The following is a 576,716-nucleotide window of genomic DNA, read 5'->3' as shown; positions in this document are numbered from 1 at the left end:
TATCACAAAAATGAGCATTGCCACCATAATCAAAGCCTTTTCTTCTTCTTTTTAAAATGAGTCTTCCCGCTAAACTGATTTCTGGTGTGTCTTGCCTTGAAGTGCCTTAAACGCATGTTGGTGACCAAGAAGAAACTCAGAAAAGAGGAGATGGAGATGCGGAGACAAAGGTGATTGCTTTTCTTTAAGAGGAACTTCAAAAGCGAAACATTTCTGTGGAATCTTCCACTCTTTCTTCTCCTGGGATTATCATCTAAGATCTAGAGAGAAGGAGACTGCTAGGGAATCTAGTTCTGAATCAGACTCGCTTGGGTGCAGCTGGGATGCACCTGTGGCTCCCAGGGGACTTCAATGTAAAAGGTATGCAGTCAACAATGCAAAACCACCCGGGGGGACCAGCCTCCTCTTTTCTGGCTCCCCTCCCCTCCCTGTGTCTCTGTCTGTCTCACCAATATCCTCTCTGTGCTCTCATCTCCCACTCACCACCCCTCACTGTTTCTTCAGACAGCTCCCAGCAAAGTCTCTTTCCAGCTTCCAAAGGCCCAAACGTCAAAAATGAGAGGGAACCATTCCTGATTCTTTCCTGTGACGTTCAGTGCACTGGGCTGTCATACAAGTGTATCCCAGAGGGATGCTTGGCTGTAGCTTGGCTGTGGAGCACACGGCAGCCAGGCCTTTTTCTATAACGTGAAGGAGGCTCTACTTGGTCTCCTCGCGGATGTTCCTGCCTTCCCAGATCTTTACACTGTGACCAGTCCTCCTCTGAGGCCGGTCGCAGTACTGTGAGCCTAGCCCTAGGCCACTTAAGAACCCCGGAGGGCGGCACCCGCGGTGGGCGTGGTCTCCGGTAGCACACTGGTGGGTGTGGTGGTGTAGGTGCTGCAGGTGCAGACTCTGCAGCCAGGCTCATCCGGCCTCACCACTTCCCAGCTCTGTGATCTTGGGCGAGCTGCTTCACCTCTCTTTACATTTGTGTCCTCATCTGTGAACTGGGCATGATGGTTATCCTGGTGCCTGGCCACTCCGAGCACCAAATGGGCGAGCTGTGTAAAGCACTCCGTCTGTGTGTGGCACGTAGTAAGCACCCGGAAGTGTAGTCTGTTGTTATTATCCACGTCAAGGCTGCTTTTCTTTGTGGGCTAAGGACTGCCTCGGTCATGGTCCTGCCACTTTGGGGCAGTGTAATTTTAGGGCACCTTCCATGACCTGTGTGAGCCTCGATTTCTCCAGGACAGTTGGGAAGGTTAAATGGCTACTGGGAGTGCAGGCACCTGAAAATAATGATCATATGCTTTCCTTCATACTCTTTATAATCAAGTCTGGGTAACATTTCACATCTTCTTTCTCTCCTGTTTTTTTTCTATCATTTTTTTCTTTCCTTTGTTCTTTGACTCCCTTTCTCCATCTCTGACACTCAATTCCTGATGTTCCTTCTTCCTACTTAATCTCTTCTAATTCTCATTTTATAAAAGGGGACTGAATAACCCTTGAAAACCACTTTCTAGCTACCCCCTACCAGACCTTCCTTTGGTGAGAGGTAGAGTGGGTTAAGGGAGGGGCCCAGTAGTTATTCTGGGGTGCAGATCACTCTAGCGAGGCCAGGGGCAGCAAGAACCTAGCATAGGGCTCCTATTTCCCCTCTGCTCACTGGCCGCCCATCCTCCTCAGCCTGCCTGCTGACCACCACTTCTGGGGCTGTTGCAGACCCTTTCCATGGTCTGGAACATAATTTTACAGCAGCTCTGGTCTTTCCTCCTGTCTCCACCATATACGACCACAAAGGATGTTGGTGCCAGGGGAAAAACAGCCATTGTCTTCCCTCCTGTATCAGTTAGCATTTGCATAACAAACTATCCCCAAACTTGTGAAAAAAGTGAAACTATAGTTACTGAGTTGTGTCCAACTCTTTGCAGTCCCATGGACTGTAATCTGCCAGACTCCTCTGTCCATGAGATTCTCCAGGCAAGAATACTAAAGTGGGTTGCTCTTCCCTTCTCCAGGAGATCTTTCCAACCCAGGGATGGAACTCAGGTTTCCCACAATGCAGATACATTTTTTTTTTTTTAACATCTGAGCCACCGGGGATCTTAGTGGCTTACAACAATAAGCTATTTACTCAGTTTATAGGGTTGGTAGTTTGGGCTGGACTCAGTGGGATGGTCCTACTGCTGTCTTAACAGGACTCACTCATGTGCCTGCAGTCAGCTGCCACCCAGATGAGTGTTCTGCTTCTGAGGATTGATTGACTGTACAAATAATGGAGGTGACTGGATCATATGTTTCTTATCCATCAGGCTAACAACCCAGGCTTTTTCATATGGAGGTGGTGCCAGGGACTCCAGTAACAGTAAAAAAGAGAGAAATCACCAATATTTGAGTATTTTTCAAGTCTCTGCTTCTATCACAGTTGCTGTTGTTCCCTTGGCCAAAGCAAGTCACGTGGCCAAGTTCAGAGTTAGTATGTGAGATGTAAGGGCTAGATTGATATAGGGACATATAGAGGAAAAAATTGGGGGTCATTACTCCAATGGTCGACCATGTCTCCTGGGAATACAGGGCATGGCAACTAGTTCCAAAATCTCCTTCACATATTTTTTCCCCATAGGGCCTAAGAGCCCTCATGAAAATAAGGACATCTGGTGTGACATCTGAGAATTCACAAATTGGATATGAACATTGGTTCCTCAAAATAATACACTAGCCCTCCGTCAGAGTGCCTTCAAATACAAGAGTATGCCTCTGTAAGAAAATCTAGGCTTTGAAAACACCTACATTAGCAGTTTCTTCCAGTCCAGCATTTCTCATGATGTACTCTGCATATAAGTTAAATAAGCAGGGTGACAATATACAGCCTTGACGTACTCCTTTTCCTATTTGGAACCAGTCTGTTGTTCCATGTCCAGTTCTAACTGTTGCTTCCTGACCTGCATACAGATTTCTCAAGAGGCAGGTCAAAAGTTGGCTTAAAGCTCAACATTCAGAAAACAAAGATCATGGCATCCGGTCCCATCACTTCATGGGAAATAGATGGGGAAACAGTGTCAGACTTTATTTTTGGGGGCTCCAAAATCACTGCAGATGGTGATTGCAGCCATGAAATTAAAAGATGCTTACTCCTTGGAAGGAAAGTTATGACCAACCTAGATAGCATATTCAAAAGCAGAGACAGTACTTCACCAACAAAGATCCGTCTAGTCAAGGCTATGGTTTTTCCTGTGGTCACGTATGGATGTGAGAGTTGGACTGTGAAGAAAGCTGAGCACCAAAGAATTGATGCTTTTGAACTATGGTGTTGGAGAAGACTCTTGAGAGTCCCTTGGACTGCAAGGAGGTCCAACCAGTCCATTCTGAAGGAGATCAGCCCTGGGATTTCTTTGGAGGGGAAGATGCTAAAGCTGAAACTCCAGTACTTTGGCCACCACATGCGAAGAGTTGACTCATTGGAAAAGACTCTGATGCTGGGAGGGATTGGGGGCAGGAGGAGAAGGGGACGACAGAGGATGAGATGGCTGGATGGCATCACTGACTTGATGGACGTGAGTCTGAGTGAACTCCGGGAGTTGGTGATGGACAGGAAGGCCTGGCGTGCTGCGATTCATGGGGTCACAAAGAGTCGGACACGACTGAGCGACTAAACTGGACTGAACTGAACTGAACATTAGCAGTGGCTCTTAAGTTGTGTGTGTGTGTGTGTGTGTGTGTGTAGGTAGGAGGGCAATTATAAATTCCTTTCAAAATCTAATGAAAGCTTAGTTATCTTTTCAGAGAAATTCACATTTACGCATAGAATGTTGCTTCTAATTTCATGGGATTCACGGATTCCCTGAAGCCAAATTCCAATTTAAGGAATCACTCATCACAGGAAGAATATATACTTTTATAATAAAATTCCTCTGAACCCAAAAGGATTTGCCATGGGCTTGCTTATTTAAAGGAAGTCTTATTGTTGAAAGTGATTCATAAGCTATCATGACCTCAGGTTTGTCCAGAACACTTCCATCTAATTTAGTTTGCTTGCTCTTCAACATAGAAAAAATTCAGTTTCCACATGACTTTTTAGGAGTTGTATTAATTAAAGGCCAGATGGGCTCATTTAGATGTGCTCCTGTGTCTCTTCAGGCTCATTCTTACAGACATTACATGCATAATGACACTATGTTCGAGAATGTGGCCAAGCCCAGTGAAATATATGGGCCATTAAGAACATTGTGAATTAAAATCATTCTCTCATAAGTACTTTTTTAACCAAGTTCTAAAGCATAAAGACTTTATCATATCATATTGGACTTAATCTGATAGGTTGGCTCTAGGGTTGGTGGAAACAGTGGCTCCACAATACAGTGATGCTAGTTCATTTCTTTCATATTCTGTTGTATTTTCTTCACGGTTCCAAGAGGATTATGGCAATTCTGGATGTTTCGTGCAGGTAACCATGTCCAGAAGCAGAAAAAAGATCCCTTTTCATAAGCAAGGCCTACCTTGCCCTGGGCATTCCCAGGTCTCCTTGGCCAACGTTGCTTACCCAGGCAGTGCCTAAATCAGTCACTTGCAAGGGAAAGGCTAGCCCCTGATTGGCTAAGACCCCAAAGTACTTCTCCTTTGATCTTGACCTCTCTGAAGAATATGCCTTTTTCTGAAAGTTAAAAAAAAAAAAAAAATCAGTAAGTTCCTGATAAGAAGAAGGGGATGGAATAGCCATTGGCCGAGCAATCCACAGTGTCTGCCTCAGTGCTCTTTTCTTTAATATTCATTTTGCATGGTAACCTGCCCTTTCATGGAGCAAGAGAGAGAGAGATGGTTTTGCTAACGTGAGTCATAGGAGAAGAGACTTCTGAAATAGCACAGAGACTGACTCCTGAACAACTGGAAGCTGATGGTCGCCAGAGAGTGGGGACGGCAACATGAGGGAACTGAGGAAGAGATGTTGGGTGAGAGAGGAGAGGGGAGAGGACTGTAGTGCGGAAAAGAGATGAAGAGTGATGCACCAGTATATAAAATAGATACAAGGACCTGTATAGTACAGGGAGCTCCACTTAATATTCTGTAATGGCCTATATGGGAAAAGAGCCTGAAAAGAAGTGGATATATGTTTAGGTATGACTGAATCACTTTGCAGTACACTTGACACTAACACGCTCAATGGACATGGGTTTGGGTGGACTCCGGGAGTTGGTGATAGGCAGGGAGGCCTGGCGTGCTGCGGTTCATGGGGTCGCAAAGAGTCGGACACGACTGAGCGAATGAACTGGACTGAACTGACACTAACACAACACTGTTCATCAGCTATGTGCGTCTGCTCAGTAAGTCACGTCTGACTCTTTGCAACTCCCTGGGCTATAGGCGCCAGGCTTCTCTGTCCATGGGATTTCCCAGGCACGAATATTTAAAAGAATAATGCGTCGGGATTACAGCAGAACATGATGATAGAGAAGAATGGCAAGTGCCTCACACGTTGTATTCGACAGAATGGCGGAAGAGTCTTTGATGGGGGATGGGTTGGCATGGCAGCAAGAGAGTGGGGCCGATATACCGAGTGGCACAGGCTGGCAGCTGAGAGTGGATGCTGTTAACACCTTGCTTATGGTCCAGGGTGCTGTTGGGGCACTCCGGCCCACTTCCACCTGCCAGCATCCACATCTCCAGGCTGGAGGGGCTTATTCCTACCCCCTCCAGCCCCCACAGCTGTGCACCCAGGGAGTGGTTCTCAATGAATGACTCGCAGGAACTGGTCCACAAATATAGCAGTTCCCTCACTCTTTGGGGGTGATTCTGAGCTGAGGGCCTCATACTCAAACTGTTTCTGCAGAATGAGGTTCCCACTGCCCACAGTGGCAGCCAGCTTAGCAATGCACCCTGCCGCAGCTGCCCTCCCTTCCCAGCTTTAGTCCTCCTGCTTCCCCGCCCTTTTTATCTGTGCCTCCTGAATAAACTAGTGGCACCTGAAGCCTGGGATCCTGGTCTGCTTTATGCACATTATTTTGTTCAGTCACTAGCAATCCTATGGGCAGTATGTAGTATCAGCTCCCACTGACGAATACTCAGGCCAGTCAAGTGACCTTCTCAAGTTCCTTCAGCTGGTCAATGGCAGAGCTCAGAGTGAAATCTGGGTCTGTCTGGTGAAAGCTCTTTCCTTGATAACTGTTTGTATCTTGGTACTGTTGAAGAAAATGCAAAGATGGGAGGGCCTGGATAAAACCAAGAACTGGGGGGCTGTGGCACCCCCTGTCCACAACCTGCCCTAGGTGGCCACTAGTTGCTTTGGGATTTCCAGCTCTTAGGCCTTGCCAGGCTAAAGCTCAAACAGCTCATGCAGTGTCCCTGTTCATGAGCATGATGACATGAAGCATTTCAAAGGCTATAATCATCCACAGTGATCGGCAAGGGGGGAGGGGTGGTCCATAGAAGATATGGACCCTGGCTTCAAATTACGGTCTAACCCAGAACTGATAGGGGAACTCGAGCTCTGCCAACTGTTGCCTGGCAGTGCTGACTACATGGAAGAACTTGACGAGTGATATGCTTTATATGTGGTTGAGCTATTGAGACAGTATAGATGGACAGGTTAGAAGATGGACTTTGGAGTGTGACATGCCTGGACCAGAATCTTATTCTATCACGTTCTGTTTCCAGCGTGCTGGCAGCTTCCCACCTCAAGAGCCCAAATCTTCATTTCTTTGCTGTGAGCAGTCTCTGACACCACTGAGGTCTGCTCAGCCACAAGTAGGTACAACCCAGAGCTGTGGATGAGTTAACATTCTTGAGGACCCCTCAACCAATGAGAAATGGGAGTCAGTATAACTGCTGCCACCTCTATCCTCAGGTGGGATGATTCTAACATGTGTTTCACGTGGTTTATAAAAGGATCCCCATCAGAGTTGAGGTTCAGTTGCCTAGACCTGTAACCCATTCATTAATGAGCTCTTTAATTGTTTTTTGTCCTTTCCCTGTATCACTATCACCACATTCCTTAATTTTCTTAAGCCTATGAAATTAGGAAAACATCTCCATCGTGGGGTTGTTATGAGTATTAAATGAGCTCCTCTATATAGAGTGGTCTCTACATAATACACGTTCAGTAGGATCATGGCGGTGGTTAAATTACTCATTCCTTCTTTTCAGCCTGTAGGCTCCATCGCCGCAGTTCCGGTTCCTCCACTAGGTGGCAGAATATCAACAGTCATCATCCATGGAAGGCATGCCTCTTAGAAAGAGTAAGTAAAATAAGTAAATAAGAGACCCCAAGGGACGATGGTCAGTGTGACTTGAGAAGGGCAAGCCTATGATTAAAACCCAATCTAAAGAAAGAAAGCAGTGCCCTGAAATTCCAGCCTCAGTCAGATTGGTGTCTGATTCAAGGCTTTGAAAGGTAGAGATTGTTGGATGAATTCCCAAAGCAACATGGGGAACCTGTATGAGAGAAGCAGGTAGAGTCTGTTTGCAAGAAATTACTGGGTGCTACTTTCCCAGGCCTGGGGTAATCCTAAGTCATGGGAGATGACTAGGAGGTGGAGAGATGGCAAGGAGCCAGGGAAAAAACCAAACAATCACCTGAACAAAGTAGATCTTGATAAGATCCTCCAGTCAGCTTGAGACAGAATATTTCAGGATTATTTGGAACTCTTTACGTTAAGATGTTCACAGAATTGGACAAACCATAACAGCTGGGGGTTCATCAACTCTGGTTTGTTGATGGGGAGAATGTGGCATTTATCTGCTGGCTTCAGTCCCTCACTGGTTGTGGGTTTACCCTGTGGCGTCAACTCCACTAGACTTGCAAGGAGTTAAGATGCCAGCAGTTGAAGCTGCTTGCCTGTTGGAAACTGTCTGCCATATCTGCTGATGAATTCAGGCGGGCAAATGAGATACAGCATGAGGTCATCCACAGTGACTGCTACAGCAGTACTTCTCAGATTTTAGTGGAGATACAAATTACCTGGAGTCTTGTTAAAATGCAGATTCTGATTCTGTAGGTCTTGGGTGGAGGCTGAGATTCTGTAATCTTAATAAGCTCCCAGATGACGTTGATGCTGCTGATCCATAGATCACATTTTGAGAAGCAAAGGCTATGTCGTTCTTTAAACCAGTCCTGCCATTTCTTTTATCCTCCCACACCATACTGGAGGCACCAGGATCCCTGAGCCTTGCTCTTCACATCTCTGGACCTCAATGTCTTCATCTTTGAAACGGAGCTCTTGGATGGGATGAGTTTAACTAGGGTGGTGGACGTGAGGAGGAGCAGAGGGAGGAGTTTTGAAATAGCCTTTCAGTGTTTAGAAAACATTAAGATTGTGGTGTGTGTGTGTTTTTTTTTTTTTAAATAAAACTACCCAAAAAGCAAAGTAAGAACAAATCTGAGCTGGGTAAGATCCACAGAAGCCAGCCAGCTCCATGTTCCTAAAGTATTCATATCTTCTGGGAGTGGGGAATAGTGTTGTAGTTTCCTGAAGGGTAGCCTAGAGTTTTGTTTTTATATAAAAAGGGGGTATTGGTTCTGAAAGGCTGACTGGATATGATAATCTGTGAGACCTCATCCAGGTTTAATATCTTTCACCTGAATTTTACATTAATCACTTCTGTTATACTATCAAATTGCTGATTTGTGTCTTTCTTCCCTACTGATCTGGAAGCTTCTCTAACCAGGGACTCATTTCCATCTGTCTCACCCATTCTAGTGCCTGGCACCCAGCTAATGCTTAGTAAATCATTGAATGTATGGGTGAATCTGTAGATTCCTTCCAGGTCTAAAAAAATTGTGACAGCATGAGGTTCAACTGCACACTGGCTTTTTGAAAGGGCTTTTTAAAGAAATATTTTTGTACCTATATAGATGGGGAAAAAATGGAAACAGTGACAGACTTTATCTTCTTGGGCTCCAGAATCACTTCAGATGGTGACTGCAACCATGAAATTAAAAGACGCTTGCTCCTTGTAAGAAAAGATATGACAAACCTAGACAGCATATTAAAAAGCAGAGACACTACTTTGCTGACAAAGGTCCGTATAGTCAAAGCTATAGTTTTTCCAGTGGTCATGTATGGATGTGAGAGTTGGACTATAAAGAAAGCTCAGTGCCGAAGAATTGATGCTTTTATTTTTATTTTTTTTAAATTTTATTTTATTTTTAAACTTTACATAATTGTATTAGTTTTGCCAAATATCAAAATGAATCCACCACAGGTATACATGTGTTCCCCATCCTGAACCCTCCTCCCTCCTCCCTCCCCATACCATCCCTCTGGGTCGTCCCAGTGCACTAGCCCCAAGCATCCAGTATCGTGCATCGAACCTGGACTGGCAACTCGTTTCTTACATGATATTTTACATGTTACAATGTCATTCTCCCAAATCTTCCCACCCTCTCCCTAGAATTGATGCTTTTAAACTGTGGTGTTGGAGAAGACTCTTGAGAGCCCCTTGGACTGCAAGGAGATCCAACCAGTCCATCCTAAAGGAAATCAATCCTGAATATTCATTGGAAGGACGGATGCTGAAGCTGAAACTCCAATACTTTGGCCACCTGATGCAAAGAACTGACTCATTTGAAAAGACCCTGATGCTGGGAAAGATTGAAGGCAGGAGGAGAAGGGGACAACAGAGGATGAGATGGTTTGATGGCATCACTGACTCGATGGACATGAGTTTGAGCAAGCTGCAGCCCATGGGGTCACAAAGAGTCAGACATGACAGAGCGACTGAACTGAACTGATGGTACTGTCTCCTTTGAAGCTTTATGTAACAGAATTCTAGCCACATACAACCCCTTGTCCAGTATTTAATAACCCTGTTAATTAATGTGAGCTCCTCCAGAGCAGATACATTTCGTGACAACCCAGTGATGATTCTTTGGCTGGAGAATTGTTGGAAAATGATTCTTTGGAGGAAGAAACATCTGCCCTGGTTTGCTGTGGAAGAGGATTCTGTGCAGTACATTTGGATGGGCTCTGCCTGATTGAGCTTGCCAGGGAGGGGGCGGAGGCACCACTAATTACATATCTTGAATTATGAGTTGGAAATAGATACACAGAGCAAATGTTCTGGCCCACAAAGCCTCAAAAAGCGATGAAAGCAACATAGACTTCAAGTTCATTTTCAAAATTCCCAGCATTGTAGAGCAGAAGCAGACATACAGTTTTTTCTCTTTTTCACGTGGCACTTAAGACACAGAAGAGTGAACCGACAGAGGATCTGGAGATCTACTTGTAAATTCAGAAAAGAAAAAAACCCCACAGTGGCAAAAAGGATATAGAAAGTGACAATGTTAACATGATTTTCACTGGAGGTATTAGTAACTCCCTCGGGCCCTTGATATCCCTGAAACGGGTCAGCACCCTTGCTTGACTTAGACAAATTTGATTGCACTCAGAAATTGCTCTTCTCTAGGTGGGTCTTAGCTATTTAAAGCTCACAGAGACCTTCCTACAAGGGAGGGGAGTAGTACAAGCAGCGAGCAGAATGAGGAGCCCTGCCCCTAGGTTCAGATGAGGAAATCTAGTATTTTCAGGACTGGGAGGCCATCCTAGCAGCAGCCCATTAAGATAAAATCTGGTAGTGTTTGGGCAGCAGCAAGCTTAAGAAAAACCATCGGTGGGATTCAAGTGCCCAGTGGCTAAATATCTGGGGCAGAAATCGCTGGGTTCCTTTTCCCAGCCTCCTTTGCAGTTAGGTGTGGCCATGGGACTGAGTCCTAGCTAACGGAATGTGAGATGCTCTGTTTCCTGGCCTATAAATGCTGCCCACATGCAATCCTTTAAGTTCTGTCCCTTTCTAGCTTGATACTGATAGAAAGGGTGACTTTTGGACAGTAGAGTATGGCAGAGCCACAAGTTGGAAGGAACATGGGTCACCAGTACTTGGAGGAGAGAGCTACCTGTCAGTTAGGACTTTGTGTGAGTGAGAGATAAACCTTTATTGTATATAAAGGCATTGAGATATGGGGGTTTATCTGTTCTTTAGTTTGATACCTAGTCTTTGTCTTTATTAATAAAGGGATTGTAGGGAAAACAAAGGAGGATGTTGCTTTGCTGTTCTTTCCTGGAAAGTGAAGTTGCTCAGTCATGTCCAACTCTTTGTGACCCCATTGACTATAGCCTACCAGGCTCCTCTGCCCATGGGATTTTCCAGGCAAGAATACTGGAGTGGGGTGCCATTTCCTTCTCCAGGAGATCTTCCCAACCCAGGGATTGAACCTAGGTCTCCCACATTGTGGGCAGATGCTTTACCGTCTGAGCCACCAGGGAAACCATGACCTTGTAAGAGGGATTTTTGTCAAACTGGAACATGTACATAAACGAGAAAGAAGAGTGACAAGCACTGCCCGAAAGTGGAATGGCCTTTCTTACCAAGTAAAGCTTTGTCCATCTTTAGTGGATATTGTTGAGTTACCACTAAGTATCCATTTGCCCTGCTTCCCCAGTTCTTGGACTACAGAACCCCAATTTTGTCCAAGTGTCGTCTCCATGTGATTATGGACAAGGAACGCTATCCCCAGCTCCAGGGACAGATCCCGATTAGTCACAGTCGTTTGGTATCTGGCATTCTCTTAGTAGTTCTTACTGGTCCAGAAGTTGATATACCATAAGCTTGCCCAGCCAGACCTAAAGGAAGGTCTGTATCTCATGGTCAGGGAAGAGATTTTCCCTGTCTACTGCTGGACATGCATTGGAACTCATTAGCCTGGGTTGTGAATAATCCTGGGAAGGTTGACTACCAAACCAGGGATGTGTGTATTGGACAGTTACATGCCTGGAGAATACATTTCTGTTGTGTTAAGCCATTAAACTTTGAGGCTTGTCATAGCAGTTAGTATTGCCCAACTAATGTATCCCCATTGGGCATAGTTTTAGTAGGAGGGCAGTAGCTATCTAAGCCTCCTGCTGATGGTCTGATTATAGAAGGCAAAGGGGACAGCTCCTCCTTCTGTCTTACCCCTGGTTCTCTAAGGTTTAAATAGATGGTTAGACACTTGCTCCCGGGACATTGTTGTTCTTCTCTTGTTAAGTCGTGTCAGACTCCTTGGGACCCCATGGAATACAGCATGCCAGGATTCCCTGTCCTTCACTATCTCCCAGACGGAGTTTGCTCAAACTCATGTCCATTGAGTTGGTGATGCAATCTAACCATCTCATCCTCTGTCACCCGCTTCTCTTGCCCTCAATCTTTCCCAGCGTAAGGATCTTTTCCAGTGAGTTGGCTCTCTGCATCAGGTGGCCGAAGTATTGGAGCTTTTGCTGCAGCCTCAGACCTGAGATACTGAATCCTAAACAAGGGCACAAAGATGTAGGAAAACTTCAGGATCAGGTACATAGCAGAGGCAGCAGAAACAAAGGAAGTACTGTGCTGCCTGCACTTGGGCTTCAGCTGTAGTTTCTGTTACTTCAGCAGCAGCCTTGGATCCTGCTGGTTGTTCCAAGCCTTCTCCTCCAGCTTCTCATTGATTCTGTTCGCCCTTGATAGCCTGCTAATTAATTCCTTCCTTTTGCTTAAGATAATCTGAGTTTTTTTCTCTTGCATGCAGTCACATGGAAGATTGTAATTTTTTTCCTGAAAGAGGCCTGTCTCAAACTTATGCATTTTATTTAGTTTTGCCTTTCATAAATGAAGTATTTCTCTTAAAAATTCTGTATTTATCTCGACATTTGCCTCTGCTTTACTATCTTAGATTCATGATCTAACAGCCATTGATGCTGGCATCCCTCAGTTTCCTCCTTGTGTTGACTTCCTGCCCAGATAATCAAATAGTATTTACTTATTTTATCCTTTTGTTGATGGTTTGGTCCCTGTCCTAGCTTTCACAATTATTTTCCTCTTGTCTCACTAACAGATTGTCCTTACCTTTGCATTTATGTGGCATTTCTACTCGTTAATAATTTCTGGCATTAAACTGTGCCATCCAGTTAGCATTCTGTAATGTTTTTTGATGAGTGGCGTAGTTGGTGGAGAAAGCACTGGATTTCTAGTCCCAGACGTTTGCTTCTGTTTCTTATAAGATATGTGACCTTGGGTGAATCTTTGAACTTGTCTCTCCCTGAGACTTGTTTTGCTCAGTAATGAGAATGGGTGAATACATGAAAATCTCAGGGTTAGTTACAATGACAGCAGTTAATTACAGGCTAAGTGACTAGAGAAATACAGTTGGAGGGCAGGTAGGAAAGTCTGAAGTTAGGAGATCCACAGCCTCTTCTGGGAAGCCAGGCTGTGCGGGCCGCAAGGCAGTGAGGGGCTCTTGGTTAGTGCTCATAGGCCACCAGCAGCTGATGGGAACCACCCAACTCCTTTTTCTTTTTCAGCCAGTTTTATACTTTTGGTTTGTTTTCAAATACAGTCGTTGAAGAGAATCCAAACAGGATAGTGGCCCAGCTTAAAAACGTTTTATCCAGTCCTCCCCCATCATGAACACAGATTTGACACCCTTCAGTGATTATTTATATAATGCAATGTAATTTCTCCATGAGCAGCTCTTCTACACCTCTGATCAGCTGTTTATATTTGTGACTGACCTGCATTAGGAACTTCACTCCATCTCCCAAGGACTGTACCAGGGACCAGACTTGGGGACTTCCAACAGTGGGCCTCAGTTTGCTCATCTGTAAAATGGGGTGGCTCATCTGATGCATCCAGAGTTGTTCTCCAGTCCCAGCCCACTATGATGCTAGAAGGTAGTCTTGTGACCCCTCCCTCGAGTGTCTACTGAGATCTCTGATAGAGTTAGCTTTCTTTCTCAAAAGCCAAAGGACACATCTGTCTGGAGTTTTTTTCTTTTTGAGAACCTCCTCCTCCATGGAGGTGGAGCTTGTTGTCATGGTAACCTGCAGCCAAAGGCTCTGAGGTTGACACTGAATCCAGCCAAATGAACTCACACCCGTGGCTTCAAAAGGTCAGAACAAAGTATTTCTCCAAACCTGATGATTCATTAATAGGAAACAAAGTATTTAGCTGCTCTGATACCTTTTTCACAAATTTTTTCCTTTTTTTCTTAGAGGTCACTTGACAGAATAAAAGAGGACTGAGGCTAGTTTGGTTTAATTTGCTTATCTTTTAAAATATTCTTGCAGAGAGATGCGTTTATCTTATGCCATTTTTGACTTGGAAAAGATTCTCTTCTAAAACATATTGAATGCTTGAACTTGAGCCAAAGAAAGAAAAAGACAGGGAGCACAAAGTTAGATGATCATATTCAGCTAATAATAATCAAATCTTATTTGATAACACTGAAATCAATATTCTGTGCAATATTGTCCCCTCACGCACCTACACACACACACACACACACACACACACACACACACACACACACTCTTATCCTCCTTCCCATATAATGGGATGAAACTTGAAGAACAGAGTGACATCTCCCACAGAGTTTGAAAAGTGCTGGACTAAGCCTGCCTTCTTGATCACTGCACAGAAGTCCAAGGCCAAGTAGAGAAGCAGCTGGTTCAGGATGATGCGGTAACAGAGGGGAAGTGGAGGGTTATTGGAGTGCCCGAGCCAGACAAATTCGTTTCACATGGAGCCTCTAAACAAGGAGGCTGAGAATGTAGGCATATCAGCCCTTTAGGTGCCACCAGGAAAGATTAAGAACAGCCTGAGCTCCCAAGATGCAGGCAAGCTCTTCATCTGATGCTTGGAATAAAAGGCATGTTGCCAACTGGGACAAAGTGAGAAGGATCCACGCACACAAGAGATGGTGGCTGGGTTGTCAGGCTGTATTTGCATCTGCCTGAGCTGTTCTGAAAAGATCCTCCATTTCTGAATTGCTGAGACCCCCACAGACAATAGAGGAATGGAGTAGCGACGCGCCCTGTGCTAAGCAACAGATTGGCGATGTGGGGGTGGAGCCTTTCATCTCAGTTCTGTTCCCAGTAACTACCCCTGAGCCCAACCCTAATGGCCTTGGCTTCCTCGGCTCCTGGTGTGGGAGGATGAAGAGCCTGGGCCATCCCATCAAAGATGGTCTGAGACAGTAAATCACCACTGCAGCCCCCCTGCTCCATGCCTCCTCTGGGTGTCTCCCTGGCCATCTCTCTTGGGCTCTCAGTGCCTGTCTTCCACTCTTGCCTCCCAAGAGCTGACTGTTCACCCTCTCTCAAACCAGAGCAGGCCTCTCAAAATCAAGTGAAACTGAGTTACCCTTCTTGTCAAAACCCTCTGATGGCTTCCCATTAGTTTTATTCTGACCTACCAGGCCCTGTACAGTCTGCCCTCGACTCCTGTCACCTCTCCAGCCCCCTCTCCTGTGGCTTTCCCTCTGGGACTTTGTTCTAGAGACATTGGCCTCCTTGAACTTGCTCTTTCTGTTTCCACCTCTGAGCTTCCATTGCACTTGCTGTTCCTTCTGTCTGGAACCATATTTCACTAGTTCCCAGCATTATTTGTTGCTTCACCTCATTCAGATCTTTTCTCAGATGCCGTCTCCCCAGCGAGGGCTCCCCTTATCACCTTATTTGAAATTGTGACTCCTCTGGGCTGTCAGCTCTTACCAGAATTAGGAAGCACCCCTAAACTCAGTGGCTTACAGCAAGCACTTATTTCCATACTCCTGGGTTGGACTGAGCCTTGGTTGCTCTAGGATGGGCTTGTCAGCTCTGCTGTTGGGGAGAGGGTGGGGTTCAGGTCTGCTGTTGGTGCGCTTGTGTTGAGGCCCAGAAGGAAGCAGCAGTGGTTCCCCAAGGGCATGCTCTCCTCCTGATCTGTCGCCAGAGTCCAAGAGCCAATGCATGATCTTAGCTTGTTTCACACTCCAGGAATATTCTATTGGTCAAAGGAAATCACATGACCAAGTCCATCATTAAGGAGTTAGGGAAGTAGACTCTGCCCACAGTGGGAGTGGGAAGAGAGAGAGAATTTGCTGAACAATCATCCAGACTTTCACACTCTCTCTCTCTCTGACAACACCCCCAGCCCTGCTTGCCCTCCTCACCCTCCAGTCTTGTGCTTTTTCTCTTGAGGACTTATTGTCACCCTACACGTGACATTTTATTGATCTTTTTAGTTTACTGTCTTGTTGGCTGAAATACAGACTCTTTGAGAGCACAGAGTCTCATTGGTTTTGTTTACTGCTGTATCACCAGTGCCTTGAACAGAGCCCAGAACAGAGTGGATGCTGAATGAATACTTTTTGAACCACAGAATAAGTCCACTGATTATTGACAAGACTCAGTAAGGAAGTTCAGAAATGAATTCTAGGATCTTGCAGCCTTTGGAACAGAGACATAATCTCTGCAAGAGACTAGCCTTGTCCCTATATTTTACCACGTCGCCATGCTGCCATTGTTGAGTGACTGCCTTCACTACCACTGCCGTCATCACTGTTACCGTTACCATCCTAGTCTCCATCAACACCACCATCGTCATCAGCACTGCTATCATCTGTACTGTTAAATACCATTACTGTTGCTGCTCTTGACACATCAGCATCACCAGTGTCCCTACCACATTGTCACTGTCACTCTTCCAGCATCATCTCCTCTGTCATCATTGTCACTACCGTCGCCACCCCCGTTTCTACCACCATCACCCTCACCACTCTCATCTCCAGCATCAGCGTCACCGTCGCTGCCACCATTCTCTCCATTAGATGAGGATGATTGGCGGGGATACTCATTGCACAGGGGTTGCAATAAACCAACTTGCAGTACAGGAAGCAGAAGGAACAGTCACTTTGGCCTGGTGGGCTAGCTGCCATGACAAAACCTCCATCTGAGAAAAGTATCCCGGTTCAGAGTCCCAGAGTAAATCGAAAGCAGTTGTATAGTCAGTGTTTATGGTGGCTCCAAAAGGGCTACCCACTCTTTTGGATCTTCAGAGAAGATCAAACCTCAAATCTTACCTCCTAAAAAGTCCTGAAATGGTCTCTAGCTCGTCTTCTTTTCTTCTTAGAGGGAAAAAAGGTTTGTTTACTAAGTCATTTCTTTCACCACTTACTTATAAGCCCATTGCTTCTTGTTGCATAATAATACACCCCCTGACTTCTTGATTACTTGTTTCCATCCTGAAACGAAATTTTTTTTTTTTTCTGAATTGCTGTTGCTTCTCTGGATCTTTGTAAACATTGCCTGATAAAAATGTTTGGGTGCCATAAGGTGCCCAGATGCCAGGGGTAAGATTGAAGTCCATCAAATCTCCACTCCAGATTGATTCTCCCTGCTTGTGGAGCAAGACAGGACAGTCTCTTCCACCTCTACTTGTTGTTGTTGTTTTTTTTTAATTGCTCTTTTAGGCCAGATTTCACCTTCATTTTTACCTGGTCTGTGACTCTAAAATGATTTGCTAAAGCCTCCACTTTATTTATTTTTGCTGAAGGCATTGAATGCATTGATTTAAAACATGGAAATATTCAAGATATTCTACAAAATGATATTCTTCCTCAAATAATGTACCATGGGTTGGGGAAGGGTCTGTTGAAGATGGTATAAGGAAGGAGAATTTTGTTTAATTCTTGAAAGCAGTTTTTCTTTGAAAGGGAGAAATTGCCACTGTTTGGCTTTAGTCCCAAACCTGCTATTATGATGAAACACTAAGAGTACAGTTTATGATATCCTGATGTCAAAGCATCTGATTTTGATTCTATCAAATACAAAGAAAAAATTGTATTGCTTGAGAAGGGGATGGTTTAAAAAGGAATGGTAGTGTCTCCTGAGAAGGCTTTCTTTTTTTGTGGGCATGAGAGAATGTTCCACAGACAGGGGGAAATAGATGAAAAGGCCTACATGACTAACAAAGAGACATTTGCACAGTGATACCCAGCCGTTTGCATGACTGGTGTTGGGTGTTTACTGCTGCATCTGAGGTGACAAGCTGGCGGACAGGTCAGGGTAGAAGTGAAGGGACTTAGCTTCCCTAGCTATGAACTGAAAGCCAGTCAGGTCACACCTCTGCCTGATAGTTCCATCGTCTTAGTCCTCTCGATGATTCTCATCTCTGGTGGGCTCGGGGCTAGACTAGCCGAGCTCTGCCCAGGGGCAGTGGGGGCCATCTCCTTCACAGGAATTGCAAAGCCATCCCCAGCTGAGAGGAGCGCCAAGTGGTGGAAAACCTGAGCAGCAGCTGGTCTGTGCCAGGGGCGCCTCTGCCGAGCTGAGGGTTTTGCTGTATGAGGCTGGGATTAGAGCTTGGGGTGTCTCAGCTGTGAAAAGATATTGGAAGCAGGCGCTTCCTGTAGAGGGATTTAGTTTTAACTACACGGTGTTCAGTTCACAGTTACTTTGGAGGGAATTTTCGTCTATTTGGATTGTGATCCTAACAGGGTGTCTGAGTAGGGATGTGAAGACGTTTCTAGATGTGCGGGCAGAAGTGGCACTGGGGAACAGAGGGGTCTTGTGAGTGAGATGGTGGCCCCGTCTCCTTATGCTCTGGTGTCTTTAGTGAAGACTCAGCTCGGATGTAGATCTGGTCTCCGGCGGGCATCCATGTTGTATGGCTTGGGTCTGAGAAGCACACGTCTCTAACTGGTTGGAAAGCACTGCCTGGCCTGCTCCCCAGGAAGCAGACTCTGATGGAGAGATCAGTCTGCTGAGTGTATTAGGGGCGCTCTTAGGATTAACACCTGGGAGAGAGGAGAGAGCAGTGGAGTGAGGCCAGGGAGAATTTGAGCTTCAGTGCTGTGGCCACATAGGCCTCTGTTGATGCTGGAGCAGGGAGGACCTTCACAGAGTTGTCTAGGGGTGAGGACGAGGGCCTAAGTCTTCATCTCTCTACATGGACCCTCAGGAAGGGGTACAGCGTTGTTGAGGCAGCTCTCTTCCATTAAGTGGGGAATGCTGGGTGCCCAACACTCCAGTCATGGAGCTGGGGGCGGAATGAGCACTCCAGCCCTGAAGGGAGGATTGGAGAGGCACACCGTGGCCTCTACTGCATTGATCTAGAACAAAGGCAAAGAATTTTCTCTAGAGGGAAGCCAGCGACAGGTGGACATGCTAATTTGAGTGTTCACTGAGGTCTAGTCACTGTGGATATGCCAATGAATAAGACAAGATTCTTGCCTTTGAGAGACCCATGGTGTGGTGGAAAGACAGATGGATCACAAATTAATCAGCACTCGACATGATGATAGAGGCATCGAACAGGTAAAATGGGGTGCAGAGGAGGCTGTCAGCTTAATGAATATGTGATCATCTAAGTTTTGTGCAGTATTATCCTACTGAGCACACAGGACCAGATAAAGACATTATAATTTAGAAAACAACCATTTCCTGAAGTTTCCTTTGTCCTATTAATTATGGAGGAGAGATTTTCTCCTACTGAGTGGCAAGGCAGTTGTTGATAATGTCAGAGAAGCCAAATTATTTCCAGAAACATTTAGACTTCCTTTTGGATAAATAAATGTTTGTTGACTGAAGTCTTTAAGAAAGGAAGGAAAAAGGGAGATGGATGACAACAAGAGGAGGAATAAAAATAGAACATGTCATAGCCACTGTATGGAAATGGGACTAAAACTCACATTTTCTCTCTTTTGTTCAGCATTCATTTCCCCCCTTTTCCAACACTGAATATAATTTTCCCCCACAATAGGTTTCCTTACATTAACTGATACTCTTTTTTGCTGGAGTACCTTCTGTATGCTTGGTTAGACAAAGCCTCCTGATAATTATGGACTTGATCCCCTCTGAGAGTCACCAGCCTTCCTCTGTTTTCTGGCTGCAAAGTGGTGTTCTTGTTGAGATGGGCTACTGGACCCACTGCAGAGCAAGATGAAAAAGGGCAAACAGATCAGCACAAACAGATTAACAAGACTCAGGTGGAAATTCAAAATATTTATCAGTTGTGCAGCACCGCAGCCAACCAGTCAGGCTGAGAACAACCAGTCCAGCCAAAGCTATTGCAAACAGGCTGAATACTAGCCTGTTCAGAATTACTTAGAAATTGCAAATGCTTATCTTTTAAGATTAATTTCTGTTTATAAACAATATCGCTGTCATTGTTCCCATCTAACTACTTGTTCTTCTAATTTACTGAGCCACCGAATTATAGCATTGACCAGAAATTTATTAAGGGTGAATCCCTAGAGCAAGGATTAAAGTGTTTGAGCTGTGGACAAGAGGTCTGGCTGCTGCTGCTGCTGCTAAGTTGCTTCAGTCGTGTTTGACTCTGTGCGACCCCATAGACAGCTGCCCACCAGGCTCCCCCGTCCCTGGGATTCTCCAGGCAAGAACACTGGAGTGGGTTGCCATTTCCTTCTCCAATGCATGAAAGTGAAAAGTGAAAGTGAAGTCGCTCAGTCATGTCTCACTCTTTGTGACCCCATGGAGTGAGGCCTACCAGGCTCCTCCATCCATGGGATTTTCCAGGCAAGAGTACTGGAGAGGGGTGCCATTGCCTTCTCTGAAGAGGTCTGGAGAAGATGCCAAAATTACTGATGGGACTTCCAGTGAGCCTTTAATAGCTGCAAATCTGAAGCCCGTGTTTCTTTATTTATCTCTATAAAATGAAACTAACAATGTTTCTTGATTATATCTTACATTCATCAAAATGATACTCCTGCTGCTGCTGCTGCTAAGTCGCTTCAGTCGTGTCCGACTCTGTGTGACCCCATAGACAGCAGCCCACCAGGCTCCGCCGTCCCTGGGACTCTCCAGGCAAGAACACTGGAGTGGGTTGCCATTTCCTTCTCCAATGCATGAAAGTGAAGTCTCTCCGTCGTGGCCGACTCTTAGCGACCCCATGGACCGCAGCCCACCAGGCTCCTCCATCCATGGGATTTTCCAGGCAAGAGTACTCCTATGGACTTGCAAATAAGCTTGTTTTTATTCTTTGAAAAATGTTATAAATTTAAAGAAATAGAGACAAACTTGAGGATAATGTAACAAATACCTGTGGTCTCATCTTCCGGAATTACACATCCTAAAATTTAGTAATTTTTCCTTCAGATTTTAAGTGAAGTTGGTTTTCTCCTGCTGATTCCATGCTTTTCCCTCCCTCTGCAGTGGCAGCCAACACTGATTTCTTTAGTCTCCTTCAGGCCCAGTGGTTCTTAACCTGGGATACATAGTCAGGATCACCTGAGAATCTTTTAGAAATCCCTTGTGCCTGGATCTCAGACAGGACAGAGAAAATCAAAAAGAGGGGAGGGAAAGAAGGGAAGAACTCAAGCATCAGTTTTTTTCCAAGTCAGAGTGATTTTTATTTGCTACTTCAGTATGATTTTCCAGACTCCTAAGCATGTTTTTGTGTGTATTTTGAAACCCCTGTTTAGTGTAGATGTGAATAGGTCTTAGTTTTCTTTCTTGAAACTAGGGAGTGCTAGGTGGCTACAGAAAGGACTGTAGCTTACTTTCTTCTAAGATAGCCTGCATCAGTAGCTTTTAAAGCTCTTGAGTTGATTCCACTGTGCAGCCAACACTGAGAACCAAACCACTGTCAAGCTCAGATTTGTATGTTTTTTGGTACATATGTATCTATCTATGAATAATGTTTTTCATTGCTTAGTCACTTCGGTTGTGTCCAATTCTTTGCAACCCCACAGACTGTGGCCTGCCAGGCTTCTCTGTCCATGGAATTCTTCAGGCAAGAATACTGGAGTGGGTTGCCGTGCCCTCTTCCAGGGGATCTCCCCAAACCCCATGGATTGAACCTGCGTCTGTTATGTTTCCTGAGTTGGCAGGTGGGCTCTTTACCACTGGCACCACCTGGGAAGCGTGTGTGTATTTTAGAAGAATATGTAAACAAACTCATAGTGTAACATACTGAACTCTTTTAATTCAACATTGGCTCTTTTAACAATTTCATTGATATCATTTTAGATTTACAGAGAAGTTGCAAAAATGGTGTGATAATATTAATTGATAAAATGCTATGAATTAGTCTATAGGATTTATTTAGATTTTGCCAGTTTTCCTACTGATGTCTTTTTCCAGTCTGGGATCCAGTCCAAGGTCCTACATTACGTTTAGTTGTCTTGTCTCTTTAGTCCCCTGCAGTTTGTGCCAGTTCCTCAGTTTTTACTTGTCTTTCATAACTTTTGTACTTTTGAAGAGTTCTAGTCAATTATTTTGTACAGTGCCCTTCAATTTGTATTTGTCTAATATTTTTTCACTTTTTTTAAAATTGAGGTTTGCATTTTAGGCAAGAATTCAACAGAAATGATGTTGTGTCTGTTGTCTCAGGGATTCATGATATCAGTGTCTTATTACTAGTGATGTTAACCTTGATCTCTTAGTTAAGGTGGGATCTACAGGGTCCTCCAATATAAAGTTACTATTTTAACCCTTGTAGTTAAAAAGTGTCTTGTGAGGAAAGACATTGAGATGATGTAAATATCTTCTGATAACTTGTACACACTAATTTTATCATCCATATTAGTCTGCTAGGGCTACCATAACAAGATACCATAGACTGAGTATGGTATCTGTTGAGTATGGTATCTGGTATAAATTCTGTTGGCTTAAACAACAGAAATTTATTTTCTCATAGTCCTTGAGGCTGGAAATTCAAGATCAAGGTGTTGGCAAGACTGGTTTGTCTTGAGGCCTCTCTCTTTGGCCTGTAGATGGCTGCCTTCTTGCTGTGTCCTCACATGGCCTTTTCTCTGTGTATGTGCATCCCCCATGCCTCTTTTTCTCCTTGTAAGGATATCAGTCTTACTGGAATAGGTTGCCATTCTTATGACTTCATTTACCCTCAATTACCTCCTTAAAGGCCCTGTCTCCAAATACAGACACATCGGAGTCAGGGCTTCAACATATGAATTTTGAGGGAACACAGTCCATAAGAGCACCCATCAATGATTCTTACCTGGAACAAGAATAACTGTGGTCTTTCCCAAGTAGTGTTTCTCAGCTTCCAACATTTCTTCTACATTTATTGATTGGAGTTCTACTGCAAGGAGGAGCTGATATTTTACTTATTTATATATTTACTTATAAATATATAAAAAAAATCAGTATAGATATTTTTCCTGTGGGTTATAATCTATTGCTGTGGTTATTTCATTGGTCAGATTGTCCCAGATTTGACCCTTGGAAGCTCCTTTGAGTTGGTCCCATGTCCTTTCAGCACGCCTCATCATTTTCTGAGCACTTCCTTACTTTCTGGCACCATAAGATATGCCAGGTTTAACTTATATTTTCCCTATCCTAGCTCTGAAATAACCATTTTTCTAGGGAACTCTGGTTCTTTTTATTGAAGAATGGTATTTGGAAACCAAGATGTTGGGATAGGTATGCTTCTTGCTACTGGGGTGTCATTACTTCCCCATGCTCTCAGTAATGGGAGGAGAGAACATATGCATGTATGCTCACACCTGTAACACATACCTGTATTTATTTCTCTTCATCTCATTACGCACATGTGTTTGAAAAGCCATGTGTTCCTATTGATATTTCCTCCAGTCCATCATTATAGAGTTCATCCTAGCTTTCCTCTTTTTCTTGTTTGTAATTCCTTTCCCCAACCATGAGAAATCTGTTTCTCACTATCCATGATAAATTTATGTACTTGCTTAGTCCTAATACACACATAAAGTAGTTTTGGAACTGCTAAACTAAACCTCCATGAAAAACAATTTACTAACTAGAGAATAATATACAGTTCTTTATGTCTTTTACCGTAAGGTATATAATCAAACTTCTGTTTAAAATTTTACTTAGGTTAGTTATTTTCCCTTCAGTGTGGTTATATTGTTCACTTGTAACAACTTACACTTATTTTTTGCCAATTGCATACCATCTTGAGCTCTTTTCACATCCTAGTTTTAATCATTTTTTATGGTAATCAAAGCATTAACAAAGTTCTAAAAGCCAGAACTAAACAAAGATGTCTACTCATAAAAATGTCGCTTCCTTCTCATCTCTACCACCCTGTTCCCAGTCCCCCATCTTCCCCACTCTGTTCCCTCTTATCCCCTATAGCTACCCAGTATCCTCAGTTTCTAGTTTATCTTTTCTCCATTTCTTCTGCACAGTTGAACAGATACAGGTGTATTTTCTTTAAAAAAATTATCCCATGTTTTCTAGTTTGAGTTTTTAATTAATTATTCTTTGACCATGCAGCATGAGGGCTCCTAGTTCCTTGACTAGGGACCAAACCCACACCCCCTGCATTGGAAGCACGAAGTCCCAACCACTGGCCCACCAAGGAAGTCCCTATGTGTATCTTCTTCTTCCTCTTCTTTCTCACACAGAGGGGAGCTTACTATGGGTACTGTTTTGTACTGTGCTTTTTTCATTTCACTTACCGTTACGTCTTGCAATTCATTCCAAATCAGTTCATAGATATCGTCCTCATTATTTTTTTTTTTTTTTGCATCTGCATATAGTGCTCCATTGTGTCAGTGCCTCATTTATTTATTCAACCAGTCTCCCATGCATCAACATTAAGGTAGTTTCCAATATTTTGTAATTACAAATAATCTTATACATATGTATTCTTGTATTTTGGGATGTTTTTCACAGAAGAGAGATTGCTGGATCAAAAGCCAACTTGCATATGTAATTCTGCACATATTGCTAAACTTTTCTACCAGTTTGCGTTCCCACCAATAATGTAGGAGAATGCCACTTTTCTCACAGCCTTGTCAACATAATAAACTTTTACCAATCTGATCATTTAGAGAGCATTTCTTAATATTGCTGTATTTTGTGTTTCTCTAATTATGAATGCGGAGAAGGCAATGGCACCCCACTCCAGTACTCTTGCCTGGAAAATCCCATGGATGGAGGAGCCTGGTAGGCTGCAGTCCATGTGGTTGCTGAGGGTTGGACACGACTGAGCAACTTCACTTTCACTTTTCACTTTCATGCATTGGTGAAGGAAATGGCAACCCACTCCAGTGTTCTTGCCTGGAGAATCCCAGGGACAGGGGAGCCTGGTGGGCTTCTGTCTGAGGGGTCGCTCAGAGTCGGACACGACTGAAGTGACTTAGCAGCAATTGTGAATGAGTTTCAACATTTTTCTTACATTTAAGGGCCATTTTTGTAATTTCTTTGTGAACTACCTGTACAAATATTTTTCTGATTTTTCCAGTAGGTTTTGTTTGTCCTCTGTCCTTCAGTTTTTTTTTTTCAGTGATTAAAAAAATGTTTATAGTGGTTATATATGTGTGTGTGTACAGTATATATAGGGGCTTCCCAGGTGGCTCAGTGGTAAAGAACCCGCCTGCCAGTGCGGGAGAAGCAGGAGACATGGGTTTGATCCCTGGGTTGGGAAGATCCCCTGGATGAGGAAATGGTAATCCACTCCAGTATTCTTGCCTGGGAGATCCCCTGGACAGAGGAACCTGGTGGGCTACAGGACATGGTGTTGCAGAGTCGGACATGACTGAGCACATGCATGTGCATAGTATATATAGACATACATATATATAGCCATAACACTTGCATTTTATCCATTTTAAGTGTACATTTCATTGGCATTAAGTACATGCATACTGTTGTGCAACTATCCCCAATGTCTATTTCCAGAATTTTTCCATCATCCCAAATAGAATAGAACCATTAAGCACAAACTCCTCAACACATCCTTCCCCCAGCCTTTTGTCCCCCCCATTTTCAAGAGTTATTTGTATATTAGGAATAGTAATGTTTTTTTCTATGATTTGTGTAAGAATTTTTCTCTCCATTTGTCAGTTGTGCTTTGACTTTGTTTATAGTGTTTTGGGGCATGCAAAATTTTGTTTTTAAGTAATCAAACCTGTCAAACTTTTCTTTTACTGCCTCTAGATTTTGAGGCATAGTTAAGAAACCTTTCCCTACACCCAGATTGTAGAGGATTCACTTATATTTTCTTCCAGTATGAGTGTGGCTTTTTTTTTTTTTTAACATTTAGATCCCTGATCCATTTGGAATTTATGCTTGTAAGATAGAGTGAGATATATATAAAAAGTTCAAATGAGCCACACTTGTACTGGAAGAAACTATAAGTGAATTCCTTTACAATCTGGGTGTAGGGAAAGGTTTCTTGTGTGTGTGTGTGTGTGTGTGTGTGTGTATGTATAGGCTTCCCTGGTATCTCAGTGGTAAAGAATCCGCCTGCAATGCAGGAGACACAGATGTGGATTCGATCCCTGGGGTTGGGATGATCCCCTCGAGGATGAAATGGCAACTTAGTCCAGTGTTCTTGCCTCGAAAATCCCATGGACAGAGGAGCCTGGCGGGCTACCATCCTTGGGGTCGCAAAGAGCTGGACACGACTGAGTGACTACACCACCACCACCACTATATTTAGAGGCACCAATCCATGGTAGACTTTAGATCTTGTTGAACTCAGCCCTGTCCATGGCTGCATGTAGTCCTCAAATGCAGTGATTTGCTCCTCCAGCACTTCTGTTCCAAGCTTATTGTCTTCAACTACACACTGTATTGGAAGTTTTAAAATTCCATAGCCCACTGAAACTAGTCTAGAAGAGCCCCAGAACAAGCCATCTGCTTGCATGCTTCTGACACACCCCTCTAGTTTTGCCGTTATCTGTCTCATCATCCCAAGGTTTCACATCTAATAAGATGGAAGACTTGGCAACAAGTGCTGGTCTTTTGGCTTTCTTTGACTCATACTGTGTGAGGCGTTCTTCCCTTAGCTTCTTGTCTTCTTCCTCATCAGATCCCAAGAGATGAGTGTCATCAATCTTCACTCTCTGTAGCCCCACTTCCTGTGGTGTCTTCCATACTAGCAGGGCCATATTTGCCCAAAGCTTCCTCTACTCCTCCAACAAGTAGTTGCTTAACACCTGGAGGCTGGTGGTGCTTTTTGAGTCTCTAAAACCCATGGTGACAGCTGATTGGGGAACTAACTAGGTGGAAACGGAAAAGAAAGAGGAGCACAGGCAGACGAGCTGAGTGCTAAGAGGAAAAAAGGGCCAATGCTATTTATTAAGAATGTCTGCTTTCTCTCCTGATTTATAATACCACCTCACTCACATCACAGGATTCTATAAATGCTGAATTGTGACTAAAATTGCATTGATTTTACATGCATATTACCAATTTACAAAGTAATTGAAAAGCAAGTAGTTTTCTAGACTTGAAGAAATTTTTTTTTTTTTTTTTTGAAAAGGGCTCCAGAAGTCACCCTGGTAGCTCAGCTGGTAAAGAATCTGCCTGCAGTGCAGGAGACCCTGGTTTGATTCCTGGGTTACAAGGATCCCCTGGAAAAGGGATAGGCTACCCACTCCAGTATACTTGGGCTTCCCCTAATGGCTCAGCTGGTAAAGAATCCTCCTGCAACGTGAGAGACCTGGGTTTAATCCCTGGGGAAGATCTCCTGGAAAAGGGAATGGCTACCCACTCCAATATTCTGGCCTGGAAAATTCCATAGCCCAAGGGGCCACAAAGAGTTGGACACTGACTTTCATTCCAGATGCCACCTAGGTCAACCTTCAGTGGCTCCTCACTATTATCAAGATAACCTCTCTCCTTAGCCTAAGAATTCCTCCTGATCTGATCTGCCCCTGCCTTTCCAGCTCTGAATGCCATTCCTTCTCCTTCTCTGAGTGTCTTAGCATTCATATCTCATGACACTGCCTTTAGGAAGCCTTCCCCAACCTTTCTATCTGAGTCCAAACCTCTTCTCCTGCACTCTTGTGGTCTCCAGGGACACTCGAGTCATGGCCTCATTGTACCATATTGTAGTCATGGGCCATACTTTCTTTGTGCCACTAGACTATGATTCCATTGAGACAAGGGACAGTGTCTTAATCTTGGTTTTTGTTTTATTTGTATTTCTAGATACAAAGAGAACTTGATAGATTTACAGCAGTGCATCTAGGCTTGACTTGAATTCTTCAAAGAACAGTTTGCTGCCCGAAAAGGCAAACTGTTCCATTGTTACATTATTTGAAAATTCTTATTCATAGCACACTAAACTTCCTGCCTGTGATTTCTACCCACTTGTCCTTTTTGTATCGTTAGGAACCAAGTCTCTTATTAAAGGGTGGTGATCTGCTCCCAGAGCTGGGCCTTGGCTAAGGATTCAGCTGTGGGTGCCTCTTCTTGCAAAAATTCAGTGCTGCTGTTTGGCGTATGAATTCTTCCCTGAATATTTGATTTAAGGTAAGAAAAATCTGAGTTTCCCAGAAAGTGCTGCTGTTTGCTATGCTATTTTAATGTGTTCCCACAAGTGGCTTCCCTGAAAGGCTTCTGCGTACTCACATTCAGCGTGTTGTTTATCACCTCAATGATGACATTTGCCCTTTCTCTCCATCTTTCCATGGGGACTTGATGGGTTTAACAGAGCTTTGTTCTCTGTTCTTCTGGGTCTTCTGTGGTGCTGACTTGTTAGCAGTTATGGGCACCATTACAGTGCTACTTGATGCCCCCAGCCTTTGGCTTCAAAGGCCTGGCCTACATCTGCCCATGAGTCCCAGGACCGCATCTACAATGTTCTAAGAAAACCCTACCCCTGCTACAGACTAGGGTTTCTCAAAGGACAACGTGAATTAGAACCTCCCAGTGAGTTTGTTAAGGGTGCAGATTTCCTGAGTCCATACTCCTGATGTTCCAAATCAAAATCTCTGAGCATCAGGTCCTATGGTGTGCTTTTTAAACTAAAGCCTGTCTGGATGATTCTCATTCAGGCTAACATGAAGAATTGCTACCCTAGATGTTGGCAAAAGAATCACTGTATACACCGTCATTCATCTGTCCTGGATATTCATGGAAAACTAAGTAGACTCACACCTTGATCAGTGGCCCATGTATTGCTTTTCCTTTTCCCATTAGCTATAAGCTTGGGGAGGGGAGGGATTCTACCGGGTTTTATTTTCATTGCATTGCCAGGACTCAGCACAATACATGGCACATAGTAGGTGCTCAGTGAGCAACTGTCGAACGAAACCAAAGGGAATGAACGTTTCATTCTCCCTTCCACTGCTCTCATCCTTGAAATGTGGAGAGAGGCTGTGGTGTAAGTGAAGGGAGAGGCATTGGAAGCAGGGAGAGTGCTGAAATGCACAGGAATGCGCCCCCTGTGGCAGAGGCGGAGCTCTGAAGAAAGCTGTGCTTGCAGCTAGCTCCCTCATAAGTAAGAAGTTCTGTAGGTGCAGAGTTATTAGGCCATTCTCTCTGACTATGACAGACGGGGCAGCTAGCATCTGAAGAGACAGGGACATCAGTATGAATTTCTCCCTTCACGCAGACCTCAAAGTCTATGAAGTTTTGGGAATGAGGGAAGAGCAAGAAACAGTAAAAGCTTGTATTATCACGTCTCTACACAGTAACTCATTAATGAGGGCCTCAAGGACTCTTAATAAAATTGACTGTGACAAGTACCTCGGGTAGCTAGTATGTGGAGTTGCTGGGAATCAGACAGCCTAGTTTCATATTCAGATTTGTACTAGCTTACTTTCTCTTTACTCAGTTTCTTTATTGGCAAATGGGGATAATTTAAATATACAATCCCTGTGCTAGTTAAGAGAATGCTAACTACCATAACGGAGACCTTCCCATACTTCAGTGGCTTTACACAACTGAAGTTTATTAGTTAATTGTGTGAAGTCCAAATGGGTATGATATTTTCTATGGTGGGTGGCTCTCCTCCATGTGGTGATTCAGGAACCCAGGTTCTTTCCATATTGTGGCTCCACATCCCCTAAGGTGTTGGTACCCTTTGCTGGAGCCTGTGCATCCATTCAATTGACAAAGGAAGAAGAAGCAAGAAGGCACACCAGCTCCTAAACTGCTTTGGCCTGAAAGTGACACGTGCCACTTTCTTCTCACATTTCACTGGGTGAACTGGTCACATGACCAATCTAGGAGCAAAGGAGCATGGGAAATGTTGTCTAATTGTGTAGTCAAGAAGAAAATGGCTTGTATTACAAGTCATCACAAAAGCATAGTGGTTGAAAACCACCATCCTTTATTTAGTTCATAATTCTATGGGGCAGCATGTGTCCTGGGATCCACTAGGCAGGTCTGCTGATCTCAGTCAGGCTTGCCTGCTCAGCTGACTCATATGGATGAGGTCAGCTGCTGTGTTGGCTCGGGGCTAGTTGGGCTAGGATGACTCTAGCTGGGAAAGCATGGCTTTGCTTCATTTGTCCCTCAATCTCTAGTAGACCAAGCCAGGTCTGTTTACACAGCAGCTGGGCTCAGTCCCAAGAGCAGCAGCAGAAGGCTGCACCATCTCTCAGGTCCCAGGCTCAGAACTCACACAGTATAGTTTCTGTCATGTTATATTAGCCAATACCTGGAATCCAAAAGTTGAGATACAGAAACTGTGCTAGTTTTGCAACCTGTCACCAAAAGAAAATACATTTGGTTAAACAGGTTGTTTGTTAACATGCTTAACAGAATACCTGACATCATAGGAAGTGTCCAGGAAATGTCTATCATCATTATGAATATCATTTGTTGAATACCTACTAGGAGGCAGACTCAGTACTGTACTAGGCAATTCACATGCATTGTCTTGTCACCACAACTATCCCACTTTATAGATGAGAGGACTGAGGCTCAAAGAGATGAAAAAAGCTATTGAAGGTCATTCACCTAGTTGGTGGTGGTGCCCAAGCCTATTCCCCGTACTGCCTTGGGTCTTAGCTTTCCACCCTAAATGTTGAAGGAGAAACTAAGCTTGCATCTGGGATGCTATTAAACCTTTAGCAAAGTCTAGGAGATGATATGGAAAGAAAGACCCAGGCCAGATGACCTGAAGTATGAGAGGCAGTTTGGGCAGATGGCCCTCAAGTTGATCGCGGCTCATCTCAAGGACAAAGCAGTGATGATTGTTGTCACTCACCTGCTGCCGTCTGCTGTCTGGTTCTTTCCCCTGTCAACCAAGGTTGGGAGATTCCTTCCTGACCAATAGAAACCATGTTAGTGTTAGAAGAGTGAGGTTTGAGGGAAGTGGGTAGGGGAGAGAGAGAAATTCAGCCTCGAAATAGAAAGTTCCAGAACAGAAGAGGAGTTTGAAATGCCCTTGGCCAGATGTTCCTGTTCTCTTTTGGGAATGAAGACAGTGATAAGATAGCACTTCACTGATCCTAGAGACAAAGTTTGGTGAGTGTATGACTTAACATCAGACATTTTTCAGTAACCTCACAGAGTCCCAGGAGTCTGCAGCCTAAATGATGGGAACCAGTAGTCTAGTTCAGAAAAGTGGATAGGTTTCATTTTGAGAGTCAATTCTGTTAATTTGGTAGTAGTTACTGGAAGTGCTGTGTTGAGAGGAACTCCGAGAACACGTCTAGATGTTTCAGGAAAGATCGTGCTGACTGATGATTGATGTATCTCAGTGGCCTGGACAGAGCTGTTGGTGTCACATGTGCTGTTTTTGCCATCTGCGATCCACTTACATCTTCATAAAAGGAAACTGGAAAGATGATGTGATTTTCTCCATCTTACATAGTCCCTTAATAGCAGAAGCAGGTCTATATCCTTCGTCTCTCAATTACTGCCTCAGGCGTGGTAAATTTTTTAGTTTTCTTTCCACATTTGCCCATTTTTTGTCCTGGAAGCCTGCTTCCATGCCAGGTATGGTATAGTTTGCTTCCTTCATTTATGAAAACAAAACTAAACAAATCTTTTTTGGGTAATTTGCCTGCTGAATTCAGTTGTCTGTTGAGACAAGGGTTTCAGTTCTGGTCTACCTCCACATCTGTTCTCCTTTTCAAACACATTTGTGCCCAAGCACGAGATGTTTGAAATCAGAGGGCTAGTTTATTGTTGACCTGAAATCTGGTGCAATTCAAGATGACCTAGTGAACGCATTCTGCCTCCTGTTCTCTTCTTCAGCCTCCAAGGTCTCTCACTCCCTTTCTATTTTCATACTTTTCCAGCATCTGAGATTAATTAATTTCTACTTACTCATCTGCTCACCCACACACAACCCCATGAAACTCCTGGGTCCCCTGAAACCTCATTTCACCAGAGCTAGAAGGGCCTTAGGCTTCACCTGGGCTATCTTCTGAGAAGACCAACACTCAGAGAAGAGCTGGACGTTTTCAGGGTGGCAAAGTTGAAAGCCAGTTTCCCAGAATCCAGCAGGCCACACTGCCAACTTGCTGAGTGGCCTCCTCCCACTAATGGCTTGTTCTGTGAACTCTTTTTTTTTTTTTTTCCTTATTTATTTTTGGCTATGCTGGGTCTTTGTTGCGGCACAAGCTTTTCTCTAGTTGTGGCGAGCAAGGGCTGCTCTCTAGTTGCAGTGTGCAGGCTTCTCATTGTGGTGGCTTCTCCTGTTGCTGAGCACAGGCTGTAGTGCTGGAGATTCAGTAGCTGCGGCTCGGGGGCTCAGTGATTATGGTGCACGGGCTTAGTTGCTCCTCCTTGCATGTGGGATCTTACCAGATCAGGGGTTGAACTCATGTGTCCTGCGTTGGCAGGCAGATTCTTTACTACTGAGTCACCAGGGAAGCCGAGTTCTTTTGTTTAGTTCTCATTTGGTCTCCACTTTCAGGAATATTCCATCTGCTTCCACCCCATCTCCCTCCTCCTGTAGCTGTGTGAGCCTGGGGAGAAGAGAGAGAGAGGGGTGGGAAGAGCAGGAGAAGACTGGAGAAAAATGGGAATAATTTTATTAGCGTTGTTGTTCAGTCGCTAAGTCATGTCTGACTCTGTGACCCCACGGACTGCAGCACGCTGGGCTTCCCTGTCCATCACCAACTCCTGGAGTTTGCTCAAACCCATGTGCATTGAGTCGGTGATGCCGTCCAACCATCTCATCCTCTGTCTCCCTCTCCTCCTGCCCTCAATCTTTCCAAGCATCAAGGTCTTTTCCAATGAGTCATTTATTAGCGTATCCTCTGTTAATCATATAAAAAGGCTATATATTCAGGATATATTTTTGAATAAGGCTCTATTAATGAAAGATATTAATAAGGAACATATTTTTTATTTTTTTAATTTTATTTATTTTAATTGGAGGCTAATTACTTTACAATAGTGATTTTTGCCATTTATTGACATGAATCAGCCATGGGGGTACATGTGTCCCCCTTAAGGAGCATATTTTTATGACTACTTTCCTCTCATGAGTCAGGGTAGGAATAGGTTTTCCCCAAGTGTCTTAATCTTCTGTCTCTCTGTCCTTCACACCTAGTGGCATTTCTTCATCTTCCTTCAGTTCCCTCCAAATAGAGTCCTTTCCTGCCACAGCCTTTGCACTTGCTGTCCTCTGTGTCTTGACCACTCTGCCCCCTTCTCGCATCCCCATCTTCCTGGCATCTTTTAAGACTCAGTTAAATGGGCCCTTCTCGTGAGGCTTTACCTGACCACGTGATCTAATTGTGCTCCTTTAGCCCATGTGTCAATTAGCCTTTGTGACCATCCACAAACAAATGAGTGGCTTAAAGCAACCATTCATTTAACTCAAATCCACAGACATATGAGACGGCCAAGCAGAGATCAGCTGAGCTGACCCAGATAGAAATTTCCTTGTCAATCTACAGAATTGTGAGCTAAACAAAATATTTATTGTTTTGAGCCATCTTGGTTTGGGGTGGTTTGTTACACAGCAAAAGCTAACCAGTATAGGAGCTTGGACTAAGACCCCAGACTCAATCAGGGAATAATATTGGCCCTCTATGTTTAGATCTTATAGCAGACAGTTATAATGCCCCACACTTAGCCCTTGTGAAGTTGCTCAGTCGTGTCCGACTCTTTGGGACCACATGGGCTGTAGCCTACCAGGCTCCTCCATCCATGGGATTTTCCAGGCAAGAATACTGGAGTGGGGTGCCATTTCCTTCTCCAGGAGATCTTCCCAATCCAGGGATTGAACCCGGGTCTCCCACGTTGCAGGCAGATGCTTTACCATGTGAGCCACCAGGGAAGTCTAAGCCCTTGATGTCTTACCATTTCTGTCCATATTGATCTGAATTGCAGCTGCCAACTTATGCCTTTCTTTGCTTGAAGGCTTTCTCTGTCTGCCAGATCCCACCCTGCCTACACACACAGTAGAATAACGTTTCTGGAGAATTAACACCACCATGATCAGCCTTCTACCACTGACCCATGGGAGTTGGCATATAAATGCCCCAGCTTCCTCATAATTTGGGTGGGATCATCCCACCCTGTCTTCCAGAGTTCCCCAAAAGGATGGAGCTCTGAAAAAAAAGCGAAAGTGTTAGTCACTCAGTCCTGTCGAACTCTTTGCAACCCCATGAACTGTACCCACCAGGCTACTCTATTCATGAAATTCTCCAGGCAAGAATACTGGAGTGGGTAGCCATTTCCTTCTCCAGGGGAACTCTAAGAGTTGGTAAAGAGCTTCCATCATCTCCCTGATCTTGTCTTTTTCATTCACAGCCTGACCTGGAAGCATGCAACCCAAGGCTGAGCCTAGGATGCTCATTTCAGTGTGTCTCAGGTGAAGCTGTACATTTGCACCCAGCAGATTTGGCATGGTGGTTTTGATGGATGGGGGAGAGCTTTTGCTGCAGTTATCCAAGATGGAATGGAGGTGAAGGCTAGATGAAGTCAAGAGGTATAAGTAAAGAATGAGTTTGGGAAAAATCTGCTTTGTAACATCATGTGGCAAGAAACAGAAGCTACAAGTTTAATGTATCCATTTCCTTTGTAATAATCTTTTTTCTCCTAATGCCATTTGTGTGTGTGTGTGTGTGTGTGTGTGTGTGTGTGTGTATGCACTCAGTGTGTGTGCTTGAGGTATAATTTACATGTAGTGAAATAACACAATTCTTCACTGTACTATTTAGTGAGCTTTGACAAATGTATACAGGCAACCCTAACCTCACAAATCAAGATATACTGCATTTCACTCACCCTGGAATGTTCCTTTGTGCCCCTTTTCAATCAGTACCCCCCCCCCTGCTCCCCGCAGCAGAGGCAATCTCTGCTGGGATTTCTTTCATATATTTGTCTTATTTCTAGAACTTCACACAAATGAAGTCATACAGTCCATACTCTTTTGTGTCTTGCTTTTTTTCACTCACTATAATGCTTTTGAGATCATCCATGTTGTTGTATATATCAGCAGTTCCTTCCTTTTTAAAAAGTAGATGTAAAAAAACATTTCTTACTCAACACATTTTCTGGAGGTCAGAAATTGAGGAGCTAGTGGTTTGAACTCAGGGTGTCTCATGCGTGTCTCTCATGAGGATTTGCTTCCAAGCTTACTCACATGACTCTTGGTAGGAGGATTCAGTTCTTTGATATTTGGTACTCTTCTTTGGGCTGCTCATAGCACAGCTTCTCCCCAGTCAAGTGACAGGCCTGCTGGAAGTCATAGATTTTTATAACCTAATCTCAGAAGTGACACACCATCATTCGTGCAGTATTCTGTTGTGTGCACAGAACAACTCTAGTCTGGTTTGGTGCAGGAGGGAACTATGTACAGTGTAATACCAGGCGGCAGGTTCATTGAGAGCCATCTTGAAAACTGACTACCATATTTGTCTTACTTTGTTCCATGCCATCTTGTAATAGCTGGCCTTTGGAACAGTAATATGGCCAATTCATTCCTTTTTATTACGGGATCATATTCCTTTGTGTGACTATACTGTAATTTATTTACCAGTTCCCATCAAGTTGGATATTTGAATTATTTCATGTTTTCATCTACAATGAATAAACAACCATGAATATTCATGTACAAGGCTTCTTACAGGCATACATTGTCATTTCTCTTAAGTAAATATCTAGGAGTGAAATTGTTGACTGGTAGGGTAGGTGTGAAGCCTTTGCTCTGGCCACCTCTATGGTTGGCTCCCTTTCCCCAGCCCTGCATCTGGCCTGCCTTCTTCCCCCTCTGGTGGATCTGGTGGCTAAAGCTCCAGCATGCATACTGTCGAGGGGCCTCATGTACTTCCTTTCAAGTTTGAGAGCAGGGATTGGGGCAGGAGGGAGCATAGGGCTAGAGGTTGAGCCCAAGTGGTTGACAGGTTCTTCATTAATAAGTTCCAGGAAAGTAACTTTCTGAACTTTGGTTTTCTAGTTTGTTGCCCTTCAGGATTCCTTCCAGGTGGTTCTATCTCTTGAGTACTTAGTAGCTGCTCCATTTGAACTTGTTTTCCTAGGCAGGACAGAGACAAATATTAAATTATTTTTATTCCTCCTGACTTCAAAAACATGAAAATTGTTTCTGTTTCCCTGATTTTCCTGCCTCGTAATAAGAGGTGATACTAAGGATGGTCTTTTGTTTTCTGTGACCTGGATATCCTGTAGGAATACAAATGGGGAAGGGGGTACAAGAGAGCTGAGACTAGAAGAAGAGGGAGGCTGCAGAAGAGGCGAAAGAGTAGAAGGGGGAGACACACCCAGGAGGAGAAGGAGGAGGAGGGCTACGTGTGTGTGTGTATGTAGCATAAGAGCAAGAGAAAGAATGAGATACATACGCAGAAGATGATAGTTGCCAGGGAATAAACCTTGAGGAGAAAAAAAGTTGTTTTGAAGCAGTTTGGCTGAGTCATGTGCAAGGTCGGTACATCGTGTGCACATATACTGCCCTCTAAGCCCCCGTGAAAATTTCAGGGAAAACAGCCACCATTCTACAGTCTTTTCAGAGTTCTATATATATTTTGATTTTTTTATTCATTAGTATTTCCCTTTGGCCTCATGGTGACCTTGAGACCAGAGGAGAATCTCCCATAGGGGCCCTACAACATTGAGGTTGAATGAATGAAAGTATTAGTTAAGGCAAAAGGCTAAGTTGTCACAAAGAGACTTAACAGCACAGTAGTCCACAGAGCCAAGAGGCTTATTTGTCTTTCAGGTAGCAATTCAGAGGGGCCTGGTTCAGATAGTGAAGCAGCTCTGCTCCCCAGTCAGTCAGAAACCCGAATTCCTCCTACTGTGTAGCTCTGGGATCCCCTGGGGATATTGCTGTTAGCTGTTTGATTGAAGCTAGGTTGTGGTGGCTTCCAGGTGGTGGGAGGGAGAAAGATAACATGGAGGAGACATTTCTGCTGTCTTAAATCCCAGTTCTGGAAGTGGCATTGCTTCCTTTCACATCCTACTGGCCAGAATTCAGTCGACATGATCAAGCCTTATGGCAAAGGAGACAGAAATGTAGTCAAGCTCTGTGCCCAGGAAGAAGGGGACAGTTGGATTGTAATGGGCATCTGGCAACCTTCATCCCAAAGAGCAAGCCCTGCAACTCCCAGTGGGCTACTTGGGGAACTGCTGTACCTATGCTTTGAGGGAAGAACGACATTCTTTAGGTCTCAGTGAGAATTTTCTCTACTCTGGCCTGCCCTGCCCCTGCCCTGAGGGCGCGCTTACACATGAGCTTTGCACAAGAGGGTTATTTGCTAGTTCTTGAGCAGTCGGCTGATCCCAAGTTAAACTATGTTTCAGGAGTTGAGTAAAAGCAGGAGAGGAGTGAGCTGAAGGGCCCTGTTCCTTCCCCCGCATGTTTGTCTCACAGCAGGGAGCTGAGACTCCTCTCAAATCTCTCTCTCTTTCCCTGGAAAATCCTCCCAAGCCAGATGTGCCCTTCCCCACCTCTGTTCCCCAACAGTCTTTTCTCTGCCCTCCTCCCTCGCAGACCCCAACAGTGTTGGCTGCCTATGACAGTATGTAATTGAACACAGCATCTTCCCTGTGATTAGTCAAACTTAACCCCAGATGCAGTTGAGTCAACCCTTAAAAAGATGCAGCTAAGGTCTCCAGGCTACGAATTCCTCCTGAAGTGCCAAGTGCTGTGTGCTTGGATGTTGCTGCAGGGTGACACCAGAGCCAGTTCTATTAACTGAGAGCTTCCTCTCTTCTCCCTTTCTTCCTCCCTCTTCCCCGCTCCTGTTGCAGGACTTGGACACTGCCGTTTTTCTTTCCTTCAGGCCCACCATGACCTGGGAGTCAAATCCACCCTGTCAGCAGGTTCCTTGGCATGTCGTCCTGGATTTGGCTTGAAATCGGACTCCGGGGGGCGTCTCCATAGCAGTCGGTAGCTGCTTAGTCAATAGCTGATTAGGGCAACAGAGAATTTTCTCTTCAAGCGAAAGAGCTAGAGTTTAATTTATCTCAGGGCAAAATGGCTCATCTCAAAATAAATGATATTCTCTAGCTGCTAGAACAGCTGTTGAGCAAAACACATTCTCCAGCAAGTGAGAAGAGTGACAACCGGCAGATCTTAAATGAGAAGAAAATTAAAAAACGAAACAAAAACAAACAGATGTGGTAGAGTATATGAATGCTAGCCCCCAATACTTCCCCTGGCCCTGGCATGGCAGCTCTTTGCATCCAGAGGTGAAATCTATTTCTTCTTCCCCTTAGTCTAGTCTGGTTATGTGGCCCACTCTGACCAATGGGAAATTAGCAAACATGACGTAAGCCGAGGGTTTAAACATGCCTGTGCTCTGGGGCTTGCTCTCTTGTGGCTCCTGGGACCCTGAGACCCAAGATGGCCTGCCCAATGGTGAGAGACATGTGGTTTCCCTGTGGCCCTAGCCAATAACTTCCCAATTCTAGACACGTGCATGTGGCCGTCCTAGATCACCCAGCCTCCAGGTTAGCCAACTGGCTGCAGGCAAGTGAGAAAACTCAGCCCAGACCAAAAGAACTGCCTGGACAAACCTCAGCATCATTGTCTGTATAAATGGTGGTTGTTTCAAGCCACTAAGTTTTAGGGTGGTTTGTTCTGTAGCAAAGGCTAACTGATACAACCAAGTCACTGGTACATGTATGTGTGTGCCTGTGTGTGTCTTACATCGTTCTCCCACAGGGTTGCCATTTCCTCCTCCACAAGCTCCCTAGAAGTGTTCTTATATGTCAGACATGAATATTGGTTACTAAACCTACAGATGTGGCTTCTGTGGGGGAGTCTTCTTTGGTTAGACAAAGCCTTCATGAGATTCTGTCTTTCATATTAGTTTTATGTATTTGAAGAGGCATAGTTTGGCTTCATTACTCCTTGTCTTGTATCAAATATGTTGGTTTTATTTTGGAAGAGACTAGTAAACCTAGTTCTCATGGCTCTAAAAGAAAGTGAAATGGTTAGTTGCTCAGTCGTGTCCAGCTCTTTGCAGCCCCATGGACTGTAGCCTACCAGGCTCCTCTGTCCATGGGATTCTACAGGCAAGAATATTGGAGTGGGTAGCCATTCCCTTCTCCAGGGGATCTTCCTGACCCAGGAATTGAACCCAGGTCTCCCACATTGCAGGCAGATTCTTTACCATATGAGCCACTAGGGAAGTGACTGGCAATAGGAATCCTTTACTTCATGATTTTCCTGTTGTACTTATTTCTGTGTTTCTCTTTTTTACACTTGTTTCAGCTATGAAAATAAGTTTTCATATTTATTGAGGCATAATTTGTATACCATATAAGTTACCTGTTTAAAATGAATACTTTGATGTTTGGGAAATATAGAGAGACTTACAGCCATTGCTATGATCCAGTTTTAGGATATTTTTGTTACCCCATATATTTCTGTCACTTTGGGCCCATTTCAGTCAGTCCCCATTCCCTCCATCAGTCCAAGGCAATCACTAATCTACTTTCTGTCTCAGTAGATTTGCCTGTTCTGGACATGTCATATACATAGAATCATAAAATATATGTTAGCACTGTTTTTGATCAAGACTTAGAATAGTTGTTTTCTACAGACATAAGAATATTCACAAAAGCTAGTCTTCCTTTTGGAGAAGGCAATGGCCACCCACTCCAGTATTCTTGCCTGGAAAATCCCATGGACAGAGGAGCCTGGTGGGCTGTAGTCCATGGAGTCACAAAGTGTCGCACACGACTGAGCGACTTCACTTTCACTTTTCACTTTCCTGCATTGGAGAAGGACATGGCAACCCACTCCAGTGTTCTTGCCTTGAGAATCCCAGGGACGGGGGAGCCTGGTGGGCTACCGTCTATGGGGTCGCACAGAGTCGGACACAACTGAAGTGACTTAGCAGCAGTAGCAGTTAGCAGTCTTCCTTTTAAAAGTTGATCCATGAATAGCAAGAAGATGCCCTATATTGATTGGGGTTCCACTAAAGCACACGTCAAAACAAGGACATGGGGCAGGTAGTTTAGTTGGGAGATGATCACAGGAAGCAGAACTGAGAGAGCAGGGAGAAAGAGACAGAGGGGAAAAAATAACAAAATAGTTCAAAGCGTGCAGTGAGAAGATTAGCACTGTGAACAACCAGGGCTCAGTCCCACTGAGGACTGCCTGAGGAGCCACGTGGACTGTGCTTGTGCAAAAGCTGGGATATTTATCCACCATATTAGTTTCCTAATGCTTTGTCACTAGTTACCCTAAACTTAGCAGTCCAAGGCAACAATGGACGTTTATTATCTCTTACAGTTTTGAGGGTCAGGAATTTGAGGTTGGCTTAGCTGGGTGGTCTGGCATGGGGTCTCTCATAAGATATCAGATGCAGTTACCTGAAGGCTTAATTGGGGCTGAGGATCCACTTCCACGATGGCTCAGTAACCTAACTGACAACCAGTGCTGGCTGTTGGCCAGAGGCCTCAGGTCCTCACCATGTGGCCTTCTCCATAAGGCTACGTGAGTGTCCTTATGACATGGCTGCCAGCTTCCCCCAGAGAGATCCAGAAGAGAGCAAGATGGAAGCAGAAATGCCTTTTATGATTTAGCTTTGGAAGTCACACACCATCATTTCTGCTATATTACATTGCTCACCCTGGTTAGCCGTACTCACTGTGGGAGGTAACTAACTACACAAGGGCATGAATAGCAGGAGGCCAGGTTCATTGGGGCCATCTTGGAGCCTGGCTACCTCATCCATTGCCTTCTGTCCCACTGTGGTTGAGGATTACCTTTCGTGGGTTGAGCAAGCTTGAGGATGGGTAGGTGAAGACTCAGGCAGAGGGTTTATATATGTTTCTGGTAAGAAGCTACCAGCCTGCTGGGAAGTATTTGTGTGGCTGTAGGTGAACTCAGAGGTGGGCCTTGGGACTGTGGGACCAAGCCTCACTAGCATCTGCTATGTGTCCCAAGGCTGGCATTAATGGTATGGTTTTGCAAAAGTGAAAGTTGCTCAGTTGTGTCTGACTCTTTGAGATCCCATGGACTATACAGTCCATGGAATTCTCCAGACCAGAATACTGGAGTGGGTAGCCTTTCCCTTCTCCAGGGGATCTTCCCAACCCAGAGATTGATCCCAGGTCTCCTGCATTGCAGGCAAATTCTCTACTGTCTGAGTCACCAGGGAAGCCCAAGAATACTGGAGTGGTTAGCCTATCTCCTCTCCAGTGGATCTTTCCCACCCAGGAATTGAACCAGATTCCATTGCAGGCAAATTCTTTACCAGCTGAGCTACCAGGGAAGCCCCCTGGTTTTGCAGATCCACCGTTAATAATGAAGAGATATCTTCCACAGGTCAGGCTTATAGGTGTAACAAAATGATAGCTTGTTGATGAGGTATTTATGCTTTGGTACACGCTCTAGGTGACTGCCAGATCAATGAGCTTTGGGTTTTTAGGACCCCTATCCTCCCTGAAGAAGAAGCTTCCAGAACAACAAAGCCAGCCTGCTCCTTGTATTGCTAAAGTGTATAAAATCACAGGGCAGCCCCGGGCAGAGGCCCAGCCACATTGTTGAGATATGGGGAGGGAGCTGGAATCAAAGGCAGGAGTCAGGATTTAAAGTCTCTGTATGGTGAAGGTTCTTTTCAAGGTAACCTGGAGTAGGAGGAGGTGATGACAGCTTGGTGCCTGGCAGTGCTGCTGAGTGCGGGATTTAAAGCACTGACCTCAGTGGACTCCATCACTCAGACCACCTCACTCTGCTCTGCTGTGAAGGAGCAACAGCAGAATGACAATGGGGGTGAGCAGGAACAGAGTCACAAAGGGAGGGAAGGAGGGAGCCTGTCAACTGAGGTCCCTGGCTGCATGGCCAAAGCTTAGAGGACCCATATGACCCGCCTGGCCCGGACAGTCCTAGCTTCTCCTGCTGTTCTGGAGTAGTTATTTATAGCACCTCCTCTTACTCTCAAAAGCATCCAGGTTCAGATGGCAATTACACAGTCATCCTATCCATAGCACACTATACTGCCTCTCACATAACCTTCCTCACACAGAATCATAAATGTTGAACATCTGCCTTGTCTACTGACCTATAATTTCGGGGAGGATGGGGACCACGTGTGACTTTTGCATTGCTGCAGCTGAAGCATCGGCATTTGTGAGGTGCTCAGTATAGACTATTGGAGAAGGAAATGGCAACCCACTCCAGTGTTCTTGCCTTGAGAATCCCAGGGACAGGGGAGCCTGGTGGGCTGCCGTCTATGGGGTCACACAGAGTCGGGCACGACTGAAGCGACTTAGCAGCAGCAGCAGCAGTATGGGCTGACGTGTGGACTGAGTGAGTGAGTGAGTGACTGTGTGGATGAATGAATGCACTAGGTCTGTTTGAAAAGGTGTGGTGTGGTTGGAATGACCGAAGGGGAAAGAAAGGGGACGTCTTTAAATCTCTAATTCTAGAGGGAGTCTTAGGAGGCGAGTTTTCAAGCCCCATGTCAAAGCTCTGTTCAAGTAGATCTCCTTCAGTTAGTTGCAGGGCTCTGGGGCCAGATGGTGTATGCTCACAAACAGAGCCACCGCCACTGCTGTGAGTATGGGGCTGTCAGACACTCAGAAAAGCCCTGAGTGTGAATCAACAGGCTTGGCATCTCTCCTCTCCCTGGCCCTGCTCTGTCAGCAAGTGGTCTGCAGGCCAGGAAATTGTCCTCTCGGCAGCACGGTGACCATAATGCACATTTTCTTCAGTATTTCCTTTTTAGGCAGAGAGAGCCAAGTATTTTGCCACCAGACAAGGACCATTTATGGATGACTCGGTCACATTTGCTGAGAGCCTCTGGGACTGCCACGTGATCTTAAGCATAAACCTTAGCCCATCTCCCCGAGCCAAGAGCACAGGCTCAGTGCTCGACGGAGCAGAAAAAATGAAACCGAAAAGCTGAAGCCAGAGTTCTGCACAGACTGTTATATGGTGGCTCATTTAAAAGGGAGACTTCACATCTCCAGTGGTGGGGCTTGATTTATCATCCGCAGCTTAGCCAAAGCTACTAAAAACGCCTTTGCACTTGGGTCTTAAATTCCTTAACAGACGATTCACTTTCTTTGTGTGTGTTTTAGATCTTAGAAATCAAGTGAGGACACTTCTTAAGGAATGAGACATTGAGTCATAGTACCTGGCTTCTTCTTGTTGCTCTGCCATTAGGTCATTTGGTGTGGCTTTTTCTTCTAGGATGGGGATTACTAGGCTGCCCACATCATTATAAGACTGAAGCCATGTAGTCTATTATTAGGAATATTTACATTCTCCCATTGCACTGCTTTCCAAGCATGATTCCAAAACATACACTTTAAAAAAATCCCCCCTGAAGTAGAACACTTCTTAGCCAATGGTTCAATATTTATCTAGCACTTACTGTGCTTAGTTGCTCAGTCGTGTCCAAGTCTTTGCAACTCCATGGACTGTAGCCTGCCAGGCTTCTCTCTCCATGGAATTCTCCAGGCAAGAATACTGGAGTGGGTTGCCATGCCCTTCTCCGGGGGTCTTCCCAACCCAGGGATCAAACTCATGTCTCCTGCATTGCAGGTAGATTCTTTACCATCTGAGCCACGAGGGAGAATACGTGTAATTTTAGTGCAGTAACAGCAGGCTAAGACAGTAGATGATAAGTAGTAATGTTGTAGCTGAAAGATAGAAGATGGACAGAATTTAAATAGGGGAGCAGGAGAGGGGGCTTTCCAGGAAGAGAAGCACCATTGGCAAAGTCACAGACCAGAGACTGGCAACAAGCAGCTGTTGGGCCAAACCTGGCCTGCTGCATTTTTGTAAATAAAGTTTTATTGGAACACAGCCACGCTCATTCACTTACGTGTTATCTATGGCTGTGTTCATGCTATGACAGTAGAGTTGAGAAATTGTGAACAGAGACTGTACCCCCCCCCCCAAAGACTAAGATATTTTTATTACCTACACCTTTGTAACAAAAGTTTGCTGAGTGCTGGCATGGTGAACTGGGGATCATTTTTCCTTCCTGGGTGGGGTATTCAGAAAAATGTAAAATTGAATGGGAGGAATAGAGCTTCAAAACCATTTGGTAGGAAATAGGGAGCAGGCTCAGCCCCAGACCCAGACACTGAAAATCAGGGAAAATGGAAACTGCCTAAATGTGTCAAATACACTTATCCACCTACCCACCCATTCATCATCTTATAGAGCATACATTTATTAATTTTTCCAGAATCATATTGTTACTTAGGGCTTCCCTGGTGGCTCAGATGGTAAAGAATCCACCTGCAATGCAGGAGACCCCGGTTCAATTCCTGGGTCAGGAAGATCCCCTGGAGTTGGGATAGGCTACCCACTCCAGTATTCTTGGGCTTCCCTGGTGGCTCAGACAGTAAAGAATCCACCTGCAATGCAGGAGACCTGGATTCAATCCCTCAGTTGGGAAGATACCCTGGAGGAGGGCATGGCAACCCACTGCAGTATTCTTGCCTGGAGAATCCCATGGACAGAGGAGCCTGGTGGGCTGCAGTCCATGGGGTCGCAAAGAGCTGGACATGACTGGGAGACTAAGCACAGCACAGCACAGCATTGTTACTCAAATATAACATGGCTATTGTAGGGAAAAATATTTTTTAAAATATAGAAGACCCCCCTGCCAAAGGAGTAAAACAAACCATAATCCCACCAACTTCAAATAACCATGGTTACATTTTGTATGTGTACTTCTTACCTTTTTTTCCTACACAGGAAAGGAAGTCTTTATTGAGTGCCTACTACATGCCAGGCAGTATGCTAAGTGCTGAGGATACAAAATGCTGGAAGCTTGGTCTTGACCTCACAGTTGGAGAGCAGTGACCCAAAGCTCAGTGACCCAGTGTGGGGTGAGAAGTGCAGTAAGTGCCCTAAGAGATATGAGAAAAGCAGGGCTGAAGGAGGGAGTGCCTCTTCCTGGCCTGTTAGATTCAAGGCAAGCCTTGCGAATATACAATACAGACCTTGAGGGATCCCTCTTGGGGAGTCACCCAACGTAGTTCCCTTCATGCCATACAGCTAAGGGAACTGTGCAGCTTGCCTTATTATATTGCAAAGCCAATTATGTGATTTGAATACAGCAAAGATGGAGCTTGCCAATCATTTGGTAGATCAGTCAACCGATTTGCAGGGCTTTGCAATATAACAAGGCAAGCTGTACAGTTCCCTTAGCTGTACAGCATGAAGGGAACTACGTTGGGTGACTCCCCAAGAGGGATCCCTCAAGATCTGTCTAGAGAGCTGGCATGTACACCTGGGGATCTGCCATGTGAGCAAGAATATTCCAGACAGTGGGGAAAGTAACTGATGTTTCTCACGTGCCTTTGAGGTACCTAGGAGTTTTATAGAGAATATCTCATGTAATCAGCACAGCAACTCTGGGAGGTAGATATGATCATTCCCATTTTACAGATGAAGAAAATTGACACTCTGAGAGGTCAAGGCATTTGCCAAAGCCCACACAGATAGCTCTAGGTGGAGGCAAGATTTGTCTATTGCCCATACTTTTTTTTCCCCACTTGATCATGCAGTCTCCCCAGGATAACCAAGTGGCCACCTTCATTGATTTTATTTAACATATATTCATTAAGCATCCAGTGTGTGCCAGATAAAGAATATTTGAGGATCACATCCTCAAAAGGTCCTATAGGACCTCTCATCATGTGTGTGTTTGTGAATGTGTGTGTTGGAGGAGTCTGTGTGCAAAGTCAGGTTGTGCTTTGGCTTCAGACAGAACTTGAAACTGATCTAGACCGCAAGTATTAATATATTCATTGAATTTTTCCCTCGGTTGTAGGACTCTTGGCTCCTTCTTGGAAGACATAGACCAGTCACATTGCATTGTTTGCCTGCTAGAGAGGCCATACCAATTATGTGATTTGAATACACCAAAGATGGAACTTGGCAATCATTTCGTAGATCAGTCAACCAATTTGCAGGGCTTTGATGGAGTTGGGCTAGATATACGGAGGAGAGGAGGAAGCAACAGAGTAACACCCTTCCCTCGTTGCTACTCAAGAGGAATGGTTGTCTCGTGGCCAACGGAAGACAGAGGCTTGACAGCACAGTAGGAGTTCTAGGGGAGGCGCCTCTCAGTGTGCAGAATGAATTAGAGGTGCCTTCTTGGAGCAGCCGCATCTCCCGCATTTCTTCTCTTGACTGGCTGGGTAGCAAGTAGCCCTATAGGAGCACGAAGAGAAGATAACCTCTCCTTTCAAAAGCCGGGAGGCGCTTTCACTTCCAAATTCCACTGGGAGGGGTGTGTGCGGGTTGGAGGGTGGGATTACAGCTCAGTCTCCCTTTTGCCAGAAGACACAGAGAGCCACCCACTGCGTTAGGGAGTTGCAGCATGAAATATGGCACGGCCATAAATGAGATTATAAAGAAGTCACTTCCAAAGGCTTCACCTTGAAACCTTACCTTCGGTGTTGCGTGCACCGTTTACTGCTGCGGCTGCTGGGAAGGAAGCTGTTAGCGTAGTACAGAGGAGAGGAGCCAGTCTTGGGAGCAGAAAATGACAAGATTTATTGTGGGAATAAAACCCCAGGCAAAGTGCCTCTTGTTAAGTATGTGTGTAGGGCCCAATGTCAAAGCAGTTCATGCCAGGCAAACACAGTGGTCTCGCTGGAAGATTCTCTTAACTGCTCTGTGCCTCTGTTCTCTCTTTGTGGGATGGCGTATCACATGGTTGTTATGAAAGGATCGGTGAGTGGACGGAGATTTGATTCTCTTTTAGGTTCCTTCATCCAACCATCCCTTCACCACTGTGCTCATGACCGTGTCACCAGGTGACCCCCAAAATGGCGACACTGATCACCTCACAGCTTCTCCCCAGCCCCCACCTACTGATGATCTGTGACAGCGCCCCAAGGATGCTGCTCATCACCATTCACTAGAGCTCTCAAGGGCCTCCTGTGGGCCAGGTCCTGGGCTGGGGACATGGTGATGAACAGGAGAGACCTGACCTTTCCCTCCAGAGGTCTCCCTGAGCTTGACTTCAGGTGGTGGTGGTAGTTTAGTCGCACAGTCATGTACGACTCTTGCGACCCCGTGGACTGTAGCCCACCACGCTCCTCTGTCCATGGGATTCTCCAGGCAAGAGTACTGCAGTGGGTTGCCATTTCCTTCTCCAGGGGAGAAGGACCTCAGGATCTTCTTGTATCTAGGAGGTTGTGCAAACAGCCAACTTAATCTTGGCTTTCACCAGCTTGAGGGGCCATCAGAACTTCCTTCCTTTTATTTTTGGGGAGATTTCAAGCCCAGGGTTCCAGCCTAACTACAGATCCTAGGGTTCTTTTCTGGCTTCTTGTCAGCTATGTCTCCTACCCACGAGCACTCTAAATTGGAGCAGATGACACTAGACCAGCGGTGTCCAATAGAACTTTCGCAATGATGGAAATGTTTCACTTTGTGCTATTCAGTATGGTAGACACTAGCCACAGCTGGGTCCTGAGCACTTGAAGTGTGACCAATCTGTATTGGGATGTGCTGTAAGTGGAAATTTTCAAAGCCATAGTATCTAAAATGCAAAATATCTCAGTAATCACTTTTATGTTGATTATGTTAAAATGCTAATAGTTTGAGCATATTGTGTTGAATAAAGTATGCTATTAAAGTCAATTTCACCTGTTCATTTTACTTTTGAAATGTGCTGCTGCTGCTAAGTCGCTTCGGTTGTGTCCGACTCTGTGCGACCCCATAGATGGCAGCCCACCAGGCTCCCCTGTCCCTGGGATTCTCCAGGCAAGAACACTGGAGCGGGTTGCCATTTCCTTCTCCAATGCATTAAAGTGAAAAGTGAAAGTGAAGTCGCTTGGTCGTGTCCAACTCTTCACGACCCCATAGACCGCAGCCTACCAGGCTCCTCCGTCCATGGGATTTTCCAGGCAAGAGTACTGGAGTTGGGGTGCCATTGCCTTCTCTGTTGAAATGTGCTACTAGCATTTAAAAAAATAGCATCAAAAAAATTACATAGGTGGCTTGCATTACATTTTTATTGGACAGTGCTGTTCTAAACCTTTATTTTCTTATCTGGAAAATGAGGGGGATAGACTAGAGATCAGTAAGGTGTACTCATCTCCAGGATGCTATGATTTCCCCCACACCTGACTCATTGTGCAGACTGACTACCCAGCAGTGTGAACTATGGTCAGGGGTAAGATGGCAGGTGCTCTCAGGGCCCTGCTCACGTCCCCTCAGCAGTTACCATTCTGAAGGCATCCTACTTCAAGCTTCATACCTACTTCATAGCTCTTCCTCTTAAGGTTCTGTGTGCTACTTCCATGGGGAGGCCAACGATGCCTCCAGGAATAGCCCTCAACCAATGACAGATTGGAGTTGAGGGTAAACACCCCAGTTTTCATGCCCCTCAGGTGACACACTCCAAGATGTGTTGTGCAGTTTCCCAGAGTTCCCCAGCAGGACTGAGCTTCAGCAGTCACAGTGGTACCCTGCTCAATAATCCTCCCTTTATTGGCTTTCTTTCCTTCCCTATCTTACTTCCCCATTCATCTACAGGTACTTTTCTAGGATCACTTCCTATGTAAACTACCACGCTTCTGTCCTTTAAGGAGTCTGCGCCTGATTACATGCAACGTAAACTAGTCAATTACTGGAGCTCGAAGAGAATGATGTTTAAGGGCACTGCCCAGGTTTCAGTGGCTTCTCCTGTTTTATCAGCTCATCAGAATCTCTGGCCGATTAACCAACAAGTAGAAGCTTAATATTGTTCTTGAGTTTGTCCTGTCCACAGAACTACAGACACAATGACTTGGCATCCTTTGCTTGCTCTCCCAAACATGCTACCTCAAAGGAATTGGCACTTTCAGCTACATTTTAACTACACTAATGATTTCTATTTCAGTACTAGTTTCCAACCTCAGTTTTCATCAGTCTGAGCTCCTGGTTTCATTTTCTCCTAATTGCAGTAAGATGCCCCCAAGACATCTTAGGCATGATGGGTCCTGGGTGGGTGTAAATTGTTTGCTGCTGTTGAAGACACTCTGGGAGGGAACCTTCTGGGATCTGACAGGAAGTTGTTCCAGATGTCAGAAACTCAATGCCAAAAAATAAAAATAAGCTCCAGTTACCAAACAGATCAGGGTCTGGCATTTTAGAAATAAGTGTGTCTCTAAGATGAGCAAAATCTGAAATCTCTGGAAATGGTCCAGAGATACAGCACATACATGGCTTAGGAGCATTCTGGAAGTTAGAAGATGGATTATGGCCATTTAGGGAATCACTTTCTCATGTCAAATCAGGAATTAGAATCTGTGGAGAGCAGGAAGGGATCTTAGGAATTCTCTTATCCCCTCTCCACCCTCTAATTTTATAAATGAGAAACACTGAGGCCCAGAGAAATGAAATGATGCATCTGTAGACACACAGATAGTAAGTGTCCAGTGCTTTTCCTACAACCCTGGAGCACCACGGCTAGTCTTTGTACAGAAAGAAAAGCCAGTGACTCCAGAACAACAACCCTTGCTCCCAGCTCGGGACTGGAGAGGTAGGACAATGCAGTAAAAAAACCAGACCCCTCAGAGCTATCTCTTAGCTGTACAGCATGAAGGGAACTATGTTGAGTGACTCCCCAAGAGGGATCCCCCAAGGTCTGTCTAGAGGGCTGGCATGTGACATGCACTGCCCTAAAAATTAATCCAGCCTGCTGAAGCAGCATGAGAACCAGAAGAGTATTTTTGGCACACCTCATGACACTGGGCTCTGTGCTAGGGCCCCAGGGATCTGAATCAGTCGTAAACTTGGGCTCTGCTCTAAAACTGTTTCTAATTGAAACAGTGGAGACAAGACAGACAATGAACCAATTCAAAATATAGAAATGTGATTCCTGAGTTTCTCCCACCAAATATCTGGTTGCAGTCTGGCATGTGTCTTGTACCCTCTCCCATCCCTGGAATTCTCCAATAATTCCATGAATATGAATTGTATCTTATTACAATACTCATAAGTTCTTTAGGGACAGAAATCATGTTTTTATTCATTCATGCACACATACATTCATGCATTTATTCAACAAATTGATTGAATGCCTACTATGAGTCCCTACTGTTGAACCTCTCCTAGGGATGGGAGAGAGTGCTCAGTGAAGTGGAAGCAGGGGCAGAAGATATCCGAGCCCCTCCAGTGCCTTCCCATTTGACTTAGAAGCCAAGCCCAGGTCCTTATAACCATCTTTAAAATCTGTCCTGATTCCCCTGTCCTTTCCTACCCTGCTGGCATCTTGATATCCATAGGCTGGCTGGAAGTAGAGAAAGCTGTTATGTGAGGTTAGAAGGGGCAACTAGTTTTCATTCATTTAATTTCAGTGACTTAATTGATTTATTCATGCATTCACTTATTAGACACACATTTATTGATTATCACCTCCGTGTCAGGGCCTCTTCTACTGCTACTGCTAAGTCGCTTCAGTCGTGTCCGACTCTGCGACCCCAGAGACGGCAGCCCACCAGGCTCCCCCATCCCTGGGATTCTCCAGGCAAGAACATTGGAGTGGGTTGCCATTTCCTTCTCCAATGCATAAAAGTGAAACGTGAAAGTGAAGTCACTCAGTTGTGTCCGACTCTTAGCGACACCATGGACTGCAGCCCACCAGGCTCCCTCGTCCATGGGATTTTCCAGACAAGAGTACTGGAGTGGGGTGCCATTGCCTTCTCCGGGGCCTCTTCTAAACACTGGGTTATTAGTGGTAGGTGGTGTTTCAGTTCTCATGAACCCTATAGTCTGTAAGAGAGGAACTCAAGCAATAAACTGATTGGCAAATATCTATCTTATCTTATCTTATCACCAGGTAGCAATCCTACCTGGTGATAAGCTCTCTGAAGAAAAAACAAGACAAAGGGTCAAGAATAATGGGAGAAACCTGATTTGTATTGAGGGTCAGGAAAGGCATCTCTGGGGGAAGTAACCTTTAAACTGACACATGCGCAAAGAGAAAGAGTAGCCAGGGGTAGAAGTGAGAGAGGTGGTCTTTCAGGCAGAGGTTCTGAAGATCGCTGGAGAGGTTCTGAACTTGGCACCCTAATAGCCCTCTGCTCTGCCCTTGAGCTTTGGATCCCCTCTGCACGAAGCATCCTCCAGGGAGCACTCTTGCCTCCACTGTCAGCAGCACCCCACCACCCTAGAGTGGGGCATTTGTTAAAATTAAGAAGCCTACACTGATATATCATTATCACTCAAAATCCATAGTGTATATTAGGTTTCATTCTTGGTGTTGTACGTTCTGTGGGTTTTGAGCATTATAAGAAAATAATAGTAATAATTGTGCTGGATATTCTTCACCACCCCCCCACCCCAAGATGCATCCTACATCCTTGTCTGCCTACCTCTGTGCCCCAGGAGGCAGACTATATCACCCAGGTTCCCTGGCAGCTGCCTTCTGATTGAGTTCAGCCAAAGAATGGGCCCAGCAGGAGATCAGAAGGCAGGAGGAGAGACTGAAATATTTCTTCCCTGCTCCTTCCCTGTTTCAGCACCCCATCTCTGGCAAGAATTGCGTCCCTCTATGACCACAGATCCTGACCAGTGGCCCCTTGTCCATGGTCCCAGCTCTCACTGCAATCCAGTGACACCGTTTCCTCCCCTTATGCCCTCAGCACATGGTAATGGCTCCTTGTCATAGCCTCTGGCCTTTGACATCTCTTGTTGGTTCCCTTAACCTTCCCACAAAGTAGTCCCTTCACTGGAATTTGAACGGTTTGGGCTGAGTTCTGTTTCTTGTTGGCATTCTCATTCATCTAATCATAACAACAAACCAGCAGTAACAACTCAAGAACAACTTTATTAAGTGTTCACCATGTGCCAGTTGCTGTGTTAATTCCTTCAAAAATACTGGCTGGATTTAAGGTGAATTTTCAAAAAAGCTTCATCCATGACTTTCATACAGATATAAAATGAACACATGTTGATTGACAAAGACTCTCTCCTCAACCTAACTCTAGTCAGGCCCCTCTAAATCTTCAAGGCCCTAGCTTCGGGTGCTGTCCTTGGTCTCTTTATTTGAGAATCTACTGAGTTCAACCACAATCCTCCATTTGAATCCCACTGCTCTTGTATCTGATCACATTTCTCATCCCCTCGCCCATGATATCTTACCACCCAGACCTGCCTCAGCAAGAATCCTGTCGAGTCAGCTTAGCCAGAATCTCCCTCAGCCCTCAGTTTCCTCTTAGTAGTTTTCCATCTACTGACCCCCACTCCCACCCCCACCCCACCTTTGGCTATAAATCTTCACTTGTCCTGGTTTCGGAGATGAGTCTGATCTCTCTCTCTCCCTGTACAAAACCTCATTGTTGTAATCCCCATGGATAAATCTGCCTTACTGTCTTTAAGAAGTGTCATGACATTTTTCTTTACCATGACAGAAGCTCTTTGACCAAACTTGAGACAGGCTCCTCTGAGGTCTCCTTTTGATTAGGCCTCATCTTTGGGCCTTGTCTTTGGCCTGCCTAGCCCAGTTTTAGCAAGAATCCTGCTAAATCAGGTTAGTGAGAATCACCCCATTCCTGACATCTGATCACCCTTGATATCTGATCAAATTCCTCAACTTCTGTCCTTGATATTTCATTACCCTGACCTGCTTTCACCAAGAATCCTTGTATGCTTGATGTTTCCTGTTGGTATTAATAATTTTATACCCATTGACTCCTTCACTCTGATCATTGGCTATAAATCCACATCTGTCTTTGCCAGTATTCCAAGTTGAGCCTGCTTTGTCTGCCCTGTTATAATAGTCTGGACACCTATTGCAATAGTGATGATACAGTCTTCCATATCAGTTTAACAGGTGTCAGAATAACTTTTTCTTTAACATTATTAAATGTTTTTCTCATTAATGAAGGAATTGGTAGGATGGCACAACCAGTTCAAGAGCAGACACATTTATAGATCAGGAATATTGAAATGAATATGCAAATACTCGCAAATTTGATCTTTGCCACAGGGCTGAAGGCACATCAAATTGAACCTCTAAAGGACAGAATTTGCATGTCTATAGACAAGGATGATTTTCAAATACAGAGTTGTAAAATGGCTCAATGGCAGCAAAAAGCTAGAATGGTAAAACCTAGACACCTGTGCTGGAGACTGCTGCCCATGGGCCAAATGCAGCCCACTGCCTGCTGTTGTAAATAAAGTTTTATTGGAACACAGCCACATGTATTCATTTGCGCATTTCCTGAGGTTGCTTTCATGCTCCAATGGCAGAACTGAGTAGTTGCAGCAGTGACCAGGTAGTCCACAAAACTTTAAATATTTACTCTCTAGCCCTTTACAGAAAAGGTTACTTGACCTCCCTGCTATGGAGACCGTATTGTTTTCCTTTGGAAATTTTTCCTACAGCTGATAAGAAATATACCAGTATTGGCTCCATTTTACAAGTTAAAAAACCTAAGACCAGTTAAGTGACATAACCTGAACTCTAACCCTGGTCAACCTGATTCCATCACTAGTGCTAGGATCAGCAAGCAATTTAGCTGACCCTAGTAACAAAAAGTCCTGAGGCTGAAGTACAGACCAAGCATCAGAACACCTTAGAAATTATTTCATCTTGAAGAAAGAAAATGTTGTCATCAGAAAGGTATGTGTGTGAAGGGGTGTGTGTGTGTGTGTGTGTGTAGTGGGGGGAGTGGTTAAAAAGAGTGTCTGCTTTGATAACTAATTTTACTTTGGCCTAATTTTACTTGTAGTCCTTGGGTTACAACTACTTTCACAAGGGCACATGAACTAAATTGTAGCAACTTTGGCCAAGGCAGGACATGGGTTGTACATTGCTGAACAAGAAATTGAGGCAGAAACTGAAAATTTTTGCAGTATTGTACTGGTTTTCTTTAAGGTGTTTGCTCTTTCTGAACCTACCCAGCATCAGAGTCCTTCATAGTCAGTGCAAGTTAACATCAGTTGTCACCTTATTCAATAGTCAGCTCCTCCCTCCCTCCCCATTTATTACATTTTTCGTCTATTTTAAAGCTATTGAAAATGCTAGTCTCTGAAAGGGATTAAGTGGGTTAATTAGCATTAAAAAGCCCCTTTATTTAGTCAGTCTTTAAAATCTCTAAACACCGCTTGGACTGGCCACCCCTCCCCCCATTTTGTGAATGGGAAAGGGAGCTGGAAAAACTCCAGCTATAAGAGAGTGTCTGAGACTCAACCCAGCCCAGCCCATTCCCCAGTCCAATGTGGAAATCATGTCTTTCGTATCAGGTTGCATGTGAAATCTTTGTCAAATCTTTTTCGGTACATGCTCCTGAATAATACTTCCCAGAGTATCACTAATAGTCACAAGACGCAGTGGGTGAATTTCAATGGCTGAACCGCTGGGGAGAAAATGAATGGACTGTTAATAGGATCGCTCTGGAATAATAGCTAAATTATTAAACTGTAGTGTGGTGGGTGTCACTTCCTGAGTGTGGCAAATTAGATTGGAAGGTGCCACTGTGAATGTCTCAGGAATATTATATTGCACAGCCCTTTGGAGGGATTTAAACCTTTTCTATAGCCTTCTCTTCTTTACCAGAGCTTTTCTTTCTCTTTCACATTGGGTTTTATTAGCAGAGGGTGGAGGAGACAGTATTGGTTTTCTGCCACATCCCCTGGGTGTCCACCTCTACACCAAAAGCTCTTTACTACAGACACCTGCAAGGCTTGGCCAACAGGACCCTTTTGAGTCCTCAGGGGGAACCCAAATGCCAGAGCACTAATCCCTCCATGGCCGCCCTCATCTAATGATGGGTGGGAGTTGGCAGATAAAAAAACCAGCTGCCTCAGCCCTGCACTGGAGCCATGGTGAATTTTGCTAACTCTAGGGTACAGGGCAACCTCTGGAAGTTCCCCAGCAGAACTGTGCTCCAGTGACCCCCAATGTTTGATAATCTTCCCTTTCTTGGCTGGTGTACCTTCCTATCTCACTTTCTCCACTACTGTTTCCTGGAATCACCACACAAAGAAATAGTTTGTACTCACATTCCTCTCTTAGGTCCCACTTCTAGGGTAAGCCACACCAAGACAGTAAATAGAAAGGATTTTTCCTCATCATTTATCCTGCAGCAAAGGTGCCACTTTATTCTCCCATTTCACAGAACCAGTTAGCCAAGTCCCCTGCTCTGACCAGAGGGTAGCATGTTGCAGTGGGAAAGCCATGAACTTGGGTGAGAGTCAGTCTGGAGTTCAGATCCAGCCTTTGCCATTGACTGGCTGGCTGACCTGTGTGACCTTGCTCAAGGTATTTTGCCTCAGTGAATCTTCACTTTCCCACTTTAAAGAGGGCTAGTAACACTTCCCTCCAGAACTGGGGAGAGAATCAACTGCGTGATGTATGTCCGCAGCTCAGTACAATGCTTAGCAGGTAGGAGCAAACGAATAAATGGCAGTTCTTTGACTTCCAAAAGGCTGCTCCACAGTCACTACCAAGAGGATGTGATGTTCTTGTCCTTGTAGCTTTTGTCACAGGAGAATAAAGCGAAAAGATACCAAGAGCAAGAATCTATCAAGATTTCAAGCTTCCTGTGATTACAAAACAGTAGCAAAGACAACCATGAGGAAAACCTTATCTGGCTAACAATTTTTCCAGTCCATCTTTTAATTAGTTTTTAAGAAATTTCTGACCTCATAGAGTAAGCTGCATTGTATTAATATTCTAGTCTTCTGGGTCTGTGACAAGCAAGAAGAAATTCATGACCATAAAACCCCAAAATAAAACAAAACAGGGAGAAGCTTATAAAACTAAATATGGAACTCAGCTCTAACAGCTGAATGGAGAAAGGAATTAGAATAATTTAAAAGTCACAAGTGGATGGTAAAGTGTAAAGAAATGGAAACTTACAGACTATTTAAAACCTGGAAATGCTGACTGTTCAGAAACAACACAGATGGATCAAGAGCGGTGAACAGCCAGAGAGGATTGTAGACGGATCTGCATTGTCTTAGCAGCTCCCTGTGCCACCTGTTTCTGAGGACAGTTGGACAACTAGATACGGAACCAGGCTAATGCTGGCGGCAGATCCAATGATGGCCACTGGCCTAACGGTAGGTCCTTCCTTTGAGTTTGCAGTGATGAACTATGCCCCATGTCTGATGACTCTTACTGATTTGGGCACCCTAATGCCCCATTGTGTGGTGGTAGTGGGCTTCCCTGGTGGCTCAGATGGTAAAGAATCTGCCTGCAGTCCAGGAGACTGAATTCTATCCCTGGGTTGGGAAGATCCCCTGGAGAAGAGAATGGCTACCGCTTGTATGGTGGTACCCGTAAGAGGTCAATGAAAATGCTTGAAATGATGAGTCCATGAGTAGTCACAGTAGATACATCTCTGGAGAGTGGATTCAATGTCACTGAATCCAGGGTTGCCATGCCTCAGAGGAAAACAAGATTTTCACATTGCCAACAGGGGAAGCTTGGTCAAATGTGGCTGTGAAATAGCATCCTTGAATTCTGCAGGCCTCCAGGGTTGAGGCACATGGATGGGCAGTGGAGTAGGGATGAGGAAAGCCCTTGCCATCATTGCCTGTGTCTTATGTGTCCTGATCACTGCAAAGATGACCAGAGAGCTGGATGGCCTTTGGAGTCAGGGTGACTCCAACATGACCAGAAGGGCTTGTCAGATACACTCAGTGATGGCTTACATCAGAGATTATAATGGCCTGGTCACTCGAGTAGGGAGGCATATTCCCTGCCACCTGGTCCTGAACCCCTGTACTCCCTTGTCATATTTTGTTGATCTCAAAACCACCTTTCTGAGTGAGAGAGCCACACTGCTAGCAGGGACCACTAGGCTCAGGGTGACCAGGGTTTGCTGGCAGCTGTGCTGATGTCCTCTTCCAGTTCATCCATGATGGTAGCAAAGGCTTTAAAGATGGCATTCGTGGGTCCAGCCAGAGTGGTAATTCTCTCAGCATAATTCCCTTTGGAGATGTTGATATGTACATTACTCTCCCCACACATCTTCTTAACTGATTCTCTGTTCATTCTGAGATACTGCCACCATCCTTTCCACGCTTAAGGAGCTGTCTGGTGAACGTGACATTCAGTCCACTTGCAGTCATACCCTCTATCCACCTGAAGGGCCCCTGTTGCTTTCTTGATAACCCCTATCATTCCTTCTCTGGCATTCTGCCCTCCCCATTTCCACCCACCTCCCTTTTCTTCTCCAACCTGCAGTTTTTGGCTTTGACTAATACCAGTGACCAGTGCCAGAGAAGGCAATGGCACCCCACTCCAGTACTCTTGCCTGGAAAATCCCATGGACGGAGGAGCCTGGAAGGCTGCATTCCATGGGATCTCAAGAGTCAGACACGACTGAGCGACTTCACTTTCACTTTTCACTTTCATGCATTGGAGAAGGAAATGGAAACCCACTCCAGTGTGCTTGCCTGGAGAATCCCAGGAACGGGGAGCCTGGTGGGCTGCCGGTCTCACAGTCGGAGACGACTGAAGTGACTTAGCAGCAGCAGCAGTGACCAGTGACTTGACTATTTCAAGTCCAGCTCCTCGGAATACCACTGGCCCCAGAGACAGGTGTTATTACAGGAGTCATACTAAGAACTAAGCATAAAAGGAAAACAACTGATATATGTGATTATGTTTAAACGAAGAATGTTTGTTCAACAGTAGACCCCATTAAGAAAGAGAAAAAACAAGCCAAAGAGCAAGAGAATACATTTGCAGCTCCTGTACCCAATAAAATACTTTTATCTAGAATAGATAAAGAACTCCTATCCATTAAGAGAAAAGTAGAAACTCCATTGAGAAATGAGCAGAAAGCTTGAACATGAGCAGCACAAAAGAAGATATACAAATGACCAGTAAACATAATGAAATGTGCTCAACCTCCTTACTAAACAGAGAAATGCAAATTCAAAGCTCCACTGTCCATTGAGTAGATGGCAGAAATGAAAACATCTGCTAGTGAGCAACTGGAACTCTTGTACCCTGGTGGTAGGCATGTCAGCGGGTCCTCTTTCCCTCAGTTTGGCAAAGACTTTGACATTCTCTGTTAAAGTTGAAGATACTTACACCACCTGCCCCTCAGATATGTAGCATATAATTCCATTTATATAGCGTTCAAAAACACACGGAACAAATCTCAAGTTTAGGTATATATACTAGGTGGCAAAACAGTGAACATGGCAAGGAAGTTATTACCATAAAGTCAGGGCAGTGGTTCTTTCTCGAGAGAAAGGAGGAAATCCTGATGGATTAGGAGTGCGCAGGGGACTAGTGGAGGTATTGGCAGTGATCTGCTTGTTGATCAGGGTGGTAGCTGGAGGAGTGTTTGGTCTACAGTAATTCATTGTGCTGCGTGCTTGTGCTTCATGTACTTTTCCATATGTATACCATATCTCACTGTAAGAAAGTTTTTTGAAAAAACTTTCTCAAAGCATTCTCTGAAAAGCATTGGTTAATGAGGATTTAATATATTTTACTCACAAAAAGAGTTCCATGGTCATATACATCTCAGCACTGGAATAAATGAAAACAATCAGGACTTTAGTATACCGAGGTACATTGTGAAATTCCAAGAGGAATCAGGAGTATCTAGTAATTTATATGACCACAGAACCCTTTTCCTAAGGGAGATTTTACAGAGCGTATACTTAGGAAAAATAGATGAAAAAAAGTCACAGAAGAAGTTTCAGTTTCACGAATCAGTTGATCTGATCCAACCAAGGGCTTCAGGAGCTTTGTGCAAAGCGTGAAACACAAAATAGCAAACAAATGAAGTTTTAGGTGGTGCTGAACTGGAGGCTCTCAGTGTTCCTAAAATCCTCATAATTTCAGGTGTCTACTCAACTGATCCCAAACACTGAATAGTGAAGGGCCAGCCTGCCCCTCTCCTCTGTGACAGGGTGTACTCTAGTTTTCCTAATCACCATGAGGTACCTGTGTGTCTGTGGCTGGATGGACCACCTGGTGTTGGCTCACGTTTGGTTGTTCTAGGTTCGTGTCCTTCACAGCTGTTTATAAGCAAAATAATTCAGATGGAGTCCAACCTCTGCCCCAGTGCTGGTGCAACAACTCTGCTCTAACTGGGCCACTGAGTCAGTTAGCTTTCACTGTATAACAAACCTCCCCACAGCCTAGTGGCTTAAAAATAGCCACCACAATTTTGTAATCTGGAAATCTGGACTGGGCTCAAATGGATGAGCTTTCTGCTGGTCTCAACTAGGTGTCACTCCGATGTGTTTACAGGTGGCCACTGGGTCAGCTAGGATGCTGGCTGGCTGTTAGCTGAGGCAGCCATTTAAGTTCCAGCTATGGATTTCTCTTATCTTTCATCAGACAGCCCCAGATGGGTTTATTCACGTTGCAGCTATAACAAGAGTCCTAAGAATAGCAAGAAAGGGAGAGCTCCAGTGTGCACGTGCTTTTCAAATCTTTGCTTGCATCACATTTGTGTTTATGCTGTGGATCAGACAATCACACAGCCAAGTCTAAAGTCTAAGTAGAAGGAGACTCCCCAATGGATATAGAGAGACTTGAACAAATTGGGAGCCATTGCTGCATCAGTCTGCCAAAGGTGCTTTGGGCATCAGAGCCATTCATTATCAAAACTATCTCTAAAACTGCACTGATTTATGGTACTTCTGATACCAGTCAAATTCACTGCTGAGATGTTTTTTTAAAAGCAACCGTGTTCATCAGCCTTTCAAAGAAGTGATCCAAGTAAGAGAGGTTGATTAAGATAGAGATCGATTACCTTTTCAAAGATATGATGAAATGTAAACAGTTTCCCCTAAGTATACAAGATGGTTGTTCAAGGAGAAATTTAATTACAACCCAAGGAACAGATGGATTCTCACATATACAGCTTATCATTAGATTGCATTCGGTACAAAAACGATGACGTTTCCTTTAGTTTCACTGGTTTTTGTTTAACAAAATCTATTCCTTGGCTTTTTTCAACACGACTCTGTTGCAGACTTCAAATTATAATCTAAGGCTGCACATATTAACCCTGTCTGTTGAAAGAAAAGAAGTGGGGTTATGTGGGGCAATAACGAACAGGCAGAATAGGTCCAAGCCAGCTTTCTATTGTCCTCAAGCATTGATAGTGGATGACCGTGGCCATGCTGAGTTGGGAAAGGATAACATCTCTAAGTCACAACAGTACTGGGGGCAGAGGGAGGGTAATTTCTCTCGGGAAATGACAAGGTTCATCAGGTGACTCCAGATGGAATTACCAGTCTTGATTACATTTGACCACCTGAGGCCACCATCTTGTACTCACTTTATACTATTGAGACCACAAGAAAGGTTTGTCACCAAAAACTTTAAACTCTCAGTTTCTGTCTTCCATGGCATAGATCTATGTCTTTGCTTCAGATGACATTGAAGTCTATAGATAATTTTGAATGTGATGAAGTCATAGTTTCTAAGCTTTTTGTTAAGTTGAAATGTTGATGATGATGATCGAGAGTAGCAGCTCTGGCTGAATTCTTGACAAGAATTATATCATTAAATCTTTAGAATGCCCTCCTATCTCTATTTGACACCAGGAGATTAACTGACTTGCGCAAGGACCCACAAGTTGTAAATTGTGGTGACAGGATTTGAACCCAGGTCTACTCAGACCCTAAAGTTCTGCTTTTAACTAGTCAGCCACATCACCCCTCTTTTGAGCATTTGCTAGGTAATATGCCTGAGCCTCCTCCTCCTCCTCATCTATACTTTTGTTGAACATTTGCTCTTTGTAGTGTATACAGAGCTGTGCTGGTAATGGGGTATAAAAATGCCTCTTGCACAATAGAATGGGATGGACAACCTTGGGAAAAACAACCTTATAAATAACTTTCTATAGTTGGTGGTCTTGATGGAGAGGGAAAGCAGAAATTATAAGAACCTTGTCAGTTGACAGACCTGCTTGTAGTTAGAGGTTTCATGTTGTCCATCTCCCTCAACAGATCCCTCAGAAAGTGACAGCAAGCAGCACAATGGAACCATTTGACAGCTAGCACATCTTCGCCACCACGTCCACCCTGATGCTTTAATGCTTGATGAAACTGCATGAAGTTAGGAAACCTGCAAGAGACCAGGGAACGTGCTGGATAGCTCACAGCTGTAACTTTCAGACACCAAATAATTAAGAAATGATCTTTCATATTTATATATAGTTTTTTTCTGTCTTATGCCAGTTAAAGGCACAGACTCAGGAAACAGACTGCTTGGGATCAACCACAGATCTGCCATTTTCCTAGCTGTATGACCTTGAACAAATTATTAGACCTCTCTGAGCCTCAGTTTCCTCAGCCAGAAGAAGGAAATCATAATAGTATTCTTTGCAAAAGAATGCAAAACATGTGATGCCTTGGCATACAGCAAGTGCTGTTTAAATGTTAGCTATTAATACTGTTACTCTGTTAAACAGCTTGAATCAGGCATAGGTTTTCATGTTTTATTTTAACAATTTAAAAGGTCATTAAATTATTTTTATATTCTTGGTGGCAGCCAATTTATTATTTTATTTGAAAAGATTCATTTAGCATCCAGTGGTTGTATGCTAAGTATATCTTGGAATAAGTTTGTCACTTAGATATTGATATATGTACATTATTGTTGCTTTTAGTGAATCAACCATTTATGTCATCTGTCCACTTTTCTTTGGAAGGTTCCTCTTTTAATTAGAAAGTTAATATTTATTGATGCCTTACAATGTGTTACTGTTCTAAACCCTTAGCAGTCATTACCTATTTTAATATTCATCATCACCCAATGAAGTTATTATTATTATGATATTCGAGATGCAAAAATAGAGGCAGAGGTGCAATAATGTGTCCACCAGGATCTTGTAAGTGCTGTAGCCAGGATTCAGAACCATGCAGGGAGACCCCAGAACTCAGTTTCTTAATCATTCTGATCTATTCGTTTTTCCTGTAGTATTTACTTATAAGAGCTTTTTATATAGGGATATTAATTTTTAATATGTATCGTACATTTTCCCAAGTCTGTCCTTCTACTTTTTTACTTTCCTTCTGGTGGTATTTGCTGTACAGAAATTTAAAAATCTTGTGGATGCACTTTTCTATATGAATTTTTCAGCTTGATTGAGGTTTAATTGAGAAATAGAATTGTAATTAAAGTATGCAAAGTGATGATTTGATATACATATACTTTCCTGGTGACTCAGACAGTAAAGAATCTGTCTGCAATGTAAGAGACCTGAGTTCACTCCCTGGGTCAGGAAGATCCCCTGGAGGAGGGCATGGTAACCCATTGCAGTATTCTTGCCTGGAGAATCCCATAGACAGAGGAGCCCGGTGGGCTAGAGTCTATGGGGTCGCAAAAGAGTTGGACATGACTGAGTGACTAACACTTTTTTTCATACATTGTGAAAGGATTCTGACCATTGAGTTAATTAACATGTGCATCACCTCACATATTTACCTTATCTTTGGTGTGAACACTTAAGTTCTACTCTCAGCAAATTTCAGTTATACAATATTCACTATTGTCAACTAGTCACCATGTTATACCTTAGATCTTTAGAGCTTATTCATCTTATAACTGATGGTTCTATACAGTTTAGAAATATTTAATATGGTCAAATATTTCATGCTTTTTCTCTTAGTAGATTTTGTCTCTGATGTCATTTTCAGATGTTTCCTATCTAAAGGATATTAAAAATATTCATTCTATATTTTCTTCTAGATAGAACTTCAAAATCGCCTGTATTAACAAAATATATGTGCTTAGGCCCCAACTCAGACCTGTTGAATCAGAATTTGTGCAGTGAGAACTAGATGTTTATGCTTTTAAAAAGACACACAAAATTACAACCAAGAGGACTGGCAAACGCAGACATTTAACTCTTTTTATTTCCTCAAACACATGAAATTGACTGAAGAAATAATAAATCAGGAATATATCCTCAAAATCAATTCCAGATGGGTTAAGAAGTTAGTTGTAAAATGCCAAACTTAACTTTTAGAACAACACATAAGAGAATATCTGTATTAGAGTTCACCAGAGAAATGGAACCGATAGGATGTGTGTATATGTATAGATTGGTGTATATACCTTATTGGTGTATGTGTGTGAATTCATGATACATATATATGTATATGTGTGCATATATATATATATGAGAGAGAGATTGATTTAGTTATTTAGCTATTTTAAGGAACTGACTGACAACATTGTAGGGGTGGGACTGGAAAGTCTAAAATCCCCAGGGCAGGCCAGCAGGGTGGAAATTCTGGCAAGAGTTGCTGTTAACAGTCTTGAGTCTGAAGGCAGTTTGGAGAACAAATTCCTTCTTCCTTGAGGAAGCTCAGTCCTTTCTCTGAAGGCTTTCAGCTGATTGAATAAGGCCCCTACACACTATGGATGGTAACCTTCTTTATCAAAGTCTACTGATATAAATGTTAAATCACATTTGTAAAATGTCTTCACAGCAATGTCTAGACTGGTATTTGACCAAATAACTGGGCACCATAGCCTAGCCAAGTTGAAAAATTAACCATCACAATAGCTTTATGGCCCTGCAGTAGGGAAGGATTTTTAAATACACACAGATACAGAGGCAGAGGCCTTGGTAAATGGTTAGAACGGGGGGACATGTATTTTCCTACCTGTGCCTTTCTTCCCCTCATATGAGATGCCCCCAAGCAGACTAGAATCCATGTTAGATAATATGCCTCTTTGTATTATTACAATTTGCTTCCTTGCCAGAGAACTCTTTTCCTTCTTTCACTTCTGTGGTTCCAGACAAACACCAGGAAACACAGTACAAGAATATAAAAAGAGTGTTTTAATTTAGGTTCCATAAACCTAGATATTAGCTGTGGTCCCACAGTATCCCAAGCCAAAATACCAAACACTGATGGATTTATTGTTGCCCTAATTTAAAACAAGCCCGATTTATTTTTAAAAGTGGAACCTCAAAACAGAACTCAGCAGACATGATATGGAATGTATTATATGCCTAACCAGAAAACAAAACACTGCTCGGTACAGTGGACTTGAAAATTATCTTGCTATTAATAGATCTCCTGGATGGCTGTGATCGCTTGGATTTGACATGTTCAGGTTTTGGCAGCTGCTGAGGACTGAAAACAAGACGTTCCATACATTATTGCTTAATAAAGAAACTAGGCCATGAAGTAGCCCTTTGGTAATTTTTAAAAAAGATTTTGAAGAGCCCAATTCCATCTTTAATAAGTCCTCGTCGCCAAGCATGTTGCTCAGCAGTCTGATGAGCACATTCATCCAAAACTGTGTGAAATGAGAGCAACTCGGGGTGCCCTGTTGCTGTCGTCTCTCCGTCTGGGATGGATGCCTCAAATGCTGTACACCCACGACAGATATTTGCTGAATCGTGACACGTCCCTCTCTTTCCCTTTATATTTTGAGGACCTGACACCGAGGTAATGATTCACAGGTTTAGGTTGAGGACCTCTGAAGAATGTATCTGTTGGACAGAGAACACCATTTTCAAGAGTATAAGGTAACACTGATCTGTTCTGCTAGGCTCAAAATATTTTTAAATGTTTAATTGGAAAATATTTCTGCCCACTGGTCTCTTGGAAAATAAGGTTAAAAAAAGAAAGATTACAAACAAACCAAAAAACCAAACAAGGAGAAGAAGCTGTAGAGGATTTTAGTTTTTTTTTTTTTTTTATTGTGTGTGTGCTTAGTCACTCAGTCATGTCCAACTCTTTGTGACCCCATGGTCTGTGGCCCGCCAGGCTCCTTTGTCCACAGGATTCTCCAGGCAAGAATACTGGAGTGGGTTACCATTTCCTACTCCAGGGGATCTTCCCGACCCAGGGATTGAACTCATGTCTCTTGCATCTTCTGCAATGGCCGGCAGATTCTTTACCACTGTGCCACCTGGGAATCCCTTTTTGAGTGTAAGAAAATAGTTCTTTTAGATTGGATTCCTCAGTAGTAGACTCTGAGATGAAGGTTCATAAAAAGCAGTAAGGAAATGGAACTGGAAAGAGAAGAATTGCAAGGAGGAGTCATACTTCAAGTGAAGTCCCTGGAGGGTAACCCGGACTCAGTCCTGGTCTGGGGATAGTGTAAATCCTAACCAGGGGACAAGGGAGCTGGAGTAGTTGTAGACCACCCACCTTGCTGTCTTGCTAATCACTGGATCAGAAGTCACTGCACTGTAGATTCCCAGGCACTTCTGGATCTACTTGCATAGACAAAGCAGGTTCCTGAAGCCTGAGGACTTTCCTACAACAAACAGTTGCAGGTCCCAGCTGGAGGGGGTTGGGAGTAACAGATGTGCATGAAGATGGTGAAGGCCTCTAAGGGGATGTGTGCAGACCTCTGACAGCATCTGCCTCACTATTCCATGAGGAGTAGTTTGTCAGGGTCTCTCCACAAATTCAGAGCAGGCCCAAGGATGAAGGGAAGAAGGGGTATGATGTCCATGATGTAAGGTTTGCAGCAAGTCACCACATTTTCTCTGGTGTCCTTACCTCCTGGTTGAGTCAATAAGAAAGAGATTAAAGAGGAATTTGGTTTGGAGATGAACAAACTCCGTGATCCTTTCCACCAATAGATCCCAAAGCCTGGGAGGTGGTGATCAGCGAGCAAGTCTGAAGAATAGACAGAAAATCAGTCCTGTAGGGCAGTGGTCCCCAACCTTTTCTGTACCAGGGACCAATTTCATAGAAGACAATTTTCCCATGGATCAGGAGTGAGGGAATGGTTACTAGATGATTCAAGCACATTACATTTATCATGCACTTTATTTCTAATCTCATATGCTGCCACTGATCTGACAGGAGGTACTGGTCCATGGCCTGGAGGTTGGGGACCCCTGCTGAAAGGGATACTTGAGTCAAAGACAGGAAAATGGTCTCAAGTCAGGGCTTCACTGGGGAGAGGAAGAAGAAGGGGATAGGGAAACAGCTGGCACTGAAATAACCATTCTGTGATTGTATCGCAATTATAAAGCTCTATTGAACAGCATATGTAATAATGCAATAGATGAGTTATTTAAGTAATACATACTGCGGAGAAGGCAATGGCACCCCACTCCAGTACTCTTGCCTGGAAAATCCCATGGATGGAGGAGCCTGGTGGGCTGCAGTCCATGGGGTTGCTAAGAGTTGGACACAACTGAGCGACTTCACTTTCACTTTTCACTTTCATGCATTGGAGAAGGAAATGGCAACCCATTCCAGTGTTCTTGCCTGGAGAATCCCAGGGACAGGGGAGCCTGGTGGGCTGCCGTCTATGGGGTCACACAGAGTTGGACGCAACTGAAGGGACTTAGCAGCAGCAGCAGCAATACATACTGAATGCACTATCCACATTGCAAATACTCAATAGCCACATGGGGTTAGCAGCTACTGTATTAGAAAGCGTAGCTCTAGAACATTCCATCATCATAGAGAGTTCTGTTAGACAGTGCTGGCCTAGAGCTTACTCAGTGAATCAACGGTCAAGATGTATTGGGCACCATTCTCATTTCAGACTCTTATTTTCTTCCTTCCCATAGTCAGCTTATAAAATTTGCCCCTAAGACTTCGCTGAAAAATTTGGATGACAATCATAATAAAGATAATTTTAAAATTTGATGTCTGGAGTTACCTTTGTTAAATGACTTTTGCCTCTATGGGTCTAACCCGAATTTTTAGCAGTTACATGTTAACTCAGATTTAGTATATGCTGAGCCGTTATAACAACCCAACAGCCATGTTCATTTTCATCTTGGGTTGCAGCTTTCCCTGATCTTATCATTTGTGTATCATTTTAATCTTTACATGAAAAGGAAGAAAACATGATCTTAAGAGGCAGGAGGCAAGAAGTCGCACCGGAGTAGAAAAAGGGGTAGAAGCTAACTTACTCACTCTATCTTTGGTTTACATTTTCTCATGACCAGGGCTGGGCAGTTCTGCTTAGCTGCTGGGACAAATTCTTCCCAGACCCAGTGACCCACTCTGGGTGGAGTATTTCCAACAGTGTGGGATCTGCTGCTGCTTCCACTGCTATCCAGGAGCATTTTTCTTTTTGGTGCAGATTGCTTCCTGGGCCACCATCAGAAGCCCACGTTTGAGGAGATCCTGTGTTATAATTGCTCACCCTTTTCCCCAGAATTGAATTCCAGAGTATCTTAATTGAGGTACCCCCGAAGAAAACCCTCACACAGAGATTCAAGTACAAGTACTTTGTTTATGGGGTAACTGCAGGAAACACCAGTAGGGGAGTGGTGGGAAAGAGGAAGGAAAAAGAAGGAAGCCTACTAGGATATACTACCCAGCAAGTCTCCCCATGGGAGCTCTGGGAGCCAAGGCTTCAGAATCATCCATGAAGGGTGAGAAAACTGGGGTATTCATCCAGCATAGTCTCATGAGGAGTGGGTTGAGGGATGCTGGAGGAGAGGCAGTTCAGGGCCTATTGCATGCACGAGCTGAGAATGCCCTCAGACAAAGAAATACAGATCCAGACATTAGGGTTGATGTGCAGGGAAATGACAGTGTGGAAGGATATGGGGGGGGGGATATCTACAGAGTCTCCTGCACACTTATTTTTATTTTTACATGGACAAAATATACCTGAGACTCCTAGAGTCCAGCTCATCCACATCCACAGAGGGCTGATGTACTGCCACAGAGGAGATAATGAATCACTGCCAATGGAGAAACAAAAGGATCTCTAATGGGCAAATTGACCTCTGGTCAGAACATCCCAGACAGTGGAGAGTGAGGACAGAGCCTTTGGTCTTGAATGCCTCTGGACTGAAAGAGCAGGGAGGCAGCTTTCCCGCTTTCACACTTAAGACAAGGAACAACTTCTTTTAACCACTTGTCAGAGGATACATAAGCAGCTCTTGCATTCTTGAATTTCTGAGAGAGACTTACCAAGCGCTTTCTGCTGAGGCTGACGAAGCCAAGCTGGGGCATCTGCGTGCCAGGAATATATGGTTGCATATGTGCCGCTGTTTATCTGTTTGCAAAATATGCCATATGTTGACAGCCTGACATATGTTGAGCTATAAGCAAGATTAGTCAGAGAGAAAGAAGAGCCAGAGTGTAAGAAAGAGAGGGAGAAGGAGAAACAGGGAAACGAATACAAACCCTGGTGACTTTGGCAAGATGGTGAATTCCTCGACCATGAGTGATGTGTCTCGATCACGTTTAATCCCCAGTGCCTACAGGTACCTAGTAGATGCTTAGTTTGTGCATCCAGAGGATGAAAAGAACACATGCAAAGTGCCTAGAACCACGTCTTCTATCATGTATGATGCATGGTAAGTGTAGATTGAATTAATGCACGAGAGGATGCTTAGAGCTATAAAGACTTGCAGTTTCTCTCACTCTTTTACACAGTACAACTGATCCTTGGATGTTGGAGCTGGTGCCTGTGTCCCAAGGAGTTATCCTACATCCTGTCTGCTGCACTGCTCTGGTGTCTGGACCCTGTGTGTTCCTGTGCAGCTGTCCCCGGTGTCCCTGGGCTTCTCACTGCAAGCCAAAGCCCTGTGCAACTGGGAAGTTTACGGACTGGTGACATACAAGATGCTAAAACTCCTGGAAGAAAACAAAGAGAAAAGGCTTCATGACATTGGATTTGGCAATGATTTCTTGGACATAACACCACAAGCACAGGCAGCAAAAGCAAAAATGGACAGCCTGGACAGCGTAAAACTTCAGAAGTGTCGTTTATCAAAGGACATAACCAACAAAGTGAAAAGGCAACCTGCAGAATAAGAGAAAACAGTGCAAATCATATATTTGATAAGGGGTTAATATTCAGAATATATAAAGAACTCCTACAACTCAAAAAAAGTCAAATATCCCAATTAGAAAATGGGTGAAGAACTTGAATAGACATTTCTCCAAAGATGATATACAGACAGCCAGCAAGCATATGAAAAGGTGCTCAGCATCACTAATCATCAGAGCAATTGCAAATCTAAATCACAGTGAGATATCCCCTCACACCCAATAGGATAGCTGCTATCTAAAAACCAGAAAGTACAGATGGTGCTGGGGAGGTGGAGAAGTTGGAACGCTTGTGCACTGTTAGTGGGAATGTAAAACAATGTAACCACTATGGAAAACATGGTAGAGGGTCTTCCAAAAATTAAAAATAGAACCACTATATGATCCAGAAATTGCACTTGTAAATGTATGACCAAAAGAATGGAAACCAGAGTCTCAAAGAGATAGCCACATCCAGTGCTCTCCATTCCTAAGTGAAAAAACTGAATCCAGAGGTCTCATGGGCCAATGAATAGAAAGTCAGGATGCGATCATCCAAATTACTGACTCCAGCCCCAGTTTTCCTTTTGTGCTTGGCTTCCGTTTCTCACAGGCCCTAGACCAGCCCACCTGCATCCTATCTTGTGTCTTGTCTTCTCCCATCCAGCCTCCAGGCCCTCGGGCTCCCGCACCCCTGATGCATACTGTGCTCCAGCTGAGCTCCTGCCTCCTCTCTTCCCCAGACATGACCTTGCCTTCATTTCCTCTGGGCCTTTGTCTCCTTTGTTTCCTTCCCTTCTAATGTATCAAAATTCCAACCATCTTCTGGGTCAATCCAAACAGCACTTCAGCATGCAGCCTTCCCTAGAATACCAGGCTGGAAGGAATTTCTCCATCATCTGTATTTCTATGACACTCTGTAGTCCAGACCATCCATTAGTTCTGCCTTATATGATGGTTTATGCTAGTTTTTCTCTATAAATTACAGTCCACTTGCATACAGACATCTTTAGAAGTTTCAAGATGGTAATAATTGTTACTGTTCAGTTGCTGTGTCACGTCTGACTCTTTGCAACCCCCTGGGCTGCAGGATACCAGGCTTCCCTGTCCTTCACTATCTCCTGGAGTTTGCTCAAACTTATGTCCGTTGAGTTGGTGATGCCATCCAACCATCTCATCCTGTCATCCCCTTCTCCTGCTTTCAATGTTTCCCAATATCAGGGTCTTTTCCAGTGAGTCAGCTCTTTGCATCAGGTGGCCAAAGTATTGGAGCCTCAGCATTGGTACTTTCAATGAATATTCAGGATTGATTTCCTTTAGGATTGACTGGTTTAATCTCCTTGCGGTCCAAGGGACTGTCAAGACTCTGCTCCAGCACCACAATTTGAAAGCATCAATTCTTTGGTGCTCAGCCTTCTTTATGACCCAACTCTCACATTCATGCATGACTGCTGGAAAAATCATAGCTTTGACTATACAGACCTTTGTTGGCAAAATGATGTCTTTGCTTTTGAACATGCTGTGTAGGTTTGTCATAGCTTTTCTTCCAAGGAGCAAGTGTCTTTTAATTTCATGGCTGCAGTCACTGTCTGCAGTGATTTTTGGAGCCCAGGAAAATAAAATCTATCATTGCTTCCACTTTTTCCCCATCTATTTGCCATGAAGTGTTGGGACCAGATGCCATGATCTTAGTTTTTTCACTTTGAGTGTTTTTTTTTTTTTAATTTAAATTTATTTATTTTAATACAGGAAGCTTGGGGCTGGTGCACTGGGATGATCTTAGTTTTTTGAATGTTGAATTTTAAGCCAGCTTTTCCATTCTCCTCTTCACCCTCATCAAGAGGCTCTTTAATTACTCTTCTCTTTCTGCCATTAGGGTGGTGTCATCTGCATATCTGAGGTTGTTGATACTTCTCCTGGCAATCTTGATTCCAGCTTGTGATTCATCCAGCCTGGCATTTCGCCTGATGTACTCTGCATATAAGTTAAATAAGCAGGGTGACAAAATACAGCCTTGACATACTCCTTTCCCAATTTTGAACTAGTCCATTGTTCCATGTCCGGTTCCAACTGTTGCTTCTTGACCTGCATACAGGGTTCTCAGGAGACAGGTAAGGTGATCTGGTATTCCCATTTCTTTAAGAATTTTTCCACAGTTTGTTATGATCCACATAGTTAAAGGCTTTAACATAGTCAGTGAAGCATAAGTAGGTGTTTTTCTGGCATTCCCTTGCTTTTTCTATGATCGAATGGATGCTGGCAATTTGGTCTCTGATTCCTCTGCCTTTTCTAAATCCAGCTTGTACATCTGGAAGTTCTTGGCTCATGTACTGCTAAAGCCTAGCTTGAAGAATATTGAGCATTATCTTGCTAGCGTGTGAAATGAGTGCAATTGTACACTAGTTTGAACATTCTTTGACATTGCCTTTCTTTAGAATGAAAACTGACATATTCCAGTCCTGTGGCCACTGCTGAGTTTTCCAAATTTGCTGGCATACTGAGTGCAGCATTTCAACAGTGTCATCTTTTAGGATTTTAAGTAGCTCAGCTGGAATTCCATCACTTCCACTAGCTTTGTTCATAGTGATACTTCCTAAGGCCTGTTGGACTTCACCCTCCAGGATGTCTGGCTCTAGGTCAGTGACCACACCATCATGGTTATCTGGGTCATTAAGACCTTTTTTGTAGAGTTTTGTGTATTCTTGCCACCTCTTCTTTATCTCTTCTGCTTCTGTTAGGTTCTTCTGTTAGGTTTCTGTCCTTTGTTGTGCCATCCTTGAATGAAATGTTCCCTTGGTATCTCCAATTTTCTTGAAGAGATCTCAGTCTTTCCCATTCTATTGTTTTCCTCTATTTCTTTGCATTGCTCACTTAAGAAGGGTTTCTTATCTCTCCTTGCTCTTCTCTGGAACTCTGCAATCAGTTGGATATCTTTTCCTTTCTCCTTTGCCTTTTGCTTCTCTTCTCTTAGCTATTTGTAAGGCCTCCTCAGACAACCACAGCATTGCCTTCTTGAATTTCTTTTTCTTTGGTCACTGCCTCCTGTACAGTGTTATGAACCTCTGTCCATAGTTTTTCAGGCCCTCTGTCTCCCAGATCTAATCCTTTGAATCTATTCATTACCTCTACTCTGTAATCATAAGGGGTTTCATTTAGGTCATACCTGAATGGCCTAGTGGTTTTCCCTACTTTCTTCAATTTAAGCCTGAATTTTGCAATAAGGAGCTGATAATCTGAGCCACAGTCAGCTCCCAGTCTTGTTTTTGCTGACTATATAGAGCTTCTCCATCTTCAGCTGCAAAGGATATAATCAATCTTATTTCAGTATTGACCATCTGCTGATGTCCACATGTAGTCATCTTTTGTGTTGTTGAAAAGGGTGTTTGCTATGACCAGTGCTGCTATGACCAGTGCATTCTCTTGGCAAAGCTTTGTTAGCCTTTACCTGTTTCATTTTGTACTCCAAGGCCAAACTTGCCCGTTACTCCAGGTGTTTCTTGACTTCCTCCTTTTGCATTCCAGTCCCCTATGAAGAAAAGGACATGTTTTTTGGTGTTAGTCCTACAAGGTCTTGTAAGGTTTTCATAAGGTTCAGCTTCTTTGGCATCAGTGGTTGGGGCATAGACTTGGATGACTGTGATGTTGAACGGTTTGCCTTGGAAACAAAATAATCAGTAGGAATTATTGAGTGTTTATGTTAAGCCCCACATGAATTGCCTCATGTACTTTTCCCAGTAACTCTATGAAGCAAATACCATCATTAGTCTCACTGTACACATGAGGATCCTAAAACACAGAGAAGTTAAGAAACTTCCCTGAGATAACACAGTTGGGGAGTCAGTCTGAGTTGCTGATGCCATACAAGCTATTATCCATAATGCTACACTTCCTTCTAAGGACTGTCTGAGGATTTGCATTTATTTCACTGTTAGCAAATGCAGAAAAGGTAATTTTTTAAAAAAGAAGTTCAGTGTTCAAATTTATAAGAACAGTTGTCCTGCCAGAAAGAAAGCAAAAATGAAGCATAAAATAAAATGTTAGTAGCTCAGATTTTCTTCAGTAAATAGTTAAATGAGCTTCATCAGATTATTTAAAATTTTAACATTCTCCTCTCTCCGTCTAAAGAGTAATGTGTAAGTCCTTATCCTCGCTGCATAAATGATTTTATGAAGTGTCATGTTATTTATGAAACCTTTATAATCTAAGGGAGACAGAGAAAAAACATGAGTCTGTTAGTTGGCTTAAATTTTGCGAGACCTCTTATGGTCTCAGAAGGGGAGAAATCAGCTCAGAAGTCTGTCACTCTTGGGTGGATGTAGGCTTATTATGCTTTATTTTTTATCACTTCAAGTTGAACATAGCCAGCTACAACAGTGTCAGTTCTGTGGGAGCCTAAAGCTTAGTATAGGACTCCTTTCCTCCCCAAACTCCTAATCCACCAGCTCACTGAAGAGATTTTAAGTGCAAGGCTATATAGGCAACCACTCCTCAAAGCCCAGCCTCGTAAAGCATTTGGCCTGAAAGAAAAGAAACTCAAGGAGTTAGATGCCAGTTGGCCAGAGTTACTATTATATTTTTCTTGAAGGAATGGCAAAGTGGTGGGTTGGAAGTGGGATACAGCCTTGGGTTTACCTGAGAGGCTGTGTGGTGAAGTTCTAAAGCAGGGTACCATCCAGCCATTTAATAGTTTGATGATACTTCCTTAGCTCTCCAGACTCTTGACCCTGCAGTTTCCTCCTGTGTCAAATGGGGAGAATGATACTCATCTTATTAGGACTGAATAGCACAGTTCAGCTTCCCAAACTTGAGCCATGAGCATATATCACTGTATCAGTCAGGGCAACTTGGAGGAAGGTTTAGTAAAAGGATCTGTTACAAAAGCATGGGCAGGGTTCAAAGAAAGCAGCTAAGGGACAGTGCAAGGACCCAGGACTGGCAGTTGTGGGGAGCTCTGATCATGCCAGGCTTGAAGAAGGCAAGCGAGGCAAACATGGGCTTTACTGGGGAGTGTTTAGAAAAGGCTACAAGTCTGGGGCTCAGGCAGCCGGCAGCAACACCCAAGGGAGAGCAAGCAGGAGACTGAAGCAGTCACCAGCCTCACTCTTCTCCACCGCCCCCCATCTCCTGCTGGGACTCCCCATTGGCTGAACCCAGCTAGAAGCAAGGGAGCCCACCAGCCTTCCGGGAGGAGGACTGAGGAGAATGGGTGGATGGGGCACAGCAAATGGAACCCCAGCTGCTCACCGCCTCTATTAGCATTTTTCCCATTTCTCTTTTCAGCACAACCCTCTTTCCCCCTTTAACAGAACCCCCTTAGTAACTGAAATACAGTTACTTTAAAAAGGTGACTTTTACATTTCATCCTAAGCAGAGATACCTGTGAAATCCCAGATTGGATGTGCTGGGCTTTTCTCTGTAACATATACGTTGGGGAGCTCTGCCGCAGTTCAGTACTTGAAATACGGTAAAGACTCAGTAAAGTCGCAGATGAGTGTGCAGTGGAGCACACTGTGCACATTGAAACTAGCTTTTACAAACATATATTACTATTAACAATGTACTCTTTTTCCCAATGTATTTTCTAATTGAAGATGGCTATTTATAGAAAAGATGATAGAATTTTGTATATACTTTTTATAAATGGCCCACGTTAATGAATTTGATTGTGGCCCATTGGTTTTTCATTAGATTCTTTTGGTTTCTCAGGGCAAACAAGTAAATTATCTGGGAATGTTGATAAGTTTTTCCACTTTTTGCTGTTTAAGGTCTTACCATAGTGGCTAGAACCTACAGGGCAGTGTTCAATGACCGTGAATAATACATGGTGATATCAGGACTTCTTTGTTTCTTCCTTGCTATAATGAAATGCTTCTAATTCTTGTGTTGCTTGTTTGGTAAGGTTAGACATGATGTTGGCTGTTGGCTTATGAGAGAGATTCTTTATCTTGTTAAGGAAGTGTCTGTATAGTCTTAGTTGGCTAAGGATTATTATTAATATCAAGAATGGGCATTATGTCTTAAGAAATACTTCTTAGATGTCTGTTGAGACTTTAGAATCCTAGAATAAATTCTGCTGGATTAAGATGTTTAATTCTTTTAGTATATTGTTCTACAATTTTTTTTCTAGAAGAGTTCCATCTTGGTGGGACTAAAGGAGGGTTTATTTGCCTAAAATAATTTTCTGGATTTTGAGGAACTAAATAAAGTGCATACGATTAAAATTTTTTCTGATAAAAATATGTAAAATTGTATATTATTCATATAATGATATTTAAAATAATATTGTATGAGAAGTATTATACTTGTAGGCTCCAAACAAAATGGGAGCATTCCCCAATAGTCTGTAGGTCACTGAGTCTCCCTTTACCTCCAGTACTTTAGCAGTTTCTCGAAGGATATAGAGGCTGAAAAGTTGGAAGATTCTGGGTATTCAGTATGAATACCCAGCTGAATATTCAAGATAGAATTCCTAGCAGAGATGAACTGAGCCTTTGCAGATCTGCCCCTGTTTCTGAAACTAGACCCAACATAAGACTTTGTCTTTACTTAGGGTAGGTAAATTTAGCCCAGTATGAGCAGCACAACTAACTAAACAAGTGAGAAGCCAAAATACAAGAAAGTTAAGCATATGTCGTAACATATGTGGGATGGGGGAACACTCTAGACTTGTAATCTGCATAAATCCTGGCCACCCTGATGTCCATCTCAGCTCAGTGCTACATCTGCAAGAAACAACACTCCAGCAACACAAAATAACTAAAAAGCTATTTAAAGTTTTTGTGTCATATCAACAAAATGTAAAGAAGGACTCACATTTGTAGCACATAGCAATCTTCTTCCCTTATCTTTCTCCCCCAAACTCCATTTCCTTTCAGCCCAAAATTTGCTCCTCTTTTTCCCAGCATCTCTCTCCCAGTGTCTCCAACTCAGTCTGACTTGGCCTTTGTCCTCCCTCCTCTTCTAGATCCATTCTTTTCTTTGCCCTTCTCATTGTGAAGCAGTTAAGTTCTTTTCGGTTCCGTGCCTCACCCATTGCCCAGATCTGCACATTAAGGCCCAAGAACTATCAGGCAAAGGCAAACCTTTAGTGGGCAGGATTTTCATTGTGTTTTGTTTTCCTCTCACACACGCAGAGACCAAATTCCCAAGCATTTCCCCAAAGCTCTGCTTTCCTGGGGCTTTCATTTTCCTCTCCCAGTGAATGGTTCACCATGTTCTAATCTAATCTCCCTACCCCCACTAATTTGATGACAGAACTAATAAACAACAAAGATGTCAAGAGCAGGGAGACAGAGAGACCTGGGTAGCCCAGGACCTGGGAAAGGAACTCTGTGAGTAATGGAGGGTTGGGTCTGTTGGCAAAATTATGGTCACAAAAAGTGCCATCTCTTCTATTTGGCCTGGTTCCTCTGAAGCTGAAGTTTCCCCCAAAGTATTATTAAGGCCTCAAGAAAGAGGTACAGGAAGAACAAGGCAGCATTAAGCTGTCTTTCTGTTTCTTAAAGCTGGAGGGTTTTCCACGGCTGAGATGCCGGGAGATAGAGGAGGAGGGTCAGCCCTCCCAGCCTGGGGCAGTCCGGCCCTTGCCCTCTGCCACCAGCTCCATCTCTAAAGCCCAGACACCCCCTCCAGCAGAGTGACGAGCCTATTTTTAAAAGACCAGGCATACTCTGAATGAATAATGACTTCTCTTTTTCTCTACCCAGTGCCAATCAGTGACTCATCAACCATTTTCTAAATGACTATGTTTTCATTCCCCAGTTTCCTTCGCACTGCGATATTAGAGAAGATTAAATGCAGCCCCTAGTTGCCTCTGCTTTTCTGCGTCTTGTTTTAGAGGTGGTAATGCCCCCAAAATAGAAGTGTTTCATTGAATGCTGATCATTTAGTGACAAGTGAAAACACACATACACACACACCCACACACCCTGCAGTGTTAGGGAAAGCTCTGTAGGACTTCTGGGAGGACATTAGGTAAAAGAGAAGAAAGTGAAGTCTTGGACTATGAAAAATGTGATATCTCAACAGGAACCCATCCCCTGCCCCCCACATCACTCCCTGATTTCAGGCCACAGCCCTTTATCACAGACCCCAGCTACACGTTGTCCAGCCACCTTCTACTCCATGCCGTCCTCTGCCCAATGTTTATTTTCTTTTATGAGCTCTTCTGCTTTCCCCCTCCACCCTGGCACCTCTTCTTGCCCCCTGATAGTAACTTTTCTAGTTCCCTGTGGTCCTGTTAGCACCCTTCCCCCAGGAAAACTCTGCTTCTTTGCCAGGGTGTTCTCTACTTATTCCTATATGTGGCTGTTTTCAGAATGAGGCTTGTCTGTCACCCCAAGAGTGAAGAGAGAGTTTGGATGGTGACTATAAACCCATCATCATTTCTGAGATAAACTCTGCCTGTCCTGCTGCCGACGGGCTGGGGTCTTCTCTTTACACACACACTCTCACACACACAAACGTCAAAAAAACCCAATACAAGTTTCTCCACTATCTGAAAGTAGAGTGTTCCTATGAAAACTTTCAGGAAGCAATGACCTTCAAACACATCTTGCTATGGGATGCACCCAATAAATCGAGATAAAGCCCAGATGTTCCCAGACCTGGGTAAAAGCCTGACGACTGGCTGCTGAGATGCTGAGCACAGGTCCCAAGGAGGAGTGTGGCAGCGACCCTCTCACCTCTGGGGGTGCTTGCTGCCTCTGTAACCTGCTCCTTGCAAAACAAACGCTGAGCACTATTTCCCCTTTTTGCCTTTTCTTGTAAAAGTGAGAATCTCTTTGGATTTCTTTTGGTTAGGGAATACAGGTGTGGATGTATGTCTTTTGTAAAAGCAAAGTGGCCTAAGGTGAACTTCCCAAAGCGGGGCATGGTGGTGGGGGGAAGTGGGGTGCCTTCCTGCTCTGTGGCCTGGGTGCTCTGTGGATTATGTCAACATGGTTCCCTTGTGCAGAAACTTCCAGCTACGTCTAAATTATTGAGAGTTCTGGAAGTAGATCAAAAGGTGGGAGGACTGTGAGGTCCAGACATCGATTCTGCTCAGTCACCTCTTTGGGCTGACTGTCCCTTGACCTAAGGTCACTGCTTCTTTTAGGGAAGCCTGTGTGACCGTCTTCTCCAGGTAACTTCTCTCCCATCAAACCTGTAAGCCTGTGGATGGTAACAGCTCTGCTGCCTCTTGTTCTGAGTTCCTGCACTTTCCCACCCACTGCCATTGGCCCTCTGTGAAAGAACCCTCTGCAAATCATCCTCATTGGAATATCCCGTCTGTTCCCTGTTGGGACCCTGACTGGCCCTATCCTCCTCTCTTCTCCATTCCCATCCCACCTCTTGGCCCTGTTTTGCTCTGATTTTTCTCTCGCCTCCTGCAGCGTCTTCTGCCCTCCTCAGGCAGTGGTCTGAGTGGGAGTTACATGAACATCAGTTGGCCAGCATACACTTGCTGGAAAGGAAGGCTAAGGACTGATTTGGAGCTGGATTATTGACTGTGTCCTCAAATCCTCCACATTATAATCTACTTGTTCTAAGCCTGTGGGGCTTCTTCCTCTGTGAACCATTCTAGGATCATTTAAGGCCACAGGATATCTATAGCAACTGAATCTCAATAGTCATAATCATCATAACCATCATCATGGCTGCCAGTTGCTGATTGCCAACTCTGAACCAGGCACTGTGCCTGGTGTTCTGCCTCTGTACATCAAATGGAAGTTTCCATCTCACTCCTCAGGGTTGCTTCCCCATGGTATATGGGAAAGGGACGGATTGATTCCCAGCCCCATCTCAAGTTGTCCACCCCTACACCCCTATCACTCCACTTCTCTGTGTATTACTCCCAACTCCACCAGGAGGTGTTACAAACATCCCCAAGGATAGACGTCCGGCTCTGAGATGGACCTTCCTCTTGGTAAGTTGCTGTTCCCTCTGCAAGGATCCCTGGGAGCTTCAGGAAGTAACTGGGAGTCCCAGCTCTCACTTTCCTCCCTTGCACAGGTACACCCTTATGTGGGGCTCTCAGTCTGTGCTCAAGGTTGGAGGAGCAGTAAAGGGGGAACAAACATATGTGAAGGAAAGACTGGAACCTCAGAAACACACGAGAAGTTGAAGTTTTCTCGGAGAGGGTAGAAACACTTAGAGGAAGACCTCAGTTCCTCAGCTTGCCCTTGCCCTCTCTCCTTCCACATGCGCCTCCCGCCTTTTGGAAATGTTTATCCACTGGAGCTGTTCTCACCCAGGATACATTCCTTTCTCCAAGCAGGACCTTGCCCCCAGCGTGACTCAGTCAAGCAGTGGTGTTCTGTCCACCGGTCCTTCAGAGCTGCCCCCCAGGAGAGGGACATACATGTGTTTACTTTTCAGATTATCCAACAGTAGGTGTGGATCTTGTTTCTCTCTTTCCCTACCGCTCTCCACTCCCCGGCATGTGGCTTCAGGCTCTTTAGTGGCCTCACCTTTAGCGATATAAAAACCCAGCCCAGGTCCGGAAATGACCTCTTGTGAGAATCACTGCATTTCTCAGCTAGGGTCCCGCCTCTGCCCTGAGATCTGTCTGAGATGGCAGTTGCTTCCATTGCCCCAGTTTCATATGCTTTAGCTCTAGACCCCTACAACCTTCTGGGTTGGCTATGATTCTTCTCTCACATTCTGCCCTAAGTGAATGACCCTCAATCTTGGGACCTAGGAATTGGCCTTCTTCCCTTTCTCTCTCACTCCTCTATCATGTCCATCACCAAGTCCGGGAGATATTATCTCCTTGACTTTTTCTTATTGGCTTCCCTGAGATCTCAGATGGTAAGGAATCTGCCTGCAATGCAGGAGACCCAGGTTCAATCCCTGGGTCGGGAGGATCAGGAAATGGCAACCCACTCCAGTATTCTTGCCTGGGAAATCCCACTGGCAGAGGAGCCTGGCAGGCTGCAGTCCATGGGGTTGCAAAGAGTCGGACACGGCTGAGCGACTGAACCACATGTGCCTCTCTCCTTTCCCCACCTTCTCCACCCCTCCTCCTACTCTCTTCATATTGACTGCCAGACCCTCTTGTTATCTTCCCACCCTTTTTTATGATGTTGCTCTTTCATTTTCACTCCCTTAACTAAACTATAAGCTCCACAAGGGCAGGGAGTCTGTCCATCGAATTCACGGCTGTACCTCTGGTGTCCTGCCTGGTGTCCGGCAGATAGTAGGCACTCAATACTCATTTGCTGAATGAATAAATAAATTATTGAGTCCAATTCACTTACCTTGGAGGCTGTAGAGATAAAGTCCCTAGCACTATCTTGCATACAACAAGCTGCGAAGGAATACCTATTGGATAAATGAAAAGTTCTTTTGCTCAAGGTCACAGAGCTAATTAGTGACAGTACTTAAGTCAAATCTTGTAACTCCAATTGATTCTTAGCCTTGGTTGAATCTTAGAAACATCTAGGGGGTTTAAACAATTCTCATCTCCAGGCTGCACCCTGGACCATTTAGACCAGACCTTCTTAGTGGAGTTGGTGATAGGAAGCCAGGTAGCGATCATTTTCAATGCTTCCTAGGTGATTCCAACGTGCAGACAAGGTTGAGAACCACATAAAACCCTGAAGTAGACCCAAGGAGAAGGCAATGGCACCCCACTCCAGTGCTCTTGCCTGGAAAATCCCATGGACGAAGGAGCATGGTAGGCTGCAGTCCATGAGGTCATGAAGAGTCGGACACGACTGTGTGACTTCACTTTCACTTTTCACTTTCATGCATTGGAGAAGGAAATGGCAACCCACTCCAGTGTTCTTGCCTGGAGAATCCCAGGGACGGGGAGCCTGGTGGGCTGCCGTCTATGGGGTCGCACAGAGTTGGACACGACTGAAGCAACTTAGCGGCAGCAGCAGACCCAAGGTAACCCCCTGTTTCTCATCCTGCATCTAATAGAGCATTTTTGAGAAAAATTAAAAACCTTACTGAATGGACTGAACCCTGGATTCACATGTGAAGAAATAACGGTAGCTGGGGGAGAAGGGGAGCATACCCTCATGTTGGCTTGGGATCACACCATGGTAAGAAGCAGTGTGTACTCATTTTCAGAAGTGTATCCTGAAGACAGAAAAGTGGTCTTGTAAGGTGGGTGGAGGTACTGGAAGAAGTAGTGGGAATGTGTTTGGGACCGTTTACCTCCTGGGAAGCTGTTGCCTAATAATCCTCTTAGACCACAGAAGAGTAACTCCAGAGAGTTAGTCCAGTTCAGTTCAGTTGCTCAGTTGTGTCCCACTCTTGCCTTGAGACCCCAGAGTTAGGAAGGATCCTTTTGTTTGCATCATTTGAAATGGACAAACCTCCAGGCATGTTTTCCAAGGAAATTGGTTTAGACAGTTATGGAGAAAAGGCTAGAGGAGTCATTTCCTCCTTGGAAAACATCATACTGGAGATAGCAGTACTTGATGGTTCATTTCATCCCCAAATCACCAAGCTCTTTTGTTGAGGCTTATTTTCAGAACTGTTGTATGTAAAGATGAGAATTATGACTTGAAAGAGAAGCAAGAAAAGAAAGGATGAGTAGTTTGCCCAAGGAATGTCACTGAAGTCACCGAGAGAGTACTGTTTTCTGAGATTCTGATTCTGAGTCCCAGGCTCTACCCTTTGGATCCTACCCTAAGCATGGAGGGCTAACTTCATACCAGTTGAAATCCTTACAGTGACAACTTTTTAGACTCATTACAGGAGTTCTTAAAATGTGAGGAAAGAGGAAAGTAAACCACCATTCAATACAAAGATTTGAATTTGCTTTTGTCTATTTACAACATATATAATAAATAAATGTCAGCATTGATATATAAAGAACTCATATAAAGTATTAAGTTTGGTTTTATAACTCAGTATAATGTTTAATCAAAATGCTATCTTTAAAAAATAGATCCAAACCTCTATTTACAAAAAATCGCCCAGGGGGATTTTGCAGAGTTTTGGCAGTGCATGGGCAGACCTGTCAATTAGTTCTAGGTTTTAGCTACTCGGTTGGCATCTGTGGGAGAAAGAGATGAAGGAGGAAAAAAGGTCATATGAATTTCAGGGCTTTAATAAGATGGAATCCCATGTTTTGGGTAGGAAAAAACACAGCAGTTATTATAAAGTTGATGAGTTAGTTTCTCCAAATGGAAACTCAGTTTGGGTATCTTATCTTTCAGATCATGGTTCTCTCTGGTTATCTTCATTTATGCACTGCTTTGTGCTTGTGGTCTAGACTCTGTCTACAATGTGCATGCATTTCATGGGCTTTAACATTGAAGACATAAAGCAGCATGGAATAGCTCAGCTTGGATTAATATTGAACACCAGTGGTTGGAAACATGTAGTTTTAGAATTGAAAGGGTCATTTAGTTCATTTCCTTCCCTCTAAGTAACTGAATGTTTAAACACCAGATGTTGAGGTGAGAGACATTCTAATATATCTCTAAAGCTGGAGATTCCATAAACTCAGCTCAGAGTTTTTCCAGTCAAGAGACTTGTTCATCTCACATCTTGTGTACTTTTTTCCTTGAGTAAGTCCATTACTACTTGTTCCAAAAAATACAGTATGACACGACAGGTTCTAGGAGAGAGGAAGGCACTTAAGGACTGTTATCTGACTACCTACTAATATAATGGCTGATAAATCAAGGGCCCCAGGCATGCTACAGCTCACAGATCAACTTAGGACAAGATAGTCACAGTTATTCAGATCATGTGCAACTCGAGATCAACTTGTTTTAGTATTTCCATCTCATGGATACTTCAACCACTTTGAAAATAACCTGCCATCTTTTCAGTCCCTTAAAATGTTAAAGTCATTTTATCTTTTTTTGTGTAGTGAATGATGAAATATCTGAGTTTAAGCAAATACTGTTTAATTTGAGATTAACAGATAATTCAAACTTATACTAGGAAATTCATCTTAATGCAATTTTAACACTTAGAAAAGCTATAAAGATAAATTCTGATATTTTTATACTCGACAGGTGACACAATTTATTTACCTTTAAGTTGTTTATATAAGAATGTCAACAAATTCATTTTAAATTGACATATTATTTCCTATGTGGTCTTAGACTGAATGTATATTAAAGTTTAGTGCAAATTTAAATTTATGTTCAAGCATCAAAATAGACAAAAACTATTTTCATGACATAATGTTAATAATTCTTTCATTTTGTGCTTTTTATTGACACATTGGGGAGTTTTAAAAATAATATGAAATGGTACTTGGAGGTAAGGTCTTTGGGAAGTGATATGGTTAACCTGAGGTCATGAGGGTGGAGCCCCCATGATGGGAAATCAACCCTGAACGTTCATTGGAAGGACTGATGCTGAAGCTCCAATACTTTGGCCACCTGATGCAAAGAACTGACTCATTAGAAAAGACCCTGGTGCTGGGAAAGACTGAAGGCAAAAGGAGAAGTGGGCGGCAGAGGATGAAATGGTTGGATGGCATCACCGATGCAATAGACATGAACTTGGGCAAGCTCTGGGGAGATGGTGAAGGACAGGGAAGTCTGGCATGCTATAGTCCATGGGATTGCAAAGAGTCAGACACAACTGAGTGACTGAACAACAACAGAGGAAGAGAAGGGCTTCCCTGGTGGCTCAGATGGTAAAGAATCTGCTTGCAATGCTGAAGACCTGGGTTTGATCCCTGGGTCGGGAAGATCCCTTGGAGAAGGGAATGGCTCCCCACTCCAGTAGGAAGAGAAAGAGACCAAATAGCCCTTTTCTCTCCACCATATGAGGACACACTTAGAAGGCAGCCTACAGATCAGGAAAAGGTTCGTCACCAGAACCCAACCATGCTTGCACCCTTATCTCAGACTCTCAGCCTCCAGAACTGTGAGAATACATTTCTGTTGTTCAAGTCCCCCAGCCTTTAGTATTTTGTTATGGAAGCCTGAGCAGACCAAGACAAAATATGAAATATTTGGTGCTATTGTTTATAACAAATCACAGTATGGATAGTATTTATTCCCAACAAATGCAAAATGGGTATAATCGTCATGATACTTTTAACATTAGTTTCTGAGGTACCAGCCGTATCCTAATGTGTACCTAAGATATGAAATCAGTTGAATACTGATCTAGAGGAGATTTTCATAACTTTTCTTGTTTTTATACTTTTCATGACATTCTTCTTCAGTATTCAGAAGCTTTATGCATCTTTTCTTATCTGCTGATCAGTTGAAGGTGAAAGATTAATGGCTTGTTATTAGAGATGGTGGGGGACCAGGGGGCCTGGCATGCTACAGTCCATGGGGTTGCAAAGAGTCAGACATGCCTTAGCAACTGAACAACAGCAACAATTTATTAGAACAATTAGGGTGTTGTACTGGTCAGAACCAACATGGTAGCTAGCTGTATTTAGTTGAATGATAATAAGCTCTGAGTTATAAGTCAGCCCCTCTAATTTCTATGAACCTTAATTAAAATGAGAAAGTGGTCAGATGGTTTGTTCAAGCAGGGGAAATGAAAAAGTTATACTCTTTATCAATGAAAGAAAAATGGAAGCAGATCCTGTCATACGTGGTGTTCTCAGCAGCAGAGCCTGAGGAAGGGAACGATTGGTGCAGATGATGTCATGAGAGAGAGCTCTCGGGGATTAGTGGGTGAGGGAAGCAGGGCTGGCAGGGGAAGGAGCTGAGCAAAGATGTAGATAGATTCAGGCACAAGGCAGCCTCAGCCTGATACCACAAAGAGCTCTGGGGTGTGGATAGCAGCACAGAGAGTGTTCCACCCTGTACCACTGAGTCGTTCCACCCTGTACCACCTGCCTGCCCTTCCAGAGGGATGTAACCTCCCGGGTAGCCTGAGTAGGACACAGGAAATCCTCCGGAGCAGGTGGCAACTGTGAGCAGCCCATGTCTACAGCCGTGTGAAGCTGAGTGCTCCAGCCAGGTGAAGGCGTTCTGCAAGGGACTCTGCATCACCTGCTACAGACATCATTTCTTTTTTATTATTTTAAGTATATGAACCCAGTAGAATCATCTTTTTTCCTTCCACTTTTATTGAGGTATAATTGACATATAGAATCTTATATGTTTAAGATGTACTGCATCATAATTTGATTTACAACCATCACGAAATGATTATCGCAATAAGTTTAGTGAACATCTGTCATCTCATATAGATACAAAATTAAAGAAATAGAAAAGCAGAGTCTTTTTCTTGTGATGAGAACTCTTGGGATTTACTCTGACAACTTTCATATGTAACATACAGCAATGTTAATTATATTTGTCATGTTCTACATGACATCTGTAGTACTTCTTTATCTTAGAACTGGACTAGCACCATGTTTTGAATATGTAAACTGTTTGTTATTGGACAATGATGATTTAATGCTGTTTAACTGGAAGGGAAACACCTTGAGGGCATGTCTTTGTTTTGTTTAATTCAAAGGCGATTCCTTGGTTCCCAGAATAGTCACAAACACATAGTAGGTATTTGTTGCATGACATCTGTGGAATGAATGAATGAGGAAGATCCAGAGCTCTGGTGCTGGACTGTTGGAGCAATGCTTTTGTAAGGAACTGGGACTCCTGTTAATCAGAGCTACATCTGACCACGTGTAGTAACTGGCTTGCATAGAGGGTTATTTTTTTCACAATGCAAGAAATCTGCAGGTTCGATGCACGGTACTGGATGCTTGGGGCTGGTGCAATGGGACGACCCAGAGGGAGGGTAGGGGAGGGAGGAGGGAGGAGGGTTCAGGATGGGGAACACATGTATACCTGTGGCGGATTCATTTCGATATTTGGCAAAACTAATACAATATTGTAAAGTTTAAAAATAAAATCAAATTAAAAAAAATAAAAAATAAAACAAAAACAAACAAAAAAGAAATCTGGAGTGGGGGATGCCAGGCCTGGGGCATCACTCTGCTCTGTTATTTACACTCCAAGAGGCTTACGCCTTTGCTTTCATCTTTGCGTCCATCACAGTGGCAGGACAGCCCTTCCCTCTCAGCCTCCAGTCTACTCCCCAAGGCCAAAGACGAGAAGGGAAGTCTTTATCCAGAACTGCGTCATCTGGACCATCCTGAATGCAAGGGAGTCTAGGATGGGGAGCAGACTGGCTGCTGCCATTGCCACCCGGAACACAACGGAGATGCTGTTAGAAAAGGAGAAGGGGTTAGTGGGGAGGCAGATGACTGTGTCTGTCACAGTAGCAAACCTGAGCAAGGCTACAGGTGGTTAAAAATGAACACTGTCTCTCCTAAGGGCAAAGAAAGGCAAAATTCAAAGAAAAATGGAAAATGATTTAAAACCCTCAAATCCTTTTTTCGCTTTTTCTCCTTCCCCATCCATTTTCTGATGACTTTCATAGCAACCAGGGTTGAGCTTCTTCCCAAATCCCACAGGAAATACTTGAAAGTGAATGTCGCTCAGTGGTGTCTGATTCTTTGCGACCCCATGGACTGTACAGTCCATGTAATTCTCCAAGCCAGAATACTGGAATGGGTAGCTTTTCCTTCTTCCAGGGGATCTTCCCAACCCAGGGATCAAACCCAGGTCTTTGATCAAACCCGAATTGTAGGCGCATTCTTTATCAGCTGAGCCACAAAGGAAGCCCAGGAAATACTTGAGACATGTTTCAAAACAAATCAAAATGAGCCTGTAACCCAGGCACTTGCTGACCACTTTTTTTTTCCAACAGAATTCTTGGATAACTATTTTATTTTTCACTTAGTGGCCTGATATTCCGTCTGTACCCTAGTGAGTGTGGACGATGATCACCTTTAAAATTCTTTTTCTTTTAAGGGGGAAAATCGGACTGCTGCAATGTTTCTTCTGGTGTTGCCGTTACTATAGGAGACTCCAAGGCGCTGCTGTTTTCGTATAGTGAGTCTTGTGTTTCTCCATGGAGAAGCTTTCATTATTTCCAGACTCTTATTGAACCCATTATGAGACCATTGAGACAGGATGAGAAATAAAAATGTCTACTTTGTTCACTGGGCTGTTATTCCTGGATCTTTACAATTGAGGTGGAGAAAGAAAACACCTCCGGAAAAATAATTTAAGAGGCATGGCTGGTCAGTTGTCTCCCATTTGATCCCAGGAGCCCTGTAGTTCACATGCAAATATGAAAAGGGCCACAGAAATAAATTTCAGTGACATTTTTTATTTAAAAATCTCCTGCTGACAAAACCACCTTTCCCATCAAGGGTCATCTCAGCACACAATTCAAAGGCTGGCCTGTCCAGTAAAGTGCCTTTGTGCCAAGAATTCTGATTTTCCTTTACAGCGTTCTTCCTCTGAGTGGTTGTGCTAGGTTTGAATTAGTGCACTGACTTTTTGAGCCTTTGTCTTCCCCATTCATAAAAAATTGGCCATACTTTTGCTTATATTGACATGGAGGCACCAAGTCAAATATCCTGACCCCAAAATACTTACCTCACACCAGCAGCATCATTTTCCCAGGAAAGACAGAATTTCTGCAAGTAGATTTATAAGTCAATTTTATCTGAAGGGTGTAACAATTCCTTCAAAAGAGCCAGGCTCTCACCCATTTTTGCTAATTGGCTAGATATTGGGGGTTCTTGTTTGTTTTTTTGTTATAGCCTGTCAAATGCAATATCATATATTATTATCTTGGTGAGCTTTCTATGGGGATGTTAACTTGTTCTACACCCACATAAAATACTTTATTCTCCGGTTTTCTTATTAGATTTACTAACATGTCACTGCTGTACCATTACCATTTAACAGCCTGGGAGGCAGAAAGAACACACTATTATACAAGTCTTGGCAAAGCCAGCACCAATGTAGGGAAATCATTAAGCTTTAGGAAGTTTTAACTTTTCTTGCACCCAGTGTCTTATCATTAATACAAGGTTCGTATTCTTCCCTGACCCCCTCATCTTGTAAAGGAAATAGAGGGAGAAAGGGGGAGAGGGAGGCAAGGAAGAGACACAAATCAAGCTGAGCCATAGCCATTTGCAGTGCCTGCACTTACATCAGTGATTAATCAAACTAATGGGGAGTTCTAATTCGGTGCTCTGCTACCCTTAAGCCCTGTAATTGCGGTGTCTCTGAACCCAAAGGAAACACGTTGCGCTCTGCGTGCCCAGGCGCATAGCTTTTAAATCTTCATAACTCTGTAATTACTCCAGTGCTTTCCTTCAAATCTGGCTTAATTTCACTTCCTTAATGAGCACAACGATCTTGATAAAGTCTGAAGTTTGCTGCCTCCGCCGTTCACAAGGACTCCATCCCAGACTGATAATGCGAGTCATAGATTTCACTCCGTCAAGTTCCTCTCTTGGAGCTGATTTACTTCAGGACCACCACAGTCCAAAGCACTTCCTCTGGGTCAAGGCCAGCACTGGGTGTTTTCCTTACAGAAGGGTGCTTGGAGACCAAAATCTGAACAGTTTAAAAAAAAAAAAAAAAGGGCGGTGCCGGCGGGGAGCTTGTGAACCCTTGGGGAATGGCTGTTTCGCTTTATTAGGGCCATGTGCTCCAGAGATGGTGGTTCACTTTACCCAGTCGAAGACTTTGCTTTATAGTAAATATATTAAAAATCCACTTCCTCTTTCTAAAGCGAGCCCTGCCAAAGAGTGAACTTTTTAAGTCAGCTTTCAAAAGAAAAGCAACATAATTTCCACATTCTTTCTCCCACCAACTGGTTTGTAGGATTTTGAAAAGATTTGTTGCAAATGCCCTTTAATGATACTAGTCAGAAGCTCATCTTCCCTCGCAGCTGGTTGGAGGGTCTCAGTTTGGGCCCCTGTGTTTTGCTTTTAACCATGTGGTGATGCTTGGTCTCAGCTTCAATCTTTCTGTTCCTAAGCTGTAAGAAGCAGCACTGAAACCCGAGTTGCTTTTAGCATCCCTGCTCCAGTCTGGATCCCCCCAGACAGTGGTAATCGCCCTGGGATTCTGGGCAGCACTTAATTCCTCTCTCTATTACAGCTTGCCCGCGTTGCCCTGCCATTGTTTGTTTACATGTCTATCTACCCTACTAGATTCCACCCTTGGAGAGCGATGTTTGTGCCTTCTTTCCTTTTATATCCCTGACAGCCAAGAGAGGCCTGAGCACCCGATAAATGTTTGCACTCAGTAAATAAAGCTTCCGGTAAATGTTTGTTGCATAACCAGAGGGACGAATAAGTGAATGAAACTCCCTGGTTGTTTGCTATCACCATCTGCTTTAACTCTGTCCGTTATTTTGATGTATTTGCAGTTCTGACTAGATCCAGATTTAGCATGTTTAAAATTATATTCAGTTTTAAAATGTGAGGCTAGGATTTTTGAAGATAAGAAAGAAGTTGAAATCTCTCCTATTGGAAACAATGTGAGTAATCAACAGTTCTTTGCAGGGAAGATAAAAAGGCTGGTTGCAACAGTCTTTGGATTTGCTGTCTTTGGCATTTTGGGAAAACCATTTAATAGCATGATTTTTTTTCTGCCCATGTTTCCCTGCCAGTAAAATGCAGGAAAAAAAAAAAAAAAACAACCCTGTCCTGCATACTTCATAGATGAAGATTTTGAGGAAGAAAAGTACAAACGAAAACAAAGGAAATCCTCTGTTGTGGTATATAGTTTCACCACCCCCCGCCCTCCACCACCGCCCTGGAAATTATACACATGATAGTTGTCAATAGTCAGGTACCTGAACTTATGTGTACGGTGGATTCACATTTTGATATTTAATGAATTTTTCCCTCTGCTGTTTCCTGAGAACATGGATTGTTGTTGTTTAGACACTAACTCGTGTCTCTTTTGCCACCCCATGGACTGTAGCCCACCAGGCTCCACTGTCCATGGGGTTTCCCAGGCAAGAATACTGGAGTGGGTTGCCCTTTCCTTCTCCAGGATCTTCCTGACCCAGGAATCAAACCCATGTCTCCTGCATTGGCCAGGTGGATTCTTTACCACTGAGCCACCGGGGAAGCCCTGGGAACATGGGTACATAAGACCAAATTTGAGGTTCTTGAACTAGAAGAACTTGAACTTTTGAGTCTCAGAAACTAATTCAAGAAGGCTTTGGACATAATGTCCATGCTGTGAACCACAGATCTGGGAGAAAACGTGCTGGTTCCAATGGGACGGTATATAAGCACGGGCTGCTGGCTTCCTCCCGTGCCCCAGTACAGCTAAAGGAGAGCGGGAACTGGGGAATCTCAGAGCTCAGCAAATAACAGCACTGGGGAGAAGATCCCTGGGAACCCTGATGTGGAGAGAGAGGCCAGTAATATCTTCTGCAGCCTTCTCTGTGGCCGTGCAGATGCCTTCTCCCCATGTGTTTCACGGCTCTCTCGTCTTCAGCTTTTCTTTTGCCCTCAAGGTGTTCTTCTGTGCTCTAACTTTATTTGTGGGTGCAGTTTGAGTATAGGATAACCGTGAGCTCCAAAAAGTGTTCTGCTTGAATGTGAACCATATGACTCTCCAGTAGTTTCCCAAGAATGGCAGCTTCTCCTTTATTCTCCAGCCCGTGCTCCAGACTCTGAAATCTATGCTTCCACCTTTGGCAAGTGGAAGGTACCCCCACTACAAAATATCTTCACATTACGTTTTATGGACAAACCACATTCATTTACTTTCCAATTGTTGCTTTTTCCTTATGTAAACTTGATAGATGTTCCTATTGCAAAATGGTTCAGGTAACTTGGCTTGAGATGGGAGGCTCATAATTTTGACCAGTAAACTGACTGAAAATGTTTTTTATTTAATAGCTTTTTACTTAGTGGCAGGACTTTCAGGAGTGAATAAAAGTGATTCTGTGAGGAATAGGTGCTACTGAGTGGAGGGAGGGAGACTCCAGTCACTATAATTACACGGTTATTCTAACAAGCCCATGTGTCTCCTGGAATTTCTAGGACAAAAGAAATATTTTTCAAGTATAAATAATGGCGGTGCAGCATCTGTGCTGGTGTATTTGAAACAGAACAGACGTTTTTGGTGAAGAATTTTTCGGGTATTTCTGCTTGGTTGCTTGTGAGGTTCCAGGGGCCGCTTGCTGACGGCTCTGCAGAGTGCGAGGCTAGCCAGGCTGGAGGCCAAGGGGCTGGGTGGCCCCTCCATGCCAGGCCTTTCCTTCAGCAAAGCCCGCGGCCCCGCTGGACTGCCACAGGCATGAGTGTAACTGGGGGGTGTGCTGACACAGTATGCTTCGTTCATTTTATAATGGCATAAGGTTTATACTGACCGAACATTTAAGTTTATGGGCGGATTGTGCTGGCCTTTGAGCTGCATGAATGACTGCTGGGACTTCCGCAGTGGGGTCATTTTTAAATGCCTCCTTTCTTTCCCTTTTGGCTGCAAGCTCTTGGTGATAAATATGTGTACATGGGCGTGGGGGGAGGGGATCGTGATCCAGAGAGATGAACACACACATAAGTAGATGTAACAGTCTGGCTTCAGATGTCAATCTTGTTTTCATCAGAGATTTTTGTGGGAAAACTTGGAGTCAAATGGGGCAATCTGAGATTTGAATAAGAACAACAACTCCTCGGTGTATGGAAAATTCATTGGCACAAAGAATATTCATGCACCCCCTCATGATGACATGATTTCCGTGTTTCAGTTCTATGAAGTAGGAACCAAACTAAAACTGTGGCTGAGGGGTGGGACGGGGGTCGGGGTGCAGCTTGAAGTGAGAGGGATACAGTGAGGCCCGAGGTGGTCTGAAGCTGCCCTTGCAAAGCTAGCACACAGTTTTTAGACAGTGTCTGGGAAGCCTAACAATCACTTCTCTAAAAGTGCCTTTATTCACACCTTCCAGTGGACTGAGAAAGACATCAGCCCACCGGTATGAATGCATATTTTAATTTGTATTAGTTTTATTTTTGGTGACTTTGAAAGGAAAGCTATCCTTCACACTTATCAAGAAGAAAATGCTGAAGTGACCTTGAGAGGTCCCTGCAGGCTACCAGAGGACGTTTTGGGGGGGGGGCACTGAGAATGAAGGAGATCAATAGCCACAATCAAAGCTTTTTATTTTGTCCACGTGGCTTTATGTAGCACATGAGCAGGAGTCCAGGAGATGACAAAAAGTTTCCCTTTTCACACAGCCGAACTGTACTTTGAATCGTTTTGAAGTCCTGACTCTGCTGACTGCGTTGGGGCAGACACCAAGGTAGCTAGCCTGCTCTAGAACTTAATTACTTCCTGGAATTCTCCTCCTCCTGGGCCTGGAGGACAGCTTCCCCTCCCCATGGGACTTTTCTGTCCTCCTCTTCAATCACCTCTGTCTGGTGGTCAGGGCCAAGGAAGGAATTCCCCAATAATCCAAAGCTCCCCTTAGGAATGAGACCCCACCCTGGTCGTGTCCTGCTGGCCTCGAAGCACTGGCCCCTGAAGGCTAGGACTAGGGCAGTACCAGGGGAGGGGCAGTGAGATGTGGGGCAGACCCATTGCAAGGCCCCCTAACTGGATGCTTTTACATACCCTCATTATTCTTTCTGCCTCAGTGTTTAGGGAGGAGCGGGTGGCTTGGCTACCTAGAAGAACTCATGTTCAGAATTGTGAACATATTTAAAAAGTCAAGCTGAATTTGAAAACAGGCAGCTCTAAGCTCTTTAGATTTGTGAGATAAAAAAAAAAAAAAAACCACAAACAACCAAAAGATGCTTTTCCAGAATATTCTCTTTTTTCACTTTTTATTTGGAAACAAACTCAAAGTTTAAGGAAATGTACCATGAATCCCAATATGCCCTTTATCTAGACTCACTATTTTGCACATTTTGTCCTTTTTTCTTTTTTTCCTTCTTTGTCCATATACATTATCACCATCATTCTTCTTGTTGCTACTGAACCACTTCCACGGGTACCTTGAAGACATCATGTTCTTTTACCCCCACATCCTCAGCCTGGATCTTTTATGAACAAGGACACTCTCTCGACAAAAATGTTATTTTCTGAGGTAGGAGAGGGATGTCTGTTGAAGCCTTTATAACTGAAGTGTGAGCCCGTCTAGAGTGCCAAGCGTGAGGCCTTATGCAGGCTGCTGCTAACGGCAGGGAGAGTGGAGAGGAGACCCCACCACAGGTCTGGAGGGCTTTATTGTTGCCATAAAACATATTTTTTCCATGTTCTCTTTAGACACATGAAATGAAGTCTGCATTCCCAAGATCTGGCTTGTGGCTTTAAAATAAAAAAAAATATTTTTACAGTATTCTTTTTGGAGAGATGAAGGCATGCATTTTATTAACATTTCTCAAACTCTTTTTTAGCTTTTAGGCTGACAGCATCCAGCCTTAGACTGGTGCAATCGAAATACTGTACATGCCTTTTTAGAAACTACACCTTTCAGTTAACCAGAGGGGGAAACTATTTTCTTCTGTGAATCATCCACTCTGTGATGGAGAGCTTTAACATCCCTGTGTGTGATCAGCAGAGTAGGGTGACAGGGAGGTAATCTGGTTTATCCCATCTGACGTGCCAATGAGTTCTGCAAGCAGTTTTCTGGGGTTTTGCTCATGGGTGGTTTGGGTCTCATTCATGATGTTCTTATAGAGTCCTGGTCCAGCCCAGCGGCAGATGAATACCCAGGAAGGGGTATAAGCCAGCACGTTTGCCAGTCTGGCCACACCAGGATGCACTCTGAGGGGCAGCCCAGATTTCCCTGCTAGGAACGCAAAGGACGTGCTCAGAGCTGGAATTTGGCGAAGCAACTTGCTCCAACACGTCAAAGCTGCTGCATCCCCAATACCCCACCCTCCTTCCGCCCTTACACCCCCAACCCCAACTTGAGGACTCCCCGCCCCCACCACGCTGACAGTCTCAATCCTAACCCCACCGAGGCGAAGAAGTATCTTTGCATCAGAACAAGCCTGGAGAGGTGAGGCCACCAGTGACTCCCAGCGGCCGCACAGGGCGCTGCGCCCCCTCGCCCCGGCCTCTCCCCCTTCCCCTCCCCTGCCCTGCGTCCGCCCCGCCGCCCCCGCGCCGCCTCCTGCGCCTGGGCTGGAGGCAGATTCCTCTCTCCGGGTTTTCAAAGCGCCTTTCCGAAACCACCTCCCCGCCCAGAGAGGGCGAGAGATCCCGGGCGCAATTGCTCCCCGGAGCGGCCGACGGGCGCGCGGGGAGAGGCCTGTGCCGGGGTACTTTCAAACTGAGGCGCGCGCACACACTCACACCCACCCACCCACCCAGACACACGCGCGTGCGCGTGCTCGCGCGCGCATACACATACACACACACACACACACACACATACACACACGCCCATTTATATAGGCGGTGGCGGCGGTAGCGGCCGGGGCGGCGGCGGCGGCGGCGGCGAGCGCAGGAATGATGGAGCTGAGCCAGCCGACCCGGGTTGGAAGCAAGTGAGGAGAGCCTAGGCGCGCCCCGGGATTTCTGCGCCCCGTGCTTGTCATCCTACTCAGGGAACGGTGCACGGGCCGGCTGGACTGATTTGCTAGGGGGAGGGCGGGGAAGAGGAGGAAGCCAGGTGAGCAAGGAGCCCCCTGCGTATCTGGACTGCCCGAACGCACCTTCGCCGGACTCCAGCCGCCTCTCCACCCAGGTGGGCGCGTCCGCTTCCCCGCTCGCCAGGGGCGCTTTGAGGAGACCGGAAAGTCGCGGCCCGGCTGCGCGGGATGCCTTTCGCCAAGCGGATCGTGGAGCCGCAGTGGCTGTGCCGGCAGCGACGCCCGGCGCCTGACCTGGCGGAGGACGCGATCGGAGGCAGCGCAGAACCGCCGCCGCCGCCGCCCCTGCAGCTGCCCGGCCGACGGGACGAGGCCGTGGCGCCGGGGCCAGAGGATCCTCCCCGCGCACCCCCCGCGCCTCCCGGGCCGCCACCTCCCGCGCCAACCGACCAGGCGCCGCCACCGCACGGAGAGGCGCCTGCGGCGGGTGAGGAGAGCGTGGCAGGGGTCCTGGAGGCGGCGTCCGTGGCTGGCGAGGCGTCCTCAGCGGCAGCCACCGCGGTGTTGCTCATGCTCGACCTGTGCGCGGTCAGCAACGCGGCGCTGGCCCGCGTCCTCCGGCAGCTCTCGGACGTGGCCCGGCACGCGTGCAGTCTCTTCCAGGAGCTCGAGAGCGACATCCAGCTCACCCACCGTCGCGTCTGGGCGCTGCAGGGCAAGCTCGGCGGCGTGCAGCGCGTGCTTGGCACGCTGGACCCCAAGCAGGAGGCAGTGCGTGAGTACCCGCGCGGTCCGCCCGCCTAGCGCTCGCTCCGGCGCCGCGCCCTCGCGCCCTCCGCGGTCTCCGCAATCCCAGCCCCGCGGCGCCGCGCCTGCTGCGGTTTACACCTTACTCTTGCTTCCCCATCCCTCCCCTCCCCTGGAACTCACCCCAGTCCTCCCAGAGTTCGGGTGAGGGATGCAGACGCCAGGGGAGAAAGTTAAAGGGGGCGGTCTCTGACCTCAAAGGCAGCGGTGGACTGAGAGGGAGCATTTATGGGGACAGAGAAGGCAGAGGGGTCTGTCATTGACTTCTGGGGCTCGATTTCTCTGTCCCTCCTCGGGAGGCAGAGGGTTGGTGCTACTTCTGTGGTTTCCAGCAGCCCGTCCTGAGCCCTGTGTAGTCCTCCCACCCCCATCCCAGTGCGTGCTTGGTGGGGGTGGGGTGGGGGGGCTCGAGAAGTGGCCTTTTAGGGCTTCTGCTACGCTGTGGCAGTTTGGGCCCTCTTGTGACCTCAGGGGCTGCACCGAGCTCCGGACTTGTGCCCTGTGCTTGTGTGCGCCATAGCGTGGCGCCGCACGCCTCCCAGAGTGAACTCCGAAGCGCTCTGCTCCAGCCTTGTGGCCTGGGAGGGGCGTGGAGGGAGAAGTGTCCTGGACCCTGGGGAGGTCGAGGAGACCCTTGGGCATCTCTCCTGGCCTGACCACAACAGGGTTCCTACTGAATGACTCTCTATGCCATCTTCCCTCCAAGAATCTTGGAGGTGTTCTGCGCCCCCCTCCCACCCCCCACCCCAACGTGTACTATCATCCAATTTCACTCGCGTGTGCAAGACCCCTGAGCACCTTTGCTGCCTGTTAACTTCACTCTTGCGACATCCCAGGGCTCCCAATAAATGTAATTCTGGCGCTCAGGAGGGTCCCCTGGCGCACTGTTGGCCAAATCAAGAGGTGTCGGAGTCATTTAGAACCGAGCGGACGGTGGGCGGGGGCCCTAGGCTAGCATGCCGGTCCTTTGGCGCCTAGTTCAGCGGCTGCGACGCTCACAGCGAAGGTGATGTCAGCGCCTCCGACTTACATAAGAAGCTTCCCCGGTTGCTGCAGCAGCTGCGCCGGTGCGCGGTGGCCGCTGAGCGCGCGGGGCGGGGGCGCTCTCGGCATTCTTCCCCGGGGACTTCCGGGCACCTCTGCCCTGCAACCTGGCCCAGCCTTCTAACCAACCCTTCCCGCTCGAGCACTGCCTTCCTTCCCAAAAATAAAATAAAGTAAAACCCCTTTGAACCCCGGCCCGGGAATTCGCTGCTTTCTGCAATAACAATAATAATAAGCGTAATGAATAAATGATGTGCGCGATCGGTTTTCGCAGCTATAAAAGACCCGGAGTTGGGTTAATGACTGGTTGTTTAAAGGGCAATTCCGGGGATGAGTTCTGGAAAGAATTAGGACTGCCGTGGGCCAAGTCGTATTTTACTTTTGGGACTTGAAATGAGCGCTTTAATCCTACCTCCTTTTTTACCCCAAACCACACAGCAGGGACAGGCCCTTCACTTTCAACAGCGCTGATATCTAGGGAGTGCGGTCGGGGGAGTGGTGATTTCACTTCAAAAGGAGTGGAGGGAAGTTTTGCAGACTGTTGAGTGGTGCATACATTTCCCGTGTGTGTGTGTGTGTGTGTGTGTGTGTGTGTGTGTGTGTGTGTGTGTGTGTGACACACACTGCCCCTTAAATGAGATTTCTCATAAGTGAAACTCAACACTGGAGAGAATGAGTTTTCTCCCTTTTTTCTTTAGAGGCAGAGGTGGGTAGTTATGTACCCTGAATTTAATACAATCCTTTACACTGTTTGGAGTACAGACTAATGGTTAATGAAGAAAAGGGGATTTTTGGTGTGTGCTTACAAGTGATGAACGTATGATGAACATATACTCTGTTTAGGCGGTTCCCTGGTGGCCTAGCTGGTAAAGAATTTGCCCACAGTGCGGGAGACCCGGGTTCAGTCCCTGGGTCGGGAAGATCCCCTGGAGAAGGGGATGGCAACCCACTCCAGTATTCTTGCTTATAGAATTCCATGGACAGAGGAGCCAGGTGGGCTACAGTCCATAGGGTCACAAAGAGTCAGACACGACTGACTACTTTCACTTTTCACTTTCTTTCATACTCTGTTTATGTGTATTTATACATGAATAAAGATGGGGCTCATATAATAAAAGGGACAGGCTTAAAATCTCCTATTATTTTTACGTTTTTCTAAAACGTGATCTCCATGCTTTGTACCCATACCTCTCTCTTCTCTTGTCCACATAAATTTAGGATGACATTGTTCCTGTTTGATGTCATAAAGGCATTACCTTTGGGAGGAAAAGCACAGTATTGTGTCTTAATTTGGGTTTCTCAGTGTGCAGAGGTGGAGACAAGGATTTCTGTGCAAGGAGTTTCTTTGAGAGGGGATCCCATGAAGCACGGGGAGGGAGTGGGGGAGTGGGCAACTGGGGTTCAATCCAGCACACACCTGAAAGTGTTCCGCTGAGAAATGAGGAGGCTGGAGTATTTATCCATCAACTTTCAGCACTCACTGATGGAGAACACTTGGAGCCTGAACTCCCTGGCTTCTGAGACCCACCCCAGGTGTGGGCTCAGCAGGCTCCTGGGCCATGCAGAGAGGTGTCAAAAGTCTGTGGTGTGGCATGCGGGACCTTTTAGATGTGAAGATCCTGCATGCCGCAACTTAGACTTCGTGTAGCCAAGTAAATAAATATTTAAAATACAATGTCTGTGTCGTGTTTGGGAATGTCTGCAGGGGTCGCCTGGGAAGGGGAAAGGGGCTGTTTGTGGGTGGAGAACCAATGGCATTTGCTATGTTATGCATCTCCCTTCAGCATTGCTCAAAGCCTAAGGGGGTTTCAAAGGAAGAGGAAGCCTAAAAGTGATCGGACTTCCCTTTTCTCCCCCCTTGAATGTGTCTGGGTGCCTCCATACCCCTGTGTAGCCTTTCCACCCATATCACCATTCTCCATGCTGCTTCATCCTTGGATAGCTTCTTCCTGTTGCCCTGAGACAAGCTGGGGTGGTTTTTGCAGGGGTGACATCATCTGACACACACTTCAGCAAAGTCACTCTGGAGGCAAGTCTGGAGGCTGGTAAACCAGTTAGACGGTGCAAGTGGTGACCATGGCTGGGACTCAGTAGACAATGAGAAAGGCTCAGATTGTAAATTCATTTTGCAAATAGAATTGACAGGACTTACCAATTGGATTGGTTACAGGGCATAAGAGCAGAAAATAATAATAATTATTATGGATGACTCCTAGTGGGTTTTTTTTTTTCCTTAAATAGCTTATAGAAGGTCCATTTCCAAAAACGGGTAAGGTCTGTGGAAGAGTAGATCTTTTATAGTTGGGGTAGGAGGGAATGGAACTGATACTTTTCTGTTTGTGTATGTTAACATGAGATGCTTGTGTCTAAGACAATTAGGTGTGTGAATTCAGAACTCAAGAGAGAGGTCCAGGCTGGAGATGCAGATGCAAGATGTAAGGGCAGAGATGATATGTGAAACCCTGGAGCTCAGGACCAGGTAGAGAGTAAAGAAAAGGGGGCCAAGACTTATCCTAGGGCAGTCCAACTTCAAAAGTTTAGTAGAGAAGAAAGAGCAGTGAGCAAGCTAGAAGGAAAATCAGGAGAGTGGTGTGATGGAAGCCACGAGGAGGTGTCTCAGGAATGGAAGGGGAATCATTTTGGTCAAATGCTTCTGAGAGGAAGACGAGTGCTGATGTAAGACCATTGAGTCTGGTACCTTGTTAGCAATGAGTGGCCTTGCTAAGTGCCATTTCAATGGAGGGGTACAGAGGAAGGCCACATAAGAGGGGTGAAGAGAACAGGATAAGTGGAAGAGGAGAGAGCAAGCACAGACAGCTCTTGTAAGGAGTGTTGCTCTGAAGGTAGGGGAGGAATGGAGCCGTGGCTGGAGGGGAATGCAGGGCCCAGGGAGATTTTCATAAAAGGTGTTGATATTGAGGCATGTTTAGATTCCATGTAGAGGGAAGAATTGATGATGCTGGAGAAAGAACTGGACAATTATGGAAGTCCTTGAGAGGCTGAGAGGGAAAGGGATCAGAGCACCGTCGCCCATAGGAACTGGAGAGAAGATGACAGATATGGGCAAAGGGACAGGTGGACTGGTGAACTGGTAGCAGTGGGATGGGGTGTTCTTACCCAATTCCGTCTCTTTTCTCTGACTTTCTCGGAGAGATCATCAGTTGAGAGGGTGTTGGTAATGTGAGGAGAGAAGACAAGGCATTAGTGCTGTCTCAGGAAGGGAATGTGGATGCAGGAAAGAAGTATGGAGGGGTTCCCTGGCTGTATGGAGAGCCTTCTGAGACTTACGGTCATAAACATGGACTCAGTCCAGTTTTTTGGTCACTAAAACTGGAGATTTTGGAATTATTTCATGGGGCTCAACCCCAAACTGTTCATCCTGAGACATTTGAATGACATTGGCTTTTGGGTTGCTGTTGACTGTATTTTGGAGAAGGCAACGGCACCCCACTCCAGTACTCTTGCCTGGAAAATCCCATGGATGGAGGAGCCTGGAAGGCTGCAGTCCATGGGGTCGCTGAGGGTCAGACACGACTGAGCGACTTCACTTTCACTTTTCACTTTCCTGCATTGGAGAAGAAAATGGCAACCCACTCCAGTGTTCTTGCCTGGAGAATCCCAGGGACGGGGGAGCCTGTTGGGCTGCCGTCTATGGGGTCGCACAGAGTTGGACACGACTGAAGTGACTTAGCAGTAGCAGTGATTGTATTTAGTTTCTGAGTCTTAAAGTACTTTTTATATTGAAGCTGAAAATTCATGCTAAGTCACTCGGTTGTGTCCAACTCTTTGTGACCCTGTGGACTGTAGCCCACCAGGCTTCTCTATCCATGGGATTCTCCAGGGAAGAATACTGGCATGTGTTGCCATGCCCTCCCCCAGAGGATCCTCCTGACCCAGGGATCAAACCCACATCTCCTGTGGCTCCTGCTTTGCAAGCAAATTCTTTACTGCTGAGCCATCGGGAAAATCAACAGAAAAGGGCACAGACCATAAATGTATAGCTTGGTTAACTTTCACAAAGTGAGCATCTCACATAACCATCACCAAGATCAAGGAAGAAAACATTGCTGTATCTTGAACCACCCTCCCAAGGCCCATTTTATCCGTCACTACCCTCTTCCTCAAGGGCAGACCTCTTCCGTCAATTAGGTTTTCCTGTTTTTGAACTTCGTGTAAGTGGAATCACATAGTATATATACCTTTAAGTGTCTAGTGTTCCTCACCCAATATTATATTTGTAAGAGTCTTCCATGTTGTTGTATATACAGTAGATTGTTCCTTCTCGTTGCTGAATAAAATTCCATCGTGTGCATATACCACCATTTGTTGGTCTGTTCTAATGATGAATATTTGGGTTATTTCCAGGGTAGGGCTATCACCACAGATGTTTTTCTATGTGCTTTCTGGTGGGCTTATGTTTGGAATATTGTGTGTGTATATATATATATATATATATATACATACACACACACACATATATGTACACAATTGTTTGGAATATGTCTAAAAGTGGAATTGCTAGATCAAAGGGGATATATATGTTTGGCTTTAGTAGCTACTGCCTAACAGTTTTCTAAACTGGTGGTACCAATTTATACTCCCAGAAGTATATGGAAGTTCTAGTTGCTCCATGTCCTTACCAACACTGGTATGGTCTTTTTAATTGTAGCTACTCTGTGGGTAGCTAATAAAAGTCTCATTTTGGTTTTAATTTGCACTTCACTGACAGCTTATGAGATTGAGAACATTTTCATATATTTTTTGACCACTTGAATGTTCTCCTTTCCTCATTTGTTCTTCATTTTGCAATGAGGTTCTTTGTGTGTTTTTCCTTCTCTTGTAGGAGTTGTTGTGCGTTGTGGGTGTGGGTTCTTTGTGAGCTGTAGATGTTGCAGTTACCTCCCTCTGTCATGTACCTTCTCACTCTCTTAGTGTTGCCTCTTGGTGAGCAGAAGTTCTTGTTTTTATGTAATCCACTTTATGGATCCTTTTCTTTATGGTGAGTGTTCTTTGTGCTCGGTTTTATTTGTTTTTAAATTCTTCACTAAGCCCAGGGTCATGAAGATATTCTTCTATGTTCTAGAAGTTTTTTTGTTTGGACTTTGTCATTTAGATCCATGATTCACATGGAATTGATATTTACACATGGTGGGAAGAAGGGGCAAGATGCCTTTTTCCCTGTGGATTAATCCGTTGCCACATACTGAAAAGACCATCATTTCCCCATTTTACTGCAGTGACATGTTTGTTATCTAACGAGTGGATTGATTTTATTTTTCTGGTTAACATTCATTGAGTTCTGCTCTATGTCAAGCCCTGTGCTAAGATCATTGTATGAATCATCATATTGAGTCTTCACAATGACTCTATGAGAGTTATTGTCCTGTTATTTTCCTACTTTACTGAGAGTTAACAACTTACTCTGGGTAGTAACAGCTGGAAAGTGCTGGAGCCTAGAATTAGGGTCCAGGTCTGAGTGCACAAACTATATTTGCAAACATTAGACTTTTCTCCTATGAGTGGCTGCACAAATCTAGAGCAGTTCCAATGTTTCAATCAATATGCTTCTGTCCACTTGTCATGTCTCTCCCTGCCTTCCTCACCTTCCACCCCAGTCCAGTCACACTGAGCTCTACTGGCTGTTCCCTAAGTCGCCAGGCTTTCTTGTTCTTCAGGCCAATGTGTATATTGCTTTTCTCTTTGTAACATTTCACTGGCTCATTTCTGTGCTTTCTTTGCTAATCTGTGGAGTTGTCATCTTCTCGGTACAGTGGAACCTGATCCCTTGCTTGCTGCCTTCCACCTGTGAATTTTCTAGAACTGTGTGCTAACCTTTATCTTAGCTTTTCTCCTTCTGGACAGCAGACTGTGTGGGTGCTCTGCTAGATTCCTTCAGCTCTCACCTCTCATTCTGAAGGCTGCTGCTGCTGCTAAGTCACTTCAGTCGTGTCCGACTCTGTGTGACCCCATAGACGGCAGCCCACTAGGCTCCTCTGTCCCTGGGATTCTCCAGGCAAGAATACTGGAGTGGGTTGCCATTTCCTTCTCCAATGCATGAAAGTGAAAAGTGAAAGTGAAGTCACTCAGTTGTGTCCGACACTTTGCGACTCCATGGACTGCAGCCTACCAGGCTCATCCATTTGTGGGATTTTCCAGACAAGAGTACTGGAGTGGGTTGCCATTGCCTTCTCCGAGTCTGAAGGCTGCTTACTGCTAACTCCTGTGACTGTGCCTGGGGCTTCTTTTTTTTTTTTTTCCTGCCTGATGGACCATGCTAGGCCCTATGCAGAGGGCAATCCAGAAGTGCCAGTGAGTTAATGCCCCTGAAGCAGTACTCAACCAGTTATGGATAGGACATTGGGGGACCATGGCCCTGCTTCCTTGCCCCTTGGATGAGAGAGCTCCAAGGCATGTTCTGTACCATCTCTCAGAGTTCACCAGAGGACTGAGCTGTAGTTGCTCACCGTGGTGACGTGTCTTCAGACACACTGTGTATTCTCTGCCTTCTTTTCCCCATCTCTTACCTATGGGTGCTCCCTGGGGTCAACTCCCATAAAACCTTCTTGCCTTTGAGCTTGCACTTGTGCTCATTAGGTCTGGGAGAGCCCATGCCAGAGCTGTCTGTGTAATCTTTGAACTATGAAGGTGAAGACCTGGGACCGAGAGTGTGGTAGAGGTCACGCTTCTCTTTCTTTTTCCCTAAACTTCTTTCCTGAGGATTATTACATCTGCCACATGGGCACACCCTTCCAGACGCTCAGTGGTGGGTCTGGATATAACTTACCACCCTTAAGTGGGCTCACAGTTTGAACCTCTTATTGGGGTGGGAGGAGGTCTTCAGTGCTTCGAAGGTGAGAAGGGGCACAAAGCAAACTCAGGCCTACAATGATGAAGACATACTCCATCATTTCCTCAGTGTTCTGTCAGCCAGCCTTTGAGAGTACCATTTGTCTTCCTGTGGAATTTGGCCAGTGATGGCCCCAAGAGATCCATGCTACCTATTTGGAATACATAATCTCAGCCACAGCTGAGCCCCAAACTGCTAAAGCCAGAAGTAGTCTAAGAAGTAACACTTGGGGTGAATCGTTCATTTGGGTTTGGTATGGCAACGCTCATCATGGGTTCAGCCTGCTTTTGGAAGGATGATCCCTTTCCTTCCCATTCTGTTCATTCTACCACTCACAAAACCCCTTTACAGTCTGGTTAATGTGTTTTTTTTTTGTTTGTTTTTTTTTTTTTTGGTGGGGGGTGGGGAGGGATGTTTTCCGCACTGTGGTTAGGTGTCTTTTCCTCCTGGCTCTACTCAGCAAGTTTTTCTGAGACATTATGGAATCCGAACAGCTCTACTGAAAGCTGCTTTAAAACCTCTCATGGAGCAACCGAGAAGAAAGCAATCTTTCAAAGGTTAATAATCCATGGGTATAACTTTCTCATAACCAGTAACAGCAACACATTTCTTTTTAGACTTTTCTTGCACTGAATTGGGCTTTTAAATCAAAACTACCTAACTATTTTACCTAGGAAATAATTGTGATTCTGTTGGGCTGATATTTCTAAGAGGGTAACAGTAAAGATTTCTCTCTTTGTGTTTGTGGAAGTGTTTTCTACACAATGCCATCAGGAAAGTGTAAATTCCACAGAAGCACTCAGACACATCTTCAGTCTCAGGGCTTCTTGTCTATAATGGTCATCACCTTTAAGTTCCAATTATACATGACATCTTTCCTTTTGTCCCATGTTAGCCCAAACATCTTAAAGATCCACTGATTTTGAATTTTTTTTTTTTTTTTGTGCCACTCTTGTGGGTTTCAGGATCTTAGTTTTCTGACCAGGGATTGAACCGAGGCCCATGGCAGTGGAAATGCTGAGTCGTAACCACTAGACCACCGGGGAATTCCCAATATTTTGAAATTTTAGAACAAAGACAATTTTAAACGTAGTTGGAATTTTGTTCCGATAGTTCAGTTGAATTTATTTTTACTCTAATAAAAACCATGAACCACAAGATTTTGTGAGACACTTAAAAACAATCATGGGAAGAGTATCCCCAGAACAAACCCTCAGTCACAAAACTTCCTGAAAGTTCTTTTCGCTTCAAGAATTCCTCATGAATCACATCTTGATAACAAGTTAAAACAGAAGATAATGAGGTAAGAATTGTTTCTAAATGTAAAGCTCCCATTCTAAGGTCTAAATTTGTTGAAATAAGGTTTTGGCGAACCCTCCTAAGCAGACTGTAAGCCCACAGAGGGCAGAGACCCTGTCTAGCTCATCTTTGTAAATGACTAAGACAGGCGTGAGAACATGAGAAGGTTTGAGTGTACTGAAATAGAGCTTCTGAGGACCTGATCATCCATATGATGAAAAATCACTTAATTATGAAACATCTAAGTCCTTCAAAACTGTTGTCATTCGTTTGCTCAGTTGTGTCTGACTTTTGTGACCCCATGGACTGCAGCATGCCAGCCTTCCCTGTCCATCACCAACTCCTGGAGCTTGCTCAAACTCATGTTCATCGAGTCAGTGATGCAATCCAACCATCTCATCCTGTGTTGTCCCCTTCTCCTCCTGCCCTCAATCTTTCCAAGCATCAGGGACTTTTCCGATGAGTCGGCTCTTTGCATCAGGTGGCCAAAGTACTGGAGCATCAGCTTCAGCATCATTCCTTCCAATGAATATTCAGGGTTGATTTCCTTTAGGATGGACTGGGTTGATCTCCTTGCAGTCCAAGGGACTCTCAAAGTTAACCAAGAATAAAATGAAGTTAACAAGAGTTGGAGAGTCTTGGGATCTTAGAGTTGGGAAAGACCTTAGCATTCATCACATCCAACTGCCCACCCAAGGTGGGACTCTTTTTAAAGATGTCCCAAGTGGAAGCCCATTGACTTTCTGTGCCCTCCAAGATTCCTAGGAAAGGCCATCCACATCCCAACTTTGTTACTGGAGAGTTACCACTCTAAAGCAGTCATTACCTACACTGAGACTAAATCTGTCTTTTGGCAGTGCCTGCCTTTTAGTCCTGATCTGTTGTCTGGAGCCATATGGAATCTGCTTATCATCTCTTTTCTAGGACATCATTAAGTGTCTAGAGGTGACTATTATTGTCACTTCTAAGTTTTCTTCATCCCAGGTGAAACAACTTTAGTTCCTTCAACCAGGACTCTTGATGCCAAGTTTCCTGTCCCCTCTACTCTGGTTGCCCCCTGCCACAGGTGGAGAGCAGGAGTGTACCTGTTCCTTTCTCTGTCTGATATACCCCTAGGACTAAGGTGGCCCTTGTTGCTTTAACCATTTGCAGGACACTGCTGGTGCATGATTGCTCTTATGCCCAACAAACCCCTATCCTTTATGGTGGCAGTTCTTTTACCCGTGGCTTCCTCTGTTCCATTTGTGTAGTTGGTATTTTTGAACTTAAATTTCACAAGACTCCCCCATTGTCTCTGTTAAATTGAATCTTGCTTGCTTTGCTCTTTCATTTCCAATCAGTGCTGATGGTTTAAAATCTTGATTCAATGTGTCAGCTACTGCCCACAGCAGTCTGCTCTCTGCAGACATCATAAACATGATTCTAGCCCATCACCCACATCTTTGATAAAATTAATGTTCAGATGGACTCAAGGCCAGAGCCCACTGGCAGGCAGTACTAACAGCATCCCTCCAAGTTGACGTCTGTTAATCACTGTTTCTTGGGTACCATTGTTGCAGCAGCCCTGAATGCTCCCCCCACCTTCCCATTCAAACCACATTTCTCCACGTTGCCCACAAGATCTATCATCATGAGTGATTGTCAAATGGTTTGCTGAAATCAAGATACCATATGTCTGTAGCATTCCTTTGATCTCCCAGTCTAATAACCCTACTCAAAAGGGAAATGAGGTTAGTCTGGCTCAAACTGGACTCACTTACAGCCATCAGAGGGGCTATTTAAATGTTCTTGTGTATAATGCATAAAGAGTTTATTTGGGGGAATCTGCTTTGGTGTTGCAGCCATCGAATGACTATAAAGTTGGACAGCAAGAGGACTCTCTGGGTCCTAGAGTCCATCTCTCTGCCTCCAAAGTGCCTGGTTTGTCAAAAGCAGAGAATTCAAGTGCTCGTCCCTGCCTTTCTTGGAGGATACCTGGTGAGAACGTTATGTCCCTGTGCTCTGTACCTTCAAGAAAGGTTTGGAATTCATGACGTTCGGAGTGTACTTGGGCTTAGTTTGAGCAAGGTTGTCAGGTATCTGGTTTATCTCATTGTTGAGAGGAAGCGGACATGTGGTTAAGAAAACGGATGCTGAAGTCTGATCACGTGGTTCAAATCCTGGGTCCTCGCTCTTCATCTATTATGGGATGGAGATAAACCCAGTGCCTGCTGCATCCAGTTGTTGACAGGACCGGGGAGTCAGATGTTCAGGCACTTAGAGCTGTCCCTGTGAGCCCCTGGTAATTATCGGCTGTTATTTTATTGGAACTATAATTGGATCATGCAGAGTGGGAGGCCCGTGTTCATTTTTTTCAAGTAAGTATAAACGTGTGCCTGAATCTTTGAATTGCTGGCTCAGGGAGAAGGAGACAGCTGACCAAGCAATGCTCTGTCCCTCTTCGCGTTCAGATGGCTCTGAAGATTTCTGTGTCCTTTGTGGCTTCTTTTTGTCATGCAGAGAAGTATCGGAATAAAAAAAAATTGACCAGTGACCTTATCATCCAGATTCACTCATTTATTATATGCCAGACACCCTTTTAGGGGTTTCATCAGTGAACAAGAAGTTACAAGGTGTTTACAGAGGAGAGAGACAATCCATAAACAGCAAACCTGACACTTTTAAGGAGATTTCAAAGCATGTTAGTAGGTGATCAGTGGTACGGGCAGAAAAGCTACTAGCACAGCATGAGGGCCATCCGTAGGATTGGAATGAGGTTGCTGTTTTCGATGGGGTGGTCAGGTGAGCCTCATTGAGGAAACAGCATTTAAGTGAAGACTGGGGGACATGTGAGGGAATTAATGAGTTCGCGAGTGGAGAGGAAGCGTTTCAGCAGAGGAAACCAGAGCTCCTGCCATGGCACTGAGGTGACGGCATGCCCTGTGTGATGGAGGGACAGCCCATGTGGTCGAGCGAGCAGGGAGGAGAGTGGCAGGAGAGGAGGCCAGGGAGGGGGCTGGAAGGTGGCTCGGCATTGTCAAGTAGGCCGTTGTGAGTGAGGACTTTGCCTTTTGCACTGAGTGAAATGGGGACTCGCTGGAGGGTTTCGAGCCTAGCAGTAACATAATTGACTTAGAGTTTAAAAGCATCACTTTGGCTACTGGGCCATGAAGAGACTGTTGAGAGAGGCAGAGGTAGAAATAGACAGTCCAACTTGGAGGCCATCCTGGTGAGAAGCAGTAGTGGTTTGGTGGAAGTAACCAGAAGCAGCTGGATCCAACTTAGAGCTGTTGGCATCTTTTGTTTCATGTTCAGGGCTAGGCAACTCAGCTTATACAGATGGGCCTAAAACTGAAAATGAGAGGAAAGCCCCCCTCGCCTCTTACTCTGCCAGACTTGCTCCAAAAGAAACCAGACTACAGTGTGCCTTGCTCCTTTTAGGAGGAGCAAAAGCAAAATCTCACGTGTCTAATGCGTTTTGTTTGCAAAGCCATTTCTGAATGTTGAGGAGGCAGGCATTTCTGGAGTCTTGGTGAATCTTATTTTGCTGTCTCGGAAAAATGGAAAAGGCATCCTAATGGATAGTCTTCTTTAAAAAGTCAGTGTACAATTTCCATCCAGAGAAATGTTCAGCCCTCAAATGTGTAGCTTGGTGAGTTTTTATAAATGGACCCACTGTGTAACCCACACTCTGGTTAAGATAGAAACTGCTCCCTCACTTCAGATAGAGTAAGTACTCCTTTAACATAAGAAAGCAGCATGTTAACTCCGGTGCTCTTACCTCAGCCCCTGCCAGGGCTGTTGTGTGAATACGGCCATGGAAGATAATGATTCCACAGAAACTTGTGGAGTATCCAGTAGGATCCTACTAAGAACTGGGGATTCCATGTATAGGAGCAAAGGAGCAAACTTCCAGTTCTAAGCTAAGTAAGTGCCAAGGATGCCATGCAGAGCATGATGAATATGATCAATAGCGATGTATATCTGAAAGTTGCTAAGACAGTAAATCTTAAAAGTTCTCATCACTAGGAAAAAAATTGTAATTATGTAAGGTGTGGTGGATGTTAGCTAGGTTTATCGGAGCAATCACTTCACAATATGTGCAAATATTGAACCATTATGTTGCATACCTGAAACTAATATAATGTATGGCAGTTGTACCCCAATTAAGAAACAAGATTGAACGCCAAAAAAAGATTTCTAACACAGATTGAAAATAGTGGAGTTTCCTCACTTCATTCTGAGGGCGCTGGCTCTTTACGATGTCTTGGTGGCAGGCGTTAGGGAGAGTTCCATTTGACACAAGGCTAAGAATCTGGCCTCAGAGGCCCCAGGGGTAACTTAGAAGTAGGAATTTTCCAAGATAGAGCTAAAGTAGCATTTAAAAAGAGATGGAAAAAAAAGAACTTGTTACTTTTAGGCAAATTTTTAAGTAGCAGAGAATGCTGATTTGCAACTGTTTTCAGCTGATGCTTGAAGCCTGGCTGGAGGATGAAGAAAGTTGTTTAAAAGATGATTTATTATTATTACATTGAAGTGCATTTAGATGTGTGTGAAAAGGAGCTGTACTCTGGAGTTCAGCTACTCTTGATTTTTGCTACTAGACATCTGAGGGAGGAAAGAACTAGGAGCTAGGGGGAAGGATGACAGCCAGTGAGACATAATGCTCATTAGAATATAATATCAATATTTATGTTTCTCTCCAGTGTGCATCTGGACTCCATTCCTTTAGCCTGGATCTGTATTTTAATAATGCGAGTATAGCTGTGTTTTCCATTTGAATTTCACATCAGAGTTCAGCTGCCTCAGCCAGCCCCCTCCTCACCCCTGAAGTTCTTCCATTTGCAAGATGGCGCATGTTTCTCAAGACTTTGATTCTGGAGATGAACTTTGTGTGTGGTGTGGGGAGTGCAGCATGAATAAATACCACAGAAATCCTTCTCCATGTGACAGCCATAGGGCTTTTTGCCTTGTAAACAGGAGATAAGGATGCTTCAAAGTTTGGGGCAGTGTTGGGGGAGAGTGGGCAAACTGAGGAAAGACACTGGGAAGGATGTCATGGAAAGTTTGTGGAGAGTTTCACTTGGGTTAAATGCCTTCAGTGTGAGAGAAGAGATTTTGGAACCCTCCTCAGGTATCAGATGTCACTAGGGCTCAGCTGGCAAAGTTTGAGCCTTCACTAATTAAAACTAATCCAATTGCATGAAGGAACATATGTTGCATAAGGTTGCTGCTTGTGTGGCTTTATTTTAACCCTTTCCCCATAGCCTAAACCCAGCAAATCTCAGCCTCATGATAGGGTGACAGTTGATAGTGAGAAATGAGATTCACTTCCAAACACATTTGAGTAAAGACAGTGAATGGTGTAGGCTATAAAAGAGTGTTGGCTGGTCAGGGTAAATTTTTGAAGCCCTTTTGGGTTTTCTTGATGGATTTGTCAGTTCTGAGTTTTTAAACAGCTATTGAGTGAGAAGGAAATGGCAGCCCACTCCAGTATTCATGCGTGGAGAACCAGGCATGCCTGGACAGAGGAGCCTGGGGGGCTACAGTTCACGGGGTCACAGAGTTGGACACTACTGAAGTAACTTAGCACATTGAATGAGAAGGAAAATTAAAAAAAAAAACAAAACACCAAAACCCTCCTTGACTTCTCAGGATGGACTTGGTTTTCTTTCTATATTGCTCTGTACTCCTTTCTGTGACCTGTTCACCTTGGTTGGGTCAATCCCTCTTGAGGAAGCTTGAGTTCAGGGTTTATACTTGGAAGGTTGGGATTTTTGTCCTGATCACAGGCTGCATTCCTGACCCCAGCTGCCTTTCTCATAAAAGGCCATGTTGGCCTCTGATTCTCTCAGTTCTGACACTTGCCAGCTGTGCGACTTTGGGCAAATTTGTAGTCTTTTTGGTCTTAGTTTCCTCATCTGTGAAATGGGAATACTTTTAGGACTAACCACAGAGAATCTTCACAACAATCTTGTTGAGTAAAGATTGAGTACATCCGTCCATGAACAGTTCCGGCAGCATGTGCCGTATACACAGAATACATAGTAAGGCTAAGGAATACCTGGGTACCATCAGTGCTACTGTTTTTGTTGTTGTTTTATCATTATCAGGGGGCTTGGGTAAAGGAAATAGATGGAACAATGGGTAAAACTCAGCCTCTATGGCTCCTCAACCAGCATAAATATTCTGGCCAGCTGGATGCATAGTGAAAATGAGTGGCCTTCCACTGATGGCCTGGCTGAGGACGTGTGCCATTGTGGAAGTGGCGCTGAGTGTGGACACCCAAGCCCTCATTTTCTGGGCCGGTCTGTATCGTGTCCTGTAATGACTTGCCCAGGGCTTTGTGTTCTGCTCCCTGCAGTCAGACACCAGGCGTGGAACATCTAGCAGAAGAAAGAAGAGGACCGATCTGAGCAGACTGTGACAGAGAATTCCTAGGGTGCTCACCAGCTCTTTCCCTTTCCCCCGGGCAACACAGCTCTACTGCATTTCCCAGCTCCCCTTTCAGTTAAGTGGGACCATGTGACTGAGTTCTGTCCAGTGGAAGGTGGAAGGGGTAATTACTCTACTCTGGGATGGGCTTATAAAAGCTCCTGCATAGCCCTCTGAAGTTTATTTCTTCCCCACTGTGCTGGCTGCATGCAGAGGATTTAGCAGAAGACTCCAAGGCCCTCAGGGGTGGTAGAGTCGTCAGACAGAAGGAGCCCTGGGTCCCAGAGTTACCGCATAGAAGGCTGTCTGCCACCACCTGATTGGCTTTCACATGAAGGGGAAGTGAACTCTTCTTGTGAGATTTAGGGGACATTTGTTACAGCAGTTAACTGACCCTGACTGACATAGAGGTACAGCACAGGGAGAAAAAAGGTCTGGTTTTCCTGAAAATGAACAGATGACAAAAGTACTCCAAAGTATTTGGCATCATTTCATGAAATAAGAGAGACTTTAAACTGTATAGTCTTTTTTTTTTTTTTTTCCTGAGAGACATAAAGAGCTTCTGTGTGGGACCAGAGCAGGGTAACAGCTTTCCTCCAACAAGCAAATGGAAATGAAAACTTGTTAACAGAATTGTAGTTTCTAGAGAAATGTTGCTACCTGGAACGGAAAGAATGCATTCATATTCATTCATTCATTCTCTTTCTCTCCCCACATATAAAAATGATATACATATATTTGTAACACTTTTAAGAGCTACTTATAAAGCAACATGCCCAAGTTATAAGTTTGCAGCTCAGTGAATTTTTACACATTGGACACACCTCTTTAACTAGAACCTGGAATGAGAAACGGCATTCACAGCCCTCTGGAAATCCTGAAACTTCCTTTCCTGTCACACCTCCCCAGGTGGCCATTATCTTGACTTCTAATGTTGTGGAATCATCCCGTATGTGCTTTTTGATACATGGATTTTTTTTTTTTGGTCAAAATTTTATTTATGTTTCACGTAGCTGTAGTTCATTTATTTACATTGCTATATAGTATTCCTCTGTACCATAGTTTATTTGTTCATTCTATTATTGATGGGCATTTGGATAACTTCCTTTTTGAGCTATTCTGAATAATACTGCTATGAACATTCTGTTTCCTATCTTTTGGTGAATGTGCCTACACATTTCTTTTGGGTGAAAACTCCCTGCCTGGTAGTTGTACAAAACTCTTCCCTGGTAAGATATTTCAAGGCTGTGACAGTGACTGTGACAGAAGCTGTTTTTATTCCTTTCTGTATCTTGGCTTCTGGACTAAGCAAAAGTCTCATTCTGTTTTTCTAGAGTGTCAAGATGATGACTGATGCTTAATGGCCAAGTTTGGTGTCTAAAATGAAGGAAATGTGATTTGCTTCAAAGGACCTGTTTTTCTGCCTCTCTTTCTATTAAAGCACAGCTATAGGGCATTTTGATTCTCAGATGAGGCCTCTTCACAAAGCTAGGTTTCAAGTTATTGGCAAAATCTGTGTCATCAGAGTTTGATGTTGGAATCTTTATTGGTGCTGCTTCAGCTCTTCGTTTGTGAGGAGGAGGATTCTTGTGGGTTTTCAGATTGCTTCCTTTCCTTGGGGAGGGACTAGAGGAAGAAGAGTCCTGAGTCCTCTAATCCCTTGAAGGGATTAGCTTTAGAGCTGGTGGGAGTTACCTGGACCATCAAGATTTTATGCAGAATTTAGGCAAAGCAGAACATTTTCTCAGAAGGGCAAGAGACAAAGAGGGGAAAGCCTGTCTGTCCCCCTAACAGGGTTTATTCTTATGGCTCTGCTTTCAGGATCTTGGATTTCTGACCTACAAGGTGGCAACCTGGACTAGATGGAACTTTGTGGCTTCTGGGGGTTGAAAAGCCTTCAAGCAAATGGGGGGATGGTGCTTCCTTTGTGGCTCAGCTGGTAAAGAATCTGCCTGCAATGCAGGGACCTGGGTTCAATCCCTGGGTTGGGAAGATCCCCTGGAGAAGGGAATGGCTACCCACTCCAGTATTCTGGCCTGGAGAATTCCATGAACTATACAGTCCGTGGGGTCACAAAGAGTTGGACACGACTGAGCAACTTTCACTTCACTTCACTTCAAGCAAACTCTTAAAAACTGCCCACCGGACTTTCTTTCAAACCCCTGGCACAAGCTAGCTTTCCAGACTCCACTGCCAAGGCTGGTGGTCCTGGATCCCATGAGTAGTATAATCCCCCTAATCCCACTAACCTCCCAGGTTTCCTCACTCTTTAGCTTGAAATGAGCCTGATGGGAGAATTCAGGCCTGACTGTTTGAGTCTGAGCTGTCTCCTTCAAGCCTCCTGAGAATATGTGCCACCTACTGGAGACCCAGGCAGCCCCCTGGGGTGCTGGGTGTTTTGATAGAGCCTTTGGTTCTTTTGGAGCTTCCCTGGTGGTTCAGATGGTAAAGCGTCTGCCTGCAATGCAGGAGATCCGGGTTCGATCCCTGGGTTGGGAAGATCTCCTGGAGAAGGAAATGGCAACCCACTCCAGTATTCTTGCCTGGAGAATCCCACGGAAGGAGGAGCATTGTAGGCTACAGTCCATGGGGTCGCAAAGAGTTGGACACGACTAAGTGACTTCACTTTGGTTCCTTTGGCTGTGAAGGTGTGTGATGCCCCTAGGGGACCCTGATGCTGAGTGACACACAGCTGGGCCTTTGAAAGTGGGTTTTTATAATAAATTTGAACATGATTTTCAACTTGACTATACTTCGCTATATTCCTTTTCCCAGCTAGAGGATAAGTGAGCTGAGTTTTTTCATGAGGGAACTGCTTTGGAACATTAACCGAGATTTTCTTCAAATGTAGAGGAGACTGTAACTGACTTTTTGGCTTTTAAGCCCTGGAGGCCTGGTGCAAGCACTCTGTAAGGTCAGAAGTGGCAGGTGGGGTTGTGGCAGGTGGGTGGGATGTACTTTTCTCTACTTATCAGATGGGAAGTGCAGAGAGCTTTATGCAGAATAAGAGGCCTTTAAGAATGCAGATTTACTCTTGAGGACCTGTGTACCTCCTGCTTAAACCCACCGCGGACATCAAGCAAATTCATGGGCGCACACACGTTCCCTTAACATCTGTTGTGTGACTGCTTTCTGCTGGTACGTTACTTCACAAGCCCCTCAAATGGCTGTGATGCAAATGTGGAATTTTTTTTGGTAGTTGAGGAATGGAGGATCGAGGCTCCAGGCTCCGCTGGTGGCTGGAAGGGCTGCTGCTGCTACTGCTAAGTCGCTTCAGTCGTGTCCGACTCTGTGCGACCCCATAGACGGCAGCCCACCAGGCTCCCCCGTCCCTGGGATTCTCCAGGCAAGAACACTGGAGTGGGCTGCCATTTCCTTCTCCAGTGCATGAAAGTGAAAAGTGAAAGTGAATTTTCTCAGTCGTGTCTGACTCCTAGCAACCCCATGGTCTGCAGCCCACCAGGCTCCTCCGTCCATGGGATTTTCCAGGCAAGAGTATTGGAGTGGGGTGCCATTGCCTGCTTAAAAGGGCTTCAGCCAGGATCCCCATGTGACGTTAGCTTTGGTCTTCCATTTACCCTGCCCAGCTCCTGTGTGTGTGGGCCTGATGTCTCCCTCCATCACCACCCGATCGCTACTGCCATAGCCTTCTGCCTCCAGGTTATGATGGGGAAGCAGAGGCAAAAAAAAAAAAATAAAATAAGAAACAAACCAAAAACATACAGACGGTGTTCAGGTAGGACCTTGGATGCTCAGAAGGGCTGGGATTGTGCCTCTGGACAGAAGGGTTCCCGATTCAAGGAGTCCCAGCTGTTTCCGATGTGTGATGAAAAGAGGCAGTGGCTGCACATCTGGCTATACCTAATTCATTGTTCTGTTGTAACTTAGTAGATTGGATAAGGTGAAAGCAGTGGCTGTAGCAGGAATCATTTCCGATACTAAGGCCTTTACTACCTAGACCCAAAAGATTCACCTCCTGGATGCACAGGATTCTCTTTTAGTTCAGTGGTTGCCTATTTGTATGCTGTAGTGTTGCTTGAAGGCAGGTGTAAATTAACTGTGAGTGACCTCAATTCAGATAACTAATCAACTCAGATTAAAATAAATTGCCATTTTTTAATTTATTCAAATCGGCCAAAATGAAACACTGATAATGACCAAGTTTGGGGTGGGAATGAAAATGGAGTGGATATAAGGGTACTTTCAGACATTGCTGATAGAAGTGTGGAACTGGTATAAATTTTCTGGTAGGCAGTTGGCTGTATGAAATTAATATATCAAAAAGCTGTGTGCCAGAGATGTTGTTTCAAAATTTAACCTGAGAAAATAAGTATATAAGTTGAACAAAAGAATGTATAGATGTTCGGTGTTGCTTAGAATTAAGAGTTACTGGGCATTAGTAATTAGTAATAAGTGATTAGCAATAGAAAATTGATCGAAGAAGCAGCATTACTATATATTGGCACAGCAAACAACATTACTACATATTGTAACAGTGAAACAGACTATTGCCATTAAAATAATACAAATAGATATTTATTAACTCAAAATTATGTTTATGATATATTCCAAAGGTAAAAACACTTACCACTAAATAGTATGCAGATTATTGCATGTCTATTAAAAGGATGTAGGAATATTGGGGGAAAATGTCTGGAAGGATATATACCAAATCAGTACTTTGTACAAAATGTTTTATCATGATCCACAGTGAAAAACACATTTTACATTTGTGACCCAGTAGATGAATGTGGCTGGAACAATAGTTTTATCAACAATACTTACTTTTCTCTAATGCATTCTGATGTATTTTTTTTTCTTTTTTACTATCTTATTCTATCTTTCCCTCTTGTATTCTACTTTATTCAAATTCCATTTTCTTCTCTTCTTTTTTCTGTTTCCTTTTTTAAGATGCTGGTCATGACCTACTAAGATGATTTCATGATTTCCTAATGGACTACAAGCCATAGTTTGAAAAACATTGCTCTAGAATACATAGAAAAGTAGAGTGGTTATCTCTAGCAGGTGGGATTATACTAGATCATTTTTTTTTTTTTTTGAGAAAGGAGGTCCTTTTTGCTTTTCAATGTTACTAGTATGATATAAGGGCTAATGAAAGTTTTAAAAGGACATAATGATTCCATTGAAAAACAACTTTTAAGGAATATAAATATTGATTGCATAAAATATGTATGTATCAGGGATTCCCTGATAGCTCAGTTGGTAAAGAATCTGCCTGCAGTGTAGGAGACCCTAGTTTGATTCCTGGGTCGGAAAGATCCACTGGAGAAGGGACAGGCTACCCACTCCAGTATACTTGGGCTTCCCTTTTGGCTCAGATGGTAAAGAATCTGCCCTCAATGCAGGAGACCTGGGTTCGATCCCTGAGTTGGGAAGATGCCCTGGAGAAGGGAAAGGCTACCCACTCCAGTATTCTGGCCTGGAGAATTCCATGGACTGTACAGTCCATTGGGCCACCAAGAGTCGGACAGGACTGAGCGACTTTCACTTTACATCATAATTATTGGGCATGCACAGTGTTCTGGGGAGCTTAAAGAACTTTATGGAAGAACTGATATATCCATTGAGGCACACAGTTTAAATAGTAGAATAATAAGACAATTAAACATGACTGAATCTCTTTAAGGGCTTCCCTTGTGGCTCAGCTGGTAAAGAATCCACCTGCAATGCAGGAGACCTGAGTTTGATCCCTGGGTTGGGAAGACCCCCTGGAGAAGAGAAAGGCTACCCACTCCAGTATTCTGGCCTGGAGAATTCCATGGACTGTCGCAAAGATCTCTTCAAACTCAAAAGGTCACCAGGCATCCATTTGTTGTTGTTCAGTTGCTAAGTCGTGTCCAATGCTCTGCACCCCTATGGACTGCAGCACACCAGGCTTCCCTGTCCTCCCAGAGTTTGCTCAAATTCATGTCCATTGAGTGGGTGATACTATCTCACCACCTCTTCCTCTGCCATCCCCTTCTCCTCCTGCCCTCCATCTTTCCCACCATCAGAGTCTTTTCCAATGAGTCAGCTCTTCTCATCAGGTGGCCAAAGTTTTGGAGCTTCACCTTTCAATGAACCAACCCTGATTTCCTTTAGGGTTGACTGGTTTTTATCTCCTTGCTGTCCAAGGGAATCTCAAGTCTTCTCCAGCACCACAATCCGAAAGTATCAATTCTTTGGTGCTCAGCCTTCTTTATGGTACAACTCTCACATCCATACATGACTACTGGAAAAACCATAGCTTTGACTGTATGGACCTTTGTCAGCAAAGTGATGTCTCTGCTGTTTAATATACTGTCTAGGTTTGTCATAGCTTTCTTTCCAAGGACCCAGCGTCTTTTAATTTCATGGCTGCAGTCACCATCTGCAGTGACTTTGGATCCCAAGAAAATAATGTCTGTCACTGTTCCCACTTTTTCCCCTTCAGTTTTCCATGAAGTAATGGGACTGAATGCCATGATCTTAGTTTTTTGAATGCTGAGTTTCAAGCCAGCTTCGTCACTCTGCTCTTTCGCCCTCATCAAGAGGCTCTTTAGTTCCTCTTTACTTTCTGCCATTAGAGTGGTATCATCTGCATATCTAAGGTTGTTATTTCTGTTGGCAATATTGATTCCAGCTTATGATTCATCCAGCCCAGCATTTCACATGATGTACTCTGCATCTAAGTTAACCAAGCCAGGTGACAGTATACAGTCTTGTTGTACTCCTTTCCCAATTTTGAACCAATCTGTTGTTCCGTGTCTGTTGTCTAACTGTTGCTTCTTGACCTGCGTGCAGGTTTCTCAGGAGACAGGTAAGGTGGTCTGGTACTCCCATCTCTTTAAAGCATGCCTACTTACTGCTTTACCCCAGCGATACTGCATTAGTTCTCTGGGATTTATTTCTATTTCTGTTCCAGATTGCACTTTGTCATGTTCATTCCCCACCTTAAAAGAAATAGATATTAAATTCATCAGACTACTTTCTGGCCACATTATCTTGGCTTACAGCCCTGTCAAACTTAACCTCCTTTAAAGCTAAAGATGATTTTAAATGGAAAGTAGTCATTAAGAACTTAGAGCAAGAAGCAGAGGCTTTAACAGAGGACAGGAACAGTCCCTGCTGTCAGCACACAGCTGGAAATCTGCAGAGCCCACCCCAGAACCCCACCAAGCCAAAGTGGGTGGCATATGAAGTGAGCTTTCTCTGGGAAAACAGTGGACAAATGGGGCAGAGATTTCTGCAGACAGTTGTGTTTATGCAGGGCATAAGCAAATCTTTGGGCATGCATGCCAGCTGTCAAGTGGGGGAGGGTGATCCATAGGGTTGGGTTTGGGAAGAGGCTGGCTGGCATTTTCAAGGTTGGGCCTGAGGAGAGATGCTTCCTGTCCTTGGAGGGAATTAATGATAGGAAATCTGAGAAAATAACTGGGGTTGCTTTCCAAGAGGTACTAATTTAGTTACTGTTGTTTCAGACATTCTGCCGAGAGTAATCTGACAATGCTAAAAATGTTATTTGGAGCCATGGCCTTCCGCTAAGGGAGAAGGCTGGATTCATTCTATCTTTGAAACATTGTGAATAACATGTCGCAGTTACTCATGTGCTCATTTACTTATTCATTTATTATCTGATGAATTATCCATTCATGTGGTCATTTATTCATTCATTTATTCTTTCATCCATCCACCCACCCATCCATTTAAGCATCTGCTTACTTGATATTCTTGGCTAGATGCTTTGTATTGTGGGGCACGTGGCAAGCATGGAAGTAGGGAAGGAATTCTAAAAGGAGGAAGAGCAGTCTGTAGTTGAGTTGCTCACAGTCTGGCAGCACAGACAGATAAGTAAACAAGTACTACATAGTGTGGGCAGTGCTACTAGAGGGGCCAACCTGGATTGATTGTGCAAAACTAAGTCTCCCCTCCAGGCTTGGAATCATGGGATGTTAGCCCAGAAGAAGCCTTAGAGAAACTGAATGGCACAATGCTTTCCAGGCCTGATCCACAGATTTCTGGGGTACCATTTCAGGGAGTGCAGGTGGGAGTTAGAGGAAAGCTGAACAGATGGGGTTTAGCTTCTTCGAGAACCAGAGCAGGTCCTTTTTGATCTGTTTCATATATTTTCTGAGGAAGGGCCTTGTCTACTTAATGATGTTTACCAAACACTTTCCTTGTTTCTCTGCTTTCGACACTGAGGTCCAAAAAGGTCGAGTGGTTTATCCAAGGTTCTCAAATTGGTTAGTTAGCAATCCAGGAATAGCCCTGGTCTTCTGATTCAGGCAGACATTACCTCTGTATCAGTTAGCTTTGGTTTTGTAACAGATAACCCCCAAACTTGGTGGCTCAAAACTGCCACCATTTATTTAGCCCATAATTCTATGAGTTGGCAATTGGGTCATTCTTCTAGTCTTAGCTGAGCTCCCTCTGGTCAGTGACAAGTTGCAGATTAGCTGTCAAGCCACCTTAGAACAGGCCAGTCTAAGATGGCCTTCCATTTGAGGGATGGCTGGCTATTGGCTGGGGTAAGGAGGTCCCTGAGCTTGGAATCTGTCATCATCAGCAGGATTCCAGCAGAGCAGGGAAACATGCATAACCTCTTGAGGCCTGGGCTTAGGGCTGGTCAAAGGAAATCACAAGACCAACTGAAACTCAGGTGGTGGAGAAAGAGACTCTACTTCTTCACTGGAGAGTAGTAAGGGGTGTGGATACAGGAAGGGAAGAATCATTGCCCTTTTTGCTATCTGCCACAAGAATACTGAGTTATTACTGTATCTTGTCTCCTTAATTTGGGCACTGGAAAAAGTTCCAAAGCCATCTTTATAAGAAGACCATAGCTATTACTCTGTCTTTAGACTATGAAGCCTCTTGCCTACTTGAGATTTTTAATTCTTTGTTATAGACAGGTGGTATTTACTGCTTATGGTAAGGGACACTGTACCTTAAGAACATCCCTGCCTTAATCCCAGTCACAGTCTTCACATCAATAGCCCTTTTCCATGGAAAGGGCCTTTCAGTTCTTGTTTACCCTGATTCTCATCATTTCCATAAACATGTATTGAGTGACTCCTATGTATTAGACATATCACTAGATATTGAGGATACAAATACATCTAATGAGGGCCCCTAACCTCAGGTAACTCACAGTCTGGAAGGGAAGGAGGAAAGGTAAATGGATTACTATAGTGGAAATATGGGGAAGTGGGCTGCATGTTGAATTTCTTTTTAGTGGTCTTTATTCACTTTGTAATTAGAAGGTGCAGGCACATGGTCATCTAAGTAGATGCAGAGAAAGCATTCAAGAAAATTCAGCACACTTTCATGGCAAAAACATTGAACACACTAGGAATAGATGAGGACTTCCTCAACCTGATAAAGGCCATCTGTGAAAAAGTGACGGCAGACATCACATTTTGTAGTGCAAAGTTAGGAGTTTGGGGTTAGCAGATACAAACTACTGTATATAAAATAGATAAACTAGGTCCTATTGTATAGGGAACTATATTCAACATCCTGTAATAAATGATAGTGGAAAAGAATAAGAAAAATATATATTATATATGTATAACTGAATCAGTGTTTGTTTCAACATTGTAAGGTTTTTTTTGTTTGTTTTGTTTTGTTTTTTTTTTTTTTTGCGAGGTATAGAGGATGTTAGGAAACTTGAGAGAAACGTTAACAGTTTGGAGTCTTCACTCAAACGAATAGGGGGAGGAGCTGTGTGAGTTAACGCTTAGCCAGCTCCCTCAACCAGCCGCCCCCAACTTTGGGTGGTGGAGCACAGGAAAGGTTTCTTTCAACCAGTCGTGTGACCCTGGTCAGGTCACCATCCTCAGTGATCGTTTCTTCCCCAAATGCTAACTCAGGGACCTAGGTTCTTTCCATCTTTGATCTGTACCCTTGTTGAGAACTTGGGTGCCCTCTCCTTCCAGCTGCCGGGTGGGAAAGAGAGAGTTGGAGGATTGAGTTTGTGATCCAGGCCCAGCTGAGGACCTGTAAGTTCTCTTTCACTCACATTCCGTTGGCCAGACCTCGGTCCCATGGCCACACTGCAATGCGGGGTAGGTTGGTGCGTGCAGTCTGTCCATGTGTCCGAGAAGAAAGGAAACAGGTATGCCAACCAACTAGCCAGCCTCTGCCACATGGGTGGACCAAGGGCAGGGAGAAGGATGGCCCACTGCTGAGACAGGCCCAGCTTCGTTTCTTCCCTCTGTTCTTGGTGGAACGGTCCCAGGTCCACAGTACTGCTACAGGGCACATTGCTGTGATGCCTGTCGCCCGCTTCCCTTAGTAATGCCTGGGGAGGGAAATGAAGAGCCAGGGCAACCTGGAGCATTTGAGCATCTCACCGATGGAATGATAGAGCCACGCTGTCCTTCAGAGGGGAGCCAGAGATGAATGTGGGAAATAAAATGCTGTTTCTTTGTGCTCAGACATGGGATGAATAAAAATAAGGATCTGTCCCCTTTAAGATTGTGCTTTAAATAGAAATCTGCCCCAGACCCTTCTTGATCTTTTCTTCTTGGCTCCCTTGGAGTGTCCTTCACTCCCAGACACAGCTGCTCCTTTGTGGCGGAGGGGCTTGAGCTCTGCTTGGGGACCAGGTGGCCTGAGTGGATCCCTTCCTCCTCCAGGTGCCTCTGTTTTCAGGGCTGCCTGGACAGCTCTAGTATTTTAGTGACATTTCTGTAGCAATTGTCCCTGCCCTTCTAGGCAAGCACTGCCCATCTTTCTGACAGCCTATTTGGTTGTGTCTGGCTGCTAAGACCATAGTGGAAACCACCTCATCGTCCTGTCCTTGTTTTCGGTGGCACTTGTCTTGGGGTGGGTGCTTACTAAGCTTTGTTTATGGAGAGTGTAAGATGGAATAAGAGCGCCTCTTCCTTTGTGGCATCAGCCCCCGTGGGCTTTGCTGAAAGTCTTGCTGGGACCTTGAGGACAGGCTGGCAGGTAGAGAGGAAGGGAAGCACCGGGGCCAGGGAGAAGTGATTCTGCTGAGATTAGGCCCTTGGAGAAGATGGCCAACTGTCCAAATCATGATGGCCGAGGATTGGGGTCATTGTGGGTGGGGTCTGGGCTGACATCGGTGCCCAAGGGTCTGGTGCACAGAAGAGATTTCTGGTTGGTCATCGTGCTTGCCTGTCTTCCTCTCTCCTAATCCATTGCCTACACTCCTGCAGAGCGCATCTGACAAGGCACAAATCCAGTCACATAACTCCTCAGTTCACATTCTTCCGTGGTCTCTTACTGCTCTTCCTGGTAGCATCTAAATGAATTGGTTTCGGGACCACATGACTGGTCCCAGCCTCTCACCAGCCTCACCTCTTCATTCATTTCCCTAGACTCATGGCTCTGGGCCCAGGTCTAAGATTGCTCAGAGTCCTCTTACATGCCAAGCTCTAGAGCTCCTCCAGCCTCGTCTGGTCCTGGCCTTCATGCCCCTTTCGCTGAGTTGCCTTGTTGACTAAGCCCTTCACTGAGCCAACTGCCACTGTACTCTGTGTCTCCCTCTCCACACCAGTTATCTTGCTCTGTTGTAATTTCCTGTTTGTTTTTGGGCTCTTTCACAAAACCAAAAACTTCATAGGCTCAGGGGCCATGTCTCGTTCCCCATCATGCTCCCAGCTGCATTAGTGAGGGTAGACTAATTTCTGTAACAAAGAACTCCAGACATCTAAGTCACTAAATAAAACACAAGTTTTATTTCTTGCCCACATAATACTTCATTGTGGGTGTTCAGTAGATGGTCTTCCACAGGCTATTCAGAAATCTAGGTCCCTTTCTTGTGGCAGCTCTCTTATCCCCTAGGGCTTTTCTTTCTTTCCAAGTCTGCCTCTGACAGGCAAATGGGAGAAGGCACATGGAGATCATATAGGACGGTTTTTACAGTCATGCCCGGAAGTTGGGTACTTCTATCCATATTCCTTTGGCCAGAACACAGTCATGTGACTGCATACAATTTCAAGGGATGCTGGGAAATGTCATTCAGTGGTGAGCAGGCTGGGTGAGCAAGTAGCTAGTCTCTGATGTCCCAGTGCTTACCTCACACATGGTAGGAACTGAGTAAATCATTGTTGAATTTGTTGAATGAGTCAACATTATATGCTAGGCTCTATCTTGATTCTTAGGCAATTCAATTTACTCATCAAGAGGGACAGATCACAGAGAAAGTGCCCAGCGGGTTCCAGGGGCCTGAGCGCCATGGAAGTGTTCCAGACAGTGGTAGAGGGAAGGGCAGTGTTGTCGGAGAATCTGGCACCCAGACAGTGAGGTACTACCCTTCCCAGTCCTCCAGGGGAAGAGATTTTTATACCAAAATTTATTTTCTCAGAGGGGACAAAGGAGGAGATAACAGAAAGGAGGAGTGAGGACTGCTTCTTTAATTTTAGAAGGTAATGGTGTCAGCTTTCTCTACACGTTGCTCCTAGGTGTGTGGGGGAAGCGCGTGGCATGCCCATGCATGTGCCCAGCTGCCTCTTACTGTCTGGGAGGGAGCAGGCATGTAACACATGTGACGTGTCCATTCTCCCTTGTGTGGTCAGAGCATCCCAGAGGCCATGCTCCCTTCTGATTGAAGTGTCCACCTGGGCTTCCCCTACACCCCAGCCCCCTTTGGGTGCAACACCTCATTCTCCACACAGATAGGAAGGTGCAAGAGAACCACCTGGTGAGAGCTACTGGTGACCAGCAATTTAGCTTGCAAATTAGCCTCCAAGACTCACCTTCTGGATAGGCTGGGATATAATAACTCCTTGACTGTGGGTGGCTCCAGAATCTTCTGAAGCACTTTCCCACACCTTATCTCATTTCATCCTCATCACAGCACGGTGAGGTCAGAAGAGCCAAGGGTGATTATGTCTGCTTTATAGATGAGTGAACTGAGGCTCGCACCACTCCGCTGACTTTCCCAAGCCCACGTGGCTGCTCTTCCACGCTGGCTATTTCCACCGCGGGCCCCATTGCTCAAATTGGCAGACTGCATTCCAGAAGATTCCCCCTTAGCTTGCAATTCATGAGGCTGCAAATGTGTCTGATGGCCACCCTTCCCTGTCAGCACTGCCCGTGTACTTTCCTGTTGATAAGCAGCAGGTCTGCTGGGAGCTGCCACAAGGTCCTCTCCTGTGTTCAGATCCTGTGCCTTGTGGATTGTGGCCTCCCCCAAGTGTTGGTGGAGAAGACAAGAGACAGTGAAAACCATTTTCAAGTTGCACCCCAGTTAGTTATAGCAGAGTCTAGGAGGGTTGTGTCATGGGACTTTTTCAGATTAAAACAAAATAAAACCCCAGAATGCCCAGGGCCAGGATGTTTGCATAACTGTCCGTGTGCACGCTTGCTGGCAAGCATGAGTGTTGTATTCCTAGGACCCGTGAACACTCTCTTCCGACCTCACTCAGATGGAAAGCCGACATTAACCTTGCTATCCTGTCTAATTAAAGGCAAAGCCTGTAGTTTGCCCAGGTCTATCATAATCTGGTTTCTGGGCGTTGCCAGCACAGAGGAGGAGGGAAACGCTGCAGGTTGTCTGTAATGTGGGAGGATGCTGGAAGGAGCAGAGGGGTCAGGATGGGGTCCTTACCCACAGAACCCAGAGTAGAGTTTCCAGCATCCAGACCTTCACAGTGCAAAGAAGGTGTCTGGCTGGAGGAAAGGATGGCTGATGTCAGTTCCTAAACCTCCTCCCTCCATCCCACTGGCTCTGGTATGCTGGGAAACCTGTGTCTTCTGCCATGGTCTCCCCTGCCTTGTTTTCCCTGGAGCAGAGCATGACCTCCATCTAATAGACTCTCAGCAAATCTCTTCCCATATTGAAGCATTAATGTAGTAAATCCAGAGTTGGGGGAGATTGTGGTGTTTAGTCTTCTGCCATCAGAGACTTATTACCACTTTTTTTCTGTTTTCCTTTATCTTGCTCTCTGCTGCTGCTAAGTCGCTTCAGTCGTGTCTGACTCTGCGCAACCCCATAGATGGCAGCCCACCAGGCTCCGCCTTCCCTGGGATTCTCCAGGCAAGAATACTGGAGTGGGTTGCCATTTCCTTCTCCAATGCATGAAAGTAAAAAGTGAAGTCGCTCAGTCGTGTTCGACTCTTAGCAACCCCATGGACTGCAGCCTACCAGGCTCCTCCATCCATGGGATTTTCCAGGCAAGAGTACTGGAGTGGGGTGCCATTGCCTTCTCTGATTTTGCTCTCTATTCATCCCTATAAACCATATTTTGAAGCCTTCCTCCAATTTCTCACTTTTCCTGATAGTAATAAAAAACCCAATTGGGATGACATCTGTGCTTCATCTCCTAGGGAAGATAACCCAGTTTTTCTCTAACAGAGAAGTTATGGGTCTCCTGTGATCTGGCCTAAGGTTCCTTGTGAGAGACTGGCATGAAGTGATGCCTGATCTGAGAGATTTGAGGAAAGGCTCTGGACAGCAGGCTCTCTCTGAGGAATACTGATATTGCTTTTTAGAGGCATTATTTTGCCAGGATTCAGGTAAGAATTCAAACCTGCTTCTCTTACCCTTCACGAGAGTCTACTGGTATGCTTACTTCAGATACTGTGCTGTGTGCTACACAATGACCACTTGCTTTGAATTGTATATGAAGACATTTATCATCGAACCTTTTCTGTGAGCCAAGCATTTGCCTAGTGGAGCTCAGGATGAGGCTGTTACTAGTTCATCTTGTGGGATCCCCTGCTATTTATTAATATAAGGCCTTCCCTGGTGGTTCAGTGGTAAAGAACCCGCTTGCCAGTGCAGGAGATGTGGGTTCGATCCCTGGGTCAGGAAGATCCCCTGTAGAAGGAAATGGCAATCCACTCCAGCTATTCTTGCCTAGGAAATCCCATGGACAGAGGAGCCTGGCAGGCTACAGTCAATGGGGTCGGGGAAGGATCGGACACGACTTAGTGACTAAACAACAACAAGCTATTTACAAGGCACCATAGTGGTCAGACTTCTTTCATGATCTTTCAGGGTAAGTCAGTCAGTCTGAGACCAACTCAGGGAGAAGATGGCAAGGTTCTGAAGATAATAGTACCACCACGTGGGGAGAAGGCCATGGAGTGTTTGTCATGATTGAGCAGCATATATACTTCTATGAAAGCGATAATTTACATAAAAATTACATAATTTACAAAAAAATTACATAAAAGTAATAATTATGTATTACCTAGTCCAAATCCCAACACGATATTTAATATAGCTCTTGGTAGGTGCTCAGCAAGTGTTGGTGGGACTGAAGTAATGTGTTTACTCAGTATATTTTCCATTAGATTGTGAGTTCTTTGGCATCAGAGCCAATGTGTTCATGTCATTGGCCTGTATGTCCCCAGCTCCATGCCCAGTGCCTAACACCTATCTGTCTGTCATGGATTGTTCAAATCTGTCCTTCCTTAGAATGAGGTCTTTTTATCCTAGCGTCTTAGTCCTGAGAGAAATTCCTTTCATGTGATCACCAACTTATCTCCTTGTATGCCCATGTGACTAGTCCCAATGTGTTTCAGCATGCCAGAATGAAACACTACTGACTGGGTGGCCTGAACAACAGAAATTTATTTCTCACAGTAATGAGGCTGGAAGTCCAAGGTCAGGGTTCTGGTCAATTCAGTATCTGGTGAGAGTTCTCTTCCTGGCTTGCAAATGGCCCCTTTCTCACTGTGTCTTCACATGGTAGAGAGAGAGAGAGAGTGTGAGTTCTCTGGTATTGCTTCTCCTAAGGACCCTAATTCTGTTGGATCAGGACCCCATTCTTATGACCTTTTTTAACTTGAATTAGTTCCTTAGAGGATCCATCTCCAAATACAGCCCCTGAGGGATTAGAACTTTACAGTATGAATTTTGGGGGGAACATAAAGATTCACTCCATAGCACAGTGTACTTGTTGCCTACCATAACATTTGGAGTTTCCTGGTCAAGAAAAGGGTGATGAAAAATAAACACAGTACTACACTATTGATGTAAATAAGCATAATACCATGCATGAAGAGTCTGAAAGGAATCAGGTAGGAGCAGTTAATGAAAGTCTATGGTTGATTGAACCTAATTTTACCATGCCTTTGTCTTTTCATTATGATTTTTTTGAATCCTTGGGAATTTTCCTGAGCATGTCTGTTGCAGGAACATATTCATGTTTTGGAGACAGGGCAGCAGTTGTCAAAGGAAATGCAATAGGAAAGTCAGGATAAGCTGGATTATGCTGTGATGATAAACATCCCCCAAGTCCCAGGAGCTCACTGTAACAAATGTCTAATTCTCCTTTCCCACTCCATGTCTAAGGAGTGTCAACAGGGGTGCTCTGCTAGTTTTAATTGTTCTGGGATCCAGTCTGGTGGAGGTTCCATTTTGAGACCTGTGTTGTGAAGGGGAATGTAGTAAATTTGCCTACTGGCTTTTAAAGGTTTCCCTTCATGCTTATCCTTGATTGGCTAAAGTAAGTCACATGGCCACACCCAATCCCAAAGAGGTTGATAAAACAAAGGAGGAAAAGCTAAAGTATTTGGCGAACAGTACTGCTTATTATTATGATGGGGTAATAATGAGGCTTAGGTAAATGTGGACAGAACTTGAGCAGAACTGGTGGCACAAATGAGAAGTTTTAAAATTCTTTAAAAAAAAAATCTGTTTGCAAAAGAGCTCCTGTGTCTGGAATTTCTCACCTAGCTGAGTGTTTCTGTGCCTGGAATGAGATCCAGCGAATGAAACCATTTTTCATTGAGATCATGAGAGTTGCCTTTCAAGTGTCCATAGAGTATAAATAACAATAGCCTCAAAGAAACAATTAAAAGCTCTCCAGGTGGCTTATCTCAGATCCACTGAGAAATGAAAACCCCCAAACATGCCAAAACATTAAAAAAAAAAAAAAAAGTGGCTATGTCTGAGGGTGGTCTCCTTGTAATGATAAAGCTTTTTCTCCATCCTTCCTGAAAGTGATACCAGCGTGATGTTAGCGGAGTATCGCTGTCTGGAAGGGGATGGCTGAATCTGGTGGGATTACATTTGAGCTGCATAAACACAGGTTGAATTAAGCATGGCGAGTTGATGATGGGGAGCATAGAAAGAGTCAAGACCTTCCGTGGAGATAATAACTAGTTCATTATCTACCCAGATAAAGGTCGCACAGACTTTCAGCAACAGCATCGAAGGGAGACTAGACTGACCTTTCTGACGGCAACTCTCTGCTCCAATTTTTTTGTTAAAAAAAAAAAAACAAACAGACCTTAGAAAACCAGTGAGTAAGGAGATTAGTGTTCCTTCTGACACCCTTCATTCCACTTCCCTAGCCTCCTCAATACATAGGTCTTCACTCCCATTGATTTTCGAGTGGCTGTCTTTGTTGAATTTACTTTGTGATATAATGGAAAATTCCTGGAAAAACCTCAAATAAACCTGTGAATAAATGTTGCTAGCTTACATTTCCCCCATTTTTACACTCTTTCACATGTCTTCCTCACTCCTACATTTAGTCTTTACATCAAAAGGTAAAACTGCTGTCACTTAGTCAAAGGAAACTTCGGCTTCTTGGCCTGGATCTTCCAATTGTCCTTCAAAGAGCCTGTTATGGTTCGTTTGGAAGGAGCCAGCCTGCCATATTGTCTTTGTGTGAAACTTAGCAAGCACTGTGGTGTGGGTGGGGTACTTCCACTGAGGAAGAGAAATGATAGTTCCAAGTGGCTTTCGAGACATTAAGGATATTTTGGAATCCTAAATTAAGCAATAGCAGCTTAAACTTTTCCTGGGAGATGGTGCTTTTGGCTAAGTGTCATAAAAGTGTTACGCCAAAGCCAAAAATTCCGATGAGATTTCAAGTGAATGATTTTCCCTTATTCATTTTGCATAATCGTTTTAATATGCACTCATTTTAATATGTTCTGTAATGGATTGGCAAACCCTGGGCAATATATTTTCTCTCCACTACCTTAGAAACCTTGTCAGTAAAATGAAGACTGGTAATACAGATTTCTTACATGGCTATCATTTTTCTTTGTAAGAGGAGTTGCTTCAGTAAGAGGAATGGGCTATGTTGAATGCCAGATCATAATGAGGCCTCCTGGCTCCAATAAATTACATTTGCTCTAGGTTGACTAGCTATGGAATGAGGTCATGTACCCTAGATCCACATCATGAATGTGACAGGCTGCATCTACATACAGAATAACCCAATCATTGCTACTCTACCACACTCCATCACTGTCTCTGTCATCTGCGGGGCATGGGCTTGACAGAGGATGACAGTAATGATGTGTATTATGCTCAGCCCTTAGCCTCAAACGGTGAGAGCCTTACCTTTAGATTTTTAAAAAAGAGAATTTTGTATCACCTACGGATAATTAATAGGTTCTCTGTGAGAAATGAAATCAGATTTATTATATTTAGAGATAGAGGGAAATATGAAATATTCCTTGAAATAGACTCAGATAGTATAGAGTAACTTGTGACCAGATTCTGTAACAGTTTTGCACCCCCCCAACAGTTGCTTGTTCCATGTTCATATTTGCCCCAAATGCTCTTTTAAACACAGTGCATGAGAAAAAAGAACATGAGAGATAAGAACAAGTACTTTTTTTTTTTTTTTAAAGAAATAGGATAATCTCATTTTGTAAAGGGTGAGTGGTTGTTATATTCAGGAAAGATGTATGTGAGAAATGTATTTCATGATGGTATTAGAATTACATGTAGTGTCATACTTTTTGCTACCAGGGGATTTCAGTTGGCTGTTCAGCAGCCTCTGATTGTTACATATCTTCCTGATTTTTGCAATGAGATGAATGAAGTGATAGTTAATGATAATAAACATAGTTACAGAGTTGTGTCTGTCAGTCCATATGATATAATGGCAAAATCTTGTGCGTGTATGAAGCTCTTATACAGAGTGAAGTAAGCCAGAAAGAAAAACACCAATACAGTATACTAATGCATATATATGGAATTTAGAAAGATGGTAATGATAACCCTGTATATGAGATAGCAAAAGAGACACTGATGTATAGAACAGTCTTTTGGACTCTGTGGGAGAAGGAGAGGGTGGGATGATTTGGGAGAATGGCATTGAAATATGTATAATATCATATATGAAACGAGTCGCCAGTCCAGGTTCGATACACGATACCGGATGCTTGGGGCTGGTGCACTGGGACGACCCAGAGGGATGGTATGGGGAGGGAGGAGGGAGGGGGTTCAGGATGGGGAACACATGTATACCTGTGGCAGATTCATTTTGATATATGGCAAAACCAATACAATATTGTAAAGTTAAATAAAATAAAATAAAACATGTTTGAATAACATTTATGTAGCTCCATTTCAATGATATCTATACACTTAAGTAATGTATTTATAGTACATATTATATAGTAAAGTGATAGGTATCTGTTATAGCATCATTATCAAGAGCATGACTCAAAAACATTTCCAAAGGAATTAAGGTTCAAAATGAAGGTAGTAATTTTACTAAGTTTCAGAAGTTTGTCTTATCTGATTTCTTAGTGTGTCATAATACTTAACAGTTTCCAATAATTTGGGGGGAAATGTCTAGAGATTTTTGAATGAAACCTGAACAATGAGTACAGTCTGACTTATGTGTGAGTGAGAAGGTATACATTGTTCTTCATCAGAGATTGACACTTTCTCTGTAAAGATTCACATAGTAAATTGTTTAAGTTTGCAGGCTCTACAACGTCTGTTGCAACTTTTCAGCTTTGTCACTGTAACTCAAAAGCAGCTGTAGGCAGTATGTGAGTGAACACAACTGTGTCCCAATAAAACTTTATTTATAAAAACAGATGATGGGTTGGTTTGGCTCATGGGCTGAAGTTTGTCAGTCCTCAATCTTTAACTAGAAAGCGTTTTAACTATAGCTTAATTGAAAAGCAATTTATAGATGGCACCTAGTTGAATATGAGAATACCTGGCACCTAGTTGAATATGAGAATACCTATATTTAACGCATGCATGTGCACCCAAATATGTGTGTGTGTGTTCAAATGCAAACACACAAGAATGAGACAGAGTATTTAGAAGAATTTTTCAGATCAGTCTAGAAGAATTCCTGTATATGTAATTTTCTCTTACAGTAAATAAACATGCCCCATTTTCTAAATAAATATTCTGATTCTGTCTGGGATTGTGGCTACCTTATCCATCTAAAGTTTATGCAGTGTTGTCATTGTTGTCTTTTCTCCTCTCAAGTTCATTGCATCATGATCATAGGGGCTGCTTAATTAATACCCTTTAGTGGTGGCAGTGCTATTCACATGGACTCTTTTTTTTAATGTGGGCTATGCAAGTCGCTTTTGTTATGAGTCATTCTCTATTGATGTCATGATACAGTTTTCACTGAGGCATTAATTGAAATGAAACCACAGGTTTGGGCAGATTGATCAATCTTTCCAGACTCTATGCAAAATACTTTTTTTCCTTCCCAGAAAAAAAAAATGTAGTCATTTGCCCAGAAATGGGAGAGGACAATGCTTTTCTAAATGATAAGTCTGTTTGTTTTGAGAAGTGGATTTATTGGGATGATAAATCTGGCTTGTACTATCTGCTCACCTGTTTGTCCTCAGGGGAACTATCACTCTTTATTAATCCTTCTACACTGGAAAGGTTGAAATGATAGACAGTCTCAAAAGTTGGACCAAAAAAGCTGATAAGCATTGAAAAAATTGCTTTTTCTACTTTGAATACGTGTTGGATCAGCGTCCTGGAGCATCTCCTTACAAGAGACAGGCCATCAGACAAGAGCTGTGACTTTTTGTAACTAGATTCTGCCTTGTATTTGAGAAGCTCTGTCTCTAAAGAGATTCAGGCAGTGAGTCTTACTTTCTAACTGTTGGACTAAACATATTTCTTTTTTTTTTTTTTTTTGGCCAAAGAAATGACTGATCTTTCCTAAATAGGAAGAATTTAAGTTGAAAGGATGAATTTCACTTTCATTCCCATGAAATGACAAGGGAAGATAAGTTTAGAAATTCAAATAAAAAGATGCAGATATCATTTATGTTTTATTTCTAGGAAATGACTTTTTATTTTCCTGAAGCATTTTCTTGAGATCACCTCCCTACAGGAAGGGGTATTCTGCCCTCACTCCCACCTTCAGCCATAACAGATGCCATCTGAGTTTTCTAAGGTAACACAAAGCAGACCCAAATTTCAAAATAAAAAAATAAACAAAGAGAAGAGTTAAAAAATAAAAAGAGAAGAGTTAATGTAGCCTTTTTTGAGGCACCCATTAAAAAAAAACCCTCAAAAGGCATCTGGAAACAGAATAACCCCTTCATCATGGGAGGGAGCTCATTTGAAGGAAATCTAAACGAAATCCAGTCAGACACTTCTTAACATGGGCAAGCCTGAGGAAACATTCTCATAATTTTTTTTTTTTTTTTTTACTGATCTCATTTCCTTTTGACACACCCCACACCTCCACCGCAGGCCTCGAAAACCACACTGAATGACATTAGCCCATCCTTTTAAAATATTACCACCGCTTGGGGCCTGGGCTACTACTTCTGGGCATTTTCTCTTCAAGGTTTTATTAGGAGGGACCGGCCCAGACAGTGTCCAGATGAGAGTGTGTTTTCCCTCACGCCCTGCTATGCCAAAGCGCCTACGTTCGCTTCACCTCAGTCCACTTCCTCGTAAAATGAGCTAACCTTTAGCACAAGGCGGCAGCAAGCAGAAATGTGAAAGTCACCTGCGGCAAAGGAGGACAGGAATGAATCCGTGTGGCTCAGGGTGCAGTGGTGCCTCCATAACTCCCCTGGGAGCGTGCGTTTGCGGATGTTAGTGTGACAGTTCAGTCATTCTCATCATTGGCAGTGCTGTGCTTTCCTGTGCTATCGGTTCTGAAAATGTGGGTGCTGTCAGGGCTTTTATTTCATAACATTTTCTCTTGGTGGTGAAATGATCGGGCAATACATGGAAAAGAGTGCTTGTTCGTAGCAGTGCCTGTTGGCTCCAAATGGTTCCTTGCTCTGTGCTCAGCAGCAGCAGTAGCAAGGAAATGGTACCCTAGCAGCTTTTGAGAACGGGATCCACTGGGACCTGGGAGGTGGGCAACTGGGTGGCTGGGGCCTCAGCAGTTTTAGCAGAAGGGAAAAAGGGAGATAAGGACTTTCTAGCCTATGATGTTTTCACGCATGCACTCTGTGAAGCAGGTGAGAATAATGAATTCCACTTTGAGATGCACAACACAGAAAGAGACGCACACACACACATTGAGGCCGAAGAAAAGAGATGAGAGACTCGGGGTGGAGCAGCAGGGCCCTCAGTCATATGTGGCTAGAGTCACCTTTAGTCTTGGTCCTTCCCGGAATGGGGTGGCAGAAAGGCAGAAGAAAATGGAGATTATCTCTCAGCGATAAAAAGAATGCAATATTGCCATTTGCAGCAACATGGATGGTTTAGAGATTATTATGCTTAGTGAAATAGGCCAGACAGAGAAAGACAAATATCATATAATATCACTTACATGTGGAATCTAAAATGATACAAATGAACTTATTTACAAAACAGAAATAGACTCACAGACATAGAACCCAGACTGCAGTTACCAAAGGGAATGAGGGTAAGAGGGATAAATTAGGAGTTTGGGATTAGCATCTACACAGTAATATATATAAAAGAGAGAAAAAGCAAGGATCTACTGTAAAGCACCGGGAATGATATTCAATGTCTTATAATAATCTATAAAAGAATCTGAAAAGATATATTTGTATGTACATGTATAACTAAATCACTTTGCTGCATACCTGAACATAACACAACATTGTAAATTAACTATACTTCGATTAAAAATGATTACTGAAAAAAGAAAAGACATTGGCCCAGCAGCAGTTCTCTGTTGCCCATGGCAACACTGCAGGGCGGTGGGGGGGCTGGCATCTTGGGAGCAGGCCTGCCCTGTTCTGGGGTTAAGGGACATCACACAGGGGTGGAGACCTCGCTGGGGAGGGCTAAGCAGTGTGGTAATCTACAAGACTGCCCTGGGAACAAGCAAACCTTCCCTACTAGATACTGCAGCTCTACCTGGCTCCTTCTAGCACCTTCTGAATATGATCTCTAGGGCAGGCGATAGTGCCCATATGGCCCCTGTAGGACTCCCCCCTTTCAGTGTATCAATTCATCAAAGTAAAAACTGGCCAAGAATAAGAGTGAGGAATGAAACAATCCCCCAGACTCCTCTCTCCTCCCCCTTCCTGAGTCTCCATGGTGTCGGATGGCTGGTTGCAACCATTTACTTCTGATTGAGTGCTCTGATTTCTTTAGTCTCTTATCTTCTCCTCCCCCACCCCATTCCTCACCCGGTCCCCTCTGCCCTCCTCTCCCCACAGCAGTCGGTAAGAAAGAGCCAGCCTTGAATTCAAGCATAATTGCTCGGTAGGGGGGACTTCCTTGAAAAAACCTCAAATTTTTGGGCTGTAACAGTGGAAATCTGTTTGAACCCTTGAACTTCCTTTATTGTTGAAATGACCACCTACAGAAACATGCTGGGGGAAAGTAGCAGAAGCACAGTGGTCCCTTTTATGGGAAAAACAGTAGCTGGAATTATTTCACTTTTGCAAGAATTCTGTAATGAGGAGGCATTTCTGAAGGGAAAGTGTGGAGCAAACATTCCACAAGTTGGAGATGTCTGGGCCGCGATCAGGATATTGTACTAATCGATGTTTCTGGGCTTGGAAACAGAGTCTTCATTCTTTTTTGACCAGGAGCACAAAATCTGGTAACTGTGGCATTTCTGTCTACTTTTGTTGCCATTTGCAGGGCTCTGCTGGGGATACTGCAGATTTTTAGACACAAAAGCAATACGGAGGAGAAGGGTTTTTTGCCTCTTATGAAGGAAAATTGGCACATTATGACTGTCCTATACTTTCCAACGAACAGATTGTGTGAACTCTCTCTTCGGTTCACCCAGGCATTAGGGCATCTTGCATTTATGGAGGCCCTTTCCTTGGGTGTGCTGGGGAGGGCCTATAGCTGGACACACACTGATAAATCTGGGAAGGTGTCGCTGTGTGTCTCTCTCGCCTCTCATCCTTCCTCCATCCTATCTCCAGTGTTATCTTAAAACACAAATCAGAGCTTATTATTCCTCTGCTTAAGAAACACCTGTTATAGCTCCCACCTTTAAAGATAAAGGCAAGACTCCTTAGCAGGGCATAGGCCTGACCCTGGCCCACTTTTCCAGCTCATCCCTTGGGGCTCCACCACCGCCCTGGCACTCCCTGCTGCACATGTGCTGTATATCCCTGCCCCGCCATGTACGTTTTACTTCACTGCCTCAGCTGTTCCCCTGCTTCCATGCCCTTTGTTCTCATCTTCACTGGAAACAACTCCTACTCAGACTTCAAACCCCAAGCCAAATGTCACTTCCTCTCTGAAGCCTTCCCTAATTTCTGCATCTGCTTGCTCCCTCCATTTTGCTACCAAAACGGTCTCATATTTTACAGATACTCCTCTGGACAGTACTTACCACGTGGGTCCATAATTATTTGTGACATGCCTGTTGCAGTTCATTGATAGCCTGATCAGTGTGCGGGCCAAATCTTCATCTGCTTTGTGTTCTTGGGGCCCAGCATAGTACCTGGCATCCAGTGGGTATTCATTAAATATTGAATGAATGAGTGGGTCCCATGAGGAAACTGTGGAAGAGTGTGTGTGTGTGAGAGAGAGAGAGAGAGAGAGAGAGAGAGAGAAGGTTACTGCAGGTACTATTATTATCTAATTTCAAATCACAGTTTTCTTGAAATGAGCATTGAAAGAGGGGCTGTTTCCTTCACGAAATAGCAAGAAAATTACATCTACCTGCTTTATCAGCCTTCTGGACAGACACCCATTATTGACAGGAGATGACACAATGCTTCTTTACTGAGATTTGCGGGTTTGTGAATTTCAGAAGACATACACACATGAACTCTTTTAAAAACACACAAATTGAGATTTTCTGTTCATTGAGTTATTACATATCAGGGGTCAGCAAACTTTTTCTATAAAGGGTCGTATAGTAAATACTTGAGGCTTTGAGACACATGTAGTCTTTTCTTTTTTACATAACTACTCAAGTTGGCCTTGTAGAAAGACAGAAGCCATAAACAATACATAGTTTACACAACATAATTTTTTTAAATAAAGATTTTTAAATTAATATAATCTCTTCTTTTGAATAGTGAATATTCAGCCATGACATTTATTAAAATTATTTTTTTCCTGCAGCTTTTTGGGATTATATAAACCACGTGAGGGTAGATAAAGTGGGAGCAAGTGCCCTGAGAATGGGTGAACAGATTGGAATCAGTTTTGTTTTCACGTCAACCACGAATATTTATGATTAAACTCTTCAAGCTGCCACAAGTAAAATAAAATGCAGTACAAAATCCAAGTTTTTGGCAGTAAGTTTACTTACTTATGCCCTCCATGGTTCATTTTCTCATATGCAATGGTCAGACATTGGCTTATCTGAGAAAGATACATTTTTCCAGAGATGATTTCTGTTTCTTTTTGGCACTGTGTTGATCAGAACAGTCAGAATTGGGCATCAAAGATATGTTTGTAGAAGTTATAGCGTGGTCAAGGTATTTGCATATTTGGTAATAGGGCTCCAGATTATTCTATGAACCACTCTAGTGATGTGCCTCTGGATGAGCAATAAGGGACTGTGGATTCTGTGCATCAGTGTCATGACTTTGTTTAATTTTGCAGTTTCTTGCTTTGTCAGCCATGGCCTTTCTTTGCACCCACATTCACAAATGCCTCATTTTAGGGAATTAAGGAAGGTCTGGATCATGCCTGAGAGCATGGGCATAGCAGTTTGGAAATGGCAGACTTGCCACAGGAGCATGGGCTTCAATGTTATTATCTGTTGTGGGGCTGCTCACATTTCTATATAAGCGTGAAGCCTGTTGACTTCACTGCAGAGTATTTGGAGGGTTGTATCCTGTTCTTGCACGTCGGGAGCTTCTACGAAAACTAAGCAGTAAGAAATCATTGCAAAAAGAAGAGGTAAAGGACAAGGAGCTGAATGATGCCTAAATATTATGAGAAAGCAAGATGGTGCGTTCAGAGAATTCGTTCCTTTTATTGGAGTCTTTTCACTATTGCTCATTTTTAAAGGGGTTTTGAGGTATAGAGATGATGTCTTCATCACACTTCCAGAAACTAGCGCTTCCCTTCTCCTTTCCATAGTGCTCTGCCCCTGCTCCCCCCCCCCCCCCATGTGGTTGCTCTGCCCTGGGCCTCTCCGTGTTTGGCCCAGGCTGGTCTGGGTCATTTCCTCCTTCACTCTCAGGAATGCTAGTCTCTTCTTCTGGGCCTGCCTGGAGCCTGTCCTCAAGTTCAGTCTGTCAGGACACCAGAGTGTGTTTCTCCTCATGCTTGGCTGCCGTCAACCCAACACCAAGGAAGCTTGGAAATTCCCTCAACTTCTTCCACATTCACACGAACTTTGTAGAAAGAAACATCTCCACCCTTTTAGGATTTGTTAATCCTTAAATCTCCGTGTTGTCTTGCCACCTATGATAAATTCTCTCAAAGGCCTGGGCCAAGGGTTCTTTCCAGTGCAGTTTTCCAGGGCTTACCTTTGTGATGATATTCATCCAGCCCGTCTAATAGTAAGTGAAAGAAAGAGATTGAAAATCAGAGAATGGTTAATGAAGATTAGGAGGAGGAGGAGTCAGTAAGAGGACGAGAAGGAGAGGAAGAGCGGCTCTAACAGCAAGGGGCAAATAGAAGAAAACACTGATGTTCAGGTTGGTGGCTGAAAGACATAAATTTCACAGCGAAGGCTCTCAGAGCAGAGACCTCTCTTTCCGGTTTGTGTATATGTGTTTGTGGATAGGGCCGCAAAGAAATGGGATTATTCTGTCATGAATATTTTTGTTGCAGTTTTATCTTAGCATCTTCATGGTTTAACATAGATCCTTTCCTTTGATCAATATATCTTAAAGGCAGCAAACTTTGGTATAGACTTGTAAAAACATAGTTTTATTTTTAGTGTGAAGCCTGGATATCAAAAAAAAAAAAAAGCATGGATATCTAAAGGGCATGATCCTTCTTATGAGCAGATCTTTTGTTGAAAATCCTTGACGACTTGCCATCAGCACCAGGAATATTTTCAGACTGGAATCTGAAGTGTTATCCTTGATTTGCATTGAAGTTGTCAGTTGAGACTTCCTTTTTAAGCGAAACTTCGAACTTGGACATGAGCTTTCAAAATCTAGTGCATTTCTGAGAATAATAACACTTAAAGCTTTTGGATGGCTATCATTTCTAGCTTGAAGTAGGAACAAAAATGTAGACACAGTACACAGGGATAAAACATGAAAAGACAATAGCTGTTGTCTTTAATGTCTGGGAAGACGGGGTGTACTTGCTCTGTCACGTATGCTTGTATAGTGTTGCTTAAACTTGGTTTGAGGCTTCAAGAACCATCTAAAGATCCATGTCTACACATGCGTGATAGAAAGAATATCTAGATACAGTGTATAAAGAATAGTGGGTTAGAAGGTGAAAAACGATTAGTTATGACCACAGTCCACACAGCCCGGGGTTCTGCCATCAACCAACTTTAAGGCATGTGCCATGAAAAGTTAAAATTGTTCCCTGATGTCATTTTTTAGAGGTGAAGTCTACGATACTTTTTTCCTAGACATTTGTAGTTTTGAATTATTTAAGTGCTTATATACACGTTAGAATAAGTAATTCTGCAAGTTGTTCCTAATACTTCTAAATGTGGGGAGCAATTTATGTTCACCCTCTTCAGGTTCTTTATGAATTTCCATTTTATCAACCTTGACTTTGTTCAGCAAATCTAATAGCTGAGTAGTGGCTGTTCTTTAACTTCTCTATGCCATAGTATTCTACCTCAGTAGACAGTCTACTCATCACGTCAGTTTTGGAAAATGAGGTTCTATTTTAATTCTTAAAATTGACAAGTGTTAACTAAGTACCTACTACAAATCTGACTCTGAGAAATGTTGTAAGTAGAGGTCTAATGGAAACGATTTGAGAACTTAAAAATAATTTGCCAAAGTACGTAATCCATCTGATAGTACTTTGTTCATTTATCCATTCACCCATTAACCTGATGCTCATCTTCTCATCCCTCAACCTGCTCTTCCATCCACCTGTGCATGCATCCATACATCCATCCCCCATTCCTTCATCCTTCCCTCTCCCCACCCATCCCTCTTTCCCCATCTAGTCATCACCCCCATCCATCAGTTGTTCACCAGACAGATGCTGAAGGCCTCATGGTCATGCACATGTCTTGGTATTTTAAATGCAAAGTTGACAAAACAGTCCCTGTCCTCTGGAAGCTCAAAATCTGAGTAGGGAGACAGGATAAATAAAATAATTCTTTATAAAGACTTTAGTAGAAAAACATTCTTCAACTGCATGGTGACCTAATCAATAAACATATATTGGGCATTCTTTAATAGTTATTGTTTTAAAAGACAATGCTAAGGTTGGCTTTGGCAACTGAATATTCTCTTCCTGTTCTCTCTGACTTCTTACACATACAGGTAGAGAATTTTTGCAATGATCTATAAAGGTATGCTTTTAAAATGGAGATAAGAAAAATAGAGGCAGGTGTTACATGGTGTTAAGAAATTAAGGGGACATAGCTGAGAATTTACTAATTTTAAAAAGACCATCTTTTTTTTCAGTAGCAGGAAACTAATGATTTTTTTCTTGTTTCTTGGGAGGGAGAGGGCACGGATGGTTTCTTAATTATGAAATGCAATTGCTTAGATTTTAAGTAGTAGTATTCTTGTTATGAGCTGCTCCAGGCAGCCACATCAAAAGCAGCACTCTGTGTGTGTGTGTGTGTGAGAGATGCTTGGAGACAGACCTGGTCTGTCAGACTTGGATTTAATTTCACTGTTTGAATGGGAAATAAGTTAGTGTGTTCTTTTTGGCTGAGTCTTTTTTTTTTTTTTCCTGCCTTGTTGTCTAGCCATCGAGTCTATATTTGCATTTTAATTAAGAAAGAAGACAACTCTTGTGGCTGAAATTTGCATGAAAGCCGTGCATATTTATCATTGGAAAGAACCTTGTTAACATAAGTCTACCTGTTTAAAAGCTAGTTTTAAACTTTATACTGTGGCTGAGTTTTTCCTCTTTGTACTTTGCGTTTTTCATTGTTTTCCCTTTAAGTGTACAGCTTGATAAATTTTTGTGTGTTTGCAAACACATCTGATCACCAACCGGATCCATATGTAGAACATTTTCAGTGTTCCAGAAAGTTCCCTCATGCCCATTTCAGTTACTAGTCATATCCCACCTCCTGCAATAATAACTGCAATTCTGACCACTATCATAGATTCATTTTGCTTATTTTTGAACCTCATGAAAATAGAGTCACACAGTATGTGTCTTTCGTGTCAGGGCTTCCTTTGACGGATCTTATTATGTCTATGTAACTCATCTATGTTGCTGTATATTGAAGAGCTGTTCTTTTTTCGAGGGGGTATTGTTGTGTTGTATTTTTATATAATGACTAATTTTTGACCATTTCCCTAGGTATGTTATCTTAAAACTATAATAAGATAGAGCTAAAATGTTCTATTTCTTTTTTCCTTTGTATTTGGTTGTCTGTCCCCTCCCTATGATGTAATTGAAGTCCATGATCATCCATCAGTTAACAAATTTTTTTCACACGTACCATGTATCCAGCATCACTGGGGATAAAAGAAGTATATGATGTGATCCCTGCCATAAAACATCTCATTGGTGACTTAAAGTAGATAAACCATCAGCTTTCATTCACAGGCAAAACAGTCAAGATTCCTGCCTCTGTTCTAAGAAAGTAGAATTGCTACTTGCGTTGCTCTTCGTTGAGTTTGTCTGATTTCTTTTTCTTATTGTGGTAACAGAGGTTGGTCCCAGGGATAGAGGCAGCTAATGGTTCAGTCCATCAAGCTGTCAGTTTTTACTGAAAACCCACTTACAATGTGCTCAGCATGCGCTTCTCCGAGATGGTCGTCATCTAACCCAGCTTTTCACCCTCAGCACTGTTGGCATTGGAGGCAGGGTCATTCTTTGTGGGCGGGGCTGTCCTGTGCACTGTAGGCTACTCAGCAGCATCCCTGACTTCCGCCCACTAGATGCCCTTTGCCCATGCCACCTCCCATGCCAGCTTTGACAACCAAAGATGTCTCCAGACATTGCCAGATGCCCCCTGGGGTCATAATCTCAGTTCACTTCATTCGCTCAGTCGTGTCAAACTCTTTGTGACCCCATGGACTGCAGCATGCCAGGCCTCCCTGTCCATCACCAACTCCTGGAGCCTACTCAAGCTCATGTCCATCCAGGCAGTGATGCCATCCAACCATCTCATCCTCTGTCGTCCCCTTCTCCTCCTGCCTTCAATCTTTCCAAGCATCGGGGTCTTTTCCCTCAGCTGAAAACCACTGACCTCAACATACTGCTGCTTCCTCCATTTGAGTTCATACACCTTTTTAGATACTTACTGTGGGCTTCTAATAGGAAGAACCGACTAGAGGTTTTGGAGAAACAGGGAGGGTGGTCTCCGAGTTCTCCATTTGCTGTGTACCTAGATGTGCAAAGCACACAGAGTTCACTTCTAGAGTGGAGAGTAGTTTGAAAGAAAGTATGAGGGTTGGAATGGGTAAGCTTGGATTGTAGCTGTCGACAGGGCAGATGGTCAAACTTAAAAGTGGCAATTCTGAAGTCTGTACTGGCAGCCTGAATCTCTAGGAGCTTTTAAAGCTTTTGAAAATTCAAGAACTTCTGAGACTGCCACAGTTTGGAATTCTGCCTTGAGTAATAAGCCTGGATAGACAGAGTTCCTATATTGCATTTAATTATGAGGTTTTGACCAGGGTTCCAACTGGCTTTTGCAACTGAGATTTGGTCAGAAAGTCTGGTCCTAAAATATGAGAAAACTTGGATAATACAAGCACGATGCCGAAGGCTTTTCACGTATTTAAGAAACTGCCTTGGGTCCAGGAAGGATTTAAGGTGGCTGTCCCTCCGTGCTTACACTGTCTTCAGCGTTGGTTGAAAATTCCCACTGGAGTGGAGCTGTAGAGCGAGGAACATCAGAGTCATTGCTCAGGAGGTGAGTGGAGAAGCTATCTCCTCCTCCTTCCACATCCTTCTCGTCCTCCATCTAACCTTCAAAAAGGACCTCCTCTAACCAGACAGTCAGGTGAAATCATGAATTAATTATAGACTTGAAAGTGTTAGCATGAGAGTCTTGTCTCTCTTGCCTCTGGCTCTCCGTCTGCTTGGCTCCCTCCTGGTTTGGAGCCCTCGGCAGCGCTCAGGTTGGGGATGAGATACCGTGGCAGGCCTGGATGCACATCAAAGACACCGGGAGGGAGCCCAGCCCAGTTTCTGGCAATTTGGTCTGTCCCAGGTTTTATGCTGGTGTTCAAAATATTCCTTTTCCCCATCTGTGAAATGGAGATAATCCTTCCTCACCTTGCAGGGCTGTTGGGAGGATTACTTAGCTGATGTTCCTCAAATGCTTTGAAGATGAAAAGGCTTGTGGAAGTGCTAAGTAGACTTAAGGAAAGTCAGAGAGTGCCTGTTGGGAGTGCCCTTGTTTTCCTCATTCTTTTTTCAGCAGTTGTGTCTCTCTTGACTTTTAAGTGTGTCTCGTGGCACAAAGGGCCACACGGTGGGCAGCATGGGGCACTGATCACTAGAGAACAAAGACAGTGCCGCTCGATTTTATGCCTTGGTACTAATTTGGCTTATCAGTTGTCATGCCTTCTGAAGATCTTTGACTTGTAATCATCAGGTTCTGGTGGTTATCCAAGGTAGGCTTAATCTCCTTTGGGGTGGAGGGAGGAAGTGGATTAGAAGAGGTCAAGCCAGATGGCCTTGAGTTGGATCTCTCGAAATGGAGGTCAGTTTTAGAGTTATGAAAAGCGAGAAGACTGCCAGGGAGAGAGAAGGTGTGAAGAAAATGCTGTGTTCTCCTCCTCACTTTTACCAATGGCAGTAGGATTTCCACTGTTGTAGCAGCAGCTTGCCCCTCCAGGCTGTCATAACTTCTGATGATGTCTTTCAAGAGGTCAGTTTCTCCTTCCTAGCTTCCACACGGCATCTAGACCGTGAGGAGGATTGATTGATTGGTCATGCCCCTTGCAGCTAATCAAGTCATCCTTTGCTGCCATAAGGTTTGTGTATCTGGATGGACCTCGTGGTCACAGGGCTGGATGCAGGGCTGCTCTGTTGAGAAGTATGTCTCCTACTCTTGGACTGTTGGCTTCTTTAGATCTTATGACTTTCCCAGACTCTTTTCTAGGCATGTTATTGTTTATGGTAACTCCTTTGAGCCTGAAAGAAGACAAATGATCGTACCAGTGTACTTGATTTGAATCTTGGCATCTTTAAAATTCAATCTCATGCTTCTGAGAAGTTTCTCTGGTTGTTGATTTTGAAAACCACCTCGCTTTGGAGAATGAGTGTGCTCCTGAAACACTGAAGGCAAACCAGATTTTGGTTAATCAGGTTATCTTAGGGGTCTCATGAGAGTTTGTCATTTAAATGATGCTTAGAGGGAGTCCTTGTATAAGGCATAGTATCTTATGTCTTGTGTATCTATCAGGAACTTACATCTGTTGACTTTATCATGAGTGTGTGGGGAGATAAGACTAAAGACCACTAGGCAACACACAGCAGGATCTCCCCACAGGTGACCCTCTGGGAAGGGTTGCCTGTGTGCCACTTAGGTGGGATGGGTCATAGGGTCAGGAAACCAGGGAGAAAGCCGAGAGACTGGCATTTATAGGTCTTTCTCTTTAAATCAGGTCTGCTTATGATCTGTCTGGTATTTATTCTCCTCCATTTCTGAAACTGAGGCCCCAGATTCCCTTCTCTTCAAAGGCCTCTTGGCAACCTTCCAAGGAATGGCAGAGTTCATTCTGATCGGTGTCCAGTGAGTGTAGCTCAACCGTTAGAGAGCTCAACCTGTCAAGCTCACAGAAAAATGTCCGTTACATATTCCAGCTGTTCCTTAAACACGCTCCCTGAGAGCTATTTCCATTTGTTAGCTGTCAGAACGATGTAAAGGAATTGCTCCAGACCCTCGGATGTCATCAGCCACCTTTGTTTATACACCAGGTTTTTTTCTCCATTAGCCAATCAATGTTTGGCACAGGGAAAGCACAGGCTAAGAACTTTGCCTGATGAGTTGCTCCCCTCAGCCTTGGAACTCCTCTCAGCGAAAGGAAATTGAGGAGGAATTTGGTTTTTCATGTTTTCCTCCCTGCTTATGAGACCTGTGGAGGGCTGCCCAAAGCTGAATCCAGGCACTTCCATTGACATTGGCAAAGATGGAGGTCTGAGCTCATGCATCACCTTGGAAACTGGATCCCACTGCTGCTGGGAAAGGAATGCTTGGTTGCCCAGATGTTAACATACGTGATGTTGATTCCACCTCTCAGCACCCCGCCTGGAGTCATCAGAGATACAGGCAGGATGTACCAAGTGACTTTTTCAAAACTTTGATTCTCCCTGGGTCCCATGGACATTGGCAGTAGAGGCTTTAGGGTTAAATGAGTGAGAAGGGTATGCTGCTAGAATTTTTCTTACAAATCTGGATTTTTTTTTTCCTCATGATACAACGGGTCATTCCATCTTGTGATGCAAGTCATTTGGACTTCTCAGAAATTGTAGTAGTGTGCTGGCCTCACTAGTCCAGCCCTCGAGAGCTGATTGCAGAATGTCTCTCCCCAACTTGTGCTCAGTGGCAACCTGCTGGGAGGTTGGAATCTGCCATGCTGGGGGTGTTTACACTACAGAAATCAGCACAGGCTACAAGTCAGGGCTACCCACCACCCAAGCTGGTTGTTAAATGCCTGTCTGCACAAACGGGAAGTTATCCTCACTCTTGACATCCCCTCAGCCTCAGTTATGGGACTGGTTAGCTTATAGGGAAGAGATTCCCTTTGCTGTGGTTTCACTGAGTGTACCTGCTGTGTCCAGGCAGACTAACCCTTGTTCTCTCATCTACAATAGTCAGCCTGAAACAATGTGGCAGGGCGGGGCTGTATGGCAGAAGATCACTGGGGTGATGCTTCTGCTCCTTTCACTAAGAAGCTGTATGACAGGTCATTTTACCTCTCTAGTCCTCAGCTTCCTCTTCACTATAATAAAAATAATTTGAATCATTAGATGATTGCTCAGTTTCCTTTTAGCTCTGACATTTGGCAGTTCAGCGAGAGCTTAGCTGCTGGGAGATGGCATGTCTTTTAAAGGCTCAGGACCCTTCAAAGCGCTCTCGTTTTCTCTCCAGATCTTGGGTTCCCAGTCATTTCAGTTCTATCTAAACTTCTGCCTCCAGCCTGAATGAATGGGGCCCCTCCAGGTGCGAACATTAGTAATTAGTTCCTTTTCTCTAGAGGTGACAAAGCACTTTCAAGATAGCAGCCCTCCTGGAGGAAGGCTGTGTGAGTGTGCCAGCTTTACAAGGGGTCTATCATGGTAGTGAGCTGAGGGTCTGGAATTAGTGGCTTCTCTGCTCTTGATCAGAAAAGAGCCTACTTCCTGCTCTTAAAGAGGTTCCAGTTTTGAGATTAATCAGCTGTCCATGAACCCGGATTATGTGGCCTGTCTGCTTTGCCACAGAGCTTTTTATATTTTTCCATCTCTCTGAAGTGGAAATATGCTCAAATAGGTTTTTGCTAGTCCAGAGGATTTGGGAACACATGTTTAAATAAAGCTTTCTCTTCAAATTTCTTTAAAAGAGGGATGGTAGAGGCTTGTTTGGGGAGTTAAGAGTAGACTTACTAGAATGTAGAACAGATCCAGTCCACCATGGGGGGCGTGTCTGGAAGGAGAAGGGTGACTGATGGGTAAGTTGGGACTGATTGCAGACTTGAGCAACTTGGTGATTTTGCTTAGAATCTTGTCAAGATATGTAAGCCCATATTTCAACACCTGCAGAAATACATGTCCATGAGATGAGCCTTCTCTGCTCAAATGTGCACATTGACACATGCCAATTCATACCAGCTCTTATTGTGATTTTGTTAATGAGGCCATTTACTCTTAAAACATTTTTGTCTTGAAGTATAGTTGGTTTACAATGTTGTGTTAGTTTCATGTGTATAGCAAAGTGATTCAGTTACACACACACAAATATATATTTATATATATTTTCAGATTCTTTCCCATTACAGGTTATTATGGCATCACTGACTCGATGGACGTGAGTCTCAGTGAACTCCGGGAGTTGGTGATGGACAGGGAGGCCTGGCGTGCTGCAGTTCATGGGGTCACAAAGAGTCGGACACGACTGAGCGACTGATCTGATCTGATAAGATATTGAATATAATTCCCTGTGCTATACACTAGGTCCCTGTATTTTACATACAGGAGTGCACGTCAGCTAATTCCAAACTCCTGACTTATCCCTCCCTATCCCCTTTCCCCTCTGGTAACCATAAATTTGTTTCCTATGTTTGTAAGTTTATTTCTGTTTTGTAAATAAGTTCATTTGTATAATTTTTTGCATCCACGAATAAGTGGTATCATATAATATTTGTCTTTGTCTGACTTACTTCACTTAGTATGATCGTCTCTGGGTCCATCCATGCTGCTGCACATGGCATGATTTCATTCTTTTTATGGCTGAGTAGTATTCCATTGTATAGATGCACCACGTCTTCTTTATCCATTCATCAGTCAATGGGCACTTAGGTTGTTTCCATGTCTTGGATATTGCGAATAATGCTACTTTGAACACTGGGGTACATGTCTCTTTTTGAATTAGAGTTTTCATCTTTTGTGCATATGTGCCCAGGAGGCCATTTACTCTTGAATCAGGAATCCCGACTGCTTTGCTGACTGTTTACAGGGTTGGTTGCCCACCCTGCCATCCCAGTTAGGCTATTTACGTTCGACGGCTGCAGCCACGATTCCCACATCTGAAGGTTTGGGCCATGGAGTCTGCCACCAGAAACAAAGGCTGCATGAAGGGCTAGCAAAGCAGTAAATTCCTCTGGGACTCGGCTTCGGAGGAAAAGCAGAGTTCAGCTCTGCATACATGACAGAGGCAGGATGCAAGCCTCTTATCCTCAGGCTGCCAACCGTGGCCCAAATCAGGGTTGCTTGAACTTTTCTTATTGGAATATTTCCTAAATATATTTTAAAAAATTCAGCACCCCCTTGTACACTTTATATTTGATATCTGAATTTTTAAATAACTTTAATTCATTGCAAAAAGTACATCTCCCAGCACATTGTATATTCTCACAGTTCAGAGTGTGATTTATGGACCAGCAACTTCAGCAGCCCCTGGGAATTTGTTAGAAATGCAGAGTCTGGAGGCCTTCCCTAGCCCCACCAAATCAGTACCAGCATTTTTAAAAGATTCCTGGGTGATTTCTGTGCATGTTAAAGACACACACGTGTATATATGTGCTTTAAGCCTGTCTTCATCAAAACCTTTCAATTTATGAAAAAAGTTCTGCTATATGCCCTAATTGCAGAAGCCATTTCTTTCTCTCAAACCAGTCAGCCCAACTAAACTTGCTTTCAGTCAGTAAAAAGAACTGACTTTCTTTGTTGACTCAAGTGAATGTGTTAATAGATGGTGTTGGCCCATCTCCCTTCTGAGTTCTGATTCTGAGATGAATGGGTGGCTGCATAGCTAAATAAATATATAAGACATAAAGCTCCTCTGTGAATTTGTCACCTGAATAAAATACAGTGCCATAGCCTTCAATATTTCTTATTGAAGCTTCCTTTGCTCTGCTCTTGGAATTGCCCCTCTAAACTGATGCTGTCTTAAATTATCCCTTTGGCTGCCAGGAGCTCCTTATTCCCTGGGATTATGCACCCTGGTGAGCTTGAGGATAGGTGGGCAATATACATTACTTTGGGCTTCCCTGGTGGCTCAGAGGTGGTAAAGAATCTGCCTGCAATGTGGGAGACCCAGGTTTGATCCCTGTGTCACAAAGATCCTCTGTAGAAGGGAATGGCAACCCACTTCAGTACACTTGCTTGGAGAACTCCATGGACAGAGAAGCCTGCCAGGCTATAGCCCACAGTGTTGCAAAGAGTTGGACATGACTGAGCAACTGACACTACTATTTTTCATACATTACTTTAGGAAGAGGGGAGGTGAAGCATTGGAGGAAGGGTAAGGAGAAGCAGGAGACCACAGATCTGGCAGATCAGCTTTAGGGAGGCAAACACAGGGAAGCTGAAGATCTGGATACCCAATATACTGCCAGAAAGTCTTTGGGGATGCCTGTGGTAGGTGAACCTCAGTTTAAGAATGTTCAATTGGAGAATATCGATACTCTTTTGGAATTTCCTAGATGCAAATCTTTTAATCTGCCTTCTGCCCTTGAATTCATGTGTTTGTGTGTGTGTATGCACATGCACACACACGCAAGTATTTTAAACAAAAGATATTTAGCCCCAGTTCACCATGACCGAAGCTTCTCCCTTTTGTCTCATCTGCTCTTGCATTCCAAGTTGGGGATGTAGAGGTGACCCATGTGTGCACAGGGAATGTCACCCTTTAGTAACTAGTAGGGAAACACTTCTGGGACTCAGAGTTTTCCATAGGAATCAGAAAGAAGGGGGATGGCAAGAAACTCCCGTTGTTAACCTAGCATCTCAGCTTCCTTAGTAGGGGAGAGGTTCCTTAAGAGATGATGATGAAGTATCTTAGAGAAAAGCTGCACCTCCCCTGTGTGTGCGCGTGCACATGTGCACACGCATATGTCTTGTAGCTCAGACCGTCACAAACCTGCAGTATTATCTGAGTGCTTTAATGTTTAATTCCCTTTGATTTAGTCCACAGTAACATCAAGTATTTCTGTGGGCAGTTCCAAGGCATCGAGGAGCCTTGCTGGGAATCAAAATCCAGTAAGACTTTTGGAGAAATTGGAGAAGGGGAACTTGATTGGTTTTTTTAGGTCAGTCTTATATGTTCATTCTGTTTTCTGTCTGAGACAAACGTGCACAGAATCTTTCCTCACCTGTTAGGCATGTATCCTGCCAATCATAAGACTTAAGATGAGAAAAATAAGCAAATGTTTGATTGGGATGAAAGCTAGCCCAATAAGGCCCTGGGGCTGTACGCACACTGGGCAGTCAGACAAACCCAGGATCCGGGCATCAGAAAAGAAATGCTCTAGAGCAGCAGTCCCCAACTGTTTTGGCACCAGGGATGGGTTTCGTGGAAGACTGTTTTTCCACAGACCAGGGATGGGGAGGGGGGATGATTTCAGGACAATTCAAGCACGTTCCATTTATTGTGTACTTTATTTCTATTATTATTACATCAGCTCCACCTCAGATCATCAGGCATTAGATCCCAGAGGTTGGGGACCCCTGTCTAGAGGCTCTAGAGCTCCCCTGGAGGTGCGGTCTGGTCAGGGGGTCAGGTTATGGCTGAGCATTTTGGCAGTCATTAGCGTTAATGATTGTAACATGGCACTCTCATTTTGATACATAAGGTAAGGTCATTTTGGGTGCTGGTGGGAGAATGTTCTCTGGGTGGCAACACAGGACTTCTCACCAGGGCTGTTAGGGGGCCCCTTGGCCCCAGACGCCTCCCCTTCAGGCCTGCCAGTGCAGCCCGGCGAGCAGCACTCACCGCCTTCTGCCCCCACCCGCTTTGGTTAACTTGGTTGAAGGCTGGGGAGCTTATGAGAGAGGCTCAGGTCTATAAGGGAGTGCACCCAGATATCAGAAGGGGTCACCGCCAGGTCTCTTTGTTTTTAATGATAGTTTAGCATTTTTGTATCATTTCAAACTTACAGAACAGTTGCCAGACTAATACAAAAGGGCCTTTCCTGACATTGCCTTTTACAACATGGACATTTCTGAAGAACCAGTTACGTTATAGAATTTTCCTTGAGTTTGCCTGATATTTTTGCATGAAATACAATTCACTCATTGAAAGCATATACTTCAGTGCTAGATTCAGAGTTGTGCAGTCACCCCTACAATCTAGTTGAAGCAGTTTTCATCACCCCCAAAAGAAACCCTGTACCCATTCGAAGTCATTCCTCACTTGCCCCTCCCCCCAGCCCTTGGCAATCACTAATCTCTCTCTCTGTCCCTATGGATTTGCCTATTGTGAACATTTCACATAGATGGAGTCACAGAATATTAATACATGACCTTTTATGTCTGGCTTCTTTGACTTAGCATGATGTTTTCAAAGTTCATCCATGTTGTAGCATATGTCAGTATTTCATTCATTTTTATAGCTGAATAATATTCCATCACATGAATCCACCACATTTCGGTTATCCAATCATCTGCTGTGTTGTGTCGTTTGTACTTTTTGACCATTTTGAATAATGCTACTATAGTCATTTGTGTACAAGGTTTTGTGTGAGCACATATTTTCGTTTCTTTTTGGTATGTGTCTACAAGCAGACCTACTTGCTGGCTCGTATGGTCATACCATGTGACTTTTGGAGAAACACGTTGTGCAGTTTTAACCTGTTTTTGTCCATTGAGGCTTGAAGTTAGGAAAGGGACAGGCCAGTCGTTACAGGTTAGTCATTGGTGGATCTCGGCTATGCCCAGCCTGGCTGTGCTCATCCTCCTCAGGCCCTCGTGACCTTGTTTTCCAGAGACTAACAACCCTCCTGGGTCTGTGACCTTGCCCAGAACTAGGGAGTTTTTTATTTTTAACCTCTCTTGAGGGATGCCTGTGAAACACGACCTCCTGGAGTGCTTGATGGACTGTCAGCCCCTATCTTCAGGGAACACAAACCAGCTGTTCAGCTCCCTTAGCTCTGTCTTATCTCCAAATGCCTTTTTTAGATCTTCCCCCCAAACAGTGGCCCAAGTTAGAGCCTTGCAGTTGCTGGTCTCCTTTAATTGGGTCCTTCATTTCACAGCCTGTTATTTGCATTGTGTCTGGGCTGCGACTGGAGGGCCACTCTTTGTCTTAAACTCAACAGTTTAGTAAGATGTTTGATGGAATCCAGTGATGAATCTATTCCATAAGAATGGGAGGAGAAAGAGAGAGAGTGTGTGTGTGTGTGTGTGTGTGTAGTGGTGAGGAGGTGCATGGTGAACCAAGGAGAAGTCACTTTTAAAACAGTCAGGTCAGGCTGGAAAAACACCTCTACTTTCCATACAGGAGCTTCTTCTCCCCAGGGGCTTTCATTACTAAAGAATGAAAGCATCTGGTAGTGTAGTTTCACTGTTCAATGGCCTGCTGGTGTGAATTTCCATGGCACTGGCCGAGAAAACCAAGACCTTCATCACTTACACTCTGGGCACATAGCACCCTTTTCTTGGGCTTTGTTGAACTGTCCTGAATTTGGGGTGGAATGCCTTCCCTGACATGCGCCGCTAGCAGGTTTGCACAAGTTTCCTTCCTGTGTCTTCATCCCATGTGTCGTCGCCTTGGCTCAGATCATGGCAAAGACTGGGCTTGAAATTCTCTGCCCGGGAATTCCAGACCATTCATGATTTAGGGTGTGGTGTCGAACAATGAAGGCCATGGAGAGGACTGCCTGGGGCTAATCCGGCTCTGGGTGACCCTGAGCAAGTAATTTAACCTCTTGAAGTCCAATTTCCTCATCTGTAAAATGCAAATAAAAATACCTACCTCTGGTTGTTGGGTAGGTTAAATAGGTTGACAGACTTAGAAGGTGCTTAGGAAGTGCTTAGTTGTCTTTGTTGTTGTGGCCTGTGTTCCGTCCACTGATGGCTGCTGGCCCAGCTCAGGTACCACCTCCTTTGTGAAGCTGCGCCTGCGCATTTGTCTGGCTGGCTCACTGCTGTGCAAGCAGCAAGTATGGTGCCTGGCGTATAACAAATGCTCAAAAAATATTTGTTGACTGAATGAATGCATACATTTTCCTATCTGGGAGCCATCCACTGCTCCTTGGCTACCACTTTGTCTCTACCTCCTTTTATGGTGTTTCCACGTTTAACCTTTATTGGAGTTAATTGTGCTTTAAATGTAGTTTCCTATCCAGATGGTCAGCTGTTGGAGTGTGGAGCCTGGGTCAGTTGTTTTGGTATTTCCTGTGAGGCCTTGCTTGGAGGGCAGTAAGTATTTGGTAAATAATTAATCCCTTTTGGAAATGATGGTCTTAAACCATGAAATTTCTGGGTGGTGGTGGTGTTTTTTCTTTTTTAACTGAATGGAAACACAGAAACATAGGCATACAAAGAGGATCTCTCTCAAATTATTTCATGGCATGTTGGGTTTGCTTTCTTTTTTGCTAAAGGAAGTGCTAAAGGTAAAAGTTAAAGAGGTGAGTGACAGTGGGTGCCGGAGACTCATAATAAATAAAACCGTGAGTTCAGTTCAAAGAACAGGTTGGTGTTAAAGTTTTATTAGACTTTGGCAATTTTAGAAAATATATACGTTTCATTCTGCTTTGAACTCCTGCAACTGTTATGTTTTAAAAAATAAAAGCACATGAAAATCCTTTGGTTCTGTCTGAAAAATAGTGAATTATTTGCATTGGGTTCTGGACTTTGAAAATAATCACAGTTGCTTCTTTAGTTCATGGTTGGAATGCTCTGGTTGTCTGCGTGGGAGCCGGGGTCTCTCTTCTTGGGCATGGCTGGTTAGAGACAACATCAGTGGTAAAGAATTGGGTAGATTTGGTCCCCATTCAAGCCAGGATCCTTCCTGGATTCCAGAGAACAGGTGACAGGTCAAGAGGAGATGGATGCCAGTGGCACCTGAGGACACCTCCCCACTTGATTTAGTAACACTTGGCCAGGCTGGAGGTAGAGAATGAGTTACCCTGAACCAGTTCCCACATCTTTTGCAGAAAGAAGCCTGTTCATCAAAACAACAGTCCCAAGTAAGTCAAGGTGATTTTTCTGTACTTTGACCTTTGAGTTTATGGATTCCATGTACCCTGAAGTTTTAGTAAACTGGTGAAAAAAATGTATTAAATTCAGTCATCCTTTAAGAACACAAGTTTGAAGTGCACTTTCACGTGAATGTTTTTTGACAATCTGTGCTTGGTGGAATCTGCAGATGAGGAACCTTGGATACCGAGGAACCGCAGGCAGGAAGGACCGAGTGTCAGTTCTATGTGGACTTTTGATCACTGAGAGGGTCAATGCCCCTAATCCTGGCACTGTTCAGTGGTCAACTGTGTCCTTCCCTCGGTCAGCTACCTGCCGTAACACCCTCGAACCTCAGTGACTTATCCCAGTAGATGTTTGTCCCTCACACCACCATCCAGTGTGGGTTGCCAGGGGGTCGCGGAAGGTGCAGCGCTCCCTGTGGTCATTCAAGGCCCCAGGCTCCTTCTGTCTTGTGGCACCACCCTCCTTTAGGGCCTCAGAGTCCTCCAATGGATTCCCAAATTCAGCCAGCAGTCAAGGGACAAGAGAGAGCAATGTGGGGAGAGTGAAGGAAGTGATTTTGATGGGCTAGGCGTGGAATCACATTGCTCGCTTCCCCCCATGCCCCAGTAGGGAGGCTGGGATGTGCGGTCTAGCACTGAGCCCAGAGGGAAGGAGATAGTTTGGTGAAAAACTAGTCAATCTGTGCCGCAAAAACCAAACTGGAAACTTGCCCTCTCGGTTGCCCTATAGAGGGTCAGGGTATCCTACTGTGGTTTGGAAAATGCTTGATTTAAAAATTGCTCCCAGTGTGTCCCAAGGACATTCATTTGTTCAGTTTTCTGTTAAGCATCTCTGCTGGGTCAGGCCTCTGTTGGGCCCAGGGGCTGTGGTGGTGAACAGTAGCACAAACGGTCCCTGTCTTCTTGGAGCTGGTACCTGTCACATGGCAGGCAGGTATGAGGACTGTATGGGGGAAAGTCAGGGTGCTATGGGAGCACATAGCTAGAGACCTAGACTAGCCTGGGAGAGCTAGAGAAGCTTCCAGAAAAAGACATTTATGCTGAGACCCAAAGCAGGGGGACTACGACTTAGCCAGCAGAAGGGAGGCAGCACAGGGGTGTGGTGAGGGTGTGCCAGGCAGAGGAAGCAGCTCAGAGGTCTCTGCCTTGACTGCACTTTGGAGCTATGTGGGGTAGATTTGGCCAATTAACTCTGAATCTTGGGGGGTAGGTCGAAGCATTTTTTTAAAAAGAAGCTCCCCAGTGAGTCTGCTGCACAGCCAAGGTCAAGAATTGCTAGAACAGCAGCTTCAAAGAAAGGCCAGGAGGACAGCGCCCGCCTGTCCTCTGTGTGTGTGTGTGTGTGTGTGTGTGTGTGTGTGTGTGGAGAGAGACACTGAAAGCTTTTCAGAATGAAGTTGCTTCTGTACTGAGGTTTGGGGTTGGCGGAGGGCAGAGGGGGACATGCTTAGTCGAGAAGCTACTTCCCAGGATGTAGTAGGGAGGACTCACTTCTCCCCAGAGCTCTCAGCTGGGTGGGGCTCCACCGTCGCCGAGACCCCCACCCCCACTCCCGCAGGGCCCCGTGAGCTGATTGTGTTTGGTGGTTTGGGGGAAGGTAGGGCCAGAGGAAGGATGGGATATCTAAAACCCAGCTTCCCTCTCTGGTTTCTTAAACAGAGAAGAGCCAACATCAGACCATGCCCGCCTCTGGCTGGAATCTATGTTTCCCAGGGCAGGGGTGTGAGTGCAGCCCCAGCCGTCCAGCAGCCTGGCAGCCTGCACTAGGGTTCCTTTAGAAAGAACCCATTAGGATTTACCTAGCCAGCATGGAGTCCTACCCCTTCTCAGACCTTCCAGTCCTGCTTGCTCAGGCCTCATGCCTTTCCCAGGATGCACCGTTCTTCTCAAGTGTTTGGAAGTCCCTGGTACCTGCTTGCTGGCAAATATGCACCTGCTTACCCATTACCTTAGCAAAACTGTGCTCCTGTTTGGAAAGCATAAAGCCTTAACCTTATAATTTGATCATTCAAACTACCAAACTGGAGGCAGAAAAATGTTGTGGCAAGGTATGGAGCCAGTCAGAACTGTGTCTCTCAGAAGTCTGTGAGGTCTGAGGGGATTCGTCACAAATATAGAGGTTGGCTTGTTTAAGATAAAAATTAATGCAAAGTTTAGACCCATTTTATTCTTTTCCTCACAGAAAAACTATGGCTATTTGGTTTTCCTCAGAGATACAGCAAAAAAATCACCTCTCTTCTTTATCTGAGCTCTGCCCTCGCATGGTGCCCTCTTGGGCACACATTTTTTCCAAGCACCCTGGATGCCAGGTGTGGGAACAAAGATTTGGAAATGATTTATATCTGAATACTTATGAATGTCTAGAAACTGTCTTAAAATTACAGTGATATATTGAAGCCATTTGGCCAGGAGATTTCAGGGCAACATTTAGGCTAAAAGTATCAAGCCGTGGTCTCCCATCAGTTTCTGGTGTGGCTGATCAGCCAATCCAGCAATACGGCATGGGCTTGGACTTTCTCAGATGTTAGAACCTGACACCCAGCTGAATGCCTGGGTCGTCATTGCCACACAGTGAGGTGTGGCAGACAGGAAAACTTGCTGGCATCCAAGATGTCCAACAGTCAACTTAGCTTATCTGCCAGAAACAACCCCTTTCTGCGACTCAAGGTCTCTTACTTCTCAGTTCTCCCACTTGACACGTGGGGGGAAAAAATTGCTGAGACGTCAATGACCTGGTCCTCGGTCATATAACTATTTAATCGCAAACCCAGGAATAGAAACCTGGTCTCCTGAGTCTCACAGAAAGTTTCGTTACCTTAACACCAATGGCAGGCAAGCTTTCAAAGGTGTGCCTATCTTCATCATTTGATAGTCCCTGTGGAAGCACTGTGTTGAGAAGGATTCTGAGGCTTGATATTCACTGACTCAAAAGAAGTGCCGTGAGTCATTAGCTTGGTCTACGTCAGGTATAGGTGGGAGGATTTGCTGATGCTTTCATGTGTCTCCAGCTGTTATACCACGCTGAGGTTTTATTTTTAAAGTAGGATCTAAAGCTCTTGCTGCCTCCACTCCTCTGATTAATGTAAGCCCAAGCTTCTTCAGGGTGACCTGACAGGGCTCCGCAGGCAAGCCCCGGAGGAGATCAGCAGAGGGTTCTCATCCTACTGGGGCTCTTCCTCTTGACACTTCTGAATGAGGCCCCATAGAACTCCTGCCCCTAGAAAGTTCCACTCGGTATCTCTAATGTAGCTTTCAAGGAGTGGAAAATGAGATCAAAACAGTGCTCTCACCTACCCTCCAGATGCAGTTTCCCCTCTGTCTTTCCTCCTTTATCTGATGGTAGTTGGCTCAGGTCTAAGCAGGCAATCACTTCGGGAGTTTACGTCAATGCACACTAACACACACAGAGACATGCAGACACACATACTGTGGTCCAGGAGCACCGGGCAAGCCTCTCATCTCGTGCATTTGTCCTTTGGGTGACTTCAGGTTGCAACTCCCCTCTTGCTGTCCTCTGCTCTCTCTCCCGAAGCCTAATTCCCGGGGAGGCAGGCCCTTGGGCTTAGGGTCAGAAGCACCCTCCCTTCTGTCTCTGAGAAATGGGACAAGGATGAAACCCCTCAGGTCTCTCCCTGGGAGGTTCATTTTCAAAGTCAGAGTCATCAGCTCCCGGGCTGCATTTTTTTTTTCCCAGCCATGAGGCTTATGGGATTTTAATTCCCCGACCAAGGATCAAATCTGGACCCTTGGCAGTGAGGGCACGGAGACCTCACCACTGGACTGAGGGAATTCCCTGAGCTGCATTTGGATCACTTTTTTGGGAGAGGCAACTGACAGTCTGGTTTTTTCCTTGTTAGCCATTAGCACTTGCTGGAAGGCTCGAGAAAGTTGCCTAACCGTGTGAAGCCTCAGTGTCCTCATCTGTGAAATAGCAATAGCAAAACTTCCCACATCCCAGAGTGTCGTGAGGATTAGCTAAAGCATGGAGAGTGCTCGGCATGTGTCCAGTAAGTGTTCCCTGGAAGGAAGATCAGTCGTGCACGCAGTGTTTTGCATCTGAGCATTGTGGGGGTGGCGGAGAGAGAGATAGGGAGAGGGAACGAGAGCCGGCAGTTTGTGCCCGTGAGAAAGGCAGTGACGCCGTGGAGGCCTGCTGTCTAGTATTGTGTATTGTTATTGTGTATTGGTTAGGCTAGTGCATCCGAAACCTTCATGTGCGTGTGCGTCATCTGGGATCTCACTTAAAATGCAGATTCCCATTCAGTAGATCTGGAGTGAAGGTCTGAGATTGGGCATTTCTAAGGAGCTCCCCGGTAATGGTGATGCTCCTGATCTGTGGGTCCCACTTTGAGATGCAAGAGTTCAGAGGACTGTGGGCCAGGGATGCCCTCTAAGTTGGGAGCAGCCAGAAACTTCATGGCCAATTTGCTGGCTTGGTGTATCCAGCAGCAGAGACGTGCTATAGATGAATGGATCAGTACTGAAGCACAGCTCTGAAGAGCCAGGTTCTCATCCGGCAAAGTACTCAGAGAGAGGGATCAGGTCCTTCCCATCCCTCGACCTTGGCAGCTTTAGAGCAGATGGCAGTTTAGGGTATCACTCTTGATCTTTCCAGAGTGCTTCTCAGCCCAGCGTCACTGGGCTGCCTCAGACCTCCTGCACACAGAGCTGCACTTTAACAAGATCTCCAGGGGACTCACTTGCAAGTTAACATTGGAGGAGCACTGGTCTAGGACTCCTTCCAGCCAAGTGATTCTGTTTATCTGGTAGGTTCTAACTCTAGCTGTGAGGACAGAGATCTCAGAAATCAATCACTCTATTTACACAATAGGTCTTGATCAACAAATATCCTCTTTTAGTTAAACATTCTCCTTGGCAATATACAGAGAAAGTCAAAGCAGTAACATTTATTCTGAACCAGCATTTGCCCGAATTCACACAGTATGGGAGAGAGTCGAGAATCTCCATAGAGTTAGAAAGGAGGCACTGGGTGCCATATGCACCCAGAGACAGCCCTGATAGACAGCTGACTTTATGGTTCAGATTCTGTGGCTCCTCTAGACTGTGTTCCCTGGAGTAACGGCTTCCACACTGACACATCTCTCAGATCCTTGGTGAATTGTGGCATGGTGTCCCCATCTTTCCTGGACCTAGCCCCAGCTAGGTGCTAGTTTTTCAGGGCAGGATTTTTCAGAGTGTGTTGTGACTCTGATGGGTCATGAATTCAAACCAAGGGGTTGTAACTGGCACAGGAAAAAAATGAAGTCGAATCCTAATAGACTTGAACACATTAGAAAAAAGATCAGAGTATGTTCGCCATGGTGAGAGGAGTTACTATTTCATTAACTTGCTTCAGTTACAACCATTTTCCTTCAAAGTTGGTGCACCTTGGCTTGATTGGGAAGAAAGGCAGTGGCATGTTCCCACAGGTCTACGTTCTGGGCTCGCCTTCTGTCCTGCAATGGGAATTGGGGCTGAAACTGGAGAACTTTTATTTCACTGAATCCAAAAGGAAGAAGCAAAGTTGTCCCAAGATTGCCATCCCCTTGACAGATTTTTTAGTTATAAAAATTTCAGATATGTGAAAATGATAGAGAATGATATAAGAAACATCATCCAGATGAAGAAATAAACAATTACAAATAAAGTTATAGCATAGACTCCTCAGCAGCTTCACCTTCTTCAACCATACCCTGAAATTTATGTTAATAACTCCCTGGCATGTGTTTATATGTTAATGTATATGTATGGATTCCTAAGCAGCATGTAGTATTGTTTTGCCTGATTTTAAATTTGTGTATATTGTTTATACTGCTTGTATATTTCTGCAACTTGCCTTTTGAAGCTCAACATTCCATATGGAGATTTATTCATGCTGTTACTGAGAGCTCTACTTGATTCATTTTTAATTACTGTATATAATTCATTACATGAAAGTACCTCCATTTGTTTATCTGTTCTGTTGATGGACAAGTAAGGCGTCTCAAGTTTTTCCTCTTCTAGACAATGCCACGATGAATGTATGTAATTTTATTGCAGGTATGTGGCAGTTTTTCAGGGCAGGGTTTTTCCCAATGGGTTGTAACTGGCATGGTAAAAAAATGGAATTGAATCGGGAGTAAAATCAAACACATTAGGAAAGATCAGAATATGTTCCCCATGGTAAGAGGAGTTAAGCGTTTCTTTAAACTTATTTCAGTGACAATGCGACACAGCTTACTTTGGCACCCAGTGGCCTTGTCATTGTAACGAGTATGGTGGAATGAAATTCACTGTGGATCACAGTCAACCTGGGCGTGGGCTTGCTGGGTTGAAGTCTGCGTGTATCTTTGGCTTTGCAAGAGCTTGGTGAATTCCTCTTCTAAGTGTTCCCATTCTTCTTTTAAGTCAAAGAACTCAAGAAAAATGGAGCCCCCACCCCAGGTCAGAGGGAAGCTGGAGGATGAATAAGAAAAAGAGTCAAGCTGACAGTTTCCACGTCCCTGCTTGTCTTGCCTGCCTCTTCACCCGAGGCAGACATTGTGGGTTTTCTTGACCTTGTAAATTTGCTTCTCATCTTAAAATGTGAAAAAAAGTTTGGAAGGAAATTCCTTGTCTTCCTGTCTCTCTCGCCTTAGTTCAGGAAGAGGCGAGCTAGAAGGAGGTAATAAATAAGCAGCCCCTTTCCTTTTTGGAATCCATTAATAACAAGTCTGAGGAGAGCTGTGTCTAACCTTTGCACTGTAACTGCTCTGGACAGTTTTCACAGTTGGACAAAGATTTCTCCGGTCATCAGCAATGGTGCCTTCATTGTTGCTTGTTTAGAAATGAAGCAGGGGTTTGGGGAGTCTGGTCAGTTCCCATTCTGAACCCTTCTGGGAAGGCCAAGCCCTCCATGAATGGATTGCTAGCTGACTTGCACTGTATTTTCCTGGAAATGTGTACCTGTGTATTCTCTCCCCCGACTCAGGGTTGCACAAGTATGAATTCAGGTTGCAAAGAAGGCCGATTTGGAGGGGAGGGAAACCCCTGAGCCCTTGACCTGGCCCCTCATCCACACTAGTCCCTACCATTCACCATCTCAATTAATCCTTCAGTTCAGTTCAGTTGCTTAGTGTCTGACTCTTTGTGATCCCATGAATTGCAGCACGCCAGGCCTCGCTGTCCATCACCAACTCCCGGAGTTCACTCAAACTCAGTCCATCGAGTTGGTGATGCCATCCTTACAACACCCCATTCTATAGATGAGGAAACTGAGGCTCAGAGTGTAGGTGACTTGCTGAGGCCACCCTAGAATATACTTCTTAGCCTGGTGCAAAACTTTCTGTACACCAGGCGTTGTTCTCAGCACCAAACAGTTTTTCTTTAAATCCTCATCACAGCCCAGTGAGGGTAGGTACCACTTTTATCCCAACTTTACAGGTGAGCAAACTGAGACAGTGAGAGGTTAAATAATCAGTGTGAAACTGCACAGCCAGTTAGTACAAAAGCCCAAAAAGCTCAAAAAGATTTGAGCTCAGAAAGTCTGGCTTTAGTACCGAGTACAGAACCCCTTACTGTGTCCGCTCTCTGCCCTTGTGAAGACATGAAGCCTCCCAAAGCAAACATGTTACTAAATTACAGCCTGACACTTCACCTAGTCTTCTGGTACTTAACATTTTCCATCTGTTGAATGGGGATGATCAATGATTTGATGATCAAGGGCTGTCCTGCCCTGTTCTGTATCATGGGTATGCCCCTCTCTCCCTTTCTTCCAGCATTTACCAAGAGGTAAGGGAGATGGTCTCTGCCCATGGATATTTGGGGCAGGGGAAGCATAGGGGAAGCAGTGTGGTCAAGCATGTGCAGTTAAGGGCAGAAATGAGTAGAGGGCACAGGAGTCAGAGAAGGGGAGCTGGATGAGGTGTGGAGATTGCCTTGGAGACGTCCTGGTACATCTCAGTCCACTTAGACCACTGGGCATCCAACTCGAGAGTGCAGCGGAATCATCTGGACCCCCACTCCCCACCTCCCCAAACCAAATTGCCGATTGTGTAGGGTGGGAGTGAGGCCTGTGCCTTTGCATTGCTAGCCAGCTCCTGCTGCTGTTTAGGGACCACACTTGGGAAATCACTGACTTAAGCAATAGGGAAGATTTTGAAAAGTGCAAGAAATAGGAAATGAGTGTGATCTGTGTATTAGAGTAGGCTAAGTCTCAAACAAGCCCTAAAGTCTGTACAGTAACGCAGCAAAGTGTTACTGCTTTTCTTTTCTTTTTTTTTTTTTTTTTTACAGTCCAGTGTGGGTTGGTCAGGGAATGCTCTACTCCATGCAGGTCTTCAGGGCCACGGGCTCCTTCTCTTTGTGGCTCTGCCAATCCCTGGGGACTTGGAGTCCTGCATTTAGAGCATCTGAATGTAGCCAGCAGTTGAGAGAAGAGAGAATGGAGCATTGTGTAGAAGGCTTTTATGTGCCAGGCCTAAAGGAGAAAGAAGCATGTCATTGCTGCCCGTGTGCCCTTGGTCAGAACTCACATAGTTCTGCTTAACTGCAAAGGAGCCTGTAAACTGTATCTCAGCCAGAAGGAATATACGGCAGTCTTTGCCGCAGCCTATTTGAGGCTCCTCGAGGAGCTTGATTTGACTGGAAAGGAATATTCGTGTTGAGAGAATAAATAAATGTTTCACGCTCTTCCAAGGAAATATGCTACAGACAGTTCAGATCGTTATTTAGCATCATTATAGTGGAGCTACAGAAGGGGAAAAATAATCACCAGATTTAGGTCCAGACGCTCTTCACTGAAAAACTGTTAACGTAACTTCTCTGTACCTGTTTTTTTTTTTTTTTCCTATAAAAATTGGGGTAAGAGATATGAACATTACTAGCCCAGTGCCAAGCACATAACAACAGAGAGTAGTTATTTTTGCGTTTCCTGCACTTAGATGGACAGACGGAGCCAAGCTGTTGTGGCATTGGGAGCCCCTTCATGTGGACAGCTGTGGGATCTGCTTGTGAAGAACACAGGTGCACGCCCATCTCAGCAGCTGGACGGCTGTCCCGAAGGCTGCAGTGAGGTGCCTCAGACACAGCCCAGGGAGTCAGGCCTCAGGGAGCGGCCCAGGCCTGAGCCACAGCGATTCATTTCATACTTGGCTTGTGGAGTTGAACTGCCTGGAATCTTTGGGCCTCGGCTCCCTCCTGTGTCAAAAGGGGCTGATCGTATTACCTGCCTCCTACGGATATTGTGACAGTGGGATGGGAAAAAGCTAAGGACCCTACTGAAGAGTCGGGGGAAAGATCTGTGAATGGCCTCGTCTGCCATTTCTCCCTCCTGACATCGTTAGCTGAAGCCAGTGTGCAAGTTCTTGGGGGCATATAAAGCCCTTAGCTTTTGTTTGCTTTTAGGATGACCATCGTTGGCTTGGCCAGCAGGTCAATAGAATGACCTGCCTGCCTCCCCAGAGCTTGAGTGCCTTTCAGTTAGCCAGAGGCCCCTGCCCTTTCTGGGGACCTGAGCTCGGTGTACAGGAGAAGGCAGTGAGGAATTCTCTGTGCTCTTTCTCCAGGCCGCGCCTGCATGTTTGATCAGTGGACCCTGCAGCAGAGATGAAAGTGTCCAGGCTCCTCCTTGGGGCAGTACTCCTGCCTCGGAGGGCCCCTCCCCAGCCCAGTGCCAGCGCACAGCTCCTCCACTGCACCTTGTTATTGACGCCCCTCAGGTCTGGGCCCTTTAAAGCCTTTCTTTCCCCCTTGTTCAAACGGTGCAATTGTGGGTGATTGAAACCACATTTTTATATGTGTCAAAATCAGTTCAGCCCTTAGAAAGAAATCATAGTATAAATTGGATCATATATCCTAAGTGGATGCCACCAGCTAATTCATTTGTTAGACTGTTCAGCTACATAGGATTAAGTGAGTGTTTATTCTTAAGCAGTCCCATGTGGGTCTCATTAATGCAGACTCTGGTCTGGCTTGTGCCTAATATCTTGTCAAATAGGGGAGCCTAGAGAAGGCCCTTGCAAACCACCAGCGGCAGGGAGCCCTCACTTCTTGAGCAGCCTCTAGTGATGAATGGGGTGGGAGCTGGTCGGGGGCTGGCTGCCTTTCTCTCATGTGGTGTTCCAGACATTTGGTGTCCTCCACTTCTGATGGCCGCTCTCTAAAGTGGAGGATGGCGGAAACCACCCGCACCTATGCAGTAGCCCCAAGGGACACAGACTTGGCATCCCATCATGTGTGCGTGGGCCTCAGGGGCTTGAGAAATCTGAGGAGCGTTCTTGCCCCTTTTTGAAATGCCCACTTAGTAAGTTGGCTTGTAGCTTCAGGCTGTGGTCTGGATCTTCACTCACTGGTCCCAGTGGGGATCAGGGCTGAGAACACCAGCAGCACATTCGTTTTTAGCCTGACTTGTCCTGGGTAATGGATGCACATTAAGGTTTCATATGTGCTGCTCTAAAACCAGTGCTCTCACCCTGAGCTGCCCAGTGGATTCATCCAGAAGGATTTTAAAATGCTAATGTCTGCATCCCACCCCCTGAGACCCAAAGGTCATTGGTCTAGAGTGGGCCCTGGGCCCTCGGTCCCCCAGTGTTTAGGGGAGATTGCAGTTCTCCAAGTCATCCCAGCCTCCTGGATACCGAGCATGAGGATGTTGGGAACTGGTGCTGAGGAGGGTTCAGGAATCCATAGGCATTATTTTCATCCAGAACTGTCTTGGCTATCTTTGTGTTTTTTGCAACCTAACAGCAAAAGCTTCATTTGTGTGTGTGTGTGTGTGTGTGTGTGTGTGTGTGTGTTCACCCCTGTTTCATTTATCCATTGTGATTTTACACGGCCAGCCAGTGGGAAACCAAGTGTAGGGGAGAATGAGTTGGGAAACATTGCCTCCCTGGTACCTGCACTGGAATCCAGACTCACACTATGTTTGTGAAATTCTGGATGTGCGTGTTGTTGGCTTGTGGTGTTAGGTCAGAGGCCTGAGGGCCCAGCAGGCATGTCATTTGGCCACCAGATCTGTCTTTTATAAGGGGTAGGTCGGGTGTTTTTAAACAGAACTCCTGGCCTGGGCAGCCCACACGAGTTGGCAGAGATTCATTTCTCCCAGCTCCTCCCCACTAAGTACAACTAGAAACACTGCAAGACACTAAATCATGCTCTGAATACTCACTTAGCCCCAGGGCAACTCCCGCCCTAATTCCTGACATCACAGTGTTGTTTTTGTGTTTTAGGTAAATGAATCATTCACTTTCTAAGCTTTTGTGTCTGGCTTCTTCCGCTTGGTATTGTTTGTGAGATTCAGAGTGTGTGTGTGTGATTGTACATCATGGTAGGGAAGCATTTCAACCAAATATTGATCTTGGACTCTCGGTAGAGTTAGGACTTCAGTAAAACTTAAATGTAGCTGCTTAATTTTTTTTTTCTTAGTATGGAAGCCTAAGACCTGTAAAATGAACCAAATTTTAAAAATAAAGATCAACAAAATGAAGTAATAAAAGTAATCTCTGCATCTTTCACCCAAAGAGAATCACTTTTAATGTTTTAGTGTATATCGTCCAGTTTTTTTCTTAGATGTGTTGTAATAAAATGGGCTTATAATCTATATATTGCTTTATAACTGATTTTTTTGTAAACTGATTGTTTTTTCACTTATTAGAACAAGAATATCTTTCTGTGTCACCAAATATTCTTCTCTAACATCCTTTTTAATAGTTCCGTCATTTTTCTTTGTATAGCAAAATTAGGCTTAATCTGTTAAAAAAAATTTTTGGCGTGAGGTTTATGAGCTGCCTTAAATGGCTTTTACTGTCCTAAAAATGTAATCAGTAAGTCACACTGCCAACTCTTTTGAAGGAAAGCAGGCTTTAATTTGTGTCTTAATGATGTGTTTGCCTCAATCTTTTGGGTGCCAGTTGGTATCTGCTGGGTGGCAAGAAGCTGGGTGGGCAGAGTTGTCAAAGTGAGAAGATCTCCATGTGATTGTGACATCAAGGCCAGCATTAGATGTCGAATGTCCTGGTCTCTGGTTATTTTCAGAAAGTAAAGAGTGAAGGGCTGATTTTTCACTAACTCACCTTTAGGTTGGGATTAGGAATTTTCTCATCCCTGCTTGCCAAAGAGTCAAAGTGCATTTGTTAGACATTAGGGTCAAAGGATTCTCATTTTGAAGGCACACCTTTTTAATTTTATGGAGTTATTCACTTATGTTAACTAGCACCTGTGGGCTTTCGGTTGACCTTTTACCTTTTTCCCAAAGAGATTAAATGGTATCCAGATCCCTAATTCTTATGCAGTCTTCTGAGGGTCAGACAGACAGGTGGACATTGTCGTTTTTATTGGGGATGCTATTAGGGTGTTTATAAACCACGGAACTACTTTGGAGAACTTTAAAGCACTCTGAGGCAATAAACTCATTAATGATGAGGAAAAGGAAATAAAATGTCATTGTATCTATACACATGCTGTGGCGAAAGTCCAAGTCAGTTTGGCTCATTTCAACATTTTCTGGCTAGCACTTTACGAATAGACAGTATTAGCAAGATTTTGAGTCAGAAGTGAAACTGGAACTGTGGTCATGCACACATGCACGCGCATGCACGTACGTGCTTGGGGGGCAGGGATGAGAGAGTGAGATTTTTTAGTCCTTTCTCCATTAATCATAAAACAAGAAGAAATTGCTAGATCTGAAATTCTTTGAGGCCCTTCCTTATGTGTGCCCTAAAGATGTAGAACTATTTCTGCCTAGCTAGGTCTTTTAAAATTTCAGGCAATAAATAACTGGCTTTCCTGGGTTTTTAGGAGTCTTTAAACTCCATCACTGTCCCATCACCCTGACCCTCTGACCCTTGCCCTTTGTTGAACTGACCTTTAAGCTTGGGTTTTGAGTTGCTTTTCCTTATGACCCTCCTGGGGAGTAAATATAACAGTATATTTTTGCTCCATGCTCTCCTCCCAGGTGAGATGCCTGAAAGAAATATGCTACGGGAGATTTGTAATAATACTGGAAAATGTTTTAGTAGGAAAGTTTCTTACTGTGTTCATGGCATCTCTGAAAATTCATTGCTGTCTAGAAAAAAAATCTTTAGAGGTACGAGATGTCCCTTGATACTGTCTAATGTCACTTCCCCATCTCTCGAGTCCTGGGGCTTTGGGACCTTTTGTAGGGTGTATGGAGTTCTAGAGGTGGATGGAATTTCTAAGATGATATTCTGGGACAACTGGATTCTCGATTTGGTGTTTGCTGTCATGAGAATGACAGTAACCCACCTCTAATTTCTTTTGTGAACACCCGCTCTGGTTTGGGGCCAGAGTCTGGTCTCCTGCCAGTATGTTAGGGGCATTTTGTGAAGTCCAGCTCACACAGTATCACCTCAGCGTGCGTGAACCCAACATGCATTTAGGGAGTGCAATGTTTTCATTCCCCACACCTGCTTATATCAGAGATCTTCCTTTATGAATGAGGTTTCTCTCCCTGTTTTATGCTTCCTGAACTTCTATCTTTTGCCTCCTGATTTTAATAAACACAAGCTTTCCAGGAAGGTTGGAAGACTTTTTGTCATCTATATCCTGATAAGAGGGGAGTTGAAGGTGCATATTTGTATGAAGCACTGTTCTAGGCATTTACTCCTTGTAATGTCTGATGAAGCAGGTACTGTTGCTATCCCCATTTTTCAGATGAGCGCACCAAGACACAGAAGGCACAGAAATGAAGAAACTTACCCAAGGTCACACAGCTAGGAAGTGGCCAGGTTGGCTTCAGACCCACCCAGGCTGGCTGTCTCCAGCTCGTAACTTGCATGCTCGACTGAAAAGAAGGTCCCAGGAGAAGCAAGGCCTCCTTACCTTTCCCCAGATAGAGCGACATTGTGTCGAGCTGCAGCTCAGCACCTGCTGGCTGTGGACCTGACGTCCTCCTGTGCAGTATCTGGGAACCTAGGAGAGTGGTAGTTGCATTGCAGTCAGGGGACCTGAATGGAGTGTGTGGGATGTCATCCTCTAGAGCAGCAGTCTGCAGCCTTTTTGGCACCAGTGACCAGTTTCTGGAACAGAATTTTTCCATAGACCTAGGCAGAGTGAGGATGGTTTGGGGATGATTCAAGTGCATTACATTTATTGTGCACTTTATTTCTATTCTTATTACATCAGCTCCACTTCAGATCATCAGGCCTTCGATCCCAGAGGTTGGGGACCCCTGCTCTAGAGGGCTGCTTTGCGGGTGCCCTGTTTGGGTATCAGGTTGTATAAATGAGACCAATCTCGTGTCCTTGGTCACTTTCTATTGCTCCTTTTTCTTCTGCATCTCTGCTATAATTTGCTTAAGTACATGCTTGAGGACTCAGGAAACAGACAGGAGGCATATCATTTATATGAAGTTCAAAACTGGGCAGAGCTAATCTCTGGAGAAAGAGGTCCGAAGAGTGGTTATCTTGGGATGGAGTCTTCTGGAGTGCTGGGTGTATTCCATATTTTGACCTGAATGATGTGAACCTCACTGTAGGTGTATGTAAAAGGTTTTGAGTCATGCACCTAAGATTTATGTAAGTGATACCTCAAGAAAAAAGTAAATAAAAATGAATTGACCTGTAACCGTATCGTGGAAACCTGGCCAAGGAATGCCAGGGAGGAAACATAGACCTATCTGAGCATCAGGAGTTCAGAGATGCAGATAACTCTTCATCTGTAAGAATCAGAGGTGCTTATATTCAGCAGGCACTAATTTTATTACTCTTAATTTCTTCTTTATTTTCATGATCTGTATTCCATCCTCTAATGCCCCTGCCCACTTGTGTGTTGGTCTGCTTTCATTTGATCCTGACTTTGCCTTTTAAAACAGTTGCTGCTGCTGCCTCTCCCAAATTCAGAATGATTTGCAAATGTTTGAACAGAGAAACAAAGACAGAAAGTGGGAGACATGGTCTGGTGTGTTGCAAATGACTTTTCCTGCCAAGCTGTGGGGAATGGTACTGGGGCCAGCTTTGCCTTCCTGATTGGAACCATAGCTCCTCAGCTTCCCTCTAGATTATAAACTTGAGGGCCCGCCACCCTCCAAGGGACTGTTTCTCTCTGGGACGCCATGTCCCAGGATTCTCACTTGCATTGGCCTGTAAGGGAGGACAGCAAGAGTCACCTAATCAGTTTGGGTGACACCAAAAGGGAAGTGGCAAACCTCTAATCCTCTATAGGTTTTCCGCTTCTCCGCCACTCTCTCCCCACCCACTGCTGGACCTGTAATAGTAACACTATTACATTTATTGAAAGCTTACTACATGCCTGATGCAGTTCTAAGCATTTTGCATGTGTTCATTTCATCTTCGCCAGCTCTGGATGCTGGTATGGCTGTGGCCCTGTTACAGATGAAGGAGTTAGACACAGGTAGCTAAAGTCACTTGCCCAAGATCAGACAGCTGGTAAGTGACAAAGTCCGCATCCAAACCCAGTTTGGTCCCAGAGTCTGAGCTCTTATCCACTGTATAAATAAAATGTTGACAGTCTGATTTCCAGTGCAGTGGTCCCTCTCACCATGGTAGGTGGCCCTGTGCTGTCTGGTTAGGCAGCCTCCAGCCACACATGGCCATTGAGCACCTGAAATGTATCTAGAAGATCACTCCACGTGTAAAATATACACCTGGCTTCTAAGAGTTGGTATCAGGAAAAGAATGTAAAATACATCATTAATATATTTTTATATAGGTTATATATTGAAATAATGTTTTTGATTTATCAGGTTAAATAAAATACATTATTAATTTCCCCGGTTTCTTTTTACTTTTTTTAATGTGGCTACTGGAAAAGTTACCATTATATACATGACTCATGCTGAATTTCTGTTTTGTTTTTGAGTGCTGAGCTAAAACTTCTTTCTGGCCTGCTCCAAATAGAGTAAAATTTGGTTGCATCACAGTCATGGGTAGAATGGATTTAGGAGTAGTAATATGCCACAGATGACATTCCTGTCTTCTGCAACCGCCATCTTACTGACTATGTACAATTAATTTTGTATTTGAGGGAAAAGATCTAAACCCCATGAATCGCTCTTATGTACCAGTTAGGTGCTTTCACACAATGGTTGCATTTAATCTTCCTAACTCTTCTGTGAGGTAAGTATCATTAGCCCCATTTTACAGGTAGGGAAATGGAGGCTTGGTCTAGCAATTTGCCTAAGTTTCTTTTTCTAATAGGTGGTGGGGCCAGGATTTGGATATAGGTCATCTGACTCTATGCTAATGACAGTTTCCCCTCAAATGATGTATCGTGGACCATATGTATCTCATTGTATATGCATTGTTTTTTAGCTATGTCTTTCTCATATTATTTAATAGTTAAAGCCTTATAGGAAGGGAGTGTGACCTATGGTAGGTCACAGTAAATATTCCTTGAACCAAATTGCCTTAACAGCTGTTGTGTGAGAGGCCTTAATGCTAGTATTCTCCTGTAAGGTTTGGTATCTGCTCCATTATTTTCCTCTTTAGAGCTGTGGTTTGGTCACTAAGCTTCCATCATTAAATTGTTATTTTATGTCCCTATGACTTCCTGTAGAAACTTCATTTGTTGATGATTCCATAACATTGGAAACTACAGTATATACTACAGTACATTTACTTTGCCACACCCTGGAAATCCAAAGGAGACCAACAAGGGTCTGGCCCACAAAAACACTTAAGGTTTGAAGTGAGATAGAGATAGGTATGCGTTACAATGAATGTTGTCTCTCTGTTGTTAAGAGGAGGTGAAAGGGGCTTGGGAGCTTGTTTTTGGGACACCTCAACCAATCTTAGAGGTTCTAGAAGGCTTCCCAGAGGAAGGAGAAGGAGATGCTAAGTTTCACTTCCAGTTTAGTTATATTTAAAATGTGATTCCCCGCCCCCATGGACCCTCTGAATTCCATTTTGCTTTGGAGACAGGAAGTGGAAGGCAGGATGAATCTGAGGTCACCCTAGAGACCGATCATTGTTGCTCATGGTCTCCAGTGCAGCTCTCCACCATTAGCTGGGCTCAGATTCTCCTGGGTTCTTTCCTCTTAGGACCCTGAGGCAAAGTCTGGCTTGCTTCTTTGTTTTAGCTTTGAGTGCCACTTAGAATTGCCTCCTTACAGTGTGTCTCACTTCATATTCTCAAGCAGAGCATGAGGAAGAAAGGCTGTTTGACCTAAATCACTAAAAAAATAAAAAATAAAAAATCAAGCCATGTCATTGGCTGCTGACCAGCCAATAGTTAAGCTGCTTTTGAAGCTGATGCTCACTCTTGATCTAGTCAACTATGATATGAGGTGCAGCAGGGACAAGCTACAAAAAATGGCCGTCGAAGTCACCCTCCTACACATATACCTTTTCTGGGCTGTGGTGGGTTGGATAGTTTATCCAAGGATGTGCCCTGACAGGCATGATCACTAATCTAGAAAGTTATTTTAATACCAAGAGAAACAATATAATGGATAACACGTGAGTAAGAAGCCTGCCACTTTCATTTTACTAGGGCAGGTATCTGTATCTCTTGCATTGGGATTGCTTTAGCTGTGGTTTTACCATGCTTGTAATGTCATGGCCCAGAACATCATTTTTTCTTCATTGTAGGGGGAGCTCAGAATGTTATTTCAGTATTTAGAAATTGTCCCTCCACCCTCCCCAACAACAGCTCGTTGTTAACATACCTCTTATTGGTATATATGGCTCATTCATGTCTTTTGCAGCAGTCCATCAGGTCTAGCCCTTCTCTGGGACAAGAGTTGATCCTAACCTGAAATGACCCAGCTCAAAGTAGTCTGTGGACAGAATTCAGAAAGTTTGGGAAGAAATGACATCTTCAGTTTCACTAAGCTTAACCTAAAATTTGGCATTTCCTTCAATTCTAAATAAAGCCACAAACCACAGGAGTGTACCTGTGACTTGATTGCTAATAGAACTCATCGGCATTTCTGTATCATGTTACAACTACTAGAGCTCAAAATAGGCTCATTACTTTAAAGTCATGGTGGTATTAGACTCATCACTAGATCTTGTTATTTCGTGTGTTAGAGAAACAGGAATACATAATACTCTATTACCAATTTTCTGTTGAGTATTTGGATAACTGCATTTTGATATGATTGATTTGCTTTATGAGCCTGTGTATTTTCTTTTATCATTAAGCATTCTGAAAAGGGCTTCCCCAGCCTGCTGAAGAGGGCGTGGCACAGCAAGAATTAGGAACCCCTGCTCAAGGAAGTGATCCTCTGATGTGTGTACTCACTGTGCAGGCTGCTGCTCACCCTGGGGTCTCTAATTCATGTGACCTACACTGGTGTGTGTTAGTCTGAAGGAGGGAAAGCCTGAAGCTGAAATCCTGCAGTGGTCCTGGGGACAGTGAGTCAGGTGGTTTGTAGTCTAGGGACAAAGCTGTCAAGGGGTGGAACAATGACTTCAAGAGGACAGTGGCAGGCAGCCTTTAATTAAAGTCCCCCCCACCCCGATGCACTCGCCCCTGGTATTGTATGAACATGCACCATGGAGTGCATGTCTTCCTATCTGGCATTAATTGGCCCCATATGCTTTGTATAGTGGGGTGAACTGAGACTTTAGTTGTTGCCTCTCTTTTGTGGTTGAAAAGGAAGTAAATTGGGCATGTTTTTGTTCAGGAGCCTGAGTCTGAGTCTTTGGACCTTCGTTGATTTGTAGGCCAAGTCATGTCATTAGAGCTCATTTAGGCTGGGTTATCCAGGGCTTCCCAAGTGGTGCTAGTGGTAGAGAATCCACCTGCCAATGCAGGAGACACAGGAGACCTGGGTTCGATCCCTGGGTCAGGAAGATCCCCTGGAAAAGGAAATGGCAACCCACTCCAGTATTCTTGCCTGTAAAATCCCACAGACAGAGGAGTCTGCCAGGCTGCATCCATGGTGTCACAAAAGAGTCGGACACAACTTAGCGACTAAACTATACAGGACTTAGCCATTGCAGAGCCACATAAAGGAAGCTATGGGGTAGATGATATGAAGGGATAAATTCAGGGCAGAAGGGCCCACAGAAGATGTGGGCTGGAGACAACTGAGAACTCTGCATGGGCACCATCTTGTCCGTGTCCCCGGCCATTGCCAATCCCAGATGAACTCTGAACCACCCCCAGTATCTACACTCAGAGATACTGACTCCTCCTCTAGTCTAGTCACAGGCATTTCCTCTTCTCATTCTGCTAGTGAGGAGTCTATAAGCTCAGTTCAGCAGCTGAATATTGACTAGACAGCCACTGGGGAAAAGGAACACAGGTTTGGTGTTTGGAGCCTGAGGTTCTAACTTTTCATATTCTAATGACTGCAGCGTCATCTTGGGAGTGCTGTGTTGCCTCTGTCCACTTCAGCTTCCTCATCTGCTAAATGAGTTCAATCAAGGCCCTGCTTAGAATTCTCATGAGCACCAAAGGTTATGAAAACACATGGAGAAGATCAGAACTTGGTGAGAGCAGAGGGGAATCTCAAAAGGCACCTATGGGTTCCATCACAAGAGCCTCTCAGTGATTTAATGTTGTCTTTCCACTGAATGTTCATTGAAGAGTCTAAAGACCTGAGGTTCATTTTATGCCTGGAATACTTCCAGTGGTCAGCTGCCAGAATACGATGAAAGGCCTTTATTTTATGCTCTATTACAACAGGGTCCCAGTTGGTTTCTCCCCTTACCAGGTTGAGCACTAAGCTTGAGGATGAGGGTCTGGTGAGTGGGTGGATTTTCTTCTATTCAGAGGGTCCCAGAAGAGAGAGGATTGTAGGTAACAGTGAAGAATAGAGCAGAATCCCCCATTTGATTTCCTTACCTACTACCCTTGTTGGAGGCTGTCTTCCCCAGAAACTGGGAGCTGGAATCTCAGGTCTTGGGAAGGAACAAATGTAGTTTTTCATCCAAAAAAGGCTGGGAATCTTGGAGCTGGAAAAGGAGTTTCCCAGGACTCCTTAGCCAGATCAGTAGCTACCGGTGGCTTCATCCCAATACCCAAGAGCAGCCCTCCTCGTCTTCATCTTCTTCCTCCTCTTCATTCTCATCATCTTCATCATCACATCACCATCCCTATCATCACGTATTCTATAGTTAATGCTGGTGTGGGGCACGGTGCTGAGTGGTTTACATGCGTAGTGTCATTTAGCTCCCACAACCACACTTCATGGCACTCAGGCACCTGAAGCTTAGAGAAGGCACATGACTTGTCCAGGGACACAGCTGATCAAGCGGTAGAACTGGAAATTGAGCAGGTCTCCTTGAACACAAAGCCTCTACCCTCAACCAGCATGCCCTATGCAGTCTCTTTGGTGTTGAATAAGTTCTGATGAACACGTGAGCAAATAGATAAAAGAGTAAATACCACAGCATGCAGAAAGGAGGGGAGATTGTGGTAGTAGTGGGTTTACTGAGGTGTCATTTATTCTTTTATTGCCTCTTCACTTCCCATCCCGAATGGTATAAACAGTGTTGCTCTGTCCCATGGATCTCACCTTGGGGTCTGACTGCTTTTGCTTCTTGGGGCAGTTGAACTCCTCCCTAAGCTCCACCAGGTGGCTTCTCAAGAGCTCCTAAGCCATAGACTGCAAGGTGGCACTCAGTCTGTGCCAGGGCCGACAGAACTGACTTGCTCATGTATAATATCACATGTGAAATGAATTGCCAGTCCAGGTTCGATGCATGATACTGGATGCTTGGGGCTGGTGCACTGGGATAACCCAGAGGGATGGGATGGGGAGGGAGGTGGGAGGAGGTTCAGGATGGGGAACACGTGTACAGCTGTGGCGGATTCATGTTGATGTATGGCAAAACCAATACAATATTGTAAAGTAATTAGTCTCCAATTAAAATAAATAAATTTATATTAAAAAAAAACTGAGTTTCTCACAGAATTTCCTGGCGATACTTGCAGGCAAGTAGCCCCCTCCTGAGAGGAAGGAATTTAGAATTTGCAGAGAAAATGTGAGATCCATTTAGTGACCTATCCTGTCAGCTGGCCAGACACCAGGACAGACATTGTGTCTTTTTGAGGTGGGCAGGCCAGGAGTGTCTTGCTTCATATAAAATATGAGTGCCCAGCCCTGAGAGGCCTTATGCTCAATTATAAAATGCAGTCCATTTGTTAACCCAGAAGACTTTGGCCTGTTGGTTTTTAGAAACATGCCAAAGGCCAGGCCTCTGAGCTAACCTCTGTTTAACTAAACAGAGATGGCAAATAATCGTCTGCAGACCTGGGATCTCAGGGCGAGGTAGAGGGGAAGAGGGCCAAGCAGTTCTCTCTTAATCTAGTCATCTTCAGTTCCATGTTGGGGACCAAAATACTGAACACAAGAAGAAAAAGCTCCAGAAGAGAGAACCGGATATGGCAGCCGGTGGTGGCAGCAGCCTGCCAGGGCAAGTGGTAATGCCATTTTAATTAGGCAAAAGCCTGAATGGGAGTCACGCGAAGGCCTTCTGCCGGGTGCCTTGGGTCGCTGGGAGAGAGGACGCACGGCCTTTGTGTGCTTTGCCAAAGCCCACCAGCTGCCACCTTGCAGGAGGCTTACATCAGAGTCACTGGTTTCCAAAAGGGTGTCAAGCACACTGTGTGTGGCTGAATGAGAGGGGCCCGACTTGCCTGAATCCTGCCAACTCAGGCCTGGACTCGAGCCATCGCAGCCATGGCCCTGATTTCTAGACGGGTAAGGTATTTCCAGAAGCTGTTGCAAGAACACATTGGAGGGTTGGGGGGACAGGAAACGTAAGGGGAGAGGAAGGAAACGATAAGACTTAGGCTGGGCTTTGGAAGCTCGGAAGACTTGCTTTCTTTGTCTCCAGACTTCTGAGTTTTGCACTTTATAGGCTGATAACATCTTGTGCTCCTGAGAATGTCAGCTTTTGTTGATGATGATAATGATGAAGATAGTGATGGTGATAGTCATGATAGTAAAAATAAGCGAGCACTTAACAAGCACTTTCTATGGGCCAGGCACTGTTCTCAGTGCATCTCCAGCTGCACTCTAGTCCTTTCACAGGATGTCTGCTGTTATTCCCATTTTAGGGATGAGGAAAGAGAAGCACAGAGAGGTTAAGTAACTTACCCTAAGACTCAGGTCCAGCAAGCCAGGATTCAAAGCCCAGGACCATGGCATGCCAGCCAGAGGTAGGGCTCAGAAAAGGCTCCAGTGAACTCTGGACTCAAATGTGGAGAATGTCAGCTTGAGGAGAGCAGGAACCACATATGTCATGCTCACTCTGGGATCCAGGACAGAATGTTCTAGGCACATTCCTTGTGCTCTTTCAGTACTTGTTGATACATTGATTTTTGACAAGGCAGAAAAATACCAGGACCTGTGATTTTGTAACATACAATTTTATGGATGGATGCTTCCATTCATTCACTCATTCGCTCTGGAGATATTGCATTGAGCATGTGTACCAGGCATTGTACTAGGTATTAGAAGTAGAAAAATGAATACAATGAGGTCTTCGCCCAGGAAGAGCTTGTGTCTGGAGGTAGATGCACCTGGATGTGATGTGCGCAAATATGTCTTTGGCCTAACCTCTTCTCTGCATTTCCCACACTTGCTCTCTGGGTCTCTCCTTAGGCTAAGACTTACCATGTTTTACACCGTGGTACATCATTTTGTTTTGTGCTCATACACGCCTTGTGTCCAGTAACAGATTAATGACTGTTCAAGGCCAGCTGCACGTGTTACTCACCATTGTCACCTCTAGAACAGTGCCGCTCAAAGTTTGGTCCACGCCCCGGTGGTGTTAGCATCACCTGGGAGCTGGTTATAAATGCTGACTACTGACTTAGGAGCTCTGGGGTTAGGGCCCAGGAATTTGTGTTTGCCCATTTCTCCTGGTGATCCCAATGCAAGTTCAAGTTTAGATGCACTGCTAGGGTAGGGAGCCCAGGTCCTGTCATGTGTGGGTGCTCCATAAATAATCTTTGAATGATTGCATGCATATTGACACTGAGTGGAGGAACCGGGTTGGCCTTACTAGGTCTGGGCAGGACTCCAGGTATCTGTTTTGCCAAGTCTGAGGAGACTGTGGGGAGATGGAGTCATATTTTTCTCCCTCTCAAAAAAATTTGGATAGATGTACTTTAATGGCTGGGAAGATTAACTCCACCAGCATCAATGAGCATGTGACCTGATGGGAACCAAGTGGTCGGGCCAGTTTATAATGAAGGCCAGGAGATAAAACAGGACGGAGTTAGAACTCCACGCAGATGGTTCAGGGCATGATGCTAAAGCCACAAGTGGAGAAGAATTGTATGGTTGGGGCTCTTGTCTATTCTAGGACCATATTACAAATGAAACCCTCCCTGTTCTTGCCTATGTGGCAGAGCCTGGGTGTAAATCTCTTTCAAACAGGGATTTCTTTCCCATCCCTTTTGCCCTTTTCTCTTTCTTGAACTCGCATCCCTCCCCAGCTCCTTCCGCCCAAAGAGTATTGTTGTCCAGGCTTTGATCAGGATTCAAACTACCCTGTGGCCTGACATTTGTCAAGGGCAGGGATGTGTGGGCTTCTGTGAGTAATCAGCAGCTGTTTTGGAGTCATGGTTTTAAGGAATCTCCCTCCCTTCATACTATGATGGTTCCCTCCTCCCAGCACCTCCCCCCACCCCACCCGAAAAATCTTGCCTAAGACCAGTTGGCTCAGTATAATAAAACTCAGCTTGGCATCAGGAGCTACATAAACAAGAGACGTTTAATAAACTGTGTAGCATTTTGGCAGTGGGAGGGACAGTAGCAGCCAGAGACACATATGGTGGACTTAACAGCATCCTGGATTCATGGGAAGAGGATCCCTGGGTTTAGCTCTCTGAGATGAGGAGGTGGGGTGAACAAGGGGTTAGAAAGACTAGGCTGTTTCAGCATCCTTGTGAGCACTGCTCTCCCTGGGTTTTCCCAAGAATAAGGCTTATTTATGTGATTTGATAAACATTTAGGTGGTGCTCATTCTGGGCCAGGCACTCTTCTCTAAACCCTATGCATGTTTTTAAACACCTTTCTTGAGGTGTAATTTATATATCAAACCATTCACCTGTTTTGAGGGTACCATCCAATGATTTTTATAGTAAGTTGAAGAGTCGTGCTGCCACCATCACGGTCTGACTGTGGAACATGTCTCTCAGCCCTCCTGCCCTGCCAGTCAATCCCCAATCTCACCACAGCCCCAGGCAGCTACTAACCTACTTTCTCTCCCAATGAATTGGCCTTTTCCAGAAAGCTCTTATAAGTGAGATCCTGTAATATGTGATCTTTGGTGATTGGCTTCTTTCACTGAATGTAGTGCATCTGAAGTTGGTTCCTTTTTATTGCCAAGTAGTATTCGGTGGTATAGTTACAGCGCTTTTTATTCATTATCTCAGTTCCTCCTCACGGCAGTCTCACCATTCACAGATGCAGAAATTGAGGTGCCATCAGTACTTTGGAGCACAATGATTCTTTTCTGTGAACGACCACTGAGTTTCTAAAACCTCAGTACTTGGTTTTGTGTGATCAGTTAAGGTTTCCTTGACTGTTTAATCTGTGCCTGGAACTTCACTAGGTGCTCTGAGGGATGGAGACAGATTTTTATTAACACTTTCCAAGAATTTCGCACTCTGCCTGGTAGACCAGATGCAGATGCACATAGTAACGTAGCTCCCCGAGGGTCACATAGGATCACGTATGACCTAAAGCCGAAATGGTACTCCAGGTAGAGGAGATCAACAAGAAGAGGCTGATGTCAGTGCGAAGAGCTGAGGAAACGTTTCAGAGGCCATGGCCAGGAGCCAGTTCTAGCCCCTTGGCCTAATCAGTCCCCAGTTTCATGAGTGGAAGCTTGTAATTGTTGAGAACCCGCCCTGTGTTTTAATGTCCCTTCCACCCACAAAGTTTTCTGCTTGTTATGTTCCAACTTTTAGATCCCATCTGTGTCTATAATTATACCAAGAAGCTTTTCCTCTTAAGCTGTTTTTAATAGAAATGTCTTGAGGGGGTTTTGCTCTCTTTAGAAAAACTGGTTAGCCAAGGCACAGGACTTTGTGTGTGTGTGTGTGTGTGTGTGTGTGTGTGTGTGTTTATTGTAAAATGCCTTACAGCATCTAGTTCTCAGGTTGGCCACTAAACCCTGACAGACAAGAATTCAGAAGTAAGAATAATACATGGAAGTACATTGAAATCTCTAGAAGGCCTGGTTTAGGTAGCTCGTGCTATGTAACAAACCACCTCAAAACTTCATGGCTTAAAACAGCACCATTTATTTGGCTCATAATACTGTGGATTGTAAGGGCAGTTCGTCTCTCTCGACTGGCTCAGCTGGCCTCTGTTGGCCTCCTGGATGTATCTGTGGCCAACAGGCAGGTCAGAGGGTCACGGCAGGCTGTTAGTCAGGGTGTGGCTCTTGGCTCGGGTGCCTTGCGTCTCTTCCACGTGGCCTCGTATCTCCAGCAGGCTAGCTTGGGCTTACAAGTTTGGGTTTACAGGTGGACACAGGGCTCTCAAGAGCAGCAACAGAGGGCAAGTCCCAGTTCACAAGTGCTTTTGCAAGCCACTGCTGCATAGTGTTTGCTAATGGTCCATTGGTCAAAGCAAGGCACGTGACCAGCTGCAGTTCAAGGAGTGGGAAAATCAGTTCCACCGCTTGAAGGGAGATCTGCAGTGTCAGATTTCAAGGGTGTGAATGCAGGGAGACGGTGAATCTGTAGCCATTTTAATAATCATTCTCCAAGTCAGAGCATAAATAGCAATAACATTAGCCAACATCTACTAAATGTGTACGAGCTGCAGGTACTGTTAGAAGTACTTTATATAGGTATCTTAAGGTGTTTCAATCACACCGTGGCCCTGAGAGCCAGGTATTACTATTTCTCCCATTTTTCAGAGGAATAACGTTACTCTCTGAGAAGTTAAGTACCTTGCCCAAAGCCACACAATTAAATTAGTAAGAGGTGGCCCCAGATTTTCATGCAGGCAGCCTTGCTCCAGAGCCTGTGGACTCTTACCCACTGTGAAATCTTACCCGTTAACTGGTCAGTGAAATTGAGTTGATGTGCTACCAAACTATAGGCCTAAGACTAATATTTACTAACATGTATTGAAGACTTAGGATATGCCTGGCTCCGTTCCAAACACTTTTAACATATTGTGGCATTTCATTCCTACAGCTGTCTGCTCCATCAAGGACTGCTTCCATCCCCATTTTCTAGATGAGGAAACCCAAGCTCCAAGAAGTAATTTATATGTCTAAGGCTGTACAACTTGTACACAAGCAAGCTAATACTCAACTCCTCCAAGGAGTTTACACTCTTATCTAATTTACAGCATAATTTCACTTACCCAAACTTTATTTCATAGTCTCATTTACAGTGGTGGTGGGGGTGGGGGGTGGGATCTTGGAATTCTCTGAAACATAGCTGATAATAACAAGGAATAAAGTCATCTAGAGATGCAGCAAGAATTGTCCTCACAAAACCCACGCATTTGGCAGGGGAGTTCATTAGTTTGTTGTCCGCTGTACCTAGTGGGGCCAACTAGGCTCTCAGGGATCAAGGTGGTGGCCCAGTGACCATTTAAGACCTGTGAAAAGCAGCTTTTTGCCTCCAGAGGTGGTTGCTTCCTCACTGAGAGGGTTTGCACCTGGCCTTCAGGGCAATTCTTCAAGGTAGATAGAGTCTAATGCTCTGGTTGGCAGTATTTGGACATTGGTATAATGCTGCAAAGTGCTTCAATTCCTGGGATGAAAGATACAGAAGATAGGTTGGATCATGAGAGCATTCACTGCAGCTGGTTAAGTCATGGACATATGCATGCATCTTCAGTGGAACCAGGAGAGAAAGGAGACCCACATTTCAAGGTAAGGTGGTTTCAGCGATTACAAGTGTGGATTGTAGGTGACTGGGGTGCAGAGTTTGACCAGGACTCAGGAGCTTTAGGATGGATTTGGTGAGAGTACAATGATACTACAGGGTGACAAAATGATGCAATTGGCTGTTCAGCTCATTAAAGTCTTCGTAAATGCCCTGGAGCCAAAAATATGGAAAGAATTAGAGTAGCACTTAGGAGGAGGCCTCCACTGAAATTTCTTCTCTGTGTGTCATATATGGTCAAGACAGCAGCAAACGGCATGGAAGGAAAGGGCTTCTTTGTGCCCTTGTCGGTGTGGGGTTCAGATGGGGCTGAGGTCACTCATTGTTAATCTTTGTACTGGTATTTGTGGAGGGGAATAAAAATGAAATTCCCTTTGGCTAATTTCTCAGATTGCTGGAGCCATTCATTGCTAGAGGCTCAAGAACTAGGTTGCCTGCATCTTAGAAGAATCTGCTCTCCCAGAGGGGAAAAAGCCTACTCTGTACACAGTGGAGGCTGGCACCTAGGGAGCGTTTTCTTTCTCTGGAAACACACCTTTGTATGTGTTCTTGTGCAGAAATTTCCATTGGTCTGTTTGCCTTGTCTATTTTGAAAGCATCAAGTTCTTCAGTGTACGGTGCTAGTTTATCATGAGTAGCATCCAGCATGCCCAAGCTGCTTTATATACATTTCTTGGTAGAGTTGATATCTGGCTAGGTACCTATCCAGCAGTGCCCTTTTAGCCCCCAGGAGAACTGGTCTTTGCCCGTCTTTTCTCTCATGTATGGCCTGCCCTCAGTATAGAATGGGATTTGAATGTCTAGCATATGGGAATTAGCTGTGACACTGGGTGTGCACACGTGTGCTGTAAAATGACATGTATATGCATGCATGTACCTTCCTCTAAAGACATACAGCACACATACGCTTATCATGGGGGTAATCAAATAAAGTTTTGCCCTCCTGTCCTGACGGGCATCATATTTACCTCACTGACCACGAGAGAGCTGCAGTGGATTGGACAGGCAGGTGAGGCTGGGGAGGGGGAGTTTGAGATGCCATATGGAAGTAGTTGGAAAACAGATGGGGGAAGTCTGGAAAAATCCAATTTGTTGTCCTCAGGTATTTTAAGGAATGTCTTGACATTAGGGTGTTAGAAAGGATTTCAGAGCCCAAGTTAGAATTAGATGATACAAAGCTTCCCTGGTAGGATTGGTATATAACTAACCACTGAATAATGATGTTTCATTCAGGGCTGAGGGATCACTGGAAAGACTGTGTCTGTGTATTGGGCAGAGTTTGAGTGGAAGGAGTTGGCTAGAGTTGGGGTAACCAGGCACCTCTTAGTGGAAAGAAAAAAGTCTGAAAATAATCTTACTGTAATCTTGTCAACAATAAAATGGAAAGGGGGAACAAAAAGTTTCTCTGCATTGCTGGGGAAGGAGCCTGTGCCAGTAGATCTGTTGTTACCCAGCATCAGACCCCTAATACTTCATTCTTAATTATCATCTCTGAAAGGGGTTTTGATGTAGTCCCAAAACATAGACCTTACTGCCCTGGACCATGCATCCATCCAACTTGGATCTATTGACTGTACCTCTAGAGGTGATGGAAGCTCATTTGATGTGTTTGATCCCATGATGGGAGCAACAGCATGCCCTCTTCAGAGGATTCTTTCATGGGCTTCAGTTGAAGAAGTCATGTTTGCAGTTACCTATAAGCCCAAGATGTTCCTATGAACCAGCTGTTAAGGGATTGTGGCCAGTGGCTTCACGTGGAGTGAAGGCTTTCTTTCTATTGGCTCCTGTACACAGCATCTAGTCTTAGGGCAGGAGAGCTTAGAAGGCCTGGGAGGGCCTCAGACCTCTGCATCTTAGCCATGGAGACATGACGGAAACAGTCCTGGGTCTCCGCCTCCACTCCTGATCCACTGCTCTCTCTGCTGTTTCCCAGTTTCTCTTGTCCCCTACATTACTGTAATGCTCCTAAGGAACAAAGATGATCCCATCTAAGTTGCCTTTTTTCCTTTCAGTTTTAAAAGAAGACACAGAAATGTTACTTTTACTTACTACAGGGAGTGGCTCAAGTTTCCCCAAACTCTTACTCTTTCCTTTCAGTGTCAAACATGGAATCTCATCTCTTGGTTTCATTTCAAGCTAAACAAATGAACTTAATAACATTGCATTTTAATAAGAGTTGGACTTATGGGTTCCTGCTACTTCAGGACTTTTTCTTGAGGGTGGGGGGTCATAGAGTGGTGACATCAACTTTCATAGTGATTAACATTGGATTTTTAGTTTACCATTCTTCCAAATGATACTTTTGCCAATTATAATTGAACATGTTCTTAGAACCTCAATTTTCTCACCTAAACTTACTCCCCTAAGACATACTTTAAAAATTTTTCAATTAATTACCATTTTACTGATTAATTACTTAATTGGCTCTTAACCCAATAATTGAATAGTCTAGTTTTAACAGAAAAAGCAAAAAAGAAAACCAAATAAAGTCCACACAAGGAATTTTTTCTTAACGAGAAATACTTTTGGATTGATTGGACAGTCACGGGGCAGGGTGGGGGGAGGGGCACATTGTTCCCTCCTGCCCACAGGAAAATCATTATTCTGACTTCTAACACCATGGATTCATTTTGCTTATTTTTGTACTTCACATAAATGGAATCATACAGTATGTGCCTTTTTGTAGCTGGCCTCTTCTGTTCCACATATGTTTGTGAGATTCAAGCCTGTCGTGGATATAGCAGGGCTCATTCATCCATATCGCTATATGGCATTCCATCATGGAAACAGGCCGCAGTGCATTTATTTATCCAGCCTGTTGTCCATGGGCATTTGGGTCTTTTCTGGTTTAAGACTATGCCGGATAGTGATTCTATGAACATTCTTGTCCATGACTTTTGGAGAACATGTGTTTATATTTCTTGTGGATAGATACATATCCCAAAGAAGAAATTCTGGATCATTCAGGAGGGATTATTTAGCCAGAAATATTGTTTTGTTCCTCTCTTCCCACCCTGCCATTTTCTGTAGGTGATGGTACTTATGGGAATTTAGGCCTGGATGGGGCCTCTCAGAACATAGACCTGGCTGGTGTTTTTCTGATTCCGCCTTCAACTGGAGCAGTGCCCCTTTTATCTGGCTCAGAGACAGTGCTAGAATTCCACACAATATTTAAGAACAAGTTCTATAGTTTTAAAAAAATGAGTTTGGAAACAGATGCTTTTGGTTAAGAGAGGGGAAAACAGGCCTCCATGACGGCCTTGGGAGGGCCAATGTGCCTGGACGGTGCTGGCTCTTTATGTCTGTTTCTTCACTCAGCCCTCCCATCAGTCCTAGGAAGCCACCATGTCTTTCTTCCTGTTTTACAGCTGAGGAAACTAAAGGGCAAAGCAGTTAGGTGACATTCCAAAGCACAGACATCTAAAAGAGAGCTGAACCCAAGCAGTCTGACTCCAGGACTCCTCTCCTTAATGATCCAAACCAGAACATTCTGCTCCCATGCACTCCATTTCACAATCTCTCACAGACTGTCAAGAGCCAGTGCGATACATTTTGGTCACAGTGTTTGACCCTTCTGGTCCAAATTTTCATTTCTCTGGTAAAGCTATTGCCCAAGGAGCCACAGTATCATAGAGACAGGACCAAATAAAAATGATCCCCTTAGTCTCTTTTCTTCCCCTTTATAAGCCCATTTCAGAGCAGGATCTAACCCTTTGTCTTAGCCCTTCTGCATGCTTATTCCTCTGTGAGTATTGCTCAAAACCTGGGAGATAAGCATGATTAATATTACTAGCCCTTATTTCAGAGAAGGCAATGGCACCCCACTCCAGTACTCCTGCTTGGAAAATCCCATGGGCAGAGGAGCCTGGTAGGCTGCAGTCCATGGGGTCGCTAAGAGTTGGACACGACTGAGTGACTTCACTTTCACTTTTCACTTTCATGCATTGGAGAAGGAAATGGCAACCCACTCCAGTGTTCTTGCCTGGAGAATCCTAGGGACGGGGGAGCCTGGTGGGCTGCTGTCTATGGGGTTGCACAGAGTCGGACACGACTGAAGTGACTTAGCAGCAGCAGCCCTCATTTTGTCTTTCTTCCCGCTCAGGTGCCCCACCCCCCTCACTGCGCTCTAGCCACACTGGCCTACTCAGTATGCCTCAGAACCTTTGCACTCACTGTCCTTCCAGCTGGAATTCTCTTTCCCACATATTCTCATGGCTTAGTTTCTCGTTTCCTCCAGGGCTCTCTCAAAGTCACCAAATTAACAGAGACCTTCTCTGACCTCCCTGTATCAAATTAACTCTTCATTGCTTTCCACTTCCTGACCTGCTTCACTTTCCTTCCAAGTATTTCTGCTACCTGGCATGTGATAAATTGATTTGCTTTGTTTGTTTTATATCATTTCACAGACAAGGTAGGCTTTTGATCATTGTGCATCCTGGGCACACCAATAAATACTGAATGAATTAACGAAACTGGCTTGAAAATTCAGAAAATTGATACCCAAAGAAGGTAGCTGGAACTGACACTGAATGGGAGAAATTCTTAGGCGCCATATCCTTTTACATTTCCAATATTATTTTTGCATTCTTTATTTTTTCTTGATTGTTCTCGTCAGAGGTTTATCTTTTCATTAGGCTTTTCAAAGAACCAGCTTTTGGTTTGGTTGAGACTTTTATTTGATGCCTTTCTTCTTGTCCAACTCTGTATTTATTTACTTTGGTTTGTATATGTCTGTTTTATCTCCGCACTTTAAAGATCGTTTGAGTGCTGAGACCGTAGCCAACCACAACTGTGATGAGGCTTGCTGACTCAGTTAGACCTTGAACCTCCATGTTTGGGAGTCCGTGGTTTAAGTCTTTCCTTCTCCTGCCCTCCTGGTTTTACATGAGCCACTGGAGTGGAAAAGAGCAATACTTAGATTTTTAAAAAGGAACAGATTATCCAGTTATCATTTGAACTAAGCTATTTTTCAACAGCATCTCAGTTCCTTTGGATTTGTTTCTAGCCTGTGAGTATGACTGCTATTATAGTATCATTTGTTAATGCCCTTCCTACAAATGTCTTCTATTAATTGCAGTGTTACTTATATGATTTTACTGTTGTAATTAAAGCTATGGGGAGATGAAGGTTACGCTGGAATGAAAAAGTTCAAACCACATTTCAAGGCTCTTTTCTCTGGCTCTCAGTGAAATCTAACTATGCTAGAATAATAAGACAGGAAATCTATCTTTATAATTAGGAAACGAGTGGAATCAGAAGGAAATGGTAAGAAGGTGCAGCACTAAGGGCTGTTTCTCCCAGTGAGCACAGAAGCCAGTAGCAAATAGACCTGTGTGGACCAGGAGAATCCTGTGCATGGAACTTCATGAGTGGAGGTGTGTGCTTGGGGAGCAGGGATAGGATTGGTGGCAGGCTAATATCTATTTAAAACCCTTAACCTCTGGGGTAAAGTTGTAGTCCAGAGAACACTGAATGGTTTCACAGGAGAAATGTCATCTGAGGAACCCTGCTTTATAAAGTGGTGGAGAAGTGGTCATAAATTTGTTCAGAGATTCTCATGTCTCCTTCTGGCTTTGGTTTGCAATCCGATAGGCTTGACTTTCCCCAGGAGTCCCCTGACACCATGTCCACTTGTGTTAAGATCAAGGCATTTAGTTGCTATGTGAAATGTGATCAGGGAAAGCACTGAGGATTCTGCATCTTAGAGAGGTGGTCTCTGACTTGAAGGAAAATTGGGGGCAAGAAAGAACTAAAGAGAAAGTGAAAGGGGGAAAGAGAGACATGAAGAGCAAGGGTGGGAGCCATGGCACCAGACAGATACGTTTGGGCTGTTGAGGATAATGAAAAAGTAGACCAGTACTGCCCTCCTAAAGATGAACATTTCACCCAGTTCAGCTTTTCAGGCTCCCACCATTGAGTTGCACAGTGAGAGATGAGTTGATTCCTAATGTTCCTTCCAGCTGGAACCTCCTTTGATTCCAGATACAAGTAACACCTTGTCTGTGAGGCAGGACAGCTTTCAAGGTCAGAGGTCAGTGGTTATCACCTAGTGCCATCCAACTGTGAATATAGGAAGTGTTCCCTGCAGGTCCTGTGTACAAAAGCATTTGGGTCCACTGTCTAGACAGTCACAGACTCAGGATAGGGGGCTTTGTTGAGTCCTGTGGGAGTCAGTCTGGATTCTCTGGACTCCAGGTACAATGATCCAGTGGGATGGTGTAGCCACTATATGCAGAGCTGTTTTCACTAGTCAGTCCCTCAGTGTGTAATACTAAGGCAGTGTTCACTTTTAGCAAATGGCATTCAAGTTCCAGATACCAGCTGTAGCAGGAGGAACAGGTTATGTTCTACTTTTTCAAATGTGTCAGAGAACAATGTGTATTAAGTATAAGTTCGAGTAAGGAAGATTCGAATTTTCCAATGATAAGCAGAGAGTGAAAAGTTTCAGCATAAACACACATGATTTATTTACCAGACAATATCAAGAATATCAAGCCAGGCAAGGAAGCATGAGTGTGCCAGTAAAATCTTGACAAATACCAGAAGGAAAATGAGAACCCAACTTAGTAAGTGGTGGGAAAGAATCTGTGGTGATAGAATTCTTTTTATAGAGCCCATGTAGAAATAAGTGTAGTGTTCTTGAACAGTAGCCCATTTATACTGGAAGACTTCTCTTTGACATATACAAGCAAGCCGGTTCACTGAGGATGATTCTTCCCATCGGAAGAGTAACCTGATTGTTTTTTTCTCAGCTTAATAACCATTTTACTGCTGACCAGAATATTCAGTTGTCAAGAACTCTAAGGCTGTAAAGTCTTATATGGCAACCACTAGCCACTAGTGGCTATTGAGTGCTTGAAATGTGGCCAGTGTGATTAAAGAGCTGGATTTTAAATGTTATTTTATTTTAATCAATGTAAATTAAGACTGACAGTTGATTCAGTTTTTGGAAAAGTTTTAGTATCTTTAGAGCAATTTTGGTATTATGAATCTACTTTTCCAGCTGTCGATTTCATGAAATCAAAATACAGGTCAAGTATCCATATTTCTAATGAAAATTTATCACCCCAATTGAGATGTCCTTTGGGTGTAAGAAAAACACATGGAATTTCAAAGACTTAATATGAAAAAGAGAATGCAAAATACCTCATTAGTGTGTTTTTTACATTGATCACATTTCGAAATGATAGTATTTTAGACAGTGAGTTAAAATCCATTATGAAGCTTGATTGAGTTAAAATCCATTATGAAGCTTGATTTCACCAGATTCTTTTGCAGTTTTTCTTTTTTACTTTAAAAAAGTGTGGCCACTGGAAAAAGTAAAGTTACATATGTGGCTTGTCTTCTTGCATTACAGTTCAGTTGGGTAGTGCTTTAGGTGCCACGTTTGGTGGTTAAGGCTAGCTTTGCCGCTGAAGATTGAAATGAATTGAAATCTCAGGACGATGGTGGCCCCTCTAGTCTCACATGGAACTGAAAGTTTGCCTTGTTCTTTCTTTCAGTTCCTGAACCCAACCACTAGGTGATTTATCTAATGCAAATCTCTGTATGCTGGGAAAGCTAGGTTTTACTGGATTCTGTTGTGTTCTGTTTAAGCCTTAAACTCAGTGAAGGATCTAGTTGGTAGATGGTTTCAGGATGCTGGGCTTCTTCCTAGAAACTATCTGAATCTGGGTTCCCTGGCCAGACTCTGAGACAGAGGTTTGTGTTCAGGAAACTGACAGGGGAAGCTGGCAGGATCAACACAGGCTGGAGGGAAGTAAGGGGACCAGCAGGAGAGGACTGGAATGGCCATGCCACACATTGGAGATGTCTGCTCTGGAGGCAAGTTGACCCTTTGGAGTCATACCAAATTGAAGTGAGGAGACTGGGCGTCCGTGTCCACCGGTTGACCCGTCTTTGGGTGCAGGTTGCCTCTGGGGAAGGGACGGAATGAACCTTGAGGGAGGCAGCTCCATTCACAGACGGCAATTCCCAGAGCAGGAAACAGCAGCCAGCACTCCCAGCAGCTGGGGGAAGAAGCCCTCCATCTAGGACAGGGTGTCTGGGCAACCCGCCACAGCATCCACCACCACATCTCAGTCTTGCTCTAACCATCAGCCCCCAGCCAGACTTGGCAACACCAAACCTTTCGAGTGCCGTCATCCTAGACCTGGAGAGTGAGGAGGAGGGTATGTGTCCTCTCAAATTCCTCTCCTTCCTGTCCTGGAATGCACCCTAATGTCTAGAACACAGAAAGATTGAGGGCTTGGGAGAAGGGAGAGAGGAAGGGAGAGGAAGAGAAGGGTGAATCCACAGCCTCCAGTGTCCTAAGTCCCATGGTGGTCGAGGTCTGCACAGCGCTGTCTCATCCTCCTCTAACTGCCGAATCGGTCCCTGGGAGCTTGACTCTGATTTTTCTCTGTGTGTCTATCTGTCCATCCATCTGGTGATTCTGTTTCCTCTTTTCAGTTGTGTTCTCTAGGCTACGTTTACATCATGATCCTGCTTCTTCCTAAGCATTTCCCCTGCGTATTTGTAAATGCCCAGTAGTCTGTGATCACTAGACAGGTACATTTCCCATAGACCTCTTCTGCTTCTGCAGCTCATTATCTGTAATTTAACAGCTGTGCGTGTCATGTGTGTCTGTGCTCAGACAGGGATGTGCACACTTTTAACTCCCACACACCTCTAAAAGTGTGTTAGCATGAACTGGGTTAAAGCTGCCCCCAGCTACCTCATTTCCCCTCTTGCCCTCCTCATCCCTTTCCTATCTCTAGCCGCCTCACTCTTTGCCTCTCATTTCACGCTGCCTCTAAGAGAGAAATCTTATTATTTCTGATTTAGGGGCTCCAAAAGCAGAGACATTACTTTGCCAACAAAGGTCCGTCTAGTCAAGGCTATGGTTTTTCCTGTGGTCATGTATGGATGTGAGAGTTGGACTGTGAAGAAGGCTGAGTGCTGCAGAATTGATGCCTTTGAACTGTGGTGCTGAAGAAGACTCTTGAGAGTCCCTTGGACTGCAAGGAGATCCAACCAGTCCATTCTGAAGGAGATCAGCCCTGGGATTTCTTTGGAAGGAATGATGCTAAAGCTGAAACTCCAGTACTTTGGCCACCTCATGTGAAGAGTTGACTCATTGGAAAAGACTCTGATGCTGGGAGGGATTGGGGGCAAGAGGAGAAGGGGATGACAGAGGATGAGATGGCTGGATGGCATCACTGACTTGATGGACGTGAGTCTTGGTGAACTCCGGGAGTTGGTGATGGACAGGGAGGCCTGGCGTGCTGCGATTCATGGGGTCGCAAAGAGTCGGACACGACTGAGCGACTGATCTGATCTGATCTGATGCCCTCCCCTGGTACATGTCATGACCATTGCCAGCTTGTTACAGCATCACAAGAGAATTAGGAACTCTGATTTATCCACCAGAGGGAATGACTCAAGGGAGAATGGAGTGTGTGTGGGAGGATTGGCCGGGAAGGACCACAGTTTTCAGAGCTTTAGGATGCTTGAGATTAGCTGGGTTAGGTCACATGATGAATCTGATCAGTAGTCTAAAGGAAAAGCAAGGCAGCCTTTGTTTGTTTAATTTTCAAGATGGGCTGAAGACATGTCACTGGGGCTCTGGGACAGCTGTTGAGGAAAGCTATAATGAACTTCTTAATCCTTCTCTTTCTTTTCTTGGAAAACGGTATGTAGTGAGGATGGTCATCTAATTCATAACAGCTTCATAAGTCTCCCTCTGCCCTGCTCATCAGGCAGGAATTAGACATCTTCTGTTGGGCGCAGTTTGTGGGTCTGGCACATAGTGGGGACTCGGAAGATGTTCACTCAGTGTGCAGTCAGTCAGGTCTCTCAGCTGTCTTGATTTTGGTTCTCTCGGAAGTAAACTTGAGACAATGAGCCTAGTATAAGCTTCCCTGGTGACTCAGACGGTAAAGAATCTGCCTGCAATGCAGGAAACCTGGGTTCGATCCCTGGGTCAGGAAGATACCCTGGAAGAGGGCATGGCAACCCACTCGCATTCTTGCCTGGAGAATCCCCAAGGACAGAGGAGTCTGGCCACGGGGTCACAAAGAGTCAGACATTACTGAGTGACTAAGCACATAGGTAGTTTATTTGGGGTATTTGGAGATACTAGTACATCATGAGGCTATGACACAGGGAAGGGGGGAGCCCGTGGAGGGGTACTGCCAAGCTTAGTCCTGCAGGAGAATTATCTCTTGCATGGGGCAAGGGAGCTGGAGTATTTATACTCTGCCTTCCTGAATCAGGGCTTCCCTAGTGGCTCAGCTGGTAAAGAATCTGTCTGCAATGTGGGAGACCTGGGTTTGATCCCTGGGTTGGGAAGATCCCCTAGAGAAGGGAATGGCTACCCACTCCAGTATTCAGGCCTGGAGAATTCCATGGACTGTATAGTCTATGGGGTTGCAAAGAGTTGGACAGGACTGAGTGACTTTCACTTCACTTCCCGAGTCATTGGTTGGAGGCTGCTTCTGGGGGCGTTAGTTTGCCAGCATTTCCAGTCCACCTTGTGCATGGTCTGAGTGGCCTTTTACAGTACTGGTTCAGGAAAATTGGCCCTCAGGCTCAGAGATGCATGCTGGCTGTTGAAAATCTACTGGTGCTAACCTAAAAGGTCTGAGGGATATGTATGGATCACTGACAGGATCTGCTCCAATAGCTAAGTTTTATTCATTTGTTCACTGAACAAGTATTTATTGAGCTGCTTCTATGTTCCTGTCACTGTCCTAAGTGTTGAGGATACAACAATAAACAAAGCACATGCAGATCTCTGCCAATAGAGCTTACAGTCTAAGCAGGAAGCTAGATTCTAAGGAGACCAACGTAGACAGAATACGTAAATTGTATAGCTTGTCAGGTGCTGAGAATGCTGTGAAAAATATAAAGGTGGAGGATATGGATTGCTGAGGGTGCCATATTAAATCAAGCAGTTGGGGAACACCTCATTGAGTAGTTGACATGTGAGTAAAAATCTGGTGGGAATGTATTATGTGGAGATCTGGGAGCAAACAGTTCCAAGCAGAGGAAACAGTAATGCAAAGGTCCTGAGGCAGGAGTGTGTGCCTGGCATGTTCAAGGAAAAGCAAGGAGGCTTTGCTCTTGTGTGCTAGGAGCAGAATGGATGAGGCATGAAGTGCTGGGGTGGGGGCTACACTGCAGGTCACACAGAACCTTTGGGTGATTGTAGGTCCTTTGCCATTTACTTTGAATGAGACAAAGAGCCACTGAAGGGCTTTTTAACAAAGAAGGGACCTATTCTGGCTTATGTTGCTGTGCTGAGGACATACCGAGACAGGGGAGGGGTGGATGGAAGCAAGGAGGCCCATCAGGAAGCACATCTTCTAGAACCTTCCATTCCACTCCATATTTACTTCATGAATAAAAGTTGAGAGTCAGAACAGACCTCTTGAGGCTACATGCAGCATAACACATTTTCTGCTGCATTCTGTTGGCTTAAACAAGTCAAGATAAGCCTAGATTCATGGGAAGGAGAAATAGTCTCACCTCTCGATGGGAGGAGCTGCATAGTAATTTTGTATGGGGTGTGGAAACTAAAAAGGGTAATTACCATGACTATTTTGGCAAACAATCCTCCATGGTGAACAATGTCATGTTGAACTGCCAGTATCCCTGTTCTTAAAATATCCTTGGGTCAGTGCACCTCATATGATGGAGTAAAATAGAAGGTCCAGAAAGATGTCCCGTGTTGAATGTAGACCATGGTGGCCGACATGCATATACCAACTCAAGATTCAAGATGGGGTGTGGGTAAGTTGGAAAAGCACTTCCATGTAATGGTCTTGTTCCTTTTAACACCATGAAGTGTTTCTTTCTCAGCTTCCTTCTTCCCTTCTCATCGCTGCCTCTTCCAGGCCTCTGTGTCCTTCTTTCTTGAGAATAAGCATCCATCTTTTGTATCATGAAGAGAACTTTCCAGATCTTTGGTAACTTTACTCTTGACCATTTTGCACTGAATCTCCCAGTTCACTTCCAGTAACTTCCAAGGGATTTTCCCAACTCAAATCAGGACCCCAACTCTAACCCCCAAGATGAATTCTGTGCCAGTTGTTAATACTCCTTTTCTATCTGCTTTACTAATGGATGAGCCACATTTAAGAGCGAAGCTATTCGGGGTTGTTCTCTGAGTAGTGCGGAGAGAAGTATTCTGAAGGTGATGTTGACCAAAAGGTCTGATACTAGGTTCTTATATTAGAGTAATTGATGGGTATGTTTCCTGACGGGGCTTCCCTGGTAGTTCAGCTGGTAAAGAATCCGCCTGTAGTGCAGGAGACCCTGTTTCAATTCCTAGGTTGGGAAGATCCCCTGGAGAACAGGTAGGCTACCCGGTCCAGTATTCTTGGGCTTCCCTGGTGGCTCAGACAGTAAAGAATCCATCTGCAATGCGGGAGACCTGGGTTCAATCCTTGGTTTGGGAAGATGTTTCCTGAGGTCTATACCTGTTTGTTTGTTTGTTTTTAATTTTTCTCCCAACACCTAAAACCTGGTAGACTCTCAGTTAATATGACCATGGAATTGAGGTCAGTTTCTCCAGTAGTCTATCTGATACCTCAGACTTTCCTCTCTTCTTCTCAAGCTAGGGGGGAAGGATCTTGGAGCACTGCTGTAGATTAACCAGATTTTTGTAATCTAGTTCAGCACTGTCCAATAGAACATTATATGATGACAGAAATGTTCCATATCTATGCCAATATGATAGCCACCAGCCATTTATGGCTGGCTACTTAGCACTGATCATGTGGTTAGCACAACTGAGAGACTGGATTTTTAACTTGCCTTAATTTTATTTTAATTTCATTTGCAATTTTAGTTAATTTAAATTTGAACTTCAATACCAGAGTAGACTGTGCAGTTCTAGATAGTACTTCTCAAACTTTTCCACTGAAGTGTTCCTGGTGGTAGAGAAAAGAGAATTAATACCTTGATAGTATGGCGGGTACACATTTTCAAATACAGAACTACTTGGAAGTCTTGACTTTAGAACCATGATGATTTTTGCGTTCATGATATATGTGATTTTAAATATGTCTCCTCCACTGTGGAGCAGAGTGGATGGACCTCCTTAGCACACACTATTGTGTACTCTTGTGGATTCATGTGTGCCAGCTGAGATAGGTGACTGCATTGCGAGGAAGCTGCCTTAAAGTTTAAACACCACATTCTTCCTATTTTGAGCACAGCCTAAGAATGAAAACATCTCATGCACCACCCATTCCATGTTAGGAATGACCTTCTGGCTGGTGTGAGCTAGAAACCTCTCACTGCAATGCAAACTGTCTATTTAATAAAAACAAAAAAATCCCCACCCCCCACTAAGCTCATCAAGTGTATTTGATGAATCTGGTGGTGTCCATAATTTTTGTGACATTTACTTTAACAAGCCATGGGGATGACTTGGTGGTCAGTGGGCACTGACATTTAAGGAAGAGAAGACAAACTTTGGCTGCCCCTGACATGACTTTTTTCTTCTCCTCCTGACTCATGGCCTTGCCTCCATGGAAACTTAGTTTCCTGAGAGACATCTTGTGTTCTCTGGGTTTTGGAAGTAATCTATTTTTTTTTCTTTCAATATGCAGCCACAAATTAATTTCTCCATTATGTGTCTGGCACAATTACTTGTAGTGAGTTGACTATGTTTTCCATGGTGTTTGAACTTTGTCTTGTTCTAAGGGGTGTGCATGTGTGTGTGTGTCTGCACATGCTTTTCCTTAACATGGAATTTGCTCCATCTTGTTTAGAAGAAAAACATATGGAAAAAAGAGGATTTAAGGAAACAGATTTTACAATATTACACAGATGCATTGTAACAACACCTATAAGTATGGCTGTTCAAGCGTGTAACTTCTGCAGCAATCTAGACAAAGAACCTTGTCAGCACTCCCAGGAGCTTCTCTTTTTGTCCCCTGCCAGTCCGTATATCCCACCCAGAGGTAACTATTCTGACATATGTCACCAGAGATTAGTTTTGCTTGTTCTTGACCGTACATAAATGGAATCATACCAAATGTATTTTACAGCATTATGTCCATAAAATGCATCCATGTTGTTGTGTGGATCAGTACTTTATTTTTTAATTGCTCTACAGTATTCTGTGCTTTGCTGTGCTTAGTCGCTCACTTGTGTCTGACTCTTTGCGACCCCATGGATTGCAGTCCTCCAGGTTCCACTGTCCATGGGGATTCTCCAGGCAAGAATACTAGAGTGGGTTGCCATGCCTTCCTCCAGGGGGTCTTCCCCACCCAGGGATCAAACCCAGGTCTCCCTCATTGCAGGCAGACTCTTTACTGTCCGAACCACAAGGGAAGCCCAAGAATACTGGAGTGGGTAGCCTATCCCTTCTCCAGGGGAACTTTCTGACCCAGGAGTCAAACTGGGATCTCCTGCATTGCAGGCAGATTCTTTACCAGCTGAGCTACCCAGGAACCCCTCTGCAGTATTTTACTAGATGAATATACCACAGTCGATTTATCCACTTCCCCATTGATGAATGATATTTGGGTTGGTTCTAGCTTTTGATCGTTAGGAACAAAGCTACTGTGAAGAGTCTTGTCTTCTGATAGGTTTCCACCCTCCATTGTTTTGATGTACACCAAGAAGTGGAATTACTGGGTTGTCAGGTTCAAAGGAAGGTTGGGTTGCTCTAACAGAGATTCCATCTAACAGTGGTTTAGACAAGAGAGAAGTTTACTTCTTCCTCATACAGTAGTCAGAGACCCAGGGTGTGTCCATTGGGGTGCTCTAGCATACCCAGAGAGATACCCCTGTTCTGATGGCCCAAGATGGCTGACCACCATGCCTACATTCCAGACTGGAAGGTGGAAAGACAAAGGGAAAGTCCCTTCCCTGCAGAGACAGACCTTCTGAGAGTGGGGCATGCCACTTCCACTGAGACTGTGATTCAATGCTACCCACCACCAGAGTGCCAGAGGTCATCTTTATTTTGAAGAGCTTTGTGCTGGGAGATAGATACCTGGATATTATGAAAATTCTCTGCCACAGCTTACTTCTTGGGGTTGGCATATACCCCGCTAGGGGGAATGAGCATGCAGGTATCAATGTTCAGCTCTTTTACACCTGGGCTAGGAGAATCTCTGAGAATTTTTCTTCACTCTTTGGAGCACTTACACTAGCCATCCCCCTCATCACTTGTATACAGATGTCTCCCTGATAATGCTTTGCTTTTGTATTTAATATTCTGAAAAGAGAAATTACTACTCATTATTTTCAACGTTATTATTTTCCTAGTAGGAGACTGTGTCTTGGCTCAGTCACTTATAAGTTTGTTTGGTCTTAAAATAGTTGCTTATTCTCTCTGAGCCTCTGTTTCACCATCCATGAAATGGAAATACAAATGCCTACCCTGATGAACCATTTTAAGTAATGGAGATAATATATTTTATACCCAGTATAACTGGAGTGCCATGTGGTCCAGTCTTGGTGTACTGTCATGACAAAAAAATATCTGACAGCTAGAAGATTAAGTGTAATTCTTGTTTAGAAGATCAGTTTATAACTCACAGCAATAGTTCTCAGTACTTGCTCCAGAACCTGCCTCTTTTCATCTTTCAAACACACCTGAGCATCTTGGAAGGTTCTTTCTCTCCGTGTCCTCATTTCCTCTCAGTTCTCCCAAACTCTCCCAGACAGCCTCCAGCACCCCACCTATGTGGGTGCTTCTCTGTTGTCCCTCTTCCTATTCCTACCTCTGTTCTTTATTTTTTTCACTCAATAAATCTGAGGGAAAGAGGCTATGATTTTTCTTATATCCTTAATGTTTTCTCCTGTAACACAGGACAAATATCTGCCACTTAGTAGACAATCAACGGTTGCTATTTTCATAACCATCCAGATGATAAAGACTGTTAGCCCTCTTTGCTTATCTAGGACCCTCTTGGGCATTTGAGTGGAGGTGAATGCCATTGAGGTTGACCCTGAAAGCAGGGGTATGTGGTGGGTGGGCTACTGTTAGTAATAACAACAACTGTTATGCAGTTTACCAAGTGTTTGCATATCATTCATTCATTCTTTTTATTTATGTGGATTTGTTTATTAATTGATAGCCTGGAAGAGTTTCAAAAGAGCCGACAGAAAAATATCTAGCGTAAGATGTCTCCAGGCCAGAATACTGGAGTGGGTAGCCTTTCCCTTCTCCAGGGGATTTGTCCCAACCCAGGGATCGAACCCAGGTCTCCTGCATTGCAGGCGGATTCTTTACCAGCTGAGCCACAAGGGAAGCCCAAGAATACTGGGGTGGGTAGCCTATCCTTTCTCCAGCGGATCTTCCCAACCCAGGAATCCAACCAGGGTCTCCTGCATTGCAGGTGGATTCTTTACCAACTGAGCTATCAGGGAAGCCAAGATGACATCAGTAAATAATAAATATGATCAAAGGGAAATAAAACAACATCGAGGCTCAAAAATGCCTACCTCAAGCTGATGTTTATCTCAGAGGCATTGGGGAAGCTGGAGCTGTGAGCCTTGTAGTTAGTTACTTTGAGGAATAAACTGTGGGGGAATACTTCCCACGTACAAAGTGCTTGACCACTACATAGTGGAATGAGCTTTGTCCCTTCGGTGTACAGCTTTAATGACTGTGGTACATGCCCGGGTTTTTTGCCTGATCCCTGCTTTTGCTGCCCTAGCAGTCGGCTTTGAACAGAAGAGGTACAATGCTATCAGCTCCCAAGATCTTGCTGCTCAGCTGGGTCTCAAATACCTTAATCACTTGTTATTCACCATGGACTCATAGTGAGTTTTTGGTATTTTGAGAACTATTAAAGGATGAGGTTTTTCATAACACATTTGGGTGCTGGGTTCTGGAGTCAGCTTGTGCTGGTTCATAGGGACCAACTGTGCACATGTCCTGCCAACTTAGCGTTTAGTGACTTCAAGTCAGTAGCTTCAACTCAGCCAAGGTGTGAGTATTTACACTAGAGAAATCAGCAAACACTACAAGCTAGGGCTTTTTTATTCCCCTATGACAGTCCATTGTTAAACATTCACTAGTGTATCACTGGTACTCAGCATGTGATTATGTCAAGTAAAGTTGATGCCACTGGGATGTCCCTGGTGGGCCTGTGGTTAAGATTCTGTACTTCTAGTGCAAGGGGCGTGGGTTTGATGCCTGGTTGGGGAACCAAGGTCCCACTTGCTATGCTGTGCAGCCAAAATTTTTTTTAATTAAAAAAAAAAAGTCACTATATGGGAAAGGAAATAACTACAAGGCATTCTATGAACTCAAAAGCACTGTGAGGAATTGTAGAAGAATTCTGATAATGCTTATATCAATGAATCTATCAGAATTTTAGAGTGGGCAACTCAGAGGTAGACCATGGTGATGAATGTTCTTGATTTATTTGAAAGTCACATGGGAGAAAGGAGGTTGGGATTTTCTGCTGAGGCTGGAAGCAGAAAGTCTGAAACCACCAAGGAGCAAACTCTGGAGCATTCACCTCAGAGCCCCATAGAGTTGAGCTGAAATGATCCTTCCTGACACATCCCTTTGGGAGACAGGCAGGGTGACAAGGGACCGGGAAGGGTTGTCTCCATGCAGCTGATGCCCTCATCCAAGTAACTCAGCTGACAAAGGCACCCTTTGACTCCCAATTGTCAAATTAACTTGTACTTTGTCCTCAAGTTCAGTATCCAAGGCTGATGTGTTGACTATCATCAGAGAGTTATCCAGGATCAGAAGTCCACTAATTTGAATAAAATACCATGCACCTCAGTGTTCACAGCAGCACTGTTTACAATAGCCACAGTATGGAAGCAACCCAGGTGTCCATCAACAGATGAATGGATAAAGCAGATGTGGTATAAATATACAATGGAATATTATTGAGCCATAAAAAGAATGAAATTCTGCCACTTAAAGCAGTGTGGATGGACCTAGAGATTATTATGCTTAGTGAAATAAGTCAGAGAAAGACAAATACTGTACCAGGGTTGGTCAAGGAGAGGGGAAAACTGTGGGCAAGAGCTTTTATTACGATTTTCCAAGAGAAAGAATGGATGAGAGAGAGTAAGCCTCCATAGGATTGGCGACTCAGAATCATGTCAGTGGGCTCGGGCATATAGGAGCTGTGTCTCGTTGACCTGGGGTGGTTTGGGCAGGTGGATCATGGCCTAGAGAGCAAGAGACCATAAAGGAGGCAGTTGGGCATCTTGGCTGTGGGCTGGCTAGCTTGCATCAAAGACACAGGCTCCCAGGGGAGTGGTTGACTGTTGAGGAGCTAGGTAGCCCTGGGAGAGGCAGTCCCCACAGGGTCATCAAGGCCCCAAGGTGTCAGAGCATCAAAAATAGGGAATAAAATGACATGATAAACACGGAAGCCCACATTGTCCTGAGAGTGGCAGGCAGCGGCGTTACATCGGCGTGGTTTCCAAAGAAGTAGCATGAGGTGCCGCCCTGCTGCCTCAAGCTCCATGATGAGAGTGTCTCATGTCGCACACACTGGCAGCGACAGCTGCCCTCAGAAGTGTGACGGGAAGTCCACGTGGAGATTTATGGCCAATTTAATGCTTGAGGTAACTGTGCTGTGATAGGTCTATGAGGTCCCCAGTCTTAGCCCTCTCTGCGTTAACTCTGACTTGAAGGGACACCCATTTAACATTTCCAGAAACCAAGTGAGTGTTTAGAAGAAATAAACACTCACCAGTTATTTTTATGTAACCGTGTTCCGCGTTTCGCTTAAGAAGAGAAATATGCTTTCTACAAAGTTGTACACAGGCTGTACCCGAGGCCCATTATTCCCAGGCTCACAGTGGAGTCCTAGTGGAATAATCTGCAGAGTAAACCCTTTCTTTATCCCCAGGGCCGAGGCAGAGGGCAGTGAGGGCAGCACGGGTGAAATGGCTTCTGAGGGGCTGTCCGACTCTGAAATGTGCTGACCTGGAGTTTTGCCAGTTGGCGCAGGTTGGATAATAGACTCTTAGATGGCCTACATCGAAGGGATGATAAAAGAGCGGCCGGGTCCTTGATCCCTGCCCCTGCCAGGTTCTAAACAGCATCAGCTATTGCAGGAGTCTCCAGACAGACTGCTCTGTGATTCCCTTGAGCCTCAGGAAAGAAGTTGGCTGTTACAGACCAGGATTGCTGATAGCCTGAGGGTGAGAGGGATGCAACTCACGGCCTTTCTCATCCCAGGTGTGAGCTGGGTTTTAGTCAGGAAAAAGATGGCAGCACTTTGGATTCTGAATATCAGTGGCAATTTGGAGGCTGTAGAACTTTCTACAGGGCTGAGAGGATGCTGGACACAGACAGCCTTCCTGCTAAGCAGACACATGCCTGGCTAAAGACTTTGGTGGATTCCACTGGTGATCGTGGCATGCCAGCCTTCCTCCCTGGCCAGAACTCAGGCATCACAGGGCACAACTTGGCTTTCTAAGAACCAGCATGTTAGGCAGCAAAAGATGATTTAGCTGCAGGAATTAAATGCAGATGTCTCTGAAGCATATGTTTCTGTAGCACCTAGTGTGGTATCTGCACATAGTAGGTGCTCAGTAAATGGTGATTGAGTGAATGAACAGATGTTTGTTTTATATATCCTAGAGCAGAAAGACAACAGTTCTTGTTTGAGTTTTAGAATGAGAGTTGTCCAAAAATGGAATGGAGTACGTTTTAAAATTTACCATTAAAGCCCCCAAAATGTCCAAGCTGTAGCTGGCTTGTAAAACTAATGATAATAACTCTCATTCAGCCATGACTGCATAACAAATAACCCTCAACTCAGTCGCTTAGAACAATGAGTATTATTCTCAAGCTTTCAGTTTTGCACATCGACTGTGGTGACCTTGCTTTAAGCTGCAGGTCTGCAAATTGGCTAATCTCGTTTGGGCTTGGCTCTAGTTTTCAGGTTAGATTTCAGTCGGCTTCACAGGGCTCTCATCCTTCCAGGACCAGTGGGCTAACCAGGGCGCATTCTTTTCATGGCCATCACAGAAGCACAAGCGGGCCAGCCCTGCAGCTCAAAGCAGGGCATTTTAAGCTTTAGCTAACATCAGATTTTCCAACTTCCCTTTGGCCAAGCAAGCCCAAAAGCCATGGGTGGTAAAGTATACTCTCCCTTCAATGGGACCATGAGGGCAATGGATGATCACTGAGCAATAATCCAGACTCTCATAATAGTGATCATTTATTGGCTGTTATTCTGTGCTGGGCACCACACTAAGCATTTTCTGTGAATAAACTCATCTAACCATCTGACAACCCCAGGGGGTAGGCACCATCAGGTTTAAAATCTACTTTACGGATAAGAAAGTTGAGGCACAGAATTTCTGATGCACTTGTGGGAGAACACACAGTCGGAGGCAGCTGAACCAGGATTCACATCCCAGCAGTCCAGGCACAATGCCCGCTCTCTTAACCCCTGGTCTCCCACTCAAGACAGCGGGAAAGGTGTTGGCCGATGCTGGCGCGCCTCCAGGTCAGCTGCATGCTGGCACAGATCCTGGCTCCTTTAACCTTTGTGGGAGTCTGGGTCGGGGAGGTTTTACTCTCTTTGTTTACTATGGGTGAGGACACTGAGTCTCAGAGAGGTTAAGGAACTTGTCCAAGTCACACAGCTGGGGAGCGGCTAAGCCAGCATGGCAGCCCAGGCCTGGCTCCTGTCAGGAACCCCTCCACAGACTGAGGAGCAACTCAGCAGTTACCCGATGGCTGTTTCTCTCTCATTCTGCCTTCGGTCCTTGGGAGGCTTCTGATTGAGGGCTCCTAGCCTACAGGGCGGCCTTTTATTTCTTGATTTTCCAGCCAGGGGATCACGCCCTGGTTGGTGCATTGGCATGGGCTGGGTGCCACGGCCCAATAGTTGTTCAGTAGTTCTCATGGTCTCCGAGCCCTTTCTCATGACATGGCATGTCCCCAGTGTCCCGGGGCACCCCGCCCTGTTCCTCCTGTGGCAGCCCTGGCTGTCCTGTGGTGTCCGGTTACAGGCTCCAAAGGGTGAGGCCAGTTGTGAGGCTGTGATTTTAGTGCTGCGTAAGAAGTCAGGGGAAATGAAAGGGCCTCTTTATGGCATGTTAACAGATGTCCCTAAGCCACAAGTCTCCGTCGCCTAAATCCAAGGAGAAAGCAACATTTTTACCCCAAAGACGGGAGAGGATCCAAAGTCCCCAGTTTGGGGGAGCTCCAGGGAATTGAAAGTTCCCGACCCCCAATAACGTGCCCATCAGCAGCTCTGTACATAACCTTGGTCTTGCTGCCCATCAGCCAGAGAAGTTGTGCCAATGTATACACCCACCCTTGCAACCGGGTCAAAAATATCTCCAAGCCAGCAAAACTCCAGTGCAAGTATTTCTGCTCACCTATTTCTCCTGGCATCTCACCTAGCCCTTCCATCCCACCTCCCAACTTCTGTCCTGTCACAATCTGATGATGACACCTGTCATGCAGGAGTCTTCGCTGGAGGCAGAGATTCCCAGAGATAAGGCCCCAGTGATCCAGAAAGAACAAGCAGGGGAGAATGTTACATTTCTTTGGCCTGCTGCCCAACGTTTCTTAACCCATTGCTTGAATTATCTTTCATACTAGAGTCAAGGCTTATCTCCAAAACACTGGAAACTTCCAGATGCTTCCCCCTTCCCCCCCGCTTTCTGAGTGCTGCAGTCACAATGACATTGGGGCTCGAGGGCTGAAGAACCTACATTTTTTTTGGAGGGGAAAGGATGGGAGATTTATGACTGCTGCGGGCAACACCGGCCTCCTGTGGGTGTGCAGGGGGTGGTGGTGGGGGAACAGCACTGCTTGGGCAGGTGTGTGGTCCCTCTGTGTCCTGACCTAGGGGCAGGATTCCTAACCCTCTTTTCGCCGTGGGCCCCTCTGGTGGCCTGGTGAGGCCTGGCCCCTACTCCCAACTAAGAATTGAAAATGTAGAAGCATCTAGAATTACAAGAGACCAACAGTTATTAAACACAGTGGCTAAAGAAATACAGTTATTAAAATATTAAGATAGGAATTGGTGATGTAGTGAAATATGAGCTTCTTATTAACCCACTGATTATCAAGCTTGATTTGAAGGGTTATCGAAGTGATATTTTGAGAGTCCTGAAAGGACAGTGACTGTGACATGAAAATGCCAGTGGTTTCTCTCGGCGACAGAGTCATGATAATATCACAGTGGTTTGCTGCCTCCATCCATAACTGGAAGAAGTGCGAGCTTTCAGTTAGAGATGAATGAAATAAAATGTAAAATTCCCCTCCAGGTCCCCAGACCCCTTGAATTCTAGGTGAAGAACCCCCGACATAGAAGCAGGCTGCATGGCACTTTGTAAGTTCCTTGAGGGCAGCTATTATGTCCAAACCACTTACGTTCTTGTTTGTTTGTTTGTTTTTTAGCATAGCAGAGCTTTTGAAAAGTATGTTCACCTATGAATGTGTTTGGAGCGGGGTGTTTGCTGTGGCATGCGGGATATTTCTGTTGTGACACATGGGCTCGCTCTCGTGCGGCACTCTCTAGTTGTGGTGCACGTGTGGGCTTAGTCACTCCGTGGCATGTGGAATCTTAATTCCCCGACCAGGAATCGAACCTGCATCGCCTGCATTGCAAGACAGATTCTTAACCACTGGACCACCAGGGAAGGCCCTCACTTAATGTTCTTTAATTCTGTTTTTTTTTTTTTTAATTGGAGAATGTCCAACATAAAATAAGTAGAATATGATGACCATCACCCAGCTTCAACTCTTACCAACTCCAGCCAGTTATGTTTCACCTGTACCTCACTCACTTCCCCTTCCCATATTATTTTGAAGCAAATCCCAGACATTGTATCATTTCATCCCATACTTTGATTTCTATATAGCAGATAGGCCACTAAATCTTTATGGATCACAGTCCCAGGACCATGGCGCTGGGTCAGAGAACCCTGTTCCAGCCACTGTCTCTCCAGTGCTTCCCAGCCTGTACCTGACGATGATTTATTTGTTCACTTCCACGTGGATTTGTTGTCTCATTCTACAACATGAGAGAGAAGGCTTGGTCTATCTGTTCATGGCTGTACTGCCAGCTTCTAGCACGGTACACGGCATAGAGTAAGCACTTAGTAATCACAAGACATTTTGAATGAGTGAATAGCTGAAAAACTGGTAGGTGATGGGGGTATATGAGGTTGCCGCTCAAAGTGGGGTCCCTGGACCACAGCATTGACATATTCTGGAAACCCAGAATCTCAGGTCCCACCCCACACTTCCTGCCACAGAATCTACATTTTAATAAGATTCCCAGGTGATGCTATAGGCACATCACAGTTTAAGGGTCACTGCTGATTTGAGCCCTTCACTGGAAAGAGCAAGCATGCCAGCCAGGAAGAGCTTATGATTTCAAAGACCCCACCCACCCGGGGGAGGGATGGCTAAGTGCACTCATCCATGAGTCAGGCATCCTCGATGTGATGCATAACTCACCTTTGCCCACTTCCTGGTTCTGTAGGCCTCTATTTTCTGATCTGAAAAGTGGGATGAATGAGGCATATCTCCCAGATCACAGAAAGATGAAATAGGGCAGCAACTGTGGTATGGAGTACAGAGAAGGTTGTAAATAACTCCTGGGATAATTCTACTTGGCTATCTTTCCAAAATATGAGGGAATGACAAATTTGAAAAGCTATGATAATTTTACTTGCATTAGAAATCTTTCCCCCTCTTGTTTGATCATGATAACTGAGAATGCTTAGAAAACCTGTAAAGTGTGAAGTATGGCTCGGGTGCCCCAGTGCCTCACGTATGCATCTTTTCCCCTTTTCTGCAACATCCTTTTCCTTCTAGGGCATCAATCACCTTATCTCCTAAGATCCTGCTCCCAGGCAAGACACCCCATATTGGCAATCACAAAGCATTCCATTCCCTAAGAACTTTGGGTTCCTGATCATGGATAAAAGTTTTTTTTTTTTTTTCCCCTGATGTAGGCATCAGAAGACTGGTGGGGAAAGCCTTTAAAAAAAAAAAAGAAAAAAGAAAGCTTTACATATGTGCATGCATCAAGAATCACATCCCATGGAGAGGTGCCTGCTTTCGCCCTGGGTGTTATGAGTCCTGATTGTCAGTCTACTTTTAGCCATAACCATGGATCAGGAGAAGGGGATGACAGAGGATGAGATGGTTGGATGGCATCACCGACTCAATGGACATGGGTTTGGGTGGACTCTGGAAGTTGGTGATGGACAGGGAGGCCTGGTGTGCTGCAATTCATGGGGTCACAAAGAGTCAGACACGACTGAGCGACTGAACTGAACTGAACTGATGGGTCAGCAAGTTCGAGTCAGTTAAACTCAAGGGTAATTAGACAGTTTGGGGCAGCTTTTCCCTTTTCTAATCTGGAGGGATTTTCTACAACTGAGCCATGCAGGAAGGCGAAACTCAAGCTTTTTCAAGATTCCAGGGAATAATGATGGCCAAGGTGAATGTTTCACACTGCCCGCCCCCCACCCCATCACTCCCTGGGCTTGCCTCACACATCCATTACATGATACATTGTGTTTACCTGGGGCTTGTTCCAACAGAGCTCAGCAATCCTACTTCTAACTGGGCCTGGCTGTGTATTTACATGGTAAACATTTCTATAAAAGAAAGGGAAATATTCACTTTAAAATATCTTATAAAAATTGCCCTTTAGAGGTGAGTGGATAGGAAAGAGCAAACATTTCATATTTGTAAAACGAATCATTTTATAAAAATGTTACCCATAGACCAAAAACTTAGCAACAACAATATTGCTGAGAGGATAATAATACTTGCTTAAGTTACTTTAGCATTCTGTAGATATAAAGGCCCTTTCCTATCGTCATCTCATCTAAGCTTCTCAGCAGTTGATCCAGTAGACAGTGTGAGTTCCATTTAAAAATGAGAAAATTAAGCCTTAGAAAGGTTACATAAATGGCCAATGTCACACCCTTTGGCAGGGAGAGCAGGAATATGAGCCTAGGTCTTCTGACTCAAAACCAAATGCCACATCAGCCAAGAGTAACATACAAGCCAGTTGCAAACCCAGTGGCACACTGCTGCCTCAAAGTATGTGTACCACTCAGCATTCAACCAGGATAATGGAACCATTCAAGGTATTTACAGAGGGAGAATTTAATACAGGGAATTGGTAACTCTGACTATGGAAGAGCTGAGACGCCGAACAGAATGGTGAGGGAAGTCAGAATTTAGTGATGGCAGGAAGCTGCTACCATTCTGAAAGCTAGAGGGACAGAGGTTAAGGGCTGGAGGCCTCGTGAACAGGCTGGACCAAGGGTGAGCCAGCCTGATGGGAGTTGGGACCACACAGGAGACATGGCCGTGGGCTGAGAATGAGCGGAAGAAATACTTCTTCCCTCCTCCTGCCCTCCAGCTTCATCTCAGACCCTCCCATTGACTGCACCTAGCTGGCAGCCACAGGCCCTGAAAGATGCAGCCTGCAGAGGTGAGGCTTCCTTGCTTGCCCAGCAGAGCATGTGGATCTAGGGATAATATGCCCAGCATGGCATCTCTACACCTAGGCATGTGTATCCTCAGACCAATAGCTTTGTGGTTTGCAGGCAGATTCTTTACTGTCTGAGCCACCAGGGAAGACTTTTCCTCCCTCATGGGGATCCCCAGTTCCCCTGGTTTCTTGAGGATGCCCTCTCCCTCCTGTTGACCTTCCTCCTTCTCCAGCAGGTTTGGCAGCTATCCACTTCTGACTACTCTTCAGGGCTGCCCCCCTACTGCGCCGCACCACCCCCCCAACAAAAATTAAAAAAAGGAGTTTGCAAAGGTGAGAGAAAGTGGTTTAGATCGGTCCATTTACACATTTGAGGCCCAGATAGAAACCTCTTGTCACTGTGGGAGATGGAGACCAGAGCTCCAGTGACCCCATAGAGGACTGCGTCAGTGAGCAGATGTCAAAGAGAACACTGCCCAGTACCCTGCCCGGAGAACTGGTTTGGCAACAAAGTTGATAGGCCCCAAGGACTGGCATTCATCACCCATTCTTCTGGATACTGCCTAATTCACCTGATGAAAATATTCATTTCAACCTTTGTAGTTTTGTCAGAGGAGAAGGAAATAGCAACCCACTCCAGTGTTCTTGCCTGGAGAACCCAGGGACGGGGGACCCTGGTGGGCTGCCGTCTCTGGGGTCGCACAGAGTCGGACATGACGGAAGCGACTTAGCAGCAGCAGCAGTTTTGTCAGATCCTCTCCTGGTGTGCTGGATTTTGCAGGCTTGTTGTCTCCCTCTGTTTACCACCCCTCCTTCCACCCCTAGGGCTCTGTTCTGTTTCTGTATTTCTCTCATAAAGGTGAGTTTGTTTGCAGGACATGTCTCCCCCTTCGTTCACAACCTTCTGTGTACATAATTGGACACATCTGATGCCCTTAAACCAAAATGGGAAAACCCTGGCACAAGAAAAATCATTTCTGTGGTTCCTAGCGCAGTTCTGTGAACTCTTAGCAATGAGAAGGGAAACTCATGGTCATTTGGGTTCACGATTGGGAAGAGATAAAAGGGAAACTCTACGCCTCATTCAGGGCCAGGCACACAATAGCGTCTCAAAAAAGAAATGCTCGCTAAGTGGATGGGAACATGCAAAATGTACAGTACCCTGTTCATTTCCTTTGACAGGTGTCTTTTTGTGTTAAATACACACAGCAGCATTTGGTAGCAGGCAACCAATGTCATGAAGTTTTTCTAAGGATTTAATAAAGCCTCAAGAATAAAGTCTCCGCGAGGTTTTGTTTGGTTTCAGTTATTTCAAGGCGTTACTACCTGTGCTGTCTGTACTGTTCAGTTTATGATGAATTTGGAGGCTTACGTATATGTTGAGTCATTTTAGCAGCTTGATCGTTTTTATGTTCTGTAGCTTTAAATATTTATTATGCACGCTTTCAAACCAAGAATAACATAACAGCCATGTACCCACCATCCAATTCTATCAAAGCTAACATTTCTCCCAGGCTTGCTCTATATTTGTTTAAAGAAAGAAAATGTTACAGTAGGGATCGAAAGCTCCCGTGGCCCCTGTCTAATCTGATGGCCCTCTCCTTCCCCACTGGGAACTATTATCCTCATTTTGGCATTTCAAGCCTTGCCTCCATCCGTTTTAATACTATTACTGCATATGTATATGTTCAAAAACATTACTGACATGTTTGCAAATTTGCATAAATCCTATGATACTGTGTGTCTTTCTATAACTTGCTGTATGATTCAAGCATATTGATCTGCACAGCTGTGCTGCCTTCATCTTTCACTGCCCTGAGGAATGGTGTGAGAGGAATACATTGCAATTTTTTTATGCCCCCTCCTCTGGATGAGTATTTAGTGAAGTGAAAGTTGCTCAGTCATGTCTGACTCTTTGCAAACCCATGGACTATACAGTCCATGGAATTCTCCAGGCCAGAATACTGGAGTGGGTAGCCTTTCCCTTCTCCAGGGGATCTTCCCAAGCCAGGGATCGAACCCAGGTCTCCCACATTGCAGGCAGATTCTTTACCAACTGAGCTATCAGGTATGAGTATTGAGGTTACTTCCAATTTCTTGCTCCTGCAAACGGTGCTGCCACAAGCAATCTTGTCAAATGTCCCTGTGGCCTATGGGAGAAAAAAGGACTCGAAGCAGTGGATCTCAACTTTTTCTACATATCAGAATTGTCTGGGAAATTTGAAATGTCGCAGGGTCAGGCTGCACCTAGCCCAACTCCATCCACATTGCTGGAGGTGTGAAGCAGGCACGCACCTGTATATTGTTAAAGCTCCCTCAGACAATCCCAGCGTGCCACCAGCATGGACACCCATTGCTTTAGGGTAGCTAGCTGGAAATGAAATGTCTGGGTCTGAGGGTTTGTTCCTCTTCAGCTTTGTAGATGTTGCCAAGTTAGTCCCCGAAGTCATCCTCCAGGTCCTGGGGCCATCAACAGAGTATGAGGTCTCCTATCCCTGTGGCATCACCTCCTCCATGACACTGTATTGATCCCTCAGAGATCTCCAAGGAGGCAGAGAGCTATCCCTTTGATGGCCTCCCACGCCTGCCTCCACCTGATTCATCTGTTGATAAAATCTTGCCATGCCCCAAGGTTGCAGAGGAGGAGCTGTTCTCACAAAGCATAACTCAAAGCTTGGGGCTCCTAAAATACCACATTATTTTGCAACTTAAGATGCTGTGGTTGAGAGGCTCCTGCCATCTGTACTAGTCGGTATAGTCCAGGAGGCTTTTCAGGGTGTGGTCTGGCGCTTACCAGTGATGTCTAGTTTGGGGGGGTCAAGTGACAAAGGGCACAGACCAGGTGGTTCTCGTGTTGCTTTGCCACAGGTCCAATGCAATTGTCCTCTGAGCAGCTGGAGAAACGGGATGTTGAGCCAAGCCCAGACTGCCAGGGTAGTTCCCTCAGAACTGTGGCAGAGAAACATCAGGGAGAGCCTACCTCCAGCCCCAGCAGCAGTGACATATCTTTCTGCTCATATGTTCTTTTGCTCGGAATGTTCTGGATACTTCAGTGAGGCTTTCTCACCTGCTCACACACTGAAAGCTCATATTGATCTTCATCTCTCTGGATTTGTAAAGATTTAGAAAGTTGAACGGGTGAAAATCGGAGAGGCTGTCATTGTTTTCCACTTGGAACTTAGCCACTTTAACCCTCATAGAGTACACTTCTTCATGGTATGCAAGGGAGAACCCAAAAATGGTTCAAACATGTAAAATGCTGGGCCAACGAAGGGGGGCAAGTCTACATTGCTCCGCGGCCAGGACTTCAAGGAGTGCATGTGATCCTGATCTGTCCGAGTGCAGTGTCTGGTGGCATTCTCTGCTGACTGCCACTCTCTCTGGCTTAAATATCAGTGGAGCCCATTCTGGGCCATGGCTGGCTAGGAATCTCCTGGTCAGTTGGCACCTCTTTTATTGGCCTCTCTGCCAAGATTGGGCAGGGAGAAACCTGGGGACTTCGAGGACTAACTACCTTTGCCCATTCCATCCTCACCTTCCCATCTGTATTCCTTCCACCCCTACTCCCATCTTGGCCCTGTTAGAAAGCACAACTTATTTGCGTCCAGAATCTCATCTCGGGGCACCTCCTTGCAGGGTTTTACTCTGCTGCTTAATGTTGCTTTTGACTTCACGTCCTGGAGCAGGTGCCTAATCGGGGATGCTAGTGCATGCAGTTTACCAGGAGAACAACCTCAGGAGAAGCCGGTAAGGGTGTGTAGGCGGCAGAATGGGGCAGGACTGGTATCTTAGAGAGAGGGCTTGTGTACACTCGCCCAGTCTGGCAGTGGCTGGGAGCTGCCCGTGAAGAGGGAGGGCCTAACCTCCCAGGCTAGGTGGCTCTCCTCAGGGCAGCTGTCCCAAGGAGGGGACAGTTGTCAGCCACTAGCAGCCCCCGCTCCCACCAGCCGGGGGATAAAAGCTCTCACATAGTGCCATACAGGGCTATGGGTGGAGATGGGCCTCGTGTAGGTAGGGAAATAGTAAGCACAGTTGCTGTGCACGTCGTGAGAGGACTCTGCCGAACAATGCATCTTTGTTCTGGCTCCAGATCTGAGTCTAGCTTTGCTGTTTTCCATCGTAACCCTGGAATTGAGTCTGGGACCTGCAGCATGCCTAGGAGCCACTTTGTATGTTGAAAAGTGTTCTTAGGCACATGTGTGACCCGAGAAGCAGAAATGTGGTGATGAAATTAATCCCCTAGCAGATGGCAGAGGAAGGCCACTGCCTTTCCTGATCTGGACTCCCAAGCTAGGTGGTGGTTCCCAGCCAGGGCTTCAAGGCCTGGAAAGCAAACAGCAGCCCTGAAAGCTTTGGATGCAATTGCTTCCTTAAGCCATAAACCTGGGCAACCCAGATAAGTGTGCCCAAAGTTTGCTGGGCCCAGATCAGGTTTTCTTTTGCAGGTTTTCAGCCTTCCTTGATTCCGATCATGTCTTCTTGTTTGTTTGTCTGCTGGGGGTTCTGCAGGGAGAGAAAAGGGTTCATCACAACATCTCAGTTGACATCCCGCTGTTGCCTATTGTACTGTGTGGCCACGTTTCCTCCTGGGGTGCCTGGTTAGAACTTGCACTCTGAAGAAGCAGCACTAGACAGAAATAGCGAAGATTGTGGCTCCCTTTCTGTGGGAGGCCAGGGAAAGGAGTCTGGAGTTTTCTATACAAACTCAGTGTGGGGGGTTAAGCCTCTGTGGACATCTCCAGCTGCTTCTTTAGCGTGTGGGGCTGGGCTCCATCTTGGCTCCACCACTCATCAGCTGTAGGAGCTTCTTTAGCGGAGGCCCTCCACTGCTCCCAGGCACTGTCATTCTGCCTCAAAGTGGGGAAGATAATACCTGTCTTAAATTGGGGGTGGTGAGTGAGGGATTAAATGACATAGTGTGTAAAGTGCCTGTCACATTGTAAATACTCAGCAAGTGGCAGCTGTGATGGCTTCCCAGGGCAGTCCTTTTGCATCCCTGGTTTATGGGAGTGTAGATGGTGCGAGGGTATTTTGAGAGTTCCCCCGAGACCCAGCCACGGCAGGAAAAGACAGGTCAGAGGCGTCCCATCCCGAATGTATGGGCACGGTGGCCATATGTCTCGAATATGTCTGGAGTTACAGTTTCAGATAGTCTGCCTCAGTGGGCAGCCACATCAATGTACAGATTTGGGTTTCATAAAGTATGATCACTGTTCTTGTGGGGAGAATATAGCTCTGGGCCAACCTGCTGGGGAATATTAGGAGTCCTTGGAGCATCTGGAGAGAAAGCAGTTTCCTCATGGGGTTACTTTTGGTGTTTAAAACTCCACTTTCAGTTGTTTAGTGGAGAGTTCATGTAAGTCAATTGATTGTTTTTTCTTTTTAACCTCAGTGTTCCATATCACAGGCCAGCCTGTTAAGCACCGTGTTTAATGGATACCCATGTCAGCTCAGGAGAAAAAGATACCATTTGTCTCTGGTTCCTGCCATCTTTTTTTGTCTGCGCTGCTTGACCTCCCATTCTCCTCACCGAATATTTGGAAGTACTCTTCCAAAGCTTGGGAGGGGCCCGTTTGCCAAGGACAAGCAGGCGAACGAGGTCTCAGGCTAGCAGTTTGTCACCCTTGCCCCGCTTTTCCCTCTGAGCTTGGGGAGGGTGAGCGGGGGACAGTGGACAGACGGCCTCCTGGCCCTTCCTCCCCACCCCATTCCTGTCCCTTCTCTTTCTGGAACTTTCTCCATGCTCCAGTTAGCAAATCCGCATTTCAGCATTCAGGCTGAAACTCCAGTGCCAGCGCAAGGCAACTAATGCCAGATGACTTGAGAAAAACCTGACGTAAGGAGCCAGAGCTTCCTATTTGGCCCAACACACCTGCCTAAACACAAATTCAAGGGGAGGGAGGAACCGCAGCCCTGTTTAGATCCTGACTGGACCCACTTTGCTGCCAGAAACACCTCTGTTTTGCTCTGAGTTCCGCTGACATATTGGCCCTTCCTCTCCTGTCCGCCCTGCATTCCTCATCTACAGTTGCCACCCTCCAGTCCCCAGTGCTAACTGTGAACATCCTCTTGGAAAATGACCTGATCTTTCTAGAACCGTAAGCCTGGAAAGAAAAAAAAAATGCATGAATCCCTTGCCTTCCTGGCCCATATATGTATTTTTTAATTACACAGAATGTGTTTCTAGAGGGAGAAGTGTTATTTGAATTCTGGAGCTTTGCTCTGGCAATGGTGTGAACTCCATTAACTCCCCATTAACGTTGACTTTTTGATGATGGCCAACCCATTATCCTTTTGATTTCACTTTATTAAATGAGTGTTTGGGGAGAGGAGCAATGTTGGAATAAAGATGCCTCTGTTTGGGACCCTGAGGGCCCAGTAATGTCGTTTTGCTTAAAGAAACACTTATCTGGCACCTACTCTGCACCAGGCACTGGCCCGTGCACTTTACAAATACCAGCTCACTTAATCCTTATCTCAACCCTTTATGGTAGAGACTACCATTATCCTCATTCTTCAGATAAGGAAGTGGAAGCCAAGAGATGTGGACCAAGTTGCCTGAGGTGCTGCAGGATGCTGGGGTTGGGACCCAGGCCTTCTGTCCCCTGAGTCCCGGCTCTGAACCTCTGGCTCTGTTCCCTGTGGTGCATTATCTGGGACCCCATTTCCTTATTTGTATAACGGATTGAGGAATGAGCTGTATTCTTCCTAAATTCTATTATCGGACAGCAATAGCTTCTCAGGCTTTCTTTAGCCACAACACCTGACTTTCATCATTTTTGCCCCAGTCTGGATGTTGAAATAATTCTTTCAGCTACCGTGTTCTGTGGCATAGGTCCTACTTCTCATTCCTGTTCTGCAATCTCAACATTGAGGAGGAGAAATGACCCCTGAATGAATTGGCTTCTCAAAGTGCATTCTGAGGCTTGCCAGTCCAGCACCAGGCTCAAAAGAAAGGGTTCCCAGGCAGGACTTTGGGAAGCCCTGCAGACCATTTCTCACCCTCTGGGAATTCATAGTGCATGTGACTTGTTAAAGGAACCTAGATGTTCCCAGTTGAAAAAACGATTCCACTTAGATTATTCAAGTGTTTACCATCCCTGTTTTGCCATGGAATCCAATCTTGGGGTAGCATTTAATGAATGTCCCCCAGAGCCGGGGTTCTGGCACACTCTAGGGCCACATGGCTTATGCATTCTTGAGTGGTGTCTTCAGTTTCGAATCTGCAAGGACTTGAAAGTTTAGGCCTTTGGTGCTGGTACCATATTAGAAACAGTAGGAGTCTCCTGGAAAAAGCTTACATATCTGCTCCTTCTTGGGATTCTCAGCTAACAAGAAATGTATGCTTCACCGCAGCCACCCTGATGGTGAAAGTAGTCACTTCAGTGCAAACTGTACGTTCAGATGTGAAACTGCACCCTGCCCCCTGCCAACATCTCTCCTGTCACCATCCTCTGTCAGCTTGAGAATGTGCTTCTCTGTTGACTTCTCCTCACCCTCTTCTTACCCCTCATTTTCTCCCCATTTATTCTTGGACTCCTGCCATGTTTATTCTCCTTGGCTTTCCACTCCAGTTTCTCTCTGGAAGCCTCTACCTTTCAGGATTCCTGAGGACAGGAACAGAGGCCCGGCTCCTGGGAGAGCAAAACCCTGAGCCTGGGCCACCTCGTGCCATGTCTCACTGTTTCCATTGGCTGCTTCTTTATTTTTACAACACCCACGTGCCAAAAGGGGCTTCTTTACTCCATTTGCTGGTTTTCTTTTATGCTGTGTCCTTTGAGATTAAAAAATAAAGCAGATGCCTAGGATTACAAATAAAACCTCCAACTGGAAACAAAGGAAGAAAGTAAAATGAAACATGCAAGCCTTCCTCTCTCCTGAGTTCTTCTCTCCAAAGATAAACACCAACAAAAGACTCACATGTATTGTTCCAGGAAGGTGTTATGCAATTACCTGCCTGTGTGTGTTTGCATGAATATCTCTCAATCTAGCTCATAGTACACACGATATTCATTATCTGGCTTTTCAGTTAACTTAATAACAAACCTTCAAAATCTTTCCAGATCCAAATGAGCTACTTCTTCTTTTCATCAGATGCATAGTATTTACAACTCTATAATTTATTGAACCAGTCCCCACTGAAAGACATAAGATTTTCCATCTTTTGCTACCAACATTGCTGCATTGTATGTTCTTTTGCTCGGAACTTGGCTTCCTCTTTGGGAATTGCCAGTTTAAAAGGTGCTGTGTTTTCCAACTGGAGAGATAACTGCCAAATTGCCCTCTGATTAGGTTGACCATTGGTGCTTCTCTGCTGTGTGGAGCAGAACCTTCCTTCTTCCAACCTGTAGCAAGTCTGGGTATGACCAAGCTTGTAGCCTTTGCTCACCTGAAATAGGTGACACAAGCAATGTGTACTGATTTTATATGACAGGTCTTATGTTTAGTGTGATTTCCTTTGCAGAATACCTTCGACTCCATTCTCCCATTTAATCTGCATAATGAATAGTGATGTTGGGATTAGTGTTATTTTCCATACAAAGAAGCTGAGGCTCAGAGGGAGAAAGTGACCAGAGCCAAGCACTGAGGGAACAGTGAATCAAAACCAGGTTTCCTGCCTTGAGATTTCATTTGTTTTCACTAAATTGCATTGTCTCTCCAGCAGGGCTGAGGGTGGAAACATTGTGTGAATATGCGGGTAATATGGCACCAGGACCTGAGAAAAGGGAGATGGCTGAATCCAGGCTCTTTCTCTTCTGCTCCCAACCATTCCCCCTAATACCCTGCAAACCTCACATTTCAGCCTCAGATCCTTCCCTCTACATTATCCGATTTAATTCTCACACCAAGCATTCTTTTTCCTCATCTGACTTCCAGACAAATCGTCTCTTTGTGGATCCCACTGAAATAGAACCAGGGAATAGGGAATTAAGTACCATGTGGTGTGAAATTTAAGTTAGAATCACGTATGAATTTTGTCACCTTGCATCTCCAAAGCACTCAGTCCTAGAAGCAGCATTCACGGGCCACCTCCCCCACCTCTTATTCTCCCAAATGTATTTGTCAGAAAGATGGGAATGTTACACATATCATGTGATTAAACACAGGTGGCCCTCTGGCTGATAGCACTGGAGAACCTTTGGGGACTTTTTCATCTTCCCTCTTCTCTCCTTGTGACTGTTGGTAATTCCTTGAGAGAAAGGGGGAGGGAGTTACAAGAGTTTCTGCCTCGCTAGTTATCGACAAGACAGCGCATTGGCCCTGGCAGCCAGTTTTCCTTCCTTCCAGGAAGCCTTCCTGTCCTGTCCTGGAGGGCCTGGAACGCTCAAAGCTACTGCACATTTCCCAAGCTCACCTGCAGAGGTCCTAGTTGGAAATTAGATTTTGTCAACTAGACGTAGTTGTGCCTTTTGGAATCTGCTGGGTGGGGTTGGGGTGGGGTTCGCATTCACTGTTTTCTAGGGAATACATCTGGGATGGATCTTCCTCTGGACACTCTTAAAGCTGAGAAAAACACCATACAAGTTAGATGGGCAATGTTATATGATGGAGTATATTTTGAAGTGTCTACTTTTAAGATTCCATCCTATCTTGTATAGTTTTCTTTTCTCCAGCCTGTGTCTGGGTTTCTACAATCCCATTGGCTAGTCTTATAAGACGTTTTGCTAAAAACAAACAATCCCTAAATAGCCAATAAACAAAACCGGCACCAAAAATGTCTGTGCTTTCATTTGTAAATGGTGACATCTTCAGATGCCATGTTTCCTGGGTCATAAATGAATACTTAGCTCATAGGTCACTGACAGCCCTGAAATGAGTGAAGAGAGGGCTTTATTGCTGTTTTGACATCTGGGGTCTTTATGTGATGACATCTTTTCTACTGTGACTTGTACGCTCCTGTGAATTTGTCTGTCACACCTTTCCCCGTCTTTACTTGTGCTGGATTTTTGCTTTGAGCTGGGGGGGAAAAAAAAAACCACAAATACCTAAAACCACACCTCACCACACCGTAATGAAGATCAAAGTGAAAAAATGAAGAATGGCAAGACATCCCAGGTGTGTCTTTAAATCTCCAGAAAATTCCGCCCCTGGGGATTTTCCCTGCTTCTTGCCAGAAAGGGCTTTCCCTTTCAGAGTGGAAAAAACAGGCGCTTCTCTTTCTGTTGCTGATGGGGAGCTTGAGTGGAGACTTGGCGTGCTCTCACCTTGCCTTACCCAGGGTACCTGGTCACTGTTCATACTGACACTTGCCTAAGACTCAGACAAAACCATTGGAGAGCTGTGGGGTGCGTGAGGTAAGGGCAAGGGGTGTGTTCATCTGGTTTTAGAGTGCAAGTTAGATTAGGCCTTTTTTATTAGGAGCCAAGAACAACGTTCATTGTGCTTCTAGTTCATCTCTCATAGTGTTGCTTTGCCAAACATTTCACTGTCTTTCTCTGAAAGGTGGAGGCAGGAGTGATAAAGGTCAGCATTTGTTGAGTGTTGACTCTGTGCCAGGCCTAGTGCTAAGCATTTTACACATACCATCTCACTTAATTCTCATAGGCAGCCTGAGAGTGGTGATGTTATTATTTTTAGAATTGTATTCATTGAGGTGAAATGTACATAACAGAAGTCATCCTTTTATTTTATGATTATTTGGAAAAGTTAACGGTTCAGTGGCATCTAGTACATTCACTGTGCTGTGCAGCCAACCACCTCTGTCTAGCTCCAAAATATCTCCCTCACCTTCGGAGGAAAGCCCAGACCTGTTCAGCAGCTGGGCCCCATGTCTCCCTCTCCCAACCCTGGCAACCACCAATTTGCTTCACGATGCTCTGGATTTGCCTGTTCTTGGCTTTCCACAGATTTGGAGTCAGACAATATTTGTCCCTTTGTGCCTGGCTTCTTTCACAGGAACATGAGTTTTCAAGGCTCCTGTACCTTGTAGCCTGTGTTGCTACTTCATTCCTTTGGATGGCTGAACAAGACTCCATTGTATGGAGAGGCCACGCTTTGTCGATCTGTTCATCCACTGACGTCCCTTTGAGCTCTTTCTCCCTGTTGGCTGCTCTGGAGAGGGCTGCACGAACACAGGTATAGAGCTTGTTTGCCTACCAGCTTTCATTTCTTTGGGGGTATATATGAAGGTGGTATTATTTTTGTCAGTATTTTGTGTGGAAACTTGGTACAGAGAAACTATGTGCTAATAAGGGTTAGAGATAGAAGTCAACCCAGAAACTTCATGTAACCTCCAGTTAGTTACGCTACTCCCCACACCTATACTTCGGGGCTGTTCCTGGAATCCTCCCTGGGAAACTATCCTACAGCATGGTCTCTTTAGCATTGACATTGAAAGTCTAGTGGCAATGGAGGAGTTCAAATGGGATCACTTCTCTCCGGTTAATAGTGTCATGGGAGCCATCTTGCTTTATTCCTGAACTTTAGGTAGTAGTCGGACCTAGCTCGAATCTGTGTGGCATGTTACTTTTACAAAAAGATCTCTGCATAGGATTTTCATTTGGGGCTTCTATGCAGATGATACCACCCTTATGGCAGAAAGTGAAGAGGAACTAAAAAGCCTCTTGATGAAAGTGAAAGTGGAGAGTGAAAAAGTTGGCTTAAAGCTCAACATTCAGAAAACGAAGATCATGGCATCTGGTCCCATCACTTTATGGGAAATAGATGGGGAAACAGTGGAAACAGTGTCAGATTTTATTTTTTGGGGCTCGAAAATCACTGCAGATGGTGACTGCAGCCATGAAATTAAAAGACGCTTATTCCTCGGAAGGAAAGTTATGACCAACCTAGATAGCATATTCAAAAGCAGAGACATTACTTTGCCAACAAAGGTCCGTCTAGTCAAGGCTATGGTTTTTCCTGTGGTCATGTATGGATGTAAGAGTTGGACTGTGAAGAAGGCTGAGCGCCGAAGAATTGATGCTTTTGAACTGTGGTGTTGGAGAAGACTCTTGAGAGTCCCTTGGACTGCAAGGAGATCCAACCAGTCCATTCTGAAGGAGATCAGCCCTGGGATTTCTTTGGAAGGAATGATGCTAAAGCTGAAACTGCAGTACCTTGGCCACCTCATGCGAAGAGTTGACTCATTGGAAAAGACTCTGATGCTGGGAGGGATTGGGGGCAAGAGGAGAAGGGGACGGCAGAGGATGAGATGGCTGGATGGCATCACTGACTCGATGGACGTGAGTCTGAGTGAACTCCGGGAGTTGGTGATGGACAGGGAGGCCTGGCGTGCTGCGATTCATGGGGTCACAAAGAGTCGGACACGACTGAGCGACTGAACTGAACTGAACTGAACAACCATCTGCAGTTGGAAGGGCCAGCTTTATAACTTGCATCTCCATACTGCACGTGAAGAAACGGGCTCAGAGAGGTTAAGCCACTTGCTCAGGGTCACACAGCTTACAGGTAGGTGATCCCGGGCTTATGCTGGGTCTCCTTTGGCCTTTCTGCTATGCCATGCAGTTATGCAAACTGCTTTCTTTTTTTTGAATTAATATATTTATTTTAATTGGAACACAAACTGCTTTCTTTAAATCAAAACCCGCTTGTAATAAAGGAATGTTATTTTAGAGCAATCGTGCCATGATACCTAAATAATAATAGCTGCAGTAAACAGTTCCAGTGTCTGTGGTCGTGCAGCCCAGTACAGTCGAGCATGGTAACCTTTTACCAGCACGTGCCCAGCAGCACCTTTGTATCTGAAACAAGCATCATAAAAGCTCTTGTCCCCAAAAGGTACACCCCATCCCCCAGGGTCTGTCTCAGAGTTTGTCTCTGGAAGCTGTTCACCCTTGGTGACATTACTCTTGACTACAAGTGACAACTGTTATTTTTCCTCTTTTTAAATACCTTCCCCGTGATTTTCTCACATCATAGGAACTGTCTCCTTTTTTAGATGAGGACTCTGGAAATGAGAGCCAGCAGGTGGACAGTAAGAGCTGCCCTCAGGATTCTGGGTACCTTTCTAGAACTTCCCAGGTTGTTGTGCCTTTCCAGTGGAGGGCCAACCCCACTGCAGTTTGCCTGGAGCACTGGATGTGGGCTTTTATGCAGCCTCCAGTCTCATTCCTCTTGGCAGGTTTACAGGTCAACAGCATTCCCATCTCCTGCTTTCCTGTTGGCGTATTTGTTCAGAAGATGTCACGTGGAGATGGGCTCCATGTGACGAACTGCCATTAATGAGCAGTGCTCTCCAAGGCGCCTAGTACAAACACATGGCCAAGGTTAACACCGTTTCTGTAGCAGCAGCCGAGGTGGTGCTTAAGTAGTGAGATTATAAACTGAGTGGTGAAGCTGTTGAGATTTTCCCAAAGGAGCCCGAATGGCTGGTCCCTTCATCTCCCCTTCACCATGAGGGACGATTCTGTCCTTCTGACTCATACACTGTTGCATGTAAAAATAAACTCCAACCTCATTACTCTGACATTTTATTTTTGGACTTTTTGGAGGCAGCCATGAGCCTTCGATGGCCAATTTAACTGATGGCCTAAATTTGTTTTACTTATCAATTCGAGAGCAACATTTTCCATCCAGTTATTTCATTCCGTTTCATAGATGAGGAGTTTGTTCGCTTGACAAGACTTGGAAATGAGCCGTCTTTTGGGTTAAGGAAAAATAAGGAATTGAAGCTGATGCACCAGAGCTTGACCCCGGTGGTGGATGGGCTGGTTGTCTGTAGAATTCCAGCTCTGTGCCTGAGCTCAGTAGTGAGGTACAAGTCCCTTGGCCTTAAGCTCTAGGAGATTAAATGTACAGCAATTTCCTGAAGCCGAGTTATCTCAAGGATGAGAGAAGCTATTCTGGGGCCTTATGTGACCTTGCTTGTGGGTGGGCAGGATGTAACCTTGGACAGCAGGCCTGCGTGCCTGGCCCCTTGCTCTCCAAAAGGCTCTCACTGCTCTGGAAGATTAAGGAGAGAGACGAAGGACCACAGCTGGCCTGCCACCTTGTTGTCGTCTGAGAGTGGGTGTAGTGACAGAGGGTTGGGGGGCCAAGCATCCCCTCAGGCTTCTGCCACAGTGATTCCTTGTCTCTCTTCTGTCCCTGGGGCTCAGTATGGGGACTTCTCCTGGGGCCAGTTGGAATCTGGCAGAACTAGTGGCTGTTTCCCCGGCTTGTCGATGAGACAGTCATCTTCAGAGGGTGTTGGTGGGGAGGGAGGGTGGTGGTGGGGAAGGAGTGTATTGGGCCATGAAGAAGCTCCCTGGGCTCTTCTTCTGGAGAACCCTATTCAACAGATGGGGAGTGAGACCCAGGAATCTGGACATTAACAAGCCTCAGGTGGTTCCTGGGAGCAGGCGTGCTGGGGAGATGCTGGCTTAGAGTTGGAGGCTTTGCAGTGCACAGCCCCATGCTCTTTCTTGTCTTCTTTTCTTCTGCAGTGTTTCCCCACTTTTGCCTTTATGGCTCCTCGTGAGATGACTCACATCCCTTGGGTCTCACCACTTCAGTGTGCTCCAAGGGGGATTTCCATGTGTCAGTAAGTGCATCTTCTTGCCTTCCTGAGGGCTCAATAGGATGGAATGAACACCCCCAGGAGTGGCCCTCAAGTGGGACTGGCGAGGAGTTGGTGTATAAATACCGCAGCTCCCTCACCTCTGAGGTAGCATAAAATCTGAGCTGCATTTGCGCTGTTGCCCAGAATTTCCCAGTGGTCTTGAACTCCAGTCTCCCACAGTAGTAACGTGCGTGACAGTGCACTCTCACAGGCTGCCTTGCCGTAGTGTTTCCCTTCCTTGTTTTCCTACCAGCATTGCCTTGCCGCTCAAATTCTCTACTGTAACGCGACAGGAGTTCCTAGAAAAGCACCATGCTGTGCCCAATTATGCAATAAAAACAACAGGGCTTATAGGATAAATGAGATCAGGGGCACGCCACTCAAACCTTAGTAGCACATAAAAAATAAGATGGGAGCCTAATAAAAATGGCAGCACAGTTTTGCACATGCTATATGGTGAAGGGTGCATAGGTCCAATCCCAGTGGCACTCTACCCAGAAAAAGCCCTGCAGGTGGCTACAGAAGTGAGCATCAGAGGGATTGCAACTCATGAGTTATTGTGAAGGGGTAGTTGGAGGATTATCAGGAACTGGATGGACAGTTGTAACCCCAAGGGTGGATGGCCAGGGCTCCTAAGGCGCAATGAAGGAGCTAGTAGATGTTTGAGGCGTGTGCATTTTGTAAATATCGCTCCATGCAGCTGGGCACATTTTCTTGTACTCCTGTACTGTTTCTTACAGACAAAGTTGCACATAAGCAAATGTAACATTTGTGTGATGTTCAAATCTTTCCCTAATACATCCATCAGGTTGGAACATATTTGTTTTCAAGACAAGTGTGAAAGCAGAGCGACTGTACTTGCATAGGCCTCCTGGCTGCAGAGCTTGTGTCTAAACTTAAAGTAAGATACCTATTAATGGCAGCTTTATGGTAGTTTTATTTTGTAATTGGATCTTTCTTGTGTTGAATAGAAGTGCTCTCAGATGAGCTCAACAGAGACCATGGCTGGATGCAGGAAGTGACGTCTCTAGCTAAAATGTCCCCATGGAAGGTTCTGCACCCCCCAAACTGTATGGCCTCAGCTCCAACCCTGTTGTCCAAGTCCTGAAAATCTTGGTTGCCTGTTTGCAATTTCTTGGAACCAATTTAAACCTAAAATCAGATGTCAGAATATTATGAGCTAGAGCAGAATTCTGCACATGCTCAGCTCCTTCCTAGAACCTTGGTAGATGTATTATTCACCTGCATTCAGTGCTTCCCAGGAGAGAAAGTTCCAGCATGAGCTCAGCTCATTCTTAATTTCCCATGGTAGATTTCCAATGGGTTCTTTTCTAGTCTACGGCTTCTTTCATCTCAGCACCTGGTTTCTCCCACATGTAGCTCTGCACAGTCAGGCAACTTTTATACCACACAGCTTATTTGTTTAACTGGTCCTGCTTTGGTTTCAGATTCATACTTTGTGTAGCCTTGATTTTTGACCTGGGCGTGCACCCAGGCTGCAAGATCGGTGTTTTTCAGATTGTGGACTTCAGACCACCCACATCAGAATTCCTAGGGAGCTTGTTAGAAATTTACACAGCTTCTTGGGCTCCACCCCAGGCCTCCTGAATCAAAATATCTTGGGAGTGGGCCTCAGGGCTATACCTTTTCTACCAGCTACCACATGATGCTTTTGTACCGCCTAAGCAGAAACTGAAAGGTTCAGACCAGTAAGTCTCCACTGGGGCCAGCTGTGCCCCCAGGGGATATCCGGCTGGGTCTGGAGACACTGTGGTTGTCACAAGTCCAAGGGGAGTGGTGCAGCCTTCTAGTAGGTGGCCATCCGACAGCGTGCAGGGCAGCCTCACCACAAAGCAGGATCTGGCTCCGAATGTCAGTAGTGCCAAGACTGAGAAACCCTGGTTGGGACCCTCAGGGATTTCTTCTGAGTCAGCTGCACTTATAGAGCTGCTTCCTTTGTCGTTATTTCCCTTGGTTTCTTCACCTCTGGGTGGTTTAGAAGCGACAGAGTTCTCTGGATGAGCATGTTGGACTGACTGACAGCTCCTCATAGGTGGAATCGGGGTGGTGGGGGTAACGGCTGACTCTTAAAGGTGCCTGCTCCAGCATCCGGGAGTTGAACTGTAAATCAGGTCACCTCAAGGCATAAGGGCTCTTGCGGAGTTAGAACGAATACCACAAACTTGGAGATGCAGAAATGAGATTTTTCGTCAGTGTGTGTAGATTTTTTTGTCAAACATAGTCGATTTTTAGTACCTACCTGATCTGTGCATGATACAGTGAAAGCTGGCCCTGTTTGTCACCTAGGACAGTGCCTACATGGGGACATCCACGCCTCATTTGTTGTTGACCCTTGCTTACTGAAAGATCTAGAAGTACCTTCCAAATCACTGAAGAGGAGTTAGTGTTCAGTGTCATTTCAACATCGGGAGTATTCCCTTGTGTCATGAATTAATTGAAAATCAGTGACTCTAGTATAGCCTTTGTGTTATAGGCCAAAGAATATGTATCTCCATTATAAGCCTGTTATGCAATGATAAGCTTTGTCAAGTAATCTACAAAGAAGGATGTTTGGAGTGCTACTTAGTAATATTTTACAAATTCCTGTTTATCATTAAAATGTTTCGTGTATGCTCTAGTTCGAAGGTGGAACCTCTTTCATCTGTAACCTGTTAAAAGTCTGGAAAACCCTTTGGGGTCTTTTTAAATTCTGGAAAAGTCAACATGGTTTGGATAATTCTAATACCTAATGTCAATTGAGCAATCACACCTGCCAGATGCTGTTCTAAAAATCGTCCATTTATTTTGCTCATTTAATCCTCACCACAACTCTGCAGGATAGGAGTGTGGTAATTACAGATGCACTTAAATACCAAGGATACACATAGTTGTTTTACTGAAGTCTTAAAGAGCAAGTGCGTTTTCTGTATCTTTCTAGTAGAAGGCAGCAATCCCTGACTGATGAATGAAATGCACAGAGGTGCCCTTGAACGCTCAGATAGGCCAACAAAAGCACTAGCCACTGGTATTGTCATCTTTCTGTTTATTAAACTCATGGCAACAAGTGGCTCTTTTAGAAAAAACATTCGTAATTATTGAGAAACAACATACTCTAATGAGAAGATCATGGACGAAAGGTCTTGAACTCTGCCATTAACTATTTGCCCTCCATCCCTCTGAGCCTTTGGGATAAGAAAGGGGAGTGGGATTAAATTCCAATCCAGGAGGCACATTAGAGAAACCAGGGTATCGTTGAAAATGCTGATGCCCAGGTGCTCACTTCAGCAGCACATACACTAAAATGCTGATACCCTGCCTCTAGACCACTGAGATCAGAATCTCTGGGTTTGAGGTTGTCAGTGCTGGAAATGAGCCTTCCCTTTTTTTTGGTGGAAAATCAGAGGACCAGGGAGAGAGAAGTGGGGCATGTAGGTATCTAATTTCAAATGCAGTTTTTTTTTTATAATATAAGAGAGAAAATCCATTTATTTTAATTTCGGTTAGACCCTTTTTCATCTCAGAAAGGATTTAAGGTGTCAGGGAGGGGAACTAATATTGTATGTCACCATCCCTTCCTTCTGGGAAGAGTTTCATAGAGAAGTGAACACTCTGGTGTATCTCATCCACTCTAAAGCATAAATGGAATCAGAATCTTCTGAAGGTGGCTGATTGTATCAGTCAGGATAGGCCTAGTAACAAGTGACCCCCAAGTCTCAGTGGCTTACAACAGTAAAAGTTGATTTCCTGCTCATGAAAAATGTTCGTCAGGAGTAAGCTGCAGTTCTCTCCTTCATCACCTGCACAGTCAGACTGAGGCTGATGGGATCATTATCAGTCTAGAACACTGCTGATCCAAGTGGCGGATGAGGAGAGGGAAAGTAACTATCACGCACTTGCTTTCAGTGCTTATGTTCAGAAATGACACATTTCTGCTTATACTTAACTGGCAAAAGCAAGTCATATGGCCAGGCCAACTCTGAGTTCAACAGAGCACAGCTGGTGATGTGTCCACCCTCTGCAGGGCTAAGGGTGAGAACAACAGTACAGTCCATCACCACAGCAGAAGATGCTGGAGTCTGGAGCATTCCAAACTCTCGTCTACTTCAGGGGTGCCTGAGCAGCCATGATCCAAGGTCAGCTCACAGCTGGCTTGGCGGTCTACTGGAGTTCACTTGTACTCTGAAAACGCCTGACATGAGCCCCTGAGGCCTACTGTAGCAGTAACTCCTGTCAGACTGGCCTCTGCGAACCTTTGACCTTTCCGGAATCTTTTCATCTGCTGAAAGATGCCTGTTTGCTCTCCACTCTGAGGCCCTCTGGTGCAGAGCACCCGCTTCTGGGCCCGCTGAGACCTGGGTTCCAAACTTGATGTCTCCATTTCACAGCTGTATGGCTTTTGCCCCAGTAACTTTATTTCTCCACTGCTTGGTTTGGGGAGACTTTGGTGGTGATGATTATATGACAGGTGGCTAACACAGTAAGTGTTGTACCGTAGGTCAGCGCTCCCTGGGTGATCAGTGCAGTGCTTTTTGTTATTGTGGGCGTGGCTGTTATCCAGCTGCAGCTTGCTTCCTGGAGAATCCAGCTGTTCTCAGAGGCTGGCTGGAGAAGGCATGGGGCATTGTGAAAGCCGTGAGGCTCGTCAACATGATCGCCCTTCGCAATGCTCTGGGTTAAGGGAATGAAGACAGTTCTAGGCTTCCCCTGGCTTCTCCAGGCTTCAGAGAGGAGAACCAGGTGGGGATCTCCATGGATTCTCACTGCACTTTAGCTAGTCAAGTGAAAGTTTCTTAGTTGTGTCCAACTCTGTGCGACCTCATGGATTATACAGTCCATGAAATTCTCCAGGCCAGAATACTGAAACGGGTAGCCATTCCCTTCTCCAGGGGATCTTCCCAACCCAGGGACTGAACCGGGGTCTCCTGCATTGCAAGCGGATTCTTTACCAGCTGAGCTACCAAGGAAGCCTACTCCTTCGCTGGGAGAAGCTTTTATGGGTCAAAGAGAAAAAGAATGAAAAGGAGCAATTTCGAAATGTCTTTCTGTGGCCCTGCTGCTCCTTTGACTTTCCCACATGAAGGAGCAGGCTTTTGGGAAGCAGGCAGGGCAGCACCTCCCTCCCTTCCTCCCAGGACCTCCCAGGCCAGCTGGGCTTGGACCCCAGGAGTGCTCGCGTGAGCACGCTGTCCCCAGATGTTCCTGTGTGTATCTGGGTTTCACTTTGAAATGTTTCAAACACAAGATATGGGAAGTGCCGGGAAGAGGCTGGGTGGCGACCAGCTTAAAAGAGCTCTGACCTCTTGCTTTTGCTCTGAGTCCTATGTCTTTGTTGTTACTGATGACCTGCTGGGACCACCCTCCTGGGGGACTGCCCTTTGGGAGGGGGGAGCTTGTCACTGTGGCATCTCTCTCATCCCTGCTTCCTTTAAAATAAGCCTGCAGGACTGTTCAGCCTTTGAATGTTGATTTGGCAAGTTCCTTGCCTCTTAGTGTCTCAGTTCCTGAGATTAGATTCCTCCCACCCCCGCCACCCCATTTTGGGTTCTGGAGCTTTGAATAATTTAACAAGCCAATGTCAAGACTTACATTTCTGTTTCCAGGATCTCTTTCCTGATCATTCTTAATTCTTTGCATATGATACACACATCAGAGAGTTAGTTCCGTTTGACATTTGTGAATTTATGGGAAATCTCATCTTTGTAGACATTTAAAACTTGGCTGCACCCGTTGAATCTGCCCTAGGGAACAATTTTGCAAGAGTCCCCGAAGGAGCAAGCCAGATGACCAATAAAATGCCATTGCTGTAAATTCTGATATCTGTGGGCTTTTTGTGAGAAAGGTATGTTTTCATTTTTTGTCTGCCCCACCCCGACAAACATGGAAAAGAGGAATGTCTCCAAATGATGGAGATCTGAGAGCTGATAACAAAAGGACAGACTGTGATAGTTCCTCTGACTGCCAAGACAGCCAGCTCTATGGGGATTCGGGGCTGGCTCAGAGCACAGCCTGGATTGCTCACATTCTGTTTAGACAGAAAGGAGAACTGTGGGACCTGCACTTTTTTACCCCTTTTAGGAGTTGCTTCTAGAGTCATGGCCCTCCAGCTGGGCTGGCTGCAGGGCATCAAGTTTAAGGCGGTGTTGAGAGGAGTCATAGGGGAGAAGAGGGAGAGGGTGGATGGAAGGAAATTAGCAATTTGTACAGGAAGTTTTCCCAAGAATGACTGGAAAGCAGAAACACGTTTGCATCCATCCCAGATGACACCCTCAGTAAGGACCCCACTTTTGTAATTGACAGTTGGATTGAAAGATGGGCAAGAGACCACTGGAAGGAACAAGTGCCTCCCTGACCTTCATCCCCTTCTCCAAGTGGGGTCTGTGGAGCCAGCAGCATTGTATCACCTGGGATATGATGAGAAATGGGCACTTTCAGCCCACCCCAGACACTATGAGTCAGAATCTCCATTTCAGCAAGGGCCTGGGCTGGGCAGTCCGTGTGCACAGTACAGTCTAGGGAGTCTTGCTCTTGGGATTTTTAAAAAGCCACAGAGAGTTCTCTAGTCAGTTACATCTCATGTGGAGACCCAATTTGGCCCTTCCTAGGGAGCGTGGAGTGCTGTGTGCTCCGCCAACCCACCTCCAAGGTGGAAATAGGCATGCTCAGCCTTGGAAAGCTTTGTGGGAGGGGCAGTGTGGACAAGGTGGCAGGGGGTCACCTTAAGATTCCTCTCCTGGTCACATATGACCTGTGAGACCTTGCAGGATTAAACTGGCTTCTCCCTCTTCTCTGGTTTTGCTGCCGCAGAAACCTCTAGTACATTCTACCTTAGTCCTCTACTCACTGTTCCCATCCCTTGGCACACGGATATTTATTGTGTGACACCTTAGGTTTCTAAAAGTGCTTCTTTGGGAAGAGCGGGTACTTGTGCTGACTGAGTGTTCTTCATTCATTCATTTTACAAAACCAAATGTATTTTTATTTGCTACTGCTTCATTTTAAATGTCAAGCTGAAGGCCAGGTCACCATAGCTGAAGCAAAATGGAAAATGAAGAAATGGCCTCCATTTCGCTGAGTGACCTTGGCAAATCAGAGTCTGGCTCCAATTCTCTGGACAGTCGCCTCACAACTGAATTTTGGTTTGTTTGGCAGAGGAAGCTGCCCACACGCTCGGCCCGTAACTGGGTTCTGTCCAGTCAGGACACCTTGGTCTGTGTTCCCCTGTGGGCCGTGGAGGGAGGCCCCGGCTTGGAGGACAGAGACCGACAGGTCCTGGGCCGTAGCCACCTCCAGTCCTGGGCCACTCAGAAGATGGAGTCCACTGTTCTCCGTGGCATTTTAAGGTCTTTCTTCCAAATCTTCGCTTTGCCCAGCCCCCAAGTCGCCTGGAGCAAGCTGTCAGGTTAGTGTGTGGTTCTGGCCTCAGAGAAGTGCAGGGACCCCTCCAGCTACCAGGTTGTGCTGTCGGATGTGTGGGACCCAGGGAGCAGACTTGGGAAAGTTTTGGCTGTTGGAGGATGGTGTGGCCTGCTGGGTGCCATAGCCTCTGAAGGGAACTTATTTGGGGGCTGGGGTAGGGCTCTGTGCCAGGCCCACCATTCCCCCTGGGACAGCTCACACATGTCTGCTCAAGTAGTAGCTGGAAGCCTCTGAGAAGCAGCCTGGGGCCAGGCCTGGCCTATGATCAGGAGCTCGCCTGTCCCAGCCTGGGTGAGCTCTTCTGAAGCTCCTGGTTCTGCTGTCTGGGAAACCCGGACTGGACTCTGCTCAGGCCTGGCTATGGCCTTACCTGGCGTAGGGGGAGCCTTTCTTTGTGAAGCGGTGGTTGACAGGCCTAGAAGGCTATCTTCTGACAGTGCCTGCCAGCCTCTGAGGAGTTGTCTCATGACACTCTCCCCAAATCTCTCTCCTCTCCTAGAATAATTCCTCTCAAAGCTATGTGACGACCCAGCAATGGAAGTTCCAGGCGCTGTGCTTGGGGAGGTGCTGTGGCGTGTTGGTGCAGTTATGATGGACCTTTTCCCTGGTGCCTGCCTGGTCGCACCTAGAAGTCAGGTTTGCACTGGCATATGTCTCTAGAGGTCAGGGGTCATCTCTGGGCTCACTGGATCCGAGGCTTGTTAGGAAAAGAATGGACAGGGAAGATCCTGATCTAGGGAAAATTCTCACGGTGACTGTCCTTTGAAGGGTTGTCCTTGCAGGGATAACCCCCCCCCCCCGGAGAGGCAGAGCCCCCACAGCAGCGTTGCTTATCCTCACTGAGCAGATGAGACTGAGCAGAGCCAGCAATGGGGACAGTGCCTCAGGGGAGCTGCCGAAAGTGGGTCTTTCCGCAAAAGGGAGAAGATGGTCTAGATAGAGCAGCAGCTGACACTCCAGGGGCACCCCTGCGCCTCCATAAAAGCAGAGTCTCTCTTTCCGGTGCCAGCATGGAAAAGCCACAGGAAGCAAATGTTCAAAAAGAATCGAACTGTGGCCTGGAGTCATTTCAATTTCCTGACTTTCAAGACGCACATCATCCCAAAGTGCCAGGGGTCTGTGGTCACAAAGGCTCCATCTCAGAAGACGCTGAGAGGGGGTCCTTTTGGGGGGAAGGCACTGTGGGAGGTGGCTGGAAGGGGGCCTGCCCCCCAGTTGACTGCTCTGAGGGTCCAGCCTGGCCATGCCTACCAGTGGCAAACCTCCGCATTTATGATGCTGTTTGTTTTACTTTCTGTTTCTATGAAACCAATAGGAAAGTTACATGAACAGTATGAAGAAGTCCTGGGTACTTTTACCTGGATTCACTGCCACATTTGTTCAATCTCTTCGCTCTTTCTCTCTCTTTTTACATATACCCGGTTTGCACTCATACATATATTCATGTGTATATGTAAATTTTTTCCTGAAGCATTTGCAAGTAAGCTGTTGACATCAAAATCCCTTTCCCCTTGTATTTCCTAAGAACAAAAATATGCCTTTCCATAACTATAGTCATCAAATTTAGGATATATAATATTGATTTAATACTTTTGTCTAATCCAGAATCCATATTCCAAAATGTCCCAATAATGCCCGTCATAACACTTCTCTTTCAGTTTATAAGCTAGTTCTGAATCCCACATTACATATTAATTGTCCTGTTATGTTATTTCTTTTAATCCAGAGCAGTCTATGTCTTCCTTTGTTTTGGATGACCTTGACATTTTTGAAGACTGCTACCCAGTTATTTTATAGAATATCCCTTAATTTGTGACTCTCTGATGTTTCCTTCGGAGAAGGCAATGGCACCCCACTCCAGTACTCTTGCCTGGAAAATCCCATGGATGGAGGAGCCTGGTGGGCTGCAGTCCATGGGGTCGCTAAGAGTCAGACATGACTGAGCGACTTCACTTCCACTTTTCACTTTCATGCACTGGAGAAGGAAATGGCAACCCACTCCAGTGTTCTTGCCTGGAGAATCCCAGGGACGGTGGAACCTGGTGGGCTGCCGTCTATGGGGTCACACAGAGTCGGACACGACTGAAGCGACTTAGCAGCAGCAGCAGATGTTTCCTTGTGTTTCAGTTGAGAAATGCGCATCTTTGGCTAGAATGCTGTATAAGTGAGATGGGTGACTTGTCCTTCTCAGGGAGCCATGTCAGGAGGCAGAGACATCCATTTGCCCTTTACTGGTGATGTCAGGTCTGATCACTTGGTTACGGTGCTTGCTGTGTAGTCACCGATTTCCCCTTTGTAATGAACAAGTACACTTTGTAGGAAGATACTTTGATTCTTTGTAAATATCCCATTCCTCCTCAAATTCTCTCCACCTAGTCTTAGTGCTCTCTGATGATTGTTGCCTGAATAATGGTTGACTCTGATGGTTGCATCCATTGTCCCTCCTATCCTTGTGAATCCAAAATAGTTCTGGATGGGGTAGGGAGCCACATACCCACTGTGGAGCTGACTCATGGGGCAGGAAGGGCCTTGACATCCCCCTTGAACTCTGTAAAGCAGTCCTGGTTGGTTGAGTATGTTTTGACATGTGTAGTAACTCATTTTGGAAATACTTATTAGATCTTAAAGCTCCACATTCAGAAAACTAAGATCATGGCATCCAGTCCCATTCATGGCAAATAGATGGGGAAACAGTGGAAACAGTGGCTAACTTTATTTTTTCGGGTTCCAAAATCACTGCAGATGGTGATTGCAGCCATGAAATTAAAAGACTCTTACTCCTTGGAAGGAAAGTTATGACCAACCTAGATAGCATATTAAAAAGCAGAGACATTACTTTGTCAACAAAGGTCGCTCTAGTCAAGGCTATGGTTTTTCCAGTAGTCATGTATGGATGTGAAAATTGGACTATAAAGAAAGCTGAACGCCGAAGAATTGATGCTTTTGAACTGTGATGTTGGAGAAGACTCTTGAGAGTCCCTTGGACAGCAAGGAGATCCAACTAGTCCATCTTAAAGGAGATCAGTCCTGGGTGTTCATTGGAAGGACTGATGGATGTTAAAGCTGAAGCTCCAACAATGTGGCCACCTGATGCAAAGAGCTGACTCATTTAAAAGGACCCTAATGCTGGGAAAGATTGAGGGCAGGAGAAGAAGGGGACATACAGAGGATGAGATGGTTGGATGGCATCACCAACTCAATGGACGTGAGTTTGGGTAAATTCCGGGAGTTGGTGATGGACAGGGAGGCCTGGTGTGCTGTGCTTCATGGGTTCACAAAGAGTCAGACATGACTGAGCAACTGAACTGACTGACTAATTAGATCTTAGATGACTTTGGAATAACCCCCTTTTTCCCCAGTTTTATTGAGAAAGATGACATACATCACTGTATACATTGAAATAACTTTTTAAATGCTCTACAAAAAAGGTGGGATTTTGGTCACATGTATGATAAATAATTTTTGTGGCATCTGCTGGTAAAATTACACCTGGATCTTTTGCAAAGTGTTGATCAGCAGAAATTTGATCATAAAATTATTATAATAGTACCTTCTCACCATATGAACCCTGCTCCAGAGCAACAGGGGAAATTAGAAACGTTGTTTGGACTCTGAGAAGGATCCTTAGACTGGAAAGGAAAACTAGCTATTAGAAGCAGATGAATTAAGTAAAACATGAACTTCCAGGAATGCTTCAAAATGCTTGTGTAGGAGCTCTTTTGTGGACCGAGGGTAGGGCGGTGTTGAAGCAGTGAATGGCATTGCTAGGTATTTTGGTTTTTTATTGATTGGATTTGAAATGAATCATTAACCACTTTCTAGCCTGTTCATTTAGCTCCAGTTTCTGCAAGCCATTGACTGCTATTTGAGGAAGGGGTTTCTGTGGGTGAACCTCTGTTGTTTTACTAGGGCGAGAATATGAGGTTCTTGGTCTTGAGTTTTGCCGTTTCAGATAGTTCTATATAGCCCACCATAGGAACAAAGGAACTATTTGGGAGGTTGCTCAACTCCTGTGTGTTGTTAGAACACCGGTTGTTACAGTTCCCATTAAGGTAACTGTTTTCAGAATGGCAGTGAAAGCTGTAAGTGGACATGAAGGAAAAGCAGCTGTTTTCCATAAAACCTACCAATGAACAAATGCTGGTGAGTCCCAAGATGTACGATCTGGAGCAGTCCTCCCCTTGAGTGCCTGTATTCCTTGGGATGTGCACGTGTGCAGACCTGGAGATGAGAGAAAAGAGAAAGGTGGTCCCATCCATTTCAAACCCACGGCAAGTCCTAACTCCTTCTTGGAGAGTCAGCCGACAAAAGAACTGAGTCCATGCTCCGCATGGTACACTTCTGCCGGGGAGCAAACCACCCCACGATTTAGTGGCGGAACACAAGCATGTATTCTAGTCTGCGGTTGAGCTGGGTGGTTCTTACCCGGGCCTGGCTCAGCCCCTCTTGGCTGGGCTCTGTCGTGTGTCCACAGTGACCTGGCAGGTTGGCTGGGGACCAACCGACCTTGAGTGGCCTCATCCGCGGTGTTTCTCCTGGAAGTGTCCACCCATCCTCTAGCATGTTCACCCAGGCTTGCTCACGTGCTGGTCAAGGCATGTGACCAGAAGGCCTGTTAGACTCAGGCTTAGAAGTGATACGATGCAACTTTCGCTGCAGTGTATTGGCCAAAGAGAGTCCTCTCTTTTGTTAAGGTTTATTTATTTGTGGCTGTGCTGGATCTCCGTTGCTGCCTGCGGGCTTTCTGTAGTTGTATCAAGTGGGGGCTATTCTCCAGTTGCAGTGGGTACTTCTGTTGTGCTGCTTTATGGCACATGAGCTTTAGTAATTGTGACATGTGGGCTCAGTTAGTTGCAGCTCTTTGACTCCAGAGCACAGGCTCAGTTGGGCTCCTAGGCTTACTTGCTCCACAGCATGTGAGATCTTCCTGACCAAGGATTGAACCCATGTTGCCTGCATTGGCAGGCGGATTCTTAACCACTGGCCCACCAGGGAAGCCCAGACTCCATCTCCGTCTGGGAGGGCCTACAAGGTCTCCTTGCAGAGGGGTGGGGATACCAGGAGTGATGCCTGGAGACATTTTTGCAGTGTTTGCAGAGACCAACTCAGTTGAGCCTGGCTATTCTTCTTATCCACATTTCTATATTTGAGAAAATGCATAGAGAAGGAAGAAAATGAGATACAGATATTTTATAATTACAGAAGTTATTTTGAAAGCTTTGGTTTAATGAGTGAATCCAAGTAAAGTGCTTTGAACTAGTGTGCAGCAAGTGCTCTGTAAATGTTGGTGAATGAGTATACAGCCTTACTTAGCAACAAAGCTGAGGGTTCACTTGACATACAGTGAACAAGCTTCAGATACATTCGCAAAATGTATAATCAAATGCACTGCAGAAACAATGAGTGTGGGCCAGACAAATTCTTCCCCTGGGGCCTGATGCTTGAAAAGATGTCTGTGTCACCTTCGCTGACCAGTTCACCCTGTTGGGCTTGTTTCTGACGGAAGGCCAGAGCTTGGCAGGTTATGGCTAAGCTGGAGTCTGTAATAAAAAGCATACCCAGGTGTGAAGGTTTTCCTTTTCTCTACACTTTTTCTTTGTTTAGTTAGTTAGACTTTATTAAGCCTTGGAGGCACTCTGCAGGCTCCTTTGTTATTTGATAAAGGCGGCGCCTCACTTTCCACTGTCTGATCTGGCTCTTGAGTGGGAAAGAGAGAGGGCCGGGCAGCTTCCCCAGGTCTGTCCCTTGCAAGTGCTTGGGAGCGCGGTCCACTGCCCGCGCTCTTGACTCCAGACAGGGGATGAGGAGGAAACAGCGCTTCTTTCTCTCCTTCCCTTCACTTCTTAGTCTCAGGGGTCCCCCTGTGCTCTGTCCTCAAATCCCCTTGCCATTCACGTCAGCACATCTTGTGTTTGTGTGTGTGTGTGTAGAAGACAAGTTTCTTGAGTATTAAAAGCAGACACAATAGAGGGAGTGCTCCCTTTAGCTTTAATCACTTCAGGCTCCCATGTGTTGACAGAAAGTTTGGTAAGCCTTCAAGTTTAAAGAAAGGAGCATTCAGGGTGGCACTTGGAGTTTTTTTATTGCTTGGAATTCTTCAAGTAAGTTTGATAAGCTATCTGCTGAGCTGTGAGACACTCCCTTCTTAATTGGCTTTTCTGCCCCTTTGGCCTGCTCACAAACACACAGCTACCTTCCGTAGGACCCATATCCAGGCGAGTTTTGGTGTTGGAAGGCTCTCTCCACGGGTCTTATCTGCAAGTTGAATTAGAACTTGAATTCTTCTTGGCTGGAGCCTGTGTGGTCCTCCTTACATCCATATATCTTTTCCTTCTATCTCTGCTCCTCCATCTCGAGGTTTCTTCCTTTCTTCTCCCTCCTGTCCCCACCCCACCCCACCCCCACATTGATGGGTGCCTGCTGACTGGTTGCACTGTTGCCTCTGATTTCCTTTGACTTTTGTCTACGGCCCTGCTTTCCACCTAGGGATGACTCTGCCCCCCACTTCCAATGTGGCTCCTCCATCCCTCCATCCAGGAGAGAACTGTTCTTGGGTCTGGTGTTGGTTCCCTGTAAATAAGTATGACCCACTGTGGGAAAGGACATTCCACTGAAGGATTCTTCAGTCCATAAGAGTAACTGGGTCATGTGAGCACTAGGAATTGGGAGCAGGAGTCTCAGTTCTGGTGGCTCGGGGCGGGAACTGTGCTGGGCTGACCCACAGGGAGCTCCATGGTGGCTGATCTCTGTGCTCTGAGGAACCGGTTCTCACTGGGTGTGCTGACTGACTCACTCCTTCTTCAAAGGCTTCTTGTGTGGCTTTAGGGTAGATTTGCTGGCTTTAAGAAAAAAAAAATTAAAAAAGGAAGAAATAAAAATAAGTGAAAACACCCACACTTCAAGGCAACCCCTATGGACATATGTTACACTGGAAATGCCCCATTTCTTAAATATTTATAAATAGATGGTCTCCTTGGAATGTTCCAGATCTGTCATTTGCAAACGTTAGCCAGCCCTGGGCCACCATCTGTCTTCACAAGCACAGTGCACTGTAACCAGCAGCAGACTGACAGCGGAGGGAGGCCTAGGATGATGAAAGGTTGACCAGACTCGAGACCTGGAGCTGTCCTGCCTTTCCTGACACCAGCCCGGCAGCAGTACTGTCTGGAAGATGGACACTCCAGGGATATCTCCTCCTGGCTCCTTCCTCATCTTCTCCTCTCCTAGGGTCGCTGCAGTAAACAAGGAGGAGTGTCTGTGGGATGCCTCCTATGTGCCAGGCACCACAGGAGGCATCGCAGAGGTGGCAGTGAACACAGCCGTGGAGAAAGACAATACAGGAGCCACAAAATGATGGGTGATATGAGGCCAAGTTGTGCTTAGTGCTGGGAAGACAGGTGATGGGCGTGGGGATAGACTGCTGTGGGGAGGGCTTCAGAGAGACACCTCGGGGGAAGCGATATTTGAGCAGAGACCTGAAGGAGGCAGAGGAGCCAGTCCTGTGTGGCTTGCTCTCTGGGGAAGAGCATTCCGGCAGACAGACGTGCAAGGGCAAAGGCCCTGAGGTGGGAATGTGCTTGGCAGGTTCCAGGAGCAGCACAGATGCTGGTGGGGCCAGAGTGGGGAGATGAGGGGTGAGCCGCAAGAGATGATGGAGGAGAAGGGAAGGGACTACTGGGGGGCACTCCTATCACTGGTCCTGGGAGACTGGGGCAGGAACTTGGGTGTTGGCTCCAAGCCTGAGCAGGGCCAGTCGTGGCTTTTAGGGTGGGGATCAATGTGCCAGTCCTGCATCCCAGCTGGAGTGCTCTGGCTACAGCTGGAGGCTACATAATGGAGAGACCAGGGCCCTGGCAGGGAGCCAGTTGGGAGCTACTGGCTACAACCCGAGAGACTCTGGTGGCTAGGACTTGCCGGCTCTTGGGCTCCCAGGCTCTGTCCGTGGCTAGTGGGCTGTTTTGTTGTCTACTCCCTCCAGAGAAGGGAGTTATGGGAGGTAGAATCGCCATTTGTAATTTCTGTCCATCTTCCAAGTGTCTTCCTGGGGTAGACTAATGAATCTTGAGAGCCGTGTCGAGATGCTGCGGGCAGAACGAGGACCTAGCAGGGGTTTGCACCCTTGCTCCCTCTCGATTTTTCTTTCTTTCTTAGCGCGTAAGCATGAAGAGAACACAACTTGACTTTCTGAAGCCCGTCAACTATTAGTACTACGGGCTGCTTGTCAGGAAGGGTGCTACGTAAGCTGAAATGCTGCTCTAATTTCCACACTATCTCCTCCTGCTGCTCAGTGAGTTATTTAATTAGAAGACACCATATTTTCTAGGGAAAACACTTTGAACAGAAGACCTGATTTAGCTGGAAACGGATGCCTTTATTATGTGTCAGAGAGCTAAAAATTGCTCGTGAGCCGTCGATGTGTGGATGTCTCCGAAACACAGGACAGCACGGCATGAGAGCCATCAGGAGAGATAGGGAGGGCTGGGCACAGTGGGTGGCTGGATGCCTGCTCGGGAGCGGGCAGGCTTCAGTTGGCTCCAGTCTGGCTAACACTGCGATGCCTTCAGTGTCTCTCAGCTGGCCCAGAGAGCTGACACATTGCTTTTCTGGGAGAAAAAAACCTTTCCCTGTACACTCTCAGTGCAGACAAGCAGCAGAAAACCAAAATGAGACCCCACTGCCCTGAGTCCACACAGACTCCAACTCAAAGTCTTTGAATAATTTATTTGATTCTTATGAAACACAAAAGGGGCCTTCTTGTCAATGATTCGATTGGTCCCAAGAGAGAACTTGTAGGTGTCGTTCTCATGAGGAGATTTCATGTTTGGGAGATGACAATGTGAATTTCACAGAACAGGAAGTCAGCTGAAACTCACCTGCATCCTGTTTACCTCTGTTGTTTGTTTGCTTGGTTTGTTCTCCTCTCTGGGTCTCCTGTTGGCCTGTGCCCTTCACTCCGTTTCCAGACTCCCTGCATGGCTGTGCCACTTTGTGGTCTTTGGCGCTTTGGTGGCAGCCAAGGGGGATGGGACCACTCTATTTCTGGGCCATGGAGAAGGAAGAACAGAGGTGCTTCCTCTGCAAAGATGCTTTCTCTGCAAACTTGAGTTAATAAAACTCCCCTCCTAAAGGAGCTAACAATTGAAAAATAGCTTGAGGAAAACTTGAAAATGAGTTTCAGCAAACACATCCAGTAGGTCTGGATTCAAATCTCTTATCTCCTCTCAAGCCAGGATGGTGGATGGGGTGGGCTATCCTTATCTGCTGGGTAGGTTTCCAGCCCTGCTGAGTGAGGGACCTTTCCCTGGGCTGGGCTTTCCCTGGAAGAAGTTTGGCTAGAATTGTTGTTGTTCAGTCACTCAGTCATGTCTGACTCTGCGACCCCATGGACTGCAGCACACCAGGCTTCTGCTGTCCTTTACCATCTCCCAGAGCTTTCTTAAACTCATGTCCATTGAATCAGTGATGCCATCCAACCATTTCATCCTCTGTGATCCCCTTTCTTCCTGCCTTCAATCTTTCCCAGCATCAGGGTCTTTTTCAGTGAGTCGGCTCTTCACATCAGGTGGCCAAATTATTGAAGCTTCATTTTCAGCATCAGTCCTTCCAATGAATATTCAGAGTTGATTTGCTTTAGAATTGACTGGTTTGATCTCCTGGCTACAGAGCATGCCAGTTTTCAGGTTTCTGGAGAGATGATGATCTGGCTTTATGTCGTTTGCTCTTTTGTCACTGGTGAGCAGAGGGAGTGGGAAAGATGACATGCACATGGATTCCCAGGCAGGACGTGGGTAGGTACTTAAGGGGGATAAACTGGCTTCCCTAAAGAGGGGGATCAAGGGAACAGGGAAGGGAGGCCCAGGTTAGTGAGGATGGTTTATAAGGAGACAGGAAATAAGGGCTGATTGTAGGTCTAGGGATCTCCAGGTGTGGCCCTAGACTCTAGTCCTGCAGCATCACCTGGGAACCCAACTTCCCAGTTAGATTCTAAGTTCCCTGTGGCCCTCCCTCCCTGCCCCCACATTGTCTATCCCCTGGTCATTCATCTCGCCGCCCAAGCATCTCTCCTCCACCCTGGCCACCTGCACTGTGGTCTCCCCAGCAAGTGTCCTCAGGGACACTGCTCATGGCCTCGCTTACCTTCATCCAGTCTCTTCCAGCCTCATGGCCCAGTGACCTTTTCAGACTTCCCCCCATCATCACTCTCCTCCCCTGCCACAGCTTTCACCCTTTCAGTGGCTAACCATTGATTAACTGGTTAGCTGAGCTCTCCTCTAGGGGGCAAAGGTGGAGATATATGTCCAGGAAAGCATTTTGCACATCTCATGAAAAGCATTATGCAGCCACCTGATGTGTTACAGATCCGCTGTTACCTTCATGCCGCATTCTGAAGCCAGACTGTCTGGGCTTGAATCCCAGCTCTGCCACTTCACTCCAGGCAAGTCACTTAACTTCTCTGGGCCTCGGTGTCCTCATCTGTGAAATGGGGATCTTAGCCTACCATGTTGAGCATGGCCCAGAAGGCATTGTGGGTGGGCCCTGCCTCCTCCTCCACTGGCTCCCCTGCTGCCCTCACCCGGTGGCTCTGCTCTCTGCTCCAGCCACAGTCCCTACTGTCAGGTACCACAGGGCCTTGGCATGAGCCGAGATGCTCCCCACCTCACCCTCACTGGAGCAGTGCCTCAGCAGTGCTTGAGATGACTCACCAAGCTGCCCCAGGGAGGCCTATTTTGACCCCTCCCCGACTGAGGGGTTCCCTTTGAGCATGATGATGAAATCAGTGGGTATCTCTGCTCCTGGACTATACGTTCTAGGAAACAGGACCTGATTCATTTGTGTTGGTCCCTGTATCTTTGGGGGCTTCCCAGGTGGTGCTAGTGGTAAAGAACTCACCTACCAATGCAGGAAATGCAAGAGACCTGGGTTCAATCCCTGGTTTGGGAAGATCCCCTGGAGGAGGGCATGGCAACCCACTCCAGTATTCTTGCCTGGAGAATCCCATGGACAGAGGAGCCTGGTGGGCTACAGTCCATGGAGTCACACAAAGTTGGACATGACTGAAGCGACTTAGCATGCACCTAGCACTGTATCTTCAGAAGCTGGCATCCACAATGCACCCAATAAATAGCAGCTGTGGAAGCCATTGGGATCCTGTGCAACTCCATGTGGTGGCATGCACGTGGGAACAGCCCTGGTGGACTGTCTGCCTGGTGTAGGGAGGGTGGGGGAGTGCAGGTCTCCTCAAATATGGTACTGAGAAACAAGAACCAGACTCCCCTCCAAACTTCTAACAGCTGCCTTTTTAGAATTGTCTTACACATACAAGAATTCAGCTCTAAATGTCTCCATAATTGGTAGCATGAGTCGGCCCTCGAGGTCAGGAAGGTTTCTTTGCTCTGGCTCTAATTAGGATGAGCGGAAGCCATCGCTTTGTGAATTAACCAGTCCATTGATGGACTCTTCTTCAGCCCTGACTATATGCGGGGCATCAGACTGGAGCCCTAGGAGACGGAGCTGCATGGTGCGGTTTCTGCCCTTGTGGGGCCGGGCAGCAGATGGCAGGCCCTGGAGAGTTTAATTGGAGGGAAGAATTCCGAGATGATGCAGACAAGGGCATGAGAAGCACACGTCAGCGCTCCCCTTGCAAGACCATGAGCCATCCCCATGACAAGTCTTCTACGGGATGTTTGCGGGGGCGGCAGAGATTTGAGTAATTCAGGGAAGATGTCAGCGTGGTTGGGAGAGGTCCAGACCAAAGAAGCAGCTGGGACTGGGGGCCTCAGGCAAACTAGCTGCTCACCCAGCAGCAGTCCCAACCCTGTCACTTACTGGTGCCCAACTCAAACACTTTTCTGAACTTCTCTGAGTCTCCCTTTCCTCATCCGTGAAATGGGAATCATAATATCTACCCAGAGAGCCATGGCGAGGAATAAACAAAATGATCTATGGAGCACACTTATTACTGTGCCTATAGGTAGAGAAGCTGGATGTATCATTGTGATCCATTTCAGGCCTGCAGAGCAGTGCCTACCAAAGACATATGTGCAGTTTTCTGTGGTGAACAAAACCCATCACCTAGCCTATTGAATTGCTGGCAGGCCTCTGCCTTGCCCACCACACAGGACTGCTGGGGCATCAGAGAGATGCGGGTGGGTCAGTGCTCTTGAAAGAGTGAAGGTCACTGATGTGGCTTTATATGGCATCTTCTCCAGTGCCTGAGTCTGTGTGGCTCGACTGTTTATTACTCTAAGTCGTTGATGTATTTTTCAGCAAGCTTTTTTTGGTAAGGCTTCTTGTTGTCTTTTACAATTATGGCTTAAAAAAAATGTTGAAAGCCATCAGGGAAACATCACTTCCAAGTATGGAACACAAAGTGCCGACTCCTGCTAGGAAGGGCCTTGGGTCTTTGAATCCTGACGCAGTCCCATGGACTCTGTGACCTCAGGCAGGCCCCAGGGCCTCTCTAAGTCATGTTCTGTGGCCTGTATGATGCAGTTTATAGTCATGCTTATTCCAAGGGCTGTTTTGAAGACTAAATGACATAGATACAGAAGTGTCTAATAACCTGTTCAATGAACTGTCAGGTTCCTTTCTTTTCTGTTAATATGTACTTTCTGTAAGCAAAAGTCTTGTCAGCACTTAACAGAATTAATTACAAAGCCAAATTAAGGGAGTCTGTGAGTGTGATATTTTACTATTTTCTCTTTTTGATGATGATTTCTCTCACCTTCTGAGAGAACGAAGGGCTTCAGAGTCAGTTGTCTGAAAAGTCTGTATGTCTGTGTGTGTGTGTGTGTGTGTGTGTGTGTGTGTGTGTGTGTGTGTCTACCCCCAAGTTAACACACTTTTCCCGGGACATACTAATGATGCCCTGGCAGCTGATGGGCCTTTGGAAAGATTTCATAGAATTGGGACCACAATTTAATTTCATGAGCTGAAAATTATATATTTTGATGACAGAACATTGGATACCGCCTGAAGAAGAAGGTCACAAGGAGGCCAGTGTGGCTCGGGGTGCCTGGGACACTGGGGCTTCTGGAAAATGATGCCCTGTTTTTCATCCCCCTGCCCCATGGCTACCTTTGCTCACCACACACGCACCCTGAGGAACCAGTGTGGTTAGAAACCTTGGTGGCTTTTGCTGGATTCTGTGCTCCTGTTTGGACAGTTAAGGACTGGGGTTGGGAAAGCTAGCAACCACTTCAAAGAGAGAAATCAAAAGTGCAGTTATGGCTCTAGTGGCCCCATAAATGGCAATGCCCCAGTGTCTGGGGCTTCATGAAGGACCCTTGGCCAAATCTGCTTTGGGGATCCACAATTCAATGTTACAAACTGATGCACGCATAAAGGCAGGTGTTTACAAAATTACCTTCAGCAGTTTCTATAAGCCCAGGCTGTTTGATGCATGTACTGAATAAGTGACTGGATGCACTGTTCAGTTTAGGTCTTTGCATGCACTCATGACACCTCTGCTCTGGTGCATACCTGGACAGCGTCCCACTCCAAGGAGCTCCATTTCTCAGCCTGAGAACTTTCTCTCAGCCTGCGAACAGGGCAGGCCAGAAGTGCCTGGGAATTAATGCTCCTGGGAGCAACCTTCAGCCAATGAAGAATGAAGCTGGAGGATCAATACCCCAGCTTTCGCACCTCTCAAATGGGACAACTCTGAACTGTGTTTTACAGTGTCCCTGAGTCCCCCAATAAGTTGGAAACCCCATGGCCATGGTGGGAACCTGTTTGCTAACCTCCCCTTTATGGCTGCCTTCCCTTCCCTGTCTCACTTCCCCCACTGCTCTACTGTGCTTCCCAAATACGCTACTGCCCAATACTTGAATCTTTGTCTCAGGGTTGGCTAATCTTTGTCTTAGGATTCCCAGGGGGAACCTATCCTAAGGCAACATTTCAGAGTGTCCCTATAAGAGAAAAGTAATGCTCTCATTTACTGCAGTACAGTATAAAACCTGGATTACCAACCCCAGTCTCATCATCGTCTCTGGCCTTGGCCAATTCATCTCATTTCTTGAGATCTCTCCTCTTCTGTAAATGAGGGTCATGGGCTGCTTCAGCTGGGATAAAAGAGGTGGTTTGGCTAGGACAGTGACTTGTGTGGAATGAACTGGGCATCCCAAATCATCTCGCATCTGTGGCCATGCCTCCTGAGACCATTGTGGGGGCCCCTCCCCTAGTCCTGGTGAAAAAAACCCCCTTCTAACCCCCCGCATCCTGCCAAACTCCTGCAAGAGACAGTGCTACCCCTGGTCGAAAACTGCTTCTGGATCATTTCTGAAGTCCTTTCTAGTTTTGGCACTCTCCAATTAATTTATCCAGGAACCTCAGACATGGAGCAGCACCCACCATGGCATATTTCAGTTTTGGAGGTTGGGGTTCAGTGATAGCTCTATAGTAGATTCTGTGATATCAGGTATAACCACTGACTTACCTCCTTCTTAAAACATTGAAAAAAGGAACATTTAACTCAGGCCCTTTGCCTCCTTAAATTCCTCTACTCATTTCCCACTTTATTCATTTGACAGGGTTTCCTGCCCTTGTAGTCAGTGAGGAACTTTACAAAGCTTGCCTGCAGACATACACATGCTCTGAAGACACTGGCTCTTAGAGCAGGCTCGTCCTTGGGTAACAGCTTCTTTGGTAATCTCCTCCTTGTCAGAGACCCACAGATATTGTATAGAAAAAGAGAAAATGAGAAAGTTCTAGAAGGTTTGCTTAGTCTGAGAGTCAGATTTGCAGTTTATTCCTGAGTCATTTATTGTTCTACCACTGAAGTGATTTGTGGCCACCACCATTTTCCTCTTCATTTCTTACAAAGGGATTTGAGGAGCCCAATAAAAACTGTTTCTTGAAGAAAATGTAAAACTATGTCCCAATGTGGGAAAGACTGGTTTCATTATGCCACAGACCTAGTCCCTGTCTGACAGGCAGGAAACTTTCCATAAATGGGGACTGGATTGACTAATCAACAAATTGTTCACTACATGAGACCTTTGAGACCTTTTCTTTGCAAAGATTTTTTCCCTTTCTACAAAGGCCTTGGAAGACCATGCTACCATGCTGCTTTGGTGTGAAATGAGCTTAGTATTTCCAGGAGGGAAAGTCTAAAGGAATGTTTATCATGATTTTCTATAAAATGATTGAATTGTGGAGATAAAGTGAAATGTGAGTCATAAAACTATGGAAATAACAGGAAAGGCTTGCCAGTAGGAAGCAAAGCAGTGACTCTTGTCATGTCTAGGCAAAACAAGGACCCATCCAAAAAGGGAAGAAAAAAAGCATTTTGCTCCCATGTTGCAGGCAGGTGCAGGGCATCAACCTTGAAGTGGAATTTCTGGGAGACATGTTGCCTGTTCTGTTAGGCATCAAGAAAACTCACCAGCCAAACACTAGCTGAAGCCTCATGGGGAGATGGCGGAACTTGGGCTCTAAGTTGGATTCCAACCATAATGAATGATGAAATAGCTGTGATGACCATTTAAAACATTAATTTATTTTAGTTGGAGGCTAATTTAAGTGGGGGAAGTCTACCTCTCAAAGTAGAACAAGACAGAATCTCTTTGTTTAGGAAGAGAAAGTAAAATGAGTTAGAAGTCCATTATGTAGAAACTGAAGAATTTCTGAAAAAAATTTTCTTCCTAGTCTGTCCCAGGTAAAGGTAACCACAGGGTCCTGTCTGGTCTTACCCTGATCCTGTCTGCTTGTCACAGATCAGACCCTGTGGAGGTTAATTTCTATAAGAGAACAAAGCTGACCTTGAGCAAAGGCAGGCTTTGGGTCACAAAAAATGGAGGCTCAGCACAGGGGCTCAAGCCCCAGGAAATGCGGTGCCTGGCCTGGTGGGGACAGGGAGTGCACAGAGAGGGGGTGAGACAGAGGTCAGCAGAGCCCAAGGGTTGCAAAGCGGCGGGCATGGGGACTGTCCCGCTCAGCGTCCTGCCCCGCCAGGCTGATGTCAGAGGGTTTATTCAGATTTGAGGGCCTTTGTTTGGGGGGATTGGAGTGATTCCTAAGAGACAATGCCGGACTGGAGGCTGGAGGCACGCGACGCCGGAATTGAATTTGGGCAGTTGCTGAGCAGATGGGGATCAGAGGGGCAAACAAAGGGGAAACTGTTCCCAGCGCATCCACAGGAGCGGGGGGCGGGGGGGGGTGCGGCAGAGCCGGCCGGCAAGAGGGCTTCCTGCGTGGCCTGGCTGGGGGGGCGGGGGGGCCTCCCATCTTGTGTGAGACAAGCCTCCCCAGGGCTGATGGGGCTCTGCCTGCTTCGCAGAAAGAGAAAGACAGAGGAGGGGAAGGGCCAGGTCCATGGACTTGTCCTTCTACTCTCGTTGCAGGGGGTTTGTGCCGTGGCCTCTTCTGGGGTTCTGGGGAGGTTCCTGGCAGAAGGTGGCCCTGTGGCTGATCCAGTCCCACACCCTGCTTATAAATTGTGTTGAAGGAAATGAGGCTCCAGAAGTGAAATGCCTTTCCTGGGCTCGGGCGGTGTGTCCGACTGGATTCCTCTACAACCTGACATGGGACAGGAGCGGGTACCATCTGGAGGCTATCCCAGGAAGCCACTCAGGGACACGAAGGTGGGAGTGGGGTGGTGGATGAGGGAGTGGGGAGGCTGGACCTCAGCCTGCTCCTCAGGAGACTGAGCAGGGTGCCCTGCAGGGGTGATTGATCCACAGTTCCTGCCCCTTCTCGGTTGAGAGCTGTCCCCAGAGGCCTGGAGCCCCTGGTACTTCTGAGAAAGCCCTCGGGCAAAACACCGTAGGTGCCCAGCATGTGCAGAATAGGGAGGACTTGCGCCAATGGGCACCTAGTCATCTTTGGCCAGTGGGGAGGCCAGAGTCCAGGCAAGCACCTCTCTGAGGGCTCAGCATCCCACAGATCAAAAGTGCTTTTTTGCACTCTCCATGGTGTGCACGTCTCTGTTCTGGAAGCACGTTAGATGTTCAAGTGAAACGTCCAGCAACTCTCCTTCCAGCTGCTGCCCTTGTCTCCCGCCCCCTTTTTAGCCAAGCTTTATCAAGCCCTGTGGCTCCCCCCACCTGCAGGCTTTTCCCTATATTTCCCACGGTTCTGCCTCCTCTCAGCTTGCCCTGCCTGACCTCTTCATTTAAAATGTGACACAACCACTCACCTCCTTGGCCTTCCTCCCCTGCTTTCTTGTTCTTCATTGTCCTCACTGCCCTGTGGTACACTGCCAAATTTGTCTAGTTTCACCTCACCCATCTCCTTGTCTGTTTGGCCTCTCTAGAATAGAAGCTTCACGAAGGCAGGGACCTGTTTCTGTTTGGTTGACGGTTGTATCCCCAGTGTGTTGGGTCGAGCCTGGCATATGGTAGATATGAAACAAGATGGCTGACTGAAGGCATAGGACAATGGAGGTCTGTGGAGAGTAAACTACATTCTTCCCATCCCTGCATTTTTCTAGTTCCTAGCGCAGTGCCTAGAAGACTAACAGACCCACTCTGTCCTAAAGCTTAACCACAAAGGGTTCTCCTTGTGCAAAGGACAGAACAGAGGCTTTGAGAGCCTAAGCAACTTTGACTGGAATCTCTTAGGTTCAGGGCCCACGTCCCATAATGTTCTAAGTATTATTCGCTCACCAGTATCCAGCTCTCCTTCTAGGTACAGGGAAGATTACATTCCTCAGCCCTGTTCAGTGGGCCAGGGCCACACGACTGCTTCTGGCCAGTAGGGTTCAGTGGAAATGGCTTGTTACTTCCTGCCTGAGGTATAGTAAAGCAGGTGTGAAGCCTCCACATGCCCTGTCACCTACCTCAGGAAACTGAAGCCACATGTAGAGATGGTGGAACTTATGTCAGCCTGGGTCCCTGAGTAATGACTCAGAGCAGAGCTCCTGCTTTCTTGCTTTAGACATATGGCATGGGCCAAAACAAACCTTTAATTTGGGGACAATTTGTTACTGCAGCATGACCTAGCCTATCCTACCTAATCTTATCAGGTACTAGTGGTGTTGCTGTAGGTAAGTCACTTCACTCTAAATCCCTATTTTCTTATTCACAAAGGAAACAATCTTTGTATTAGAAGGCAGATATTCACCATTGGGGTAGGGGTTGTGTGGGTGATGGTGTGCATGATTTAACCTGTGACTTCCACAGTAGTCCTAGGGAAGATACAGTATCTCATCCAGGTGAAAAAATAGCACACTGCCTTTGGAATGAGAAAAGGAAACAAATTCCATGACATCAGACTCTCAGGGCATCAGGAGGTTTCTTGGTGAATTTGTGCTTTGACCTGGCTTCTTTAGATTGAAAAGATTGTCACCAGAAATGGCAGAACTGATTGTGAATGGTAAAAGCTAAAGCATTCTGGGCTGGGACAGTTAGATATGACATCCGGGCCGTAACAGCAGGTGACTTTGTATTTGAGAAGGTGGAATGTTGGCCGAAGGGAAAAAGAGACCGATCAGATCAGAACTACCAAGCAGCTGACTTGGGTGGTGGAGAGAGGGCGGATGAAAGGGGACAGAAATGGAGATCCTTGTTCTTGATAAACAGACAACCCTCTGAAGAGCTTTGCAAGTTAATTTCATACCTCTGAATCCTGGTTAGGGCAAAACGCCAGGCATTTCCCAAGAGGCTGTGAAGAGTCTGTATGTATGTGTGTGTGTATACGTATGCGCTCAGTCACGTCCAACTCTGCAGCCCCATGGACTCATCTGTCCTCCTCCCCACCGGGCTCCTCTGCTCATGAATTCTCCAGGCAAGAATACTGGAGGGGGGTTGCCATTTCCTGGAGGTTGCTTGGGATCTTACCAACCCAGGGATCAAACCTCTCTCCTACATTGCCAGCTGGATTCTTTACCACTAGTGCCAGCTGGGAAGCCCCAAATGTTAGTCATTCAATCATGTCCAACTCTTTGTGACCCCATGGACTGTGGCCCGCCAGGCTCCTCTGTCCATGGAATTCTCCAGGCAAGAATACCAAAGTGGGTTGTCATTCCCTTCTCCAGGGGATTTTCCAGTCCCAGATATTGTTACAACTGTAAGAGTTCCCACTGAGTGAATGTTCACTGTGGGCCAGCAACTTGACTTCAGTGGGTCACTTGAGTCACCTCATGTTACCCTCTCCATAATGCTCTGAAGGGGACAGTGCTAAGATCCCCATTTCATAGATGAGGACATTGAGGCCCAGAGAGCTTAAGTGACTTGCCTGGAGTGAAGTGGCAGAGTTGGGATTCAAACACAGACAATCTGACTTCAGAGTGAGACTTGAAGGTGACAGTGGTTCTGTAACACATCAGGTGGCTGCACAAGGCTTTTCTGTGAGATGTGTAAAATGCTTTTAGTTGGAGAATCTCTCTTTCTTTCCCTCCGAGAAAGGGTTTACTCAGTATTTGTCTTCCATCTTCCTCACGAGGGCATTGTGAAGACAGGCAGCTTGGTCTCAAGGTAGCCCATGTCTCAGTGCAGTGAGCATGCTCAAGGAGACTAACAATGTTAATCATGATAGTGATAATTTGGAACTCACAGGTAATACCATATTTTTTTTAATTGAAGTGCAGTTGATTTACAATGTTAATTGTTGCTGTACAGCACAGTGACTCTGTTATATATATATATTCTTTTTTCATATTCTTTTCCATTCTGGTTTATCATAGGATACTGAGTATAGTTCTGTTCCCTGCGTTCCACAGTAGGACCATGTTGTTTAACCATTCTCTGTACAATAGCTTACGTGTGCTAACCCCAACCTCCCTTTCCATCCTTCCCCCAACCCACTCCCCATGGCAACCACCAGTCTGTTCTCTAATTCCGTTATCACATGTTAATAAAATGGGAGGAAAGGTGTATGCAGTAAAGAATGTAGGTGTCTGTCTAGACCCCTGGAATTCTTTTAGGGTCCTGCCAACACTCTAGCTGTGATAACTCTCAGTGGCAGGTGCCCCCTGGCTCATCTTCTGAGAACCATCCATGGACTCCTAGACCTGCTTTGCCCACAGGCTGACACAGACCAAGTGCCTGCATTGACGCTCATGTGTGCGTGCCCATATACACACACAGGAGCACCCATGGACAGGCACACATACACACAGGCCTCAGCCAAAGACTGACGAGGACGAGAGCCCAGCTCCCTTGCCCCAGCTGTGACAGCTCTGAGCTGTAACTCCCCTCCCGGAGTTCCCTCAGCCTTGCAGGAGCTCTACCTGACACCCACCTTTGCTCGGCTTTTCTCTTTACTTCCTGCTGCTTCTGCCTATCTCTCCTGAGAACATCTCTCTGATAAACCATGTGCACATGAATCATCTTTCAGGATTCTCTTGGAGTCTGCTTTCGATAGAACATGACCTAAGGGTGAAATGCCAACAGTCACAAAAAGCCTTTCCATGAAACTTCCCTGTGATCTAGTGCCTAAGACTGCTATCACTGTCGAAGGACCAAGTTCAATCCCTGGTCAGGGAACTAAGATCCCACAAGCCTCCCACTGCAGCCAAAAAGAAAAACCTCTTCCTAGTGCCTTATAATGCCAATTTCAACAAGAAAGGACAAGAGGATACTGAAAAAACACCCTTATAGGGGCATCTATCTAGGAAATGGCAACCCACTCCAGCATTCTTGTCCAGAGAATCCCATGGACAGAGGAGCCTGGTGGGCTACAGTCCACGGGGTCACAGAGAGTCAGACATGACTTAGCGACTAAACAACAAGGGGCATCTAAACCTTTCAAAGACATGTGACGAAGAGAACTGAATCTTCTTGGTGTTGCAGAGCTGGGCCTGCCATGAACTGATCTCCGCCTGGTCCCCTGTCAGCACTTTCCTGCATGTTGGCCAGAGCCTTTGCAAGCCGCCTGTGGAGAGCCTGCCAGGGTTCGCTGTACTTGCATGCCTGCTCCCCAGTTGCGAGAAGCAGTTTTTACGTTTCTGCCATTTGCCTGACCTGTTGTGGCAAAGCAGCCCTCTGGGGAGACTTGGCACCCCGGCCTGGTGCTGGTGCCCATTCCTTCCTGGCACTGGCCCATGCCAGCAGGAATAGGGACAGTGCCAAGCGTGTTTCCATGGCTGTGCCAAGCAGTTCCACAAGAACAGAAGCCTGAGGATGCTTGAACCTGCCCGGTTGTCATTAAAACTAATGTTGAAGGCTGGCCCATTTTCTTACAGCTTCCTGTCTCATAGCAGTTGGGGCTTCCTGGGTCAGCCTTATTTGCATCTGTTATTCAGATGCCTGAATCCAACAAGGTGACTCACTGGGGAACTTTTCCTCCAGAAAGTCCAGAGTTGAGAGAGAGAAAGAGAGAAAATATGAATGGGAGGAGAGAGAAGGAGAGCAGTTGAGATGTGTAGGGCTTTTGCATCAAGCAGCCTTGATTCAGGGTTGTGATCCATCATTTCCAGGTTGGGTGACCCTGAGCAAGTTACATGACCATTCTAATGCTCAGTTTCTGTATCTATGAAATGGGTATAATAATTGGACCTAGCTTACCAATTGTTATCAGGAGTAAAGGAAGTAATGAGTAAGAACACAGTTTCTAGCACATAGGAAGTATTTGTTTCATGCTAGATCTTACTGTTATTATTATTAATAATATTTTCATGAGTGCTTGACCATCTAGGGAAGGTGGTATAAATAAACTGGCACTTCTCAAACTTCAGTATGCCTAAGAATCATCAGGAGAGTGGGGGGAAAATGCAGAGCTCTGAGCCCTGTCCTCAGAGGTTCTGATTGCACAGGTCTGCATTTCTAACCAGGTCCTGCTGCTGCTGGCCCACGAACCCTACTTTGAGTGGCATTGGTATTATCGTAAACCACAAGACAGCACTATCATTATCTGCAATGGATATTCTGCAGCCTAGAGGGACGGATGCAATGCATTTCATCTTAGCTCATACCACAAGCACCACATGGAATCACGTGACTTTGATCTGACTGCAGTTTCTATTCCATTTGGCTGCAGAGTTCACATTTAATGTTGTCCTAAGCATTGATAAGATAGGAAGGCAGAAGCTAATGCTGAGAAAAACGGACATCCCTAAGAAATGCTGAGGGCTTGCAGACTGATCCTACTGCTGAACTGGAGCGCTACTTAGGAGTCAGAGCATGTTCCTGTCACAGAGAAGGAGGGTTCCCCATCCCCAGGGAGGCAGATGGAGCTGATGGAGGGAAACGTGTTCTCATCTGCTTTTCTTGCACAGAGTTCATGCAGAGAGGAAAATAAGAGTGCTTCAGAAATATTCTTCAGGCAGTTCTTGATTTTTTTTCTTTTGTAGTTATGAGACATGAAAATCAAATACCACTGCTATCAAAATAAGGGGCTACATTGCCCTCGGTGTCCTGTCAGTTTCCCCTTACATCTTCGAATGCAGTGCCTTCCCACAGAGTTTGGGATTTTGCTCTCTTCTCTGTATCCCCCCTTTTTTTTCTTTTGACACCAGAGGCTCCTTCAGCTCACAACTGCCTGGGTTTGGGGAGTTCCTGAATTTGGGTCTCCCTGGGGACAAAATGCAAGCAAAGTGGAGCTGTAGGGCAGCTGGAAATCATGGCTTCTTTATTTTTGTGGTGTCCTGCCCTGTTTTCCTAATTGCCTACCATGAGGAAATACCACTTCTTCAATCAGAAAGCCTCACTACTCTTTTTTTTCAGTCAAGATTGATAATTCTGTCCATAGCCTATAGCAACAGCTGACATTTCACAAGTGCTTTGTCTCAGGCAGGCAGACACTGTGCTGAGGGTTTTCAGACATGCCATCATTTAATTCTTGCCACAAGGTAAACGAGATGTGAATCATCCCCATTTTACAGATAAAGAATCAGAGACACAAAAAGGTGAAGTAACTTGTTTACCGGAGAAGGCAATGGCACCCCACTCCAGTACTCTTGCCAGGAAAATCCCACGGACAGAGGAGCCTGGTAGGCTCCAGTCCATGGGGTCGCTAAGAGTCGGACACGACTGAGCGACTTCACTTTCACTTTTCACTTTCATGCATTGGAGAAGGAAATGGCAACCCACTCCAGTGTTCTTGCCTGGAGAATCCCAGGGACGGGGGAGCCTGGTGGGCTGCCGTCTATGGGGTGGCACAGAGTCAGACATGACTGAAGCGACTTAGCAGCAGCAGCAGCAACTTGTTTACGGCTGTAGAGCTAGGAAGGAGCCAAGATAGGTTTCAAGTATGACATTTTGAGCTCAGTTTAGTCAGGCAAAAATTCTGGAAGGAAATACACCAGCATTTTGACAATGATTTGTTTGGATGGTACAGTAGTATAACTTACGCTTTTTCCTCTCTGATTTTCTAATTGCTTTCCCCTTTACGATATATTAATTTACAATAAAATAGACTTAGTAGTTGAGTGAAAAATCACTGGCTCGATCTCTTTCCTCCTAGTTCAATGTCTAAAGGCACCTCAAGCAAGTGCTCTTCTGTTGTTCTCTGAAGGGTCATAGGGGTACAGACTCTGCTGGAGCCAGTCAGTTCAGTTAATCATTCTGTAGAGTTACCTCCATGAGGCCCCCGAAAGTGGCTGACTCGATTATCTGGATGGAAGGACTCCTTATAATCATGTGCTTTCCTGCCAGCTAGGGACCTGCTATCAGGAGGCTCTGTCCTTCAAGCTGTTCCTCCAGTTGTTACAGTGAACTGCTGATCACCCAAATTCCTGTTTAGCCACCTTTATGCCCCAAAGCAGAGAGCTGGAGGGCCAAGGCTAGAGATCAACCTCATGCCCTTGGTTTCTTTATTGGTTAGGGTTTTTTGCTGCTGCCAGCAATGCTCAAATCTCAGCAGCTGAGTACAATAGGCATGTATTGTGTACTCAGCTAACAGTTTTACTTCATCATTTTCTATTTTCACATTTGACAGATCCTCCTCTTGGTCTGAGACCAGGCCCCTCCACCTTGTGGTTTTGCTCTACAATCTTCCTTATCCTATAAATCTGATCGGTGGACAGGGGAGTCTCACCCATGGTCATGGGCCAGGCCTGAAAGTGGCACAGATCACATCTGTATGTTCCATTGGCCAGCATCTGGTCACGTGGCCACCTTAACTGCAAAGGAGGCTGGGAAATGTAGTCCAGCTGTGTTTTGAGAAGAAGAGGTAACAGGTCCTGGGGACCAGATAGCAGTATCTCAGCTACAGGTACATTTATTTGTTCAGTGAATATTTTTGAAGTGTCTTCTGTGTCAGGCTCATAGATGCTGTGTGTGTCCTGTTGGCTGTAGGCATGAGGCAATTTTGTCGTTTGTCTTTTGGGTCAGAACTAAATTTGGAGGGTCCTATTCCGGACTACATAGAGGTGCCTGTGCCTGACTTCAAATCCTGGGAGGAGTGCACAAGGTGCTTCTGTCCCCGAAAACACCCTGGTTCCCATGTCAGTCAGGATGCAGCCCAGAGAAGAGCAACCATGCCAGTTATTTTAACAGAAGCTGTTGGTTAAACAGGCAGTAGAAGACTGAAAAGGCAAAAAGTGATACAGAGATGGGAAATGCAAGAAGCAGTGACCGCCCCCAGCACCAGGGGAATGAAGGGAAGGGGTTGAGGTTATCAAAACTTAGAAGTGTGGAGGGGATACCCAGCAGAGCTGAGACTCAGACCCTGAGGACAAGATGCTGCCTGGCTAGAGCTACTGTCTTTTAGGAGTGCAGTGAGACTGGTTCTGGGATTGCCAACACAAAGCAAAGCAAAACAAAACACCTTGATTCTGGAACCAGTGGCCGCTACCCGAAAAAGGGCTGTTACTAAGGGGATGCTCCTGGGACTGGGAAGCCAAGAGGCACAAGTCCTTTCTTCCTCTAGCTGCCAACCTCCCTCTAGCTCCCCCTACTGGAAGAGTCCAGCAGGGAGCAGCTGGCAAAGCAGAAAGGTGTGCAGAGTCTCAGCCCAGGTGTTACAGAGCAGCATATAGAAAGGGTGGACTTGGAACTGAGAGACAATAACTTAATAATTGGCACTGGGGATTTTGTTTCAAGCTCACACGATTCGTGCCTTGGTTACATGGTGTGACCACAGTGGAATCTCAAAGAATCACTCAGAGACTTCCGAGTACTGTCCACTAATTCATTCGTTGGTTCACTGAACACAGATTACTGTAGGCCAGACATGGGCCTGATAGTGGGGATAGAGCTATAAATAAGGCAGCTCTTACCCACAAGAAGCTCACACCACATGCATGTGGGTACACATACGCAGGCATGCACACTCATTATATAAACAAGGAAAGGACTAGCAAAGCACTGATAGCCAGGCTTGAGAGCAGAGTGTGGTTCTTCTTGGCTGCCTCCATTGGAGGGGTGTGTGGAAAGGAGGTTAGCTCTTTTCATTGGAGAAAAGAGAGGAGGAGCAAGTGGCAATGAGCACGTCCTTGGCCTGGCATGGAAAGCTTCAATGATTCTGCTGCCTGAATTTGCTCTCCCAGCAAGCAGCCTTCCTGATCAGGGGCTAAATCAAGGGGAGGCTGACCTTGACTGAACAGAATGAGAGAAGTAGAAATTAAATGAGGGCAGTCAACGCATGTTGGCCTCTTGGAAGCCTGTGTTTTTGTCCCTGGTGCCCAGAGGAGTCCCTTTGATTTGCATCTTTTAGGCATTTGCTCCTGAGCACTCAGAGCTACATTTTCTCTGACACATTGGGAAAGTGGTACATTTTCTGTGACTCTGTGTGAGGGCAGAGGAAGGGCCCTGCAGTTCTGAACTGTAGATTTGTCCTTTAATGTGAAGTTTTCCACATGCATGCCCTCATTCGACCTGGATTGAGCACCTACTGTGTGCCAGTGAGGAAGAACCAGAGAGATCCTATGGATTTGAATGTTTGGATGACTTGTAGCCCCATCCCTCTGATGCAGGAAAGTCACAAGTCATCCAGACACCCTTTTTATGAAACACAAATGTTATCTTACAGAGGAGGCCTGCCGTTAGTTTTAGGACTGATGGACGTCATTAACCTCCTTGGGCCTCTGTTTTCGTGTCTTTAAAATGGTGAGTCAGTTAGTTCAGGATCCAGCCAGTTTGCATTGAGGGCACTCTGTGCCAGGCATTGTGTCACTTCTAGGCTGTTATTTTGGTGACTTGTTTAACTTAGCATTTCTAAGACAGTCCTGATTTTCTATATCTTGATTCATTTCAGTAAAGTCAGCTTCTAAATATAGAACCCAGTGTGATTTAATGTTTTCTGTTTGTTTTCTCTCGTAGACTTTTGAACTGAGTCAGTAAATGAGCAGGTCAAGTGTAGAGGTGGTAGCTGTAGGGAGGTAATGGAGGTTATCTATTAGCTTTTGCTGTAACTTAGTGACCTACGGCCACACACGCAGACTCTGTCCTGTGATCCTGTGGGTCAGTGGGCAGGTCAGGTCTGGGCTGGCCTGGCCAAGCTGGAAAGTCTAGGCTGGTTTGCTCCCAGGGCTGGAGACTCAGCCTGAACAGCTGCGTTAGCTGGGCCCCCTCCCCCACGTGATCGCTCATCCTCCAGGGGCTTAGCCCAGGCTGGTTCATGTGACAGGGGTGAAAGGACCCCAGTAGCAAGAGAGGGCAAGCCTCCAGGCCTTTTGCCTTTCTCTCTTTGAGTCAGATTTGCTATTGTTTCTTGAACCAGACCAAGTGGCAAGGCCAAGTCAGAGTCAGCATGGTTGGGGATGACTCAAGGACCATTGCACAGTTTCTACAGGTGGTAAGAGATGCCCCAGACATGTTGGTGGCTTGTTTATTTACATGTGGTGCCAGTGAAAGAGAGGCTGGCTGTGACAGTGTCGGGGCGAGAAGCTGAGTGAGCAGAAGGTTGAGGCCACTGGGAAGTAGAAAACCTGAAGGAGGAACAGATTCACTGAATGAGATTTTGTTTCTCTGCACGTTGGGGTGCTGATGTGTCTCACCCCGCCACTGACAGGCTACTCAGTCATTCCACAAAGATTTCTTGAGCTCAGATCCCCAGGACAGAGCCTGGGTGGGTGCAGTAGTGGACTGTAAACATCAGGGTTCTTGCCATGGAGACGGTGGGAGAAAAGGTGGACAAACTGAGCCTCTACTGGAATCTAGAGACTCACACGTGTACACCACACATGTAGCACATGCACACACGCACCCACACCTGCATACAGGCACAGGTGTGCGTGGACCCTACACGTGCATGCTCACTCCCCCTGACGTATCCACACAGCCACATCTGCAAGCTTGCACCCCGCACACGTACACACACCACACACATACGTAATGTGTACCTGCATGTGCGACCTTCCAGACAACCTCTAAGGACTTCTGGAAACCAATCCCAGGGGATCCTTGAATTGCCAAATAGAAAGCAGGCTGTGCAGACATGAGAGGGAAGAGGGCGACGGTAGACCCTGGGGGAAGGCTGCCCCTTTTGCCTTCAAGGTGAACATCGATTCAAGAAACCCCCACACTCTGCTCTACAGAATGATTCCTGAAGTACATTTTTGTGTATCAGACTTGTTCCATTGTTTAAAGAGTCTGTTTAAATAAATTTTCCCATCTCTGTGTACACACTTGGGGGAGACAAGTCTTCAGGCTGCTAACAAAGAAACAGGTGACAGGGCTGGAGGAAAAAGGGAAGGAGACCTATTTTAAAAGGTTTCAAGATGAGCAGGCCCCTCATTTAAAGGGAAAAAAAAAGGCTGCACATTAGCATCAGAAAAGCAACCTTTTTCTATGCCTGCTTTCCAATAGGGCCTGTGGTGGCCACTTATGTTAGAGGCTGTGAAGAACTGGCTCTTGTGGAAACTGGGAAAGCCAGCAAGCCTTGTCCCTGCTGCCCTGCGGAGCTGAGTTTTTCCTCTAAGTCTTCCCGTGGTCTCTTCATCCCGGACACGCATTGACAGTCAAAATATGGGCCTCACCCCACTGGATGAGAGAGAAAGGCACCCCTCCCAAGCAACTCAGGCCTTCCTCTTGTCTGTGTTTAGAGGTTGTCAGCTCACAGGAGTGTCATCTTCCAGCCAGCACTCAATGGCTTTACAGTAGTGCTGAGTGTGAGAACGCAGATGACAAGAAAGCTGGGTTCCATTCGGCAGAAGCAAGAGAAGCCAGGGTGGCAGCTGTGGCCAGGGTCCCTCCAGAAACGGGTTCTGTGGGCCTTGAATGAAAGCTGATTTCCTCAGGTGTGCTACTATCAACACCTAGGGAACAGCTGGAGGACTTTGGAGGTGGTGGGGGGACAGTGGATAAAATCAGAATTTGTAAAGCCCTTGAACCCCAGTTCAGGAACAAGTGTGTTCAAATTGAGCCACATGTTTGGTCTGCAGGAGAGAACTTGCACGAGACCCCTTGAGTCTAAAAGTGGTGTGCAATAGAGACCATGGAGGCTTTGGAAGAAACGTTGGCTTCATTACTGCCAATCAACTCGAGTTCAAATGCTGGGCATCTGTGCCACTAACCATAGGGCTGTGGTTTTTCTTAAGAGAATGAAAATCTATGTAAAGAAACAGGTGAGGAGGTAATTTCTTGATACTCTAAGTGACCAGAGACAGTTAACTGTTTTCTCTAGTTCTCTCAGCATCTTGCATGTGCATTCATGGACACACACACAGTCCAGGCAGCTGGCTCTGTGAAACAAAGAAATTCACCTCACAGGATGAGTTCATCTTCTTCCTGACCACATGCTTAACACTTCCTTTTTAAACATTATAAACCTTCCTTGGACTTGGCATTACCTCTCAAGGTTACATCCTAGGGAGACGACTGTTTTATTGTTTGGTTGCTTGTCAAGATTTTGGTTAAAGTTCAGGCTGGCAGTTGGTGATTCCGTGGTGTTGCAGTGGTGAACAGTCCAAGGAAGGATGTGGCCCAGGGCCCCTGGCTTTTGCTGTCACTTAGCCACGGGGTGGCCACTGGGCACCCGTGCCTGGAGGCGATGAGCTCCAGATGCAGCCTGGTGGGTCCCGGAGGGACAGAGGTGGATACCCACAGCCTACCCCAGCGCCCTAGAGCTCTGGCCCCCATAGGACGGCGACAGCCGCCTCACCGTTGCCCCGCCTTTGCCTGCATCTAGTCCATTCTGCGCCTGGCTACTAGAAGAGGCCTCATCCAGAAGTCCTGTGTCTCACTCGGGGGTCCCAGCCCCTCCCTTCAGGGCAGCCCCCACGCCCAGTGTGCTGGGCCCCAGCATCTCTGCCTCCACATCCCCCGACTCTCCTGCACTGGCAATTTCAGAAACACAGCCAGTACCCCCACCTCAGGGCTTCTGTTCTTGCTGGTCCTCTCCCTTGGAACATTCTCTCACCAGTTACTCAAACAGCTCCCACCCTCGTCTCCTTCAGAATTCACCTTCACAGTGAGGTCTTTGCTGCCCATGCTCTAGGCCCCCTGAATCCCCCTTCCTTGGTTAATTTTTCTCCATAGCATTGATCACCACCTAACAAACTGTATGAATGGACCCACACCCGAGGCTGCCTTTGGGGATGGCACTCCAGCTGTCATAAATCTCAGTGCTTCCACTGAGCAGCAGAAGCCAGCTCTTTCTCGCCCTTGATGACTAGCACAAGTGGGCTCCTGCATCTCCAGGAGACCATCCCCTTTATCCACACTCTTGAACACTGCTGCACCCAGAAATGGCCAAAGCTGCCTGGTCTGCTCTCACTCTTGTGGACACACATCTAGGAACAAAGAGGATAGCCTGTTTCTCAGCTGTGAGAACTTCTCAGTCTGGTGATGAGATGATTTTCCCAGAAGGTGGCCTGAATCCATGGCTTCCTGGCCGTTGGGGTGCAAGGGCTCCAGGAAGGAACCTGCTGTCCCCATAAGTGGCAGCACACACTCGATGCTTTGGGGTAGGTGATCAAATGGAGAAGGGAGGCCTCTGAACGTGCCTCCCTGCACCCTTCCACCGATGTCCCCAGCCGCAGCCTGGGCCTGACACGCTGCAGCTGTGGGAGGAGGCGACCCGTATCTTCGCTGCAGTCATCCCAGGCGGGCGCTCCAAACAGACGCCAGCTCAGATCGCGTGCCGTTCTCTGTAATAATATCTGCTATTTATAGCGTGTCTGCTACATGCCAGGTGTTTTACTCTTATCTCTAATCTTTACAAGAATCCTCCCGAGGAGGCATTATTATTTCTCTTTAAAGAGAGGGCACTGAGGCTCAGAGAGGTACCAGGGCTGGACCAGGGCTGATTAGGAAAGCAGGTGATGGAACTGGGTTTCTACCAAGGTCTGACTCCCAAGACCAGGGACTGCTCCAAGACTGCCTCGTACGGTAATGCAGGTGGTGCACGGCACAGCTCCAAGGGCATCGTGAATGATGCTCCCTAGAGTACACAGCCACGCTGACTGTCTGCTGGAGTAGTACTTGACTTAAGGAGACCAGTGGTATCAGTTAGGAATGCTTTGCACTGGAAGGAATAGAAAACCTGAGCTTTCATGGAGGGAGGGGGATTAAACAAAGCAGAGTTTTTGTGTTCTCACACAGGCGAAGGTCTGGAGCTCAGTGGCTGCAGAGCTTGCATCAGTGGCTCAGCAATGCCAGGCTTTGTGCCCCATGTTAGTCCTTTCCTCATGGCTACCACGGCTTGAAGCTTCACATTTGTGTTCTAGGGAGAAAGAAGGTGGGGAAGGGGGTGTCAGTCACATCGGTCCCCTTTTTATCTTGAAATAAATTTTCCCAGTCTTCCATCTCCAGCTGCCAGAAGATTTCTGCTTACGACTCATCCACCAGAGCTCAGGCACAGGGGCACCCCTAGCTGTAGACTGGGGAAGAAGTGTTTCCAGAGTTCGAGGCTTTGAAATGGAAGGTGACAAGGAAGAGGGTTGGAGAGGGAACTGTGACCCAACAGTGCCTACCACACCAGTGTTTCCCACTTCCTGGCTGGGAGCACTTCGGCAGATGCCGTGGCCAGCAGCATCCCATTCTTTATTGGCTGTGCCAGGGCAGTAGGAGGTACTTGTCCTCCTGGGCTGAAATATGGCATGAGAAGGCAGAGAGATGCTCTTCCATGGAGCGTGACCTCCCTCGAATACGGAGTGATCCTGGATCTCTGAATCAGCATCCGCCTTTGAGTAGGTGATCCTTGTGTACATCAGTGGTCGAGAAGTGCTGTTTCTAGAAAATGGACTGAGAAGACGGGATCTTCTCCCTGGCCTCCACCAACCCTCTCAGCCCTCAGCTCTAGGATGGCCAACACACTCCAGTTGTCCCAGGGCTGTCCTGATTTTAGCACTGACAGTCCCGCATGCTGAGAAGTTTCCCAGTCCTGGACTAGCCACCCCATCAGCTCTCGTCTGTGGAGGGGGCCTTCTCTCCCTCTGCCTGTATGAAGGCAGAGCCAATAACTAAACACCTAGAAAGCTTCCTTGCAGAGCTCAGGAAAGATAGCTAGAAGGCCTTTCCCTTGGGATACGGGATTGCACAAGGCCTGAGGTGGGACTCCTCCATAGGAGCATGGTGAGGGCCCTGCCCTCTTGGGGGGAGGTGTGGAGAGCTGACAAGGAGATGCTTAAGAACCCGGTGGGCTTTTTATCCGGGTGGTTTGGAGGTATCATTACTGGACTTAATCATACATCAACAGCCAGGATGAATGGGCTTTGGATTAAGAACCTGGTAACACAGCAGATTAACTCTTTCCTCACTCCTTTCTTCCACCGCTTCATGTTGCTTTCTTCCTTCTGCCAAGAAAACAGAAGAGAAATGCCTGAATCCCACACAGGAAGCACTTGTCATGAGTCGCATTGGTGACTCAGAGTTATTTTTTAGTCCTGCCAGCCAAGAGCAACAGGAATGAGCTGGAGTGATCTGATTTATTAGTGGAAAAAAACCAACTTTTCCTGACCTTGAGCCTCCTCCGAGTCCTCCCCCTTCTGCCTTCCAGCCTCCTGCTTCATGCCCTGGGCGGCCCATGTGGCTGCCCGGAAACTCCTGTTTGGGGGGCCTGGAGGCTGGTGGATTTCTCAGGCCTCACGCTCCATTAACAAGCATGTGCCATGGACCTGTGGGAGTAAAAAGGAGAAGACGGGGCCCTAGCTACTGAAGGCTGGTGTCTAGGAGCCACTTGGCAAGTAGCATACTGCCACATGCTAGGACTTCTCTATGCCACCCTTGGAGGGGGGGGGCAAGAAATCCCAGAGTAGCAGGGGCAACTTCCTGAAGAACTTGGAATCAGTCCTTCAGCACAGCCATTCTGCATGGGAGTTCTGTGGCCCTCTGCCACCCAGCTTAGGGGAGAGAGAGCTGTCCCGGGGCCTTAAGTTGGCTCGCTGGGGCCAGTGCCTCTCCATTTGTCTCCCTAACCACTTTGCTTTTGTCTGAGTGATGTTTGGGATCCAGGCAAATGGTACAGCCCAGAGTCTTGCTCTTATGTTTGCTGGGCTGCTTCAAACTCTTGTGCCATCTAGAAAGACAGCTGTGGAGTATCAGGGTGTAGTTCCTCAAGCCAGACCTCTGTGATTGAGTTTCTCCAGTGCATTTTCTCAGAAAACTTGTAAATGTCCCTTATTCCCAGACACAGGCCAGAGCTGTAGGGGGACATAGGCCATGATGGTGGGCAGGGGTGACCAGGTGAGTGGAGTAAGGGCAGTGCCTGCCAGGTGACCCCCCAGACTGTGGAAGCTCTCTGTCATGCAGAACTAGGAATGGCGGTGCAGCCGGCCTGGTAGGACCATTCTAGAAGGAGCCATTTCTCACTGACTGGGATCTGGTGAGATGAAGGGTTGTCTCATTCTTCAGACATTGTTTTGTCTACGAGAGTTTGAAGCCCAACTGGAAGACCCGTGCTGCTGTTTTCAGTACTGTAGGAACAGCTCTATGTGCAGGCTCTGTGGCCATGCCCATGTTTCCAACTGCAGTGACCATCCTCTTCCAGTCAGAAGACGCTTCCTGTCTGTGAGTGCGTCATGGGACTGTGGTGAGAGGCTGTCTGGGGCCTGCTCAGTCAGTGGGAGGGGCTGCAGTGGACTGTGGTCTTTTGGACCTTGGTTTGGATTTTTGAACATTCAGTAATTCATCTGTCCCCTCACAAGATGGCAGTGACAGATTTGAGCTCCAAGGTCACAGGTCTCCACTCTGTGTGGCCAACCCCCTGAAGCTAGGCGTCTTCCATGGGAGCATGCGTAGAATCACCTGGAAAGCTTGGCAGCACCCAGATGGCTGAGTCCCACCCTCAGAGATTCAGATCCAGTGGGTCTGGAGTGGGGCTCAAGAGCTGACATTTCTGAAGACTCCTAGATGATGCCCAGGCAGCAGTCCATGGGCCGCACTTTGAGGAGCAGTGTCCCCAGAGAGGTGCTCTTCCCCTCTCTCTACCCCTCCGCCCTTAGGACGGATTGACTCTGTCAGGATCAGAACTCAGTGTGATAGCCACCTTTCCTTTTGAGCCTAGCACTTCATTTCCACTCCCCCAGTCCTCGTTTATGGGGGCAGTTAAGATACCATCCCGAGTGTGAAGCAGGAATCTGAGGTGCTAAGGACTTAGCCTGGCCACCCCCCAGGCTCCCCCTCCCACCCACCCCCCAGGGGACCTCAGGGGCCTGGGAGTTCCTGCTGGTGCTGCAGTAGCAGGCAGCTTGCATCTGGAGTTACACCCTTCAAAGGTCTCTGGAGGAGCAGGAACAAACCGGAGGAGAAAATTACATTTGAAATAATTTATTTTCACATGCAGGGGAGAAATCACATTTGGTCTAGATTCATGTAAAGAAAACACAGATTAGATTTTAAAAAATGTGTTGCTGGCAAGAGAGGAGAGCAGACGGGTTTGGATAAAATACACACTCTGTTGAACCTGGCCTTCAGTCCCAGACTGCATTTAAAGGGGCTTGGAGTTAGACTATGGAGAAGAATCGAGTCTCGATTTCTTTCTTTTTTTTTTAAAATACTTCCTAGGTTGGGACTGGGAGTTTACAGAAGCATTTGCTCTGTAGAAAAGATTGTTCCTAGAATTTCAAGCTTTTTGGGTCTGCTCTGGAGGAGGCTGATTTAGAAGACTCATCTGAGGAGATGAGGATATCCCCTTGGGATTTCTGGCTAAAGCCTGTGGAACCATCCTGGGGAAGGCAATCGGGGAGACTCCAGGAAGAGCCCTAAGCTGAGTGAAAGCCACACACGCCAACAGCCACACCCCAAAGGCTGCCTCTGTCGACCCTCAGGGTAGAAATGGGTCATTGTCAGGGTAAACCATCACAGTCATGATTAAGGAAACAAGCAGAGCACCAGCTCATGTTTATTGGGTCCTCACATGTACCTGGCTGAATGCACGTCTTCATATTAAACCCTCACCTAGCTCCATAAAGCAGATCCTTTCATTTTCTCCATGTTGTAGATGGTGTGCATGAAGAGAAGTCAAGTAATTTTCCAACAGCTACACAGCCATCTGACTAACATTATCACTGTTAATAAAAGGCCCTGGTTTACATGTATGACAGCGTATTAGTTTGAGTGACATGAAACAGCTATTTTGTAAGTTAAAAAGATGGTTGAATATTGGCGATTTTATGTGGAGTGGGAAAGGGAATCTGACTTACTGGTGAACAGTTCCTCATGTCCAGGGTAGCAGAAGCCTCAGAAGTGGCTCCAATCTACCTATTTTCCCTATGGCTACTTGGGGAGGGTTGTTCCATCAAGTGAAGATGCTCATATGAATGCCGGCCTTTGGGATTTTTGCTGAGCGGAGAGGGGAGCTAATGGCATGAAGGCAACACAGCACTGTGGATGGAAGTCCAGGTAGACATGTCCTCAGTGGAGTCCTGCCTGCCACTAGGACATACTCCATCCTCGCTGGTTGACCGAGAACTAGCTATTGGCCTTGGCATCTGAAGGGGGTTGTACTATTTAATTCTGGAGACCTTTAAGCAGAGGCTTGATTCTGGCCTCTAAGCTAAGGTGAGGAGAGATACCTTTAGCCAGAGCATGGTTAAGGTAGTGGCCTCCCTGCAACCTGCTCACTGTAAAAATAATAGAACCCATGGTAGTTGCTGAGGAGTTACATGCATGGGTGACTGTAGTAATATGGTGCTTTTTGTAGCAGTTCCTGCCTGTCTTCCTGAGCCTTCACACCTAGGGCAAGCCGTCTGATAGCCAACTGCCAGATTCTCCATCTCTTTGCCTGTGGGCTTGCTCTAAAGATGTGGAAGACCCCTCCACTGGCTCCCTGGGCAGGCCAGAAGTGCAGGGGAAATCACATACCCCAGGAGAGCCTCATCCCATTAATAATGGAGGCTGGTGTATACATGCCCCGGCTCCCTTGCTCCCAGGAGAAGTACTTGGAGGTGTCGGTTCTCAGCACTTTTGCAGTCTCCCAGGGGAAGTGAGCTCTAGTTACTTGCTGCCTCTCTTGACTGCCTGCCTTCCTTCCTCATGCCCCTCCCAAATAAACTCTTTACCCTTGAATCCTTGACTCCAAGTTGCTAGAAAAACCCAATTTACTTATATTTCAAAACAATTGCATCTTAAAAGACATGTAAAAATAGAAAATACAAAAAGAGGAGATGAATACACATACATACATCCGTGGTCTAGTGTTTTTCTTTGCATACAATATGCTTTGTAAAGGCCACTGGTTTAAGGAAGCTGAGCAAGCTCCCCTTCCTGTCTTCTTATTGGTGTCACAACATTGATGTTTCAGTACCCTCTCCCTGGGCATCTGCTTCTAGGATGATTTGAGTTATTTTGGGCAGCTTGGTGGACTTGCACACTGATTTGTAGTGGTGGTTTGGTGGGCCACAGGCTAGCCGACTGGAAGATCTTCAGGACTGGTTGCTAAACTCTCCTGTTTTAGAAAAAGTGATTGTCCTACCTTGGACTTCCAAAGACAAAGAAAGAACTCTCCAAGTTGAGAATCAAGAGAAAGCTCCCCATGGATGCTTGGCTTCCCATGGGAAACCCATGGTTCTCTCGGCTCAGCTTTCCATGTAAGGGAGCCCAGGCAACATGTACATCTTGAATCATCCTGCCAGTCTGTGATGAGCAGCCTCATGCTATCAGGGTGGCGTGAGTATTCTCATTGGCAAGCTGTAGCTCCAAGACATGTCAGCACTGTGTAGACATATAAACACACTTCAGTCTCCGGCTTGAAAACAGATTCCACTGGCCTCAGCACAGAGATCTGGGAGGGCTGAACGCTCCCTTATTGTCTCTCCTCCTGGAACAAAGCCTCCTATTGTCTTTCAGGTGATCACATTTTTCAGCCTTTCAAATTTGAACTGCAGAGGCCCACTCTGCTGGCTTGGCCAGGCTGACAGGGCAGCACAAGCTGAAGTTCTCCCCAGGGCCTCCCAGTGGGCTTTTTTTGGGGGGGCTTTAAATGAGATGGCCTTCACCATCCTGAGAACACTCTCCCAGAGCACTCGCCTGCCCCCGAGTCCTGCTCAAGAACAATTCCCATGTCTTTAAAAATAGCTAGCTTAGTCTCTCTGCAATGAACTGAAGCAGAGGGATGTCCAATGAGGCCTAATTTATAAGGAAAGCCTTGGGCAGCCCTCTGCCACGCCAGGTTGACCATCCAGGGCATAAGGTCCCCGAGCCTTGTCTTGCTCAGTTCTCTTGAATTTCCCACTGACTCCATATTGCTCAGCTGTGTAGTGAGAAACAGGGTCTGTGATGATGGAACAGGCAGAAATAAAAACCTTTCTCTTGCTGTTTCCTCATTACCAAGCCATGTGGACATCTCTTTTTACTTTTGCCAGATTACCCACTTGGAAGGGGTACAAAGGTGCTGTTTCTACTCTGTTGTCTGGGAATGGAAGGAGGGTGCACACAAGTATCAAGAGTGCATTAAAGTGACAACTCCTCCACTGCGGGGCCTTGGAGACAGGGAGAGCAAAGAGGAGTCCATTTTCCTGCACTCCCACTCAAGTCAGTGGGCAGGGTCACAGACATGCAGGTGTACCTACACACACACACACACACACACACAAATCATGCTGTCCCAAAGCATGGTTTGGCTTGGCAGGGCTAGGTAGGGCTTGGAGAGCTGCCCACTATGTGGTGCCAACTTTTAGAAATGACCCAGGCTCACAGGCAAAGTTTTTAGCCAGGAAAAGAATCATAATCCAGATGAATCAGGGTCTGAAGTTTCTGGCTTTTATCTTTCCTATTTTTTCTCAGCCTTTTCCTTAGTATGTGTGTATGTATACAGGTAGAGAAACTGCAATGCTACTGCCTTCTTTAGATATTATAGATGGTAGATACTATAAACGGATTGTGGATGACCATCTTTGTTTGGGTTCCCCAGAAGTAAACCCTGAGACAAAGGTTGAAGTGCAAGTAATTTATTTGAGAAGTGAAGAAAACACTGATAACAGAGTGGAGAAGGGAACTGCGGGAGGGATTGAAGCTATGGAAGGGTGATTAAGCAGATTACCACTATCAGCAACTGGAACTGAATCCCAAGGGAGATACTGGGTGTGTAGAACACTCAGAATGCTCCCACCTTAGGGGTAAGGGAGCTGAGGTATTGATACTTCAACTCCCGATAGTCATTTGTTAAGAGATACTTCCTAGGGTTGCTGAATCCCCAACATTTCTGGGTTACTGGTGTCCCAGCACCTGTGGACAGAGTGGCCTTCATCAGTTATGGGGAAAAAAATCCAGACCCAGAGATGCAGATAGAGGCCTTTGGAAGTCAGCTGCAGTGCACCGAGGTGTACAGTCCAGGGGTTGTAGGGAGGAGGGGAGCCTCTGACAGTAGAGGCTACAGTCTCATAGGGGTATATATCTAGATTGTTGGGGAAGGGGACTTTCTCACTGTTATGGTCTCTATAAGCATTTCTAATAAACCTTTAATAAGATGTAGAAGAAGATTTGGGATAATAAATAAAAAACTTTTCGAAGAAAGAGATTTTCAAAAGCCAGAGGGTAGTGGTAAGGGTTCCATGGTATATACATTTGTCATTACTTACATTGTACATTTCAAATCTGTGCATTTGACTCCATGTGAGTTATACCTAGGAGAGGGCAATGGCAACCCACTTCAGTACTCAGTACTCTTGCCTGGAGAATCCCATGGATGGAGGAGCCTGGTAGGCTGCAGTCCATGGGGTCGCTAGGAGTCGGACACGACTGAATGACTTTACTTTCACTTTTCACTTTCATGCATTGGAGAAGGAAATGGCAACCCACTCCAGTATTCTTGCCTGGAGAATCCCAGGGACAGGGGAGCCTGGTGGGCTGCCATCTATGGGGTCACACAGAGTCAGACATGACTGAAGCAACTTAGCAGCAGCAGCAGCAGAGTTATACCTAAATATAAAAGGAAGCCAGTATGAAATTCTAGATTTTAATACCGTTTGGTAGAATCCTAAGTTCCCGCATATTTGGGGTTTCTTTGCCTGAATCCTTAAAATTCAGCCTGTGGATCAACAAGTGAAGCCTTTTTCTAGAATTTTCTAGTCAGGAAATGGGGTTCTGGCAAACCAGTGCATTTTGCTCTGGGTAGTGACTTCCACACCCAGGCAGGCTCCTTCAGCTACTTCTGAGCCATGGTTTGTGCCCATGCAGCCCTGGCTAGGTTCTCCTGGTAACCACGGCCTGCATTTTGCAAGAGCAGTGGCTAGGGATTCCATATCTGAGGCCACAAGTCAGACATATGTGATGGAGAAGAAATTGATGGATAAAGAGTCTGATCTTATGAGGCCACATCTGGATGGGGAAATAAGGATGGGATGGTGTTTTAGGATGGGCACTAGGTCAGGTTTAGTGTCAGTGACTGGCACATAGTGGGCACTCAATAAATGTTTGATGGGATGAGCGGATTCCCTCCAGTTCACTGATAACTCCTTGGACCAGCCTTAGTTGAGAACAGAAAGGAGTAGGGGGGAACAGAGGAGGGAGAGATGCTGATACAGAATACAGTGGAAGCCGTTGAGCCCTTCTGTTCTTTCTCAGTAGCCCCAGATCTGCAGCTGACGAGGTAGGCCTTCACAGGGGAGGGCCTTTCTAACGACTTTTCAATTAATTGCCTTGACGCTGGTGGGGAGAGTGCCAGAGGCTGCAAAGGATGAAAGACATTGAGAGGGGAAAAGCTTTGATGTCACTGCAATCCTGTTCAGATTCGGCGAGGTTTTTTCAGGAACTTTATATCTTAACCACAAAAGCCTCACAGGGTCGATCAGTCACGCAAGAAAATTTTTGTCATTCTCTAGAATTGGTGGGTGATGAGAGGGTGAATGGAAAGCTAAGAAGCAGGGGCGGGGGAGGGGGTGCTGGAGGGGCTGGGTATGGTTTCTGTGGGTGGTGAGAGTGTGTGATGGGGGGATGGGGCGGGAGAGCAGAGGTGCCCAAGGAGGGGAGAGGGCAGGGCGGTGTGTAGGTGTGAGTCACATTTGCAGGGCAGCGCTGTGTTTATGCTACAGAGTTTGGCACAGACCTGTGTTTTTCCAACAGGTTGTGTTCTCCCAGACTCGGTATCTTCTTACTATGTTTGTTCCTAAAGCTAATCTAATCTGCATCTGTCAACTGATACAATCTGGCCATTTCAATACACACACCCCTTGGCATCTTATTCACACAAAATCTAAGTAATCAGAAAACTCGAAGAAGTGCGTTAACATTACAGACATGTAATACATAGAATTCCTAGGACTTCTTAACTTTGGCACTAGTGACATTCAGGGCCAGGTAATTCTCTGCTGTGGTGGACTGTCTTGGGATGGATGTTTAGCAGCATCCCTGGCCTCTAACCTCTTGATGTCAGTATCACCTCCCTTGAGTTGTTGCATTCAAAAATACCTGCAGACATCACCTGTAACCCCTGAGGGCCAAAACCACCCCTAACTGAGAGCCAGTGGCCTAGATATAAGCCTGATGGGTCCTAGAATCCGACACTCGCTGTACTGCTCTGTGCAATTTGGGGGTTCAGATGGTGCCTCATATGTCTTCAGAACCATGCACAAACATTTAAATGAAATGATTGCACATGTGGTGTACAAGAGAGAATTGGCAGTGACCACATGACCAACCAGGAGATTCATCTTAGCAGGCACTCCATTCTCGGGACAGCTCTAAATCAGGTAGGATTTTTTTCAGCATGGGTTGGTTAGAGCCTATGAAATGGCCACTTTCTGAGGCTCCAGTGGTGAAATATCAGCAGTTTTTGTATGGTTCAACCTAAACACAGGGCCTTAAGAGATATGTCCTGAACACCTTTCAAAATTCTCCAGTTCTGGGATGTAGAAATGTTTGCTTAGGCTCAGGACTCTTTGCAGGCACATTTCTCAGGCAAGTCCAATGTTTTCCATGCAGAGCCTCATACCGCAAGCTAACCACATTGCAAAACTCCCCTCCAGAGTTCTCTGTCACTCTGTGGTGAATTCAGTATGGCCACAAAGTCCTTTCAGTGATTCCCATTAACGGGCGGAGACCGCGCTCCACCCAGTTGACTCTGCACTGACCCTGTGACTTGCTTTGAGCAACAGAATCTGGTGGAAGTGCCATTGTTCAAGTTCCAGAGCTTAGAGCTTTTTAGTGGCCTTGCAGCTTCTGCCTTGGCCCTCTTGACCACTGTCTTGAGACCTCCCTAGATGGAAGCTGATGTCATTTACTGGAGGATGGGTGGCATGTGGAGGAGAGCTGAGGCACCCCACTAACAGCCAACACCACCAAACGGACATGTTGGACCTTCAGAGTCCTCGCCCCCTAGCTAAATCCAGCCATGTGAATGAGGCCAGATAAAACCAGCAGAACTATCAGTGGATCCACATAATCATGCAAAATGATGAATCATTGCTGTTTTAAGCCACTAAGTTTGGGGATGGTTTGTTATGCAGCCGCTGATAACTGATACACACCTATTGGCACTATTACAGTTTTTAACAATCTATAAGAGTGTGACTTCATATAAAGGGCAGCAAAGCCTTGTTTCTCCAGACTGCCAGCTGGTTGGCTGGCATCACTCACCTGCTGAGTGTCTCAGGCAGTCACTCTAGCCTCCCCTGTGAGCACTGTTCAGTCACATTCTTTAGGAAAACTGCTGGTTTCTATATTGGGGGTCCACAAGAAAAAGCCCAAAACTTATGAGTAAAAGCTACAAAAGCCAAATGTCTGCACTGTAGAATGAAGACCTGCATAGCACGTATATGTGGAGGATGCCTCACGTGTCCAGCTCCTGTATATATGCCATGTATCACACACATAGCCATTTTCACCAGGCTTGACTTGACTATGACACATCTCCTAGGTGTGGTGACATGCTGGAAAATATCTTAAGCCTCCATTTGCCACTGTCACACTTTGGAAGTCGGTAGTTCACACTAAGATTTTCCTCACAAATGGTGGGCAGTAATTGACTTTTCATCTTCATGCTTTCACTGAATATCGCTTTTGATCTAAAGCAGATGCCTTAGGAAGCCCTTTCTTTATTATCTAAAGAAAGCTGTAGTTAGCACTCACGACAATAATTTTTTGTGACTTCTTTCTTTAATGTTCCATACCAGCCCCCGCTGGGCTTTACTTACATCAGAAGTTCTGTCTTTCTCTTTGCTTATGACATCCCCAGCACATAGCAGGGGGTCTGATTCCTGGTTGTTCCTCAGTACAGTTGTGGGTGGATGGATGGATGGGATGGATTAATGAATAAATGAATAAAGAATGAATGAATTAGAGAAGCTGAGAGCTAGGGGAGAGCTTGGAATTCATTGCGTTCAGTCTCTTGCTCCGCTTGATGAGTGAGGACGCTAAGATTCAGAGATGATTAGCATTTGTTCGTTTTTTTTTTTTTTTTTGATTCCAGGACTTCATTCCTTTAAAAAGCCACTTGACACACCTGATTATCTGATCTGTCACAGTGTGTGATTATGGGAGAGGAGACGTTGAGAACTCCTTCTTGGGCTCAGTGGGACATGCCGTGAACATCCCTGATGTGGGCTGGCTTGGTGCCCTGGGGAGTAGGCTTTTGCCCACCCCGCTTGGCCCCGTGACTCCTTGAGGGGCTGCCAGGCCCACCTGGGCACTGGGAAGGCATAAGATCTACCTCTCAGAGTTACATTCTTCTTACTGTTTATCTGCCTGTCAAGCCAAGTCCTTTTCTCAGCCACAGAATGGGAAAGCGAAATGGCCTTTTCTGATATGAAGCTAATAATAGTTCTCATCTTGATTCTACTTAACACTGAACTGAAGATTTGGCCTCTAGGGTGAGGCTTATAGTTAATTCATTTACTTTAAAAATAATTACAGAAGCCATAAAAGAAATGTCCCCATGTGGGCCAAGAATGGGCTGATTCTCCGTGTTTCTCAGTAACCACTTGTGTGCTGGGTGCATGAAAGGATAAGACTAGGGCTGCCCTGCTTGCTGCCTGGGGCAGAAGGCGAAGCTGCAGTGGGAGTACTCCGCTCTGGGGGTAGCTAAGCCCAGCTCCCTGCCACCCACTCACTCTGTTTTCTCTGCTGACCTAAATGAGAAAGACAGTTGGTTTCCTTCCCCCTCCTCTCAGTCCCCCACACAGACAAACAGGCCGTGGCCCTGGCCGACTGCGCTGGGGTTACACGCTGTCTCCTCTACTCAAGGGTGATCTATAGCTTCAGAGGAAAAAAATCAACAAACAAGCAGAGTCCACCCTGCCTTTTGTCTTGGAGGAAATGGACGGGCTCCCTGGCTTCTACCACCTCCCCTCAGTGTCACCCTGCCCTGAGTCCCAGGGAGAGAGCAACCAGAGAAGAAAAGAAGCTACTTCCAGTTGTACACACACAGGCATGTGCACTGCGAAAGGGGGAAAGAGCAGTTGGGGAAGGGGAGGAAGTAGAGGGGAGGGGGAGAGAGGAAAAGGGACCCCCTTAAAAGAAGGGAGAGAAGGTGATTCAAATAGTTTTCAAAACGTGAATAAAGCTATTTAAAGTATCTTTCCCCTCACTGTTTCCCCTCCTGTCCTTCCAGATAGAGTTGGAGATGCACTTCCCCCCACCCTGTATTTCTCCTCGGAAGCAGCAGATAAGTCAGGCCCCCCCATGGGAGTTGGCCCTCTGCCTCAGTGCCACGCGGCCCCAAAGGTCAAGGCGACAGGATCCCACACTCCCTGTGTGTCGGCTAGCTCACCAAGACCACTGGCAGGCCACTGGGCATGCCCGACAGAGCTGCCCATGTCTCAGCTCTCACAGTCCCAGAGTGTCACCTGGGTACCCTGTCCCCCTGTCCTGTGTAGAAGGCAGTCCCAGAGAGGGCCTTCGCCTTGGCATGTGAGCTGGATGGAATGTTCATACTGGCACCATGGAGAGCCCAGGAGGTCTGCCGTATGTATTAGTACCATTGAGGGTAAACCCTGGGTTTCCCTCGTATCTCAGTTGGTAAAGAATCCACCCGCAATGCAGGAGACCCTGGTTCAAGTGGCTACCCACTCCAGTATTCTTGGGCTTCCCTTGTGGCTCAGCTGGTAAAGAATGCGCCCGCAGTGTGGGAGACCTGGGTTCGATCCCTGGGTTGGGAACATCCCCTGCAGAAGGGAATGGCTACCCACTCCAGTTTTCTGGCCTGGAGAATTCCATGGACTGTATAGTCCATGGGGTCGCAAAGAGTCGGACACGACTGAGTGACTTTCACCCACAGGGTAAACCCTAAGTGAGAGCATCCATGTCACACATATGGCACGTGTGTAGTAAGTGGTCAGGAAATATTAACTCCTATGATCTCCTAGCACCTTGACCATCCTTCAGTACCCCTCCTTCCCCGTTCTTCTCTATCTCGGCACCTTCTTTTTATCCTCCTTTGGTCTTCTCACAATTGACAAGTATTTTTATTTGTTTGGTCACATCCTTGCTGTTGTTCTACTTCCCTCACTAAACTGCAAGCTCATAGTCAGGTTGACAGTGCTCGCTTTTGTGTCCTCAGTGGGGCCTGGCTCCTGGGAGTTGTGCAGGCAATATTTGTTGGTACATGAATGGCTGGCGTACCTGGAATGTTTGCAATGTGTGTCTGGAAATGTGACAGGCTATAGCTGGGGATCACCTTGCTTCATTTCCTCATCCTGCCATCACATGCTTCAGACCCTAGCGCAGGCCTCTTTCCCAAAGGAGAAGCTGGAGATCCCTATCATGCTCCTTCCTCACTGTCCTCAGCCACCTAAGGAGTTGGATCTACACCCACACCCTAGTCCATCATGTATATATTCACCCTCAAATAATATTACAGACTGTGAAGCAATAAGCTAATGCAGTGAACATTTGAGAATTTAGCTTGGCACCATTGGCAGTTAACTTCTCCTTTGTGTTACTGGAGACACTCCGATAAAATTAGAGAGGTGGATAGATTTTAGTCTCTTTTCACCTTCCAGACATTCCTTGAATTTTTCTCAAAATGATTGATATAAGACAAATCTCATTTTTTGGGCTTATCCTCCCCCCAACCTTTGTCCCGGCCAAGGGGTGAACTATGGGAAAATCTCATGGGTGGTGTTCCAAACAACTTTCCCTTGATTAAATAACCCTTCTCCCAAGGGCTACTTGTGTGGTTTAAATTACTTAAAAAACAAAACTAACAATCCAGGGCAAGAGAATCAATCTGAAAAAAATAGGAGGTGACCAACAGACTTGCCCTGTACAGCTGGAAAAGATGTGAAAAGCATGGGCTGCAAGCACCAAAGAGGATAAATAAACGTGTCACAAGTGCCATTAAGGAAACACATCTGCACACTGTCAGCAGTGAGGATAAACACACAACTGTTTTCCCTTTCACAGGGAGTGGTGATCAGGAGAGACGACCTGGCGGACCCCATCCAGATTCGCTCCATTTACATCTTCTTAAGACTGAGGGACGGGCACCTATCTAGCCTTGATGGGTTCCCAGAATCTCTCAGCAGAAAGAAATCTTCAAAGAAAACAAATAGTATATTCATTCTAATTGCAGCTTACAGACAGGAGAACAAACAAGGAAAGAGTGAAAAGGTTATCTGGTAGACCTCAGTTGCCCAAGATTGGGATTTTGGACGTGACATGCTTCTCTGGTTTTCTTCCTTCTCCTAATTGCCCTGCCAGTAGGAAGAGCAAATGGAACTGACCTGACTGTCCCTTAGAGTTGCTGAGTATAGCCAGGATTTCTTCCCTTAGCCCACAATCCAAGATGTCCAGGGCCCATCAACTTCCCCAGTGTCTCAATGAGTAGCTTTATAAGTTGCTATGAACTGTAATCAGAATTCATGAACAATAACTAGGAGCCTAGGGAATTGTGATGGATCCATTGGAATCCTTATGGACCTAATTTGAGAAAAAGTTCAGATACACAAGGAAATGAATATGACCTCTGGAGATGCCAGCATTCTGGAACCTCCACACTGTACATTCCTAGGGTTACTGAGAGTTCACTATTTAAATTTTAAATAGAACCTTCTTCATTTTGATTAGTTCAATATCTCTTCTAATGTGTGCCTCAATCAGGGAATGAAATATGATGACTATCTTAAAGCAGACTAGATTCTAACATCTACATGTCCTTAGTCAACTAAGTTTCAAAATTTGGTCTAGAATGAATGAAACAATTTCAACCTCAATTTTTCATGCTGTTAGAAAGTGGCCAAAGACAAATATGTGATTTCATTTATGTGTAGCATCTAAAAAATAATGCTGGAGGGCTTATTTACAAAACAGAAATAGACTTACAGACATAGAAAACAAACTTACAGTTACTGAAACAGGGGTTGGGGTGGGAAGAGGGATAAATTAGGAGTTTGGGATTAACAGATACACACTGCTTATATATAAAATAGATAAACATCAAGGACCTCTGCTCAATATTTTGTAATAGCTTACAAGGGAAAAGGATCTGAACAAGAATAGATACATGTGTATGTATAACTGAATCACTTTTCTGTACACCTGAAACTAACACAACTTTGTAAATCAACCATACTTCAATTTATATAGCTATAGATATAAACATTTTTTAAGTAACCAAAATTTGCCAGCACCTCAGAACTTACATTTGACTTTGGAAGGTGCCCCTGGTTTATTAGTTGACATGCTGAGTGTTACCTTCAAATACCATCATAGGAAATGGCAGGAACCAAGTCAGGTGGAATTAGAAACCTGTCTTCTCTCCCCTCCCCTACCTTCTCAACTTCATCAAACTGTTTCCTCGTCTGTACAAGAGGGTGGGAGTAGAGAGATTAGAGTATGTCTAAGGACTCTTGCAGTACCATAGTTCTGCAATTTAATGGAATATATATATATATATATATATATATATATATATATATATATGTTCAGTTCAGTCACTCAGTCATGTCCGACTCTTTGTGACCCCATGAATCACAGCGCACCAGGCCTCCCTCCCTGTCCATCACCAACTCCTGGAGTTCACTCAAACTCATGTCCATCGAGTCAGTGATGCCATCCAGCCATCTCATCTCCTCTCCTGTCTGTCGTCCCCTTCTCCTCCTGCCCCCAATCCCTCCCAGCATCAGGGTCTTTTCCAATGAGTCAACTCTTCACATGAGGTGGCCAAAGTATTGGAGTTTCAGCTTTAGCATCAGTCCTTCCAATGAACACCCAGGACTGACCTCCTTTAGAATGGACTGGTTGGATCTCCTTGCAGTCCAAAGGACTCTCAAGAGTCTTCTCCAACACCACAGTTCAAAAGCATCAGTTCTTCGGCACTCAGCTTTCTTCACAGTCCAACTCTCACATCCATACATGACTACTGGAAAAACCATAGCCTTCACTAGACGGACCTTTGTTGACAAAGTAATGTCTCTGCTTTTGAATATGCTGTCCAGGTTGGTCATAACTTTCCTTCCAAGGAGTAAGTTTTTTTTTTTTTTTTTTATTTCATGGCTGCAGTCACCATCTGCAGTGATTTTGGAGCCCCCAAAAATAAAGTCTGATACTGTTTCCACTGTTTCCCCATCTATTTCCCATGAAGTGATGGGACCAGATGCCATGATCTTTGTTTTCTGAATGTTGAGCTTTAAGCCAACTTTTTCACTTTCCTCTTTCACTTTCATCAAGAAGCTTTTTAGTTCCTCTTCACTTTCTGCCATAAGGGTGGTGTCATCTGCGTATCTGAGGTTATTGATATTTCTCCCGGCAATCTTGATTCCAGCTTGTGCTTCTTCCAGCCCAGCATTTCTCATGATGTACTCTGCATAGAAGTTAAATAAGCAGGGTGACAATATACAGCCTTGACGTACTCCTTTTCCTATTTGGAACCAGTCTGTTGTTCCATGTCCAGTTCTAACTGTTGCTTCCTGACCTTCATATAGGTTTCTCAAGAGGCAGATCAGGTGGTCTGGTATTCCCATCTCTTTCAGAATTTTCCACAGTTATATGCACCCTGATTTAATTCTGAGCTATTCATTCATTTAACAAACCTGTTTGAGTGCCAGTTCGAGTGCTACTGTGTTAGTCAAGAAAGATAAAAAGATGAATGAGATACCATTCTTATACTAGAAAGGGTATACACTGTTAAATACGCAATGAACACTTCATAAACGCTGATGAAGGGCATGCAAAGTTGAGGTCACCAGCTGTACCGAATGATGCTAGGATTAATGATGCTCTTTAGTTTTGCCAACATTCAGTGTCTCCTATTAGAGACTTTTAGCATTTTCCAGCTGTTGGAAATGATCAGAGAAGTGTATACACGCAATAACTATGAAGAATGCTCTCGGACACAGAAGCCCAGAAGGATTCCACACTGTGTCACAGTTACACATGGGTAGAGGTCTAGCCTGGACTAGGATCCATCCAGCCTTCCAGGCACCCCAGCGTTGGGTGAGTTGATAGTTAAGGAAGTGGACTTGGAGCCCAACTGCCAGGTTCAAGTTCTGGCTCTGCCACTTACATGTTGGGTGACTTTGGGCAAGTTATTTCACTTCTCTTAGTTCCCCCCTCCATCAAATGGGACTAGGGAGTAATTGGTCGCATAGGGTGTGTGGATTAACTGAGTTGTGACATGTCTAAATGCTCAGTTTCATATTTAATAATAGCTGTTAGCAACTAGAAGTAAGGCTAGCATACATCCTAACATACAGCCTAAAATCAGCTGCCAGTATTAAATAATCAAAACTCATGTTATAGCTGGATCTTAGATGTGTCTAAGATATTTCCTGAGTAAATTGTGTCTATTAAAAATAAAGACCCTGCTTCCAGCGGTGCCTGGCACCTACTAAGTGTTCAAGAGGTGTTAGCCTTATCTATGTCGCGATAGTGTCTCTCTTCCCTACAGTGTTGGAGAGGGGGTTTTAAGAGCTTCATTGGAGCTCAGAGATGATGCTCCCCAGCCCTATTCTGTGCAGGAATGTGTGAATGCGTGAGTGTGTGTTTGTGGACAAGGTGTGTGTGTCTCGTGGCTGAGATCAGTCAGAAGTTCCGTTGCAGGAAACCTAATTCAGCTGTGTAAGCCTGGTGAGATTGTGAGATTCAGATGCTTTGTCAACATTTATTGCCATTTCTAGGCAAGAAACATTTCCCCTGATCAGATTGTTTTGGCCAGGAAGTCTTGCATTTCCAAAGCAAGTAAAAAGTGAAAAAAATCATTCTCAGTACACGACACAATTTACAGTTAGCTTCTCAGGAATGTGTGTCATGTTTTAAACGCGAGTAGGTTGATGTTCTGCAAACATCCCAGTGCTTCATATTTATAGTGTGCTTTATTTTAGTGTTAACAATGAATGAGAAAAAAAGCGGAACTTTCTGCAGGCAATCTTTTTCCTATTTTTTGTCTTGATGCTATTTTGATTTGGAAGCAGCCTTGTTTCTCCTGTCTTTTTCAAACACTGCAGGATTCCATTCTCTTGCTCACCTTCCCCCCCCACCAAAGGAAACACTTCAATTGCTTTTATTGATGAGGAGAGGAAAAATCTAAACAACAGGCAAGCAAGCTAATGAGAGGCAGGCTGACGTGACAGCCAGCACAGAGCAAAACCAATTATGCCTCTTCATGTAGGTGTACCAGGTTCAGAAGGAGACAGTGAAGAAGTGTAGCAGGTGCGGTCGGCGCCCTGCCCCCACCCCTAAGCCCGATCATCAAGAGGTTTGTTCACCTCTAGCGCAGTATACAGTCTGCTGCCCACCTCCAGCTTCTGACTGCAATGCACCCACTGCAGCCTTTCTGTCCGAGGCTTTCTCAGGAGCATGCTCCACACCTCTCCACACACACAGCAACCTTCACCCAAAGAGTAGGGGGGATTTGCTGGAGGAATACTCGAAATTCCTCCTCCCCCCTCAGTGGGACAGTCCTCAGAGGCACTGTACACTCTCTCAGCGGGTCCCCTGCAGAATCAAGCTCCCATCCCCCACAGTGACTTGCACTGGCTTCCTTCCTTCCCCTGTCTTACCCCACCCCTGCCCTCCCTTGCTGGGCTTTCTGGAATCACCTCGTGCTCCTAAATCATCCACTTGGGGCTGCTTTTTTGGGGAACCCAAAATAGGACAAGAACCTAAAACTATTTACCCAATTATAGCTCGTATCCTGCCCCTCTCTTCCCCACACTGTCTGAACGCCAGGATCAAAGTTGGAGAAATCGCAGCATTTTTACTTCTGTAATCTCATGTGGAATATGCAGTTCTCTTTAGGTTGTGAAGCTAAGGTTTCTTCGGCTGCTGATTTTCATTCATTCACTTGGCCAATCTTTATTGAGCACCTACTAGATACCACATATTCTGGGAGCAAATCTTTATTGAGCACCTACTAAGATACCACATATAACTCTGGTTTGTGGCTTTACACCAATGATCAAAGCAGACAGAACCTCTGCACTCATGATGGCAGTCTCAGGGAAGGAGACAGACCATCAACAATTAACATAATGAATGTATGAATGTATAAAGTCTATTGTGTGTTAGAAAATGGTACTGCTCGGGACTAAAGCAGCTGCTGCTGCCGCTAAGTCACTTCAGTCATGTCCGACTCTGTGCTACCTCATAGACGGCAGCCCACCAGGCTCCCCGTCCCTGGGATTCTCCAGGCAAGAACACTGGAGTGGGTTGCCATTTCCTTCTCCAATGCATGAAAGTGAAAAGTGAAAGTGAAGTCTCTCAGTCATGTCCGACTCTTAGCGACCCCATGGACTGCAGCCCACCAAGCTCCTCCATCCATGGGATTTTCCAGGCAAGAATACCAGAGTGGGGTGCCATTGCCTTCTTCACTCGGGACTAAAGAAATCACATTAAACAAGAGGCATTGGCAGCGTGAGGTGTGGGGGGAATGGTTTCAGTTCTAACTGAGCTTGTCAGTCACTTTTCTGTCTCCTGCAGAGGGGAGACGATAGAGTTTGATTCCGGGACCAGCTGCCCACCCCACCTGCCACCCCTGGAACAGCCCACCACTTTCTCCTTATTTTCCAAATCAGTCTCCAAGCAGAAGTTAACAGTATTAATAGCCACAAAGGACAGGAAACAAATGTCTCTCTTCTCAGTAGATGAAATTTTTTTACTCACATTGACTTCTTTGCTCAAACCTAGAGCTTAGGTAAGTCCTTCATTGGAAGGACTGATGCTGAAGTTCCAATACTTTGGCCACCTGATGCGAAGAACTGACCCATTGGAAAAGACCCTGATGCTGGGAAAGGTTGAAGGCAGGAGGAAAAGGGGACGACAGAGGATGAGATGGTTCGATGGCATCACTGACTCAATGGGCATGAGTTTGAGCAAGCTCTGGGAGTTGGTAATGACAGGGAAGCCTGGCATGCTGCAGTCCATGGGGTCACAAAGAGTCAGACATGATTGAGTGACTGAACTAAATTGAGAGCTTGACTAACAGAAGATACCAAGAAGGAAATGGTCAATTAGTGACGGAGGAGCCTGGTAGGCTGCAGTCCATGGGGTCGCTGAGGGTCGGACACGACTGAGCAACTTCACTTTCACTTTTCACTTTCATGCATTGGAGAAGGAAATGGCAACCCACTCCAGTGTTCTTGCCTGGAGAATCCTAGGGACGGGGAGCCTGGTGGACTGCCGTCTATGGGGTCGCACAAAGTCGGACACGACTGAAGTGACTTAGCAGCAGCAGTATGCCAGGAACTGCCTCTCTGAAGCCCAGTTGAACATTCGTGACCAACCTTGCAAGAGCCCAGACCCCTAGGGCAGGAAGGGCACGGAGGAAATAGGAGAGTGTGCCTAGTCCCAATTCCCCTGTAATTACTCATGAAGCTTAATCATTAGTTTCAAGGGCAGGGGGGCAACACTTGTGCACAGTGGAGAAATCTGAGTTTCACCCTCTCCTGCCTCCTGGGGCCAGGCGTACATAATACTGGAACAAAGGGTTGGTCTCAAAGGTGTAACTTTGGATGCGGTTACCAGGGAGACAGGGAGCAGGGGGGGCAGTTTTAATATCCCTCCCCAGAAGCAGGCATTGGTGGTTAAGGATGGAGCTCAGGTTTCTTATGATTGCACCTATTTCTGGGATTATTCCCAGGGAGGAAGAAAAGTATAGAAAGAGAACTGGCCCAGGTCAGTGGTTGGGCAGGAAGATGGAGGGCTGGTGCTAGGGCAAGAATGGCCACTTTCACCAAAGGGTTGACAGTAGAGAGGCACCCCAGGGGTGGAAAGAGACACTGGGAGCAGAATGGGGTGGGGAGGAGCCACAGAAACCACCTCAGAGGGAGAGCGTTTGGGAAACTGGGACCACCAGCCATGAAGTGAACTGAAGGAAGAGAGACAAGCCAAAGACACAATAGAATCTTGTTGGAATTGGCTAATAATTTCAACAAAGTGAGATTGTCTGGGTCTGGCTTATCCTCTACTGTGTGATTTCTGTGCAATTGCTTGGGGGGAAGGCAGGCTGATCTAGTCTTCGAAATTAAAGATTTAATTAGGAAATGGGGATTTCCTGCTTTTTTTGAGTTGCCTCTCACCTCCCCCCACCCCACCCGCTTCCCCGCTTAGTGACTTGAGACTGATGAAGGCAAGATCCTGTGTGAATGTGTAGGATGAAACACTTTGTCAGGAAAACAAGCAAATAAATTTGACAGCTGCTTGATGTAGGACAGTCATTAAATTTTCAAGAATGGAGGTCTTCTATTATTTAGTGATGTTAATCTCTCATCCAAAATAGAAAAAACAAATGGGCTCCAGAATTGCAGAGCAAGAAGTTGTGTTGTTTGCTTTGCTGAAAGTTGCCAAGGACTCCGCCTCCCCCTGCTCCCTTTCTTCACAGGGCTCCTAAGCTGGGCTTGTCAGGCCAGCATCTGTCAATAATTTGCTTGGATTTTCAGGGGCTTGTGTTTAGATCTTGGTTTCATTCGGTTCCCTGACTTGCCTCCTCTTTACTCTCCCATTACCTGACTTTTTGAGTATGTCCCCACTTTTTAGATTTGTTGATGAACAGGGAGGCCTGGCATGCTGCAGTCCATGGGGTTGCAAAGAGTCGGACACAACTGAGTGACTGAACTGACTGACTGATGGGGGAAATGGGATGAAGAAATAGAACTGAAGTTAGTTATTTATTTTCCTGCATGGGGGTGTTTCTGGGAAGAAGATTTGGTAGGAAGTGCAGCTGAAATGCTGGCCAAAAGGAAAGTTTAGAAAATTCTGTGGTTTTCTTTGTGCTGTTACTTAGGAAGGATGACTATGAATTGATGTATTTCTTTTCCAAGAAAGGCTGAAGTACCACAGGAGATTTAAAAAAAAAAAGATTATAGAGCGATGTTCCATCTTGACTCTATGAAAGTCTGGAAGTGAGAAGAGATGTCTGATGGGGGCAGGAATGGGGCAGGGATGGTCAACAGGGACTGCTCTGCTGGTGACTTTGTGAAGAGAGAGACCTTTGAGCTTTCCCTCAGACACAGAGGAGAATGGCACTCTCCCTGGGCCGGCCAGGGCAGAGCCAGACTCTGCACAGAGAGGCCTCGTGGTGTCCTGTGTGGTCCCCCATGGTCTGAGCAAGTGCAGCTCAGTGCTCAGGGCTGAATCCTGCCTTTGCAACTTACCAGCTGCATGACCTGGGTCTAGCTCCTTAATCAGTCTCTGTGCCTTTGTTTCCTCTTCTATACAATAAAAAGATAATAAACCCAAGTTCTAAAAGCGTGTGTCCACAGGCAGGCACACACACCCATGTGTGAATGCACACTACTGATGGCTGCCTGGTTAGGAGAACCTGTGACTGTGAGGCTGAGTTAACTTGATCAGGATCAAGTGGGCATCAAACCCACACCTTGACTACCACTGGCACCACGTGTCAACCTTCTGATTGACTTACTGGACTTCCTGTCATGGATTGGGCTTGAATTGTGCTGGGGCGCATCTGAACATGTGTTTCATGGCCTTTGCAGTAGAGCATTCCATGAGGTGCTCTCTTCATGTCACTTGGGATACCACTCTCCAATGATATCCCATAGCCAATTCAGTCAAGAGTATCATTCAACATATATTTATTAGACACCTGCTGCATAATTTTAGGTGCTGGAGATATTAATACAATAGGCTGCTAATCAGATAAGGCCCCTGACCTTATAGAGCTTATATTTCAGGGAAGGGAGGCAGACAATAAACTATGTCAGATAGTGATGTGTGTCAGGAGGGCTGTGGAAAAGATGTCACAGATCCATCGCTCAACAAGGAATGCCTTCACACCCATTCCTTCTTTTATTCAGAAGCTTTCCATAGAGCAGTTGTGAATCTAAAGAGCTGCCTGCTCTCCAAGTGTTTACACAAACTGTCCCTCGCCCCTTCCTCTCCAAACTAGGCATCTTGTGTTCAACAGAATGACCTGGGGCAGTTAATTTTGAGTCAAAGTCATTCAACGTGGCGGGGTCCGCCAGGCATGGCCACCCAGACAAATTATTTCCGGCAGAGGCATTACACACGTGCGTTTTGCAGGCCTTGAGCTGAACCGGCAGCTGGGGGAGGAATTCCCAGCACACACAGGACTCCAAAAGGAAATGAGGGGAAATACGCCTTCCTGCTGCCCCAGCCTGTCCCTCTTCATGTTCAGGCCAAAGGTGCCCCCAATTGATTGTAGAGCTCCCTGTACCATTTCCTCCGTCAGGCCAGACTGGGGATAAATATCATCTCTCTAGTCAGGATTCTCTGCCATTGAGTGAGTTGTAAGTTGACTCTGATTGAGTTTTCAGGACAATGTTCGTGTAAAAGTTCATTGAGGCTGTTTGCAAACTGGAGGTTATTGATCCAGTTGTGCATGTGGATGTGGCAACGAGCAGATGTCCCCAACTCTTCCTCTCTCTCTTTGTTTTCTGAGAGGGCTGGAAGTTGGCACAGAGGCGGCCTTGATCAACATGGATAAGCTCGTCACTGAGACAGGCTATTTGTGTCTGTGCAGGAAGACAGGAAGCTTTCCTTTTGAGGGGATGATGGGCACTGAGGAGAGGTGGGGCGGCCGAGTTTTCTAGATTCTCTGATTTGAAAATCAGGGACTCAAAGGAAGTCTGTCCTTCTGAAGTAATTGCATCCCGACACTGCTGAACTTCCTTTGGGTTTCAGCTTTCACCCCAACCAGGCTCCGAGGCAGGAGAACAAAGCAGAGGGTGCCCAGCACAGCCCCACGTGCTGCTCCATGTAGCCGCGGCTCTGCTTCCTGGGCAGAGTAGCTGGGTGTCCTGTTTCTCCTTCTCCTCTTGCTAGATGCCTCTGTGCGCTTCTCATTGCCTTGTGCACATTGGTGTCTACAAGGAAGCCACCACACAAAGCTGTGTTCTGCAAAAAGAGGTGGTACCATAGGCAAATTGATGCTTCTGAACTGCAGTGTTGGAGAAGACTCTTGAGAGTCCCTTGGACTTCAAGGAAATAAAACCAGTCCATCCTAAAGAAAATCAACCCTGAATGTTCATTAGAAGGACTGATGCTAAAGCTGAATGAAGCTCCAGCATTTTGGCTACCTGATACAAAGAGATGACTCATTAGAAAAGACCCTGATGCTAGGAAAGGTTGAAAACAGGAGAAGGGGATGACAGGGGATGAGCCAGTTGGATGGCATCACCAACTTGATGGACATGAGTTTGAGCAAGCTCCGGGAGTTGGTGATGGACAGGGAAGCCTGGCGTGCTGCAGTCCATGGGGTCACAAAGAATCAGACACAACTGAGTGACTGAACTGAACTGAACTGAACCACAGGCAAAAGTTGAGTTTGGCGCTAATATCGGTGTTAACTCTACTGCTCTGTTTTTGTAATACAAACAAATCTTATTAGACCACAGGTTACTCGGGTGGAATCTGGGAGGTTGATTCAACAAGAACCAAAAAAAGAATATTGCTGGGAGTGCTGATAGAATGCCTAAAATCCTTCCAATGAGAAAGCATTTTAAGCATTCCCAGTCACTTAAGTGTCCCAACTTTCAAACGCCTCTTCACAAACAAATAGTTGCTCAAGGAAGTCTTCCTGCATGGTATTAGGTTGGCCTGGCTTCAACACTTAAAGATGAAAAAGTATACTTTGGAAAATAACTTTTTGTCTTATACTCATCACTAGTGTAAGGACTTACCATGTTTTCATTCAGTCTGAATTAGGCTGACTTAACAGTTTGCCTACTGTTGTTGTTTAGTTGCTCGGTCATGTCCAGCTCTGTGTGACCTCATGGACTGTAGCCCACTAGGCTCCTCTGTCCATGGGATTTCCCAGGTAAGCATACTGGAGTGAGTTGCCATTTCCTTCTCCAGGGGATCTTCCTGACCCAGGGGTTGAATCCTTATCTCCTGCATTGCAGGGGAATTCTTTATTGCTGAGTCACCAGGGAAACCCACAGTTTGGTTATATCATTTTAATTGAAAAAGTAATATAGTTATTTGCTTGTGGCAAAAAAATACATAAAAAGATGAAAAAGTGATGTATACAATTTTTCAAAAGTGGAAAATAGCCCCTCTCCAACTGTTCCCCAAACTTAACCATGGTTTATTCCTCCAGCTATATGTCCTTGGGCAGGATACCTAACTTTTCTGTGCCTCAGTTTCTCTATCTGAAAAAGGGAGCTGGTATTAATATTTATCTCAGAGTTGTTCCAAGGATTTAGTACACCATTTGGCATATATTCTGACTAAACCAGTGTTAGCTGCTGTTGTCAGTACTATGTACTTTTTCTATATATCAGTGTTGATTTTGCGTCTTTCTTGGATTCAGACCTTTCAGGGTATGGCACAGCCTTAGTGAGCAGTATTTTCACTCAGCTCTATCTTCACTCAGTAGATAGAGCTCGTGTAAGTAAAGAAGCCCTGCCTCTATTTGGCTGTGTCTAGAGGGATCCAGTGTGGTTCCATTTTCTTCATGCCTTCTAAGAAACACCAAGCCTTCTTGAGTAGGAAGAGGGGGTGACTTAGAATGCACCTTTGGCTCTGAGGAGGGACCTGACAGATAAGGCTCTTCCTTCCCTTGCAAGCCCCATGGGGCCTTAATGTAGGTGCCATCACCCAGAGGAAGCTCTACTTCCCAGGACTATGATGGGGGATTTATGGCCCCCAAAATAGCTCAGAGCAATGTAGGTGGAAAGAAGAGGGAGCCAAGATCTCGTACTAGATGAGATGATGGAGAAGTATTTGAGGGTTTAGTTTTGTTTTCTTTTTTTTAATGAAATGGAAAAAATGAGCTTTGGGGATTTTTTTGTGAGTGTGTGTGTGTGTGTATGTGTGCCAATTTCACTACGAAAGCCAGAGTAAAAGCATATCTGTGTGGGTGCCATCTGAGAAAAGGCAAGACCAGACTGGAGAGAGTTGTTTGCTTGCTTGTGTCCCTCTCCAAAACCAAGGGTGTTTGTTATCAGATCATTTAATTTTAAAAGTCTGGTGGAGGAGTCAGAGAGCCTGTCTCACTGGCCTTGTTCCACCTTGTGCGGCCTGGACCATGTTACTTAACCTCTCTGGGCCCAGGTGTCTCATCTATTTAAGAAAGTGAGGCTAGAAGTGCTATTTTGGGGGAATGAGAGATGTGACAGTGGGTCATGCTGTCACCTTTTTGGGTGAATGTGGGCTTATCTGTCCATTCTCTCCTGGAAGCTTCCTTCCCAGCATGGAGAGCTCCAGGTGCCTGCATTGAGAATGGCTACAAGGAAAGCAGAGGACAAGCCACTGCGCTCAAGGGCCTTGGAAACCAAGAGACTGCAAAGCACAGGTATAAAAGCTGCCTGAACACTTACTGAGGCACAGGATAAAATGAGTCACCATAGGAGTATTTCAGAGTAAGATAATAGATGCTGAGAGAAAATGTGGCTGGAAACCCACATGGAGTTGACAGAGTGACAGGATACCTTGTCAGTTGCTTTTTCAGTAAAGAGATCAGGTTCCCTATTTGAGCCACACACCCCCGGCCACCTTCTATGAACAAACACAGCCATTTACTTGAGTTCTGAGAGTGCCCCCTGATGTCACTTGACCTCTTATAGGACTAGAATCCCATAAACAAAAGCCTGAAACACTGAGATGCGCAGGCGCACTGCTTTATGGCCACGATCAGTCCTTCGCTATGCTGTAGGCTTTGCACAGGCATCAGAGGTTTCTTTTTTGAACCTCTGAGGTTGATAGGACAAGGAATGATAATACCATTTTTGTCTTAACTTCTTGAGTGACTGGTTTATTAGTGAACCATGGGGGGAGGGCGAGGACCTAACGATTGCATTTCCTCATACCCAAGACAGTGCTGATTTCGTAAGTTGCCATTCCTAGGGGAAGATACAAATACTGTACATTGACATGTATTAACTTACTGAGTCATTACTATATGCAACAACTGCAAATCCTCATTAAAGAATGCAGTTTTTTCACTTTATAATAAAGATGAGATGCCTCTCACACTCTTCTTTAGCTTCTTTCAAAAATAGACTACCCAACTGGTAACTGTCCAATTAGAGTCAGTGGAACAGATACCTGAGCTAATTATTGAACTGAGCAGAGTAAAAACTACATAATACCTCCTAGCACAATGCATGCCTTCCCCTCCTCAGCAGGTCTGCTGCTCTGGGGGTAGGGGGTAGGACCCACGAGGTTTAAGTCCTGCAAAAATCAGTTTGCTTGACCACATACTAAAAGTGAGTCCTGTATGCAATGCCTTTTGGGCTGAAACCAATGGTCCACTGAATCTGCTTGGGAACTGATTTGTTAATTATTCTTTTCTTTTTGTGACATTTTTTAAGATAAACTTACTTGGGCCAGCCTCCTAGAAAACCTTTTAAAATGCTAATTGTGCAATTGTGCGAATAATGTAAAAATGAGTCATGTGGTGCACTCAGCACTTGACTAATTAACAAGCATTAAATAAACCCTTGCCTAGAAATTCTACACTGGACTGTAGGAATGGCAGAGCGCTTCATGGAGCCACAGTTGGGCGAGTCTGGTTTTAAGTAAATAGGTTCTTACAGGACTTGGCCAGTGGAAATCAGCTATTACTGGGCACAGCACTATGTTTCTACCAAAGTTGAACATTGTTGGTGGTTTCAATTCAGGGAATATTTGCTGAGCCCCTGAAGGGTCTGTGATTGGCCTGAGGAAGAGAGATATAAAGATGAATTAGACACAAAGGATGCCCTTTAAAGTTAATAATCTAGTGAAAGACAGAGGCAAATAATCAAAGATAGCAGTGGGATTCTTTGACAGAATACCCAACTAATGGTGACTTAAATGATAAAGATATTTAATTATCTTAGAAAATATAGTGTCTGAAGGTAGATGGTTCTAGGGTTGGTTCAGTAGTTTGACAGTATCATTCACACCAGGATCTTCCCTTTCTTTTGCTTTGCCATCCTCATCATGTGGGTTTTTTGTAGGCTTGTTGTCTCTTGGTTGCAATATGATTGTCTTGCTCCAAGTACCATATTCTCAAATGACAGAGCTCATAAACAGTAAGCAAGTAGAAGACTATGTTCGCTCACATGCTATTTGCCAGAACAAGTCACCTGGCCACACCTACCTGCAAAGGTTGGGGGGGTTGCCTACAAGTCCCTTTGGCTGGGAAACCACTTTCCATCATCATCTTGGTTCCTGTGATCCCTGTAGAAGGGATTTTAAAAGTTTATTGGGCAATGGGACTTCTCTGCCACGTAAAAAATAAGTGCTCACAGTACAGAAAGTACAGATGTGTATTGTTCAATTGCTAAGTCATGTCTAACTCTTTGCAACCCCATGGACTGCAGCACACCAGGCTTCCGTGTCCTTCACTATCTCCCAGAGGTTGCTCAAACTCACGTCCATGGAGTACGGAGAGTAATACTGCCTTGAAAAATGATGGAAGGTTTTGCAGAGGGGCTGACATTTGAGTGGTATCCCCAGGTAGATGGGGAGAGAAATTCAATCAGGATATCCGATGGGCGGAGACACAGAGACATGAAAGAGCTTGTCAGATTCTTGTGCTGTTTGTATTTTCTTGTCCTCTTTCCCTTATCTTTTGGTGAAACCTCCATACCTAGCAAGTCATTGAACTCCTCGGGGTCTCAGAGTCCTCATTTATAAAAATGAGGCAGTGGGATTCTGTAATTGTCAAAAGGTCTCCAAAGTGCTCTCATTCATTCCTTGTCTACCTTCTGAGTTTTAGGAAGACAATATTACCAAGCAGTCTCACACCATTTCTTACATGAACAGTAGAGATGTTTCTTTAATCTTACCTCCTCTGTAAAAATACATTTCTCAGGGGGACAGTGTGGTATTGTAGGCAGAGCATGAAATTGGGAATCACAGATCTGAATTGAACACCAAACTTTGCCATTTATTCACTGTGTGACCTTGAGAAGACACTCCAGATCTCTACGTCTCAGTTTCCTCATTTGTAAAATAGAGATTATGGTATTTTTCTTGCTTGGTTCTTTGGAAGACTTAGTTGTTATTAAACATGTAGCACAGTGCTAGAATAGTTACTAAGATCTCAGTAATTCACCATGAAATAAAAATGGCTAATACACAAAGTTTTAAATGTTCAGTGAGGAATAACTTCACGTGCTAGAGTGTATATTTCACAAGGGCAAAGATTTTTTAGATCGGTGACCCCGGAGTGGGTGAGGGTCTAGTCAGACAGGGACTCTCAGGAACAGCTAATGAGAAGATGAACTGGTAATGACACTTCTGGGGGACATTGTGGCCATTAGAATCTGTCTCTTTAAAGTGTTCAAATCCTTCCACCCAGTAATTCAAAATCTAAGAATTTATGTTTGGTAGATAATCAGTGATGTGAACATATTATATAATTTCATGAAGTTGTTATCCTGATGTTATTTGGAATTAAAAGCACTGGAAGCAACACAAATGGCCAACAATAAAGTCATTAAATGAATTAAGCTCCATTCATAGATTTTAATATTACCCAGATATTAACAATCATGTTATTGGAAGATACTTGATGATATGGGGGAAATGGTCATGACATAATACTAACATAAAAAGGGAAGTCTTTAGAACAGTATATACAACAGGGTCTCAGTTTTGTAAAAGTAAATAAATACCATGTTAAGAAAAATGACTAGAAGATAAAACACCAAAACGTGAAAATGATTATCTCTGGGTACCAGTAAAACAAAGCGTTTTTTCTTCTATGTTGCTCTGAAATCTCCAAATTGTCTTGCACTACACATGTAAATGACATGGAATAACACTTATAAAATTAAGAGAAAATATCAGGTTTGAAAAATTAACCCCCAGAATGAGAATACACTGACCCTAACTCTGCAAGATTACTCACATGTCCTAAAATGAAAAGAAGATTGGAAGGAAATATGTCCAGATCATATCAGTGAGTTTCTTTGGATGATGGAATGATAGATTATTGCTATTTTCTTCTTTATACTGGTTTGTATTTTCCAACTTTTTCATGATTGGCATATATTATTTATATGAGCAGCGAAAGAAAGTTACCACCAAGTAAAATCTACAAAAAGAAGGCCTGTATTGCACAAAGCCATCAGTGCTGGTAGCCACCTGCAAAACGAGGAAGGCTGAAGGCCCAGGCTTTTCCTGCCCCACAGCCTGAAAGTCCTTGAACCAGTGTGGGGACCTGGTACCCATGTTTGTTGCCTCCTGAATACACCAAGTCCCACAATCTCAAAGGCAGGGAAATGAGGCCAGAGTTACTAGTGACAAGGCAGATGACTGCATTTTGCTGGTATAAGAAATTTTTGTAGAACCTGTGCTCCAGGCTGCAGGCACTGAAGGGCAGTCTGCTTTTTTAAAAAACCTGTGCTTTGCTGATCAAATAGGTGCCTCTAGCTAGATGCATGGAGCTCTCTGGTGGCCAAGAGGCGTCAACGCAACATTTTTTTGTACTTCAGAACTAAACCCAAGATCTACTAGGTAAACCAGGATGTTTAGAAACTGCTGCAAACTTACAGGTGAACTTTCGAGCCCTCATGAGGGGTGGGAAAACACCTGTCTCCATCATGGCCATAGCATTTCCTGTGAAGGAGGAACCCTCTGTATTTGCCAGATACAGTGGCGCCTTCTCTGACTCCATGGCCGTGTCCAAGTCACTTGCTACTGGTGCATTTTGTTATAACTTTTTCTTTTTTTTAATTTTTTAATATAAGTTTATTTATTTTAATCAGAGGCTAATTACTTTACAATATTGTATTGGTTTTGCCATACATCAACATGAATATTTGCGCAAGACACACCAACTAATGTGTGAGCCTTGATTACACTCTGTGTCCCAGAACTCCATACTGCGGGAAATTCCCCTTGTGGGTTGTTTCTCAAGTGGGTCTTGATAGCATCATACAAGGTTAGAGCTGGAAGGTGCCTTAGAACCAAAGAGACTGAGCCCCAGTGAAGTTAAGTGGCTTAAAAAAATGACTCAGTGGCTGATCCAGGAATGGAACCCATTCCAATCTTAAGAATTTTCTCCAGCAGACTCCCCTATTTCCCTGAGACTACCTTTATCCAAGGTCACCAACTTGAAACTCAAACTAAAGCTTCAGACTCTTTCTTGTCCCTGGGTCATCTTGTGTTTCTCTCCATTTATATCACACTGACACTGACTGTGTGCATCTGAGATGAGGTGGTCAGCCAGTGTGTGTGTGTGTGTGTGTACACATGTGCATAGTACTCTGCAGTAAGTCTATATATGTAACTGTCAGGAGATTTCTGTGGATCGCTGTGTTTTCATTTGGGCATATTCTGTATGCTCAACCATATTATAAATTCCTTGATTGTCTGCGTCTTTTGTGTTCCAATATAATATTCTCTAGAGGTGTTGACACAATTGACACAATTCATTTTACATTCTTTGTAAGCCATGAATAGGAATAATGTTGGAATCATTTGGGTCCTTAGACTCAGGACTTTGTTTATAGGATATTGTTCTATATTTAACTTTTGTATTGGCACTGGCTTTTAGAGAAGCCTGAAAATTAGTGGGGACTTATCCCCTGGGTATTCTAGAATGTTCCATTGAGAGGTAATTAAGGGAAGGAAAAAGAACAATTTGTACTGCCCAACTGGCAAGCCAGCTACTTGGTTATATATTTATTTTTGCTGGAGTAAAAGTGCTTTGAATTCTATTATACTCTAACTTTGTCTCAACAGTTACCAAGGGAGCTTAGTGATGGGACCTTAGACCTTTGCCAATTGGAAGTCTGAGGTTAAGCTTTGAAGTGCTCTCTACAGTCAACTTGAATATTATCAGATTTATTAATTGTGATGAGTTCTTTTAAAAAAGAGAATGACACATAAACAATCATATAAAGTGGGCTGAAGTGCTGTAATAGGGCACAATGCTAGGAAAAGAGCAGGGATCAGCATGGGAAGGGGTCGTGAAGCCAGATCTACAAGGTTTGTTTTTTGCATTGCCAAGGTGGGAGGGCGAAGTGGCCAGGGGTGCGAATGGCACAGATGAACCCTAGATGGTGGTTGTGTATGTGTAATGAGTACATGGAGTTTCATAGGTAAGTTCTGTCAACTTGGGGTATAAATTAGAAATTTTCCATAAGAACTGAAACTGCTCCCCCCTCCCCCAAAAAAGAGAAGAAATAGAAGAAACTCAACCAAGATCATTTAGCAAATAAGTGGCAGAAAAAAAACAACATACTTACTACAAAGCTATAGTTATTAAAACACCATACCACAAAGGTTATCAGAAGCACAGACTTTGAAGAAGGACATGAGTTCGAATCATGTCGCTTACTGTTTGTAACTCTGGGCAATCACTGACCTTTGGTTCCCTCGGCTGTAAAATGAGGATACAGCATCCACGTCCCAAAGTTGCTGGGTCCATGAGAAATGAACATGCGTCAATTACCTAGAACTCTACCTGGCCTTGGTAGGCATTCCCTCCAAGTAGTCCCTGCTTTTATTATTAATCTTCTAAGTGGATTAAGAGCCCCAATGGGTTCCAGTGGGCCCACTGAGAGGAAGCATATTTGGGAGCAGTTATTCCTTCAGTCTTCAGGAAAACAGGAGCTCTCAGGTTCCACAGAAAGGACTGGCCCAGCAGTTCCCAGTTCTTAGAACTTGATGATTTGGGAGCTTCCTCCACGTTTCAGCAAGAATTTAATGAGGGAGAAGGTCCCATCAAATCCCAAGAGATACCTAGTTGTTTCATTGAGTGGGAGTGCGAGAATCCTATATACAGGAAAGACTTCTAAAATAAATGATTTCTCAGTGTGGAACTGAGCCCCAAATCTCCCGTCTCCTCTATCCAGATGTCCCTGGACTCCCAGGGGAAGCAGCATACAACTTTGTCAGCAGTGAACTGTGAGCTGCTTACATGGAGTCTGTATCTAATTTACTTCTGTATTCCTAATATGTGACTCACAAGGAAGTCTAAGGGTTTTTCTGGGTGGGTGGATAGAAGGTTGGGTGGATGGGTGAGTGGTTGGGTAGATGTATAGACAGATGGATGGTGAAACTGACCTGAGGGAGGATACCTATTTTCTCTGTGTGCCAAGAATAGAGTTTAATTTTTCAGTTTCTTTCAATATCTTACTTGTCTTAAAACAAATTCTCACTAAGAAGAACCTAATAGTCTACCACTGGGTGCCTTTTGTGTACCAGGTAAGGTATCAGTGAACCCTGAGTTTTTGGATCATTTAATTCTCACAATACTCTATAAGGTTGGCCTTATTAATATCATTTTACAGATGAAGCAATCCATGCTCAGAAACACTGAAGAACTTGCCCAAGTTCATGTACCATGTAAGTCCATATTCTTTCTGTGCATCACGCAGTGCAAGCATAATTATAGCAAAAGCCATTGATACCAGTACAGAAGTGAGAAAGAGAGCCACTAACCCAAATGTGTTGCTATGAGGCAGGGGAGTCAGAAGAAAGTCCAAGGGAAGGAAGAGAGTCTTCACTTGGGCATACATTGGAATGTGGGTGGCAGATGAGAGGAGCTCATGGATCCATGGAGAGAGCAGAGAGGTTCCAGCCAGTCTTGCAGTCCCAGGCTGGTCCTCTATTTGGAATGCAGTCATTGGCTGGAAGGAGTGAAGTGGATTTCTCTGCCTCAGGTCTGCTGGGGACACCTCTGGGACCAGGCTGTTGCACCTGCCTGCAGGGGCAGCCTCTGCAGGCAGGTTCTCAGATGACCTGGAACCAGTGAAAGGAGAACAGATGTCTTGCGTGTCCTGCTGTCCTTGCCCAGTTTCAGAAAAAGAAGCAGAACAGGAGCAGAAACTAAGACATTGATTCTTGTGCATGTGCTTCATCAAGGGAGTGCTCTCAAGAGAGGGGAGGAAGGAGAGCAGGATAGGCTAAAGGGAAAAGCTCTGAGCACGTTTGTGGTCTTAGGAGACCAGCTTCAGCCTCACTTCGCAGGACCAGGAATTGCACTGCAGCGTTGATCCCACCTTGAAGCAAGAGCTGACCTTTTGTGTCCTCGGCTCTGTCAGTCATTGGCTATGGGCTGCCGCTGGGGAAGCAGGCATAACCTCCTGGGCTGGAGGTTGACTGCTGTTGACTAAGGCAAATTCTCCAGAGAAGGGATCATCCGTGAGCTTCTGTTAGTAGCCAACACTCATAGCGGCTGGGAAAGGGATTCCAGCCCAGTTAAGGGGATCTGAGTGGGGCATCAATAGTACCCACCATACCCAGCAAGCTCCCATCTATGCTTCCGCTGTCCTGGGGTCTGTGTGGAATTTCTGCAGCTATCTTGGCCTCTGCCCTTCTCATCCAAAGAGAGACTGACTTGTTGGATGGGGATAGTTAACCTAGAAGTTTACTCTTTGACCCTGGGGGAGAGGGGTACCAAGCAAGGGTCCCTCCCATGAGCCTGCCAGTCTGGAGACTTTCCCCAGCCACTCTTTGTTGGCCATCTGCTGCTGGGATGCCCTGCTCATACTTAGCTGAAACTTGATGTTCTAGGGTAAGTATGGCCTAGGGTTTTGTACTCTGACAGCATTTGTCACGCATGGTCCCCTTTGGTGGAGTTCAGCCAACCTCATCACCTCTAGGTGATAGTTCCTATTCCCAAGTTTTATTTCTCCTCTTAGTTCACATGTTCCCCATATTCCTGCTAAGCTCCTACCCAACCCTTCCCTCTCCATTCCTGTTAATACTTAACTGGAGGTCAAGGTTTCTTTGGGTGAAGAACAATGAAAAAGCAATCAAGCTGCCTTGGAGTGCTAAGGGTGTGAGTATTAGTTATGTGTTCAATTCCTAAGAGTGTGTCTTTCCTTTATGTTCAAGATTGAAAGAAACCAATGGATGTAGACTTTTTTTCTTGCTTTTAGGTCTTAAAGATTAGTCATAGGATCGTGTTGAAATGATTCGATTCAGAAATTAGTGATTAACATTTAACTTTCTTAATGGGCAGTTATTCAACAGCTGTGCCAGTGGGTAAATATTTACCCATCATCTATTCCAAGGAGTAAATGTTGAGTCAAATAGTTGCTTGTGTTGGTTCTTTAATAATGGAAAAGTGATTTTTATGTAGCTCTTAGGGCTCTAATTTCCCACCAAGTGAGAACTGACAGAAGGATGTTCAGAGCCCTGAGCTGGGCTTAAATTACGGATAATGTACTCACCTACTCCCCTACTCCTCCCCTCTAAAGTGCACACATACACACACACACACACACACACACACACACACAACACTGAAGATTTGCTATACTCACCATTATTCATTGAAAATCTGGCAGCCCTCAAACTCACAAAGTCAAATATAATAAATCTACTCAGTTTCTCAGTCTGTAGTTCTGTGTCAGCCTCTGTTTACCACAAAGCTGCCTGTTTCTTGTCATTATGGATGCAAGTCAGGGTGCAGGCAAAGCCAAGATGCTGAACGGCTCTTTCTTTGTAATGTGCTTGTAATTATTCTGCCTCAGAATGGGAAGGGTGGCTTGGGAGAAGTTGTCCAGCTTGGAGGGAGCTGGCAGCTTCCAGTCTCTTTTCTTATTTGTCTACACTGCAGCCAGAGGGACTAATTCAAATATCCTGAACATGCCCACATGGACACACACAGCATATGGCCTGAAGACTCAGTTAAGGGAATAATGGGCACCATTTCTGAGACGTTCAGTTCACTTCCAACAAGTACATTTTAATCAGCAGGCAGAAAACCATATTTAAAAGTTGAAACCTGAACCAAGCTTACAGGTGGAGGGTCCAGACTTTGATGCTAACCCTCTTGGTATGGTCTATCACACAAAGAGGTCAAAGACACTTGCACAGGGAATCACTGAGAGACAGGACTAGAGTGTCCACACTGGTAGAAAGAAATCTGAGTGTCTGGAACTTGGTGTAGGAGTCAGGATAGGTGAACTGCTGTGCCAACCACTCCAAGTCTTGGGGCTTCACACAAATCAAGGCTTATTTCTTGTTCATGTCATGTTCCAAGGGAAAAGGGGCTGCGTTCCTCTAGGCATTCAGAGACGAAAACTCCTTCCATTTTATGGCTTCACTATCCGCTGAAACCTTCTAGTCCTCTCTACCCCCAGAGCTCCTGCATCCAGCCAGTAGATGAGGCAAAAAAAGAGCATGGACGATAGGGTGGGAAGTGTGATGGACATGCCTCTATTCTAGCCAGAGCTCATCACATGACCCCACAGCCATGCAAGGGAGGCTGGGAAATCCATGTGCCCAAGACATAAAGGGAAATGGTTTTGTGTGAAACCAGCCAGTCTGCTGCACGTGGTTTGAAGAACTTGAGACCATGTGTCTAAAAAAGGAAAAACAAAAGGGAGCAGGGGGAGGGGGAGAGGTTCTGTCCTCCAGCAAGCATTTGGAAGAAAGGTGGAGAAAGAGCCCCAAAAGAGGACAGGCAAGAAACTAGTTAACAGTGAGTGGGTATTCCAGGAGAGTTGCCAAGTTAGAGTGGATTCACTTACACTCATAATGGGAGATAAAAATTGTTCTCATTTGGGTTATTTTGTTCAGGCACAGGCTTCAGAGGGTGAGTTCAACTTCCCGAAGCAAAGGATGAGATGAGAGGGAAATGTGCTTTGATTGAGGACCCAGCTGAGTCAGAAAGTAACTGGGAGAGCAGAGCAGGGCGAGCCCCACCACGGGCGCCTGATTGTGGCCGACTCTAGGGGTGGCCTGTAGAACCAGAGGCCCCCCAGGCCCTTCATTCACTAGGGTTGTTCCAGGAAGAACAGACTCGAATGAGAGAGGGGCCAGGACGCACACAGGCTCATTTCTGGAAGACTAGGCCCTTCCTGCTCGATTCTCTTTTTCTTTTCTTTTCCTGTCTATGAGTGCAGCCACGTCCCAGGCAGCTTTTTTATGGGAGGAGACCTGTGATGGAAGGGAAGATTCTGGCAGGGAGCTGGAGGAGAGGCAAGGGCTTAGGTAGCGTCGGGGGCCTCCAGCCTGGCGCAGGGCCTGGTGTGGCTCTTGACTGCATCGTGTTCTCCCTCCCTAGCAATTCCCACAGGCCCTCTGGGGCGGATCCTTTTGTGGCAGTTTCTGGCAGTCCCCAGTGTGGCTCGCTGTCAAGGCTCTGGACTGGTGCCCAGGAGCTTGTTGGAAGTCCAGACTCCCAGTCAAGAACAGAATTCACTGGCCAAGCGCCAAGATGATATTTTTCTCTCATAATCAAGAACTCTGCCTAGGAAATAAGTTCCACCCCTCTGATTTTCTTCCTCAATCTCCTTTAGAGTAGTGATCATTGAAAGATTTGTTATTAAAGTGCACCCCTCTTCAAGAAAACTGTTTTATTTATTTAACAGACACTTAGGGTACTTACTCTGGGCCTTACACTATTCTAAGAGTTGTACTAATTTGAGCTCATTGGATCCTCACCACAACCCCATAACTGTTATTATCCTTACTTTACAGGTGAGGACGTTGAGGTAAGAAAGCCCTAATGGCTTCCCCATCTTCATGCAGCTCCTAGGTAGTAAGTTAAGAACCTGAACCAAGCCCATGTAGTTGGAGTGTGTATTTGTAACTCAACTAGGCCAATGCTTTATATGTTCTTTCCCCCAAGATAATGTGGTTTGCTTTTGTGAAACAGTATCACACACATACACAAAAATGCACAAATCCTAACTATACAGCTCAGTGAATTTTCACAAACTGAATGCCCCCAAGTACACAACATCCCCCCAAACAGAACATCACCAGGCCCAGAGGAGCCCCCTCACCGCTGCCTTGACCCTGAGGATAACTCATATTCTGACTTTTACCAACATGGATATGTTTGAACTGTTTTTAGAATTGTGTACAAATGGAATCATACAGTAAGAATTCTTTCATGTCTGATTTCTTTCCCTCTGCAACAACTTTTCCTCTTTTTGAAATGTATTTGTTTTTACTGCTATGTAGTATTTCAATTTGGGGACATATTGCAGTTGATTTATCCATTTTATGATTGATGGGCATTTTGCTAATACCCAGTTGGGAGTGTTATGAATACTGCTGCTGTGTACACATCTTTTGGTGAACTCAGACATATTTCTGTTGGGTATATACCTAGAAGTGCAAGATCATAGGGAATACAAATATTCAGCTGTAGTAGATACTGCCAAGCAGTTTTCCAAACTGGGTGCGCCATCTCATAATTTCCTCACTAGTGTGCAACAGCTCCAGTTGCCCTACACTCTTGCCAACATTTGCAATTTTCCATCTTTTTATTTTTAGACATTCTGGCAGGTGGCATGTATCACTTTTCAACAAAAAATAGCCTATTTATAGAAGAGTTTTAGACTTACAGAAAAATTGAGAAATGGTACAGAGAGCTCCCATGTACCCTGCACTGGTTCCCCTCCTATGGACACCTTACATTAGTGTGGTACACTTGTTTCATGAACCAGTGTTGATACCTTACCGTTTATGTAATGCTTGTTAAACAGCATACACACCTGAGAAATGAATAGCAATGATAATATCTTCTCCTAATGTCAAATCGAGGACTATTAGGTAACAGTGTCACAGTCAGCTTTTGCAAATGCACCAGAGGTGGGTTGATAACTCTAGTGAGTTCTTTGCTCAATAAAGTCAAACCCCACCAGATGATGTGTGGGGCGTTGTTACCTGATGTAAGCCTTCATGGTCATTGTTCCTGATCGGGGATTGTCCAGACATGGACCCTAGAAGCACATGGCGCTCCTGTAAAATGCCATTTGTTGGACCACATCCACCACTAAAAATCAAAACCTCTGGAGTCAAGAATGTAACTTTTGAACAAGAAACTTCAGTTGGTTCTAATGCATGCTAAATCCTTATACCCTGTGTTCCAGATGTAGAAAATCATGCCCAATAAATAGCACTGATAATGTTTTTTTTTAATTTTTTATTAAAGGATAATTGCTTTACAATGTTGTGGTGGTCTCTGCCATACACCAATGCAAATTAGTAATAATTATATATATATATATATATTTTTTTTTTATACACACCCACCCTCTTGAGCCTCCCTCTCCCCCACCCCATTCCACCCATCTAGGTCATCATAGAGCACCAGGCTGGGCTCCCTGTGTTATATAGCAGTTTCCTGCTAGTTATCTATTTTATACATGTTAGTGTATTTACACTTTCCTGCATTGGAGAAGGAAATGGCAACCCACTCCAGTGTTCTTGCCTGGAGAATCCCAGGGACGGGGGAGCCTCGTGGGCTGCCATCTATGGGGTCGCACAGAGTCAGACATGACTGAAGCGACTTAGCAGCAGTGTATATATATATGTCAATAATGTTTTAAATCCAGGAGGTATAACATTTCCCAGTCTGGGCGTCCAGTACTGAGACACTCATGTGGTTCGCATTGTGTTTATTGGCTTGGCCAAAAAGTTCATTCAGGGTTTTCCATATGATGTAACAGAAAAGCCCAAATGATCCTTTTGGCCAACCCAGTATTTTAATAAAATAAAGGCTCATGGGCAAAAAGGCAGCCTATTAATACCAGAGTCCTAAGGAGGATGACTCTTGAGTTAGGTTTCCCAAGACCTTGACTACAAAAATTGCACTGGAAAGCATAAATGATGCAACTGGTCCCCAGTTGGTAGGAGACTAAGGCAGAGAGTTAAGGCTCTTGGCCTCATTGGAATCACAAAAGGAACTTTCACATCAAAGAGGGTGTGGAGGACAGCAGGAAGAGATCAGTGTATAAAATATTCCAAGGCAAATTCCAGAAACGCAGCAGTCAGAGCTAAATGGGACAAGAGACAATACACATTAATTGAAGACGACGACGTCGTCAATTTAGTGGCATGTTTATTGAAACAGCCCTTCATGTTCTAAAAAAAGCACTGGGCTACAGACCTCTGAATCCCTGCAGGAAACTCTGCAAATTCCTGGGAGGGAACAGCAGCCCCAATCCTGACTTTAATAACAAAAGGCAATTATTTTTAGTATTTTCCAGTAGATCTCAGCTGTCTGGTATTGTCAGACTCTATTCCTGGAGAGGTGGCATTTAGAGAGGCTGAACTAAGTGAATGGGGATGGGAGGAGAGAAGGGATAAAAAAAAGGAAAAAAGATGAAGGAGAAGATGAGTGGGTGCCTATGAGCTGGTATGTCATGTGGCATGGTGGACCCTGAGGCAAAGGTACCAGTCATATCATAATAAATGCTATGATCAAACCTCCAGGAACAAACACACAGGGACTCTAGATCAAGCCATTTGTCAGACTGGTTTCAGAGTACAAGGAAGTGCAAAGAAACTAGAGAGAGAGTAGGTCAATGAGAAATTCTGGTGGAAACACCTGGGAAACCATCGTGGGTGCTGGTGGTGTAAATAACTACAAAGTGGTAAAACCATGGGAGGCGGTGGCATTGCAGGAGATGGTAGTGGTGGCAGGTCGTGGAGAAGAGACAGGGGATGGAGCTCGTTTTTTAAGCTGCTTGGAAATCCCCAACTTAAAGACTCAGCCAATCTGATGATTGGTGTGGTGAAGCAATGGGCACCCTGTCTCTTTTCGATGTTTTGAAAAATCCTAGGGAAGCGGGAAGGTTGTCACATAGAGAGATGGCGTTGCAGAGTATTTGTCTTTCATGAGGTGGGTGGGCGGCACATAAAGACCAGTCCTGCCCATTCCAGGTCAGAAAATGAGATTTAGTTCCCTATCGAAGTACAGAGTAAACCCAGATGGAAAATAATAAAAGATCTGGGCATGGCAGGAGTGTTTGCTGTGGGCAAAGACTCCTCTCAAATCAAGATAAATGGATTTGATGATGGAAAAGAGCAGTTATCTTCAAAATTACATAATTATTGGATGAGAAGGAGGACATTATGTCTGGGGCTTTAAAAGATGTTTCTGCATTGTGTTAGACAATCTCTCTTGAAAAACTCCTTCAGATTGGCCTGGATACCAGCAGTCTCACGTACATTTTTAAGTGGCTGAAGGAGTATGGCCCCCAAATGATAACTTACAGAGACATTTCCACCTAGGATGAACATTTCCACTTAAGTACTTGTTTCAGAAGGGTTTGCTGTTAGCCGGCACTTCCACTGACCTCACCCTCCTACTCTGGGAAAAGAGCACCAAGCCAACAGGTCTGTTTAGCACCTGTGAGAGGGGCCAGCCTCTTTTACCTACAAGAAGGTTTCAGCTCAGAGGCGTAAAGTCTGTGTCTTGAGTCACAAAGCATATTAAAGAACCCAAATCAAGTTTTGACTGCTGTTATTTAAACATCAGTTCTCTTGTAAATTGGACTTTAAAGAGCAAATGAGAAATGGCCCTGCATGCTAGCAAGGAACCAGGACCAGAGGCAAAGTCCTCCGAAGGAGCTTTGAGCTGTTGGCTAAGACAGTGAACACTCCTTCTAAATAATGCAGGCTAGGCTTCTTAAAGAGCACCTCCACCCACCACACCCCACTACACACACAGCATACACACACAAGCCCGACCAGAGAATCAAACCTATATGATTTGCAAGCTGTTCCTTGGTGCATTAAGAGATAATGTGAGAAATCCTTTGAGAATCTTCCCAGGAAAGCATCCTGAATACTTAGAATTGGTGAGACAGAAAAAGGATGGCCAGTCACAGCTTCCTTTCATGCAAGACTTTGGCCTTTGGAAGAAACTGAAGAGGCCTCCTGAACCTCATCACAAACCTGGTCAGATAGGCCTCTGGCTAAGAAAAGGGAAGTTTGCTCTACTGGAGGCAGCCAAGTCCACTGGAAGGAAGGAGCCATGGGACAGCACTAGAGAACCGGGGTGTGTGTGCTGTCCAGGGGAGACCAGGTGTCGGGGCGTGTGGCCGTAATGGCAGGCAGTGTGGGGGTCCTGGCGCAGATGCCAAAAGCTTCCTGCTGCTTGCTAAGCCACTCAGCTTTTCCCCTTCTCTGTCTGAGAACAGCAGTTAAGGAAAAGAAAAAAGTTCAAAGAAGAAAATTCTTTACACTTCTTGAAGTGGGGTTTCTCCTCTGCATAGGGGGTCCCTTAGAGCACAAGGCTACTTGGCAGCAACCCAGCTACTGTTAACATGATAAACTTATTAAACATTTCATTTCCATTCTTACATACATTCGCATACAGACTTGCATTTTTTTTTTCCTCAGGCATTGAGCAGCAGTGATTTTAGGCTTGGGGGTGTAAATCAAGATAAACTGCTTTCCTTCTTTCTGAAGAGCAGGATTCAAGAAGTATGTCGGCCAAGAGCCAGAACAGCCTCAGACAAAACATGCTGGCTTCGTTTGGGGACATTGAATTGATACTTGTAACCATTTCAGACTTCTCTCCAAGATATTTCAGAGCTCAGAAAATAGAACAAAAGGAATTTGCATTCTTTTTTTCTCTCTCCAGAGTCCACAGCTTCTCACGAATGCCTGCCAAACCTGCTATATAGTTAGACATTCATTCAGTCATTCTCATTCCCATTATTAATGGTTCAAACAAAGAACATAATAAAATATAGTTATAAGTGCTAAAAGATGTTTCTGTGACTTCACACCATGGCTGAACACCATCCTAAAGTTACTGCTTCCATGGCCAAGTCATTCAGCCTCTTTAGTCCTAACTCTGACTGGCACCCAAAGCTAGAGTGGCAGTAAGACGGGGGCACATATTTTAAATAGCTACTAGAACTTTCTTTGCCCAAGTCCCTGGGACCCATGGCCCAAGAGGAAAAGAATGTGACTTGGCTTCAGTGACCTCTCAGAGAAGACTGTAATTTCCTTGAGGGCCATGAATTTGCTGCTTTAATGATGCTACTCTGGGACCTTAGGAATCTCACTTGGACAATAATTGCATCCTGATAATAAACTATGTTAACAGTACTTTTTAATAAGAGTTAAAAGACATTGGTCAAGTTGATAATAATGTAAGGCATTTTATGTATGTACATGTTAATAAACACATCTCCAGATTTGGAGACAAGTGAAGGGTGCATTGATCGAGTAAAGTGTTTCCCCCACTATGTGGGTTCCTCAGGATATCAGCAGATCATGCGTGTGTGCTCAGTCGCTCAGTCGGATTAGTAGGTCACACACGTTTCTGTGGTCAAGGTTTGAGAAAACTGGATGAATTTAAAAAGAAAAAAGCTAAGTTTCTGTATTGCAGAATGGGTGAGAGCCTTTAATATCCTGAAGCACATTCTGACTCTAAAAACAAGACTCAATCATGACGCATTTCCCAAGTTCATTTGACCACAGAGCTCTATTAACACATTTGAGTCTCGGGTTCCATGAAACGTTTCAGGAGATGCTGTTTAGAAAGCAGCTTCCTTATAGAGTGATCCTTTACAGAGCATCCAGGTCAGGCCTCCAGCAATAAAGAGTTTCTGGGACTTCTCAGTGGGAGGAAGGAGGGGGAGGAGTTGGCGAGAGAGGGTAATCAGGTATCTGAGTTAGCAAGGTCTTGAACTCCTTGAGGCCAGGAACTCCATGAAGACCCTTTGAGGTCACTTTTAACAGCATCTAGCATGAGCCTTGGATACTTGATTGTTGAGTGAATGAATGAATGAATGAATGCTTTCTCCAAGCTTGAGTTAAGCCGAGCACCAGCTAATCCTGATTATCCTTTGAGTTAAGGTCATATGAGAATATAAAATGCATTTGGATTTGAGGATTTGAGACCCCATACACTAGATAAATAACCAAACCTGGTGAAGAAAATACCAGAACAAGCTCACCTTTGGTATCCCAGAACTGTAGCCTGACCCCAGGAAAATGCTCAAGAGCAGTGCAGGTTGGGGCAAGAGATGCCTGATCCTCCCCACTTGGACTTCAGAAAGATGAAGGCATGTGTGCTCACAGCTTATGGGCAGCTTTGAGGGTAGCATGGGCATAATCTTCCTGCCCCTGGGCTGATATGATGGGGCACTGATTCTCAGACGCAGGTCCTGACACATTCGCGTGTCACTCATAAGCTCAAGTTGTAAGCCTGAAGTACTTTGTTATTCATGACAGACATTTGGGAACGATTTACTTTTAAATATAAATTAGGGTGGATTTAAGGCTACAGCCAATATCACTTTCATCCCATTTTGATATGCTTTCTTGAGTGGGAGAGAAACAAGCTTGCTTACTAGGAACTGGAAATGTATGCTCCATCCTGCAGCAGAAACAGTGAGGGTGAAAAGGTGTTCCCCAGGCAAACGCTGAGCCAGGAAACTAGGTTGTTCAGTTGCTCAGTCGTGTCCGAATGGACTGCAGCACGCCAGGCTTCCCTGTCCTTCACTATCTTCTGGAGCTTGCTCAAACTCATGTCCATCGCGACAGTGATGCCATCCAACCATCTCATCCTCTTTTGCCCCCTTCTTCTCCTGCCTTCAATCTTTCCCAGCATCAGGGTCTTTTTTAATGAGTCAGCTCTTCGCATCTGGTGGTCAAAGTATTGGAGCTTCAGTATCAGTCCTTCCAATGAATATTCAGGACTGATTTCCTTTAGGATTGACTGGTTTAATCTCCTTGCAGTCCAAGGGACTCTCAAGAGTCTTCTCCAACACCTCAGTGCCAAAGCATCAATTCCTCAGCACTCAGCCTTCTTTATTGTCTAACTCTCACATCCATACATGACTGCTGGGAAAAAAAAAACATAGCTTTGATTCTGTGGACCTTTGTTGGTAAAGTACTATCTCTGCTTTTTAATATGTCTAGGTTTGTCATAGCTTTTCTTCCAAGGAGCAAGCGTCTTTAAATTTCACGGCTGCAGTCACCATCTGCAGTGATTTTGGAGCCCAAGAAAATCTGCCACTGTTTTCATTCTTTCCCCATCTATTTGCCATGACACAATGGGAGGGGATGCCATGATCTTTGTTTTCTGAATGTTGAGTTTCAAGCCAACTTTTTCACTCTCCTCTTTCACTTTCGTCAAGAGGCTCTTTAGTTCCTCTTTGCTTTCTGCCATAAAGATGGTATCATCTGTGTATCTGAGGTTATTGATATTCCCCCCAGCAATCTTGATTCCAGCTTGTGCTTCATCCACCCCAGCATTTCACATGATGTGCTCTGCATATAAGTTAAATAAGCAGGGTGACAATACTTGACGTACTCCTTTCCCAATTTGGAACCAGTCTGTTCTTCCATGTCCAGTTCTAGCTGTTGCTTCTTGAGCTGCATACAGATTTCTCAGGAGGCAGGTAAGGTGGTCTGGTATTCCCATCTCTTGAAGAATTTTCCACATTTTGTTGTGATCCATACAGTCAAAAGCTTTAGCGTAGTCAATGAAGAAATAGATGTTTTTCTGGAATTCTCTTGATTTTTCTATGTTCCAGCAGATGTTGGCAATTTGATCTCCGATTCCTCTGCTTTTTCTAAATCCACCTTGAACATCTGGAAGTTCTTGGTTCACATACTGTTGAAGCCTCACTTGGAGACTCTTGAGCATTACTTTGCTAGTTTGTGAAATGAGTGGAATTGTGTGGTAGTTGGAACATTCTTTGGCATTGCCTTTCTTTGGGATTGTAATGAAAAGTGACCTTTTCCAGTCCTGTGGCCACTGCTGAGTTTTCCATATTTGCTGGCATATTGAGTACAGCACTTTCACAGCATCAGCTTTTAGAATTTGAAATAGTTCAACTGGAATTCCATTACTTCTACTAGCTTTGTTCGCAGTGATGCTTCCTAAGGCCCACTTGACTTTGCACTCCAAGTGTCTGGCTCTAGGTGAGTTATCACACCATCGTGGTTATCTGGGTCATGAAGATCTTTTTTGTATAGCTTTTCTGTGTATTCTTGCCACCTCTTCTTAATATCTTCTGCTTCTGTTAGGTTCATACCATTTCTGTCTTTCTTGTGCCCATGTTTGCATGAAATGTTCCCTTGGTATCTCTAATTTTCTTGAAGCGATCTCTGGTCTTTCCCATTCTGTTGTTTTCCTCTGTTTCTTTTTATTGTTCACTTAGGAAGGCTTTCTTAATCTCTCCTTGCTATTCTGTGGAACTCTGCATTCAGATGGGTATATCTTTCCTTTTCTCCTTTGCCTCGGTAAAGAGTCCTTAACTGCACTTCGGTCAGTGAGTAGCTTGGTTAACAGAGATTGGCTTTCCTTTCTTTGGGGTTCCTCTAGTTTGCCCTGGGGTGCAAATCATGAAGCTTCCTCCCTGTGGGGGCCAGTACTATAGCAGTCCTGAGGACCTGTCGCTCGTGGCCTTCCCGTCAGAGGATCAGCCCTGCTCCAGTCCTCGGCATTTGTGACCCAGGAAGCCCCACCCCTCTCAGGAGTTCTGAGGGCTACCCTTTGCTCCCATGCCAGGATGGGAGTCCTGCTTTTCCCCAATTAGCAGGGACTGGTAGCCTTCCTTCTATGGAAGAGCCCATCACTGTGGATAAGGGGTTAACAGAACCCTGCCCCTTCTCTGTGGAAATTGGTCCCTGTGTTAGCTTCTGAGCTCTGTTGCCCTGGAAACCTGGTAAAGGTGGAGTGTCAGCTGTGTTACCAGGCAATATTGCTTATAGTAAAAATGACCTAGTTGTGGAATTGCTTCTGGTGCAGCAGAATTGTAAAGGAATCTAAATACCTGGCAGGAAGCCATAACTTGGGGCTTCTCCAGGTGCACAGTGCTGGGTGCCGGCGTGTTCCTTCTGGAGCCCCTGGAAACTCCAGTTGCTCACTATATTAGATATTTTTGCTCCCGTGGGGCAGGGGGCTTCTAGCCAAGGTGGACCCTGCCCTCTCTGATGTGCATCTTGTCTTTTGGCACGTGAGCGCCTGTAAGGACCACCACAGATGAGGAGTCAGCGCCAGAGGCTGCCCTGCCAGCCAGGGTGGCTCCTCATCAGTTCCCTTCTCAGTTGACTCCCACCCTGGCTGTGGCCTGTGGTGGTCCCAGCAATCAGACTGTTCTGTTGAACCAGCGGAGGCCCCTGGTAGGCACTGCGGGCGCAGAGGCTGGTCATGCCCTCCATGCTTGCCAGGGCTGCCTGTCAGCTTTCAGAACCCGTGAGGGTCTGGCCCTTCAAATCTCAGTTTGCGTCAAGTCCTTCCTCTGTCACTGGGAGATACTCAGAGCCCATTTCCATCTGAAACAACCCGGTTGATTTATCTTCCTGCCACAGAGGTGACCAGTTGGAGGGACAGAAAAGGATTTCCACCCTCAGTTTTTCTAAAAGTTTTATTTTTCCTATTTATGGAGGAGTTCCTTCTGCTTTTAAATCTCTCAAATACCTTGGCACTCCCAGAAGCCTCCTAACATACGGGCTTTGGATGGCTGGAGCAGATTTTCAGTGTTTCATTTTATTTGGTACATTCAGCTCTGCTGCTCTTGTGGGTTCATTGGCAACGGTTTGGACTGTCTTGCCTCATTTAGTAAGATGGGCTTGGCAGGGGCATTTCAATTGCTACCATTTATTGTCATTTATTATGAGCCCACAACTGCCCCCAAGTGCTTGATGTGGTTTAACCTGTAAACAACATCCCTATGAGGTGGGAGCTATTATTTATTATTCTCATTTTAAAGACCAGGCAGCTGAGGTTCTGAGCAGGTGAGATGGCTTCCCACAGGGCCATGCAGCTCATAAGTGACAGAGCCAGTGTTCGCACCCACGGAGTCGAGTTTTTATCTCCTACGACAAGCTGCCCCTCCTAGTCTCACAGGGAAGGCAGGATTTTGCCCAGCTCTGGGGAGTTGAGGATAGAGACTGACTGAGAGGGCCTCTGGTGGTCCCTGGTGTGCTTGTTCGGTCCAAACAGTAGCTTCCTCGCCCAACTCCAGCCACGCAGAAAGTGGAAGAGGTTTTAGTTTCCTGCCTCATAGAGGAAGTTAGTGACATCCCGCCCTGCTGGGAGCACTCATCCAACCACTCAGCACCTGCCCTTTAGCACTGCAGTGCTGGAAAGACTACAACAGTGAGCTGAAGCGCTCCAACTCCCTGCCCTTGAGGAGATGTCGTTCTGGTGTACATCCTGATCACATTCTTCCAGCCACAGAGATGAGGGAGAGGAGAATCAAGGATGGGAAAATAAATAGAAAAGCAGGGAATGAGGAGGAAGGAGAAATGTTCCAGGAGTTTCTGTCTCTTCCCCATGAGGAGTTTTCTGTTTCCCAGCCAGTCTCTGCCTCCCACCCCCAAGCCAAATAAAGTCTAATCACTGGTACCACTGCCCAGCATAATTTTCTGGGCGATGGAAATGTTCTTTATCTATGCTCTTCAACAGAGTAGCCCCTAGCTTTAAGTGGCTGTTGAGCATTTGAAATGTGGCTAGTGTGACTAAAGGATGATTTCACTTTAATTAATTAAAATGGAAATACAAATAGCTATGTGTGACTAGTGGCTTCTGTAGTGGACTTCACAGCCCTGAAACTTTCCTGCATGAACATGGCATCAAGCCCTCTCCTTCCGGCTTAGTCCACATGATTCTAAGTTCCTAAATTTTACCAGGGGAAGTTTGAACAGGAGGCTAGAACTGCAGCTTTCAAATGTGAACTGTTGGATTAAAACTTAAATCCATGAACATTGGCTACAAAACCCCCAATTCAGTCTTTCTTTTCAGAATTGAATTTCTTCCCACTGCTACTTACTTCAAACACATTTCCAGGTAGCTAAGTAAAATAGGAGCTGCTTCAAATAAATCTTGTTTAAGGCAAATGGAAGGTAAGAGAAAGGGCAGGAGGAGAGTAAAAGAAAGGCTGATATTGTAGCATCCTACCAATCTTTGTTTCTAAATTGCAGCAGCCTTGAAAGAGAACATTAAGATATCTTTTACTCTCCAGCCCGGCTTCCCAGAAAGAGAGAAACATAAATGAAAGCCCGCTTTGTGTGGCTATACTGTGACTACAAAGACAATGAAAACAATTTTTGGGGGGGAGAAGGAATATCAGTGTGTGTGTGTGTGTGTGTGTGTGTGTGTGTTGAAGGCCTTATTACTACAAAGCAATCTCACAGTTAGGTACTGTCCATCTTGTCACCATCTTTCTAAAAATAATTAATGAGAGTAACTTTTTTTTAACCTGCTGCCTATACTCAGGGCAATATCTTGGAGCCTGAAGAATTTAACCACCAGTACCCAAAGCCTCAGGCCCTAGCTGACTGAATCACATTGAAAGCTTAGCATTTTTTAAAGACAGAATCAGACGTGGAACAGTCTGAGCTGTGGCCAAGGTTGGTCTTCACTTGAAATGCACCCACCCAGCCAGGAACCCATTTGATTGGTCTGAGCCCATACTGTACAGTTATTAAATATCTGTAATATCACCCCCGAACATTGTGGCTTTGCCCAGCCTCCAGGCAATGAAATTATTTCAGTGGGAAGGCACCGAGCCACCCCATCATTGATTTCTTTAATGTCAAATTGAGTCAGACAGTGAGAGAGACAGATAGGCAAACAAATAATCACAGTATGGAAAACCCTGAGCCAATGCTAAAATGGAAGTGGTTATAAAAAGCTGTGGGAGGCAGAGGAGGAAGTCTTTACTCTGACATGGGGGTATTGGGAAAGTGTGAAGAAGAAAGTGATATTTGATCTGGGTCTTGAAGGATGAGTAAACATTCATCAGGACATGGGACATTCCAGGCAGAGGGCAAATTGAAAAGCCCCAAAGTGTAAAAGAACAGAGAAGAATTAGAGGTGCCACGAGTTTGGATCATAAAGGTTGGGTGGTGGTAGTCAGGGTGGGGAGTCCAATAGGAGATGAAGTGGAGGGTCTGTGTTGGTGTCATATTGTGAAGTGCTTGGAATGCTGTGCCAAAAATAGACTTAAATCTGTAAGCAACAGGGAGCCAGTCAAGTTTAGCACAGAAGTGATGGCGGGGTTTGAGTTGAAGGAAGATGAGAGAGGAGAGTTGGGAGCGGGAGAAATGGACTTGTGTCAGGGAAACCAGCCAGGAGGCCATAGTTAACATGACGGTTAAGGGGACCATTGGCCTCTGGCAGCAGCTGAGGCAACAGAAAGGAAGAAATGAATAGAGTTGCGAGCCATTACGAGATAGGATTCAGATCGATTGGTTGTTGTATTCAGAAGGCAGGGAGGAGATGAGGGTGGTTCTAAGGATTCCAGCTCAGTGGACCTGGTGAGAGTGGACATTCTTAACTAAGATGTAGCAGCCTAGGGTGGACATGGGGTTTTCAGCCCCAGATAGGAGGTTTTGGAGGTGCTTGCTCCAGAAGGTGATATTCCAGTGCTACAGTTGGGTGTGAAGACTTCCCTATTTCAGTTCTTTCTGAATTGTTAGTGATCTGCTCTATTTGACTGACTTTCTTCATTTGTCCAATCAAATGATCAAAGTCCCACAGTAACTGTGCAGTTTCTACTTGAGAAGGACTTAAGGATGACTGCCTGTCTGGAAGAGGGCTCCTCGGGAAGTGCTATTGTATAGGAAGCATGTGGCCCTTAACTGAGTCATGTATTACAGGTTTATAAAAACAGGGCAAGGAAAAAGACAGATATAAAAAAGTCATTATAGAAATATTACCAAAACACAGTTCTTTACTTCCTACATGAGTAATGTCATCAGCTGTCCAGGACTAATCAACACAAAATGAAGGAAACAGACGTGATTAATGAAAACGCTTAGCTCCACACTTTGTGCTCATTTAAAATGATATTTAAAGGGTTTACAGAGGCAGAGTTATTATTCATTCATTTCATGGAGGTTTTGGTGGGAGTTGATGGAGACTTGGAGGGATGAGCACCCCTCTAAGCTGTCCTTTGGCGCCACCATGATAAAGACTTCATTTCAACGTGTCAGGCTGAATGGTTTCTTTGCAGACATTCAGATTTATCAACTGGTGGCCGCATTGCTTCTTGAAAGATCCTGTTTCCACTGCAGACATTTAGCTATTGGAGTGTTGCTTGTTTCTCCTGGGCTGGATTCTGTATCTGTTGAAGTGTTTCTCTCACGAATCATTTACAGGATATAGCCAAAGTGATGTAACTTTGTCCCCCTGTGTTAAGGATTTTATTCCCTTTTGTCTAAGCAGAGATAACCCTCGCCTCTGGAGAGGCTGTGAGACGGCATTGTAGGCAGTGAATTCGGACCCCTTCTTGGGGCTGTGGTCTGCAGACTTCACTCCGTGTAATCACACAGATCTGTAACCACTCCTCGTGTATGAACTTTGGTGAAGTCTGCTAAAGATTACAGCACATATGCCCATTTAGAAACTTTTACTGGCTACTGTTTTGTTTCAGGATGGCTGGCGGAACCACAAATTGAGCTTAAGATGTATCTTGAAACCCTTTAGCCATGCCCCACATTTGATCAGAATCAGCCAACTCCTTTGAAAGTTATCAGGAAACAAATAGGGGAGATAAAAGCAAAATGCTGAGTGGCTGAGGTGAAACAGACCCCTTGTTTTGGTTGGTTATTTGATCTCCAACCATATCCTGTCATTAGGCACATTGTCAGATTTAAGAACTAATTCCAGACTTGCATTTATGTGAGGGAAGCCTGTGAGCGCAGTGGAGGGGAGGGGGAAAGCCACACCATTCATTGGATTCCTCCCCCACCCTCTGTTTTCCTTGTTCTTGAGGCGCCTCTCCTGTGCTCAGGGCCTCCGCTATGCCTGCAGAAAGGGGCACAGGGACCTAGATCAGAGGGCAGACTGGGGACGGCCCTCCCATAACTCAAACATAGCATTTGATTCCCTGGGCAGAAGTTGAGGAGAAGAACTATCAGAGGGAAAGAAACAGTTTTTAAAGTTTTCCTTTTTACCTAATAAAAACGTGTTTGGGTTTTTCACGATAAAGTTTGGCTTAGCGGTGTGAGTTCCATTTAAATTCCCACTCGTTGGGAATTTAAGGAAGACTGTAGGGCAGAAATCTCAAACTTCCAATATCTTCAGCAAAGAAGAGCCAAATGACCCAGGTGTTTAGAAGAGTCTGTATCAGGTGACTGAGTTTTGAAATACCATTTTACCAGCAGAGAGCGCTTCTCTTGATTTCTTTGTGAATGTGTGAAAAAGTATGTCCCCTTGAGCCTCAGATCCACAGTTGTCCAGCCATCAGGCAGGGGAGCTTGTCAGAGCTGTGTGTTCTCTGGAAGCAGAGACACGGCTGGTTAGAGAACTGTCAAGGAAGCAGATGATGTGAGTCTCAACCGCTGTTTGGATCCTGTGTGCTGGAAGTAAACTAGAATTTAACTTTCAGGAGAACATAAATGCACATTTGCTCAGCGAGATTCAATAACAGTTTCTTCTAGGATTGTATTCTCCCCCAACCCCTCACTCCAGCATTTTATTATGAAATGTTTCAGACAGACAAAACAATTTTTCCAGAGTACCCAGCATCACCTAACTGGAACAAACAGCAGGAATTCGAATCAGATGAATTTGGACACCAAATTTACTTTGTGTAGCTCCCCATGAAGCTTCAGAGAAGGCAATGGCACCCCACTCCGGTCCTCTTCCCTGGAAAATCCCATGGGTGGAGGAGCCTGGTGGGCTGCAGTCCATGGGGTCGCTAAGAGTCGGTCAGGACTGAATGACTTCACTTTCACTTTTCACTTTCATGCATTGGAGAAGGAAATGGCAACCCATTCCAGTGTTCTTGCCTGGAGAATCCCAGGGACGGGGGAGCCTGGTGGGCTGCCATCTGTGGGGTGGCACAGAGTCTGGCACGACTGAAGTGACTTAGCAGCAGCAGTAGCCATGAAGCTTTAGTTGCTTTTTGTTATTGTGAAAACATGGTTGTTCGTCTTGTTGAAGTAGACAAACACCGCCTTCCGGCACTTGGAGCACCATGTGTATGAAACATGCCCTCTCTGCCCCGCCCCCAGGTTCTGCCAGTCATCCCTCCATGTTCCTCCTTCCTAGACCCCAAATTTCCGAGCCCCCTTTGGTGTTCCCAGGGCTGCCCTTGTGGCTCAGCTGGTAAAGAATCCGCCTGCAATGTGGGAGACCTGGGTTCGATCCCTGGGTTGGGAAGATCCCCTGGAGAAGGGAAGGGCTACCCACTCTAGTATTCTGGCCTGGAGAATTCCATGGACTATATAGTCCATGGGGTGCCCAAGAGTCAGACACAACTGAGTGACTTTCACCTTCACTTTGGTATTCCCTGTCCTTTTCTTCCCCATGACCGGCTGGATCCTGACAGGTCACCCGTGGGAACAGCCCTCCCAGCCTTCTCTGATCCTTTTGGCTACAGCTGCCCTTCTGCCCCAAAATTTGTTGGGTGTTTTTTCTATACCAGACCCCATGCCAAGCACTTTCCACATATTATCATATTTAATCCTCACAGCAATTCATTGGGGAAGATAATTATTATCCCCACTTAACAGATGGGAAAATAGATCCCTGTGACTTTATTCCCAGACTGCTGGGCCATTCATTCTCCACTGGACCCTGGACATGCCTAGGAGCTTCCTATTTCTGGGCCATTGTTTCCCACATTTAATGTGCCTTCCTCTTGTCACTACCATCCAAATTCTACTCATTTCTGCAGGCCGGCCCTGGCTTCCACAGCTGGAAATGATCTCCCATCTCCCCTTCAATTATAGCTCAGACTGCCTGTACCACTCCCCCGGTTCCTCTCAGACACAGCCTTGTGAGTCTTTTTTCCCCCCATGTGCATGGCTCATCTCCCAAGCTAGGTGCATGCCCTCAGCTCTATGGATATATTGGTTGGTTGTTTTTCACAAGTGACCAGTGTTGCCATCACTCTTGCACACCTCTCATAGGAATGGGGCGGTAATGACATCGAACCAAGAGTGCTGGTGCTCAGGGGCTGGTGAGGGCGGAATCTCACTCTCCATCTCCTAGAGTCCAGAATCAAGATCTGACTGGCCATTTATACCAAAAGTAGTAACTCCCCCGGATTCGGTTCATTTGGGGCCCTGGCTTCATGTCCTTTAGTCCTTCTACTTGTTCTGATTGTCATAATGTTTTCAACAAGGGCTCTTCCTTTCAGCCTTTGCATGTGCGGAAAGCAGCATTTCCCTGCCCTCTTGGCAGTGCTTGAGGAACTGAGTTTCTGAAGGCACCTGTCATGGCACAGTGGTGAGAGCAAAATGATCCGTGGTGTCTGACTTCAGCCCAAGTCAGTGTGTCAGCGCACCCCCACTTCTGTCTCACTATTTCCCCTAAGAGAGGACCCTTCCTATCCACAGGACAGGGGCTTCATTCGGTTCCTCTCAGCATGTCCTTTTAAAGACATATTTGTAATTGACTGTGACAGTGGGATAAATACATAGAGCGAAGTTAAGCTCTAGGGGCTTGCACTCTGGCTGATGGTCGACTAGATCATTCTGACCAGTGAGTCTATTGAAGACAACTAAAAATAATGGCTAAAACATAAAGTTTCAGCTCCCACAGCTCCTGTGAAATGGAATTAATTAATGGTTTTGTGGTTTATCTGCTGGTAAACCTTCTCTTTCGCTTGGTCTGCACTTTTCTTTTTGGGGGTAGGAACAGGAACAGAATGTTTGGCTTGTTCTTGTGAGATTAAAAACGATGCCTGGTATCACTTAGTATGGATCGGGGTGGGGAGGTGGTGTTAAAATGCTGAGCGTCTCTCCAGAAGGTCTGCATTGTTGAGAAGTGATCCGGGCCGAGAGAGAGGATGAGTGATCGCTCGAAGCAGTGGCCCTCACTTTTCAGAGGCACGGAGCTGTTGACAGAACAAATAATCACATCGAAAAGACTTTGAAGCTCCCCACATGGTGAGCAGACGAGGGGCCACAAGGCTCAGCCGTAAACGCTGGAATTAGTTCAGAGAGCAGAAGGAAGGACTTGCCTTCGCTTGAAGCCAAAACCAATCTGAAACCACAGAGCCTCAGCCTGAGGGCTCGGCCAGAAGCTGGCTTTTGAAACCTGAGCTCCTCTTGCTGTGGGGGTGGGCAGCTCGGTGGGTGGAGGGGGTCGGTGTCTGTTCCACTTGTATAAGCAAACCTCTGATAATTCTGACCCTGCAAAAATTACATAATCCTTTCATCACAGTGGGTTACATTTTCCAAGGGCAGAGCTTTGACTTTCCACCGATCATAGGTGTATTGTTAGGATTCAAGTGCCCACGCTTAGCTTATGTTTGTTCTATTTCCAATGCCTCACATATTAAGTGTCAACAGTGTACACTCGTGGTCCCTCCTATTTGAAAATGAACTCAGGAAATTCCAAAATGAAGATATCCCCCCTTGGCAATTTCCCATCTTCGTCATGTGATGAAGGATTTTGGTCAGGCGAATGCTAGGCATACATGGGTCTGCAGGTCTATTATCAGTGTCCTGTGTTAATCTAGGCTTTCTTCCAAGGAGTTTGCTGTGCTGGTTTTTTGTTTTTACACATTGTGTCAGATGTTTTCTTCCTCCTGTGTTCCTCAATCTTGCTTCATGACAACACCATTAACTCCTATCTTCTCTTCCCTTACTGCCATGATAGCCCCATCTTCCTCCATGGTGGCATCTGCACGTGCCTCTCCTTTGCCATTTTTCCTTCTGCCATCCCAGGGCAGGCTCCAGTCGTTTCTCACTTGGAATAATGCCATGATCTCCATGACCCTGTCACTCTTGTCTTCTAACACTGTACTTGTCCTAAAGGACCCTTTGGTGTGTGTGATTCTCAATCATCTGGCCTCTTTGGACGTTTCCAGCGTCATCCATTGGGACTTCCCTCCTTTACCCCCTCACCATTCCCTGAACACACCGTGCACTCACCTTTGTCCTTTCTTGGGCTCAGGCTGTTTCCGTCATGTGTGGTTCCTTCTCCCCCTTTCCCACCAGGAAAATCCGCCTTGTCTATCAAGATTTCTCTTGCATGCTACCCCATGGAAAGCTCACCCTGGGTGGTGAGCTCCACCAAAGTCTCCATGGGTGGAACTCATCACTCTTCATCCTGAACTTCTGGAGCTCTTGGATGTGAGCTCAATTTCAGCATTTATTTCAAGCTGAAACAACTAACCAGAATACAACCTAGCTACTTAAGCACATGCCTGGAAACAACTCGACTACAAAGCCAGGATGTTGTTTCACTTTTCTCTGGGCCCTGCCATAGCATCCAGCAAGTGGCCGGGCCATAAGGAGAGCTCATGAAATGAATTGAGTGAGTGAATGATAGCCCTGTTGGGGAGGGGCTCACATCCACTGCTCTAAGGACAGATCAATGCATTCTCTTATTCACAGCCCTGCAAAGGACAAGTCAAGTCAGAGACCCTCTCCCTTCTGTCACCATCCTCAGTGGTTGGGCGATGCCACCTCTTCAGAGATCTTGATTCTAGATGTTCAGTTGCCATTTGTTATCTTACACATTGAGATGGGGACTGTATAGATGTATATGTGTGGGAAGAAGTTGGGGAGGCAGGTTGATAGCTATGTGAGGCTGTTTTTAGTCTTGAATGGCACTGTCCCACAGAAATATGATGTGTACCCTAGATGTAACCTAAAATTTTCTACTCAAACTTGAAAAGCAAAAAACGGAGTGATATTATATTTTAATAATGTATTTTATTTAGCCCAATACATCAAATCTATTAGTTTAAGAATGCAACAAATATTTTAAAATTATTAATGAGATGTTTCACATTTTTTGGTACTAAGTTTTCAAAAGCTCTATGCATTACATACTTAGAACAAATGTTCATGCAAATGCTAAATTTTTATCAGAGTACACTTGATCTGTGTTTACATTTCATAGAATTTACAGTTGAAAAAGTAGATTCACTTATCATAGGTCTTCAAAGTGTGTTTAAAAATTTTCCAGAAACTGAGCAGCTTTTAAATTTAAACTAAATAGAATTAGAGTTTTAAAATTCCATTCCTCAGTTGCATTAGTCTCCTTTCAAATACTCAGTAGCCAAATGTGGCTAATGGCTACCATTTGAGACACAGTATCATTTAGCTCATTCCTCTTTTCCTACAACTTAGTTTTTTTAAAATAAAGAAAAAATGTAATGGAGAGTGGTATTAGAGAACTCTGATTAGCTAGCCTTGCCACCAGGTCCTTCATGAAACTGGGCCCTGTTGCCTGCTGCGTTCCTGGGCCTGCCATGAAAGGTAATAGGATTCTGTGGATGAAGCACTTGAAAATCCAGGGATGAAATGACCCGTGTAATGGCCAGACTTGTTGGTGAGGCGGGGTTGAGAATCAGGGTCTGTGTCTACACAGTTGCCGCCCTACACAACTACTCTGATCTGTGTTACCTTCTGCAGTGTACGTCTACACCAGTGTCTGGTGGTACATGTTGATTGCATGTGTCAGTTCCATACTTGAGCATCCATAGCACTGGGATGACTCATTTTTCAATGCTCTCAGCTTTTATCAGATTAGAACATATTGCATCTTTCAGTGCTTAACTGCTTTTGAGTGATCAAATATGTGGAAAACATCTTTCTCAGCCAAACAGCATATTTTCCAAATCCAAAATAGTTGAATATATCTTTTTTTTTTCTTCAAGTTTCCCATTGAATGGCACCCCAGAGACCACTTTAGAGCTCAAAAAGTTGAGAGCAAAAATGTTCTGGACCAAATGAAAATGAGGTGTGTCACCTGACCTAGTATCCAGCCGCCGTGTCTCATAGAAACCGTGAAAGCATTCGGCATTACTTATTTATACCAGGAAACTGGGGTTAGGCATTGACTTCCCCAGAATTCTGTGAGGGTGGGTCATGGTCCCGTTATTGCTCTGATGTGAGACCTAAGGGGAAACTTGAAGTGACTCTAGAACCTTCGGGGTCTTGAAGCAAGTACCACTTCCCTCTCCCTCTGGGAAGTGTGCTGTCCACAGTTGGCTGAGTGCTTCAGCAGCAGTTTGTTGAGCTCTTGGATGAAAATAGCAAAGTTCTCCCCAAATGAGCTTATTATCTGCTGCTGTTGGGTGCAAGGCATCCTTGAGCTATGGCAGGAATTACAGCTTCCATCTGTTCCTTAATGTGAAAAATGTACGTGGGCCTCTGTGCTAGCAAGCTCCATGAACTTGAACCATTCAGATCTGCTGACACATTGGAGTCACGGCCCTCGGAGTGGCTTTTGTCAATTATTTCGTTACATATCCAAATAACCATCCTGAGGGTGGTCTGGATTTGTGATCTGTGACAGTGTGGTGCTAACACATTTGGAACTATCTGTTTTTTGGCTTGGTTTAGGAGTTGATGATATATAAGTCCTCAGTATATTTAATCATTATTACTTTTGAAGTTCGCACAGTGCCGCCAGTGTGAAGAATTCTTGAGCAAAGTTACAGCAGATCTACATCATTAATTCTTGGCTTCTTCCCAGCATCTCCAGTCTTTCACCTTGTGCCATGATTTTGTTCTGACATCAAATAATGCTTTGTGCTTAGAGAGCAACTTTCATCAGAAAACTGCAAGGCCCTCTGCAAACTTTTATTTTTCTAAGTACAAATAAATATCTTCAGAGAACCGTGTATATTTAAGCGTGTTTATTCGTGCTGGGGTTTTTCAATGGGCCGGGAAAAATTATGGCTTTCTACATGTTCACTTTGGAATATAGACATGTAGCATGCAGACTTAAATTTGGCTTGACATATTTAATAAATATCCCTTGAGTAAGTGATTAGATACAGAGTCAGGTATGCTCTTGAGAATTTAGCCAAGCATTCATTTCTTCTACTAATTTCATATACGTGAACATTTTCAGGGTTACGTCCTGTGCATTAGATGGAAAAAATTATTTTTCTCCATTAACAACTGTTTCCGATTGTCACCTGGAAGAGAGAATGCTTTGACTAAGCAGGATTAACTCACCAACTGGAAAATGCAGTCAGTTACTCATGATTTAATTCTTTGTGGTCAGTGGTTGATGATTTGGTTTACACAGTGTACCACTGCTCTATTTTCACTGCACTGGCTCGTTCTGTATTTTATCTCACTAATAAATGTCCGATGGCAGAGACAATGCTAGGTGTTCACCCAACCCCATTTTCCTTTCTTCTAAGACACACAGATAGACTACATTTCCCAGCATTCCTTGTAGTTAGAAGGACCCCCTGTGACTATGTGTGCATGCTTAGTCGCTTCAGTAGTGTTCGCCTCTGTGAGACCCTATGGACTGCAGCCTGCCAGGCTCCTCTGTCCATGGGATTCTCCAGGCAAGAATACTGGAGTGGGTTGCCATTTCCTCCTCCAGGGGATCTTCCCCACCCAGGATCGAACCTGTGTCTCTTATATCTATGTGCTTTGGCAGGCAGTGCCACCTGGGAAGCCCTATGACTGAGTTATGACCAATGGGATGTGAGCAGAAGTAATTAGATCCTCTTTGAGCCCCAGCCTTAAAATCTTTCCTTCTCATCTTCCATACACTCTCTCTTCCTTTGCCCATTACCTAGGTGTAGAGTGTCTAGTGGAAGGCACCAGGCCCCTGGGGGATGATGGGGTTACAGGATAGAAATCTGGGTTCCTGAATGACTGCATGGAGCAGAGCATCTCAGTTGAACTTTCTCAAGGATGACATAAGCAAGAAATCAAACGTTGTTGTGTAAAACCAGTGAGATCAGCAGGTTGTTTGTTATTATTTGTTATTAGCCTACCCTAACTAATATTCTTATAGTTGTAGTGGAGAGTCAATACTCTCTCTATACATGTTCCACAGCTTCCAAGGAGGCATGGAACAGGCAGAGCACATTACTGGTGTTGAACAGTAGGTTGTGAAAATGTGTAACCAATGAGCCATAGGGCTCTTTGATCACCATGTCCAATTAAGCCACGTAGTTACTGTGATTTTTCCGGTTTGAGTCGGCCTTTTATCTGGGGCAGATGCAACTGTGGACAGTTTGACATAGTGGAAACTGATCATCTCAGTAAGCTGCTTCCCCAGAGGAAGGTGCAGAAATCTGTATGAATTACAAAGGGCTCCAGGTTTTAGCTTCAGTTTTTTTGTTTTGTTTTGTTTTGTTTTGTTTTTTTACCTCTAAAGAGACTTTTCTAATTCCCATCCAGGTCTGGGTGGCTTGCTTCCCACTCTGTGGTCTTATCACCCATGTGCCTTCATCAGACTCATATCTTACTGGCTGGTCATGTCTTGCTCATGAGCTTGCCTCTCTTCCCCCAGTAGACCATGCGAAATGGCAGAGGCCATTTCAACCGCCTCGCTGATGTATGCCCTCCATTCTGCCCAATGCCTTGCCCATATGTGTTGTTTGTGATGAAGGCAGTGAATTACAATGAGATTCTGGTGATCAGGGATGAGCAATAGCCTTAGGGTCGTCATGAGCCGGTCCTCAGACCACTTAAGTTGGACAGGTGGGATAGAGTTTTCCCTTTTTAAAAACAGGAAACTTGAGATAAACTGACTTCAGCTTAAACAGAAATCTGTATTAGAAACAAGAGCAGGATCCATTTTCAGATTTTATTTTTCCCAACCACTGTGAGGTTTTGAGAGCTGGAGCTCAATCAGTTGATGGCCCAAATCCCTTAATGAAAACATTTGGGAACAAACATGCAAGTAGCAGTTAAAGCCAAATCACCTTATTTAAGGCCTAGGACCGATCTTGTTTTACGCTTCCATGCATTCACTAGGCCAGCATTTCTTGAACTTCTCCCAGGGCAGAGACTGCTTCTAGGTGCTGGGACACAGTGGCCCAGCCGTCCAGGAGGTTCCAATCAAGTGGGGACAGACCAACAATAAACACACAAGAAAATGTCAAATGGAGATAATGTTCTGTGAAAAAAAAAAAATCCAAAGAGGTCAACATGATGGAAAATGCTCAGGTTAGGAAGATTCCATCAGTGGTCAGAAAGGCCTCTGGGAAATAAGTATTCCCATGACATGCAAGCTGAAGACAGAATGACAAGAAAGGGCCAGCCACATAGGGAAGAGAATGTTCAGGCAGAGGGACACACTTAGGTTTTCTCTGGCCATGAGGTGAGAGAGTATCTTGTCAAGGACTAGGAACATGGCTTGAGTGGTACTGGAGGGTGTGTTGGGTGTGGAAGGGGAGGGGTGGGACTGGAAAGTGAATGATGGCAAGAGAAAGAGGCAGAGGGTCATTTCTGAAGAGCCTCGTTTGCTCTGGTTCCGCAGTCTGGAGTTTAGCTTGTGAGCAGTGGGAACCACGAGAAAGACTGCAAGCAGAAGAGAGAAGTGAGCCGATGTGAATTTGAGGAAGAACATCACACCGACTGTTCTGCAGCAAAACTGCCCCACCCCAAGCCTCCAGTGGAGGCCTGATTAGAGCGAGGGTCAGGGGGATGTGGAAGGAAGAAGGCAGTTTCAGAACTCCCTGGATATGGGGACTGAAGGACTCTTGGGTGTCTGGCTTGGGCCATGGTTGCAAAGGTGGGGGTGCTCTCCTCTGAGACAGGAAACCCTAGTGAGGAGTAGGTGTGCATGGACCGCTGAGGGGTTCTGGACATGGTGAAGCCGACATACCCATAGCCTTGCCAGCAGGGAATATGCAAAAAACAACTGAACGTGTGGCCAGGCCAAGAGAAGAGGAACATGTTCTGAGGAAGCAATCAGATGTTAACAAAGAGGAGGAACACCAGGAAAGAAAGGTTGAGGTCAGATTCTGAACCTTAGCCATTTGATTTTAGGTGATATCATTTTTTTTGGCTTCCTTGCCCATCTCCTTTTCAAGATGCTGAAGAGTCATTTCTGCCTCTCCAAGCTAGTCTGCCCCCACCCTTTTTAAAAGTTGAAGCAGAGTTGACTTATAGTGTATAGCAAAGTGATTCAGTGTGTGTGTGTGTGTGTGTATAGTCAATATATATATATATATATATATATATATATATATATTCTTTTTCATATTCTTTTCCATTATAAGTTGTTACAAGATATTGACTATAGTTCCCTGTGCTATAAGTAGGCCTTTGTTGTTTATTTTATATATAGTGGTGTGTATCTGTTAACCCAAACTCCTAATTTATCCCTCATCCTACTATCCCCTTTAATAATAAGTTTGTTTGCTATGTCTTTGAGTCTGTTTCTGTTTTGTACATAAGTTCATTTGTATCCATTTTTAGATTCCACATCTAAGTGATATCATACAGTATTTCTCTTTCTCTGTCTAACTGACTTCACATAGCATGATTATCTGGTCTGTCTCCATCTTGGCTTCTCCTGGTCTCCATGATGCTTGTAGCCAGTGACTTGTCTCCTCAGGGGCTGCCCGCTTCCTGTCACGTGGTCTTGTGTGTGTGTGTGTGTGTGTGTGTGTGTGTGAGATGTGGTCTTGATGCTTGTTCCTTCTCCTTGGCAGCTCTGAGGAACGAACCCCCCAATGATGGCTCTGAACACCACTGATGAGTCAGGCATCGCTGGGATCTGGCTGCAGCCTGGTTTTAGGCCTGAGCCCTGAGTCCCCTTGCCATGTGATCCAGGCTCCTTTCCCTCATCAGTAAAATGAGGGGATTGGCTTGAAGAGTACTTTGAGCTCAAATGTTTTCTGATCCTAAGTTGTCTCGGCCCACAGGGTGAAGTGAGTGGCCTCTTACAGAACTGGCAGTCAGAGCTGGTACAATCGCCATCAATACCTGGGAGAGAATAGTTTTTTGGTTCTTTTGTGCAAGGCCCTGTGGAGGCTGGGTGGGCTGCACCTGTTCAGCTTCAATTAAAAACACACAGAAGCCTCCCGCTTTGTTTTTCAAACCTTGACCATCTGACTGAACACATCTGAATTCCTTAGGCTCCAGTGAAGGTGTGAGGAGGTGCCAGTCCACAGGCCCCATTCTACCCCTTCTTCCACTTCCCAAATTTCATTTATTGAGGGTAGGAGAGATTTCAAAGTCTTGGAAAAATGAGGGGAGACCCTACGTCGGCTTTGAAGCTGTGGGCAACAGATTCCAGTGCACGTGATCTATTCCCCATCGAGGGCTCCTGAAAGTCCCCCAGATGCTTATGAGCCCTGGCATCATTTCTCAGGAGCTGAAGCAAGAAAGTGGGTCTGTCTGTGATGAAGACAGTCTCCCAACTCTCTGCGGTCATCCTGAAGCAATCTTCCCTCCTCCAGCCAAGACCAGAGAGAGTCAAGCTTTCCAAATGGGGCCTTGTTTGGGAATGTCGGGCCGCTGTCCGCCGACCTCAGGGTGGGCCTGTGCACAGGCCTGAGGCAGCATCCGTCCCCACCCGGGGGGCATCTCCAGGCTCAGGGAGCACACAGGGTGAGCCAGGAGGAGGCAGAGGTGGGCTGAGAGGCCGCTTAGCAGCCGTGGAGCCAGGAGGATCTGGGCCAATGTAGGATGGGATGAGTCTTGTGGTCCTGCTGGCTCCGGATTCAGTGAGGGTCTTAGAGGTGAGGTGTGGAGGTGGGGGTGAGGGGCTTCAGCCTTGGGGCCAGAGGCCAGGTGACTGGGAGCTCTCTGACTGCATCCCAGTGTCCCAACTGGGGTGGAGGGGCTCTCTTTTATGGATTCTGCCAAGTGTTGGCTCTCCAGGAAGGAAGGAGGGGGTGCGCCCTGGCCTCTGTGGGTGTAGGGTGAACTGAGATGAGGTTAGGGGGGTAACTTATGCCCATTTAAGATAAGGGTTAGGGCTCTGGGACTCCTGAAAGGTCCTGAAAGGTGATCTCCCCTAGAGGCACACATTAGCAGCTGGATACAAGCACAGGTCCTGACTGATGGGAAACCCCATATTGGAATTGGCAGCAATGGCAGAAGTGGCCTCTTGGTGGAGGACTGTCCCGGGAGACTGGTGGTCAGAGCATGTCCATATCCCCTTGACAGCAGCCCCCTGGTCACAAACCTTGGCCTGTCAGTCCATCTTCCCCAGAGGGCCCCTCCAGACCACAGCACCCCGTATTCTGCTCCCCCTCACAATAGCACCCCCTCCCTGCCCCCATAGCTCCACCCTTGGCCATCAGTGTTGGTGCAGTGAGCTAGGTCTCCATCGCCCAATGGCCTGAGTCTCCGCTGGAATCATTGACATTGTAGGCCTCAAACTCAGGTGCCTTCAGGGTCAGGCAGGTACCTCAAGTGTGGGACAGGGCCACAGGCATAATAGCAAGGAGCGGCAGGGCCCGAGTTGCTGTGTGCGTTCTAAGGAAATAAAAGCATTGCAAGTAAATTCAAAGTAAGCCATCGTGTTGGCCAAGCAAAACAAGGCGCCCCAAATTGCCCACCTCCAAATTAAGTCTTCTACTTTTCTCTCTCAGAAAGACTGATGTAAAGGCAGAAACCAGGAACCATGTCTGAAATTTTATTTTATCCCCTCCTGTGCCTACCAGAGCACAGTGTAAAAACAATATATATTCAAGTTCTTCTAATAATTGAAGTATTCAAATTAAAATTAAAAGAAATAAAAAATTGAGTTCCTCGCTCATACCAACCACATTTCAAGTGCTCAGTAGCCAGATACAGCTAGTGGCTGTCATTACTGGACAGAGCAGATCTCAAACTTATCCTGTGCTTTCCTTATCCATCCCATCCTGTGGTTCTCAGGTTCTTAAAAGCCTAACTATGAAAGGTTAATCATTCTTACTATTTTTCAAGCTGATGCCACAGTGGGTTTCTTCATAGGCTGGTTAGGGTGTTAGACCTCTCGAAGTGAAAGAAGCATTCAGCAACCATACCTAGCAATGGCAGCTTCCCTTTTAGCTTGGCTTCTAGGACCTTCTCATTTGATGTTTTCATGTATGTAGAATAGTCCCACATGGTTACCGATGCAGCTGTGACATATACTGCTGGCCACAGCCAGCCCTGGAATGGACCTCTCTCTGGTTGACGTGGTGGGAGCTTAAATGGGAAGGCACCATGAAGGGCCTGGGCTGCTGTGTTTGTTGGGACCAAGCCCTAGGAAGTTTGCTAAGTTCTTAGTGCCGAACTCCGCATCAGTGTCAGCTTGCCCTTTGTCTTCCTGTCTCCACATGTCATTCCATTGCTTCCCTTTACCTTTTGGTAAAGAGATGGAGTGAAATTCCAGGTCAGACAGACTCAGGGTAAAGATGCAGCAGTGAGGTTAGCATCTTGTAACTCAAAGGCAGCAAAAGTACTTTAACAAGGCTCAAAGGAGAGAGCCAGAGAAAGTCAGTATAGCATAAAGACTTTGTTCTGTTTTTGAATGATATCATCTCCCAACCATTTCAAATTCAGGAGAATGAAAAGCTATACCATTTTACACATTGATGTATCTCTTATTTATACTTCCCAAATGAAAAAGATTAGAATTCCAAGTCTGACCATCGGGTCCCATTACTGCAAGTTTTTTGGCTGGTCAGGTGTTTGAGCCTTCTCATTGAGTGGGCACACAAGAGAAATGACTTTATCCCTTTCAAATGTTCTCCCTTTTCCAAGTTGACTACTTAACCTTTTTGCCAGTTTTCTCATTCCATCATATCCATTCTCCTAATGTTGGACTCACTCAAGAATCCTGCATCTGAGTGCATGATGTCATTTCTAATAAATCTGACAGCAATTGGAAAGCTTCTGGAATTTCCTTATCTGAGGTAGCCAAACTAAATAAACCTAATTCCCATCCATCAGGATCTCATTGAAGGCTAGCACCATTCTGGTTGAAGTGATTTCATGCTAAATGACATGAGAATGACATGAGAAGACTGTTTTTCTGGGCTCCTTATTGAACTGGATACCCTACTTTTCTGCCTGCAGGTCCACACTGCAGAGTGTCAGAGGAGCCAGGAGTACACAGTACTGGCTGGACACAAATTGCCTTTCAATTCATACACTCAACTGTTAGGGTCAAGAATTGCCTAAGACAGCAGTTGTGCCACCATCTTGAATGCATTCGGATTTGGAGAAGCCAAATCTTTTCTTTTCTACAGCCAAGACCTGTAAAGGAGCTAGAGTCATTAAAAGATGGGGAAAAAAAAGAAGTTAAATCATAATGTCAGAACTATTAGGAACCTTGGAGATTATTGCTGTCTCTCTGTCCGGAATGATCTTGCTCTTAAGGTCATTTTAATGTTCTTTCCTCTTCTGGGTAAAACATAGTTTTCTTTTACTAAGGATCCTCAAGAAATCGTAAGTGAAGCATTAGCTAATTCTAAAGCTACAGAAAGCCCCAGTGGTTCTTCCTCCCTTTTCATGCCCAAATTCTGTTCCACCTGCTGACTTTGAGGTTTATGCTTTCAGCATTAGACTCCATCTCTACATAAAAGTTCCACCTGAAACACTCAGCAAAGCAAGCACCAGGTATTTCCTGTGGGTAGCTGGGACTTCTGTCCTGGTCTTGCCTCATGATTAACTTGGGTTTGGATGTGAATGATGAGAGATGGTGAGTCTGCGCTTTCCAGGGTAGGATAATGAGTTCCCTAACGTCTATCATTGGGGTAACCAGCATAGTGGTTAGAAGGCCAGGCTGTACCATTTACCACCTCCAGGGCCTTGAACAAGTTATTTAACCTCTCTGTACCTCAGTTTCCAGACCTGTAAAGTGGAGGTAATACTAGTATGTACCTCATAGAATTGTTGTGAGAATTACAGAGCATTTAAAATAATGCTTGACACCTACTGTGTGTGTTAGTCACTCAGTGGTGTCCGACTCTTTGTGACTCAATGGACTGTAGCCCACCAGGCTCCTCTGTCCATGGAATTCTCCAGGCAAGGATACTGGAGTGGGTTGTCATTTCCTCTTCCAGGGGATCTTTCCAACCCAGGGATTGAACCCTGGTCTCCTGCATTACAGGCAGATTCTTTACCGTCTGAGCCACCAAGGAAGCCCCTAAGATGAGTTTCCACCAGGGAAACATACCTACTAGGTGCTCAATAAATACCTGCTGAATGAATAGGCTCTTTGTTTTATCATGATTATGTAATTCCCAGGAGGAAACTCGATGTGGTGGCTTCAGCTTTAGTGGGCAATCTGAGGAGAACCCTATTAAGAATTGCTGTTTTTATTCTCATGGCAGGCCCAGATTGCCACACAGACTCATGTGCAGAGAGTTCTCAGTTTATAAAGGAAAGGAAAAACAACTCAGTGTCTCAAAACAAAACAAATGATGAAATCTGGGATGAGACGGAGATGGGGATTGACATCTTACAATTAAATTAAGGCATTTCCACACAGCAGTTTCTGGAGAGAGTTGAGCCAGGCCTGGGTTTTTTATTTTCCTAGCTCCAGACTCTGACTGGTTGAAAGTGTTGAGTTTCCACTTGGATTTGAATGAACCACAAAAGGAAAACAGCTCATTCCCCCCCCACCCCCCCCACCCCCACTTTTTTTTTTTTCCAGCACTCCTCACTCTTTCCTCCCTTCTTGGCTTCTTTTCCTGGAACTCTGCTCCAATACAAGAAACCAAAATGGTGGCATTTCCTTGATGAGAGCAGAGACTGAGTCACTGTGGAGCTCTTTAGGGGGCTGGAATGCTCCAGACATTGTTCTTGGCTGATCTCTGGATGAAAAGCAGGTCACAGATGGGGGAACTGAGTTGTGCTTTATCATTGATGCTCCCCATTTCCAAGGTACCTTCCACAAACCTTGGCATTAAGCCTGGTGGGGGTGGGAACAGCTGTGGGGCCAGGCAGCTCCAACTGGGGCCCCAGTGGGCCTTTAATTTTCCCCACATGTGCACTCAGGTACAGGGATGCAGCAGATGGGCAGGGAGCAAGCTTGGGTACTGATCCCAGGACAGGAGCTCTGGATAAATGACGGTGGCCTGGGCAGCAAGTTTTGCTCTAAGGGGAGAGACTGAAACCAGGAGAAAAGGCATTCACCCAGCTTTTTCCTGAAGTGCCAGGGGGAGAACAAACAGGTTAGCGGTGAATACAAAATTAGCTTTGAGCCAGTCTCCAGAGTGATTTGACCCATTTAGGAGTCATTGAGAATAAGCCAAAGGGAGCTCTGTAGCCTGCATCTGAATTTGTCAGGGTTGAGAAGGAAGAAGGGATGGCCCACCAGGTGGCTGGAGTCCTCTAAGTCCCTTGTTCTGGAGTCTGAGTGACTATGGCTGGAACACCTGAGAAGGATTCTGGGACACTGACTTTGGGCCAACTCCTGGCAGAACTTACCAAGCAAATGATAACTCCCGCAGTTTCGTTGGTAATCGGTGTACCTACTCAGGGGCCCTGGTCCTTGAAAGGACCATATCAGGTTCTGAAACCTCCTTCCAGGTTAAACTCGTCTTCAAGACCCTTGTGTAAATGGTAAACTCGAACCAAGTCAGCAAAGAGGGTGGAAACATGAGGGCTTCCGTGGGGAACAAAGCCACACAAGTACTGAAGCTGACTCCACTGCAGCCTAGAATGGTGGAGTTGGGACTGGGTGCTGTTGGTGTCCTGCCTCTGTCTTCTCCATCAGCTGGCATGCTCCTCCTGCACTGAGAGTATCCCCTCCATACAGCGTTTCAACAAGAATCCCCATCACAGACTTTGCTTCTAAGTAACCCAGCCTAAGGGGGGCTCCCAGGTGACTCAGTGGCCAATGCAGGAGCTGTGGATTCAATCCCTGGGTCAGGAAGATCTCCTAGAGGAGGGCATGGCAATCCACTCTAGTATTCTTGCCTGGAGAATCTCCTGGACAGAGGAGCCTGGAGGGCTGCAGTGCATAGGGTCAAAAAGAGTTGGACACGACTGAGTGATTGAGCACATAGCAACCCAACCTAAGAGAGAGTCGGGGGAAGTGGGGCATTTCAGAACAGTCCCAAACTTGACTACACATCAGATCACCAGGGCAGCTTAAAAATACAGATTTCCAGGCCCTACACCCAGAGATTCTAATTCAGTGGGTCTAGGGTGAGGCCTGAGATACTGTGGTTTTCCTGAGTACATCCTTCATCATCTGAATGCAGCCAATCCTTTGACCTATGAGAACCACTCCTTCTAACTCATGGCATTTATTTCCTTCCTTAGATCTTTTAGCAAACATTTATTGATCAAGTTCAGGAACAAACCACACAATCTGTCAGAGATACTAAGAAGTGGAGATTTAAGTAAAAGGATCCACAGTTCTTGGCAAGTGTCTTGAAGTCCAGCATACTATGCTGACTCTCAGAACTTTTTAAGCGAATTGTTGTATCTTTACATTTTTTTTCCCTCGTCCTGCAGTGTAAAGGTCTGTCTGGTTGGGAAAAGGGAGTCTCTCGCGGCACTGAGTTGCCATGGAGCTTTCCAAAAAGGGACATTTGACCCAACTTGGAATTTAATTAACGCTTCCCAGTCACCATACTCAGAAGTGTTAACCTCCTAACCCCTACCCACTGTGTCACCAACAGGCCTAGATTTTCAATATTATTGGTTATGTGGATGATTTGGTGATGAAATTCAAAGAGGACCCTGTGATAGGAAGACTCTTGATCAGGTTTTCATGAAAGACATAATCCTAAGGAATTTTAAGCAAATTGATTAAATAGCTGAATGAAGATGGTTCAGCCTGATGCAGAATAAGGGAACATTTTGGGTTTTAGTAACGGTAATGATGACAGTAGTCATAAGAATAGCAGCAAAACATGATTGCTAAGATTTGTTGGAGTGCCCACTATGTGTAAGGCCCAGCACTGATTACTTGGTCTGCATTATCTTTTTAATCCTCCCAGCAACTCTTTGAAGTAAATATATCCATTGGGGATTAACAAAGGCTTCAAAAAGATGGAACTTTATTTTTCTCTTATGTGTAAGAAGTCCAGGGCTAGTCCAGAGACCAAGACTTCTCCCAGCTCTTGGTTCTGCCACCCATGTGGCCCTCATCTTCTCAGTCCAAGATGGCCACTGGAGCTCCAGCCATCACATCACTGGCCCAAACAAGAGAATGAAAGAAGGGGCATGTCTCTTGTGTTCTAAGGAGACTTTTCAGAAATGCCACACCACAGTTGCTTTGATCTCATTGGCCACATAGCAGCCCCTAGTTACAAGAGAGGCCTGGAGATAGAGCCGTTTGGTTGTCTGGCAATGGACCCAGTTTAAAAAATTGAGGTTGTATTAATTCGAAAGGGAGGGCACACACGGAAGATCTGATAGGAAGTGAACAGTTTCTGCCATAGTAGGTAATGCTTTTCTCACCATTTTACAGATGAGGAATATGAGGTACAGTAGACTGGCTGGCTTAGTCGTGTTCATAGGCAGCAGGGTCACGGTAGGACTGCAATCTCTCTGACTCAAGGCTCCCTGTTTTAACTACTACTTCCTCCTACTCCTTCTGCTATTTTGTAAAACAGTTGTGTTTCCTTAGGGGTGCATTCGTTCATTTCGTGTTTTCTTCCCAGTGTGCCTTTTACCCTCTTTGTGTAAATCCCAGCCATGCTTCACAGTTCATCTCCAAGGCCCCTGAAAGCCCTTCCTTGCACCCCCAGCTGCTTTTTTCATTCAGTAAAGATTTATTTCACACCTACTATGCACGAGGCTTTGTTCTAGGCACTTGGGCTCCATCAACGCAAAAAACAAAGACCCCTATTATCTTAACAGGTGTGTGATCTTGATCAAATTCTTTAAGCTTTCTGAGCCTTGGTTTCCTCATCTATAAGATGAGAATAATAAAACTCACTGCATAGGGTTATTGTAAGGGTTAAATAAGCTATTGTATGGAAAACACAGTCCTTATTGCATCATTACATTTTGAAAAGTAGGACCTATAGCTATTATTAGGATCGGTGTTGTTCTGAACATGTCTGTCCTGCCCAGTAGGCTATAATAGACAGGAATAGTAGCCAAGGCCTCTGTTATCACCCAAATATCTTGCTTACCAACGTGTGTGTGTGTGTGTGTGTGTGTGTGTGTGTGTGTGTGTGTGGCAGGGGTGCTTAGTAAATGTTCGCTGAGTGGATACAAAGGGTCCTGGAGTAGAGAGAACTTCGTCTTTCCTTACGCTGCTGAGTTAGGAAACTGAGAAAACATCCTGAGCCCCAGAGGAACTTTTATTTTTCCCAGTTTAAGCAGTGAGTTGTGGTGGGTGGTGTGCTAAAGAAAAACAAGCCTGACGAAATGGAATACTAATCTCCTCCTCATACTCTCCTGGAAGGCCCCAGAAAGAGCATGCAGTTCTTTTCCTTGCAGGATTTGTTCACCTTCTCTGATAGATTGCGTGTGCCAGCCAGCCCTGCTGACCCCTTCTTGTGTTGCTGCTGTCTCCTCATCCTGTCTTCCCTGCTTTTCTGTGGTCTCTGCTGCCAGTGCGAATAGTGCCTTGTGTTCCGTCCACAGGAGAAAGTTCGGGAAGTCCAAAGGCACTGCACATGTGGGGTCGTGGGGCTGTTGTATTCCAGTCCCACTGGCATCCCCCCACGCAGACCCAACCAGTGAGTCCTTCAGAACTACACGCCGGGTTTGCTGGCCACCCCACTCCATCCACCTTGTCTTCTCAGTCCAGCCTGGCCCTCGGCCCCCGCTGCAAAGGTGAAAGGCAAGTTCACAGGGTGCAGGCCTTCTTTCTTCCCTGACATCTGGTTTGATTCTGGGCAGCTAAATAGTGGCTTTGCCATGAACAACAAAAGCTAATTCACTGTGGTTTTTAAACACCAAGTGCAAATATTTTTCCTTTTCAGCTTGGGGTCACTGGAAGGGAAAAAACAGGACTGAGAAGGAGATTAACCTTTTAAAAACTATTATGACTTCCCATAGAAAATAAAACAACGGCCTCATTTCCTCCCATCCGTGAGTCTTTTTATGAGTGATTGTTGTTGGAGGCAAGACTGGGAATCCACGGATTTTTCAATTCTGTCTCAGCTTGGGTCTCTACCCAGAAGCCCACCAGGAGTGCTTTTAAGGGCCCTCGCGAATTCCAGCAGAGCTCAGGGCCACCCTCTTTGCCTTCTTGCTTGTCTGTCATCATCCCTGGCTGACTTTTCCTCTTCCTTCTTCTCCCCAGCCCTTTGATTTCTTCCCTCCAGAAGGGTTCGAGGAGGTGAGGGCCAGGCCCGCCCCTGATGCTGCAGGTGCTTGCAAGGCTGGGGAGTCTTTCTGTTGATTGGAGCGGTCCTGGTGTACCCCAGGGCTCAGTGCCCAGCAGTTCCCCTCAGACACGAAGTCACCCTTCTGGCTCTCACTCCACGTGGCTATGGAACAGAAGCGAGGGGCTGACACCGTTAGTCGTTTCAGTGACCTCTCTGGACTGCAGGGCCAGCGCCCTTCTCAGTCTTTCCCTCCATTTGTCTCCTTTCTTTCCCTCCTCCCTCCAGTTTTTGCACACTGATTCCGTTGCTGGGCTCAGCTGGGAGGTGGAGTGCATGCCGTGACAACATAAAGGCTGTGAGGGCAAAGCGGTGGAAGTCTCTGCCTTCTCCCTCTGGTGCCAAGAAGACGCTCTCAACAGACCCCAGGATGGTGGATGTTTGTGAAAGGGCTTGGGGCGCTGTTACTGTTGTTATTGGCATCGCACGAGTCTAACGTGTTGATACAGGTGGTGTGTGCGTTGGGGGTGGGAGGGGATCTGAAATTGATTTGCAACCTGCAAAGAGCAAACTCCACTTGTGTGCTGCCCCTCATCCTTTCAGCGGGTGTGCAAATATTTGCAGACCTGTTGAGCAGCTCAGCCTCACACCAACCTAACGTTTTTTCACAGCCAAGTGATCCTGCCCCAGCCTAATGAGAAGAAGGACGGAGGAGGGGATGGGGATGCTGCGGGGCTGGCATGGGGTGATGAGATGGGGTGTGTTCCTTATCATGACTGGACAGTCACCCCGGGGCTGGGCTGCCTTGGCTCCCTGGCTGTTAGCCTTGGGCCGGCTTCCTGTGTCCAGCGGCATGCTTATGGTTTCCATAGCCACGTGGCTCTTGGCAGAGCTCCTCCTGAGAGTCTGCATTTAAAACCAGCTCCCAGGTGATGCCAGCGCAGCTGTAGAAAGTACCGGGCCTTCTGAAGTCCTCCCGGGCCGAGGAAGGAGAGTGCGGCTGAGCCCCTCCTCTGCAGACAGGGTGTGGCGGAGGCTGCCCCAGAGTCCTGATTTGCCATTCAAGTGAACCCCCGAGGGATTAGCAGCTGGCCCAGCGCTTGCTTGGGTGAGACCATCTCCCCCTCCAGGGGGGAGTCCCGGAGGCAGCGCAGATGTCGAGTGAGAATCTGCCACCCTCCTCACCGAGGGTTGCCCTCCCTCGCCCTCCCACCCCCCTGCTCTGCCTGCCGACTTAAGCAGATCAGCTTTCAGCTCCTGGGACTCCAGAGGGCTTTGGATGAAAGAAAAGGCCCGGCCTCAAGAAGCAGAGCGGGAATCTAAGCATGCCTCTCGCTTGCTGCATGCCCAAGAATGCAGGTACTTGGGGGTTTGCAGCATTTCCTGGCAAGACAAAGGGGGAGGGAACCTGGGGAGGCTGGGCCGAGGGAGCGCGGTTCTAGCACTGATTCATCTTCTGGGGTAAGGGAGGGAAGAGCAAGGGGAGGCCGTGCTTGACCTGCAGAGATGACCCTCACTTTTGTGCTCCGCAGCTCCTGAGCTCCAGGCACTTGGGGTGGTTCTTCCAGGCTGGCCAACTTGGCAACTTTGTGCTCCTTCTGAGGTGCTGGACCACTTAAGACAGAGAGGACAAGGTTTCTCCCTCCTCCTCTTCTGTGCCGACCTTGGCCTGTCTTCCAAGAGGGCCCAGAGGGTGGCCCGTTGGGGAGGAGTCAGGGCAGCATCAGCAAGCTCCGGTCTGGGTGGCTGAGGAGGCCGCTGTGGGCTTGGCCCCATGTCCTGCACTGGCTAGCGCTGCATCTGGCCTGCTAGTCGGTTGCTTCTCCTCCAGCACCTTGCCCCCCTGTCTTGTTGGAATTCTTCAGTATCCTGTCTTCATCCTGAGATCACAAGTAGAGGATTATGTCTCTCCCAGTGGCCGCCAAACAGCCTTGATCTGGGAGTCCCCAGAGCCAAGTTCCCCAGTGTCATTTCTGTTCCATCTGCAGTGGCTTTAACCCACTCCCGGCCATCTTGACTTCTTTGGTCCAAACCCCCTCTTCCTTTTAGTTCTTTGCCACATCAGCTTGGCCACACCAGTGAACCCTGTTTGCAAAGTGTCGAACTCTTTGCAGTATCCATCCTGCACCATGGTTAGTCCTTCCATTTTAACTCGGGCTCCTGCATGGCAGGGATGGGGCCTTTTTTCTAGAGATGCCACCACCGTGTCGGTCACCGTGAGTGCAAGGCAGGGTGGTGTGCTGGCTGAAGCTGGCACTCTTCTCAGCCTAGCTAAGCCACCATAGTGCTCATTTGCCTCCACTGGGTCTGTGGAGACTGGGGCAGTGCTCTGTGGCCACGCGTTAGCCTAACCAATATGGTCATCTGCAGCCTCACTCATTGACAATGCTATTCTGCTCCACCATCTGACAGTGCTCCCTCTGAGTTGCTTCTTCAGGTGTGGTGATGAGGAAGCGCTGGTTTGTATCACTTAGTTACCTAGGGTCCGTTAAGAGGGGAAGGAAACAGGCCTGTGGGCCTGGCTGCTTCCGGTGGGCACCACCGAACCTGTGTGTTTCTTCAGGGCATGACGGTTTCTGTACTTGGGAGCAGAGAGATTGTTCAGTCCACATCTCAAATAGCTTATATACTTATGATAAATCACCATTGTTTGACATGCAGGCTGCTCCTCAGGCCAGTTCAGTCAGAACCTCCGGGGATCAACCCAGGCATCAGAGCATTTCTTTAGAAAGCTCCCCAGCTGAATCTCCATGTGCAGCTAGGATTGAGAATCACTGCCTTAGGTAAGAAATCAGAACTTCACTCCCACCCTAACCCCTGCTTTCCCTCAGGGAACCAAGTATGACAATCCAGGACCTAAATCCACCCAGTTTCATGAGGATCAGTGGATTCAGGGGCAAATAAACAGCCAGGTAGTGTTTTATTAGGACAGAAGGACCAAGTCACTGGAAGGAGTGTCAAAGACATAATTCCCCTGCAGGTGCCTGCCAGGCTTCCAGGCTGTGTTCAAGGAGAAAGATGGTGGGGTCGGGGGAAGGCCTTTAGGACAGCCTGACCCAGTTTACCTTGGAGACGTGAAGATCCAAGGCCGAGGTGTTGGGGGCAGGCTGGGGTCTGGAGTAGGGGGAGGTTGGAGGGCTCACCCTTTCAGAGCCACTGGCACTTTGTGAATGGAGCCATCTTCTGGCATTGGTTTCAGCAAGGTCATGGCACCTCTGCCAACTCTGGACAGCTCACCAGTTGGGGGAGACCAGGCCCTTAATCAAAGATGCCTCCAAGTAGGACTTGGCAGAGATTGCATTCGGCACAATAAAAGCGGAGAGGAAAATGACTGCTTTTTGCTTCAACACAAATTTTATTACACCAGGTTTCATTATAAAAATGTTATAGTTTTGGGTGTGTGTTTATTATATAAACAATGTAGTTACTCTGATCTTCACCATCTTTCAAACCGGAGTCTCAAAGGGAGTTTTATTTACTAGATTTAAAGCCACGGAACAATTGTTTCATACGATTGCCTTATAAGCATAGGAATAATTCAGGGAAAAAGCAAACTCCCTTCATTCTTTCCTTCTCAGTCCCTGCTGAATCTTCCCAACCTAGAGGCAGGCATAGCCACCAGCTGACCATGCTAGATCTTGTAGCTGTTAAGCTGTATGGGGGTTGACCTCAATGGAGTAGGATGGTCTTCAGAAGGAGGGCAGAGCGAGACTTAGGCTTAAGGCTCCTGCTGCATCTAACCTACAAGAGTGTCCTAGTGGCTTGGGTAAGTGTGGGAACCACCTAAGCTAATCAGGCTGGCTTTTGGGCCCCGGACCTCTATACCATCCCATAGTCCAGGGCCACAGGGCCCAACAGCTACTGCCATTATTTATGCCCTAGTCTCTGGGCATACATATTTACCAGAAACAAAGCTTTCACATTAGTATAAATATCCTCTCAGGTTCCTTAGTTCATTCCTGGGAACTCCACATTCAGAAGTGCTGTGTAGACTGCCGCCATCTTACAGCAAAGTCTATTTTGTCCATTTTACTAGTGTTTTCCATTTTGATTCATTTATCTGATTTTATAGTCACTGACTTCAGATTGTAAACTTTTTTCCTAACCCTTAAATTGAATGCTTAATTTACAAAATAAATAGGTGAATTGCCAGCTATAAATTTACCTCAGAGGACAGCTTTGGTAATTTCCATTGGTTTTACTAGTTGGGTTCATTGTTATGGGTTTCATCCTCTTGATAGTTAGGTTTTGGAGAGGCAGCATGGTGTGGGGAAAATAGGCTTTGGTATCTGCCAGATCTGGGTTTAAATCCTTACTCTGCCATGTATCAGTTGTGTGACTTTGGTCAAGTTACAGAATTGTACCTTCCTTATTTCTAAAATAGAGATGGTAAAATCTGCCTTGTATATTCTTTAAATGAGGATGAAATGAGTGAATGCAGGCAAAGGGCTTAGCATAACTCACCTAGGAACTGTTCAGTCCGTAGTAGTTGTGGATAATAATCATATTTAAAATAACACGCCTTTGGCTGGGAAGCTACTCTGCATTTGCATGTCTTAGGCAGGGGGCCAGGACAGTGGGTGTCCTTTCTGGATCAACCCACTTATCCTAACGTCCTCCAGAGGCACTAGCAGATGGGACATGAAAATACCAACAGTGTGCCTAGGGAAGGGCAAGCAGCCAAGTGTTACACTGGATTGAGCATGCTGAGGCGAGCCAGGAAAAAACTCAGCATAACCCAAAAGCGCACCATTGAGAAATTCCTCTGAAATTCCTTAGTTTGCCTCTCTTGTGGAATGTTCCTCAATAGAATATTGGAGCTGCTCTGTCTCAGACCTGGCTTCTTTCCCAGCTACCCAACTAGGTTGCTTCCCCTCTCTAGGGCCTTGACTGCTTGGCATGACCAGGGCCTTGAAGGAGCTGAGCATCTGGGGAGCTGAACTTGATGGAGCAGCATCTCTGTGCTGGGCACCAGGCTTGGCTGTGGGCCTCAGACATGACTAAGACCCTGCTCTGCACTCAAGGACTTACAAGTCGGGAGAATACTGACCCACGAGCAGCAGAAAGGCTGGTCACAGTACCTCAGGGCCCATCCACAGGAAGGAGGGACCAGCTCTCCCTTGTGGGGTGTGGCCTGGCCAGCCAAGTGTGGCTGACAGAGCAGGGCACCTTTGAACCTACTACGTTAGGGTAAATGGGTTAATGTGTATCAAGTTTGGGGTGGATTTTTGTTTGTGGGGTTTTTATTTGTTTGCTTGCTTGTTTGTCTGTTTTGCCTTGTTCTGTTTTTGAGAACATGATAGAATGAGCTCACCCTGATCTTCAGTATGAAGAACGAAATACCTAGTCTGTAAAACCAAGAGATTTTGCCATCTTTAGGTATCTAGGTATTACCGTCTTTTATAGAGGCAATATTTTGCAGAAAATGAAAACCTATTTGCTTGGGGTTGATTCTTGCATTCTCTGAGTTGGAGGTGAGGGTGGGGAGGTAGAGGAGATGGGAAGGTTAGGAAGGGTTAAGGCTGCAGGAAAACAGAAGCCAGTGTAACCTGCTGTCCACTCTCTACCCTGCACAAGTCCTCTGTATGTAGACTTAGGTAGACATTACATGTCTGTGTTCAAGGCAGAATCTTCTAGTCTTCTCCAAAGCTGGCCTGTGCTTCTGAATGCTCTGTTGGGTCGCATGGCTTTCTTCCTCCTGGGTGCCACATTTGGAGTCAGGAGGGATACTGAGAAAGTCTACTCTCCTGAGGGTGGCTGGCCTTACGTGTGGCTCTAACTCAGTGACCTTGAGTGTGGTGATACCCACTGGCTCCCGAAATGGCAGAAAGGAAATGTGGAAAGGAATTCACCTCAGTCATATCCTCTTATCTGAAACGCAGGCCTAGTTGTTCAGCATCCAGAGGCCAAATGTCAAACACCAATAAAGGGAAAGATGCAAATGTTTCCTCGGCTTTGAAGAACTGAGGCCTCTCAGGAATGTTATCTTTTCTCCCTCTGGCCCCCACTCTACAGCCAAGCAAGGAGGAAGTTTTGATTTATTCTTCAAGACAGAGTAAATCACTCTTCTCTCACCACCTTGTCTCTATGTTATGCTTGCCATGGATGGCATTTGGCCTTTAACAATTAGGATCCCTCTTCCATCTAAGTTTTTATCCCTGGAAACCTTCACCAGCAAGATAGAGCTGGATGATTAATTTTGAAATAAGGAAGAGCTTGAGAATAGGCAAGGGGCACACATCAGTAGCCACAGGGCCCTTGGCTTAAATGGATGACAAATTACTCATCCTACCTAATGTAGGCCTCTATAGCTCCTGCTTTGAAAGCCAGAGGTGATGACGGGGGTCATGGGTTTCTAGTACTTTCCACAGCTACCTTGGAAAGCCAGCAAAGTGGCCGGCTGGGAGAATTAAGATAATTGTGTATTGAATGCTTTTCCTTGAAAAGAAGGTGATTTGTAGCTTCGCTTGGTGAGCCTTCTCTTTTTCCTCTTGGCCCATCTCCTCTTGGCGTTTACTTGTTCTTGCTGCTGCTTTTTTTGTTGTCGTTGAGTTTTTTTGTTTGTTTGTTTGTTTCGTTTTCTTTTTTTACACTAACGACATCATGGGCAAAGAGAGGAGATTTTATTTTGAAGAACAATGATCACATTAACCAGGTGACAGCAGATAAGCTAAAAGTCACTCCATTTTCTCCTGGGAAAAAATGTTCTTTGCCGCCAAATCGCATTCCGCTTCTCTTTGTCTGCTCTCCTCTCATGGGAGGGTGGCAGGGCTGGCTGCTGATGGACTCAGAAGAAATCACTGGCAGATAAGATACACCCTTGATTCATATAAGAAGGGAAGTTTTTGAGTTCAATGATAAAAAAATATCTTCCTTTCCTGTTGCACAACATTCTTGTGGCTGGAACTCTCTGTAGAACGGTGACATTTCTCTACCCTTGGTCCACAGTATCAAGCAGAAAATAACTATGAAATCTGAAACTTGGTAAAGGATGAAAATCCAATTCATTGCAGTTTGATAGACGTGTAGGCCTGGATCAGACTCTGTAGCTACAGAATCTACCTACATCCTGCCCTGTTTTCAGAGCAAAACTGAGGACTCGCCTACCTTCAAGGTATCACAGCCACCTACAAAGACCCAGCCAGTGCTCTGTGCAGGAGCTGGGGAACCCAACTGATGTGTCACCGCAGGTCTAAGAGCAGCTGTTAGCAAACAAACAAACCAAGCTCCAGGTGACTGCAGAGAGAGTGAGTGGGGGATGGAGGAGGAGAAGGGAAGGAGGCGCCCTGAAGGGAGGGAGGTTTAGTTTGATGGATTGCTAGGAATTTGTTGGCCCCAAGAAGCATTCTGGGGTCACAGCTCTGAGCTGTGGTTTCTTTGGCAAGATCTCATAGGCTTGTTGTGAAGACTGGAGGAAGTAATGAAAACGAAGCACATAGTGCAAGGCTCGGCCCACAATGCAGACTGAGGAACTGTTTGCTGTCGTCATCATCATCAGGAGATGGTGTTGTGTGGAGAACTTGAAGGCTGTCAGTCACAGGCCATGAAAACCCTTTGCCCACTAATTGTAACCCACTCTTTCTAAGGCTTGACTCTCATTTCTCATATCTTGGCAGACTTTGGCTAATATTAGTTCACCTCTGGCAAAATGAAAGCAGGTTCAGCCAAGTTTCAAAAGATGTTTTGAACCCTACTGCATTTCTCAATATAGCATCTTGTATACAGGGTTTATAATTTTAGGAGTGGGTGGATATTTGCGTGGCGGTATAGATATAAAACCAGTGGCGGATGCAAGCATTGCTCTTGGGTCTTTGTTTTCATCAACTCATTTCCGCAACTTCAAAAAACATTCACTTGGTCTTTTTTTTCTTCTAATCTGTTTATCCTCCAGTGCTTTTGTTTGGGTCACAAAAGGAAAGGTATTTCTGGCAAAAAGCAATGAAACTTATTTCTTCTAAAGTTTAGCATTTACAATAGAACGCAAAGTACTGTTGTATCATAAGTGATCAATATAATGTTTCTGAGAGGGGTCTGTCCATTAACATTGGGGGCTGAGGAGATTTGGAGCCCGGAGCTTGGGGAAAACCAGGATGTTAAGATTAAAACCCATCTACAGACTCTTTATTATGTGCTCAGCAGAACTGTGTGGGTCACAGCAGCTACTCATAGCAACCCTCTGACGCAAGCACAATTATGTCTGTTCCCCAGAGGAGGAAAATGAGGCTTAGAGCGTTTGCCTAACTTGCCCAAGATTATAGCTCAGTCGATGGGAACCAGAACTTGGACCCATGTCTGTCTGATCCCAAACCCCAGGCTTGTTACCACCAGGCCATACTGACTGTGAGGATTTGAAAGTAATGACTCCAAAGTAAACTTGGGGGTGGTATCTTTAGGTTATCATACAGGTTAAGAGTTAAAAGATGTGCCATGGTCTACGCTCCAGTCTCTGCTGAGGTCATCCAAAGAGAAGGAAACTTAGTTTTTATTTGAAGGAGCAACACCCGATCAGCAGAGATAGGCCTGGCACAACATGAGACTTGAGCTAAGAAGAGGTGCCAGAGAAGGGACAGAGCCAACAGTGTCCGCCCCCGCTGTTACCCCGTGTCTTGAGAAAACAGAGTGGTGTAGGGAAAGCCTTTGACTTTCTCTTTCAGTCCTAAGCTAGTTAACCTGACTGCCTGTAACTGATATATTTATTATCCAGCATTGTTTATCAGTGACATATTGTTCAAATATTCATTTCCTAGGAGAGGATTGTAAATGTCTCCTGGAATCATAAAAGGTGATGGATTAACAAGTGGGGGAGGTTGTGGCAGGTCAAGAAGTTACCATGTGGGGTTTCCCACACCATCGCTTGTGAGGGTTGGCAGGTCATGAGTTGTCTCTCAGTGGCGAGAGAGAGGAGAGTTGGTCCTCTCTGACTTCCTGACTTCAGCATCCTGGTGAAGGTCCTCACAGCGATTATACTTCATCTCATTCAGAGGTTTTGAACAAAGTAACAAGTAGCAGGTACGATTACAGCTGTTCCTGGATTTGCAGGAATCTGATTGTAACTGTCTCCGTTCTCCACTTGGCCATCTTCCCACCATCATCTGCTTTCCCAGAGTTCTCAGGCCCGGCTGCTCTGAACCCACAGTGCTGCCTGTTGGCTGGAACAGAAAACCCTGAGACTCAGCATCCTTTCCAGTACTGTGAGATGAAATGCATGTGTGTCTCTGAAGTTCCCTACACCAGCCAAGTGTTCCAGTCGTGCAGAATTCTTTGTACTTTCTCATCATACCATGCTGTCGCACACACCTCCAAGCCTGTATACAGTGTTCCCTCTCTGGAATGCTTCTATGACTGGTTTCATCTGGCCAACTCCTAGACAGTTTGGAAGGGTTGGCTTAAGCGTCACCTTCCTTGAGAAGCCCTTCCTGACATTGCTCAGAGGGATTTTGTCATCTCCCTTCCCGTAGCCCATATGCTGTACACGCCTGTATTTTAGTGGTGCTTCCAAGGGCAGCTGGAAAAGGGATAGGCTACCCACTCCAGTATTCTTGGGCTTCCCTTGTGGCTCAGCTGGTAAAGAATCTGCCCGCAATGTGGGAGACCTGGGTTCGATCCCTGGGTTGGGAAGATCCCCTAGAGGAGGGCATGGCAACCCACTCCAGTATTCTTGCCTGGAGAATCCCATGGACAGTCCATGGGGTCCCAAAGAGTTGGCCATGACAAAGCGACTTTCACTTTCACTTTTCCAAGGGCAGAGGATGAACTAATGCCCCTGAGGGGATCTGAGCCACAGGGTGGAGGTGGAGATGGCCCAAAGCTGCCTTCCAGAGATCTTGAGATTTCTTTGTAATTATATGCATCTATAAAGTTTGGACCGTTTCTATAAAATCTGCACTATTCCCTACAGTATTTCATATAAAATAATCTCCCCCCAAATAATTATTGAGTAAAACTATGGTCCATGAAGATCCCCCACGTTTGTCCTGTGGCGTCCTGAACCCCCAGGCACAACACAGTATATGTTGAGAGTATGTGGAAGTCCCTCTGAAAACCATGTATAGTACAGTGTCTTTCTAGTTGGCCATTCTATGCGCTCCTTCAGAGTAGGGACTAAGTCTTTCATCTCGGCTGTAATATTTATAAGATTTTAGATACTCAAAACAATTTTTTTGAATGAGTGAATCTTTCTCGTGATATTAAACATAATAAAGAACCAGTGTTATTAAACCTCAAAGAGATGGGGTCATCTCTTTGACCCCAAGGTCTCCATCAGCCCACTTCTCTTTCTCTAGTTACGTTTGCATTTCACTGGGCACTGGCATTTAAGATTAATTTTTATTATTTTATTTTTTAAGGTTAATTTACATGGCTGTGCTGGGTCTTAGTCACAGCATGTGGGATCTAGTTCCCTGACTGGGGATTGAACCCAGGCCCCATGCATTGGGAGCATGGTATCCTACCACTGGACCACCAAGGAAGTCCCTAAGATTAATTTTTAAAACCATCTTCTGCAGTTATGTTAACATTTAGTCACTACCATGATACCAGTATTGTTTTCCGCTCTGGTTCATGGCAAATGCATATTTCCCCAGCAATACTGTGGAAGAAAGAAGCCTTGATGGGCAGACTTGGAACTCTAAATGTCATCTGTCACTTCTTTTCTGTGGGAAATTTGGTCCTGAATTTAAAAAAAAAAAAAAAAAAAAACTTACACATGAACTCTGGAACACTCTGATGCTGGAGACTAGCTATATTCAAGGGTCAAGCCCCTCCATTCTGCAGTTTCTGTTTATAGGCCTTACTGCCCACAGCCTGAGGAAGTGGGGTAAGGAGGCTTGAAGCCAGAGCCACAGAGTGACATCCCAGAATCACTGGAGCGGTCAGGGATGACCTCAGATTGGTCCTTCCCTCGAGTCTCTCTGGTTCTATCAGCAGCAGCATCAGGCTACCTTGGATGTGTAATGAATGTCTCAGGAAGCGAGAAAAATTCATTCTCACAAATCCTACTGACATTTGTGATCCTAAAACTCTTGTCTTTCTCTGGTTCAGACAAATGAACACCTGAGCCATCTATCGTCTCTCCTTTAAAAGAGAGTCTCAACTAAACTTAAGTTTCTTAAGAAATATTTGAGTAAAGGAACTCTCCTGTGCAAAGCAACTTTCAACACATGATCCATTTATTATGAAATTATTCTTCAGAAACTTCCCACTGGTACCCTTCCTTCTTTTTGTAAGTTTTATTTTTTTAAAGTCTTTATTGAATTTGTTACAGTGTTGCTTCTATTCTACATTTTGATTTTTTGACCTCCAGGCCTGTGGGATCTTAGCTTCCCAACCAAGGACTGAACCCACACCCCCTGCATTGGAAGGCGAAGTCTTAACCACTGGATGCCCAGGGAAGTCCCCCTTCCTTCTTTAGAAGTGAATTACTCTTCACAGAAATGGAACACCCTTCAAGAGCAGGCCAAACCATGCCTAGATCCTCCTCCAGGTCACAGCCTACCTGGCTTCTCTAGCATTGCATCTGGTATATCTTACGAAGCCCACCCAGTCATTTCTCTATTGTTTGACGTCACCCCATCCTTAAATGACAAAATCTTCCCTCCCAGTTTGGCACATGATGGTATTTTTCTGTCTCCTCTGATCTGGAAGTTGCAGTTCTGATTCCACCCTGAAGGCACCGCACAGAGGTCCCAGCCTAGAGCTGGAATCCCCATTCTCACACTGGGCAAAGTGATTGGGAAGCAGGGTCAGGGCTTGAACTGGGGTAAGCTGCCACCACTGGTGTAGAGAGGGTTTTTTTTTTTTTTAATTCCTAAAGTTTCTCAGCAAAACATCCCCCTTTCTGGAACATAATTAGTATGTGTTGAACCACAAATGTAGAAAATCGCTGAGGGTACAGACCAACATATGTTCACAGGGCTACAAAGAAGGTTTCTTTCTTTCTCCCTTTCCTTTATTTGCTCCTTGCAAAGCCTTGCCAGAGTCAACTGAAAAGAACCCCTTTTCATCATATACACTTTTTCCCAAGAAGTAAAATGAACTAAATTAATTCATTCACTCAGCACTGTAAATACCAAATGAAGAAACCATAGATGTATAGATGTAAATACTCCCTCTGTAATTATAACTAGAGGGCACCAAGAGAAAGAAAAGAGAAATTACCCTAAGTTCAAAGGTTCCCAGATTTACTAAGAAAATTATGAAAGAAAAGAAAAAAGCCCAAGCATCTCATGCAAAGACAGTGAAACAATCAACTCATATGTTACTCGCCAGCACTTTCTGCAAAAGAAATGGCTTTTGATGAAGCTGCTGGGAACTCTGAATGCTGAGCATTTTTCCTATTAAATAAAGTTAGTAATTAATGTAGCAATTAAGAGTGCAGGGGTTGATTTCACCATGTTGAAACTGTGGTAGTGCAGCCAAGGTTGAGCACTTCTGTTGAGGTATTTAGTTGTAACCATTGTTTCTTCCTGTCTCAGAGTGTTGAGTGCGGCCCTAATTTAGTTTGTAATTGTTCCTTTCTTCCTTTTGAGAGTCTCCATCTGTAAGTTCCCCAAGTGTGTGGGAAGGGGAGGGTGTGCATCTCTTGTCCCCTGCCCACCTGTGTCTTTGGCTGCTGCATCTTCTTAAGACAACCGTGACTGTTGTTGTTGAATATTACAAAACTGGTTCTTGTTCTTGGGCTTACTCCTCTGTTTCCTTGAGTGGGTTCTGGGGTCGAACACACCATCTCTCCTTCTCTTCCTCCTATGCACTGACCATCTCCTGGGGATGACTCAGGGCCACTCCCCTTGGAGATGCTCTCCCCCAAACCACACGACCCAGCATCAGGCTGACAAGCCCAGGGTTGAGGAGGGAAGGTGGATCTCCATGGCTGAAGGCTAGTCATAGGAAGCCTTTCTGGCTTGGCACTTTCACAGGGCATAAATGAGATGATGTGAAGACTTTAAGCTATGGCAATGTGTGGAGCCTTCAAAAAGAATTCATTTTGTTTTTAGGAAGGTTTTAGTTGATTGATATCTGCATTTAAACCAGGTCTCAACACTTAGTATCTGTTTTGACAAGTGGCTAGAAATGGACAGAACTTCCTCAGTTGGCCTTTTCTGTGTAACAAACCCCCCTAGTATTTAGTGGCTTAAAAATCAGTGGGTGGTTCTTCTGGTCAGGCCCTGCAGGATGATCTAGGGTGGCCTCATTCACACATTGGTGGTTAGCGGGCTCGGGGTCAGAATGAGGGGGACAAGTGGACCCCATGTGTGTCATCAGCCAACAGCCTAGCCCAGCCTAGCCTAGCCCTGCCCCGTGGCTATAAGCCTGGGTAGGCACCATGATCAGCAGAGGTGTAGAAGCTGGAACCCATCTGGAGCCCCAGGCTCAGAACAAGTTCACTGTCACTTCTACTACATTCTGTTGGCCAAATGAAGTCACAAGGACTTGCTCAGATTCAGGGTGGAAAAATAGATTCTACCTGTCAACGGGCAAAGCTGAAAAGTACTACAGCTCTTTTTTGAAATCTATACAATAACCAAGCTCCTTTACTTGTAATTTAATATGTACTGATATATATATATATATGTGTGTATATATATATATATATATATGAATTTGGCGTTCTTCCACTGATAAGGTAACTCTCACTTGCACTCAAATAGACTTTGTAAGTGGGAGATAAGGGGTAGGAATTGTCCATGGCCATGACAATGAATGATCCATGTAAATACTATCTGTCATGTGAGTCATCTTGTTAAAAGGCTGTGAACAGCTGTCCAGAAGGCAATGTGGTGAGGTGGAAAGAGCACAAACCTTGGAAAAAGACAGATCTGAGTTCAAACTTCATCTCAACTTTTAGCTGGATGGCCTTAGGCAAGTTACTTCACCTCTTTAAGCATCAATTTCCTCAGCCATAAAACAAGCATAGTGATACCTGAGGTTGTTGTGAGGATTAAATGAGATTATGTATAACAGCCATACATAGTAAAGAGCCATTTCATGCTAGCTTCCTTCCCCGTCCCCCTCATTTAAAGAAATAATAATTTTATTTAGTTAGTTATTGGCTGCACTGGGTCTTCTTTGTGTGTCTGTGTGCTCAGTCGTGTCTGAGTCTTTTTCAAGTCGTGTCTGACTGTAGACTGTCAGGCTCCTCTGTTTGTGGGATTCTCCAGGCAAGAATACTGGAGTGGGTTGCCATGCCCTCCTCCAGGGGATCTTCCCGACCCAGGGATGGAACCCGGGTATCCTGCCACTCCTGCATTGCCGGTGGGTTGTTTACCACTAGCGCCACCTGGGAAGCCCTGTTCCCTTCCTTTTTTCTTTTTTTGAAATTCACATGCAGTGGGCATAGTGGCTTCTACTTAGAATCACAGCTGCCAAGTTCCTTTTCCTGCCAGGTACCAAGTTTTTCTTTTCTACATCCTGCATATTTTAGAGAAATGACTTTGATATAGTATTTTTCAACCTGGGATCTTGGAAGTATTTGCAATTATAAGCATACAGCTAACAATTCCAAGACAATTCTTAGTTTTGGTGATATACATTATGTCACACTCTTGAACTGTGCATAGCTTGGTTTTCTTTATGGTCTGGATATCCTGAGGAATTCTGGAAACTCACCACCAGAAAAGAAGGCTTTGAAGTAATAAAAAGTGGGCAGCAGTGTATGGGAATGGAGTTCTCTCAGAAAGGACGTATTTACAGTGGGGAAGGTTTGCAAACACATCTAGGGGCTCTAAGTGGTGAGCTGGGGCTTTGGTGGCTGGGGAAGGGGGGCAGATGGGGCCAGACCTCTGCTTCTCAGATGCATTCCATGGGGCTCCATTTTGGCTAAATCATCATAATTCCCACCAAGACAGCACAGAATGATAATGGTTTTATTTATTATTTTATGTGCATTGCCAGGATATGCAAAGCTTTATAGCTTGCCATAAATCGAGAGGGATTATCACAGCTGTTACTTATTTTAACAGGTCACAATACAGTAGTTTGTGCCAGATGGTTTTGAGAATTTTGAGGAGAAATTGTATACAGGCAGCCATACAGACACTAGCTTGGGTAGCTGGGCCCTGAAATTAATTCACATTTGCTATGATATAAAATGTATATGAATAAACACATAGTTCCTTAGGAACAAGCAAGCCATTTTAGAGCAGTGGTGTCTTGTGGAAGTCATGAGATCTGTGAGCAGCGGTGGGCTGGCAGCTGTGATGTGACGTTACAAGGAGCCAGGAGGAGTGAGACTCTGCCACACCCACGTGATGCCAGGCTTGCTTCAGGGAAATATAAACATTGGAGGCCAAACTGGGTTTTTGTCATTGGAGCCCAAGAGAGGAAAGGAGGGAGGCCACCTTAGGGAAACATCTGGGGAGGGTGTGTATGCTGGAGAGTGAAATTGGAATTGGAATTCCTGAGGTCACCAACAAGGTCAGTCTGGGGCAAAAGGGTTTCCCAGACTGGGCAGATCATAGTTCATACTGTTACTATTATTATTTACAAAGATTTATTTATGTATTTGGCTGCCTTGGTCTTAGTTGTGGCATGGAGACTCCAGTTGTGACTTGCAAGCTCGGGCTCAGCAGTTGCATTGTGTGGCTTAGTTGCTCCACAGCACGTGGGATCTTAGTTCCCCAACCAGGGATCAAACCCATGCCCCCTGCACTGCAAGACAGATTCTTAAGCGCTGGACCACTCGGAAGTTCCCCCACCCCAGGTCATATTATTGCCCTTGCAGATGCTGAAGTTTACGTGTAGAGTGGTCGGTTCTAAAGATAAGCAGAAATGGCAAGAAGAAATAAGAAGTGAAGATGAGGAATCATTTCAGAAGGTGGTTTTTGTTCCAGGTTTCATAAAACAATAAATTTCCAGAATGAGAGACCAAGAGAAAACCTCTCAGGTCATCTCCACTGTCCTTGTTGTATAGCTGAAGAAACAGACCAAGAGGATCACTTACATTGAGTCATCTTGCTTCTTTCAATTAAAAAATGAACGCAGACTGTCAGGGTTTGTGGAGTCTGTAGGCCTCTCCCCACATCTCTCCTTGATTTGCTTCCTCCCTGCACCAAATATGTCTCCTGCTGCCCAACCTTATGCTGGGGAAGGACTGCCCCCACCCATTGAATAATGCAAGTGTTAGTCACTCAGTCATGTCCAATTCCTTGGGACCCCATGGACTGTAGCCCACCAGGCTTCTCTGTCCATGGGATTCTCCAGGCAAAGAATACTGCACTGTGTTGCCCTGCCCTTCTCCAGGGGATCTTCCCAACCCAGGGATCCAACCCAGGTCTCCTGCATTGCAGGTGGATTCTTTACCATCTGAGCCACCAGAGAAGCCCAGGTCTAAAGCATAGCTGGGTTTTCTTGGTAAACTGCTCCAAGATATAAAGATAACATATCACTTCTGGAACAGGACTAAAGTTTTTTAGCTTTTTCCAATCAATTTTTTCAGCTCCTATAAGATAACAACAAAATAATTAAGCAGGAAAGGCAAGTTTAGAACAGACTTGGGGCATATATTGGATATGATCTATGTATAGAAAATCAGGAAGTAACAGTATTTTGAAAGCTGAATAGACCATGAATGTCAGGGGACAGAATTAGAACCTTTCTTTTAGATTCCTCTGAGATGATGAGTAGAAGCATTAAAGCTTTGAAAATCTGGAGGCTAGATAATACCGAAAGGGCCCACTCTTTCCAGAGATGCTGAGCTTCCAGTAACTTTATCTCTGGAACACAGCACTAAGCCTGAAAGTAAGTGGAAGGCACTTCCCCGGGCTCCAAATAGTTGTCAGCAAGCCCACGCACCTTGCCACTTAGATTCTTGCTCAGGCCACTAGTAACTCTTCCTTAGTGGGCAGCTGTTACCCAGCCATGATGTCTGTTTCCCTCAGCCCAATGTGGCTTCAAAGTACAGGGAGGGAGCTAGAAGCAGGTAAGAGAGGAGTGACAGTGGGGAACTAACAACCATCAGGGAAAGAGCTTGGAAATCCAAAAAGGAGTCTTTGAAATGTGTTGCCATAGAGACTGATAATAAGCCTTCCTAATAAAGACCCTAAGTAATCAGCAGAGCATTAAATTGTGTTTTGTATCATCTGATTAAAGAGATAGGAGAGTGACTTGTTCAAGGTAGGCTAATTCTGGTAACCAACCCCCAACATTTCAGTGGCTTCATTCTGACACTGCAGTCTAATGCAGGTTGGCATGCAGTCACTTGCGTCCCCAGGCTCTTTCCACTTTGGGGTTTCTTTACCCCAGGGTCTCTTAATATGTGTTGGAATGGTCAGGAGCTTTTCTGAGCCTGGCCTGGGACACACAGGCCTTTCCCACCTCCCACTGGCAACACTGAGTTACATGGCTGCACCTCATGGCCAGGGAGGCTGGTTGGAGGAGCAAGACAGGGACAGTCAGTTGAATAACTAACTAGCTAGTTTCTTCCAGGGAAAATACAAAATGTACTCCAAAACAATGAGGGGCTTCAGTGAACCGCTTTTGGTCGGATCAACTTGAATTGAATGGATGATCACCGATAATTGAATGAATGGACTTTTCCTGGGAATACCATTCCTACATTTCCTGGGAATACCAGTTAAAGGGAACAGTCCTGTCCTGAGTCATGTCATAGATTCAGAGGCTGGCAAACTGTGGCTCTCAGGCCAAATCCCACCCCCTGTGTGTTTTGTGCATAAAGTTTTATTGGAACTCAGCCCCCTCCATTCATTTATGCCTTTTGAGCTATAACAGCAGAGTGGAGTCACGGCAATAGAGACCTCGTGGCTTTCGAAGCCTAAAATATTATCTGACCCTTGACGGAACAAGTTTGCTGATCCCTACTCTAGATCATCACTGTCCTAAAGGGACAACACATTTGCCATTGTTTTCTTCCTGAGACCTGGTACCTTTGGCTTCCAGAAAAAAAAAAAAAGCAGGACACCCACATGGGCTGGGATGTAAACTCTGCCCTTAGAATGCTAGCTCCAAGAGGGTGGAGTCCGCTCTGTCCACTCTAGTACCCAGCAGAGTACCTGGCATCCAGGATGTTCAATAAGTACTTCTGTTTGAACCTGTGAGCCATAGGAAGCATCAGGTACCCTAACCACCAGAAACAGGGTGAGGACTCAGAAGAACTACAGTCTGAGCATGTTCGGGAAGACCTAAGACACAGGAAGGAGCTATCTTCATTGGGGTTTATTATGTGCCAGGCAGCACCAAGGTGCTTTGTATCTATTATTTTATTTCCTCTTCCTAACAACCCTATAAATTAGGCATCCTGTTTGCCTTTTACAAGGAAACCAAGGTTTAGAAAAGTCAAATGATTTTCCAAAGGCCATACTGCTAAGAGTGGAAAAGCTCAGATTCCAACTCAGGTCTTTCTGGGACCAAAGTCCAGGGTTTGTTTGTTTGCTTGCTCTCTCGTGCGCGCGCTCTCTCTCTCTCCCACAGGACTTGCCAAAACCCTATCCAAATGTAAGTGAGCTAGTTATATCATTATTTTCATTGTCACTGTTAACAACAACCTCATTGCTATAAAGATGAATGCAAAGGGTGGATGGCCATTTTCATCACTTTACGGAGCTCTGCGGGCCTCACTGCTGAGGCTCTCCTTTGGTAGAGCAGCCCTGAAAAGCTGGAGCAAGACAGTCCATCTCCTTGGGATGTGTGATTAGTGACTTGGCCACCAGTTCCCTCTGATCTTGCCAGGGATTGCTGTAGAGGGTGGCCATTTTGCTCACTGGAACATAAATTATCATTTCAAAGCCCGAGAGGTTTGAGTCCGCACATGGCAGGGCTTCCCGTGGCCTGGTGGAGTCTGTCCCAGAGCTCTCAGTGTGCTTTAAACAAGCTCCCGGGTGCCTCTGGTCCTTTGACAAGCAAGTCTAAGGGAAAGACTCCTTTTTTTTCTTTTTTCAGCAGCAGTTCCACACCCGCTGTGGCCACTCAACCAGCCTCCCCCAAAGCCAAGGGAGTGGTGGGCTCTGCTCCCACTGACTCCTCAGGGATGTCTGGCATTCTCCATCATGCCACCTTCGTGAAACCCTGTGGTCCCCTGGTGTCCAGGAGAGGCCATCCCTCCTTTCCTGGTCTGCTGCTTCTCTGTCTCATCTCCCTGGTGGGATCTTTTCCTTTGTCAATCTACCCCTTGAACTTTGGGGCTCACGACTCTTCTCGGCCTCACTTGGAGTGACCGCACCACCTCCTCCCACCTCATCCTTCCTGACCTCGCCTCGCTCTGTCTTCCGGAGGGGACTCCAGCCTGTGCTGCAAGCTGGCAGCCCTTGGAAGAGGTTGGTGTGAGTGGGGTCAGAGGAGAGCAGCCAGCCTGGACTAACTTGGCTTCCACGTGATCTTTTGTGTGATCACAATTGTAATTCATAGTAATGCCAATTAGGAAATACTCTCTACCAGGGCTTGTGGCAACCCTGTGATTTCTTGTGACCTTGGCAAGTCGAGTGTTTCACCACAATTTGTGAATTATGGAGGGGTCAGGGGCCTCATGGACACAGGACTGCTCTTGTGTGCAAATCTGCCCAGGACCTCGGTCTCCCTATTTGAAAACAGGTAGCCTGGTCAAAACAGGGACAAGTTTTCCCTAAATGGGTTTCCAAGGCTTCAAGACAAAGTACCAGAAACTGCCTCCCACAAGGCATATTTTGGATAATTTCATTCACTGCTTTTCCCCTGGTTATATATTAGGGATATATCCCATAAGTGTTGTGTTTTTAGTGGCCCTAAATGGCTTTCTGTCTTCTGGATGTGGTGGTTATATATAGAACCTGCCAGCCTAAGGCATGGGCACACAGTGCCGTGGTTTTTAGCCCTGGTTTCTTCTCAGAGTTGGTTTAGTAAATCACCCATCCCTGGAGATGAGCCCGTCGCCGGGAAGGCATTGTCTTTGCAGTGTTTTGGAGCCTGGGCAGGCTGAGTTGTGTCCAGGCTGCGAGGTTTCGCCAATGAAAGGGGGGAGGGGAGGCAATGTTACAATATTCAGCCGCTCTAATCCTGTTACGCACGCGGGCACATGCTCCGCGCCAGTCTCCAGCCTCCCTCTTGCCCCGGCTGGAGGAGTTGGCACGGTCGGCGTCTCTGATTCCTCTGCTGTTGGCTTGAGACCAGGGAGCGGGGAGGTGAGAAGGGAACCACGGGGGTGTGGTGCTGAGCAGCCGTGGTCGGTCCAGCCTGTTGGTGATGAGCCGAGCCCGCCGCCTCTCTGGGCATGGGTAACGCGCAGCGCCAGCGGTCGTGCTACCGGAGAAAGAAACGCACAGGTACCAGAAATCCAGATCCAGGATCCTCTGCAGCTCCCGGCTCGTCTAAGCGCGCAGGGCCCGCTTTGTGGCCAGCTCCGGTGCGCCACCGAGTTTGGGGCTGGGGTCTGAGTCCTGCAGCTCACTGCGGCTGGCAGCAGGGGACGGATTATTTTTAGCAGGTTCCCTTTAGCCCAGTGGAGCCAGGAGATGTTCACAGAGTCGGGCGGCTGTCTGCAGAGCGTTGGTGCAACCGTGCCTGCTGCCCGGGAGGTTTGGCTGCCGCAGTCCCCTCCATTCACTGGGCTGTAAATCGAAGCTGTCTACACCGGCAAGGCGCTCGATCCCAGCGTGGCCCTGGGGCTACGTCCCGCCCAGGTCTCCTGGCACCTGATTTCCCAGTGGTCAATTAGGTGTCTCTGCCTGCAGCATTGAAGCAGTGGAGGGGCCAATGCCCCGGCTTTGATGGAGCGCGCCGTGCGCAGAGACCTCCCCAGTCGACTTCCTCATCAGAAGGCAGCATCCATTCATAATTCTCTCTCAGCCTGTGGACCGAGTTTGGCTGGAGCTGAGCATGGACTCCGGCGATCTCCCTTTTTGCATCTGAAGCAGAAACTAAGATAAAAGGGAGAAGGAAGGGGGAATGCGGTCCTAACGCAACAAGGTGCTGGAAAGCCCCCCGAGAGGCCTCTCCTTTGCAGGGAGAGGGAGAAGAGGCAGATCGCGAGCCCAGCGCCTCAGCCAGCTGCTGCTTCGCTGCGGAGCCGGCACGCATGCCTACCTCACCTGACGGCCGCATTCCCGGGGAGCCGGCGCGGGGCCCGGCGGCGCGCCCAGGGCGCACGGGCGGTAGGATCTCTGCACCGGGGGAACGAAGCGCGGGCGGGCTTCCCAGGGCCGAGCCCGAGCCTGAGCGGGCGCCCGGGGAGGCCAGCCTCGGCCCGGAGCCCCACCGCAACCCCCCGGGATGTTCCGGTGTGTGTGAGATGGGACCGGCGTGTGGGGGAGGGGGGAGGGGCAGGTGACATCATTTTTAACTAATTTTTCACACCTCTGGGTGGTGGGTAAACTTGGGGAGTGGAGGAAGCAGGAGCCGCAGCCCCGCCGCACGCTAGCATGAGAGGAAATACCCCCAGCCAAGGTCCAAGAGCCAGGTCCCCTTGGCAGAGCAGAGTGAGGGGGAGCCGGTGGTCAAGGTGGACCGCGCAAAGCTCTGAGGGATGAGGGGAGCCACTCTGGCTTTGGGGGAAGTGGCCTTTTTTTTTTTTTTTTTAAGCATATTGCAGCTGCAGCTTTGAAGTTTGCCGCCTCCTCCCCACCCCCATCCTGGGTTTTGGGGCGGGGCAGCACTCTTCCACGCGGCTGCCCAGGCCTCTTCTAGCTTGGGTGCAGGGACTGCAGGGGCTGGTGGCGACAGGGACTCGAAGGCACTGGAAGTGGGAGGGCACCCCGAGACTCGGCCTTCTGGAAGCTCTAAGGGCTGGGGAGAAGTTGGGGGCACCTCTTGGTGCCTCTTCCTGTTTTTCTGCCCTGTCGCTGGGTGTTGGGAGACATTTTGCCTGTGCAGGGGTCTCCCTGTCACAGAGCTGGCTGTGATGCTGTAAGGCAAGTGGACTGTTAGGATGAGCTGGACGAGGGAGGCGACCGAGCTGCAGCTTTTGCTTTTGTGGCAGTGTTAACCCCATCAAGCCAGCTCCCTTGGTACACCTGTCCACCTGGGTCACTGTCTGGGGGCGTGTGAGTCTGGCTTCTGATTGACTAGTCCCGCCGGCCAGCGGGCCAAAGCAGGATTTGCCCAGGGCCTGCCAGGCCAGGGATGGGTGGACAGTAGAAGAGCGAAGCCCCCCACCCCCACCCCCGGTACCCCCTCAGGGGAAGGTTAAGCAAGCCCGCCATGATGGTGCCTGGCGTTGTGGCCACCGTGTGCTCAGCTCCTGACTTTGGGAGCTCTTGTTTTATGAGGTTTTTATTTTCCAGTTTCGTGCCTCCTGGTCCCCAGTTTGTTTTTCACAGCTGCTTGTGAGCAAGGCAAAGATAACAGCATCTAAAAATAGCCTTGCGCGGCTGGAGATGCAGCTTAGCCAGACCCCACCATCACAAGGATGGGGTCTCCCTTCCCGGATATGTGAGAGTGAGCCCCGCTGGGCCCCCAGGAAGCCTGAGGCCAGGTCCACACAGCCTTCAGAGGCAGTGCTGCCTCCAGTCTCCGGACAGGGTGGGGATGCTAGGGCGCTGGTCTGGGTGAGACAGCAGCTGCCTGTCCACCCCTCTGTGAGGGCCAGAGCTACTGGGCTGCAAGATTGGGGGATGGGATCCCAGACAGGGACCCCTCCGCAGCCCCCAGCCGTGGTATTCTGCAGCTTTACATTCTCTGGGAGTTCTGCTTAGCCATCCATGTGGGGCTTCCTCCTCTGTGCTTCAGGGGCTAGCAGGCCACACCCCCCCAGAGGCATTTGTCCGGGAATATAGAGGGACCAAAGGGTCCAGGTGGTACTTAAATCATGCCAGCTCCCTGGGTGCAGATGGTAGCTGGGGTGCCACTCTATCTTGTCCAGATGTAAATCTCTGGACAGTTGAGTGAGGAACCTCTTCTTGGTAACTGCAGGGAACCTGGTCTGTCTGAGAGGGGCAGCCTCAGCTAATGGGGAAGGTACCACATGGAAGCGAGGACACAGGAAGGGACTGAGGACTTCAGTGATGCTAGTGGATGGCAGGAAGCTGCGGTCTCCTCCTGGATTCCTGGTTCCCTTGAGCCTGCCAGGGCTCTCCTGTTATTTATTTCCATAAACCTTCATTTTCCCCATGTTTGCCTTTCCTTTAGTGGCAAAGATAGCAAAGTCCAGCATGAAGAAAAAAGAGAGACCCCATCTGTTCTTGATCTGATTGAATCATAGGATTTTTTTCTTTCATTTTGGCAAAAATGCGTTGGTAACTGCTGAAAAAATGTAAATGCCTAAACTTTTAACACTGAAAGAAATAAACTAAAGTGTATGGGAATTTAGGAGGGAAGGTGCACATTCCCACCATCAGTTCCCTATTCAAGATAGAACCTACTGGGTGAGTCTCTCTTCCTTTTCAAAGTGCACTTTGATTTTTAAATTATACATTTATTTTCCTTGGACTTCCCTGGTGGCTCAGATGGAAAAGAATCTGCCTGCAATGTGGGAAACCTGGGTTCGATCCCTGGGTCGGGAAAATCACCTGGAGGAAGTCATGGCAACCCACTCCAGAATTCTTGCCTGTAGAATCCCATGGACAGAGGAGATCAGGACCATATTAAGATAGCATTTGATTGGGGGAAGGAAGAGATTAGGAAACCAAATACCTCTGATAAATCCTCTAATCATTCCTGATTAGTCTTCTAGTAGAGGCCTCTATGGGGTCACACAGAGTCAGACATGACTGAAGCAACTTACCAGCAGCAGCAGAGGCCTCAGAATATTTGCTGGTTCATCTTAGAAATGTCCCTCACCTTGATGTTCCCTACAGAAGATGCAAGATTACTGATGATTCCATTTAGCCCAAAGGCCCAGTGCAACAGTAGCTAACTCTTTGGTCCCCTTAGAAGAGCAGATGGGAAGACCATGAGCTGGGATGCAGAAGTCTTTCCTAAAGACTCACTGACTTGGCTCTGCCTGTAGCAAATAAGATGTCAATGATCTGTTATACCAAAACAGAAAGGTGCTGCTTCCTCTTGAAGTTCAGAACCTGGATCAGCAGTTAACTGGAGACTCACACTGAGTGCATTGGTTAAGGAATACCATAACAAATAAGTCCCAGATCTCAGGATTTTAACACAATGCAGTTTTTTTCTTTATCATAAAAAGTGTAATCAACTTTTAGCTTGTGATGACAAGGAACCTGGTCTCATGCCCTCTTGCAGCTCTGCTATCCCCTAAGGCCTCGGAGTCCCTCCTGAGTTTCTTTGCATCTAGCCAACAGAAGGGGAAAGAGCACTGGGGATTGGAAGTAGCACATCTCATCCCCATCCACATTCCACTGGCTAGAAGTCAATCACATGACCACAGCAAACTGCAAGGGAGGCTGGGAAATGTAGTCTGTGCCTGGAAGATGCCCCTGTTTTGGTCTCCTTTAGATCAGAGAAGGCAATGGCAACCCACTCCAATACTCTTGCCTGGAAAATCCCATGGACGGAGGAGCCTGGTAGGCTGCAGTCCATAGGATCGCTAAGAGTCGGACACGACTGAGAGACTTCACTTTCACTTTTCACTTTCATGCATTGGAGAAGGAAATGGCAACCCACTCCAGTGTTCTTGCCTGGAGAATCCCAGGGATGGGGGAGCCTGGTGGGCTGCCATCTATGGAGCTGCACAGAGTTGGACACAACTGAAGCGACTTAGCAGCAGCAGCAGCAGCGGGATTGGATTTGGCTTTGGCTCTGGGCAGGTCGTGTAGCCAAATACATATCTCTCTCTTTAAATGGTGGTAATTCCACCTTGCCCTTTCCTGTTTCACAGGATTTGGAAAGGTGTTGAGACATAACAGACTTCTGGAGGGACCATCTGGTCATTGTCATTATTCCCCATGTTATAGATCACTTGCCCAATGTGATACAGCTAGTTTATGGCAGAGCTACAGTTAGAACCTAGGTCTCCTTCTCTTAGCTCTGTGTTCCTTCTGCCATGTGCTGATCACTCTGCCCTCTTAGGAAAACAGTTACATAGGGTAGAGTTTCAGAAAGCTGATATACAGTCCCCTAGATAGCCTTCATATTGTATAATCACTAGAAACAGCCATTCATATTACCTGAAATCGATGTGAGATTTTTCCCCCCAGTTGTTACTGTAGAACCAGTTAGAGTTAGTCTCAGAAGAGCCAGGCACTGGTCTATGCCCGGTATATAGATGAACTCACTTAATCCTCATAAGAACCCTGTGAGGGAGGGATTATTATCATACCAACTTTATAGATAAGGATGCTGTGGCACAGAGAAGTTAAGTAACTTGTGCAGGGTTTTACAGGTAACACGTGACAGATCTGGGATTTGATCCCAGGTGACGTGGCTCCAGAATCCAATCCTGGACCATCTGGCTACACTCCATCTCTGCTCTGGTGGGCTCCAGGTTCTGGCCTTCTGTGATGTGTACAGTCAACACAGACCCTGATACTCAGGATGTAATATTTTGAGTTTCTTCTCTTAGTGAGTGACCTTGGAGGTCCATGACAGGGAGTCATTTGTAAATGGACTGAAGCATGAATTTGAGCCCCCAGCATATGAAAATGATACACAGGATTAAGCCATGTAGCTAGTGAGACAGCCCCAGTTCCTCACCTCCGGCTCTGACAGTCCAGTGAAGCTTTTTTTTTTTTTCCTCCTTTTAAAATTTTCGGTCTACTCATCCCTGGATAGGTAGTATCTACTATGAAGTCATAAAAAATGTTTCTTCCTTGTGAGAAGTGGCCATCAAATGAGGAAGGGCTCTTCAGTCCAATCTGAAAAGGCAGTTGACTCGAGAGGGGAGGGGCAAGGCCAGCATAGCCATTTGACTCTTGAGGTAATTGCTAGTTGTGATTATGTTGTCTATCTACTGTTCTGTAGGAATCCACTCCAAAACTCACGGGCCTAAGAAACAACTGCCGATCTGTTGGTTCAAGATTCTGCAGGGTCGGGTAAGCTCCCAGGGCAGTTCTTCCACTAGTCTTACTGGTGGTATATGCTCTGAGGGCTCAGCTCTGCTTCTGTCTCTGTGTAGTCTCAGGGCCAGTCCAAGTGCCCTTGCCAGCAGGGTATGGACTTCTTATCTAGTTACTTGGGGTCCCCAAAAGCACAAAGGCAGAGGCTTCCAAGCCTTCTCAAGGCTGGGCCTGTGACTTATTTTGCCAAAAGGCCATGAATCCTGGAGGGGCGGAGACAGACTACCACAGTGGTGAACTCTGAAGGCTCTGTATTTACAAACTTGAGCATTCCCAGAGGTCTCAGGAGAAGCTGACTGTACATTAAGATGTAGGTTAAAGATATCTATTCCTTGTACTCTAGTGGACAAAGATGGCTACACGTGCCTGGGTCTTTCTCCATCCCAAAGTCAGGACCCGTTTATGACCATGAAAGCACTGAGGCTGCGGATGTAAGTGCCCAAAAGGAAAGGGGACTGAAGTATGTGACTTGTGTTCTCTTGCCCTTCCCAGACAGCATCGCACAGGTATCGATTATTTTTTACAAAGTACCAGTACCCACCCTCAAATAAGAAGCATACCAGTTGGATCAGGGCACAAAAGTCCCTCTGATGTCCACCTCCTCTTTCCCAGCTAGACATGCATTCTGAGATGACTGAGCACGCACTCTGGGAGCACCTGGCTGCCTCAGGAAGGACAGCTGCTCTCCCGCAGAAATGGGCTCATGGGTTCAGTGTGTTGGGCTTCCATTTCGGATCATCCTCCACAGGCCCTTGCATCACTCCAGCCAGTGGAGGGGCAGCAGCTACTTCGCTGCACCCACACAGCCCCTTCCTCCTCAGGATTCAAGCACTCATACCCCAGCGCTGGGCACAGCTGGCTGATGGCTCACAGCCCAGCCCCTCTTTGGGAACTGTCCTTGAAGAGAGCTGCCTCGCCCAAGGTCACACCCCTTACCTTCCCAGGTCAGCGCACACCAGCGACTGGCCACACTGCCTCCATTGAGGACAGTTCTGTGCAGCCACCCCAACTCCAGAGCTCGCCCAGGGGGCTGGCCGGCCCTTCGTTGTGACGGGGATTAGCCGAGGACCCCTCCCACAAGCGAAGAGAGAAGCTTCTCTCTGCCCGATCCTGCTCAGTTCCCTCCCTCACCCCAAGAGCTTTTCCTACTAAGCTTCCCACACTCCAGTGCCTATGTGACTCCAGAGCCTGCTCTCTGGAAACCTGACCCAAGATAGGTGGCTTGGAGACCAGGTTACCCCCTGCTGAGGATTGGGCCACTGTGCGCACACACAGAAGCAGGCCACACAGCATGGGCCGTCCCCAGACTCTTCCAGTTGGGCAGAGATGACAAGTGCTGAAGCAGAAATGTGAGAAAAAGAGCAAACAGGAAGTGACGGAGTCCTAAGTCAGTCTGATGCCTCAGTGATTTTTTTCCCCTCCTTGCCCTACCCCTCACAACTTCCCCAAAGTTATTTTTTTTAGGGGATGGGTGATTCATGACATTGATTATATGGTTAACAATTGTGCCTGAGCACTCTCCCACCTGATTATTTCTTCCTTTGGGCATGGCACTGGCAATCAAAATTTATCTTTCAAATTAAGGCTATAATTATATTTTGATAAAGATCTAGCAATTCAATGAGAATGAAATTTTGAGGGTTGCCAGGATACGGATGACTCTGGGTTATAGAGAAGGGTTTGCATGCAGAATACTAATAGGTGGTTCAGCACTCTTATCTAGACCTTTCCAATAGCGTCTGATAATGCAGGCCCATCAAGCACTGTGTCTCTGCTATTATTCTAGCAGGATAAAAGCGATAAAAGATATAAGCAGGGTTTTATGAATGAAAAGGTGATTCATCAGATGTCTTTTGGTCTATTGCACTAGAGTTAAGAAATAGAGTAGTAATTATGTGGTGTTACCTCAAAATATAGGAGACAAAAGCTTTCTCTTATTTCCTTGCCTCCTCTTTTATTGTAAATAAAAGCAAGCTGTCTTAGATATTGGGTTATTGTTACATGTTAGGAGATAGGGACCTGCATTTGCAGTGGTGTTGACTCACAGGAAAATGGAAACAGTGGAATTATGTATGTGTTGTATTCTAATTTTCCTGTAATTCCCTTTTACACTGTGATTATTACTCATTGGTTCAACAAATGTAGAGTCCCAAGTATTGTGCAGGACCTGCTGAGGGACCTAAGAAAGTTTAAAACGCATAACTGCATATGAAAATAATAAATAACAGGACATTACAGTAGTACCCAACATGGCTCTTGGGGGTGGCAGCAGGGGTAATTTTAAAATTGAGATATAATTTAACAGACAATTAAGTTGCATACACATCTTAGTGTTGAGTTCGGTGACTCTGACACATACATTTGTGCAACCAAAGTAACAAATAGTAATTACCATCACTCCCCAAATTTTAGTATCCCTTTCCAGTCAATCTTCCACCCCCTTTGTCAACCATTATTCTGATTTCTGTCCCATAGATTAGATTTGCCTCTTCAAGAGTACATATAAATTGAACCATATAGTATTATGCTTTAAAAATGCCTGGCCTCTTTCGTTCAGCATAATATTTCTGAAATTTACTCATGTTGTTTTATATATCAGTAGTTCATCCCTTTTTACTGCTGAGCAGTAATTCATTGTAAGAATTTACCACAATTTGTGTATCTATTTAGTTGAGCTGTTTCCAGTTTGGGGCTATTATGAATAAAGCTGCAAAGAATATTTTTGTACAAGGCTTTTTATGGATTTACATTTTCATTTCTTTTGAGTAAATATCTGGGAGTGAAAATGCTTAGTCATAGGTTAAGTGTATGTTTCGTTTTATAAGAAACTGGCAGAGATTCTTCCAAAATAGTTGTACTATTTTACACTCCCACCAGCAATATATCAGTTCTAGTTGCTTTGTATCCTCAGTAACACTTGGTATGACAGTATCATTACAGTGGATATGAAATGGTATCTCATTGTGTCTTTAATTTTAATTTCTCTGACAAATAATGTTGAATATCTTTTCATGAGCTTACTAGACATTTGTATATCTTCTCTTGTACACTGTCATGAAGGCTTTTCTTCATTTTTACTTGGGTTGTCTTTTTATTATTGATTTGTAATATCTCTTTATATACTCTTAATGAAAGCTCTTTATCAGATATATGGATTACAAATATTTATTCCCAGTCTGTGCCTTACCAATTTGTTTATAAATAGTAGTCTGTTGCCATACAGACATTAAACAATATTTTTTTTTACAAAGTCCAGTTCATCAGTATTCTCTCGTATGGCTTAGTCCCTATGAGCCCTGTCAGAGAAATCCATTTCCCTTAAGTTCATGAAGATTTTTGTCATGCATTTTGTTCAAGAGATTTTATAGTTTGAGCTTTTATGTTTAAGTCTGTGATCTTTCTGTAATTACTTCTTGTGTATGGAGTGGAGTAGGGGTCAAAATTACTTTTTTTTCCCCATATGTATATTCAGTTCCAGAACCATTTGTAAGACAAAAAAACTTTGTTTTCACCCCCATTGATTTAAGGCCTTTTTCCAAAACAATCAACGGTATGTGTGTGGGTCTATTTCTGGACTCTGTTCTGCTCCATTGATCTATATGTCTACTGTCTTGCCAAAACCACACTGTCTTGACCTCTGTAGATTTATAGTAAGTCTTGAAATCAGGTAGCATAAATTCTCCAAATTTGTTCTTTTCTTTCAAGATTATTTTAGCTATTCTAGAACCTATGCATTTTCACATACATCACAGAACCAGCCTGTCAATTTCTTTTAAAAAAATACTGAGATGTTGATTGGCCATTTTTTTGGACTGATAGATGAATTTGGGGAGATAGACATCTTTAACAATGTTGTAGCTTCCAGTCCCCGAATATAGTATAGCGTTTGGTCCCATGAGCTGTCTATAATTTCTCTTAGCTTTGTAGTTTTTAGTGTAGAAGACATGCAGCCTTTTGTTAGACTTAAATATTTGATAATATTGTAAATGGTATACCTTTTTATTTAATCGTCCATTTTCCAGTATTCTTACCTGAAAAATTCCATGGACAGAGGAGCTTGGCGGCTACAGTCCAAGGGGTTGCAAAGAGTCGGATATGAATGAGTGACTAACACACTTTCTTTATTTATTCTCCATTTTTCTTTACTAGTGTGTGTGTATGTGTGTATATACATACATATGATCATGGACTGTAGCCCACCAGGCTCCTCTGTCCTTGGGATTTTTCAGACAAGAATACTGGAGTGGGTTGCCATGCCCTTCTTCAGGGGATCTGCCTGACCCAGGGATCGGACCTGAGTCTCTTAATCTCCTGCATTAGCAGGTGAGTTCTTTACCACTAGCACCCTGGGAAGTCTACACACACACACACACACACACACACACACACACACACACAGATAGAGAGAGAGAGAGAGAAATACAATTGATCATTTAAAATAATTATTTATGTATTTGGCTGCAATGTGTCTTAGTAGAAGCATGCGGGATCTTCAATCTTCATTGCAGCATGCAGTATCTTTGGTTGTGGCGTACAAACTCTTAGTTGCAGCATGTGGGATCTCATTCCCTGACCAGGAGTCAAACCAAGGCCCCCTGCATTGGGAGCTCAGAGTCTTAGCCACTGGGCCACCAGGGAAGTCCCCCTCAACAAATGATTTTTATATATTGACCTTATATTCAATGGCTTGTAATTTTACTCTTTAGTTCTAGCAGTTTTTGTCAGTTTCATAGGGCTTTTAACCTACACAGTCATGTTGCTGATAATGACAGTATTTGCTACTTCCTTTCTTATCCTTGTGTCTTCTTATACTGGTGAAAGAGGATGTTTTGATTTCCTCCCAATCTTAGGGAAAGCAGCCAATGTTTAACCATTAAATATGATGTTAGCTATAGATTTTTTTGAGGTGTCTTTCAGCAGGTTTTGTTATCAAGGTTATACAAGCTTCATACAATGTGTTGGGGAAAGTTCTCCTCTATTTTCTGAAAGAACTTGTGTAAATTGGATTGTTTCTTCCTAAAATGCTTTGTGGAATTCACTGGTAAAGCCATCTGGACCCAGAATTTCCTTCGTGGGAAAAGTTTTGATTATGAAATCAGTTTCTTTAGGACATATAGGACTATTTATATTTCTATTTCTCCTATGTCCTGTGCTGGTTTTTTCCATGAGGAATTGTCCATTTCATCTAAGTTGTTGAGTATATTAATACTATGGAGTTGAGTAGACAAAGATCAAAGATACCACTTGAGGTGGGACTTTGACGAGAGGAAGGGACTTAGGCAGACAAGGAGGGGAGTCCTGGAGAAGCAGTGGTGTGAGAAAGACATGGAAGTGGGGTCATCAGTGGTGTGGGTTGTTGGCCATGGATTATGCCAATCTGGTTGAAGAAATAGTTGTGGGTAAAGGAGAAGTGGAAAATAAGGTTAGAAAGATAGCTCAGATCTGGATCAATGCCAAATTGAGGACTGAAGGAAATGGCAACCCACTCCAGTGTTCTTGCCTGGAGAATCCCACGGACGGGGGTGCCTGGTGGGCTGCCATCTATGGGGTCGCATAGAGTTGGACGCGACTGAAGTGACTTAGCAGCAGCAGCAGAACCTCATGTGGGCAATGAGAGACCCCTGGATGATTTTCATACAGGGGCATGATCTGTAGAAATGGTACTTTGGGAAGATTGGTTTGGAATGATGGGCCACTAGGAAGGAGAGACTGGTGGTAAATGCAGTTTTTTCTTTTTTTTTAAAGAATGAGTGCAATATACAGGGTTGGGTACTGTCTTAAAAACAGGAGTCTGATAAAGAATAAAAGTAAAAAGAGGATAGTGGCATTTTTTTAAAGGTAAAGACATCTGAATATTTCTTTCTCTGCACATAACAGAATGTTATGCAGCCAGGACACACTTAGCACCCTGTATTATTATTGTCTCTGATCCCACGTCCATCTCCTCACCTGGATATACACCTGTTCTCCAGAGGAAGAACCTAAGGTATCTTCATGCTAAAGTACTAGCCAGATAGCGGGCACTTAAGTACTATCAAGTGAATGAATGAATGGATTGGGTGGATGGATGAATAGGCATAATAAAGGAAAACTGTGTTAGTCAGGATAGGCTGTACTATGCTATGCTAACAGATAAACCAACAATGCTCAGTGCTTTAATACAATAAAAGTTCTATTTTTCCCTCACACAAAGTCTGATATAAGCCTAGAACATGTAGTTCTCAAGCAGCGGAGGAAGAGAAGCAAGGCTCCTGGGAGGTTTTATAAGGAGCAAGCCTTGAAGAGGTGTACATTAATTCTGCCTGCATCCCACTGGCTAGGAGCCGACACTCTGTCATTTGGCCTCAGTCTGACGACATAGGAAGCTGAAAATGTAGCTGTATACGTGAACATTTGGTGAGCACTAAGGACAAGCCGGGTAACAGGGAGCCCTAAAACCTATTTGTTATCGCTTCCAGCCTTAGAGACACCGAAAGCCTAGAGACGCTAGGGACTCCTGAGGACCAGCTACACAGAGAGCAGGCTAGTTCTGCCAACAGAGCTCAGTCTCCCTGGCCTACCTTTTAGTTCTTAATAGGTATCACCTCAGGGCTCGCTTACTGCTAACTAATTTTTAGATGCCAACTCCTCCAGAAGGAACTGTGAGCAGAATGAAGCACTAATAGACTCCACTGCCGGTTACCCAGTAGCTGCAGCCAGAAGCACAAATGGAGAGTCGTGATGTGGGTCAGGGCAGGAAGTTTTGATGATGAACCTCCCAGGAGGCAGCAAAGCAGTCCTGCTCCAGGAGGCATCTGTGCTGAGCTCATGCCAGCCGCCTAAAAAGAACTCCAAATCCTCTGTGATCTGGAGTCTCCTATTTGAAATCAAAGCAACCGCATCGGCAGGGCCCCAAATGCATGGCGAGGGCGCTGTGGCCCTGGGAATCACTTCTGCAGTGTATCCTGTGTAGCCAGGGGCACCTGCCTGGAGGGGGAAATACAAAGAAGGTAGCCTCCCTGGGCTGTAGTTAACTGTTTGGTTTTCAGAGCTGGCATCAGGGTCAGAGATGATGAAGGTGAAACAAATCACCCAAAGTACAGCACATAGTGGTTTCTTAAGAGAAGGTGTCCTTGACGATGATGGTTGACAGAGCAGGAGAAGAGGGTCCATCTCCCACCTTTTAAGGATATCTGGGGTGGGCACCACTGTGGGGAGGGAGCTGTTCCCTCCCCCACCCCAGGCCACCTCCCTAACCAGAGCTGCAGACAGTCCCCACAGCTCCACGCCAATCGGTGGTAGATGTGTTTAAATAGAGTGAAATAAAAAGTGCTATTTCTATTTCATTTAAATGGCAGAACTCTGAGAAAATGAGCCATCAGAGCAATGAGAAGTGAAGCAATTGGAGGAAATCGCGACAGAAAGAATTCCAGGCGCTATGATAACTATGAGAGGAGGAAAGGGAGAAAGCCGTTTTCTCATGCCCTTTGCCTCGCGCTTTCTGTCCTTCCTTCCTGAGTTGTGTTGCCCCTCAGACATTCTAGCAGGAGCCCACCTTGGGCCCTTCACTTCTGCTGTTCTCTCTGCTTGGGATTGCCTTACAGCACGTTTCCCTCACTGGACTAGGCGTCAGCTCCAAGGTCACCTTGGCAGAGACGCCCTAAGTAGCCATCTTAGTTTGGATTCTCCCCGAAGTCAACCCTGAGCCAAGGGCTGGAGTGCAGGTGGTTCAGGGAGCAGTGCACACGGGGAATGCCGGCAGGGTGTGGGGAAGAGAGCTGGAGGGGCACAGGCCGAGAGGGTGCGTGTGCTGGCCAGCAGTCACGGCGGGGACCACGGAACTCAGGCCTGCTGAGCACCTTGGGGAGAGGGCCAGAGCACTCTCAGGAGTTGGCCTAACCTCGAAGGATGGGGGCGTCTGTCATCGCTGGGGCCACTCCTACTGGCATGAATCGTCTCATACTCTTGCTTACCCTGCTCGTGGGCCAAGCACTCTCCCAGGGCTTGGAAGACAATCACCAAAGGCAGAGGACCTTCCTACATCTAGGTAAATACTGGGGGGATGTCAGCAAGGCACTGAGCTCGTCGGCTCCTCCCCTCGTGAGCCCTTTGGCTCCTCCCCTCGTGAGCCCTTTGGCTCCTCCCCTCGTGAGCCCTTTGGCTCCTCCCCTCGTGAGCCCTTTGGCTCCTCCCCTCTTGAGGCCTTGGTCCGCTTTCTGACTTCCTCACAGAACTTGTACCACCTGATCCTGGATCTAGGTGTTGATTGGTCCACTCCAGGAGGCTAGACTCCCTCTGGCTCAGGCAGGGACAGCATCAGTGGCTGTCCAGGGACTATCTGCTGAATGAATATTCAAAGGAAGATGGCTCGTTGTTGTCCTGAACAGCACTATTATCCTCAGTGCGAGTGGGAGGAGCAGGCCTGAAATAAGTTGTAGGAACAGAGGTGACGTTTACCCAAAGGTGGGCCATGTAGGTGCCGGCTGAGTGATCTGCTGAGCAGGCATTGTTGTGGTTTATGTGCACGTGTGTCAGTGGATACAGAGTGAAGAGAGGAGAATGACTAGACATTTATTTCTTGGTCAGATTTCTCTCAGTACTTAATAATTTCATTCTTGTCATGAGTTAAATTATCATAATAGCTATTACTCTAGTCCCATACACCGAATGGGGAAAAAACCAACACCAGGACTTTCCTTAGAGGCTGAAAAATGTAATGTATCCAAAAAGAGCAGGCTAGTCTTGATCTTGACCCAGGCCCTTGCTCAGCACAAAAGGGAGAGGAGTGTGAAGGGGATAGAGGAAGGGAGTGACAGAGACCTGTGGTCCAGGGAAGCAGGAGGCAAAGCAGGGGAGGGGGAGGGGCTAGCGGTCTGTGAGTCCTCATTCACAAGCATAGTCACCCAGGTAGGGTTTTCTTAATTGCTGAGATGAGACTTTTATTGTTGTTGTTGTTCAGTTGCTAAGTCGTGTCCAACTCTTTGTGACCCCATGGACTGCATAGAGCCTTTTGCTGCTGCTGCTGCTAAGTCACTTCAGTCGTGGACTGCAGCCTTCCAGGCTCCTCCGTCCATGGGATTTTCCAGGCAAGAGTACGGGGTCTATCCAAATAAATACAACCACCCGAAAGGCCCAAATCCACACTTGTTAGTGAGAAGGCCCCGACAGTCCTACAGTTCAGGCCTGGATTGGTCTACTTCTGGCCACTGGCTTGAACTCACCCCAGGAGGAGGGAACTTCTGGCATCTGTTACCCGTGAAAAGGCAGTTTGCTTGGACAGCCCCCAGCAGAAAACCCTACCACATAGGACCCTGGTATTTCTGCAATGGGCTTTAGCCAGTAGCCAATATCTAAAAAGGACCTGGTTGAGCACACTGACACAGTGGTAAGAAAAATGGGCATCTGGACACCTCTGTGTGGCATTTGTCCCAGGCGTCTTTTGTTCTGGAAAGAACACTAACTTGGGTGGATAAAAGTTACATCAATGTTGTGCTCACCAAAGCTATTGGTTTGACAGCCTTTAAAAGAAAGTTTAAAAGAGAGAACACTGGCTGAAATTCATTCTTAACTGAGATCACCACATTGTGTTTAAGCACTACCTTTGCTGCACTATCATTACCTCTTCATGTAAACCTCCTGCCCTAGTATCTAATTCCCTGCAGGAATGACAGGAGGGGCCCCCATGGCAGCCCAGTGAGAGAGGTCTGTCCCCTGCCTACACAGGACTGCCTCTATACCTTTCAGTTCATGGGCAGCTTTGGGGAAGGAGCCAGTTTAAAAGGTGGCTTATGGGTTGTGTAAGTGTAATGAAGTAATAAATGCTTCTCATTTATTCTTGAAAAAAAAAAAAACAGATTAGCCACCTGTTTTTTTCAGTGGGCAAAATTCTGTCACAAATGCCTCATTCTGAGGTTGATCTCTTCTTAGATCAAGCAAGGTGACCTCTGTGCAACTTGGACCACGGCTTGGGCTCAAAACAGGTCTTGGAGCTGGTGTCTCATGCCATTCGGTTTGATTCATGCCATTCGGTTTGCAGGTTTAGTGGCCTCGGTGTTTTAACCTCAGTTCCTCTTGCAGCAGGGGTCTGAGGCTATGAAAGAAAAACCACAGTAAGGGAATTCTTTGACTCTTCATGGTTATGGATTCTTCACCCATTCTTCTGCTCATGGTCCTCTGCCTTATTAGTCTGGCCATGGTGTCTGACCAGTGAAGCTCTGCTTTGTGACATTTGAAGAAAGTTTCTATCTGGAGCGGGAGGGGAGTGTGGAGGCAAGAGCCTGTGCAGGGCTGGGCCACTAGCTCTGAGGGCACGGAGGAGGCAGTGTCTTGCTCTCCAAGGTCAGCACCCCGCCGTATGAGCACTGCCCGCCTGTTGACCTTGGAGAGAATGGAGCCCAATATTGGGTTAAGTGGGTGCACGCAGCTTTCACAGGGTAGGTGACTTAGGGAGGCGTGTGTCAGGATAAAGAGTGGCTCTGCCTGTAGACGCCTAGAGATAATTTGGAGGTAGAGTCTGAGAAGAGCGAGCAAAGTGGGGAGGGGCGAGGGGGAGCCAGCACTTAGCCAAGCAGCGGGAGAGCACAGTCCTGCTTCGCGTGCCCTCCACACAACCCTCATTTCTGTGGACGCCCCAGAGCGCCTCGTAATTCAGCCTGACTTCTATGCATTTGGTTTTCAAGGAAAAGCTTTTGTTAATGCTGACTGTAAATTGAGGGGGTGGCTTTAAAGATGTTTTCTGAAGAACAAAACCTGGTGCAGATTATCTCCCTCGCATGCCAGTGAGTCTCGCCACAGTAAATAACCCTGCTCCCTATTCATTTCCTCAGCCAGCAGGTACTGATCTCCTGCTCTGCGCCTGCCTGTGCCTGGTGCTGAGGTAGACACCTGAGAACGCATACAGTGTGCCAGGGAAATAAGCAGCTCCCCCTGTATGAGCAGGAACTGTCATACCGACCCTGGCCCGCAAATTTAGGAATGCTCCTAATTTTGGGGAAAGATTGAGATAAGGATTGTGTTTGTGGTAGTTGAGAAAACATACCTTCTAAGCACAGTGAAAGAGAAAGCACTCAGCATTTCCCTAAAAGTACAAATGATGTAAAGGGCCATAACAGCATCCATTAACATGATGTAGCAGTGAAAGCAGGATCCACTCTGATGCGCAGATAAGGTATCAAAGTTACTCACCCTAGAAGGGCAGGCCTCTGGCTGCACCGTGGCCATCTGAGTTGAGGGGGTAGGACCTACGGAAAGCAGAAGTGAACTAAAAATACAACAGTAAAGAGTAGGAGAAAACCATGTCCTAGGCTGAGAATGGGTCAAATCAGTAGCTATGGCAGCGACACAGTGACTTCAGTGTATTCATGTAAATGTGCGCTGCCATAACAAATAACCCCCAATATCCCAGTGCTTTAATAAAATTCAAGTTTATTCTTCACTTGCGTAATGTCAAAAATGGGTTTTTCTTCATGGGTGGGTGGCTCCGCTCCTAGCTGGAGTTCAAGGATCTCTGTTTATCTTGGGAGTCTACCATCTTCCATATATGGCTTCTCAAGAACACGAATGATAACGTGTGGCAGATTTCCCTGGGCTGTGCCTCCTGGCAGTGGTCCCACTCACTTCTGCTCACATGCTACTGCTAGACCGCCACAGATGGCTATACCCAACTGCAAGGGAGGCTGGGAAATGTACTCCAGCTGTGTGCCAAAAAAGAAGAAATGACTCTGGTAACCAGCTAGGCCACACTGAGCTAGAGGAAGCGGTCACTCCACTAGGTTGGCTCCCTGTGGCCAGGTGCCCTCTCTCTCACGTTTACTTTGATATCTCTGACGGCTAGTTGAGACTCTCAGGCCTTTGTGGTCATCTACTGTCACTACTCTGTGCCATGCCTCTGTGTAGTCTTGCTAACTGTTCTGTTTCATCAGAGTGCTTCTTATTACCTGATTACATCCTTCCTTATTGGTCAGTCAACTTCCTCACCTACCTCCGACCTGGATGTGAGCTCTGAGAGGGCAAGGCCTGTGTCTGTCATGTCCATTGCTGTATCACCAGTGCCTAGCATGCTGCCTGGCACATGGGAGATCCTTAATTACCCATTGTTCAATGAATGAATGAATGTGAACCTACTGGGCTCTGGAGGTCTTAATGGCTTCATGGAGGAGTTACAACTTGAGCTGGATATAGCGTAGCATTTTTCTGGGAGAAAAGAGATCAGGAAAAGAAAGGAGGCAGAGTAAAGGGGAGAGAAAGGGCCACAAAGATGTGTGAAAGTGAAAGTCGCTTAGTCGTGTCTGACTCTTTGTGACCCCATGGATCATACAGTCTGTGGAATTCTCTAGGCTGGAATACTGGAGTGGGTAGCCTTTCCCTTATCCAGGGGATCTTCCCAACCCAGGGATAGAACCCAGGTCTCCTGCATTGCAGGCAGATTCTTTATCAGCTGAGCCACAAGGGAAGCCCCCAAAGATGTATCAATTGAACCATTTATGAAGAGAGGTTCCTGATTGCCCCATTCAGGTGTTCATCACTAACTAAAATCCATTGACAGTTTCTGCACTGGTAAGTTACAGCTTATTTGAGAAAAACATACAAGCCTTCTTGCCCTTCGTGCCGTCAGGGCCTTCAGGAGGTTCAAACCTGGCAGCCACGTTCAACCATCCATTCAACCAAAATAGTTGAACTTCTACAACATATAGGTCTGTGTAGATTGAACCATTTATGAGGTTAAGTCCCATCCAGTCAACCAAAATAGTTGAGCTTGTATAACATATAGGTCCATATTCTAGACTTGCTTATCTGGACGATGCAAAAAGTACAGAAGGAAGCCCCTCTCTAACCTTCAACAGTTTGTCATGCGCTCAGCTGTGGGACATGGAAGCTGCTCCCCATGATACAGCAGGTTCCTCGTCCCAACTACCAGGGCTCTCCATGAAACGGCTTCAGTCTTCCTGTCTGGGATGGCCGTGGCCTTCCCACACAGATTCCTGAACCTGTGTGGGGCAGTGGTGTGGGTTAGAAAATGGGGAGCAAGGCAGAACATGGTGTGGGTCTTTGGACTCAGTGGTGCTCACTCTAAGTTCCTGGCTCTATCATTCATAATCTTTGGGGCCTTGAACAATTTCTTAACCTCTCTGTGCCTATTCAGCATGGTAGAGATGATCAGACGTGCTTCCTAGACTTACTGTGGGAACCAAATGAGATGGGCTCTATCAGAGGCTAATGCTGTGCCTGCTCCATGCACATGCTCACTGGTAGCATGGTCTTCCTTCTTGGCAGCCCCTAACCTGCCCCCTTTGCCTCCCAAGCCCTGGTCCAGTGGCAGTCAACTCCTGGGACAAGCCCTGACCAACTCTTTCTAGCCTTCCTCTTGGGTTGCCTCACCAGAAATTGCCAACAGTCAGATCTTTCTTCCTTCAAAATAGAAATCTCTCGTGGTTCCCTTCCAGCATTTTATAACCTCCCGGCGAATCCTGTCCATCACCTCTGCCCCCTACCTCAAAACCTCCTCTTCCCCGTGTCCCTTCCCAAGCAGAGAGCATTTCTCCCACGCCTGGCCAGCCCTCTGTACCTCTCTCAGGGTGCACGCTTGAGCCCATTGGGCTCATCATCTCTTCTGTCTCACGTGGCTGCCAGGTTCAAACCTCCTGAGGGCCCTGACTGCACGAAGGGCAAGAAGGCTTGTATGTTTTTCTCAAATAAGCTGTAACTTACCAGTGCAGAAACTGTCAACGGATTTTAGTTAGTGATGAACACCTGAATGGGGTAATCAGGAACCTCTCTCATTTCATGTCCCCAAAGGATTATTCAGAACCTTAACAATCGTCGTATTCAACACCTTCAGTCGTGTCATTTGCCTTTTAAACAAAGTATGTTTTGCTATATCCATTTCTAGTAGAAAATATCCTAAAGACACAAAGGAAAACAAAAAGATATCTACAACTGAAATCAGTTGTCTTCTTGTAGTCATTTTGAGACTATTCAAATAGGAAATTATGGCAGTGTCATAAAGAATCAAGATTTCAGCACAAAAGAGATCAATTATAAAATCAAGTAAGTTAAGTGAAAACCTGTAATCTTAGATTTGAATTGGAAATAGCAGTTTCAACTCAGCTTTTATCTTCACCTTCTAAGACTTACGTATTTTCTAGTCCTGTCGGTTGGAGCAGCTTAGAGGCAATGGGCACCTAGCAACAGTGAATACCCCCGGCATGCACGACGTGCTCCTTAAAGCCGGTTCCCTGGGAAGAAGCCCGGACTTCTTGGAGATGATCCTGGAATAGACACCAGGCCAGAAACTCCCACCAAGGAGGAAAGAAACCTTAAGAGGCCCAGCAATCTGCTCAAGGGCCCACAGGAGGCAGCCGTCCCTCTGCCCGGCCTCCTGGCCACGGCCTTCCTGCCGATGTTCCAACCAGGATCCAGCTTTGTCTGACCAGGGCTTTTCACTGCCAGGCTTGGGGTATTTTGACAATAAATCCATTTTAAGCTACTTTGGCATTGGACAACTTGTCAAAGTAGTCTGGTGCACAATCCAGACATCCTGAATTTGAAATGCAAATACTTGTGTGCTCCAAGGGTCACAAATTGTAAAACCCCCAGGCCGAGTAGTGCCCTTCCCCTTATCACCTCAGTGCACAGCAGGCAGCCTCACTTAACAGCTCCCACAACCCACAGAGGAGTATGCTTTTCTAGAAGTACAAGGAAATACTGTTCTGGCACTTCAGCAGCCTTCAACTGATGGCTGATAGGAAGTGGGAGATAAATATCCCCACTCACTCATCTCTAAGGTGTGTGTTCTGCATTGGCTCCTAAGGGGTTCCAGCCTGTGCACCCTTTATTGGCTTCCTTCCCTTCCCTGTATCACTTCCCTGCTCCCTGCTTAGTATCACCTCCTGAAGCTTTGTCTCAGTGCCAGTTGTGAGGAATCATTCTCAGAGCCTGTCTTCCCTGGGCTGATGGAGAGAAAGAGCCACTGTTCCTGAAGAGCGGGCCTTCCTCAGTCTTGCTGCAGACTCGGCTAGACTCAGGCTAACTGAGTCAAAAGAGAACACATCTTTTGTGACTCCAGATTCAATATATCATGTGTGTCTTTTACAGAGAGCACAGAACACATAAATCTCTAGGCTTTGCGTGTGGAAAGGTCCTTGGAAAAGAATTCCTTTTGGCTTGCAGGCTCATGTATTTATAGCTTCTTTGTGGGCCCAGTAAAGGGCATTACTTTTCTACCTATGAAGATACTAACTAGCAAGTAAGTAATAAGTCTTAGTGGAGTGCAGTGGAGGGGTATGTGGGACCTTCTGTAAGTCTGGATATTTTTAAATTTTCCATTGTTGCTGGTGATCTCTAAGTAATTTTTAAGAGTCTCACCTCTATCTAGGAGAAGAGATTTACTAGCATGTATAATCTGGTGTCATGTGCTAATTACCTTACTGTGTCATGATTTACTTGAGCCCAGGGCACCTGTCCAAGCAGACCAGAGAGTCTGGGCACCATACTGGTGATACGTATGCAGTGTCTCCTGAACAGAAAGGTGATTTTCATATGCTTTCTCTGATCTGTCTCTCTCACTCCAGCTCCACTATCTTCCCTGGAATGTGAGAGGTACTTGCGTTCGTAACATCACATCTGTAGCCTGAGCGGGAGTGAAGGGACTTTAAAACACCGTATGCATCTTTGTGGTTAGAGTGCCTTCTTGAGTCTCCATTTTCCTGCTTTCAAAGAACCAACCTCACCCGGTTCTTCGCAAATAATGAAAATAGCTTTGTGACAAGTCGCCCTTCTCTGAATCTTAGAAGCATTCCTTAGTTATCCATCAGGCTCTCCTGAAAGATCCAATTGCTTATTATTGATCTGTATTATCTTTTGTATACTGTAACTTGTTTGCCACCATATAAAAGTGCCAGTGTCTTTTTAGGGTCTGTGGGGCTGACCAGGCAAGGGCAGAGCCAGGCTCCCACTCTGGTTTAAGCTCAGGCACGCAAGCCTTGTAGACTGGCACAGAGGTGTCAGGACTTGGTGATGGAGTGGTTGCTTTCAGTCCAGGTTGCTGGAAGCAGGCGCATTACTGCCATCTGAGAACGTGACAGCCTCTGTAGTGAAGCTGGCCTTGGGCTTTATTTACTAGGTTGAACTCTAGAGAAGGTTTGTGTAGAGCAAAACGGTTGAACATCACTCGTTTAATATTGTTTAGTTGAGTACCTATGTTGTTGCCTTAGTATCTCTTTCTGGAAAGCAGTCAGTGGTCCTCACTATGTGGTCTGCAGACTGGGAGCATCAGCGTCCCTGGGAAACTTGTTCTCTGCTCCCTGGGCTGAAGTGTTGCTGGCATCCTAAAATTCAAATGGCTGCTTTCTCAGACAACAGGTGAAACGTGTGTGTGTCGTGAGTTGAGAGTTTTGGTTTTGGAAGGACAACTTAATAGATGCAATAGATAGCAAATAGTCACCAACGGAAAGGAAGGGAGCAGCGGCCAGGCCAAGTGACGTCAGGGGAAGAGGCTGCCTAGGGAAGTGCACGGACTTGGCCTCAGGAGACCTAAGCTTTGTTTCTACCTCTGCCGAAAATCAACTCTGGGATCTTGGATCATACCTTGGAACCTTGATTTCCTCATTAGTACCTGAGAGCGGCAGTCTAAGCAGTAACTTTCCGTATGTTGACTGGTGCCCAGAGCAAGAAGTACATGTCTGCATCACACCCCAGCATCCACGTGCACACATGTACGAACAAACACTTATGTAACAGAACCAACAGCTTCACAAAACAACACTGTGTGCGATGCATGTTGGCATTTTCTATTCCAGTCTCCTGTATGTCTTTGTTTAAAAAATGCTAGTTCTGATCCGCTGAATGGATTTCACAATCCACTCAAGGGTCATGCCCTGTGGTTTGAAAAAACACAGAACTCCGTCATTTCCGAGGTCTCTTCAGCAGTAGAATCCAATGGCGCTGCTCAGTGCCCACAGGAATTTTCCAAAAACAACAGCTGAGCTGTGACAGATGGATGCATGCTTACACACTCTGGAGGAAGTGCATGGTGTAGAACATGGCAGCAGAATGACCCACAGATGAACAAGAAAATGATAAACCATTTCCAGGGAGAACGTATAGTGCAGCTCTCACAGTGACTCAGAGAATTAGCATCTCAAAATCACCGCACTGAATGCTGCCCGAGTTAGCTAACATCAGAGACCAGGGACATCCTACCTCTCAGAGAGGCCACAGGCTCCCTGGTTGTAGGCAGCTTTCTTTACAGTTTCCAGAATGTAAGACACCCTACCCCCCACCAACAGTCATCTCTGGTAGCCTCATGTTTATTTACACATGACTCACCATGAAGACAGGAAAATAAAAAGGGAAGAGAGCTCCAGACTTTGGTCTTTGAACCCAAGCCTGGCCCCTTCATCTTATCCGTTTCCACCACAGCAAGGGGAACTGGTATATAGTAAGCAGAGACATGTCAAGGAATGATCATATCATGATCATTTCCTTGGATTCTGTGAAGGCTCTAGGAGCCCCGCTTATGGAGGAGGGGACAGAGGCCCAAGATTTCAGTCAACTGCTCTGGACCACTGCTGGCAGGCAGAAACCCTGTCTCTCTATCCCAGAGCCCAGGGCCTTCCCCCAGTGCATCCTGAAGTTTGGTGATGGGTAGAAAGGAGAGGCACAAAGGGCAATGGGCCTCCTTCAGCCAACAGGAAGGCCAAACCCTGATTTGTAAAGATGGGGAACTTGAGTCCTGGGCATGGTCAGTGACTTACCCCAGGGCAGAGAACTGTGAGTAGAACCCAGGCTTCCTCTGGTCTTTCTACAGAATGTCGAGTGTGCAAACAGCAGCACCAATAAGTAAACAGTACTCCTAATGTGAAGCTCCGTTTTATTTTAGAAGTTAGATAAGTTTTTATAGGGGAAAAAAATCATTCTGGATTCATGTAGTGCATAAATAAATACACAGCCAGGTTTTCCCTATTCTGTCGGTGTTAAAAAAAAGTCTAGGCTTCCTGACAAGTTCTGACGCTGAGGGCGTCCATGGTGGATGCTGTGTCCACAGCGCGGAATGACTGTGGTTCATTCTGCAGGAATGAAAAGGCTGCCTGGCAGGGACAGACCGTGGACATCAGGCTTTGGCATCGGGCTTCTCCCTACCGCACACTGCCAGTGTGCAGGCAAGGCCCTGGGGAGGAAGGGATGGAGCAAGAGGGAGAAAGAAAGAAGGAGTTTCACCTGATGACATGTGCAGAGGCCCACAGCTTGCGCCTGGAAGATCTGGGGTTGGAAGCCAGCTCTGGCTTCCAAGCTGCTGTCTGTTCCCCAAGCAACATTGAGAGACATTGGCCTAAAGGAAGGTTGACTGGGGGAGGGGGATGTGAAGTGATAGTCATATTCCAGAAGTACAAACAGCACTGCAGACAGAGACCAGAGAACCAAAGTGCTGAAAGAATTGTCCACAGGGCAGTGTGACGTCTTTTTAGGCTGAACCTACTGTCTATCCCCTGGGAACTCTGAAGGTCATGGGATTGTCTAGACCTTGACAGATAGTGATGTATCGCCCACAAGGTTATGGTCACTGGGTTTATCTGAAGTTGGTGTCCACCTGTCTCGTGGGAAGGTGAGGTTCATCTCTAAGGACAGGTGGAGGCTTGGGTTTAGTAACTGTTGGGAAATATAAGAATCAGGAGTAAATAGAATCCCGCGCTGAGTCTCTCTGGCCCCCAACCTGGGGGTAGTACTGGCCTCTCTTAGTAGAAAACCACTGGAGCCCGAGTCTCCAAGCCACCAGTGCTCTCTCTGCAGCTAGTCCTTCTTCCAGGATGAAGCATGTAAAAAGGGGAATTCCCTGGTGGTCCAGTGGCTAAGACTCTGAGCTCCCAATTCAGGGTGCCAAGGTTCAATCCCTGGTAAGGGAATGAGATCCACATATCCTGCTACTAAGAGATCACATGCTGTAAATAAGACCCACTAAGTCATGTCCAACTCTTATGACCCCATGGACTGTAGCCTGCCAGGCTCCTCTGTCCATGGGATTCTCTAGGCAAGAATTCTGCAGTGGGTTGCCATTCCCTTCTCCAGGGGATCTTTCTGACCCGGGAATCAAACCTGTCTCTACTGCATTGCAGGCAGATTCTTTACCGACTGAGCTCTGAGGGAAGCCCTAAATAAGACCCAGCACAGCCAAATCAAGAATTAAAATAAGTACCCCCAGGTACCTGTAAGTTACACTTACATCATCACTGTTGCACTATCCAACAAAGAAAGAATCCACATATCCACTATGCACTAATATGGTATGGACCTGGCTTCCCCACTCCCCCACTCCCCCACTCCCCCACCAGGAATCAAACCCATGACCCCTGAACTGGGAACCAAAGTCCTGACCACTACACCACCTAGCAACTCTTAAACGGTAACCTTCTACCCTGCCCCCCGCCCAGCTCTGAGAGCTTACCCTCATTTTACAGCTTAGTCGGTAAAGAATCTGCCTGCAATGCAGGAGACCTGGGTTTGATTCCTTGGTTGGGAAGATCCTTGGAGAAGGATATGGCAACCCACTGCAGTATTCTTACCTGGAGAATCCCATGGACAGAGGAGCCTGGCAGGCTACAGTCCATGGGATCGCAAGAGTTGTGCACGACTTAATGACTAAATCACTCCCACCACAGAGGTATATATCCTACCAATCCTGATGCTCGCACGGTGCTCAGGAGTTCTGCAGGGATTCCAAAGGTGTTGTCATGCCCCGCCTCCTCTCCAACACTATGTGTACATTCCCTTCCTAACACGCATCACCCTTGTAATAGGTTATTTAATAAGTTCTTTAGTTCTTGTGCTCTTAGGCAAAACTAAGGAAGCTGAGCAGTGCTTTGAATGATGGGCAGATAGTACAGTGGATAATATATGGCTCAGTGGTAAGGTTCGGGAGATAGGAAGTAAGACAAGGGCACTGATCAGGTAGGCATCAGGAGCAGCTGTGCAGAACTATATAATTCTGAGGCCTTCCTCTGGCACTTCTCTGCCTTCCTACAAGGCAGGACCTCACCCCACTCTGAGGCCTGGCTCAAAGAGCCAGGGTCTCTCGTCCCTTGCTTTGGGGGGCAAAGGTTGTCCCTGTCTGTACTGGCAACTTGAAACCTTTCTCGAACTCCTCTGGTCAATGCAGCGGACTGGATTTCCACTGTGCCCAGGCCCCACTCCTGTTCCCCTTTCCACCCCGGGGACAGCGCAATGCACAGCTGAAAGCTGCTCCTGTCTAATGCCCTGTTTCCCTCTTGATCTTGCAGCTGTCTCCAACCTGGACGTCGAGAGCAAGCTGAGCGTTTACTACCGTGCACCGTGGCACCAGCAGAGAAACATCTTCCTCCCGGCCACCAGGCCGCCCTGTGTGGAGGAGCTGCACCGCCAGGCCCGGCAGAGCCTGCAAGCCCTGCGCAGAGGTGACTGATCTCGGGCTTGGGGGCTTTTGGGGGAGAGAACTTGGAGCTCGTCCCCACAAAGGCTTGTTCTGTGTCCCTTTGGTCCCAACACCTCCCCTCATTAGAGCCAGTACTTTGAAATGCTCCCTTTTCTACCCTGAAATGAAATTCTTGGTTAGTATAACCTGCCTATGGATATAACTAATAATAGCATTATGGCCTGAATATAGCAATAAAGAGAATTTAAAAGGAAAATGGTTTATAATAATACTACTTGCAGCATATAAATGGCCAAACATGGCAGCACTAAAAGACGTCATGGAGTCAGATATTTACGCCTATCGAAAGTAGGTTCAGAATAAGTAGAGACAGGAGTCATTCTGATCAAAAAGTACAGAGACATGAAAGTGGCAAGAGGAAACAGCCATAGAAACTGGTGCATTCAGCACGTATTAAACATGAACCAAAAAATAAAACACCTCTGGATTACAATTACAAGAGAATTAGGTTTGACTCAGAAATACGTTCTAGGCTTTTCCATGAAAAGAAGTTCTGGAGTGGTAGCTGTGGAACCTGGGGCACTGATTCCGCATTGTAGGAGGGCTCCCATCCTTGGCTCCAGCCTGGTCCTCTATGAACCAGAAGCTTCCCAGGGTGGGGGTGGAGGCTTCTGCTCCTGTTGAGAAGCAGTGATGTGATCCATTCTACATTGGAGCACATGGAGGCCTAGAGAGGCCAAGACACCTGTGAGGGTCACACGCAACAGGTTAGGTACAGTGCCAGGCCCAGACCCGAGCCTCCAGACCCCCAGCCAGACTTATTTTCCTCCACATCATACACTGTCCTAGGGAAGTAAATATTTTCAGCCCTCTCATAGTCCTGTGAAAGTCGGAGATAGGCATGCAGCCTCTTCTTCCACTGCCTGCATTTTTACTGCCGTAAAGCCACTCTACTTAGGACAAGGAAATTAAAACCTGGCATCATCCTTCCAGAGTCCTCTCCTTTGGTGTCAGAATTGGGTATGCCAGCTTTTTTGGTCTTTAGATTTTTGCTGTGGAGATATATGGGGCCTGTACAGTCAGGTGTCTTTGTTCCAGATACCCTATGCTCCTTTAAGGAATGGTATTTGGTGAGAGTGTTAACATTCACATAAAAGGCTTTCATGTTACTGTCAAGATGGAGAAATAAAATGGCAAATGTTTTCAGCTTTTTTCTTCCTCATGTACATGACTTCTCCCTTTCCCCCATTCCTTGTCTTTTTCACCTGTAACAAAAGAGCTCATGTCCTAATATCCCTAATACAATTCTTTCTGACAATTCTCCTTGGTTATTAGTAGCTGATACTATCAGCCTTATCATGAAGACTGACCGTCCATATCCCCTCGACCTACCTCTGGCATTCTTACTATTCACTTGGATTTGATAGTTGGCTGAAAAGTTCTTTACTGATTTTTTAGTGCCAGCCACCCTCCAGAAAGCTTCCTTAACAACACCCTTCCTGTTCCTCGGTGGCCTGGATTAGGCCCTCTTCCCATAATAGCCTGTGCATCCTCCCATCGTGCCACTTAAAAGCGTGTATCATCACCAACCACTTACCGGCCTGTCTCCTACCATCAATCCGTGAACAAGTCAAGGATGAGGAAGATAGAAAAAAAAATTTTTTTTGACCGACTGCACTGAGTGGCTTGTGGGATCCTAGTTTCCCAACCAGGGACTGAACCCCGGCCCTCAGCAGTGAGAGTGCTGAGTCCCAACCGCTGTACCACTGGGGAATTACCATAGATTTTCTTTTTTATTCAAAGCATTTACCATAACCCTGACATAATAAGTTCTCACTCATAGTAGGTCCTCAATGAATGTTTGTGTACCTGAATCAAATTCTGCAGAAAACTGCTTGAGCACTAGGGGTAGAGAATGATGACCAAGGAATCTGATCATTCTCACTAAATACTTTTCTGATCCCGTCATTGCTGCTGCTGCTGCTAAGTGCGCTTCAGTCGTGTCTGACTCTGTGCGACCCCATAGACGGCAGCCCACCAGGCTCCCCTGTCCCTGGGATTCTCCAGGCAAGAACACTGGAGTGGGTTGCCATTTCCTTCTACAATGCATGAAAGTGAAAAGTGAAAGGGAAGTCGCTCAGTCGTGTCCAACTCCTAGCGACCCCATGGACTGCAGCCCACCAGGCTCCTCCGTCCATGGATTTTCCAGGCAAGAGTACTGGAGTGGGGTGCTATCACCTTCTCCGGATCCCATCAGTAGAGAGCTTCAATAATGTTAGCCCTTTAGAGTTAATTATTTTTATCCCTTTATTTTTATTCATAAGTCATCTCTGATTAGATTTTTCCAGATTCAACCAGGTAACGCTAAGCTGCTCATAAGCTACCACATTTCACTGTGTTGTCAGGTTTAGACTTAATGGCAGAACTAAGGAACAGCAAGTGCCAGTATCAATTTTCTCAGAACTTCCTCCTGGGGGGCTGAGAGAGGAATATGGGGCCTCCTGGGGTTTCTAGGAAAGACAGAGGAGCTGCGTCTTGCCCTCCACACACAGGCTTGCTTCGTGGTTGTCTCCATAGCAAATCTTGGGTGTAGTAGTTTTAATAGCACTGCAGAGAGCCATAAACAGGAATTATAGGCATCATAGAATTAAAAACATGCAGTGTAGAATTGAAATTAGAAAGTGACTTTTTTTTTAAACCTTGTCCAAGAAACAGAAGCTTACTAGTGCATTTGTCAGAATACCACTTTCGCCATCTGGTGGCCATGACTAATACTGACCTATCCGACAAGCTCTTGCTCACAAATGAGCTTCCCTATAGGTGCTCTATTTAGACAGTTGGAGTATCCTGAGATCAGAACTGAGAAACCGGCTGCCTTTAAGATCCACTCTGCAGCAACCCCCCTCAACAAAGTCAACTGAGGGTCCAGGCATTGTGCTAAACCTGGGATGCAGAGAGCAATAGCATATGGTTCTTGGCACACAAAGAATTCCTGATCTAGTAAGGGAGAAGGGCAAGTAACCAGGTCATTTCAACACAGGGCCACGGGAGCTCAGAGCAAAGGCACTAACCAGGCCATGGAGCTTCAGAGAAGGCTCCTCAGAGGAAGCAATGCCTTAATGGAGTTCAAGTTATTAAGCCTCTGATTCTTCTTTTTTCCCATTTTTTTTTCTTAGCCGTTCTTTATGCTCAGAGCCAATAATGGCTTGAAGTGATGCCAATGTTTACATTTGTAAGACAGTGACAGAGAGATTATTATGAGGCTATAAAGAGAGATTTACATTTTATATTTCCTTTTCTTTCAAGTTTCGGGGCTGGGGTCTACATTTCATTGGTCTAAGGGAATGAGGACCAAGAGTCTACTGCAGTTTCAGGCTCTAGTTGATAAATGGTCTCCCACACCACCACCAGAAAGAAGTATTAGGGAGCCATTAATCTGCCTGCCTCCTGCAGGCCTGGGGCACATGAACGAGATGAGCTTTAGAAAGAGCAAGCGGGGAGAAGCCAAATGGGAAACTGAGTTGATATCTCCCTCCAGACTCCGCCCTTCCTTCTACCTTTTCCCAATCAGCGACACCTATCTTTTACTCTCATTACAATTTTAAGAATGTAGAAGCTTTTCCTCCCACCGCCCATCTAGAAAAGCTGACTTTCTCCTGGTAGAGAAAAACGAGGGTGGCACTAGAGGCAGACACTTTAACATGGCAGATTTATCTCAAAAACCTTCCTGGAAGGGAGAACAAGGTGGCAGAGTGGGACCTGGAGCCCACCTCCCTCCACAAATACAGGAAAATTCCAGCTGCATCTGGAATAATTCTCACAACGTACCAGCTAAAAGCCGTCAAAAGAGCTCAACCAACCAAAGAACCCCATATACTTGGGTAGCACTAAGGGAGAGGGACCTGCACCCCTGGGAGAGAGCTGTGAAAGAGAACTGGTTGCCACACCCCAGGAACCTCTTTCACTAGCTGGGAGGTCTGCCAGGACAAGGGAGCTTCAGGGGTCTAGAATTTCCAAGAGAGGAGTGTGCCCGTGCTACCTTGCTGCCAAGCAAGATAGACAGGGACGGGCACTAAGCTGCCATGTTACTGCCCAGCCAGGGAGGCGCACCTGCGGGTCTGCACAGTGCTAGATGTGGAAACTCAGGCTTCAGCGGACAGACACGGTGAGAGGACTTGGTTTGGCTACGCAGAGATATCCAGAAGAGCCTGGAGTGTGGTCTGGGCTATAAGTAGAGGCACACACAGGACGGGGCACAGGGCCACCAAAGGAGCCCCAGTCAACACAGGAAGGGCTGAGTGTAGGCCCACCATAGACACCTCAATCTCAGTGTGCTCACAGAGGTGCATGGCTCCAGCCACACCAGACTTTGGGAGCACACACACACACCAGGGCTGACATCGGAACCAGTTATCAGTGCTCCCACCATGGGGCACTGCTTCAGTGGGCATTAGGAGCTCATGCTTTGTGAACGTGCACACACCAAAGGCAAGGCTGCCACCCGAGCCAATTATCAGTGTTCTCACAGCCAAGATGGGTCTTGGGGTGGCACCAGCAGCAGCTGATTTTGTAGACGTGCACACTGGCTGGCAGGATACGTCACAGAGTCACGTGTCCTGGCACACAGCTGAGTGCTCTGGTCTTACCTACCTCACACTACAGCTGAGAACCAGATCTCAGGGTTTCTATTCCAACAACTGGGGGGCAGGCCCTGCCTCCAACAGAGCTGTGGCAACTACAGAACAAAGAGGGGGCCCCACCCAACATTACAGTGCAAGCTCTGGACAGCACAGCACCAAACACACCCTTCATCAAGGGAGGATAACGGCCAGCACATGCTGAGGAAAGATGCGGCAGGCATCCATACCAAACACAGCCCTCACATCAAAACTACTGGACTCACATAGTCTGTACCAGAACACTCCTATAGGAAAACAGCACTTCAAGATCACAGTAGATAACTGTTCCTCCTAAATTCATGGAGTAAGAGAAATATAAGTAAAATGAAAATGCAGAGGAACTATTCCCACTTAAAAAGACTGAGAGAAATTCCCTGAGAGAAACAGACCTCGCCAGTCTACCAGACCCAACGTTCAAAAAGGAAGTGATAAAAATGCTAAAGATCCTCAGAAAGACTATTGATAAAAAGGCAGATCACTGTAACAAGGAACTAGAAACCATAAGGAAACCAAAATTAGACAACTCAACTGCTGAGATAAAAACCAAGCTAAAGCCAATAAACAGCAGACCAAGTCTACATAACAGAACAAATAAGTCATCTGGAAGTTAACACAAGGCACCCAATCAGTAGACAGAAAGACAAATGAAAGAAAAAATGAAAGCGACATGTGAGACCTACGAGATAATGTAAAGTATGCCAACCTCCACATGAAAGGGATTCCAGAAGAAGAAAGAAAAAAGGGGATCAAAATGTAGTTGAAGAACTTGTGGCTGAAAACTTCTCAAACCTACAGAAGGAAACAGATATCTAGGTACAGGAATCACAGAGGGTCCCAAATGAGATGAACCCAAACAGATCCACACCAAGATATATAATTGAAATGGCAAAAGTGAAAGATAAAGAGGGATTCTAAATGTAGCAACAGAAAAACAGAGTCATTTACAAGGGAATATAAAAAGGCTATTAGCTGATTCCTCTACAGAAACTCTGCAGGCCAGAAGGGAGTGGCAACATATATCCAAAGCTCTTAAAGGGGAAACTTGCAAAGTACAATACTCTACCCAGCAAGATTATCATTTAGAATAGAAGAAAATAGAAAGAACTTCTCAGACAAGCAAAAACTAAAAGAATAGAGCAATACTCATGAAAATATGTTCAACATTGATAATGACTAGAGAAATGTAAATCAAAATTACAGTCAAATATCACCTCACACCAGCCAGAATGGCCATTATCAAAAAATCCACAAACAGTAAATGCTGGAGAGGGTGTGAAGAGAAGGAAGCCCTCCTGCACTGTTGGTGAGAATGTAAATTGGTGCAGCCACTATGGAGAACAGTATGGAAGTTCCTTTAAAAACCAGAAGTAGAGCTACTGTATAATCCTGAAATCCCACTCCTGGGCATATACTTGGAGAACAACATGATCTGAAAAGATACATGCACCCCAGTGTTCATAGCAGTACTGTTCACAATAGCCAAGACACGGAAGAAACCTAAATCTCCATTGACAGGGGAATGGATAAAGAAGCTGTGGTACATACAAAAGAGAAAGAAATAATGCCATTTGCAACAGCATGGATGGACCTAGAGAGTGTCATACTGAATGAAGTAAGGCAGAGAAAGTGAAATATTGCTATAATATCACTTATATGCAAAATCTAAGAAACAGTGATACAAATGAACTTCTTTACAAAACAAAAACCAACTCACAGACTTAGAGAATGAACTTACGGTTACTGGGGAGGGGTGTGGGTAAAGGATAGTTAGGGAGTTTGGGACTAACATGTACACACTGCTATATTTGAAATGGACAACCAACAAGGACTTACTATATAGCACAGGAAACTGCTCAATATTATGTAACAACCTAATGGGAAAAGAATTTTTAAAAGAATAGCTACATGTATAACTGAATCACTTTGCTGTACACATGAAACTATCACAACATTGTTAATCAACTATATTCCAATATAAAATAAAGGCTTAAAAAAGAATACAGCAATACTAAACCTTATCCTAAAAGAAATATTGAAAGGTCTTCTCTGAGTAGAAAAATAGCAAGAATCTATAGGAAAGGGAAATTTACAACAGGAAAGGTAAATATATGAAAGGATTGACAATCATTTAGATAAGCCAATACATGCATTAAAAAAAAAACAATTAAAATTGTGAAAGCAATTAAAACTATAAGGGACAGAAAAAGGATAAACATGAAGATATAAAATAGGATATCAAAATCACAAACTATGGGAGAGTAAGAAAATGTAGACTTTTTAGAATGTGAGACGTTATGACCAACCTAGATAGCATATTGAAAAGCAGAGACATTACTCTGCCAACAAAGGTCTGTCTAGTCAAGGCTATGGTTTTTCCTGTGGTCATGTATGGATGTGAGGGTTGGACTGTGAAGAAGGCTGAGCGCTGAAGAATTGATGCCTTTGAACTGTGGTGTTGGAGAAGACTCTTGAGAGTCCCTTGGACTGCAAGGAGATCCAACCAGTCCATTCTAAAGGAGATCAGTCCTGGGTGTTCTTTGGAAGGAGTGATGCTGAAGCTGAAACTCCAGTACTTTGGCCACCTCATGTGAAGACTTGACTCATTGGAAAAGACTCTGATGCTGGGAGGGATTGGGGGCAGGAGGACAACGGGACGACAGAGGATGAAATGGCTGGATGGCATCACTGACTCGATGGACATGAGTCTGAGTGGACTCCGGGAGTTGGTGATGGACAGGGAGGCCTGGTGTGCTGCGATTCATGGGGTCGCAAAGAGTCAGACACGACTGAGCGACTGAACTGAACTGAACTGAGCTCACATGACTATCAGTCTAAAACAAATAGCTAGAGTTACAGTTTAACACACTTGAAAACCAGGGTAACCACAAATCAGAAGCATACAGTGGTCTCACAAAAACTAAAAAGAAAAGAACTCAAGCACAATGCTAAAGAAAACCATCAAACTACAAAAGGAAAAACAAAAAAAGGAAGACATACAAAATCAACTGGAAAACAAGGTTTAAAATGGCAATAAATACATACTATCAATAATTACTTTAAATGTCAACAGACTAAATGCTCTGATAAAAAGACACAGAATGACATACTGGATAATAAAACAAGAACCTACAATATGCTGCCTACAAGAGACCCACTTTAGGGTGAAAGAAATACATAGATTGAAAGTGAGGGGATGGCAAAAGATACCTCATGCAAATAGAAATGTCAAGAAAGTAAGGGTAGTGATATTCATATCAGACAAAACAGACTTTAAAACAAAGGCCATGAATAAAGACAAAAAAGGACACTATATTAATGATACAGGGATCAACAGAAGAAAATATTGTCCTCATTAACATATATCCACACAATACTAAACCTCCTAAATACATAAAACAAATACTAACAGACATAAAAGGAGCAACTGATGGGGATACATTAATAGATTTTTATCAATGGACAGACCTTCCAGACAGAACATAGGTAAAGCAATAGACACATCTAAATGACACTTTAGAATAGTTAGATGGATTAATATCTACAGGACACTACATCCAAGGAAACCCGAATACACACTCTTTTCAAGCACACATGGAACATTCTCTAGGACAGACCACACACTAGGATATAATATAAAGTCTGAACAAATATAAAAGGATAGAAATTATCTCAAGCATCTTCTCTTACCAGAATGGCATGAAACTAGAAATCTGTCACAGAAAGAAAAATAAGGAAAAAATGATCACATGGATACTAAACAACATGCTACTAAAAACCAATTGGCCAACAATGAAATTAAAGAGGAAATTTAAAAATACCTCAAGATGAAGGACAATAAAAACACAACCATCCAAAATCTTTGGGATCCAGAAAAAGCCGTCCTGACCTGAGAGAAGTTCATAGCAATACAGGCCTTCCTCAAGAAATAAGAAAAATCTCCAATAAACAACCTGACCTTCCACCTAAAAGAATTACAAAAAGAACATTTAAAAGTCAGCAGAAGGAAGGAAATAATAAAGATCAGAGAGGAAATAAAATATAGATTAAAAATAAAAAATCAATAAAACCAAGAGCTGTTTTTTTTGAAAGAGTAAGCAAAATCAATGAATGGCTAACCAGGCTCACCTGAGAGAGAGGACCCAATTACACAAAATAAGAAATGAAAGAAAAATAATTACCAATATTGCAGACATATTAAAAAATAAGAAAAATACTATGAACAGTAATATGCCAACAAAATGGACAACCTAGAAGAAACTGACAAATTTCTAGAAACATACAGCCTGCCAAAACTCAATCAACAAGCAACAGATAATTTAAATACACTGATTGCTGCTGCTGCTGCTGCTAAGTCGCTTCAGTCGCGTCCGACTCTATGCAACCCCATAGATGGCAGCCCACAAGGCTCCCCCATCCCTGGGATTCTCCAGGCAGGAACACTGGAGTGGGTTGCCATTTCCTTCTCCAATGCATGAAAGTGAAAAGTGAAAGTGAAGTCACTCAGTTGTGTCCAACTCGTAGCGACCCCATGGACTGTAGCCTACCAGGCTCCTCCGTCCATGGATTTTCCAGGCAAGAGTACTGGAGTGGGGTGCCATTGCCTTCTCCAAAATACACTGATTACTAGAAGTAAAATAGACTCATACCTATCCTTTTCAAACTCTTCCAAAAGGCTAAAGAGAGGGGAACACTCCCCAAATCATTTTATGAAGCCAACATCATCCTGATATCAAAATCAAAGGCACTACAAAAAAAGACAATTACAGCTCAATATCTCTGATACATGTATCAACAGATGCAAAAATCCCCACCAAAATGTTAGCAAATCAATCCAACAACATATAAAAAGGATCATACATCATGATCAATTTGGATTCATTCCAAGGATGGTTCAACATACACACATCAATCAAAGTGATACACCATATGCCATAAAAAAAGACAAAAACAACATGAGCATCTCAATAAAGTTAGAAAAAGCATTTGATAAAATTTAATACCATTCATGATAAAAACTCACACGAAAATGAGTATAACAACGTAATGCTGAATAACATCCATTTACAACAAATCCAGAGCTAGTACAATACTCAGTGGCAAAAGGCTGAAAGCCTTCCCACTGAATTCTGCAACACCAACATGGAAGCCAGCTCTCATCACTTCTATTCATCATAGTATTGGAAGTCCGAGCCACAGCAATTAGATGAGAAAATGAAATAAAAGGTATCCAAACTGAAAGGGAAGAGATAAAATTGTCATTGTACACAGATGATATGATACTCTATATAGAAAACCCTAAAGACTCCATATAAAAACTATTAGAATAAATGAATTCAGCAAGGTAGCAGGGTACAAGATCAATATACAGAAATCTGTTGCACTTCTTTACACTAGCAATGAAATATAAGAGAAAGTAAAACATTTATTGTGTATTTAAAATTGTGTAAAAAAAATTAAATACCTAGGGAAAAAACCTAACCACTGAGGTAAAAGACTTATATGTAAGAACTATAAAACACTGATACAGGAAACTGAAGGTGATACCAAGACATGGAAAGGTCTCCCATGTACTTGTTCTGGAAGAATTAATATTGTTAAAAACAGTCATACTACCCAAAGCTATCTACAGATTTTATGTGATCTTTATCAAATTATCCATGACATTTTTCACAGGCTAGAACATATAATCCTAAAATTTATATGGAACTACAAAAGACCAAGAATTGCCTTAAGAACAAAGCTGGAGGCATAACCCTCCCAGACTTCAGACAATATTACAAAGCTACAGCAATAAAACAGCTTGGTACTGTCACAAAAACAGATCAAAAGAACAGAAGAGAAAAAACAGATAGATCAGAAGAACGGAATAGACAGCCCAGGAATAAACCCACATGCCTACAGTCATTAACCTTCAACAAAGGAGGTAAGAATATGCACTAGAGAAAAGACAGTCTTGTCAGCAAGTGGAGCTGGAAAAGCTGGACAGCCTCATGTAAATCAATGAAGTTAGAACACTCCTTCACACCATACACAACAATAAATATAAAATGGCTTAAATACTTAAACAATAACACCATAAAAGTCCTAGAAAAGAACACAGGCAAAACATTCTCAGACATAAATGGCAGTGTTTTCTTAGATCAGTCTCCCAAGGTAAAAGAAGTAAAAACAAACATAAATAAATAGGACCTAGTGAGGTTTATAGATTTTCTCATAGCAAAGACATAAACAAAAAGACAGCCATAAACAAATAAACTATAAACAAAAGACAACCTACAGACTGGGAAAAATATTTGCAAATAATGAGGCCAACAAGGGCTTAGTTCCCAAAATATACAAACATCTCATACAACTTAATGTAAAAAAACTCAATAAATAGACGTGTTTCCAAAGAAGACATACAGATGGCCAACAGGCATGTGAAAAGATGGTCAACATGGCTAATTATTAGAGAAATGCAAATCAAAACTACAACAAGGCATCACCTCACACCAGTCAGAATAGCCATCATGAAAAAGTCTACAAATAATAAATGCTGGAGAAGGTGTGGAGAAGGAGTACCCTTCTATCCGTTGGTGTGGATGTAAAGTGGTGCAGCCACTATGGAGAACAGTATGAAGGTTTCTTAAAAAACTAAAAATAGGGTTACCATATGATCCTGAAATCCCACTCCTGGACATATACCTGGAGAAAACTATAATTCAAAAAGATACTTGCACTGCTATGTTCATAGCAGCACTGTTCACAGTAGCCAAGACATGGAAACAGCATAAGAGCTCATCAATAGATGAATGGATAAAGGAGATGTGGAATATATACAATGGAATATTACCCAGCAATGAAAAAAGAATGAAATATTGCACCAACATGGATGGACCTAGAGATTATCATACTAAGTCAGAGAAAGAGAGATATATGTTATCACTTACATGTGGAATCTAAAAAAAAAAATCCACTTATTTACCAAACAGAAATAGACTCATAGACATAGAAAACAAACTTGTGGTTACCAAAGGGGGATGGATAAATTAAGAGTATGGGATTAACAGATACCCAGCACTATATATAAAATAGACTAACATCAAGGATTTACCTGTATAGCACAGGGAACTATATTCAGTATCTTATAACAGAAAGGAATCTGAAGCTGTATGCCTGAAACTAGCACAATATTGTAAATCTACTATATATAATAAATACTTTTTATAGAAGTCTTCCTGATGAGCAATGGCTTTGGAGGCAGTTCAGCAAAGAGCACCTACATGGGGTTGAGGACTTTTCTCTGGTTGTGAATGGGAGTCAACATTTGTCTCAAGAACCCCAAGCAAAGGAAGATGAGTAATTCTGCCACATTTTCTGGCAGACAAAGTTGGCAGTTGAGGCAGGGAGGCCCACAGACAAGCCAATCAGACATGGACAGAAATCAGAAGGTTCGAGAGTGCTCAGGTACTGGTTTAGAGTGCAGCACACTGAATACAGCAAAGAAGAGGCAGCATTAGGGAGGCCAGTGTCAACGGGCAACAAGACCCAGAGAAGGGCCTAAGAGAAGGGTACAGTGAGGCCACTGACTCAGTACCCAGCCCATGGAAAGACAGGGCTTTAGAGTACATTCTACGATTACAAAAGCAGACCTTCATGAAAGCATTAATTTGTTCTTCCTTTCAGTCACTCCACAAACATTTACTGAAAATCCACTGTATCACAGGCACAGCAGGGCACAGTGATGGAAAGCTGACTATAATCTCTGTTGTCCAGGAGCAGACTTCTATACAGAGGCAGACATACAGAGAGATCCTGACTTTTATCACTACAATGACAGAGATGAAATGGGCCCTGGGCACTACAGGGCCTGTAGAGAACAGACACCTGACGCCACCTGAGAGGGTCAGTGTAGTTGGCTGTTTCCTAATATGGGTAAAGGGCTTCCCTGGTGGCTCGGTGGTAGAGTCTGCCTGCCAGTGCAAGAGACGCAGGTTCGACCCCTGGGTCAGGAAGATCCCCTGGAGAAGGAAATGGCACCTCACTCCAGTATTCTTGCCTGGGAAATCCCATGGACAGAGGAGCTTGGCAGGCTACAGTCCATGGGGTAGCAAAGAGTCGGACATGACTGAGCAACTAAACAACAATATGGGGGAAAGAATACTGTCTTATGAGTAGCCAAATATTCTATATTATCAGTGTCCAAAGAATTAGAATGTGATAAAATGTAATTATAACAAATACTGTCAAATCCCAGCAGTCTTGCTCTGATGGGCAAGGTGTGTTTACATCTTCTAGAGCTTACAGGTCAAGGAGTGGTCACGAGCAGGGCCCTGGGGCCAAGTGTGTACCAGTGACAGCTCAGCAATGACTTAGCCTCCCTGATCCATGTAGGTGTCTGCACAAGAGGGACACTATCAGTGCCTGCTTCGTGCAATAGTCAAGATAATGCACCTACAAGCTTTTGCAAAGCATCTCTGATGCATGCCCATTGCCCAACAAGCACTGGGCATTACAATTATTATTGTAGATGTGCTGAGTGATGGCAGTTTTAAACAACAGAAGGCAATTTAGGACACCTGCTGCACAAATTTGTACCCCGTCATATTGGGTGGGGGTCATGAGACTTGAGGCCCTGGGTGTGAGTGTGGGCTGGGTTTTGGCAGGTAGTGCAGCCTTTGTTGTGGCCAGTTTGTTGGGCAGGGTATGTTGGGTAGGCTCACTGAGATACCCAGAAAGCTAAACTGTGCTCCTGGTGTCCCTGTGATTCTTATTATACAGTTAGGATCACTTCACCCCACACATGGAAATTTCTTGTTTTTTTTTTCCCCAAAGTAGCTTTATTCCTAAATCAGACAGTTGTCATCACTGGGATCCCTTTGCTTCCTCTAGGAACCCAGAATTTGAAAACCATCTGGGTGTTGTGGGTGACAGGGCTTAGATGGGTGTAATGGTGTGCCAGCCACAGTCTCTTTAAAAAAAAATGTAAGTAAGTAAGCATTAGTTGCTCAGTCCTGCCTGACTCTTTGACCCCATGGACTGCAGCCCACCAGGCTCCTCTGTCCTTGGGATTTTCCAGGCAAGGATACTGGAGTGGGTTGCTATTTCCTTCTCCAGGGGATCTTCCCAACCCAGGGATTGAACCTGGGTCTCCTGCACTGCAGACAGATTCTTTACCAACTGAGCTACAAGGGAAGCCCAAAAAATGTAATAAAGAAATAAATAAATGAGGCCCTAATGTGTAGGACTCACCAATTTCTGTGATATAAATATTCCCACCGTAGCCTATTTCAAGTTACTGACAATTTACAAGCTGGCTTGCAAAATTCCTGAACGCCTAACTATCTGTGCCCCTGAGCCAATGTGAGCTGGCTCCATCACCCACTGGATATCTGTGAGCATCTGTCCTTCCCACGCCCTGGGAGGCTCTGGCGTGTCTGTGCCTGTGGTCCACTCCAGGACTCAGGTCAGCAGATCTTGCACCACTATTCTAGATTTTTTTTTTCTTGCTCATGTTGTTTTGAAACAAGTTGTACTGAGAAATATCAAACGCAGAGTGATCCGTCTTGAGACGGACCCACTGAATGTAGACATCCAATTTCATATTACTATGAAGTAAAAGTTTAGTTCAGAACCATTCTGAAAATCTTATTTGGTATACAAATGAGCTAGATTAGCAAAAACTCACTTTTTTCCAGCCTTTTGCTCATCCTCCCAAGGGAGAAAGAGAAATTGAAAATGCCAAGTGTGTTTCTATATTATTGATTTTTCTGCCCCCAGAACACCGGAGCCGGAGCGATCGTCGGGAGCAGAGAGCTGCTGCACCCATCTCAGTAGCAGCTCCTCCACTGCCCGCCTACCCCCCGGCTCACAGCCAGAGGAGGCGCGAAGCCAAGGACCGGCACTTCTTAACGGTGAGCTTGGTGGCCAAGTGGCCACCCTGTGCCTGCTTAGTGGGAAGTCTGAGTGGGTCTTGGGAGTCAGTGTCCCTTCTCCTACCAAAGGAGACTGGGCTGCCTGAAAGAGCTAGTTATGGGCATTTGACAACTGAATTTTTCCCCTTTTGTTTTTGAAAGGAATGCCTCTTTCTTTGGAATAGAGTGGGGATACAGATTTTTTTTTTTCAGTTAATTGGCTGCACAATGCTGTAGAGCAGTAACAGTTAAGGACTCTAAGAGAAATTAGGAGTATGGGATTAAGACACATACAGTGCTATATATAAAAAAGATAAACAGGATTTATTGCATAGTTTTGTTGTATACCTGAAACTAACATGATATTCTAAAGTATAATTTAATAAAAATAAAATCAGGGGGGAAAGTCCTTCAAATCCTAATTCTTCTGCAGTTCTAAATCTGAAAGATTTAGGGCTGGTTATTTACCTTCTTTGTCCTAAGCTCCCTCATCTGTAATATGGGGATATTAATAGTAGCTAGCTTATAGAGTTTGAGGGTTAAATGAGATAAGGCATACAAAGATCTTAGCACAATGCCAGGCATAGAGCAAGACCTCAGTAAATGTTAATTGCTGCAAGCACTACTATTGTTACTAGCCAGGTGATAGCATGGCTGTCTTGGCAGGGTGAACTGAGAAAGAACTTACGTGATGTGAAAAATTAGTGTTTAAAGATGAATCATGTCATAATTTCATGCTTCCCCCATTCTACAAAGAAGGGTGTTCTGAGTAACCAGCTACTAGAGTCATATCACCACCACTGGTGATGTCAGCCTTGCCTGGGTGGGTGTGGCTGTAACTCGGCTCAAGCCCCCAAGTATGGATCAGACATGATGAAGCTGAGACCAGCTCAGAATACCTGAAACACCATTACCCCAGGTGTGTCTTCTGAGGCCTAAGCAGGAACAGGTGAGCACTTTCTGCCATCACTGAGGTGAGGGACTGCTATTTCTGTGACCATATCAGCCCACGTAGCCTGCCTGAGTGGGTGGACTCCTGCGCCCTTGTCATGCCAGTGTCATGCCTAAGTCTAAAGAAGTTATAATAGTGTAGGGAGAGGTTGAGGTTTTTATTTGAAATTAAGGTTGTATGTATGATTATAAACCCTGTACCCTTCTGGGTTTTATAACATGCAAATTAGAATCAAAATATTTGGGTCACATGATGCCAGACACCCAGATGAGAACAGATTTCATCTGAATGACTCTCATGATATATCCAGATAAAACAATGAGTAATATTTAACAGTAGACAGACATTTTTCCTACCTGTGGCTAGATAGTAGGCTTCACGTCCTTCAGGCTCATCAAATGTCTGCTAAGTGCCACACTGCTGCAATGCGGCTCAGGGACCAGAAAGGAAGGTAAGAGCCTCTGAGGGCTTTCCAGGTCTTTATATAGAACAGTTACACATGCTAGTGATTTGTCATAAAAGCCCCTACTTGACAAAAGTTCCTATTAAGCTCAAATCTGCTTGCTGAAGCATTTGCTTTTAATGAGGCATTTTCTGCATAAAAATGCTAAAAATATTTTTCCCATTCATTATAACATGTTTTGTGGCTCATTAAGTTGGTTTTTTTGGCGGGGGGAGGTGGGAGAGAAGATGTTAAGCATTTACAGAAATGACATAAAAATATTACCCTTTGTCTTCATCTGCATAATTTTTAATAATGTCTAAATTCCAAAGTAAGAGTATAGGAAAAAGCTTAGACTAATGAATAGCAATGAGGGTACTTCATTTTCCCAATAGACATTAATAAGAGGTCATACTTATATAAAGCAGAAAATTTACCCATCTCAATGATACTATTTAGTATATCTAAGTAATTTGGGAAAACTTTAACTGTTTCATTTGTTTGATTGAGTTTGGATCACCATGGTCATTGGAAGAGTTTCCATTCAAGTTGAATCCCTCAGACCTGGAGCTGACTCACAATAGAACACAGTTCTGTACATTATGCTTACAAAGGCCGTACACTGCTAAAAGAGAAAAGGCTGTTGGTGTAGGGATAGGAAATTTGTAGCCAAATTGCTAGACATACATCATCACAAATGGCAACTCTTCTTTCATTTACAAGACTTTAGTTAAATCATTTTTTCCTTTAAAAAAGCATTCATACTGAGATTCTGGTATATAATCATCCACAGTTCTACAAACTGTTATACTGTACCTTGGTCATTAAAGACATGGACTGTGAAGCCAGCTGCCTGGAATTGAAGACCAGCTCTGCTATTTACGAGCTATGTGACCCTGAACAAGATAATCATTTCAGTGTCTCAGGGAGAATAAGAGCTAGTACCTCATAAGTCTGAAATAAGGATTGAATGTATTAATACATGTAAACAGTACCTGAAGCATAATAAGCACTTAATATGTATTAGACATCATCATTATTACAATTAGGCAGTCAAGTCCCTGAGGTTATCAGTGACACAGTGATAAGACATGGGTCTAACTAGGTTTAAATCCCAGCTCTGTAAGCCAAAAATTCAAGGGATATCTCCTAACTAAAGTCCACGTGGAAATTCTCCTTTAGCAAGGATGGCAAAGGAGGTGATCTCAGGTCCAGACGGTTTCCCAGGGGAATTCAACTAAACCTTCAAAGTCCAAATAATACCAATGCTCTATAAGTTGTTTCAGCACATTGAAAATGAAGAACTTCACCATTTCTTTTATGAACTTTTGCTGAAGGTTTGATACTTAAACCTGATACAGATGGGAGGGAAGGTGGGAAGGAGGGAGAGTAAAAGCCAGGAAGGACAGACCAATATCAATTCAGACCAATATCAATTCATGATTATTGATGCAAAACTACTAAATTAGGACTTCCCTAGTGATACAGTGGATAAGAATCTGCCTGACAATGCAGGGGACACAGGTTCGATCCCTAGTCTGGGTAGATTCCACATGCCATGGAGCAGCCAAGCCTATGTGCCACAATTAATAAGCTCGTGTGCCACAGCTACTGAAGCCTGCGTGCCCTAGGGCCCATGCTCTGCAACAGGAGAAGCCACCCCAGTGATAAGCCTGTGCACCTCAAGAAAGAGTAGCCCCTGCTTGCCACAACTAGAGAAAGCCCACATGCAGCAATGAAGACCCAGTGCAAAGCTAAAATAAATAAAATACATTTAAAAAGTAAATTAACTTTGAGCAAACAGAATACACTATCATATTAAGAAATTAATATACCATGACTAAATGGGATTTATTCCAGGAATGGAAGGTTGGTTCAGTATTAGGAAATCTATTAGTATCATATACTGTGTTAATAGATCTAAGGAGGAAAAATCCATATGATTACTTCCATAGATGATGGAAAGGCCTTTAATAAAATACAAGACCTATTCATTATGAAAACTTGAGAAAATAGGAAGTGAGTGATACTTCATTAACAGGATAAAATATCTCTGCCTTAGTCCTAAAGCCAATATCTTACTTAATAGGGAAACATCAGAGACATTTCTACTAAAATCAGGAACAAAGGAAGGATACTCACTATCTGGTACTAACTGGCATTATATTAGAGGGATTAATCCATGCAGTTAGACAAAATAGATCAATTACAGGTATAAGAATTGGTAAAGAAGAAGTAAACCTAGGTCTAGTTGCAGGTGATGTGGTGCTGCACCAGGAAGATTGGAGAGAATCAATGATAAAACTAATTTAAACAATAAAAGAATTCAGTACAGTAGCAGGACATAAACACAAAAATCAATACCCTTCATTTATACAAATGAGAGACAATTAGATGACCTAGTGCTATAGAAAATTCCATTTACAGCAATAACAAAGATTACTTAGAAATTAATTTTTCACAAATGTGTAAAACCTATATTGGAAAAGCTTGAAAGCATTCCTAAAAGACACAAAACTAGCCTTTCTCAAATGGAAGGACATCCCTTGTTCTTGTACAGAATGATTCAGCACTATAAACAAGTCAGTTCTAAGTTAACTTAGAAATTTAACACAATTCCCCCCAAAATTACTCATAAGCTTTTATAAAAAGGGAGTTAGATCCACTGATACTGAAGTCCTCCTGGAGAAGCAAACATACAAGAACAGCGAGAGAAAATTCTGACCAAGATAGCAGAGTAGAAAAACCCTGAGCTCACCTCCTCTCACAGCACACCAAAACCACAGCCATCCGCAGAACAACCATCTATGAAAAAGACCAAAACCTACCAGAAAAGATCTTTAACAACTAGAGACATAAAAAAAAAAAAAAAAAGGAACCACAACAAGATGGGTAGGAGTGGATTTGTGATATAATTAAGTCCTCAAAGTGAGTGACCCACAAACTGGAGAATACTTACATTGCAGAGTTTTTCCCACAGGGGAGATCTGAGTCCCACATCAGGCTCCCTAGCCCAGAGGTCCTGCAATGCTCTGGGAAGACAAGCCCCCAGAGCATTTGGCTTTGAAGGCCAGCAGGGTTTAACCACTCTTAAAGGACGCACACACAAAAACCTCATGCACACCAAGATCCAGGGCAAAAGCAGTAATTTCATAGGAGCCAGGGCCAGAAGCATCTGCTGGTCTTGAAGAGCCTCCCTGAGAGGTCGGGGCAGCTGTGGCTCATCCTGGGGACATAGACACTGGCAGCAGCCATATTTAGGAACTTATTCTACCCCATGGAAGTCAGTGCTGGCAGGTGCCATTAGCTCAGTAGCACCAAGCCGTGGCCTTACCCAGTGGCCTGTAGGCACCTGTTTTGGGGCATCTCAGGTCAAACAACTAACTGGATGGGGACACAGCCCCACCCATCAGCACATAGGCTGCCTAAAGACTTCGTGAGCTCATGTGTGCTTAGTCACTCAGTCATGTCTGACTCTGTGACCCTATGGACTGTAACCCGCCTGGCTCCTCTGTCCATGGGGATTCTCCAGGCAAGAATGCTGGAGTGGGTTGCCATTCCCTTCTCCAGGGGATCTTCACGACCTAGGGATTGAACCCAGGTCTCCTACATTGCAAGCGGATTCTTTACTGTCTGAGCTCACATGATCATGAGTTCATAGCCCCCTCTAGACACACCTCTAGGCATGGCCTTGCCCACCAGAGGGCCAAGACCCAGCTCCACCCACCAGTGGGCAGACACCAGATGCCAGAAAACTACAGTCCCACAGCTTGTAGACCCAGCCAGCCAAAAGTACATCAGACCCAATCCTTGGACATGCCCTGCCCACTAGCAGGACAATACAAGTTTTGGGACACCCCAAACTTCATACTCAACTGTGTTAGGAACTATGCCTCCACTACAACTATGCCTCCATCAGTGATCTGATACAAGCTCTGGATCCCTGGGCCCTGCAGCCAGGCTCCAGGACCAGGCTCCACCTGCCAGTAGTCTAGCACTAATCCCAAGAACTGCCTTCACCCACCACTAGAGAGGACAATAGCCCCTGAGTCTTCTGTACCCTGACTCCACCCACCAGTGAGCTGGTACTAGCCCCAGGGCCCCCTGGAGTTCTGTAGTCAGACATTCATAAACAAGTCCCAGCAGCCAGTAGCATCCATACAAGGCAGGGCCTGACAACCAGCTGGACTAGGGGCCTACCAGACCACCCACATCATCAGCCCACCACAAAAGAAGGACCCACACAGCCATCTTAGAGGGAATCCCTAGAGCATATAGCTTGGGTGACAAGAGGGGAATGTGCTTCAGGGACGCATGGGACTTGTCCTACAGAGGGCCATTCCTCCAAGGTTGAGAAACATAACTAACCTGCTACATATGTAAAAATACCAACAGCAACTTAGATAAAAATGAGGTAGCAGAGGAACATGTTCCAGATGAAGGAATAAGATAAAACCCCAGAAGAACTAAGTGAAGAGGAGACAGACATTCTACCTTAGAAGGAGGTCAGAGTAATGATCGTAAAGATGATGAAAGAACTTGGGAGAAGAATGGATGCACAAAACAAGTTAGAAGTTTTTAACAAAGAGTTAGAAAATATAAAGACTGATGAAACAGAGATGAAGAACAGTAACTGAAATGAAAAAAATATACTTTAGGAGGAATCCATAGTAGACTAAATGATATCAAGGACTGGATCGATGAGCTGGAAGACAGTGGTAGAAATCATTACCAGTGAACAGAAAAAAAAAAAAAAATGAAAAGAGGACAGTTTAAGAGACCTCTGGGCCAACATCAAGCATACTAAAAATCCCATTATACAGGTCCTAGAAGGAGAAGAAAGAGAGAAACAGGCTGAGAACATATCCGAAAATCTAAGGCTGAAAACTTGCCTAACCTGGGAAAGAAAACAGTCACCTAAGTCTAGGAAGCACAGAGTCCCATAGAGAAGAACCCAAAAAGGAACACACCAAGACACACTATAATTAAAATGACAAAAATTAAGGATAAAGAGAGAATATGAGAAACATCAAAGGAAAAGCAACAAGTAACATTCAAGGGAACTCCCATAAGGCTATCAGCTGATTTTTCATTATAAAATCTGCGGGCCAGAACAGAATGGCACAGTATATTTAAAGTGATGAAACAGAAAAGCCTACAACCAAGACAACTCTACCCAGCAAGGCTCTCCTTCAGATTTCACAGAGAAATCAAATGCTTTACAGGCAAGCAAAAAGAGTTCAGCACCACCAAACCAGATTTACAACAAATGTTAAAGGAACTTCTCTAGGCAAAAAGAGAAAAGGCCCCAAGTAGAAACAAGAAAATTACAAAACAAGAAAGCTCACCAGTAAAGGCAAATATACAGTAACGGTAGAAAATCATCCCCAAAAAACTAGTAGGGAGGTTAAAGACAAAAGTATTGTAAAATCATCTATATCCACAATAAACAGTTAAGGAATACACAAAATAACTACATAAAAATATGATATTAAAAATAGTAATTGTGGGAATTCCCTGGCAATCCAGTGGTTAGAACTCTATGCTTCCTATGCATGGGGCACAAGTTCAATCTCTGGTTGCAGAATTTAGATTCCATAAGCCTTGCAACAAAAATAAAGCAATCATGAGGGGAGGAGAATACAAATGCAGGATTTTTGAAATTTATTCAGGGTGCCCAGTCTTGCCACTATTTTTCAACATAGTTTTGGAAGTCTTGGTCATGGCAATCAGAGAAGAAAAAGAAAAGGAATCCAGACTGGAAAAGAAGTAAAGCTGTCACTGTTTGCAGATGACATGATACTGAAAATCCTAAAAATGCCACCAGAAAACTACTAAAACTAATCAATGAATTTAGTAAACTCACAGGATACAGAATTAAAACACCAAAATCTCTTCTATTCCTATATACTAACAATGAAAAATCAGAAAGAGAAATTAAGGAAACAATCTCATTCACCATTGCAACAAAAAGAATAAAATACCTAGGAGTAAACCTACCTAAGGACACAAAAGCCCTGTATCCAGAAAAACTATAAGACACTGATGAAAGAAATCAAAGATGATACAAACAGATGGAGAGATATACCATGTTCTAGGATTGAAAGAATCCATATTGTGAAATGACTATACTACCCAAAGCAACCTACAAAGTCAATGCAATCCCTTTCAAATCACCAATGGCATTTTTCACAGAACTATAACAAAATATTTTTACAATCTGTTTGGAAACACAAAAGATCCCAAAGAACCAAAGGAATCTTGAGAAAGGAAAATGGAGCTGGAGGAATCAAGCTCCCTGACTTTAGATGGTACCACAAAGCTAGAGTCATCAAGACAGTATGGTGCTGGCAAAAAAACAGAAATATACATCAATGAAACAGGACAGAAAGCTCAGAGATAAACTCATGCACCTATGGTCACCTTACCTTTGACAAAGGAGGCAAGAATACACAGTGGAGAAAAGAAAGCCTCTTCTATAAGTAGTGCTGGGAAAACTAGACAGCTACATGTAAAAGAATGAAATTAGAACACTTCCTAACATAATACACAAAAATAAACTCAAAATGGATTAAAGAACAAAATGTAAGGCCAGACACTATAAAACTCTAAGAGGAAAACATAGGCAAAACACTCTTTGACATAAATTGCAGCAAGATCCTTTTTGACCCTCCTCCTAGAGTAATGAAAATAAAAACAAAAATAAAAATAAATAAATGGAACCTAATTAAACTTAAGAGCTTTTGCACAGCAAAGGAAACTCTACATAAGATGAAAAAACAACCCTCAGAATGGCAGAAAATATTTGCAAACAAAGAACTGACAAAATATGTCTCCAAAATATTATCCAAAATATTATCTCCAAAATATATAAGCAGCTCGTGCAGCTCAATATCAAAACAACAAACAACCCAATCAAAAAACAGGTGAAAGACTTAAATAGCCATTTCTCCAAAGAAGACGTACAGATGGCTAATAAACGCATGAAAAGATGCTCAACATGGCTTTTTATTAGAGAAATGCAAATCAAAGCTACAATGAGGTATCACCTCACACTGGTCAGAATGGCCATCATCAAAAATTGTACAAACAATTGCTGGAGAGTATGTGGAGAAAAGGGAACCCGCTTGCATTGTTGGTAGGAATATAAATTGATACAACCACTCTGGAGAGCAGTATGGAGGTGCCTTAAAAAACTAAAAACAAAACTACCATATGACCCAGAATTCCCACTACTGGGCATATACCCTGAGAAAACCATAATTCGAAAAGACACATGTTCCCCAATGTTCACTGCAACACTAATTGCAATAGCCAGGACATAGAAGCAACCTAAGTGTTCACTGACAGATAAATGGATGGAGATATGGTCCATATATACAATGGAATATTACCCCTAAAAAGGAACAAACCTGGGCCATTTGTAGAGATGTGGATGAACCCAGAGTCTGTGATACCAACTGAGTAAGTCAAAAAGAGTAAAACAAAAATTGTATGTTAACGCATATATATGGACTCTAGAAAAATGGTACTGATGAACTATCTGCAGGACAGGAATACAGACAGAATGGATTTGTGGACATAAGATGAATTGAGAGGGCAGCATATACACCACCATGTGTAAAATAGATGAGTAGTGGGAAGCTGCTGTGTACCACAGGGAGCTCAGTTTGATGCTCTGTGATGACCTAGAGGGTGGAAGGGAGGCTCAAGAGGGAGGAGATGTATGCATACATATAGCTCATTCACACTGTTGTACAGCAGAAACTAACACAACACTGTAAAGCAGTTATACTCCAATTGAAATAAATAAATAAAATAGACACCACAGAAATAAAAAGGATAAGAGACTACTAGGGCTTCCCTTGTAGCTCAGTCAGTAAAGAATCTGCCTACAATACAGGAGACCCAGGTTTGATTCCTGGGTTGGGAAGATCCCCTGGAGAAGGAAATGGCAACCCACTCCAGTATTCTTGCCTGGAAAATCCCGTGGACAGAGGAGCCTGGTGGGCTACAGTCCATAGGGTTGCAGGAGTCGGACACAACTTAACGACTAAACCACCAAAAGACTACTACAGACAACTATATGGCAATAAAATGGACAAACTAGAAGACACATGGACAAACCCTTAGAAAGGTACACTCTCCAAGACTGAACCAGGAAGGAATAGAAAATATGAACAGACCAATTTCCAATAATGAAATTGAACCAGTAATTTTATTTTATTTATTTATTTTTTAAATTTTATTTTATTTTTAAACTTTACATAATTGTATTAGTTTTGCAAAAACTCACCCCCACCCCATAAAAAAGTCCAGGGCTAGATGACTTCACAGGTGAATTCACCAAACATTTAGAGAAAAGTTAAGACCTATCCTTCTCAAAATATTCCAAAAAATTGCAGAAGAAGGAACACTTCTCAACTCATTCTATGAGGCCAGTGTCACCATGATACCAAAACCAGACAGAGTTATCACAAAAAAGAAAATTACAGACCAACATCACTGACAAACATAGATGCAAAAATCCTCAACAAAATGTTAACAACACAAATCCAACAATACATTAAAAGGCTCATACACCCTGATCAAGTGAGATTTATCCCAGGGATGGAAGGATTTTTCAGTATCCACAAATCAATCAATGTGACACGCTACATTAACAAATATAAGCATAAAAACCATATGAGCACCCCAACAGATGCAGAAAAATCTTCTGATAAAGCTCAACATCCATTTATGATTTAAAAAAAATCCAGAAAGTGGGCATATTGGTAACATAACTCCACTAAATAAAGGTCATACATGATAAACCCACAACTAACATCATGCCCAATGGTGAAAAACTGAAAGCATTTCCTCTAAGTTAAGGAACAAGGCAAGGATGGCCACTCTTGCCACTTTTATTCAACATAGTTTTGAAGTCCTACCCACAGCACTCAGATGAGAAAAAGGAACAAAAGGAATCCAAATTGGAAAGGAAGAAGTAAAACGCACTTTTTGCAGATGACATGATACTATACATAGTAAATCCTAAAGATGCCACTGGAAAGGTACTAGAGCTCAATGAATTTGGTATAAAATTAAAATACAGAAATATGTTGCACTTGTATACACTAATATAAACTATCAGAAAGAGAAATTAAGGAAACAATCCCACTTACCATTGCATCAAAAAAAAAAAAAAAAAAAAAAACTAGTAATAAACCCATCTAAGGAGGTAAAAGACCTGTACTTGTAAAACTGTAAGACATTAATAAAATTAACTGAAGACAACACAAACAGAAAGTATACCATGTTCTTAGACTGGAAGAATATTGTTAAAATGATCATACTACCCAAGGAAATCTACAGATTCAGTGCAAGGAAGGGAAAGAGTGAAAGCCGCTCACTAGTGTCCAGCTCTTTGTGACCCCATGGACTATACAGTCCATGGAATTCTCCAGGCCAGAATACTGGAGTGGGTAGCCTTTCCTTTCTCCAGGGGATCTTCCCAACCCAGGGATAGAACCCAGGCCTCCCACACTGCAGGCAGATTCTTTACCAGCTAAGCCACAAGGGAAGCCCAATAATACTGGAGTGGGTAGCCTATCCCTTCTCCAGCAGATGTTCTTGACCCAGGAATCAAACTGGGGTCTCCTGCATGGCAGGTGGATTCTTTACCAACTGAGCTATCAAAATACCAGTGGCATTTTTTTCAAAAAATGAGAACAAATAATTTTTAAATTTGTATGGAAACACAGAAGACCCTGAATAGTTGAAATAGTCTTGAGAAAGAAAGACAGAGCTGGAGGAATCATGCTCCCAGTCTTCAGCCTATACTACAAGGCTATAGTCATCAAAAAAAAAATATGGTACTGGCACCAAGTACTGGCACATAGATCAACAAAACAGAATAGAGAGCCCAGAAATAAACTCACACACTTAAAATCAGTGAATCTACAACAAAGGAGGCAAGAATATACAATGGAGAAAAGGTAGTCTCTTTATAAGTGGTGCTGAGAAACCTAGACAGCTACATGTAAAAGAATTCTCTAACACCATATACAAAATAGACTCAAAATGGATTCAAGACCTAAATGTAAGGCCATATACTATAAAACTCCTAGAGTAAAACATAGACAGAACATTCTTTTTGACATAAATCACAGCAATATATTTTTTGATCCACCTCCTGAAGCAAAGGAAACATAAGCAAAAATAAACAAATGGGACCTAATTAAACTTAAAAGCTTTTACACAGCAAAGGAAACCATCAACAAAATGAAAAGATAACCTACTGAATGAGAGAAGATATTTGCAAATGATATGACCAATGAAGGGATCATATCTAAGAAATGTAAATGGCTCATACAGTATGGCAGAAACCAACACAGTATTGTAAAGCAATTATCCTCCAGTTAAAAATAAACAGCTCATACAATTCAACATCAAAAAACCAAACAACCAGATTAACAAATGGGCAGAAGACTTAAATAGACATTTTTCCAAAAGGAAATGCAGATGGCCAACAGGCACATGAAAAGATGCTCAACATCACTAATTATTAGAGAAATGAAAATGAAAACTACAATGAGGATCACCTCACACACATCTGAATGCCATAATCAAAAATATTATTTATTATAAATAATAAATGCAAGGCAGGGTCTGGAGAAAAAGGAACCTTTGAATACTTGGTGGGAATGTAAATTGGTGCAGCCACTGTGGAAAACGGTATGGTGGTTTCTCTAAAAACTAAAAGTAGAACTACCATGCTGCTGCTGCTACTGCTAAGTCACTTCAGTTGTGTCCGACTCTGTGTGACCCCATAGATGGCAGCCCACCAGGCCCTGCCATCCCTGGGATTCTCCAGGCAAGAACACTGGAGTGGGTTGCCAAGAACACTGGAGTGGGTTGCCATTTCCTTCTCCAATGCATGAAAGTGAAAAGGGAAAGTGAAGTCGCTCAGTCATGTCTGACTCTTAGTGACCCCATGGACTGCAGCCCACCAGGCCCCTCCACCCATGGGATTCTCCAGGCAAGAGTACTGGAGTGGGTTGCCATTGCCTTCTCCAGAACTACCATATGACCCAGCAATTCCACTCCTGGGCATATATCTGGAAAAAACAACCCCAAAACACTAATTCAGAAATGTACACACACCCCAGTGTTCATAGCAGCATTATTTACAATTGCCAAGAGATGGAACCAACCTGTCATCAACAGATGAATAGATAAAGAAGATATGGTGCGTGTGGGTATATAATGGAATAGTACTCAGCCATAAAAATAAAATTCTGCCATTTGCAGCAACATGGATGGATTTGGAAGGAAATGGCAACCCACTCCAGTATTCTTGCCTGGAGAATCCCATGGATGGAGGAGCCTGGTGGGCTACAGTCCACGGAGTCGCGAAAAGTCAGACATGACTGAGCAACTTCACTCACTCACTCATGCTAAATTAAATAAATCAGACAGAGAAAGACAAATACTTTATGATAATCACCTACATGTAGAAACTAAAAGCAACAAACTAGCAAATAAAACAAAAAAAGAAGCAGAATCAGAGATAGAGAGATCAAACCAGTGGTTACCATAAGGAGAGCGAAGAGGGGAGGGGTAACATAGGTTATTATGAGGTTATATGAAATTGTGTGTGAAACTTCTGAAAATTGCAAAGCACTATAGAATTTAAAGACTCATTCAATTAAAAATAGTCTATTAAAAAAAAGAATAGCCAGTAAAACCCTGACAAAAAGACACCTATAAGGGGGGACTAGCCCTAACAGATATTAAAGTATCTTTAAAGCCTAAATACACTGAATTACAGCACTGTGATACTGGCACAAATATACCAGTAGAACAGAATACAAATTCCAGATATGGACCCAAGTATATATGAAAATATCTGATAGAGGTAGTATCGCTAAACATTGAGGCAAAAAGATAGAGAGTTGTTTTTTTTTTTTTTTTTAATGATGCTGGAACAACTGTGTAGCCACTTGTTGAAGAAAAAAATTTTTATCAGAATTTCACAATCTCGACACTACTGACATTTTGAGTCAGATCATTTTTTGCTATGGAAGCTAGCCTATGCACTGTATGATGTTTAGAAGCATCCTTGGCCTCTATACACTAGATGTCAGGAGCACACCTTCCCCTAGTTTTGACAACTTGAAATGTCTCCAGACACTGTTACATCTCCCCTGGTTGAGAACCATTTAATTAGAGTTATACTTCACACCTTATGCAAGATTGAACTCCAAAGGGATCAGAGACCTAAACATAAAAAATGCAACCATACAAGTACTATTACAGAGTAGGGGTGAATTATTCTTTGCCCTTGGTCTAGGAAATGGCTCTGTAACTCTGACAACAGAGGCAATAAAAGAGAATATTGATAAATTTGAACATTAACTTTTTTGCATGCTGAGACACCATAAACAAAGTCAAACGATAACCAAAAACTGGGAGAATATATGTGCGATGTATACCATAGGGAAAAAGGACTGATATCACTAATAGATAAATATCTCTTAAAAATGAGGGACAAAGAAAGGAGCAAAAATCTGGTAGAAATGTGGGGGGAAAGCCTTGAACAGACAATCCAGAAGAAAACATGAAAACGTTTGTTAAACTTAGGGAAAATTGTTCAAACTCATAATTAGAGAAATACAAACAATACAGATACCATTTATCACCTATTAGATTAGGAAAATGGAGAAGGCAATGGCACCCCACTCCAGTACTCTTGCCTGGAAAATCCCATGGATGGAGGAGCCTGGTAGGCTGCAGTCCATAGGGTCGCTAAGAGTCGGACACGAATGAGCGACTTCACTTTCACTTTTCACTTTCATGCATTGGAGAAGGAAATGGTAACCCACTCCATTGTTCTTGCCTAGAGAATCCCAGGGACGGGCGAGCTTGGTGGGCTGCTGTCTATGGGGTCACACAGAGTCGGACATGACTGAAGTCACTTAGCAGCAGTAGCAGCATCAGATTAGGAAAAATTAAACAATATGACAACATACTCTATTCCATTGGTGTAATTGGGGAGAAAACAGGTGCTCACAAATATTGCTGGTGGAAATGCAAACTTTTTGGACAGCCTATCTGGAAGGGAATTTGGCAGTCTCTAACACAACCACATATGCACTCACTTTCTGCCCTAGAAATCTTGCTAAACCTTCACCTCCAATAATACAAAAAGATTATTCATTGCAGTGTTGTTTACAGTTATGAGATACTGGAAACAACCAAGGTGCCTATAAACAGATGGATATATTTAAGAGGTATTTATTCATTAATGATATTAGCCCTTTTTCTGTGGTTCTGTACATGTAGTGATGGAATACACTACAGGACATCCACATAATGAAGTACTATGCAGCTGTAAAAAAATATTTTATGAGCTAATAAGGAGTGCTTTCCAGGACATACGCTTAAGGGACAAAGGCAAAGCCCAAAAGAGTGTCTACAGTATGCTACCCTTCATGTTACAAAGAAGGATATATAAGAAAATATGAAGGTATCCACTTATTTGTGTAAAAGAAATAGTCAATTCTGCTATAGCACCACATAGCCATCCTTATAAATCTTCACATTATGCAGAACTGCACAATAAAAATCAAAAGGTTTATGGAGAAAACAGAGCACAACACTCAAAACATTTCTGTCACACACACATATACAAAGATAGGAACCTAATAAAAGTAGCACAGGTTTACACGTGCAAAATGGTTAAGAAATGTATAATACAATAAATATGTTACTTTCCCTAGAAAAGGCCCTAAAGTGTGCTTGTGGCATGGGGGTCAGGAGAAGGGGGAGATGCAGGGGTGCCTGAAATCAGAAGGCAGGTGCAGTACCGGATGGTGATAGGCATGGCTGCTAAGACAAAGGGGAACCAAGGGGGCTCAGACATGATTGAGGTGTGTGCATTTTGTGTTTTTCCACAGTTCAGGTCAGCTGGGTCAGTTCCTGCGTTCACCTAGAGCTTCTCATGCACGAAATTGTGCATAAACAAACACAAAATTCACGCTAAGCTCAGATTGTTCTCTAAGATAGCACTCATGCTGGGACAAACTTGCTTTTTCAAAACAAGAGTTATGGCAAAACCGACTATACAGGAGAGAGAAACCAGAAACGAATGAGACGGGTTTACCAACAGGGTGTGGTAGGAATGGGGTAGAAAGCATGGGGGATGGGAAGGAGGTAGCATGTCTCTGAGTATATTTTGGGGAGCTGTAACTCTTAGAACCCAAGTAATCTTTCACACGAATGCATGCATGCTAAGTCGCTTCAGTCGTGTCTGACACTTTGCACTCTTATGGACCATAGCTTGCCAGGCTCCTCTGTCCATGGAGTTCTCCAGGCAAGAATACTGGAGTGGGTTGCCATGCCCTCCTCCAGGGGATCTTCCCAACCCAGGGATCGAACCCGTGTCTCTTATGTCTCCTCCACTGGCGGGTGGGTTCTTTACCACTAGTGCCACCTGGGAAGCCCCAGTGTATCACATACCCAACCTGATAAATAAATAATTAACATCAGCCCGAATGTAAAGAGAAGCCAAAATGGAAAACAGGCAATAACAAATAAACCTAACTATATTACAAATGAATAACATAACCACACCGAAGGAGATGGGGAAGAAAATAGCTAACCTAAGTAACTTTGGAAAAACCTATGTTTATTTTGTTGTTTTGTCTTAATCATAAATATTTATTGATGGACTGATGAGTATAATTTTAAATAGAAGAATAAGGCATGGCCAAGGATTTAAACAGTATGCTATTAATGCTGAAAGAGGGCAAAGCCATAAACTTAGGAACTTTAAAAATTCAAGTCAAAGAGCCTCTGAGGTGCTGCATAGATGCTTATCAGACAGTTCTCCCCTTGTAAACAATTCCTGTGTTATATCACTTCATCAGAAAGCCAGAATGATACATCATACAGAATTCCTCATTGTTTGTACTTGAGCGATCTCAGCCAGCCACTCCTCTGTCCCCCATTCCTTTCCTTTCTCTTTGCAGTGGTATTCTTTGGCCATTCCTTTCCTAAAGAATTGCTTCTTCCCAAGCAAGGAAGCACACAGTGAGTCAGAGAAAATCCACCAGTTGAGTTCAGTTCAGTCGCTCAGTCGTGTCTGACTCTTTGAGATCCCATGGACTGCAGCACGCCAGGCTTCCCTGTCCACCAACTCCCGGAGCTTGCTCAAACTCATGTCCATCGAGTTGGTGATGCCATCCAACCATCTCACCCTCTGTCATCCCCTTCTCCTCCCATCTTCAATCTTTCCCAGCATCAGGGTCTTTTCCAATGAGTCAATTCTTCGCATCAGTATTGGAGTTTGTATTGGAGTTGTATTGTATTGGAGTATTGGCCAAAGTATTGGAGTTTCAGCTTCAACATCAGTCCTTCCAATGAATATTCAGGACTGATTTCCTTTAGGATGGACTGGTTGGATCTCCTTGCAGTCCAAGGGACTCTCAAGAGTCTTCTCCAACACCACAGTTCAAAAGCATCAATTCTTCAGTGCTCAGCCTTCTTTATAGTCCAACTCTCACATCCATACATGACTACTGGAAAAGCCAAAGCTTTGACTAGACAGACCTTTCTTGGCAAAGAAATGTCTCTGCTTTTTAATATGCTGTCTCAGTTGGTCATAACTTTTTTTCCAAGGAGCAAGTGTCTTTTAATTAATTTCATGGCTACAGTCACCATCTGCAGTGATTTTGGAGCCCAAGAAAATAAAGTCTCATACTGTTTCCATTGTTTCCCCATCTATTTGCCATGAAGCAATGGGACCGGATGCCATGATCTTAGTTTTCTGAATGTTAAGTTTTAAGCCAGCTTTTTCACTCTCCTCTTTCACCTTCATCAAGAGGTTTTTTAGTTCTTTGCTTTCTGCCATAAAGGTGGTATCATCTGCATATCTGAGGTTATTGATATTTCTCTCAGCAATCTTGATTCCAGCTTGTGCTTCTTCCAGCCCGGCATTTCACATGATGTACTCTGCGTAGAAGTTAAATAAGCAGGGTGACAATATACAGCCTTGACGTACTCCTTTCCTGATGTGGAACCAGTTCATTGTTTCATGTCCAGATCTAACTGTTGCTTCTTGACCTGCATACAGATTTCTCAGGAGGCAGGTAAGGTGATCTGGTATTCCCATCTCTTTCAGAATTTTCCACAGTTTGTGGTGATCCACACAGTCAAAGGCTTTGGCATAGTCAATAAAGCAGAAGTAGGTGTTTTTCTAGAACTTTCTTGCTTTTTTGATGATCTAAAAAATGTTGGCAATTTGATCTCTGGTTCCTCTGCCTTATCTAAAACCAGCTTGAACATCTGGAAGTTCACAGTTCATGTACTGTTGAAGCCTGGCTTGGAGGATTTTGAGCATTACTTTGCTAGCATGTGAGATGAGTACAATTGTGCTGTAGTTTGAACATTCTTTGTCATTAGCTTTCTTTGGGATTGGAATGAAAACTGACCTTTTCCAGTCCTGGGGCCACTGCTGAGTTTTCCAAATTTGCTGGCATATTGAGTGCAGCACTTTCACAGCATCATCTTTTAGGATTTGAAATAGCTCAACTGGAATTCCATCACATCCACTAGCTTTGTTCGTAGTGATGCTTCTTAAGGCCCACTTGACTTCACATTCCAGGATGTCTGGCTCTAGGTGAGTGATCACACCATCGTGGTTATCTGGGTCATGAAGACCTTTTTTGTATAGTTCTTCTGTGTATTCTTGCCACCTCTTCCTAATCTCTTCTGCTTCTGTTAGGTCCATACTATTTCTGTCCTTTATTGTGCCCATCTTTCATGCTCAAGAGAGCATGAAATGTTCCCTTGGTATCTCTAATTTTCTTGAAGAGATCTCTAGTCTTTCCCATTTTATTGTTTTCCTCTATTTCTTTGCATTGATAGCTGAGGAAGGCTTTCTTATCTCTCCTTGGTATTCTTTGGAACTCTGCATTCAAATGGGTATATCTTTCCTTTTCTCCTTTGCCTTTAGCTCCTCTTCTTTTCTCAGCTATTTGTAAGGCCTCCTCAGACAACTATTTTGCCTTTTTGTATTTCTTTTTCTTGGGGATGGTCTTGATCACTGCTTCCTGTACAATGTGATGAATCTCTGTCCATACTTCTTCAGGCAATTTGTCTATCATATCTAAACCCTTGAATCTATTTGTCACTTCCACCATATAATTGTAAGGGATTTGATTTAAGTCATACCTGAATGGTCTCATGGTTTTCCCTAGTTTCTTTAAGTCTGAATTTGGTGATAAGGAGAAAATCCACCACAGGCAGATATATGAACGAATAGATTTAGGTGTTAGGATGGCAATAGCCTCTTGGGGTGAGGTCTAAACTAAGCTGACTTTGGCAAAGAAGCTGCTCTGACTCCTGGCTCGCTGAAAGGTCTACAGTGCTACCTCGGCTTGTGCCACCACTGCCAGACTCCTTGATTCTAAGCAGTTACCAGTGGAGGCAGGAAGCCAGCATAACCGGACAGCTAATGTAACAATATGGTCAGTGCTCTGGACCTCTACTGGGAGCCGACTATGGCTTCTGACATAATTATTTGCCAAGTGCAAAAACCTTGAGGATACTAAGGACAATCTTGAAATCCCTTGGACAGGATGAATTAGGCCTCTCCATAACTCTTTCCACTGGAAACATGCAGTGAAAAACATTCCAGGGTGTACAGTACCAACTTGTATAAAGCATGCTGCAGAGGTGGGGACACAAGAGGCTCTCTTGTTTGGAGAGTCCGAGGCAGACTGTCAGGGCGGCTCCTCTGCTTGTGACAGTGCCCCAAACCTGAGCAGACCAGCAGGCATGTGGCTATTTTCTGAAGAAACAACACTGTACTAACGGGTACCCACAGAGTAGCCACCCTTCATGTGCAGAATCAGAGGCCAGAGGTCAAGCACCCATGACAAGCCATCTGGAAGACTTGGCTCGACACCTCTCAAGAAGAATGTCTCCCTCCAGCAGCCCTTTGATGACAGAGCAGAGTGCAAGGGACAAACAGATGGTCACATTCTTCTGAGACAAGTGTTGGTTCCCAGAATGCTCCTGGGAAGACAACGTCCCAGAGCCTCATTTATGAGCAAAGGTAAATAAAAGCTGCCATGCCACAGAAGCATCCTGTCAAGTTAGACATATATTTAAGAGAGGAGATTTGGAGGCATGACAAAGGGCATGCAGACTGAAAGATCAAGGCAATGGATGACTGGGTGACAGAGAAACAGGAAGCAAAGGCCACGTGGAAAAGGCCAAAGTTGCGTGCTGAGGAGGGACAGTGGGGTAGCTACGGTCTGTATCAGTAACAGAGATCGCCTGGCTGCTTCTTGGCTTGAGTCGCTCTCTCAGTTTCTCAGACTGGATGGATGTGTAGCATTCAGCAGCATAACTGGGGGACGGTGGTGATATTTATAAAGGGGGAACTGGTGAATGGATACTGAACAGAAATGAACTGGGTGTGCCGTTCTGGAATGCACCGTGTACACCAAAGGGAGGTTGCCGTAGTATCTTGGATAGATAATAGGGGAGAGGGAGGGCTGGGAGACAGGAGGACTCTCACGTCCAGTTCTTACATACTAGAGAGCAGGGAACAGTCTGGTCTTGGCCTTTTAGTCAAGAAATTGGATGCTCACTTTCTGCTTGCCAGTTCACCTTCTCCAAAGCCTCAACAAATTCTTCAAAAGATATGGCACCATCCCTCTCTAGATCAGCCTCCTGAATGGTCCTGTCTGTGATGCCACCCAGCTGCTCATCCGAGACATTCACTCCAGCCATCATGCAAAGAACCTGGAATAGCTCATTGTGGAAGATTTTGTCATTTTTATCCAAATCATATAGTCGAAAAGCAAAGTACAGTTTGTTGCTTCGGCTGTTAAGTGGTTCTGGTCCAATCTTATCTTTGCACTTTGCACTATCTTCAGTGGGTCAGAAGTGAACCAAAGATTTTATGAAGCCATGGAAGCCTGCCTGATCTTTTCCGTCTGGAAAGAAGCCGCTGATGAGCCAGTCCCCAAGTGGCTTGATGACAAGTCCTGGAATCCACTGGAAATCTTCCCAGCTGAGGGTCCCATTCTCACTTTTGTCCAGGCTGGTGAACTGGCTGTAGAGGTAGATGATTTGATTGTGGGAGAAGCAGGTCTCTGTCTTGATCCTCCTCAAGCTCTTCCCTCCACAGTGACATGGAAGCCTGAGACCCCATTCGCACATGACAGCTCCTCAGGGAGCCCCCACACCTTTAGAAACAGTGTAGACTAAAGACAAAAGGAATTGTACACAAATATTATACTTGAGTTGGTAAATTTTTTCTTTACAAGAGAACGAGTTAGAAATTCTGAAACTACTTTTTGTGTATACTAGGATTGAACAAACACTTTGTGGATGATTAGTCACCTTTGGAGAAAGGAGTTCCAAATAAGGAAAGAGGGACATCAAGAATCAATCCCTTGGTGTTAGGTTAGAATCTAAAGTACCACTATAAATTCATACATGTATTTTCACACACATACACACACACACATATGCAGGTAGTTAGGCACAAAATATGTGCACATATGTATTTATGAGTATTCAAACGTACTTCCTAGCTCTGTCATCTGAGAGTGCCTTACAAGCAATGACACTCTGGTAACATTTAAGCATATCTAGTGCCTAGAACTTGCTTCTAAACACCACTCTGTAATAAAAAGAAACCAGGACTCCTTTCCAGGACTGGGCTGGGGAAAATAGAATACAAGCTTGGAATACCTTGAGAGGCCAGAAAGCAAGAAAGTACTAAAATAATAATAATGCCATGTGAAAAGGGCATAGGAACCAACTTGAAGGAGCTCCCAATGGCCAAATCTGGGACAGTAAAATAATGATAGTAATAGATTATAAGACACAGCATAAAAGAAATATCCAGGAGTCTATACTGACATAAGTAAACTGGGATAAGTAAATAAATACATTGGGGTGAGTAGCTATTCCTTACAGAAGAATTCTAACTAATAAATATAGAAATAGTGATGGAAGGTGTTTTAAATCACCGTTTAGCCAAATGTGACAGCAAAATTTTTTACAGGCAATATGTATGGATGTAAGAGTTGGACTATAAAGAAAGCTGAGTGCTGAAGAATAGGTGCTTTTGAACTGTGGTGTTGGAGAAGACTCTTGAGAGTCCCTTGGACTGCAAGGAAATCCAACCAGTCCATCCTAAAGGAGATCAGTCCTGGGTGTTCATTGGAAGGACTGATGTTGAGGCTGAAACTCCAATACTTTGGCCACCTCATGTGAAGAGCTGACTCATTGGAAAAGACCCTGATGCTGGGAGGGATTGAGGGCAGGAGGAGAAGGGGAGGACAGAGGATGAGATGGTTGGATGGCATCATCAACTCGATGGACGTGGGTTTGGGTGGACTCTGGGAGTTGGTGATGGACGGGGAGGCCTGGTGTACTGCAGTTCATAGGGTCGCAAAGAGTCAGACACAACTGAGCGACTGAACTGAACTGAATCACTGGATGCTAAAATAGTTGGGTTATTGTGCTGAGAAACAGGATACTTGCATAGTTTCAAAGTTTCTCCCCACAAGATACTTGTTGATTATAAAGAGAAAATAGTAACTTGAGCTGCAAATATTGGGCAGACACAGTCTTAACCCAGGGATCAAAGTTAACATCAGCAGTAAAAAGGCATGCCTCTGCATGAATCCCCTGACAGGAAGCACTGAGATAACACTTCCGTGGGGTTCTTGCCAAAAATTAGTAACTTCAGTCTAATCACAAGACAGTGTCCAACTTGAAGGACATTCTAGAAAATAACTGGCCAGTACTCTTCACAAATATTAAGGTCACGGAAGGCAAAGACTGAGGGACTATAACAAACTGAAGGAGACTAAGGAGATTTGACAACTAAACCCAATGCGAGATCCTGGATTGAATCCTGGACCAGAGAAATGACATTATTGGGAAAATTGATAGAATCCAAACAAGGTTACTGTATCAGTTAATAGTATTTATCAATGTTAATTTCCTGGTTTCAATAAGTATACTATGGTTATGTGAGATGTTAACATTAGGAAAACCTAGATAAGGATTACATGTACTCTATTTCTTGGTGACTTCCCTGTTAAGTTTAAAATTATTTCAAAATATAAAGTTAAAAATAAATGTATACTCTTAGCCATAGATATTTCACAGTTGAGACCTACACCCCAATGCCTATGACACATATATGGCTTCAGGAAAAGGTAAGTTCAACCAGGAAATGCTAGTACACAGTTTATTTACTTTAAATAGCAAAATTTAGATGGCCACAAAAATCTCTCAGATGATGAGAAGTTGCCATGGTATATGACACTTTGGCCCCTAATGTACCATTATGGCATAGATTCCCATTTCAGAGTGTGGAGTCAGTTTGTCAGAGCAGTTCAGTCTGATCCCTTGCTGAATGCTTATCTGTTCTCATCAGTCAAGACCCCTGGTCCAGGCTCAGATCTGCACACACTTGGAATGTTCACATATTCTTCCTCTATACAAACTTAACGCAGGCATTCCCAAGAAGGTTACAACACTCTTTCCCACATAGTCCCTGCCGCCCCAGCTGATCAAAGTCAGCATTTGAGCTGAACAGTCTATTGCTGCATTTGGCCTGCAGTCAAGTCTCCAGGACTCTTGGAGTCTAAGTTCCTGCTTAGATTCTGCTGTCTAGATAGACAGGCATGGAAGTCACTCTTCTGCAAATGTGGGAAGAGGCTCCAGCAGTCTCACCAAGCGTCCCTCTTCAAGCCTCCCCAGCGATGCAGGGCATGATGTCAAATGGTCTCTGTGGTATGGGATGGAGATGCTTGCTATGAGATGGCAGAGGTTTATCAGGTTCCAGAGAAACAATGAAACCTAAATCCTTATCATCAGGGTTGACAGTTAACTTATTCCAATCATGTTCACAGTAATATTCTTTGTCAGACTTGATACAATGAACCAGGAAAGAACATCAGAGATTCTTTGTCATTTCATAGCCTGATAGTAGTTTCCTTACTTACCACACTGTGGCATCCAGGGATATTAAAAATAAGAATCTGTCAAATCCTACTTTTCTTCTTACTAAGGGGGTGCATTTGAAAGACAGGGGCATTCCAACAGGCTTATTCAGAAGTAAACGGAGGACATCATTCAAATTCTGGCCCACGCCCCTTTGGTCGTAGTCCAAAGCTATAAATGATAACCATATTTATTCTTCCTTTTTTTATCAAGAAGAAAAAAATCAGCCTTATCAGAAGGCAGCTTCTGAGAAAAACTCATCTAGCTCACAGAAGAATTAGAAGGCTGAGAATGGAGTTTTGAGCCATAAGAGATTAAAGACCAGAGTTAGCAGGAGGGTTGTTTTCAATACTATTTACCTGCCCTGGTGATAAAGAGGTACATGCTGCTTCACCCTCTCCCCCATCCCCAACTCTGTCTTCTCTTATCCAGTCTCTCCCTTCCTTCCCTTTCTTCATGCATTCACATTGGGGATTTCAGTATTCTACTGGTTTGTAAGAGTTGGGACTAAGAAATGCTACCACACCTTTCCTTTTCTATAAAAGAATTACACATACCACAGTGTCCTAGACAAGTCTTGTTTTGCTTTTACAAAATATCTTCATAGTTTTGCAAGCTTTCTCAGAAGTATTCTGTTGTTTTATGACCTGTCTCAATAAGGTACTGTCCGTAGAAGTCAAGTCTGTCTTGCTTCAGCTTAGGTATTTCCCTTTATCTCATCTAGTTTGCTCCTTTAAACCAGTTAACAAAAATTTCTAACTTTGGCATGAGAACCTTTGACATACAAATTCTTTCCTAAACCTAAGCCTTCTATTCCTCCATTCTGCCTAAAGAAATAATTTCAAATCCTTAATCCAGCTACTCTCCAGCCTCTGTACAATCTGGTCCTAACCTACCTTTCCAGATGGATTTCCCACAGATCCTTCATGCAGACCAAACTCCATGTGCTTCTCTAGAAAATATCCTGCACTCTCAAAGCAATATTGCCACTTGGAATGCCCTCTCCCCTACTGTAGCCTCTTATTTATTCCTTCACTTTGAAGTAAGTACTAGGAGGATACAAAAATGAATGAAACATAATCTCTGCCATCGAAAGTGCATGACTACTAGAGGAAATTATATGGTATTGAATGTCAGGTGTTAATACCTAACTGGTGTAGGGTGTTAGAATGGAGTAAATTGTTAGGATTAAACTTCACAGTAAAGGAGCATTTGAGAAGACCTTGAAGGATGGGGTGCAATTTTGAAAGGATTACAGGCTGAGGAAACCACAAGGGCGAGCACACGGAGGCAGGAGAAAATGGAGTGCGTATACATGTATTTTGAAAGTTTGGTTTGGCTGCAGTGGTTCAACAGACCAGATCCTGAAGGATCTTGTGTGTCAGACTAAAAAGTTTGAATGTATTCCATAGGCAAGGGAAATTATTGAAAGGCTCTGGGCATAGAAATAACATGATCACAAATAGCAGTGCTTTATGAAGATACGAGGCTAGGTATGTACAGGATTAATTTCCTCCATTTCTAGAGCTTCGTTCATAGTATCCCAGGGAGAGAAAAGCCTGGCTTGAGTTTCAAATCTAAGACTGGAGGAGTGGTGATGCCTCTCACACTGTCCTCTTCACTCACCTGTTTAGTCTTCACAGCAGGTAGACAGATTTGGGAAACTGTCTGTAAGTAGTTTGTGACTTTGTAGCTGCTATTCCAATACGGTATTTTTCTTGGAGCATGTTCGCACAGCACCTGGCATGTGGAGTGACCCCAGCAAATACTTTTTTCCTCTATACCCATTTTCAAGGGCCATTAGAAGCAGTTAGCTTTTGACATTATGTTGGCTCCCCTGCTCTCCGCCACAAACTGCGGAAAGCATTAAAATCTTGACATCCCATGGAACATCACACTTGTTCATATTTTCCTCCTTTGACTGAGGAACTGGAAGTAGCAAGTACTTCAGAGGCTTCAGACATCAGCAAGCCAGGAGCCAATGCTAGGTACCTTATCAGTCAAGGTCCAGTCAGGAAAACAGAAAGCACACAGTTATTTTAAAAGAGAGAAGGTATTATAAGACTGGCATGGCAAATGGGAAACTGAGGTGACACAGAGACAGTAACTGCAGAAAGCGGCTGACACTCTGAGGGCAAAAGCTAAGAGGGAGCAGCTGGCACAGAAATGTTTGCAGAGTCCTGGCAGTACCAGTGCAGTGTGTGGAAGGATAGGCTTGGAACTGACAGACACAGCTTAAGAGCCAGCACGATAGCTAAGGACAGCATTAGCCAATGAGTCTGGTTTATATTAAATATTGTGAGTAACAAAGAAAATTCCCTGTTGCAGACTTTAGTTTCTTTCTTTGTAAAACATTACCCTGGCTGTGGAACAGCCAATAAAATTACTTGTTTGTACACATCATTACAGAACATTCTCAGGTTGACATTCTCTTGCATGCCTGAGACATTTCATTGTTCAAAGTATAAGCAGACAATAAGATATTAATACTACTCGCAATAAAAAGGAACAAATTGCTGATAATACAATAACTTGGCTGGATCTCAAAGGCATAATGGGTGAGTGAAAGAAGCCAGTCTCAAAAGGTATGACCCATTTATATGACACTTTCAGAAAGACAAAACCATAGTAACGGATGACAGATGAGTGGTTGCCAGGGGTAGGAGTGGGGGGACTTTGCTGGGATGATGGAAATGTTCTGAATCCTAAGTGTGCTAGGATTACAGCAGTCCATGCATGTGATAACATTCATAGAGATGGAATTTGAAAAGAGCCAATTTAAAAAAAGGAGGAACTTCCCTGGTGGTCCGGTGGTTAAGATACCCTGCTTCCACTGCAGGGCAGGCCTGGGTTCGATCCCTGCCCAAGCAACTAGATTCTGCATGCCACATGATGTGGCCAGACAGTTCTTTTTTTTTAAAAGAAAAAAAGAGGGGGAGGGGTAAAGAAGCAACATGCATAGCTTGTGTGCGAGAAGGTTGGCTTTTTTTTTATTTTGCTGTGGTAAAGTCAAATAGCACCCTACCCAGCTTTTGCCTGAGTCGCAAGGGGCACGTGTCCCTCAGCAGGAGACCAGATGCGCAAAAGCTCTTCAGTCAGCGGGGCTGAGGCAACTGAAGCCCCGGCTCAGCCTCAACCTTGGAGCCCCCAGCTAAGGGCCGGGCACAGAGGGTGAGGGTGGAACCGCCTCACACTTGAGGGCTGTGCTGAGTCTCATGCTGCCAGCTCCTATGGTCTGGGGAAGTTATTTGTGCTATTTGCAGCACTTCAAAGCCTGGCCTGCTTCTCCCCCACTCATATCTTTATTTGGTGCAAGCAACCTTTGAGGATTGATGCTAAGTGGCCCTGGGCAGTGACCCCACCAATTGGCAAAGCTAGCCACCAGGGAGGAAGAAGGTCCTCACTGGCAGTAACCTCACAGTGACTGTGGTCTGGTGAGCCTTGTTTTGTGCTCTTCTGGACAGGCCAGAGCACTTCCTGTGAATAAATAACAGAGCAGCGCTGGGAACTGTGCCCCGCCTCCCCCAGTCTCCCCGTAGCCTTCTTTTCCATCCATGAGAATACTTTCCACATATGCTTCAAAATATAATTTTAATGTGCTCTGTACATTTAAATTACTTCATTAATATGATTCCATTAAACAAAGGATTGTTGAACTTTAAAATACACGTCATTTTGCATTCCATCACACTGAGAATTTTTGTTCAGTTCTAGCTGAGATCATGGAGAAGGCAATGGCACCCCACTCCAGTACTCTTGCCTGGAAAATCCCACAGATGGAGGAGCCTGGTAGGCTGTAGTCCATGGGGTCGCTAAAAGTCGGACACGACTGAGCGACTTCCCTTTCACTTTTCACTTTCATGCATTGGAGCAGGAAATGGCAACCCACTCCAGTGTTCTTGCCTGGAGAATCCCAGGGACAGGGGAGCCTGGTGGGCTGCCGTCTATGGGGTTGCACAGAGTCGGACACAATTGAAGCTACTTAGCAGCAGCAGCAGCAGCTGAGATCAAAAGGAGAGCGATTCTCTGTGGTTCCACAGGGTCTTTCAGGAGGCCTCTCTGAGGGTGAAAAATGCACCACTGCCATTGCCACTGCCGTTCAAGCTCTGCTCTCTAGGAGCGGATCTCATACACAAACTGTCTATCAATCTATCAATGGTATGTGATTCAAAAGTGAATGAGCAGGTACTCTTTTGTATCTGGCTTCTTTCACTCCACATGCTTTTTTGGAGGTCAATATTATGTGTATCAATAGCATGCTCTTGTTTATTACTGTATAGTATTCCATGGTATGAATATAGTACTCCACAACTTGTTTATCCATACTGCTGTTGGTAGTTATTTCTAGTTAGGGGTTTTGGGGGGCTTTTATGAAAAAACGTATTATACATATCTCTGTGAAAGGCTTTTTGTGGACACTCATATTTCACACTTCCATATACTTAAAGAGAGAATTAAAAGGTAGACACAGTCTGCAAATAAACGCTGGAGAGGGTGTGGAAAAAAGGGAACCCTCCTACAATGTTGGTGGGAATGTAACTTGCTGCAGCCCACTATAGAGGACAGTATGGAGGTTCCTTAAAAAACTAAAAACAGAGCTACCATATGATCTAGCAGTCCCACTTCTGGGCATATATCTGAAGAAAACTCTAATTCCAAAAGATACATGTACCCCAGTGTTTATAGCAGCACTATTCACAATAGCCAAGACATGGAATCAACCTAAATGTCCATCAACAGATGAATGGAGAAAGATGTGGTATGCACACACATGTACACACACAATATGGAACGATGGAATAGTACTCAGCCATTACAAACGTGAGATGCTGTCATCTGCAGTAACATGGATGGACCCAGAGATTATTACACTAGGTTTACACTAAGTAAATAAGTCAGACAGAGAAAGACAAATGCTATATGATATCATTTATATGTGGAATCTAAAAAATAATACAGATAAACTTATTTACAAAGCAGAAACAAAATTCACAGACATAGAAAACAAACTTATGATTACCAAAGGGGAAATCAGAGGGAGGGATAAATTAGGAGTATGGGATTAACAGATACACAGCCTTATATATAAAATAGATTTAAAAAAAAAAACAAGGATTTACTGTACAGCACAGAAAACTATATTCAGTATCTTGTAATAACCTATGATATAAAATAATATGAAAAGGAATGTATTTGTGTATAACTGGATCACTTTGCTATACATCTGAAACTAACAGTATTGTAAATCTACTACAATGTTTTAAAAGTAAAAAAAAAAAATTTTAAAGGTGGACACTTGTTTAAGTTCATGTGTTTAAGTTCAGACACTACTAGTCTCTGAAGTGGCTACACCACTTTCAATTCTCCCCAGCAATTTTTGAGAGTTTGAGTTGCTTTACATCTTTGCCAACACTTGGTATTATTAATCTTTTACATTTTAGCCCCTAGTATATCACTGTGGTTTTCACTTGAATCTTCCTGATGAGAAATGATACTGAGTGCCTTTGCATTTGCATATTGGCCTTTTGTAAAGTGCTTCTCAGGAGAATTGAGGAAGTGGTGGTGTCAATATCAGGGAACAGAAATAAACGTATGACTGGGAAAAGCAGACATAACAAGGATAAGGCCATTTTTCCCAGTGTGAATATTTGTACATGTGCTTTAAATAGACATTAGTGTATAGAGTGGTTAAAAGAAGAACTCAATAGGCATCTATTCCTAAATATCTTCCTCTTAGCCTACAAACCACTGTCCAGAATTCTGCTTGAGAGATTTCTTTCTTTGGGTTTATCACCAGGAGTTCTCAGCATGGAGATGTGAGCTCGTCTGTGGGCTTCTCTCCAGCTTCACAACTGACCAGGAGAGTGATGTGAAGGCTTTGGGTATGTGAGGTGCTGCATTCAGGCCCGCTGGGGAAGTATGAAGGCCTTGCTTTGCCTGGTAGAGTGTGATTATGAGGGAGAGACCAGGAAAGGGACAGGGAGAGCCTGCGATGAGCCCTAGACTTTGACTTACCTCATCCTCTTGTTTTCCCCATGGTTGTACACTTTGGTAAAGGTTGGAGTTGAGAAGAGAGGAAAGAGAGCAACACAGTATGAGTTTAACATGATGTTATTAAACATTCTGGGAAGATAGGAGGCCAGTGTCAGCCAGCAGGAGACTTTGGGACAGTCTCAAGGGAATAACAATGCTGTGTAATTGTAGCAGCGAGAGTCATATGTGAAGAAGGTATGCCAGACACCTTTAAGCCTTTCAGAAAGATCACAGCACTTCCTATTTGTGTACAACACATACACACACTCCAGTGAAGAAAAATCTGAGGCAGACAAGTTCCCCTCTATCTCGCAGACAGGCCATACTCTGTGCAGAAATGCAGACTCAGTCTAAGGACAACAAGCCCCAGGGCAGGATGTGAATAAGATTTCAGATCACCTTACCTCACTAGGAGCCCAGAGTGGCTTGCAGTGGACAGTTTTGCTGTATTCAAATGTGCCGCAGCATTGATTCTCTAGTAAACATTTCTCGTGTTTAAGACAGCATGATAGTAATAAATCAGCTCTGAAAGTTGACTGCTATAAATGCCATGTGGTATCGGTTAGATCACAAACCAAAGCCAATTTTTCAAAACATTTCCTGCTGGAATACCCACAGCATTTTAACAGATGTCTTCTGGAAAGTTTTGAAGCAAAACAAGCCCCCATCAGCATATAAAATAAAACTGAAAAGAAAGTAAACTGTGGGTAGATTGTTTTTTTCTTTTGGCAGTAACAGAAAGATAGGAGAAAGTCTTGAGATCTTTGGAGAAATACTTGTTCATAGCCATGAAAGTGTAGAAATGAACTTTTTCTCACACACACCCCACAAGAGAAATTGGGGTTTTGGAAAATATTCTTTCATTATTCACGAAAAATATTTCTTTGACAGCTGTTGAGTATGATGTCTATTATTTCTTATTCTGAACACTGGTTACAACTCCAGCTCTTATTGAAGCAATTCCACAGGAACCCAGGGAAAGGGTCTGAGGCTGTAACTGATGGGGCCAGCAGGGACAGAAATGCAGCAAAAGCATCAGAGAAGCATCTTTTGTCAGGGACAAGATGACTGGTGGTGGCTGATTCTAAAATGGTGCAACACGGAGTCTGAGGCCTCTCAAACTTAGTGGGAAAGCCACAGTGGAAGCCTGCAAAAGGAAGGGGAAACACTGTATGAACTACTGTATTTGCCATAGAAAAACCTAATCAGAAATAATCCAAATGATTTTAATTCCTTTGACCAAATACCCAAGAAAGAGGAAGGTCTAAAATATTATGCTAAGGCAATTACTAAGTCATGGCGAGAATATAACCACAGCCCATGTGAATATTATGAACTAAAATACTCTACATAGACAGACCATCATCTGCAGGGCCTTGCATGCTTGTGTCTAGGTGGTGGAACCAAAGAACACAATCCTTACACACACAAGCTCAAGAGTACCTAGTTTCAGCCCTCGCAAGCTGGAGGCTGGAGCTACTATCAAAGGAATAGATCGTACACCTGAAAACTAATACAATATTGTAAATACTGCAGTTTAAAAAAAGAGTGGAGAGGCTGATTAGCTGAGAAGGAATCTTCTGTGGAGTATAACCCATGGAAACCTCGATTGGTGGCCAGAACTGAACAGTCAGAGCTCTCTCTGGACGTTCCATCCTTAGTCATTCCCAGGTGTCACCTCATGCTTGTTTAATGGGATGGGGGCGTTTCTCAAACAGCTGAGAAATAAAAATCACTCCTCATCCTTCATTCCCGGAAAAAAAATATTCAACAGGAAAACTAAGGAGATTTAAGACAAACTACCAAAATTACTCTATTATTATTAATCACTAATATATTTTCTGCCCTGCTGCTTCCTGCTGTGTAATTTTTTGAAATCCTTTCATGAGCACTTTTGGTTTGGTTTCTTGCAAACAGGTTCGATTTCCATGTAGGTTTTGCATTCAGGTTCCTTTTTTCCTGCTTCCATGAGTTCTCTGTTTTGCACACTCCAGTGTCTTACTTGAGACCTGCATGTCACTACCTATGATTGATTCTTATGATAGAGGCCAGTTAGTCTCTGTCCACATACACCACATCTTCAAAACAGTTGCTTTCAATGAGGGAGCCATGGACTCCACAAAACTATGTCCTTAAATAAGATCTAGAGCAAAGTTAACTGGGCAGGAGGAGATGGCTTTTGCTTTGCTTAGAAGTTAATGAGCAACCCTGTCAGTTAAAATTTACAAACTTAGAATAGAATTAGACCTGGAATGTTCCTCCCCTCCGAAACACATCTGCCACAGGCTCAAGAACTAGAACTGCGTGCACCAATGCTAAGCCTCTGATGAAACCAAGAGTTGTTTGTGGTTTTCTCTATTTTTCGCCTATTTGCCTTAAGATGGTAAGTACCCTTGGAGTCTGTGGTGTCTGCTTCCTTCTGAGATATTGAACATGACCCTGACTTTATTTGGGTTTCCCATCACTGTTAAGACACAAAGAGCTGGTATCATTCAAATACACAAATAATTTGTTGAGCTCTTACAAATGAGGAGGCATTTTGCTGGCATCATGGATAACTGAAAGGAAAGTTAAATATGGCGCCTGACCTCTAGGAATTAGTAACCTTAATAGATGAAAAGACACATCCAGAGATAATTCATGTTACATTAAAGCAATATTGTATGCCAAATGCTGCACTAGAGGGCTAATTGAATCCAAAGCTAACATGGTTCAGAGTTTAAAAGAGTTTCACTGTCCTTCTCAGTAGATCTTGAAAAGGGGATTCTGGTTACTAGATTGTTCTAACAGGATTGCCTATGTGATTTGTGGGGTCCAGTGCAAAATGAAAATACAAGGGCTCATTACTCAAAAACTTAGAATTTCAAGATAGCAACAGCATTAAACCAAGAATGGAGTCCTTCTGAGTGTGGGGTCCTATATGACTGCACAGGTCACATGCCTGTGAAACTGGCCTTGTCTTCAAATACAGTCTATGAATCTGAGGAAGAGGCAAATTTTGAGGAGTCCAGTGGAGGAAATTATACACAAGACATTTTCTTCCAAACAGTTCACAGGAAAATAAACTCACTCTAAGAAAATAACTTGGTCTTTCCCAAATTAGCAAGTGGGACTGGGATCTAAAAGGTATCAAATTACAGTGTACAAAGATAATTTCACAGCTACTTCATAGCTACAAAGTGAGGATAATAATAATAGGTAATAGTATCCGATAGCTAACATGTAGAACTTATTAAGTGCCATGATTCTTCTAAGCCTATTACATATATTTACTCATTTAACTCTCAAAATGGCCCTAAAAGGCAGATACTATTCTTTTCCTACCTTAAGGATGAGAAAACTGACCTTAGTGCTCCTGGTCACACAGCAAATAAGAGGTAGAACCAGGATTCGAACTCAGTCTAGCTCCAGAATTTGTGCTCTTAACCACACCATGCTGCTTCTTATAAAACAATGATGCATTCAGAAAGAAGGAAGGAAGGAAAGAAGTTATCCTGGTATATTCATTCATTCATATCATAGATTTGGCTTAACCGGACTGTGTGTTGTGTGCCTATTTTTAATTTTCTCTCTTTTTTTTTTTTGCATTTCATGTTCATAGTTTAACAGCACCCGTTCGCCCTCCCCCACTGAATGTTGCCACATGACCCCATGGAGTAGAAAGGTACTGGTTTTGAGAACATTCCGTCACAGCCTATCCCATTCTCTCTATACACTGTCATTTTCTTCTCTCTTTCTTTATGGAAAACTCTGTTATTTCTAACTAACCAACAGGTATTCCTTTAAATCAGTTTAAAGAGTAGTATTTCCCTAACTTGAATTAAATAAAATATAAAGCAGACAGTAATGTCATTGGCTGTTCTATGCCTCTCCCTCCCCCAGTTGCATGAAGGCTCTGTTCAAAGCCTCACCTAATGACATTCCTGGACTTTGTAGTTCAGAGAAAGGAAATTTAAGCTTGCCCTATATTTATCAGAACTGTAAAGGTTCAGCTTCTCAAATCAAAAGAGAACAGGACAAAAGGATTCTCTGGCAGCCAATTGTCCCTGTCACCGTTAAATACAAAGTGCTTTTGGCTGCTGGTCAGAGACTGTAGTCAGGTCACTATTCCTTCTTTGTTTCCCAGTCCATTGTTATTCAAGGAAGGAATCGCCTACATAATGTGGCCTCTGGTGTGTGTGTGTGGCGGGGGTGTCTCTCCAGCTCCTGCTCTCTCCCCCTCTCTGTCTCTCTTTCTGCACGCACCAAACTTTTTTTTTTCCTTTTTGGAAGTTACCTAGGAAACAAAGTCTTTTGTGCTCCAACTTTATTTGAGCTATTCGCTTCGCTGGGAATCTGCACAAAAGCTGAAGAGAGAAAGAAGGTTGCAATGTTTTGCTAACAAACGTTCATGGCGAACACATTTTTCTCAAGGGGGTAATCATATCCTGTTGGGTGTGTTGGGGGGCTTTGCAGATACCTCTGACAAGGTAAGCAAATGCTGGGGGTTAATTTAAAATAAGTGGCTCTGGAATCTTCTCTTTAAGGGGACTTGAGGACAGTTCACTTGACGATATGTGCAATCCTCTGAGTCAACAGGGTGTGATGCTTCCAAATGTGAGGATGAGAATTTATTGAATGATCCTGATTTTTAGCACAGAGTATTATTAAAACATAACTGGAATAAGAGGGGAAAATGCTTATTTTATACAGCCACCTTCCTGCCAATTGTGGAAAGAAAGAAAACTAGGTTCAGTGGTGCAAACAGTCTTTTAATAATCTGGTTTAGAAGCCCAACCCTGAAATCTAACTTGGGATGAAGCCTTTTTAAAAATCTGGGCTAGGAGCCCAACCCTGAAATAAAAGTTAGACAATATTAGTATCAATCAAAGGTTTGGATGGAGAATTTTCAAACATCACATGTAAGTCAAGGCCTTTAAATACACAGCTGGAAGAAAAGCTTCACATACAAAGGTGAAGGAAAATAAGACTGTTTTACTCTTCCGAATCTGAAGAGGAAACCCACTTGAGTCTTTCCCTCCAATAACAGAATTTGTATTTTCCACTATCAATGGTGGGAGGAAGTTCTTCACTTTTGTTTTTCCATGTGTATAGTGTTGGAAAACTGCATTTTTAAATATCATTCACAAATGCTATCGTCCTGCAGTAAAATTAACTCCTCGTATTTGAATCTGGCCTCTCAGATTAGGTCAGCTCATCCTTCTGGTGATGTGCTCTGGAATGTCTCCTGACTCCAGGCTTTCTGGCCACTTTTCCAAACCTTTTCAAAGGCATCTAAATCATCCTCTGTCTGTGATCCTAGTCACCTAGAGCTTTCAAGAGTTTGAGTAAGAATTTATGGGGAGACAGATATCCAGAAAGTGAGACTCACATCTTTCTTCAGTTTCAAGTTTGGGGATTTCTGGCTACCTGGTGTCTCCTCTTAATTCCCTTTGACCTGAAAAGCATGTTTAGCCGATTTTTTTTTCCTTTGTGTTGTTTGACTGTTGAAATTATAACTTTCAATTTGTTGTGCTTACTAACTATGCCTAGGAATTCTTCGTTTGACCTGAAAGCTTATATCTGACCTCATTTTTCTTAACTAAACTCTGAAATTCCTTATATGTGTGTCTGTGTATAAACTCTGAGAGCTGAGTCTGAACGTACTTTGTTTGCAGTCCCATCCCCCAGAGGATGAAGATACAGATGTCATGTTAGGGCAAAGGCCGAAAAACCCAGTACACAATATCCCCTCCACACTGGACAAGCAGACCAACTGGAGCAAAGCGCTGCCTCTCCCGACGCCAGAGGAAAAGATGAAACAAGATGCCCAAGTGATTTCTTCCTGCATTATTCCCATCAACGTCACTGGTATTGCTCTGTTCGTTTCCTTTGGGGCAGTCGGGTCAGAATATTCAGTGTATTAAATATGGTCAAAGCCTGTACTGGTGGGAGTACCAGTTAAGAATACCACTTTGTAAACAAATAATACCTTTTTCATCAGGACGCAACTCAGAAGATGTTCAATATGCTTTTGTCAGGTTTTGAACATCAATTTGCATATGTTCTGCTGGGCTGCTTGTTATGTAAATGATAGACAGTTTTTTTCTGGGGAAAAAAAAAAGTCACCAAATAGCTCTCTGGCCAGAGCTGACTGAAATAATGGAGAAAGCGGCAGTGATTAATCGTATGGTAATGATGCGGGGCACTGCCAGAGAGAGCAGCAAGCCCCAGATTTCTAAAACTGCAAGTAATGATCCTATAGATCAACTATAAAACCTTACTTTCATGCTTCCTTGGATGGAGGTAGGCTTGTTTAAAAGATCATTTAGACTTCTGCACTGCTTTTACTGATTTTTGACCTAAAAATACATGGATTCATAGATGAAGGCTGAATTCTGCTCTAAACCCAGCAACCCTGTCTTCTGTTCACCCTCTGCTTTCCTCCTCCTGTGTACTGAAAATTGGGATATTAGTCTAAGTCAAAGGCAAGCCTGTGTGGACTTTTCTTGGAAAGTTTATTGGCAGCAATTGAAAAATTCAGAATTGGTGATTTTCCAATGTGGTAACCTTAGCTGTAAGCAAAATGTTGCTGTAAAACAGTCTCACTTTCAAAGATGGAAATTAAATGATCTATCCATTGGGGTTTCTTTAAGCATCTCTAATAGTTAAATTCTAACTTACGTTGAGAAGCTCAAAATGGCCATTTTATGACTGACTTCCATCCTGGTAACATGTAATAACTGAAGATTTTATGTTGTTCAGGATGCATTTTGGACATGGCCATTACTAACCTCACTCAAATTTCTCTCATATAAAGTGGGGAGCAAATGATGACCAGGTATCAGGGTGGACACTGTTTTCTTCCTGACAAGTAGGAGTTCTAGTTGATTGGCTGATTGTGAGCTGGGAGTTAATTTTCCTGATGACCTATTCAACTTGTAGGATAAATTATCCTAGAGGTGTACACTTTATCTGATCTCCATAATCTAAATGAGATGGCTGTCAAAATTGATCATTTTGGCATCCTCTTATTCAGTTCTGGAAACATCTGATTATTAGCAGCACCTGCTTTCTTCATGGCACTGTAAGTAAAATTTTGTTTTCAAATTTAGTCCTTTGATTATAGGTCTTGTGATTCAGGAAAATGAAAGATCTTTCCTTCTGCTTTATTTCAGGAACTCTCAGGCTCAAGCCTAGATTATATGTTGATTTAAAGAACTTTAATGAGAAAGTTGTCAATTATGTCCATATGACACAAAATATCTATGTCTGTAATGTAATTATTATGATTAGAAGGAAGGATTTTAATCTCTGGTTGGAACTAAAAAAGGAAAATTTCATTAGTATGAATTATCTGATAGCATTTGAAATTATTCATCATATGATATCTCATTCAGATTTTTCAACATGAGTTCTAGAAACTGTTATTACTATGAAGCTAAGCAGAACTCAAACCATTTCATTACATAACTGAACAAAGGTTTAACAGACCATCCTGCCCCATGTTCAACAATCAGGATACATGAAGAGGCAACCAGATTCCAAAGCACTTTTGGCATATGGCAGTTCAAGTTCCTCACCTCCTGCATCATTCTAGTTTTGAAAGGGCTGCATTAGTGTGTCAAGAGACCATGGAAAGAGCAACTAATGAGAATCATGGTTTGCTCCCTGTATTTACAGAAGAAAACAGACACATGTGTAAAGACTGGGAATTCCAGCTTTACTGACAGTTGGTACAGAAGGTAGGTCCACTTAAGTGAAGAAGTGGGGACTGCCTTGTATGTTTTATTGATGAGACACTGTTGCTAGACCAAAAGGTGTCCAATTTAGGTAGCAGAAGAAATAGGCAGTTACATTATGATTTTAAAAACACATCTCTAGGTTGTTGTTTTCCTCACAGGTGGTGATGGTGGTGTGTGTGTATATGTGTGAGAGAGAGACAGAGACAGACAGACAGGTGGTATATTTGTCTGTCTGTGCTATGCAAAGATATCCACTTCAGAAAGCCCAGAAAGAGACCAGTAAGTAACTAAAGGTTGTAGAAATCCTTAAGGAGCCATTTCTGTGTGAGAGTGATTCTTTGATGTTATTTTTCTCTCCTCTGTCTTTTGATTTTCCTTCTTGGCTTGTTACTTTTGGCAGTGCAAGCTATTGTGGCGAGCTGCATTTAGAAGTAAAGCTTAATGTACTACAGCATAATTTAAATAAGAGCTGAATAAGGGCTCCCTTATATTTGTTTACAGGCTTAATCCAAACTCTTCCTTCCTTCCAATCAATAAATATCATTGTGTTTCAAGCAAATAAAAATTTGTTTGCCATTCCTAAAGGCTAATGAGACCTATTTGTGGGTTGCAGGAGTCGGTTTTGACAGAGAGGCTAGTATACGCTGCTCTCTTGTTCATTCACAATCTGTGCTACAGCGGAGACGAAAACTGAGGAGGAGGAAAACCATTTCGGGTATCCCCAGAAGAGTCCAACAAGAAATAGGTGTGGTATAAAACTGTTAATGAAACATTCTGTCGGGTGCCAATTATATGGACACATAATGGAAGCCGGCCTTTAACCAGCTTCCTTAAAATCATCAACTATTATTGTAACTCATAGAGGTTTTGAAATGATGTGTACTTGTTTGGTGTTCAGTAAGCCAGGTAGTATTACTTTTTAAATTTGCATTCTTGACTGTGAAAGCTTGACTTTATGGATTTACTCATATATGCATTGGAAAAGACCCTGATGCTGGGAGGGATTGGCGGCAGAAGGAGAAGGGGACGACAGAGGATGAGATGTCTGGATGGCATCACCGACTCGATGCACATGAATTTGGGTGGACTCTGGGAGTTGGTGATGGACAGGGAGGCCTGGTGTGCTGCAGTTCATGGGGTCGCAAAGAGTCGGACACGACTGAGCAGCTGAACTGAACTGAACTGAGGTAGCACTAGTGGTAAAGAACCCACCTGCCAATGCAGGAGACATAAGAGATGCGGGTTTGATCCTGGGTCAGGAAGATCCCCTGGAGGAGGGCATGGAAACCCACTCCAGTATTCTTGCCTGGAGAATCCCATGGACAGAGGAGCCTGGCAGGCTATAGTCTATGGGGTCACAAAGAGTCAGATGCGACTGAGTGAATTAGCATCACAGCATGCACATTCAGATTTTATGGCTGAAATATAGTATTTTGCTAACTTGTAAAAATATTCTGAAGGTAGAAATTAAGCAAAACAAGATTCAGTGAAAGACTCTTTTAGAAAAGTATAGATTTGTCTGAAGAGAGATATACTCTATGACATTAATTATTTTAAAAGGTAAATTTTAAGCATATTCATATATTGAATATTGATAACATGATACCCTTGGTTACAGTTTTTCTATTTTTTTTGTTCAATGTACTAAAGATATCTCTTCCTATAATTTTAAAAATTATTATGATAGTATCTCTTGTATATAAGAATATATCATAATGAATTCTATGATTTTTATTTCATTATGCTTATATCAAGAAATAAAAGTGTATAGTGGCCAAAAAAACAAGATGTATTTTACTTAAAAAATATTAGACCTACTGGGGTAAAGTAATTTGATCGTGAAGAGAGAGAATTCACAAGAGATATAAATACTTATCTTCTCTTGGTGTATATACATATATACATACAGTGTGTATTTCTGTGTATATATATAGAGAGAGAGAATCAGAGAGGCAAAGGGACAGAGAGAGACTGCCCAAAGCATTGTAACTTTCTCCTCGTTTTATACACTGATTTTTTTTTCCTGTAAGAAAAACTTCAACATACTAGCATCCAAACTTGTGGACAGCTCCCAGAATGTCTGTTCATCTGCTGATGCATAAAGTATCTCACTCCCAGAATGTCTGTTCATCTGCTGATGCATAAAGTATCTCACTGTGCCTTTCCATGTGCCCTAGATTCTGATGAATCACCCGTGGCCAGGGAAAGGAATGTGATTGTGCACACAAATCCAGACCCTTCCAACACTGTCAACAGGAGATCTGGAACCAGGGACTCGGAGTGCCAAACTGAGGATATTCTGATTGCTGCTCCATCCAGAAGAAGAATCAGAGCTCAAAGAGGTCAAAGCATTGCAGCTTCCCTTTCTCATTCTGCTGGCAACATTTCTGCACTGGCAGACAAAGGTGACACCGTGTTTACTACTGCAGTGAGCAGCCGCACGAGATCTCGGAGCCTTCCCAGGGAGGGCAACAGAGGTGGGGATGCTGAGCCCAAAGTTGGTGCTAAACCCTCAGCATATGAAGAGGGGGAGCCTTTCGTGGGAGACCAAGAAAGAACCCTTACCGATTGCAGTGAGGCCCCCAACAGCCCCAGTGCACAGGAGCACCAGCCTGCTTTGAGCCTGGCCTGTTCTCAACATCTTCACAGCCCCCAGCACAAGTTAAATGAGAGAGGGAGGTCACGTCTGTCCCGGATGGCTGCCGATTCTGGCAGCTGCGACATCTCCTCCAACTCAGACACCTTTGGGAGCCCCATCCACTGCATTTCCACAGCTGGCGTCCTCCTCAGCAGCCACATGGACCAGAAAGATGACCACCAGTCATCCAGTGGCAACTGGAGCGGGAGCAGCTCCACATGCCCCTCACAGACCTCAGAGACAATCCCTCCTGCAGCTTCGCCTCCCCTCACTGGCTCTTCACACTGTGACTCGGAGTTGTCACTCAACACGGCCCCTCATGCTAATGAGGACACCAGTGTCTTCGTGACAGAGCAGTACAACGACCAATTGGAGAAAGTGAGAGGCCACCGGACAAACTCCTTTACCTCCACGGTGGCAGACCTGTTGGATGACCCCAACAATAGCAACACGAGTGACAGCGAGTGGAATTACCTACACCATCATCACGACGCCTCCTGCCGCCAGGATTTTAGTCCTGAGCGTCCCAAGGCAGACAGCCTGGGCTGCCCAAGCTTCACGAGCATGGCCACTTATGACAGCTTTCTGGAAAAGTCTCCGTCGGACAAAGCTGACACCAGTTCTCACTTTTCAGTGGACACAGAAGGATACTACACCTCCATGCACTTTGACTGTGGTCTCAAAGGCAGTAAGAATTATGTCTGTCACTATGCAGCCCTGGGCCCGGAGAACAGCCAGGGCATTGGGGTTCCTCCTGCACTTTCAGACTGTGCCTGGCAGGACTACTTAGACCACAGGAGGCAGGGGAGACCAAGCATCTCTTTCAGGAAACCAAAGGCAAAGCCAACTCCACCTAAACGTAGCTCATCATTGAGGAAGTCTGACGGAAATGCGGACACTTCTGAGAAGAAAGAACCAAAGACAAGCAGTGGCCAGCTCCTGCCTCACAGTTCCAGGGAAATGAAGCTGCCTCTCGATTTCTCCAACACACCTTCTCGAATGGAAAATGCCAATCTTCCTACCAAGCCAGAACCTTCGTGGATGAACCAGAATGAACATGGTATTAAGGAACCTCAGTTAGACACTCCAGATGTTCCACCATTCAAAGATGAAGGTGCTGAATCAACTCACTATGCAGACCTCTGGCTTCTAAATGACTTGAAAACAAATGACCCTTACAGATCTTTATCGAATTCAAGCACTGCTACAGGTACCACTGTTATCGAATGCATTAAATCTCCAGAGAGTTCTGAATCCCAAACATCCCAGTCAGAATCTAGAGCCACCACCCCCTCCCTTCCTTCTGTCGACAATGAGTTTAAACTGGCTTCACCAGAAAAGCTGGCTGGCCTGGCATCTCCATCAAGTGGCTACTCCAGCCAGTCTGAAACGCCAACATCCTCTTTCCCTACTGCTTTCTTTTCTGGCCCACTGTCTCCTGGAGGCAGCAAAAGAAAGCCGAAAGTCCCAGAAAGGAAATCTTCCCTCCAGCAACCCTCTTTGAAAGATGGCGCTCTGTCACTAAGTAAAGATCTGGAACTTCCAATTATACCTCCTACCCATCTTGACCTAAGTGCTCTTCATAATGTCTTGAACAAACCATTCCACCACCGCCACCCACTACACGTCTTCAGTCATAATAAGCAGAACACAGTAGGAGAAACTCTGAGGTCCAATCCTCCACCGTCTCTTGCAATTACACCCACGGTCCTGAAATCAGTTAACCTTAGGTCCATCAGTAAATCTGAAGAAGTTAAGCAAAAAGAAGGCAACAACACAGATCTCCCCTACCTGGAGGAAAGCACTCTCACCACAGGTAAGATTAGGCCACACGTGATTAAGAAATCATTACCATGTCAGTACACCACTGAAGACACCATCCTGTCCTTTTTAGACTTCTCTGCAGTTGAGATGGGACCAGATAAACTACAGTTAGAAAAAAAACATACTTTTGATGTGAAGCATCATTGTGATCCAGAAACAGTAACCTCAGCTGGTAGCAATCTTCTAGATTCAAGTGTCACAAGAGACCAAATGCATATGGAGAGTGAGCCTGTTTCAGAAAACAAACCAAGTAAAAGTTGTGACTTTCTCACGGAAGGCTTTCAGAGGGTCTCTGCTGCTCGCCCAAATGATTCAGATGGTAAGACACTGCAATATGGAGCTGGTCCGGATGGAGCCCTAGCGCAGGTCCAGAAGTTGTCTTTTGTAGATCGCGAGGAAGCTGCACCCCCAGAGTCTGTGGATGTGCTCACACCTCAGTCAGACTCTCCAACTCGAGTCACAGACATAGGCTATCAACTTAAGCCTCAACTTGGGATGAGCCACCACCATGACAAAGTGCCTGGGAATATCAGCTCTGAAGCAGAGATATCAACTATAAATCCATGCCCTGAAAAGTGTTCTGAGCAGGAAAATATTGCTTCAGGGATTTCAGCCAAAAGTGCCTCTGATAACAGCGGAGCAGAGGAGACCCAAGGAAGTGTGGATGAGGTTTCACTGAAAGGTCAGTTGTTGACACCTTTGTCACAATGGAAAGGTGTCTCTTGGCACTTCCTGAAGTGTTCTTTCTTCTCTTCCCCATAATACAGTACAGTCCTGGGTATTGCTTTCCCTCCTCCTTTTTTTTAAATATAAATTTATTTATTTTAATTGGAGGCAAATTACTTTACAATATTGTATTGGTTTGTAGCAATACTCATATCAGATAAAATAGACTTTAAAACAAAGGCTGTGAAAAGAGACAAAGAAGAACACTACATAATGATCAAAGGATCAATCCAAGAAGAAGATATAACAATTATAAATATATATGCACCCAACATAGGAGCACCACAATATGTAAGACAAATCCCTCCTCCTTTTTAACTTACTAAAACAATTACGATCAAAGCTTTTGTTACGGAGGGACTAAGTGATAGCTCTTTCATTGTAAAAATGGCAGCCAGGTAACTGCTGTTTATTGTTCCCCAAGTGAGTGAAGCCCAGCAATGTGCCAGGTGACTTCTTCCTAAAGATGCTTTTGTTCTTAATTTAAGAATCGTCACCGAGTGATGACTCTGTGATCTCACCATTAAGTGAAGACTCTCAGGCTGAAGCAGAAAGTGTGTTCGTGTCTCCCAACAAACCTCGAACAACTGAGGATTTGTTTGCAGTTATTCACAGGTGAGGCAACGACACCAAAGGTTTCGCTTCTGATGATGCTTCTCATCAAATGCAAATATGGAAAAGCCTTGGGTACTAGTAATACATTCCTCAAAAAACACAAGGAAAAAATTATTTTTCCAAATCAAATTGATAGACTTATATTCAAGATGAGAAATATGTGGCTTTATATGTAGTGAGGTAGAATTCAATTGAGAGACTTTCCTAAGAACTGCTGAGGGAAGCTGTTTTTTCCCCCAGAGGAAAGACATTCTGGAACAAGTTTTTATTTGAAAGCAATTTGTTGTCAAGTAACTTAAGAGTGAAAACTCAAACTCTAGTGTAATCCCTGACTTTTAAATAATTTATTAACCTAAAAAACATGCTCAAAGCTATAACCCTACACTAGCAGAGGTAAGTTGACTCACTACACAGAGCCCCAGATTTAAAACAAGACAGTGTAGAAACCTGCCCATTTCACAGTCCACAACAACTAATCATTACTCTCTTTTCCCCCTCTCTTCCTAAAACTTTCTTTAATAACACTGGCCTTCTCTAGATTTAATGCTCCATACCAGGCTCCTCCATCCCAGTGTTCTTGCCTGGAGAATCCCAGGGACTTAGGAGCCTGGTGGGCTGCTGTCTATGGGGTCGCAGAGAGTCAGACATGACTGAAGCGACTTAGCAGCAGCAGCAGCAGCAGCATCCCATGAATAGGGGATGTCCTCTGGGCTGCTTCCATGCTGATCATTCACATTCTCTCATCAGTCCCCGCACCCCTGTGATCAGAGCCCCTATTTGCAAGAACACTCCTTACAAGCTGTGAGCAAAGAACAGAGCAGGAACTAGCCCTTGGAAACTGAGCCCGTATCAGACTGAGCTGTCCAGAGCATGCCTACTCCTTTCACAGCTGCGACTGCCTACTTCACTAGGTCTCAGTGACCTAGATGCGGCTCCCAAGGGACAAAACTTGGGGACTGTCTTGTCTTCCTCATGGAGTTATACTGTGAAGCAAGTTCTTCTCAAGTAGCTTACCACTGTTTTTTTCCCCAGGATCATACCTCCTAGGGAAACTCATGTTTTCTCTTCATGTGGTTCTCTCATAAAGAAGGAGCACTGCTCACAAGCACATTCTGTGTAGACCTTAGCAGGCTCACCTTTCTATTCAGAGAATGAAGAATCATTATTTTTCTTTGTCCCCAGTTACATTCCCCTCACCTGCTTTTATCCCCAACCTTAGGACAAGTTATTAAATGCTATGTGAGTTAAAGAACCAATGCTAGTGTCTAGAAGAGTGGACAGAATGTAAGGAGTAGAGTCAGAAAGACATGGAATTGAAACCCAATGCTGCCACTTATCCAGTCTCGAGCCACTTAAAACCTGTTTACCTATTCCCTTGCTGTAAATAGGGTACCTATAGCTCATGCGTTCTGTTCTGATGATACAGTATCATGTCATTGTCTAGAATATGATAGATACTACAAGCAGACATTAATTTGAAATCCCTACCTTATTGGAGTGCCAGACACTGACATACACAAGATAGTAACCACAGAGCTTCCAGTGCATGAAAATCAGGCTGGTCTCCAGTTGCAAAGCTGACATTTTCTCTAACCTACAGGTTTTTAGGTTGGTGAGAAAGCAAGTTGCCAGTACGTTGCAATGAACTGACGTCATGCTGACTCATGATTAAGTTCACTAAATTTATGCCTGTTTATTTTAGCTAAAGAAATAATACAGTGATGGATGGGTGCCTAGGTTTGGTAGACTTAACAGAGTTTGGCAATCTTAGATTTACATTTAGACAGCATTTATTTATGTGCAGCACAGTGACAAGAAACATTTTCTTTTCTTGAGAGCTTATAGTGCACAGAGCTTTAAGAGCTCCAGAGGTAGCCTAGATACTGATTAATAGAGTGTTGAAATTCCTAGGTAGCTATGGAAAATGGTATTTGCAGCCAAAATAGATCGACTTATTTAAGGAGTCAAGGAAGAAATATATTTATATGGAGGAATTTTAAAAGTAGACAGAATAGTATAATGCACCCACCCCTCCTCCCCACCTAAACACACACACAGACATGTCTATCACCTATCAACCTATCAACCATCAGCCTGTAGCTAGTCCTGTCCCATCCATACCTCCATCCACTTTGCTCTCCCAGTACTCACAGGAAGCCAGTCCCAGACATCAGAGTATTTCATCTGTAATACAGAGACAGGCTGAATGAAGGGGACAGTCCTTCACCATCTACATGCTAACCAGAACTCAGCAGTAGTTTTTTATACTTTTGTGAAACATGCCAGTAAGTCATCCTCTAAAACCTCTAGCCCCCACATGAGTCATTATTTGAAACGGTCCCTTCCATAAACCTAATTCCTGTCCACTGGTTGTTGGAGAATTTCCCACAGGCTGCAAGTACAAGGGTTGGGTCTTACTCCTCATGTCTGCGGCCCTAATGCTTAGTATCCCAGCAGACGGGGGCCCCGAACTGTTCTTTAAGGGGATGCAGGAATGTGACTTAACACTTTTAGTTTCATCCAAATGTATTGTGGACTGAGATTTTTCCCCTTCTTAAAAGGTCCAAGAGGAAAGTACTTGGAAGAAAAGATTCTGGGGACATGTCTGTCCGCAGTAAATCGAGAGCTTCCCTGGGCAGCAGTAGCAGCAACAGTGCCGGTTCTGTCACCTCGCCCAACAGCAATGTGACCACCCCAAACAGCCAGAGGTCTCCTGGCCTCATCTACCGAAATGCCAAAAAGTCCAACACATCCAATGAAGAGTTTAAGCTATTACTCCTGAAGAAAGGCAGTCGCTCAGATTCCAGTTACCGCATGTCTGCTACTGAGATCCTGAAGAGTCCCATCCTGCCCAAACCTCCTGGGGACCTCACCGCGGAGTCCCCCCAAAGCCCCCATGAGGCCCATCAGGGGTCACCGGGAACTGAAGCACTATCTCCCCTCTCTCCGTGCTCCCCACGGGTTAACGCAGAAGGGTTTTCCTCGAAGAACTTTGCCACCTCAGCATCAGCCAGGGTTGGACGTTCCCGGGCTCCTCCTGCGGCCAGCAGCAGCCGCTACAGTGTCCGCTGCAGGCTGTACAACGCGCCCATGCAGGCAATCTCTGAGGGTGAGACCGAAAACTCTGACGGGAGCCCACACGACGACCGATCCTCCCAGAGCTCCACGTAGGCGAACCCGCCAGGCTGGCTATCCAAGGCCAAAACCTTACTCATATGAGGATGGAGGAACAAAACGGAAGACGTGGGATAAGTCAGCATGTGGTGGGGTCCCATCACGTTTACCAATGAGTTCCTAAATATTTTCTGGGGAAATGGAAGGTGGTTCGGTCTTTCTTATGTTTTTCAGTAGCTGCACTGTCTTTCATATTTTTCTTTAGCATAGTTTGATTTACTCAGTCTCATTCCTTTTGATAATAGAGAATTTTAAAATGTGTGCTTTTCACAAAACCTAGAAAATTTTTTTCCCAGAGCTGCCTATTCAGAAAACAAAGCCCTCACTGTCATAATTCATATGAAGATGAAATTACTCTGGAGGTTTGGTATATTTTTACATTCAAATGGACTAAAGCAAAATTTAGAAGAACTACACACATGTAAATACCATATTTTTGATAAAAATGTGTAAATAGATTTATCAACGACGAGTGGACATGTGGCCAATTATCTACCACACACCAACTGTTTATAGAACACAACAAATACAGTGTAATAATTGTATTCTGTGAATACCATTTTCATATCGAAGACCATATTTAAATGTCCACCAATATGATTTCTGAGTGATAAACCTCAAATATGACTTTTAAACTGGTGAAATAAAGGAAATCTTGAGGTCATATAGTGAAATGTGATTAATTTAAAATAATGAATTCAGACTTAACCATTTTGTGACAAATTGCAGCACCACACAAACTACTGGTAACACGTGGCTGATTGGCCATGTGGTAATCTGAACAGAAGTAAAAGCATGCTTTTGATTTAAAAAACAAAATTAGTGAGAGAAGTCATCATTTTCAATACAAAGCCCTGAACAACAGCACTTGACAGTGTCCTTTTAACTTCAATTTTTCAATGGATTGCTTTAAAGAGAATGAGTAGGGGAAACAGTAGTTAATTTTAGGTTCCATTTTATATTACACTGCTGGGGACATAAACGTCATAATCTGATAACAATTATCTTTAAACTCCTTCAACAGTTTAGCAATTAGCTCCAGGTTGTTTAATGAACAAAAATAAAACATAAGCATGCCACAGAGCTGTGGATTTATCAGTAAGTACCTGCAATGAGTTTTCAGTGATGCTTTCTCTCTGTGCTGATGAGATTCATGCTACCTAAAAATTAACAGAAATGACACTGTGAACAATGTAGTTGGGAAATAGATATGTGTATATGCATTATTTATATTCACTGTTAAATGGGATTGGGGAGCATCTCTGGTTCACAATGCTACATACAACTGAGTTTTTGTCTGATTTTACTCTATCTGCTTGATGGCAAAAGGGGAGGGTGGTGGGTGGGACAAGAAATGTCAGGGCAAGTGCTCTGATAAAATGAAGGCAGGGAAACAAGCTGAATTACTTGAAATTACTTGACTTTTCTTGTCTTAAAACTGAAAAAAAAATGTAGTTACAAGTTGAAATCTGCCAATGGGTTATACACCCGTGATTTTAACATGAACTGATACTAATGTTTGAGATGATATGTCAGAAATATAAGCAGCTATGAACTTGGAATATGTTTTGAATGAGAGAAGGTAGAAAGTAGAGAACTAAGAAGGAATATGGCCTATAAAAGAATAGAATGTGATTAGAATGATAGAACATACCAGAGTTACCAAGAAATTGATAAGCAGCTGGTTTTAAGCTTATGCAAGTGGCATTTGGGAAAGTAGAATGTGGGAAAGGGGGTTCGTGGTTTTGGTTTAATTCATGCAATATGAAGGAGAAAGCCTGGTCTAAGAAGATGCTGTCTTTCAATAGAAACACTTTATAAGACATTACAGAGTGAGAATAACAGGATCTGATTGCTGTTGGGTTTCTGTTTGTTTCTTTGGGAAAAAAAAAAAACCAGTTTATTCTGTTTTCGTTATCAAAATGTGTTTCTTAATTTCTTGTCATCCTTGTGTGTAAAAGGGGTGCTGGGGGTGGTAGGGTATAGGAGGGAGAATGTGTGTGTGTGTGTGTGTGTGTGTATGTGTGTGTGTATGCTTGTGCAGGGATAGATAAGCTACCTGGTAAAGGATACATTTGAACATTTATAAAGTATTATACTTTTTATTAAAAGAAAAATGTTTGGGGGTTTGGAACAAATGGACCATCATTTCTCATTGGAACCCATTAGTTAAGAAAACCAGCATGGTTTAACACCACATGGGAACATGAATAACTTTTTTCTCATGCTTTGAAAAGTACACTTGGCAAACTTTTAAAAATAAGGTTTTTAGACAAATGCGATAAGAAGTCATTTCCAGTCACAATAGGTGATCTTTTGTAATTTTCATAAAAGCAGTTCGTTTGCAGTATGGCTTTTGTGTAATTAGGGGTTTTTTAGTGTAAAGAAAGGTATGTGGGCTTTAAAAGTGATTCTAAATCTTGAACAGAAAACAAATTGGCTTTAACAAATATGTCACCTTATTATTGATATTAATTTAAGTAATGGTACCATATATATATTTTAAAATACATATTGACTTGAATTGTGAGGCAATAAGAGCATCTATATGTAATGATCACAGAACTAACCCTTAGAATATAGTTTTACTTATTTTGTTTACTCTAAAAATCTATAGCAGAGTTTCTCTATTTTATATTTCATAGATTTAAAAAAAAACCCAGATAAAGATGGATTTAAAATTCACTGTGCAAAAGAGTATTGAGTAACAAACTGAGTTTTAAAAAAGCAAGAAATTCCTTTGTAATTTGGAATAATCTACATGGCTTTATCACATAGCATATAAGACCAAGATTTAGAGGGCTGTTTTCAACATCACTGCCGTCTTGAAGCAGGATACACACATTAGGTATTGTGAAGAACATCAACCCAAACTTTTCTTCTGTTGTTTGCACTGATGCTATTTTTTCTTCTTTTATGTTATACAACATGTCTATGTTGTGTGGGGGAGATATTTTTTCCTTATTTTTTGATTTTTTTTTCTTTTTTTTTTTGGCTAAGTAGAGGACATGGACTAGTTGTAGCAAACAAAAACATGCTGTTTGCTCTTGCCAAAGTTCAGTGAGAGAGTACATATGCTGCAGTGGTGGCAGACTCAGAGAATTAGATCATGACAAAGATTTACAACTATGAGGAAGGTTATAGTGTAACTCTTTTGGTACTAGAACCAGTTCATGCTGGCCGAAAGACAATGGTTTATGGACTTGCCTCCATTTTGTATTTTTGTAATATTTGTAAATATGGACTTTTTAAATTGTTGCAAAAATGGTTTCTTTTGTAAGATGTTTTCAACGTTTACATTCAATTCAAGCCTTTGTATATTTTAGAGCTGTGCAACACTTTAAGTCTTGTATTTATTTTTAGTAAAAATGGTGACAATTTCATTGTGAACCCTTCTCAAAAAAATGTACCAGAAAAGTTTGATTACCTAGAAAGTGTGTATAGAAACTGCAAATAAACGTGACTGCAATTAAACAACTGGCTTCTCTCTTCATTGTTATGTAATTGTATAACATGGATTTAAAATTCACTGTGCAAAAGAGTATTGAGTAACAAACTGAGTTTTTAAAAAGCAAGAAATTCCTTTGTAATTTGGAATAGTCTACATGGCTTTATCACATAGCATATAAGTCCAAGATTTAGTGGGCTGTCTTCAACATCACTGCCGTCTTGAAGCATGCATACCTGGGGTTTCACAAACAGCAAGTGTTTCACAGCGGACCTGGACCTAAGCAAGGGGAACTGCTATGGTAAAAGTATGAGCAAAATAATAATGGTAATAATAAACACTGTCTCTGTAATGGGCTCTAATTTTGCTTTGTATTTGAGAGGAGAGAGAATACATTTCCAACATCCAGTATACTTTCCTTGTACCTCTCCAGGCCAGGAAATTACTTATGGCTTTTCTTTAAAGTAACCTGCTTGGTTTCTGATAATTACTGACTGTGATGAGCAACCTTGATACACCACTAAGTAATGCCACGAACCCTTTATCATGCAAATTTGTGTGCCAGATACTGTTCCAAGTGCTTTGCTTACTCTAACTCAAGAATATCCGCTCCCACCATGCTGTGCCTGTTTAACCAGATAAGGAAACTGAAGCACAGAGCCATTATTTACCTGGGTTGCCCAAAGCCATAGAGCGCTTAAATGTTGGGGCTAGGGTACAAACCCAGCAAATCTGGCTCCAAGGTCTGTTTTAACTCGCCCCATGGAGAGAGAACTTTTTGAAATAACTTTCCCCATATGAAGAAGGGGACGACAGAGGATGAGATGGTTGGATGGCATCAACGACGCCATGGACATGAGTTTGAGTAGACTCAGGGAGTTGGTGATGGCCAAGGAAGCGTGGTGTGCTGCAGTCCATGGGGTGGCAAACAGTCAGACATGACTGAGCGACTGAACTGAACTCCCCATTTGTACCAAACCACAATTGCTAAAGCCTCCTCTCTCTCCCGCTTCAAATTTCAGCATTGACGTGTACACCTAGGATTGAGTCAAAGTCAACGCCTGTGGTGTGTCACAGAGGGACTTCGAGGGAGGGGGCAGAGGGGGGAATTATATATATTTTTTAAAAGCTTCAAAGAACTAGCCAACAGGTGGTGAAGCAGCACGCTAAGCTTCAAACCCGCACCGTCGTAGGAAGTAGCCCGTGCAGGCGCCTTAGGGCAGCTGCCAAAACCTCTCTAAGCTTTAGAGGCCCATGTTTTCAGTCAAGCACGGTTCGGATCCCACCAGCCTCCACAAACAAACCAGAGGTCCAGTGCGGCTGCACTGTGGGAAACAAAGCCTTGCCATTGGCCATCTCTCTAATAGCGCCCCTGTGACAGCTCAGGGGTCCCCTGGATTGGGTAGCTGATAGCCACGCTGATTGGGTGGCTATCCGCAAAGCCTTGCCATTGGCCATCTCTCTAATAGCGCCCCCTGGATTGGGAGGCGTGTCTTGTGGCGGCCGCTGATTGGTCAGCGGTGTGCATGGGGCGGTGCGGTTGGCTACTGGCGTGTCACGTGGACGAGCCCTATTTCCGGTGCGAGGACCGTTTACTCCACCACTGGTAAAATCTAACCGTCTTTTTCAGCGTCTGCTGGGGGTACGGGACACAGCTAACCGTTCTCTCACGGCTAACCGTTCTCTCACGGCTAACCGGTTCCCGCCCCTTTCTGAGGCCAATTTCGCGGACTCCGGGACCAGAAAAGGTTTGTCAAATGGCACTTTTTCCTTCCTTTGAACTTCTTTTCTTTTTCTTTTTAATATAAATTTATTTATTTTAGTTGGAGGCTAATTACTTTACAATATTGTATTGGTTTTGCCATACATCAACATGAATCCACCACAGGTATACACGTGTTCCCCATCCTGAACCCCCTTTCCTCCTCCCTCCCCACACCATCCCTCTGGGTCGTCCCGCTAGAAGCAGTTGAAAAGAGGTTTGAGTTTGACTTAATGGCTGCAGGGCTCCAGAGCGAGGTGGCGGGGGAGGAAGATTTACTTGAGGGAAGAGAAAGGATTTGCCCTTTCGGAAAGAGCCACTCTTTTCTGGCTCTGTTGGTGGGGTGGTTTGGGATGGTTCAGGTGGTTTGGAATAGTTCGGAGTGTTTTGTTGAGGTGGTTCCCGCTGCCACTTCTGGGATACCAGTGCGTAGGCACTTGAGATTTGGCCTCTTAGTGGGTACCGGGTGCTGACTGAAAACAGTTGATCCTTTTTCATCCTTTCTCTTCCTTGGCATGCGAGGGGGCCGAGGGGGACGAACGACCGAGGCTCTCACGCTTTATTCAGATTCTTCAAACTGAAAATCCTATTAACTAGCAAGGTTTGTTGTAACACTTTTTGAGATGTAAACTTTGATTTGGAGGCATCTGATTGTAACCGGCGTTAGTCAAATAAAGCGCAGCTAAGCTGTTGGTGTTGTAAATATGCTTTCCAGCAGCTCAGTTGGTAAAGAATCCACCTGCAGTGCTGGAGACCTCAGCTCAATTCCTGGGTCGGGAAGATCCACTGGAGAAGGGATACTCCAGTATTTTGGGGCTTCCCTGGTGGCTCAGCTGGTAAAGAATCCTCCTGCAATGCGGGAGACCTGGGTTCGAACCCTGGGTTGGGAAGATCCCCTGATGAAGGGAACGGGCTACCCACTCCAGTATTCTGGCCTGGAGAATTCCATGGACTATGTAGTCAATGGGGTCACAAAGAGTCAGACACGACTGAGCGACTTTCAGGTGAAACAAAGTAAAGATGTGGTTCGAGCACAGTCGTTTGATAACTTCATCTGTTGGGGATCGCTTCCCTCCGTTTACCTGGCTTTCCCTGAAGTGGTACTGCTCTAGCGTTTTAAACTAGTTTAATGTTTATGCATAGTGATTTTACAAGCAAAACTTTTATATACAGTATTGTATAAAGAGCAGTGTATGGGCTCGATTCCCTGTCGGCCGAGTTTATAGCCTCTAATGTTTGATACGGACAGCAGAAGGGCTGCTTTTCAGAGTCCTGACAGGACTTTGAGAAAGTGATCAGTGTATTGACACAGACTTGTTTAAAAAAAATTTTGGCGTGGTCTGGCGATTGTAATCTGCCCTGTCTTACCAAATATTTCTTGCTGTGGTTTTTGGATAAGTTGATGAGTTGATGGCAAGGGAGAGCTAAAGAGCAGAATCCTCAAGTGACTTTTGAGAAAATGTCTTTGCAGTGTCTTTTATTAATTTTTAAAAATTGTAATGTATTTTTTGGGGCTGTGGTGGGTCTTGCTTGCTGCGCCGGCTTTTCTCTAGTTGCAGCCACGGGGGGCTACTCTCTAGTCGTGGTGTACAGGTTTCTCATTGTGGTGACTCCGCTTGTTGTGGAGCTCGGGCTCTAGGTGTGCAGGCTTCAATAGTTGCTGCAGGTGAGCTCAGTAGTTGTGGCTCCTGTAGTTGCACAGGCTCAGTACGTGTGGCACAGGGGCTTAGTTGCTCCCTGGCATGTGGGATCTTCCCAGAGTGGGAATCAAACCCCTGTCTCCTGCATTGACAGGCGGTTTCTTCACTGCTGAGCCACCAGGAAAGCCCCCTTTGCTATGTTTTTAATGTCTGAACTGTGTCTGTTTGAAAACCAGATGGTTTTTCTTAACACTTTGAGTTTAGACTTCCTAGTGTAAAATGTAAGTGAACTTCACTGTAAGTAAGCTTGTTTTGCAAGATTTTGAATTTAACAAATTATATTAATTTTGCAGAATCTAGTCATAGTTGGGCTCTAAGAAAATGTTGCAAAACCTTTGCTTCCCTTGTGGAAAGAAGAGAAGGGGAATTAAAACTTAGACTTGGCCTACTGTGAACCAGACATGATGCTGAGTGCTTAACTGTAATTTGGTCTTTCACAGCTCTATGAAGTAGCTATTATTCCAACTTTACAGGTTAAGGAATTGAGGCACAGAGGGGTTAAATCCCTGCCTAAGCAAAATAGCAAATTTTGCAGTTTGGATTCAGATTCATGTATTTCTTAAAGTCCAGTTCTTTGCACAGTGGACTGCTATTTAAAATTCATTTAGGGGAAATGGTTGCTATACCTGCAGTACATGGTGCAACATGAGTGATAATTACATGTTATGATCCTGAGCAAAAAATATATATATATGAAGCAAAAAAGAAATCCTTGACAATTGTTTTTTTGGTCGTGTTCCAAGTACCAAAGAATCTCATAGAAGTTACAGTTTTTCAGTGTTGGGTTGATTTCCAAAAACCTTGAAACATTTATTGATGTAATAAAACTATGTTTCAAAGGTTACTTGAATGTTGCAAAATTATGCTTTCATCAGATTATAACTATCAAAGGAAAAGCTGACATAAAATAATGTAGAACATTTTTATATTTGAAATGTATCCTTTTCAAAGTACATTTTTGCTATTGCTCCTAGTGAAAGGAAAATCTCTCTGTAAAAGAAAAAAACAATTTTTTTTAGTTTATACTAAAATATATAGCAATAATTGCTTTTTAATTCTTCTAATATCTATCCTATGTACTTATTGTAGATGGTATACATTCTTTTAAATTATAGCATCTATGTAGGCTTCTCCAGTGGCTCAGATGGTAAAGAATCCACTTGCAATGTGGGAGACCAGGGTTCCATCCCTGGGTTGGGAAGATCCCCTGGAGGAGGAAATGGCAACCCACTCCAGTATTCTTGTCTGGAGAATCCCATGGACAGAAGAGCCTAAGGGGCTACAGTCCATGGGGTCACAAGGAGTGGGACACAAGTGAGCGACTAAGCATATATGATCCTGAGGATTTGTTGTCCGTGTGCTCCATGACAAGTTGATTCTTTGAGAGGGTGTCATGACTACCTAAATAATAATAAGGTGGCTTTTCTATGCCAGTCATTGTTCTAAGCACTTGACATATATTAATTCACATCATCCTCATAATTCCATGGTTTGTGCTATTATCCCCATTTTACGGTTTTGGTTTTTTTTAAGCACAGAGAAGTAAGTTGTCCAGAGTCACACAGTAAGTGGAGGAGCTGGGACCCACACCCTGTATGCTGGCCCAAACTCTAAGGTCTTAATGCTATTTGATGTTGTCTCTCCTGTAACTAGCCAGCATGTGACAACTGTTTTAAAAGTGTTGAAGTGTGAGTGTTCTGGTACTTCTGGAAAAGCAGTTTTACTTCCCGATGGTGTGACATTGCACGCTTGCTTTGTGGAGCTGGAAGTTGAAGGAAGCCTTGACGTTTTGAGTTGGTTCTCCTGTGTGGAGTGGTCTTGTGGAGTGCAGGGTACTGGGGGCAGAGGGCACGGCAAGTGCAGAGGTTCAAAGAATGCCAGGTCAGCTTTGATTTGTCCGTGTCCTACAGAGCCAGAGGTGCTGGGTGAGTGTCTGCTGGGTGACTCCATGTACACTGCCTCTGTGTTTACAGTAGAGTTTTAGCAGAATTGTAATTAAGCCAGAGGGGGACTGTCTGACTGTTAGAGCTCTAACAGTGGTTGCCAAACTGTTTCTACAAGGTCAGATGGCAAGTATCTTAGTTTTAGAGCAAGGAGATAAGTGATAAGAGGTGACATCTAAGTGGTGTGGAGAGACCTGACTGTAAAGACCTTGTAGGCCATGGTAGGAGTTTGGGATTTTATTTTGTTCTTGGCCAAGAAGGGATTCCAGGTGATTTTAATGAAAAAGTAAAGCACCTAGACTCTGAAGCCAGACTGCACCACGTACTAACTATGAGACCTGGGCAAATTATTAAAATTTCTTTGCCTCAGTTTTCTCTTAAGGAAAATGGGGATGCTAATAGAGCCTGCCTTGTGGGGTTGTCAGGAATACTAAATGAATTAACATACATCAAGTGCTTAGAACATTGCCTGGCACAGAATAAGCAGTAAAAAATCTGTTAGATGGTATTATCTGTACCTTGTGGCATAGTCCAAATGTTCTATAGTGAAACTGTATTTAATGAAAAATTATATATTTAAATCTATAAAACAAAGTTGTTGAAATACTCCCTAGAGCTGGGGTCCCCAATCCCTGGGCTACAGACTGGTGCTAGTCTGTGGCCTGTAGCACAACTGCATGGCGGTGGTGAGCAGCAGGCTAGGGAGCAAAGCTTCATCTGTATTTACAGCTGCTCCCATCACTTACATTCCCCCTCCCCAGTCCATGGAAAAAGTATCTCCCACAAAACCCCTCGCTGCTACCAAAAAGGTTGGGGACTACTGCCCTAGAGTAGACACTTTAACTCACTATTCTCATTCTTTGTGCATTCGAGCAGATCCTGCTCTGCAGTGTCTTTTGTAAGAGCAAGACTTGAGGAGTAACTTTTGAATATCTATGACTTGGAACTAGGTAAATAAATCATAGCCTATTTGCAAGATGGGGAACTGAGACGTTGTTGAAGTGACTATGGTATATCTAAAGGTACTGATTTAGAAAGACATCTTTTACTTTTGTCTCTTTTTGAACTTGTACATTGTATTCTTTTCTGCATCTGGGTTTTACTCATCGTGGTGGTTGTGAGATTTCTGAGATTTATCCTTGTGTGTATCAATAGTTGGTTTATTCTCACTGCTGTGAGAGTTGGTTTATTCTCAGTGCTGTGTAGTCTTCCTTTGTATGAAACCCCAGTTCAAGTAGTCATGACTTGTATTAGTTGTATAATCAGAAAAAAATAGTCTAAAAAAAGTAAAATTTGGTTGAAGTTACAGCTCGAATTAAAGGTATCTAATAACCTGAATTTATTTTACATTAGTAGACTGTGTTTATCTAACTTGAGGGGTCTTCCCAGGTGGCTCAGTGATAAAGAATCTGCCTGCCAAGTAGAAGACACAGGTTTGATCCCCAGGTCAGGAAGATCCCCTGGAGGAGGAAATGGCAACCCACTCCAGTATTCTTGCCCTGGCGGCTCCTCTATCCATGGGATTGCAAAAGAGTAGGATGCGACTTAGCAACTAAATAACAACAATCTAACTGGAGTTACTTTTCTCTCTTTCTGCCTCTCATTACTGCTCAGGATGGATAAAAGGGCATTAGCTCTCTTATGATTGGAGAAGGAAATGGCAACCCACTCCAGTGTTCTTGCCTGGAGAATCCCAGGGACGGGGGAGCCTGGTGGGCTGCCGTCTATGGGGTCGCACAGAGTCGGACGCGACTGAAGCGACTTAGCAGCAGCAGCAGCAGCTCTCTTATGAACACCCCTCCCAGCGTTCAAATCTGCTACAATGATAGCATTATACTCAATATCCTTTTCTGATTGCTAAGAGGAATGACTCAACCATAACTGAGCCTACATAATTCTAGAAGAGATGTTGACCTATTTTTTAACATGCAGTTAGTTATTTAGGTTTAATACAAAATTTAACTATGGAAGCAATCATAATCTTGGTGCTGAAATGACCTTAGATGTAATTTTGCCCAGTTTTCACCTGGCAGGGGAGGATCTGATGTCTTTAGTGTCTGCCCAGGCCACACCTTGGTGGAGGCCCAAGCTGGACTCTCCTGACTCAGATCTGCAGGCCTGCAGCCTCCCTGAGTAAAAAGCCTCTGAACTCCTTGACAAAAACAGTTAGAACTTATGCTCTGTTGTTCATTTGTTTCCAGCACTTACTCTGTAGCCTTTAGGTTGTAAAGCATTCACTTTACAATTTGGAACTGTGTTTGATCTGGATTCTTATTCCTACATCTGAATAATAAAGCCCTTCAATTTTTAAGTGTATCCTAAATCACTAATGAAAGAATTCTCATTTTGTTGCTCTCTAAAATTCAACCAGGACTCCAATTCAACTTGAGTTGGCATTCTGAGAATATACTTATGTTAAGTTTACTAAGGCAATAAGTGTGTGAAGTAACTTTTTTATGCATTGCTTTTCAGGAGTAAGCTTTACCAGTCCTAGACGTTCAAGCATTTTCACAAATAAATCCTCCAGCAAGTTTCAAAATAATTAGGCCCAACTCAGGAAGTGGAGTTGCTCTGTTGCACAAAAAAGATGTCAAGCGGATCTAGTGAAGTTGATGTGGTTTGTATTTCAAGTTGAAAATCTGCTTTTGTTCATTTTATTGTGTTCTGTTTCTTTTCCAAGTTGAGTTTAATTTCATACAGTAAAATGCAGAGATTGTACGGTTCACGAGTTCCAGACAGTGATGTTTAAAGTATTTAAATGATGAGCATATGTGTACAAGTTTTAAAATTTTAACTATCTACCAAGATTCATTTTTTCTGACTCTTTTGACATAATTATATGAAAGCATTTTGAAAAGTATAACGCCCTGTATACAAAGGTAATATGGGGTCTATCTGTCTATCTATATATTTTTAAGTATTAATCTATAACCCAATCCCACATTATCTTGTTTATGGTTTTTGAAACAGACATATGTACTTTTAAATGGTTAAAATTATTCCTGTAGCTCACAATCCATTCTTAAAATACACTCTTAGAATATCATGGTTGTTTGCTATCTATTTACTTATTTATGCCCTATCTCCTTCTCCCCAAAATGTTTTAGGTGATTTAGAGATTAACTTCTCAAGATAAATAGGTGTGGGGAATTCCCTGGCAGTCTAGTGGTTAGGACTCTTGAGATCTCACTCTCAGCTGAGAGTCCACATTCAATCTCTGGTCTGGGAACCAAGATCCCACAAGCCTCACAGTGCAGGGGAAGAAAATAATAAAAAATATATGCCTAAGTATTTCCTATTTTGTCCACAGAGTGGCACTGTTGGATTATTTTAAAAAATCAAAAGCCATGTAGAGGATTCTTCGTAGTTGCTTTTAGAAAACTTGCTTATTTTATAGCAGTTCTGGTGCCAAATTACTAGAAGACTAGACTTTCTACCTTAAGGTACAGAGGAGGAATTGATGTCTTATGTGTGGTTGTGATAATGAGAAGTTTTGAAAGTGCATCTTTTCCTGTAGTCATAGTATTGAAAATAGACAAGGTCCTTTGATATCACCAGTTGCCTTTTGGAGCTTCTTAGAAGTAAAGTAAGTCCTCAATTTTTCTCTATCATCATTTCTTTTAATTTGTTAATAAATCTTCCTTAGATAAGAACACGAATCCCTGCTTATGATGATGATAACACTGTTCTTTATGCATATGAACCAAATACTGCATATTTCAGTAATGTAAGTAATGTTAATTGCCATTTGCAAATACATTAACATTTAACCACTTTAAAGAAAAAGATTTCAATTCTTCATAAACTACAGATTTCCTCTAAACTCTCAAAAAATACTAGTCTCTCTTAAATTTGTCCACTTCCTTTCATTAAACAGTGAGCAAAATAACCATTTCACTTCTTTTTTCCCTTGCAGAGTAGGAAAGTCAGAGCAGTTTTTACTTATTTGTCAGTGTAAAACTCTAAACCTAAGTCCCTCTGACATTATGAATTCTTTCCTTATTCCCTCTCTTAATCAGCAGTGAGTATATTTTCATTCTCATATTAACATGATTTTTTTTGTCTCTGGTTTAGATTAAGACCTCTGAAACTCTTTGAAAAGTTGGTTTAAAATAATAAGTTAATATTATTCTTTCCTCTCATTGTTCAGTCTGAATTTCACAGAATTATTAACTGTTCAATTTTTAAACTATTAGCAGGAAACTGCTGTATCTGACACATCTTTCAACGAAGAACAACAAGCAGTAATTCAGGATATCCTTGTTTATTGCCAGGTAAAAAAAGTTCTGTCTGTCTCAAATGCAGTTTTCTAAAACACTAAGCTAAAACTATTTTTATCTCATATAAAGTATATAATTGAAATTTTGCTGTATTGAATTATTTATGAATATCACTCTCATTATGATCTTTTAACAGTTTTCTTTGGTGAAAGTTTCAAAATAGCAGTGTGTAGGTTTTATAGCCTTTTGTAAAAGCCCTTAACTGATCAAATGTAGTTACAGCTCTTTGATCTAAACTGTTCGATACTGAATTAATTTCCCCTATTAATTCTTTAAAGGAAGTTGGCTGATATAGATAAAATTTAGTATGTACCTAAATGTATGTCAGGGCTTCCCTGGTGGCTCAAATGGTAAAGCATCTGCCTGCAATGCCAGAGACCTGGGTTCTATCACTGAGTTGAGAAGATCCCCTGGAGAAGGAAATGGCAACCCACTCCATGGACAGAGGAGCCTGGTAGGTTACGGTCCATGGGGTTGCAAAGAGTCGGACACGACTTCACTTTCCTTAAACGTATGTCAGGATATTTCAGTTGAAATGAAATGACACCCCACTGTTTATTAACGAGTTTATCTTACATAGTTTTGAGGGGATTTTTTTAAAAATTGACATATTAGTGGAGACTGATAGAGGTAGCTAACTATCAAGGATTTTGTGAGCTGCATACCCTAGCAATAATGAACATTTACAACAAATAAATGTTTCTTAACATATAACATTTCTTTGATACAATGAACTAACATACTTTGAAAAGTAAGAAGTGTTTATGAGAGTCTTTATCATTATCACTATTGAGAACAGAAGTGGAACACGTAAAGGGGACTTTTGGTGTCTTCTGGGGAAGAATGTACAGAGAGCAGGAACGTAGGGGCTAAGTAGGGAGTTCTGATTTTGAGCAGTGCTAGCCCAGCCTGCTTTACATCAGGATCCACGAGGTTGATGAATGAGGTTGACAGGGCTCTGCCAGGACCTTCTGAACGATTGTGCAAGACGCGGTGGGATGGAGCATCTCCCATCAGACACGCCCAGGTTTCAGAGTCACAGCCCTGCAGTGGGCCCTGGGGGATCCTCTCCATTTCTCCTCCTGTGCCGGCTCCCTCCTGTCTTCAGCGCCTTCTCTTCCCAGTCTAGGCCACACGGGGCAGCACTTCCACCTGTTGTTTTTTATCCTTCCCAGCGTCCCCTTTAGTAAAACCCCAGCCCTGTCCAGCCAGGCTGGGAAGCAGAGGGGAGGACCTCTGCTGGGGACTGGTGACCCTCAGACAACCCCAATCCTTCTCGCTTATTTCATGGAGAAAATGGTGAAGCGTGGAGCAGAAATCCCCTCCAAGTCCCGATTCTTCTCACAGCCCACAAACCTGCCTAGTTCCATCTCTGCCAACCTCCTTCCTGACCGCTGGAGGGGGAAAAGGGTTCCCCCTGTAAGGCTAACACTATCACTTCCTCTGGTTTCTGCATCTGATCCTCTTTCCCTGTGTTCAGACACCTCCCTTCATCCATCACCCCCCTCTCTCCCGGATCTTCAGCCTCTGTGTCTCTCAGCATATTCATTCTCCCACTGTTATTTATTAAAATCACTTTGTTTGACTTCCTAACCCTCTCTCCTTCCCTTCATAACCCAGCACTTTGAATGTCATTTATGTTCACTCTGTGAACATTTGACTTCCTGTTTGGGTATTTGGGAGGGTTGTTTTTTATTGAAGTAGAGCTGACTTACAATATTGTGTTAGTTCCAGGTGTAGAGCATAAATTTGGGGTGTAATTCCCTGTGCTCTACAGTAAAACCTTGTTTCTTACCTATTTTATGTATAGTAGTTAATATCAGTTAATGTCATACTCCTAATTTGTTGGGTATTTTTCAATATACTCTTCCTTCTGCCCTGTATGCTCTTGCATGCATTTCTACCTGGCAGACACCTTCTCATCTTTTCACTCTTAACACAGATAACGCCCACAACTGCCCACCTAGATTAGGTCTTGCCCTTCTGTGCACACTTAGCTTCTTATTCTTATCTGTATTATGGCCATAATATTAATAATGCTTGAACACTACTGGACTAGCCATTGTGCAGTATTATTATTATGTTAGTAGTAATACTATAGCACATTGCTTTGTCCTTAAGAGAACTAAGAGATATTTTCATCCTGATTATATTAATAAGGAAATTGAATAGCAGAGAAGTAACTTGAACCCCACTGTGTTCCCCTCAAGCCTGTGCTGAGAGCCAGCAGGTCTCACACTTGATCGTGTCAGAATCACCTAGAGGGCTTGTGAAAACACAGGTCGCTGCTCTCGCTCTCAGACTTCCCAATTCAGTAGATCTGGGGTGGGAGATGTAGCATTTCCGACAAGCTACTAGATGGTGCTGTTGCCTCTGGCACTGAAATCAATTGCTCCCGACTGCTTATCACTCTATTTACCTGGTCTCTTTACTTGTCTCTCTCCAGCTAAAATGGGAGTTCCTTAGGGCAGGAGTTTGTTCTGTTCTCTCCAGCTAAAATGGGAGTTCCTTAGGGCAGGAGCTGGTTCTGTTCTTTTTTATTTATTTTAATGTCCATATTCCCAGCATCTAGCAAAGCAGTTCTGGCAGGTGGTAAGCTCTCAATAAATGTTTAGTTGAATGAATGATGTAATGGTTCTGGCCTTTTAAGTGTATTTTTGCCCAAATGAAATTCCTGTGTATTTCAAGAATTCTCAGGTTTTATCAGTCACATACCCGATTAGCATACAGGGGCTGTGTACTCAAACATTTTATTAAGTTAATTGTTAATTGCATGACCTTAATCTGGGGTCTTCCCTGGGGGTTCAGTGGTTGATTCTACACTTCCAGTGCAGGGTTCAATCCCTGGTCAGGGAGCTAGAATCTCACATGCCACATGGCCAAAAATAAATAAATAAAATATGCTGATGCCAAAGGTCACATCTGTTGTATTTGGTTCACTGTTCCTTCCAGAGTGGACCCCTCACTGCCTATTAGTTTATACCATCGTTATGGAAAGAGGCTCTTTTGCCTTTAAGCAGATTTTAAAATTTCTTTCCTAAACTATCACCTTCCTTGATGTAAAATGACTCCAACATAAATGTGATGGCTTATAGGAATTGTGGTACATTTACTTTCCAGTATTCAAGCTTCTTCAAATGCCTGTATGATATGGAGTAGTTGAGTGGGAGGTTGGGGTGCTTTAATCTCAGCCAGCTCGGCCCTGGATCACCAACAACCAGGCATTAAGTGGGAAACAAGAAATTTCTGATGGCTTGAGAATTTTCTTTGCTCTGGCAGTCAAAGGTTGGCTTAATGGTATTTTTTACATTACTTTTCTTTTGAAGTAGAAATTAGTAACAGTTTGTACTATAATAGGCCATCTATGATGCTATTCAAGACCTGGATAAGAAGTTTGATATTATTCATGGAAAGGTTTCAAAAATTCACCGTTCCCGTTGCCGTGTGAAGTCAACGTGGCAAAGTCGTGTAAGTGTTACAAAAATATTTTCACAGCTATAATAAATAAACCTCTGGGTTCTAAAGATGCCAATTAGAAGTGAGAGAGAACTAATAACTCTTAAAGAGGAGTAAGGCTGATCTGTACTTACTGTAGCAGCAGATGGGAGACTAAACCTCTGCTGGAAAAATGCTGATGTTTAGGTTTGAGATATGTATGACAATGGGTATTTTTATATTTGTAACCATAATATATAAAATGTGATTCAAATGTAGGGGTGAAGAGGAATAGAGCACTTATCTTTAATAATATAAAGCAATCTTCCATAGAAAGTAAGTATCAATGTATTTACTATATATGTCCTTTTTCTTTTACTCACAATTAATTTGTACTGGGTTTGTGTCATTTCAGAAACTACATGGAAATAGACATAATCACCAGCATTCTAGAAAGAGCAAAAGCCATAAAAGGAAGAGAAGGGACTGTCCCTCTTCATTATCTTTAACTGAAAGTTATAGCCCCACTATACCAACAAGCAGGCGGGATGATGATTCCCAGAGCAACACTTTGGGAACATCTATTGAGTCCCATAAGTCCCCAGAGCGGGAGCAGGAGTCATTCTTCCAGGATCAGGAGCCAGATCTCAACCAGAGCCCCACCGTCTTCACACAATCCTATGAGCCATACGAATACATGCAGAAGGAACCCATGCAGGGACCCTCTTACTGCAGCAGCCCACGGGCCCACAATTTCTTCCCACTGGACCAGGCCACTATAACTCCACCTGCAGCCATACTGCCCGACATGGGACCTGAACCAATACCTCCCCCTGACGTTGTGACCTATCCACCTTTATTTGATCCCCAGCCCTCCAGGCAGAGTATCTCGCCTCCCTACACTCCGAGCACTTATGGTGAGTATGAACTGACACCTGTTCCTGGTAGCATTATTTACCCTATACTCCTTAGCACTTGGATGCAAGCTTGTGTAAGCTATTTGTTTCTCATCTGGAGTACTAGTTTGGGGTGATACTCTTAACGATGACTAACACTTCTTGAGTGTCTCTAATGTGCCCACACTATGCCAGTCAACTGACACTCCCTGTACACTAATAATCATAATGATTGCACTGTGAGTTTTTTCATCTTGTTTTTCTTGACCCTTTCCCTGTGTAAACAATCATGTGTTCCTAAAATGGCTAGAGCCCAGATGACAGAAAAGGAAAGGTACACTTTAGGTTAATTCACACAGAGGTCAAACTTGTGTTGACATCTTTGGTTAGAGAAACAAATCTTCCTAGCGAATTACAAAACCCACCTCCATTACAACACACTAACTTTAAGATGTCGAGCACTCTGGTTGAATAACTGAGTACTTGTCTGGGAGGGATTGGGGGCAGAAGGAGAAGGGGACAACAGAGGATGAGATGGCTGGATGGCATCATTGACTCGATGCGACATGAGTCTGAGTGAACTCCGGGAGTTGGTGATGGACAGGGAGGCCTGGCGTGCTGCGATTCATGGGGTCGCAAAGAGTCAGACATGACTGAGCGACCGAACTGAACTGAACAGAACTGAACTGTCTGGACACAAAGAAATTTGAGTACAACTTAGTTTACAGCATGGGCTTCTCTGGTGGCACAAGCAGTAAAGAGTCTGCCTTCAATGCAGGAGACCCGGGTTGAATCCCTGGGTCTGGAAGATCCCCTGGAGAAGGGAATGGCAATCCATTCCAGTAATCTTGCCTGGAGAATCCATCCCATGGACAGAGGAGCCTGGTGGGCCACAGTCTGTGGGGTCGCAAAGAGTTGGACATGACTGAGCAACTAACACTTTCTCATTTTTATTTTATAGCACAGCTAAAACTTCTTGTATGAGCACTTACATTGTTTCATGTCTCAGTTATTTATTTTTTAAATACAAACCTCCAACCAAAATATCTATTACTATGCAATTAAACTTGAAAGAGATATTCAGTGTAATGTTAAAGTTACTTTTGACCTAGCTAAGCACAAAATAATGTTTTCTGCAAAATTCAGATAAGCATTTAAGCCTTGAGATACAGGAATTTAAAAGCCATGGTAGAGGTTTGGTAAGAGAACTCATGTGGTTCTCAAAGATAATGGAAGTTATTGAAATTCGTTAATTAAAATTAATAAATTTAAGCAACTTTAGAACTATAAATTCTGGAAATTTCCACTGAAATTAGCTAGTAAAATAAACCTCATCTGGAGAGACCAAGAGGACAGAAATTGAGAGAAATTCATTGAAATTCTTAAAGGAAGAGAGCAGTAGTCTGGCTTAGATTAACCTAATTCAACCTAAGTTACAGGTCTTTTTGCTATATTTGCCTGTGGCCAAAGAGGCCTTGGGTTGCTCAGTCTGTTTTATGATCTTTGAAACTCTTTAAGTTACCTTCTGAAGTTGCTTTTGTTGTTTGGGGGAGGTCACGTGGGACAGCAACCCACTCTAGTACTCTTGCCTGGAGAATTCCATGGATGGAGGAGCGTAGTAGGCTGTAGTCCATGGGGTCGCAATGAGTTGGACACGACTGAGCGACTTCACTTAACTCACATGGGACATTCTTGGGTAGCTAGCCTCAGGTCATCTTTAGGCTTTCATTACATTTTACCTCGAAGTTCTGGATCCATGCTGGGGTACTTCACAGAATGTTCCAGGAATGATACAATTACTCCCTACTTAAATCTCTTCTTTCAGGATAATATCAGGTCAAGTATGATTTGTCTTTTTCCCTCTTTGAAGCTCCAACTTCACCAGTCAGAAATAACCCGGATTTCTTCAGAGAAAACCTCCCTGAGGACCCCTCAATCTGGTCCGTGGATGAAGTGACCATGTTTCTGCAAGATGTAGATCCTCAGACATTTGATCCCCTGGTTGACCTCTTCAGGGACCATGTAATGTATCTTTTGATCTAGTTTTTCTGCCTTAATGACTTTATTATCTCTTTGCAGACCCTTCAGTTGGTTACTGTTTAATATGGATGGTGGGGGAACCCTATCAACTGAGTTTTCCATATTTGAGAGAGTTTACTTTGCCCAAAGTCAGATCCTTAAAGGGTAGAGGGTGGATTTGTGCTTTAAATGGGTACCCAAGTCCCTAACATACTACAAGTCTTCAAGTTCTCAAGAGAAGATGATTCAGCATGGCCACTCTCAGGTGTCTTCTCCTTTGTAAGACCAGCTACAATGATCCTCCTCCCCACCTGCTCCCTGCTTGGCCCCGGGATTGTGAGTAGGAGGGAGTGAACCCAGTAACTGATTCCATTTGGCTCTGTCCTGTTGACCTTATGTGATTACTGACAATTTGGGATGCTGATACTCTCATGCTATTTACAAAGTAACATCATGGGCTAAATTTTTTAAGTTCTAATTTCTTTAATTTCTACTTTTACTTACTAGAAAATGTATAGAAGGTACCTGACAAAAGCAGTACTGTGAAGGACTTCAGGTCCCTTCAGCCAGTGATAAATGATTCAGCACAGTTTTATTTTTAAACTGCTGCTGCTAAGTTACGTCAGTTGCATCCGACTCTGTGGGACCCCATAGACGGCAGCCCACCAGGCTCCCCTGTCCCTGGGATTCTCCAGGCAAGAACACTGGAGTGGGTTGCCATTGCCTTCTCCAATGCAGGAAAGTTAAAAGTGAAAGCGAAGTTGCTCAGTCGTGTCCGACTCTTTTCGACCCCATGGACTGCAGCCTACCAGGCTCCTCCGTCCATGGGATTTCCCAGGCAAGAGTACTGGAGTGGGGTGCCATTGGCTTCTCATAAAAACCAAATAATATGCTTCAGCAGCATCACTTGGCCAATTAATTCTTTTTTACTAGGAGGATGGCTTGTGACTTTCAAGTAATATTTTTGTAGTGTTTCCTAATGAATAAAATTAGTGCCCACATATCTGATGTACCATTTTCAATATGGTAAGAAAATCAGTCATTAGTTTTCAGCATTTAATTAGCTTCAGACAACTAACTGATTACCTTCCAATGTTAAGACAGCACTGTATAGCATACTAATAGCTGAGATACTCATGTTCCAGCCCTTCTAAGAAAGTCAATGACCGTCTGAAATTCATTTTTATTATTCATTAAGTTTTTACTCTTTTTGTCATAGTTATGCAGTATTTTGTTTAACACAAGGTATTTAAAATTAGGTAGCTTGATGCTTAGGACATTTTAAAGATATTAAGTTAAATGTCCTTTTTCTTAAAATTTGAAGCAAATTTACAAGTGATTAAGTGATGCTTCACTGTACAAATTAGATTTTTGATAGTTTCCATCAATCAGTTGCAGATTCAGAGAATATATATATAGCTGGAATGAGCTGCTCTCTAATTGTGTTACATGTTCTTATATAGAAAGGAGAAACTATTCTGATTCAATATGAATGCTTTATTAATTATTTCATTTTCCTTTGCTCTGTAGGGCATTGATGGGAAAGCTCTGCTACTGCTCAGGAGTGACATGATGATAAAGTACATGGGGCTTAAGGTGGGGACAGCCTTGAAGATTTGCCACTATATTGACAGGCTTAAAAGAGAAAGATATATCCCCAATTGATAAACCACGTTAGATTGGACTTAATTCTGGGGAAACCGATGCCGTCTTTGCTCCACCCTTAGAAGTTTTTGTTGTGTAGAAGGTTCCTTTAAGATATGGTGTATCCAAAATAGCAGAACCTGGGATAGTCCAGTCTACTTCTTTAGAAGCCATTTAATGTGTTAGTGCTAGCACAGTCAAATGATTGTTTGTTCTTTTCATTATTTTCATTGTATAGTTTACAGATATACTTCATGCAAGAAACAGAAACACCTTTTGATTTTGGTTAATGTTTATATGTAAAACCAAAACAGCCAAATCCCAAAGGGCAAAATATCAGGCAGTGACAGGCTTTCTAAAGAAATCCATGTGATGTTTTCCTTAGAAGAAAATTTAAAGTTGCAACTATAGGTATCCTGTTTTTTCAAATATTTTATGTCTGTTACTGCAATGTTCTGTTTGTGTTCTACCAGTTTCCCAAAAGGGAATAGCCACATAAATTATTTTCCTTTCTGTTATTATTTCACTGTATGTTTTATCTGTCCCTATTTGAAGGGAAAAAGCAGCCTTTTAAGATTTCATGAGGCATTGTTACCAGTTTTTAAAAAAATTATCACACAGTCATTTCATGCAAGAGATATTACACTACAAGGGTGGTTTGGATTGAGTCTGACTATATTCTTTTCAACTAAATACATGTTATTTTACAACTTCCATATTTTGTCTAAACTTGGACATTTAACTAGGCATTCATTGCTCCCATCTCTCCATGAAGATGCCTATGTCTGAGTTTTTTAAAGATGTGTTTTATTGTCTCTTCATTCCTCATGTGGATACTGTTTTGTGTTTATATTTTGTATCTGAAGGATGCACACAATTAAATTCTTTTTTAATTTAAAATGGCACTTTACACTCCCACTGAGCTAAAGACCATCTCTATATATAGTGAGTTTTTTAATTCTTTAAAACACAAATTGTTTGTGTTTAAAACATGCAAGTTGTTTGCTCTCACTGGTACCTCTCAGCTCACACTTCAGGGTTTCCATACAGGGAAGTTCTATCTTGTGCAATGTTTCTAGTTAATTTCCTTTCTGAGCCATTTATCTTACTGCACTTTGAACAAGTACATTAATTCTGATTTAAACTTTACTTTAAAAAATAGAACCTTCAAGTGAAACGTTCATTGTTATTTTATTTATTACATCATTATGTTGTATAATATTCAGTGTAATGTTAATAAGCTATGAGAAATGGTGCTGATTTTATTAGCCATTTGTTATAAATGCCAATAAGATGTTCACCAGGGGTAAGAATATACATTGTCTTTTTAGAAAACCAAGTGTACCTTATAAGCAAATGTAACTATTTACTGGGCATATATGATTTAAAGGACATTTTCATCTGTGTTAGTCCTTTTGTGTTAGAAGATTCAGATTTCAACTTGGTCTTCTTTCAAACTGTTTGTGAAGATGCTGTGCCCACTTGAACAGTCCTCAGGTGTTTGTATAAGCACTATGTTTTACAGTTTTTAGATTTTAAATATAATAAAGTTTAATAATTACAGCCGTTAATGTCAAAGCCTCAGATTTGCTTTTACTTGCTTAAAGACTTAAAGCCAGCAGTGATGTTTGTCATGAATCGTTATGCTTTGTGACAGCCTCACTAGAGAATTCTCTTTCCATCCTGAATATCAAGGCAAAAGTATGGCTAACACAACAACTTTCATAAATGCAGACTTCAAGTACCAGAACTAGAATTTCATATCCACTGAAACAAATTTTTCTAAAATTACCCTCATCTTCATGAAACATAGTCAAGTCAAGACTAAATTTGTTCATGGAATGGTCAACTGACCAGTTGACCACATAGGCTCCTCCAAAGTGGCTGTGGTGGAAATCCTCAGGATTCATCTCAGACCAAATTCCCAAAAGGCCTCTCAAGGCCAGGAAAGACATACCAAAGGCTTGCCATCAGGCTGTGCTTCAGTGGATTTCACTCTTCTACAGAATCCCTAAAACGTGATTCCTGCACATGCCAGCAGGAATCCCACTCACCTACTACGGCTGCTCAGCACCCACGAGTTTCCAATGTCTGGAGGGACCAGGCAGAGAGACGGAAAATGTTTCGATTCTACCCACAGGTGTAGTTTACTAAAGTGCTTTAAGTCACAAATAACTTGAGGGGAAGGGCGTCCCTATATCTGGAAAACACAGATCAAAACCAGTAATATTACAGGCAAAACCCATAAAAATTATAACCATATTCACCACTTCACACAGTAACTATTTGTTAACTTTTTATGAAGCCTCAAGTTTTCCATTAGGATTTTTTACTATCTGACCCAGTTCAGCTGTATGATCTGAAACTTATCAGAGACCTGCATTTGTCAAAAAGGGCTTCCTATTTATATCATCTTGAAAATGAAGCATTTTTGCAAAAGCATCAGAGTAAAATAACTACCTATAAATAACAAAAGGCTTTAAAAAGCACAGACACCTGATTATAATGTAATCACTAAAGAAACTTGGTTATGATAACTAGAATTATAACCAAATGATAATCTTAACCCTTGAAACATTAATCACTGATGAAAATCAAGAAGCAAGTAACTATGACCTGTTCATCATATCAACATTTACTGATTGGAAAACTTATGCTCTCATCTTCCCCTAAGAAAGCAAAGGTGGGTAAACTTAGACCCAACCAGCAATGAATGTTCCACTACTTTATCCTATTTGAAATGATGCAGGTAATGAATGAATTCTCTTCATTTAACTTGGTTTAGTATCAAGTTACCAAAATCTGGAAAGACTTTTTTTAATTATTTATTTTAATTGGAGGATAATTACAATATTGTGATGGTTTTTGCCATACATCAGCAAGAATCGGCCACGGGTATACATGTGTACCCCCATTCTGAACCATATATATGCAAGCTCAAACGGTAAAGAATGTGCCTGCAATGTGGGAGACCTGGGTTTGATCCCCAGGTCAGAAAGATCCCCTGGAGAAGGGCATGACAACCCACTCCAGTATTCCTGCCTGGAGAATTCCATGGACAGAGGAGCCCAGTGGGCTACAGTCCATAGAGTTGTAAAGATTTGGACACAACCAAGTGACTAACACACATACAGTATTTGTTGGAAAGACTATTTTAGATAGATATTCCTGATAGCTTACAGTGAACAATGTCAGATTCGTGATCTCCAAAGAAGATTTAGCTTCGGGACCAGGGACCAAACAATCACTCAAGAGCTTTTGTATAGCAGAGTTTTATTAAAGTATAAAAGGGACAGAGAAAGCTTCTGACATGGGCATCAGAAGCGGGGTGGAGAGTGACCCCACTCGCTAGTCTTCTCAAGGCCTTATATACTTTTACCAGACCCACTCCCACAACATACATCTTAAATTAACAAGATTAGAACTAACTAAAGAAAGGTCTTACCAGACCCACTCCCACATAAGATTAGTCAGAAGGTTCCTATTAAGGAGAAACATGTCCTTGAGCAAGATACATTGTTATATAATCATTAGTACAGGGTTTGAGTTGTTTTCTGTGTAATCATTAGCTCTGGGCTTAAAGAAAGTTAGTCTTCAAGATTGTTGTCATAACAACTCAGAGTTTAAGAAAAAATTTGTCCTTTTTCTCCTTCTCAAGATTCCTGGATCCCCTTCTCTTGGAGGGCCCCAGACTCCTTATCAACCTACCTAAGAATTAACTCTCTCATTCCCAAAACATATTTATTACTATAGCATTTACCTAAAAGTTTTATCTCACTTATGTTTACTTAAACTTTCATCATATTGTTATTTTCCTGGCTGAAAAATTTTCAACAGATGTAATAAGGTATTATTTACTCTCTAGCAAACTGGAGAAGGAAATGGCAACCCACTCCAGTGTTCTTGCCTGGAGAATCCCAGGTACGGGGGAGCTTGGTGGGCTGCCGTCTGTGGGGTCGCACAGAGTCGGACACGACTGAAGTAACTTAGCAGCAGCAGCAGCAAACTTAGGTACAGAGATTTCCCTGGTGGCTCAGATGGTAAAGCATCTACCTACAATCTGGGAGACCTGGGTTCAAACCCTGGGTCGGGAAGATCTGGAGAAGGAAATGGTAACCCACTCCAATATTCTTGCCTGGAAAACCCCATGGATGGAGGAGCCTGGTAGGCTACAGTCCATGGGGTCGCAAAGAGTCGGACACTACTGAGTGACTTCACTTTCACTAAACTTAGGTACAACAGAAGTGTTAGCACTGATGGGCTTCCTTGTTGGCTCAGTGGTAAAGAATTCACCTGCCAATGCAGGAGACATGGGTTCAATCCCTGGTCTGGAAAGATTTCACATGCCATGGAGCAGCTAAGCCCATGGGCCACAACTATTGAACCAGTGCTCTGGAGCCTGTGAGCTGCAATTTCTGAGCCCACATACTGCAGCTACTGAAGTCCAAACATTCTAGAGCCTGTGCTCTGCAACAAGAGAAGCCACAGCAATGAGAAGCTCGTTTGCCACAACGAGAGAAAAGCTTGTGCAGCAACAAAAACCCAGTACAGCCAAATAAAATTATTTTTTAAAAAGTATACCACTGATGACTCTAAAGACATGTCTATATTAATCAAACTAACAAGCTTAAGCTAGCTAGCTTCGATACTAGATATTCAGTAAGTACTGAGTATTTCTCAGGCCACATGAACCTGAAATTTATTTAAGCCAGTCTTTTATATTTCTGAGAATTTACACAAACATTAAATTTCTTTTAAACCAATTAAACAGTTCATCCATGAACCCATCTTGGCAATGCCATTTGGAAACAGAGACACTTTAAAAGGTACGCATAGGCATACACTTATCTATATAGAGAAAGAGATCTCAGTTTTCCTGCTAAAATGTAAAAAGACCTTTTTGAGTGAAATAATGTCACCTGCAGCAATATAGATGGACCTAGTGATCATCATACTAGGTGAAATAAGTCAGAGGAAGACAAATATCTATGATATCACTTGGTCTCCTGGCGGCTCTGCCAATTGGGCTGCACCCCACAGGCCTACAAGGCCTGTGCTTGCCCAGCTTCAAGACCAAAGAATGGCCTGGAGTCGGCAACGGAGACATGGTTTAATGGCTGGGGGAGCCTACCTGTCTGAAGCAAGGTCCTGGAACAACAACCTGCGTGTGCAGCGACAGACAGTGGGCAGAACATGGCAGCAGGCTACACTATGCTCCTCCGGAGAGAGGGAGGGTCTGGGTTACAGCTGAAACTGACATCAGGTTGGCTCATCAGTTACCATGGAAACCAGCTGAGGGGCATGTCCCTCACCTCCCCTTTGATAAGCTACCAGGTGGAGATGTTTGACCTAAAGATCAGATGAAGCAGACACTGTCCAAGCAGGGGATGTACAGAGAGCAAGACAACAGCCATTTTGGGTGGCCTGATGATACAGACTCTCTCTAAGCAAGAAAAGGCCACGCCCTTCTGTAGTAATATTAGAAATTGAACATCACGACTAGGAACAGTGATTATGAGAGGAAAAGTGCTTCGTTTTCAAACTACATAAGGAACTGTAGTCACAGTTGGCTGAGTAAATGAAGTAGTTTTAAGTTTCTGGGGTGGTATTTACAGTGTGATGCTGGGACTTGCTTATATTTATAAGCCCTCCAAGGTTGAGGATTCCTGATGTTTTCCCTGTTTTGTCCAACAGCTTGGTGAACTTGAACCCTGAAAGCAGCTCTCCACAATGACGACGTCCTCAGGCCAAGCTTGCCCACTCTCCCTGGTGTGCTTAGAGGCAACTTGGGTGTTACGGGGCCACCTTCTCTGGCTTTAGGGGTGCTGTCTGCCTGAGGGGAGAACCTTAAGATTTAAGGGGAAAAGAAAATGAATCTTTTGTCTAAAAAGGTTTAATTCCATCAAGCTGCTGGAGAAAAAGGGAAATGTCATATTGTGAAAGAGAGGAAGCAAACTGTCTGCCAAGGTCTGTGCGTCTTCCCTACCCTGGTATGTGTGTGTGTGTGTGTGTGTGTTTTAGTCACTTAGTCATGTCCGACTCTCTGTGACCCTATGGACTGTAGCCTGCCAGGCTCCTCTGTCCATGGAATTCTCCAGGCAAGAATACGGGAGTGGGTTGCCATGCTCTCGACCCAGGGATCGAACCGGGGTCTCCAGCATTGCAGGCAGATTCTTTACCATCTGAGCCACCAGGGAAACCCCCCTACCCTGGGGCCCTCCCCATTCCCTGGATCAGCCTCAGAACTTATAAACACAAGCAAAAGCCCCTCGGGGTTTAATTTTGGCAATATACCCTGCTCCCCATGAAGTATGGTCATTCATGGCTTGGCCAAGCTCTACCTCTTGCTTTTTCCTTCAGTGATATCAATTCCAACCGCCTGCCCAGCAAACCATTGGGAAAGAAGCTGAGGAGACTATGCTCTTCATGGGGCTATGGTGCATGCCTGCTATGTATGGGTCACAGATACAGCACAGGACATGGAATCTGAGCTGAGAAGAACCCTGCTAGGAGCAAATGTTGGGAAAGTTTGTGTGTGTTTTTTAATGTGTTTTTAAAACTGGAGTTAGGAGAAAGTGCCCCCAGAAAGGCACTAAATGATTGGCAGGCAGCTTGGCATTTAAGAATAAACAAAATAGGTGAGATCCCTGACCTTAGACTGCTTCCTGTCTGTCTGGGAGGACAGCATTAGAAAATACTGCTGCTGCTGAGTCACTTCTGTCGTGTCTAACTCTGTGCAACCCTATAGACTGCAACCCACCAGGCTCCTCTGTCCATGGGACTCTCCAGGCAAGAGAACTGGGGTGGGTTGCCATGCCCTCCTCCAAGGGATCTTCCTGACCCAGGGATCAAACCTGGGTCTCCTGCATTGCAGGCAGATTCTTTACCGCTGAGCCACCAGGGAAACCCCAAAAAACACATGTATTTGGGTAATTGATGAGTGAACAAAAGGAGGCAAAGGTGAAGTAGCCATGGGAAGCATGACATCTCTAGAGGATTTGTGTGTGTGTGTGTGTGTGTGTGTGTGTGTGTACAGATGTGCTTATCCGCTTGGAAGACATTTGGGAAGAGAAATACAAACATGTTTACAGGGGGGCATCTATGGGTAGGTAGGATTCTGAGTATGTGCTTATCTTTACTTTCTGATTTGTCTGTAGTGTATGGCTTTTATAATAACTGTTTAATTACAAAAACACAGACCATATCATGTTTACATCACTGTGGAAGATAAAAGGAAATAACACAGTGCCATTTAGTGGGAGGCAGAAACAGCAAAACTTAAGAAAAAAGCATAGCATGTGTCAGGAAACCAACTTAATTTAATATTATGTATAAATAGATTAAACGCATGCCCATATTAAAAAGATTCAAGGATGGATCTTAACAATTATGTGCTTTTACCTATGGTGTCCTTTGCTTTAGACACTAAAAAATAAAGGGCTGGACAGAAACTAATCTGCAAATAAACAAAAAGTAGGCCACAAAGATAATACAAATCCCTGCAAGGTAGAATTACAGGCAAAACACAATCAATGCATCAGGAGTCCTTATGTTTGTAAGAGGTTCCAGTACAGGGATGACAGATTATGAACTTGTGCATAACCAATTACACAGAATCAAAAGTAAAAAGCAAAACCAGAAAGCCCATATGCATAATTTAATGGAACTGCAATAGGAAAAAAAAGACTTTTTTTGTGTCTTTCAGTCTTTGACTGAAATAAAATTAAAAGACAAAATTAAAGGGGAGACACTGGTATAACTAAAAAGGCATTATTGATAGGCATTAGGTTTAGAAAGTGGATTCACTGTTACCAAGAACCCATGGAGCTTTCACAAAATGAGCACACACTAAGCTACATAGAAGACTCTGAAATGCAGGTAACAAAGTTAGTACAGGCAACGAGCTGGAGTGTCAAATTTGGATCTTAATGAAATACTTCTCAGATGCTAACAAGAAAAATAAGCACCCCTACCTTTCTAGTCACAGCTTCTTTCCTGAACTTTGTCCTGGAGTTCGAGGCCTGGGTATGTTCCTGTCTACTGATGTCTCCACCTGCAAGTCCACAGGCATCGCCTCATCACATTGGAATCTTCTCCCATTTTCCCTTGCAGACGTGCCCCGCCTCTGGTCCCTGCGCTGTGAACAGCACCTCGCCCACTGCTGCATCCGGGCACCTGACTGTGACTGCCACTGTTGGCCTCAGCTCCTCACTGCCCATAGCCCCCTGTATCCCTGAGGTCATCTGGTCCCCCACATCCTGCCTCTCCTAACTCTCTCTTGTCTGGGCCCCCCAATCTTATTCCCCGAGTTTTGCTGCCATATGCCACTTCAAAAATGCTAAATTTCTTTCCTGTAAGCACTTCCAGGGCTTATCCACTTATTTATTATCGTATTCCCAGGATTTAGCATACTGTTTCCACATACTAGGTACTTGGATGTTGGTTAAATAAAAAAAGGAAGAACACAGAAGCAAATTTTCTTAAAAATCATGGCTCTTTCCAGTACATCTCCCAGGTTACAATAAAACAATTTTTATTGATGCTTGTACTTTATTAATGCAGTGTGGCTCCCTGCTACCACCATGGAGCAGCTCAGATACGTTTTGAATGGTAGTGGGAGATGGCTGATCCAGAGGACTCTCCAGGCAAAGACAGGCCGAGATTTTTGCCTTGTAGAATTGAAAAAAAAATCCCTAATCTTTATGAATACACTGAACAATTTGTCATAGACACAAACCAAGTGTGTGTATGTGTGCATGTTTAGGATTTAAAGATGTCACTATGAGCTGTAAACACTTAAAACAAGTTTAACAAAGCTGTCCCATGTCCTACTGACAACTTTTATGTCTGCAAACCAGTTGCTGGAGGTGCCATTTTTATTGAGCCCAGCTTATATTTTTCTCTGCTATTTAGGAGCCACCTATTTCATGCTTAGGAATTAGCATTTAAAAATATAAATATAGAAAGTCAAAGTTGTGCTTGCTGTTGATAGCTCCTATTAAATACCTGATTCAATGAACAAATATTAACCCTGTCAAGTTTATTCCTTTGTTTAAAAAATAAAAAACAGCTGTATTATGGTACATTTCAAGCACATGTGAACAGAGGAGTAGTGAAGGGACACCACCCAGCTCCAATATTTATCAGCTCATAACCTACCCTGTTTCATCTACACTCCCATTCACATCTCCCATTTCCATGTTCTTTTGAAGGAAATCTAATAGGTCATTTTGTGGCTCAGCTGGTAAAGAATCCACCTGCAATGTGGGAGACCTGGGTTTGAACCCTGGGTTGGGAAGATCCCCTGGGAAAGGAAGGCTACCCACTGCAGTATTCTGGCCTGGAGAATTCCGTGGACTGTATAGTCCATGGGGTTGCAAAGAGTTGGACACAACTGAGCAACTTTCACACACATGTATATCTAAAAGATAAACTTTTAAAAAGTACCATACCATTATGAGACTTTAAAGATTATTCATTTCTAACAGCATTCTGTACTGAGAGGAACCAGGGCTCCTTGGAAAAAGGACCGATTCTAGGACTGGGACAGGGAATATCCGAGTTGACTCTGGAGTATCTTGCAGTGTCAGAAGGATATGCTCCCAAAAAGAACAATGATGAGGTATGTCCAAGGGACACAGGGAGCTTCCAGTGGCCAAGTCTGGAATGGTTTGAGCAGCAAAACAAAGTAGTATTGGATCATAATCCAAAGGATAACAAATATCCCTCAGTCCATACTACTGTCTGGAGAAGGCGATGGCACCCCACTCCAGTACTCTTGCCTGGAAAATCCCATGGATGGAGGAGCCCGCAGTCCATGGGGTCGCTAAGAGTTGGACACGACTGAGCGACTTCACTTTCACTTTTCACTTTCATGCATTGGAGAAGGAAATGGCAACCCACTCCAGTGTTCTTGCCTGGAGAATCCCAGGGACGTCTATGGGGTCGCACAGAGTCGGACACAACTGAAGTGACTTAGCAGCAGCAGCAGCAGACTACTGTCAGCGATTGGCTACATAAAGAAACAGGAGAGGGCAGACAAATCTGTGCAAAAGAATCCCAAATTATGTAGACACCCCCAAGGAGGTGGAGCGTTACTCCCCATTCCTTAAGTGTGTGCTGTGCAGAGAAGTATGTGCTTCCTTCCAAAGAGGACAATACAGAAAGGTGGAAAAGAGGAACTGTCCAGGGAAGAGGCCTGACAAACACCCTCAGCCAGATGATCAAGGTCAACCTCAACAGTGAGGAGTTCTGTTCATAATATGACAGGATGAGAATGGCCCCTTATCTCTGTGGTTTTCCTCCCCCAAATCCATGAGCCCAGTTTCATCATGAGGAAAATCATCAAACAAATCCCAGTTGGGGAACATTCTGCAAAATACCTAACCAGTCCCTCCTCCAAACTGCCAAGCTGATCAAAAACAAGCAAAGTCTGAGAAATGATCACACTCTAGAGGAGCCCAAGGAGAAAGGATGAGTAAACATACTATGGGATCCTGGAACAGAAAAAGGTGAAAAGTGAGGGGATGTGAATACAGTGTAGGCTTTAGTTAATAATAACATACCAATATTCACTCATTAGTTGTGGCAAATGTACCATAATGTAAGATATTAACAATGAGGGGAAATGGGTATGGGTACTCTCTCTACTATCTTAGCAACTTTTCTGTAAATTAAAATGGTTCTAGGGACTTCCTTGGGGGTCCAGTGGTTAAGAGTTTGTGCTCTCAATGGCAGGGGCATGGGTTTGATCCCTGATCTAGGAACTAAGATCCCACATGTCACACAACGTGGCCCAAAAAGGGAAAAAAACTGTTTTAAATCAAAAGGTTATTTAAAAATTAACAATTCCCTTCTATGATCCTACATTCATGCAGTATTCTGCTTAAAGTCCTGATCTCTCAAATCTGAATTGTGGAAATCTTTGTCCAAAGTCCCAGTGAGATTCTAAAGGAGTGACTGCTCTTTCTTTAAAAGGATAATATGCAAAGTTTCATCATGGTGCATGCAATATTTGATATGTGCAACCTGCTCCAGTAGTTATTTTTAGATCTCTCTGATGAGTGCCTGGGTCTTATTTTCACTTGTCTTTCCATGTTTGTTTGTGACTGAATGAGGTCAACTCCCAGGAAGAAGGAGTTACAGCATATGCTTAACGGAGAAGTTATGTATGTCCATGTAGATTGACTTCTTCTTTTCCTTTTCTTCCTTTAAGAAACAGTCTGTTGTTGCTTGCTTTTCCCACATGTGAGTATATATCTCATTTCTATTTGGAAAATTGATCTATAATGTACAATCAGCATAGGAGTATCACCATTTAGAAGTGTTCATTAAGTGATGCTTGCTGGTTTCCAATGGTGCATCTGGCTTTATTAATTTTTGTATAAAAATTATAGAAGTTTGCATGGATACTGGCAAAATCAATAACAACACTGCTATTAGAAAAAGTACAGGAATGTAAGGAATGACTCTGGTCAGAAAAAGAGTGTCCTGATATAATCCCTTCCTGAAATGCTTGAATTAGTCAGTGATGTGCCTCCCCCACCCCCCACCCAACCATCAGATCAAATCAGTCGCTCAGTCCTGTCCGACTCTTTGCGACCCCATGAATCGCAGCACGCCAGGCCTCCCTGTCCATCACCAACTCCCGGAGTTCACTGAGACTCACGTCCATCGAGTCAGTGATGCCATCCAGCCATCTCATCCTCTGCCGTCCCCTTCTCCTCCTGCCCCCAATCCCTCCCAGCATCAGAGTCTTTTCCAATGAGTCAACTCTTCGCATGAGGTGGCCAAAGTACTGGAGTTTCAGCTTTAGCATCATTCCTTCCAAAGAAATCCCAGGGCTGATCTCCTTCAGAATGGACTGGTTGGATCTCCTTGCAGTTCAAGGGACTCTCAAGAGTCTTCTCCAACACCACAGTTCAAAAGCATCAATTCTTCGGTGCTCAGCCTTCTTCACAGTCCAACTCTCACATCCATACATGACCACAGGAAAAACCATAGCCTTGACTAGACGAACCTTTGTTGGCAAAGTAATGTCTCTGCTTTTGAATATGCTATCTAGGTTGGTCATAACTTTCCTTCAGGGGGCTATGAACACAGGACCTGACCAGGATGGGGAACGGCGCTGCTCAGCATTGAGTTCCATTCCAGACATTGCCAGTGTTAATAGTACCTGTTAAATGGATACACTCATGACCAGAGTGCAAAGGGTTTTATGCTTTATCATCATGTAATAAGTAAACTGCCTGATTAATAAGATGTGATTTTGGTCACTATGCTTACATCAGTCAGGATAAACTGTGCTTTGTTTCTTAATAAACAAACCCTGAAATCTCAATGGTTTTGCTTTTCTCCCAGGCAAAGTCTGATTCTCCAGAGATGCATCTTTTGTTTTTCTTTCTTTTTTTGGCCTTGCCATGCAGCATGTGGAACCTGCATCCCCTGCAGTGGAAGCGGAGTCTAAGCCAGCGAAGTCCCGAGAGCTACAGCTTCTTTTGTGGCTCTGCCCATGTAACACATGGCCTCCAAGAATCTTTCTGTTGCCCGGAGCTGACATGTGGCACTTCTACTTGGAACCCACTGGTAGAACTAGTTACACAGCCCTGCTTAAGTGCAAGAGAGTTGGTTAGAGTGGTTCTAACAAGAAGAGGAAGAAGAAAATAGAAGATTCTGTGAACATACAACATGGCTTCCACCACAAGGCTTTAAGGATTTTTTTCAAGCTAAAATGATTGCAGACGTGCTTTGGGGCTGGGCCAGGCTGGTGGCCTAACTGGGAGAAGCTGGTTGGGTGGAGTGCATAGGTGGGCACAGGTAACTGGAAGGAACTGTCTCTGACTGGAGCCCAACTGTTGCCATGCAAGATTGTGAGTCTTATGTTACAGTTCTTCCGGTTTTTCCAAAGCAAGTGGAAAAGCAGAGTTTAATGTGAAATCTCCCGATTTTAAAAAGGAGGCTTAAGGATTTGAAAATATGAGGCCAAACAAAATGCGCTTGCAGGTCTCAGTGGACCTATGTGCCACCAACATTAAGATCGTGCTTAGCTCTTTGGCCCAGGAACTTCGGATCTTGACTGACCCTTTATTTCTCTGAGGTAGAGCTGATCCCACATTTCTAAGAATCAGGCTCTGCCAGGGAGCATCCCCTCTGCTCATCCTGGTTCAGGTTCAAATCCATCATCCTCACACAAGCTCAGCTGACCACTGAAGCACTTTGAGCCACACTTAAAGGACAAGCTTCCCTGCATTCCAGGTCATTGCCAGGCTAGGACATCTTCCGGCATTGGGGAAACCACAAAGTATTGAGAGAGACTGAAATAGGAATGGGTGTTGGGGTGTCATTATGAACTTGGAATAGGAGGGCTCATATGTCAGTTTCACATGAATCTCAAGAACTGTGGGTGGAAATTAAAAAATTATAAATGGGGCAGGGGTCACACTAGCAGACCTACATTGTGGACTGATCATCCTGGCAGCCACTGGGGGTGGGGAGTCTCAGCAAACAAAACCCATAGATTGCCCGCAGTGCACAGAGCCTCTGAGGCACCCCCGTCCACATTATGTCCTTTGGGGGAGACCCCAGTGGTTTCATTCTACCTTTTTCTGAGCTCTTCTCAGAGGAGGAGGCATCCCTCTGAGAGACGCCCGAGTTGTTTGCTGGGTTCAGCACTGCCCACAAACAGTCTAGCACAACCACCTTTCTCTTTAAGTGAAATTAGCGGTTCCTTTCCAGATTGCCGAGGTCTGGGAGGCCCAGCTTTTGGCATGGGTCTCAGATGAGCTTTCAGGCTGGGGAAGAAGCCAGGAAGGCACCCAGAAGCCTTGACCGCTGGCAATGTAGGTTCCAGGCTCAGGAAAAGAAAGTTCTGGGCCCACAGGGAAGGCCACGTATGCCGTGGCTGCTTCCCAGTGCAAAAGGGCGATGGGGTGCAGACAGATCTCCCCACCTCACCCAGGCGCCCAGGAGCCCAGGAGCCAGGCACTGCGGCCAGGAAGCCATGTGGGACTCGCGTCACTGCCACAAAGAAGACAGGTGAGGAGAGGCCCCAAGTCCCGTGTCTTCGGACGGCCGCCACCTGGAGGAGAGAGGGTGCTCTCCAGAGCCACCAGGGTCCCAGGTCCAGGCTCAGCTGGGGAGGCAGACAAGCTGCTGTCCCACTTACCTCACCTGATGCCACCTACAAAGTGTAGGTCACACAGCAGTGGAGAGGAGTTGGATTTAATTCCCTCTGTGTCCTCTCTGGAGTGTCTTTTCTATTCTCAGCCCCTGGCGTAGCCCCATCTTCCCCCACAGTCTCTTTCACATACCCCATCCCCATTTCGGCCTTAATGGGCCAATGGGATCCAGTTTTACCACCACTGGAAGCGGTGTTCTGTGCCTCTCCCAGGCCTTTTTCTGTCTTTACTTTCATTTATTTATTTTTTTAATTGGAGGGTAATTGCTTTACACTGTTGTGTTGGTTTCTGCTGTGCAACAACATAAATCAGCTATAAGTACATATATGTCCCCTCCTTCTTGAGCCTCTGTCTCCCCTATTCCACCCTCTAGGTCATCACAGAGCTGAGCTCCCTGTGTGACACAACAGCTTCCCACTAGCTAGCTGTTTTACACATGGTCGTGTGTATATGTCAGTGGTACTCTTTCAATTTGTCTCACCCTCTCCTTCCCAAAGGACACCGATAAGGTGAAAAGACAACCCTCATGATGGGAGAAAATATTGCAAATGAAGCAACCAACAAAGGATTAATCTCCAAAGTATACAAGCAGCTCAATATCAAAAGAAAAAAACAAACAACCCATCAAAAAATGGGCAAAAGACCTAAACAGACATTTCTCCAAAGAAGACATACAGATGGCTAATAAACACATGAAAAGATGCCGAACATTACTCATTATTAGAGAAATACAAATCAAAACTACAATGAGGTATCATCTCACATCATTCAGAATGACCATCATCAAAGAATCTGCAAACAATAAATGCTGGAGAGGGTATGGAGAAAAGGCAACCCTCCTATAGTATTGGTGGGAATGTAAATTGATACAGCCACTATGCAGACACTACTGAAATTCCTTAAGAAACTAAAAATAGAACTACCATGTGACCCAGCAATCCCACTCCTGGGCATATATCCTGAGAAAACCACAATTCAAAAAGACACATGTACCTCAGTGTTCATTACAGCACTATTTACAATAGCCTGAACATGGAAGCAACCTAGACGTCCATCAATAGATGAACGGTAAAGAAAATGGGGTACATATATACAGTGGAGTATTACCTAGCCAGAAAAAGGAACAACATTGTGCCATTTGCAGAGATGTGGCTGTACCTAGAGGCTGTCATACAGAGTGAAGTAAGTCAGAAAAACAAGTAGATTAACATATATATATATATATATATAATCTAGGAAAACGGTATTGATGAGCCTAGGTGCAGGCAGGAATACAGAGGCAGACGTGGAGAACCGACTTTTCCTATGTTTACAAAGAGAACAGAAGCTGGGCAAGGAGCCAGTGCCAGTACTGCATGGAGGGCAGAGCCATGCCCCCCAGGAGTTGTTACAGCTTCCCTGGTGTTGGCGGGCACAGCCCGGGTTGCAAATGCGAGTGAAGACAGTGAGCAATGCCTCGGCCACCCTCCCCTGGGAGCAGTGGGTGGAGCTGGGCCCCGTGCTCCCCAGCTTGCTCCTCCAGCTCCCTTGGGGACCCTGCTTTCCATCCCCCTCTCTGTTGCCTCCCAAGAGCCCCGCCGACCTTTCCTGGCTTGATTTTTCTCACCGTGGCAAACGTTGAGGTCTTCAGCTCCACACATGGTGCAGCGGGCGGTGCCCTCAGCTGGTATTGTCGCCTGTACGGGACGCTAGAAAGGCCTGGGTCCTCAAGTCTCTCTCCCTGGCTTTGCCAAAACACAGTTTTCTGTCACTAAAGGGTGAGGAGGCTCCTTCCTGAAAACCTGGGGCCTCGAGGATTTTCAGTTTGGATCCTTCCTACGGATGTCCTGAGATGCCCCCAGACCAGCTTCCTCCAGAGGACCTGAGTCACTAGCGAGGTGCCTGTGTCAGGGCCACTATGCACGGAGGCCCCGTGTTGTTGCCTTGGCTGCCGGCAGAGGGCGCTGTGCCCGCCCTGGCGCAGGGGGCGGGAGCGGGGGCGGGGGCGGGAGCGGAGGTAGGGGGATGGGAGGATGGGGTGGAGGTCGGGGGTCGGGGGTCGGGGGTTGGGTGTCGGGGGTGGGTGGGGGTCGAGGGTGGGGGGTGGGTGGGGGTCGGGGGCGTCTAGGGTGGGGGGTGGGTGGGGATCGGGGGTAGCTTCTCCCTAGCAGGCCCTTAGAGAAAGCAGCCTTGGTCCTGACTTTTTGAGTTCCTTTGCTGCTGAGAGCAGGCTCCTCTTCCTGTGATGAAGAGATCAGTGGCTCTTACACAGGGTGAGCAAGGGATTCCTTTTCTATCCTCACCTCACAAACCCTTTAGGGTAGTTATTTCAATTACAGATGCCCCCAATGTGTCTAGTGTCTGGGTTCCTGAGAGGTTGCCCAGCTAGACTAGGTTTAAAGGCTTGAGAAAACTCCTTGAAAACAGGAACTTCTGTTATCTCTTATAAAACAAAGTTATATTTCTAACTCAAATAAAAGTTTTCTCTGAGACATCAGACATTTATAGAAAGGGGCTGATAAAAGGGAGTACAGCTCTGTATGTTGACCTGGGGGAAGTTTCCGTTCCCCTGGCTTCAGTGGGCCCCAGGCCCGGTTGGAGGCCTCAGGATGTGGCCTGTCCTTGTGCCCTGCAGCAGGGGCCCATCCGCTGTGGGAGAGGAAGGGAATGGTGGCCCTTCTGTCGTCAATCCCCAAAAGGCAACAAGTCATGGTTTTACAGATGAGGAATCCAAAGCAGAGTGATGCTTAAGAATAGGAACCACTGCTTTTGTGGCCAGTCTTGCCCTTGAGATCTTCCATCCCTGCCGGTATCTCTTTTTCTCCTTTTCTAACTAGTGCATTTCCTGCTTAGGCCAAGTGATCAACCCTGCTCTCAGACCCAGAGAAAGGACAATGAGATGACATTTATGTATTCTGGAGGAAGGCATGAAAGTGCCTGGCTAGAGACCCACCTCTGTGGAGCAGAGGGGAAACTAAAAATGTCAGTTGCCTTGAGAGGCTTTGTCAAATCAGGCATTTCCATGACCCTTGATGGCTGCACTCTCTGTTACTCTCTGTAAATAAGTATAAAAGGAACTCATTTATTGAGCACTCTGTCCTGGGTAGCCCAAATACTCTAGCTCGAGTGCTTGCACATATTGTATTACTCACACTTTACAGGTCAGGGGCAGAGAGGTTAAGTGACCTGCCCAAAATCACAGAGTTACGCGACAGTGGAGGTGGGAACTGAATTCAGAGAATCCCAGGGACAGCGGAGCCTGGTGGGCTGCGGTCTACGGGGTCGCACAGAGTCGGACACGACTGAAGCGACTTAGCAGCAGCAGCAGCAGCAGCTCTAAAGCTAGTGCTTCTAACTCTGCCCAGGGTCCCCAGCCATCCCCTTGCTTAGATGCAGTGACCCAAACTGTTCCTAGTGCTGCTACAGAAACATCTTGTGCTTGGGGTTTTTCCATATTTTAAGTCAAAGTGATGCCTGGATTGAAAGGTTCAGTCATTCAGTAGAAAGATTTAGATTTTTCTCATTTTATTATAACCGAGGAGGGTACATAAGATGATGAATTGGGGCATGGAAAGAATATATTAAACCTCCTTATATTTGTTTCATTCTCTCAAAATTTTGATTTTTGCAACTGTTTTATAATCTATGCATTATGCCTGTAACTTATAATTAAATCCTCAAACTCTGAGGAGGTGAATGCCAAAACATTTTCTTTGTACACCTCTGAAGAGATTTTTGACTATGGCTTGCTTTATGGTCTAAGTATATTTCTAGAAGATTCCACCCTGTTTTGAAGCATAGTGAACCATATGATTTGAGAGAATCAATCAGTACATCTTTTTTTTGGCAAAATGAATGATAGATTTCAGATATTCTGTCTGGATTTCCACATGGCGTACTGATCTGGTTAAGAAGGGCACACTGTACTTTCCCTGTGGGTTCAGTTCAGTCCACACACATTTGTTGTGTGTGTGCTTGTGTTGTGTGTCTTTGTTGTGGGTCCCCTAAATGCCAAGCACTGTGTCAGGTGTGTGAGATGCAGGGGCCTTGACCTTGGGTCTGGAGGAGCTTGTGGTGTAGAGGGGTGGACAGAGACCCGCTTTCTCTGGAATTAGGCGGACAAGATGATAGAAGCATGCACATCACTGTGGGCTGGCAGATGGCTCTTAGCTTATGCAGGAGCAGTCATGGAAAGTCATCTGGAGGAGGTGGTGTTTGGAGTTAAATCTTAAAGGATTAGACAGAGTAAGAAGATGGGAAAGGAGCGTCAGGGTACTCAAGGGTAGAACCACAGAGGCTTGTGCTGGTGTGGGAGGCCTCTGTGGGGTATGAGGAGACATCTAAGAGCAAACACTTTTAGGCAGCAGGATGTTTTTTACTAAAACTATTCTGGTGAAAGTCTAGAAGAGAGATTAGGGGGCTAAAGATAGAGGCACAGGCCCACCCAGTTTTGAGGACATTTCAAAAGTTTAGGCAAAGGATGATGTGGGTTGAGTGAAGCACAGGAAGTGTAGAGGAAAGGAATGATGGATTAGAAAAACTTCAAGGAGGCAAAGGCGAGGGAGGAGTCATGGAGGGCAACGAGGGATGGGGGCGGCAGCAGAGCATAGGTCGTGTGGTGAGATCTGGGCCAGGGGCGATGCAAGGAGAAGCTGAGTTTAGTTTTAGGGGTGATGAATCTGAAGTACCTGTGTGAGCACCCTGTGAAGATGGCAGGCTGGACCTTGGGTGTTTGAAGAGAGAAAGACAGGGAGCGGGGAGATGATGAGAAAGGGATAGAGGGAGGGAAAAGTCAGGGCTGGCCTAGAGACAGGGAGGAATAAACGCAACAAAGTATAGGACACAACTAGGAGAGTGGATGTGGTCCCCATAGCATGGGAGTGAGAGCTGTGGGCCTGGGACAGAGTCTGTGACGGAGGGAGAAGGAGAAAGAAAAGGGGCGTCAGGAGTATCTCGTCTGAGGAGGGAGCAAGTCAGAGAGGCAAGAGGTTGCAGAGAGAGATGTGCCCAGAACACTAAGGAGAAAGAACAGGGTAAGAACGTCCCACACCTCTGAAGGGTCAGGAAGATGAAGCCCAAGAGGCAACCAGAGCTCCTTGGATAAGTGCTGTCACTTGTAAAATTCAACAGGAGTAGGACTTCTGGGAGTTTTTTTTTAAAAGGGAAATAAAGAGAGGGAGGAACGAAGAGAGAGAGGGAGGAAGGAGCTTCAGTAAAACATTCACTAAAATGTCATTAATTTGGAAATTTACGCTGTCTCAAGTGGGCTCTGCTGGATTTTAACCTTCATGGTGACAAGCGAAGGGTCTAAAGAGTAAACGAAGAGGACAGGTAGGCTGCAAGTGGAGTGTGTAAAACCTATAGTGTCCAGAACTAAGATCCAGAACAGGCTCAAAGCAGAAGGGCCTGACCCTGGCCAAGCCCAGAGCAGGGACCAGTGTAGCCACCAAGTGATCAGTGGGAACGGAAAGAAGGCATGCTGTGTTCCAGTTCACTAAACAGTCATGGAGGCCAGAAGCTGAGGACCCAGCAATCACGTCTCTGTTGCAAGCCTGTCTCGGGAGGCTTGTGGCCTAAGGGCCTGAGGGAAGATGGGAGAAGGCTTCCCTGCAGTGTCAACCCCCTGCAGTTGTTCTCAGAGAAGCCTGGGAGGAAAGGAGCTGGGGAAGACCTGCCCAGAGGTGCCCCTGGGGCTGGGCCCGGCCGGGCGGTGAGGAGACACTTGCCTGGAGGCTGGGGGCCGTTTCATGCTGTCCGTCAGCTTGTGGATGAAGCCAGCCGGCCAGCGCCCGCAGTCCACGCGTGCCCTGCTGTCCTGCACGCTGTGAGAAGGGACACAATTGGAAGAGCTTTTTTTAATGGAAAAGAGCAGCACCAGTGTGGAGGGAGCACTGGGGAAACAGGAGAGCCACACTGTAGGGAAACAGAGGCCCCCCGTTTCCCCGGAGGGTCTGGACGGCATCACGGCCTTCCAGCCCCTGAGGCCAGAACAATGACGGAGTCAAGATGGGGCTTCCTCTGCCAGATGCTTGATGCATTTTGAAAAGATTCCCATTGAAAACACTTGCAGTAAAGTCTTGGAGCTTAAAGAATTAGCCCTCCCTTCTCTGGCTCGCCCACTGCCTGCGAGTGGCATTCCTCAGCCACACAAAGAAAACAGACTGTTCACATCCACGCTCAAGTACCAGAGGAGCACCATTCACTCACAAAGGGTTGATACCCTCTTTACAAATAATGTTATCCCTGTGTTAAGACGAGTTCCCCCAAGGACTTCTGCCAGGCAAGACCTTGTTAGCTGGTTTCCATTCATGCAGCACTTGAAATCATAAAGCTGCATGAAAAAAAAAATAACTTGCTGACAAAAAGCTGTTGACTCCAAGTGCTGGCCTGGCCGCCAGGAAGACTGAATGCCCGGGGGCATTTTGCTTGTCTCCAATGCCATCGCGTGGCCATGCTGGGGACTGACACCTGCTGACATCCTGTAATCAGGGGCTGAGTTTTTGTTCTCTGAGGATGGCACTTGGATCCTTGGAGCCTTGACTGTTTCTCTGGCCTGGGATCCAGCTCTGCTTCCAGGGGAGGAAGTGATGGGTGAGAACCTGGTCCCAGAATGCTGAGTTCAGAGGGTTATTAGACCATATGTGGCCTCGATGTCCCTCCTACTCTTGGATGGGACATACGAAGAAGCAGTAGAAGGCACACACCCCGGTATCTCGAGTCCTTAATGGAGAAGAGGCTGCTGTGCTAGGCATGCAGGGTGCCCCATCACTTAGCAGCTTTCCTCTGCCCTGTGGGCAGCCCCTGCAGGACCAGGGGGGGACCCCAGACCAGCACAGCTGCTGCTCTCTGATCCTTTTTTTTAAAAATTATTTATTTTATTTTGGGCTGCACTAGGTCCTTGCTGCTTTGGGCAGGCTTTCTCTAGTTGCCGTGAGCAGGGGCTACCCTTCGTTGTGGCGCGTCAGCTTTTCGTTGTGGTAGCTTCTCTTATGGCGGAGCACTGGCTTAGTTGCTCCATGGCATATGGGATTTTCCTAAATCAGGGATCAAACCTGTGTCCCCCTCATTGGCAGGCGGATTCTGATCCACTGAGCCACCAGTGAAGTCCCTGTGATTCTTTCATATACAGGTCTTTTACATGTGATTTCCTCTGAATTAAGAGGCCTGTGGCCAAATATACTTTGAACCTGGGTAGACAGATGGTGAGGACCAAACTACAGGACTGGGAAGGCCTGCTCACGACAAAGCACCTGGAGGAAGGTATTCTAGATTCTAAGAAATGAGACATGGCAGATGATGTTCCAAGCAAAATTTTGACCATAAAGAAAAACCGAGAAAGGCAGCTGAGTGGGGTTCAAAGTGGAGTGAGGATGTATCACAGGCATATCAAGGGTGGTGGGCACAGGGATGTAGCTGATCAAAGGTGGGCAGTAAATGTTCATTTTAGGAGGCTTTGCTGGAACCCACAGTCAGTTCCCAATTTCTATCTGGGGTTCTTTTATTGTTTTTAAAAAGATAACAGCTTTATTGAGGTATAATTCACATGCCATACAATCCAACCATTAAAAGTGCACAATTCTATGTTTGGGTTTATTTTTTTAGCATATTCACAGAGTTGTACAGTCATCACCACAATCAATTTTAGAACATTTTCACCAACTACTTGGAATTCTTGACTCTATGAGGTAGATGGAAAAATTGGAGAAGGAACAACCATGATGACAAAAGGAGTATAAAGAGGATCTCAGAGAGTGTGAGAGGAAATGGGGCTTTTGAGTTGAAGGCAAGGAGGCTGTGAAAAGATCTGGTGTTTAAATAGGAAACGACTCAAAGGAGAAGATTTGGCCTTTGTTTCCATTGACGACAAACAAAAAAACTGGCTCAATTACAGCAAGAAGGATTTAGGTAAAGCATGAGGGAAAAAAGACACACTGAGCTTCCTGGCAATGTTGGTGAATTCCTGGGTTATGCTGCCCTTGGAAATAAGACTGATGAACAGCCATCACAGGGCGAGTTGTGAATCACGGGTCCTTCCTGCTTCGTGGTGCTGGTAAAGGGGTGAGGCATCCCTCCAGAACTGGCTGAGTGAGGGCCTGCCCTTTTTGTGAGGGGGAGTAGTGTTGCTGAACCCCCGGTGATGAGGGAGAAGCTTCAGGAGGACCCTGTAACATGCTGGATGAGTGATGGCCCTTTGGATGGATGAATGGACTTTCCCAATAGTTTCCTGGTCAGATCAGCCTTGAGGTAGTAAACCAGGAAATATGAGGGACCAGAGATCAGAGCTACAGATCTCTTTCTGATTGTTTCTTGATTAAATTCATTCTTCAAAGAATTTTTGAGCTCCTGCTGTGGGCCAGGTGTTAGATCCTAGAAATAAAGTAGTGGTTCTCAACCAGGGGTGACTTTGCCCCCAGAGGACTCTTGCCAACACGTGGAGACATTTTTGTTGTCACAGTTGGGGCAATGGGAGGGGTACTGTGGGGGTCTTGTGGATACAGACCAAGGATGCTAGTCAACATCTTACAGGGCACAGGACAGCCCCCCAACACAGAGCCCTTCAGTCCCAGATGCCAATGGTACTGAGTTGGAGAAACCTCGAGATAAGTAAGATTCAGCCCCTGCTTTCAAAGAATTTGGTCTGTCTGTTGTGCTACTTCTTAATATGGCTTGAAATGAGTCCTAAAGAAAGTTTCTGCATTGAAAACACTCTTCACGTCCCTTATTTGAAGAGTTATAAATAAAACTGAGTTCCTGACACCATTTGGGACTAACAGCATGGTGCTATCAATGTAAAGCGGCTCATCACATTCTTACTAATTGACTGGGTTATCAAACCTTATGTTTTTAAAAATGATTTAGCAGAGGGAGGACAGGATCCAGGTGGCCTTTGCCATCGTTATCAGCAGCACAAGCCTACACTTTCATTTGAGCCTCTGTACAGATAGAGTTGGATGGAAAATAACCTATGAGTTGGGTTAATATAGTAAACCTCAACAGTTCATCTCCTTTAACTTGAACTTGTTCATAATTTTGGCAGAGCATAGCTAAAATCTCACTTCACTTAAAAATCCCCTGGCTTAATAACAGTTGCAGATGGATTATTTACAATCTTTTGGAACTAGTTCTTTCAAGCACTCATATATACTACTTACTATAAAATAACCAATATGTTAATTAAAATAGAATCTCAATTTATTAAAATGGCACCCTAAAGGCTTCAAATATACCCTATTTTGTTTCGCTGATGTGGGAGGTCAGTTATTTGACCTGGTGGTAGTGAGCTGTTCTGGAAAATTGCCTTTTTTATTTAATGAGGAGTAAAGTCGGCCAGAATGACCTCTAACGCTTTTTTCCCCTGCTGTTAAAGTTTTCAGCTTAGCAGCTTTTGAGTGTGACTGTTAGAGGCTTGGCATCCATACACTTCAGCTTGAAATCTCCCCTTTACCGTTGTGCCAAGTGCTCTGGGCGTTCCAGTTAACTGGAATGGTCTTGAAAATAATTGAAAAAAAAGCTGTAATTCAGACTCTTCACTAATTCATACTGGTTTTTGCCCCCAAAGGATCCAAATTCCTGTGGGTTCATCAGGCTTCAAACCCAATATTTAAGAATCATTGCAAAGTACATATTTTTGAGTTGTTGATGCTTAAAAACTGGAAGCAGAAAACTCTTCTGAGCCTCGATTTTCTCACTTGTAAAATGAAATCTAAATCCTTTTCCGCTTTATTAATTAGGCTATTTATAAAGATAATGACTATACTGACATACTCTCTCAGTAATCGGCCACCTTCATCTTTCCTCCTTCCTCCCATCCCTTCCCCCTTCCTCCCTTCCTCCCTTCCTTCTTCTTGGAGTTTTTAACCATTGCAGACATGTTTTTTTTTTTTTTCATGCTTAAAGTGTGAAGTTTTGCCTTTGAATCGAAACAAATGTTTGACCTCACTTTAGTGTTTTCTACTCACTGTCAAGGACTTCCTTGGTTAGGATAGTAACTGTATCATCTTTAACTCTTTCTTCCTTTCTTCTAGATCATCCAGTTTTTACTTAACCAGGAGGATCACTACCCTCAAATATGAATCCTAGCAACGTGTTCCAATTTTTTATCATTTCTGAACTGAAGCCAACTGACGCCATCTTGACAAGTCTGAGCAAATATCAACATTCCTAGGGACTAATCATATTTCCTAAAAGACTCTGAAAAGCCGTTCTTTAGGCTAGTTGACTAAAACATTTTTTTTTTTTTTTGAGAAGAGATGGGAAGTTAAGTCATGAGAAAAAACCTGATGGAAATCCTGCAGGACTGAAATCTGGAAGAAGGGTAACTGGAGACAGTTGTCCCTCCAGGGAACCTTAGGCTCATTCTGGCCACAGCAGCAGGCCCTTTTCTTTTCCTAATTCCAGAGCAATGTAGATTTTGGTTTCCACCAAAGGCTGGGAAGGGGGGGCAGGTAGAGGGTGTCACTGCCCCTGCAGCACAGCCCTGGTTCCAACACAACAGCTCTGTGTTCAGCCTTCACAGATCTCAGTGAGCAAGTCTCCCAACCCGACAGCCAGTCTCTACCACACAGGCCTCTCTCCCGAGACCCAATGATGACTGGCAAGGCCAATGGATGGGCACAGCTGGGGTGAGGACAGAGGCCGGTTCCAGGGCTGGGGGATGGCCCCACGCTGGCTCGACACCCACAGATGGCAGTGGAGCCAGCCTTTCTCACCCAATCAGAGCTGACATCGGAAGAGAAAAGGGCATCTTCAGATATCGCAAAGGGAGATTTGTAGACTGATGTTTATAATGTGATCACAGGTTACAAATGCCTTCCTTTCCACCTAGCTATCCCTCAGGTTTAAACACTTGCTTCTAAAGTGCAAAGTGAGAATTCTGTTCCCTCAAAGCCAAATAAGCAGCAGCTTTCCCCAGTACACTGTGAAAACAGGGACCCTTGCTGGCTGGGGCAAAGGCTGCCTAGCACTGCGGGGGCAGCAGAAAGAACCACAAACGTGGTGAGAAGAAGACAGCAGGTGAATGGGAACTGCTAGTCCCTAGGCACATTTGTGTTGGTTGCATTTGAAACTGAACTACACACGCCATGCTCAGGAAACATGGCCAGAAACCCACAATGGGAGTAAGAATGGAAAAAGATCACCCCATGTTGAAGCGGAAAGGATGGAGTTTGGCTTGTGTAAGAGAATGGAACTAGTTAGCTTCAGGAGAAACAACCACTTGGTTATTTCACATCGTGTCACACTTTGAAAGAGACATTTTAACAACACAGGCGAAAAACAGGAAAAAGAAAACCCACTATAGGGGTATGGTACAGGACCAGCTAAAACTGTAACCCTAGACACAGAGGGTCTGGTAGTAAAGAACAGTCTCACAACTGCTTCCCCTCCTGTCCATGTTCACAGTAACAGCTGGATACATACTAATTCCAAGAAGTAAAAGAAAGAGCTTTAAGTTTAAAAGCAGGCATGCTGGAATCAGTGCCTCACCGGCACAGCTTCAGACCCAAGTGTGCCGTGCCGCCTAGCAGGTCTATTGTAAATGTACACTCACAGTTCCTTGTTGGGGTGGATGACTTCGCGCTGGTCTCTTCTTCCAGGTGCGTCGCTTCTGTCCATTGAGAAATGCTTTAAGCGTGGGTTCTCGGCTTTGGCGCTGTGGACATGGGGTTGGATCACTCTCTGCCCACCCGATGCCAGTGGCACCCCCTCCCCCAGCCGTGGCAACCCAAAGCGTGTCCAGGCACTGCCAGATGTTCCCTGGAGGGCACAATCACCCCCAGTCGCTGGAATGGCTTTCTCTTCCCTCCCTGAGCCCACTCCCAAACATCTTTACTCAGGGCTGGGAACTTTTATGAGACACCTCCTAATCCACTGGATTTTCCTCTTGTTCTGAGTCGCCTTTGGTAATATTTTTGACTTCCTAGACTACTACTCATTCAGAACAATGCTCCTGCTGCCCTTGAAAAGAAAGTCCTTTCAGCTAAATTTTGGGAGAGGGAGGAGAGGAGGCAGGTAAACATGCCTTTAGAGACATCTGTCTGTCTTAGTCTATGGAGGGTTTCAGACCGAATTCTGCACATCCAGGGTCTCTGTGAACTAGAGGGGGCTGTGGGTACTTGGAACTCACCTCCCTCTGCCACATTTTTACAAATGAAGAAAGGGTCCAGAAGGGGAAATAAATTGCTCAAAGTCATACGTACTCCTAATCCTCCTTTTCTGAGGGCAGAGGCCAGTATGATTCTTCTCTGTCCAGCATGTCTGAAGAACTTTGGTCTCTAAACATGGATAACTTTCAGTGCTTTACAAGTGACAGTTTTGGCCAAAGCATGCCAGTTCAGGCATGCAAATTTTATAAATGATAGAATACTGCAACCAATTAGTGCAAATGAACATTTATTGTGAAATATTCATCCTACCCTTTATTAGGTATTACATCATCAAAGCACTTTGTGGCAATGAAAATAGCTTTTTTAACCCCCTCTGATTCACCCAATATTCCATTAAAGCTGCAAAAAATGTGCAATCTGCTTGAAAAATAGGTTGCTCTTATTTACTCATTTGTGAAAAGTCAAAAATTAAAAAAGAAAATGATCCTAGCTTACAGGGCCTCTAGAGCCAATTTGCTTTCCTGGTTCCCAGCTACGCCCCAAAATAATTAACAAAGATAATTTGTTTTAAATGCCTTTTTATAAAACCAATGCACCTTTCCCCATATTATAATCATAAAAATTTTAAAAATCCATTATTTACTTTCTTGGAAAAAAGGTGGCCAGCCGTTGTTTTTTGATTGGGAGCATGTGTATTTCCTGGGAGTTCACTTTCTTTAACTTTATGCTCCGGTTTTTGGTGGGTTTCCTGAGGGCCTCCATGTTTCCCAGGGCCTCTTCTCCTGGGCTATTGGCGTCGGAGCCCTGAAACACGGAGTCTTCTCGTCTGAAGGAGAAGTTTTTGGTGGACACCCCCGAGAGGCCTTTGATCTTGCCACAGAAGATGGTAGGCACAGTGTCTTCGACGGAGACGATCACCTTGGCCGCCTGGGACTCGCTCACCAGATTTTCAGCCTTGACCTCGCCACTGGGCTGGCTGGGTGGCTCAGTGGCGTCGCTGCCGCCCCCGTGACTCTCCATGACAGATGCAGCCTCCTGAGTCGTGGTGGGGGCAAAGGGCACTTCCATGCCACTGGGCAGTTTCTCCAGCACCGGGTGACCTGGGCTGTCCACGGACCCGCTGCTGTCGTACAGTGTCTCGGGGGGAGGTTCAGGTTTCCGGTGGGCGGACAGCGACAGGTCTAGGGCTGTGTCTTCCTGGTCCATTGCGGGGCTGACTTCGCCAGCCTTGAGCCAGGGCACTGACTTCATGGAGAGATCCAGGGCCTCGTTCTCACTCCCCATCTTGATGACGGTGTGGCGGCCGAGCTGGAAGTACTCCCGGGGCTGGAACAGGTCGAAGGGCTTTACTTCCTCCTTCTGGAGAGGGCTCTGGGGGCCTTTAAAGGGGTGGAGGCCGAAGGCAGATGGCGGCTTGGGGCAAGTCGGGCTGAACTTGGCTTCGGAGCTCTGAGGCACAGGGATGGGGATGGGGATGGGGAGTGGCACGGGCAGGGGCACAATCACTGGGTAGGGCACCAGGAGTGTGGCCGGCGGGACCAGGGGTGACAAGGGGGAGTTGAATGGCTGGGGGGGCACCGGGGTGTAGCCTGGGGGAGGCTGGCAGGGCGGGGGGCCGAGCGCGCCCTGGGTGGGAAACAGATTGTGGAGCACAGCTTCAAAGGGCAGCGGGGGCTCCTGCGGCTGGCTGGGGATCCGCAGATCCAGGAGCTGGGGTTGTGCCTCGGGGTCCCGGGCCCCCTGGAAGAGGTTGTTGTGGATGGTGCTGGAGGAGCCCGGGGCTTCCGGCGGCAGGACCAGCGGGGAGTTGAGGTGCTGGAACACATGCTGCTCCAGCACAACTGGAAGCTGCACGGGCCCCTGCGCTGTCATCACGTATGTGGCGTTGCCGCTCTGGTTGAGCTCGGGCGCCGAGCTGCCCTCCACCTGCATGTGAATGGGCATCACCACAGGGCTCTCCCCCAGGCACAGGGGCTGCAGCACGGTGGCCGCCACCTTGAGAGCCACGCCGCTCTGGGACTCGGCCGGGGGGTTCAGGATGGATGGGGCAGGCACGGTCACCAGCGCCTTCTTTACCAGGTCGGTGGAGTTGATGTTCCAGGCCTCGGTGGTGATCAGCTGGGCCATGCCATTCTCCAGTCTGTTATTGGTCAAGGTGGGGGAGGAGTCGCTCATGTCCATGGCGAGGTTCTGGGACTGCAGATCGTCCATCACTCTGCTCGGATGCCACTCGGCCTGCAACACAGAATACACTGTGTGAAGCTTCCTTCTGAGACCATTTATAGCTGCCTCCAGAGCTCTCCCCAAATCTCTTAAAAGTTTCCATGTCTCAGTTACCCGGGGAGCACACCCATTTCTCAGTGTACACATACATGTGACAGCTATTTCCTAATATATACGAACACACCCATATGATCAGCTGTGCGTGGACAGCCCCGATTTAACAGACGATTAAACTATAAACACAGATGATGTCATGACTAAATAGCCGAGTGAGGTTGAACAGAGAATTGTGAAGCTGAATACGCACTCAGCTTATGTTTAGCCTTCAAGAAACACAAAGTTTCATTCCACATCACTGTATTAGACAGTTAAGATATGTGGAGATTGGACTTGTCCAAATTCAAATAAGGAGCTAAGACTTTCTTTTCTTTAAGGAGAAAACAGAGCCCTGCCACATTAGAATATTCTATAAAATTGGACAGGGGCCATCCCAGTTATGTAAAGTATTTAAAAAAAAAAAAAAAAAACAAAAAACCTCTTTGTAGCAGCAATAATTCTTCCAAAAGAGCTTTGATGAGAGGAACACCAGTGTATTTATACAAGGGTCATTACAGTTGTCTCCCTCTCTCTGACCAATGGCACCCTCTTTCCTCCAGCCAGAGGAAAAGCCACTCCGAGGAGCAAGGGGGAGATTGGGTAACTTGCGCAAACACTCATCGGGGTCCAGTGTCACTTTCCCAATCAGTCTGTCTGACCCTTGGCCTCCCCTAACTTCTAGCTGTCAAGAGGAGGGGGTGTTGATGAATCTAGGGCTGGGGAAATGGAACTTTTGTTGGAAACAAGCATCCTCAAAGGTGAGATATACTTTCTTGATGTCCTTGGCACCTCTGGCCACCTCCTGAGATGCCAAAGGAGCCCAGCACCGGTGCTTCCTGGAGGAAGCAGGGCTGCAGCTGCAATATGGCTCTCCATGGAAACACATCCATATTTAGCCTTGTTACCATGGAGAAGGCAGGCACCATGTCTAACTCAGGGATCTGTGCAGCCCTGGAGTCTGGTGGGGCTCAATAATAATTCAATAATCCTCAGTCTTGCTGGGCAGGCCTTGGGCCACTCCAGTTCTTGACCTCACCTGTCTGAGCTGTCTAGACTTTGGTCCCGTGGTCAACTCATCCTTCTCTCCTCACCCCTAAATGACCAACACAATCTCTAAAACAAGAGAGGCGGCCCAGAACACCGTGGGATTAGAAGTCAACCAATGAGCCTTCCCTACAGGAGAGCGGCTTTAACAAATGAACAACCCTGTGATATTTCCAGACAATCACAACATGTTGAATGCACAGAACAAGGAATTTCTCTGAAGTAGGAGGAAGGGAGGGCAAGACGAAGGATGCTGTGCAAATGACTTTCTGCAGAAGGACGGGTGAGTGATAGCCTGGGCTGGGCACACTGCAGAGCCTCTGAGGAAGGGTGCCAGAGCCCAGCTCCCTTGGGCCAGGTGTGCTCTGGAGATGACCATGAGCTGGCCCAGTGTGCTGGCCAGTGATGCCCCTGGGGGCAGAGTAGCAAGGGGGCTTGCCCCAGGTGAAGGGTCTGCTTTTCCTGAGAGGAGTGCTCTCTTATTCAGTCCAGAAAGTGACATGCCTCCGATATAGCGTTCATTCATTCTTCCATGCATTCATTCATCATTCATCCAAACAATCAATTTGCTGAATGCCTACTGCATGCCAGAGCTTTGCTGGGGGCTGGAGATGCTGTTGTGATCCTGGAGATGCTCATGCTTTCATGGAGACTATAGTCTAGTGGAGGGGCATGTCTTTGATCAGATAGAGACTGGCCAGCGTGAGAAGGCCTCAGAGTGAAGCCAGGAGAGGTAGCAGGCTCGGCAGCTCAGAGCTCTGTCGGCCATTCACATGCAGCCCTTGGAAGGCCCTGAGCACCCCAGGGCTCCTCCAGAAGGGCCGCCCCGTCTGTCTCAGTGGCCAGAACTCTGGGAGGGTGACAGGAGCCTGAAGGGAAGCTAAAGTGGGGCTGGAGAGGACACGGACAGCAGCAGAGAAGGCATCTGCGACTGTCCATCTGAGGTGGCTTCTGAGGACCTGCGAGGCAAGCCACCAGAAGAAATCCTCCTCCCTGCTTCCCATGGGTCTGGGGTTACCCCGCCGAGAGACTGCTTCCTCATAACGGGCTATACCGTCTGTCCTTCCAGATGTGGGCCTCCCTCTCTCTCTGCCTCCCTCAGTCCCGTTCCCCTGCCCACCAAGAGCAAGAAGGGAAACTTTGGGGCATCATCTCCACCTGCTCCAGGCACACACCGTCAGCCCAGGCAGTGGCTCTCATGTCTTCCCACAACCCCACTCCTCTCCCTGCCTGGCCCTGGTTCTATGACAGCTAATCCTCCAGCACCTTCCCACTCAGAGTGTGAGGAAGCCACCTTGCCAGGTCAGGGTGTCACCCATTGGCCCCTGCTTCTCCCACAGGTGGCACCTGTAGGAAAGTTACACGGCTCAAAATAGCCTGGAGTTAAAATTCCCCACCAGGTCCTCCCCACCATTCTATGCAAAACAAAGAACTCTCTCACCCGAAGAAAAAATGGACATTAAGGTTGATTATGCCCAGCTCCCAGCCGGTCCAGCCTCTGGCCAATCTACAAAATTCCTTGCCCCAGCTGTTTAAAAGATAACTTCTCCGAACAACCTTGGAGAAGAACAAGCCCCCTTAAGACAGTAGCTTTCCACGTACATGCCTATATATACTTACTCTTTTCTTGGATAAGTGCAGCAGGTCACTAATTTGACTGCTGCCCCTTCTCGCCTCATTAAAGGTGATCTGTTCCTGTAAAGTGCCGGTCTCGTTCTTTTTCCGAACCTTGCCTTCTCTAACTCCCTTACTCTACAGCACCTAGTGAGTTTCAGCTCTTGGCACCAGATCTGCAGGGGCCACGAGCCTCTGGGAACAGGACTGGGGACAGACGGATGCAGGAGAGGCCGGGGCACAGGAGGAGGTGAGCAGCGTGTGGCATCTCAGGGGCCAAGGGCCCGGATCTCACTCCTGCCTCCTCCCGGCTCCACAGCTTTGGACCTGCCTGGCGGCTCAGGGGGAGTAGGTCAGTGACCAGCCCCAGTCCCTTCCCGAGATTGCTGCTGGTCCACTGCTTCCCCACTATGGGCTGGGCAGCAGCTCCCCTCCGGTACCATGCAGGGCCCAGGGAGGTGTGAGTGATAAAGGCAGGGTAGCCCTGGGTTACTCTCTGCTCTCCCTTCTCTTGTTTACCCTGTCAGCAGGAGCCCCAACTCTGGGGGGCCTCAGTGGGTGACCCTGTTGCAGGAGCCTCTGCTGGAAGCCTCAGTGATGCCCTGAGGATAACAAGCAGCTCAAGAGATGAGGGTTCAGAGGGCAAGTCTCTGTCCCTGAGAACAAGCCAGGAAGCCAGATGAGCTGCCCAAGTGTGCCCAGCCGAGGAGGCAGGGGACCCTTTGAGTATTTTAAGGTATTCTTTGCAAATGAATTTAAATGAGGTCAGCCATCCAGCCTACACTATTACCCTGGGGGCATGGGATGGGGTGTAAAGGGAGGGAAACTGGGCCCTGTGGATCTGCGGTTGCTGGAGACCCTTGCTTTCTTGGCCCACGGCCAGTTGCTGGGGCTGGAAGGCAGGGGGCTGGGGCCCACCCCAGTGTAGCCTGTGTGCCCCGCAGGCAGAGACTCTGGGTAGAAGCCTCAGGGCACACGGCAGCTAGGGAAGTGGGGCAGTAGTTGGGCTCAGAGACCTGTGGGGTCACAGAATTGCCACCTGAACCCCCTAAATATCACAAAGATCTAAGTACACACCGCAGGGGCGTTGTCCCTGGGCTCTGCCCCTCAGCTTGGTGCCCCCTTGGGCCTTGACCTTCACCCAGCCAACTCCTGCTCACCTGTCACACTCTGAAGTCTCTACCTCCCCCAACCCCACTGAGTTCCCACAGGACCCTGCCTGGCCTTGTCTAGTCCTGCCCATCCCCAGGACGGCCAGCAAGAGAAACAAAGTTTCTCATTCGCTCATCTTTATACCCATAACTGATGAACAGCAGGTGTTCCGTGAATCCTTTCAGGATGAGGGAGAGCCTCAATGAGTGTCTAGGCTGTGGAACCCTATACTGAGGTCATAGAGCAATAAATCCAGAATCAGCCAAGCTCCATGGCAACCACTGTCAGGAGCCATCTTGTCTCTCACGAGCCATCCTTTCCTAACTGGCCAGTTACTGTCTCCATTCTCCATGTTAGTCAAAGTGGGCACCAAAGGACCCCCAACCAATGACCTATCACCACCTTTCTATAGGAATTTTCTTTGTCCTAAGGCTATAAAATTGGCCACAAGCCCACGAAAGTGGCAGCTCTCCCTTGAGCTGGCCCACTATTCTAACAGCGTATCCCCCTCTAATAAAGTCTATTCTCCTTTCATTTTTTTCCCTCATGTCTGGAAATTCTTTTCCAACCTCTCAGACTGCCACACATAGGCCCTTCACAGCCTGGTGTTCTTGTAACCAGCCTCTTGTCACATTTATAGAATCAGGGCAGGGCAAGGCTGGCAGGGCATGAAACCTCGCACCTCTGTCTTCTCCTCAACCCTTCTTATCGATGAGGAGACTGTGACCCAGAAATTCTGATTACCACTCATCAGAGGCCAGTTATCACAGAGGTCACACGGTCGCATTGTCCTAAGAAAAGAGGGTTGGGCCCATAGGCCCCACAGAGGGGAACGTGGTAGCCAACCCCCTTGCTGGTCAGGGGGAGACTCCGATGACGATGAGGCAGGCGATGCAAAAGCACTTTTGTGGACAGTGAAGAGTCTGCCAGGGTGACCAGTGAATGGATTTGTCCTAGGGTCCTGTGTTTCTCTGATGCACACAGAAAAAGACGACCAAGGCAAAGCGGCACATGTGCCGTTTCTCTCATAAGCACTTACATTTGGGAAGAAGCTGACCTGGGGCCCAACTCCCGGCAGTCAGTAAGTCACCTGCCCTGCATCTGCACCCCACTGGGTGCCCTGCAAAACAAGCCTGCCTCTCAGGCTTCCGCTTCCAGAGCATTGCAGAGGACTCGATTTACCTTATGGGCTTCTGTACAGACTGACATTTTTATGATGAGGATTCAACTATGGCTTAATTTCGAAGGTGAAAACACTTGACCACTCTGAATATTCTCTAGATTGTAGAGTGCATCTATTTCCATGTTGTGGGCATTTAACACCTAATCTCTCTCTCCACACACACACACGCTCACACACTCCAATAAGCTAATACCCTCAGCTACATCCTAAATGATCCCCTGGGAGCATGCCAGGGAGCCCTGTATCACCTTCTGGAAAGCGTCTTGATTTCATGTTGTGAACTGAGAGTGTTTTCACCACAGTGACTACCAAGCCAACCACAAAGCTAAGCACCCCTGAGGAGAGGTTTGAGGCCTAGGTTTCTGGGTCTGGTGGGCAGGGTTACCTCACAGGGAATCAAGCTGGGGACCACCACCTGCTTCAGAACCCTGTGAGGATCCTGGAGCCACTGGAGTGAGGTCACAGGAAGGCGAGCTCAGCCTCAAGGGAGGCAGTCTCAATGAGCCGGATGCTCGGGGGCCAGCGGTTCCAGAGTCCCCTGGGCCCCACCCTGAAGAGGTGACCTGCCCTCCTCTGCTGCTGAAATCAGCCTCACCTAGAATTTTTTTTTTATCAGGATAAATTTCTTTCTCTAAGACATTCATTTTCTAAAAATACGTCCTGATACGTTTTCCAGCTGTAAAATATCAACAGCTTTGGTTTTTATGACGACTGTAGGCAGCCGTCCATTTTTCAGGTCAGAATGGGATCGTTCTTGTCCTTGTTGCTCATGAGTCCTGGGAGTGGCATTTCCACAAGCTCCTGGGATGACTCGTGTGCATGTTCCCATCTGACAAGTTCTGGCTCAGCCCTCTTCTCAGAGTTGGCTACACATTAGAGTCACTTGGGAGCTTTAAAAAAAACAATGCCTGGGTCCCACCACCAAGACTCTGACTTAACTGGTCTCTGGTACAGCCGGGGCATCGGGATTTTAAGAAAATTCCCTAGGTGACTCCACTGTGCAGAAAGGCCTTAATCCAAAGGCCAGAGAACAAGGCACCTGGTCAGCCAAACGAGTTCTTAGTGAGTGCTCTTGCTTCTCAGTGCTGCTTTGGGCTTCCCTGGTGGCTCAGACGGTAAAGAATCTGCCTGCAATGTGGGAGACCTGGGTTTGATCCCAGGATGCGAGGTGATCCCACTCCAGTATTCTTGCCTGGAGAATTCCATGGACAGAGGAGCCCGGTGGGTTACAGTCTATGGGGTCACAAAGAGTTGGACACGACTGAGTGACTAACCCTTTCACTTTTCACTTGGTTCTTACTTCACAGAGAAGCCTAAAGCCATCTATCCTCAAATTCCCTCAACTTCCACCCTGGCTCTCAAAGTGTCTTTCTGTGTTCCCCTGCCCACCAGAAAACACTGAGGCGTCACTCCCTCTTGCAAGACTGACTTCCCAGAGACCTGTGTAAGTATCCCACTCCTCCCAACTGCACCCTGTATTCTATTTCCTGCTTTCAACCCAGCATTTAAACTACACTGTCAGTGATTGACTTAATTCTGTGTAAAAACCACTAGCCACTATGAGTGAAATGAGCAAAGCCTAATTTTCATTCTTTATTACAACATGGATATGGTTTCACCATTTAGGACCTGATATGCACTAAATATCTAAGAAGTAATTCCAACTGGTTAAAGAATGGTTTTGCTCTCCCCACAGGGTGTAATAATTGTCAATTACTTGCCCCGGTGATTAAATTTTCTGAGCTTTAAACATCAGCACAGGGCCTTTCTACTGAAGCTATGAACATAATTACCACATGAATGTATTCTCAAATTGGCTAAAATAAGGAGAAAATGCAAAATAGTTACCCTGGCTTACAGCTGATTGCATTTTACATGCAGATATCTACACAGCCCTCTGAAAGGACTATGAGCACCTAGGTTACCTTTGGGAACACGTTCCCCAACGTGCTACTTAATTTATGAAAACAGCGGTGGCCAAGCAGTTCATGACAGAGTCTCACCTTCATGAAGGTGGGGAGTTCTGCCAGAGAGGACAGAGTACAAATCTTAGCTCTGATGTGATATTGGTTAAAAAAAAAAAAAATGGGAGACGATAGCCAGTCAGGCAGAGGAAGCAGTGAGCCTGAGCATCACAAACTGGCCACTGACACCAGGGAGCTCCCAGGTCTTCCCGGGGAGCAGGGTGCAGTCGTCATAAAAATTATTTATGTTCGTTTTGCCATCTCATCCTTTTTATTCCCATTTTTCTATTTTTTGGTGTATATAATAAATAAATACAGAAGCACATATATAATTTAACAATGCATTATGTATTGAGGGGGTGTCCAAAATTTTTTCTTTTTTCTGACAGGAGTGCAAGCATGAAGAAGTTGCAACTCAGCAGGAGAGACAGAGCTTCCAAGGCTTAGTGAGAATTCCAAGGGTCCCTCCTGCTTGAGCACATCTTAGGGTTACTGGCCCAGGCCACATCTCCCATTTCATAGAGCAGGAAGCTGAGGTTCAGAGGTTCAGTGAGGCTTAGATGCTGGGGTACTCAAGGCTCCCAGACCCCTGCTCCTTCAGAAGTACAGTCCCTCAGCCACTGCTTTGGGTTCACATTTGATGTGATTCAAAGAGATCCCTTGCTATGTCTGTGTCCCTGACCCAGCATCAAACACTAAAGTATGGAGATTTAACTTCTATGCAGAGTACATCATGAGAAACGCTAGGCTGGAGGAAGCACAAGCTGGAATCAAGATTGCTGGGAGAAATATCAATAACCTCAGATATGCAGATGACACCACCCTTATGGCAGAAAGTGAAGAGGAACTAAAGGGCCTCTTGACAAAAGTGAAAGAGGAGAGTGAAAAAGTTGTCTTAAAGCTCAATATTCAGAAAACTAAGATCATGGCATCTGGTCCCATCACTTCATGGCAAATAGATGGAGAAACAGTGAAAACAGTGGCTGACTTTATTTTTCTGGGCTCCAAAATCACTGCAGATGCTGACTGCAGCCATGAAATTAAAAGACGCTTACTCCTTGGAAGGAAAGTTATGACCAACCTGCTGTTAAGTTGCTTCAGTCGTGTCCAACTCTGTGCGACCCCATAGAAGGCAGCCCACCAGGCTCCCCCGTCCCTGGGATTCTCCAGGCAAGAACACTGGAGTGGATTGCCATTTGCTTCTCCAATGCAGGAAAGCGAAAAGTGAAAGTGATGTCGCTCAGTCGTGTCCAACTCTTAGCAACCCCATGGACTGCAGCCCACCAGGCTCCTCCGTCCATGGGATTTTCCAGGCAAGAGTACTGGAGTGGGGTGCCATTGCCTTCGTATGACCAACCTAGATAGCATATTAAAAAGCAGAGACATCACTTTGTCAACAAAGGTCCGTCTGGTCAAAGCTGTGGTTTTTCCAGTGGTCATGTATGGATGTGAGAGTTGGACTGTGAAGAAAGCTGAGCACTGAATTGATGCTTTTGAACTGTGGTGTTGGAGAAGACTCTTGAGAGATCCTTGGACTGCAAGGAGATCCAACCAGTCCATCCCAAAGGGCATCAGTCCTGGGTGTACACTGGAAGGACTGATGTTGAAGCTGAAACTCCAATACTTTGGCCACCCGATGCAAAGAGCTGACTCATTGGAAAAGACCCTGATGCTGGGAAAGATTGAGGGCAGGAGGAGAAGGGGACGACAGAAGATGAGATGGTTGTATGGCATCACTGACTCAATGGACATGGGTTTGGGTGGACTCTGGGAGTTGGTGATGGACAGGGAGGCCTGGCGTGCTGCGATTCATGGGGTCGCAAAGAGTCAGACACGACTGAGCGACTGAACTGAACTGAACTGAAATCACCAAATGCCAAATAATTTGATGGGTGAGGAACTTGACTACAAAAAAAAAAAAAAAAAGATGAAATACATCCTTGAGTCCGTGACACCTAATAGACAAGTAATTGAAATAGAAAATGAGATTCAGGACACGCACGCGCGCGCACGCACACACACACACACACACACACACACACAAGCTCTTTGTGACTGTGGTAAAGCCTTTTTAAGTCCCTGGGACTCAGTTTCCTCCTCTGTAACACAGGGTACTGCCCACTCTCATGGAGGAGTGGAATGTTAACTCAGGCCTCCCATGAGTGAGTGCCACCTGCTGAGAAGGAATTGCAGTGGGCCCTGAAAGATAGGGAGGTGGGCATTCAAGAGAATTGGACCCAGGAAGGAAAGTGCACAAGGGGTGAGGGAAGGGCAGAATGGAGGGGTCTCTTGGGGCCACCCCCATGACCACTGAGAAGACTCCATCCCCTATCCTCCCAACTCCAAAGCCCCCAGGACCAGGAATGGTTAGAAAAAGGAGGCAAGCTCTGCTGGCCGGGGAGAACAGAAGGCTGAAAGGGAAGGCCGAAAGGAGGGGAGAAGGTAAGAAGACTTCTTCAGAGTCAGTCAGAGTATGGTTTCTGTCTCTTGGCCCTCAGCTTCCCAGAGCAGGGCAGTGTCTGTGGATGAAAACATCACAGCACTGGCAGGGAACCCATGATGTGCCAAACGGACCTACGATGAGGTCTGTGTAGGGTCTCAGCTTAAGGCTGGGCATCACCAAGTAAACTATGGTTGAAATACTAAAGCAGGACAAATCCGAAGAGTGCAGAGACAACTTCACGACCAGAGCCAGCAGCTGCCGGGCCTGGTCTTCTATCGGTGGGCCTGGGAGGGTTCTGCCAGAGCACAGGTGGGATCTGGGGGTCTGGCTGTGGAGGGTGCCTTGGGGTTTCCCTGGCTCCTTTCTGCTCCAGGAGAGTGTCAGATGTCTTGGCATTTCCGATCTCATTTTAGACCCCCAACTACCTCCAGCTTGCCCACAAAGGACCTATGGCAGTCCTTGGGCTGCAGGTCTGGGAGCAGGGCCAGAACAGGGAACTAGGTTTCTGTCCGTTCACTTATTTATTCTTTCAGAAACCGAGCACCTTTACCACGTGCCAGGCACGCATCTCCTAGTCATCTACCCTGATGCTGCTTTCTCCACAGGCTCGTTGCCTTTTCTCTTGGCTCAATTCCCCAAGGATTAACCACTTGCTACTCTCCCAGGGCAATCTGCTTCTAACGGGATTCCCTCAAGGCCCACAGTTCTTGCAGAGGTAAAGGACTAAGTCACTAAAAGGATGCCAGGCCCTAGCCAGCAGTGGGAAGAGTTGTCAGTGCGAGGACCAGAGGAAATACTTATTGTCCAGAGAGGGCTGCCTGTGAAACTAAGAGGAAAGAAGTGCCATCCTCAAGTGTTGGTGACCACAGTGAAAGGTAAGAGGCATGCCTCAGAATCACTGGAGAAAATCATGAAGAACTGTTGGTGGTGGCAGGGGATGCTCAGGGCACATGGGCCGTGAGAGCCAGTGAGCATCTGTCCCTGCACGTGGCCAAGGCCCCGTAGCCGTCAGCGGGACACACACCACTTGAAAACCTCAGGTGCTGGTGTCAGAGCGCCATCTCGTGCAGGAGCCCAGGTCACGTTCAAGATCTCAGGCCTGGGTCTATCATCCCCCAAAGCTATGGTTTTTGGAGATTTTTCCTGGCCATAAAGAAACCTCTTAAGTAAGGAACAAAGATGGGGGGGGGGAGCGCAGTATGGAAACCTGCCTGTGGCCTGTGGAAGAGAAAATACTTCTAATTAGGTTGAGATACAAAGGTTAAATTTTTGTTCTGGGAAAAGGACTGTTTATAATCCAGTGTCATTAGCAGGACATTTTCCAGAGACTAGTGTGCCAGAAATAGACCCCCCGAGGGGTCACTGGAAGGAAGGGGTGCACATTTGCGAAGTGCAAAGGCCTGGACTTCAGATTTTCCCTTTATCCCCACCAACTCTGTGCATGAACACTGCCAGGCTCACCCCGGGCACTGCACCCCACTCCCCGCGCCCCCTGCCCCACCAGACAGGTCAGAAGTACAAACTTTGAACTCAGACAGACCTTAGTTCAAATTTCAGCTCTGCCTAGCTAGCTGTGTGACCTTGGGCAGGTTAGTTTTAAGCCTCAGTTTCCCTCTGTGCAAAATGGAGATTAAAAAAGACCTGGGGTGGCTGTAAGGATGAAAGGAAATAATCAGTGTAAAGCTCCTGGCACAGGGCCTGGCACTTAGAAAGTGCTCAAGAAGACATGGCTAACATCATCATCACCCCTATCGTCACCACTGCCATCACCATCATCACGGTTTGCAGCAGCATCATCCTCCTGTCACAGCTGTCATATCATCACCATCATTCTGTCATCTTGTCACCAGCATCACTGTCTTCATTATCAGATCCACGGTCCATAGTTCCTCTCAGCATCTTAAGTAGCATGACAAATGCTCCCAATGGGCTTGTATATTCAATTTCTGAGTTAAAACCCTGTTTGTTCAAAGGTTCATTTTAAAATCAATTGCTAGGAACTGGGAAGGCAGTTACCATAGAATTAATGTTACACTTGATGGCGAAAAAACTCACTTAATCCCCAACATTGCTGAAATATTAATATTTGCAGTGAAAATAAAAGCAACACTGATGCACGACTGGAAATGAAAGACAGTGGGAAAACAATTCAGTAAATACACAAATCTATTTCTCATCCAGGCTGAGAGGCTGGGGGAGAGAGAAGAGGTGGCCAGAGCCTTTTGTATCTTGAATATGGACTCATGAGCATTTGTAAGGTTCCAAAGCTATTGCTGATTGGTTATGATGCATAATTTCACTTCAGATCCTACTGTTTTGCTTATTCTAGACACAAAGGCCTAAATAGCTCTCCTCTCCTGCCTAGCTGCAAGATGAGGGGCATCTTCTCAAAAACAAGGGAGGGGTGAAAGAGGGGAGGAAGAGGGTAAGGACAAGAGGGAGAAAGCAGAGGAATTTTCTGAGATAATCGAGCAAGAGTTGAAGGAAAAAAGGTAGTGGGGTGCTGGGGATAAAAAAGTATGTGCCTGTCCAAATGAGAAAGTGGTTTCTCAGCTAGCTGGAACAGAAACTGAGAAAAGCTCTGAGAAAAGCACTGAATGAGCTTTATCCAGTTGGCCACAGGAGGTCGCTGTTGAGCTACAACAGCTTGGTTGCTGTGCAGCATGGTGGAGAAAGAGGCAGTAGAGCTTCCCAGTAGAAAGAGGAGGTCAGGAAAATAGGAAATCGTTCACCACCACCAGAGGTACATGAAAAAGGTGATCCATATTTGGGGAAAGCTTCTCCCATGCTCTTAAAACCACCAAGCACATTTACTTGTGACTTGTCAGCTGTAGAAAACAACATAGATTTATCTTCTTTTGGTGCTCATCTTATAGTTTTTGCCTACCTCCAGGAAATGGCAACCCACTCCAGTGTTCTTGCCTGGAGAATCCCAGGGACGGGGGAGCCTGGTGGACTGCCGTCTATGGGGTCGCACCGAGCCAGGCACGACTGAAGCGACTTGGCAGCAGCAGCACCCCTCCTTGGGCAGTCAGAATTGGGTTTCCTGTATCAAAATTGGGTATTCCAGAATGGAACTGATAAACATTCTCAATGAAGTCTATGATAGATAGATTCAAGAATTATATTTCCTCCATTGGTATAATAAACTTAATTCAGTCGGTGATAATGTTATGAACAAAGAAATGAAACTCTAATTGAGAGAATTTAGACACCAAACAAAGGGAGGAATCTTCTTATCTTGAATCCCTCCATAGAGACAAGAGGCTATAACTACAACTAAGTTTTCTGGCTCCATGAAAAGGTACCTGATGTTCAAAAAGGGGATGGAACATGGCCTCAACCTTTAAGTTTTCAGAACTAGGAGAAGTGAGTGCAAGTCAATTCTTCATTGCTTTATGCTGTGCTGCTGCTGCAGCTAAATCACTTCAGTCATGTCCGACTCTGTGCAACCCCAGAGACAGCAGCCCACCAGGCTCCCCTGTCCCTGGGATTCTCCAGGCAAGAACACTGGAGTGGGTTGCCATTTCCTTCTCCAATGCAGGAAAGTTAAAAGTGAAAGTGAAGTTGCTCAGTTGTGTCCGACTCTTAGCGACCCCATGGACTGCAGCCTACCAGGCTCCTCCGCCCACGGGATTTACCAGGCAAGAGTACTGGAGTGGGGTGCCTTTGTCTTCTCCGTATGCTGTGCTAAGTATGCTCAATCACTTCAGTCGTGTCCAACTCTCTGCGACCCCATGGACTGTAGCCCACCAGGCTCCTCTGTCCATGGATTCTCCAGGCAAGACGAGTGGGTTTCCATGCCCTCCTCCAGGGGATCTTCCCCCTTTATAGGATCATCCTTTTAGACTCAATCAACAAACACTTGCTGTTCATACACGAGGAACCACATGAGTATGTGGCTCCCAGGTCCAGAGGTTTTAGCAATAGCTGGAATTGTCCTTACAGGGCCGTGTTCCTGAAGTGGCTACCCCTTCCAATTCTGGTTTCTGTCTTATGAGGTTTCTATGCAAAGGCCAGGGGCTCTCAAAGGACGGCACTCCCATGCACACATGCTACTGCAATGCCACAGCCACGGTGGAAGCCTAACGACATGGTAAGGAGTGGGGGAGCAGCAAAGCTGTTGGGTTTTGATAATCCCAACTGGCTTCTTAGTGTAGTTTGGGCTCCTGTACAGACTGGCTTGACTTTCTTTGGGAGAAGATCTAGAAAACACCAGCAGAGAAGTAAAGCAGTGAGACTTGGAAAGGAAGGAAGCCAACTTATCAAGTTACCACCACAGGCAACTGAGGCTCAGCTGCACAGGGAATGCTGGGAGACAGTGGAGAACACCTGCCTGGGAGTTGGGGCATTTATTCACCAACTCCCATCCATCCATCAGAGGTCAAGGGCTGCTCCTGGACGATGTGCTAATTTCTTGGCATTTCCAGCCAGTCCAGCACGTGGGCCTAATGTTCTCCTGAGACCAAAAACAAAGCCTCAGGGAAAAACCACAGGTATTTTCAGTGAGCTGCCATTGGAATATAGAGGTCAGTCTGAGAGGACATGGGGACAGGATATCAGCCATGTCTGCTATACCAACATGCCCTGGAAAGTTCTAGTGTTTATTATGTGATGACCCAAATGTCACCAATTCAAGCCACTCTGACCAGGTGTTTCCTCAACTGGTGGCACTTTCTATGACCCTGTGAAAAAGACACTCTGTAATGATAGCAACCTCCAAGCCACAGAGGAACTCGCTAGAAGTGTGCCCCAAGATGTCATAACGAACTGGGGACACAACAAGGCAGACAGCTCTCTTTTTAAAAGCAAACTGTTTCAGAGGTGGTCAGCCCAGCTCATGTGTTCCTTTGCTAGAATATAACTGGGGCCCTTGAGAAAGTTCTTTTAATCATATTTGTGCGGCTGGGATGAGTCACAGAGGGAGTCTCTCTGCTGGGGATCTCGTGTTCCAACATAGGGATGGAAAACCAATAAATAAAAAAATGCCACTTCACTTCATCAGCTGCACACTGCCTAAAAATAATAATAATAGTAACCTCGACCCAAGAAGTAGGCAGACAACACTGGGAGAAAGGGTTGGAGAGTGCTCGCCTTTTAAATGGGGAGCCTTCTTTCTGGAATTCTGTTTTGTAAGAAGCACTCCTCTGCCTGGAGGCGGCTCTCTCAAGAGCAGCACAAGGCACTCTGCAGAACCTCCGGGTTGGTGAGTCTTTTGAAGTTCCAGAAATTCACTGTATCACGGTTGCAAGTAATACAGCATAAACAACGCCAAGGGTGCCGGGTGGGGAGCGGAAGCTGCCGTGTAACCTCTGACTAGTTGACGGTGAAGATAACAGGTGTCACTTCCTATTCGTTTGGCAAAGAGTTCTGGAACGCGTGTGTTCACAGACACGTGCACTCACCCCACGGTGGGCCGGGAGGAATGAGTCCACCTGTTGTTCCTCTAACACTCCAGGTGCCCAAGCCAGGCTCCATGATAATTCTCCTTTGTCCTCACCTGCTGCACCTCTAAGTTTCAGTCATTAAGCCTTTATTCCCGGAAGCGACCTGTGAACTGGGTCTTGCACGGGGACAGGATTTCAGCGGAGATGGTGGAATGGCAAGGGGGCCCGGGGAAGGGGGTCAAGTGTCCAAAAGCAGGAGGAAAGGCACTAGAGGAAAGATGTGGAGCCTGGGGCCCAGGGCTGGTGAGGGCCTGAGAGGGAGACAGGGTACTGTGAACATTACCGAGGTGGCGGGCTCCTCCAAAGAGGCTTAAAAGGTTCCCTTCGGCAATGAGCCTGTGTGCCAAAGGCCTGCCGACTCAACCAGAACAATTCTGATGTTTTCACAGGCCCTAAGGCCATGATTCAGTCAGGAGACCATTAGATCGGGAGGAAAAGAATAGATTAATTTGTAGATTAATCTGTGGGACTTGGCTAGCGCTCTGTCTCTCCCCTCCTCTCTTTCTCTCTCTCTCTCACACACATACACACACATACACTCGCGAGATGAGAATAATAACCTACTTACTAAGCATTTATTTATTATGTGCCAGGCACCCTCTAGGTATTTCACATTCATTTTCTCAACTCAGTTTCTCAGCAACCCCAGCAGATCAGTACCACCTTGGTGTGAACTGGTTTGTTGGTTTTCTTTCCCAACAGACTGAGCTGTGAATCCCCAGGGAACAAAAGGGACAGAGCCTTCCGAGAATGGTGGACAACACTGAATTCAGGGAAGGCAAGTCTGGGGGAAGAGGGAGGGGCGGGGTGGCGGAAAGAAAGGGTACCGTGTCGGGGCTGGTGGGGCTGGCGAAGGGGTAAGTGTCTTCTCGCCTCTGACCAGAGCCTAGAACTCCCCGGCCTGTTTTGGCCCCTGCGGCAGCTCCCTGCTCCACCACTACCCCTCCACCAGCCACTCCTGGCCCCTGAAGGACAACTCTCTCTTCCTAATTCAACGCATCCCAGGTAGTGGTTCATTCCCATCCTTCCCTCAACAGTATGTCATCTGTGGCTGCCCGGCCGGCTGTTCGCCATACCCATCTCTTCATCTGCCTGGACTACATTTCCCAGCCTCCCTTGCAGTTCGGTGTGGCCCAGCGCCTGAGTGCTAGCAAACAGAAGGTGGGTGGAAGCCAAATACAGTACTTCCAGGCCTGGCTCCTACAAACCTTCCCAAACGATGCTCCAAGCTCTTTATCCTCCCCTCAGCTTGATGCACAGGGACCTCATGGAAGCCGCCTGATGGGAGACAGTGGAGCCACAAGATGGAATCTGCACACCACAGTCATGTCTTAGAGGAGGGCAGCCTGCCACAGGGAACGTCCACTCTGGGCTTTGAGTGAGAAATAAACTTTTGTGTACTTGAGCCACAATCTACATTTGACTTGTTCGAAAGAGCAGCTAGCATCACCTTACCATGCTTCCTGGGACAGCTTGGGGCACAGTGAGTGCTGGGGGCATGCCAACTTCCAGCCTCCGAGCAACTCAAGCCCCCCTGGCTGAAAACCAGAATGGCAGGAGCAGCCCAAGGGCTTGAAGCCCAGCATTTCTGAGCCTCCATGTGCAAACTTTTCTGCACTAAAAGCACTGACTCCCTTGGCTGTTCTTCCTGACTGGAATCGATTTATGAACGTGGGTTCGGGACCATTCTCTGCTTGATTCCTGCATAAATCTCCTCTAAAAGAGTTCATCTCTTTGGCATTCACAGAGCTGGCGGGGTTCGGAGAGGCCCAGAGGAGTGGAGCTGCCATCAGAGAGCAGAGGAGGCCGGCCTTTCAGGAGCCTTTCTCCCTGCCTGTCTGTGTGAGCGGTTAGGGGCATGGGAGGGAGGAGCAGTGGGGCCTGGCATGGCACAGGCAAACAGATCCGGGAAGCTGGCGTGCCTGGCATCAGGCCAGAGGAAGCTGCGAGGACCACAACACCTCCCTCTCTCTTTGTCTCCTTTGATGTTTTGCTGTCTGAAGAGCAGGGAGGCCTGGGCTTCTGCCCTTTGCCCAGCCACACGGGATTCTTTACAGGAGAGGTCCCTGCAGCTTTTCCTTTCAGGGAGTCTACCAGCCGTGGCTCAAGGGGCTTGGTCAGCTTTACCTTGGTGTCCTACATCATTGACTGTGCAGGCAAAGACTGCCCTTTCAAAAGTGTGCCCCGCTCCACCAAACACTGCTGTTTCACTACTAGTGAGCTCTGTGTGACGTCTGATATTACTGCCCTCTTTCTGGGTTTCTCTCCAAGACATCCATTCCTCTAAAGCCTCTGGGGCATGGCCACATGGGAGCAAACTGATCGGAATACTCTGTACACAGTAGGGGCACCCCCGTCTACAGTGGGACATTTTTAACTCAGGTGAAGCCCTACAGTGGTCAGTCAGCCACCGTTGTCATCAAGTGTGCACTCCCCCCCACCCCAAGGGGGCAGTTAGGTGTCAGCTTGAGTTCAAAGCAGAGAGGCCCAACTCCAGACTGCTAGCTGAGTTCTAGTTATCTCTTCATGTCTATCAATACTTGAGGCTTGGTTAGCAGAGCACAATCAGAAATGCTCTTTTGGTGGTAAAATAAGTGGCTAATTAGCATAATGACTGTTCAGTTCAGTTCAGTTCAGTCGCTCAGTCGAGTCCACCTGTTTGTGACCACATGAATCACAGCACGCCAGGCCTCCCTGTCTATCATCAACTCCCAGAATCTACCCAAACCCATGTCCATCGAGTCAGTGATGCCATCCAGCCATCTCATCCTCTGTCGTCCCCTTCTCCCACTGCCCCCAATCCCTCCCAGCATCAGGGTCTTTTCCAATGAGTCAACTCTTCCCATGAGGTAGCCAAAGTATTGGAGTTTCAGCTTCAACATCAGGCCTTCCAATGAACACCCAGGGCTGATCTCCTTTAGGATGGACTGGTTGGATCTCCTTGCAATCCAAGGGACTCTCAAGAGTCTTCTCCAACACCACAGTTCAAAAGCATCAATTCTTCAGTGCTCAGCTTTCTTCACAGTCCAACTCTCACATCCATACGTGACTACTGGAAAAACCACAGATTTGACTAGATGGACCTTTGTCAGCAAGGTAATGTCTCTGCTTTTAAATATGCTGTCTAGGTTGGTCATAACTTTCCTTTTAGAAATGGATAAAACTAGTGATATTCAAGATACACAGATCAACTAAAGTATTTTAGAGGTGCTCCCCACACCCGTGTGGGTAGGGTTGGAGAAGTCAGGAAAGCCATAGCCAGCCCAACACCGCCCCCCGCCCCGAATGCTTCTGATACTTGCCACCTAAGTGGTCCCATGCAACTGGTTTTGGAAGACTTCCAGTTGCTTAGGCCAACTACAAGGTAAGAAATCGGAAATGCTGTCATGTCTCCACTGAGTGAAGCTTTCGTACCGTGGGTGATCACTGAAGCTGAAATGACAGCAGGACTGTGAACTGGCCTATGCCTGCTGGCTACTTGAAGCTTAGATTCTCAGTGTGTGTGTGTGGGCATGCACACATGTTGTGATCTGTCTCCTGCAGTTGTCATGTGTCATTCTGATCTCCCCGAGTGGGGGCCCCTCCCATCTCGCCTCTGACTCCTGGCTTGCCTTGCCTCTCTGGGGCCCTGGCCTTGAGCTTGCCCCACAGTAGCCCATAGACAGCCCTCAGGATTGAAAGACTCCACTTCAGGGACAAGGATGACAAGCAGAAACCTCCTGACCATAAAAATCTAGCACTCTGCTTCCCCTCCACAGGACCATTTCAGTGTCTGAGCTGGCACTGACTGACATGCTTGAATATTCTTAAAGATGTCCTTTAGAAGAAAACCTAAAGGGTTATATCACATCCATTAGAGTGACTAAAATAAAAAAGACCATAACACCAAAAGTTGATGAGGATACAGAGCAACCGGAACGCTCATATACTATTGGTAAAATGACACAGCCACTTTGGAGGACCGTCTGGCGGTTTCTAATGAGGTTAAACAACTGTCCACCCTCAGGCTGAGCAATCCCACTCTGAGGTACCCTCCCAAGACAAATGAGAAGCTATATTCACAAAAGACTTGTATACAGATGTTCCAAACAGTCTGGTCATAAGAGCCACAAACTGGAAACAACACACATGTCTGTCAACAGGTGCAGGGATGGACACAACGAGCAACACCCACACGGTGGACCTCTGCTCAGCAATAAAACGTAGCGCGCTCCTGCCACAAGCAATGACATCCATGTTTTGAAAACACTGCGTTAGGTGAAAGAAGCCAGCTACAAAAGTGTACGTGCTATAAGATTTCACTGACACAATTCAAAAACAAGCCAAAAAATATATATAATGATAGAAATCAGATCGGAGAAGGCAATGGCACCCCACTCCAGTACTCTTGCCTGGAAAATCCCATGGATGGAGGAGCCTGGTAGGCTGCAGTCCATGGGGTCGTGAAGAGTCGGACACGACTGAGCAACTTCACTTTCACTTTTCACTTTCCTGCATTGGAGAAGGAAATGGCAACCCACTCCAGTGTTCTTGCCTGGAGAATCCCAGGGACGGGGGAGCCTGGTGGGCTGCCATCTATGGGGTCGCACAGAGTCGGACACAACTGAAGCGACTTAGCAGCAACTTAGCAGCAGAAATCAGATAGTTGTTCTGGTGAGTGGGGAATGGAGAAGGACTTTCCTGGGGTGATGGAAATGTTTTATAACCTCTTTCAGGCAGTGGTTACACAGGTGAGCGCAACAGTCAACATGGATATATCTGGCCACTTAAGAATCATTTAATGTAAATTTTTAAACTCATTTTATTTTATTTATTTATTTACTTATTTTTTTATTGAAGGATAATTGCTTTACAGAATTTTGTTGTTTTCTGTCAAACCTCAATGCATTTGATGTAAGCTGTCCCCTGATTTAAGAAACTAGACATTGAAAATACTATCAAACTGCAAAAAAGAAAAAACAACCCAAAGTGGTTCTCTGTGCATGCATGGTAAGTTTCAACTAATTCTGAGCACAGTGAAGGGATGTGAGACTGAGGATGCTGCTGGTAAGGGGGAGCAACACCCCCCGACCAGGGAACCTGTCAAGGTCCTTTATCCCAGGTACAATTGAAGGAGGCAGCAACGTCAGCCTCCAAACAAATGCTCCATGAAATAAAAGAACAGAGGCCCCAAAGGAGGCTGGTCCAAGAGTGTGGGATAGCTATCAGGCCTTGAGCCCAAACCACTTTCCAGGAAATGCCAATATTTTTGTGTTTGGGAAAGGGAGGGAGTATTAAGGCGAGCAAGAGCCAAAACGTGTTGGTTTTTGCACAACTGCTGCCCGACTGGGAGGCCCTGTGGGAGAGGCTTCAAAGTGCTGCTACTGAGACCTCCTCAAGGGCTTCTGGGGTGGGGCATCCAGAAAACAGCATGGGCAGGAGCAGAAGTTGGAAGTTCCTTAAGGGCAAAGGTCTATTTTGCATGAGGGTGAGGAATCTTCTATTTCTCTAGGAAGAGGCCACAGCAGTCTCGCCCACTTGCTGTGGTGTGCAGCCCTCAAATAGCCCAGGGTGGCTTTATGACGAACTGGCCCTGGCTCTGCCCCTTCAGAACTGTGTGGCTTTGGAAAAGTGACTCAGCCTCTCTGAGCTGCAGTTTCCCTGCCTGTGAAATGGGGAAACAACGCCTACTGCTGGTGAAGGAGAAATTGCCTGGTGCCCAGTATATGCTCAACACAGAATTGCGTCTGGGCTCCGAAGGCCTTTCCTGGCCATGCACGCCAAACTCCCACCCGGAGTAGAGACCTCCTTGTTAACTCTCGGGCTGCAGGTGCACAGAATGTATGTAGTCATCACCTTTGGTTCATAACACCATTGCATACATGGCTTTCCCTTTTGGGGGTTTTACTTTAAAAACTGTTTTATTTTTAATATTATAACATTTAAAATAACAAACACTCATGAAGGCATGGCCCACCCAACAGCATGTGGGTCTATTCCCGGACTTTCTATGCTCTCAGTTCTTTTGTTTACACCAGCACCAGCACTGGAGTGTCTTCTTATACTTTCTGATGGGGCTAAGTACTAAGAAGAAAGTAAGTCAGGGTTAGTGACACGGGGATGGGGTGGGGGAGAGACTGCTTTGGGGAGCAAAGACCTAAAAGATGAGAAAACATAGCATGGCAGCATTCCAGTGCTCTGACAAGTGTGTGTGTGTGTGTGCGTGTGTGTGTGAGAGACAGACAGACAGACAGAGACAGGGAGACAGAGGAGGGAAGTGAGAAAGTTCCCGAGTGACAGAAAAAAAAAAGTGAGGGACTAAGTCATGCCTGGCCTTCAACTTTTCATTTCACAAAGACTAGCCAGTACAACCCATTTTACAGATGAGAAAACAAAGGTTCAGAAAAGATGACGTGCCCCATCCATTTAGGGGCAAGATTATGACTAGAATTCAAAGTCCCTTCTGTTCAAGGCAACGTTCCTGGCAATGTGCTGCTCCTCTGGGCCCTCAAATGGCTTGATTCCACCAAATGCCTCCAAATACCAAACGTGGCTTCCAGGTAATATGGTGACAAGTAGCATATTGAAATCGTGTTCTTCTAACCAGAAGTTCTGTATCACACACAAAAAAAGATTATTTGATGACTAATTAGGATTTTGACATTCTTTAATGGCCTTAGGGCCATGTTCAAAACCATGTGAGTATTTCCAAGGTATTTTCTTATCATGGGTGATATTCTCAAGAAAAACATCAAGGATATGCTGGTGATGTTCTTTTAAATTTGAGTTGGGCACTATGACCACAAAAGCAGAAAAAAGAATTTTTCTTAATAATCTATAAATAAGTGAGAAATACATAAGTAGTAGATAAATACTTTTACATGTAATTTAAGGCCATCCTTTCAGTTCAACACATAAGATTTCTTACTCCTAAAATACAGATGGAAATATTAAGGTCAGCATTTAAAGGCTCACCTCCCCTTTTCCTTTGCAACTCTGAGTTGTGTACAAGATAAAACAGAGAGTGCTGTGACTAAAGACACTGGAGTCAGTCTGACCTGCATTCCCTATTAAATCTTCAGGGTGAATGCATTTCTCAAATCTGTTTTCCTCTTTGACCCGCTAATCCCTTCCTTCCAGGAGGAGATTTCAGCCCTTCCACTCTACAACTCATCTATGGCAACAGAACCACGTGCTGCCTCCATCCTGAGTCCCCACTCTGGGCTCTGATACAACTACCGAAATTATGACTCAAGAGATCACAATGACTGACTTCCGAGAGTCTGTGACTTCTCCCAGGAGAATAAGCAGATGAGAAGTTCTACGTATTTTCAAAGAGACAAATACAGGCTGTTTCAGAATCACGCCCAGGGTTCTCTCCGCCTCTCATTTTTCTTGTGGGGACGATCCTGAAAGTACGCGGATGGGAGGGTGCTAATGGCAGAAGGGCCTGACATCTTTTGGCGCAGGTAAGAACCGTCTGCTTTTAGTTACTTAAGCTACGTCTCCACAGTGGATGCAACTGAAGTGACTCAAACTGCTGGCTGAGAAGCTGTTGCATGTTTCCCTTGCTAAGTTCTCTGTGCTAAGCCTCTGTTTGCCATTGTGGAAATATCGGGACGTTGGGAGACCTCACAGGTGTACCCGTACTCATGCCCCAAAGCTCCAATTTGAGAAAGGAAATACAACGCTGAAGCATAAGCAATCCAAGACAAACCCTTCCGACTGGGAGAGAAGAGGCTCACTTCATGAAGTAGGGTGGAGATGCCCTGGCTGTGGGCACAGGAGCGAGTGCCCGAACCTCTCCATGCCTCAGTGTTGTCATCTGTACAATGGAGGGGAAGGTCAGAGCAGAATCTCTGCTGTACGGTGCAGAAGGGAGTGAGCGGGTTAACATGCAGAAACACTTAGAACAGTTCCTGGCACACAGTGAGCACTCAGCAGGGGCAAGCTATTGTTAGTATAAAAAAGACAGGGGAGCCAAAGGACCCTCACTGTGGAGCACTAAATGAGGTGAGAATTTCATTTTAAACTATAAATAAGCAATAAATAAGAGAAAAGGAAGGTGATTTTTCTTCTCGGCAAGTTGTCAGCCTGGCATGGTGCTGGCCATGGTGGGCAAGGTGTGCAAATAGTAAATGCTATGAGTCTGAAGCGACAAGCATAAGGTCAGAAGCAGAGGCAGTGGTGACTTGATGGAGGGTTTTCATTAGGCCAGACCCCCCTGGATGAAGGGTGGTGAGCTGCACGTGAGACTCAGCTATGGAGCTTTAAAAGATCTGGATACCCAGGCTACATCCCAGACCAGTGAAATTAGAATCTTCCATGGTCAGCCCGGGTGCCAGGATCTTTGAGATTTCCTTAGGTGATCTGAATGTGCAGCCAGTGGCAAGGACCCCACCTTCGGGTCTGTCCCTACCCTGCTCCAGACATGATTGAGCACTTTCCCTGGTCAGTCTTCAGGAGGCCCAGACACACAGTCTCAATTCTCATGACAGAGACAGAAAACCCACAAGCTCATGCAGGGCAGGAGCTCATTAGTACTTGTGTGAGTCCACAGTGCCTGGGACACCATCGTGGTGCAGAATTAGTAAGGGAGTGGATAGATTACATACATGAAGGAATGAATGAATACTTGCACCACGGCAAATATCTGCTGATATGGAAGTCATATTGGTTAAAAACTTTCTGGAGGGCAATTTCAAAGCATTCACACTCACTGACCCAGAAAATCTACTTCTTGGCATCACCCCAAAGCAATGCGGGCCCTGGCTGAATTTTTGCCCAAGTGCCTACAGTTCTGATTACAGAGAGATTTGTGGGGAACGGGAGAGGAAGAGTGGATAGTCCAGGACACCCGTGCTCTTGAAATTCCACTTCTGTGGGAAGGTGGGAGAAGGTCACCCTTAGGCAAGGCCAATACTTATTCTCTTTAATGATAGATTGAGATTTGCACAGACTTTCAGATAAGAAAGAAGAAACACTTCCCTGGTGGCTCAGATGGTAAAGAATTCACCTGCAATGCAGGAGACCTGGGTTTCATCCCTGGGTCAGGAAAACTCCCTGGAGAAGAAAATGGCAACCCACTCCAGTATTCTTGCCTGGAAAATTCCATGGACAGAGGGGCCTGGTGGGCTACAGTCCATGGGGTTGCAGAGTCAGACTCGACTGAGCAACTAACACTTTCACTTTACTTTTTCAGGTAAGAACTCAGACCATCCCAGAATTCAGTGGCGTAAGCATAAGAGAGACCCTCCTAAATAGGAGAGAGATTATAGAAAAGACCCACCAGCCAGTCAGCTAAGCTATTAAAAAAACTCATAGTAAGGCAGGGCCTGATATTAGATTTGGAGCAGAGCAGTCCTCTGTTGGGCTTCCCTGGTAGCTCAGTTGGTAAAGAATCTGCCTGCAATGCAGGAGATCCTGGTTCAATTCCTGGGTCGGGATGATCCCCTGGAAAAGGGATAGGCTACCCACTCCAGTATTCTTGGATTTTCCTAGTGGCTTAGAGGGTAAAGAATCTGCCTGCAATGCGGGAGACATGGGTTCAATCCTGGGTTGGGAAGGGGCATGGCCACCCACTCCAGAGGGTTGCAAAGAGGGGTCACAAAGAGTCGGACACGACCAAGCAACTAAGCACAGCACAGTCCTCTGTCAGCCCCCCACTCCCAGGATGGGTTAAGTACAAAATGCACCCCCACGCAGCTACTGACAGGAACTAGTCCTGCCAGCTGGCAAAAACAAAGGTGTTGGCATTCTGAAGCCCTGCCTATCACACTGAAGATGGGTCTTTGCCTTGAGAGAGTAAAATTAACCTTCCCTTTCAGAAAATGGGATGGATTCACCTTTGAATCCACCCTGAAGGCACTATAAATGAAGGTGGATTTGTCTGTGCAGAACCAAGGTCTACCCCTCAGGAGAGACCTCTACCCTGCAGGTGACTGGGCATCTTCTCCATTAATATGATGGAACTTTGAATTAGGAACTGGAATCAAGAGGAACAAATTTTGCAAATATGCATTTAAAAAGTCAAACTATCTCATCTGAAGCTATTAAATGTGTTTGTATGTATATGTAGTTCTTGGTACTTAAGAGAAAATAGAATCATCTTTAAATTTAAAAACATTCCCAGGGTAAGACCACTTATAAGAAGTTTAGTCCAGAAAAAATATTATTCTTGTGTTACAAAATCAAAGCAGTGGAGGAAAAAAAATCAAAGGGAACGATCAGTCAGGAAAAATGTCAGGGTTCCAAAATGCTGCGGGAGACCGCAGAAAAAGCACGGTCATATTTAAGCTTGGGCTAAACATACTTTCTTCTACAGTCACTTTTCACCAAGTGTAAGTTTATATATGCTTTGTCAAATGCCTCTTTAAGGATTTATCCTGAGGGATTTCCTACCATTCTTGGGCTTAAAAGTTCAGGCAAGGTTACAGAGGTGGGTGGACTTTCGAAGTGAAAGGCCATGCAGAGGACAGCCGTCAGAACATGGCGCCGGAGGCTAAGGTCACCACTCGGAGCCCTGCAGGGCCCACTTGCAAGGGGCCTGGGTAGTTCTTCTGTGTCACAGGCAGCCCCCAGCTTTGGGCAGCCATTCTGCAATGAACTTGGGTCATGGATCGCCCAGAGGCCCAGTGGCGGTGTATGGCTGGGCTGGCACTGTCTCACAACTGCAAAATCACCAAAGAGGTTGACAGTAGGAGCTTGGTGATGTCATAGACACCAAGAAAGACATCACCACCACCAACAGCATTGTGACCATTGCAGTAAGTCTCTTACTAAAGAGAGAATTAAAGCCAAGTAACTCCCTGAAAACTGACCAAAGCAGTGTTAAGAAATGTTATCACATTAAGGATCCCTTGCAATGCAAATGCCTATCCCTTGGTAGACTTCCCTGGTGGCTCAGACAGTAAAGCATCTGCCTACAATGAGGGAGACCCGGGTTCGATCCCTGGATTGAGAAGATCCCCTGGAGAAATCCCTTGGTGAGACTATGTTCTAAAACCAAAAGACAGAGGGCACAGCTGCTGTCTACTCCTTCCCTGTGATGCTCTTACTACGTCATGTTGACCACATGGCCAGATCCACTAAGTCAGCCCTTATCTTACTTGTCCCTGCAGTGTTCCACATGCTTGGCCATTCCTTCCTTCTTTTCCAACACAAATCAGATTGCTTTATTCAGCTCCAATGGCTTCTCACTGGGTTTTAAACTAAAAGCCAAGCCCTGCAAAGCCCTACAGACTAGCCCCACTTTACCCCTTTCCAATCTCTGCTCTGTTCTGCACTTTTCTCCTCCATCAGGATACTTCTTTTCTTAGAACTACCACTGTTTTCTGCCTCAGGGCCTTTGCACTGGCTGTTTCTTCAGCTTGGAGTGTCTTCACAGCTGGTTCCTGCCCAGCTTTTACATCTTAAATCAAACCAGTCTCGTTACATAAGAGTCTATGACCATCTGTAAGCCCACAACTTCATCCCAGCTGTTCACTCTCACATCACTTCTATGTGTCCTTCCTTCAGCATCTATCATATTTGCAAATTCTTGTTTCCCCCTTGATTTAGTATTTATACTCTGTCTCCTCCATTCCATCCGGAAAGCAAGCTCCTCATCTGCCATGTTCATCGAGGTATCCCCAGCACCTGGAATAATGCTCAGTCCACAGACAGTGCTCAATGACTATATGCTTGGAGGAATGAAGTGAGGAAAGAAGGGAGGGAGGGTGACGGGGTGGGGGAATAAAGAGGGAAGGAGAGAGGGAGGGAAAGAGGAAAGTGTTCCCAACTAGTGTACCCAACGACCAGAATACCTCAAATTCCTCACAGAGCTGCTCCTAAATTTTGAATAATGGGCTCCACGCATTTTGGCTATAGCTGGAGCTACACAGAGTTGAGTCACTGTGAAATGGAGTGCTGAGCTTATGGCAAGGTGAAGCAGGGTTCCACTTACAATGAACAAGAAGCAGGGCATGGGGCACTAAGGCTGGATGCTGTGTCCACTGGGATGCTGAGGGCTTTCCTCGGGGAATATATGGGAGAGCACGTCCAGGGCAGTGCTTCTTACTAACTTACTTACTGACTTAACACACCTAAATTACTGGGGGGCTCATGGTCAAACTGAGCACCTGGATGGTAGGGGCAGGGCCCTGTTCAACACCTAATAAGCATTTGTTGAATGGCTGTACGTAACAGAGGTTCTTCATCCAGATCACTTTTGTTTTATTTATAGAACACTTATACAAAGCGCTTATTATGTGCTGGTACTCTTCTAAATGTTTATAAATACCCAATCCTCACCAACCACCCCACAAGGGAGATGCTGTTATTACCGCTACTTTACAGATGAGGAAACGGTGGCGAAAAGAGAACAGGGCACTTGCTACTCAGTGGCAGAGCTGGGGTCTGAACTGGGGTCACAGCACCGTGTACCAAGGACAGGGGGCTGGGGAGGTGAAGTACAGCAAGGAGAAGGTCAAGTGAGCAAGCTGGAGGCTTACCTACCCCTTAAGGGAACCCTGGGTGGTGAAGGCTTTATACACGTGAGGGAAGGTGGGGAGATGGGAATTTGGGGGCTCCTGCCAGCATTTCTACCCAGTGTCCCCTGCCGCCACAATAGATGCTGTCTTCCTTTCCTATTTCTACTCTAGGTCTAGGCCAGTGGTTCTCAACCTGGTGTGACTCTGTCCGGGCTGCCAAGGGGACATCTGGCAGTGTCTGGAGACATTTTTTTTTCCCTGTCGCAACTTGTGAGAGGAGGGTGCTAAGGCATCCAGTGAGTGGAGGCCAGGGATGCGGCCAAACATCCCATGGCATGCATGGGGACCGCCTCACAGCAGAGACAGATCTGGTCCCATGTCAACAGTGCTAAGGGTGAGTGACCCTGCTGATCTGGAAAATGGTGGAAGGCCAGCAATGGAGGGCCCATCTGGGAATCTCTGAGAAATGCCAGCCTGGCTCCAGCTTCACCTCTGCAATGTCCAAAGGGCAGAAGGTAAGTGCCTCCCCGGCCTGCCTCTCTACTGCCTCCTGGCACCACACATAGCTGCTCCCTCCTGCTGAGAAGCTAAGAGCAGCCCCGGCCCACACGGCACCCAGCAGAAGCTGCTAGTATCTACTTCCTTTGGCAGCTTCATAAGACTCTTGGCTTGGAAATTGGTATTCCTCAAGCCCTTTTTCTTAATTACATTCTAGAGATGGAGGGAAGCCTATGTATACTTCAGAAACGAACAGTCCTACCTTTGATGGTTCTCAAACATGCCAAATCAGAACAGGACGTGCTGTCCCTCTGAACAGATTATGGAGGTCTCCTGAGGAGCCAATGTGCCTCGAGGAGCCCAGCTGGGGCTGAATCACATCTCCAAAGAGGAAAACATAGCATCAGGCTTGGGGCGGGAGACAGTGGGGGAACAAGTAGTGGGTAAATCCTGAAGGCCTGGCTTCACTGCTGGCTCTTCTCCTGAGCTCTTTGACCTGGATCATCACTCTACCTTATCCGCTTGTGAAGTGGGGTTCCTGGCATCCCTGGAAAGATGCTGGGAGCGTTGGCATGCCCCACACTGTTCCAATCCCTTGCCAACTGTCCCCACACCCGAGGGGACAATGCTGTTGATGCCTCTAGCCCACCCACCCAGGAGCAGTCAGATGGCCTGAGGACTCAAGCAGAATAGTAACACACAGCAATAAACCTTGAGAAGCACTGTATGTGACTTGATTCAAAGTCATTTAAAGGAATTATATAGTTGACTGGATTTTAACATTGGGCTTCAGCAAATGAATAAAGATATAATCCAGAGTTGATGGCATTTGTAGAGATGTTGTTTCATGGCCAGTTGTGGGGCAAAAAAAATTGTCTGGAATGGTACGTACAGGATCCTGTCCAGAGGAAGGGACTAGGCCAGCAGTTCTCAAATTGGGCCAATCATCGAAATCCCGAGAGCCCACTGAGCATACAGATTCTCTGTCTGACCCCCAGGAACCTGGCCAAATATATCTAATGGGGTCTAGGAATGTGCAGGTCCCAAACTCCACCCAGGTGATGCTAAGGTCAGTTGACTGGATTTAGGTACCTCTTGATGAGGTTGCTAAATTGTGTGAGGCAACTGACCACGTGCCAGGCACTAACCCTGGATCCTTATATTGTTTTTAAAATCCTTAATCAAGATATTTCCCAAGCATTATTTGAAGCTGCGTTTGCTTTCACATCTAAGAGAACATTTTTAGATACAAGATTTGTTTTCCTTCCAGCAAGATGCTCTACATCACTACTACCAATTAGGCAAGTTCATTTAAAAGCTTTGAATCCATACTTGTAAAATTCCCCCTTTGCTCATCCAACTTTATGTCTAAACAGTGCAGCTGATGGCTGTACAGTTCCATTTATGAATTCCACTCTTGTGAATGTATTTCCAAAATTGTTTCAGAATTTCTTTGTCTGGGAAAGCCAGGACTGCTGGTTTTAATAAGAACATGGTTTAAACATAGTTATCCAGGTCACCGATATTTCATGGCTGCCCAGAACACAGCACACAGCACCCGGAGAACCTTCTCTTTTAAAAACAAAGACACCCCTGACCCAACTCCACCCTTTCCTCTTACAACAGGACTACTTCCCCACTCCCTCCACACACAAGTTTTTCTTTAGAGAGAGTAATCTAGTTCAAGAGAATGAAAAGTGAGGTTAGGCCAAGCAAAAATCAAGTCCCGCCTCTGGTTAAAACTCATCAACATCACAAAGTGATCCCCAACAGTGGCTCCCACCCAATAGGTGCTCAGTCACTAAGCAAACGCATTCACTTGTTTGATAGAACCCTTGCACCTCTGTTTAAGAAAACCCAAACAAGAACTCTCTGAACAACTGAGACATTCCATAGCGTTCACATCTGAGAATGTGTTCTATTACATAATCAACAAAGTAAAAAGAACTTTATTTTTAGCTACTGAACTTCACAGGGAAGATCCAAGACCTATTTAAACTTCTCTTTCATCCCTAACCTTCAAATGACACTCCTATGATTTGCTTTTTCAATTTGTATTTTTTAAAGAAAAGACTCAAAGATGGCCTCGGGCATATTTAAAACAATACAAAACAACAAGAGAAATAAACCAGATGGCAAAAAATCATAAATCAGGACAAGCGTGCTGAACTACTACAAAGGAAGGCATCGTCAAACTGTAAAGAGAAGAGGCGCTTCGTTCCTCATGGCTAAGTCTCCATCATTGCTTCCTTTCAAAGGAGTGCCTGGAGGTCACCTAGGGGAGGGCGGCATGATCCTTCCCTAACCCACCACAGCTCGACTAGAAAGGGGCTGCATGGTGATTGGGAGCCCTCAAAGGATCACTACTCAGAGCAAGTGAGCAGTATCCTGCCTCTCATGTGATAGGAAAAAAAAAATCCTCTTGAAGGACTTAACTGCACAGTGGCAAAAGGAGGCAAAGAAGCGAAACAAACAAACAAAACCTGCACCCAATAGATCTGTGCTATTTCTAACACATCATCAAAATTCCCCTCTAGAAAAAATCCTCCATCCTTCTCTTTTCTACAGACACCAATAAAAAGACACACTTTACAGAAAAACTGCTGACACCATCTAAGCTGAGGAATATAAGAGACTTGAAAACTCAAAAGCCATCCTACCTGGTTGTGTCTTTGACAATGGAATAAAAGTCTGGACCTTCTCATGGAGATAAGGGCTTCAGTCTGGGGGGATTTGTTTTGTTTTGCTGGTGCAATGTGCTGATTGGGTAGAAAGTGAAATGTTCAGGGGCATATATGTCAATAGATATTGGTGAAATGGATGAAAAATGAACGAAACAGCACTGGGCCGGCCTTTCAGATCTTACAACAGCTGCCATATATTTCTAATGCATTAAAATGTTTTTCCTTTTCAACAAACAGTAACTGGGCCTCTTAGGCAAGAACACATGTCTATTAGTTTTACATACTTAGAAGTACATGCTGTTCTGTTCTGGCACTAACTTTTCGCTCCTAGAGCCCTGTTTACAAACGCACTGAATTATTAACCCAGTACATCATCCCTGCTCCCCACCCCCGAACACAGCATTTTATCCACACAACCCGAAAAGATAGCAGGAGGTTTGCCAGGCCATGCTCATTAGTGTGAATTTATGGGCATGGACAACACCCATATCTCCTCACCACACAACTGCCTGCTCTGCACCACCCAATAGGTGCCCTCTGAGCAGGCGAATAAATGCAGTGAGGCAATACTGAAATTAGACTGATTATGTTCTTTGCAGCTGAAGATGGAGAAGCTCTATACAGTCAGCAAAAACAAGATCTGGAGCTGACTGTGGCTCAGATCATCACCTTCTTATTGCAAAATTCAGGACTAGAATAAAGAAAGTAGGCAAAACCACTAGGCCATCGAGGTATGACCTAAATCAAATTCCCTATGATTATACAGCAGAGGTGATGGATAGATTCAATAGATTCATTAGGTCTGGTAGACAGAGTGCCGGAAGAACTATGGACAGAGGCTGGTAACATTGTATACAAAGCGGTAACTAAAATCATTCAAAGAAAAAGAAATGCAAGAAGGCAAGTGTTTGTCTGAGGAAGCTTTACAAATAGCTGAGGAAAGAAGAGAAAAGCAAGGGAGAAAGAGAAAGATATACCCAACTGAATGTAGAGTTCCAGAGAATAACAAGGAGATCTAAGAAAGCCTTCTTAAGTGAACAGTGCAAAGAAATCAGATCAGATCAGATCAGTCGCTCAGTCGTGTCCGACTCTGCGACCCCATGAATCACAGCACTCCAGGCCTCCCTGTCCATCACCAACTCCCGGAGTTCACCCAGACTCACGTCCATCCAGTCAGTGATGCCATCCAGCCATCTCATCCTCTGTCATCCCCTTCTCCTCTTGCCCCCAATCCCTCCCAGCATCAGAGTCTTTTCCAATGAGTCAACTCTTCACATGAGGTGGCCAAAGTACTGGAGTTTCAGCTTTAGCATCATTCCTTCCAAAGAAATCCCAGGGCTGATCTCCTTCAGAATGGACTGGTTGGATCTCCTTGCAGTCCAAGGGATGCTCAAGAGTCTTCTCCAACACCACAGTTCAAAAGCATCAATTCTTCGGCACTCAGCCTTCTTCACAGTCCAACTCTCACATCCATACATGACCACAGGAAAAACCATAGCCTTGACTAGACGAACCTTTGTTGGCAAAGTAAGGTCTCTGCTTTTGAATATGCTATCTAGGTTGGTCATAACTTTCCTTCCAAGGAGTAAGCGTCTTTTAATTTCATGGCTGCAGTCACCATCTGCAGTGATTTTGGAGCCCAGAAAAATAAAGTCTGACACTGTTTCCACTGTTTCCCCATCTATTTCCCATGAAGTGATGGGACCAGATGCCATGATCTTCGTTTTCTGAATGTTGAGCTTTAAGCCAACTTTTTCACTCTCCACTTTCACTTTCATCAAGAGGCTTTTGAGTTCCTCTTCACTTTCTGCCATAAGGGTGGTGTCATCTGCATAGCTGAGGTTATTGTTATTTCTCCCGGCAATCTTGATTCCAGCTTGTGTTTCTTCCAGTCCAGCGTTTCTCATGATGTACTCTGCATAGAAGTTAAATAAACAGGGTGACAATATACAGCCTTGAAGAACTCCTTTTCCTATTTGGAACCAGTCTGTTGTTCCATGTCCAGTTCTAACTGTTGCTTCCTGACCTGCATACAAACTTCTCAAGAGGCAGATCAGGTGGTCTGGTATTCCCATCTCTTTCAGAATTTTCCACAGTTTATTGTGATCCACACAGGCAAAGGCTTTGGCATAGTCAATAAAGCAGAAATAGATGTTTTTCTGGAACTCTCTTGCTTTTTCCATGATCCAGCAGATGTTGGCAATTTGATCTCTTGTTCCTCTGCCTCTTCTAAAAACAGCTTGAACATCAGGAAGTTCACGGTTCACATATTGCTGAAGCCTGGCTTGGAGAATTTTGAGCATTACTTTACTAGCATGTGAGATGAGTGCAATTGTGTGGTAGTTTGAGCATTCTTTGGCATTGCCTTTCTTTGGGATTGGAATGAAAACTGACCTTTTCCAGTCCTGTGGCCACTGCTGCGTTTTCCAAATTTGCTGGCATATTGAGTGCAGCACTTTCACAGCATCATCTTTCAGGATTTGGAATAGCTCAACTGGAATTCCATCACCTCCACTAGCTTTGTTCGTAGTGATGCTTTCAAAGGCCCACTTGACTTCACATTCCAGGATGTCTGGCTCTAGGTCAGTGATCACAGGAAAACAACAGAATGGGAAAGACTAGAGATCACTTCAAGAAAATTGGAGATATCAAAGGAACATTGCATGCAAAGATGGGGTCAATAAAGGACAGAAATGGCAAGGACCTAACAGAAGCAGAAGAGATTAAGAAGAGGTGGCAAGAATACATGGAAGAACTATATCAAAAAGGTCTTAATAACTCGGATAGCCACAACGGTGTGATCACTAGTCTAGAGCCCAACATTCTGGAGTGTGAAGTCAAGCGGGTCTTAGGAAGCATCACTATGAACAAAGCTAGTGGAGGTGATGGAATTCCAGCAGAGCTATTTCAGATCCTAAAAGATGATGCTGTTAAAGTTCTGCACTCAATATGTGAGCAAATCTGGAAAACTCAGCAATGGCCACAGGACTGGAAATGGTCAGTTTGCATTCGAACCCCAAAGAAGGGCAATGCCAAAGAATGTTCAAACTACCACACAATTGGGCTCATTTCACATGCTAGCAAGGTTATATTCAAAATCCTTCAAACTAGGCTTCAGCAGTACGTGAACCAAGAACTTCCAGATGTACAAGCTGGATTCAGAAAAGGCAGAAGAACCAAAGATAGAATTGCCAACAACTGTTGGATCATAGAAAAAGCAAGGGAGTCCCAGAAAAACATCTACTTGTGGTTCCTGGACTATGCAAAGCCTTTGACTGTGTGGATCATGAAAAACTGTGGGAAATTCTTAAAGAGATGGGAACACCAGACCACCTTACCTGCCTCTTGAGGAACCGGTATGCAGGTCAAGAAGCAACAGTTAGAACCAGACATGAACAACAGACTGGTTCCAAATTGGGAAAGGAGTATGACAAGACTGTATATTCTCACCCTACTTATTTATCTTACATGCAGAGTATATCATGTGAAATGCTGGGCTGGATGAGTTACAAGCTGGAATCAACATTGCCAGGAGAAATATCAGCCTTCTCTGATATGTAGATGATAGCCCTCTAATGGCAGAAAGCAAAGATGAACTAAAGAGCCTCTTGATGAGGATGAAAGAGGAGAGAGAAAAAGCTGGCTTAAAACTCAGTATTCAAAAGATGAAGATCATGGCATCAAGTCCCACTACTTCATGGCAAACAGAAGGGGAAGAAGTGGAAGCAGTGACAGATTTTATTTTCTTGGGCTCCAAAATCACTGCAGATGGTGACTGCAGCTACAAAATTAAAAGACTTTTCTTCTATGACAAACCTAGACAATGTATTAAAAAGCAGAGACATCACTTTGCCGACAAAAGTCTGTGTAGTCAAAGCTATAGTTTTTTATAGTGGTCATGTATGCCTGTGAGACTTGAACCATAAAGAAGGCTGAGCACCGACGAATTGATGCTTTTGGACTGTGGTATTGAAGAAGACTCTTGAGAGTCCCTTGGATTGCAAGAAGATCCAACCAGTCCATCCTAAAGGAAATCTGTCCTGAATATTCATTCGAAGGACTGATGCTGAAGCTGAAACTCCAATACTTTGGCCACCTGATACAAAGAACTGACTCATTGGAAAAGACCCTGATGCTGGGAAAGATTGAAGGCGGGAGGAGAAGGGGACGACAGAGGATGAGATGGTTGGATGGCATCACCGACTCAATGGACATGAGTTTGAGCAAACTCTGGGAGATGGTAAAGGACCAGAGATCAAATTATCAACATCCATCGGATCACCAAAAAAGCAAAAGAGTTCCAGAAAAACATTTGCTGCTGCTGCTGCTGCTAAGTCACTTCAGTCGTGTCCGACTCTGTGCAACCCCATAGACGGCAGCCCACTGGGTTCCTCTGCCCCTGGGATTCTCCAGGCAAGAACACTGGAGTGGGTTGCCATTTCCTTCTCCACCTCTGCTTTATTGACTATATCAAAGCCTTTGACTGTGTGGATCACAACAAACTGTGGAAAATTCTTAAAGAGATGGGAATATCAGACCATCTTGAGAAATCTGTATACAGGTCAAGAAGCAATAGTTAGAACTGGACATGGAACAACAGACTGGTTCCAAATTGGGAAAGGAGTACGTCAAGGCTGTATATTGTCACCCTGCTTATTTAACTTCTATGCAGAGTATATCGTGTGAAATGCTGGACTGGATGAAGCACAAGCTGGAATCAAGATTGCTGGGAGAAATATCAATAACCTCAGACATGCAGATGACACCACCCTTATGGCAGAAAGGGAAGAAGAACTAAAGGGCCTCTAGATGAAAGTGAAAGAGGAGAGTCAAAAAGTTGGCTTAAAACTCAACATTCAGAAACCTAAGATCATGGCATCTGGTCCTATCACTTCATGGCAAATAGATGGGGAAACGGTGGAAACAGTGGCAGACTTTATTTTTTTGGGCTCCAAAATCACTGTAGATGGTGAGTGCAGCCATGAAATTAAAAGATGCTTGCTCCTTGGAAGAAAAGCTATGACTAACCTAGACAGCATGTTAAAAAGCAAAGACATTACTTTGCCAACAAAGGTCCATCTAATCAAAGCTATGGTTTTTCCAATAGTCATGTATGGGTGTGAGAGTTGGACTCTAAAGAAAGCTGATTGGGAGGGTGGTTCAGGATGGGGAACATGTGTACACCTGTGGCAGATTCATGTTGATGTATGGCAAAACCAATACAATATTGTAAAGTAATTAAAAATAATAATAACAAAAAAATAAAGAAAGAAAGCTGAGTGCCGAAGAATTGATACTTTTGAACTGTGGTGTTTGAGGAGACTCTTGAGAGTCCCTTGGACTGCAAGGAGATCCAACCAGTCCATCCTAAACGAAATCTGTCCTGAATATTCATTGGAAGGACTGATGCTGAAGCTGAAACTCCAGTACTTTGGCCACCTGATGCGAAGAACTGACTCATTTGTTTTTTTTTTTTCCCCAAATTTTATTTTATTTATTTATTTAGGTTCTTTTTTTTAACTTTACAATATTGTATTGGTTTTGCCATACATCAACATGCATCCGCCACAGGTGTACACGTGTTCCCCATCCTGAACCACCCTCCCACCTCCCTCCCCATACCATCCCTCTGGGTTATCCCAGTGCACCAGCCCCAAGCTTCCTGTATCCTGCATCTAACCTGGACTGGCGATTCGTTTCTTATATGATATTATACATGTTTTAATGCCATTCTCCCAAATCATCCCCCCCTCCCTCTCCAAAGAGACCCTGATGCTGGGAAAGACTGAAGGCAGAAGAAGGGGACGACAGAGGATGAGATGGTTGGATGGCATCACTGACTCAATGGACATGAGTTTGAGTAAACTCTGGGAGTTGGTGATGGACAGGGAGGCTTGGCATGCTGCAGTCCATGAGGTGGCAAAGAGTCAGATGATTGAGCAACTGAACTGAACTGAACTGGTAAAGGACAGGGAAGCCTCGTGTGCTACAGTCCATGGTGGGGCAAAGAGTCAGACAGGATTTAGCGACTGAACAACAAGTCCTGGGGGGTCTGTGTGGCTTGGAGGATCACAGGAGACAACCTATATCTGTCTACTTCCTTATCACCCTCCAGCCCCACCTTTTCTGTTCCACAGAGGTTTTGAATGCATCAGTTTGCTATACATTGCTTTTCTGAGCAACTCTAGAACTTTGTGGATATGTTAAGGAGATAAAGAATCCACTGTGCATTGTCTTCCCCACCTGTTTCATAGCCTCTGGTATTTTCCCAATTAAAAGACCTGGTGCCATATGTAAAATAGATGACCAGTACAAGTTTGATGAATGAAGCAGGGCACTCAAAGCTGGTGATCTGGGACAATCCAGAGGGATGGGGTGGGGAGGGAGGTGGGAGGGGTTTCAGGATGGTAGGACACACATAAACCCATGGCTGATTCATGTCAATGTATGGCAAAATATCACAATATTGTAAAGTAATTAGCCTCCAATTTAAATTAATTAATTAAAAAAAACCAGTGCCTTCTTATCCCAGTCAAAGAGAGCATTGCACTCAACTGCAATCACTTCCCCCAATCCCACTCTTCTCCCTAGAGGAAGGGAGGCAGGAATCCCTACTGCCTTGTTGATCAGCCCTCTACCCCCAAACCTTGCAAGGTGTATGGTCTATACTAAGAGTTCAGTACTGTTTGTAAACTGAATGCACAGATAAGTGGGTGAAAAGTTCTTCCGCTTTTTAGGATGACCAACCATCCTGGGACCTGGGACTTGCAGTGCTCACCCCAAGACAGTCCCAGGCAAGCCGAGAGTGGTAAATGGCTGCCCTTCTCTCCCTTTGTTTCCACACCACCAGATCTGGCCTGCAGACCTGCCTATCTCTGAAGGTCGCAGGCCTGCCACATATGTATATTCAGCTACTTGCCTTATCCATCAGGTGGAGGGAGGGGGAGGCCTTCTAAGATGACTGCCCTTTGTGCCTGTTTCTGCCCAACGGAAAAAAAAAAAAAAAAACAACCCTTCCCTACTACTGGGTCAATGTCTTTATGAGAGATGATAGTGGCTTATTTCCCAGATTCAGAGAATGGAAAGGTGTCAGAATGATCCAGAAGGATGCCCTAATTTAAGTTGCGTCCCTGAGTCTGCCCAAAGGTGGGCAGGGTGCCAGATACACAGGCATCCAGATGAGAAACTGCTCCTCTCCCTTCCTCGCTGCCTTCAAACCCTCCCCCCCAAGGCCCACCCTCCCATCTGTTTGCTAAGCTGTCTTATTATAACTGGCTGCAGACCCTGCTCACCTCCCCTTCCTGCATCTCAGGGTTACAGGAGGCAGGGCAATGAAGCAGCATCCTCACCCCACGATTCTGTGGGGGATGGGATGAGAGAACATGACGCTGGCGTGATTCTTAGGAGAACGATAACCCAAGAATATCTTTGCATTCAGGACATAGAACACTTGCTCACGTGATGGTAAGTGGATTCTGCTACCAGTCTGGAACAAGTTCACCAGTAGGCATATCACTTTTGGTTATTTCTAGGATGCCCTTATAGAGACTATCTAGAAAAATAAGCTGAAGCTGATGGCTTAAACCAGAAATAATCCAAATATCCATCAATAATACATAAACTGTGCTGCTATATTCACATAGCAGAATATTACAGGGCAATAGCAGAGAGTGAATTACTGATACATGGATACAACAACATGGATGAATTTCACAGTGAGTGAAAGAAAACAGACACAGAAGGACACACAGCCTGATAAATTACAGAGATGACCATTCTAAAAAACTGTTAGAAGTCAGGGTAGTGTTACCTTTTGGGAAGGAGAAGGGGGTTATATCGACTGGGAATTGAGCTTTTCATATGGATGGAAATGTCCTATGTTTTGGTTTGGATGGTGGCTCTGTAAAAGTACACACTGGCAAACATCTATTAAGTTGTACTTTTAAGATGAACTCAATTGATGTACTTTTTATACATCAACTTAAGAAGTAAAAGAAAACAAAACAACAAAAATACAAAAACAACAGAGGAGCTCTCCGCTTTGAGCCTGATCCAGCAAGCCCTGTCATTGAACCCCAGGAAGCTTTCTCACCCCCCCTCTCTAAGTACATTATTCTACCTACCTGCTTTGGTTGTCAAATTAAATTAGATGAAACTGAGTGGCGTGGTTGTTCAATCTCATTTGTTAAATGTACGCTCTACAAAGGCAGTGCTGTCAATCTCAATGAAATTAGGGTTTGTCAAACGAAGGATCTGATTTTTTTCTTTTTTTTTTTTTTTAATAAAAGACAGCTTTCTGCATTTAGGACTCACTCTCAAATCTCTTTCCAGCAGCTGTATCTCTCAGCCTATTAGTCAAGGGCAGACACCCAGCCAGCTGTTTGCTGCATTTGACTTCCTTGTACATGATCATTTCAAAGGTCGTGTATATGTTAATTTACTACCTGGTTGTTATTTAAGAGGATTTTATTACATCATTTTATGTTGATTTATTCTTTCTCCTCCTCTAGGAAATTCTGGGATTCTAAAGCAACCAATGGCAGGCTAGCTCTGGGTGAGTATGAGACTTCAAAGAAATTACTGTTGTCATGTTCAAATTAAACCTGAACACACACGAGCAATATGTTTTAGCTGGACACAGTTATGATCACCACTGTCTACTAGAAGAAAGAAGTTGTTTAAACAAAAAATGTTCCCATTAAAAATTTAAAAGGAGAGAGAGCAAGCAAGAGAGACACCCACAGCACACCCTAGCTCAGTAATTACTTTCACCCTACAAATGCCCAGATGGTGAATTTGACAAATGTCTAGGTCTTAATAATTTGATTCAATTTACTTTTTTTCCTGAGGGCAACCTAAAGGCCTAATTATTTTATCATAAGGCTATGCAGAGTTATTTTCTATGGGTTCTGCCTGGCCAGAAGTATCCTAAAGAAAGATATGGGAACAGAATAAACTACCAGGAGAAGGAAGCTCTCGAGAAGTCCAGGTATGACAAGGGAGATGGCCAAGCCCTGGGGGCTTCTAGGAGGGGATTGAGAGGCGATGAGACGGAACTCTGTGCAAGGCTATGGCAGTGGCTCAGGGAGGGGAGAGCTGATGGGAAAGGGAACCAGCAGCGAGCTCCCCAAAGAGGTGAGATAAGGCATGGATAAAAAGCACTTCTGCTGCTGCTGCTAAGTCGCTTCAGTCCTGTCTGACTCTGTGTGACCCCATAGACGGCAGCCTGCCAGGCTCTGCCGTCCCTGGGATTCTCCAGGCCAGAACACTGGAGTAGGTTGCTATTTCCTTCTCCAATGCATGAAAGTGAAAAGTGAAAGTGAAGTCACTCAGTCGTGTCCGACTCTTAGCGACCCCATGGACTGCAGCCTACCAGGCTCATCCGTCCATGGGATTTTCCAGGCAAGAGTACTGGAGTGGGGTGCCATTGCCTTCTCCAAAAAAGCACTTCTCTGCCTCTAAATTGACAGCCCAGGGCCAGTTCACTTCTCAGCAGCACCTGCAACCTGCAGGGCTTCGCCCACACGTGCACCTGTTGGAGAAAGGAATGACTCCAACACAGAAGCATCAGTGAGTGATCGCCATCGTTCTCCTCAAATGTCACATCCAGGCACCCTTACACCGCCATTCAGAAGTCTATTAGCAGCATCCCAAAGTCAGGAACTTCCTGACCGACTTTTTACCAGACAGGCAAGGCTTCTAACTCCACAAGCAGTGCAACAGCAGAATGTTTAGAAGATGTGTGTGGTTATATGCTGGATCAGCGCAGGCCAACACAGCCCTGGGGAAAGATGAATAGAACGTAGTAGCTTCAACAGCTTGTCCGCTTCTAAGCACACCTGGAAGAACCAAGCCAAAGGGAGTCCTTTAGAACCCAGAACACACTTGTCTCTCTACCAGCCCGATCTCTATAGGTTGACGTTATCTGTGCCGTCTGCACAGATGAACTAAGGTCTGTACCTGCAGCCTCACGTCCTGCCCTCCCTCAGTGCTATGGCTGACGATCACAACAGCCTCGCTGAGAGGTCTGCCTGTTTATCCTTTCAGAACCACAAACTCAAATCCTCGAATGCTCTAATTATAGGTCTCTGCCCCCAGCCCCACCATCCTCCTCTGTTCCTTTCTTCAGTTATGTGGGGAAATACCTGTCCAGGAAAACATTAGAAAGAAACCGCTGCTTTGTGCATTATGATTTTTCTTCGCAAAACAATACATCTTGAATTCTTTGAAGATGTTCACACCTACATTACAGCCACATTATGGAAAAACAAAAACAAAAGGAAAAATTCATTCAGGAGTCATATGCCCCCAACATACCAAAACTATTTAATTTTGTATTATTTTTTAAGAAAATGACCTGTCATGGCAGGGACGTCACTTTTGTTGTTTCTTTCCCACTCTGTATTTTTTGATAAGCCATCTTCCTTGGGGCAACAGAGTGGCTTGGAATCTCCTTAAATAGCAATGCCCATCCCCCATCCTACTCCATTCACCTCCATATTCCCCACATCTCCCATGGGGGTCTTAAATGATTTCATTTAAGCACAATGTTCCACAGTGTCACATCCATCGTGCACACTATGGGGAGAAAGGCTGATGGAGAGCAATGGAAAAAAGGTTGTCTGTCTTCATTGCAGCTTGAAAATGAACTACTATTTATCCCTGTTCCCCCAGGTCAGCCACTGATTTCACACTTCTCCACAACAAAGGTAGCTGGCACTGGCTTGGTGGGGTGGGTGGTCAAAAGACACCATAGAATTAGGAAAATTCCCAGGCAGAATGAATGTATGTGCCAGAGAGCGTTTGGGGTTTGGGGAGAAGCATGGCTTCACTTGGGATCCCCCAGGTAGCCCCAGTGTGGGGATGGGCAAGTAGCTGGTCCCAGGCACTTTGATGAGCAGGTCCTGCCATGGACCACAGGGCTCAGTCCCTCCAGGAGTTAACCTCAGCGCCATCCCTGCTGAGATGGGGAAGCCATAGGATCTGCCTCCAAATTCCACTGCCCCACTGGTTGGAGGCTGCCCCTGGGGAACATATACTCCAGCGCCTCTTGCTTGCTCTGAATCTGGGCCAAGCATGCTCCCAGGGCCCCTGGAAACCTGCCACAGAAAGCCCTGGGGGCAGGGGCTGGCGTGGACAGACAGGCAGGTAGAAGGGGGGCCAGGGACATAGAGGTCACCCTAGAGCTTGTGCTGGAGAGCACGGCCACAGGCTAGGTGCTGCAGACACCAGAATGTCAGAAAGGGCCACTGGGGTTGGTGGGGTGGGTGGTGATGCAAGCGAGTTTGTTCCTTTTTTCACTCCCGGAAGACCCTCCCTGTGTCCCGGGATCCAACAGCAGGCTGGTTTCTGCCTAGGTCCCAGCTCCCTCAGACTAAGTTGGGCATCATTTGGAAGTTGTCTGGACCCAGCCTTACGGAGCTCCTGGTGGGAGAACCTGGGCATTGGAAGGTTCTGTGGAAGCCCACAGAAACTGCAGCAGCCCCTGGTCCTTTCAAAGACCCAGTGACCCTAAGGAGCAACCGTCACATTGGGAAACCCGCAAACAGCGCCCTCCTCAGAGGTGGTGGCTGTTCCGCACTCTGCACACAGACAGCCTGCCACCCCGAGATGGCCATTTTCTCCTCCCAAATGCAGAGGCTGGTCACAGGCAAGTCCGGCAAGTCGACTGCTTCCTTCCTCAGGGAAGCCTGCTGGAGTAAGTTGAGGGTTTCACTGTTGTTGTTTGATTTCTGTAAGCTCTATCTTTGTCAAATGCTCTCACAGGCAACATTAAGACAGCTCTACATATGGCCACCAAAAGACACGTTCAAGAATGTTCGTAGCAGCTTTATTTGCAATAGCCCCAAACTGGAAACCACCCAGATGTCCGTCAGCAGTAGAATGAATAAACAAACTGTGATACATCCATACAATGAGGTACTACCAGGCAATAGGAAGATGCGAGTGCTGATACATGTGGGCAACGCAGCCGGGTCTCAAAAGCACCATGTGAAGTGAAAGCGGCCAAGCCCCAAGCACCACACTGTGTGGCTCCACGGACGGGAGATTCTCGAACAGACAAAACGAATCTATGGAGACAGAAGACAGAACTGTGGTTGCTGTTTGGGGATATATAAATATATGTGTGTGTGTGTGTATGTGTATATATATATATATAATTTTAAAATATTTACTTGGTTGCACTGGGATTTAGTTGCAGCATGTGGGATCTAGTTCCCTGACCAGGGATCAAACCAGGGCCCCCTGCATTAGGCACAGAATCTTAGCCACAGGCCCACCAGGGAAATCCCATTTGGGGGATAATGATGGGAAAGGGCACAGGGGGCTTGATGAGGTGCTGGGAATGGCTTCTGCTGTGATCTGACGGGTGACTACACATGTACACATCTGTCAGATTCAGGTAGTTCGTGCACTTTATGTGTTTTATGTACCTTAGTGAAAAGGTAAAAGAGAACAGCTAAGTTAAAAGACTAAAACAAGGCTGGCTCTGGAGAACACTGCCTCCCTTTCTCGGTCAGGTAATGCGATAACCAGCAGAAACTTATGTGCTTCCCTAGAGCTTGGTCTCCTAAGGGAGAGAAGGGTCGAGAGGGTTGTCTTGGGTGAAGCGGGCATTTCTGACATAGAAAAACAGGGGAGACAGGAGGAAAAACTCAAAAGTGAGCAGCTTGGGAGTCTTTGGTAGGCCACACAAATGCATCAGGGGACTTAATCGGCACCCCCTCCAACACATCCAGAGCACTGTACACATCACACATCCACACCACACTACACACATCCCACTCACATACACAACACACTGCACAGACTCCCCCACTCCAACACATAGCTGTGCTTATACCACACGGGACTACACACACACACACACACACACGCACACGCGCACACACTTCAGCTCTGAGCGCTCCAGCGCTGTCTGGGTAATCATCTTTCTCTTCCCGCTGCCAACCAAGGCCACTGTCATCATCATTATCATCATCACCATCATCCCGGGAACATCCCTCACGGACAGGACGTCTCAGTGCACACACAGCTGTGCCCACAGACAAAGACATCCGCCTGGAGCTGCCTGCTCGCCCCGAAAACTGTCCAGGCCCATCAGGTTTATGTCTGGTCCTGAGGAATGGGTCCTGCCATCTTCAGCTCCAGCCCCGGCAGGAACCTTGTGGCGACATCGACATACCCCATCCCTCCCTTTCTCTCTGGCCTACTGGCCACTGCCCTCTCCCCCAAAAGGAAGTCTTGCTTCACTTCTTGGAGTGCAGGACAATGTCCTCCCTGGGGTCTGGACCATCCCTGGCCTTTCGGACAAGGCTGATGTCACTGCCTCTGGTTGGGATGCCAATGCCTTCTCACTGTCCATCTCTGCAACAACCTGAGATGCTAGAAACCCTTTCTTCCACTGTTCGTTACCTTCGCTTGAAGCACTACACCCATCAAGTCCATTTCCATGCCTGTTGACCATCTGGACCTTCTGTAGCAATAGGTCTCCACACATGTGAGGCAATAAGACATGCCCACATGTCTCCCCTCTCGGGATTCTACCCCAGAGATACACACAAGCGTGTTGATCACAGCTCCTCTGTATTATAAAGACTGCTGCTGCTAAGTCACTTCAGTCGTGTCCAACTCTGTGCGACCCCATAGACGGCAGCCCACCAGGCTCCCCTGTCCCTGGGATTCTCCAGGCAAGAACACTGGAGTGGGTTGCCATTTCCTTCTCCAATGCATGAAAGTGAAAAGTGAAAGGGAAGTCACTCAGTAGTGTACGACTCTTCGCAACTCCATGGACTGCAGCCTACCAGGCTCCTCCGTCCATGGGATTTTCCAGGCAAGAGTACTGGAGTGGGGTGCCATAAAGACTGAGACAACCTAAATGATAACCAAGAGGGAACTGGTTAACTAGCGCAGATTATAATAGTCTGTATTAGGTCACGGTCACTGTTTGGTGGTCTCCTGCTGGTCTGATCCACTACAGCTTTCTGAATCCTAGCAAAACCATTACATCTGAGAAGTATACTCAGCAAATCGATGAGATGCACTGAAAACTGCAATGCCTGCAGTCGGCACTGGTTAACAGAAAGGGCCAAATTCTTCTCTACAACACCCAACCACACGTTGTACAACCAATACTTCAAAACTTGAACAAATTGAGCTACGAAGTTTTGCCTCATCCACCATCTTCACCTGACCTCTCGTCAGCCGACTACTGCTTTTTCAAGCATCTCGACAATTTTTTGCAGGGAAAATGCTTCCACAACCAGCAGGAGGCAAAAAAATGTTTTTAAAGAGTTAATCGAATCCTGAAGCACAGATTTTTATGCTACAGGAATAAACAAAGAAATGGTTCTTATTTTTATTAATAAAGATGTGTTTGAGCCTAGTTTAAATGATTTAAAATTCACAGTCCGAAACCGTGATTACTTTTTCACCAACCTAATATCACCAGTCATTGCAAACGATGACACAAATTGGTATGTCCTGAGATAGAAATAATGCCTAAGGAAATTATTTAAGGGGAAAATAAGTGTAAAGGTCATGAGGTGGGAGAGAATCTATAGATTTTCTATACACAAAGTGAACTAATTTTTGTTGAATATGTGTATACATTAAGAACTTAAAGAATAAAACCAAGCATGTACTAGTTTTCTCTGGTAAGATTACAGAGGGTGGTTCCTTTCTTTGTTTTAGATGTCTGTACTGTTTTCATTTTTAAAATATATGTTACTTTTTCCAATCTGAAATACAAGATGAGAGACTAAAACCTTTTCTCTAAGGTCCCATCACTGGCTCCCCACCCATTCTTTTTAAAGTCTTGGGTTATAGGTCCTCAGAGGTAGCTGGACCTTGAAGCCAGGAAGACTGGGATTACATAGTGAGTCCAGCATTTTCTCCAGCTGTGGCTTTCTGGGAGTGTGGCTTCACCTTGCTGAGCCTTCTTTTACTCCATCATCAAGCCTCATCGAGAGCCCACTCAATGCCCCCCTCCATGCCAGCCCTAACGACCATCATGGTGGACAAAATCCTCACCTGCTTCCCACAGGGAGTTGTACCTATGGCTGTAAAATGAGGGTTTAACTTTACAGGGCTGATGAAAGGATTAGTATCAACATAAATGATTCCTGGCAAACAAAATGTCTTTGAAGAGTCTTGGCTATTCTTCCTTTTTAAAAAAATATCCAAAGAGTATGACTTAATTAAGGTTGGATAAGCTGCCTAACAAATCACTCCACACTTGCAATGGCTCACTAATGAAAGGTTATTTCTTGTTTATGTAATAGTCTAGGGTGGGGGCTCCAGATCAGGCACTTGCATTTTATAAAATGATCCTCCCCAGGCAGAGGAGGCTCTGCCACCTTCCTTCCAAGGTTTCCCTGGGACTTTGCTCCATCCCAGAACTGCCCATTCACTGTGGATGACAAACGAGTATGGAGGAAAACCTGGAAAGCTTTTAAGACTGAACTAGAGGTGCATACATCATTTTCACTCACATCTTATTGGTCAGAACTTAGTCACATGGCCACACATAAAACTTCAAGGGAGGCTGGGAAATGTAGTCTAGTTGGGTACCTGGGAAGATGAACAAAACAAGTTTGGAAGTCTAACCAGCAAGTGCTGTCACAGTGAATTAGATGAGGAAACACACCTCAGAGACTCTGTGTGTGTGTGTGTGTGTGTGCGCGCGCGCGCGCGTGTGTGTGTCTGTTTATTTGTGTTCAGTCTGCAAAATTCCAATGTTCAGGAAGCCTTTGTTCTGAAAAGTTTTGAAGTTCTTCTTTGCTGAACATTTAGTTTTCTGGAAGAACTCTAAGAGGACATCTTTTTAAACCTCTCTTTTTTTATTATCAAGGTTGTTCTGCCATCATCTGAGATATTACTAAAAAACAACAACATCAGCTCCCAACTCTGACTTTCACAAGATTTAAGATTCTGTCAAAAATAAATGCCAACTCATCAGATTCTGTGTGAAAAAGGTGCCAACACACACATAAGTCAAAGCTGCAGACACGAGCGCGACTGTGCACACAGTATCATTCCTCCTCTCCTAAAGAACCTTATATGCCAGCCAGCGAATCCATGGACTTAATCATGGAAACTAAGAGGAACTAGAATTTGGTTTTGCTTAAGCTGGCTCTCTGCAGAACCAATAAGTATTGCATCTGTCTGCCAGAATCTTACATTATAGATTCAGAGGGCTAGAAACTTAATTCTATAGTCTGGTTTACTTTTGCCATTCAGAAGATTCCAGAAAGCCCACAGGTATGGTTGAGATATGGCAAGATGTGTACAACATTATACTATTCATTTATTTATTCACTTAATAAATACATACTGAGTGACTCCTCGGTTACAGCACTGTGAGTCCTAGATTGAGGATACCAAGATGGAAGGCCGGCCCATTCACCATCTAGTGGGGGTCAGCTAGTAGACACACAAGAACAATTCACCAAGGGGAAGCATGTGTGACGGCAGGGGAAACACAGTCATTAGAAAGGCCACTTGATTCTTTGCCACTGACAATTTACTTGGCACAGAAGCACAAAGTAACTCATTTGAAAGTCTCCTTTGCTCATGAGATGAAATGACTGGAAATGCAAGGAGAAAGGCAGTGTTCTAGGGTGCCATGGGCTCTTTATTTACACTGTCATTGAAAAAAGAAGTGGCAACAATATTAGGAGCTATAGATTTTGGATCCTGTGTACCAAATATCATGGATACCTGTTGTTCATGTTGTCAGGGAAGAATCATCACTGCCCTATCTATCATTTTATAGATAGCATCTCTGAGCCCATAGAGACTAAGACTCATGCCTCATTATGCGGTCATCTGCAGACCTGGGAATTCTGTCTATTTGACTCCAAAGACCAGGCACTTTTCACCACCACTCCTCACTGCCTCCCCAGGTGGAAGATCTGGGAAAGCAGACACGACAGAGAGCCATGGAAGCCTTGTCTTAAATGGACTGCTTGGGAGAGGCAGCAAAGGAAGGGGGAAAGTAGTCAGCCTCAGGAGTCAGCGCTCACCTCCTGCAAGTAATGTGAGGATAAGCTCTCAGCATTCATTCATTGATTTGATTCAATAAATCTATTAAGCAACAGCTGGCAAGGTGCTGAGTACAGTTCTAGGTGCTGGGTATACAGCAATGAACAAGCGGGGTGGGAAGGAAAAGTGGAAGGTGGGCGGGGGTAAATAGGCCAACATTCTTTGTCACACATGAGAGGTAATAAAATAGACAACATCTCATTCTTGATATTGATAATTAGAGAAATGTAAGTTAATGAAGTTTGGGGGGTAATAATCCATTTAAGCACAGGAAGACTTTGAATTGTAGAATATATCTTTCAAATGCCTGAAGAAGATAAAGGACATATGTATAGGAGAATAAGACCCTTTAGGACAAGAACCCAAAACAACATTTATTCTTTCCTTTTCACCTTTCTGTATTTGTAAATTATCTAAAATAAGCATTATTACTTTTATAATCATAAAGAAACAAATTAACTAAAATGTTAGAGAAAAATAAACTTCCAAAGAACCAGATTCTTCCTCTCCTAGCATTCAAGTGGTAACTGACAAGTCAGCCAAACAAGGTGAAGCTTCACTGCTATAGTCAGGCAGAATGATATCTTATTTCAACATACTGCCTGATTATTTCAGAATTCACTCACAGGGGTAGCCACCTGTGAGGAAATACATGCTCAGCACTGAGATATAAGGGACTAAGTCCTGAAGCTTAATTTTTCATTACGGCATTGTGCCATTTTTCTATTAAGACAGGTTCATCTTTTTTCTTTTTTTTTTGAGAAATGCTGATGTGTAAAACCTCATTTTCTTCCTTAGCACGCTGGCCTATAGATTTCATTTTTAATTGATTTCCATATGCTGCTAAGACTGGCAGAGAAACTGGGCTGGTGAGCTGTGTTGCCAGTGTTCCCTGGTGCTGGAAAGGGAACTGCAGCTCTATGAGAACAATGCTTTGGAAAATCTGTAAAACCCAGTGAAACACACCTAAGGTTTGTATGAAAGAGCAGGCATTACTCACGGCACCTTTGACAGTGAGAACGGAGAGTGAAAAGCCATCCAGCCCTTCAGCAATGAATGTGCCTGGATGAATCGTCCAGGTCTAATTTAGAAGCCAAGGAAGAATTGCCTAATAATGTCTCGATATGGTGGATTCAATGCATTATCTTCCATGTTTTTTGAATAAAAGAAGATTCCTACCACCCCCTCCCCCACCAATATCAAATCTAGAAATGGAAATATCCTCTCTCAAACTAACAGGGTCTGTGGGGGACTTAGGATCTTAACATAAGATTCTGTTTCCTGCTAGAAATATTGTTTCAGAAAAAGTAGAAGCAATGATAGAAGGACCACAGGAAACATCTGTGTATACAAATAGGCCAGCTCACTAGGAATAAAAATGCATTATGCATCACGACGGTCTAAATATTTTTATTAACACAGTTTGTTAACCAAGAACTGAGAAATAAGGTTCCCTAAGAGTCCCCCATCAAATGCTTTCTTCCATATTTCATTTTATTCTTAGGAGAGAAGTAACTCTGAAATCTTATCTTAGATTTTAGCAATGAGTTTTCTATTAAAAGTTATTTCTTTTCCATCTCAGGCTGAGCAAAGCTCTGGGCCAAGGGGGTTAGGGAATTTGTTTCATAAAACTGACAGCTTGGCGAGCATTCAATCACTCGGCACTACACAACCCAGGAGAACAAATAAGTCCTTTTCTGATGCCGCTCCAGACACATTACGATGTATGTTCCATAGCTTTATTCCCGCATTCATACTGTTTGCTTCCTGCAGCAACAAGAAAAGGGGGGCAGAAAGCACATTGAAACCTACCAGGAAGCAAAATCAATCAATCACACTCTCATTTGGAAGTTGGAAAAAAAAATGAGTGCATCGGGTAGTTTGAGTGGTGCCTGGCCTTCCTTTCCAGAAGGCCAGTACATTCAGGGAACTTTCGGCCATTTTGTGGTCCTGTCCCCAGTGCTTCCGGACACGTGTCTCTGCAGGATCTGACAGAGGCTTTAATGAGGCAGATAAGGCCAGCTCAGTGGCTGCCTTTGGTAGAGGTGGCGCCAAGGGCAGGCTACTGGCTCATGGCCTGGGCATCGTTCTGGGCAGCAGAGACCAGCCTGCCCCAAACCCTGCACCAGCAGGGACCCAGCTCGGGAACTTCCTGTTTAACAGGCCTAACTCGGATCTGCCAGAGAAAGGAAACTGTTACAAAATTTCTTCCCTGCTCCCTAAAAAAAAAATTACAAGGACTTTTTTTTGGTAGTCACACACAAAGCCCTGATTGAAAAAGCCCTGTGGGAGACAAAACTCATCTGTGCTGTGGGAAGATAGTGGTCACTATTGGTGAAGGGTGGTGGAAAGGGCACAGGGGCTTTGATGGACTGGTTCGATCCCTATCTCCACCAGCATGCTGGTGACGTGGGTGTGCTGTTGGTGGAAATACTTCAAGCAGTACATACAGGCACTTTCCTGTATGTATGTTAAGAGTTTGGACAAAAATTTGAAAATAAAAATCCGTGATGGAAAAGTTTTAGGACTTCTCCCGTCCATAAAGCTGACTTTGAAAGTCAAACATTACCAATAAAAACCCCATCCCCCCACTGCTTAAAAATTCTGATCTATTTAAAGTATATGTGAAATAGTAAACCTTTTTAACATGCTGATACTCTTATTTAAGTTTTTACCCACCAAGTCCTTTACGCTTGGAAAAGAATATACTGTAGGCAATTTTGCTACAACTCCTCTTAAAGTGATCCAGAAGGGCACAGGGAAATGACAAAGCTCATTTTCACTCTCTGACTCATTTTAACACAGGGTATGGTTGGAGGCTCCTTTCCAAAGACCCGAGTCCCATTTATGGCCCTTCTCACTCCTACGCTATCTGAGCCTGGTGGCCTGAGGAATCTCACTCTTACTTTTTTCACACCTTCCTCTATTCTTCTATTTCCCTGCACAGAAATTTTCCTTATTCCTGCTGCTGCTGTCCACCTCACAAATGGACTCATATGTTTCCCTTTCCCTGGTGTCAGGGGTTTCCTTGAATGGGGGTCACCTCACTCCATTTCTCTCTGCATTTCGGAAGGGAGTGAAAGGCTCCCACCAGGCCAGACCTTCAGAGGAAAAATGTTTCGTTAGTTTCCCCTTCCAAGTGCTCCTCTGTCCTGCCATTTGCAACATGTAGTCTGCTTATTTACTGAGGTTTATTTTGGAAGAGAAAATAGTTGGGATAAGGGTGGGGAAGGGAAGCCTTTGAAAACAAAAAAAATTGTCATTTGGTTTTAAAAGAGTTATGAATAATGGAGGATTATGCTCTCTTTGCAAATAAAGATCTGAATGTTCTATTGCTACAAATGATTCTGCCATTTACTGTTCTTAAAAAATAAAAAGGCTTTTCTAACCATGATTGGGCTTCCCAGGTAGCTCAGATGGTAAAGAATCTGCCTGCAATGCAGGAGACTTGTGTTCAATCCCTGGGTTGGGAAGATCCCCTGGAGAAGGGAATAGCAACCCACTCCAGTATTCTTGCATGGAGAAATCCATGGACAGAGGAGCCTAGTGGGCTATAGCCTATGGGGTCGAAAAGGGTCGGACACGACTGAGTGACTAACACACACACACATACCCATGATTGGATACAGGAACACATTATGTAAAGAAACTGTTCCGCTCACCCAGGACCCAGTTTAAATATTCCCACATCTGGTTAAGGACTTGCATGTCCAGGAGGCCAGCAGGACCAAAGAATTTGTTCACTCACCTATTATTCACCGGAAATGTCCGGCTGAATCCCCAAATGGGCAGGATTATAAGGAGCACGAGGCATAGGGTAGTTCCAGGAAAGTAGAATGGGCCTCTCAGGCTCCTATTTTAAGAGAAGCATTTCATGCAGACCCAGGGAAGCTATCTGAAAGGGCTCGGGTTATGTTCTTTCCTTTGCCATTCCCAAGCTCCCTTTCTGCTCAGTGGTGGCATATCCATACCGGGTCTCCAGGCTGAACTGAGTCTCCAGTGCTCTGGCCCTGATCAGGCCAGGTGTCCAGATTGCAACTCCTCCCCTGGCAGGCGGGGTGACCGACTTGCCCAGTTTGCCCAGGACCGCCGGGTTTTAAAGCCGAAAGTCCCATGTCCCCAGAACCCCCTGAATCCCTGGCCAACTAGAACAGTTGGTCACCTTGGTGGCAGGCTACCAGCCAAACTCCTCTCTACCAGCAGGATCACTCATGTCTGCCAGTGCTCACAAAGTCTGACCTATTTAGAGCATATGAATCTGGAACGCGTCTTTAAAGCTGCTGACTGAAGGTGCTCTTGGCTGTTCACTACGTCTGTCAGGTTTCCTCTCTCCCCCCCATTTTCTGGTTCGTTCACTGTTTTCATCATATTCCCTTCAGAGCTGGGTGCTCAGATGATTACTGAGGGCCAGTGCCAGGGTGTTCTGACCACTTGTCTAGATCTGGGCTGCCCCACCCCTGGCTGCAAAGGTGGGATGGGGCCCAGGTACTTAGACTGTCCCCCTTTCCTGAGTTCCCTGGCTCATTAAGGGGCCTAAATGACAGAAACTAGGGTGCTGTCACAATTTAGTCTACCAGCCATTACCAGGTCCCACGGAGTCAGCCTCCTAAATAGTTCTAGAATCCAGCCACGTGCCTCCCCATTCACAGGCACCATGCTGCTTCCACTCAAGGTCAAGGTCATTGGTCTCCCTGGATTACTGCAATGGAGCCTTTCTGGTCTACGTTCCCTTCTGCTCTGTTCTCCATTAGGGAGAAAAACAAAACATGTGAAGTAAATAATGTCACTGGCTTGTGTAAAACTGCTTAGGGATAAAGTCCAAGCGCTTTGCCAAGGCTTATAAGATCCATGATGATCTGGACCCTGCCAACCTTTTCTGCTCATCATCCATAACCTGCCCTTCTGCCTCAGTTTCCTCGTGAAAACTGCAAAGTAAAATAGCTGTTTCTAAATAGTATGGTGCAGTTTACCTGCGAGCATGTAAATGAAATTCCTGGCCAGGTGCTTCAGCTCTATCATGGATGTAGAGAACCTGGTATCTTCACCCCACCCACATAAGTGAAAAAAGGAATGGGGAACTTGGCAATGGGCATCACAGACAGAGGGGGAAAGCCACAGATCTGCAGGAAGGGAAGACACATCCCATACAGACAGGGGATGAAGAGCCTTGTGTTCCAAATATCTGAGATGGAGCTGAGAGTGGGTCCAATGGACCAGAGGAAAGTAGGATGAGGTGCAGTGATTAAAAACAAGAGGGACGAGCCTGGGACCTCACTGGTGTGCTCACATTTGCTGAGCTCATGCAGGGGGAGATGGCACAGAGCTGAGTGGGAAGATGGAAGTACTCGAAGCACAAGAATTTGACATTTCATCACCAATTAATGGGGACAGACCCCTGTAAATAACAGAAATGAGGCTTTGAGTTCATACCTTTCAAGACTTGCTCTTGGAAACATACAAACGGGGAAATTTGCGCAGTTGTAACTTTCAAAAATTAAACATATTATCAACATCTAAGTACTGCAGAGCATGCTGCCAGGAGCCACGGAGGGTTTGGGTTGTTCTAGATGGTGATTAAAATGAACTTTAGGAAGTGCTGCCTGGCTCAAGAGAATGAATGCTGGTTTAAGACCAAGCCACAAAAAAAAAAAAAAAAAAAGATGTATGATTCCTGCTCTCAAAACAAAACAAAACAAAACAAAGACGGGAAAACAAGAAAAGAAAAAAGCATAGGTTCTGTGGGAGAAAACACAGATATGTGCACACTTAAGGGGAAAAAAATGACTCCACATTGCTCTTTTGTTATACAAATACTCATAAGAAAAACAGTCTAGCAGCTACTTCTTCACATGTGTGTTTATTTTTAATAAGAACAACATTCTCAACACTGATGAAAGCTAGGTCTAGACTCAAGGTGGCCAACCCGACAGCACCCTTTCCAAGGACTCCTGGGCCCTCTTGGCCACACCCACCCCTTCACCTCCAATCCTGCCCCAGGGCATTAATTTGGGTAAGAATACAAGGATAGGGAGACTAGGCTTCGTGATCTGTCTGCCTCACCTGCTTCACTTTTTTTTTTTCCTTTCCTAGTTAAGTTTTCTGCCACCTTTAATTGCAGAGAATAGCAGCATGGACAATAAATGGGCCTCTCCTTACTGGCTTGCCCTACGTGGTCAGGCAAATTCTTAGAGATTATGCCTCTTCACCCTGCCTGGCTTTCCAGCCCCTCCTAAGGAGCCCCAAATGAAAATGAATGCATTCCAGAACAACTGCCAAGGGAGTGACCCAAGCTAACAGTGGTCCAAGTCAAGTCGGGATTGAGGGAGGGCCAGGTCCCCAGGACAGGAGCAGGAAGGAGGCTTCTACCAGCTGAGGTGAGCCAGCAGCCGCTGCTCCCTGCATGCCAGGAGGTAACAGCTAAACCCCAGGCCACACCACTGTAAGATGCAGGAATTAGCCTTTAAGCCTGGATAGACAATGTTCAACCAAATATCCTAGCACCAGCAGCCCTGCAGCACCTGGGAACTTGCCAGAAATGCAAATTCTTGGGCCCCACTCCAGGCCTGCCAGGCAGGTCCCAGAAATCTGTATTTTAACCAGCCCTCCAGATGATTCCCTGGTAGCTCAGCTGGTAAAGAATCTGCCTGCAATGCAGGAGACCCCGGTTCGATCCCTGGGTCGGGAAGATCCCCTGGAGAAGGGATAGGCTACCCACTTCAGTATTCTTGCCTGGAGAATCACACGGATAGAGCAGCCTGGCAGGCTACAGTCCATGGAGTCACAAAGACTCGGACACGACTGAGTGACTTTCACTTCACCAGATGACTCTGAAAGTAAAAAGTGAAAGTAAAGCCGCTCAGTCGTGTCAGACTCTTTGCGACCCCGTGGACTGTAGCCTACCAGGGTTACATCCATGGGATTCTCCAGGCAAGAATACTGGAGTGGGTTACCATTTCCTTTTCCAGGGGATCTTCCCAACCCAGGGATCGAACCCAGGTCTCCTGCATTGGAGGCAGACACTTTAACCTCTAAGCCACCAGGGGTATTTCTACCACCTGCTAAAACTTGAGAATCACTGGTCTATAGGCCTCTGAGAAACAGGGGAGCTATGCTGGGCAGAGAGGGAAGAAGAAAGATGCAGAGTGGCTGGGCATTCCAGAAGAGGTGGGCCTCAAGCAGAATGGCACAGTGAAGTCGGTCCAGAGAGGCACTCTCCAATACGGCACCTTCTAGCCACAAGGGGCAATTTACACTTAAAATAGACAAGTACTGCATTGACATTTCATCACTGATTAATGGGTTCAGATCCCTGTAAATAACAGAAATCAGGCTTTGAGTTCATGCCTTTCAAGACTGGCTCTTGGAAATATACAAACGGGGAAATTTGCACAGCTGTAATTGTAGAATATTTTTTAAAAAATTCCCCCAGATTTATATTAACATAGAGTAGAAGGGTTGTTACCAGAGGCTGTGGGGGTAAAGGGGAGACTGAAAAAGAAAGAAAAATGAAAGTAGAAGGGTGGTTGCCAGGGGTTAGGGGAAGGAGGGTAAACAGGGAGTTAGTGTTTAAGGAGGACACAGATTCAATTTGCAAGATGAAAAGGGTTCTCGGAGATGGATGGTAGTAATGGCTGCACAACAATATGGATACACTGAATACCACTGAGCTGTACACTTCAAATATGGTTAAGAAAAAATTAAAAAGTCAGGCCTCAGTCACATACCAGTCACATTTCTAGTGCTCAACAGCAACTTAAGGCTGGCTAGTGGCTACCATAGTGGATAGTGAAGGACATTTCCATCATCACAGAAAATTCTTTTGAACCACACTGTGGAAGAATCCCAGTTCCACCTCCCATGAGCTGTGTGACTCTGTTTAAGTTACTAACCCTCTCTGAGCCTCTAGTAGTAGTGTTAGTCACTCAGTCATGTCCGACCCTTTGTGACCCCGTGGACTGTAGCCCCCCAGGCTCCTTTGTCCATGGGATTCTCCAGGCAAGAATACTGGAGTGGGTTGCCATTCCCTTCTCCAGGGGATCTTCCTGACCCAGGGATTGAACCCAGGTCTCCTGCATTGGAGGCAGATTCTTTACCATCTGAGTTATAGGGAAGCCCCTGAGCCTCTAATTCCCCCTTTATGATATAAAGCTCAAAATACCCACCTACATTATATGACTCTTATGGAGCTGGAACAAAAATAATAGATGTAAATCACCTGGTACAACTGTCCAAGCTATAGCAGGAACTTGACAAATAATAGATGATACTGTCCTACTATGACTTTATAAAAGGCCATTGGAAACATTTCTAATAGAATGGACAGTTTGCACTGGCTAATGTCTTTCACTATGTCTTAATTGCAAATTTCAAAGTTTGTATAAGTCGTTTTGTTTTCAGTAGGACAAGCCAGCAGTCCCCTCCTGAAGCAACACCCATCTGCCAGCAGGTCAAAAATGGGGCATTTTTATCCAGAAGCAGTACTGTAGGAGAGACTCATAGTAAGGTTATAATTCTTGAAGCTAGAGAGCCTCATTTTGTGTGGAGTTTTTTCCTTTTTTTTTTAAACCACTAGTGTCACAATCCATGGGAAGGTCCATTATATTAGACTCAGGCTTTGGTGCTCTTCATCTAGAGAAAGATGCCCAAAAGATCTCGTAATCTTCTTGCAAACCTCCCCCCATAAAGAAAGCAAATAAAACACAGCTGAGAGAGACATTATCAAAAAGTCTACAAATAATAAATGCTAGAGAGTATGTAGGAAAAAAGGAACCTTCTTACACTGTTGGTGGAAATGTTAACTGGTATAGCCACTATGGAAAACAGTATGGAGGTTCCTTAAAAGAAAAAATAAGAGTTGATCCACCAATTCCATCCTGGGCATGTATATACAGAAAATACAAAAACTCTAATTAAAAAAGATACATGAACCCCAATATTCATAGCAATGCACTATTTTACAGTAGCAAAGATATAGAAGGAACCTGTCCACTGACAGATGAATGGATAAAGAAGATGACGTATGATGTATGTGTGTGTGTGTGTGTGTGTGTGTGTGTGTGTGTGTGTAGGGCTTTCTGGGAGGTGCTAGTGGCAAAGAATCAGCTTGCCAGTGCAGGAGATGCAAGAGGTGGGTTTGATCCCTGGGTCAGGAAGATCCCCTGAAGTACAGCATGGCAACTCACTCCAATATTCTTGCCTGGATAATCCCATGGACAGAAGAGCCCAGTGCACTACAGTCCATGGGGTCACAAAGAGTTGGACACTATTGAAGCAACTTGGCATGCACACTTGTGTGTGTGTGTGTATGAATATTATTTAGCCATAAAAAATAATACAATAATGTCATTTGAAGTAACATGGATAGGCCCAGAGATTATTATACTGAGTGAAGTAAGTCAGAGAAAAACAGATATCATATGATATCACTTATATATGGAATCTAAAAAATAAACTGATACAAAAGAACTTATATATATAACAGAAATACAGACAGGAAACAAATTTATGGTTACCTAGGGACAAGCATCTATTTCTGCTTTATTGACTATGCCAAAGCCTTTGACTGTGTGGATCACAATAAACTGTGGAAGATTCTGAAAGAGATGGGAATACCAGACCACCTGATCTGCCTCTTGAGAAACCTATATGCAGGTCAGGAAGCAACATTTAGAACTGGACATGGAACAACAGACTGGTCCCAAATAGGAAAAGGAGTTCATCAAGGCTGTATATTGTCACCCTGCTTATTTAACTTATATGCAGAGTACATCATGAGAAACGCTGGACTGGAAGAAACACAAGCTGGAATCAAGATTGCCGGGAGAAATATCAATAACCTCAGCTATGCAGATGACACCACCCTTATGGCAGAAAGTGAAGAGGAACTAAAAAGCCTCTTGATGAATGTGAAAGAGGAGAGTGAAAAAGTTGGTTTAAAGCTCAACATTCAGAAAACGAAGATCATGGCATCTGGTCCCATCACTTCATGGGAAATAGATGGGGAAACAGTGGAAACAGTGTCAGACTTTATTTTTCTGGGCTCCAAAATCACTGCAGATGGTGACTGCAGCCATGAAATTAAAAGACGCTTACTCCTTGGAAGGAAAGCTATGACCAACCTAGATAGCATATTCAAAAGCAAAGACATTACTTTGCCAACAAAGGTCCGTCTAGTCAAGGCTATGGTTTTTCCTGTGGTCATGTATGGATGTGAGAGTTGGACTGTGAAGAAGGCTGAGCGCCGAAGAATTGATGCTTTTGAACTGTGGTGTTGGAGAAGACTCTTGAGAGTCCCTTGGACTGCAAGGAGATCCAACCAGTCCATTCTGAAGGAGATCAGCCCTGGGATTTCTTTGGAAGGAATGATGCTAAAGCTGAAACTCCAGTACTTTGGCCACCTCATGTGAAGAGTTGACTCACTGGAAAAGACTCTGATGCTGGGAGGGATTGGGGGCAGTGGGAGAAGGGAACGACAGAGGATGAGATGGCTGGATGGCATCACCAACTCGATGGACATGAGTCTCAGTGAACTCCAGGAGTTGGTGATAGACAGGGAGGCCTGGTGTGCTTCAATTCATGGGGTCGCAAAGAGTCGGACACGACTAAGTGACTGATCTGATATGATCTGATCTGAGGGACAAGGGAAGGAGGGATAAATTAGGAGTTTAAGATTAGCAGACACTACTGTATATAAAATAGATAAATAATGAGGCCCTACTCTATAGCATAGGGAACTACATTCAATATCTTGTAATGATCTATCTTGTATCTTATAATAATCTATAAAGGCAAAGAATCTAAAAAATAATATATATATATTATTATTTCTTCTCTGGTGGCTCAGATGGTAAAGAATCTGCCTGCAATGCAGGAAACCTGGGTTTGATCCCTGGGCCAGAAAGATCCCCTAGAGAAGGGAATGGCAACCCACTCCAGTATTCTTGCCTGGGAAATCCCATGGACAGAGGAGCCTGGCAGGCTACAGTCCATGGGGTTGCAAAAGAGTCAAAGAATCAGACACGACTGAGTGACTGAGTGACTGAGCACACAATACATACATACACACACACACACACACACACCCCTATATATGAAAGTCAAAGTCGCTCAGTCGTGTCCAACTCTTTGCGACCTCATAGACTATACAGTCCATGGAATTCCAGGCCAGAATACTGGAGTAGGTAGCCGTTCCCTTCTCCATAAGACCTTCCCAACCTAGAGATTGAGCCCAGGTCTCTGACATTACAGGTGGATTCTTTACCAGCTGAGCCACCAGGGAAGCCCTACATATATATGTGTGTTGCCGTACACCTGAAACTAACACAACATTATAAATCAACCATACTTCAATAAAAACACACACAGTGAGAGCAAGCGTACAATCTGGAGTCATCCTCTCCACTGAAGAGCAGTCCTGAGGGAGAGAGTGGCCTGGGAAAATGAAAAAAGGGCTTCATATAGGGTTTTATTCTAATTAGGAAATAGGGAGTCATTGAATGTTCTTGAGCTACAGTGATGAAATCAGAGGGGTGCTTTAGCAAGAGGAGGAGCAGCTGGGGGAGCAGCAGTAAGGAGACTGAGGATACTGCCTGGTGAGCCATGCTGAGGAAAGGAGGATGGTGGGTCGAGCCTGTGTGAACTGGTGGTCCAGTGGTTAGGACTCTGCACTTACACTGCAGGGGGCTTGGGTTCAATCTCAGATGGTGGAACTAAGATCCCACTAACCTCACAGTGCAACCAAAAAAACAAACAAAACATAAAACAAACAAACAAAAAACTTCCTCTAGAGAAGCAATTCCATTCTTCACATGGGCTTTGGACAAAGCCACAGTTCTGTGGCTGATGGGTCAAAAGAATCAGGTAAGGAACTGGGAGCAGGACTCTACCTCAAGTGAGTTTTTCTGGCTTAGAAATGGCAACAAAGGCTCCCTTTCCTGATCTACTGAGGCCTCCTCAGTAAATCCAAGACTTTGTAATGTTCTGAATGAGTAACATTAAAAAAAAAAGTAGGATCCAACATGAGTTCAACTTCTGACTTTGTGAAAAAAAGATGCTAAACTACAAATATCATCATTCACAAAAGAGACTTTAACACTAAAAAAAAGTGGGAAAGGCCATTTTAGAATAAAGGGCAGTTCTATAAAAATGGAAACTCAGTATACAGTTTTACTCTTCTTTCATTTAACTGTGAATGGGTAGAAATTTTACCCCATGTGGGGTGGTGGTACTCAAGCCTGGTCTGCAGGGATCACTGGTTTATGCGCCTTTCCAAAATGGTTCCCTGTGCAGTTTCAGCTGTAAGAATCAGCCTTGATGACCCCAAATTCAGCTGCCCAGCTCCTAAGGGAAAAACACAAAGTTTGAGTTTTCTGGCGTGGGTGTGTCTAACATGGCAAGGCCAGGTAGAACCAGCCTCTTCTAGCCTTCTTAAAATGCAAGTGATAAGCCACAAAGGATCCTAGAACAAATATTGATATCTTCACATTCAATAATTTCATATTTAGTCTAGTGGGTTAGTGATTTTTTTTCCTAAAAGGAAATTGCAGCCAGAGCTAATTGCTCAATCTGAAATGTATCTGGACATTGTTTAGATGTTGGAAAGGAAACGGTAACGTTGCAGTTTTTTGCAAAGAGGAGGGCGTTATTTTAGAAAAAGATGCAAATGTAAATTAATAGAAAATGCAGCCCTGAATGGTTTTCAAAGCTTTGATGTACACAGTCAAAATAGCACTCCTATTCTGAGCTTTCCTTGACATTTTTCTTATTTTGAAATGCGAAAGGAAATCCATCGGCACAGGCTCAATCCATTCCCTTCCATTGATTTGTTAGCCAATCAATGGCCATTGTAATCTGAAAAAAATAACACCACTTTCTATGAACCTTTCCAAGCAAGGCTGGGTTCAGCTAAGCTTAATAAAGAGAAAAACAGCAAGGACCATCTGGAAAACAGTCTTCCGGAGTCGCGAAAGATAGTGGCAGCCTTTGCCCAACCTGCTATAAATAAGTGTCTCAGGAAAAAAAACACCCGATTTTTAAATCTGTTTCTACTTAATACAGCTGCAATAGAGTTTATTTAGCTTTTCCCTATAGCAGGAAGACTGTTTGCATTTTTATGACAAGGGTCTGAATGTTTTTCACAGCCATTTCCATTGCCATTATTTTGAGGAACAACATACCACTCGGACCTGTCTGTTGGCTTCAGCAGCACACAGAGGTGGCCCCAGTGGCCTCTGTACCACGAAACTGGCCTCCAAGCCCAGATTTTTGATCCCACTTCCTCTCCTAGTGTTGCAGCCATCACCCAAATCCTGGTTCACGAGGGAGAACCAATTCAGTATGACCAAACCTCATGTGCTGCAAATCAATTATTTCTCTGCCTGGACCCAAGCACTCAGGGGATGTCTGCCAAGAGTCAAACGACTCATCAAGGGAGGCAAGAACTCGCCAATGAAGGGCTACTGCTGGCCTGGCCAACCCCCCACGTGCTCACCTTTCTATCTTTCCTCACTAGGTAAGCTTCCTTCCGCACTCGACACTCAGAACTCCTTCGGACACTCTTTGGAAAAGGTCAGCCTTCAGCCGGCCTTGGATGCCTGCAAAGTGAAGTGGCCCCCCAGTGATGTCTGCCCTGAGCACCTGGCCACACCCGTGAGTACTCCCTAAACACCCATCCCACCCCAAAGACGGTCAGGATGAGGTTGGCCTCAGGACACTGTCCTATGTAATGAGCCATCCACCTCTCCTTTCTCTCTCTGTCCCCCAAGGGCTCATCCCACTTCCATGGATGGGCAGGAATGGTTTACCCCATGACACGTTCCCCGTGAAGGCATTATTACCCCTCTTGCAGCTCGTCCAGTGGCAGCATTCCATCTGTTGCTGCTGACCTTGGGCATTACCAGGACTGAGCTGGCTAGAGGAGCCCTGCTGTCGTTCCTTTTCCCAAGCAGAACTGCTGCAGGGAAATAAATGTGTGTAAGAGGGCAAAAAGGTGGGAGGGGTGGTGAAGTCCACCTGAATGTGAATGTCCAGTAATTTTGAAACATGCTCCATCTGCTCACCATTGACTTTCTCTCTCAACAGAACGGGAAAACAGAGAAATTAGTGGTGGGTAAAGGGCTGCCACGATCTGCAGTGAGTCTATTACAGTGTTATGAGCAGGGCTCTCCCAAGTACACTAAAGGGCTAAATTAATTGGCTTAGGCTTAAGATGCTACAGGAGAAATGACAGTGGGGAGAGGTGGGGGTGGAAGAAGATGCCTGGTGGCTGACAAGGCATGTCTGAAATCAGGCAGTATGAAAAAGAAACTGAGGAGAAATAAACCTGTTCTCTTCATGAAAAAACAGAAAAGGTGTTAGTTGTTACAATGTGTCCCCCAATTACCTATGACTTATTCAGTCACCTGAATTTAAAGAAAAATCTCTGTGCTTATACAATTTTACAGACCCTTACATCCAACTTACAATTAAATCAGGCACATGACCCACTTCCAACCATTAATTAATCACTCCCATGAATTGTACATATAAGTTAGAGAGGGAAATTCTGTCTTGTATTATTTCAAATTGAATTATCCAAAAGCCACAAATTACTTATTAAATCTTGGTCTAGACCAGTGGTTCTCAATCAGGGTCCATTTTGCCCCAGAGGGGACATTTGGCAAGATCTGGAGACATTTTTGGCTGTCACAACTAGGGGGGGAGGGGTGACACTTTGGGCATCTAGTGGGTCGAGGCCAGGGATGCTGCTAAACACCCTCCAGTGCACAGGACAGCCCCCTACAACATAGAATGATCTGGCCTAAAATGGCAACAGGGCCAAGGTGGAGAAACTGTGCTCTAATTAAAGGCAAATACAATCGGCTTTTAATATTCATATCTCTGGCAGTCATCAAAGAAGAAAAATCCCATTTTCCTTGAAATCTAAGGTTGGCTTACACATATGTTTACTAAGGACATACTGATTTCCTTTCCAAATAAATGAAACAGGTTCCCAGTCTGAATCTAGAGACATTAAAGAAATACTGTGATGATGGTGGAGCTAGCAGGGTGCATGTGAAATGCGTATTTCATCAGTCTAAATGGATGGAAATTAATATCTCATAAAATAAAATGATTATCTCATTATGTTCCATACAAAACCAAAATCAATACACTGCATCTTACTTAACCTGCAATTAGTGTTTTTAAAAACTAAACCAAGGAAATGTCATTCTTCCCCATTTCTTGCTAGCTGGATACACATTTCTGAGCATGAGGCATTAAAAAACAAACAAGCACACAACCACCCCCCTCTTTTAAAGCAGATTTTTCCAGAGCATAAAAAGCTTCCTGAATCATTCCATTTTATTTATTACTGTAGATTCAATCATTCTTAGTGAACAAAACATGCAAACCATTCTGTTGGTTATGCCTGCCTGGCTTTCCAAATACCCTCAAAACTGGGATGATGAATCACATACTTCGGGCCTGCTGTGCCAATTCATAGTAAGCAAAGAATTCAACACAGCAAGATAGGACATTCTGCCCAGTGTGTGTGTAGGGGGGATGGGGGTAGGTGGGTATGGGAGTCCTTCAGCCAATTGTTTCTATAAAATCTTAAGAGCAGGTGCTGAGATTCTCTAAAATTCTTTTAGTTCTAGAACATCCTATGTGATTGTGCAGTGCCCCCAGCATGAGGATGGACTTTGGTCAGGGAAGATGCATGTTCCTAGAGTTGGCCTAGTGTTTCCAGGCTAAAACCATGGAGGACAGAATGGCTGACGGCTATACTATCTCAACCCTTTCAGGCCCCCATTCCTTTGTCTGGATTTTAAGGTGGGCACACACACAAAGGCAGAAATAACAACAACGACAAAAATGCCCACGCATACCCAGTCCTGGCCACCAGTGAGGCCCAGTTCCGCTTCTGAGAAAGAACAGTTGCTCCAGTGCAGCTGGAGGAGCTTTTCCAGGGAACTGGTAATACCCTGGCTGTTAATGAATTATTTTTCGCCAGAACGTCGGATTCTTCCTGTGCTCCAGTAAACAGTCTGCTTCTGCCATGGGAAACAAAACCAGCTCCTTCCGAGGAGCTTGAGGAGGTCAGCCAAGGGTCCCCTGTGGGGGCAGCCCCCTCAGGAGCCAGAGCCACAGGCGCCTGACCTATAAATCACCGAAGCCCCGAGTCCATTATTCCAGCTCTTTCTGTCTCCTTGGGCCATGCCCAGGGCCAAGGGCACAATGCCCATGGTGAGCCTTCCCCCACCTCCCCAAACTGTCCCTTCCTCAGGGCTTCTCATCTATGGCACCGCGGGTGTGTGAAACTGGCCTTTCTGGTGTTCATTTTGTCTCCCGCGCAGAAACTGCATTTATTCCCTTGCTCTTGTTTTCATCAAGCTGTCAGGAAATGACTATGTGCATCCCCTCTTTTCCCTTCTCTTCTTTAAGACTGGCCCCAGCCCCAAATAACCCACTCTCAGTGCAAGGGTGTCTCCTTGGGCCTCTACTCTCCAAACACATATCCTGGGGAAGGATATTATTAGAGCAGGTGTTGAGGAAATCAGTCACTCAGGAGGGAGACAGCTCTCTGATGGACAAGGACACCAGCCTGGGCTGGAGGAAAGGAAACCAGCCCTGTCCACCCTTACCCCCGCCCTGCTCTCTCATCTCCATTAAGTTTCAGAGCCCACATTCCCCACAGGAGGTGACTGAGCAAACATGCTCACAGGTGGGCTTTATGGGGACCCCCCCCCCAAATGGCACCTTAGCTCCTGAAAATCAGAGTGGCCTGATGCCAGGCTGTCGTGGCTCTTGAGTAAACCCCAGGCCTCCCGCCTGCCATGGGGATGGAGGGTGTTCATGCCACCTGAAACTCCTAGAGGTGCTATGAGGCTGAAGGCTCAGGCTGGTGGGGCAGAGCTGCCGAACAGAAATATGTATGTAATTCTAAAGAACAGGTGACATTAATCTCAACACTCTAGCTTATTTGACCAATACATTCCAAATATGATCATTTTAACATGTAATCAATATAAAAATTATTAATGAGCTATTTTATATATATATATATTTTTTGCACTAGGTCGTAGAAATCCTGTGCATACGTTATCATCATAGCATATCCTATTTTGGAGTAGCCACCTTTCACCTGCTGAAAACCCACATGTGACTAGCAGTTACTATACAGCATGGTGCGGATATAAAATCTCTCCTCATAGAGAGTTCTATTAGACAGTGCTGTGTTGAAAGACCTAAAAAAGCTGTGGGAAGAAGAATGACAGGTGAGAGCAGGGTGGGTGATAAGAATTATAGCAAGAGATGGGAACTGCAAGACTGGGATGTTCTAGGACCCCAGCCCTACCTCTAACTGGAGATTAAAGTGGGCTCTTAGGAAAGGCCCTGGGGGCCGGCATGGCAAGGCCAGAGAGTATAATCATTACTTAAGGCATCTGCAGGTTGAGCAGCCTGCATCTTAGCTCTATGGATCTGTTTAAGGCAGGGGCTGGGATAGAAGATCGCCAAAGTCATGTATGTTCGTTCAATAACAATTCTGGGTTTGCAATCTAATTTGGTGAAGCAGATACAGAAACATGATCAAATTACGTGTGCCTGCCTCTGCACGTGCATGCGTGTTCCTATGTGTGTTTTTGGCTGGAGAGAGAAGGAGGGTGTCATGTGCAAAATCCCGAAGTACTAACACGAATCACCTCCTCAGCAGCTGCCATCAGAACACAGGAGAGCGGTAGCCTTGAGAGGCTCATCAGAAATGACGAGCCACAAAGGAGATGCCTTGAGCTGCAAAGAATGAGATGATGGGCATCCGGGCAGACGGTCAGGTAGGAGGGAGAAGTGGTAATCAGAGGCATTCTCCAGAGACAAGCACTGCCAACTCTACAGCAAGGATGTCACCCTGATCCCCAAATCAAGCTTAATTCAGAATCCCACGCAGGCTTTTGTGCAGGGGAGAGTGCAGTTAGCCATCTTTCCCCCTCCTCGAGAGCCTCATTCTCTGAGGTCCCCCCTCATATTCTCATCATGGAGGCAGGAGAGTCAGAAACACCTCATACAGGGATTCAAATCCTGGCCCTCCCAGTGGCCCCAGAATTTCTAGGGGCTTAAAGGCCACCATCTGATTGGAAGGGGGCTAAAGGACTTTGCTTTGATGGTGCAGTTGCAGAGCAAGAACCCATCTCATTTTTATTTAGAGTTTATTTATTTGAGACGTTTAAGAGTCAGAAATACCTTACCTACCCTCTGGCCCTACCATGGCCCTCAGGCTAATTACCCACTCTATCTCATCCTCAGTTTCCTCATGGATAAGATGGGAATGTGACTGCTCATCTCACTCAGGCTCGTCGGCTTGGAACTCCTCAAGGCTAGAACTGCAGCATCACACCAGGCCCTCCAAGACCCCAACCACACACAAATCTCTGGATTTCTCCCGGCTGGTCTCCCTTGATAATGACACAGCTCCCTCCCACCACCATTCATTCACTCCATCAGTTCCATCATTCAGTCACTCAACACTTGTTCATTAAGCGACAGTTGACTTTTGGGAATTCCAAGATGAAAAGGCACAGTCTTTCCATCTGAAATGGTTAGGGACTATCTGGGATCTATCTCCTTAGCACATAAGCATGTACCCTGCTTGGGTGGCTGAGCTGCCTCACTGGTGCCCCCCTCCCTCAGTTAGGTATTGCATTTGGTAGGGGCTGAGGACTCTAGTCTCGGGAAGAAATAAATAAGAGCCTTGAGGGAAGGGTAGAGGAACATGTTGCCCCTTTAAGTCATAACCACTGGGGTCTGGAATCAGACACTTGACTGGAAATTTCTCCGAGTCTGATTCCTTATCTGTAAAATAATGCCTCCATCACATCATGGTTTCCCATATGCACAGTGTCTGGCAGACAGAGGGCAACAGCAAATGTTCATTTCCTTCTCGACTTCTCTCCCTCCACTACCCACTGCTTCCCCAAAACTAAGGTTAGAGAAGAAGCCAGAAGACAAACACTTGCTCTCTTCTTACTGTCCATTCAGAGCACACTGTGTGTGGACATCTCCACATACAGAATACTTCCATTCTGGGTCACATGGCATGGCTTTGGGGAGACCAGTCCTATCTAGTTTTCGGGGTCATCATAGCCAGAGCTATATTGGTCGTCTGGTGTTATAGCGCTCCCAGCAACACCTTGTCACACACCTTCCAGCCTTTTCTTTTTCTTTGCTTTCTTTCTTTCTTTTTTTTTTTTGCATTTCAGGGGCCCTGTCTTCTGGCTAAAAGACTTTTCATTTATTTTACAGTTCTTGCCCAAATGCCCACCAACCAAGTTCTCATACTGGCAACTGGCATCACCTGGAAAGCTGTTTTCTCATTTGTTTCTGAGATGGGCAGACTTTCCTGGGCCAAACCTCACCTCTGGAGGTCTGGCTTCTTTGCATGATAAAGGGCCTGCCTGGGTGGCTAAATGGTCCCTTGGGCTAGTGCCAAAGCAGCCAGGACCCCCAAGATCCAGTCTGACTTGGCTCCTGGTGCCCAGCCACCTTGTGGATGCCTCTGGCAGGCATCTGGCAGGATGAGACAGACGTGCCCGCTCACAGGATACTGTGTATAGGGGCGGGTCCAGTGGCTTCTCTGGGCTTCTAAGGGGCAGAGAAACTGGGATGCCCCCCGGCTTTCAGCCTTCCAGCCACCCCGCCACCTTTGAAAAGAAGCACAGCTCCCCGCATTCCCCTTTGAGAAGAAAACGCCAAGGATAATCAGTGGGTAGGGGCTCCCACCCGCTAGCCTCCCCACTGTCCTCCCACTAGCCTCCCCACTGTACTGCCACCTCTTTCCTGTAACAAAGGCACATCACAACACATTTTCAAAGTTATCCGAAATCTCCTGGTCAATCAACAAACGATTCTGGTGACTCGAAAGGAGGAAGAGAGACATAGAAAACAGTCCCGGAAAGACTCACGGGGAAAGCATAGAAAACCTTGCCCGATGCATGCAAGGCTAAGAATCATTTTCTCCCTGCTGGCTGCTTTTCTCTCTGTTCTAAAGAGAAGCTTCCAAGAAACAGCTAAATAAAGGGATCACACCAGAGGATGAGAGATAATGCTAAACCAACAAAAACAAAGACCCAAAATGAAACAGAGCCAGCCATGAGAATCCGCGGTTATCAAAACTTTGTTTGGCCGTATCTATTTATCATCGCTGCACACCCGGGCTCTGCGGAATATCATTCTGTTGATGTCACTTACCCTCAGCAAAATATTTACACATCCTTAAAAACGCCAGATGAGGGGGGCCGCCCGCGCACTGCCGCGAGCGGCCCCTCAAGCCCCGTCGCAGAGTTCTGGGCAGACCGTGAGGTGGGGGCACGGCGGTGGGTGGCTCCAGTGGGCACAGGTAAAAGCGCCTGACACTCCCCCGGAACGCGGCCACCCAGGCGCTGCGCCCTGCCCTGCCCACCTCTCCCCTACCTGACTCTGCAAAAAGCAACCACATCGCCGATTACTGGTGTCAGCGCCTCCTCCTCCTCCTCCTCCCCTGCCCTTCTCATTGATTAAGTTCTCAAACCATTGTTAAAGCCGGGTTGCTTTTCCCTGGAAAACTGGGCTGAATTCATTAAGCTTCCCCCATCACAAAAGGAATATTCATAAAAGTTTGGCAGGCAGAGAGGGAAGCGGACTGCGTGCCTTGGGGTGGGTGACAATTCGCTTCTCCAAAGCCACCTTCTTCTTCCGTGCCTCATTCCTCTCTCCGTCCATCCGTCGTGCCCCAAACCTACTCCAGGGACTTCTGATAGGGAAACACAAAGCAGCAGCTGTTTGGCAACATTTCTACCCCTCGCCGGCAACTGTGGTGGGATGCCATTTCCCCACCCAGGCGGAGCTTATCCTGAACAATAGTCGGGCTTTAAACGGCAAACAAGCAAACACACAGAGCATAACCCCAACCCCGAAAAAGCCAACGGGGAGAGGCAAGAACTCCCTTCGCAGCAAAAGGCACCGCTGAAACGCACGCCAAAATGCAGCGAGAAGGCTGCTCGGTGCCTAACATGGCAGAAAGCCCGAGCTGGTGCGGCCACCCTGGGTCTGGGCATTGGGGGGCACGAGGACTCCCGGGGCGCCAATGCACACTCACCCAGCTCCGGGAGGATGCGGGGCTGGCCGAGCGTCACAAAGACGAGCCCAGTGCGATCTGGCAAAACCCAACTTTCCACCCGGCTCGCCAGGGCCGCCAGATACGTCAACAGAATCCATCTTTCGATGGGCCTGGAAGGCGCCGGGTTTTCCGGGCCGGGGCAGAGCCACAGAGCCGAAAGCGGCCGGGTGCGATGCCCGGGCGCGGAGTCCACCACGCGCCGCCCTCTGCGCCCTGTGCCAGCGCCGGTGGCGGCCCGAAACCCACTTCGGGGCCCCCGCCCCGCCGCCCTGTGCCGCCTCCCCGGCCGGCCCCGGCCCCGCCGGCCAGTGCGCGGCGCTGGGAGCAGGAGCGGGGCCCGGGGACGCCGCGCGGGTGGCGGCCTCGCCTCGCGTCCCCGCCCCCGCCGGCCCTCCCCGCTGGCCCCGGCCTCCAGGCGCCGTCCTGCCCCCGGGAGCAGGCCCCTCCCCGGGCGCCGGGCCCCGCCAGGCGCGCCCAGCCCGGCGCGCCCCCTGCGTCCCGGTGGCAGGTCCGCGCGGGGAGGGCTCAGGGTGGGGGGTGGGTACCCCGGCCCGCACGGGGGCGTCGCGGCCGCTACCTCGAAATCGCGGCCGCCGCCTCCAGGAAGCCGTGGGGGTGGTCGCGGGTGCGGGGACTCTACGGTCTGGCCTCGCCGCCGGCCGCCTGAAGGGGGTGCGCAGCGGTGGGAGCCGCCGTCGCCGCTGTCACCGAGCTGCTGTCGCCGCCGCCGCTGCCGGTCGTGCGTGAGCGTGTGTGCGCCTGTGTCCGGACGAGTGTGTGTCTGCGTGCGGCGCCCGGCCTTTACTATATACACCGAGGGGTGGGAGGAGGCGGGGAAGGGGAGGGCTTGGGGGAGGTGGCGGAGGAGGGGGAGCAGGAGGGGGGCGAAAGGGTACCCGAGGAGGCGGCTGCTGAGGACGGACAGGTGATCTCGCCCACGGGGAGGGCGTGGCTGTGGGAGGCATGGGGTGGCGGGAGGAAGGGGTGCCAGGGCGCGGGGGCGACGCCGGGGAGGGCCGGTGAAGCGGGACCCTGCTGCCTCCCAGCAGGCTGGGGACCATTTCAGACCCCAGGATGCTGGGAGAGAACAGAGCCCAGCGGGGAGGGAGTGGCTGGTGGATGGAGGCGGCAGAGGTGCTGAGGGCCCAGCGACCATCTCCTAAAATGCCAATTGTGATACAGGTCGAAGATGTTTCTCGCAAGGTGCGAGATGATTGAAGACAAAATTAGCCCACGGACATAATCTCATTTCCGCATTCTTGCTGGAGAGGTGATGCATCTGTTAATCTAACATTTATTAAGCACCCAGTGTTTGTTTGCCAGACACTGGGCTAGGAACTGGCCTTAGAGGTGATGACTATGTGGTCGCCAACCAGTAAATAAATCATAGGTATCAGTAGTAGTATTGGTCATTTTAAAACAAAGTTAAAAAAAAAACCCTAAATACTATAAATGTTTTAAGAGAGCAAAGGAAGCAAATACATTGGCTTAATTAATCCCTAAAGATGAGAAGATTTTTTTTTCTGGTAATCAAAACAGGATGCAGATATTTGAGAGATAAAGGCAGAGCAGAAATTATTTGAATCAGAGCAGAGACTGCTGGTCTGAATCTGGATGTCCTTTGCGTGTTCAAACCTCCTTCAGTCTGGACACTCATATGAGTAGTGGCCATGACTTTCCCTTTTGTAGAATTGGGGGTGACCAGAGTGTGCAGTACATACAGAGCAGCCTGCATGTTTATGAGTATGGTAATTGGAACTTGGGTTTGAAAGGTTCAATTCTAACCTTTTCGTGTTGCAAGCATAATGTGGTAGAAACCAGGGCCACGTTATACCTTTTGTGGGCACTTTGCCTTTGTGGACTATTTCCTCCATAGAAAAAATGGTAAAAATTACATTTTATGATTGCATTGGTATAAAGATGAATGAATTAATATTATATATTAAAACATTTTCTTTGACCTAAAACAACATGTTTTCTTCTGATTTTAAAAGAAATTTGAAAATCTGATTTTAAAACATTTCCCTGAGCCCCTGAAAGTATTTTGGGCCTCAGGCATCATGCCTACAGCCCCTAAAGGAGAAGTCAGCCCTGGTGGTACCTTTCCTTGATATTGAATTTCTTCTTTTGGAAAAAAAAAAAAAAGTTAAACTGAGAAGTGCCCGATCGACCTAAGGGCAGAAAGACACAATGCAAGTTTAAGAACTGATAGAAACGAGTATCAACAGAAAGTACTAGTTCCTGCTTGTTGCGGTCAGGTTCTGGAGGTTTTAAATCAGCTTCAAGTCATTAATGATACCTGTGGAAATATTTGTCTGTGAATTCATCTTCAATCATTTCAGAAACCAAAGACTTCCTCTATAGATTTGAGAAGTGTTCTGAGTCGTGGATCAGGTATGTGAGGTCTCGGCTGCCAGGACCTAGTCTGAATACAACTAAAGACACAGCTGGGCAATTATAATTGGGCAAGTTCATGGATGAAAGAACCATAAAGGTTTTGTGTGTGTTGAGGGGGTATGTGTGTATAAGGTAGGGATTGATATCCTGGAAGGCAATTACTAGCCTATTTCTTTTGTTGGCCTCATCGCAGCCCTGGGTTAATGTTTGATCCTCACTGGCAGTTGTGATTCATATTTGCTGCCCTTTGAGGTGCTTATGTTTTCAGGAAAGACTGTATTGATTCAGATTAATGCATAATAAACAGGCATCATGGCCCCCATTTCCAGAGAAATGTGCAGTGGCACCCTTCTGTACTTTCACTGCAGCTGCCCTTGCAGAGAAAAGGGGAAAAGAAAAGTCTATAAGGGAGGGTCTGCATCGGGGGGAGGAGAGGTTTGGGGATGGAAATAGGACATTAATATGAAAGAATTCCGTTCATACAGAAAATGGAGGGAGGAAAGGACATGCCCAAACAGCAGGAAAGAACAACAACAAAAAAATCTTTCAGGGTCAATCAGGGTCAATCAATTGTTGAGATCTGTAATTCAAACATTTGGTGATTTTAAGTAAAGACTCAGGAAATTTCCCACTTTGGATCTGGTTCTTTGATCTATATCCTGCTTTTCTAATACAGAATTGACTCATAATCCAGTTTCACATACTTGCCAGATGAGTAACTCATTCATTTGTGCAGTAAACATCTATGAAGCACCTGCTGTATGCTAAAGGACTATGGTTAGAGATGGTCAACATATACTGCTGATCTTAAGGAGCTCATCGGCCAGTACACAAACTATTAACAACACAATGTGACGCTATGTGTACATGAGGAGTTATAAAATGGGCTAGGTGAACACCAGGGGGGGTGGGCCTAGCACTGTGCAGGAAGACGTAGTGAGTGGCATGGAGCAGGGAAGTCAGAAAAGATGGCACAGAGATGTTGCTAAGAGTGGAGCAGTGAGAGATGAATGGGAGTTTTTCGAAGAGAGGGTCATTACAAATGAAGGAACAGCAGGCACCAAAGCTTGGATGCAGAGCACATTCTGGAGGCTTCAAATGCTCTGTGAGGCTGGAGAAGGGGCTGTGAAGAATAGCAGCAAGGAGGGGTGAAGGAAGCCACGGGTTAGCTAGGGTCTGTCCTGTAAAGGAGCTTTTTCCTGTAATCAATGGGGAGCTACTGAAGGACTTTGAGCAAGAGAGTGGCCAGGAAAGATTTGGATTAAGGAATGATCACTCTGGTGTTGGGTGGGAAGGGCTGTTTGCAGTGGGGGTAAGATAGGCAGCAGGGAGACCAGGCGAGAACGACTGTGGCATGACCAAAGTTTGAGTCAAGGCAGTGCCAGCAGACACGAAGGATCAGAACTTGAGTCAAGTGATTCTGGGGATATAGAGAAGGCAATGGCACCCTACTCCAGTACTCTTGCCTGGAAAATCCCATGGATGGAGGAGCCTGGTAGGCTGCAGTCCATGGGGTCACTAAGAGTCAGACACAACTGAAGCGACTTAGCAGCAGCAGCAGCAGCAGCAGCAGGATCAACAGGACTAAGTGATGGAGTAGGAGTTGGAATAACTTGTGCCTGACTTTCTAAATTGGGTGACACAGTGGGTGGGGGTGTGATCACTGTGATAGAGGTCCTGAGGAAGAGAAGCAGATTAGGAGCTGGAGATGATGAACACTCTAGGGTCCCCCAGAAGCAGATCCTGAATGTGAAGGTGAAGGAAACACTGATAGGGGAGTAGGGAAGGGAAAGAGAGAGGCGGCAGCCAATAGCGGGGGTGCCAATTACCACCACAGGCAACTGGAGCTGAATCCCGCAAGCAAACTCTTGGACATGATGCAAAGCATTCATTTCAAAATCGTCCCACTCAAGAGGTGAGGAAGCTGATTAAGGGCCCAGGGGGCGCTGATTATCTGGCAATTTTAACCTGCCACCTGGCGTAGGCAGAGAGCCCTTCTCAGGTACTGGGAAAAGATATTGGCAGCTGCATGTGTGTGAAGCACGTTGAAATGGTGGCATCCCAGGGATGGGGGTGGAGCACTGTCAGTGTGCACTCCAAGGAGCTCTGGTTAGGACATCTTGAGTTGGAAGTGCCTCTTGGATAACCACATAGAGAAGTCCAAGAGGCATTCGCAAGAACAGGTCTGGAATTCAAACTCTAAGCTGCAGACCTAGATTGGGTGTTGGTCGAATCAGTGGGTGTTGATGAGCTCCATAGAAGACACATGTGACTTGAGTTGAAGGCTGAATCCATTACCCTGGGCTGTGCCAACATGATTTGATCTAATCTGCATAAACACTGTTGTGGATTTCTGTAGGAGTTGCTGGAAGCCCTGAAGTTGTTGATGCCAGTTTAATGCTCATTAGTATTGAATGTCACTGGGGGAAAGGGTCCACTGCTTGCAAGAAATTCTTAAGGGGTCTATATTTTACTGAAGTTGAATAATGTATTTAAAACTGAAACTCTTTAAAAAATTTTTGTGGTCAAGAATATTTACTGGATGATTAAGTGACTGAATGAGGCAGGCATTTGAAAACATAATCACAATGCAAAAGGGATAAATACTGGAAAAAAATGCAAGCAGTAATTAAATCACAGAGGTTTGAAATCCAACCCAGGCTCCGGGAAAGAGGATGGAGAGCATTCAGAGAGACAGTCCAGCTGCAATGACATTTTGACCTAAGGAACATCCGGAACCACAGGGTAAGGGAAAAGTTTTGACTATTTTGATAGGACAGAGATTTGGTGGTCAGCATGGGGGCTTCAGTATTCTTCATTCAGAGATCTCTTATGAAATTTCCTATGCCCTGATTTTATCCGAAGACCATAATAGAGTCCAGTGAAATTTTTGATAATTTTGGCAAAGAGTGAATCAAAAGATTTGTGAGTTGGTCCTTCAGTTAGGCAATCGACAAGCATATCTCCAACAGCTATTACTTTACAGTAATAAGCTACATGCTTCCCTGGTGGCTCACATGGTAAAGAATCTGCCCGAAATGTTGGAGACCTGTTCGATCCCTGGATCGGGAAGATCCCCTGGAGAAGGGAATGGGAGCCCACTCCAGTATTCCTGCCTGGAGAATCCCTTGGACAGAGGAGCCTGTATGGATCCCATACAATCTATGGGGTGGCAAAGAGTCGTACATGACTGAGCGACCAACACACACACACACACAACACATGGAGCAATGAGGTACTGAACAATGAGAGCCCGAGGTCTCTCATAGTCCAGTTGTAGCTCTGTCTAGTCTCAGTCAGGAGGGCATTTGATTTCAGAGGATTTGCAGAAATTGTCAAGGGTAAGAAGTAGTTATAAAGGGCGTTGCTTGTGGCTGCTCCATTCTGCGTTCGCCATTCCTCTTTCCTAACAGAGCCCTAATGCTGTTCGTGTATCCATCCCTCTCCTTTGAAATCATGTACCTTAGAATTTGATCCTAACTTTAGGATGGGGTCTGTTTGATGTGAGGATAATTGCTTCCCTTCTGCTATAACCTGGACCAAATAGGTGAGAGGAGAGATTTGCTGGGAAGAATACCCCCTCTCCCAATGGACGTAAAGACAGTGTAACCACAGTTGTAACTGGCAGCAAGAACACGATGCAGCTGACCATGTAATTGACCATCTAAACTTGGACACTACTAAGGATGAAAGGGGTTGCTATTACTAATTATGTCAGGGCAAAAGGCATAAACTGGGTTTTCTCAACAAACCACAATGGATGATCACAGCAATGCTAGGAGGGAGCTGATGCTCAAGCAACACAACAAAAACAGAGAAAGAATCTGAAACTATTACGATGTTATTGAACTGCTAGAACAACCACCTAAAATTGCACTTCCTATTATGTAAATCATTACCCTGCTGTATAGGTTAAGTTTCTTTGAATCAGGTCTCTTCTGCTTGCAATTAAAAGCATCCTAAAACATACATTCAGGATTACGGAATTGTTTTTGTTTGGTTTTAGTCCCAGGAAAGGGGTAAGGGCTGTTCTGAAATCAAGAAACCTAACAAAAATAAGTGCAGGGAGGAAGTAGGTCAGTAATTGATATTTTAATCTGACTGAGGACAAGTGCAGAAAATAATCTAAACTAGAACATGTTAAAGTACATGGTTCACTGTGCACATCGTGGTTTTCATGCTAGCAGCACCTTGGAGGCACTCCCCTGCCTCTGCCAGAGGGTGAGACTCCAGCAACAAGTGTCAGGAGAGATTGTTTCTATCTCCTGTCCTCTCTCTGCTCTGTCTGAGTGGCTTTGAGCCAGCAAGGTTCTCTCTCTGGCCTCAGATACCTTGTAACAGCAGTAGCCGGCATTCCCCTCATGTCTTGTCTCGCTGACTTAATTGCAGTATCAAGGGAGGACTCATGGCTTATGTCTCCTGCTGGACCTATGTTAGTTAGGAGGACTACCATAAGTAACTGTTTAGGACATGAAAGTAACCTAAATTCATTGACAGAGGAATGGTACATATATACAATGGAATCAGTTCCGTTCAGTTCAGTCACTCAGTCATGTCCGACTCTTTGCAACCCCATGAATTGCAGCAGGCCAGACCTCCCTGTCCATCACCAACTTCCAGAGATCACTCAACCAAATGTCCATCGAGTCGGTGATGCCATCCAGCCATCTCATCCTCTGTCATCCCCTCTCCTCCTGCCCCCAATCCCTCCCAGCATCAGAGTCTTTTCCAATGAGTCAAGTCTTCACATCAGGTGGCCAAAGTACTGGAGTTTCAGCTTTAGCATCATTCCTTCCAAAGAAATCCCAGGGCTGATCTCCTTCAGAATGGACCGGTTGGATCTCCTTGCAGTCCAAGGGACTCTCAAGAGTCTTTTCCAGCACCACAGTTCAAAAGCATCAATTCTTTGGTGCTCAGCTTTCTTCACAGTCCAACTCTCATATCCATACATGACCACTGGAAAAACCATAGCCTTGACTAGACGGAACTTTGTTGGCAAAGTAATGTCTCTGCTTTTCAACATGCTATCTAGGTTGGTCATAACTTTCCTTCCAAGGAGTAAGTGTCTTTTAATTTCATGGCTGCAGTCACTATCTGCAGTGATTTTGGAGCCCCCAAAATAAAGTCTGACACTGTTTCCCCATCTATTTCCCATGAAGTGATGGGACCAGATGCCATGATCTTCATTTTCTGAATGTTGAACTTTAAGCCAACTTTTTCACTCTCCTCTTTCACTTTCATCAAGAGGCTTTTGAGTTCCTCTTCAATTTCTGCCATAAGGGTGGTGTCATCTGCATATCTGAGCTTATTGATATTTCTCCCAGCAATCTTGATTCCAGCTTGTGCTTCTTCCAGCCCAGCATTTCTCATGATGTGCTCTGAATAGAAGTTAAATAAGCAGGGTGACAATATACAGCCTTGATGTACTCCTTTTCCTATTTGGAACCAGTCTGTTGTTCCATGTCCAGTTCTAACTGTTGCTTCCTGACCTGCATATAGGTTTCTCAAGAGGCAGGTCAGGTGGTCTGGTATTTCCATCTCTTTCAGAATTTTCCACAGTTTATTGTGATCCACACAGTCAAAGGCTTTGACATAGTCAATAAAGCAGAAATAGATGTTTTTCTGGAACTCTCTTGCTTTTTCCATGATCCAGAAGATGTTGGCAATTTGATCTCTGGTTCCTCTGCCTTTTCTAAAACCAGATTGAACATCTGGAATTTCATGGTTCACATATTGCTGAAGCCTGGCTTGGAGAATTTTGAGCATTCCTTTACTAGCATGTGAGATGAGTGCAATTGTGTGGTAGTTTGAGCATTCTTTGGCATTGCCTTTCTTTGGGATTGAAATGAAAACTGACCTTTTCCAGTCCTGTGGCCACTGCTGAGTTTTCCAAACTTGCTGACATATTGAGTGCAGCACTTTCACAGCATCATCTCCCAGAATTTGACATAGCTCAACTGGAATTCCATAACCTCCACTAGCTTTGTTTGTAGTGATGCTTCCTAAGGTCCACTTGACTTCACATTCCAGGATGTCTGGCTCTAGGTGAGTGATCACATCATCGTGATTATCTGGGTCGTGAAGATCTTTTTTGTACAGTTCTTCTGTGTATTCTTGCCACCTCTTCTTAATGTCTTCTGCTTCTGTTAGGTCCATACCATTTCTGTCCTTTATCGAGCCCATCTTTGCCTGAAATATTCCCTTAGTATCTCTAATTTTCTTGAAGAGATCTCTAGTCTTTCCCATTCTGTTGTTTTCCTCTATTTCTTTGCATTGATCACTAAGGAAGGCTTTCTTATCTCTCCTTGCTATTCTTTGGAACTCTGCATTCAGATGCTTCTATCTTTCCTTTTCTCCTTTGCTTTTCACTTCTCTTCTTTTCACAGCTATTTGTAAGGCCTGCCCAGACAGCCATTTTGCTTTTTTGCATTTCTTTTTCTTGGGAATGGTCTTGATCTCTGTCTCCTGTCATGAACCTCCTGTCACAATGTCACGAACCTCCATCCATGGTTCATCAGGCACTCTATCTATCAGATCTAGTCCCTTAAATCTATTTCTCACTTCTACTGTATAATCATAAGGGATTTGATTTAGGTCATACCTGAATGGTCTAGTGGTTTTCCCTACTTTCTTCAATTTCAGTCTGAATTTGGCAATAAGGAGTTCATGATCTGAGCCACAGTCAGCTCCCGGTCTTGTTTTTGCTGACTGTATAGAGCTTCTCCATCTTTGGCTGCAAAGAATATAATCAATCTGATTTCGGTGTTGACCATCTGGTGATGTCCATGTGCAGAGTCTTCTCTTGTGTTGCTGGAAGAGGGTGTTTGCTATGACCAGTGCATTCTCTTGGCATTACTCAGCCACAAAAAAGAAGGAAATAATGCCATTTGCAACAACGTGGATGGACGTAGCGATATCATACTAAGTGAAGTAAATCAGACAGAGAAAGACAAATGTCATATGGTATCACTTATATGTGGATGTAAGAATTATACAAATGAACTTATTTACAAAACAGAAACAGACTCATAGACATAGAAAACACACTTAGGGTTATCAAAGGGGAAAAGGTGGAGAGGGAAAAATTAGGAGTTTGGAACTAACAGATACACACTACTAAGTATAAAATAAACAACAAGGGCTGACTGTATAGCATAGAGAACTATATTCAATATCTTGTAACAACCTACAACAGAAAAGAATCTGACAAAGAATATATATAATTTTGGTGGCTCAGTGGTAAAGAATCTCCCTGCCAATGCAGGAGACATGGGTTCTATCCTGGTTTGAGAAGATCCTCTGGAGAAAAGAATGGCAACCCACTCCACTATTCCTGCCTGGAAAAACCCATGTACAGAGGACCCTGGTGGGCTAGAGTCCATAGGGTCAGAAGGAGTCAGGCACAACTTGGCAACTGAACAACATGAACAATATATATTATGTGTATAACTGACCCACTTTGCTGTACACCTGAAACATTGCAACTCAAGTACACTTCAATAAGAATATATTAAAAATAAAATTTAAAAGTAATGGTTAAATTCATGAGGATCTCGCCTCACTCAATGAGTGTTTTGGTCTTATTACTAAGGAGCATCAATAGTCTTCATCTTGTACAAGTATTATAACCATCAAATGCAGTTTTCTTTTCCATGTGGAGGGAGGTTATGGACAGAGTGGGTTTAGGGTTGAAGCCATGTGATCAACACATTAGGCTTTTGGGGTTTGTCCAATCAACGGAGAGCCCTGTACAAGCCACGTGATCATCACCTGAGGCTTTCTGGGCTTGTTCACTCAATGAAGAGTCCTGTACAAGCCAAGTGAGAAGCCAGGTTGCATGAGACAGAGGGGCATGCATATTCATCACCAAGAAAGGACCAGAAACAAAAATTATAGTCACAGGCATGAAACAATAAGGCAGTAGATTTTGGTTAAGTGGAAAACAGACCCAGATTTGGTTTTGGAGAGATGACAGTTTGCTGGATGGGATTAACAGTACCAATTATGACATGAGTGTGATTGAAATACTGCCACATAAAGGACCGAGGATAGGCTAGTTCAGAGATGGCCACACACCACCCGGCCTTTGAATGGGGGAAATGATGCTCAGAGAACTACACACACACACACATGCACACGCACATGTGCACACACCCACACCCCTTTACACCTGCCAACTCCTCTGTTCTTTCCAGGGGTTTGATTCACCTTTTCTTCTCCTAAAAATCCATTCAGAAATGAGCCAGCCTGATTTCCCAGTGACAAAGGAAAAATTGACAAAGTTGTCCTGGAGTAAGGAGCAATGACAATTAGAACATTATCCAAAAAAATCCCAAAAATTAACTGCTAAGACACTCCAAGGCAGGAGTGTTCATGTTAAAGGGGACAACGAGCACTGGCCCCTTAACATCTTCAATCACTGAAAACCACGGTCCCCGGTGCCTGGCCCTGTGGTCAGGACAAGAGTCTATCTCTGCAGTTGGCCTTGGAAGAAGAGCTGCTGAGGGCTTTCTCAGCCATTAAACGCATCGGCTTCTGGGAGGGATTAGTGATCACTCCCACAGATACATCCTATCTGACCTAGCTAGCACACAGCTTATAAACAAACAAGAACACAGACATCAATTTCACGAACGGCTTATGCCACAAAACGCACTGCCTCCTGCAGCCGCAGTGTGTGGGGCCTGTCAGGTGCGTCCGATTCAGGAGCGGCCACTCTCTCCAACACAATTGACAAGGCTTCTGTTGCTGTAAGTTCAAGGGTAAAACGACTTGCAAGATCCTTCATTTTTGAAAAGGACATCAATGTATAATACAGGAGGGACTCCAGTCATTTCATTTTTCTCTAGTTGGGAGGATTTCTCAAATCACAGAGTTTTATGAACAGAACAATTTTATAGGAGGGAGAGAGAGCAAGAGTAAAATCTCTCTGGCTAGGATGGCTCACAGTTTTCATTGCTGCCCTTTGCATTTGTGGTCTCTCTGCCAGGTCAACATCCAAGAGCTCTCGCGAGATTACTCTCCATCAGTTCCTGCCCTCCTTGGCCCCTCCAGGTGACTCTCTGGTACTCTTCACCCTGGGATTATCCCTGCCTAATTTCTGGACCAGACTACCAGTGTGTGGGTCTGAGGTTGAAAATGGCTTCTCCCATTGTCCCTGAGGCATTGCTCAGCCCCATTTAGCAGCTCGTCCTCTCCATGACCCTTCCCCACACTGGCCCCAGCCCTAGGATCAGGCTTCTGGGTCTGTGACTCTGCAGAGTTCTCATGCCTTCCATTGGAAATGTAGCCCCACCACCAAACCCCACTCACCAGCATCCCCATCAGTCTCTTTATGTATAACATAGAGTTGATTTCTCATTTACAGACATCTTGCCTTAGAGAGACTGTACCCACACTTGACAAGAGTATCTTCATAAATTGCAGACTACCACCATCCTGGATTATCTCTTGCACTCCTATTAGATGGGTCCTCATTATGAGATTTACAGTGGTTGTTTTTGATTTTTTGAAGAATAAACATTTTATCTGCAAATAGAGTGACCTTTTACAAATATTGCTTTAGAAAATATTCACATTTGATATAGAAATACTGTAGACTACACATAATTCTTTAAAAATGATTTTCATTATAACATTCATTAAAAATTAAATATAAGTGTAAAAGGCTATTCTATCTTCAGCATAAACATTCAATCATACCCACTCTCAAATATCTGTATATTCTCTCCAAATTTTTCTCTTTATAGCACTTACTCAAGTGAGATACTATTACATATAATTGTAGTCCTGCTTTTGTCTCTTAATATCTTCAACTAAGATTTTCCATAGCATTCTAGTAATGTTACATAATCAAAATAAACATTTTCAATGGTTCAATAAACAATTTTATTAAGTGGATTCATCACCATATACTTAAGATTTTGCTCTACTGTTGGAAATGTATGCTATTTCCAAATCCTGCTGTTATAAAGAATCTACAATTAGTATCTTTGTGTATACCAATGTTTCCTATTAATAATTATTTCTCAGGATAAATACACAACGTGAATATTTCTGGAGCAGACACAGAAACATTTACATGTCGCCAAACTGATTTTAAAAAGGATGCTCCACTTACAACTCCAAATATGAGCTCTTAGAGTACTTGCCTTATGAGTATTTACTAGTATAGACCAAAATATTTGTCTTATTTTGTTTTAAATTATACTTCACTGATTACTAGGGAGATGGGGCATTTTTATTTGTGTGCTTTCCACTTTTATACCTAAGAGAATTGTGAGTCTACTGTTTTTACTCACATTAATTAAACAGTAAAATTTACATCTTATTTATCTGGATGTGTCTTTTATTTAGTACAACACAAATGTATATCATTATAGCAAAAAACAAATACCAGAAGTGATAGTTCATATAGTAGCTCTATTTTTAATTTTTTTGAGGAAACTCCATACTGTTTTCCATAATGACTGCACCAATTTACATTCCACCAACAGTGTAGGAAATGGCAACCCACCCCAGTATACTTGCCTGGGAAATCCCATGGACAGAGGAGCCTGGTGTGCCACAGTCCATGGGGTTGCAAACAGTTGGACATGGCTGAGCGGCTGAGCATGGATACAACAGTGTGTGTGGGGGGGGTCCCTTTTACCCACATCCTTGCCTATATAATAGCTGTCTTAACAGATGTAAGGCGATATCTCATTGTGGTTTTGATTTGCATTTCTCTGATGATTAGTGATGTTGAACATCTTTTCAGATATGTGTTGGCTATCTCTATGTCTTCCTTGGGAAACTGTCTATTGACAGTCTTTGCCCATTTTGAAATCAGGTTATTTTTGACTTTTTTGCCATTGAGTTGTATGAGTTCCTTACATATTTTGGATATTAACATCTCATATTATATATCTCAGATATAACATTTGGAAATATTAACTCCCATTCCATGGGTTGCCTTTTCTTTGTGTAGCTTGTTTCCTTTGCTTTCTAGAAGCTTTTTAGTTTGATGTACTCCTGCTTGTTTATTTTTGCTTTTGTTGCTTTTGCTTTTGATGTCATATAAAAAAATCATTGCCAAGACCACTGTCAAGGAGCTTTTTTTCCCCTGACCCTGTGTTTCAGTTAATATCATACACAACATTGAAAAGCTAAAAGCTTTTCCTCTAAGATGGGGAATAACACAAGGCTGTCCACTCTCACTACATCTGTTAAACATAGTACTGGAAGTTCTAGTTAGAGCAAATATACAAGAAAAAGAAATAAAAGGCATCCAAATCCAAATCCAAAATGAAAAAATTAAAATTGTCTCTGTTTTCAGGCAACATGACCTTATAAATAGGAAACCCTAAAGACTTATATAAAGACTATATTGATGTGAGACTATATGGATGTGAGAGTTGGCCTGTGAAGTTGGCCTTAGTGCTGAAGAACTGATGCTTTTCAACTGTGGTGCTGGAGAAGACTCTTGAGAGTCCCTTGGACTGCAAGGAGATCCAACCAGTCCATTCTGAAGGAGATCAGCCCTGGGATTTCTTTGGAAGGAATGATGCTAAAGCTGAAACTCCAGTCCTTTGGCCACCTCATGCGAAGACTTGACTCATTGGAAAAGACTCTGATGCTGGGAGGGATTGGGGGCAGGAGGAGAAGGGGATGACAGAGGATGAGATGGCTGGATGGCATCACTGACTTGATGGACGTGAGTTTGAGTGAACTTGGGGAGTTGGTGATGGACAGGGAGGCCTGGCATGCTGCTGTTTTGACACTGTTGTAAGTGGGATTATTCTCTTAATTTCTTTTTCAGATAATATGTTGTTACTGTATAGAAACACAACTGATTTTTGTACATTAATTTTGTATTTTGCAACTTTATTGAATTTGTTTATTAATAAACACTTTTTTTGGTATACTCTTTCAGTTCAGTTCAGTCGCTCAGTTGTGTCCGACTCTTTGCGACCCCATTGGAGAAGGCAATGGCACCCCACTCCAGTACTCTTGCTTGGAAAATCCCATGGATGGAGGAGCCTGATAGGCTGCAGTCCATGGGGTCGCTAAGAGTCGGACACGACTGAGCAACTTCACTTTCACTTTTCACTTTCATGCATTGGAGAAGGAAATGGCAACCCACTCCAGTGTTCTTGCCTGGAGAATCCCAGGGACGGGGGAGCCTGGTGGGCTGCGGTCTATGGGGTTGCACAGAGTTGGACACGACTGAAGTGACTTAGCATATATATATATATATGTATATATACACATTTTTTTTTTCTTTTTGTGCTGTGCCATGCAGCCTGTGGAATCTTAGTTCCCTGGCCAGAGATCAAACCCAAACCCTCATGAGTGAAAGTGTGGAGTCTTAATCACTGGACCACTAGGGAATTCCTAAGAACAAGTTTAACCAAGCAAGTAAATTATCTGTATATGGGAAACTATAAGACAATGATGAAGAGAAACTAAAGAAGACAGAAATAAATGGAAAGATATCTCATGTTATTAGACTGGAAGAATTGATATTGTTAAATATTTTCCATACTACCAAAAGTGATCTACAGATTCAATGCAATATCTATCAAGATTCCAATGGCATTTTCCACAGAAAAAGAATAAACAATCCTGAAACTTGTATGGAACCACAAAAGACCCCCAATAGCCAAAGCAATCTTGAGAAAGAACAAAGCTGAGGGTTTGTATCATGAATGACTGCTAAATTTTGTCAAATGCATTTTCTGCACCAATTATTGATTATTTGGGTTTTCTTCTTTATTCTGTTGATATGATAGATTTCATAGATTTATTTTTTAAAAGACTTATTTTTCTAGAGCAGTTTTACGTTCACAACAAAATTGAGAGGAAGGTACAAAGATTTCCCATACACCTCCTTGCCTCACACATGCATAGCCTCTCCCGTAATCAGCATCACTCAACAAGAGTGGTACATTTGTTACCATTGAAGAACCTACACTGATGTATCATAATCACCCAACGCCTGTGCTTTACCTCAGATTTTACTCTTTGTGTTGTGTGTTCTATGATTTTTGACAAATGTTTAATGACATGTATCCATCATTAGTGTATTCTCATTGCCCCCAAATCCTCTGTACTCCACATATTTATCCCTTCTCTGATCCCCAACTCTTGGTAACTACTGGTTTGTTTGTTTTTTACTGTCTTCAAAGTTTTTGCTTTTTCCAAAATGGCACATAATTGGAGTTATACAATATTCAGCCTTTTCAGATTGGATTCTTTCACTTAGTAATAGGCATTTAAGTTTCCTCCATGTCTTTTCACAGCCGGCATAGCTCACTTCTTTTTAGTGCTGAATAATCCATTGTTTGGATGTACCACAATTTATCTGTTCAGCTACTGAAGTGCATCTTGGTTGCTTCAGAGTTTTGGCAGTTATGAATAAAGCTGCTATAAATACCCATGTGCAGGTTTTTGTGTAGACATGAATTTTCAGCTCTTTTCAGTACAGTTCAGTTCAGTCGCTCAGTTGTGTCCAACTCTTTGCGACCCCATGAAACACAGCATACCAGGCCTCCCTGTCCATCACCAACTCCCAGAGTCCACCCAAACCCATATCCATTGAGTCGGTGATGCCATCCAACCATCTCATCCTCTGTTGTCCCCTTCTCCTCCTGCCCTCAATCCCTCCCAGCATCAGGGTCTTTTCCAATGAATCAGCTCTTCACATCAGGTGGCCAAAGTACTGGAGTTTCAGCTTCAACATCACTCCTTCCAAAGAACACCCAGGACTGATTTCCTTTAGGATGGACTGGTTGGATCTCCTTGCAGTCCAAGGGACTCTCAAGAGTCTTCTCCAAAACCACAGTGCAAAAGCATCAATTCTTCTGTGCTCAGCTTTCTTTATAGTCCAACTCTCACATCCATACATGACTACTGGAAAAACCATAGCCTTTACTAGACAGACCTTTGTTGACAAAGTGATGTCTCTGCTTTTTAATATGCTGTCTAGGTTGGTTGTAACTTTCCTTCCAAGGAGTAAGCGTCTTTTAATTTCATGGCTGCAATCACCATCTGCAGTGATTTTGGAGCCCCCAAAAATAAAGTCTGACACTGTTTCCACTGTTTTCATTCCAATCCCAAAGAAAGGCAATACCAAAGAATGCTCAAACTACCACACAATTGCACTCATCTCACACGCTAGTAAAGTAATGCTCAAAATTCTCCAAGCCAGGCTTCAGCTCTTTTGGGTAAGTATAAGGGAGTGGCACTGCTGGGTCCTATGGTAAGAGTATGTTTAATTTTGTAAGAAACCACCAAATTGTCTTTCAAAGTAGCTGTACCATGTTGCATTCAACATTGAACCAGCAACAGGGTATGACAGTTTCTGTTGCTCCAAACCTCACTAGCATTTGGTGTTGTTAGTGTTCCAGATTTGGGGCTTTCCACATTCAGGGTCAGGAGGGGAGGCTGTGAGGAGATACCCCTCGTCCAAGGTAAGGAGCAGCGGCTGCGCTTTGCTGGAGCAGCCACAAAGAGATACCCCACGTCCAAGGTAAGAGAAACCCAAGTAAGATGGTAGGTGTTGCGAGAGGCATCGGAGGGCAGACACACAAGTCATAATCACAGAAAACTAGTCAATCTAATCACAGGGACCACAGCCTTGTCTAACTCAATGAAACTAGCCATGCCGTGTGGGGCCATCCAAGACAGGCGGGTCATGGTGGAGAGGTCTGACAGAAGGCAGTCCACTGGAGAAGGGAATGGCAAACCACTTCAGTATTCTTGCCTTGAGTACCCCATGAACAGTATGGAAAGGCAAAATGATAGGATACTGAAAGAGGAACTCCCCAGCTCAGTAGATGCCCAATATGCTACTGGAGCTCAGTGGAGAAATAACTCCAGAAAGAATGAAGGGATGGAGCCACAGCAAAAACAATACCCAGTTGTGGATGTGACTGGTGATAGAAGCAAGGTCCAATGCTGTAAAGAGCAATATTGCATAGGAACCTGGAATGTCAGGTCCATGAATCAAGGCAAATTGGAAGTAGTCACACAGGAGATGGCAAGAATGAACATCGACATTCTAGGAATCAGTGAACTAAAATGGACTGGAATGGGTGAATTTAACTCAGATGACCATTATATCTACTACTGCAGGCAGGAATCCCTCAGAAGAAATGGAGTAGCCATCATGGTCAAAAAAAAGAGTCCGAAATGCAGTACTTGGATGCAATCTTAAAAACGACACAATGATCTCTGTTTGTTTCCAAGGCAAACCATTCAATATCACAGTAATCCAAGTCTATGCCCCAAAGAGTAACGCTGAAGAAGCTGAAGTTGAACGCATCTATGAAGACCTACAGGACCTTTTAGAACTAACACCCCCAAAAATGTCCTTTTCATTATAGGGGACTGGAATGCAAAAGTAGGAAGTCCAGAAACACCTGGGGTAACAGGCAAATTTGGCCTTGGAATATGGAATGAAGCAGGGCAAAGGCTAATAGAGTTTTGCCAAGAGAACGCACTGGTCATAGCAAACACCCTCTTCCAACAACACAAGAGAAGACTCTACACATGACATCACCAGATGGTCAACACCGAAATCAGATTGATTATATTCTTTGCAGCCAAAGATGGAGAAGCTCTATACAGTCAGCAAAAACAAGACCGGGAGCTGACTGTGGCTCAGATCATGAACTCCTTATTGCCAAATTCAGACTGAAATAGAAGAAAGTAGGGAAAACCACTAGACCATTCAGGTATGACCTAAATCAAATCCCTTATGATTATACAGTAGAAGTGAGAAATAGATTTAAGGGACTAGATCTGATAGAGTGCCTGATGAACCATGGACGGAGGTTCGTGACATTGTACAAGAGACAGGGATCAAGACCATCCCCATGGAAAAGAAATGCAAAAAAGCAAAATGGCTGTCTGGGCAGGCCTTAAAAATAGCTGGGAAAAGAAGAGAAGCAAAAAGCAAAGGAGAAAATGAGATATAAGCATCTGAATGCAGAGTTCCAAAGAATAGCAAGGAGAGATAAGAAAGCCTTCCTCAGCGATCAATGCAAATAGAGGAAAACAACAGAATGGGAAAGACTAGAGATCTCTTCAAGAAAATTAGAGATACCAAGGGAACATTTCATGCAAAGATGGGCTCGATAAAGGACAGAAATGGTATGGACCTAACAGAAGCAGAAGATATTAAGAAGAGATGGCAAGAATACACAGAAGAACTGTACAAAAAAGATCTTCATGACCAAGATAATCACGATGGTGTAATCACTCACCTAGAGCCAGACATCCTGGAATGTGAAGTCAAGTGGACCTTAGGAAGCATCACTACAAACAAAGCTAGTGGAGGTTATGGAATTCCAGTTGAGGTATGTCAAATTCTGGGAGATGATGCTGTGAAAGTGCTGCACTCAATATGTCAGCAAATTTGGAAAACTCAGCAGTGGCCACAGGACTGGAAAAGGTCAGTTTTCATTCCAATCCCAAAGAAAGGCAATGCCAAAGAATATTCAAACTACCGCACAATTGCACTCATCTCACACGTTAGTAAAGTAATGCTCAAAATTCTCCAAGCCAGGCTTCAGCAAAACATGAACCGTGCACTTCCAGATGTTCAAGCTGGTTTTAGAAAAGGCAGAGGAACCAGAGATCAAATTGCCAACATCCGCTGGATCATGGAAAAAGCAAGAGAGTTCCAGAAAAACATCTATTTCTGCTTTATTGACTATTCCAAAGCCTTTGCCTGTGTGGATCACAATAAACTGTGGAAAATTCTGAAAGAGATGGGAATACCAGACCACCTGACCTACCTCTTGAGAAACCTATATGTAGGTCAGGAAGCAACAGTTAGAACTGGACATGGAACAACAGACTGGTTCCAATTAGGAAAAGGAGTACATCAAGGCTGTATATTGTCACCCTGCTTATTTAATTTCTATGCAGAGCACATCATGAGAAATGCTGGGCTGGAAGAAGCACAAGCTGGAATCAAGATTGACGGGAGAAATATCAACAACCTCAGATATGCAGATGACACCAAAGTGAAGAGGAACTAAAAAGCCTCTTGATGAAAGTGAAAGAGGAGAGTGAAAAAGTTGGCTTAAAGTTCAACATTCAGAAAACGAAGATCATGGCATCCGGTCCCATCACTTCATGGGAAATAGATGGGGAAACAGTGGAAACAGTGTCAGACTTTATTTTGGGGGGCTCCAAAATCACTGCAGATGGTGATTGCAGTCATGAAATTAAAAGACGCTTACTCCTTGGAAGGAAAGTTATGACCAACCTAGATAGCATATTGAAAAGCAGAGACGTTACTTTGCCAACAAAGTTCCATCTAGTTAAGGCTATGGTTTTTCCAGTAGTCATGTATGGATGTGAGAGTTGGACTGTGAAGAAAGCTGAGCGCCGAAGAATTGATGCCTTTGAACTATGGTGTTGGAGAAGACTCTTGAGAGTCCCTTGGACTGCAAGGAGATCCAATCAGTCCATCCTAAAGGAGATCAGTCCTGCGTGTTCTTTGGAAGGACTAATGCTAAAGCTGAAACTCCAGTACTTTGGCCACCTGATGCGAAGAGTTGACTCATTAGAAAAGACTCTGATGCTGGGAGGGATTGGGGGCAGGAGGAGAAGGGGACGACAGAGGATGAGATGGCTGGGTGACATCACCAACTCTATGGACATGTGTTTGGGTGAACTCCGAGAGTTGGTGATGGACAGGGAGGCCTGGTGTGCTGCAATTCATGGGATTGCAAAGAGTCGAACAGACTGAGCGACTGAACTGACCTGAACTGAATAGGTGTATAGTGGTTCTCATTGTTGTTTTATGTTTCCCTTATGACATACTATGTGGAGCAGCTTTTAACATGCTTATTTGCCATTTATATATCTTCTTTGGTGAAGTGTCTGTTAAGGTCTTTGGTCAATTTTTTGATAGGGTTGTTTTCTTTAAATTTGAAGAAATTTAATTGGGTTGTTTTCTTAAAATTGGTAGAATTATAAGGGTTCTTTGTATATTTTGGATAACTGTCCTTTATCAGATGTGTCTTTCGTAGATCTTTTCTCCCAGGCTGTGGCTTATCTTCTGATTCTCTTGACACTGTCTTTTGCAAAGTAGAACTTCTAATGAAGCTTACCAAATATTTACTGATGGTTGATTATGTTGTTCAGATCTTCAATATCTTCTCTGATAATAATTCTTCAGTCACTGAGAGGCAGATTTTAAGTTCCTTTCCATAATTGTGAAGGATATCAAAACAGTCAATCTTAACGGAAATTGATACAGCCATTATGGACGACAGTATGGAGTTCCTTAAAAAAAAAACTAGGAATGAAACTGCCATATGACCCAGCAATCCACTACTAGGCATATACCTTGAGGAAACCAAAATTGAAAAAGACACATGTATCCCAATGTTCATTGCAGCACTATTTGCAATAGCTAGGACATGGAAGCAACCTAGATGTCCATCAACAAATGAATGGATAAAGAAGCTGTCATATACATACACAATGGAATATTTCTCAGCCATAAAAAGGAATGCATTTGAGTCAGTTTTCATGAGATGGATGAACCTAGAGCCTATTATATGGAGTGAAGTTAGTTAGAAAAACAAATATTGTATATTAACACATATATATGGAATCTAGAAGGATGGTACTGATGATAAAGGTCCATACAGTCAAAGCTACGGTTTTTCCAGTAGTCATGTATGGATGTGAGAGTTGGACCATAAAGAAGGCTGAGCACCAAATAACTGATACTTTCAAACTGTGGTGCTGGAGAAGACTCTTGAAACTCCCTTAGACAGCAAGGAGATCAAACCAGTCAATCCTAAAGGAAATCAATCCTGAATATTCATTGGAAGGGCTGATGCTGAAGCTGAAGCTCTAATACTTTGGCCACCTGATGTGAAGAAAAGACCCTGATGCTGGGAAAGATTGAGGGCAGGAGGAGAAGGGGATGATGGAGGATGAGATGGTTGGATGGCATCAGATGTGACTGAACGACTGAACAACAACATTATTGTGAACTGGTCTATTTCCACTTTCAGCTCTATTGGTTTTTGCTTCACTCATTCTAAGTCTCTGTTGTTTGGTGTATGCTTTGTGGTTTTAGTTGCTAACTCATGTCCAATTCTTTGTGACCCCATGGACTGTAGCCCACCAGGCTCCTCTGTCCACAGGATTTCCCAGGCAAGAATACTACAGTGGGTTGCCATTTCCTTCTCCAGTGGGTATTCCCAACCCAGGGACTGAACCCATGTCTCTTACATTGGCAGGTGGATTCTTTACCACTGAGCTACCAGGGAAGCCAGTATCATATCAACATTTTGCCACTTCAAGTAAACTGTGGAAATCTTCCATTTCGGTCCCTTTACTATCATTGCTTTCAAATATCATTGTCTTGAGTATCAGATTGTGTTATAAATTTTGTTTCAATTGTAAAATGTAACATAAAATTCATGAGAAGACAGTCTATTGTTTTCATCTATATGTCTGCTCTTTCTGTTTTTCAAGGAAGTAATGAAGATGAGAATAGAAATAAATGAAATAAAGACTAGAAAAAAATACAAAAATCAATAAAACTGATTTTTTAAAGATAAAATTAAAAAAAACTTTAGCTAGACTAAGAAAAAAAGAGAAGACTAAAATAAAATTATAAATGAAAGAGGAGAATTTACAACTGATATCATAGAAATACAAATGATCATGCTGCTGCTGCTGCTACATCGCTTTAGTTGTGTCTGACTCAGTGACCCCATGGACTGCAGCCTACCAGGCTCCTCCGTCCATGGGATTTTCTAGGCAAGAGTACTGGAGTGGGGTGCCATTTCCTTCTCCGACAAAGGATCATAAGGGACTACTAAGAAAAAATATGTGCCAATTAATTGGACAACCTAGAAAAAAATGGATAAATTTCTGGAAATATACAACCTAACAAGACTGGATCGTGAATTGAACTGATCTGAACAGATCAATAATGATTAAGGTGTTTGAATCAGTAATAAAAAAACTTCTCAATAAAGAAAATGCCAGAACCAGATAGCTTTACTAGTGAATTCTATCTACCACTTGAAGAATAATGCCAATCCTTCTCAAACTCTTTCAAAAAATTGAGGAGGAAGGAACACTCCCAAACTCATTTTATTATGCCAGCATTACTCTGATGTCAAAGCCAGACAAGTACACTACAAGAAAAGAAAATCACAGGCCAATATTTTTGATGAACACAGACGCAAAAGTTCTCAACAAAATACTAGCAACTAAATTCAACATCACATTAAAAGTATCATACACGATGATCAAGCAGATTTTATCCCTGGGATGCAAGGTAGCTGAGCACACACAGATCAATAAGCGTGATATATACCACATTAACAGAATGAAAGGTAAAACCATATCTTCTCAATTTATATAGAAAAAGCATCTGACAAAATTCAACATGTTTTCATGATAAAACCTCTCAACAAGTTAGGTATAGAAAGAATGAATCTCAATATGACAAAGACTGTCATATTTGACAAGCCCATAGCTAACATCATACCCAAGGATGAAAAGGTGAACACAATTCCTGTAAGATCAGGAATAAGTAAAGAATGCCCACTCTCCCTACTTCTGTTCAACATAGTACTAGAAATCTTAGCCACAGAAATTAGGCAAGAAAAATATATAAAAGGCATCTACATTGGAAGAAAGAAGTATAATCACCCCTGTTTGCAGATCCCATGATCCTATATAAAGAAAATCCCAGACTCCACCAAATAACTGTTAGAATTAATAAGGAACATTCAGTAAAGTTTCAGGACACAAAATTAACTTTCTTTCTTCA

At 45.0% G+C, this 576,716-nt stretch overlaps 3 protein-coding genes, 1 non-coding gene and 1 pseudogene across 12 annotated transcripts; 2 read left to right on the top strand and 3 right to left on the bottom strand.

The window, feature by feature from the left end:
* The first annotated feature begins 93,537 nt into the window (after positions 1 to 93,537).
* Positions 93,538 to 438,630, top strand: NHS (NHS actin remodeling regulator). Its single transcript, XM_061408043.1, has 9 exons — positions 93,538 to 94,592; positions 374,297 to 374,449; positions 388,866 to 388,999; positions 422,054 to 422,116; positions 424,110 to 424,302; positions 426,790 to 426,921; positions 428,354 to 431,320; positions 431,853 to 431,979; positions 434,541 to 438,630. Exons 1-9 carry the CDS (start codon positions 94,046 to 94,048, stop codon positions 435,148 to 435,150), a joined length of 4,926 nt encoding a protein of 1,641 aa, XP_061264027.1. The 5' UTR covers positions 93,538 to 94,045; the 3' UTR covers positions 435,151 to 438,630.
* On the bottom strand, positions 338,564 to 338,635 carry TRNAW-CCA (transfer RNA tryptophan (anticodon CCA)). The gene has a single exon. It is a non-coding gene; the product is annotated as a tRNA-Trp (tRNA).
* On the bottom strand, positions 408,979 to 409,651 carry LOC133242071 (calcineurin B homologous protein 1-like; annotated as a pseudogene).
* A 1,158-nt stretch (positions 438,631 to 439,788) lies between the features above and the next one.
* SCML1 (Scm polycomb group protein like 1) lies at positions 439,789 to 457,851 on the top strand. Of its 4 annotated transcripts, none has more exons than XM_061408047.1 (8): positions 439,789 to 440,349; positions 446,479 to 446,623; positions 447,653 to 447,733; positions 448,203 to 448,280; positions 451,644 to 451,754; positions 452,593 to 452,638; positions 454,488 to 454,639; positions 456,167 to 457,851. In XM_061408047.1, the coding sequence occupies exons 2-8, from the start codon at positions 446,594 to 446,596 to the stop codon at positions 456,299 to 456,301; spliced, it is 633 nt and encodes a 210-aa protein (XP_061264031.1). In that variant the 5' UTR covers positions 439,789 to 440,349; positions 446,479 to 446,593; the 3' UTR covers positions 456,302 to 457,851. The 4 variants fall into 4 exon arrangements, with proteins under 4 accessions (XP_061264031.1, XP_061264028.1, XP_061264030.1 ...); XM_061408044.1 differs by having other exon boundaries at positions 439,793 to 440,349; positions 452,137 to 452,638; XM_061408046.1 differs by lacking the exon at positions 447,653 to 447,733 and having other exon boundaries at positions 439,794 to 440,349; positions 448,206 to 448,280; positions 452,137 to 452,638.
* A 24,958-nt stretch (positions 457,852 to 482,809) lies between these two features.
* Positions 482,810 to 554,292, bottom strand: RAI2 (retinoic acid induced 2). Of its 6 annotated transcripts, none has more exons than XM_061408042.1 (3): positions 553,493 to 553,714; positions 484,617 to 484,775; positions 482,810 to 484,466 (listed from the first exon to the last, which is right to left on the bottom strand). In XM_061408042.1, exons 2-3 carry the CDS (start codon positions 484,749 to 484,751, stop codon positions 483,180 to 483,182), a joined length of 1,422 nt encoding a protein of 473 aa, XP_061264026.1. In that variant the 5' UTR covers positions 484,752 to 484,775; positions 553,493 to 553,714; the 3' UTR covers positions 482,810 to 483,179. The 6 variants fall into 6 exon arrangements, with proteins under 6 accessions (XP_061264026.1, XP_061264023.1, XP_061264024.1 ...); XM_061408039.1 differs by lacking the exon at positions 553,493 to 553,714 and adding exons at positions 487,524 to 487,598; positions 488,814 to 488,887 and having other exon boundaries at positions 482,810 to 484,775; XM_061408040.1 differs by lacking the exon at positions 553,493 to 553,714 and adding exons at positions 487,524 to 487,598; positions 488,678 to 488,782 and having other exon boundaries at positions 482,810 to 484,775.
* Between the last annotated feature and the right edge of the window lie 22,424 nt (positions 554,293 to 576,716).

The sequence above is a fragment of the Bos javanicus genome, chromosome X, assembly GCF_032452875.1.
Source record: "Bos javanicus breed banteng chromosome X, ARS-OSU_banteng_1.0, whole genome shotgun sequence".
Taxonomy (NCBI): Eukaryota; Metazoa; Chordata; class Mammalia; order Artiodactyla; family Bovidae; genus Bos; species Bos javanicus.
The sequence above is the reverse complement of the archived record's forward strand: the minus strand, read 5'-3'. Positions and strand labels throughout refer to the sequence as shown.

Bases quoted from the DNA above. Each gene is read 5' to 3' on its own strand.
- NHS (XM_061408043.1), top strand. From the start codon at position 94,046: ATGCCTTTCGCCAAGCGGATCGTGGAGCCGCAGTGGCTGTGCCGGCAG. The intron at 431,321-431,852 runs GTCAGTTGTTGA...TCTTAATTTAAG, and splicing joins GGATGAGGTTTCACTGAAAG to AATCGTCACCGAGTGATGAC. The intron at 431,980-434,540 runs GTGAGGCAACGA...CCTTCTTAAAAG, and splicing joins TTGTTTGCAGTTATTCACAG to GTCCAAGAGGAAAGTACTTG.
- SCML1 (XM_061408044.1), top strand. From the start codon at position 446,594: ATGTCAAGCGGATCTAGTGAAGTTGATGTG. The intron at 446,624-447,652 runs GTTTGTATTTCA...AATCTTCCTTAG, and splicing joins GATCTAGTGAAGTTGATGTG to ATAAGAACACGAATCCCTGC. The intron at 454,640-456,166 runs GTAATGTATCTT...TTTGCTCTGTAG, and splicing joins TTGACCTCTTCAGGGACCAT to GGCATTGATGGGAAAGCTCT.
- RAI2 (XM_061408038.1), bottom strand. From the start codon at position 484,751: ATGGACGATCTGCAGTCCCAGAACCTCGCCATGGACATGAGCGACTCC.